Below are 405,673 nucleotides of genomic sequence, written 5' to 3'. Positions count from 1 at the left end.
AAAATAGATCCTATAGATTATTATTATTCTTTTTATATAAAATATACTAATATATCTTAGTAATTAGATATTTCTAAAAATTAGCCTTTATTATAATTATTGGATTAATACCGTTCTTCTATTTCTTAATTAGCTTCTTTCTCTTATTAGTATTTATACTAAACCGAGCTCAGGTTCTTTCTAGTATATATATATATAGTTTATAGTAAGAAGGGTTTAAAGGTAAGATAGTTTATAGTAGGTTTATAGAAAGAGTTTAGTAATAAAGGTATTTAGATATCTGATTTAGATACCAGATATCTAATAAGAGTATTAAAGTAAATATTTCGCTCTTAAATATTTTATCTATAACGAGAAATTTAGGAAGTAAAATATTATAATTCCGAAAGGGTCTAAAGCTTAAAGAACTCGATTTAATAATAAAATCGAAGTAGTAATTAAAGAGCTTTAAAGATATATATTGGATATATATTCCGGAAAAAGAATTTTATAAATATAAGTATTATATAAATAGAAAGAATAGTTTCTAAAAAGGTAATTTTGGGACTAAAAGAAGTTGGTTTAAAAGAATAGTAGAAGTTAAATAAATAATTAATTAAATAGCTAACTACTTATTAATTAATAAAAACTAGTTATTTTCTTTATAAGCTACTAAATACTTTTATAAAGTTAATAAATAGTTCTTTCCTTTAATATAGAATAGACTAGATTTGTTTTAAGTTACTAAATACTTTTAGAACTAATCTAAAATCTTCTCTAATCTATATATATAAACTAATTAGTATTAGTTTACTAGTAATATATAATACTATTATATAAATATAGAAATACTAGTTATATTAGTTAATAAAGTTATTATTATTTAGAAGTAAGAATTATAGTATTATAATATTAATATATAATTCCTAAATCTGCTAAGTCTAATAGAAACTAGCTATTAGTCGAGTTATTTATAGAATATAAGGTTATATAACTATATCCCGTATCTTATATTCTATTATCTATATCCCGTATTTCGAGTCTTATAACTATATATGTAATTCCTAAAGAAATAGCTATACTAATAATTATTATATTTAAATTAAAAGCTTTATAATTATTATTAAATCTATTTACTATTTAATAAAAAAAGATATAATATAAAAATAGAATAATAAATAACTATAAGCTATATAAATTCTTTTAAAAAAATTTATTACTATTTTAATATTTTGCAAATTATATTATAATCTATTAGAAAATTAAAAAATAATTATATAATAAAAGTCTGAAATCTAAAATAATACTAAATAGAAATATAATATTACTAAAAGAAAATACCGAAAGCTAGTAAAATATCTATAGAAAATATAATTCTAGTTATATAGAATTTATTTTATTCTTAAACTAAATATTAATATATTTGTTATATAGCTAAATAAAGCAGCTATAGATTTTCCTGGAATTCTAGTTATTTATTAGCTAATATAAATTCAATTATTTAATTTTAAAATTAAGTATATTAAAGAAATCAAATATATTATTACTAATAAATTATTAAGATATCTATAATAAAAAAGCAATACCGAAAATAACGAGAATATTAATAAATAATTAGTAATAGAGCTTAATATTATTAGAATAGTATTTATTAAATGAAAAATTTAATTAAAGAAAGTAGTTTCTATTTAATTATATAATATTATTTTAAGAAATTAGATTTCTACAACCTTTATTAGATATTTAAATAGTAGTATCTAGTTACTAGAGATTAATAATTAAAGCCTTACTATATCTGGAAGCAAATTAATAATATTAAAAAATAATAATATCCGGAAATTATATAATAAAAGCTATAGCCTTTTATATATAACCTTTAGTAAAATAGTAAATAATAATATTAACTCTTATATTTTATTCGATAATTCGACTATTTTATTAGATTCCTTAAATAATAGCTATTTCGAATAATATTAGAATATTATATAATATTTTATAATATTTTCTAAACCAGAAAAAATATTTAGAATCGAGTTTCGAAAATTAAATAGAAAAGCTTTAAATTATAGTATAAGAGATTAATTACTATAAAAAATTATATTTAAAATATATCTATTTCGACTTATTATTAATAATTAAAAACAAAAAGAAATTATTATTAAAAAGCTATATAATAAATTAAATATACTAGAAGAGAAAGTACTTTTTATTTAATAGCTAATTACTATTACTAAAAAGGTTATTATAATTATATATAAAAGTATATTAGTACCTATAAAGTCTATTAATATAAGAGTAAAAGAAAATAAAAGAAAGCTTTATATCTAATAAAAGCTATATTTCTTTTTTATTACCTTGAAATTAATATAGTTAAACTACTAAATTATAAAAGATATAACTTATTAATTATTACTAGAAACGACTTTTTAGAATAAATAAAAGCTAAACCTTTAAAGAACCTAATTAGTAAAAAAATTACTAAGTTTATTTAGAAAGAAATTATCTATAAGTATAGTTTATTTAAATAGCTTAAAATAAATAGCAAATCGGAATTCAAAAAAGCAATAATTTAGGAATTTAATAAGCTAGAAATTAATAGAATTATTATTTTAGCCTATAATTTCAAAAAAAAAATATAATTAAAAAAGAATATTAATTAATTATTTAAGTATTTATTATATTTATAATAAATAAAAAGAAGCCTTAGATAGATTTATTACTATATATTCTATTTATTAATCGAATTACTATATATAGACTAACTGGATTTATTTCTTTTTATATAGTTTATAATAGAAAAGCTATATTATTTATAGAAATATATTTTCTAATCTAGAAAATACTTGAATAAAATAAAGTCTATAATAGAGAAATGCTTTTGAAAATATATATAAAGCAAATATAAATAAAAAATAAAGATATTAAAGAGGCTAGAATAAAAAAGAATAAAAAATATTAAGAAGGAAAAAAGTAATTTAATACTATTTATTAGATTTATTTAAAGCTTATTTCCGAAAAGAATCTGGTTTTTATATATAATATTAAATTAATAAATTAAAATAAGTTAAGAAATATAAAGCTATTATATTATTAATTTAGCTTATATAAAATAAAATATATAAATTAACTAAAGAAATACTATATACTAAAAGAGTTTAATAGTATTATATTTCGAAAAATATATATCGGGAATTAATTTAAGTAATTTATTAAAAGAAATTAATTCTGGTATTTTTTTAAAAACGAAATTAATAATAAATATATACTTATAAATAAATATTTTAAAATAAATATAGAATTAGAAAAAAAAATTATAAAATACTATAAATAAAATAGTATTTAAAAGATTAAAAAAGCTACCGGTATTATTATATATATTTTAGAATTATTAGAATTAGAAAAAGCAAAATATATTTCTTTTATAAAAAACTAAAAAAAAATCTAATAATAGATTTTTTTTTAATCTAAAATAAAAAATATTATTTTCGATTCTTTATATACTTTTTATTTTCTCTTTTCTAACTATTATTTATAGCCTTAAGAAACTATTATTATTAGATTACTATTTTGGAAATTAAATAAACTTTACTATTATTTATTTCTTACTATTATTTAACTATTACTATTATTATATATTTTACTAGATAGTATTATTAGTATAGCTATTTCTTTAGGAGTCACGTGTATAGTCACGGGACACGGGATACGGGATATGAGTAATAGGATATAAGTAATAAAATATGGGATACGGGATATAGTTATATAATCTCGTGTCTTATTAGTAACTCGACTAGTAGACTAGACTCCTTTAGGCTTAGCAAATTTAGGGATCGCATATTAATACTATAATACTATAATTCTTACTTCTAAATAATAATAACTTTACTAACTATATATAAATAGTATTTTATAACTTATATAATAGTACTATATATTACTAGTAAACTAATACTAATTAGTATATATATATAAATTAGAGAATAGAATCTTTTGAGCTAAAGAAGTATCCGGTAGCCTATAGTAAAATTGAACTAGTTTATATTAAAGGGGGAAATTACCTATTAACTCTATAAAGTATCTAGTAGCTAAAGAAAGAAAATAGCTAGCTTTTACTAAGAACTAATAATTACTCTATTAAAGGAGGGAATTACTTATTAACTCTATAAAATATCCGGTAGCCTAAGAAAGAAGACTCTAGTTCTTACTAATTAATAAGTAATTAGCCATTTAATTATCTATCTATTTAATTATTTATTATTCTTTAAAACCAACTTCTTTTAGTCCTAAGACTATTTTCTTGGAACCCATCTTTTCTACTTATATAATACCCGTATTTACGGGATACTCTCTCCAGAATATATACTCTATATATATCCTTAAAGCTCTTTAACTACTACTTTAATTTTACTATTAAATTAAGTTCTTTAAGCTTTAGACCCTCCCGGAATTATAATATTTTACTTCCTAAATTTCTCGTTATAAATAAAATATTTAAGGGCAAAATATTTACTTTAATATTTATAATACTCCTAAATATCTAAGATATCTAATATCTGAACCAGGTATCTAATATCTAAACCAGGTATCTGGATACCTTTACTACCGAACCCTTTTTATGAACTTACTATAAACTACCTTACCTTTAAATCTTTCTTATTATAAATCATATATATATTAAAAAGGGCTTGACCCTAGGGGTTTAGTATAGCAAAACTATAAGATAAATATATATAGGTAAAGAAGTAGAAAGGCAGTATTAATCTAATTACCTATAGTAATAAGGAAGTCCTAGACTACCTTAATATTAGACTATTCTAGTATAAGGTAGAGAAGTTAACTAATAATAATCTCTGGGAATTATTTAAAAAGAATTTTAGTAATTTCGACCTTAAAGTACTTAATTATCTAGATTAATATATATTATATAAATTATAAGCTATTTTATAATACGGTAATATTTATATTAAATAAAATAATAAGGAACTTACTATTATATAATTCTTAGTTAATACTATTTAGGAAGAAAAGTAATATATCTGGACTATAGCTAATATTATTACTACTAGACTAGACCTTAATACGGGCCCTATTACCTCATTATATATATCCCTTAATAATAGTATTATAAGAAATTAATGAACTAAATTAATTATTATTTATATTTCTTTATTACCTATAATTACTTCTACTAGTACCAGACTATAGAGAGCTAGTAATAACGGATTTCTATTACTTCTATTACCTCTACTATTTTTAAATGGCCCTTTAGCTAGCCCTCTTACTATAAAGCTAATTAGAGAAGTAATAAAGATATATACTAAGATATAGAAATATAATAGAACTAATAGTAGTTTTAACTAAAAACTCGCTATTTTCCTTAATATTTACTAATATATAGAGCTTCTATAAAAGGCATTAGTAAGAGCTTTTCCTACTATATTAAAAGAACTAGTATAAGATTACTTTTATAATAACTAGCCCTCTTAATATATATATAAAGAGGCCTATATAAATATTTATAGCTTCTTTAAAAGCCCTGGTTTCTAATATTAAAACTTAGACAAGTAAAATACTACTATAATAGTAACTATAATAGCTTAATATCCTAAAAAAAAAATATTTAAGCTCGTCTAGTTACTAATTAATAACCTATATAAATTATAATATAAACTAGTACCTGTTTTATAAAATACCGAATTTCTATATAATAAGATTATTACCTCCTATTAAGGCATACTAGTATACTAATATATAGTCTCGAATTCTTTTCCTAATCTCGGCTAACTTATTAATAAGCTCTAATTATCTATTACTACTTATAAGAAGAAATAATAGATTAATACCGAGATCCTTTTTACTAATTAATAATATTATTCTCAAAATCCTTTAAATTATTACTTATTCGGAAATTATTAATATGGACCTAGCCATAACTTTAGAACCCGTAATAACTACTTTAAGCCCTATAACTATAATAATTATACTCTAAAGTTATGTTTTATATATAAGAGACCCAAATACTGCTTATAAAAGTATATACTAGAGAAATAAGAGGCTAAGAAGGCTTAATTCAAGAATAGAAATATTTACTAATTTAGATTCTAAAATACCCGCAACTTTAATAAATGCTTTAGTAATACTTATATATAATATATTACTAAATTCGAAAGAGAAAAGAATAATAAAAGTAGTAAAAACGAACTAGTAGGTAATGCTTTTAAAATCTTACTAGTAGAAATATGTGAGGTATTTATTAGTAGGCAATAAGATAATAGAATGAATTAGTGTATTATGAAACCACAGTATTAAATTCAGTACAGAACTAATCTCTGTCCCTCCTATAAGGTCCAGGGAAGCCCTCTCTAAATAGGAGGCCCCGATGGCATATATATAATTAGTAATTTATAAGCCTAATACATATAATATAAATAGTAGTTAGTTAGGATATTAAAGGGCTACCGAACTCCCTAATTAATACCTGTAATATCCGAGGTTCGTTATATGCCCTTAAGTCACGTGCGACCCTATATATATTATAACTATGCCTCTCTCCTAGGATCTTGTTCCCAAGATCTATTAATCTATTCTAGTAAATATTTAATTAATTATTTATTTAATTAATATAAATTTCTAATATCTTAGGAAGTAGTTTTGCTAATATAATCTAGATAATAGATATAAAAATCATCTAATTAGATTAGGGCTAAGTAAGCGAGAAGGAAGGATAATTATATCCCAGGTATAGAGGCTAGCTAGTAATTACAATTTCGTTTGGGATCTGAGTATTCTAATTAGCTTAATCTAAAGTACTAAGGTACTACCCTATAAAATTAATACTACTTATTAGATCTCATATTAGAATAATCTAAATAGCTATATAGAAAGTATTTAATAAATATTTATATAAGAAACCTATATGAATATTTCTAAGGTCCTAGAGATTATTTGCGGGCTTCTGGGAGCATATATTAATTAGTTATACTAGTTTCTAATTAGGACTAGTATAAAAACTAGTAATTAATTTAGGTAGTTCTCTATCTCTATAAAAGAATCTCTTTATATTACTATATACTCTTTTCCTTTCTAATAACTATATATATAACTTTTTCTATTATTGCCTTCTAGCCTCTTCTTTTGCCTTTCTCTAAGTCTTCTTTAATTATTTTTAATTAATTCCATAATATCTTCTTCTGGCTTTATTATCCGTTTCCGTAATAATAAGCATAAAGGTAACCTTATAGCCTCCTTTCCTATTACTAGCAAATACTTGAAATATTTTAAGTATTTGCTTATTAATCCCTTTACCTTATATACTATAGTACCTGGCAAGAAGAATTATAACTATTATAATAAGGATTCTGAGTCTTATATATTAGTAAGTTCTTTAGCTTTAATATCTATTAAAGCTAATATGATTTCAGATTCCTTATTACTTATTAGAGGCTTACTAGTTCTAGGAAGATACTATTATAACCTTTAAGAAATTTCTTAAAGTATATCCTAAATAGTATTATACTAATAAGAATAATACTATTAATTAGGTTTTCGAAGACTAGAAAAATACTAATAAGCTTCGGAATTCTTTTTCCTGTCTTAATAAGGCAAATAATAATACTACTTGGGTTAGTATCCCAAAAGTAAGTTTTTTCTAATATACTTAGGTACTTACTAATTCCTTAAAGAAATACCATAATATTTACCTTTAAGGTATTAATCTTATTACTAAGCTTATTACCGAGATTACTAAGTAGTTTATTACTAGTGCTTTAAGTACTAATAATATAATACTTATAGCTATTTGGGATCTGATTTTAGAAGTTTGGGCTTTCCGTAAGATATATATAATAATTATAAGTTCCTTACTTGCTTCTTTTAATATCCTTAATACTAATATTATTATAGTATAACTATATCCCGTTAAGAGATAAGCGGATTCCAGAAAGTATTAGCTAATTCTTTACTAAGTCCTAAATAGGGCTAGTATTTAGTATTCTTGCTTTAGGAATTAGAAATTTATAGGAATTAGAGTTTATTTATTTAAGATACCCGTAGCTAGTCTACCTATAATAAATCTTTCTTAATCCTAAACCCTTTTTCTAATAATTTAAATATAATTCTCATAAGCCTTAATAAAACCCTAGAAAACCTTTATAAATAAAAAACCCAGGAAAAAAGTATCTCTATTACTATTCCGGGCCTTTTCTTAGCTATCTAGGTTCTCTCTTTCTTTTAAGTAGCCTTTTTCTTAGTAGTCCAGAATTCTTTTTAATCTTAAGAGATTATTAAAAGATAATTTCAGATTCCAAGCCATAGTTTTGGTTATATAATTTTAGAAGTTCTTTAGAATTTTTAAGGTTAGGGAAAGCAAGTAACTAGGTATTATAATCTTTAGGCCAGGCTTTCTATTTAATTAAATACTATTACTTCTTGCTTCTATTATCTTATTAGTAATTAATAATAGCTTCTATTTTCTATTCTTATTTTTTATTATTATTTACTAATTCCGGAAGTTCTCCGGAGAAATATAAATATGGCTCCTAACTCTTTTTTACTATATACTTTTTAAGGAGAGAAATATAGAAAGTTAGATATAAATAATTATATATACTTAGTAATTCTAATTTATATACTAAATTACTAATATATTTAAGGATCCTAAATAAACCTATAAATTTTGGCTCAAGCTTTCCTATCTTAAATTTAATATTCTTTATTAATAGTATTACCCAGGCTTTTTTAAAGTAGTATTTAGCTAACTAGTACCTATTATAATAGGTTTCCCGGTTATTTTATATATAATACTATAAATCCTTAAGCTTTCTTTACTTTACTTTAAGGGTTTCTAGCCTCCTATATATAGCTAGTACCTCTCCTATAATCCTGTCCTCAGGATTTCATAGAAATTAAGAGTAGTATCCGTAATATATATAAAAAGATATATCCTATAAAACCTAATATTTTAAGTTATTATATATAAATTCTATAAAAGATAACTTCTTAAACTAGTTATTCTTTTAGGTATTATAATAATATCTCAGATAGTATTCTAGGGCCTAGTTCTGCCTTTCTATCTAACTATTTATCTAAGGATAATAAGCTATACTCAAATACTATTTATATATTAAGTAAAAGCAGAAAGCAGACTAGAACTAGCTAGTAAATACTATTTCTCGGTCAGAAATAATTCTATTAGGGAAGCCAAAGATCAAGAAAACATATTCCTATATAATCTTAGTAAGCTCCGGAAAGTTAATAGTCTTATAATATATAATATACCTTACTATTTTAGAGTACTAGTTAATAATTATAAGAATTATATTAAAATCGGGACTTTTTACTAGGTTCTTATATAGTAATAAACCTATAATAAAATCTATAAAAATCTTATTCTAGGATCTCTCAGGCTATAGTAAATTACTAAGCAGACTATATAGTAAATACCTCTTTGCCTTAATTCTCTAGCAAATATTATATTCTTAATAATAATTATAAATATCTTCTTCTATATTCTCCTAATACTAGGACTTTCTAAGAAGCTCGAGAGTCTTCTTTACTTTATAGTATCTAGCTATTAGGTTATTATAATAAAGCTTTATAACTTCTTAATATAAAGCGGGATTATTAGGTATAATAATTCTTAAATAGTATCTAAGTAGGCCCAAATTATTTTTCTAGATTTCTTTTCCCTTAGTATCTTTCTTACTAAGCCTCTATTTTATAATATTCTAATATTAAGAATTGTTTCTCTAAGCTACCTGGATAATATCTAGAAAAGATTTAGATAGAGGGGCTAGTACTATGGCTCTTTTAGTAGCCATATATATTTATATATAAGGAATTAGGTATTTATAATTATCTAATTCAAAAACTCGAAAGACCGAGAAGTCTTTAGTTCTATTAAGTAATATAGTTATAAATATCCTTATTACCTTAGCTATAATAGTAAAGCCTTTAAAATATCTTTTTATATCTTGCTTCTTAACTAATTTTATAATTAAGGAATCTATAAAATAATCTATTTATTTATTTTATAGTAAATATTTCTCCTTAGCTATTACGAATATAGTAAGTATTAAATAATACCTATTCCAAAGAGAGAACTCTTTAGATATTTATAAGAACCTCTAAATTATAATTATAAAAGCTTTCTTTAACTTATTCTAAAAGGTTAGAAGCTAAGTTATATTAATAGGACTTTCTTTATAATTAGGTTTTCTGCTAGGTCCGTCTACTAGGTTTAAGATACCTCTATAGTAAATAATATTAAAATCATATATTATAAGATATATTACCTAATATACTTAATAGCTCTCTAGATACTTTATTTCTATAAAGTATTAGAGGTTATTATAGTCTATAATAACCTTAATCGTGAACCTAAACCCTTTAAGGTAATAGTACTAATACTTAAAGGCTTTAATAATTACAAGTAGCTCTTTATTATAGGTATTATAGTTATATTTGGCTCCGGAAAGTTTCCGGGACCAGAATACTACTAGATACTAGTATTTTTTTAGGCTATTACTAGAATTAACTTATTATAAAATAGTACTAGTAATTACGAATTTTAATATATTAGTTTTAATATAAATCTTCTTAAAAAGATTAAAATAAACCAGAACAGGTATTATAGTAAAAGCTTTTTTTAAAGTCTTAAAGCTTTTAGCTACTTTATCTATCTATATAAAGAGACCGGATTTCCGGCCCTTTTCTATTTCTTTTAAGAGATCTATTAAGCCTATAGTTACCTAAAAGTAATAGTAAATAAACCTATAGTAGAAATTAGTAAATCTAAGAAATACTTAGATATTATGAAATAATTCTGGTTCTAGCTATTTAATAATACTATAAACCTATTTAGGATTTATATAAATACCTTCTATTCTAATAAGAAAGCCCAAAAATTCGACTTCCTTAATATTAAACTTATATTTACTAAGTTTATAAAATAGGTTATTTTTACGTAGCCTAGTAAATACCTAGCAAATATAATTATAGTATTTAGCCTTATTTCGGGAGTAAATAAGGATATTATCTAAATAAATAATTACGAAATAATCTAGAAGCCCTATAAGTATAGTATTAATATATACTTGAAATATGGCTAGTATATTAGCTAGCCCAAAAGGCATTATAAGATATTTAAAATAGCTATAGCAGGTCCTAAAAGCTGTTTTTTACTTATATCTTTTACGAATTCTTATTTAATAATATATATTCTTAAGATCTAGCTTTATAAAAATCTTGGCTTCTCGGAGCCAGTTAAGGGTCTTATTAATAAGAGAAAGCGGATACTAATTCTTAATTATAACTTAATTAAGTCTATAATAATTAATATAAAGGCATAGTTCTCTATTCTTCTTGGGAATAAAAAAAATAGGCACCTTTACTAGGCTTTTACTAGGCCTTATCTAATGTTTATAAAGTATATCCTATAAATACAGACGTAATACTTCTAGTTAGGTCTCTAATAGATTATATAAAGGCCTATACGGAACCATACTATTTATATTAATAAAGTATTTAATACCGCCAAGATTAGGAAGTTCCAAAGCTTTATTAGAGTCAAAAACCTCTAAGAAGTCTTTATATTTATTATCTCGGAAATAAATAGGTATTTCTAAGGCCTTTTTCCGGAGGGTATTAATTTACTATATTAAAAACTTCTATTTAGTATTACTAGAACTATATAATAAAGTAAAGACCTAGTAACTATTACAAATATATAAAGCCTATTATCTAGGATAATTATATTTGCCTTTAGTTAAGAATAAGACTTGAGGTACTAGCTCAGGGTACCGGTTAAGCTCCTTACCAAATTCTTTTAGTATTAGGATCTTAATATTATTAGGCTATATAAATACATATACCTATTATTTCTTAATATAATCTATATATTATATAAGAGTTACTTTATAAAATTCTATACTAAAGATAAGGCTATAAGAGCTAATATTCTTATACCTATAGAACCGGAGCTTAAAAGAATATATCTCGCTATAATTATCTATAATAAATATCTCAAGATTATAGGCTTAATAGACCTTAAATCTATTTCTATAAAAAGTTATAAACTCTTAGTTATACTTAGCTAAGGTAATAAAGCCCTGGCTTTAAGCCTAATTATTATTAAGGAAGTTATAGTCTAACCCGGTATTACTAAATCCGCTATATATCTCTAAGGTACTTACTTCTAGCTATATTAATCTTGCTTAAATAATTATATAAAGTAATATGCCTTTTTTATTATAGCTAAAATTATTAATATTTAAGATTTAGCCTTCCCTTTTCCCTATTTCTTAAGAAAGTCTTCTCTAGAGCGCTTCTCTATAATAATAGTATTAACCTGCTTCTATAGATACCTTAACTTTTCTATAGTTTTGGCCTTATTAGGGTTCTGCCAAGCCTATTTAGTATACTTAAAATACTTTATATTTCCTGAGAAATATCTTTTCTATTCATAAATCTAATAAACTATACCTAAAGTAGAACTAGTACTTTATTAAGGCCTTAAAGAGGCCAAAGTACTACCTAAGGATTTCTTATATAATTTTTAGAACTTATTTTTCCTTTTTTAATAGCCTTGCAAATTAGAATTTACTAAGTTAGAGTTCTTAGGGACAGAATTACCCTTACTAGACTCCCCCGCCTTTACTTTCCTTAATTTAGGATAAATAATATATTCTGCTTTCTGAGCTTTCTCAAGCTACTCGGAAATAGATATTACCTTATTTCCTAAGAAAATAGATATAAGTATCTAATAAGTCTTATAATTAGATAAAGTAGTATTAAGAGTCTGGACCCGGTTTCTCTCAGGGCATAGGTCCTAATTAACTTTAAGACTAATTATCCAAGTATATAACTCGGTAACTATCTCGCTATTCTTCTAATAAAGATCTCGGAGTTCCTTAAAGATATCTTATTAACGGGTTTAAGGTACTTAGAGCATATTAGCCAAGTAGGCCTTAAATTACTCCTAATAAATCTTATATAATAGTAGGCTTTACTTTATTATAGCCTCCCAAGTATTATAAGGTTTGTCCCTAAGGGCACTTATAGTAAAATTAATTCTAGAAAAGTATCTATTATAAGTCCAAGGCTAGGTCCTAAAGACTGCCTCCCAGAAAAATATAAATATTCTCTATTTCTTAAGAAACTTTCCATAATATAAGTCAGGTATCCGGACCTTAAAAAGCTTCTCTCGGTCCAAATATATCTTTAGGATATTATATAGTAGCTCCTAATAAATAGTATTGAGATTACTCTCAAAGCTTATTATATTAGGAAAGGAGATAGGTTCTAACCCTATTTTAGGAAGTTCCCTAGTAGAAATTACTAAGAAAGAAAAAATAGACTTATAAATAGAGTTTCTATAAGATATAATAAACCGCAAGATATCCCTAAGGGTACTCTTATATTACTCTAACTATAGGATATACTAGTTAATTATATCTACTAATTCTTGCTTTTATTAGAGCACTTTGACTTTAGTATATAAGCCCTATTTTATAGCTTAGGTAATAGTAACTCGGGCATTAATCTCGGTATCTTAATTATTACCGGGATTATTTCCGTTATTATTACTAGCTCTCGGAGGCTCCTGAGGGGCCCTATTAAAAGTATTAGATAAGCCTTCGCTATTACCCATATCGGGATTAATCTAGTTAACTTCCTCTATAGGAATAGTTTTGGCAAGGGATTATATATTTCGCAGATTTTGAGATATAATTACTTATTAAACTACTTTCTTTAAGGGTAAAGAAATTAGCTTATAAGATATTTATTAGTAGGTAATAAAATAATAGAATAAATTAGTATATTATGAAACTATAGTATTAAATTTAGTATAGAACTAATCTCTATTCCTCTTATAAGGTCTAGGGAAGCCCCCTCTAAATAGGAGGCCCCGATAGCATATATATAATTAGTAATTTATAAGCCTAATATATATAATATAAATAGTAGTTAGTTAGAATATTAAAGGGCTACTAAACTCCCTAATTAATACCCGCAATATCCGAGGTTTATTATATGCCCTTAAGTCACGTGCGACCCTATATATATTACAAAATAAATAAAGAAGAAAAATATTACTCTAATTTCTACTTTATTTTTATTAAGAGCTTTCTAGCTACTTCTATAGCCTTTATTCCTGCTATTCCCATAACTAATACTTTTATAAATAACCTTATTTCCCTTTCCCTTATATACTAGATAATAGGCAAAAACTATATCTTAGAGCCTATTAAATAGATAAAAAATATCTAGATATTTATAATTAATAATATATTAAGATATAATACTTATTACTTTTACGGAATTATAATTAATACCGGAGCTTCTAGATTCTTAATTACTAGTTCTAACTAATTCCAAGCTTTATAGCAGACTAATAATAGTATCTAACTTAATAAAATTACTAAAGGTCAAGTTAATATCTAGTTTAATATTAGATCTATATTCTTTATTAGATCTATAATAATAAGAATACTAATTAGGTAAGTATAATTCTATATTATACCTATAAAAACTCTATTTTTACTTAGCTTAGCTAATATAAATAAGCTAGGAGTTTATTTTAATAATCTTACTAATTATTTTATTACTTCTAATAAATACTTTATACCTATAATATAATGTTTTAGATATTCTTTCCTATTTTAGAATACTATTCTATAAAGCTTTATTTCTGAATTCTTTATTTATAACTCCTGCTTTTTTATAAAAGTCAAATTATAATATCTATATTACTATTTTAGTTATTTATTTATTAATAAGCTTTAAAATATACTAGAATAAGTAGGCTATAATATTAATATAGAAGCCTTTAAGTACCTTATAAAATACTATAAGTAATACCAGAAATTCGGATAATTATTAGAATAATTTAAGTTTAATCTAAGAGATAATATTAGCTTTAATTACTTTATTATTATTAATATTTTCTATATTTCCGGTAAGCCTATACTTTATATTATTAATAAAGGCACTAGATATTAAGCCGGCTAATAGCTTTAAAATATTAGTATATTATATATTTGGGATACCCTAAAATAGAATTAGATTAATACCTATTTAGGCTCTCCTAATTAGATTATAGTAGATACCGGAAAGTAGTTTACTAGTAAGGAGTTTGCTTAGCTTGCGAATACTATAGGAACTAAGGTCAAAATTATTCCTATAAAAGCTTATAGTTCTATTAGAATTATAGAATATTATTATAGCTTGATTTAATATACTTACCTTATTATTATAGCCGAAATTAATAGAATTAATAAGAATATTATACTCTAAATAGCTTTTAAGGCTATTAATAATTTTGCTAGACCCGATAATATTATCCTAATTCTTTTAGTTTATAGTGCTTTACCCCGAATAACCGAATATAATACCCTATTACTAATTATATTATAGTAATTAGCGGTACTTAAGAAGGTAATAGTAGAAATTCAGAAGCTTTAAGCTAGATACTAGATTACAAATACCCTAAATACCCGAAATAGTCCTAGTACTATTAATATTTATAAACTTTCCTTAAATTTAGATATTCTTATATAGTATAAAAGAAATACTAGTTAACCTAGTAATTAGGATAAGCTATATAAGCTAGTAGCTATTAACGGAGAGAACTATATATTAGCTCTATTATATAGTAATATTACCTTTTACTTAACCTCTATAAAGCCCTTTTATATAGGGGATATTAAGGTTATTACTAATAGCCCCGAACCTGAACTTATTCCCGAACTTTATAATAAGGCCAAAAGTAATACAGGTATGATTTCTCTTGCTATTCCCGCTATTTCACTAAAGTATAATAAAGAATACCCTTATAAGAACCCAGATATTATAGTATTCTTATAAGATAATAACCTATATAAGAACTCCCATTAAGTTAAAGTTACTAGCCTCCTAGAAAAGGACATATTTGAGATTACTTCCAGATCTCAGGTACTAAAGAAGATACATATTTTTAACTCCCGGTTTATTAATAAGATTAAGAACAAGGGTATAAAGAGAGAGTTTAAGAAGTCAAGACTAGTTATCTAGGCTTATAATAATAGTAAAAAACATATAATATTAATATAATTACCTATTATTTAATATATTAGCTAGAGAATTATCCTTAGTATTACTACTATAATAATAAATACTATAAAGCTATATTTATATAATATCTTATAAGCTTATATCTAATTAATAACCTTACTTAACTATAATTTTTATATTAACCTATTTTATAAGCTTATTAGAGAGCTAAATCTAAATAATAATTCGGTTCTAAAGGTCGTGAAACTACTATATAATATACCGGAAGCTAGGAACTACTAGTTTAAGACTTATTATTCCTACTATATTAATAAGCTTTTTATAAAATAGTTAACTTATAATCCTTGCCTTTTCTATAGCAAGTAACCCTTCGGAATTATTAGCCTTTAAACTAATAATACTCTATTTATTAGAAATAATAATTTTATAAAGATAAAGTAACTAAAGCTTTAAGAAATTAAGTTCTTGGCTAAGGAGTATAAATGCCTTATTATTAACTATAATCTCAAGTTTAATAAAGGTATTATTCATATAAATACTACTAGAATTACTCTTATATAGAAATACTAGTATAAAAACCTCTGAACTATTTTTATAAAGAATACTACTACTTTAAGTAATAGGAGTACTATTCGTTAAGATCTTTCTATTAAGAACTAATATATTACCTATTATACTAGAGAAGTATATATTATATTAGTCTATTAACTAGAAGCTTTATATAACTTATTAATTACTACTCAAGCTATTAAACCCTCGGAAACTAATATAAAGGTACTTAATAAGTGCATTTAATAGCAAATTAAGAATATTACTAGAGAACTAAGATTTATAAAGCTAGTAAAGAAGTCCTTATATTTAATTGTTTTTATAAATGCTTTATTTATAAATAATAGAGATCTCTTTTCCTAAATTAGATATATTATAGTTCTAGTAAACGGAACTAGATATACTAATATTATTTACTAGTTCTCTACTAAATATAAGAGAGTTACTAGAAGTATTCTAGCTTCGGAACTTTATAATATGGCTTATGGCTTTAATATAGGTACTTTAGTTAAATCTATAATTAATAGAGTACTAGAAATAGAACTATTACTAGTAGTCTATTCGGATTTAAAGTTATTATACAAATGCCTTATTAAATTAGGAACTACTCGAGAAAAGTATCTAATAATTAATATAATATATCTTTACTAGGTATATAAATAATAAGAAATTATAGAAGTCAAATAAATTAAGAGAGAATTAAATCCTGCCAATTTCATAACGAAATCAAAACTAATAAATACCCTTAAATACCTAATTAATACGAATATTATATAATTAGATATAGAGAAATAGGTCAAGTATAAATAAGGCAGGAAATAGATATATAGAATAGGAGGATATTATAAAAAAGGAAGTTATATATAAAAGGCTATGGCCTTTAGTATATAATTAAAACCTCGGAAGTAATATAAATATATAAAGTATTTAGGAAATCTAATACTAGGCCGGATTAGGGAATTTGTATATAATTAGAGAAAGATACTATTTTTCGTGTTTTTAGAGAGTTTCTAGTATTAGTATAGCTATTTCTTTGGGAGTCACGTGTATAGTTACGGGATACGGGATACGAGATATAAGTAATAGAATATAAGTAATAAAATATAGGATACAGGATATAATTATATAATTTCGTATCTTATTAGTAACTTGACTAGTAGACTAGACCCCTTTAGGCTTAGCAGATTTAGGAATTATATATTAATACTATAATACTATAATTCTTACTTCTAAATAATAATAACTTTACTAATTATATATAAATAGTATTTTACGACTTATATAATAGTACTATATATTACTAGTAAACTAACAAGTATTTTTAATATAGAATTCTATTATTAGATCTTAAAAATCAAATATAAAATATTTATTTTTAATATAAAAATAAATAAAAAATTAAAAAATTATTTTATAAACTTTTAATTCTAAAATATAATATTTTCTAGAAAGTTTTTATAGCCCGAATAATTATTATATATAGGAAAAAGAAAAAGAAAAAGGCCTTTTATATATTTTTAGAAAAAAGGAAATACTAAACTAGAAGCTTTTTAGAAACTTTATTTGCCTTTCTATTAGCTATTCTTATAGCTTATACTAGTCTAAAGTTTAACTATAATATTTATAGATCTTAATTTTAATTTAAACTACTATTATAAGTTTATTTATAATATTTAAATAAACTTTCTAATTAGAAATTATATAAGAATAAAATAAATAAACTAGAAGCCTTATAAAAAAGAAAAAGAAACCTTATTAAACCTAATAGTTATTTCGGAAGGCATTTAGTAATATATAATTCTGGAAATCTCTTAGATATTAAATAAACTAGATTTATTTATTTAAAGTTTATTTTATATTAGGAAATTTATTTCCTTTTTAATATAACTATAGCTGCTTTTAAAATATATATTAAAACTTGACTAATATATTATATAGTTCTATTTTTATATAAAGGGAATCTTTTTTATATAAAATTCATTTCCTAATTAAGATATTACTTTATTACTAGAAACTAATTATTTTTTTAAAAAGCTAATATAATTTATTAATTTTTGCTATTAATCTATTTCTTATTATTAAATATTATTTAAATAATTAAGAAAATATTCTTAATTCTATAGCCTTAATATAGTTTAAAATATTTGATTTTTTTATATTTTATATTAATTTTAATATTAATTATTCCAAATTTAATAATAGTATTATAAATTCTATTTATACTATTTTATAATTCTTTTTTCTATAATCTCCGAATTCTTTAATATTACCTTTTTAAATATAGATATTATTTTAAAATCCTAATTAATTAAATAGCTTTTTATTATTATAAATTAATTTTAATAAATATTAAATAATTATAATTAGCTTTTAGAAAAGATATAAATTAGTTTCGGAAAAAATAATATCTTATTCTAAATTATTTCTTAATTTTATTATTCTAATTTTTTTCTATTAATATTTACTTTATATTTTTTTTAAATATTTTTAGTATATTTATATATTTTACTTTTTATAAATTCCTTATATTATTTCTCTTTTTTATATTATTCTTTAAATTAATAGAAATATTTTCAAATAAATAAAGAATTAAAATATATTTATATTATAAAATTTTCTATATTTTTTTCTATATTTTAATACTTTAAATATTATTATTATATTTATATTTCTATTATATTACCTTTTTATTTCTCTATTATTACTATTTAGTTTAATTTACTTTAATTATTTCCCAGATTATATTTCCTTAAATATATATATTAGTATTCTTTTTAATAATAAAAGCTTAATTCTATATTTTACCTTTTATAATTATTCCCGATTTATAACTATATTATTTTAAATATATCTAATTATTATATTTATTTTTTTATTATATATATTACTATTTTAGTTTTATTTTCTTAATAGAAAAAAAGAAAACTCAAATATATAATATCCTTTTCTATATTATTCTATAATCGGACTACCCTAAGTAATTAGCTCTCGGGGCTCCTTAAAAAAAACTAGTTATATAAGAAATACTAGAATCTCCTTTTTCTAGAAAATCATATATCGGAATATAATTATATTTAAATCCTTAGAACTAAGCTTAGGATAATAGAGAGAATACTTAAATACCTTTTTCTATATTTTAGTAGTTCTGAAATATAAGAGGCTTTTACTATAATTTTTTAAAGCTCGGAGGAAAATCTAAAGCTAATAGTTCTATAAAAAGCACTAAGAAAAAAAACCCTGGCCTTATATTACTTTTCTTTCTTTTTTCTCTTTATTACTATAGATTCTTCTTGCTTTTATACTTCCTATAGGCAGAACCGGCCTGCTTCTGACTTTATTATAGAGCGGGCTAAGCTATATAAGACTTGCTCTTACTATTAAGTTTATATTCTCCCCTTTTCTTAATTTAATTAACTAGTTAATAGGCCCGAAATACTACTAATTATATCTAGTAATATTCTGCCTTATAAGAACTTAATTCTAATATTCTCCCTACCTTCCGGTAATAATAATAGTTGGTTACAGACATTTCTACAGACAAGCTAGCCTTATAGCACTAGTAATAGATTCATTAATTGTCTGTTATAACCCTAGTTAATATCTTAAAGAATACTCCTATAAATTCACCTATTATACGGCCTCCTAGCTTCCTCTTATACTTCCGGCCAGCTCCCGTATATATAACTAGTTTGCTTATAGGTTACTATATAGCTTGCAGAGCCCTCTATTTTAGTTATATAAATAATTGTTTTAAGGCCTATTATAAAAAGAGTAATATAATACTTTCTTTAATCCGCAAGCCTTCTCTATATCTTTCTTACTTCTTTATAGGTAATAATTTACTTTACTAGGCCTTTCGGGCAAATATCCGGATATATAATTATATTTTTGCCTTTATATTAATTAAATATAAGAAGGATATATGAATTAACTTCTTTTATAGAATCTAGTACTTTTAGATTTATAGTAAGCTCTTCTATTTCTAAGGCCTACTATAGTCTGCTTTATATACTAAATCCTTCTTTATATAACTCTTCTTTTATAATTTGCTTTTTATAACTAATATATAGGCTACTAACTTCTCTTACTAAGATTATATAGTTCTTTTATAGCTTATAGATATACTTACGGATTATAATTCATTTATTATAGTCTATAAAATAGCCTATAAGTGTCTTATAAGCTAGTAAACCGATTTCCGGATCTTACTTAATCTATAAATATACTTAATTCTCGAGTCGGATACTAATTATTATTATAAGAATCTCCTAATAAGTAATGAGATTATAGCTCTTATTCCGAACAAGTATATAGATATAAGCCGCTATAATCTGGTATTTATAGTTTATAAAGCAGGCTGCAAGTATTTATAAATATATATAATTAATATTATATATATAATATATATACTACTTTATTATATTTTGCTTTTCCTATATAATAATTCGAGCTAATATTACAAGTTATAGTTATAGAACTATACCAGAACCTATTAGTAAATATAGCTCGAATAGTAGGCCTTTTACTAGTACTACTTCTATATCCGTTTAGTCTTCTTCTTATTCTTTTATACTAGCTGCCTTTTTTAGTAGTATATTATTAATATATATATTACTTATAAGACTACCTCGCTTAACTAGCTCTGCTTATACTAATAGAATATCCGTATAAATATCTATACGGGACTTGCAAATACTTTAATTTATAAGGATATCTATATAAGTAATATTAGCCATTACTTTATTCTCCCGTTAAGCTTTACGGGTAGTAATTGCTTTATATAGTAGCTTTTTAAGACTTAATAGCTATTATATAATACTTTAGTAAGCTAAACTTCTTTATTACCTTTATAGCTAACCTATACTAGCCTAAGATTATAGATCACCTCTTAAACAGGTAGTAAGTAATTAATTATCTGGATCTTTTTTACTAGATCTTTATTCTAAAAATACGGAAGTTTTTTATAGACTTTAAAAATTACCTTTTTAGATAATATATAGGCTATATTTATATAATTAAGTACTAGAAGCATGGCCTCCCATATATATACCTGCTCTTATTTCTTAGAAAAGATATTGTTTTCTTAATTCCTGATTTAGTTAATAAGGTTATTTATACCGAGCTTCTAAATCTATTATAGGATCCTATAGGTAAACTTATAACTATAATTACTAGCCAGATATCTTACAGGCTATATAGCCTTAATAATAATCCAAAAGCCCCGTATATAGTTCGTAAGACACTTATAGCCCTGCTTATATATTAGAAAAGATTTCCTAAAGTATTTATAGCTATAATAATTATTTATAAGAATAGATATCCCGAATACTAGTACCGGAATAATAGCTATATATTTACGGTCTATAAACCAGGCTTTCTAGATTAGGAAGTTGTTTATAATAACTACTGGATTATTTCGTATAACCCGTATCTTTTCTAGAACTTCCGCTTATATATTAATATTAAGGTTTATATATTTATATAAGTAATTAAGTATATTTATAAGGAAATAAATTATATAACTATTACTATCTCGAGAATAGATAATAAAATTATCTAGTATTTCTAGGCTTAATATATAGGCCCTATAGAGGCTTTCTGGTATCTATTTAAATACCTAATATATTAGAAGTTTCTTCTAGTTTAATATCTTATAATTTATTTCTCTAGATAATATATAATCTGCTTTATAGCCGATCTCTTATTCGAGCAGATTATAGACCGGGCCGCAAATATCTATTTAATCTTAATAGCTTTCTTTAAATATAATATAATATATAAGAATAATTACTAGTACTTATATTATAAGTTTCTATAATACTTTATATAGATTATTAAGATCCGGATATAGAAGTACTATAAGTAAGAATATAATATTAGCTATATTTACTACTATAGCCTAGTTTTGGGCAAGTAGTTTTACTTATAGTTCTTACTAATAGTTATATATAGTCTATAGTTCTTTAATAAGCTTTACTTAATTAAGGGCATCTATTATCCTATATATTATACTGCCTGTATTACCTATAGTTTAGTAGAGAATAATTAGAAGTAGTTCTAATACTTTAATAAGGCTATTTTATTAATAATTAGCTATAGTTTATAAATACTCTTTCTTATAAGTATTTACTAGTAACTAATTACAGATATATAAGTAATCTGGAACTAGTATAAGAAGTATTTCTATAATAACTTGGCCTATAAGCTAGCCTATAATTTATTAATTAACTTTCCGCTATCTTTAATTAATTCTTATTATAATTATAGCCTCTTTTTATTTAGTCTCGGCCTTACGGATCTCTAGCAGATATTTACGGATATTACTTTACCTAAGAATATCTTTAATTAGACTATAAGCTACTATATAGCTAATCTATAGGTTAATTATACTTATAAAACATTACTAGTAACTATAATATAAGCCTAGCTAAATATAGACTAGTACTCTTGCTTTTAGATAATTATAATAGTAATTATAAATAATTTATAAACTATCTACTTTTACTTATAAGGCCCTAGTAGAACTAGTAAGATATTTCTTTATAAAACTTTTTATTACTATTACTATAGCCAAAATAAGGTAGTTCTATATATAATATTAACGGGTATTATAGCTCTTCTTTTTTCAGACAAATATATATCTTATTTCTAGTTCCGGATTCCGCTCGAGCTTAATAAGTTATCTATAAATATAATTACTAAGACAAGCCGGCTCGGGGCTCTCTTATATTCTATAGACCTAATTATCTGGAATAAGATACCTATATAATATAAGTACTACTTTAAGGTAGTATACCGGCTAATAATTAATTTATAATTAGTTACGAATAATATTCTCTTTAGAGAAATACCTGTAATTCTCGGAAGGAACTTTATCTAGATCTTACTAGTAGTCTTATATAATTTGCGGGCTAATATAGTACGGGCCTGCTTATAGTAGATATAGATCTGGCTATAGCTTTATTAGTTATTATTACGGATTAATATACGGGTCTATAATAATCTATTTAAGCAGGATTTTGTGAACTGGATTAGTAGTCTACTATATAATTCGTTTTTAAATAGGCAAATTATACTCCTGCCTTTTATTTTACATATCTAGTTAGTTACGGACCTAATTAATTATATCTACCTGCAAGAATAACTCTTACGGGTCCTATATAATTACCGGGCCTTTAATAAACAGATAATTCTATTAACCCTAAATAATACGGTTTATAAGCTTAATTAAATAATTCTGGATATATTTTCTGGCTAGAAACGGATATATTTTATAGTAGATTTGGCTAATATAAATAAGGCAGATCCTGAAATTACAGAATTATTTCTAGAGATCTTATAGAATATCTGTTTACCGGGTCTGCCTCTTTTCAAGCTATAACTTAAGATTAGTATACCCGTAATATTCTTACGGAATCTCTATCTATAGAAAGGGCTTTATAACGGGTCGCGGATATTAATATATAGCTTTAGGAGGTTCTTAATTCGGGTATAGCTACTAGGTAGCGACTTTAACGGGCAGTTACGTACAATTTCACGAATTAAGCTCTAGTCTATAAATTAGTAACTATCTTTTATACTTTCCTATAAGTAATTTCTACTTGCTTTATTCTTTATAATAATTATTAATAAGTTATAAGGCTAGTTATTTGAGGTAATAAGAGTGGATTTATAATTGCCGGTCTTTTCTTATAGCTAGTTCTATATAGCGGCCTTATAGGTAACCTTATAGGCAAGGCTTTATATTTTTTTTATTCCCTAATATAAACTATATAAGTATTATAATATACCCAGAAATATTATAAGGTCTTATTTAGCTTTTAACTTACTTACGGATAACTTTATATATTTACGTGCTATTTTTCTTCTTATACTATTCGTAAAGAGTCCGTACTTAATTTATATACTTAGCTAAAAGCCTTTACTAAGTTATATAACTTTAGCTAAGGCCTTTATTATATAATATGCCTCCTTTAATTCTAAACCTATTCGGGACGAGTTTAGGGCAAAATTATTAATTAGCCCCGAAGCTTATATAGGGCCGCCAATTAATAATTTTAGAAAAGCGGCCCTAAACTCGTTTTCTTTATATTATTCTATATTCAGGCCACCCTAAGCAGTTAGCTCTCGAGGCTCCTTAGAAAAAACTAGTTACGTGAGGAATACCAGAATCTCCTCTTTCTAGGGAATTGCGTATTGGAATGTAATTATATCCAAATCCTTAAGGCTTAGCTTAGGAGAAGAGAGGAGAAACTCGAATACCTTGCTTTATATTTGAGTAGTTCTGAAATACAAGAGGCTTTTATTACAATTTTTTAAAGCTAGAGGGGGGAGAGGGGTTAAGGCTCTAGCTAGCTCTCGGAACTTCTAAAAAATACAGGTCACGTGAGAAATACTAAAACTTTCGTATATTATATATATGCAAGCTTAAGTTCTACAAGTATAAGAAAAAGCTTTATAAATAAGAATAAGGCTATAAGGATATATATAAGGAAAGAAGAAGTTTTATAAGCTTATAAAATAGCTTAAAGGAAATTATAAATAAGAGAAAAAGCTATAATAATTTATTAAAAAAAAGAAAAAGCTTTATAAATATAAATAAAAGCTAAAAAGAAATTATAATTAAGGATATAATTAATAAGAAACTTAAGGCAAATAAGACTTAAAAAGCTTATAAAAGAGAAAGAGCTTTATAAGTAAAAGTAAGGCTATAGAAATTTATATAAGGAAAATAAAAGTATTATAAGCTTATAAGATAACTTAGAAAAAATTATAAGTAAGAGAAAAAGTTATAATAATTTATAAAGAGAAAAAAAGAGCTTTATAAATATAAGTAAGAATTAAGAAAAAGTTATAAATAAGAATATAAATAATAAGAAATTTATAAAAGTAAATAAACTTTAAAAAAACTTATAAAAAAAAGAGTTTTATAAATATAAATAAAAACTATAATAATTTATATAAAATAAGTTTATAAATATAAATAAGGCTTAAAAAAGCTTATAAAAAAGAAAAAGAGCTTTATATATATAAATAAAGCTATAAGAATTTATAAGAAGAAAAAGAAAGTTTTATATATATAAATAAGGCTTAAAAAAGAAAAGAAAAAAGCTAAGAAAGCTTTATAAAAATAATATTATTTCTTTTATTAATTTTAATTAATTTTTTTATATAATTAATATTAGATATATTAAATATAAGTTTATTAATATAATATAAAAAAGAAAATAAATTATAAATAAATTAAATAATATATTATATAAAAAATATAAATTAAATTATTTTATTAAAAGTAATTTATATTTAATTTAATTTTATTAATTTATAAATATAAATAAAAACTAAAAAGGAACTATAAATAAGAATATAATTAATAAAGAACTTAAGGTAAATAAGAATTATAATAATTTATAAAATAATTTTATAAATATAAATAAAACTTAAAAAATCTTATATATATATATAGAAATATAAAAATATATAAGATTATAAGAATATATATAAATAAAGATTATAATAATTTATAAAAATAAAAAAAGCTTTAGAAATATAAATAAAGCTTTATAAAAATAAGTTTTATAAATTTTAATTAATTTTTTTATATAATTTATCTTAGAAATAAAATAAATATAAGTTTATAAATATAAGTTCTTTTATATATAAATAATTAAAATATATAATTAATAATTTTAATAATTTAAAGAAATTATATTAAAGTTTAAAAATTAAAAATTAATAAATTAAATTAATAAAAGAAAGTTTATTATAAATTAATTAAGTAATATATTATATAAAAAATGTAAAAAATATAAGAAGTATAAGAAATATAAGAAATTAGATTATTTTATTAAAAGTAAATTATATTTAATTTAATTTTATTAATTTATTAAAATAACTTTTAAATTAGGAAATATATTTTTAAATATTTTAATTTTAAAAACGTTTTAAAAATAGTTTATATTTTTAATATTTTTAATAATATAAAGTTTATTAAAAATATTATATAAAAAGATTTTATATTAAAGAAACTTATTATTACAATTCAGCTTTCAACCTTATTAGCTAATATAGTTAGCTAATATTATTACCTATATTTCGTTACCCATATCCCGTTGCCCATATCCCGTTACCTTCTAGATATACGTAATACGGCCGCCTTACTAGGGAAGTAGGCTTGGAATATACTAGAGATATTTAGAAGGCTAAACCCCTTCGGGACTAGCGTACTATAGGGTATATATACTCCCGTATAGCTTCCTATATTCTAGTTTTCCCTTCCTTAGCTTTGAATTGTTTTTATAAGAGACCTTCTATCTTGCTTTCCAAGCCCTAAATACCGTACCCGTAATATTTATATTAAAAAATATTAACTTTTAATAATAATTTATTTTAAAACTTATAAATAACTTAAAATATTAAGTAATTTTATTATATAATATAATAGTTTTTACTTTTTAAAATATAGTTTTATACTTAAATAAAATTAAAGGAAAATATAAAGAAAATATTAATAAATTACTTTATTAAAATCTTTTTTTATATAATACTTATTAATAAAAGAATTTATTATAATAAATATAATTTAAATCTTATATAAAGCTTAATAAACTTTTAATTTTTTATAATTTATATGTATTTAAATTAATATTTTAAATTAATATTCTTTAATTTTTTAAACTTATATATTTTAGTTTTTATTTAAAGTACTTATATTATTAAAATTTAATAATTAAGAATATTAAGATTTTTTTATATAATTATAATTATAATATTTATTTAAAAAATTATTAATAATTATATTATAATTTAAAGGTTAACCTTTTTTAATAAATTATTAAAAAAAATTAACTTTAGAAAAGTTTTTAATTTAAATAATATTTCAAGTTTAAATTTATTATAATTTTTATTTTATTAAATATTTTAATAATAATTAAATTTATAATAAATTATAAATTAAATATTTATTAATTTTAAATCTTAATTATTAAAATATAAATTAAAAGAATAATTTTATATATTTATAAGCTATTTTCTTTCTTATATAATTTATTAAAAGTTTATAAAAAGTTTATTACTAAGAAGTATTATTTAAAGAGCTACTCGGGACAAGTTTAGAACAAAATTATTACTAGCGGCCCTATACAAGCTCCGGGGCTAGTAATAATTTTAGTAAAGCGGCCCTAAACTCGTTTTTATATAATTCAAATCTATTTCAATTTATTTTTTATTTTAAAAAGTACTTAAAAGAAATCCTTATAATTTCGAGAATTTTTAATTTTATAACTTATAATTATTATATTTATATAATTCTTTTAAGAATAATAAAATAGCTAAAGAATAGATTCCTTAAGCTAGTAAAATATAATAGCTAGTTTTTATAAACTATAATATTATTAAAAGTTTATAAATTAATAGTATTAAGATTTAGAATATTGAGAGAATTTGAGTAATTATAAAAGGCCCATTAATACTAGAAAAAATAGCTATAATTACTGAATTTAATATAAATATTCTAAATAAGCTAAATAGTATATATAATAAATTCTTGAAATAAAAAGCTTTTATTAGAAACGGAATTAGATTAGAATTAACTAAAAAAAAACTAAAGAATTACTAATCTAATAATAGAAAATTCGGAAATATTATTAAAGGCATTATTAAAGGCAAATAAAAGAAGCTTAATAAGATTAAGACTATAGTAAATAGTCTGGAAACCAAAAGTTAGAATAAAATTATATTATATAATAAAGCTTTTAGCTAATATATTAATAATATTTATAATAACTTTAGTAAAAATATTTATAAAATATTTATATTTTCTTTTTAAAATAAAGGTTTCAATATATAAGGCTATTTAGTTAATTAATAAAATTATTTTGAAATATATTAAAAATAAGAAATATTAGAATACTAATATATTTACTAAATTAGATATTATTAAAATATTCAAGTATACTAAAGCTATTTCGAAATCCGGAGAATTAGGTTTTAAACTACTATTAGCTAATAATTTTAAGGCTAGATAATATATTTTTAATATTTCCGGAATTCTTATTAAAGGATATTATAATAATAAATCTTTTTCTAGCTTTTATAATAAGCTTAAAAAATAGGCTCCTGTTATAATTTCTATAGTAATTTAATCGGATTTAGCTAATAAGACTAGTATTAAACTAATAAAGTCTACTACTAGTATTATTAGTAAAACTAGTAGAACTAGTAAAAAAGAAAAGCAAGCTAAATCTAAAACTTCTAATAGATAATATAAATTTAAATACTAGTCTAAATATAAGATTAATAAAATACTAGTAAATAATAGAAAAAAAAGCAAGAAAGAAATATTATCTAGAAAGCCGAGAATTAAGAAGAAAAAAATTAATAATATTAATAGTATATTTAAATATTATATTTATAAGATATTAGCTAAATAGAAGCTAATATTTAGCTATTAGAATAATATTACTTTTAAAAAATTATATAATAATATTCTAGAATCTATTTATAAACGAGAATATTATAGAATTATTAATAGATTTTTTAAGGCTTTTTATAAAATATATTTTTAGTAATTTACTAATATTTTCTTTATCTAAATAATTAAGATTAAGCTTATAGAAGTCTTAAAAATAGTTATTAAGATCCATAAAGTTACTAAGGATAAGAAATATATTTCTATTATTTGAATATATAAGGAAATACGGGATTTCTTTTTAGAAAATAAAGAAAATATAAAATATAAATATAAATACCGGGTTTTTAATTAATTCCGTCTAAATCTATAGCTCTAATTCAATACTATAGTTTCTATTTCTAAATCTAGTACTACTAATATAGATATAAATAGTTATATTTATAAAAAAGATTATCTAAAATAGACTAAAAAGCTTAATATCCGAAGCTTTTAATAGAAGAACTAGAAATACTATAATTTCATTTCTAAAAGAATAATATATCGAAATATAAAGATCTAGATAATAGCTATTTTATTTTAGTCTTTTAATTCTTAATAGCAGATCTCTTAATATAGCTTGAATTTTATAAAATATTAGCTAAATATTCTATTTATCTAGTTATATATTTTTAGCTAGCCCGATATTATATTTTTAGAGATATTAATTACTATTAGTATAAAGGAAATAATAATAATCTGGCTATTATTAAAACTCTAAGTAATAAGTTTTTTTTAATAAAGAAAATTAAAATATTAGCTATATTTTTTTTTATAAACTATAAAAAGGCAGTTTCTTTTAGTAAAAGAGTTCTTAAAACATTAATTATTCTTCTATTTATAATAATTTCGATTCTAAAAATATAGAGGAATTAAGTAAATATCTAGTAAAGGAAATAAGAAAAAAGTATCTAAATATATTATATCTAATTAGATAAATAGATACTTTTAGCTAGAAAAAAAAAATTTATAAGTCTAAAATTATAATTAAATATTAATTCTCGAATAAAATAGTAGTTAAAGAATAGCTTAATAATAATTTATTATTCGAAAAGCCTTTTATTATAATTCTAATAAGCCTAATTATTATTTAAAACGAAATATATAAAAATGAAATCTTTTATAAAGTTATTAAAGCTTTTTACTAAAAGCTTTTCCCTTTTACTAAAGGCTAGTTCAAGAATATATAAAGAGATATAAAATTCAAAAGAGCTATTTGTTTGAAATATATTAGTATAATCTATAATATAATTTACTATAATAAGCTATTTTAATATCTAGCTATAAAGGCTAAGATTAATTAATAATTAAAGGCAGATACTAAATAGCAAAAAGAACTATATTATATTTAGTATAAAAATATAATTAAGCGAATTCGAATTATATTTAAATAAGTTCAAAAGTATAAAATAAAACTATTTAAGAATAATAGATTATATTTTCGATATATTAAAAAGAAATTAGAAATAGTAATAAAGGAGAATTCTAATTATTTTATTATTTCGAATTTTAAATAGGGAATTTTTATTAATTTTTGGTATTTAAAAAACAAATATAAATAAATAAAAAATCGAATATAATATAACAAGTTATATTTTATTAAAATTGCTTTATTTTAATAGTTTTAATATTTTGTTTATATAGTAAAGGCTAAAGCCTTTTATATATAATTTATAGAAATTATATAAAAAAGCAGGTTTTTTTATAGTTCTAAATAATAATCCATTATTAATATTTATTTAATTGAGCTTTTATATACTATATACTATTTATATTTTACTATTAAATTATATTTTATACTCTAGTATATTTTATATAGATTTTTGTTTTATTATAATTTCTTTTCTATAATAAATATTATTTTAATATTATTTTAAAATATTTCAAATATATAAATATTAATAATAATAAAATAGTTAAAATTAATATTATTTCTTAAATTGAATTTAAATTATTCTGGTAATTATCCGAATCTCTAATATTACTTATAATACTTTATAAGGTATTTAAAGGCTTTTATATTAATATTATAGCCTGTTTATTTTAGTATATTTTAGAATTTATTAATAAATAAATAACTAAAATAGTAATATAAATATTATAATTCGATTTCTATAAAAAAAACAGGGATTATAAATAAAGAATTTAAAAATAAAGCTTTATAATATAATATTTTAAAATAGATAAAATATTTAAAATATTATATTATAAATATAAAGTATTTAATAGAAATAACGAAATAATTAATAAGATTATTAAAATAGATTTTTAGCTTATTTATATTAGTTAAACTAAATAGAAATAGAATCTTTATAAATATAATATAGAATTATATTTATCTAATTAGTATTCTTATTATTATAAATCTAATAGAGAATATAGATCTAATATTAAACTAGATATTAATTTAAATACTATTATTAGTCTATTATAAAGCTTAGAATTAGTTAGAACTAGTAATTAAGAATCTAAAAGCTTTAGTATTAATTATAAATATTTAAGTATTTTTCATTTATTTAATAGATTCTAAAATATGGTTTTTGCCTATTATTTAATATATAAGAAAGAAAAAATTATTTATAAAAGTATTAATTATAGAAATAATAGAAATAAAAATAGTAAAAGTAACTAAAAAGCTTTTAATAAAAATAAAATAGAAATCTAAATAATATTTTTTTTCTTTATTTATTTCTATTAGTAAAGCTTTAAAAATATTATCTATTAGTTTATTTTTATTATTTTTATTATTTTTTCTCTTTTAATTTTAGTAATATATTATATATAAATATTATTAAAATATTTATTAAAATTACAAATATTTCGAAATTTAAATTAATAAATATTTCTATTTTTAAATCGGGCCTTTTTAGCCTTTTATTTCTTTAATATATATTTCTATAAATAATATTCGGATTTTTTATATATAAAATATAATTATTATAATTATAGAACTTAAAATAGTTATTATAGATTCCGAAATTACAATTAATATAATAATAGAATTAATATAATAGTTAAAGGTTTAAAGTTTAAAGAATCTTATATATTAGAAAATACTAAACTATAAAATAAAATAGAAAAGATATTTCGACTTTTAGTATTATTTTGCTCAAGTAATTCCGACTTAGTTTCGTTTTATATTTATTTCTAATATTTTATTCTTAATAAGTTATATTTTTATATTAGCTATTATATTACCCTCTTTTAAAAAGAAGTTTAAATACTCTCATTTAGGGAATTATTTAGTTATAATATAGAAAAAAAAGGAAATAATAGCTATTAATTTTATTTTAATAGCTTATTTATAATTGAAATATAGTCTTAATTCTACTAAAATAATTCAGTTTCTAATATATTCCGGCTAGTTTTTATTATTTATTACTTGTATTATATTTATATTTATATTAATAATATAGTCTGGAAATACTATATAAAATATAGCTAATATTAGAACTATTATTATTAGGTAATTTTCGAATAAAAATAGTAGATTAAATCTATTTATTAAAGCAGGCTTTAATATAATAGCTTATTTATTCTTTTTCTTAATTAGAATAATAATATTTGGCTTAATTAAGCCATTTTTAAATTATTTAACTAATTTCTTGGCCTTTTCGAGCTTAATATATATTTTTTTAAGCTAGTTATTTATTTTAGTAATTTATATATTAAATCCGGCTATTTTAGCTATTTTATTATTATATTTTTAGGTTTTAAGTTTCTTGATTTTGGTTTTATAGGAACCTCTAAAAGGTTTTTTAATTTTCCGAATAATATTATATATTAATTCATTAATATCTATAGGATATTAGTTTTTTATTTCGGTTTTTAGAATTATTTACTAGTTTTTGGTTTCAGACTAATATTTATATAATAATTACTATTTAATATTATATATTTCTTAGTTATAACAGGTATTTTAATACTAGTTTAGTTACTTTTATTATAGTTAGAATCTCCTTTATTACTAGAATTCTTTTTATTTTTAGTGTTTTTATTATTAGAATTCTTACTATTATTTAATATTTTATATTTCTTGAATATACTAGTCTTATTTTTATTAACCTTTTTAGTATCTGGCTTAATAAGATTAATAAGGTATTTTTTATTAATATTTTTTATTTCGCTTATTAAATTATTAGATTTATTATTATTAATAACTAAATCCTCTATTTTATTATTTTTAGAATATATTATTAAGATATCTTTTATAATAATTTCAAATATCTTTTTAAAAGTAATATAGGCTATATTTTATATATTAATCTGTTTTTAGATAAATAAATTGCTACTTTCGTTTATAAAAGTAATTTGGCTAATAATTATATTAATAATAGTTATAGCTATTAAACTTGAAATACTATTACTATTATTTAAGTTATTTAGAATCTGGTAAATAGCTTTATTTAATCCGGCTATAGATAATATATTACCGGAATTTCTTATCGGTTTTATCTTTATTAATAGTTCTATTAAGGTAATAGTAGTAATATAAATAATTGAGATTATAAAGATTAAAGTAATTAAAAAGGTTTTTCTCGATTTTTAATAATATTTCGAACTAATATAGGTGAGTATTTATTTTCGGTTTAGTTTTAAGAATTCATTTTTTTATTTTATAATTTGCCTAAATAGTAAAGTATAATTTAGTATAATAAAGAAAGATTCTTTATTTAGATTTTTAGAAAAGAGAATGGATATTAATATAGTAGAATAAAGGAAATATACTAGAGTTTAAATAAAACCCGGGAAATATTTAATTTTTTCTTTTTTTCTTTTAGTTATAAAGGCCTTATTATTAAGATTTATTATTATCTGAGTAATTTTTATCGAATTTATCTTCTTTAATATATTAAATTCATTTATTTGGCCGGATAGAAAGTTCTGTTTTACCGGAATTCTATTTATAGAATTTATATAATTCAAATATTAAATTCTTGAAATTTAATATGAAATATTATTTATTATTTATATTTTATTTCTTTTATTTAACCTTATAATAAAGCTTATTATAAAATACGTTAAAAAAGAGAATCTTCTCGATTTTCTATTCGAGTTTACTATTAATTTTAATAGAACCAGGCTTTTTATTAGTTTGGCTAGATAGTATATTAGTAGAATTCTTATAAAATCTATTTATATAAAAGATTAGCCAAATTCTATATAATAAAAAAAGGTCTAATTAATATAAATAGCCTATTATTTTATTAATTTTAAATAGTTTAATAAAGAAATAGTTTAATTTATTAGATAAACGGTTCGTTTTTTATATTTTTTTTAATTATATAAATTATATTTCCTGAATTGAAATCTGGTTTTTACTATTTCTTATTAGCTTATTTAGCTTAATACTCTTAAGCTATTACTATATATTCTCGGGTATAATTAATAGTAGTATTAATTCTTTTAGCCTATTATTATATTTCTTTTTAATTAAGTTTCTTTTTTAGTATTTTGAATTCTATTATTAATAGTATTTAATTAAAATCTAATCTGGGTTTATATCTATAATTAATTATTGAAAGAAATAAGCCAGTTAATTTATATAAATAGACGGTATTTATAATATCGAATACCGGAAATAAATCTGCCTAATTATTCTAGAAATAATTAATAAAAGAGCAAAATCAAATATTAATAATTTAATTAATAATTTCTATTTATTTATTAGTTTGGATATATTCTATAATCGAGAGCTTTAATTTGGTTCTAGTTAATTTTAATAGTTTATTTATAAAATCTGAAATAAACCAGGGTTTTTAATTACTTATAATAGTAAAAGAAAAATCTCGGAATTACCAGATATAATAATAGAATAGGCTAATAATAGTTCTGGCTATAATATTCTTAATTATTAATAAATTTATATATTATTTAAATAATTAATTAACTATAATAAATATATTATTATATCTTTTATTTATAAAGCCAGAAATATAGAAATTTATAAATAAATTATCTCATATCTTTAAAGGAACTAATAAGAGATATAATAGGCCTGGTATTTTGTTTTTTTAGTTTATAAAACCTTTAATATTTATAGTAGTTTATTATAAAATAGTCGATATTTATAGAGAGAATAGGGTATTAGTAAAGTTTTTAAATTAGGATTTTTATTTTATTTTAATCGGGATATATAATAGTTATTATATTATAAATTTATTATAAAAGCCTAGTTTATAAATTATTATATCTATTTAATATAATAAGTTTTTTATTATAAAATATATAGCTATTTAATATTTCCTATAAATCTATATTTTTTCAGGCTTTTTTATATTTGTTTTCTAAAACTGGATTTATCTAATTAGTTTATAAAATTATAATTATAATTAATAGCTTATTTATTTCTTCTATTTTAATAAAAGCAAATATTATATTTTTTATTTTAGTAAAAGCGAGAATTAGGTCTAATAGAATAACTTATTTAGTTTTTTTTTTTAGCTTTTTTAGCCTGCTTTTAAATTAATATAATTTCGTTTTTTTGGAATAAAATATTAATAATAGTATTATTTTTATTTTGCTAATAAATAATTTGGTAATAGAATTATAATAGGAGATTTATTTATTAGATCTATTATTTACTTAAAAGCCTTTTAGTATCGAAATATTCGAGAGCTTTATAGTTAGTAATAATTAGAAATTTAAATAAGTTAATTAGTTCTATTTACTATTTCCGGAATCTTTAAATAATAGTAAGAAGTTCCTTATTATGAATTTTATAATGGCTTTTGGCTTCTTAAAGAGTTTTAGAATAGAATATAACCGGGTACTATTATCTATTCTCTAGGCTTTTTTAAAAAAGTATATCTATAATAGCTAGATTTAAATAGTTAGTTTCTAAGCGGGTTTTCCTATTATATTTGAAATAGAGAAGTATTAGGATAAAGAGAAATAAATTCTTAAGCTAATTAAAGATATTTAACTGAGTTTTATTAAATATAAATTTTAATAGAATATTTTTTTCAGTTAAATAATTTAGGAAATAAAAAATATATCTATAGGCTTAGATAAATCTATAATAGAAGTTATAGAAACCTAAAAATAATTATATTTCCCTTTTTATTATAAATTAATACTAGTTTCGGATAATAGAAGTTTTAGTAAAATCTATTTATATACTTTAATTTAAAATAATAAATTCTAAGAATATTATTTTAAAAACTTCAAATTTATATTTATAAATATTAATTTATAATTCGGCCTCCTAAAGCTTTTATAGAACTATTCTAATATATTATTAATATTTCTTTTTATTTTTTAAAAAATAAATATATTATTAATATAGGCCAAATAAAAGTCATTTAAATAGTTTATTAGAATAGTATTAATATATTATTAGAAAGTTACTGGATTATTATAGAATTTAAATAATAGAACTACTAGTTTAAAAGCTATTTATACTATAGAAGCTAGTTCTATATAAATTCGGTTAAATATATATTAAATATTTAATTTAGTAAATACTAATAATTCAATTAATTAGTTAAATATCTTAATAATAAATAGTAAAGAATAATAGTTCTTTTTTATTATAATATTTAGCTATTAATAATTAATATAAAATTATAGGCTACCTTTTTTTCTTTTAAATAAATAAGACTAGTAATAAGAAAAGAAATTCAAACGGCTTAATAAAATTCTTTTTTAGGTTTTTAATAAGATATTCTTTTATTTTTTCGAATTTACTAGTATTTATTTTATAGAAATAAATTATTTTTATTAAAAGATCTGGTTTATTAAAACGGAGTTTATAATTAAAGAATTAAAATTAAAAAAGCTTATTTATTACTTTCTTGAAAAATGCTCTAGCTATATTATATAGCTATATAAAAAGAAATATTCGAAGCTCTTAAAGTTCTTTGAAATTAAAAAATAATATATTATTAAAAGTATTTAGTTTATTTATATCTAAAGAATATATTAGGTTACTAGTTTAAATATAATATTAGTTATCTAATAACTATAAATAGTAATAGATATCTCTTTAATTTATATTTATATTTTTTAAATATATAATCGATTTTATTAATAGTAACTAATCCGATTAAATTATTAGAATCTTTAGTATTTAATTAAAAAGTAGCTATTTTAATAAAATAGTAGAAATAGTTTAGTAGCTTATCTATTTTAAGAATATTAAAATCTAGCTTTTTCTTTTTTGCCTAGTATTCGGCTTTTCTTATAAAAAGATCTTATAAAAAGATAAAAAGTATATTTTCTTGCTTTTTAGATCTGGTTTTATTAGTTTCTTTAGGATTCTAGTTGAAATATTTTAGAATAGTTATCTTTTCGGTATTTTTTATTAAAATATCGGATTTTCTAAATAAGATCCGGCTAATTTACTTTATAGTTTTCCGGCTAATAGAGTTAATTATATTAATAATTCAATAGAATATTATATTTTATTAATTATTTCTTTTCTAAGATTATATTATAAAAGCCGAAATTAGTAATAAATAGGTATTATTAAGTTTGGAAATACTAATTAATAGCTAGATTTATAGTAGCTAGATATTAAATAGCTTTATTAAATTATTTATTAAAACCTTATAAGAAAACAAGGGTTTTAAGTTTATATAAAGGTATTTATAATACTTTTATTAAAGAATAAATATACTTTTAATTAATTAGAATATATATATTTATTTCGGTATTTACTAAATACTAGAAGGTTATAATTTTGCCTTTTTAATATATTTTATATTCGATAAAAAACTAGTCTCTACTAATTAGCTAAGTGAGATCTATAAGTTTTTAATAAAGTTTTTATTTTAAAAGAACTACTTTTATATCTAAAGCTAGGCTTTTCCCGATTTATTAATATTATATTTCTTATTAAATAATATATAGAAATCGGTATTTTTATTATTTGCTCCTAAATTATTAGCTTTTTCTAAATAATTTTTTTAATAAATATGATCTTATTAGTATTAGAATAGGCCCTATTTATATATCTCTGTTTTCTATAAATATAATAATAGAAATTCTCGGATTAGTCTAATCTCTTTTCGAATTCCCGATAAATTACTTTTTTTGGCTATAAAAATACCGTCTATTATAATTAATCTACTAGATATAGAATTATTATAATTCCTTGAATTCCGGTAGGCTTTCTAGCCCGAAATGGCATTTAATAACAAATGGTTTTTACTAGTTGTTTTTTTTTAGAATTATTAGTTCTTAATTAAAAAAAGCCTATTTTTTTATTTTATATATTATTTAGTAAAATCTCTAAATATATTAAACTTCTTATTATTTAAGCTTTTAAATAGCTCGAAATTCATTTTATTTATTAAATTATTAAATTAATTATCTGGTAACTTTTCTAGTTTTATTATTAAATAAATAAACTCTATCTAGAATATTAGAAACGGCTTATTTCTTTACTTTAAATACTAGTATATCTCCTTTATTTCCTGGTATTCTATCTCTTTATTTTTACTATAAGTTTATTAAAGAATCTTAAAAATCTATTTAATTATTAAGATCTATTTAACTAATTTAGGTTCTAGTTAATTATAAATAAAATTATAGGTATCTCTAGTAATTAGTTATATTATATAGGCAATTTTCAGTAATTTATTATTAAATTTAAAAGAATTCTATATTAATTTGTTTTTTGTATTAAATATCTAATTATTAATCTAGTAATTGTCTTTATTTATAAATAGAATAAGATCCTTAATTTTACTAAACTATAATCGATTACTATAGACTAAAAGTAAAAGGGAATCTTAATATTAATTCTTATATAGTTCTCCTAATAGGAACCTGTAATATTTCTAAATATTTATTTATTTGGATTTCTATTTTATAGCTTCTTTTTATATTAGTTTTTCTTTTATATAAAGTTAACTAGTAATTACCTCTAGTTTATTAACTTTCTTAATAAATTAATTAATATATAAGTAGAATTTCTAATAGTATTCCGTTTATTTATTAGCTATAAAGCGGTATTTATTAATAAAATTATTTCATATAAGTAATTTCTATTAGGCTTTATTTATTTTTAGGGTATTTATATTAATTTTAAGTTTCAAGTTAGCTAGCTATTTCTTAATATCTTTTTTCGAAATAGTATTATAATAGTTTTTCTAGTAATATAGATTTGTAATATTAAAATCCGGCTTCTTTATTTCGTTATATTAGAGCCTTTTATTTAATATACCTATAATAATAGTATTTAGTTCCGGGCCGTTTATAGTAGTTTTAAAAGAAATATTAGCTATAGAAAGAAATATTAGTAAACTATAATCGATTATTATTTTATCTAGTTTTAAATTAGTAAACTAAAACCGACTATTATCTTTTCTTATTTGAAATTAATAAACTATTACTAATTCTTTTTATATTAAGAGAAAGAACCGGTCCTTTTACTCTTATTAATATTAAGGAAATATTATCTATTTTAGTTAAAAGCCAGGTTTCGAGATTAATCGGGTTATAAAAAACAATATTTTTCTTTTTTTATATTAGTAAAAAACCGATTACTAGAAGGGAAATATTATTTATTTTAGCTAAAGGCCAGGTTCCGTAATTAACTAGATTATAGAAGATATTATATTTCTAGTTAAACTCTTTAGTTCTTTATAGTTTAAAGAGATTATTAAATATTAAAAGCAGTATTCTGTTTTCGCTTTCTAAGAACAAATACAGGTTCTTTATAGGTAGTATTATATTGCTTCTATAAGCCGAATTAAGTAAGCTTAGTATTATATAATAGTAGAATTAATATAATAGTTAAAGGCTTAAAGTTTAAAGAATCTTATATATTAGAAAATATTAAGCTATAGAATAAAATAAAAAGAATACTTTAATCTTTAGTATTATTTTACCTAAATAATTCCGGCTTAGCTTTATTTTATACCTGTTTTTAATATTCTATTTTTAGTAGATTATACCTTTATATTAGCTATTATAACTGGATTTATATTAATAATTTCCGGATAAATAATAATTTAAAGGGGTTTAAAAATAATAATATTAATTAATAAAATAGATTTTAATATTAATTTATTATTACTTTTTATAAATAGTAATAAATAATTAAAGCTTATTAATAAACTAACCGAGTTTATTAAAAGAGTTCGAAACTATATATCGGTATACTAATAAGCCTTAATAGAAAAGTAATAATTTTATTATATAGGAATTCAATATTTTATAAAATAAAAATAAAACTATATTATAATTTATATAAATTATTAATTAGTATTTAAATAAGTTCGAATATTATCTTTTTAGAGTCTTTTATTATTATAATTATTAAAGTAATAGTATTTTATTTATCTAAATTTCAATAATAGAAACCGGGACCTTTAAAAAAGCTACTATAAACTAGATATTAGTAATCTAATTACTGTTTTCGGGTAATTCTGCCTGCTGTTTTATATAGCCCCTCTATTTACTTAATCTTTTATATCTAAGGCTAGTCGAGATTTAATAAAACTAACCTCTTACTACTTAATAATATCTGTAAAAAAATATTAATAAAAACATTTATTATTATTATTTAATTCCCTATATTAGAACCTATAACTCTTCCAAAAACTAAAGGCTGCCTCCTAAGAGAAAGTTTCTAAAAGAAAAGTAATTTATATTATTTGGCCTATTTATTATTTACTATACTAGAAGATATATATTATCTAGCCACTTTCCCTTTATTCTTTTTTAATTCTTTACTCTTTTCTTATTATTTCTTTACTTCTCAGTTCCTTATTTTACTCTTATTTATATTAATTCCCTCAATTATTTACTTTTCTCTTATTATTCTGAATTCCGTACTCTTCTATTATTATTCTCAGTTCTTTATTTTTTACTTTTTATATTTTAATTAGTTCCTTTAATTAATCTCAAATATAATTCTTTTCTAATTCTAATACTGCAATTATTAACTATTTCCCCTTAGCTAACCTAAATCCTTTATTATTACTATTCTTATTTTTCGATACTTGTTTTATCCTCTTAGTATAGCAGCCTCTATACTGCTTTATATAGAGCTAACCCTTATAATAATATAATTTCTTTACTATTCAGACTTCCTTAATATTTTACTTAATATTAAACCCTCTATTATAATTGAAATAGAGCCTATTCTATAGCTTTATTAAATAGAAAGAAATAACTACAAATATATAAACTATAAATAAAAATAAAAAAGAGGAACCGGTAGCAGAAATCGGCCTCTACTAATAATAGCAAGTCTGGTTCCGATCTCGATTCCGAATTCGACCGAGATTCTAGATATAATTCTCGGTCTGATTCCGAAGCTAATTCCGATATTAAAACTATATATTATTAGTAGAAAGAGGACAAGTTCAAAATAAAAAGAATTATTTTATCGAATTCTTATAATAATGTCCAAGCTATAATAGAAGTAGAATTAGAAAAATAGAAGCTATAAATCTCTACTTTTATTTATAATTATTCTATTTATATATATATTTACTAATATTATTTTAATAGATATTATAAAATAATAAAAAAAGAATATTTAAAAATGGTTATTAAAAAATATATATTTTATAAAAACCCAAAAGAATAAAAGAAATATCTTATAAAGTATTTTAAAGGCTATTTCTTTTAGTATATAAATAATTTATAAATTAAGAAAAAGTTTTTAATTATTATTTACTAGAAGCTTATTAGTATAATATATATATAATTTATAGAAGAATATATAATAGAATATATTTTATATAATATCCGTAATATATATTACTATTTCTTTCTACCTTAATTATATTAATTCCGTAATATATATTACTATCTCTTTTTACCTTAATTATATTAATTCCGTAATAGTAGATTCTACTAAAGCTAATTTTTTTTCGGCCTTAATAATTCGGAAAAAAAGAAGTCTGAGCTTTTTATTAAGAATTTATATATCTTTTAGAATAACTACTAGATATATAATTCTGAAATATATATATATAAGCAATTCCGAATATAGTTATTACTTTTCTTAGATCTGGCTAGCTATATAATTATTAGGCCAAAAGCTTTTATTAATATCTAGTATAAAGATATCGAGTTCTAATTATTTTTATCTCTAATTAAGGGGCAACTGCCGATTATTATAATAAGGCTTAATTTCAAGCAAGTTAAAAGAACCGGAGGGAAAAGAAAGAAATAAGTAATATTTTACTTTTAATAAATAGTATATTTTATTTTTTTAATTAGCTAATTTAAAATAGAAAGATATTTGTATTCTATAAAATAGAAGATCTAGTATATTACAGAATTACTTTTATACTGGCTTTAGTATTAGCTAATAATATATTTAAAAATAAATTTATTTTTCTAAAAGATATTTATAATCTGGTTATTTCGCCTAATACTAACTATATTCGTTTCTAGTAAAACGAGAAATAGACTAAATAATCTGTTTTTTATAATATTAAATATATTATAAATAGGGTCTGTATTTCCAAGACTAAAACTTTATAATATATAAAATATTAATATTACCTAGTCCGCTTTAGCCGGATATATGGGTTTAAAAAGAGATTCGAGTTCTATAACCTTTAGTAAGCTTTAGAAAAGAGGCTAAATAGTAAGTTTTAAATACCTCTAATTTTCTCTTTTTAAGAATCCCTACTCCTTTCTACTAAAAGTTATTATTAAGCTTGGCTAATTATATACTATTATAAAAGAGATAATTTCTAAAAAGTATAGATAGATTATAGATAATTAGAAAGATATTTATAAACGGTATTATATATTAGTATTTATTAACCGAAATTATTAGGCGATTTATATGGGCTTTATATAATAAGATAATCTTATCTGAGCTATTAGCCGGCTAGCCCGTTATAAATAAGCCCCTAAATATTTAATAGATATATAGAAGTTTAAGATTAGCAGGTATCCGGACCTCTTTAATCTTATTAAAAAGTATATTAGATATATTTAGGAGATTAAGGATTATAGCTATTATATAATTAAGGCAGCTAAAGAAATAAAGCTATATAAGAAATATAAAAACAAATAAGCCAAAATAAATATTTTAAAATATTAATTAAATAAGATATTATTTGAAAAGACTATTAAAGAGTTCTATAAAACAGTTTATATTACTGAAATTAATTTATAATTATAAGAAATCCGCCCAGTCAATATTCTTATTTTACTGGCCTTTAAATACAAACTCAAGAAGCGAGCTATAATTACCAGATTGCTTTTTATATCCCTAGATAGCCTGAATAAGAACCAGATTATTTAAGTATAGTTTAAACTTATTAAAAACCTTATATAACTCTATAAGAGGCAAGAAATCCTTTATTAATATAAGGTACCGAAATTAAGAGAGTAATTAAAGATATATTACCTGTATAGTAATATAGATATAGAGGATAATAATAATACGGATATTTTTCAGGAAAAAGTAAAAGGGACAGATATAGATTAGAATATAAAAACTCTAGTAAATAACGAATTAGATACAGAGATCTCTTAGAAGAAAATAGGAGAGACAGATATAGAATGGAATACGAAAACCTTGGTTAATAACAAGTCAGATACGGACTTTATAGCTGCTATAGAATTCGAAAAGCCGCTAATAGTCCCCGAGCTATTTTATATCTTCTGCAAGTGGGGTAATAAAGAAGCAGGACTGCAAAAACGGGAGTATTTATTCTTCCATATTAATAGTCTTGGCCGGTATATCCGAATTTAGTACCTTTACCCTCGGGCTGCCGGTAAGGGCTTTATCTATCCTTATAAAGAATACTCAGCCTTCTTAAAAAATACGATATACTTTTTGAGCTATATGGTATATTAGTATAATTTGTCCCTTTAATATGGTTACTGGACGGCCATACCCAAGTCTCTCTGTTACTTCGCTCCCAGGTCGGCGGTTATTTTAAGAATGCTATTGGAAGCTACGGTCGAGGAACTAGAAGACTGGGAGGGTAATTCCTCGCCAGCTTGTATATGAGTTTGAAAAGGTGCTTGTTAATATCATGCATTTCAGGAGTCATGTATATATATGGGTTCGACTTTCGGGCTTGATATAGAAACCTTCTTGTATACAAATTCCTTGACCACAAATCCCTTAATTATAATTGCCGTAAATGTCTTGGGAACCCGGCTGCGACGTCTTTGCAATATATAACAAAAACTCGCAATGTTGGGAAAGATGGTATAATTGGAGGAATGAACGGTCGGTGGGTGGTTGGGATTGCGGGTTTGGAAAACGAGACGCATTTTAACAGACTTTGCGATATATAACAAAAATGAACCCCTCTATTCCATATAATATTACGTAATGTTATACAAAGCTGATGCATCCGAAGTCGAAAGTTGAGCTCTGTCTCCTCTAGAGCAATCTGATCCCTTCAAACGGTCAAGTAATTCCTAGTCAAGGTATAAGGGGAATATTAAATAGAAAAGCGTATTAGTACTATATAGCTTTAGACTATCTATATATTACTTTATTACAAGTACTCTTATCCCTGGCCTCCCGTTTACTAATTTGTTTTCCTAATACCTTCTATTTCTCAATTATAAATTCTTTTCTTAATATAGTCTTATTACTTTTAGATTCTTTTTAAATAGTTCATAACTTTAATCTAAAACTTAATAATATATATCTTTATACTAAAGAATAACTCTAGTTCTATAAATCTTTAGATTATAGACCTTGATTTAAATAAGGCTATTTACTACTTTTATTATACTAGAAGGCTAGCCAGATCTATTATTTAATATATAAAGAGTTTTCTATTCCTCTTTAGTAAAATATAACTTTTATAGCTAAAGTTGTAATATAACTTATTTATATTCTTTATAATAGTATTTTTCCTTTTCCGAAAGTTCTCTATAATAATATTTCTTATATTTTTTAAAAATTCTGATTTTTTTATATTTAAAAGTAATTCGAAATATTTACTACTTGAATATTACTACCTAATTAGTTCTGGAGCTCCGTTTTGTAATCTTTAATCTAACTAATATAGAATATTTCTATAAAATATATAAAACTATATTAATATATAATATTTAAGAACCCAAGAATTTTAATTTCATTTTCGATATCCAGAATTCAGTTAGTATTTTAACTTTAAGAAAGGCAAAGAGGATTTCGGGATATAGCTCAACTTATAATTATAGCTAATACTAGTTACTATAAGATTAAAGATAATAGAACTTAATTATTATTATAAATTTAAATATAACTAATACTAATAGTAACTCTAGATCCTAATAAATACTTACTATTACAGGAATTGAGTATAGAGGAAAGTTATTAATACTAAGATAACTTGCAAAAACTAATAAAGTAATAAGGACATTTATAGAAGACTTTCTATAAAGAATTATAAGATTATAGATTATAAGTATTAGTATTCTAATATAAATTGGATTTTAATATATAATTAATAGTATTTATAAAATAATTAAAATAATTTAATATAGAGTATAAAGAGGTCTGGAGTAATAATAGTACTATTAAATATATAAATTACGAATTTGGTCTTATTTAATTAAGAAAATAGGATCCCGTAACTGCTTAAAGAATTTAAGCCCGTAAGCCCGAATAACGTCTGCAAGTTTTCTTTATTAGAAATTCATTTTAACTAGTAATAATCTAGTAAGCTTAAACCTAGAGGAATTAGTTATTAGAAAGTTTATATAATTCCAAATTCTAACGGCTATTAGTAGTAGAAATAAGAGAGTATAGAGTTTATTAATTTCAAGATTTCAAAATTGCGGGATACTTATAAAGATGTGGCTAATGTCTTATTACCTAATAAGTCAAGAATTATAAGAATTATTTTAAGTAATTTATATATATATAAAGTATACAAAGTACTACTATATTTGAAGTCCCTAATAATAATAAACCGGTAAGAGGGCATTAACCCCTCTCTTCTCTATAATTCTCTATTCTATATTATTATTATTATTATTAATAATAATATACCTATATTTTTGGATTCGTAAAAGCGGATCCCGCTAGTAAAAGTAGATATTTTCATTCTGGTTATTATATTATTAAGGTCTTTGCCATTTCCCGTCTATAATAACCTCTTATTTCTTCTTATCTCGGAGTTAGATAGAAAGATAATATTAACTATTCAAAATATTATAATAGAAGGAGTATATTTATTTGCAAGATATATAAGTTAAGAGTATCCCAGAGTAGAAAAGCGTTAATAGATTGTAACCGTACTATAGATAGTTTAATTAATCCCACTATTAACTAAATAACTTTCTATCTAATAGATCCTGTCCTATGCCTTTATATAGTATGGGATGGAACCCATTTTGGCCCTCTCGAATAATCCGTTCTGCTGGAAGGATATATAATAGGCCAAAGTTCTGCTCTCGGAAAAAGGCTCTTGCGAGGAGCCGGAAGTGTCACGATTCCCAGATGCCCGGCATCTGAGATGCCTCGCCAGATGCCAGATGCCTCCTAGGCGCACGTAACGCGGCCGCCTCGCTAGGGAAATATGCTTAGAATACACTGAAGATATTTAGAAAGCTAGCCCCTTCGGGACTAGCGCACTGTGGGGTGCATATACTCCCTCGCAGCCTCCTATATTCTAGTTTTCCCTTCTTTAGCTTTAAATCGTCTTTATAAGGGACCTTCTACCTTGCTTTCCAAGCCCTGAATACCGTATCCGTAATAGTATTCAAAGCTCACTTCCTTTAATCCTGTAAAGGATTTCAAATAAACTAATACAGAAACATAAGTGCCGCCAAGATAACGGAACCTCAGAAACTCGAGTAATAGACTCCAGAATAATAAAAGCGAAAAGCTTTAGAATCCTCAGAGGAATTAGGTATTTATATCTTTATAAATATATACTAGTAGCATATTAGAAACCCCCTTGAAAACCCGAAAAATCAAAGAACCTCGAATAAAGGCTACTCTTTAACCAAGTCCTAGAGCGATAGGCACCCACAGGCCAGTAACCTAACTACTACCCTCAAGCCCTACCCTATAACCTTATAGGCCCTATATATACGCCGGTAACAAGACTGCCAGGGAGGATATAGTAGAGGAAAAGTATAATAGGTCGATTTCCCAGAATACCATATAACCAGGAACTATATTGACTTCCGCTAAGGCTTCTGGTAAAGCTCCTGCTAGTTTAGGTTATCCTGTTAGCGGCCCTTCTCGAACCGAACGTCCCGTTAGTATTCCTAGAGAATTTATAAACGAGTCTATAGAAATAGAACCCTCTGCTTTTATTATAAAGCTTCTAGAGACTAATAATCATATTACTGCCAAAGAGTTATACGAATAGGCCAAGGAACCTAATACCTTACTCTTAGATATTAATATTATTATAAAGAGTTACCAGAAAAATATCTAAAGAGCTATTTTATATAAGAATGCCTATAGTTATAATAAAGCTATTCTCGAGAATACTAAACTCTATAATACTAAGCTCGAGAACAAAGTCAAATGCTATATGGCTATAGTAAATTAGCTTATAATAGCTCTAATTATTTCTGCTCTACCTACTCTAATTACTTCAAACCCTTCTTAAAAGAATTCCGAACTATCTTCCGCTTATTCCCGTCCAGGATCCCCTATATCTTATACTTTCTTTAGAAATACTAGAGTTACTAAGCTTCTAGATCTAATTCTCTTTATTAGAGATTATACTATTTTTAATAACTAGCTAGTTTAGATTAAGAATAAGCTATAAGGAAATACTAACTTATATTTCTTAAAAGATCTTAAGATTATCTATATTTCTAGTAAATTTACTAGTAATACTCTTATCCTAACTAATTCTCGTATAAATAAAGATAGTTCAAATTAGTATTATTAGCTCTTAGAGTTCTACTCTTACCTAAAAAAGCTATACTCTAACCCTAATAAGATATAGAATACTTGCTATAACTTTGGCAAGCTTTAAATATACTTTAGTTAAGTATTTTAGGAGTTCTATACTCTTTTCCTATAACTATTTATAGAAAGTAATATTAGTCTTTAATATATTAAGTATAAACTAAATAAGAAGCTCTTACTAAAGCTCTAGAAGTTAGTATATATATACTATAATAATTTATTTATTAATATTACTTGCTTTATTTAATACTATATTACTAATAATTAGTAGATTAAGGCTATATATAAGAAGACTAAGAAATATAAGAAAGCAGGAGCTATCCTAGCCAAGTTTACTTCTAGTACTATATTCTTATATATTTCTAAGAAATATACTCCTAAAAAGAAGCCTAAGAAGCCTATATTAATTACTCTTATTAAGTATATACTCTCTTATAAGTATAAGTAATATCCTATAAAAACTAAGGATTTCTTAATTATTAAATACTATAACTATAATAAGTTTGGCTACTATACCAGATACTATTCGCTTTTATATAGTAAGGAAACCAAGATAGCTTTCTCTAGAATTAAGCCAGGCTTAGTTCTTATTTTACCGGAATATACTATTTAAATAGAGTATTTAGAGGATTTAAGCTCTAATTCTAATATAGAACCGGGAAACAAGTACCCCTAAAGAAAGTCTTTATTTTAGGAGCTTATAGTATGAATTTAGTAAAGATTAACTTAACTTATCTAATAAAAGAAAATACTCTTATAATATTCTATATTATTAGTATAAATAGATTAGGAATTAAGTCTTTTTTTCTTATTAATACTAGAGCTAATAGTTATACTTTTATTAATATAAAGCTTACTTAGCTTATAGAGTAATTCTTAGAAATAGAACTATAACCCCTTTCCTTACTCTATATTATATGCGGTTTTAATAAAAAGCTAGCTAAGTTTACTAAGAAATATATAAAAGTCTTACTTCTAATAAATAAATAAAGTATTAATATACCTATAATTATTCTAAACCTTAGAAATTATAATATTATTCTTAGTAAGAAATAAGTAATATATATTAATATTCTAGTTAATTATAAAAGATATAGGCTTATATAGCCAAAGAATAAGCCTAAATCTATATAATTTAGTTATATTATTAGTATTTTATAGTAATAGCTAAAGAAATAACCTAATAAGAAATATTAAAAGAATACTAATTAATAAGATTCTATTATAAGCTATTCCTAGAAACTTTCTATTCTGGAATAGTCTTTCTTCTTTTGAACTAATTAGAGGGAATTATATAAGACTATAAAAAAAGAGCTTCTATAGCCTAATTAAGATATAATACCTAAGTAAAAGCTAAAGAAATAGAAAGAGGTCCTTAATAAAAAGCAAATATTAGATCTAGTTATTCTTATTTCTATAGTATTTAACTATATAGCTAAGAGAGAAAATAATATTATTAGTCAAATCTCTATCTATAAAATTAATAAGGAGCTTAAAGCTTAGAAAAAAGAAGCTATCCCTAGCCTAGAGAATTAATAACTAGGAGAAATAAAGCTTTAGTAGCTATAGAGAATATTATTTCCGGAACTTAAGAAATATGCCTCTATTTTCTCTAAGAAAGAATCTAATACTTTTTCTTTTTATAGATTATATAATTATAAGATTTAGATTAAAGACTTAAAAGAAACCGAGAATATTAGATATTAATTTCTCTAGTAATAGTCTACTTAAGAGCTTCTAGAAATCAAGTATTTCTTAGAAAATAATCTGGCTAAAGGCTTTATTAAAGCTAGTTAGGCTCTCTTTACTTTACTAGTTCTTTTTATAAAGAAAGCAAATAGAGGTTTACGTTTCTATATTAATTTCTATTATCTAAATAATATTATTTAAAAGAATTAATATTTCCTTCTTCTTATTAATAAGACTTTAAGTTAATTATTTAAGGCCAAGATTTATACTAAATTAGATATCTACTAAGCTTTCTATTATATAGCTATAAACCCGGACTCTCAGGAGCTAATAATATTTCATACCTGCTATAAAGTATATAAATATAATATTCTCTGAAAAGGCCTTATAAATAGCCCGGCTATATATTAATACTATATAAATAATATACTTTTTAAGTATCTAGATAACTTTTATATAATATATCTTAATAATATTCTCATTTACTTAGAAGACCTAGTAGAGTATAAATAGTATATATAAAAAGTACTAGACCGCTTATATCTTACTAGCCTCTAAATAGATATTAAGAAATTGGAATTTAAAATTATATATATAAAGTATTTGGGCTTTATTATTTCTATATCTGGTATTAAAGTAGATTCTAATAAAGTTAAAGTAATACGTAACTAGTAATTCCCAAAGATAGTTAAGGGCATTTAGTTCTTTCTCGGCTTCTATAACTTTTATAAATGCTTTATTAGAAAGTATAAACAAATTATTAGACCTCTTATCTTATTTATAAAAAAGGATATTTTCTTTAAGTAATTCGAGTAATACTAAAAGGCTTTTATCTATTTAAAGAAAGCTATAATTTCTACTCTAGTTTTATAATACTATAATTCAGATCTACTTATAATAATAGAAATAGATATATCTAAAGAAATAATTACTAGCCTACTTTCTTAATAAGACCTAGAAACAGGCCTTTAGTATCCTATAGCTTATTTTTCCAAAACTATACTTCTAGTAAAGCTTAATTATAATATATATAATAAGGAAATACTTGCTATAGTTCGAGTATTAGAGAAATAGAAAGCTAAGCTAGAGGGCCTTTAGAATATTTCCTTTAAGATCTATTCTAATTACTATATCTTAAAATACTTTATAACTACTAAAAAACTCTCTTCTTAATAAACTAGATAAGCTAAGCTCTTATTCTATTATTATTTTAAGCTTATATATTATTCTAGAAAATTAAATAAGTAAGTAAATATTTTATTATAAAAATAAGATAAAGTAAATACTTAGGGCCAGATTAAGGAAAAGCTATAAACTCAAGTGCTTTTCTCTAAAGATAAGATTAATCCAGAGATTATTTATAACTTATAGCTTGTAGTAATATTCTATAAGATTAGCTTACTTAATTCGGAATTCGGCCCTAAAAACCAAGTATATACTAAAGATTTTCCGGAGAAAAATATCCCTATTAGAGGTATAATTTCCTTAGAAAAAAGTATTTTCTTAGAAGCTTTACTAGTAAACTTTACTATAGTAGCCCCTATAAAAATATTATTAGAGGCTCCTGCTAAATATAATAGTTTATAACTTATAAATAAGATCTTATAGGATAATTATATATTACCGGATCTAGAGAAGCTATATATAATAGTTTAAGCCAAAAGTAATATCTAGATACTATAAGATAGCCTCCTTTTATACTATAAAAAACTCTATATTATAGAGAATAAAATAACCCTCGAATTACTTTTATAGATTGCCCTAATTCGTAAAGTATATAATAAATTTCTTTCTAGATATCCTGGATATATAAAGCTCTAATAGTTATTAAAGAAGTAATATTACTAGTTATTTATAGGTAAAGATATTAATTAATACTATAGTAATTACTATATCTATAGGAGATTATATATACCTAGAGATAAGAAGCCTAGTTTGCTTTATTCTCTTCTAGTTTCTAATTATTCCTAGTAATATATTATTATAGATTTCAAGAGCTATCTAGAAAGTAAATCAGGTCATAATATAGTTACTATATTTATAGATCGCTTATTTAAGTACCTAATTACGATTTCCGTATAAGATATAATTATAGCCAAGTAGCTAGTATCTTTGTTTTTACTTTATATAATATACTAAGTAAGTATTCCAGAAATAATTATATTAGATCGGAGACCCTAATTTATATCCGATTTTTGGAGCGAATTCTATATAAGAATTAGTATAAAGCTCAAGCTCTTTATAGCTAATTATCCCTAAATAAATAGATAAACGGAGATTATTAATTAGTACTTTAATTAGAAATTACGCCCGTATATTAACTATTACTAGGATAACTAGAACAAATAGGTTACTATAATTAATTATTAATAAGCCTTTCTTTAGTATAAAACTATTAGCTAGTTCCTATTTATAACTAAAAAGGGCTATAAGTCTCGTATTTCTCTAGACTAGAACTTCCCTATTAAAGCTAACTTACCTAAAAAGAAGCTAAATAGGAATAAAGCTAAAGTATTAGTAAATTAATTATATAAATTATAGTAACTTACCTAAGGCTATATAAAGCAAGTATAGGAATAATATATAGTATAAGCTAATAAATATTACTATCTGATTAATTTCAAAGTAAGGAATAAAGTATAGGTTACTATAAAGTACTAGAAATCCGATTATCCGAGCCGGAAGCTAGGGAATTAAATAAAGGGCCTATTTGAGATTCTAGAATAGTATAGCTACTCGTTCCTCCTAAAACTACCGGAAACCATAAAGATATACCCAGTTTTCTATATAGAGAAACTATAAAAAAACCCCCAGAATCCTTTACTAGGTCAAGTAAACCCGGAACCGCCCCTATTAATACTAGAGGATAGTAAACAAGAGTATAGCATTAAACGGGTTATTATAGTTAAGCTAGTAAGAAATAGGCTAAAATATAAAATTTAGTAGGTTAGTTAGGATAAAGATCCAGTATAGTATCTAGCTTTAGTACTAAGCAATAGCCCCCTGGTTTTATAGAGTTTCCATAATAATAATATTAATATACCAGGACCTCCATAAAACCTGTAATACTAGCTAGACTACGCAAAAAACGATACTTGTCCAGAACCACGCGGAAATAATAATAAACCCTCCTAGGTCACATGGCAAAGGCGCCGGCCTTTCGCACGTGACATCTATATCCGAGATGCTAGTTTCACTTTGGGAAGGAGCATAGTACGAAATTGGATCAATGGCTTGTACGAAGCTCGGGGACGAGCTTATTACGAAGGGGGGGGTAATATCACGATTCCCAGATGCCCGGCATCTGAGATGCCTCGCCAGATGCCAGATACCTCCTAGGCGCACGTGACGCGGCCGCCTCGCTAGGGAAATATGCTTGGAATACACTGGAGATATTTAGAAAGCTAGCCCCTTCGGGACTAGCGTACTGTGGGGTGCATATACTCCCTCGCAGCCTCCTGTATTCTAGTTTTCCCTTCTTTAGCTTTGAATCGTCTTCGTAAGGGACCTTCTACCTTGCTTTCCAAGCCCTGAATGCCGTACCCGTAACAGGGAGCACCAGTGGCCAATACTAAGCTGGGTCGAACCAGGGAAACAGGTCACATTTGGAGTTGAGAAAGAGTCAGCCTTATATTACGAGGATATCAACTGAAGCGGCAGTTTTGTTACATATCGCATCTTTGCTAGGAGGCCTCACATTTCTAAACCCCGCTTCCCGCAATCCCAAGCTGCTTACCGAAATGTCCTCCCCCCGGATCACCACATCCCCTGATATATTACCCTGGTAAGGCTATTATTTCGTTGTTCAAGTCAATTCAACTTATATCTACCTGTTCTTCTGGATACCATAGATAATAAGAATCTCGATCAGCTCCTTTTTTCCCTATAGAATCAGAATTATCCTTTCGCAGTTAGCCTTGCTCGAAAAGATGGCAGGAAAGATTCAGTCATTATTAGTCTGCAACTGGATATCAGCTATATAACATCTCATCGCCTAAGACATCGTTCTTCTTTCTTACAATGTAATACTAACCAAACAAAGGAACGGATCAAAGACTATTATTGAACGAATTATCCGCTTATTCATGAATGGCCAAGCGAGTTGTAAATGGCGGTCGTTGGCTACTTGCTATTAATTAATTTAACAATTCCTGGCTGGCATAGAATATTCATAAATAGTAGTCAATTCCTTTATAGTAGAAGGCGAATTGAGTGTCGTTAGTTAATTTTATTAACAGGGTCCATTTCTGGATGCCTGTTAGTCTACTGAGGCCCACAGCTAGCTAGTCGACAAAACCGAGAAGCGAGATTTGATTTTCTGATTTTCGATTTCTGATTTTCTGATTTCTGATTTTTTGATTTCTAATAACCGTATATACCTGCCCCTCTATTTTTAGGATACGCCTTACTATTACTCTAGTAATTTAGTACTTATATTACTAAAAGTACTTTGTAATAGTAATATATAGCTTAAACTTATAATATATTAATACTATTAATACCTTATTTAATTGTATTAAAATGCTATAATACTTTATAAATCTTTTACTATATTATAATACTATTATTAAATAAGCTTATATAAATATTTCTCATAAAATAATTATAATAAGATTAAAAGATTTATAGAAAATCAATATTAATACTTATATAATCGAATATTAACTATAAGAATAGAATATTCAAATATATACTCAAATAGTAAATATATCTTTTCTTTATATATAGATTATAATCTTGTATTATCTGGGAAATATAGATAAAAAATACTTAAGGATCTTAAGAATTGCAGCTATATAACTTTAATTACTAGAGTCGTTCATATATATAAGAAGCTTGATTTTATTTACTATATAATTATAATAGATAAGTAAGTAGCAAATAAATAACTATTTATAATACTATAGAATAAGCTAAATAATAAACGGATTACAGATTATAGACGGCAGGATTTATATATATATTTCCGTTAATAAGGTTTATTAATAACCCGATTAGTTTTTTTATATTTTATAATTTTATCTTAGCTTAAAAAATTAAAGCCTTATTTACTAATATATTTTATTATCTATAGAAAGAGCTTATATATAATATTATAATTCCTCGATCCCGAAATAATTATATTATAAATATAACAGATATAGTTCAAAAAAAAAGAATATATTATATCTAAACCGGATTGAATTTAGTTAAGTAATAGATATAATAAGCTATTATTATTTAAAATCGAGATATATACTTATATTAATATTTATTTATATAATATTATCTGAATATATATCGGAATCTCTAATTAAATTACTTATTTAATTATATAATAGTATCTTTAAATTTGTATTTAAATAGGCTATTGCCTTTATTTTTTTGGGGCTAATTAAGGCTTTGAATTCTCTCTTATTACCGAAATATACTTTTTATTTTTACGGATAGCTAATCTATTAGTTATATATATAAAAAACTACTTTATTTCTGGGAAAAGTATTAAAAATTAGTAAATTGAATTCTGGTAATAGAAGCTTTAGAAAAGCCAGCTATACTAGTAATATATAAGTAATTCCGTTTCTCTATATTTGCCCTTTATTCTTTCTATTATTAGGAGAAAGTATTAGATACTAATAATTATATTACTTTTTATTAAGGCTATTAAATCTAGTATTATAATATTAAATTATATAACTAATTCTAATTAATATATATAAAACTATTTTCAGGAACTTGCCTATACCGGGAATTATAATTACTAATACTTATAGAACCGGATTACTTTACTAGTACTTTATATATAGCGGATCTAAAACAAAATATATAGATTTATAAATTTATAAAATATTTATAGAATTAGAAAAAACAGATCTAGGCCTAATATAGTAGCCGGTAAGCTATTTAAACTATATATAAGGCCCTTAGGCAAGATATAGTATTAGGGTTACCTTATAGATATAGAGCTTTATAATATAATCTTTAATAATTATTTAGTTTAAAATAAATAATATAATTTTATAAAGTTCTATATAAATAGTTTACTTATATACTAATATTAATATTAATAAGTTTCTATTAAAAGAAATACTAGAATAATATTATTAGAAGCTTATATTTTATAGTATAAATATAGCTAATATTTATATAGGAAATACTAATAGAAATAGTAACTAACTATGTATTTAAGTTTATTACTAGCTCTAATATATAGTCCGAATATATATAGCTTTAGGGCAACTACTAATATTAGAAGAATTTAAGAAGCCAACTAGTAGATATAATATTACTATTATATAAAATGAAATTTTTAAATAAATTATTTTAATAAATATAAAATATATAAATAATATATAGGCCGGAAAAATATTCGTATAATTTCTAATAGTCTAAAACTTTATTTAGAAATAGCTCTTTATTAGTAATATTTTTAATAATATAAGATAATTAAATAAGCTAGTTACGAAATAATTAAATATATTAAACTAGATATTATTTATTATTAAATATATTATTTTCGAAACTCTCTTTTTATTTTTGAAAGTAGTACTAATAGAATTATTAAATTCTTCTATTATATAAATATTTTAAAATTTTAAAATTTAAAATAATAATATAGTTTCTTAAAATCTATTCTAATAATATATATCCTATAGCCAAATACTAGTATAGTAATATCTAATATTATAAATTCTATTAATTTACTAATAATAAATAGAATATAGAAGCCGCTGCTTTACTTGCCTAGAATAGTAATACTAGTAGACTTAAATCTTATAGCTCTGAAATTCCGTTTATATCTGCCTTTTTCCTCTTTATACCTGAAATATTTTAGATTTTTAGCTTTTTTTAATATTTTTATTCTATATCTTTTTTTCCAGAAATATCTACTATATCTGTTTTTTTAATTACTATTACTATATAGCCGCTAGGTACTATTTCTGTTCTATTTCAGACTTTCTTTACTTTAATAATTCTATAATTATTCTTTTCCGTATTTCCTTTTACTATAAACTATATTATTCGATCTAATTACTCTTTTAGTAGTATTTATACTATTATATAAGCTTAACGGGTTATAAATACAAGAGTTATTTAGGTTACTATTTAGGCCGTAATTTTTTATATTAATAATAGGCTATTTAAAGCCCTTTAAAGTCTTATAAATTAAAATATAGCCGGATCTAATCTTATAGAATTATAAACTATAGTTTTATAGCTAGTTTTCTATAAATAAATATTTAATAATATAAAGAATTAGAGAGCTAAATAAAGAACCGTTTAATTTTCTAAAGAAATTAGTAATAAATTTTCTTCTATTTCTTTTACTAAATTCTTTATATAAATTCTAATAAATGTTTTTTAATAGGTAGCTTTTAATTTAAAATAAATAATTAAGTCTTTTTTACTCTTTCTAATATAGTTTTTTAATAGCTATTCCCTTATTTCTCTTTAATATTAGTAGGCCTATTTACTATTATTAATTTATTAATAATATAAATAAATTAGTATTCTGTATTAGTTTTAATAATAAAAGAGTCCAGAAACTTATAATTTTACTAGATTTTATTTAAACTATTTTTAACTTTTCCCGTTATAGTATATATTTAAGCCTTAAAAGTATCTAAATAATTTTCCTTATTTTATATTAGAATAAGACTCTATATAAAGATATCTATTTTAAAATTATTTATAAAAAACTGGAAAATACTTAAAAAATATAGTAATTTAAAGAAATTAAATAATAAATTAAAGAGATTCAGAGAACCCAAAAGAATATTACTTACTAGTATAGATATAAGACTTTGAAAATAAGAAGAAATCTAATAAACCAATAGATAAATAAAGATATATATATAATTTTCTTTTTTAATTCTGGCTTTTATTCTTTATTTCTTTTATAGATTCTTTTTTATTTTTAAATTTAATTAACTTATATATACTAGAATTCTTCTCTATTTACCGACTTCTAAAAGCCGTAAAATAATATAGAAAGTATTATAGAAAGTATTACTAAAGCCAATTCTAATAATAATAATAATAATAATAATAGTAATAGGCTATTAAATTCTCTTTTAATTTTACTATTTTCTTTTCTAATAAAGAGAATTATAATTAATCTTATAAATTATATAAATATTATTTTATAATAATAGATATATTAAAGATATAAATATACTATTTCTTTTTCTTATTAGATATAAAGAATTAATAAATATAATATTTTTAGCTTTATAGGCAAAACCTAAAATATTCGGGCTACTACTAATACTTTGCCTATTATACTAGATAGAAATTTAACTATTATTATTAAATTCCCTAGATTAATTAATCTTTTTTTTAAAATAAACCTATTATATAAGATTCGATAAATTATATAGAAATATTTATTAAGGTTAAGGTAATTAAGAAAAAATAAGTCTAATATTTAATATATTTTTTTCTATATTTTATAATTAGTTTAATACTAGTTTGGGTCTTATTTCCTTATAAATATATATATATTTGAAATTTATAATTAATACTTTAAAATAATATTCTTTAATTAGTTTTTATATAATTTAAAAGTCAGGCTATTAAATTTAATATTTTTATAATATTTAAATTTATTTAAGTTTATAAAATCTTATAATTATTAGGGCTTTTATAATTCTTTATTTTTTAAATTTAATATCCAAATCGTATTATATATTTTGCCTTTAATATAAAGAAGGCTCCTAAAAGTCTAATTTATTTATATATTATATCTTATATTTAGAGAATTTATTTATTAATAGTATTCTTTTATTACTAAAAAAAGGAATTATAAAAAAATCTTTATATTAAGGATATATTATATTTTAATAATAAAATTACAGGTATTTATATATAAATATATAATATATTAGACTAGCTATATTAAAAACTATATTATATTTATATATAAAATTACTAATTACTTTATATTAATACCGGACCCGTATAGTTATATAATTTTATATAATTAGCTGGCTATAGAAAAGTTCTAAAGCCCGAAACTTATAAAAAATCTTAAAGGCTTTAGGGCTTCCGGACTATTACTAGTATCTGGTATTTTTTAGAAAAAGAATATAATATATTTTATAATAAGTAACTTATTATAGACTATTTAACCTTTAAATTAAGCGGGAAATCTAAGGGCCGATTTGTAATTTAAGTTTTATTAAAATTATTAAAGTTTTTACTAGCTAATATTATAAATTTAATATTATTATAGGAATTCTATAAATTCTATTTTAATCTATCTAAAAAACATATATAATATATTTCCTTATTTGTTCTAATATTTATATATAATTCCTAAGAGCTAAACTATTATCTAAGGAAGAAATAAAAAGACTAAACTAATACTTTTAAAAATTAAGGCCTTAATAAATCTAATTAAAAAAGCTTACTAATTCTTCTAAAAATAATCCAAGAAAAATTTGAATTTATTATATATTACAATTTATATAACTAAAAACAGAAACTGCTTTAATAGGCCAAAAAGAGTTTCTTATATAGCTTATTTATATAATTAGAAATAGGAACTTAAGTTTATTATATAGAATTACCTATATATAAAGACTTCTACTATAAACTTCTTATTTGAATTAATTAATTAAATTTATTTTTAATATTAAATCTTTATTAGAATAATTTCCTGCTTTTAGAGGCTTTAGATAAAATAGCTAATAAGTTTTTTAGCTATTAGCCAAAACTTATTAGCTAGAAAATCTATAAATAGTAAATAAGATTATAAAATAGAACTTTTTTAATTATAATACTAATATATTTTACTATAGTATAAAACAATTAGATATAGAAGCCCTATTAAATATAATATATCTCGAGCTATAAATAATATTTTATAGAATATAAGAAGTCTTAGTACTCAATTAATATTATAATTTAGCTCGAAGATATCTATTATTCTTTATATCTAATTTAATAGAAATAAGAAATATCTATATTTTAACTCGAAAAATAATTAGAACTTTTATATAAATTTAGGATAGTAGTTTATTCTATAAAAAAAATAGACTAGAATTACCTATATTATAGTAATTTTTAGAAGGGGTTATAATAAATATTATAATTTCGAAAGATCTATAGAAGTCTTATATATCCGAAAGTATAAGTATTTAAGGTAAATACTATTTAAGTTCTAATCTATAATAAAAGAAAAATAAATAATATAAAGTAAAAATAAAATAAAATACCCGAATATTTAATAAATAAAAAGCCTAACTATAAGTTATAAGAATTAGTACTAACTAGATATATATAGTAATATTAAAAGTAAAATAAGATAAAGGAAACTAAAAAATAAATTAGTATATATTTTATAAAAACAAATAAAGAGATATCTAAATAGTTTAAAGATAAAAAGTATATATTAAAAGAATTGAGATCGGAAAAAAAAGGGCTATTTTTTACGAGAATAAATTAGTATATATTCCAAGATAAAGAATAAAAATATTTAGTAGTAGCCCGAAGGCTTTTATAAATATTAAAGGAAGGGAAAAGGTATTGAAATTCGAAAGAATCTAAATAGAAATTAGTCTCTTTTTTGGAAGTTCGAGAGAGGATATTTCTAAAGGGCCCGAAAATATAAGAGGTATTAGAAAAGGAAAAAAGGAGATATTAAAAAAAGGAAAAAGGGATCTAAAATTTAGCTTTTTAAGAAACAAGTAAATTAAAGATTTATAGTATAGAAGTTCTAGATAAAAGTAATTCGGAAGTAGTAGTTAGATACTAGCTTTTAGTATTATTAATAGAAGTATTAAAAGAGAAGGAATTCGGAAAAAGATAAGTTTAAAAAAAAAAATTTATAAAGTAATTAAATACTAGCTTTTAGTATTAATAAAGGTATTAATAGAGAAGATATTAGTAGAGAGTAAAAGCTCTCAGTATTAATAGTAAAATCGAAAAAATATAAAAAAAAAATAGAGGTTTTAAAATAAAAATAGAATAGAATTATAATTTTATAAAAAAATAAAAATACTAATATAGGGTAATTATATTATTATATAATTCTATATTTATTTTTATTATTTATTAAAAATATATATCTTTTAGAAAAAAGTATTATTTAGAATTCTTAAACCTTTTTAATTTAATAATTATATATTTAAAAAATAAGAAATAAATATAATTATATATATTAAAATAAGGGAATTCTTTTTATTTAAAAATTATAATTATAATATTACTAAATATAGAGATATAGAAGTTTATATAATAAACTATATATAGAAATTTAGGGAAATTTAAATTATTTCAAATTATTTATAATTAGTAAAATAAATTAGCTAATTATATAAGTCGAGTATAATTTAATTATTATTAGTATACTATTAGTTTACCAGAAATACATAGTACTATTATATAGTTATAGAATACTATTTGCATAAAGTTAGTAAAATTATTATTTAGAAGTAAGGATTATAGTATTATAGTATTAATATACGATCCCTAAATCTGCTAAGCCTAATAGAAACTAGCTATTAGTCGAGTTACTAATAGAATACAAGGTTATATAACTATATTCTATATCCTATATTCTATTACCTATATCCTATTACCTATATCCCGTATCTCGTATCTCGTAACTATATATATAACTTCTAAAGAAATAGCTATACTAATACTAGAAACTCTCTAAAAAATGCAAAAAATAGAAAATAGTACTTCCCTCTAATTATATATAAATTCTCTAATCCGGCCTAGTACCAGATCTCTCAAACGCTCTATATATCTATATTACTTTTAAGGTTTTAGTTATATACTAAAGGCTATAGCCTTTTATATATAACTTCCCCTCCTATAATATCCTTCTATTTTATATATCTATTTCCTGCTCTATTTATATTTAATCTATTCCTCTATATTTAATTATATTATATTTATATTAATAAGATACTTAAGGGCATTTAATAGCTTTGATTTCGTTATAGAATTAGCAGAATTCGATTCTCTTTTAATCTACTTGATTTCTATAATCTCTCATTATTTATATATCTAGTAGAGGTATATTATATTAATTATTAGGTATTTCTCTCAAGTAGTACTTAATTTAATAAGGCATTCGTATAACGACTTCGAATTCGTATAGATAACTAGTAATAGTTCTATTTCTAGTATTCTATTAATTATAGATTTAACTAAAGCACTTATATTAAAACTATAAGCTATACTATAGAGTTCCGAAGCTAGAATACTTCTAGTAACTCTCTTATATTTAGTAGAGAACTAGTAGATAATATTAGTATATCTAGTTTCATTTACTAAAACTAGAATATATCTAATTTGAAAAAAGAGATTTCTATTATTTGCAAATAAAGCATCTATAAAAATAATTAAATATAAGAACTCTTTTACTAGCTTTATAAATCTCAGTTCTCTAGTAATATTCTTAATTTGCTATTAAATGCGCTTATTAAGTATCTTTATATTAGTTTCCGAGAATTTAATAGCTTAAGCGGTAATTAATAGGTTATATAAAGCTTCTAATTAATAGACTAATACAATATACGCTTCTCTAGTATATTGGGCGATATATTAGTTCTTAATAGAGAGATTTTAACGAATAGTACTCCTACTACTTATAATAGTAGTATTTTTTATAGAAATAGTTTAGAAGTTTTTATACTAGTATTCCTATATAAAAGTAATTTCAGTAATATTTATATAAATAATATCTCTATTAAACTTGAGATTATAGTTAAAAGTAAGGGATTTATACTCTTTAGCTAAGAACTTAGCCTTATAGAGCTTTAGTTACTCTGCCTTTATAAAATTATTAGTTCTAATAAATAAGGTATTATTAGTTTAAAGGCTAATAATTCCGAAGAATTACTTGCTATAAAGAAGGCAAGGGTTATAAGTCGACTATTCTATAGAAAGCTTATTAATATAATAGAAATAGTAAGTCTTGAATTAGTAGTTTCTAGCTTCCAGTATATTATATAATAGTTTTATAACCTTTAGAATAGAATTATTCTTTAAATTTAGCTCTCTAGCAAGCTTATAGGATAGGTTAATATAAAAATTATAATTAAGTAAGGTTATTAATTAAATATAAGCTTGCGAGATATTATATAAATATAATTCTATAGTATCTATTATTATAGTAATAATACTAAAAATAATTCTCTGGCTAATATATTAAATAGTAGGTAATTGCATTAATACTATATATTTCTTACTATTATTAGAGGTTTAGATAACTAGTCTTAACTTCTTAAGCTCTCTCTTTATATCCTTATTCTTAATCTTATTAATAAACCGGAAGTTAAAAATATATATTTCCTTTAGTACCTGAGATCTGAAAGTAACCTCAAATATGCCTTTTTCTAAAAGGCTAGTAACTTTAACTTAATAGGAATCCTTATATAGTTCGTTATCCTACAGAAATACCGTAATATCCGGAGTTTTATAAGAGTGTTTTCTACTATACTTTAGTGAAATAGCAGGAATAGTAAGAGGAATTATTCTTATATTACCTTTAGCCTTACTATTAGATTCGGAAACAAGTTTAGGTTCGGGATTATTAGTAATAACCTTAATATTCCCTATATAAAAGGGCTTTATGGAGATTAAACAGAAGATAGTATTACTATATAGTAAAGCTAGTATATAGTTCTCCCTATTAATAGCTACTAGCTTATATAGTCTATTCTAACTACTAGATTAACCGGTATTCCCTTTATATCAAATGAGAACATCCGAATTTAGGGATAATTTATAGATATTAGTAATACTAGAACTATTTCGGATATTTAAAGTATTCGCAATTTGATATCTAGCTCGAAGCTTCTGAATTTCTACTATTGCTTTCTTGAGTACCGCCGATTACTATAATATAGTAGGTAATAGGGTATTATATTCGGTTATTTGAGGTAAAGTACTATAAACTAAAAGGGTTAGGATAATACCGTCAGGTTCTATAGAGTTATTAATGGCCTTAAAAGCTATTTAAAGTATAGTATCCTTATTAATTCCGTTAACTTTGGCTATAATAATAAGGTAAGTATATTAAATCGGGCTATAGTAGTATTCTATAATTCTAATAGAGTTATAAGCTTCTATAGGAACGATCTTGACTTTAGTTTCTATAGTATTTGCAAGCTAAGTAAACTTCTTACTAGTAAACTGCTTTCTGGCATCTACTATAATCTAATCGGGAGGGCCTAAATAGTTATTAATCTAGTACTATTTAAGTATATTCTAGGTATATATTATACTAATATTCTAAAGCTATTAGCCGGCTTAATATTAAGTGCCTTTATTAATAATATAAAATATAGGCTTACTAGAAATATAAAAAATAATAATAATAATAGAGTAATTAAAGCTAATATTATCTTTTAGGTTAAACTTGAATTATCTAGGTAATTAGCTATATTTCTGGTATTACTTATAGTACTTTATAAGATATTTAAGGGCTTCTATATTAATATTATAGCCTGCTTATTCTAGTATATTTCGGAGCTTACTAATAAATAAATAACTAAAATAACGGTATAGATATTATAATTCGATCTCTATAAGAAAATAGGGATTATAAGTAAAGAATTTAGAAATAAAGCTTTATAGTATAGTATTTTAAAGCAGGAAAGAGTATTTGAAACATTATATTATAGGTATATATTCTCTGGTAAAAGTAATAAGATAATTAGTAAGATTATTAAAATAGACCCCTAGCTTGTCTATATTAGCTAAGCTAAGCAAAAATAAAGTCTTTAAAGATATAATATAGAATTATATTTGCCTAATTAGTATATTTACTATTATAGATCTAATAGAAGATATAGATCTAATACTAAACTAGATATTAACTTGACTTTTAGTAGTTTTATTAAGTTTAATACTATTATTAGTTTACTAGAGAGCTTGAAATTAGTTAGAACTAGTAATTAAATATCTAGAGGCTCCGGTATTAATTATAACTCTATTAAAGTAGTAAATATTATATCTTAATATACTATTAACTATAAAAGTCTGGGTATCTTCTATTAAAGGTTTAATAGACTTCAATATATAGTTTTTATCTATTATCTGATATATAAGGAAAAGAGAAGTGAGATTATTTATAAGAGTATTAGTTATAGTTATTAGTAGAGCAAGAATAGCAGAAGCGGCTAAAAAGCTCTTAACTAAAGTAAAGTAAAAATCTGAATAGTATTTCTCTTCTTTATTTATTTCTGCTAATAAAGCCTTAAAAGCATTATTTACTAGTTTATTCTTACTACTTTTATTACTCTCTTTGCCTTTAGCTTCGGTAATATACTATATATAAGTATTACTAAAATATTTATTAAAGTTACAGGTATTTCGGGATCTAAACTAATAAATATTTCTATTCTTAAATCGAGCCTTCTTAGCCTTTTATTTCTCTGGTATATACTTTTATAAGTAGTATTCGGGCTTCTTATATATAAAATATAACTTCGGAATATAATTATTATAATTATAGGACTTGAAGTAGTTATTACGGGTTCTAAAGTTATAGCTGGATTTATATTAATAATTTCCGGAGGAATAATAGCTTGGAAGGTTCTGAGAATAGTATTATTAATTAGTAAAAAAGATTTCGGAATTAGTTTATCATTTGCTTTTATATATAGTAATAAATAACTAAAGCTTATTAATAAGCTAGCCGAGATTTGCAGAAGGGTCTAAGATTATATATCTATATATCCGGAAGCCTTAGTAAGAGGTAATAATTTTATTATAAAGAAATTCGATATTTCGCAAGTTGGGTATAAAATTATACTATAGTTAATATAGTTTATTAATTAGTAGTTAAATAGTCTTAAAGGTTATTTTTTCCGGGAATTTAGCTATTATAGAAGCTAATATAGTAGCGTTTTATATATCTAAATTTCGATATTCGAATTTAGGGCCTTTAAAAAAGCTATAGATATTAATATAAGCCTCTTTATATATATATTAAGAGAGCTAGTTACTATAGAAGTAGTTTTAAACTAGTTCCTTTAGTATAATAGAAAAAGCTTATATTAGTACCTTTTATAGAAGCTTTATATATTAGTAAATATTAAGGAAAATAGTAAGTTTATAGTTAAAATTACTATTAAATCTATTATACTTTTATTTTTTAATATAAATCTTAGTAACTTCCCTAATAAATCTTGTAGTTAAAGGTAATTAGGGGGCATTCGGATATAGTTGCGGTAGTAGTAATAGGGCTAGTAGAAGTAATAGGGCTAGTAGAAGTAATAGGGCTAGTAGAAGTATACTATTTGCTTCTAGAGCTTTTATATTAATATATAAATCTAGTAAAGATATAGGATACAGAAATAGAAATAGTAATAATAGTATAGAAATATTAAAGATAATAGGTTCTAGGTACTTGTTCTTAGTAAAGGTAATAAAGCCTAATAGAATCGGTTCTTTAATTAGGTTTAGTCTAGCTACTAATAGATCCTTATTTATCTAGATATACTATATATCTTCCTTAATAATAGAAAGCAGAATAATTATAATAGTAAAAGTACTAGTATTCTATTATATATATATACTACTATATTAAAGGACCTTATATAGGTATAGTATTTCCGGAAGTTCAAGTTTATTAAAGTTCCCTTAATAAATAAAGTTCTTAAAGTTATATCTAAATAGCTCCCAAAAATTATTATTAACTATTTTATAAAGAATATATTAAAATAGCTTAGTATCTAAGAATTTAGATATCTTATATACTATAATAGTATCTAGATTAATTCTATATTTCTATTTTATTACTATTTTCTTGAAATTATTAGTTCTTATAGGAATAGAATAATCGGATTAGATAGATCTAATAAAGAAATTATCTGCTATAGTAGGTTCTGCTATTATATATTCTATAGGCTTATATCTAGTTCGAGATATAGTAATTTATAAGGAGGGTAGATTTATAAAAAGAAGAATAGTTTATAAGATAGGTAAGTAGAAGTTATTATATTTGAGGTAAAAATTTCGTCTATAATAAGAAATTTAGAAAGTGAAATTTAAGAAGTGAAATATTAAGATTCCGGAAGAATTTAATAGTTCTAAAGCTTAAGAGCTTCAGGTATTCAGGTAGTTATAAAGAGGGTAATTTTTCGTAAAAAAGGTGGTTTTATAGGATAGTTAGATAGTTAAATAGCTAACCGTTTAGTAGTTAGTAAGAATTAATATCTTTTCTCTTTATAGAACCGAATTATAGGCAAAGGCGACTATTATTTCCCCTCTTTAATATAGTTTAGTCGGGCCTTAGTAAGATTAAGTATTTTTCCCTTTCTATAAAACCGAATTATAAGTAAAGGTAATTAATAGTTATTCTCTCTTTAATATAGAATAATGGCTTTGCCCCTAAGAAATCGAATTTTTAGTAAATATAGCTTAATTCTTCTTACTATCTAATCTATATATATAAACTAATTAGTATCGGTTTACTAGAAATATATAGTACTATTATATAGTTATAAAATACTATTTATATAAAGTTAGTAAAGTTATTATTTAGAAGTAAGAATTATAGTATTATAGTATTAATATATAATTCCTAAATCTGCTAAGCCTAATAGAGACTAGCTACCGGTCAAATTACTAATAGAATATAAGGTTATATAACTATATCCCGTATTCTATATTTTATTACCTATATTCTATAACTATATATATAACTTCTAAAGAAATAGCTATACTAATATATATCTTGGCTTTTATAAATTAATAAAAAAAAGAATATTTCTATTTTTATTTTTATAATTATAATACCTAAAATTATAATATTTAAATATTTAAATATATTTAATCTAGAGCTATTAAATACTAATATTTTCATTTTTAATTATTATTTATTATAAATTTATTCGGGTTTAAATAATTATATTAAATATATATTTTTATATTCTAAAAATAAATAATAAAGATATTTTTTTATATTAGCTTTAGTTTTAGCCTTAATCTTAATCTCTTTCCAAAAACAATTTTAATTCTAATATATAATATTATTATTAAAGTTCTACTTTATTAAAGATATATTAAATATAGCTTTAGGTAATGGTTCTAGTAAAGGCAAAAGTAGTAGAAAAAGTAATAAAGCTGTAAATAAGTAGAAAGATAATATTTATAATATATTTTCTAATAATTCAGATTTAGTTTATAATATTTTTTCCCGTTAATATATTTAATTAATAAACTCTTCTATTTCTTAACTTCCTCTTTATATATAATTTTCTTCTTTTCTTTCTTATATATAACCTTCTTTTTTTCCTCTTTCTCTATAATAATACTTTAATTTCCTTATATTACCTAATAATATTATTAAAATAGTAAAGCGAATTAATAATAATAATAGTAAAGTCTATATTTTTTATTAATTTAATATTAATTTTACTAAGTCTAGAAAGCCTTATTCTATATCTATAAAACCCTTTATATTAAAGCCTCAACTACCTATAAGATATAGAAAGCAAGTATAAAAACAGATATAAGGTTAGAAGGTAAAGGGAAAAGAGATTATCCGTTCTACTATAGCCAGAGTTATACTAGTTCAGAGCGGAATAACTGTTTTTCCGGAGGAATACCAAAACTCTAGTTCTTTATTTATATATAATTAAATCACTTAATTACTTAATTACTCTATAACTACGATACCAGAAGACACTGTATTTGATTCTACTAATAAAGGGACCCTCTGGCCTAACAAGAATCTACTATATAAGAAGGGAGACACCTTTAAGCCTATATAATTGCCCGACTTTGGCTGGGAAATTACGCTTCCTGAGAACGCCTCTCCCGATAACCCTATTACCTTATTTACTATATATTATATACTAGAAATTATTAATTTAATAGTCGAGAAGACAAATAAGTATTAACGAGAACCTCAAGATAATTCCTGCCCTCGTATAAGAGTAAATCAGTAGTACCTAACATACTATAGAGAGATATATTTATACTTTATAATACAAATATATATAACTTTATATATAGATAATAAGATTGCAAACTATTAGAATATAAGGGAATTTACCCTCTCGTACCTAATTGCAAGCTATATAGGCAGGAACAGATTTCAGAAGCTTTATATATATATGTAATTATATAGAAAGGAGGCTAAAGGACCGTATAAGAAGGTAGCTAATAACTCTCTGTTTTTTTACCCCTTTTTATTAAAACTAGCTAATAAACTACCGAATAGGTCAAAGCCTTAAGTACGTATATTCAGGAGGTTAATTTAAGGGTTTGGAAGCCTGGACGGAACTTGGTAATTAATAAGATAATTATATAATTTGAAGGTCGATTAAAAGAGATAACTACTATTTCAAACAAGCCTATACCTATAGGATATAAGGTCTGGGGGGCAGCCCAGAGAGGGTTCTTACTCGTATAAAACTAGTATATTCCTGAATAAAAAAATGGACCTATAGAAGTATATATTCTATAAGAGCTTAATAGGATAATTAAGGCTAGAAATAGTGAAAATAAGATATAAGTAGTAGTCCTATATCTAATTAAAAGACTACTTAAGCCTCCTAAGAGATCTGGATATTACGTTTACCTTAATAATCTCTTTGTTTCTACTCGCTTCGTCTAATATATCCGCTCCCAGGGAGTTGTAATTACTAGGATATATAGAATAACTAGTAGCGTTATTAAGGAGCTTCTTAATCTTTAGAAATCGGACAAAAAGGACATAATCCCTTAGGAAGAGATATATTCTATATATATATCTAATAGAGAGGTATATTATATTAGATAGAAAGATTAAGCCTTTATTTTAATAATGTTTTCCTTTATATTAGGTAATAAGCGAGTTGAGAGGCTAAGGAAGAGGCCTAAGGAGACTTCTTCTAAAGCAAAGACTATGCAAAAACCCTTTAGTAAAGAGCCCGTCAAAGTACTCTCGATTTCTGTAATTGCAGACGGATATAATTATTATATAGGAGCAGTTAACGAGTTTAATTACTTGACTGCCCAGAACGCTGGTTTGCGGTACGTGGAGCGAGGAGGGCATTAAGTACTAGAGTACTGGCTACTTCGTACGGTTCTAATTAATTGCTATTTACTTGCTTTATATAGTAATATGCCAGAACCTAGGCAAGTAAGCTTCAGGAGCTAGCAGGATTTTAGGAGCTAGTTAATTGGCTCTTTACTTGTAATGGGAAAGGACTCTGAGATCTGTCCAAAGAGAAGAATATTACAGATTAGTCAGGGAGCTGATTTCGTACCTGTGGGATTGCACGAGCAAGTGAGGCTTAGTAAGAATGGAAGGTGTATATGTTATAAGGGGCTAAGATTTACGGACCGGCCGAAAAAACGGATTATACTAGCCCAAATTGGGGCTAATCAAGGCAGGGATAGCTCAACGCACTATACCTTCTTTGGCTGTAAGCAGTGCGATGTTCACTTATATAAAGAACGTAGTTGTTTTAGTATTTTTCATAGAGGAAAGTAGAATTGAAACAATTTTAGGGGGCAATTCAGCCCTCTAATTGGTCAGAATTAAGCGAAAACCGGTGTGCACGGACCAGTACAACTCTGGCCGCAGCGGAACGGATAGTAGAGGAGAATAAGGATACTAGAAAAGAAGGGGATAAAGGAAATATAGACAATTCGAGTAATATAGGTAGTACAGAGGATATAGAGAGTGAGGGAGATATGCCTTGTAATCCATGGGATTTGCCTTACGGACCATGCAAGCTAAGGGGGGGCTAGGAGTAGTCGAGAATAAGGCGTGTATACTGTACTGTTTTTTTTAGTGAGGACTCGCGGGGAGCGTCTTTCCTAGTTACGGGGTTCGCTCGAGTGATAAGAATTTTCATGGCTCCGACAGTCCCTCCTAAAGAACTCCTGCCTCCACAGAATTCACGTAGACCGTTAAAATCGCAGGAGCTCCCTCCTAAGTTACGGCGTTCCTTCCGAGAGTGCTAAGAACTTTCCATTGCTTCGACCATCCTCCTAAAGCCAACCTCCTCCTAAAAGTATTCAGTGACGTTCAAAAATCGCAGGAGGCCCGGTCCTAGCTACTTATCAGTGGTCCTACACGACCGTTCCGTGCGACGTTAACAATCCCGGAAGCTCCTCCCTCCTAGCTCTGACGTTCCGTCTGTTTCGAGGGCACTTGTAGTTGCTCCGACACCTTCCTTTTCGTGGCTCAAACACGGAATACACATGTGTCTCAAAGAATGGACCTCACTGCGTCTCGCAAGAACATAACCATTAGAATCGCTGGACGCTCACATTCCCAAACTCGACGGCCGGTAGCTCTTTCCTACCTCCGGGACGGGAGCGTTAAAATCGTGGACAACTTCTCTAGCTATCGCCGGATCTAACCTCCCACTTGGGCTCGTAAAGTCGAATACAGTAGCATGAGCCTCATACAGCAGCACTAGTACTATTATACTACTTTTCTCGTGTGCGCTGTTATCTGTCTGAGCCCGCTACAACGAACCTTGTCAAATATGAGATTTTGATCCGGATCGATCTGTTGGTCGGTGTAGTTATCTTGTTGAGTTACAACATATGTTTGACTTTGTTTGGGAAGTTAAGATGTTATGAGCGCTATGCGGTTTACATTTGGGGGGAAAGTAGAAGGTAGGGGAATGGAAGGTGTAGGTCTTAATGCGAAAGTGGAGGGCAATCTTGCTGGGTCCATGGGACGAAGAGTAGTTATACCGTATGGAGAGGAAGAGAGGAACGCTAGGGAACTCGTCTAAATCGACACCACTCCGATTGCGCAACCGCTGTTACTAACCGCAGTCCTGTGCGTTGCTAAGAACCTTTACCCGAAGGCCACTTCCTACAATCTAGTACCGTGTAAAAACAACCGCTGATCATGAGAAATAGACTTAACACTGCAGTAGAATCTACACAAAAGCCAACGACTACAACAACGGTCCCGTCCACCACGAGACCAACCAGAAAATAACCCCGACACGCAAAAATTCTGGTCATAAGACGCGGCGTGTCGGCACTTGATAAGTACATCGACGCAAACGAGTAGAGGCGACTTTACTCAAACCCGAGCGAAACTGAGGTCCCATAGACCGCCGGACGACGCACGCGCCTTCTAAAAACCTCATGAAAGATTTAGCCGGTACAACGATCAAAAAGCAAGGACGCACCAAAAACCGAAACCCGGGGGCGACCGCAAATTGCAGAGGACTACAGCGCTCCAAATGACCGAAAACACGAAAAACACATCCTCGCTGAAACATGAGATGTAAAGGTCTAGCACCGTGACACGGCCACTCATAGTGCACTCCAAGCAACGACGTCCTGACATCACAGATCCATAGGAAATTAACAATGGATATAAACTCCTTGCGTCGTACGCGCCAGTAACAACCCGTCAGCGTATTCCATGCAAACTCATAGGGGACCAGACACGAGTTCTAAAGTCGCTCCACCCTCAACCGCGGTCAAAGCGGCGTGCATCTACATGTGTCAAATCGCCATGGCCGTATAAAAACCACCACTTACCGCAAACGCAACCGCTTTGAACCAGTAAATTAATCGACCGGCGTTGGGATTGCGGCTCTCTTTCCCCGTGTAAGTTGGACGTTTTCGGATCGTCGTAAAAACAAAGACGCATCTCCGCGTAAGACCAAGTCTACTGAAAATCTCTCCCGATACAATACCAGGTCAAAGATCATTAAATCCCGGTTGCTCAACCCGGAGAGTTACCTTCGGGCACCTAGGGCATGCTTTCGACACTCCCTTGGCGGCCCTAATGTCATCTTCGCGTCGCGAGTCAATATATTTTTATTGCTGTCTATCGAAACTTCATCGACGAAACTGGTCTCACGGTGCCGCCGGTGTACACACTGATTAGGGTAAGCAAGGCCCAAACCTCTGTATCAGGTGCGATCGTTTCGCCCCCCCGGACCGAAGGTCAGAACATTTCAAAGTATGGACAACGCCAATTTTCCAAGTAATCCAAAAAAAAAAAACGAAACTAAAGCAACAAAGAAAAAAAAAAAAAAAAAAGAACAAAAAAAGAATAAAAAAAAAAAAAAAAAACAAAAAAAAAAAAAACAAAAAAAAGCGGGAACTGCGGTCCCGGGGGAAATGATCGCACCTGATACAGAAGTCGTGCCTGCTTCCCTATGACTCCGGTAATCGCCCCGATCAGCTGTTTTGGCTCTTCGCTTTTCACTAAAAAGAACTAAAAAACTAAAAAGCGCCCGCGCGTGGGGGGGGGGGGCGGGGGTAATTTTTTTTTTTTTTTTTTTTTTTTTTTGTTGTCGTGGCAAATCCGTTTCGGCATGTGAAAGAGTCTGGGCTGTCCTCCTCGGGACTTCCCGAATTCTGGGCGGCGGGCTGGACATGGATCACTAGGTTCTACTATCCCCCCCCTTGAATAATTACGAGTGGGTCCTTTGGTAACGCCACACTGAAACTTCGCCAGTATCCCCGAATTAGGAAATATCAGGTGCTTTCGAGAGCCGCTATTCGCTATAGACCCTCGATTGCGTGCCTTTAGTGGTGTGAATCGTGGCATGAGAGTGTGGCGAATATTGGACCCACTCGAAATTGTTCATGGGGGGGGATAGTACTGTAATCCAAACCATTCAGGTGTTTTTATCGGAGAATTGTGGGGTATGCGGCCGCTTTATATTTACTACGCACGGTCTTCCGCTCAGTTTCCATTTCAAGTTGTCTTTAGGGCCTTCGGGCTTAAAAACTATATTAGGCGTGAAGTATTGCGCATTTATTAATTATTTGAATTTTATTTAAGAGTTAGCTTATAAGAGACTATAGAGAAATTAATTAGTAAGAAAGAAATCGATATTCTTGTAGTTATTTCTAGGCCGTTAATGCCCTAGAGTTATGGGCATATGCGCTACGTGCTGGGTGTATGGGCCTATCCTGGCCAAAAGCTGGTCCGGGGTTTTAAAATCATACAAAAAAGGCGATCCATATGGTGGTCCCATATTTTTTCAAATAAGCCTTCATATGTGGGACCTGCCGTGGTAGTGGGAATAGTAATGGTCAAAGCTTGAGACTAGCATATGGTCTCCGTATGTGAACGGTGTATGGCGGTGGCAGGAGGGGCCCTAGGAGTGGAAGAAATACCACCAGATCAGGCTCCGATTATTGAAAGAAATCATCCCATGTGATAACATGAGTAAGGTTGCGTTTACACCATGCACCACTTGCCAAGTGGCTACCCCTCTCCCCACTAAGTCTCGATCCGACTCCAGTTTCCAGCCATTCTATTGGCCACCCTGGGCATGATTCCCCAGGCTGGTCAGTGGTATCCCTTCGCCCAATATCGTTGTACCTTGCGTCGCTAGAATTCCACTGGACGCCCAATAACCCTCCACCAGTACCACAATCGATAATAGCAGGAGCCATAAGTGGAGCAAATGGCCCGTCAAGCGTGGCAGCCATATCGTCATAGAGCACGGCCGAGTTGTGGGGATGGGTCAATGTGCATGGCTCGGAGTGAAACACCATCAGCATCCGTTGTGATCCGCCCTTCACACTTGGAGCTCGTGGGAATGGTGAAAAGGGGTGGTCTTGGGGGTTTGGCGAGGACATACTGTGGTCTTTGGGTAAATAATCGCACCCCTGGGGGTTTTGGTGTCAGCCTCAAATGGGGTAGATAACCAATACGAAAGGCAGATTTGACATATTTGTGGGGTCGAAAGTGCTAGAAGCAGGTGCCAGGGGTGTAATTATTTATCCCAAGACCACAGTATTGTAGCGACCCTGTGATCCATACAATTTCGGTAGCATTGAGACTCTCCCGACCAGACCGGAGGTTCGAAAAGTTCAAAATGTCTGTGTTGTTGCAGCTTGTCTGGGCAGCGGCAAGGTGGGCAGATAAAGTCAGAAAGGCAAGAAGCGATGGAGAAACTCTAAACAATATATTGCACGAGTAAAAGGAGCAGCGAATTGAAGGCAGAACTCACGGTTTTCAAGCTTGGTTGAGTACGCTTGGGTTGCAGAAGATTCAACAGTGTATAGGTCTGTTTAATGAAAAAAATTCCTCGTCCTGGTTATGGGGAAGCCCACTCCTTTATCCTTTTCAACTGCTCACGAACTTCATCACGTTCGATCGAGGAAGTTTTCAAAAGCAAGTGCGACTGTGAGATATTGCTATATACTCCGCCACTGATGTTTTGTTGCAAGTTGTTGGCGACTAATTAGTAAAGTATGGGTGGGTGGCTGTGTCTAAAGTTATCCCTTCGTCCGGTGAGACATAGTCCACGCTAGTAAGGGGGCCTGGCTCAGGGCGAAAAGGTGATAGATGACTAATAACTTTTTAAGCAAAGGTATGACTTTACAGTCTGAGCCAGGCCCCCTTGCTAGCGTGGACTATGTCTCACCGGACGAAGGGATAGTCACACATGTGGCGGTGCACTCTGGTCAGCAGTACTTCAAAGGTACTGTCGTTATTTTTATAACTGAGCGTGCTTCTACTGTAATCCGGCGGTTCCCTCACAGTTTCTACGGGGTTCCACGGGCTTCCATGAGAGCCCCACTGTTTGCTAATTATAGAACCTGACCATAACATAGCCTCTCTAAGCATCTTGATCAGAATGCGCCTCTACGAGAACAAAATGTGTAGTTGGAGGTTGATGTGCCTTTCTTCGGGTTAGGGTTGGCCAGTAATTAAATGCAAGTTTCGCCAACGCAACGCCATTCACCACCAAATATGCGGACCTTACTGTGTACATCTATGTGCGGGAACTGGCGCCTACTGCACTGTCTGAAAATTTTTGAGCACAGACCAGGGATACTCAAAGGTACCTTATGTGCCCACATTTCGCGGCATTCTGGTCCTAATATAGGTACTATAAAGTATACCTAGACATACAGTTTGAGAACACCACGTGATAAGTCGCCGGACAGTGCAGAGTGGAATGTAGAGTACAAGTCGCTCCTCCACAAAGTACAAAGCCCGTTGCTGGTGACACAGGAGACGTAAACCGCAAGCGGTTTGCCCAAAGGAACCTTGAGGAACGAAACTAGATATGGCGATTTAGAAAGTACTCAAATTTCCGGCACCAGAGGCGCCAGGTTGCTGGAGTCAAGGCGCAACTCATTTCAGGTTGATGTTCACTAGTACATCCTAGTTGACGGCTTTGCGGGCAGAATTCTGGTCTTAACTCACAAGGTCAATAAAAGACCAACAAGCACACCGGCCGGCAAAGATCACACAACATATCTAAGATTGATTGCAATCAGATAAAGAGTACTAGTGCCGTCAAATGTGGCCATGATCTAACATCCTTCACGAGCCATTTCCAACTCTTGCTTGTCCTGTCGCAACATTGTCGCCAACGCGTTAGCCACATTCGACAGAGACCAATCTGAGCCGTCCGAGCTGTAGCCAGAATCAAGTACGTAGTACGCTACAGTGATGATGAAGACTAACGGCAGTGAGATCACGAAATACATCCAAAACCTGTCGCTTCCCGGATTATAGGGATCAGCCATGCTGAAGAGGGACGATGTGTACGCAAGGGGGATGAAGATGAGACCGAGAAGTGTAAGTGCCTTTGCTCGTCGTGCTTCGAGAATGGACAGCTGCGTCGCTTTCAACGAGACTTCCTGCTCTTTTAACGCCTGACGATTACCTGCAATGCTAGCAAGGCCGGTGAGCGCCTCACTGAGTGTCAGGGTTTCCTGCAATAGTTGTCGGAATCGCGCCCGAAGATACTGAAAATCGATGGTACAGTCAATCCAGTCCGTCTCTGGCGCGTTCTTTTGGAAAGTTGGGTCTTCGAAGGGAATTCCCAACAACATCATGTTGCCCTCTAGGAACTCGCAGAAGAGTCGGGCTCGTCGACGCAATGCTCGAGCATCACTCCATTGAGACTCAACGCTCAAGATGCCAAAGTTAGAGAGATCTTGTTGTCGTTCCATGCGAGAACTGACTTTCCGGATATGATTGTCGAAGTGATTGAGAAGAACCAGGTAGTGACTTGCGACGATCTTTTGCACGAACATGAAAACAAGACCCACACCGTCGCCAGGCATACGGTTTGGGTAACGTTGTAAGTAGAAGCAGAGATCATCCATCAATGAAGTCCGCGGGGGCCCACCGTACCGATGAGACTCGCTGTTTGGTACAAAGTCAACGTAGCCCCCGTTGACCGCCTGTTGGTCTATTGCAAAGGTTTTCGCAGATTGACCGATTCGTATCGACCCCACGGGGGGGTCACAGAAAACAAGGACTAGAGGACGTTCAGCGTGAGAATTACTTGAAATGCACCGAAACCAACTGACCGTTCCACCCGCTACCGTCCCTTCCCTTTCTTGTCAAAATGCTGCATATGCAGGACGCAATCCCTATATTTGAAAACTCTCCATAAGATCGAGTTGCTCGAATATGACGACCAGTTGTTGAAGTGAGTCCGAAAGAATTCATGGCTTCTGGTGGAACAGAAATCAAGCTAGAGTAACTCAATCTCAAGCAGCCTGATGTATGCAGGGCGGATGGCAATGTGCGGAATCTTGAACCGGTCCTGGACATTAGCTGTTCAAGGAATACCGACGGGTCAATATCGAAATAGTCGCCTAGGGTAGCGATGAGATCAGGAGTCAGAGATTCGACGATGTAGACTTGCCCGCCGTTATCCGAAGACCGTCGCTGTTGCCGTTCCAGAAGGTACGCTTCGATCCCGGAAGGATCAACATGTTCCACGCCTTTTGTAAAACCGTCGATTCCATACTCCAGAACAGCGATCCTGGATACCTCGCTTGGCCAAGGAATTTGGGCCCATTTGGCCTTCCGTTCCCTGGATTTCAGCCCGGGATCGGATGAGCAAGAGATTTTGATTCGATCTTGATAAGGCCCAGGTGAGGCAAGCCATGCCCCATCTTCTTCATCTTGGGACATCTCCTAAAAGAAGAGGCGCTCAGAGGCCTGGATTCGAGAGGCTGGCTCTCGGAAGGAAGTTGAACAGGTGCACAGGATTTGGCCAGCTGCGTAGTTAGGTGGCGTCCAACAAATCGTCACCTGTGTCACGTTACCTCAGCAAGCTCAGGTCGTTGCTAAGGCAGCTAACCGCGCTATACCTAATCGGTGCGGTTCTCAAACCAAGGGCCTGAGTACCGTCTGCATGTCCGCACTTTTGCACCTAGGTAGAAAGAGAATTTTCCTATCTTCGTTCGTAGGCAGTTCAGTATACTGTACCTTCCCGTTAATGTTGTCCATCACGTGCACCGAAAAAGGAGATGTTCTACTGTCTTTGGCGCACAGCCGCAGTCGCACGTGTCCGATCCGAAGAGCAGCAGGTTCGATCGGATCCGGCGCATGGCACGGTCGGAAAAGTGTGCGATTTCGGCTATACCGTCGGCGGTGGCTTTAAAGGCTTTTTTCTTCATATAAGATGTCATGAGACTGTGCACTTGCAAATTTGAAACGTGAAGTGGGCTCTGTTATAACAATGAGTCACGGTACCTTTGGGGTACAACCGAGCAGGGTGCGCAGCCACAGGTGTCTGGATATGAACCCGCTTAAAAACAATTAACTAACAGATTCCGCGACACCCAATTCGCCTTCTACTATATAAATCAGCTATAAGTAAGAATAGTCATGGTTGGGCGGTCCATTCGTGAAAGGCATATTAAATATTCATGAATTAACCTCTTCCGTGGATGTGGGATGTGACAGTGCAGTCAAGGGTTGGGGGGGCTGGACTTCCCTGACACACGAGTATCCTGGTTCCTGGCCTCGCGATTCCTCGGCATCCTCGTTATCTCTATTGGCCTTGCCACCCCGTGTTCCCATTCTGATATCACGGCGAATTCGGCAACCCTTGCTTAGCAACGGTCCTTCTCCGGTCAGGGCCAAGAGAGATAAGACTGGGCGATGTGAAGCTCGTATGCGAGTGTGTTATTACAGCCCCAGATCGCGCTGTGGAACTGCCAACCGCATATGGATTCTCCGCTTTTTCGGGTGGGGCTGAACTACAGTATAGTATGCAAGATCCACCATGCAAGTCTGTCAGTACTCAGATTCATGAATCGGTTATGCCATTCATGAATACCAGTCTCCGTACCTTCTTGTTCCGGACAAGGCACGAATACTCAACTTCATGAATCGGCTATACCATTCGTTAAGGCCCCTTCTTGTTTCGACCCAGATATAAATACTCAGATTCATGAATCGGCTATACCATTCATAAATATAAGTCTCTTTATGAGTTGTATAGGGTATTCATCAATTTAGGCCCCTTATTACTTGACTGAACTTGTATACGGCCAGGATATACTTAGCATTATCAAGTCAATTGATGATACGAGCCTTCTTGCTCCGAAGGCTATACTCCGTATTTGCCATACTGACTACCGAGAGAGGAAGTGGATCTAGGAACGAGATATATCCATACGAGCTTGGCAAAATTGAACCTTTACAGAATGTTATATATACGGTACTCGATAACCAATCCATGGTAGCAGAAGCCATATCCGGTATATACAGACGAGAGGTATAATATCAAATAATGGGGCAGGAGAAACTTCTGCTCTGAAACTGTTTTTGGGCTCCCGAAGGCTCCCGAAATCAGTAAAGATAATAGTAATAACTTTCTTTATAATATATAACTATTAGAAATGTTTTTTATACCGACCTTTCCGGTATTATAAATATTGAATATACCAAGGCTGAACTTAAAAGCAAGCAAGAGGCGTATATAGCTCATTTCGTTAAGCTAAAACAGTTAAAATAAACTATCCAAAATCGAATTAATAAATATATATTATACTGGAAAATATTCTTCTACCTCGAAACAGCCGAGAACTACTATATATTAGTATACAAAATCTATAATATATATAAGGGTCGAGCAAAGAGAAGGAAAGGAAGACTAATAAGACCTGAGGACCGGTTAAAGAGATATATAAGCCAGTATCTGGCTAATAGATACCGGAAGCCTAATATAGACAAGGAAAATATCCTCTTTAATTCAATAATAGATTTCGAATTCGACTAGCTTAATAATATACTACTGTCTAAAGAGGATATTATTATTAGTACCGAGACTACTATAAACTATTTTTTAGTTATTTTAAGTAATAACGAATTCGTATATAGCCTATTAAACGAAATTAATAGAATTTCTAATATTATCTCAAGTAATCTCTTTAACTTCTATAATTTATAGACCTTAAGCCAATACTTTAATATACTATTATTAGTTAATAAAACTTGATATTATTCTAATAATATAAATTATCCCGTATCCGTTTCAGGAATACTTTATTTTAGAACGAATATTACTAGTAATAGTTGAATTAGATCTCTATAGCAAAAGATATATAACGGAAATTCTATAAATTTTAAATGGCAGGGCGACCTTATAAGTATAAATAAGCCATATATCCTATTAGGAAATAGAGAAAACTGAAATAAATTAAATGTTTTTATATTAGTATTCTATTAAATAGTTATCTAACCCGTTATATATAACCCAATAAAGTCTATAAATAATAATAGTATTAAAACGCAGTTATTAGAAGTACTATTCTTGCCAGAGAAAGTTAATAACGAAATATAATAACCAAAGGAATTTAATTAGATATAATTATATATATTAATAATAGAGCTAAAATCTCAGTTATATAAGAGAAGAAAATATAGTATTTAAAAAAGGCTTGTTCCAGCCAGATAACCTCTATTTATTAAATGAAATAATTTGGCTCTCTTAATTAAATAGTACTTAACTATACTAAGAGAACCAAAAACTCATATATCGGGAAATAAGAAAGATTAAATAGAACTAGAGAATAGAAGACCTGTTATGAAATACGGAATAGAAGTAAAAACAATTATTAAATACCTTTGAAATATATTAAGAATTAAGTCTTACTATATTTCTACTAGTATTATTTAAATATTAAGACTTGAGAGGTAATAACTAGTTCTGGTTAATATAGAAAGTTTAAAATTAGTTCTTATATAATAATTATTACTAGTATTTTATATATAAATAACTAGTACCAAATTCAATATCTTTTATTATCTTTATTACTAGTTTTTAATATTACTTAATTTTATAAAATTAGTTTCCTAATTAAAAAAATATTAATAGTTAGATATCTCTATTTCTTATTTTATATTACTAATCGAGCTTTAACTAAATATAGAAATTATTCGAAAATATATTATATCTTAAATTCTAACTATTTTATTAACTATTCTTTTTATTTTATTAAGGTACTTGGATCGGTACTAGAATAATTTAAGGCTAGGTAGTTTTACTAGAAAAGAGAACCCGAGAAGCAAAAATATTATTACTAGAATCCACTTTTATTTATAATAATACTAGAGTTATTACTATAGTTCTTTTTTTGGAAATAATATAAATATATTATTATACTAAAATATTTATAGAAGAGTTCTAATTTTTCAAATAATAATAATAGATTATATATAGGTAAATTATTAAATAAAATACCGGTTTCGAACTACTATAAATATTAGACTCTTTCTGAGTTTTATTTTTATTTATAAATAAGAATACTAATTAGAAATAGATATCGAATTATAAATAAACTATACTAATTAGAGATAGCTATAAAAGATAAATCTAGCTTAATTATAAATAGTAATTAAGAATTAAAATTCTATTTAGTTTTAATTCTTTCTATTTACTTTTTTTATTATTTATTATTTCTATTTATTATATTTAATAAAGAATTAGAAAACCCTTTTTCTCTTAAAATTAAAAAGGCATTTTTTAATTATATTATTACTAATAAATATTAATTGAGAATATATTTCTTAGGCTAAAATTATTAGATATTTAGTATTCTTAAATAATCCGGACTTTAAATCTATAAACTAGATTAATTTTAAGATTAAATTTAAGGCTTAATATTATTATAAATTAATTAATAATATATTTTATTACTAGCCTAATAAAATATATCCAGATCTATAATATATTATTTCTTAGAATAAAGCCTTTAATATTATTATTAGTAAATATCTCTAGCTTAAATATTTTAGCTAGAATATATTATTTTATATTATTAACTAAAAATTCTATAATATTTAAAAAAGAGAAATATTATTAGATTAAAATATATTATTTGAATTATATATTTAATTTTACCTATAAGATTAAAGCTCTAATTATAACTATTTACTAAACTTTTAAAAGAATATAGATTAATTTAATTAATATATATTACTAATTTTTTTAGAAAATACTTTTGGGTCTTATATATTAAAAATTATTATAGTAAGTATATCCAGCTATATACTTTCTATAATAAGTATATCGAGTTAATTATAGAATATATAGCCTAATTTATTATAGCCTTTTTCCCTATAAAGATTCTATAATATAATAATAGAAAGAAGTTTAAAGATATATTATATAGATCTAATATTCTTTTATTAGAAGCTAATAATATTTCAGATATATTTCTTATTCTTTTTTACTATTATAGAATTAAATTTCTTCTTAGATTCTTATATATATTTCAAGTTCAAGCCCTTACTAAGTAAATTAATAATATAATTAAAAATAAACTAGTAAGATAAAAAGTAGATTATAGGTTTCTACTTTAGTATTTAGGTTTAGCTAAAATTACTATATAAATAAACTTCTAGCTATATTCGATTATTAAGTCTATAATATTCGAGGTAGCCTTCTAATAAAATATACCTAAAAATTAGCTTATATATTAAGAGAAGAGAGATATAGAAGATATAGAATATAAAAATAAAGAAATATTTATAGAAGCTACTTTTTTAAAGAAACTATAAAAAGAGAATAATAAATAGATATTTGAGATATTTAATAGAAATAAGAATCTAGATATAATAATTCCTATAATAGCCGGTTTTAATATATTAGCTTAAATAGCCTAATTATACTAAAAACTACTAGAGAATAATTCCAAAGGTTTCCTAGAATTATTATTAAAAGCAACTTTATAGCCTAATATTCAAATATATTTTATTCCGAAAAATTACTAAAAGCCTCTTAAATATATAAATCTGTTATTATTTTTAATCGAGCTTCTAAATCGAGACTTTTCTATAGCAGATAAGAATCCCGAATTAATAACTATTCTAGCCAAGCTATTACTAATTTAATTAGAGTATTTTATATCCAAATAACCGATTATATAAGCTGAAATATAAGATAGAGATCTCGAGTTTTATAGCTAGAAGATTTCATATATTTATATATTCTTAATTTTCTGAGAACTTAATAAGAAAGAGCTTATTAGACTTATTTCTAGAGACTAATTGAATTATATAGATTTATATAAGAAAAATTTTAATATAATAATACTTATTAATAGCTAGCTTTTTTACTGGCTCAAAGATTTTATTTTATATAATAATCTAAAAAGGCTTATTTTTATAAAAGAATTATAGAAATTATTAAAGAATATAGAGAATACTAATTAGATATATAGATATATAAAAAAGATATTTCTAGAATAAGTAATACAAGAAATCTTATTAAATAATAATAAGATAGCTAATAGTACTAAATTAGATATAATAGTAAATTTTATAAAAGTAAAAAAAAGAAAAAGATAGTATTTAAGTTTTATAGAAGAAACTATTATTATAGATATTTATAAAATAATTATCTTTTCTAGATAATAGACTCTTTCCTTATAAAACTACTATATTATTTAATATTATATTTTATCTAGAATTAAGTAATAAAATATAGCTAGTATAAAATAATAATAGAAAAGATTATATATTTAATATTCGATTTCAAATATTTATATAGTTTATTTATTTTTATTATTTTAAAGTCTATATTAATAATAGAGAACTATTTTATATCTTTATTTATTAAAAAAACTATTTAAATCTTATTAATATATTAATAAGATTCTTTCCTTACTATAGTTAATATAATATATCTATTATATCTTAGATAATTTATACTATATTAATAGCCTACTTTATTATATATTTTTTTCCGGAACTATTAACTTGAGATATTAATATAATTTCTATCTTAGTATTATTTCGAATTTTAAGGCTATAAACCTAATATTAAATAACTTCTAATTAGCTACTTTAGGGCTATTATAGAATTATTTCGATTTCCAAATTAATATATCTCCTTTTAATTTTATTATATATGCCATTTTCTATTATTTTTAGTTTATCTAGATACTATTTACTCCGAGAATTTTTGAAATAAATAATTCGAAAAGAAATAAAGAAATAAATAAAGAGATAGAAAAGAAATTAATATAAATAATATTAATAAAGCTTTTAAATTCTGCTTCTATTAAAATAAGGCTATATATAGAGTAGATCTCTCTTCTTTAGGCAAAAGTATATAACTTTTAGAAAAAGAATTAACTATTTAGAGCTCGATCTCAATATAGATTACTATTCGACTTCTATAGCTTTAAATAGGAAATATTTCAAAAAAAGATTTCTTTCGAAATCCGGAAATTAATCTAATAGTATATTCTCTCAGCTTCTTATATTATTTAGTTTACTATTTATAAAAACTATAATAGTTCTTTTTTTTAGTAATAGTATTTTTCTAGTAGTATTATATATCTATTTGAAATTCTATTAAAAAACCCTTTCTGTTTACTAGCCTTTTTTTGTATTTAACTATAAAATAAAATCTATATTAAAGCTAATATATTTTTGTTCTATATATAATATTCTCTATTTTACTAAAAGAAATATATTAAGAAACAAATAGTTTATATATAGATTTCCTAAAATAAAGGAAATTTAATTAATAGCTTTATATTATAATTCGTATAACTATTATCTAACCGAGTTATTTAATCTTAGTTCTTTTTAAAATCTTATCGAATTAATTCTTATTAAGAGATATTATAATAAACCGGTATTTGAATTTAGATATTATAAAAATATAATATTTTTTAACTTGAATTTCAAATATATTTCTGGATTCGAATTAATATAAAAATAGAAAGCCTTAAAAAACAAGTTTATAGAAGCTTTATATAAGTAATACCTAAAAGAAATTACTTCTATTATTTGAATTATTTGAATTAGTTAAATTTCTTAAAGGCCTTATTATACTAATCTTAAATATATAAGATTAAAACCTCTTAATTAAATATTTATAGTATATAATTACTAATAATATTAAAATAGAAGAAAATACAGAAATTAACTATAATATTATATCTAGTTTTTCTAATTACTACAAATTTTGGTTTTTTCTAGATAAAATAATTTCAATTCTTATTATTAGTTTTATTAAATGAATTTTGCTTTAGTAAATAAATTATAAGTAATAGATTTTAGATTAATTATTTTAAGAAATATATATATTAATTTATAGAATAAAAACGGGTAGTAATAATAAAAGATTTATAGTAATTAAGCTCGAAACGCCTCTAAAAAGTTATTTCTAATAATAATAATAATAATATAAACTTAGTATTATTTTAGAAATAATATAAACTTTTATTTATTTACTTTATTTATAATATTATTATAATTTTTAAAAACTAGTAAAACTATAATATAATACTATTCTAAATAGAGCTCGTTAGTCTAATTTAAATTACTATATATAATAATAATATCTCGCTTTAATACTAGATACTATTCTATTAATATTACTAATTTCGTTTTCTAATAATAATTTCTCTTTTATATATTATTTCAGTTATACTAGTACTTGTTATATTAACTTAATATTTCTATTAATTAAGTACCTTATTTGCTAATTATAAAATAATATTCTAAAATCCTTAATAGATTAGCGGCTTTATAAACGAAGTCCAAAATATTATAAAATTAGGATAAGCTCTGGTATAGAATAGAAAAAGGTACTAGCTTGAAAATTTATAAAGATATAAGCGAGAATAAGAAGAGAAAAGCCTATAATATAAGCTTATAATATATTTGAATAGTAATTATATTTATATTATTAATTCGATTTTAAAGTAAGTAAAGAATCGAGAATTAAATTAAAGTAATACTTTATTAATTCTTACTAAATAACTCAAGTCTTTTAGAAGTACCCGGTAATAATATATACTTATATATACTATATCTCTAATAGTATATCTTTTTATATAAGCTATACTAAAGAAATACTAAAGCTTTAGTTAAGGGTTTAACTTTATTCTTATAAGATATTCTGGCCGTTTTCTAGAATAGGCGAATTATATACTATATATAATATATTAATACTAATATAGCTAATTTAATTAGCTATAAATAATACCTTTATATAAATAGAATAGGAAGTTAGAAGATATAATTATTTAATAATAAGGAAGCCTATATAACTTGTCTAATAATACCTATTTACTTATAGAATAGAAATAAGATTTAAAAAGCTTATAAGACTTTAGTAATTATAGAATAATAATATATAAACTTTAATAGATATATTTTAAAGAAACGGACTTTGTCTGAATTTGAGAATTATACTACTTCTTTCTAAATACTATTAGTTACTACCTATAATAGCTTATATAAAGTATTACCTAGTTTATATATCTGCTATAGCTATTATTAAATCTAAGAGTATTTAATATAAGGGATACTATATACTATTACCTGGCAAGGGAATTTCTAATAGAAAGACTAATAGTATAAGTCTTTATCTGACTATTTTCTAATAAGTTAATATCTTCGAGCTAAAGGTATTCTATAATAGGTTTATATAGCTATATTAGTAAGTATATTCTAGAGTTTTTCGCAGCTATACTATTAGACTCTCTATTTAAATATAAGAGAGTAATATTCTCTTTTCTAAATTATTTCTCTTCTAGTTTCCTTTCTATCTTATTAAATATCCTTATAATTTCATTCTATTATAAAGATAGTATTTGCAAAATCCGACTTAGTAAGGTATTATAATAATTAATATATACTTTATACTAATATTAATATAAAAAGAATTCAGAAAACCTATATTAATTTAACTACTGCTTCTAAATTAAGAAAGAGGCAAGTATATTCTTAGAAAAGTTCTCGAAATAAAAGATCCAGATATAATATTATAGAGTTTTACTAATTATGAAATAGATTAGCTAATTATAATTAATAATAATATAGATTTACTAAAACGGACGGCTTCTATTTAGGAACTAATTAATAAGAAATACCAAATTAGAAAAGAACCCGAAAAATAAAAGAATTACTTTAGACTATTTATAAACCCGTAAATAATTTTAGCTAATTAAGGAAATTTATATAATTAAGTAAAAAGATTATTATTATTAGTAAGGCTAATATTTTTATTAATATAGGCTATAAGTTAAAGCTCGTTTATAAATTCTTTTATTAATACTAATTTATCTAGTTTTTACTTTTAAAAATATACGGAAATTTAAATAATTCTTATTTAATTACTTTTTTTAAATTTCTTTTCTAATAAGATAATTAGCTTTTATTTTATAGTCTATAGTATATTATAGGAAAGAAACTATAATAAGACAAAAACCTATATAAAGTATACTAAAGTATAAAATATAACTTAATAATAAAATAATAAGATTAAAAGTATAAATAGTAAAATATAAATAGTAAAGTATAAATAGTAAAGTATAAATAGTAAAGTATAAATAGTATATAGTATATAAAAGCTTAATTAATTAAATACTAAAAAGGAATTATTTTCTAGAACTATAAAAAAACTAGCTTTCTTATATAATTTCTATAAGTTATATATAAAAGGCTATAGCCTTTACTATATAACTAAAACCTTAAAACTACTAAAATAATATAATTTTTAGAAAATATAGCCTGCTATATTATATCCGACTTTCTATTTATTTATACTTGTTTCCTAAATACTAAAACTAATAAAAAAATCTTATTTAGAATCTGAAATAATAAAATAATTAGAATTCTCTTCTATTAGCTAATCTAATTTCTTCTTAATATACCTAAAATAAGATTTATTATTCTTAAATAGTCTTATTTAATATTTCTAAACTTGCTTAAAGGTAATCCGAATTTGCTTAGCTATATTCTTATACTAAATCCGATATAGTTCTCTATATTAATTAGTATTTGCCTTTAATATTATTTAATCTCTATATTTACTACTAGATATTAAAGAGGCTTATTATAGTAAATCATATTATAAATTATACTAATATATTTTAAATAGATAGCTTTTTCGAATTTCGTATTATCTGTAATATCCTTAAATTAATCTTTAATAGGAAGAGAAAGCTTTAGATAAAAGGCTTTAATAACTTTATAAGAGATTCTATTTTTATATATTCTATTCTTAATAGTAACTAGACTTATTAGAATTATAATAAAAGGCCTATTAAGTAACAAATTATTATTAAGCTATTTTTTAGCTTTTATATTATTCGAGAATTATTATTTGCCTATAATTTCAGACTTATAGATTATTTAGTTAAAGGCATTTATTTATCTAGTTAAATAAACTATATTTAGAATCTTTTTTCTTATTACCTTTAGTAAATATTTGCCTATTTCCTTAGCTACTTCTGGCTTAAAATTATTAGAAATAGAGAAATAATTAATATCCTTAAAGAATTTCTTATTAAAAATAATAGTTTTCTTATAGTTTATAAGAAAAATATAGCTAATATTCTAATGCTTTTTACTAAGATAAAATTTATTATTTAAAGCTTTAGTAATAGCTAAATTTTTAGTATTACTTTTATACTAATTATAATTAATATTTCTAGAAATATAATATTGGGCTAGCTAAAAGTAAATAACTAGATAAATAAAGTATTTATTTAATTTCTTATAAAATCCGAGCTATATTAATAGATCTACTATTAAGAGTTAAGAGACCAAAATAAAGTAGCTATTACCTAAATCTTTATATTTTATTATATTGTCTTTTTAGAAATAGAATTATAATATTTCTATTTCCTATATTAAAAGCTTTTAAATATTAAGCTTTTTAATTTATTTTAGGTAATTTTTTTTTATAAATATAACTATTTATATCCAGATTAGTAATACTAGACTCAGAAATAGAAACTATAATATTGAATTAGAGCTATAGATTTAGGCGGAATTAATTAGAAATATAATACTTATATTTATATTTTTTAATTTTCTGGTTTTCTAAAAAGAAATCCTATATTTCCTTATTTATTTAAATAATAGAAATATATTTCTTATCTTTAATAATTTTAGTAACTAGCTTTAAAATATCCTTAATAATATTAATATTTCCTATATTAATAGAGAAAGTATTAGTAAGCTATTAAATATATATTTTATAAAAAGCTTTAAGAAATTTATTAGTAATCTTGTAATATTTTTATTTATAAATAGATCTTAAAATATTATTATATATCTTTTTAAAAATATACTTATTTTACTAAATAAGTATTAACTTCTATTTAGCTAGTATTTTATAAATATATTTATTACCTTTAATTTCCCTAAACTTAATATCCTTAGTTTTTTACTTCTTGGTTCTAGATATAGATATAGAAGTTTTTCTAAATAGTATCTTTTTCTTTAAAATAAAGAATTCCTTTTTACTTATCTCTTTTTTGTTTTCCTCTATTTCTCTAGCCTTATATTTAAACTAGTATTCGGATTTTTATTATTTATTAGAAGTTTTAGGCTCAGTTTATTTTTATTTTTTACTAGGTTTTTCTTATCTAGTTATACTAGTTTTACTAGTTTTATTAATAGAATTATTACTAGACTATATCGAATTAATTCTATTCTTATTAGCTAAATCTAATTAAGTTAAAGCTAAATTTATAATAGAAGCCTATTCTTTAGGCTTATTTCGGAAAGCAGGAAAAGGCTTATTATTATAAGCTTCCTTAATTAGAATTCCGGAAGCTTTAAAGATATATTATCTAGTTTCGAGAATATTAGCTAATAATAATTTAAAACCTAATTCTTTAGATCTCGAAATAGCTTTAGTATACTTGAATACTTTAGTAATATCTAATTTAGTAAATATATTAGTATTCTAATATTTCTTGTCTTTAATATATTCTAAAATAGCTTTATTAATTAACTAAATAGTTTTATATACTAAAGCTTTTATTTTAAAAAGGAAATATAACTTCTTATAAATATTTTTACTAAGGTTATTATAGATATTATTAATATATTAGCTAAAGGCTTTACTATATTATATAATTTCATTTTAACTCTTAGTTTTAAAACCATTTACTATAGTTTTAATTTTATTAAGCTTTTCTTATCTGCCTTTAGAAATATCTTTAATAATATTCTCGAATTTCCTATTATTAGCTTAATAGTTCTTTAGTTTCTTTTTAGTTAATTCTAGTTCAGTTCTGTTTTTAATAAAGGTTTTCTATTTTAAGAGCTTATTATATATATTATTTAGTTTATCTAGAATATTCGTATTAAATTCAGTAATTATAGTTATCTTTTCCAATATTAGTAGGCCTTCTATAATTACTCAAGCTTTTTTAATACTCTAAACTTTAATACTATTAATCTATAGGCTTTTAATAATACTATAGCTTATAAGAACTAACTATTATATTTTACTAGTTTAAGAAATCTATTCTTTAGCTATTTTATTATTTTTTAAAAAATTATAAAAGTATTATTAATATAATAGTTATAGGTTATAAAGTTAAAGGTTTTTAAGATTATAAGAATTACTTTTAAATACTTTCTAAAATAAAGAATAAATTAAAATAGATTTGAATTATATAAAAGTATTATATATATTCGAGTTTTTCTTTTCTTTTAGTAAGAAAATAAAGCTAAAATAATAATATATATAATAGAAAAATTAGATATAATAATTAGATATATTTAAGGTAATATAATTATAAATTAGAAATAATCATAGAAAATAAAATATAGAATTAAGCTTTTATTATAGAAAAGAATACTAATATATATATTTAAGGAAATATAGTCTAGGAAATAATTAAGGCAGGTTAAACTAAATAGTAATAATAGGGAAATAAGAAGATAATATAATAGAAATATAAATATAGTAATAATATCTGAAGTATTAAAATATAAAAGAAAATAATATAAATTTTATAATATAAATATATTTCGATTCTTTATTTATTTAGAGATATTTCTATTAACTCAAAAAAATAGTATAAAAGAAGGGAAATAATATAGGAAATATATAAAAAGTAAGATATATAAATATATTAAAGATATTAGAGAAATATAAAGTAAGTATTAATAAAAAAAATTAGAATAATAGAATTAAGAAATAACTTAAAATAAGATATTATTTCTTTCGAAACTAATCTATATTTCTTTTAAAAGCTAATTATATTTATTTAGTATTTATTAAAATTAATTTTATATAATAGAAAACTATTTAGTTAATTAAAACTTTAAAATAATATCTATATCTATAAAAGTAATATTAAAGGCTTTAGAGATTATAGAAAGAAGAATTATAAAATAGTATAAATAGAATTTATAGTACTATTATTAAGTTTAGAATAGTTAATATTAAAGTTAATATAGAATATAGAAAAATTAGGTATTTCGAATTAGTATTAAGAATATAGAATTAAAGATATTTTCTTAGTTATTTAGATAATATTTAATAATAAGAATTATTAAACTATATTAGCTTTTTAAAGAAATAATTAGTTTCCGGTAATAAAATAGTATCTTAATTAGAAAATAATTCCTATATAGAAAAAGTTCTTTTTATATAAAAGTAAAAATATATAATATACTAACTAAGCCTTAATATAAGTTTTAAAAGTAACTATAATTATATTAAAAAAGAAATAGGTTTTCTAGTATAAAATAAGCTTTAAATAAGCAGATCTAGTTTATCTAATATTTAAAAGATTTCTAGAATTATATATTATTAAATACTTTTAGAAATAATTATTAGATTTAATAAGGTTTCTTTTTCTTCTTATAGGGCTTTTAGTTTAGCTATTTCGTCTATATATAACTTCTATTTAGGAAGTTTATTTAGATATTATAAATAAACTTATAATAATAGTTTAAGTTAAGATCGAGATCTATAAGTATTATAGTTAAGCTTTAGACTAATATAAGCCGCGAGAATAGCTAGTTAAAAAGATAAATAGAGCTTTTAAAAGATTTCTAGCTTATTATTTCCTTTTTTCTAGAGATATATAAAAGGCCTTTTTCTTTTTTTTCTTTTCTATATATAGTAATTATTTATATTACTAGAACTTTCTGGGAAATATTATATTTTAGAATTAAGAGTTTATAAAATAATCTCTTAATCCTTTATTTATTTTTATATTAAAAGAAATACTTTATATTTAATTTCCAAGATCTAGTAATAGAATTAATACTATCTAGTAAAGTATATAATATTAGTAATAATAAGATAATAATAAGAAATAAGTAATAGTAAGACTTATCTGATTTCCAGAATAGTAATCTAATAGTAATAGTCTCTAAAGGCTATAAATAATAGTTAAAAGAAAGAAAATAAAAGATATATAAAGAATTAAAGATAATAAGCTTTATTTCAGATTAAGAAAAACTTCTATTATTAGATACTTTCTTCTAGTTTTTTATAAAAGAGATATATTTTATTTTTTCTGATTCTAGTAATTCTAGAATATATATAATAATACTAGTAGTTTTCTTAATCTCCTGAATACTATTTCGCTTAAAATACCCTATAACTACTTTCTTTTCTAATTCTATATCTATTTTGAAATATTTATTTATAGGTATATATTTATTATTAATTTTGTTTTTAGGGAAATACTAGAATTCATTTCTTTTAATAAACTATTTAAATTAATTTCCGATATATATTCTTTAAAATATAGTACTATTAAGCTCTTCTAATATATAATATTCTTTTAATTAATCCGTATATCTTATTTTATATAGACTAAGCTAGTAATATAATAGCTTTATATTCCTTAATTTATTTTAATCTATTAGTTTAATATTATATATAAGAACTAGATTCTTTTCGGAAATAGACTTTAAATAAATCTAGTAAGTAATATAGTTTCTTTATTATAAACTATATAAAAAGAAATAAATCCAGTTAGTTTATATATAGTAACTTAATTAGTAAATAGAATATATAGTAGTAAATTAACTCAAGACTTCTTTTTATTTATTATAAATATAATAAGTATTTAAATAATCGATTAATACTCTCTTTTAATTATATTATTTCTTTTAGAATTATAGGCCAAAATAATAATTTAATTAATTCCTAGCTTATTAAGTTCTTAAATTACTATTTCTTTAAATTCTAATTTATTATCTACCTTAAGCTATTTAAATAAACTATATTTATAAATAATTTCTTTTTAAATAAATTTAGTAATCTTTTTACTAATCGGGTTCTTTAGAAATCTAGCTTTAACTTATTCTAAAAAATTATTTCTAGTAATAACTAATAAGTTATATCCTTTATAGTCTAATAGTTTAATTATATTAATTCTAAAGTAATAAAAAAGAGATATAGCTTTTATTAGATATAGAGCCTTTTCTTATCTTCTTTTATTCTTATATTAATAAACTTTATAAATACTAATATATTTTTATATATAATTATAGTAACTTTTCTGGTAATAATAACTAGCTATTAAATAAAATATATTCTATCTTCTAGTATATCTAATTTCATTATATAGCTCTTTAATAATAATTTATTTTTATTTTCAATTATTAATAATAAGTTAAAATAAATATATTTTAGATATAACTTTTTATAGTAATTAATTTCTTATATTATAATTTAAAGCTTTTCTATTTAGTTTTCGAAACTCGGCTCTAAATATTTCTTTTAGTCTAGAAAGTATTATAAGATATTATATAATATTCTAGTATTATTCGAAATAGCTATTATCTAAGAGATCTAATAAAATAGTCGGGTTATTAAATAAAGTATAGAAGTTAATACTATTATTTACTATTTTACTAGAGGTTATATATAAAAAACTATAGCTTTTACTATATAACTTCCGAATATTATTATTTTTTAATATTATTAATTTACTTCTAGATATAATAAGGCTTTAATTATTAATCTTTAATAATTAGATACTACTATTCAAATATCTAATAAAGGTTTTAGAAGTCTAATTTCTCAAAATAGTATTATATAATTAAACCGGAACTATTTCCTTTAACTAAACTTTTTATCTAATAGATACTATTTTAATAGTATTAAGCTCTATTACTAATTATTTATTAATATCCTTATTATCTTTAGTATTGCCTTTTTACTATAAGTATTTCAATAATTTATTAATAGTAATATACTTGATTTCTTTAATATATTTAACTTTAAAATCAAATAGTTAAATCTATACTAGCTAGTAAGTAACTAGAGTTCTAGAAAGATCTATAGCTATTTTACTTAGCTATATAACAAGTATATTAGTATTTAGTTTAAGGATAAAGTAAATTTCATATAGCCAGAATTATACTTTCTATAGATACTTTATTAGTTCTTAGTATTTTCTCTTAGTAATATTATATTTCAGACTTATACTATATAACTTTCTTTTTTTCTTTATTATTATATTAATTAAGAGTTCTGCCCTATTTATTTAGGCTAGTATCTATTACTAATATAATTATTTCCTAACTTTCTAATAAATTATAGTATAACTTATAGAATATTAGAGTAATAATAAGCTTTTTTTAAAAAATTTATATAGCTTATACTTATTTATTATTCTAGTTTTATATTATATCTTTCCTTATTAAATAGTAAATGGGTTTAGTAATAATTATAAAGCCCTTAATCTAAATATAATAGTAAATAATAATTCTAATAAATATCTTACTTTTAGTTATATTATTATAATATTCTTATTTTAAGATCTTAGTAATTCTTAAGCTTAAAGGGCTTTTTCTAAATACTTTATAGATAAAGCTAATAATAACTATATTATTATAATAGAACTATAATTTTTCTCTAATACTAGCTCTGGCTTATTTAATTTTATCTAAGGTTATATTTAGGTTTTAAAGATATTTAAATATAAAGTACTAAATACTAAATAAAATAAGCTATCTATAATAGTTTATATAAGGTTCTTTAACTCTAATATTATTAATAAATAATATAGTAATTTTGGGAAATAGATTCTCTAAAATAGTTATAATAACTTATATAAACTATATAATAGAATTAGTAGTTTCCTAAAATAGTATAGTTATTTTTAATAATTCTAGAGGTATTATAAATATAATTAAATCTTTACTATAAGTATCTAGTATAAGTTAATTATATCCGAAAAAGAAATTAATTAGAAAGATATAAGTATATCTAGTAAATTCTTTCGAGATCTTATTAATAAATAGAAATAAATTAGTATTTTATAGAATTACTAAATTTATTTTTATAGTAGTATTAATTAATCTATAAGTTCTAGTAATCTTTTTTATAACTAAGAACTATAGATTTTAGTAAGATTTATTATATTTCTTAAGAACTTTATAATTTAGATATTCTAATAATATTTTTACTATTACTAGTATTAGAGCTTTAGAATATAAGAAATTCTTTTCTTACTAGGCCTTATATTTAATAGTCTTAATTAGAATAAATAAGCTAATATTCTTATAGACTTTTTCTATTTCTTTCTAATTAAATATAATTATACTTTTTTAATTAACTAGTAATTCTCGGAATATAGCTAGTTTCTTTTTCTAGAATTAGTTACTAATATCTAATTATTTAAGGTATTCCGGAATAAGTTATAAATTTCTTAAAATAGCTAATATTCTTAATAAAAAGTAATTCTTATATTTTCTAGTATATTTCTATAAATATTCTCTAGCTTTAGATCTTTTAAATTAGTTCGGATATTTACTAGAACTTTTTCTAGTTTTATTATTAGTATTTATTAGTTAAACTTTTTTATTCTTTATTTTATATATTTCTATAACTAGAAATAGACTATAGTTATTATTATTCTTAAGAGCTATAGCTATTTTCTTTAGTATTCTTTTTATTTAATCTCTAGAGTTTATAATCTTTTTATATAACTCTTTTCTAGTTAGATATAAAAAGTATCTTTTTATCCGGTATTCTAATATTTTTTTAAAGCTCTTATATATTTCAGAATTCTTTCTAGTTTGAATTTTATATTCTTTAGCTTTAGAAATATATTTCTTTATTATTAGAAAATATTATTCTATTTTTTCTTTAGAAATATTTTTATTTAATATTCTTTTTATTTTTTTTTCTATTAAATCTGGAACTACTTTTAATAATTATTATAGTTATTATAATATATAATACTAGTAGGGGTTAGACTAGAACTAGTAAGATATCTGGTATCTAAATAAGGTATCTGGTATCTAAATATAATATCTATAGTTACCTAATAGTTATATGTAACTCCGAGCTTAAGCTAGTATATAGGCCCGTATATAGCTTGTAATTATTTAGATTCGAGGCTCTTTTAAGATCCTCTTCTCTCTTTAGCTTTGAATTATCGAAATAGAAATAGTCTAATTATACTTTCTAGGCCCCTAGATCTTATACTTATAATATAATTTAAAGCTTATTTACTTTTTAATTCTATAAAGAATTTAAATAATAGTTACTTAATTAGTTTTCAATAAGTATAGATATAATATACTATAGCTACTCTTATACTAGTTAATTAATATTAGAATAAAAGAAAGCTCTAGAATAGCTAGGTAAGAAAGCCCTAGACCGGCCAGGCAAGTAAATAGGCTAGTAACCTTATTACTAAATAAAGATTTATAAGAAAGCAAGTTCCGGAATAACTAGATAAGTTAGAAGAAGCTATAGTACGAGATACTACTAGTATATTACTAGAAGGTAAACTAGAGCTTCTTATTAAGTCTTCTAAGAGGTCCGAGTATCTTATTAATACTTATAATAAGAAAGATACTTTTTTTTAGAGAGCCAAGAAAAAAGAGGAATCTATTCTATTAAAGGCAAACTTTTAAAAGTTATTCCGGAATCCAGAAGCTTTATATAAAAAAATTATTAAGCTAATTCTAATAATCCGTAATATTCTTATAGCGAGAATTATTATAATTAACTAAAAGAAACTAAATAAGTTCTATAAAAAAATAAAGCTATTATTAAGAAACTTATTATATAGCCTATAGAAATAACCGGTTTCCCTATTCTAGAAAATAGATATTTAGTTAAACTTCCTAATCTTCTTATCTTTAAAGATATAACTAAGAATAGTATTATCTTTAATAATTAGTTAGTTTAGATTAAGAATAAGCTCTATAATAACTTTAATATTAATTAGATAAAGAACCTTAAGATTATTTATATTTCCGGCTATATAAATAGCTATACTCTTATATTAATCTTTCCCCGCCTAAACTAGAATAATTAATATATATATAAGACTATTAGAGAACTATATATCTATTTAGAGAAACTATATAGTAACCTGAATAAGAAATATAATATTCGGTAAGCCTTTAAAAAGCTATTTATAAAAAAGAGCCAGACTTTTTAGAAGTTCTATACCCTATTTCTAAGATATATAATAGATAGAAATATTAACTTATAGAACCTTAAGAATAACCTAAATAATAAGCTTACCTGAAAGCTTTAAAAGGCTATAATTATATACTATAATAATCCGGCTATTTATATTATAAAGTTTATATAATACTATATTATAAATAACTAGTAAATCCGAGCTTATTATAAAAAGAAAAACCAGGTATCTAAAAAGGCTAATAAAGATATAAATAAACTAAGTTCAGGAAATGCCCCTTATATAAAGCCTACTTTTAAGACTCTAGTAATAGATAAATCTATTATTCTAAAGCCCGAATTCTCTAACCTCAAGTACTATAACTATAATAGATTTAGTTATATATTAAAAAATTATCTAAAGCCTAAGATAAAGTATATAAAGCAAATCTTAGTAACTAAGCTAGTAGTACTTATTATAAGTAAGCTATTCAAGAATATAAAATAAAGAAATAATAACTTCTAAAAAAAGTTTTCTCTTTAAGGCTATATTATATTAATATAATAAAAGTTAATTTAAGCTAGCTATTTAAAAATAATATATTTATATTTCCTTATATAATTAGTAATAATAAATTAGATATTAAGACTTTTTTTCTTATTAATACCGGAATAAATAGATATATTTTTATTAATTCCAAGTTTATAAGAATAATTAAATAATTTCTAGATATTAAGCCTATTTAATTAATATTATCCTATAATATAAGAGAGTTTAATAATAAGTAGGCTATATCTATTACTTACTATATTAAGCTTATATTCTTAATTAATAAACGGAAAGTTCTAGTACTTATATTAGTTATAGAGCTAGATAAGTATAATATAATATTAGAATAATAATAATTTATAAGTACTAGTATCTTAATTAATTATAAGAATAGAAAATTAATCTGGCTAGATAATTAGCCTAAAAAGAAGAATTAGAATAAGGTTCTAACTACTACTTATAAGAACTTAGAATCTGGAAAAAATAACTAGTATTAAGAAAATATAGATAAAAGAAATAAAGCTATAGCTATAAATAAGTTCTAGAAACCTTAGATTATAAAGAGGAAATCCTTTAATTCTCTTTATAAGCCCGGCTTAGGAAGCCGTATATAGTAAAAAAACTAAGCTTAATTCTATAGAGAAATATAAGTAGCCTTAGGAAATATAGAAGCTTTTCCTAAACTAAAAATAGAAATAATAAAGCTATACTATTTAAAAGAAAGCTATAAGTATTAATTAAGGCCTATAGTTAATATTATAAATATCTTATTAGCTATATTTCAGATAAATCTATAAAAGAAGGAAAATCTCTTTTTTATAATATTATTTTTCGAGATTAATAAAGAGCTAGAATTATAATAAGAAAATAAGTTTATTTCAGGCAAGCAATAGCCAGAAGAGATAGAGTTATAATAGCTAGTAAGAATTTTATTAAAGAAATTTAAAGACTTTACAAATATCTTTTTAAAAAAAGTATTAAATATCTTATTTCTATATTAGTTCTATAACTACAAGATTTAGATTAATAATCCCAAGAGCTCGAAGAATCTAGAATATTTGCTATTTTATTAATAATTAACCTATAAGCTATAAGAAATCAAGTATTTTCTTAAAAAGAACCTCTAATAGGGCTTTATTAAGCTAAGCTAATTCCCTTTTATATCTCTAATTTTCTTTATAAAAAAGGCTAATAGAGTTCTATAATTCTATATTAACTATTATAAACTAAATAACCTAATATAAAAGAATTATTATTCTCTTTCTCTTATTTATAAGATTCTTATATAATTAGCTTAAGCTAAGATTTATATAAAACTAGATATTTAGTAGGTATTTTATTAAATTAGAATAGATCCAGAATTAGAAAAACTCATAACTTTCTATATGAGATATAAGGCCTATAAATATAAAGTTCTTTAGAAAGGCTTAACTAATAGCCTTATTATATATTAGAGATATATAAATAATATCTTCTTTAATTACCTTAATATATTTTATATAGTTTATCTAAATAATATCCTAATTTACTTAAATAATTCCCTTAAGTATAAAAACTATATATAAAAGGTTCTTTAATAGCTATAAGATACTGGCCTCTAAGTAAATATTAAGAAATTAGAGTTTAAGATTACTTATATAAAGTATCTAGGCTTTATTATCTTTACTAAAAGTATTAAAATAGATCTAAATAAGATAGTAATTATTAAGAACTAGTAATTTTTAATAATAATTAAGGGAATATAAGGCTTTCTAAGCTTTTATAATTTTTATTAGTATTTTATTACGGAATATAGCTATATAATAAAGCCTCTAATAGCTCTAATATATAAGGAAGTCTCGTATAAGTAGACGGATTAGTATTAAGAAGATTTTAATAAGCTAAAACAAGCTATACTCTTTATACTAATTCTATATTACTATAACCCGAATCTTTTTCTTATAGTTAAAACAAATATATTAAATAAAGTTATAGCCGGTATTTTCTTATAATAAGATTCCTAAATAGAACTCTAGTACCCGGTAGTATTCTTCTCTAAAACTATATAATTAGTAGAGCTAAACTATAATATCTATAATAAAGAAATATTTGCTATTATTTTTTCTTTAACTAAATAGTAAGTAAAGCTAGAAGGCTTATAAGAGATACTTTTTATAATTTATTTAAATTACTGAACTCTCGAGTATTTTATAACTATAAAGAAGCTTTTAGTAAGGCAAGCTTACTAGATAAAGTATCTTTCTCATTATTACTTTAAGCTTATATATTAGGCAAGTAAGTTAAATAAATAAGCGGATACCTTAAATAAGAAGTATAAGAATATAACTGCCTAGAATAAGATAATAGTAGCCTACTAAACCCAAATTCTTCTCCTATAATAAAAGATTAATAATAATATTATACGGGATTTCTAATTAGCTCTAATTAAGGCCTTTATAAGCCTGGCTTAGAAAGAAATCTAGTATAATAGTATTTAGCTTATAAACAAGTTATTAAGCGAGAACCAAGAGTTATAGAAGCTAGAAAAGCTATAAAATAAAGCAAGAAACGAGAAGAAAGGTACTTGAATACTATAAAATAGCTTTTTCTTATAATATAGTAAACTATTTATATTTAATAATATAATAATACCTGAGATATCCTTATATATTACTCTTATTTAGGAGATATATATATAGCCTCTAATAGAATATTTAGAATAAGCTAAGCTTTAATAGCTTTTTTAGGCCCGCTATTACTAGCTAGGCCAGAATATAAATATTAATTAGTATAGAAATAACTATTATATCTATTAATAATCTCACGTTCCTAGAAATAAGAAGCCAGGGCTCTTATATTTATTACTAGTCCCTAACTGCCTCTAGTAATATATATTAGTAAATTTTAAAAAGTGCCCAGAAAATAGAAATAAATATAATATAATAATAATCTTTATTAATTATCTAAATAAGTACTTTATTATAATTCCTGTTCGAGATATAGTAATAACTAAAGAATTAATACCCCTATTTCTTACTTATATAGTTCGCTAAATTAGTATTCCGGAAACTATAATATCTAATTAAGGCCTCTAGTTTATATCGGATTTCTAGAGTAAGTTCTATAAATATATTAGTATAAAGCTCAAGTTATTAATTATTAACTATCCCTAAACTAATAACTAGATAGAGATTATTAACTAGTACTTTAACTAATAGCTATATTTCTATATAAATTACTACTAGAATAATTAGAACAAATAGGAAGTAATAATTAATTACTAATAAATAGCTCTAGTTTATAAGATTATAGGCTAATTTCTGTTTCTTATAGAAAAGAGCTATAAATTACGAATATTATTTAACTAGAAAACCCAAATATAATTAAATACTCCGAAAAAAGAGCTAAATAGGCAAGAAATAAAAGCCCTAGTAATACGGCTCTATAAATTATAGTAAAAGATATAGGAGAATATAATATAAGTATAAAAGTATTATATTACCTAAGCTAATAAGTACTACTAATTAGTAAACTTCAAAATAAGAAACAAGATATAAATTATTACTAAGTACTAAAAGAATAATTATCCGAGCCACAAGCTAGCTTACTAAATAAAAGAATTATATGAAATCCTGAAATAAGTAGGATATTTCTTTAGGCTTAAGCTTCCGGAATTAATAAGAATATATCTAGTATTTTATATAAAGAAGCTATATAAAGATTCAGGTAATTCTCTTTCCGAATAAGTAAATTCGGAGCCTCTACTATTAGAACTATAAGACAGGGAAACGAAATATAAAGTTTAAGAAATACTAGTAATAAAGTTACTTTATAAGAAGCTCAAGTATTAAGTCTAGTAAAAAGAATAAGATTTAGATCCAGAATAGTATTTTATATCCTTATTAAGTAATAGTATCCTGGCTCTTTAGAGCTTTTATAATAAGAATCCCGAATAGCTAGAACTACCCTAAAACCTCTCTTATTAGTTAAACTATACTAAAAATAATATATTACTAGAACCATATAATACAAATAGAAATTCTTATAAGTTATATATAAAAGGCCCTGGCCTTTAATATATGACCTATAACTTGAGAATTCAATAGGAACTTTTAAAGCTCGGAAATAAGCTTATTTCGAGAAAAGAGGTAATATTATAATTATTATAATATATAGTATTAGTAGGGATTAGACTAGAACTAGTAAGATATCTGGTATCTAAATAAGATATCTGGTATCTAAGTATAATATCTATAGTTACCTAATAGTTATATATAACTCCGAGCTTAAGCTAGTATATAGGCCCGTATATAGCTTATAATTATTTAGATCCGAGGCTTCTTTAAGATCCTCTTCTTTCTTTAGCTTTAAATTATTAAAATAGAAACAGTCTAACTATATCTTTTAGGCCTCTAGATCTTATACTCGTAATAATAATATTCTAATTAGAGTCTTTTTTATTTTAGTTTCCCCAAAAATATTATTAATTTTCTAAACTTCTAAATCTAAAATAAAAGAATTAATAAGAAATCCCGGTATTTTTCTATTTCTTCTAATATTACTACTAGTTATAATACTAGACTCTATTTTTTCTTTTTACTTTTAGTTTCCTATTTTATATTATTTAATTTCTTAATTCTAGAGGCTTAGTATTTTTAAACTATTACTTTTTTCTATTTCCCGGTATTTTTTAAAAATAGAATAATTATAATAATATAAGTATTCTAGTTCTTTTTAGAATTAATAAATCTTCTATTCTATAAATTATTACTTCTATATATAATATTTATCTTTATCTTTATTAAAAACAATTAACTAAATAGAATCTTTAAAGCTTTTTTAACTAGAAAGAAAATATTTTTATATTTTATTCTATTTATAATCTTAGCTTTAAGCTTTACTATTTCTATAAATTCAAATTTAGCTCTAGTAATAATAGATATTTAATAATCTATAATATTATATATTATTTTACTAATATTTTTAGAGATTTTTTTAGAAAAAATATTAATTTTAGTTCTAGTATTAATTATTTCCTTATATTTAATATTTCCTTAAAGTTCTCGAAATATAAATTAGAAATATAAAGATTATATAATATATTTATAAGCTAGTAATATTCGAATATTAATACTATTACTTTTAAATTAAATAATTTTATTAGTATTAGATACCTAAACTAGTATTTCTAATTCTTTAAATATTCTATCTATTATATAAGCTATAACTACTAGTTTTATAGATCTTTTAATCTATTTAACTATATTTAATATAATAATATTTCCTATTTATAAGATAGTAAGATAAGAAGTATTATTATTAATCTATTAGTTTTAAAATATAATAACTAGATCTAGTATTTTTAAAGTATTAATAAATATTCTTATTTTTTTCTAAGTTTTTAAGAGTAAAATAATTACTTTCTTTAGTAATCTTATTAGAATATTATTAATTTTAGAAGTTCTATATTTATTGTAATTAAAAGTATATTAGGTTTCTAATTTATTCTATTTATTTCCAGAAATATTAATATCTATATTTTTAGCTAGGCTATTTCCTTATTTATTATTTCTTAAAATAGTATTCTTTTAGCCTCTTATATAAAATAGCTTTTCTTTAGTTCTGGCTTGTTTTTGGAAAACTTCTTTAACTATTTCTATCTCTTTTTTCTTTCTTTTTAATAAGAAATCCGCTATAGTATTAATAGAAATACTATTTATAACTAAATCTTAATACTATTTATTAATTTCAGAACCTAAAATATTAGTAATTCTAATATAATTTCTTCTAAAGCAAAATAGCTATTTAGATTTTCTAGATATAATTTACTTATTTTTATATATAGATTCTAGTTAGCTAGTTTTCTTTTCTTTTTCTTATCTAATAAACTAGATATTTCTTATTAATCTCTAGATATTTTTGAATTAAATATTTAAATTATAATTAAATTCTCTTTTCGGACTTAGAAAATAATTTAGTTAAATTACTAGTATTTATTAGTAAGAAAAAAGGAAAAATTTTCTTATTTAGGCTCAAATAGTTCTTTATATTATTTTCTATTAAATTAGTAAATATATCTATAGTTTATAAATTCTTCTATTAATAGGTAATAGAACTAAGAAATATAGATATATTCTAAGTTAATATTATTATTCTTATTTCTATTATAGTACCTATAATAAATTTATTCTTTTAGTTTTAGGTTTATATTATAGGCTATATTAATTTAAATAGTATTCTCTAATTATACTTGAGACTAATTTCTTTTAGAATATAGTTATTTAGATCTTTTATTTATTCTAGCTTAATTACTATAACTACTATAGTATTTTCTATAACTTTTACTATAACTTTTAATATATTTTCTTTAAAGACCCGAATTATATCTACTAAGCTATTAGTATTATTATATCTATTATAATTAGCTATATTATATAAATAGGCTATAGATATTCTCTCGAATTATAATAGTAGCTATATTAAATTATTTTTATAAGTTCTCTTAAATTATAATAGTAATAAATAGTTTTTCCAGATTTCTTATTAACTAGTTAATATTATTTCTTTTGAGTTTACTATTTTTAGTAGGTTTTATATAATTAGCTATAGATTAAATTCTTTTCTTATTTATATCTATAATAGCTTTAGGAAATATAATAAAAGAAACTAATAAAAAGTAATTATTTTCTAGTTTAGGAATTATATTATAAATTATTATATTTAAGTATTCTTATTTAAGCTTAAATATATCTGAATTATTAATAATATTAAAATAGTATTTCTTTTCTTTATATTAATAAAATATTATTATTTTCTTATATATCTTATTATATTTATAAATAGAAATATTTATAGGTTTAAAGTTTATATTCTTAAAAATATAATCTTTTACTAGAATAGATAATTTTCTTATAAATTCTCGATACTAAATAATTTCTTTTATTTCTTTTCTTTTTAGTAATTTCTTTAATATTTTATTAAATATATTAATATAAGACTTGGAAAAGATTTCTTTATTCTAGGCTTATATAATAATCTAATTAAAAAAGTTATAGCTAATTTTGAGTATTTCCTAGTTATATTTTCGGAATTCTTTTAATAAGGCTTTAAAAAACTTGATTTTCTAGTAATTTTCTGGATTATTAATATAATACTCTAATATAGCCTTAATCTAATTCTTATAAATAAGAGAAATATAATAGATAATTCTCTTTTTTTAAATATTATTAGAAATATAATAGTTTTTATATATATCTATATATTATTTCAAGAATATAAAAATATTACTTTCCTAAAACTATAGTATTTCAGGAGCTTCTATAAATAGTAGATTTAAATCCGGTACTAGTATATATTTATTCTTAGTTATATTAATCTTAATAATTTCTTTTATAATTAATTATAGAGTTTCTATATCTGAGACTTCTACTAATAAGATTCCTAAAAGGCTAACTTTCTATTTAAATATATCTTTTAGTTTAGAAACCGGAATTTAGAAGAAACTAGTTAATAATAATAAATATAGTCTAGATTCGAGTTTTAGTATTAGTAATAATAAGATAATAGCTTTTCTAGTCTTATTTTTATTATTTATATTCTTTTTTCTATTCTATTAGCTTAATATTTATAGTATTTCTTTTTATTTTTACTAAATTAGATATATTTAATAATATTATTAAAAGTAATAATAAAAATAATTTTACTAATTTTTTAACTTTTCTAAAAATAAAAAAAATTTATCTTTATTTAGTATTCTTTTATTTTTCTAAAAGCTTTTCTAGATTATTTATATAATTTCTTATTTCCGATTTCTATTTATTATTTTATTTAAAATTAAAGATATTTCCTCTTTTAAATATCTTTTTCAAATTTAGAAATAAGTTTTTTTACTAAAACTAATACTATTTCTATTCCGGTCTTTACTATAATTAAAAATAATATATAAATTAATAATATAACTTTATTTCCGAATACTAAAGTCTATTTCTAATTAAGATCTAATTTATATTATCTTAGTATAATATTTCTTATTTTATTTCCTTTACTTTTTTTTCTTTTATAGTTAGCCTCTATTTTTACTATTTCTATATACTATATTAGTAATTATATCTTATAATTAACTCGTATTCAAATTACTAGATATATCGGAAATTAATATAAGATACTAAGATTAATACTTATATATCTTTAATATTTTAGCCTTAGGTTTAAGATATTATAATAGCCTTTTTTTTCTCTAATTTATTAAACTAATAATTTGCTTTATAAAAATCCTTTAAAACTTTATAAAAATATTACTTTAATTATAAAGTTTTAATTTTTCCTATATTACTTATTATAAAATATATAGAAAGAAAACTATAATAAAATAAAAACCTATATAAAGTATACTAGAATATAAAATATAACTTAATAATAAAATAATAAAATTAAAAGTATAAATAGTAAAGTATAAATAATATATAGTATATAAAAGCTTAATTAATTAAATATTTAGAAGGAATTATTTTCTAGAATTATAGAAAAACCAGTTTTCTTATATAATTTCTATAAGTTATATATAAAAGGCCGCGGCCTTTATTATATAACTAAAACCTTAAAACTACTAAAATAATATAATTTTTAAAGAATATAGCCTGCTATATTATACTAGTCTAATACTATATTTCTAGAAATATTAATTATTATTAATATAAAAAAGATATTAATAATCTAGCTATTATTAAAGCTCTAAATAATAAATTTTTCCTTAATAAGAAAAATCGAAATATTAGTTATATTTTCTTTATAAACTATAAAAAGGCAGCTTCCTTTAATAAAAAAGTTTTTAAAAATATTAATTATTCTTTTATTTATAATAATTTCGACCTTAAAAATATAAAGGAATTAAGTAAATATCTAGTAAAGGAAATAGGAAAAAAGTATTTAAATATATTATATTTAATTAGATAAATAAATATCTTTAGCTAAATAATTTATAAATCTGAAATTATAGTTAAATATTAATTCTCGAATAAAATAGTAATTAAAAAATAGCTTAATAACGATTTATTACTCGAAAAGCCTTTTATTATAATTCTAATAAGCCTAATTACTATTTAGGATAAAATATATAAAAATAAAATCTTTTATAAAATTATTAAAGCTTTTTACTAAAAGCTTTTCCCTTTTACTAAAGACTAATTTAAGAATATATAAAGAAATATAAAATTTAAAGAAGCTATTTATTTAAAATATATTAATATAATCTATAATATAATTTACTAGAATAAGCTATTTTAATATCTAGCTATAAAGACTAAAAATAATTAATAGTTAAAAGCGGATATTAAATAGTAAAAAGAACTATATTATATTTAATATAAAAATATAATTAAGTAAATTCGGATTATATTTAAGTAAGTTCAAAAGTATAAAATAAGACTATTTAAGAATAATAGATTATATTTTCGGTATATTAAGAAAAAATTAGAAATACTAGTAAAAAAGAATTCTAATTATTTTATTATTTCGAATTCTAAATAGAGAATTTCTATTAGTTTTTAGTATTTAGAAAACAAATACAAATAAATAGGAAGTCGAATATAATATAATAAATTATATTTTATTAAAATTGCTTTATTTTAATAGTTTTAATATTTTAGTTATATAATAAAGATTAGAGTTTTTTATATATAATTTATAAAAATTATATAAAAAGCTAGTTTTTTATAATTCTAAATAATAATCTATTATTAATATTTATTTAATTAAGCTTTTATATATTATATATGATATATTATTTATACTTTACTATTTATATTTTTGATTTTATTATTTTATTATTAAGTTATATTTTATATTCTAATATATTTTATATAGGTTTTTATTTTATTATAGTTTCTTTCCTATATTATCTAAATAGTTCTCTCTATTATTGTTTTTATTGCTTTTATAATATTTTTTCCCTTTAATTTCGGCTACTAGTTATAAATAACTATTACTAAATTCCTTATTAAATTAATAGAAATTCGGAGCCTTAAATTAATAGAGATTTCGGGTTTCAAATCAAGTTTTTTTAGTCTTTTATTTTTCTAATATATATTTCCAGAAACAGTATTCGGATTTTCTATATATAAAGTAAAACTTATTCGAATAATTATTATAATTATAAGGCTTATAATTATTCGAATAGCTATTTCGAGAGCTATAATTATAACTGGAATTATATTAATAATTTTCGAATAAATAATTACTTAGCTATTTTCTTAAATAGTATTATTAATTAGTAAAAAGAATTTTAATATTAATCTATTATTCTTTTTTATAAATAGTAATAGACGATTAGAGCTTATTAATAAATTGGCCGAGATTAAAAAAAGAATTCGAAACTATATATTAGTATACTAGTATATCTTAATAGAAGATAATAATCTTATTATATAGAAATTCGGTATTTTATAAAACAAATACTAGTCTATATTACAATTTATATAGGTTATTAATTAATAATTAAACGAATTTAAATATTATTTTTTCGGAATATTAAGTTATTATAATTACTATTATAATAGTATTCTATTTATTTAAGTTTTAATATTAGAAATTAGGGCTTTTAAAAAAGCTATAAATATTTATATAAGCCTTTTTATATATATATTAAAAGAGCTAGTTATTATAAAAGTAATTTTATACTAGTTTCTTTAATATAATAAGAAAAGCTCTTATTAGTATCTTTTATAAAAGCTTTATATATTAGTAAATATTAAAGAAAATAATAAGTTTTTAATTAAAACTATTATTAGTTCTATTATATTTCTATATCTTAATATATATCTTTACTATTTCTTTAATTAGTTTTATAATAAAAAGGCTATTTAAAAAGCTATTTAAAAATAATATAAATAATATAAATCCGTTATTATTAGCTTTTTATAATCCGGTACTAATAGAAATAATTATAAATAATAAAAGAATATAAGTAATAATTAGTTTAATATATTAATTTCTAATAATACTATTATTAAGAAATATATATAATAAGGTAATAGGGCCCGTATTAAGATCTAGTTTAGTAATAATAATATTAGTTATAATCCAGATATATTGTTTTTTTTTTCCTAAATAATATTAGCTAAGAATTATATAATAGTAAATCTCTTATTATTTTATTTAATATAAATATTATTATATTATAAAATAGTTTATAATTAATATAATTTATATTAATCTAGTTAATTAAATATTTCAAAATCGAAATTATTAAAATCATTTTTAAATAATTCCCAGAAATTATTATTAGTCGATTTCTTTATCTTATACTGAAATAGTTTAGTATTAAGATAATCTAGAACTTTTTTATTACTATAGATAATTAGATTAATACCGCCTTTTTATTTTTTTATTTATATATATCTATTATATAGCTTTATTATACTAAATCCTTAGAATTAAGTCTTTTCTAATATATATATAGTTTATAGTAAAAGGGGTTCGAAAATAAGATAATTTATAATAAGTTTATAAAAAGGGTTTAATAATAAAGATATTCAGATATCTAGATATTTAGATATTTAGATATTTATTTAGATATTAAATACTTATTTAGATATTAGATATCCGGTTAAGATATTCAAATATTGAAATATCTAAATATCTAGAAAAGATATTAAAATAAATATTTCGCTTTTAAAAATTTCGTTTATAATAAGAAATTTAAAAAATGAAATATTATAATTCCGGAAGAGTTTAAAGTTTTAAAAAGCTTTAAAAGTATATATAGAATATATATTTCAGAAAGAAGATCCTATAGATTCGAGTATTATATAAATAGAAAAAATAGTTTCTAAGAAGATAATTTTAGAACTAAAAGAAATTAATTTTAAAGAATAATAGATAGTTAAATAATTAATTAATTAATTAGCTAATTATTTATTAATTAGTAAAAACTAGAATCTTTTTCTTTTAGGCTATTAAATACTTTTTTATAAAATTAATAAGTAATTTCCTTCTTTAATAAAGTAGTTTTTAGTTTTTAGTAAAAGTTAGCTATTTTTTTTTTAGGCTACCGGATACTTTTTTATAAAATTAATAGATAATTTCCCTCTTTAATATAAACTAGTTTAATTTTATTATAGGCTACCGGATATTTCTTTAGTTTAAAAGATTCTATTTTCTAATTTATATATATAAACTAATTAGTATTAATTTACTAATAATATATAATATTATTATATATTATATATAAAATATAAATATATTAAAATTAATAAAGTTATTATTTAGAAATAGGAATTATAATATTATAATATTAATATATAATCCCTAAATCTATTAAGCCTAAAAGAGTCTAGTCTATTAGTCGAATTATTTATAGGATATAAGGTTATATAACTATTATTTATATTCTATTATTTTCAGGTTATATAACTATATTATATAACTATTAATAACTATAGCTATACTAATACTAATTAATAGCTAAATTTATAATAGTTAAATATTAAATAATTTTACTAAATTATTTATTAAAACCTTATAAAGAAATAGAAATTTTAAATTTATATAAAAATATTTATAATACTTTTATTAAAAGGCAAATATATTTTTAGTTAATTAAAATTTATTTATTTATTTTAATATTTATTAAATATTAAAAAAATTTAATTTTATAATTTTAATATATTTAATATTTAATAAAAAACTAATTTCTATTAATTAGCTAAATAAAATCTATAGATTTTTAATAAAATTCTTGTTTTAAAAGAACTATTTTTATATCTAATATAATAATAGAATTGAGATAATAGCTAGGGCTTAAAAATCCAAAAATATTATATATTAAAAATATTAAGCTAAAGAGAAAAAGAAGAAAAAGAGAAAAAATATATATATATTAGTTAAAACTACTAAAATATCGGCTAGTTAAATAAAACTAGTTATATAATAGCTATTTTCCTTTAGCTTTAACTAGTATTATTATATTATTTCTTTTTTGGAAATTAATTTAAATATCCTTATTTAGATATATAAAATATTAAAAAAATAGAATTTTTAATAAAAACTCCTAAAATAACTAGCTTTTAATAGTTATTATTTAATTAATAGCCATTTCTATTTTTATTTAAGGCTCTAGAATTAGCTTCAAATCCAAAATTATCTATAGAATTATTTATAGAATTATTTATAAAACTATCTAAAAAATCAAATTTATTTATAGAGCCTGAATTATTTATAAAACCGTTTATAAAACCGGAATTATCTAAAGAATTATCTATAGAATTATTTATAGAACTATTTATAAAACCGTTTTCTATATCCGATTTAATCTCGATTCTAGAACTAGCTTTACTAGAATTTTATTAACTTTCGGTTTCTTTAAAAAACGAGTTATTAATAAAAGAATATTATATATAAGCTTTTCCTAAAATAGAATTATTTGAATTATTCGAATTAGAAAAGTAATATTATATAAGGAGCAGCTATATAAGAAATAGTAATTATAAAAAAGATAATTATAAAATAATTACTTTTATTTTAAATTAATAAACTGGAATTACCTACCGGATTTCTATTTTAAATTAGTAATTCGAAACCGACTATTATATTTCTTCTATTTTAAATTAATAACTTAAAACCAACTATTATATTTCTTATTTTAAATTAGAAAACTACTAATTCTTAAAAAAAAATACCAGTTTTTTTACTTTTATTAATATTAAAAAAGGATATACTATTTATTTTAATTAAAAGCCAAATTCCGAAATTAACTAGATTATAAAGGCCAGAAATATTATTTATTCTAGTTAAAGGCCAAATTCCGAAATTAACTAGATTATAGAAAATAGAAGTTTTTCTTTTTTTAAATTAGTAGAAAACTAATTATCGGAATATTACCTGCTTTAGTTAAGGGCCAAATTCCGAAATTAATCGGGTTTTGGAAAATGTATTTTCCTTTTTTGAATTCGGGAAAATTACTAAATATTAGAAGTAGTATTTTGCTTTTATTTTTTAAAAACAAATACGGGTTCTTTATTAATAGTATTTTATTACCTCTATAAACTAAATAAATAAGTTTAGTATAATATAATAATAGAATTGAGATAATAGCCAGAATTTAAAAATTCAAGAATTTCATATATTAAAAATACTAAGCTAAAAAGAAAAAGGAAAGAAAGAGAAAAAAATAAAATAAAAAAAATAAAATACTAGCTAAAACTATTAAAATATTAGCTAGCTAGGTGAAACTAGTTATATAATAGCTATTTTCTTTTAGCTTTAGCTAATACTATTATATCTAAAGCTAGGCTTTTCCCGATTTATTAATATTATATTTTTTATTAGATAATATATAGAAATTAATATTTTTATTATTTATTTCTAAATTATTAGCTTTTTCTAAATAATTCTTTTTAATAAATATAACCTTATTAATATTAAAATAAGCCCTATTTATATATTTCTGTTTTCTATAAATATAATAATAGAAACCTTTAAATTAATTTAATCTTTTTTTAAATTTCCGATAAATTATTTCTTTAACTATAAAAATATTATTTATTATAATTAATTTACCAAATATAAAATTATTATAATTTCTTGAATTTTAATAGACTTTTTAGCTTAAAATAATATTTAATAATAAATAGTTTCTATTAATTATTTCTTTTGGAATTACTAGTTTTTAATTAAAAGAAATTTATTCTTTTATTCTATATATTATTTAGTAAAATCCTTAAATATATCGAATTTTTTATTATTTAAACTTTTAAATAACTCGAGATTTATTTTATTTATTAAATTATTATATTAATTATTTAATAACTTCCCTAATTTTATTATTAAATAAATAAATTCTATTTAAAATACCGGAAATAGCTTGTTTTTTTTATTTTAAATACTAGTATATTTCTTTTATTTTTTAATATTTTATCTCTTTATTTTTACTATAAGTTTATTAGAGGATTTTAAAGATTTATTTAACTATTGAAATCTATTTAATTAATTTAGATTTTAGTTAATTATAAATAAAATTATAGATATTTCCGATAACTAGTTATATTATATAAATAATTTTTAATAGTTTATTATCGAATTTAAAAAAGTTCTATATTAGTTTATTTTTTATATTAAATATTTAATTATTAATTTAATAATTATTTTTATTTATAAATAGAACGGGATTCTTAATTTTAATAAACTATAATTAATTATTATAAACTAAAAATAAAAGAGAATTTTAATATTAACTTTTATATAGTTCTTCTAATAGAAACCTATAATATTTCTAAATATTTATTTATTTAGATTTTTATTTTATAGCTTTTTTTATATTAGTTTTTCCTTTATATAAAATTAATTAATAATTGCTTTTAGCTTATTAACTTTTTTAGTAAATTAATTAATATATAAATAGAATTTCTAATAATATTTTATTTATTTATTAGCTATAAGGTAATATTTATTAATAAGGTTATTTTATATAAGTAATTTCTATTAGGCCTTATTTGTTTTTAAAATATTTATACTAATTTTAAATTTCAAATTAGTTAGCTATTTCTTAATATTTTTTTCCGGAATAATATTATAATAGTTTTTCTAATAATATAGATTTATAATATCGAAATTCGGCTCTTTTATTTTATTATATTAGAGCCTTTTATTTAATATATCTATAATAATAGTATTTAATTCCGGGCTATTTATAGTAGTTTTAGAAAAGATATTAGTTATAGAAATAAATACTAAATAACTTCTTTTTATTTAATATTAGTAAACTATAACCGATTATTATTTTATTTTAAATTAATAAACTATTACTAATTCTTTCTATATTAAAAGAAAAAGCTAGTTCTTTTATTTTTATTAATATTAAGGAAATATTATTTATTTTAATTAAGAGCTAGGTTCCGAAATTAATTAAATTATAAAAAATAGTATTTTTTTATATTAGTAAAGAACTAATTACTAGAAGAAAATATTATTTATTCTAGCTAAAGGCCAGGCTTTGAAATTAATTAGATTATAGAAAATATTATATTTCTAATTAAGCTTTCTAATTTTTTATAATTCGAAAAGGTTATTAAATATTAAAAGTAATATTTTATATTTGCTTTTTAAGAATAAATACAAATTCTTTACTAATAATATTATATTGCCTTTATAGACCGAATTAAATAAGCTTAGTATTATATAATAGTAGAATTAATATAATAGTTAAAAGCTTAAAGTCTAAAGAATCTTATATATTAGAAAATATTAAGCTATAAAATAAAATAGAAAAGATATTTTAATCTTTAATATTATTTCATTTAAGTAATTCCGACTTAGTTTTATTTTATATCTATTTCTAATATCCTATTTTTAGTAGATTATATCCTTATACTAGCTATTATATAAATCTCTATTTACCTATAATAATACTAGCTAGAAGCTAAAAGGAAATAGCTATTATATAACTAGTTTTATCTAGCTAGCCGGTATTTTAGTAGTTTTAGCTAGTATTTCTCTTCTTTTATTTCTTCTCCTTCTCTCTCTCTCTCTTTCTTCTCTTTAGTTTAGTATTTTTAATATATGAGATTTTTGGATCTTTAAGCCCTAGCTATTACCTCGATTCTACTATTATATTATACTAAGCTTATTTATTTAGCCTATAAAAGTAATAGAATACTATTAGTAAAGAACTTATATTTATTCTTAGAAAGTAAGAACAGAATTCTGTTCTTAATATTCGGATCTTTCCGAACTTAAAAAAGATAGAATAATAGTCGGTTTTCTACTAACTTAAAAGAAGAAAGATATATCTTTTAAGATCTAATTAACCTCAGAATCTGGCCCTTAACTAGAGCAGACAATATCCCTATTCTCTATAATCTAGTTAACTTCGGAGTTTGGCTTTTAACTAGAGCAAATAATAATCTAATAGTTAGTTTTTTACTAACTTAAAAGAAGAAAGATTTCCGTTCTCTATAACCCAGTTAATCTCAGAATCTGGCCCTTAACTAGAGTAGATAATATTTCCTTAATATTAACGAGAATAAAAGAACCGGTATTCCCTTCTAATAATTAGCGGTTTTCCGATTTAAAACAAGAGATATAATAGTTGGTTCCGGATTACTGACTTAAAATGGAAGAGATATAACGGTCGGTTTCAGGTTACCGACTTAAAATAGAAGTAATCCGGTAACCGGTTCTAGTTTACTAATTTAAAACAGAAGTAACTATTTTATATTCGCCCCTTTCTTATTTGCTCCTTCCTCATTTGCCCCTTCCTCGTTTGCCCCTTCCTCGTTTGCCCCTTCCTCGTTTGCCTCTTCCTCGTTTGCCCCTTATACGGCTACCCCTTATATAATACTACTTCTCTAATTCAGATAATTCGAATAATTCTATTCCAGAAGAAGCTTATATATAATATTCTCCTGCTAATAACTTGTTCTCTAAGGAAACCGAGAGCTAATAAGACCCTAGAAAAGCTAGCTCTAGAGCCGAGATTAAATCGGATATAGAAAATAGTTCTTTGAATAGTTCTATAGATGATTTGAATTCTATAGACAATTCTGCAAATAATTCTTTAGATAAGCTTGGCTTTTTAGACGGCTCTATAGACGAACCTGGCTCTATAGACGATTCTGGGAATAATTTGGGTTCTATAAATAATTTTGGGTCTAAGACTAGTTCTAGAGCCTCAGGTAGAGATAGAGATAGCTATTAGTCAGATAGTAACTATTAAAAGCGAGCCGTTTTAGGGGTTTTTATTAAAGATCCTATTTCCTTTATATTTCATATACCTAAATAAGGGTATTCAGATTTGGTTTCCGGGAGAGATAATATAACGGCACTAGCTGGGGGCCAAAGGGGGGTAGCTATTATATAACTAGTTTCACCTAACTAGCCGGCATTTCAGTGGTTTTAGCTAGTATTTCCCTCCTTTTATCCCTTCTCCTTCTCTCTCTCTCTCCTTCTTTCTTTAGCTTAGTATTTTCAATATATGAGATTCTTGGATCTTTGAGCCCTGGCTATTACCTCAATCCTGCTATTATACCGCCTATACCTAAAAAATCGATTTTTAATTATATCTTTATTATAATTATAAATCCTTTAATATATTAATATTCTATAATATTTTCAATATCCTAATAACTATATATTTAATTTAATCTTGTAGTACGGCTAGAATCGCCTGTTAATATCGAAGTTTTTGATTTTTGATATGCGGCTGCACCTCATAATTTTTAGTAAGCCGGGCACATACCAAAAATCAAAAAATTCGATATTAACAGGCGATTCTAGCCGCACTACAAGATTAAATTAAATATATAGTTATTAGGATATTGAAAATACTATGGGATGTTAATATATCAAAGGATTTATAATTATAATGAAGGTGTGATTAAAAATCGATTTTTTAGGCGTGGGCGGATGGGGGTTTGGGCGGTTGGCTAGTGGATACTTCTAGCGCGAACGCGCTCGTCGCGTGCTCTTTCAAACGCGTGACTGTGAATGTAAAAAGGTTACTCTTACGACGACATCACGATGCTTACAATTGAGAAGAGTAAGAGCCATAAAGGCAAATGTACGCCCAATGTCTTGCCTTGTCGAATCAATCATAATGGTCCCGTCGACGCTTCGAGGAGGTATTGGAATCCAACCAAGACGCCAGGTAAGATACCTGGTCCTGATGCAGGTATTGTATCTTAACTGTGTGCAGATGGCAAAACTGTTGCGTATTTCCGAGGCAGGAAACTTCATGGGAAGCAAATGATGGTTCCGAAGGGATATCGAGGAGCTGTAGTTTCAACTACGGATCGAGTTTTGCCCAAATCGAAGCCTGCGGTTGACGATGATGAAGTGGAAGAGGTAGAAGAGGAGGTGGACGTGAAGATTATGGAGGAGCAGTCAGATTTCGATCACATAATGCTTTGGGGACATGAGGCGCTACCGGATGATGTTACGGATCCATATGTGAGGGGCATTGAGGAGTGGATTGCTCTCTCTGAGCAGGTATGTTTTCCAGGCCGTGAAGGAGTCCAATCTGACATTTCCAGATCCATTCCATATCGGACGAAAACCCCGAGTCGAAGGATTGAAGGGGATAGGATTATGGCTTTTCTAGATGGCGTGGCATGGCGTTCATTATACTAGGATAATGAAGCTCTTTCAGTCAGGTTCGACCTTGAGTCTCTTCCTTGGAGCGCCACCCCCGTCTCGTTTGCGTCTTCAACCTTGATCCGACTATTATTTCGTTTCTTCGGCATCCTCTCCACTTCCTGATCTTCTGGCTTGACTCGCCCCTCCGTCTTCAACCATTCTTTCTGCACTCTCAGAAACTCTTTCTTCATCTCCTGATACCCTTGATGGTGTCTGCATCTTTCCCACACTTCCTTGAAAATCCCACTCGCCTTTTCCTTCTCTTTTTCCCCATCATGACCCTTACTCTTCTCTATCATATTCCCCTTCCCCCTCCCATCAACATACTTCCTCCCTCCTTTGTAATTCGCATACCGTTTTGATCTGGTCATCCCCATCTGGATGAACTTTCTGGCCATGTCCATACCAACGAAATCATTCTGTTCGTAGAATTCAAGGAACTTATTCCAGAGCGTCTCGGACGAAGCTTGAGCAATGGGCACGGTGCGAAAGCGCCAGTGGGGAAGGAGATAGGATTTGTAAGGCTCATATGTTAGGACGCCTTGCTCTCCTCGACCGATTCTATAGGTCATTAAATGGGATTTGGGAGGCTTCGTGAAGGCTGGCATGATCATATAATTTCTTGGGGTATATTCAGAACAAGTGAGATTTGGGAAGGAGTGTAGCGAATGACGTCGTGCAAGCTAGGAGGGAATCTCCCATCCCAACATGGGGTTTTGAAATTTGTTTAAAAACGAAATTTTGGATCTAAATTACTCTCCCACAAAACCAACAGCAAAGCAGTCTTCATGAGATGCATAGCGATGAACAATGAATGATTTCTCTGGACTTGATCACGTGCTCAAATGCCCCTTTTTCGCTTGGCTTGGAAAACCACTTTATTCCGGTGCCCATCAACACGTTACAACGCAGAAATTTCGCGTCCTCGACGCGCTTTCGTGTTTAAACGCCCGCCAATTTTCGACCTCCTGAAAACCACCAGCGATCCTCAACACCACAACTCATTCACGGACACTCCCTAAATTGTCCACCATGGCTGCAATGATGTCTGATGCCATTGAATCTGAGCTTGGTGCTTCCAGCAGAAATGGTACACCACGAGCCCGTCCGGCCCAAAGAGGCTCTTCGGCCAGACCTCGCGGCCCTCCCTCTGAGAGCATTGCGCCTTTGAGCGACGATGAAGGATTCGCAGATGATCAGGTTGCGGCTGGAACAAGCAGACCAAAAAGAAAAGATCGTCCAGTTCCACGAGTAGAGGATGCGATCGGACAATACGTTCAGCTCAACTTCGAAGATTTCCTGGAAAAGTAAGGAGGTGTCCCTGTCTGATCATAGCAGCTCTGACATGTTTGCAGCTTCATCGAAGAGCCCTCACCATCGGGTGCACCGCCTGCGAGCGCTGTTACCACAGATAAATACTACATCGCCCAGATCCACGGCTTGAGGACGTACCAGCTTTCGACGCTCTATGTCGACTATACACATCTCTCGTCATACAAAGGTGGAGCCTTGGCCGACGGTATCGTTGAAGAATACTACAGATTCGTGCCATTCCTAACCAAGGGATTACACAATATGATCGCCAAGTACGAACCAAGATACTTTCGCGACCATCGCCAGCCTACCGCTTCCAGCAACCAGACTTCTTCAGGTGCGAGCAACGCAGCATCTGCCAGTCAATCTGACTTCCAAGGAGACAAGACCACCAATCAGCAAACCGACAAGATCTTTGCTTTGGCCTTCTACAACCTTCCCCTTGTCTCCCGAGTTCGACACTTGAGAACCCAAAACATTGGTCAATTGCTCTCAATTTCAGGCACAGTCACCAGAACATCCGAAGTCCGACCAGAACTCTCCCTTGCCACTTTCACTTGCGAAGCCTGCCGAAGTGCCGTCCCCAATGTTGAGCAGACTTTTAGATACACCGAGCCAACACAATGCCCGAACGAGCTTTGCAACAACCGTCAGGGATGGAGATTAGATATCAGACAAAGCACTTTCGTCGATTGGCAAAAGGTCCGAGTCCAGGAGAACAGTTCAGAAATCCCAACGGGTAGCATGCCTCGAACAATGGATGTCATCCTGCGTGGAGAGATTGTCGACCGAGCGAAGGCTGGAGAGAAATGTATCTTCACTGGAGCCCTTATCGTTGTCCCCGATGTCAGCCAACTCGGTCTTCCTGGAGTTCGACCGGTGGCTGTACGAGACAACCAGAACAGAAGTGGAGACGCTGGCGGTGTAACCGGCCTCAAGGCTCTTGGTGTGCGCGATCTTACCTACCGACTTGCTTTCTTGGCCTGTATGGTGACTCCAGACACCTCCACCACTGGATCAGCCGTGAGCCAGCAGCTGAATGGCCAGTCCAACAATATTTTGGCTTCACTCAATCAGACAGCCCCAATCGATCCCAACGAGCCCGGAGATCATGCACAAGAAGCTGTCCTTGCATCGATGACTCACGCCGAGATTGAGGATCTCCGGGAAATGGTTCATAGTGATCACATCTACTCTCGACTTGTCAACTCCCTTGCTCCTATGGTCTACGGCCATGAAATTGTCAAGAAGGGTCTTCTTCTTCAGCTGATGGGCGGCTTGAGCAAGACTACCCCTGAAGGAATGGCACTGAGAGGTGACATCAACATTTGCATTGTCGGTGATCCTTCAACATCAAAGTCACAATTTCTGAAGTATATCTGCTCTTTCTTGCCCCGAGCTGTCTATACCTCTGGTAAGGCATCTTCAGCAGCAGGTCTTACAGCTGCTGTGGTCAAGGATGAAGAGACGGGAGAGTTCACCATCGAGGCTGGTGCTTTGATGTTGGCAGACAACGGCATTTGCGCCATTGACGAGTTCGACAAGATGGACATCAGCGATCAAGTTGCTATCCACGAAGCTATGGAACAGCAGACCATCTCCATTGCCAAGGCTGGTATTCAAGCAACTTTAAATGCCAGAACCTCGATTTTGGCAGCTGCAAACCCTGTTGGAGGTCGATACAACCGAAAGACTACGCTGCGGGCCAACATCAATATGTCTGCTCCTATCATGTCACGTTTCGATCTGTTCTTCGTCATCTTGGATGAATGTAATGAGACTGTCGACCGTCATCTCGCAGAGCACATCGTTGGTATCCATCAGCTCCGTGACGAGGCCGTGCAGCCAGAGTTCACGACAGAACAACTGCAACGCTACATTCGTTTTGCGAAGACCTTCAAGCCAGAATTTACACCTGAGGCAAAGGAGATCCTCGTGCAGAAGTACAAGGAGCTTCGAAGCGATGATGCTCAAGGAGGAATCGGCCGAAACAGCTACAGAATCACCGTCCGTCAACTTGAATCCATGATTCGACTCTCCGAGGCTATCGCCAAAGCCAATTGCGTTGAAGAAATTACACCGGCCATGGTCATTGAGGCTTTCAACCTTCTGAGACAGAGTATTATCTCAGTTGAGAAAGATGATGTCGAAGTCGATGAAGAGGACGAGGATGCTGTGGTTGCAAATGGCACGAATGGTCATCGTAGAGATACTGATGGGGATTCTCCCATGGCTGATGCAGATGACGATGAGGATGGAGACAATGGTCCAGATGGTGGAGCTGGACCAAGTGCTGCTGCCCCTGCTGCCCCTGCAGCTGCCAGCGGCGAGAAACAGAAGACGAAGATCTCGTATGATAAATACATCAGTGTGGTCAATCTTCTTGTACAGAGAGTCAATGAAGATGAGATGAGCAATGGAGAGGGCGTTGATGGGGAGACGCTTGTGGAGTGGTATTTGGAACAGAAGGAGAACGAGTTGAATGGGGAGGCGGATTACCATGCAGAGATGGCATTGACGAAGAAGATAATCAGGAGAATGGTTAAGGTGAGCTCTTTCCCTCCCCCCTTCATCCTTACACATACACTAACTGCTGTAACAGGAAAATATTCTCATGGCAATAAGAGGCCAAGGTTTGGTGGGTGAAGACGGAGAAGGCAGCTCAAGTACAGCTGAGAAGACTGTGTACGTTCTGCATCCCAATTGTGCGGTCGAGGAGTATTAGATAGGAGGTGGAGCGGATTGTATGAATGATGAGCGGTGGTGTGCTGATAACAGAGGCGCGCACGGAGTGGATACCATGAGATGCCTTTGGGCGCTGGGCGTTATTTGTTAGAGTTTGGCGTGGTTTTGTCTACAAGGAGGTGTCTAATGAAACGAAAGTCTTCACTGAAGTCGCGGAATTTATCACGAAGTGAGGAAATGCCAGTCGGCCAGGGAGTGGACATCGTAACTTGCAAGTGCAACTGTTTCTCGCTTCTTTAAAAATACTACCAAATAATACAGTATCTTTCTGTATCCATGCTTGTTACTGTCGATCCGGCAAGTTCTCCGCATGCATCACGATCTTCGGATCCACAGTGGAGGTAGTAAATTTACGGAGTTTGGTGGCAAGGAGCACTGTACAACTCTTGACTACTCCACTTATCAGATGTTTCGACCACGCCTCTCTAATGAACTGCAATAACAACTCAGGGTCGTGGTGAATGGCAAGAGTTGAAGCTACTATATTCGAGCAGCGTACGAATACGCGGATGCAAGCATACTGCGCATAACACGGAGTCTTGATCTATCAGGCTCGTTTCCTACCCCAAGCGCGAACCCCGCATAGATGCTCCCCAAACATCGAGAATATTTCCTCAATTCTTCAGGGTTACTGTCCTCCCATCTCAGGTCGAGAAGTTCGGACGGAATAGTGACCAGGTAAAACACATTTCCGAGAAATCTCACTTGCTTTCACTGACTACATTAAACAGATCTGAGTATGTCCGCCAAAAGGACAGGTGAGGAGGGCGGCTGAGTTGGGGTATAGGGGGTTTGCGTTGGCGGCTGATGCTGTGGGGATGGAGAAGAAGGAGAGGGATTCTGGGCTGAATGTTGAGGAGGAGGAGTTATCAGACGATGAGATGAAGAGGAGAAACCTAAAGGGGGCATCAGCAGTACTAGACCTGAACCCATCACTGCTGAGTAGATTTCCACGCCCAAGCTGACATATTTACAGACCAGTATATGATAAATTCGACTGGATATCAGCCATCCAATGGCTCCGCTCCCTAGTCACCCTCCCAATCGCCATAACAGGGATCCAAACCTGGGATGACGCCAAGCTCTGCATGCAACACGGCGTACACCCCTATCTCTCCAGCCACGGCGGACGGCAACTAAACGGAGCCCACTCCGCTCTCGAAACACTGCTGGAAACCCGTTCCCACTGCCCGGAAGTGCTTGAGAAATATTCTGAAGTAGGAAGTGGAGACGGCGATAGCGCTGCTGGGGGTTAAGAGGGTGGAGCAGTTGGGGCTGGAGTATGTTGATGTGGCGAAGGGGCTGGGTAGGTGTATGGTTGGGGATTTGAGGGCCCGTCTATAAAAGCGATAGCACTCTTATTCCACCGGTTTCTAATTCATTCTTTCATATTCCATCCTAAAATATCTAGACGACAAAAGAGTGGGCATTTCCCCGGTTTCATCGTAAAAAAGCGGCCCATTGTTGACATTTTTGATCTGCATTGGATGGTGGCAAAAATTTTATCCCTGCTTGTTCTTTCTATCATTTCTAATTTCTCAATCTTGCAGACTAACAGGCTAGTGCCTAGAAGAGCATTTCTCGAACTAAACAGCCGCAGACACCAACCCAGGATTCTCCTTTTCTGCTTATTCCTTCTGGTAACTGACGAGCCAACTGGATCCCATATATCAGAACCTTCATTCCATCAAGGTTAAAACAGACCCAGAGATGCTCACCCAACTATTTCTTAACATGCTCGTAGAAGTCGTTCCCACAAGTGGATAGGAGGACTAGGGTCAAGTTAGTCGTTAGATTCTTCGACTTTTGATGCAAAAGCGAGAGTTACTACTTCTTTTGGGGTCCTGGAAGAACGAACTTCTTGCTACCAGTGTTAAAATACAGAATCAAGAGACGGCCAGGGCACTTCCCAACTTCCTTAGCATGGACTATGTGGAAGTTTGCCTTCAGACGTCATCGAACCACGCCACCGCGACACCGCGAGGTTCATCAGTACTTCCCCTTACCCCCACGATATCCGAAACTTACTCAACATATCCCAAATATTGTCAACAATTGGTCTAGTCTCAGCTGGAAGAGGAGTGAACTCGGATCCAATTGCAAAAGCATAAGAGCTCTCTCTCCCTGGGCCGATTTCAAGCCCGCCCTCTCCATCACGCTGAAAGAGCAAAGTCAAGCAGCCAATATCAATGTGCACGCCTGATATTCAGGTCCCAACTGCGTTTCAAGAGGCGGGATAATGCAGCATTCGCATCTGGGTGAGGCAGTCCGGATCCTTTGGGTCCATGGCTATGCGGAAGTAATCCTCAGGGAAGCCAAGAGCGATCGCGAAGCAGGCGACTGAGATTTCTGACCAGCGCCTTCATAAGAGAAGAAATGTTAAGAATCCACTTATGGAGTTTATCAGAGATCGCTTCGCACTTAAGAGGGTGGAGAATACACAGCAGCAGATCAACTTTTCGCTTGAAATTGTGCAAGTTTCCCTCAATCTTGAACATTAACGACAAAGCAATTACTTCCGACCAAAGCCACCCTCTGCAGATCGATCATTGATCAACCATGGTGAGACTTAGGACTTGTCGGGGTTCGGCAGTCGATCAATCCGCTGTTTATCTACTAACACTCGACAAAGATTTTTTGGGCTCACCATATTTACCTTCTTGCTACGAGGAGGCCAAAATCTCATTATGCTCCAAGCTTCTAATCTTATGTCGGAAGTGTTTCTGCAAAATTATCGCAGGGTTGATGTGAAGTGTCTACGGAGGTGTTGTGCCTGATATGTTGCAAGTACAATTACAGCGTACGAAAGCCTGTAATTACAGGGCCTCATCCACTATAAATTCGTGGATGCGATGTGCAACAAAACTCTATGTTTGGTTCTTATTGGTCACTAGAAAGGTGGCACGAGCTTTCTTGGGCATTGCAGGAGCAAGAATTGAGCTAAGAATTCACTGTGCAAAGAGGTAATTTTGGAGTGAAGTTACTCGAGTAGAATAGGGGTAAGATTCAGCTCGCTTAACGGGGCTTATCTTTGTGTACTGTTCTGAGGTATGCTGTAATGCATGGTAAAACTGCGTATTTCTCAGAACTGCGAAAGAGTTCTCAATTGAAACAAATTCAGGTTCACACAACGGCAAAATAATTGACGGTGCCAGCTTTCGGACAACGCTTTGTGTAATACCACGTATCCTCCACGTGTTATCGGATACTTCCTCTGTAGCCCCTATATTAACCAAGTTGAGGCCAAGTCACACACCAGGTCTGAAGTTTCAGCAAGCTCAGCGCTTCTTCTGGAACGCCCCACAACGTGAGGTCTGTCAATGGAAGCACTGGACGGGGGTTTTGGTCATCTACGACGTTTCCAATCATCGGATCGCTCTGTACTTTCTGGGGCCATGCGACCTGAAATGCGCCCGTAGTCTGGGCACCACACCTGTACGAGCTTCTCCTGCCTGCGCGATAAATGTTCTCGTGCGGCCGGTCTCTTGCAACAACCCCGCACAGCATGCGGCGGATGTTGTGTTCCTAAGTTGGGAATGGCCCAGTAATCGCCCTGCAGAATATCCTCAACCTCGCGGGCTGCTTATCGTGGAAAGCACCCTCAGGAGGCAGGATCTTCGATCAGCAATCTTGGCAGATTGCTTTCGAAACCACAGCGGACCCACAAGTCCAAGCGGACGAAGCAGAACCTCAAAGCAAGGCTTTCAGAAACCAAGCTTGAAGAACCGAAGTATTGCGACCCTTTTGCTTTTTGCCTGTGCCAGGTTCAACCTGTAGTACAGGGGCGGCCATTATCTCATGCTATGGCGCGGGCTTAGCGGAGAGTTAGGCGTTATTGGTCATGTTTCTCTGTACTTTTATGATTGAACTTTGCTTATTTCTCACTTGAGTGAGGTCCCAAAATTCTTGAGATCTGGACAAGTATGAAGGTGACGATGCTGCTCAGCTTCAGGAAACGCGTGCTCGACATGCGGCCAAGTAACGAGGTCTTGGTGCCTTCGATACTGGTTACATTAGGGGCTTTCGCTATGGCCTGCTTGAGCAGTACCTATGTGTACTTAATCGAGCAAGCGGTTTGCCGGAAGCATTTTATGGTCAAGGATCCAGCGAGGATAAATGGCGCGGGTTTGGTGGATGAGGAGAGTTGCAAGATACCAGATATTCAGGCCCAGGTTGCGAGCATAAATGGTATTTACATGTTTTTGGCGTTTTTACCCGGTAAGGAATTGCCACGTGGGTTCACCAAAAATTCAAAATGCTGACAGAAATTGTAGCATTCCTCTTTACTGGTCCTTATAGACAGCTTGCCAAAGTTTTGGGAAGGAAGATAGTTATCTTCATGAATATTTGCGGGTTTGTGATTGATTCGTGTTTCTTCATCGCGGTGTGTAAGTTACCGAGCATCGTCCTTGAACATTCAGATTGATATGCTAATCATGGTAATCGAAGGCTATTGTTACACCGTTTTCGACATTCGATGGATATACTTGGCGCCATTCCTGTGGGTGTTTGGCGGTGGAACGGTCATATTCCAATCCTTACTCTATACATATATCTCAGAAAGTGTTGATTCCAAGCATTTGTAAGTGCTGGACTTCTCATATGGCTTTGAGCTAACCTTGGAACAGGAGTGGCGTTTTGTACAAGTTGAGAGCTGTACAACTATTAGCAAATTTCTTCGCCATGGGCCTCAGCGCGTACCTCCTTCGAAAAAACGTCTGGCTGCAGTGCTTCATCGGAATAGGGACCTTGGCCGTCATGATGCCGATCACTGCACTACTTCACGACCACGTAGCACCGACGAAAGAAAAGATCCCGTCCTACACTTTCTTCGATTCCGACTCTGAAGACTCTGAAGACTGCGAAACGACAACCCTCCTCACAGACAGTCCGGCTCCAACCACCAAACAAACTTCGATCCTCATAACACTCAGCAACCCCCTCCTCGAAAACATGACCCACACCATAACCCTCTTCAAACAAATCATCCAATCCTCCCCTTTCTGCCACACAACAATGCTCACCTACTTCCTCCTCTCCTTCGCCAACGCAATCGACAACATTTTCGCGCAATGGTCCTCCCTAACCTTCTCCTGGATCCTCGCAGACGTGAACGCCGTCAACTCGCTCGGGACGCTCGTCTCGTTTACCGTCCTGCTCTCCCTCCCAATCCTCTCATCGATACTAAAACCTCAGTTCGACAACTGCTCATCGAAGGTCGATTTCTTTATGGTCAAAGCTTCCGTAATAGCATGGGGAGTCGGAGTTTTATTTATGGCGCTGGCACCAACGAGAAAGATGCTGATTGCAGCCGTAGTGGTGGGAAATTTTGGAGCTGGGACGTATGATGCATTGAGGGGCTTTGTGACGGGGTTGCTTGGTGGAAAGGAAGAGATTGAGCAGTTTTATGTGGGGATTGGGATCATGGAGACTGTTGGGGGGATGCTGGGCACGGTTGCTTGGAGTGCGGTTTTTAGAGAGGTGGTGGGGATGGCGCAGTGGGTTTTGAGGGTGCCGTATGGGTTTTGTGCTGTCTTGATGGTGAGTGTTTTGGTGTGTGCGGTTGTGCTGGGGAGGGTTGGGAGGAGGGTGACGAAGGTAAGGGTTGATGTCTGAATCGTTGGAACGGGTTGGTGAGCTGACTGCAATCCATAGACTAGAAGATAGGCGATACCCAGTACGAACTGGCTCTGATCGACCTCAACCCGCTGCTTGGTTGTGGGAAGCAATTGTGCAATATTACAACGGTATACAATTATTCCTCCGGAGGATATGGCCACTTAGTATCAAGCCTCCATCCACCTTCACAAACCTTTGTCACACATATATCTCCAATGAGCTCCTCTCAGCTCATTTCATTAGGTATGTCAATCTCATCTAGCTCCCGGGAGTATGATCCCCGCCCAATCCGAACGCCTGCGCCAAGCTCACATGAAACCCTACGATCACAATGCACGTGCCAGTCTATGTGTAACCTTTATATCCATGTACAGGCCCTCCCTTCTCACCTCCCCATTCTCATTCCCTTTCATATCAACTTCGCCTCATACTCCATCAAGTCGTGGCTCGTCCTCCACATCCATTATCGATTACACTCCTCCGCCTATTCAACCAACCACCATTAGCCTCTGTCTCTATAACCGCCTTTCTCGGGATTTTGAGCATGGGAGGGAGGAAGCATACCACTTCTTCCTGGCGCAACAGAATAATTAACCCCTTCTTTATCCCTAGCTTTCTTGCCCGCCTCGCTTTGGGTCATCATAGTCCTGAATTTGAAGCCGACAAACAGCGCTGCGCCGCCGAAGAACGTTGCGAGGAGGAGGGGCGTGCGTTGGCGTCTACATATCACCGTAAAGGTCAGCATCAGTTCCTCCACCTCGCACATCAAAGAGGGAGGTTGGGAGCCAGGAGGTGAGCTTAGAGAGGGGAGGGGAAGCGGGACGGACGAGAAAGCATTTCGCGGTGGAGCCATGATGAGTATTTCTTGCTGTTCGCAGAGCTGAGAAATCGTTCAAAAGATTTGGAGAGTATTGTAAGAGCTGTAGAAGTAGACCTCGGTGGCGAGATGAATTGCAAAGATGTTGTTGGGAGTTGAGAAGCTGTGTGGTGAGAGGCACACGAGCTAAGGAAGTTTAGGGAAGCTCATCCCCGCACCCCAGAAATTCTCGGCTGTGAGGAAGCGAGAATTGCCGTCGTGTCATGGCGCTACTTCTCTCATCAGGAGATATTTCGTTTTCTATGTATTTTAAACGTTCTTGAAAAGTGACGTTGGAGAACTTTAAGGTTGATGGACAACAAGGATTAATTCGATACGCAGAGCGCTTGATTCGCTGTCAAGGTTGGGGGGTTGCTCCAGACGATCATTTATCCGATGGAGATCCCACACCCAGAAGTCCCAGGGCAAGTGAGCTTTGTGGGGTTAAGATCTAGAGTCAGATATCACCGATTATCAGAGGGGGTCTATAGCTGCGTGAATTTTATGGTCTCTTCAGCTGCGTGTTCCTCGAGTTGTGAATTTCGAAATTTGAAGCATCAGGTCACGTGATCATAATTATTAACTTACATATATCTCCGCAAGCTCATCTTGTTTTCGAGATGGTCGGCTCCTTCATTATAAGACATAATAGCGTCAAACCTCCCATTCAGCAGCTTTTGTCCCAAAGAATCACTGGCGCTCAGGTTTGTCTCCTTAAGTGAGCCTTGCCCGTTGAAACTGTTCTTCCGATCGTCCGTATTCTATCAAGTCTTCCCCCCCCCAAACACCCCCCCAAAAAAACCATTAAAATAACATCAAAGCATACAACTCACACTTCAAATACCGAGAGCAAACAACAAAACTACCATAATGAGCTTCAGAGGTCTACTCGCCAGCTGGCCGAAGTCCTCTCCTATCCATCCTCAGAATTTATACGATATTCTGGGCTGTACGCACACTACACTGACAGTGAAAGACAGATGGCACAAAGCAACTGTAGTAGAGGTTACAGAGGAGTTTGGATAGGTGGATGATCCAATAGAATACACTTTATGGGTTGAGATTCTCAGAGAAGCTCAACCGGAGAGCTTGGTTTGTTGTTTAAACCACGGAGACTAGCTACTCAGTACTAAGTTCATATACAGGTTGGAAAAGTTGGACAGGGGGTTGCTGATGAGAGGGGTCAAGTCGACGTGAGACTAGAGAATGGGCCCCTAGGGTTTGGGAAGAGTTATTTTAGGATGGAATACTTGCTGAGGGGAGAGGGACTGGGAAGTGATAATCTATTGAGGACTAGAGCTAGGTTAGATACAAGTAGAAAGCGTTGATGTTATATGTGATGATTCTCTTCATTTGATTGCAGCTACTAAACAAATGATCCCAGTTGTGTGGATGCATCGTGGAGACGGTGACGACAAAGCACTTGAATATCAAGTGATAAGCAAGAGGCAAAGAGTATGAATGCAATCAGAATTCATTGCAACACATATAACTGCTTCAGCGCTATCTCTAGGTTGGTCAATATTCTTAGCTCATCGATGTTTGCATTAGCAGCGCATGAAATAATCACCCAGAATAGAAACCATGTATAACGCGGTACATTTTTTGGTATTTTTTTGTTTATCCAAGATCAGGCTCCAAAACTATCCAATATCCTCCAAGATCAGGCATCAAAAACTATCGTCCACTCCGATTACATGCTACCTAATAGGGACGGGGGCGAGGACCTGGGGAGGGAAAGCCTCCTTGCCCGTCATCAAAACCATCTTGACCGAAAGGATCTTGGTCTCCGTCGCCACCGCCAGGGCCGACGGGACGACCGAACTCCTCTGAAAGTGCTTGCCAAAACTCAGGGCCGATCAAGTACATGCCAGGGCTGATTCTTTCAACCAAACCCTGTCGTTCGGCTCGGATCATAACAACCAGCCACTCTGCCTTGGACGCCAGGTCGCCTGTGCCAAGACCAGATAGTTGGAGGGCTTCCATAGAGCTCATTTGTTGCGTTCCACCTTGGCCCATTTGAGGCCGTTGCATGCCAGGCATCTGGTGTCGTTGCATGCCAGGCATCTGAGGTCGCTGCATGCCAGGCATCTGATGTCGATGCATGCAAGGGCGCCGGGGGAAACCGGGTGGTGGGAAACGATTGTTCATAGTGTTGGCTATGAGTTTTCTTAGTGTTTGAGGAGTAAGTTGTTACCTTGTTGTGTGTCTTTGGAAAGATCAAGTTGAAAGTTGGTGAGAATGGAGAAGGTGGTTGAGAGGACCTCAATGGGAACAAGGCGTTCTTAAATAAACATTTTGCTGAGCTGAGGCGAGCTCTGTGATTCTCAAGACTGCCATCACTGAATGGGAAATATCTCGATTTGCATGTCTGATTCGCTATGACAGTGAATGAATGCATAGGAGCTGATGTGGTTTCTTTAACTAAGTCTGTGAATAGAAACTGTCTCAGTCGAGGTGCTTCGGGCTGTTGTGGGTGTGAATACATCGTATTTCACCTCATGTGACAAGACGGAGCAGGCGTCATTGATGCTCATTCATTAGAATGTCACAATTTATTTTCCTCCTTTGATGCACAAGCCAGAAATAAAGAGGAAGGATCAAGTGACGAGACGATTGTCATGAATTGTCAGGACAAGGTAAAACTTCGGAGTGGAAAAATGATTCTGCTATTAACACATCCGATTGGCTGCCTGCGAATTCAGGGGCTCGGTAAATTACAAACTGCCGAGCAAACAAGATCTAATCATGGCAAGCATGGCTCTTCACATGCATTATTAATTGGGCAATGTGAAATGCCAAGTGTTCCTCAAATCTTTTTTGCATTTCGAAATGTCGTGCATGCGGGGTCCGGCGGCAACCGTTTTGAAACATCCAAATGAGGAAGGTGGGTTGGATGCACACTCATTTGCACAATGGTCACTTCGATCTACAGTAGATCAATCTGCCAATTTGATTCGATAAGAGATAATTCACCAGGTCTGACTCGCTTGCAAGTATGCTTAAACTTACAACAGCTGCCGAGGAAGCCTTCTCGAAGAAGTGTGTACTTCGGAAAGGGTACCAGATACGGAAGCTGAAGCTGAGCGCCAAGAGGAGTGATAGAGGCGTGTGGGAGAGGGGTAGATTGATTGCTGGATAACAAGAAGTGCCAAGTAAGGGAGGCCTTATCGTTCGAGGTATTGCAGGAAGAGGAGTGCTGCTGGATGTGAGTATAACTTCAGAGCATATCCTCAGGGAGAGGCTATCGTAAACTCAACTATCGAGTACGCTTCTCACTTTATCTCTTGGAGTCAGTTTCACCGAGGGACCTTGAATCAAGATGCATTCTTTCATGGTGTTAAGCGCTCTTCTCCTCTCAACTGGAGTCGTCTCCACGCCTCTTCCTGCACCAACGGGAATCCCCACAACCGCGGCTGCCAAAACGGAACTTGCAGCACTGACTGTCGCAGCTCAAGGATCTCAAGATGGCTACAGCAGAGATCTGTTCCCACACGTATGCACAACCTCGCTGCTTTGCTTCCATTTCTGTAAGCAACACTGACTCCAATATCGTTCAGTGGATCACCATCTCCGGTACTTGCGATACACGGGAGACTGTTCTCAAGCGTGACGGCACCAATGTTGTGACCTCCAGCGCTTGCGCCGCTACAAGTGGGACTGTAAGAGCAACTTAGTTCCTTAAGTTCTTTGTTATCGATTTTTGAAATACTCCCTCCTCATCTTATGCACTCCCAACACCGCCCGAAAGAGCTTAGTTTTACATATTTTGCTGAAATTGTACTCCTTATACATTCCGAATTGAGAAGTTACTGATACCCCGTTATCCAGTGGGTCAGTCCATATGACGGAGCCACCTGGACTGCAGCCAGTGATGTGGATATTGACCACTTGGTGCCATTGAGCAATGCCTGGAAGGTAAATACCTCCGGAAAGTAAAGCATTTGGAAGAGCATGCAACTGACAGAGTGTGCAGAGTGGTGCATCCGCTTGGACTACAGCTCAGAGGCAGACTTTTGCCAATGACCTTACGCACCCGCAACTCCTTGCCGTCACTGATAATGTGAATGAATCCAAGGGAGACTCAGGTCCTGAAGATTGGAAACCGCCGTTGAGTAAGTGCCTGCCTGCAAATGGTGGGATGAAAGCTGACCCACTCGTCCAGCCTCATACTGGTGCACATATGCGAAGATGTGGGTTAAAGTAAAGTCAGTTTATGACTTAACCATCACATCTGCTGAGAAGACGGCCTTGACAACAATGTTGAACACGTGCTAGGCGGTGAAATTTGCCGCAAAGGGTGCGTGAGATGTCCGGCATTCGCTTCTCGTAAACTGCTGTTATTCGGGGGGTTGGTGATTGGTCCTTGGGCTGAGCGATGGTTGCCTCTTGTGATGGTAAGGGGGAAAGATGAATAAATATGCTGCATGATCAACCCGGTTGGAAGAAACAGGCTGCTGTGCATGAGTAGGCTCGATGATGAATAACGGAGAGACGTCCTAATTGACCTCTGATTTATCTTATGAATGAGCTGAATCACGTTGATATTGTGAGTTCCTTCTGATTGTAGAGAGCGATAACGGAGTTGGGGCCATTCACCCCGAAGGCTATTTACCTAAATAAAGTAAACACGCTCCTTGCGCAACCAGAATCTCCCACCATCGCGACCACAACATTCGACCAAGCTGACCAAAGTTGGCCACAACCTGCCCTTTCGCTATTAATTGTCAAACGTAGTCCTTGCTGAAAATACTTCAACAGTTGCACTCCAACTCCAAGGTCTGTCGGGGAGAGTAAACAAGATGGGTCTGCTCTCCTCTCTCACCTGGACCGGCATTGCCGTTATCCTCTTCCTCTATTTGGCTGCCTACGGAATTGCTTTGGTACTGTATCGCCTCTACTTCCATCCCCTGGCAGACTTCCCTGGCTCTGTCATGGCTCGCTCGACCTTCTTGTACGAGTTCTACCACACCTACTTTCGCGAGGGCTCGTACTACCTTAGGGTCAAGGACATGCACAAGAAATATGGTAGGCGCAAAATACCATCCGTTTGGGAAGAGCGACTCAGCTGTATTTAGGCCCCGTCGTTCGCATTACACCAGATGAACTCCACGTCGATGACCCCACGTTCTACAACACTGTCTTCGTCTCCTCATGCGCCCGAAAGACTGAGAATTACCCAAGAGCTAGTGAGGGAACCGGATTCGAAGGTAGACTGCACGAACAACTACGCAAGCCCATGCTGACGAGACGAATTAGACATGGTTGCCATCTCCAAATCCCATGACATGCACCGTTCTGCTCGTGGAGTCCTTAATCCGTTCTTCTCGAAGGCTAAGATGAAGTTGATGGAAGACAGAGTTTTGAACCGAGTACGAACAATGTGCACAAAATTCAGAGTAATTCGGGGCACAGGCAAAGTCGTCAACATTACAAATGCCATTAACTCCTTGACAACTGGTAAGAAACTCTCCCCAGAAACATCAAATGTTTCGCTAAAACTTCTCATTTAGATGCGGTCTCTTCGATGATTTTCGCATACCCCAGCGACTATCTAGGAGCTTCTGATTTCAACGAAGTTTATTTCGCAAATCTGAAGCGCGGTATCATGAGTGTGCCTATCTTTGCTGTTCTTCCATGGTTTGCCAAGTCTGTTCTTCAAATCGTGATGAACTTCCAGTTATCCTTGCTGACTTTCAAGAGGGTGTTCACCGCGCCATTTCTAAAGTATGCTGTTGAGAAAGCAACAGGTTGGAGAGTCTGGGATGACGCAAGTATATCCACTCAATATTCAGGGGCCGGGGACTAACCGCAGAACAGAAAGCTCAACGCGAAATCTTGAGGACGAGACTTCGCCCAAACGGCCAAGGAGGAGCCAGACACGGTACGACACTCCTTGGGTATCTAGCCCGCAGTAACATCCAACAAGCTCTATTTGGTCGGGGAGGGTTTTGCCGCTTGGCTCAGGTATTTTGGTTCTGAGCAAACACAGAACTCCTGCTAATCCAGCAACTCAACAGCTCATCCAGCAGGCCGGTACACATAACGTCTCGTACACAATATCTGCAATAATCACTCACCTACTTCTCAATCCAACGAAGTTGCAGATCATGCGTGCCGAGCTTGGCCCCGTGTTTGCAAATACTGATTTCCTACCTGGTGTACCCTCGAGAAGCTGCCCTACCTTACAGCAGTCATCAAGGAAGGCCTGAGGTCAGCTTTTCTTTTCTCTTGTATCGGTCGTCAACTAACTTTGCATTTCAGAATGGCAATGGGTGCAATGAACCGCTCCGCGCGTGTATCCCCCTACGAAGATCTCCAATACGGCAAATGGATCCTCCCAAAGGGCTTTCCGGTCTCGATGTCTTCTTACTGGATGCACAATGATCCCAATGTCTTCCACAATCCCGAAATATTCATGCCAGAGAGATGGCTGTGTGGTCCAGATGAGCTGAAGATGATGAATGGCTCCTTTGTTCCTTTTTCGCGAGGCTCACGAGGCTGTTTGGCCCGAAAGTACATCAACGTCATCAATCTATTTGCCTCTTCACCGCCTTCTGCTTTTGGTCAGAGACTGACAACGTGAATTACAGTTTGGTATGGATGCTAAACTACCACATCTTGGCTCAACTTTTCCGCCCTGGAGCTTTTGACATGCAATTGTATGAAACCGATGAGTCGGACGTCGTTCCTGCTCACGGATATCTATTTGTTATGCCAAAGATTAGCTCTAAGGGTGTTCGGGCCACTATCCATTGAGAGATAGAAGTAGCGGCCTAATAATCTATTTTCATCTGATGCCTAGACGGGTTGGTCGCTCTTATGTTTCTTTGGTTCTGGGATTAGAAGATAAAGGATATGCCTCTTCGGGTGAATGAGCTGAGGTGTGATCATGGCTGCTGCCTAGAGATCTTCCAATAATAGAAAAGATGCACTTTGAACATTTAGACTTCCTTTCTTGCAATGGCCCCAATCCGTGGCAGGGTTAAAACAACAACAAAGCTTCGCTGTGATTGAACCACTTGCTCTAATGCTAATCATCTATCGTATCTAAAAAATATCCCGGGAATAAACACAAAGAATTTTGACTTCTACATCACCTGAAGGCGTTACTGATCCCTCATTGCTCCTTCTTCTGCTAGGATGCCTTCTTCTCCTCTCTCATCGTCTTCCATCTCATGAAGTAGCAACACAGCGGGAAAAATGCTGTATTAACTGCACACCACGCAAACAAGATCCCGAAATTGAGTCCAATCCTCGAATGGACATCGAAAAGGATCCTTCTACTTGCGTCGACAACTATTTTCATCAGCTATCCCTCTCACCAGGGCTCGGATCGGGACTTACTGTTATGCAGCGGCCACGCATAGCCCCAGAAATAAAACCTCGGCGCAAGCGTAATGCTATAAAAAGACGTGCTTACATTACTGATGACCCAAAAGATCAGCCAGAACGCCGTCCATGGCATGCCAACCACCATGGCCACATTCTCGCATGCCAAACCAAGCGCGATCATGCCGACGTAGTTGACCATCCAATACACCGGAAAACTGCCGTAGTGGTAGGCGGTGGTGGGGTTTACGACTTCGGTCGGAGAAGATGGGGTCGATGAGAAAGGGATCTGGAAGGCGAGCGAGATGAGGGAGTAGGAGAGGGAGAGGAAGAGGTAGGCTGTTACTGTTGCTAGCCAGCGCCAAATTATCAGCTGGTAGAATTTGAGGGGTCGGTGGCCTTGTGGTTCGATATATTTCATGTGGATGGGTAGGTAGAAGGTGAAGGAGAAGAAGGCGATGATTATTAGGTAGATGAGGCCGATTGTTATTGCTGGGGTGGCGGTTTGAGGGAAGAAGGGGCGCAGGTTGAAGATTGAGAAGCCGATGGCGGGAGAGAAGGCTTGGGGTGCGGACTGGATGTTGGTGAGAATTGAGGGGTCGGTGGAGGCTCGTGAGAGGACTTGGTTTGCCCACATTCGGCCAAAGGAGGTTGTGACTTGGATTTGGAATTGTTGGAGTTGGGGGACGACGTAGTTGTCGAGTGTATTCTCATCTCTTGCTTCTACATATACCACTTGAGCCACGCCCATTGGGTCGTATGAAGAATTTCCGTTGTTGACAGCATCCTGGAGGAGAGCTGTTGCGTTTGCGTTTATGATAATAGCTGCCCAAGCCTTTTCATCGTATACGGCTTGACGAACAGCCATGGGATCGAACCCGAAGACTGAGGCTGGCTGACTTTGCCATCCTACGGTTCCACTGGGTGCGAGCAGTGACTGAGCAGTCTGGACGATCATAGGGCCAACAACCGGGGTGACATCCGTGTATGGAGTAACTTGGCCATCAAAATCGACAACGAACACGACGAGGGAAGAGAGGTTGTCCTCAACGTGGAAAAGAACAGCCCAGTATAATGACAGGACCGCGAGAATGAAGGTGCAAAGAATAAGGGCTAGATGGAGGTTCGTCAGGCATCTTGGTAGAAATATGGGTTTCTAACGGAAGGTGGAGGGTTTGCATCTTAACGTAAATCGTCACCTACTGGTAATTCCCCAATTCTTGAAGACATCCAACCTCACGGCTCTCAATTCTTTGTTCCAAAATCCAATTGGGCCACCGCCGTTTTGCTCTTCTTTCTTTCCACTCTCACCTCCATCAGCTTCATTCTGTTGTCTCTGATCATTGTGCTCAGGCTCAAACTGGAGCGTATCATCGTCGGAACTCCTTGGCATATTATCCGAAGTTGATGTCAATGTGAGATTATTCTTCGGAAATACAATTACTAGAAAGATATATCTTGCATGAGGTGGGGGCGGGATATTAAGTAAACAGAAATTCTGCTCTTGTATGAGCACGCCAAGATTTACTTTTCCACAAAGCCGGAGTGACGGATTGACCCTAAACGGCGTACAAACCGAATTTGCAGGGTTCCATCTATGTTTAACTCTTTTGCGGCTAGACGTCGCAAGTAGGAAAGGGTCATTAGTGAAGTCGTGATGCCATCGCGATAGTGATGACATCAATCAACCGCCACGTGCGCCGAGATCCCACTCGCGCGGGAGATTTGCGTATCGGGCTCGCATTATCGAGATCTCTTTTAAAGAAGCAAGGAAATTGTAGGGTCTGCGAAAGAATTGCTTGAAGTGCCGATTTTGATTTCGTGAAGATGGCGAGTTGGCAATGCCGTCGGACTTCCGTTTGGGAAAACTTCTCCGAAACGAAGGATCCCCAATATTTAATTCGATGCCCGAGCTGTGGGGCGAGTAATCGCAATAGCTCATGTCCTGCTTCAGGGGCTTCATTGATTTTCGTTTCATTTTCTCTCTCATCTAGATATTCCTCATCATGATTCAGAATTTCCAGACCACTTTCTTCCTGATGTAAGACAGCATAGTGCTCAACCTCGCCGTTTTGAAAGGCTCACCACCATAAAATATGATATCCGCCCATTTCCCAGACCTCATGCTCGCAGCCATTCATTCATCAAAATCAGCCGCCTCCGGGCTGATATGCAGAACTCGCTACGAAGAACAGTTCAATGCTCTGTAAGCAAAGTATTATGGCATCCTAATCAGACCTACCACAGGCCTTCCTATGCTTCCGATCAAATACCATTTTTGAAAAAGAAAAGAAAAAATTGATGCTGATAAATCTCTAAAACACGTCGTTTCATTCGTTCGTTCACGCAAGTAATTCGACATCCAAACCAATAGAACGCATGAAGAGATTGACGTTAGCCAATCGTTGGCTCGACATCGCCGGGGGAAGAGTCTTCGCCAGGGCAACGGTCTCCATGACACGGTCCTTGACAGCCATCACAAGACGCTGCTGCTGCTCGGGGCTAGCACCGATGCCGATAGCGGCTAGGAATTGCCATACGTAAATGTCCTCACCAGTGTTGACCGTGCCGGGAAAGATATTCGGCAGTGTGGACTCGAGCGCGTCGAAGAAAGTGTTGTAGGTATTAACCCTGCAGATTATTAATGAAGTCCGCAAGCGTGGTTGCATACAACTCACCATTGATCCCACTCCTGGTCATTGACACTACCGTTCTGTTTGATAAGCTCCGCGCGACTCAAAACCATCGTCAACATGCTGACTCCAATTCTGGTCCGAGCGATCAGGTCGACGTTCCTCTTGAGAATAAGACCCAAAACACCTGTGACAATATCCAATCCAGCTTCATTGAGTAATCCGAAAAGCGACGGCATCACATTCAACGAGAAGTACTCGACGTTCTCGCGAATACCAGCAGCTAATTGTATTTCACCGGGCAATAACAAAGCCTGACGAACGACATCAAGTTGATCGAGATGAACAACAATCATGGTGAGAATGGTGGTTTGTTGCTCTGGCGAGATGTGGCGGAAGACTCTTGGAATAGCTTTCTTTCCCTTGCTGAAAGAGAGGATAGCAATGAATGGATGAACTGTGGTGGCGCCAATTGGCTCGTGAACCTTCAATTGCTGCCACAATTGTTGGTTGAGTTTCTGTGCCTTGGCTCGCCAGTCCATATGGAGACCGACGAGCTCTGGATTGAGATCGTCAGTGAGTGGAGAGGGTATGCGGCGGTCATGATCCTCCATCAGCAGCAGAGTGTTGTAGACATTTTCGATATCAGTCAAAACTGTCTTTCTGTCACTACCACTAACACCTGCCGCATGGGCTCTACGGTCACGAGCGGCGCTTCCAGGCCTCTGTGCGTCGGTGCCACTCTCGGTTCGCTTGATATTCAGTAAGGGCTTCGGAGTCTTTGCATTGCTGAAAGAAATCTTGCCCAAGCTTCCTTCGATAACCAGCTGCTTATTTTTCGGCTTATTCTTGGCAGCTTCAACGGCTCGCTGAACTTGCTGCTCCATGCGCTGCATGTGGTTGTCGCCTCCCCGAGCCTGTCGTCGCACGCCACCATGTCGACCTCCAGTCTGAAACAGATATGTTTGGGCAAAGTTACTCAATGGTTGACCAGGATGTTGACGAGGTCCACCTCGGATTTGGTTATGAACCTGATAGTAGAAATCTTCAGAGAGACCCGAGTCCGTTCCATGCTCGTTAGGGTTGCCAGTTGCAGTTACAAGCTGCTGGAGCTGGATTCGAGTAATGAAGTTCTTATCTTGGGGAGTCATGAGACCATTGTCCTTCGAGAGCAAGAAGATCTTGTGGTTTCGTTTTGCACGCTTAGCATCTTCCATCAAGAAGGCAGCTCTCTCCTCTTCCGACAGGCCTGCAAGCTGTTGTGGGTGAGTGATAATGTGACGTGAACCAGAGGGGCGGGAGTGATGACCGGGATGCTGGACAGCAGGAGCTGGTCTCTGTTCGGCCGAATAGCGGTTGGGATTTTGCAAGATTTGCGTGGGCTGAGATGGAGCTGCAGGCTGAGCAGGAGGTGCTTGGCCCCTTTGCAAGATTTGGGTTGGCTGAATTGGAGGTGTTGCACGAGGCTCTTCTCTCGGGGGACCGCTGACTGGGATCGGATGTTGTTGGGTTTGCTGGGAATGATACTGATGCTGCTGCGGAGGAGGTTGTTTATACTGCGATTGATGTGCTTGTTGTTGCATTGCTGATTGAGCGGGCGCTGGTTTCTGAGCTTGAGCACGCATAGCAGCTTCGACTTCCTCGAGGCTCATCATCTTTCGTCCACCAGGAGCTAGACCAGGCGTAGCAGGAGACTCGGGAGCTGGCGCGGGGGCAGCACGCTTTGGCGCAACACCCCACAAAGTCGGGTCAACCTGCATCTCGGGGACATACTCTGGCTCCTTGTAACGCTCATATCCAGTTCTTGCCGGCTTGGACAGAGGCTGCGAGAAGTTCGATGCAATCGGGGTAACTCTGGAGACTGGTTGTTGACGAGTAAAGCGAGCCTGCTCCTCAACAATAGCATCTGCGACTTTGGCAGTCTGACCGAAGAAATCAAAGTCCTTGCCCACGGGTTTCGTTGCTCCACCTGCAACGCCACCACCACCGAAGGTATCATCATTAAGAGCATCGTCAGTCTCATCCAATTGATCACCTAGACCATCATATGTATCTTCAAAGTCGAGTCTATTGAATAAGATGTTAGATATCGGAACGTGAGCCGTTGCTGTCCCACTCACGCATCATCGTCATCTTCCTGTCTTGAAAGACCAGCAAATGGGTCTGCTGCTTGTGCAAAGCCAGGCGCGGAGGTATTGTGGCCACGATCGCGGGGCAGGGTTGAGTCGAAGCCAAAGAACGACATGTTGGCGATGCGCTCCGGTTGACTTGGACTGCGGGTGCGGACTTAAATCTGCAGAGCGTCCATTAAGGGAAGTCGACCGAAGAAGAGAAGCGGGGAACTGTATTAGAGATCGTGTCAGCTTGGCAACAATGTAGGTCTGAGGGAAGTAGGTGAAACATCTAGAAAAGCAAAGAGTCGAAACAAGGCGAGGCAGAGGCGAACTGGGGAAATCTTCGAAAACCGGTCATGATTGTCCTAGTCGAAGACCGGCCACATCTGGAGCTTACTCTTGGGTAGTTGAAAGACAGTAGAAGCTGTATCGTATCGTTGTATTTTGTGATGTCGAGATCCCCAATAATTTACAAAGTGGTGATGCGGGTGGTGGGGAAAGCTCGAGAGCCTCCCACTAGTGAGGCTATCGAATACGGTTTAGCGTCTTATTTTTTAAGACTATCAACGCCAAAGCCAGGGGTAGCAGGGAACACGAGTTCCGCTGCAGACCATCAGGGACATTTTAATTGCAAAGAGGAAATAGGCCCTTCTGTCAGCCCACGCGGTTTTCCGCCTCTCTTCGCTAGACACCCCCTTCATTCTCTTCTTCGTCTTTTTCCTTCTTAATCCGACACAGCCAGTGTGTCCTTTAGACCCTCTTTTGGACCTTCCTTGGGATATTTGATCACTCGATTGATTCTTGGGTACCTCATGCCGGGGCTATCTTCAGAGAAGCAGCAACAATCCGAGGGAAATCTACCGAGGATGGCGTCTGGAGGGGCCAGATATCTGAGATATATTCTCTTTGCCTTCTTTGTAGGCCACATCATTGCATTGTCGCCGCGTTTGCCTTGCTAACCAAGAATTAGGGGCTGGCGGTCATCTACTTCATTTCATCTTCCTCGACACCAAGAGTCCCTTCCGACCTACTTGATAACAAGAAGGATTTCACTGGCATACCCACCAAGGCCGGTTCTGATCTGAAGAACACGACACCGAATACAGCTGGGGGTCTTGCTCCTGCCACCAATGATGGACCTCGAATGAATGCGACATTCGTCACGTTGGCACGAAACTCAGACTTATGGGAGATTGCGCGATCAATTCGTCAGGTGGAGGACCGATTCAACAGGAAGTTCCATTATGATTGGGTATTCTTGAACGACAAGCCCTTCGACGCAACATTCAAGAAGGTCACTACGTCATTGGTATCTGGCACCACTCACTATGGAGAAATTCCCAAGGAACATTGGTCTTTCCCAGACCACATTGATCAAGAGAAGGCCCGCAAGGTTCGTGAGGATATGGCCCAACGGAAGATTATCTATGGAGACTCTATCAGCTACCGTCATATGTGCCGATTCGAATCTGGCTTCTTCTTTCAGCAACCATTGATGCTTAACTACGAATGGTACTGGCGAGTTGAGCCAAGCGTAGAGCTTTTCTGTGACATTGACTACGACGTCTTCAAATTCATGGCCGATAAAAAGAAGAAGTACAGCTTCGTGCTAAGCCTATACGAATACGTGGAGACTATCCCTACTTTATGGGACAGCACCAAGAAGTTCATGAAGGCGCATCCCGAGCACATTGCCAAGGACAATTCTATGGGATTTTTGAGTGACGATGGCGGAGAGACGTACAATCATTGTCATATGGTAAGTGAATGTGAAATATCCTGAAGTTCTTGCTAATCATATTCCAGTGGTCCAACTTTGAAGTTGGTAACCTCAATTGGCTGCGATCGAAAGCCTACACCGACTATTTCGAATCTCTTGACCAGGATGGTGGATTCTTCTACGAGCGTTGGGGCGACGCTCCAGTACATTCGATTGCTGCCAGTCTTCTCCTGAACAAAGATGAAATCCACTTCTTCGAGGACATCGCCTACTACCACGTTCCATTTACCCATTGCCCAACCAGTGACAAGCAGAGGTTGGAACTGAAGTGTCACTGCAATCCAAAGGATAACTTCGACTGGAAGGGATACTCTTGTAAGCCTCCCTACTTTCCTTCTTTCCAAAACCCCACTAACTGATAACAGGTACATCACGATTCTTCGATATTAACGGGATGGAAAAGCCAGAGGGATACGAAAATCAACAAGACTAATAAACACATCACTTGATGTTCTTCTACGGGGATAGCAGTTCATAGGGTTGGCTTGAGGATCTTGTCATTGTGCATGGTCGGGAACGGCGGCGTTGGTTTGAAAGATTAGCCTTGTGGCTCTGTAGATATAGGTCTCTTGGATTGGACGATTAACGCAATCGGGCCCGGAACAGAAGGCAATCAATCATCTTGTCTAAATTCAATTTCCCTGTGATCCTTGCTAGACAGGTTTCGTTGCCCAGATTTACCTCAACGGGTCAAATCTTGGAGTCGTGTTTATCTAACCAGACATCACTCCGACACAGACCGAAAAGCAGGAAATGTAAGTGATTTCAAATATTTCATTCTGTGCATAAAATTACAGACATACGAAGGGTATCATCATATCATAAAACCTTCGCCGCTCAAATGCCCCAACTCAAACCGTGGACAATAACGCCAAACTCCGGCACCTGTTCGACCCCATTCAACATTCTACTCCTCACGGCTCTTCCGCCTTTGATGCCTCAACTGGCCCGGACTATGCAGAATCGGCACATCCTCCCCAATAACCTCATCAAGCTGATACCTCGGCCGCGCCTCATCCTCCGCTGTCCTCCCTACCGCACCGCCAAACCCCGCAACCAACCTACTCTCCCTCAACTCCATCGGCGGACCGCCAAACTCCTCTTCCCCCTCCCCACTACGTCTTCCAGCATCAACAACATCAAAACTAAACCCCCTCACGGGATTTGATCCCAGCGGTGTGATCCTCTCTCCCATCCGTTCCCTGAACGCCTCACTCCTCGCCTCCCTATCTTCAGTTCGATAGTTCCCCGTCAAGCCGGTAATGCCCATCCCGATGCCCGTGCCGCCGATCCCGCCCGGCAAAACGCCGGAACTGATAAGTGTATCGCGACCCAAATCCCCGTCTCGCAGTCGTTCCGCAATCGCATTGTTGAAACCGCGTGAGAAATCGTCGATCTCGCTTCCTCCCCCTGAACCAACTAACGGTGTCTCCTCCCTCGTAGCTAAGTCTCGTTCCTGGGAGTCCTGGGATTGGCGATTAGGTGGGAAATACGGCGTATGCGGCGCATTCGTATACGGATGGTGTGGGTCCGCTGCCCCAGCGTATGCGTATGTATCGGGGAAAACTAAAGTCCCAGGATGCGGATGATGGTGAGGGCCAGCGGTGATGGTGGTTACGGTGGTTGTCAGGCCAGAGCGGTGCTGCATGAAGTCGTCTGGGGTGTCGTAAGAAGGGTTGCCGATGCGTTGGAAGGGCCCGCTGGCGGGGGGTTGGCTCACGGAGGAGTTGTGGCTGCTGATGAAGGGGCCGGCGCGGTAGTGGTGCCTGGATTGGTGGCGTCTGTAGAGGAAGAAGGCCAGTGCTAGGAGGGCTGCCAGGAAGGCGACGCCGCCGATTGTACCGCCTGTTATTGCACCAATATTCTTTTTGGGGGGAGGAGAGGGCGTGTTTGTTGGTGTAGTGGTGGGAGAGACGTTACTTGTCGGGGCGGGGGTTGTGGATAGGCTCGAGGTGGTAGTTGCAGAGGTCGTGGGTGTGGAGTTTACTCCCGTATAAACGATTTGGAGAAACACACTTGAAGGTTGTCCGTAATATGACGTTAAAATCGATGTAGCTTCCCATGATGAGCCACAGCTATATTGGTAATATCCTCCTGGGTAAGTGTTTCGATAGCATACTGAAGAGCCCGTACTGTAACGAAGTTAGCTTGAGTTTGCAGAGTGGGAAGTGCTTCGCGCGTACCATGTGTAGATGCCACTATCTGCCAGGCCCGAATTCTGATTCCATGCTGAAGACTGGCTATTCACACAACTTGTATAGACACCACTCGTGCAAGCTCCGGATGTAGTACAGCACCCCACATACCCATGTATGGTATCATGTATACACGACGAACCGCTCGCGCACTGGACAGGCTGTCCCAAATTTCCCCCAATCCATCCGCAAACATTCACATCCACAGAGCTCCTCTTGAACAAATTCGCAGGATCTGCTGGTATTCTAGTCGGCACTGGCGACCAAGCATCAGGCTGGTATGCATTTGTAGGCTGAGGTCCTGGCCAGGGAAGCGCGTTGCTCACGCCCAGCGCGACAGAGAAAAGCAGGATGATCGACGAAGCAGGCATCGCGAAAATATTGAAACCCATTGCAGATGAAGAAGGAACGACATGAAGGAGGCTCTGGGAGAAGGAGGAATATAACACGATCAGCAAATTACCCAGAGTGGGTCGTTGGAACTATTAGGAGCTCCCTCTTAACCTTGCGCCGCAGAGGCTGACATGAAGGCCCAAGGACTCCCGCCGCCTTGGGCGAAAGATGAAATGAACCCAGAGGGTGAGAGTTGTCAGCTTTGCGATTGGAGGACAGGAAAAGGACTGTAAGGGTTGCGGGGAGAGGACCACTCAGCATGCATCGGTAGGGGGCTGTGGGCTCTCTTCCAGGGGCTGAGGCATCGCCGGAAATGCATATTGCAGCATGACGGGGGGCGGAGCTGACAGGCACGAACCGGAGCACGCGAAACTCTGGTGTTGGGGTTCGCCTTCTACCTTGCGACAAGAATCCTCAGTCCTGGCGTCAAGGAAAAAGAGGATCTGGAATATGCGAACAGACTCTGAGATATCGTGCTCAGAAGTCCAGTGCTCAGCTTGGTCTGCCTTTTGGTAGAGTTTCAGATTTGGAATTCGAGATTTGGCGGCACTCGCTTGAGGAATAGCAGCCGCTGTGAAACCTTGTTACCAGTAACACTTCGTATCTGTGGTCCAGCCACTTAATCGACATCTCAAGAAGATCGTCGATTCATGGTTGACCAGGTACGATCAACCATGAGGATCTTGAAGCGGAAATTTGTTGGAAACGATGTCGATTGGCCGCATGGGCGACTAGAGAAGGCTGGACAAGCGTCACAACCCACAGCCCTAAGTTTGTATTTTCGACGGCTTGGAAAACGATCGTCCCCGGGTGTGTGACACTGCTTGCTTTGGCCAGGGTTAGACTTCCAAGGCAAATGGCACACGCTATTCCGGGGTCGACCTGCTCTGGCCATCGAGGACTTCGAGCGCGTAGCCGCGAGACGCGATTGGGACCAGTGGTCACAAGGAGGACCACGAGGAGGATCGCAAGAAGAGGTTGGAGACGTGGAGTGCAAGACCCAGTGGTCTAATACCTTTTCATCCCAAGCCATCCACCAAGAAAGTACCTGTAGCGCGTTCCTGGCTCTGACTGCAGGCTGACCAGTGACGCCTCCCCAGGAAGGCCCGTCCGTTACCCGCCAGGCGCAGCCTCCCAAGGCCGGGTCGCATCCTCCATCCAAAATTAGACGCGGTCCACAGAAAAGCCGGATCCTGGCCTTTGAGCGGGTCTTCTCCACTGTTGTCTCCTGCCCAGCGACTTGTGGACCTGACAGCGGGTCGGCCCAGGATAGCGCAGGGCGATCCCGAGTCAAGCTGCTCTCGGGATGTGGCAGCAAGTCAACGCAGGCTTAAAATATATCAAGCTGCAGGCCTCTCACTTCGGACCATTGCTTTCTTCATTCTGGCTGAAGAGCGGTCCTCCTGCAGACCCACGATGAGGTGATTTAGTCATGTGTACCGACTAGAATGGAAGATCTGGTGTTGCTGACAGTGGTAGCGATGCCCTCTCACTCTTTCCAGTTGACCCTGCATCTGGACGCAGTATCATCGAACGCTACATCCGTGAGCCACAGGAAGGAGATCTGTCAAGAGGACAACAGTCGCGCTTCTTACCTTCTGACCGAGCGGTGGCGCATCTCTTGGTTGTGCCTCATGGGCCACATCGTTGCAGTACTAGTAGCCCTAAAGCGAAACGGAAGCCTCCCAGGGCACAGCAGTGTCTGAGAACTGATGCCCAGTGGCTTTAACCTTATGACCTTCAGCACCTCCAACTTGCTGTAATCACACGTCGAGAACTACTTCCCAAACCCCTTTTCCTCTAACGACCCTCTGAGCCTTCTCGTTCGCAACCTGAAGAACGACATCTTCCCTGGTTATATCGAGAACCACTGACTTGATATCCAAATCCCTCTAACCCTCTCTTCAAATCTTTCCACCCTCAACCCGCCTTCCCACTCGGGCTGACACCATCAAAAACACTATCTCGAACCGACACAAACATTAGGAAACTCAAGGATCTGTTGCACATCGTCCATTTTAGCTCAGTTTCCAATCCCCACTAGATCTGCATCTTCCACCCAAAAAGCCTTACCCTAAAAAGCCCAGCTTATCCCAACACCAAGTCCCAGCCTATCAGTCGGTTCCGGCTAAGTACACATCAACCCGAGTACCAACAAACGCTCTACATCTCGCTCTAGCTCGTTCCAACAATAAGGTAGACTATAGTGAACCCCTGCAAGCGGTATATATTTGATATGATATAGTATTCAGTACGTGAGCTATTTGGAAGAGCTATGGTGGGGGTATATAATGTATGAACACGCACCTTCCCTTGCTGATAGGCAAGGCAGGCAAGGGAATCTAGCCGGCGCCAAATAAGGGTAGATTAGTTCATCATCCAATCCAGCCTTCACTCTTCGTTCTAAAATCTCGTCTTGGTATCTTCTTCGCCTCTTCTTCAGCGGCTCTCCTTCCCGTCTGGACATTCCCCAACTCGGACGGCAAACCCGGCTCCCATGCTGAGATCGGGACATCACATGCTATCCTCCATCTGCCTGCTTCGAACTCGCTGCCAACTATCTTTCTCCTGCTTGCCGCCGTCTTTCTCGAGACCCATTCCACGCTCAACCCACTCCCGACTCCCCATCTCGCTGAGTCTGCTCAGCGCTCTCGCAAACGCGAATCTCTCCTCGTCACCGCTAAAAATAGAACTGCTTTTCAGCATCTTCATATTCATTCCAAGATCATCCATCAAGTTCCTCATCGTATCGTCGATATCGTGTCCATCCTCAGCTTGGCCCTTCTTGTCCTCTTTGTCCCGCTGGACACTCTCCTTGACCTCTTCTTTCGAGAGGAAAAGTTGAGTAAGAGGCACGGCCGTGGTGAGTACGAGCTTGGCTCGAGACTCGTACACGGCGTCGATGAAAGTAATGAAGCGGCGTGCTAAGTCTCGCTCACGGTAGGTCATTCCGGGAACGTTGGTCACCACGAAAGCATCGTAGCTGCGCATCAGCTCGATATAATCAGCCGCGCTCGTCGGTCTCCCGATCAGCTCGTCGAACGTGAACATGGCGGCTCTCCCGCTAACTTTCGGGACGTGGATTTCTCGGCCCCATACTCGTTGCGTTTCTGCTCGTGGTTGGTCCTGGTGTGGATCACCCAGGAAGCGGAACCACTTTTCAGCGTGGGAATGGGCGTGCTTGTCCAGTGGAGCGTGGTAGACGCCAGACGGGGGGCGGGGGATATTACGGTAGTCGGTTGGCGAGTCGAGGTTTATAACATGGAGTCTGTTTTTGAGAAGGTTGATACAAGGGATGAAGGATTCTCGCTGGATGCCATTCTTGTAGAGGTCATCTGGGTGACGGTTGGAGGTTGTGACTAGGACAACCCCATGAGACATAAGAGCTTCGAGAAGCCTATGCTTGTTAGTGATGGCATAAGAGGGAAGAGTTGTAACATACCGTCTTAGAATCATAGCATCTGCCACATCTGTACATTGAAACTCGTCAAAGCAAAGAACGTTCCCCTTTTCCGCTATATCTGCTGCCACAAAAGGTACCGCATCAATGTCATTCCCATGCTCCAGCTTCATTTTATGTAACCGTTTATGAACATCCTGCATGAAATTATGGAAGTGGATCCTCGTCTTTGAGTGTACGCTGCTAGGTAGCGTCTCATAGAACAAGTCCATCAACATGGTTTTCCCACTCCCCACGTCGCCATACAAATACAGGCCTCGCGGCAGATTATCTGGAATTTCCTTTAACTTTTGCTCCTTCGGTGTATTTCCAAAAAGGCGTCCAAACATGGACTTGGGTTCTGGTTTAAGGGACTCGATGGTGGGGTGAACAGTTGGTGGCGCGTTGTAACTTCGGAGTTCATCGTGGAGGTGTTGCAAACTCTCTATGATGCCTAAAGCTCATCAATCTCTTATTCGGGGTTTTGCCTGGGTTTCTGACCTCTTTGGTGCTCGTCGTCCCTCAATCGCCCTGCCGCCACCCGAGCCTCGTACTCCTGGATTGGGCCTCTGTCGTCTGGGTTGACTGCCAAGGGAAATTAGTTACATATTGATAACTTACAGAGAGTCGAAATACCATTTTGAACGGTTGCTAAAGTCCGCCTCTGCCCTGCGATGATCGGAGCAGGGAAAACAAGTCTGGTTTGTTGTTCTCTCGGACGCGGATTCGCAGACGTGGTAATTGAGCGCACAACCATCCCCGAGCTTCCCAAACCTCCATACCGCCCGCGAAACTGCTGGTGACATTGTAGACAAAGTCCTGGCCGCGTATTGCCATGTCTCGAAGGGTTCTGAAGTTGCCGCCGCAAAGAGCGGGATGCTGTCGGTCGAAGCTTCATGTTGACGGAAAGCCAAAAAGACTATGCTCCGCAGCCGGGCCTTCTATTGGCACATGTTGTACAATAAAGAGATCTAAACGGAACTCCGCAATAATGTAATATGAATTCTGACGTTGGTGAAGCGAAAACAGGCCATTTTTGCGGATCTGGAGGTTCTTCTCAAAAAGCGGGATTGTCTCGGAAGAGATGCCGAGGTGGCGCGTCAAAGCCGAGAGCGGGAAATTCTTCAAAGGGAGGACTCTTCTCTGCTTCCACCACTCTTTAACAATATTGACAAAGCATTGGAATCTGAAGAGACTCTTCCGGTCACCAAGTAGACCTTGAGGCATTATGATATCTTTCTCCAGCTCAACCCAGGGAGTCATCCTGAACTACGGGCTCTTGCGTCGAATACCGGATCCCTAACTTGATGGCGACAATCAGGGAGACGTTGTTCACTTCTGCCACACGTTGGATAATTCTCGCACAACTGTAAAGCTCGAAAGTTCGACTTTTCAGGTATTGGTCCGCGTTGTATTTGGGGTTTAGTTCTTCCCATGATTTTGGAGGAGATTCAGAAGGAGATCATGATCATCTAAGTAGAATCGTCTGCTCATCCAGCGTTCCAACTTTCACCATCTCAAATGCCTCCCCATCCATGAGCTCGTCAATTATTGCACATCCAATCAAACGATATGAGCTTTCATCTGTATCCTCCTGCCGGAGTACGAGAGGGTAGCCCGAGCCATAAGCAACAAAAACCAAGTCACCTTCTTTGGCTTCCCCGAGTACAAACCCATGGCGACCGTTCTGAGTTGTGATGAAGGAGTATCCTTCCAGATGCCATAGTTGGTTCATTCTCTCTACAAGGGACTTTATTGTACGAAAAGCTGTCGTAGTCTTGCCTCGTCGCTGAAGCCAATTGTTGACGATGTTGTTCAGGTTTAAATTCGGCCGTGTATTGCGTGCAACAAACTTTTTGTCACATTCGGGAAACCAATTCTGGAGCTGTTTTATTTCGTCTACTTCTGGTGCACTTTGTTCTTCCCAATATACGCTTCGGAGAGGTGCTGTTGTACAAAAAATTTGATCAACAGCAACCCCTTTCAGAAGGAGTATACTAGGGTCCTCATGACTTAAGACATCATCGATGCGATCGTCGTCTTTAAATTCGAGGGGCGGACGATACTCCAAAAATCCATAGTCTTCCACTGTCCCTGAGTCCTACTAAGTTAGTTCGTTCAACAAAACATTTTGCAGAGAGCAAAGTCTAGAAAAGATTTCTTACAGTCCGGCACCCACGATGGCGTCGGCCTTGTTTCAAGCAAACCCCCTGGATATTGGAGAAGTTAGCAAGGAGGAGGAAATCACGGAGCGTTTATGTTGGGAAAAGTATTTCTACTTACAGCGTGTTTTCCTGCTTGTATGGAGTAACACGTCCAGACTTTTTTCGTGGGAAATTATTGCTCTAGTTGCAGATATGAAAACATCTGCTGTGCAAAGGGAATAGTCAGGAACCACAGACACCAACGCTGGGACAATTGACCGTGTGGCGAAGATGATATCTCTTGGATCATAATACTTCCGGTCTCCAAAATTGTCTAGCACCCAGGTTGCGTCATGTTTGTTGTTTTGAAAATCTCTTCGACACTCAATCATCTCCCAAATCTTCAAAAATAGCTCTAATGACCATTCAACTTCCTCGTTGAACGACTCCCACCTGAGTTCGAGCGTTCCACACCTCATCAATAAACTTCGAGCATGGACGGCTTCCTGCACCACCCATAGCCTGTCCCACCAACCTCCCTCGAAGGTCTTGGAACAGGCTTGGCGCTCTTGTTCGGTGGCCTGGTAGTCCTCGTTCCACTTCTGCGCAGTCTCGAATGCTATTGAAGTATCTCCATTCTCCTCGCCAAGCCAAATAAGAACATTCTGAGCCTTTTTGTAGACTTCGGCCATAGACTCGACCTGTCTGCTCCGTTCTCCAATATTCGATTGGTCGATACAAATTGCGTCGATCCAAAAAAGTGGTTCCGTGCTTCTATTCCTAAGAAACGTATCTCGGTGGCATTCTAGGAATTTGAAGAGATTCTTGGTGACTGAAAGCTCTTTCCCGCAAACTTGTATCGTAACTCTATCTGTATGATCTCCCCAGACGTACGATAAGGCGGTATATCTTGGATCTCCTTCGAAGTCCTCGTTATACCCCTCGAAAGCAGCCAAACCAAAACAGTCCGAATCCTCGCTTGGCTTTTCGAAAGTGGTCAAATGTGTGTGGAATAGCTCGCAACAGATCCGGTTGCCCTTTTCACCTTGAAGGACCTTAAGCAGCCTGATGGGGTGGTGACGTGTTTCATACGATAAAGCCTCGTAGACGTAACGTTCGTTTCTCGTTTCTAAGTCCATGGTAGTGATGCTCGCTCCGCCTCAAGGGGTTAAATTGGCTCTGAAGTGAGAAGCAGTTGGGAAGTTGGCAGCAAAATGAATTCAAGTGAGCCAGAGAGTTCAAGTTGATTGAGAGGCGTGGCTGTGATGAGGCTGAGCACCAGGCGGCATGCATGTTAATGCACGTAAAGATCGCAGAGTAGGGAGTTGCATTGAATGGTAAAAGAGTTGATTGAACTAGCTAGAAAAGAGCTTGAGTGAAGTGTGAAGCTTCAGGAAGTGAGTGCACAGATCCTGACTAAGCGGAGCGATCGCGCTAGCCCCAATTCAGTGATTCTCACTGCAACACATGTGATTTGATGTAGCATTCCTCTTGGCGAATCATTTTTCCGGGCATGCAGCAGAAGAAACTCCAAGCAAGCCTCAAAATCGATGCCTGGATTTCTGAAAACCTGCTAAAGAGATGAAATTGTTCAAGTCTCCCTGGAGCAGTCGCCCCCCGCCAATGGTATGCTTCCAAATTGCAACGGTAAAGTTGAGACTTGGTGAAGATATGAAAACGCGAAATAAATATCCAATTCTCCCCGGAGAAAATGGAGTCTTTCGACTCGCTGCTCGAGTGACCTGTGCACTTAGGTTTTCAGTGGTGCCTCCAGTGGCTTCACTTCAAACGAAAAATCGCAAGTTCGCCGCGAGTTATTGAGGGATGTGAAAGGTTGGATTACATATTGACAATCTTCGCACAGGGTATCTGATTTTTGCAATAAGCATCCATCTCCTTAAATACAATTACAATCTCATCCCCTCTAAAGCCTCCTTAAGCCCCACAACTCCCTTCTCCCTCTCATCACCAATCGTCTTCCTAATCTTCCTCTTAATATTCACAACCGGAAGATTAAATTTCTCATACTCCCTCCCACTCTCCCTACAAACCTCCTCCAACAACCTCTCCTCCTGCAAAAAACTCTGGCGGAAATGATACCACATCTTCAACAGCCTCTCCGGATCCCCTTTCGGCTCCACAAACTCGACTTCCTCATTAACTCCAATCTCTTCCCCGTCCCCTTTCTCATCACCCAAAACGATAATAATTTCATCTAGTTTAGGGAAGGAGCGGAGGAATGAAGCTTTGTTATAAGCTTCCCACGGCCGCTTAATATCCCCGCGGACATGATCGACTGCCACGGTGCGTACTTCGTCGAGTAAGGAAGAGGGGTCCTTGACCAAGGAACGAAAATCTCGTAAGGTTGAGTCGTAGCCCATTTCAAGATGCCGGGGGAGGTAGAGGGTGTCGAAGTGGGGGTTGAAGTAGATTTTGGGTGAAGAGGCGTAGGTGCCGAAGGAGAGGGTGTATTGATTCAGGGCGGAGAGGCGGGAGGAGTGGGTTGTTGAGAGAACAACCGGAGGTGGGGTTGGCGAGTGGAAAGTTTTTGTGGTGGGGTCGTAGGTTAGGGGAAGGGTCCGGCGGATTGTTGTTGCATGGAGGAAGATCTTCTGCCTCAGTTCCGTAGGAAGGACTGAGAACCGGGGAAAGGTGGTTTGTGCCGGGGTTGGAGGTATCATGTTGGAGATATTAAAGCGTTATTATAACCGCATGACCAGGTGAAAGCTGGAACTTGGTCTGATGGCAAAAGGGAGTTGAAGATTCAGGACTAGATGTCGCTGTTGTAGCCTCGCCAGTGTCGAAGATCTTGTGGTCGAACAAGATAGACAACGTTGGTGAAGGGGGTTGTAACGAATTTCGACGGTCTCCTGTTGAATGGCAGCCTAGCCTTGTGTCTCTTTTCTCAAAGTGGTAGAGTCGAAAGAGGTTCGTGATGTCGTATGACCGGCAGTGTTGATGACTGAGGTAGAGGGTAGCTAGCCTAATCCACCAAGAATTTGGGACGCTGATTATGTTGCGAATGACCTTAAAGATATAAAAAAGAGGGGAACAAGTTCCTAATTTATCAAGAAAGGTGAGAATGGGAAAATCTGGGGCTGCATGCAAGTCTGGCGTGAGAGAAACGCCTCTTTCAAGGGTGCACGAGGCTGAGAGCCTTGCCTGCATGAACGTCGATCGCGACGGCCAGTTGAACAACGCACGAGTACAAGGTAGATTAAATATTGAAAGGAAAAGAATGGAATGTCATTCTCATTCCTTCGAGGATCCGACAGAAGAAATCATGGAATATAAGTACTTCTTACATATCATTTCGGCATTTATGAAAGCGGAGTCGAGGGAACACCCTCCATCCCAGAAACTCGTTGAGTACAAGACAATAGAAGCTTTTCAGAAACCCCGCAAGAGTCTATCCGATCAAGAAACACCCACTTTATCCGGCTTTGATTGGAATACAGCTACTATACAGAAGTGGTGGGAATATCCTTGGGGGAGTGAGCCCAGGAGAGCCAAGATCCTGGCGAGACGAAGCCTTCCACCCCGCTAACAGTCAGAATCGTATGATTTTGAGGATAAACGGTTCAAAACCGAGGCCGCATCAGGGCTAGAGCCTGGTATTGGATGATATTGAGTGCTTCCTGCCGCGTCCGTCAGGGGTAAGAATCAGGTTTACAAGGACGCATTCGTTTTATTCACCGAGGGTGAAATAGGGGTATCTAATGGAGATGAGATGTTGAAGTGACGAATTGTTGCCGGAAAGGAAAAAGGCCGTTCATTAGCTCCACGGCTAGCGCATTTATAATCCGCTCCGCCATCCACCGCCTGCCACATTTCACCAAGAGGAATTCTTAGAGCTGTTCATATCAAGGAAATATCATGAATACGATAAGCGCTTTGCCCTTTTCTCATTGATCGTTTACAGCGGGGAATCTGCAGCTTTTCTGCCGGTGGTCACATTGGAGTTGTTAATAGGTCCGCAATACGCCAAAAGCGAAGCACGTGCCGAGCGGCAGAATAAATCCGAATAACTTCATGTCTTTTGAAACACTTTCCTACATCTCTGCCCCGCTTAAAAAGCCCCACTATCATCGAGAGTCAGCCATGGCACCAACAATACCTATGCCGTCGGCGCTGACTTTCGAGCTGATAGCTCGTTGCTCCGTAATTCCCACGATCCACCCCAAATCGCAAAAGCTCACCGGGTCCAGACCACCAAAGCTCGAGCAGCAATCCTTACCCTTCCTCATGGACCAGTCCAATTACCCCTGTTCATGCCAGTCGCAACGCAAGCCTCACTCAAAGGGCTGACGCCACAACAGCTGGAAGAGACAGGTTGCCGATTATGTTTGAACAACACATACCATCTTGGGTTGAAGCCTGGGCAAGAAGTGCTGCAGAAAGTTGGAGGAGCGCATAAGTTACAGGGATGGAAGCACAATATCTTGACAGATAGCGGCGGGTACATCCTCTCTCCTCGTCTCTGGAAACAAGCAATAACATGGTGTGCCCAGCTTCCAGATGGTGAGTTTATTGAAACTTGCAAATATCACAGAGGAGGGCGTGCGATTCCTCAGTCCGCATGATGGGACACCGATGCTCCTTACGCCCGAGCATTCCATAGCTCTGCAGAACACGATTGGCAGCGATATCATCATGCAGCTCGACGATGTCCTTGTGACCACCTCCCCAGATACGAAACGAATGCGGGAGGCAATGGAGCGCAGTGTAAGATGGCTGGACCGTTGCATTGCCGCGCATGCGAATCCTACTACTCAGAATTTGTTCTGCATCATACAAGGAGGCTTGGACCTGAAGATGCGGACGGAATGCTGCAAAGAAATGGTTGCGAGAGACACTCCTGGAATCGCGATTGGAGGCTTGAGTGGTGGGGAAGCAAAGGCGGACTATTGTCGTGTGGTCAACACATGCACAAGCCTACTGCCGGAAATGAAACCGAGATATGTGATGGGTATCGGATATCCTGAAGATCTGGTTGTCAGTGTTGCTCTTGGTGCGGACATGTTCGATTGCGTGTGGCCGACGAGAACAGCAAGATTTGGCAATGCTATCACCAAATACGGAGTTCTGAATCTACGGCATGCTAGGTATGCCAATGATTTTGGGCCAGTTGAGGAAGGATGTGGATGTGTCTGCTGTAGAATAGGAGAAGGTGGATTAGGTGTTACAAGAGCTTTTATTCACCATGTGGCAGCCAAGGAGACTGTCGGGGCTCATTTGCTGACCATGCACAATGTGTGGTACCAGCTAGCTCTGATGAGAAGTGTCAGGCAAGCTATCCTAGAGGATAGATATCCGGTCTTTTTGAAGCAGTTTTTCTCAGATCAGCATGGAGGAGACAAATCTAACTATCCGGACTGGGCTGTCCAGGCCTTAAATACTGTTGGGGTTGATTTGATGGAAGAGTAAAAGCTTAGAGGTTCGTTTTATAGAAAAAGATACCCCATAGATAGGCTTCAGAGTGGGTACAAACCCTCTGAATTGGATCAACCTTCCATTGTCCAATCATCAAGAGGGTTACATGCACATCAGTAGTGAAATACCTCCAGAGATCCTCAGCTCCAGCTACGATGTCTAGATTAGTTAAACTAGAGACACTCTAGAAAAGTTTCCGAGTTATCCATCTTACTTCAAATTAGTCTTTCACCAAGCTTCTCCTGCAGCAACATGCACCTAATATGCGGCCACATAAGGCTGATTTGCAGGGATGTCGCGTTAGTCGATGCGGCACGCGTTAGGGTAATTGCATGCTTCACTATTTTGACCTCACTCAAACGTTATATCACCCATCGAAGTAAACAACAGATATCGAGATATCCTCACGAGGAGTGGTGAAGTTTGGGCTCGTTGGAGCTTCAAGCTGCAATGGCGTTCTCACCGTCCCAAAACGTGGCTAAAGAAAGGACCCCGTTGCCACAATCAACAAACAACGACACTTTTTCGCATTCACCGAAACGGCTTTCTATCAGCGCAGCATCTGCAGCGTCTCTCCCTTCTTCACCTCCAAGCGTTTCTCCTAGTAGCGGCTTTCCCCAGCGGAAGAATTCCACGTCGTCGCCAAATGGCAAAATACCTCCGCGCAGCCCCCTCCATCGATCTCCCAGTTCCATGAGCCAGCACTCCCGCGCATCCACTCCAACACTACTGAGAAAAGCATCCATGAATTCTCTACATGGTGTAGGAGGCATCACACCTTCTAGAGCCTCGCCGTCTCGTCGCTCCTCTTCGGCGCAATTCACAAACGCTTCGACAATGGTTGGCAAATCCCCTCTTTCAGAGGTCGAAGATACGACACCACCTCCTCCACGACATACCCCAGCTTCTATTGCTACCAACCACTTCAAGACAGAGCTCGAATTGCTCAATAAGGAGGATGGATCGAGGTCTGCAGATACGATTGTGATCCTGCATGATTCCTGCTATGGTCATCGCTATTCTCGACCACGAACTTCGAAGGCTTCTCTAAGTACAATTGTTGAAAGACCAGAGAGGATTCATGCGAGCATCCTAGGGCTGTCGGTAGCATATGTACGTCTAGGAGAGCGGCATGCTGAAGGACAATACCCCCTGCACCCGAATAAAGATGCTTCGACTATCCCTTTTGTACCATTTCGAATCAGGAAGACAACTCGCCGATTGGCTCTTTCCTCGCAAGCTGTTACGAATGTCCATGGTACCAAGTGGATGGAGGAATTAAAAATCATGTGTGACAACGCGGAAGCCAAATTGGCCATGAATGGAAAGGAATTGACTCGACCTGATATGAGTCGAAGCCCGGATCAAGACGTCCCCCCGAAGTTGCATGAAGGAGATCTTTACTTGTGCTCAGAATCGTTGAATGCAATGGAAGGAGCATTGGGAGCTGTATGTGAAGGTGTGGATGCAGTATTCCAAGGATCAGCGAGTGGAAAGGGGCCACATCGAACGTTTGTTGCGATTAGACCTCCGGGACATCACTGTTCGGCCAGCTATCCTTCTGGCTTCTGCTGGTTGAACAATATTCATGTTGGGATTTCTCACGCTGCTCTTACCCATGGCTTGACACATGCGGCCATTATCGATTTCGACCTTCATCACGGAGATGGATCTCAGGCAATTGCATGGGATATCAACAAGCGCGCTGCAACTGCTGCGAAGAACGCCCTTCCCTGGAAAAAGACATCGGTTGGATACTTCAGTCTACACGATATCAATTCGTATCCGTGTGAAATGGGCGATGAGGAGAAGGTCAAGAATGCCAGTATTTGCATCGAGAACGCCCATGGCCAGAGCATCTGGAATGTTCACCTACAGCCATGGAAGAGCGAATCTGAATTCTGGGATCTCTACGAAAATAAGTATTCGATTCTATTGGAGAAGACCAGGAACTACCTACGGGCACAAACCGAACGTCTTCGAATGATGCCAAATGGACCCAAGCCGAAAGGAGCCATATTCTTGTCAGCTGGTTTTGATGCAAGTGAATGGGAAAGCTCGGGAATGCAGCGTCACAAGGTAAATGTACCAACAGAGTTCTACGCCAGGTTGACTCGAGATGTGGTCAAACTTGCTGCAGAAGAGGATACCGCGGTCGACGGTCGGGTCATTAGTGTTTTGGAAGGCGGCTACAGCGATCGAGCACTGTGCACTGGTGTGTTGAGCCATCTTAGTGGTATGTCCGCCGGTGACCCAGTCATCATCAAGAAAGAGCTCAGCCCTACTGGTCTTGCGTATGAAATGGGCCAAAAGATCAATGCTTTTAATGGGGTTACGGCAGCAGAGACCGTGTCAATGGGTGTGCAAACCTATGATCCATTATGGTGGAGTGTACAGAGACTGGAACAACTTGATGCCTTGATCCGACCCGCACCACCTGCTCCAGAACCAAAACAGCGAGACCTGACCCCACCAACATATTCCTCGCCAACCCAGTCTTTCATTGCAAAGGTCACATCTCCTAGTGGACGACGAGCTGTGTCGAGTATGTCAAACTTAGGCAATGGCTCTCCACGCCCAATCTCAAGAGCGCCAACTCCTCCGCCTCCTGAGGTTGACTGGACTGTTGCTGCACACGAGTTGAGCAAGATCCTCATTCCTATCGACCGACAGACTATGAGTTGCAAGCCGGAGGATTTATCGGCAGAAGCAACCCGTGCTAGAAGAGACCGCCAATCTATCATCACACCTCCCACTTCGAATTCTGGATCTGAGCCTCTTGATAACCCATCTCAACGAATGGCATTGAGGGCACGAAAGCCCGCCAAGCCGTTAGTAGAGACCGTGGAAGAAGATGATGCAAAGAAGCCGGCTGCAAAGACCAATCGTAGAAAGACTGTTGCTGGTGCGGCTATAATCGCTGCTGAGAAGGTATGCTTCGTGCTAAAGATTCAAGGAAGATATGCTGACACTGCTTTCAGGCCGTTTCCAGGAGCACAACTCCGATACCCGAGCCAAGCTATCCAAAGCCAACGAATCAATCAAGCCGACGACTCAGCCTCATTTCCAACTCAGGATCTGCTACGTCAGAAGCACCATTACCAAACGGGCACAACAGAGTGCCTTCTTATAGTCGACCTGCAACTTCGCAAACTATTAGACCTGATTCTTCAATGAGCTCCCGAGGCCACTCAATACCTCCCGTCGTTGTAAAGAAGACAAGAGCTCCAGCTCAACCCCGTCCTGAAGCAAAGACATCTCGGGTACGGAAGAAGTCACCGCTGAATGAGGGTGGTGCGGCTGCCTCTGGAAGCACTTCAACAGCAGTCCCTCAGTTGACTTCGAGTGATGTTATACTTCCTTCAACCGAAACATCAAGCTCTCAGACTTCAGATATTGATAACTTGACGTCTGGGATGAAGAAAATAAAGTTGAATCTTACTACCAAGGCCCAGCGGGAAGCGAAGGAACAAGCAAAGCAAGCAGCGAAGCCCGCATCGAAACCTGTAGCCATCAAGCCGAAGCCTCGCCCAGCAGAGTCCCGCATTCTTCCACCAGTAGCTGAACCGGCTTCAACGAACGGATCTTCCGCTACCGCTTCTCAACCTCAGCCTTCTGAGATGCTCCCTCTAGTGCCGTCAACACCTCAATATTATCTGCCAGCATACGTTCAGCATGCAGCCGAAGTTCCTTTGCCTGCGAGCTCTCCGCCAGCTCCGTCGTCATACCCAGAACTAGAACAAGGACCACCTATTCCCAAACCCGCCCCTCAACCCGCATTACATCCTGCCCCAGAGTCAGAGCTCTTCGTGCACTATCAACCAGAAGGTCCACAACCAGGATCGATGATCCAACAAGAACCTCTCAAGTGGCTACCTCCAAACACATCCACGCCATCACCAATGAAGCGGGGCGATTTGCCCGTCTTTACGAGCACGAGTACGATACCGTTCGGGCTGTCGAAGGCTAACGGTGAAGTGAAGAAAGATGAGAATAAGGGTGACGTCGATATCTGGGAGATTCCAGAGACGCCTAAGAAGTGATCGCGCTTTTCTTGTTTCGAAGGTTTCTTTGGTTTGGGAAATGGCAGATTGGTTGTATCAAAGCGGTTCCCTTTGTCGAATTAGCGGGAGGTTCATTAATTAGTGTGAAGGTTTTCTTGATACGCGTGAGGGTTGAAGAAGGAGATTTGTTTGATACCCTCCAAGTCGGTTGTGGCTTTTTGTATTGATAATTTAAGACTTTTTCAATGGTGTATCTGTATTGACATATCCAGAGACGGTGCTGTGAGAAATTTTGATTGATGTCGAAGCCCAAGTGGGAAATATTACGGGTTGAGTGAGAGGTTCTCAGCCTTGGTAGTTTACAAGTCGAATTTTGATGTTTTTGGTTGTGTTGCTTTGAGTGGAGTGTACTTCTTCATCGCTGAGGGCCATATGAAAGCTTTGGGGTACATAAAAAGCGCCACGGCTCCATTTCTGATGACCAGTTCTCGAAGGCCTGGTGGGGTGTACGGTGCAGGTCCGACGCTTAGAGGAGTTGCAGGTGCACGTAGCCATGCTGCCCCGTTTGACGGAGGCATCTTGAAGAGCTGAACAGATGGAGTAGAACCAAACTCTTTTCGGGCTTTGGGGGAGTAGGGAAAAAATGACAAATGGAGTAGAGATCTGTCTGGTATATTGTGAAGTCTGCAGAAGAGAGAGTGTTGGGTCGAAGAGGCAAGCAGAGGTGTCCATGGATCGAGCCTCAAGAGAAACGTACGTTTTTGTCTCGCAAGCCACCGAGGACATCGGGGGGGCGAAAATGTCCGCAATGCTCTCTTTCTGGATTTCAAGTCCTACACCCATACTTTTTGTCTCCGTTCCGCGAGCAGGGTAGCTGAATACCGTAACGTTTCTACGACACAGAGTTAGCGCATCTAAATACAAAAACAGCTCAGAGTCTCGCTTAAACCAAGGCGTTCAGGGGTTCATCACCCAGGAGATGTCAATTTGTTCAGACGAAGATGCTTTGATCTCGTTGCCCCATTTTAATTGGATCTTCCTTGATGACTGAGAAACAGCCCGATTGGAACTTGGGCTGCGACCCAGAAGTCCACCGGGATAACAAAGGCGGAAGTTGTACCCCGGCTGGGGCCGAGAGCGATGTGCTGAAATTGAGAGGAGAAATTCACTGGACAATCTCAATCTCAATGTACCAAAGCCTTTCGTACATTGAGTGCGCAATTGCGCCACTTCCCAGAACATCAAATCAACCAAATTCCTGATGACAAACGATAGATTTTATTTCGATCTACTTGAGATACATTCACAATATATCTTGGCTAGTCGGGAGGTTCCAGGTTCTCAACCAAATTCCTGATTGGCAAAATCTGCTGAATGGTACTTCCACCAGATACCTCTGAAAGTATCCTTTGACACTCACCGCATAAGGTATACCCCAAACGAGCACACTCCTGCAGCGCCAACAAAGTCAACGAAGCTGTTTCCTCGTTCGCTGCCATTCCCACATCAAGAAGCAAATGAAACTGGGCACTATGAGCTGCAGGAAACTCCGCCTTGGCTAACAAAAGGAGCGGAAGTGCAATTCTAGCACCAGCCTTCACCAACTTCTCAGTTGCCTCCCTTTGTTCCCCTTCAGCAGCCCAGTAAAGTGGTGTCTCCCCGCAATGTGTTTCAACCTCCAGATCTGCACCGCGGTCAAGAAGATCTTGCAAGATCTTTTGATTATCCCTAGCAGCGTAGTGCAATGCTGTTTCGCCGTCCCAGTTTTGGGCATTGATATTTGCACCCTGCTTCAGAAACAACTCTATCAGTGGTCTTAAGTCATTCCAAGCCGCCCAATGAAAGGGTGTCCGTAGATCGTGTATCGTCGCCACCTCTACTTCTGCTCCTCTCTCAACCAAGAACCCGGCGATCTGTTCATGGGAGCGGAAAGCTGCAAGGTGGAGAGGGGTCATTCCCTGATCATCCCTAGGGCTTGCCTGTGCTCCAAACTGGAAGAGTAGTTTAATAATCGTCATGTGGCCTTTCTCGGCAGCGTGGTGGAGCGGCGTGTATCCCATATAGTCTTTAGCATTGGCATTGACCCGATGTGACAATAATAAGAATGCCGCCCCGGCGTGACACTCGATTGCTGCCACGTGAAGTGGGGACCGATTTTCCCACTCATTCGGGTCCCACCCTGCGGCCACGAGTTCCTTGATAACATCCAGAAGTCCCAGGGAGGATGCATAATATAGTGCACCTTCATCAGGAAATGGTATGAGATGGCCGAGGCGGATGAGTTGCCAGCTGGACAACGCATCCGCCGAAAGTAACAATTTGAGAGCAAGGGGGGTCAAAGGCTTTTGTTGTTCCACAGGTAACATGTTGATATGTGTAAACCAACTCGCTGAGGCGTATGTTATAAGGGGAAATGCAGCCAAATTCCCCAATGATCCCGTCTTTGTAGCAGTGTTGGCATAGTGCAAGACGTATAAAAGACAACATTCCGCGATGAAATAGTGTGCGATATGACTTGATATGGCGAAGTACTGTGCTGGCCCTTTTCGTATTCGATCTGAGATCAGATACTCCTTGACAGAGAAATGTGCTAGAGTGACGGTCCCCATCCGCGAGAGCCGATCTCTTCCTGCATCGTTAACGGACACCAGGCTGGAGAGAATTTGGAGGACGCTTTCCGGATCCGGAAATCGCTCTTCAGGATCGAATGGAGGATGTGACAGAGGTCTGACCACAATGGCTTCTGCGAGCTCCGCAAGCAGGAGGGGACGATCCGAGAAAGCTAGCCATAGCAACGCTTTCATTGCATCCTCTCGGTAAGCATCATCTATCTCCAAGAATAGGCGGGAATACGTGTCGTCCAGGGTCTTTGGCAGGCCATGGAGAGCTTTGCGAATTAAGCTCACTTTCAAGCACCGCTTCAGGGCATCTAATTGACAGACTACCCACCGAAACCTAAGAAGAAGTCAATAAAGAACCGAAATGGCTTCAGAACTTACATTCCGTTAGCTCCTTTCGCTAATGTCACCTTAATCTCCTGCTTGATATTGTCCGGCCATTTCTTCAGTTTAGGATCCGTTGCAAGCACGCTCGAGATATGTGCCTGAATGTCCCAGTCAACCTCGACCCCCGGAAGCGAAATTGGCTGGCTTGTGATCAAAGGTGCAAGATTCTCTTCAACATCCAGTTCCCGTCGACTAGTGACAAGGGTATGAAGATTATACATCGTCCTTGATTTGATATTCGAGAGAACTGCCAGGAGGGAATCTCTCTCTTCGCCCTTTGGGCACTCATCCAAGGCGTCGATGACGACGAAAACATGACCCAAACTCTGGATGACTTCGCATAGCATTCCAGTGAGTTCATCTAGCCCTAGCCGAAGCTTACCGTGATTGCAGCGCTCATAGAACTAGCTAATATGCGGCCGCAAGGTGGTGAGACGGGTACACAACTAAGCAACTAGTGATGACAGGCAAGCTGTCACCTCCTGTTTTGCTGTGGTATTGAAGTCGAAATAGAAATATGCAACGGCATAGTCAGGCTGGAGCTCGGAGAATTGTTGTAGATGTCGAATTATGGTTGAGCTGGAAATGTTTAGTCATTTATGTCTCACGGAAGGAAAGCCTAACCTCAAAATGGTCTTCCCGCACCCAGCTACCTTTTTCTTAGCTCTCATTCTAATTATAATGGTAGGAAGAGAATAACTCACGAATACCATACAGCCAAAGAAAAGAGTTGGGGAACTCTCTCCAATACTTGAAATCAGGTCGAGTTATCAGCCACTGCCCCGTCTCTGGTTGACACTTCCTACAGGAGGCGTGAAAGTTGACAGACGGGTCGGTTGTCGACAGCCATTTGATAATGGCTTCTCGATTCTCGTCTAATTTCTGAGTCTCAAGGTGATTTTTGATGTCTGAGACATCGCGACTAATGGCCAGAGACAGGGAACTGGATGACAGTCAGGTAAGAGAGACGAAAAATTTGCTGGGGAAGATGAGAAGAGGACCCACTTCTGATCTGTGCTTAAAGCAAGAACGAAGAAAGATTTATATCTTCCGATATCGAGCAAAACCTGATCGATTTCCTTGCTGTGCAAAGGCCACTTCAATGACCTCAGCGCAAGCTTCACCTTGCTCGCGCCCTCCCCTGGGTCGAGCTTGGATAATAATGCTGTTAATTCCAGCAGGCATTGCTCCAATAGCCCATCTTTCTGACTGATAAGGCTGAGAGTCTGTAAAAAGCGAGGTTGCGGTGCATTAGCTAAATCGGCGACATTGACGAGGATATCCTGGAGCGAATTGACCTCATTTCGAAGTCGCTCGATATCTCTTCGGGCGTCCTTGACGTTCAGATAATACGTCCTGCAGAGATCAAAGACTTGGGCAGATATCTGGATCACTGCAACAACGCTGGCAACAGCACTGAGCCCGTCCATGAGAGAGCATCGTTGTGCGGTTGATAGAACGGAGTGAAGTCCAAGCCAGCCTCGCGGACTTTATTGCTCAACTCGCTTAACCTCAGCCCCTCCCCAGTACCGGTCTAAAAATAGATCACATCGACAACCTAAACTTGAAGGACTTTTCCCACCCTGAAGTCCACAATATTGAACTTTTGTTTCTGGAAAATTAAGGGCTCCCTAAGAGCGCAGCTTGCACACGTTCGGATTCAGAGCCTCTTCCCTTACGTCCATTTGAGACTACAACAAACAACCTTCAAGCCCACTGCATTGGATGTCGAGGGAATACCTTCTAAGTATCAGTTCCAATTTTGATTTTCGTCCTTTCTGTTGAGAAAATTCCTGGCGAGAATATATGGCAACTTGTTAGTCCACCGCGTCCAATCAGCCTCGTCCTATCACGACGGCTAGTTTTGAAACACGACAGCCAACTGCAATTGGTAGCCTCACCCCTCATCTTTCATGCAACACGGAGGAGTCAGCCCCGCCGCATAAGGAAAGGGAGCCTCGTGAAGTTTGACAGATATTGTTGTCGTAGACTTGGCAAAATCACTCACTCTTTCCGTTTCAGGCAACTTGAGCTTCTTGGACGTTTTGGAATATCCAAACTTCTCATCTCTCCGATCCTCAAGCTTTGAAGAGGCTGAGAGACTGACATTCCCTTCATTGCCCGGTGCTTCATCCTCCTCCATTACCTCAGCCTCGACCTCTTTGAAGCAATCCACTTCAAGCTCACCTCCCATGAAACTGTGCAAAATGTACCTACCTCCCCCTCTCTCATGCATCACCAAGTAACATTCCCCAGGGCAAAAGCAACCTGCACAATCTGCTCTCGCACCTACATCCGCTCCTTCACACGACCCTCCAAACACTGCCCCGCTTGCGAAACCGCGCTCTCCCTCCAAACACAAACCCTCCAAAACCCGCCGCCATACAACCCCTCCACTGCCTTCTCAAAACAAGAACAAACACTCGTTGCCAAAGCTTTCTTTGACAGACCGGCGGAAATGAACTTGAAGAGCAGGGAGATACGGTTTCCGGATGGGACGGTGGCGCGAGAGGAGTATAATACGAGTAATGGGGTGTGGAAGTTCGTTGAGGGGGCGTTCGAGTGGTGGAGTGGAGGTGTGAAGGTTGCTTGACACTTGTCTTGGACGCAGAGATGGAGAAACGGAGTATGGTGTTGGGAGATTGCTTGGGTAGGAAAAGGACAGAGATCATATACCAATATACACGAATTTACGACTCCCGAAGCTTTGGTGTGATAAACTTGCACCAAATTTCATGATTCATTCCCACATCCCCAAACGCCGGGGTATCTATCGATTCTCCTACCGTAAAGTCATCACTCATCATCACTCTCATCCAGTCCGTCCAGGTCGTCACCTCCCCTCTTCCCATTGTCAAACCAGCCGCCGAAGTCAAGCTTCATCAGGAGCCTATCAACTCTTCCCACCTTCGCAGGAACATAAGCTCCCTCTTCACCAAGAATAAGCTCCGCAAATCCGCTGTCCCACCCCTCTTTCTCTTGATCAATATCCCGCAGGCTCTTGACCAGCTCTTCGATGGCGCTCTTGACCCTTTCCGCAATGACAGCCAATTGCTCTTTGACATCCTTTTCTTCTTTATGGAAGTCCGAGAATGCGTCCACAACGCCTTCATCAGCCTCCAAGTCCAAGGACTGCCAGATTGAATGGACACGGTGAACAAGTGCTACCAGGTGATCGATTTGTTGAAGGAGATGGTAAAGCGGGTCAGTGAACGAAGAATTGGTTAGGAGTAGGCTCGTTGCCAAAGCAGAGATATACCTCCTATGAGCATCGGCAAGTGACTGCGGGTCATGCGTATGGTTTGTGCTGGTAGTTGTTAGTTCCCGTCCTGCTTTCAGCCAGATGTCTTCATCGTCGTCAGCGAGGCTCTTCGATGAGGTAGGCCTCGACTCTGTCTCGCCGATAAGCCAATTTTTGAAGCCAAGCCATGTTCCTTGGACTACTTCGCCTTGCAGATAGGCTTCAGTCTCTCCAAGGAAGAAGACTGCTGCGCTGCTGGTTGCCCATACGCTCCGCATAGCCTCTGATCTCTCCTTCATCCGTTCTCGAATTGTCAGGACTTTACTTCTTCCCACCGTTGAACTACCATATGGAGGTCCAGGTGGTGCTGGATGATCGCGCCGTAAGGAAGTAATCTTCCATAAATCCGTGAGACGCAGATGTGCTCGATGTATTGACAGAAGATATGCATTAATACTGGAGTAGCTCTGCACGTCTCCAAGTGTAAGGAATAGATCCAGTGGTGACGGTATATGTAATGTCAACGACACTGGAACTGATAGCAGCAGATTTCTAAATGGCGTAGAAGCAATGTTAGATGCTGCTTGCGGAGAAGAGTTGCCTTTAGAAGGCGGTGTCGAGGTTCCCTTGACCAGAATCAACTGTACGAGATCTCGTGCAAGTTCAAGAAGTTCATCTTCATCTTGATCCTCCTCGTGCTCACCCTGTAATGAACCCATAGCAGCCCATGTTCTGGCTAAGATTGCCGAGACTTCGCCATCCTTGACAACAATATTTCCAAGTCCGTCTCGCTTTTCATAGGCTAGATTATCTGATCGCCGCCATCGTGATCTGATCTTGTCGTCCGTTTCGGTAATCAAAGCTATTGCAAACTCGCCACGACCCAGTAAGAAGAATTCTCGGAGAAGTGATAGAATCTCAGTTACTCTGCTAAGAGGCAATAACTTTTGAAGTGTTGTTTGAGATAATGACAACCGTATCGACGCGATTACTCGGGAAAAATTTGCGTTGTTGATAGGAAATTTCAGGGTTGATAGTTGCTGAAGATGTGACGAGAGTAGATCCAGTTCAGGAGAGCTCGCGCTTGATATTCCCTTCACACGGATGTGGTTCAAGGATCGGCCAATAAATAGTAACGAAGATGCTGTAGAGGCGGAAACAAACGCAGGCAATAACTCTCTTTTGCTCGTAACCTCCTATTAGAAGTCAGTGCCATACCCCAAAAACATCAGTGCACTTACATAAACATCACCTTCAACTATTTGGACGAAAAAGTCTTCCCGGCCAAAACTGGGCAACCTTCCATATAGAATCCAGGCAGAGACCTGCTTCAGCCACGCTGTCTCTGCGACCGTCACCAAACTTAACGCTGCCTCTTCAATATCAACATATCCCGTCTGCATAGCAGCACAGAGCCGGTCAATGACCATGGCACCAGTGCATTTCTTGTCCCCACCATTGCCTCGCATCATGAATTCCACCACTTCCAGGAACCACTCCATCCTCCTTGTCCATCCCGAAAACTCCCCCACTATGGCAGTCAATGGCACAATATTGTAGGCCCCTACGTTGCGTGCATCTTTCTTCAATATACCATCTTCAACCTCCAGCACTTTCCTTTGGAAAGCGGCCAGATGTGTAGATCTGATAGCCGTAGCAACAGCCTGACAGATACTCGATTGATGCAAGGCTACAATGGTAGAAGTATGGGTTAGGAGCTCGCAGTGGAGATTGCTCAGGTGGTCTATGGAGGAGAGGAGGGCTTTCTCCGGTGGGGAGAGGATCGAGGATGGGGATGAGTGGTCGGCGGTGAGGAGTGGGGAGGGGTGACCGGAGAGGGAGAGGAGAATTTCGTGGAGCATTGTGAATCAGGTCTGCACTCTGTCAATACACAATTCAAAAACATTCTTGTGTACGTACCTGGCGGGAGGTCCCTTTCGTGCTCTGAACTTGTCGAGAAGGTCTTGAGTTAGCAGAACGAGGGTGCCGAGAAGCTCAAAACGGCACATTGAATCATTGCATTGCTTTCAAGATGTCTCTTGTACTTGTGCTCATTCTGTGAGAAAAACCGAGGGGTTTGAGTTGTGGTTGTGCGTAGATGAAGCTTTTGAAAGTTCGTCGCGGTTTTGGAAGACGCGTTTCCTGCACGTGACGCGTCTTCGTCATCAACGTCCATCCTCTTCTGAAAATCCTCCTTTACTTGCCTCTCTTCAGTTAAATCAGACTTACGAAATAACAAGTGGAAGTTCCCATACCCTTGCAGAAATAATTCAAACGCCATAATCGTCATGACTCTGATTTTTGACAGCGATACTCGGTCATTCTTCATTTTGCAGTCAGAGCTCAAAGTTGAGATTGCCGTGCCTGAGCATTTGTTAAAGCTTGCTGAAAAGCCCCAGCAGGTTATTGTTCAGATACCTCCTGGTACATTTATCTGTAAATTGATATGTTGAAAGGGTTGTATTGTTCGAGTTAGTCAGGAACATTGAGTTGCAAAGAAGCAATTGTAAATCTAGAACTCATCTTCATCGCAGACCTCACCACCCTTATATGTCCACATCGCAAAAGAAAGACCTTTTCTCGGATAATAACTTATTCTACTTATAAACACTATACTCGCTTGGCATTTTGTACAAAAAATTGATTCTGCCCATCTATCGACTCGAAAAAGTGCCCAAAAAAAGGTTGTCTGCTGTTGTTTTGGCCCATTAAGGATTCGAACCTTAGACCTTCTCCAGCCATGGCTTCCGCAACTATAACCCCCAAAATTGCTCGGGACCACCAGGGGCGGGCTGGTCATGAGTCAATCATGACGGGAAATAGAGGAAGAAGATAGGGGAGATGCGCCTCCACTGTGCCAACGTGCCTGAAGTTTGGGATGAAAGTTCGTTATTTTGCGATATACGACCGAAGCGAATCTAGTGAATCGGGGAAGTTGGCCAAGATTTGTTTTTAACTATCTCTGACTTTGTCTTCATGGGACATTAAGGCAGGGTAGGTTTCAGAGCGGAGAGGCATTGTCCCCTCCCCCCTTTTTTTTTATACAATCAAGGCCTGTAAAGACTCTAGTTTATTTGGAACACTGTTGAATGGATACATCAATTTCACGACTGAACGATTACTACTGTTATATTCTTAAAATTGCTCTTTGGTTCCGGGCTGTGAGTTGGGCAATGTTGTTGAGACGGAGCGAGCAGATCTCAAAACATGACAGAGCCTGGCTTCCTATTCAATTTGCCTCCGACGTCGGCTTCAAGTTCACTCATGTGCTTTGCTTTGCTTGCTTCCCAGAAATTAGCCGCTAGCGTGCGAGACGAAAGTCTCATTGAGGCATAAAAGAAGCCTCTTCCTCCACCTTCCGATCTTTCCTTTCACAGTACAACGTCCTTCGTTGTGTCCTAAGGGCTTCGCTGTGTCCCAAGACAACACATTAAACAAGACTTCTGTTCTTTCGCAATCTCTTCCACTCACAATAACTTCCTCCCAAGCTACCTTCGACCTCAATTCGCGTCGCGACCGTGTCACAAGGTAGAGGCATCGTCACAGACAGTTTGCCTTGCTTCTTACCACTGTTCCACCCCTACTTCAGCAACCCCCTGAACGATTCCAAGCCCTCAGAATGGGAGGCGGAGACTTCAGGAACGCTGGTAGCGAGTCTCTTGGAGACACTGCCGCGACTCTTGACGAAGCAGGCAAGGGTCAGCTTCCCTTCCCTGCTATGGAAGAGGTTAGTAAAGCTCTCGGGGAGGTCAGCAAGAGCAACCTTGTTCCGACGAAAGACGAAGTCACCAAAGGCATTGATGAGTCCGAACCCGAGAAAGTTGGTCCTTCACTCGGCGAAGGTGGAAAGGCAATGGACCCCTTCGGCAATGATACATCTCCTTTTCCTTCCTCCCGCCGGTACGTATAGGCACTCCAACTCCTATCACTCATCTAACTAATACCTCACAGGTACCCTTTCGACGAGAACGCAACGAGGGCGGATGCATACCGGTACTTGGATCGTATCAAGGCCGAGACCTTCTATCCCGCCGAGCCGGAGGTATTCAACCACTTTCTGGGCATTATGAAGGCTTCCAAGGATGGACGATTGGACACGCAAGGGGTTATTAGGCAAGTGGAGGTGCTCTTTGCTGGAAATTACACTCTTCTTGAAGGATTTAATGCGTTCCTGCCTCCGGGATACCATTGCGGAAGAGGAGAATGGCATTTTTGAGAGAGCGTGAGACAGAGACAATTGTGATAGACATTGCGTGGTTGTACTTGAGAAGGGAATGTACAATATCTCGCAAAGGCATGCTAAAGTGATGGGGCTCAGGAAGGGGCTGCATCTCGCTTGCTTTCACAACGCTAGTATCGAGACGCACAAATAATACCAAGCTCTTGTCATGAATTGCTCCCTTACCAGTCAGATTTTGCCTAGCTAGACTTGACGTCAACCGGCTTTAGCTCAACTCCTGATTTTTCTTACATCTGAAAATACCAAGAAAGAGACCTCGCAGCACCAACCCCATTCTTTCTCCCGAACTCGATCCCTAATCTACACTCCACACTCCTACCAACCCTCCAACCTTCCAAATCCATTATCAACGAAGCACCAGCAATAGCACCAACCTCTCCACATAACCCTATATTGCAACTCTCCAACCTTCAGCGTTACAAAAACCCCCTCCGCCTCTAGAAGATATAAGACAAGGCCATCACATTTTCCGCAGTACCACAACACCCGTCTTATATACCAACCATACGCCCACTGAAGAGGAGTGAGTACTGCGACATTGGCAAACCCTCAACTAAAACAAAGACAAAGAAAAAGAAAGGAACAAAGACACTAATTGGAACACGAGATGTTGATATTAATTGCCATTGCGCTCGCAGTCTCTGTTTCCCGAGTAAACAATTAGAAACTATTTCATTGAACCTAGTAATCCAAAGAAACCAGATCGGCCGGCAAGATTCGATCAATCACTTGACGATAGAGCTAGGTCTGACAAATGCAGCAATTCTGCGTTGAAGGATAAGTAACGCTGGGTAATGTGTCAAACCCTTTTAGAACGATGATGAACATTAGTCTCCCTCATGTTCCATTTGTGCTAAACCTCGGGAGGGGGACTATTAGTCCTGTCCATAAATCCCGTGCATCGTTAATCTCTGCCTCCTTTCTCTATCGCCTTGCACAGAACAAAAGACCACATATTTATAGAGTCCGTTGTGAAAAGAGGAAAGGAACCCAACCAGGCTTTCCATTGTGCCATACCAATACCTATAAACCTATTACAAATTTGCCGTCCGTCGTCAATCATCCCTACTTCAAGAATTTACTTCTCAATCCCGATACTTCACATCCCCCTTAACATCCTGCCCGCCCAAGCTCTCCCAAGGTCCACTCTTGTAGGGTGGCGGTGCCTGTCTTCCATACCCTACCACATCCGGGCTCTCTCGGCCCCCACTCATCTTAACATCATCGGCGAACCTGCCCTCCCTCGCCTCGCGCTCCTTCCAGTTCAGTTCCTCTGTCTTCTTAGCATTACTATAGACACCACCATCGCCACCGCCCACCACCAGATCACCGCCTCCGCGCATCTTGCCGACCACCATGCCTTTCGCCACGGATTTGACGATAGCTTTTCTTGAAACGCCTGTGGCATCGATGTACACTAGTCCGACGTTCTTAAATCCTCCTCCTAGAGACTTAGAAATCTCTCCAGCTTCCGGTCCGAATTTATGCGTAACGACTGTCGTCGCTGCTGTAGAAGTTGAGGCTAGGATATTCCGTCCCGCTTGGTCAACACCATCAGCAATGGTAGAGAAAGCCATCAAGCTCTTATTCAGCAACCCCGGCTTATAATCCTCAATCGGCTGGCCATCTGGCCCAATGCCCCTCTTGGCCCTCTGATCCGCGCCCTTCTTCGCAAGCGTAGCACCAAGATTCTGCGCATACTTCTGCACCTGGCCTACAGTCTTGGCGCTCAGGCCCGCGGCGCCTTCAGAGAAGGTATGAACTTTTCTGATCCTAGCGTGGGTCGTGGGCGTGAAGGTCACGGGCTTGGAGCTGGGCTTGGTTTTCTGGGTGAAGTTGTCGGCGGAGGATTGGAGCGTTTTGGAGACGTAGGTGGAGGTTGTGACGATTAGGCGGGATGCCATGGCGGCTTTGGAGACGAGGGTCGAGTTGCGGTAGGCCGGGTGCATGGCCATTTCTAGATAGGCTGCAGAGGCAGGTGCGACGCCGATGTTCATGGAGCCATCAGAGGGGAGGGTGATTTCGACGGGGTCTGGGGATGTTAGTGAGACTTGAAATGGAGTGAGAAGTATGCATACCTTTTGAGCCAGCCTGCATCTTGCTGTCTTCTACCACATGGAACCCATCCCCAAGTTCGCCCACAACACTTCCATTCTCCTCGTCAATGAGGACGATTTGTCCTCCCGCGTGAGAACTTGCGCTACCGGTGACATATGCCTCTCCTGGCTTGAAAGTAGAGGGGTCATATGGGGGAATGGGCATATTTGCGCTTTTGGTTCTCCTTGATTTGGGACGAGCGGATTTTGGCGGTGGTGCGCGCTCGAGAAAAGCGGTACATTGTGCCAAGATTGTCTCGAATGTGTCGACATCTTCTTGAGATACTTTCCCTTGGCCTATGCCCGGGAACTCTATTCTGGTAAATGCGCCATTGTCGTGACCTATATCCCACCGGGGAATGAGGTAGCTGTCAGGTGGTTGGTGGTATATTTGCGTCGTTGCGGGCAGAGGGAGGTCGAGCTCCGGCGGAAGATGGAGGTGGAGATAGAAGTCCTCTTCCGGTGTGGCAGATTGAAGATCGGCATTAGACAGGCCAGAGAAAGGCGAGGAAGTTGGGACCATCAACAGTGATAATGTCTGTGGTCCTGCCGGCGTGAGGCACTCTTCTTTGCCGTTTTCGATGTGGTATGCATTGATGCCGTTGATGGCATACAAAAGCTTCGGGTCCTACTCAAGATTAGTCGTGAGTTCCATGATGGTGGGGACTGGAGCGGCCTAGCTTACATTGTGTCCTGAAGCCATGGTATTTGATCTCGTGAGCCTCCAAACGAGCTGTTGGAGGCGCAATTGAGTGAGGAGAATGAAAGAGACCACAACCACGAGATGGATTGTAAGCACAAGAACAGGGGAGAGAAGAAGAATGAGAGCTCCGGACGATCTTACCGTCAGGCTGGTGGGCCATCTCTCGGCGGTTATCGATGTATCAGAATAGATCCTTAGGCGCTCAAACGATGTTGGCCAAGACTCTGGAGCCAATGACGTACATCGCGCGCAAGCCACCGGCGTGTAAGGTTCAGGGTGTGGCTGTGCAAATTTTTGGTTTGATCTCAAACATAGTGGGGTCGAACACGGCCGACGCCCCTCAAGGTGTGGAGGCGATCATTGAAACCGGGTCGAGTCCGGTCCAAGAGATGTCATCTCTGACCAAGATTAGGGCTTGGACCAGTGCTTGAAGTTTGCTCGAATTTTGCGGGAAGAGCGAGTTGTGCAGCAGGATACACAGCTCCCGAGGACTCGGCGAACAGAAGACATTCGAAGGTTAGAGTTGTACCTGTGCCAAGAAGTACTTCTTACAGCTCCCGACACAACGAGTACTTCCTTCCATGTTCCACTCTCAGGGGCAATCGGAAGATTTCTAGCCTAGTACCTCGAATTTGTTCCTTACAACTGGAGGCGAGTTCGTGAGAGTTGATCCATCACTCTCCATCTCATAATCCCAGCAGCGGAGGAGAGCGAAATGCATGTAACCCCCTTTACATCCCTTAAGCAAACACGATTAGTGGACACAAAGCTGTCCTGACCCGTAGGACCTCACTCTCGAGGTGCTAATGGCGGCGAGCGTCTGCAGTGCGTTTGTTTTTCGGAATCGAGGGCAGACGGCAGCGAGCAAAACCTGGAACTGAGGGAATGTGATCGAACAAACCTGGCCCACAATCTGGCATCAAAAGAAAGGTTGCAGAGCGGGGTGAATGTCATGCATTCTTCTCAGAAACAGGATAATTGCTTCTCCAATAACAAGCGCTGTACGTGCGTGGGATTTCTCGAAGCGATGACTTCGGCCAACGACACATGCCTCACTCCTCCTCACATTAGTGTCAGAGGCGGAAAGCCGTGCCTCTGAACCGAGGCCGAGAAAGTACTGGGAGTCTGGGAGAAGGACTTCCGATCTCCTGCTCCTTGCCTTGCGAGTCATGGTCGGCGCCACGAAACACGTCCAGATCGGAGCACATACTGTGTAAACTGTGCGGGTTCTGGGCGTGTACTGTACCGATACCTCATGGGGGGCTGCTACAATACGTGTGGTGGCTGATCCATATCACATCGTGAGTCGTGACGAGGGGGGGCATTGACGCGGGTATTGAGAGATGTCGCAGTTGTGTACAGTACTCCCGACTCATGGTGAAGGGGACTTCCGAGGACACTGAATCAGGAATGTCTCTCATGTACTTCGGCAGCCGGGCAGCCGGACAACTGGAAATCCAGCAGTGCGTTAGTGCAGCTGCTGCGACTGCCCATGCGCTGCACGGATATGATCATATGGGCCGAAAGTGGACGGAAGAATGAGGCCGTTCCTCTTCTCAGGGAAGTTCCACAGGCAGTGAGGCGGTGTCGTACGTAGAACCTAGTACTGTACCTAGTACCTAGTAACTTAATGTACTCATACGGACGGAGGTACCTCGAAAGGGGACTTCGCGGGATACCCGATGCGTTTATGCGTAATTCGTGGGTAAGGGAGCCGTGGGAGTACTCCCTGAGTGTGTGCAGAACCGCAGAAGCTGCAAATGGGGCCCTTGTCGGGCCGCGGGGAGGCCCAATCGCCAAGCGGAGGAAGTGCCGAGTGCCTCCTCCACGCGACTCGTTCCGTTCCCTGCCTCTGATGAGAATATTAATGGGAACTGCGATGCCTCCAGGCTCCGAGCAGCAGGGCGCAGCAGGGCAGAGCAGAGCAGAGCAGAGTAGATAGAGCAGAACAGAGTAGATAGCGTAGATAGAGCAGAGCCGAGCCGAGCAGAGCAGGCGTCCCTCCTGTCTGCACTCTGCGCTCTGCGCTCTGCTGTCTGTTGTGCTCTCTGTCTGTTGTCTGTGCCCGAACGAAGAGCTGCTTCCCCCTGGATGGATTATTGTATCCCAATCATCCCTGGCCCTTCTTTGGCCCTTCCCCCGGTCCCAAAGTAGAAGACAACCACAAGAACCGCGCACTGCGACTGGCGGGCTTCACCATCACCAACTCCAACTCCAACTCCATTCTCCTCTCCCCTCCCTCTCCTCCTCTCTTCTCCTCCTCTCCTTTCCTCGCCTTGTTCTCGTTCTCCCACTGCTTGTCCCCCCCTTCCCCCCCCCCCCGACGTGCCGCCCAGCCTAGCCGACTATTCCCATCTCGCCAGACTTCAGTCCCGCTCCCGCTCCCAGGACCAACCCGTGTTGCACCTCTCATCACACCGGCCACGGCCCTCTCTAACCCAGACTCCTGCTCCGGCTTGCTTGCTCTTGCGCTTGCAGACCAAACCGCACACCAACACCAACAACAACAACACACATTGCATCCCGACTTCGCATCAACACAAACATTGCCTCGCCTTGCCCTGCCCGCTACTGCACAAGTCGCTCTGTCATCTGTGCCCCCCCAGCCTGCTCTCGCGCGTCCAATTGCCGTACGTCTGGCGCTGCCGCAGACTGGATTTCCGCACTTGAGGTACTTGTGCGGCGACACGCATCACAGCATCCTGGTTGGCACACAAACATCACTGTCGCCGTGCTCGACACACCTGGTAGAGACCCAACCAACTACTCTCTCCTCTGATCTCTACTGCAGCGACCCCGTTTCCCAGCTACCACTCACTGTCCACTCCTAGCTCCCTGATGGGCACGACCGCTCTCAGCGACCTCGTTGCAATCCGCCTGCCAGAGCTCTCTGCCATCCAGTCCCGGGTCTCTTAAGACCCCCCAACCGCCACGATTCCCTCCCCGCACTCTCTCGCCGCGATCCTTTCGCCTTCTGCTCCGCCTGAAGATTCGACTGCAGGTGGTTCGCGCTCTTCTACCCCAAAGCGCACTCACGCAGAGGCTTTCTCCCCGTCCGATCAACCTTACCTTCATTCCGGGTCGCCCTCTCACCACCGACCCAATATTGCTTCAACCGGGGAGCCGAACCCCGGTGCTCGGGGCGCCGATGACGGGAGTGCTGGAGTTATGAGAGGCGGCTTCGACGAGAAGAAGCCTCAAAAAATGGTGCGAAGCTCTATAGCTTGCGCGCGTTGTCGCAGGAGCAAGGTGAAATGTGAGTAGACTCGTCAATCCACTCGGTTGTTTGTGCAAAAGTCGAAAATTAATTGCCGCCATGCTTGACGTGGTTGCAAGGCTAGCAATTGAGCAAACTATCCTGAGACTTCAGACGATTCCCACTCACGCCTTCCCATCTACACCTAAACGGATACATTTTATTTTTGAAAGATAACAGCTGCTAACAAGCCCCTAGGTGTCAATAATGGTGTCCATTCTATATGCAAGGCCTGCGCCCAAAGCAACAGAGAGTGTACGTATCCTATTGCAGGATCGACGCCCGCGCCAAAGCGATCCGAAGCTCCAGTTGGAATAAAACAAGAAGGTGATGCCGGTGAAAGCAAGAAACGGATCAGAAAAGTCGAGGACACTGGGAGGAGGAATAGCTCGCGCGCAGGAGATGATGCGTTAGAATCACCAATTCTGACGAGGAAAGTGTGGGACGAGCTATATGAAATATTCAAGCTTCACTTTTCTACGGAAATGCCTTTCCTTCACCCGCCAACCTTCAGAAATCGGATGCGTCAAGCAGCGTTCCCGCGAGATCCTTCGACTACAACTGCGGATTTGGAAGAGGGAAGGGTACTTCTGCTGGGTGTCTTGACACTCACTGCAAGGTTTCACAAAGGCCTCGTTGCTCATCACTCTCCGAGCCAGGAAGATCCGCTTGCTGCTAGCGAGTACTATGCCAATGCTCTAGCTATTGCTTTTGGACCAACAATTCGGAATCTCACCAATCCTTCTCTGGAGAGTATCCAGGCATTGCTGATGCTTGGCCTTTATGAATGGGGGCAGACGAGAGGGCTGAGTGCTTGGTTGTATATTGGAATTGCTGTGAGGTTGGCCCAATCAATGGGGCTAACATACGAAGATGATCTCAACGACGTGGGCCTCAGTCGTACTGGCACAGATTCACATAAAGCAGGCGCACCCAAAACTTCCGCTTCCCCTCGAGAAGATGCTATCGATAAGGAGGTCCGGAGGCGCACTCTTTGGAGCTGTTTCATCATGGACCGTATGCTCGCGGCTGGAAAATACAGGCCAACCATGATGGCCGTGAATAACCTTCGGGTTCAGCTTCCGTGCTCAGACGACCAGTTCTTGTTTGTCCACAATGTTCAAACGGGCTTCTTGAACTCAGATTGGCTAAAGCCCAAATCTGCCGAGCAACATGCATCTATCAATGACGACGGAGTATTGAGTAGATACATTCGATTGGTTGAAATCTTTGGGAGACTATCTGAGTGGAGTTATGCTGGAGGCCGGAGGACCGAGGAACATCCTCCTTGGGATGAGGCCACTGAATTCTTCAGGTTGCGCCATGAGTTGCAGAAATTCCATGATGCATTGCCATCCAATCTCACGTTAACGGAGGCCAATCTGTCCGCCCACATCGAGAAACGGAATGCGACTACATATGCTTCTCTGCACACTCTCTATTCCCTCTGCCTTATTATGCTGCACCGGGAGTACATACCATTCATCCCGCTTCGCTGCAATAAGCCTTCTGGCCCATTGGATGAGCCCACGTTCCCCAGAGAAAAGTTTGAAATCCCACTTGGATTCTGGGAGGAAAGCGCCGATCAAATAATGAAAGCATCGAGAGACATCATTGACATTGTCTCTACTTGCCAAGATAATAATTTCCTTCCAGAATCACCTCAACTCGGCTTCGCAGTTTGGCAAGCAGCCTTCGTCTGTCTTTATGCGACATACTTCCCCCAGATGGACGAGCAGCATCATTTGATTCCGAGAGACACCCTCTCTCCCAGCCCCGATGTCAATGTCAATTCGAATAAGGGTCTCGCAGGGCGCACCAAGAAGATTCTGAGCGATATGGTGCCACGACTAAGGATGGTAAAAAGGTATCTCAAGTCCATTGACAAGATGAATATTTACTTTCATGATGTTCACCGTACCTACTGCGTCAAGTGGAGACGCAAGCCATACCCTGGCGGTGGCTTGGAACAATACAAGCAATTTGAGAAGGAGCTCAAGGAGTTCGGGGACCTGAGGGATCCTGATCAGACCATGGCATCAGATGGCTCCGAGGCACGCTCTCGAGCCAGTACGAATGACATCCCTGGAAGCAGTGTCAACGGGGAGCCAATGCAAGGTGTGGAGGCCGCTCCCCAGAGATCGAATGGCGCTTGGGCTGCCGTCAACGCCGCTAGTCCTCCCGTCGAGGCAGACGAACGGCCAAAATACGGTCATGGGCCTTACCCATATGGGACTCCTTACCAGCAGCCCTCCAATCAACCCTCCAATCAACCCTCCAACGCACCATCTCTCGTTTCTGCATCCAACGGCGACTCAACTTCCGGTCTCAACTCCCCTTACGGCAGCAATCAATCTCAGTTACAGCAACGCTACCAGACCAACTCCACTCAGCAACAACCACAAATCTCAAACTATCCTGCCATGGCCCAACATACCATGGCGCCACCAAACACGCAACAAGAACCATCCGATATCGGCGGTTTCGAGGGTTGGATCGAACCTATGGAGAAAGTACGCATCGGACTCATGGACGATTTCGGTCAGCAGGCTGTTGGGGAATTTTGGGGGGTAGATCCCGCGGCCAACTCAATGAATTATATGCAAACGGTGTGGGCACAGCAGCCGCTTGGGGCTGGGGCTGCATGGTAGATTCGATCAGTCAAAAGGAAGAGCGTCAGAAAAGTGCCGCGTTCCACATCTTCATTTCAGGATCTCAGTCAGCTGGCGGTGTTTTGGCGAGATTGGGGCAAGGCGTTGTGTGTTGTGATTGAAGGTGGGAGTGGAGGGATAGGAAGGCATTTTGCTTGCATTTTCGTGCAGGCATGAATGGAAGGGAAGGGATGGGATGGGGGCTCGGATTTTCAAAAGAAGGACTGTCAGTTGTGACGGCGCCTTGGGGGATTCAAATAGGGTGGGTTTGCTCGCTTTCTGGTGAAAAAATGTTTCCCTGCTGAGAGTTAAGATTGATTGTTTTGAACGAAATGCGTCGGTTGAGTGATGTAGGAACGTTTGAGAGGAGGACATGTCCGTTAAGCAGGTAGCATAGAAGTCAATCGCTCTCTCGACTCAGAAAACCTGCAGCGCTCCCTCCCTCCACTGTCCTTCCTCATCCTTCAAAGCCGTCATTGAGAATCATGCGTCTTAGATCGATGAGTAACGGGAACCGCGCTCTTTCCTCGCCCATTTCATCACGTTCTGTAAAGCAGGGAAGGGAGCCTGGAGATAGCGGTGCTAAGCCAGCTTCTTCTCCTTTTCGGATACCAAGCCCCCCCTTTTTTATTTAGCGAAGACAGGCGAATACCTACCAGCTACCCGCGCGAACCCAAATCACGTCACCATAAGGTAGGTACAGGGAGGCATCGAAAACTTGGCTTACACAGCCAGTGTCACAAAATCGAGTGAACACTATGAGTGATGTGTGTGCCTGGGGATCCGTGCTCCGAAAATCCATACTTGCTGAATGGATGTAATCTTACCAGAGCTGATGCAGCCTTGGATCGATGTAGCAAGAGGAGTCGGGAGGAGATCAAGCAGAAGATCGTTTGAAGTAGAAGAGAAGAGAAACGTAATTGCAATGTGCGACGCACGACGATGCTATGTGTAACTGTACCTCACAAGTATACACTAATTCGACTCGTGACCTCCATCTTCTGTCGCCTCACTCATCATCCATCCACTTCTCACTCCCACTAGACGTCAAACACATCAAAAAATCACCATTTTCTGCCCGTCCTCTCCTTCCTACCTCCTCTGCTCTTCCCCATCCCCACAAACACTACCCGCAACATGATATTTCATTACCACCCGCACTGATGCTCGTCCACTCGCCCACTAATTCGTCTCACTCCACCCCACCCAACTCCTCGGCATAACCCTCCAAATCTTCACCTCCCCACTGCGTAAATCATCTAGCTTAAAGCTCTCAAGCTTCACCTTCTTGCTTTCGCGTCCCTGCTCCCACGCCCTCACCTTCTTCTTGGTGCCATCCCACTCCGCAACCACACCCACATGATCCGGCTTCCCAACCTCCACGCTATACTTCGCGTGCATCGGTCCGTGCTTACCCTGGAACTTGGTATTACGCAGCGTGATGATATCGCCGGGGCGGATCTCGTCGTTCTGCTGCGTGGAGGCGTTGGCCAGGTTGCCGTAGACGACGGCGCCGTAGGCGCGAGTTCCGACTGGCAGTAGGGCGTTGGTGAGCGGTTTGAGAAGCTCTTGGATCAGGCCTTGTGGGGTGCCGTCTCCAACGACGGTTTCCTTGCGCGAGTGGACAGCTTCGGAGATGCGGCGGCCGAATTGCTCGTGTGCTTGTTCGAGCTGGTCTTGACGTTGGCGGGACGGTGGTGGGTCGTGTCGCTGCTCGAGTTTGATGTCCGATGGGTTTTGGGCATCAAATTGAGCAGTCACGATGGTTTGAGAGTAGTCTTGGAAGAGGATGGAGAGCTCTTTGGCGACTATTGTTTTGCTGCCTCGCTTGGATGAGGAGTCGTCAAACTCGAGGAGGATGTCTTTTCTGTTCTGGAAGACAGGTGGAATTCCACGGGGTTGTGTCCACCAGAACGAACTTGGACCAAGGTCAACATCGTTAGCCACGAAGCCGGAATCCATAGACATTCTGCCGAGCTCGACTGATCTTCGTGCATTGTTTGTTGGGCGAGAGGACCCGACGTCAAGAGATTGGCGAGTCGTTGGAACTGGTCTGCTTCCTGACGGTGGGGCGTCACGGGGAGGGGCCGGTGGAACTGGTCGATCTTGAGGCGGCGAAGCAAATGTTCTAGGCGGTGAGGCGGAGTATAAATCCTCTTCTGTTCTTTCAACTCTAGGCATCCCGCCTCCAGGAGCAGGTATGCCAGTAGTGTACTTGAACGGGTCATATTCGTCATCGTCATTCTCCCATGGAGCCACCATCTTGCCAGGGGGCGGAGGTGGTGGAGCAGCCCTTGGCATATCCGCCGATTTCCTCGTATTGGGAGGTGGTTGCGAAGGCAAAGGAGGTGGAATTGCACGTGGAGCGGCAGATGGCGGGAGAGGCGGGGGCGCGGACGAAGGAGATATGACCGGCGAGCGATCCTCAACAGCCTTCAACGCATCTTTGTGCGGTGCCGCCGAGGCAATATCTGTATCGTAATCACCCTCGTACTCGGTAACCTCTTCTTCGCTTTCCTCTTGAGCTGGACGCGAAGGAGGTGGTGGAGCACGTTGATCACCAGTGGATGTGCGACTAAGAGGTGCAGCAGCTGGAGGAGGTGGGGGTGGAGCTCGATTTTGCGGTTGAGGTGCAGATGCTCCAGGAATTGGTGGAGGAAGTCGACTGGCACGCTTGTTGTTTAAGCCCGGCGTTGTAGGAGAAACGGGAGATGCTTGATCTGTTCCAAAATAAGATCCTCGTCTGAAATTAGGAGACTTTGGCGAACCTGGCGCCTCCGATGGTCTAGGCGGAGCACGAGGCGCTTCAGCTGTAGGAGTCGCCACAGTGATAGTTTGAGCACGCTCAGACATCTCATCATCCGATTCGGATCCAGCACTTGGAGACATCGGGACAGCAGGAGTAGGTCGTGCTACTGAAGTTAGGGTCATAACCTGCAAAAGGATATTTTGCGGACTTACACTCTTTTGGCACGGGTGGTGGTGCTGGCCTTCCACCTGGAACAGGCGGAGCACCTCCCTCTTTCGATGGGACCACTTCCTCGACATCCGGTAGCTCATCTGCTGGACGGGACCTCGAAATAGGGGTCTTCTCTTCTTCGAGCTCAAGCTGCTTGTTCAGCTCCTCGGGGCTCCGAACTCGAGACAAACCAGGCATTGGAACAGGGGGAGCGCGGGAAACTGGGGAGGTTTCCTCAGTTCCGTACTCTGTTGGACGTTTATCGCTGGATGTCGTAGACTTCTTCTTTTTCGGCGGTGCTCCAAGTCCAGGCATTGGCATACCGCCGGCGGGGCCAAACATGCCATGCATACCCATACCGCCGCTCATCTTCGCCATTCGTGCTCTCAGTTCCTCCTTTCGCCGCACTTCCGGATCAATGTCGTCCTCTTCATCTTCACCTCCCTCGTCTTCTTCTCCTTGAGGCTCCTCTTCTTCGGAAGCTCCCTCTTCTTCTCCAATATCAAGTTCGCGGGAGGGGGGCGCTGCAGCGCGCATGGGTATCGTTGGTGGCCGAGATCTTGGTTTTTCATCGCTGTCATCTCTTCCAGTCGACATATCTTCCGGCTCCTCGGTTGTTTCACCAGCCCCAGACATATCTGCTTCATTACCGTCGCCAAAAGACTTTCGAGGATGGAGTCCCGGGGTTGTAACAGCACCCCTTGAAGATTTACGTTTTCTTGGGCCTTCTACTTCCTCTCTCACAGAATCCATTGAAGGCTTGGCAGCACTTTCTCCTGTGACATTGCTCTCCAGAGGAGTTGCGTCTCCCTCTTCGTTGCCTTCTGTGTGGCCATGCGATTCGGTCCGCTTTTTGGTAGGTGGACGCTTAGGCTTTTCCTTCTTCTGTGCCGCTTCCGCATGCCGACTTGCCTGTTCCATTTGCTGCTTTTGAAGAAGAGCAATTCTTTCCTTCAGACTCGTAGGCTTTGGCTGCTCTTCCTCATCGCCATCATTAGATGTTGGGGCTAATCCGGCTCGTTCCGCCAACTCCTGATCTTCTTTCTCCCTCGCAGCTATCTCTGGGTCCTCTTCACGCCTATAGATCTTCTGCGGGGGCGGATCGCGAGCTACAGGTACATACGCATTTTTGCTCGGCGGTGGTGCAACGAAAGGCTTCTTGATGAAGTTATTCGATCCCCCAGAGCTCAACCCACCAGGCTTGAACGGCGCGACTGGTGGAGCCGCCTTATTGAAAGCTGCAATACGGTCTCGGAATGAGCCACCACTCGGCTTGTCAGAAACAGGCGGGGGCTCGGTTTTCAGACTGGATGCAGTCGGCTTGGCAGCTGGTGGCGGGGAGATTTCTGCAGGCCTCGAAAATGGCGGAGATGTAGCGGCTTGAGGCTTGGGAGCTGATGGAGGTGGTTCTCGTGTAGCTGGGAGCTCATGGATTGGCTCGGGCTCGGGCTGTGGCTCTGGTTCCGCCTCTAATTCATATGCTTTTGGGACAGGCTCAGCTGGTAGTTCGGCATCTCTCTTTGGGCGTGTCGTTCGAGCAGGCCTTGGAGGGGCCGTAGGCTCGTACCTCTCCACGAAGTTCTTAGGAAAGATACCCTCCTGCTTCACTCCCGAGGCGTCCACATATTCCCCCGCATACCAATCATCATCTTCCTCCTCGGTAACTGTGATTATCTGCCCATTCGGGAAGTGGAGGTCGTCGTCATGAGGAGAGGTGTATTCGAACACGGCCTTGACTTTGAACGGCGGGCTTGACATCTTGAGCGTGCTTGGGAGCAAATTGTGCTTTGACAAGCTTGCTCAGCCTGCTGCCTATGGGGGGGTTGATGGAGAGAGAGCCCGGAGGCAGCTCTGGCACTCGGTTTGACGTTATTCGTAAATTGGGCTGTGTGCAACGGTACGTAATGCCACAGTATGTGCTGCCGTATAGGCCAGGGAAGCAGAAGTGCGATGTGTAGGAGAGCGGGGCGTTGTGTATCTAAACGTGCTAGTCTACGTCAGCGCATGAATGGTGATGGGTGAAACGGCTTTTGTGAGAATGGACAATTATTCAGGCCCGTCAAATACCAGAATTGCAGCAGTTTACCAAGCGAAGCGTTCAGACGGCGTTCAAGTTGAAATTATAAAACCGCTCGCGAGTTTAAGAGAGCAGAGGAGCCTTGGCCGCATCACACAGCTCGGAACACAGGCGGTGGAGTGGTAAAGGTTGTTCCGGCTGAAGTGGGACGCGGCGTAGATGGGCGAGCAGGGGTGTCATCGCTTCTGCTCACTCCGACTTTCCCGCATCATTTCGAATGTTTGCCTCCGGGTTCAGTAATACAATAATCTTCGAATTGACGCGTTTGTGGACACGTCTCCTTCTTCAATAGATGGTCACAGACCATTCTATTCCACGGTAGCAGCCATGGCGACTGCCAAGCAGCCCAAGTCCATTCTGAAGAAGGCGTCTTACCCCGCCACAACATCATCGAAGGAAGATCGAGACCGCGAGGTAGCTCTGTACCATGCAAATCTTATCCAGCAACGCAAAGACATCGAGCTCAATATCTTCTTTTCGACAGAGACACTCATAGATTACCCTCTTGCGAAATCACCATACGATGCCTCGAATCCATCTCCCACCGATGCAAAAGAATTCAAGCAGTTCCTCCGACCCTTTCAACCAACTGACTACGATGAGTTGATTCACGAACGCAATACCAACGAGAAATGTGGCTACACTCTATGTCCGAATGCTCGAGTGAAGGATGGCAGTGGGGGCAAATACAGGATTCTAGGGACGAATGGCAAGGCGAAGGACTTCAGAGTTGTGGAGAAAGAGGAGTTAGAGAAGTGGTGCTCAGAAGCGTGTGCCAAGAGAGCTCTATATGTGAGGGTACAGCTGAGTGAGAGTCCAGCTTGGGAGAGGGACGCTGCTGGATCGACGGTCAATATTGATCTTCTGGACGAGCCAAAGTCTGCGGAAGGCGCTATTGCTGAAGGCTTGGAGAAATTGAACCTGGAGGGAGGCAAGGCAGTCAAGCAACAGGATGCTGCAGATCTAGCGTTAGAAAGGGGCGACACCGGTCTGGCGGCCAAGAATGGTCTGGTGGACGTGAACATCCAAGAGAAAGAAGTTCAGAGGCCTGCCCAAGCTCCATCTTTGGATGATCTCAGTGGGAGGGTGGATACGATGCATCTGACATTAGAAGGACACACACCTGAGTTTGGCAGTCGACGACAGAGACGCCATACTGAAGATTTAGAGAACGAAGAAGATCCAGATACGGATTGGAGGATGTAGTCAGAGGATCGGCGTTTACGGGTTTTGATTTAGAGTGAGAACTTATGATACCCATATTGCAAGATTTCCATAAAAAGGAAATGAAAATCCCCCCAAGATTTCGTTTTCCAGCGTGTTACGTTGAGCAGTTTAATTGTAGGGCAAAGGGACCTTAAATCAATTGTTGCTCTGAGTATCTTGATCCTTGCTGGTTGGTCGCGTACTCAGGAATCAATCCGGCAGAGGTTCACATAGCAGGGAAAAGAAATTGGCAATCAAGCGTCATCTCCAGAGGAGAATCGGCGACACCTTGGGTGGAAAATGTCTCACATTGACCTAGTATGCACAACCTGCCATGAATACGCCGTGTAGCAACCAGATTCGTGCCATTCCATCCATACCCATCTCGCTGCAAATGACTCAAACCTATGCACGTGGAGGACGATCGTTGAATCTGCGGGGACGCTCGACGGTTTGTTGTTGGGAGACTGGGACGACGTTTACTGGAATAGAATCGAACTGTGAAATTGTCAGAACCTGCTGACTCATTTTGGTCGTCAGAGAACATACACCAAGGCTCTTGAGGAGATCCTTTGTCTCAGTATCCACCTCCAGTCCGTTCTCGTTCTGAGTGAAGTCGAGGGCAGAAACTTCGGGGACGTATTGATCCTTTCGCTCACGCTCTTCTTCTTGGAGCTTGAAGGAGATACCACGGACGGGACCACGTTGAATACGTTTCATCAAATGTGTTGTGTAGCCAGCAATCTTTGAAATTGTTAGAAATTGAATCTGACCTTCTCCATAATATGCCGTCGTACCTTGTTGCGGAGACGCTTCGAGGCAATGATTGCAATCTCATCGCAGATTCTCTTGTTGGTCTCGAAATCGAGGGTCAACTTGGGGTAGTATCGCTCAATGATGACCTTGGCGGACTTCTTGACGGTCTTGGTACGAACGCGACCCATGATTGCGGTTGCGAGGGGTTGTCGAAATTGAAGTCGTCGATGTCGTTTGGAATTTCTAGAAAGTCTGGCGGTGGTGTGGGAGAGACTCGCTTAGATTCCACAGTGCCTTTGCTAGTGCCAAAATTTGAGTCAATCACGTGATCTTTGCCAATTTCAAATGGATCCCAAGACATTATTGACCCATTTGTGGTCTTTTCAACCCCATGGCCGCGAGTTGGCCCTTGACAATTGAGTATTCAAGATTTGGTGGTTGCGGCTTGTTCTGAGCAGTCTTCATCATTCCTCTCCTCCCTGGACATCACGCGCCCGGAATAATCAAGGATCTCATTCAACATCTTACTTCCGGTGTCCTCACTACTGGGAAAAAACAAATTCGTATCCCCAATTCGTATTTGATGACACCATTCCGAAAAGATGTTTACCTTCAATCGATTCCTACATCGCGCTTTCAAGCCCGCCCTCCCCCTCCCCCGCACAAACTCAGAACCCCTGCAATGCTACACGGTCCTTCCATCCATTGAAATTCTTGAATTTCACCATTACATCTTTTAGACGAAGCAACAAGCAATGGAACGAGCTACGAAGAGATCGTAAAACGCCAGAGCAATCAGACTTTTAGACAAGCTTCAAGGCGCTGTCATGGAAAGAACATGCTGTCATATGGATACTTGCCATTTTTTGTTCGGACTTAACTATAGCTTGGGGTGCGCAGCACATATTCTCTGAAGAGGTTCTGCAAAAGAGACCGAAAACAATACTTTTCCGCTTTGTAGAAGGGTGGTTTGAGTCAGGGAAACGGCTTAAATTGGAATCCAAGAAGGACAAGCCTCTTCAGAACGACGAGCCTTTTCAGAGCGACGAGTTTATTCAGAACGATGAACCCGAAGAGAAGACGTGGTAATCGAATCCGAACGAAGGCGGCTATTTGTGATTCGTTCTTTATGGGCCGTCTCAAAGCTTCTCTCCTACGATAACATCTCACAAACAACTCTCTCTACTGTATAGCAACAGTCACATTCGAACGTAGATCCGACAGCTCCGTCAACTGTAAGCTAGTAACTAGGTTCTCATTAACCCTTTTCACTGTTCACCTCCTTCCTTCACCGGCGTCGGATTATATCTTACAGGATTAATCACTTAGCTTAACTCTTCCATCAATTGGTACCTCATCGGAAGGCAATCCATAGGAGTTATCCAGGGGCGTTCATGGTTTGGCTATCGGGGGTTTTCCGGCGGTCGTTGAGGATCGGCCATAATCTCACATATATCGCGGTATGCATTTGAGAGACGAAATCAGGAGAGGGCATGTTTTTTTTCCCCTCCTTTCCGGAGCATATTCATATCAGTGTGTTATTGACTTTGAACAATAGAGAGGATGGCGTGCACATCCGGTGAATCACTGGAATCCAGTGCAATAGACTTAAGATAGTCCAATTTCCTAGCTTCAGGACAGAATTGCAGCTTGGGTTCGGAAGAGAAATGATTTGCACAATGGGCCATCAAGGTTCGGCGGTGTCTCAAAAGGACATCACTGGCCCGAAGATCGACTTTTCAACGGCCTTGACCAGCAGCCTATTCTTCTCTTCATTTCCGCCACCTTGAAGTGCCAATATCACCCAGGGTTGCCAAATAGTTGTGAAACAGAGGTCACCAATTTCGCATGCATATAACTCCTGCAACTACTGATCTCAAGCAGACTTGTACAGTACAACCCCGAAAAGTTGGAAAATTTCGGAGCGTGGGTGGCTTGGCCAAAATCTGCCTCGTAAGAAGCCTGTCGTGCTCCTGCGCACATGCTACACCTTTTGTTCGACACGGCTGCATATGTCTCACTTAGGCAAGGCTCAGCGTCACTCTCTTTCCATCATGTCATGATACTTTTCTCTGTCTGGATTTTGTCTGTCCACATAAAATTGAGCAGTCAAGTTGATCAGTCGATTTCGTGAGTGGATGGTCCAGCTCTGCTTTCAACATGCTCGATCCCCTCAAAGCTATATCGCTGGCCGGCAGCGTCGTACAGTTCGTGGATGTCAGCGCGAAAATCTTATCGAAGACTCGAGAATTGTCATTACATGGCACGACGCAAGAAGCCTATAATGTCGAAATTGTGATTCAAGATCTGCTAAGACTCTCCAAGAAGCTGAAAGATGGAGCCCAAGCGGCTAGTGCCATCCCTCAAACAGACGATGATAAAGCCCTGGAAGAGTTGTGCAAGGGCTGCATCAATCTCTCGGAGAGAGTGATGAAACGTTTGGATAAGCTGAAGTTAGGAGAAGGTAATAGTAAGCGACTTGCTTTCGTCCATGCGCTGAAGGGTGTATGGTCGCAGAAAGAGTTAGAGGTTGAAGAGGCTCAATTAGCTGCATATCGAAGTCAGCTAGAGTTCCATGTGTTAACATCTTTCAGGTGAGTTGTGATGTATGCTGTTTAGAGATATTCAATTGCCATCCACAATTCAGCCGTTCTCTTCTGACATTTTGAAGAGATCGATTCAACCTGGCAGCAGTATCCCAGAGCCCTGTTACTTCGGAGGAAGCTTTCCAACGTATCATATCAGCTCTGGCCAAGAATAGCAAGCTATTCGAGTCGTCCATCTTCAAGCAAACCAATACCATCACCCAACTTCACACAGAAGTCAAGGAAACTACGGTCAAGGAACATGAAAAAACTCGATCGATACTTCTAAAAGCTGTTCACGAAGTGGATGCAAGTAGGACGCCTTCTGGAACCACCAAACTTGACCATCCGATCAATCAGGAGCAAGAGTTGGAGGCCCGGCGGCGAGCTGAGGATCACATACTTCGCAGCTTGCGAATACCATCGATGTCGGAACGTTACAACCGAATCGTGGAGGCTCATGCTGCAACATTCCAATGGATCTTCAAGGATCCAGCTGCAGAAGACCGACCGTGGAGTAATTTTGCCCAATGGTTGAAGGACGGCGAGGGTATTTACTGGATCAATGGAAAAGCTGGGTCTGGTAAATCGACACTGATGAGATACATCTATGATCACAAACAGACCAAGGACCTCTTACGTGCTTGGTGTGGGGAATTGCCCCTCATAGTCGCCTCGTTTTTCTTTTGGACCAGCGGTGCAACAGACCTCAAGTCTCAGAATGGCCTGCTGTCTCAGAATGGCTTGCTGCGATCTCTTCTCCACCAGCTCCTTTCTCAACATAGAGACCTAATCCCTATCATATTGCCCGACCAGTGGCAGGATGAGTAGGTCTATTTCTCTAGGCGTCAGTTTCCTCTCCGTGACGTATCGCAAGTCGTTTCTGCTCTCATGTTTTCAGGGTGAATCTACGTGAGAGGCTGTTTCGGCTCTCTAATTCGTTCACAGTCAGAAAATGCTAATACGGAGATACTCCAGGTATGTCGAGCCGGTTGAATGGCGACAAGACTTCCAGTGGATCCGCGATATTCTTAGGCGAGCTTTTGATGCTCTTCGAACTCAGGACCAAACTCGCGTGTGCCTTTTCATCGACGGCCTCGATGAGTATGAATGCGACCTGGATGGAAGCTACGTTGAGATTATTTCTCTCTTCACCGGGTTGGCAGAGTCTGCCAATATCAAGATATGCATTTCGAGCCGTCCTTGGCTTGTATTCGAAGACGCTTTTCGACCCTCTCCGAGCCTTAAACTTCAAGACCTAACTTTCAATGACATAAGCGGGTATATCGATGACAAAATCAACGGGCACGAGAGGATGAGAGAATTACGCCAATTGCATGCGGAAAGCGCCGATAATTTGACCTTGGAAATCGTCACCAAAGCCTCTGGTGTTTTTCTCTGGGTTAAACTTGCTGTGAATTCACTCCTTGATGGCTTTACAAATCGAGATCATATTTCAGATCTCCAAAGACGACTTCGCGAGCTTCCTGCTGATCTCGAAAGCTTTTACAAGCACATCCTGATAAATCATATTCAGCCGTTCTATTACGAACAATCGTCACAGTATTTCCAGATTATGCAAGCCGCCAATAGACCAATTTTCAGAACTAAAGATTACTCTCGACCGCCACCTCCGCCGATTTCTCTCCTGATATTGTCACTGGCCGAAGAAAAGGATAGCGCAGTAGTCTTATGCCCACCAAAACAACTCCTGAGTTCCGACCACGTATCTTATCGCTGCAAAGAAATGGCCGCGAGGCTGAAGAGTCGATGCGGGGGATTGTTAGAGGTTCTTGAATTTGGTACGAAGGTTATTCAGTATCTCCATCGAAGTGTTCGAGATTTTCTTGACCTACCAAACACAAAACTCCTGCTTCTCTCTCGCACTCAGAAATCATTCAACGCGGACGAAAGCCTGTTGAAGGCGTGGCTTCTCCACTTGAAATATGTCACGCCCCGCCAACCATTGCGCACTGTTCATAACCATCTTGAACCAATTTCGCAGTTGGTTGAGGCTGCTCTCCAGCATGCCCGCTGGGCGATGGAGGTGACTGGCAACTCGTATGTTCAGTCTCTGGATGAATTAGACAGTATCGTCATGCATCGCTGGCAAGAAGAGCCTCAAGAGATTCTAACGCCGAGGGGAGAACTGTTGGATCTTCGAATTCTGGGAGCGCACTGGGCCAGTTTTATGAGATTCCGTCACCCAACCGACGTGCGCACGAGAACCAATCGAGACAATTTTCTAGCTCTTACACTATCGTTTGGCTTGACAGAGTATGTAAGAGAGAAGCTCAAATTGAACGGAGACAAATTGTTCAGGAAGCCTGGGCGCCCGCTACTCGACTACATTGCGTACTCAGATATGACAGTAAGTTCCGAGCTGGTGTCTCTCCTCCTGAAAAAAGGGGCCAATCCAAACGAGAGATTCTCTGGATGCAGCACTTGGCAGTACATGCTCGAACTTATTGAGGATCTCAGGATCTCAGAACCTTGGGTCTGTGCAGATGCTGATCATTATCGGAAAGAGTTGGCGGCCACTTTGAGATTGTTAGTCGAAAATGGGGCTCATCCAAACCTCCTCTGCACGCATATCAAAAATTCCCATTGCCCGAAAGAAGAACCCAAATACCATGCATACTTCTCGACACCTGCCACGATTTTCTCCCCGGGTGGAATGTCTTCCGACCCTGGGTTGGTTGAAGTGATCAAATCCCGCGGAGGCATCGAATACTTGGAGGTAGTCTCTCTTCAATCTACCGATTGGGATGACGCCGAGGCAGAAGCCATGAAAATCCAGCCTGGGGTACTTCAGCGACTGCAGACGGTTCTTAGGCTACGGAGATCGAAGAAGAGGCCAAAGAAAGGCAACAACAATTGGAGATCACGCCGAAAGGGACAATATCGAGCAAATCGGCCGCGATGATTGATTTGATGGCCTTGGTTAAGCTGGAATCAAGTCCGCACGCAAGGAAGTCAAGTCAAGTCAGATCAGTTTTGTGAAAGCCATGCATGCATGCATAGTCCAACAGCAGCTAATTTACAAATACCCGATAATACTCGATCTCAACTCAAAACTCGAACATTGCTCCTAGTGCGTATTGTCTCTGAGTATTTCCTCAGCCGATGCCAGCCGGGTGTACAAATTTACGGTCTTGAACTCAAGACTTCTAACCTTGCTATAACGGCCAGTCTCCTTTGCTTTCCTCTTACATCCGCGCCAATCGAATGAGTCGACAAATATTACTCCATCAACGTAGCCAAGGAGGTTGATTCGCTTAATTATTTCTGGATATTTGGCTGCCCGTTCCTCAGGGCGAAGAAGATCTCTCCACTTAAGTGGTTCTCGTTGTATCCCGTATTCAGGGACCTTGATATTTGGGATGCACATACCAACGTTTCCGCCTCCTGGTCCCCAGCCAATGGGCCAATTGTCGGACGGAAGTTTCTTCATTCGCATGTACAAAATGGGCTGAGGACCAAGGTGGGTCACTCCATTGTGTCCATCCAGGGTCGGTTTTCCCGAAAGATTCCTGTTGAAAGTCCCTAAATTCAAATGCCTCAAATTAATTTGGTCATGTCATGATAAACTCCAAGCATGCGGTCCATACTCTGCTGCATATCTCTAAAGGTCAGGTAAGTAAATATCCACAGCCTCTCAAATTCTAGGGGAAATTAAAATATAATATTGAATAAGGACTTACGGGCCAGAAGCAGGAACATCGACCACTTCGCCTTTGTGATCATGCAGGGTGGTAAAGTATATTGGGCTGTCTCGATAATGGTACTTATCGAGAGGCGTGCCGCAAAGAAACGCCACAGGTCTGCCTGTCTCCCAGAAAAGCGGAAATATATCGGGAGGCATGTCGAAAACGACAACTAGTGCTTTCTTGTCGGCCAAGACGAATCCAGCCTGGCAGCCAAAGTCCCCGTCAACAACTGTCATGCCATACTTCCCAAGAACCTCGCGGTCGAGTCGAGTATAGGAAGAGTCCGGAAGAAAGATTTTAATTTCCTTCCCCTTCGAGACATCTTTGGCTTGCAAATTGTCTCGGATAGCTAATAAAGCTGCATGTCTATTTCAATGTGCTTTGGAGATGTGATGTGTTGGTTCGTACGGAGGACAAATGGTACCAGCTCCGAACGCAACGATCTTCTCGAGCTTGCAAACCGAGAGCGCGGCACAAACAACGTTTTGAAGAGTTCTACCTAGCGAACTCTGCTGGAGTTCGTTGCGAACGTCATCCAAGTTTTTCCGAACCGTAGCAGCATCTGGGTTAAAGCGAGCGCGTTTTTCTCTATCCTGGGCTTCATTTTGAGAGTGTGCTTCTGGAAGGGGAAACATTTCTCTCAATTTCTTAATTAGAAAACGGCACAGTAAGCAAGGAGCTTCAACTTACAAAGATCAGCCTTACTGGAGGGGGAAGTCTCGATGTTGCGGTACTTGGCTGTAGAAGATTCTGTTTCTGGCGTCCTCGATAGCTGCCCTGTACATATCATAGTTGACGCCTGGTGGGTGAATTGATTGGATCCAAAAGCTGGCTCGTTCAGTGATGAACCCCGCCCTGGCGTCTTCGTCCTTCATCTCCTCGACCTTCTCCCCGTTCAGAGGATCTCGCTCCAATTCGTCATATGACTCTTTTGGACAAGGTCCCCAGGCTGGCTCGAAGGGGCCGGGTGCTCTGGACTCTTGGCTTCTGTGAGACTTCAATGGCGCAGATCCCGAAGATGTAGGAGGACCTGAATGGCCTCTGGGTGCGCTTTGCCCGGGCTGACCAACCTGGCTTTGATGAGACACTTCTGAGGACGATGATCCCGAGGAAGGGGGGCGGGGTTGTGTTCTGTGAGCTCGGCTTGGACCAGGCTCACCAACTTAACTGTGATGAGACATCGAAGAGGAGGAGGAAGGAGGTCGGGGGTGGTGCGAACTAGACATCGTGGCTCTCTACAGCACTCTGAGCAAGACAGTGAAGTATTGTATGCAATGTTTGATCTGTGCTGGCACTGGTCGTTGGAGATTCTAAAAGTTCCAAAAGCTAGAAGATGTTGAAGTAGGGAAGGAAGAGCTTGGTTCTGAGCGCGAGAAGGGGGGTATAAATAGACTTTCAGAGTGATTCAGCGGCATCTGAATCTGATGAGCATGACTAGAGAACTCTTAACATATTCACACAGTGCAAGGTTACCATTATGCTGGACTGAACTTTCATTGATTCAGACGTGGATGATTCAGAGCTAACTGAAGTTCTCAATCAAGGCCACAGAAGCCCTGGGATACTTCGCAGGAAACATCAACAAGAAACTCCAAACCCCCGTGGTCAACCTCAAAGACCAATTCTCCATACACCTCCTCAACCATCCAACGCTTAATTCGCCAACCTATCTGCACCCTATTGAACTCCCTCCTAACGTGCCAGAATAAAACCTTGAAGCTCACACTCTCCAACTCCTCGACCTCAATGAGCAACAGCTCAAAATAGGCCCTGTTCACCACATCCCCACCATTTGCCGTCTTCCACCCATTAATCTACCACCTAACAACCCACTCCGCCGAGTTTCCAGGTTCCATAAATTTCCCCTTCGCTTTGGTCAAGAGAACAAAGAAAGAATTAGCTGGGCATTTCGACGCACTTTCCCAGAATGTCCTAGACATGGAGGACCGAGCTCTAGCTCTCTGCACTTACCTTTTTATTTCCAGTTGCTTCTAGACTCTTACATTTATTTATTTCAGACATAAGAATGGAAATTTTTCCATTGGGAGTGTTATTTGCAAAATGCCACGGGTAGACCCAAAGGGCTTCGGAGAGTCTGGTGATTACATTGTCGTTTATATATAACAACATCCACCGGCTATGCAATGCCTACTGTACAAATCTCCCCTCTATCATTGCTCATTGAACATATCCCTGAAAGCCCTTGTCGCATCTTCCTGACTCGGTGACACTGTCCGGGAATTCGGCTTCGGCGGCGGCGGGCCTTCCCCTCTATCACTCAACCCATAATCCAACCCATATCCCCTCGATTCCTCTCTCCTCGCGGGTCTAAATCCGGCACCCTTACCCGTTGCAACAGAGGGCGCCCGAGGGATCTGATGCGTCGTACCTTCCAGGACGGCCACAGCATCTTCATCCGCGAATTGCACATTCAATAACACGCGACCCTTCGGATCGATTTTCGCGTGGGTGGGATTGACATAGAATTTGCTGCCTCCCACTTTATCAGGCTCGATATGCTGAACCCCAGGAATAATAGCCTTTCTTTTCTTCCTCATAACGAAATCATCTTTGAATCCCGTGTTAGGAATTTCAGTGACGAAACCACCCACTCCTGCCGCTGCCGCGAAACTACCCGTTGAAGCTCCTTTGGGCATGACAACACGTGCCTTGACTGGCGCTTTTTCCTTCTGAGGACCGAAGACAGGATGGTTGTAGATGTACTGAGATGTTCTGATGTATGTCAAACCGGCAGAGGGGTGTGTTTTTGGTGGTCCTGCCACAGCGTACGGTGATTGAGACTCCACTAAATCGGTGCCCCTGGCTGTTTGGGGCTGAAGATTTTCGTTGATCCAGTCGAGTACGCGAACAGACAGCTCCGTGTGAGGGGCTGGTGGCAAGTCGAGGAAAGACCTGATGAGCTTATAGAGAGCGATGCGTTCAGTACGCAGAGTCTTGACAAATTCGGTCAATTGCTCCTCCGTGACATCGCTGGCTTCGAGTGCTGGGGGCATCTCTTCAGACTCGCCTGCCGCAGTTGCAATTCGTTTAGCTTCTTGTGTGAGAGCTTTTGCACACGAAGACCGTATGAAGTTTTGGAATTCCGGCTTTCGATTTCGAACTTCAGTGACGACGTATGTGTTGAATTCCCCCTCTGTCTGTCCAGCCAACCATGGCCCCTTGAACTTCCATCTATTTTCCTCCTTGCTCGACTGGTCGGCGCTTGTGGAGTCTAGCTCGCTATCGAACACACTTCTCCGTGAGTCAGAGCGGTAATCGCTTTTAGTCTCGCGGGCGACTGGTATAGTGAGAGGTACGCCCATCTCCTGCCATTTCTGCAACGACAATGCATGGTCTGCCGAGGAATTGAATTCGGTGACGTGTTCGAACGTATCGATTGCCTCGACCCGTATGAAGGGTGTGGAGGTCTTCGAAGTCGCTCGTAAAGGTAGGGGTCGTTTGAATCCCCAGTCGCCTTTTGCCCGTGAGGATTGGGGCGTAGTAATTGTCTGGTGGATAGGATGTGGGAGCGTTGCGGAATCGGAGTTGAAGATGGCTTGTGAGGAGAGGTCCCCTACTGGCCGTGGTAGCGGAGGTGGTATTGAGAAGACCCTTGAAGCTCGTAGCAGAGCTCCACCAGGCGACATACTTCTGGATGCCATCGTAGCCTCGTGGCAAGTTGGGCGTTGAAGCACGCCCGAGTGATTAGAGTTTGGGCAGTGATAATAGTTGCAGCTCGACGCCCTCGCAAGTGCATCAAATTTGCGCCCAAGGTGCACTTTGAGCTCCCAATGTCGCCCTGCCTGCGCCCGAGGAATCCTTGAGCTGAGTTGGGGCGATTGTTAGCTCTTGGGTTGATGTTGATGAGGTTCGAGATATTTTTTGGTCTAGCGCCAGTGGCCCCTGCAATATAATGCACGTGACCAAACCCCTGATTGAACAGCTCAGATGAGGTTTGAACCGGGATCTCACTGGGTCACTGCTGAGAATCTTGCTCATTTTGAATAAATGCATTTCTTTAAGTGTCTTCTTCCTGGTTGTCTTATTAGGCTAAACACAAGCTGCTCCTTTGCAGCACTTCATCTTGCTCCTTGGCGATGTCCCTAAAAAGTTACGAGTGCCTCCTGGTAGATTCGGAAGCTTCTTACATCTTATAGCAGGCAACTAAGAGCAGCGGGAGGTAATCCCTATATAGATAGCGAAACGGGGTTGGAATCGTTGGAGTTAAAATTGACAACATGTGAAGTTTCGGTATGATTCTCCTGAATATTTATTGGATGAAATTGGGCCCGAAATTTCCAGGAGGTTGAGATTTGTGACAACGATATTATTACTTACAATAAATAGCCTCAAGATGTAGCTTGTTCTTTTAACTACTTGTGCTATAAAGAAACCGGATCTATAGGTCCCGTCTAAAATCAATGACATCGTAGTCTCAATTCTCTGCTCCCACCAAGCCAGGGCAATTCGCCCCCAAGGTTTTCAGTAAGAATATTAGAACAATCACAAAGTTCAAAAGACCATATATTCACTCGACAAAAGCCCCAAACGAGCAAACTCAAATGAAACAATCTCTGACCCTTTTCCGCAATACAACAGCTAATACGCACCGGCGAAAAGCCTAGCTGACATTCGACATGCAACAAAGCTTCTTGCCCCCTCTTTCCACCTTCCATCTTCCAATAAAACCTCCACGGCAATTGTGGCTGCGGCGTAAGAGCCTTGATCAAAAAAGGGAGGTGAGTAGTCACATGATGTAGCGCACGTGACACACTCCCACCCTTCACCTTCCGAACTTCCCATCCACCTTCCCTTTTTTGCTTTCTCGCCGTCGCCAAGCCAAGCTGACGCCTCCCTTCCAGCTCCGATCTTTCCACATCTTACTCTCACCACCCATCTTGATTCTCTTCTGCGGGAGAACGATGAATGCAGTCAGGGTTGCATGGAATTCGGTGCACCCGTCGGCCCCGAAAATTATACCGAGGCGCTGAAACGGAAGAAGCGATCGTTACGCTACAACTACCTCTATTGCGTGCTTTACCTATCTCTGACCCTACGGACGTGTACGGATTTCCAAGTGGATTGTGGGTTTACTCGATGACAAGACTAATGGTGCGGTCGATCAAGCGGATCGCCCCGTCCCCGGTGCCAACATCGCGATTTCTCGGGGAGGCGTATTCTTTCGAAAAGGGCCGACGTTCACTGATTTGGGAGAGCATCATGAGCAACTGAAATGGAGATGCCCAATTTGGGACTTCATACGGAAGATGGAATCGGGATTTGAGAACGTCAGCGCATGAACAGTAATCGTGCTCCTGTGTAGAGGGAGATATGACGTCGTTGCAGGAGACTTATCATCCGATTGAAACATCAACTTTGATTTTATCCTACGGCGAAATTACGGAACGTTGAATTCTTGGATGGCGCGTGCTTTCTGTACCATCGTTCCGCGAAATGCGCGTCATAATGCTCACAAGTAACAACGCACCGCATCGCCGTTTTCCGGTTTACATCAGATGATCTAGGAGAAGTACCTTCGTCAAGAAGATGAATGGCTACATAAACTTGCCAATGATGATCTCTCATTCTGATGACGACGCTGGACTTCCGGTGTCGGGTGAGAGTATGGGGGTGGTGGTCGAGTAATTGTATTAGATGATGAATCCAGCGGCAATACCTCTGCTGCGCAAACTACGTGGGAGGTAACTCTGTTGGCATCTGAGCTTCCATACGGGGTTGGGCAGCAACAAGGCTGTTCTCAGCCGACTGGATTCCAGACATGGATGGGTGAGTACCTTAACGTCGGAAGGATCAGGAACATGAGTCGACCCGAGAAATCTCGGAGGCTGCCTGTTGCAGGAAATTCCAGCCACCATCAAGTGTGGGGGTGCTACTGAGACATTTTTCGAGGTAGAAGAAAATTCGTCCATGAGGAATTTTCCTCTGGGGAATGCCTGCCTTTGGGAGCCCGGAGCAAAAAGCAAGAGGAAAAACTGGAGATGATCACTGCACCCCGCGGAGTGGGCTCGTGGGCTGCACCGAATCTGTCATGGCTTGCAGCCCACAGCATGCGGAGTATTGCGAACCACGACAGCTGCTGACGAGTGTCCCGATGGCCAAAAATGGCGTTTTATGGCCACTCAAAGGGCCTTTCACGGCGTCCCCAAGGCCCGGCTCCACGGCAGAACAAGGCAATCGTCGGGGTATCATTGGAATCTGGTTGCCTTTGCGTCGGGCACTCTGACTTGTCGCGGCCTACGACTCGCTGGGATCGTAAGAAATCTATTGAGGTTTCTTCAAAGTTGGGCATCGATTGAAAACCAATTTGATGTTGAAATTCCCATGCCTTGCAAAAGTTACAGGCTGAGTTGGAGCATAGCACCGGGCGAGGCTTTCAACAGGATCATTGAAGCAGGGCATTTGGCCAAGGCCACACGGCTGCAATAGGTGCGCGGTATAATGCTGCAGTGCCGATGGACGAATAGCAAATTGACAACGCTTTTTGCGCAGCGCCAATATTCAACCTGCAGCCTCGCGAACCATACAAAAATCAAGAGGCCGTCAATTCGCTGAATTCGGCAGTTCGCCCTGGAAAAGGGCCATTCTCATGGCCAACTCTAAAACTTTGGTCTGGCCTTTCAAGGTAGTGTTGGCAATAATCAACCTCGTGCGCAGCTGCACCGAAGCTTCTCCGCGATGAGATCAGGTGCGGCGGAAGAACAAAGGGAACATAGAAAAACAACGCGAGAAGAAGCGAAACATTTACAGGAACACTTGAAGATTTGAGAGCTCGATGAATGGAAGAAAGAAAGACAGACACGTGGAGGTGAAAAACTTGAGCAAACGGCTGGGCACGACAAGCGCTCTCGAACTGGTCATTCCCCCTCCACCAAAAAATCGTGGTGGGGTAAGCACCTATGAGATCTGGATACCGATCTCCCTCGGGAGTGATGGGTCGTGCAGAGGGCGGCAAGCTGCATGTCATTGGCTATTCTTGGCTTCCTGGGCGGTCTCACTCAGCACCTGCATCTCGCTCGATGGACGCTGGTTCTTCAGCTTCGAGGATGCTATTCGTGACGGGGCTGTTCCTGTGTTCCATCGGTGCGTAGGAGTATGACTTCCTGGCTGACACGCCCAAATGACTGTCAGATACGAGAGCTCACAGTGTTGGGCCGCACCGGGGCGTACTGAGAATGATTTGCGGTTGCCGGTGTGCCCTGAAATCCATCATGACTGTTCTTTCGGGGCTATGAGACCGAATCGGACCTCTCATCGAGGAGAGAAGGAGACACGGCGAAATAGTTTGTAGGTTTGAAGTACGTCCCTCCCCGGCGTCGGGAGTGGAGGTCGCAGTAGGGACGGTAGGTTGAGATGGGGGGGTTTGTGCGATTGGAGTATGTCATGGTGCAGTCCGAGGCATTTTCCAGCGCGGATTCCTGGATCGACAACGTGGCTGGGATGGATGAAACCTTTGCACCGGCTTTTGACCAGAAATGAGCGTTGTGCACCTATCGGCGAACTATCGCAGGAACCGCACCGCACAGTCTGAAGGCTTCGATGCACTCGATGCAGAGCTGCGGCTTGGCTGACTGGGAGGAGGAAGAAGGAAGGGGAGGCAAGGCAGGGCAGGGCAAGGAGTTTGCGTGAGCATGGGGGGTCGCAGTTGAGAGAACTTTATCCTTCCTTGACAAGGTTCAAAGTTTAGGCGTGGTGTGGCTCCCTTTCCTGTTCCGCGCTTCGCCTCCCTTGACGCCGCGGCCCAAATCGTGGGCAAATTGTGGGCGTCTGCACGAGGGCAGCGAATGAAGCGCTGAAGGCGAGATCCGGGTGGGCGAACTCTTGGGTGAGTTGTGGCCAACCTCCTGGTGCTCCAAACCCCCTCCTCCTCCTCCTCCTTCGTCCTCCCCCCACTGGCTCAAATACCTCCACCCTCTGCCCTCTAATCACTCCAACCTCTGTATATCATCCCACTCGAACCGGAGACAACCATCTTTACTCCCATTGACGCGATTTGCAACGCAGACACCCCCTTTCAGCATTAAATGCCACTTCATCCCTCGGCCCTCCACGTTGATGTACTTCGTACCACTCATATCCTCGAGGCACTCACGCAACCATGTCAAGGTCAACCTCCGGAGTCAACCGCTGTTGAATGTTTCCTTTTATTGAAGATTTTTTAAAGACTTTGATGATTCACTTCTTGTCATATAATATACGCGACTCCCCAGGGCAAACATCCGGACGTCACCTCATGTCAATACGTCCCACCACCTCTCAATAACATCCAGCAACACATGAAGCTCAATATGCCTCAAGTAATACGAAGATACACGACCGATGTTGGGTCGAGAAGCACCAACTCGAGGCATAGCGAAGACTCTCAGACCTCCTCGAGCACTGCGCCGACTTCCCTGCACAGCAGTCCCAGACCGTCGATACATCACGCGGCTACAGAATACAAGCAGGATCTTTCTCCTTCCGCGAGCCACTACCCTCGATCATCGACAGAGACATACGCGTCGACAATAGCTTCTCAAGAAGACCTCTACGAAGAGCCAGATACCTACGATTCCGAGTATGACGTACCCGAGTATCGAGAGGTCGTCGAGACCAGCCTACGGCCCTCGAACCCTTCAGACTTCGCAGAGTACTTCCCTTCAACGAAGAGATTATTCATCCGACACGACAACACCACGTATGATGGGAACATGAACCTGCGAGTGGACACTGAAGATCGGAAGAAGCGTGCGGTACAGCTTTTCCACATGCGAATGCACGACTTGAAGAAGCGCGAGTTCTCCCTCCGTCGATACGAGCGTCAGTCGGGTCGAGAGGTCTGCCATTCAAGCCGAAAATACACCAAGCCAGCCGCGGAGAAGAGACCAGCCATAACTCGATCAGTGAGCAATGCTTTCGCAAGCATCGGCAAGCCGTCTTTCAAGCGAACCAATTCCGGATTGTCACAACACAGTCACAGGAGCAAGAAGGAGATCAAGAGACAGGATAGCGGGTACGACTCCAACGGGGAAGATGATGACCTCGAGGACTATGAGAAGAAGTCCAAGTCAATCCAGATCCCATCCAACACAACCAAGCTCGAGTTTTCCAACTACGCTCAAGTAGATGTCAAGCGCCGAGGGGCCAAGTCCTCGAAGCGCTACGAATTCGAATACTGGGGCTACAAATACACTTGGAAGCGAGTGAGCAAGAAGGACGGGGAAGGAAAGGAGGTGTCATATCATCTGTACAAAGGCGACGGTGGCCCTGCAGTGGCCCATATCGTCCCCGAGCTACGATCTCCCTCTCAGGTTCGCGAAGGAAAGAAGAATGGTGAATGGGTGCCTCCATGCTCGATGTGGATCTCTGATCCCAGCGTTGCGGAGGCAGTCACTGATGTCGCCGAGTAAGTTGCTCATCTAGCTCAAGCACTTCCCATCTAATAACAACAGTGTCATCGTCGCAACAGGCCTCATCGCCCTCATCGATGACTGCATCAAGAGCCACTTCCACCCCAAGACCAAGCACACACACTCAGTCACCGTTCCTCTCACCCCACTGAAGTACGAGGTCGAGTTCGTCTCGCCTAAAGTATTCTTCTCTCGGAGAAACTCAGGGGGTTCAACCAAAGACCGAGAACAAAAAAGCTCGCCTCTCCGGTACGCGAATCCCGTTGAAGCCTACTAGGCTCCGGATATCGACAGTTACAGCACGGCGTAACGCCGGAAATCACGTTTTGCATCATATCACGTCACAGGACTTGCGATGCAAGGAAACGCATATACGTTAGTCAATACATCACATGTATGTATTGCAAGATAGGCATTTGGGAAAGGACAAGGCATGGAACAGGCGTTTACATGGACGGGATGCATACTACAGAGACGAATTTCCTCCATTTGATGACTCGGCTCAGCTCGATCTTATCACGACTTGATGGGGATTTCTATGAGAGAGTTCTCGGGGTCTTTCTCCCTTGTTCTTATTACATATTTTGTATATTCATTTTAATGAGCTTAACGACTCTGATATATATCATCTCGCCCTTGATACCTGCCACAGTAGTGACTTTGAGTCTCATAACAGCTTACTCCGCTCAGTGGCGATGTCAAGACAGCAGTGCCATGGTTCTGTCCTCTGGGACATCGAATCCATTAACCTCTATCCCTGCGTGCCGAAAAAACCGGTGTGCCGAAAAAAACTTTATAGTTTAGGGGTAAACAGCTGCATCGCTTGCGCAGTGAGTTGGCCCAAGCGGGAGTTCTCTGGTAAGAATAAAGAGTAATGTGAATCTGTAGTGGGAGGAGAATTACGGGAATGGAATGGCGACCTTTCACTGGCGCTCTTCAGTACGAATTACAGCTGAGAACACTCGCTCCCAAGCGCCACCCGATTTGCGTGATGTCTGCTGCTGAGGCTGAGCTTCCAACACCGAAGCCTAGGATTAAACACCACCTCCGGCTTCTCATTCAGGATATACATCTAAGACGACAATGAGCACTGGCCCAGTGAATCTGCTGGCACTCGGTACATTCTCTGCGCCCTCTGCGAAGATCTATACTGACTGTCTAATCTGCAGATGGAGGCGGCATTCGTGGAGTCTCGGAGCTCCTCATACTCGACGAGATCATGTCCAGGCTCAAGCACGACCTCGCCCTGACGGAACTACCACGGCCTTGCGAATACTTCCACCTCATCGGAGGCACAAGCACAGGAGGGTAAGCTTTCCACTAGAGTCATAATACCAGTGGTGACTTCTGTCAGGCTAGTTGCACTGATGTTGGGACGACTGAGGATGGACACAAGGGAAGCCTTAGAACAATACAATACCGTTGCAGGCAATATCTTTTCGAAAAAAAACACGAAGTGGAAAATTCAAGATGGTACTTTCAAGGCGTCGACGCTCGAGGCTGAAATGAAGCGTGTGGTTGCTGCACGCCCAGCAGGCAATGCTGAGCTGATGATGATTGATGAGAGTTTGGCAGGTGGGCTGGGACGAGTGTAAGCTAGTCTGACAGATCTCCTGATCCAGCTAACTGGGAATCATCTAGCATTGTCCTTGCTATGGCTGCCAGCAACCTAGAATTTCCGCGACGATTTCGATCATATGAGGTGCGTGAGAACCGAAGCATCAACTGCAGGATCTGGGAAGTTGCTCGAGCGACGACAGCCGCTCCCACATTCTTCAAGAGGATATCAATCGCGGAGCCAGGTCAGGTCGCAGAGGATTTCCTGGACGCGGGCATTAAATGCAACAATCCGGTCGAAGAGGTTATTGAAGAAGCAAGGCTCATTTTTGGAAATGACCGACATGTGGGATGTATTGTCAGCCTTGGTACTGGTCACCCAGGAACGATTGGACTTGCTAAGCCAGACGCGTTCCAGAGAATCCTTCCCTTGAAACTTATCGATACCCTGAAGAAGATAGCGACGAATTGTGAAGAGGTAGCAAATCGGTTAAGTCGCAAATTTGTGGAGTGTCCTGATATTTACTATCGATTCAACGTGACACATGGGGCCGGAGTAGTATCGTTGGAAGAGTGGGAGAAGATGGATGAAGTCGTAGGTCACACGAAGGCCTATCTTCAGAGCGCGGTGGTAACTAAGGCGATCGACTCTGTTGTGCGGGTGCTTCTCGAGCAGCAAAGACCAGGTGCACTAGCAGGGCTAGGGAATGTCACTTTGGGTCAGATATGTTCGTTGTAGTTCCAAGAGTGAAATGATATACTGACAATTGGCAAGGTGGTTCTCTGCCAACTCTTCTGCCCCATATAGCATCCAACACTAAATTGATCTTCTCAGTCCCTTTCGAGAGAGACCCAAACTTTGTGGGACGAAAAGACGTTCTCCAGGAGATCGACAAGAGATTCGAAACTAAACGTCGGGTTGCGCTTTGTGGGATTGGAGGAATTGGGTGAGTTCGATATCCACGAGCCAGTGCCCTACTAAACTATATACAGCAAGTCACAAATCGTTGTTGAATATGCCTATACATGGAAAGAACAGAACCCTACTGGCCATATCATATGGATTCATGCAAGTACGCCGGAAAAGCTGGAACAGGCTTATAGAGGCATTGCGCGAGATTTGCAATTACTAGGTTGGGAGGATCCAAACATTGAAATCCTCACTCTGGTTGTACGATGGTTAAGCAAGGAGGACGCCGGCCCATGGCTTCTTGTACTAGATAATGCCGACGATATAGAGATGTTCTTTGGACCGGTGTCACGCTCTCAAATAGATCGTCCAAGTTCATCATTTGCTGGCCTCTTACCCCGCCATCCTCAGGGATCTGTCCTCATCACGACTCGGGATGCAAGAGTTGGCCAACGACTGACAGATCAAGAGAAAGCGATTGAGATCACACCATTACCTCCTCTGGATGCAGAGCAGCTACTGCAAGTGAAAGTGGCCACGGACAAGGGCACCAGTTCTTCCGAAAATCAAAACCTCGTGGCGACACTAGGATTCATACCGCTTGCAATCACTCAGGCTGCTGCGTTTATCAAAGAAAACGGCATGACTGTGGCTGCATACACCAGAGACCTCGAAGCTAGTGATAATGACCTACAAGACTACCTCGACGAGAACTTGCCAGATCCTCGCAGGGATCCTACAAGTGAGAACTCGGTGATCAGAACATGGAAGTTATCCTTCGATCAGATTGCTAAACAGATGCCGCGTGCTGCAGACTTGCTATCTCTCATAGCAGTGCTGGATTGTCAAGGGATTCCGGAGGCACTACTGCGCCAGGAGACGGATCGCCGGGTTGAGTTCAACAAAGCTTTGGGAACTCTACTATCGTTCTCCTTGATATCTGTGGAGAAAGGAGGACGCGAGTTCGAAGTTCATCGGCTAGTCCACCTCTCAACCCAAAAGTGGCTGGCCTTGCAGGGGTCACAGAGTATGTGGCAGGAAAGAGCGCTATTTATGATGGCGGCGAAATTCCCTAGTGGCAGGCATGGAACCTGGCGGGAGTGTGAAACTCTCTACCCTCATGCTTTGAAGTCCCTCAGTTGTTGTTCTTCATCCGAGAGTACACGTCTCCAACGGGCCGATCTCCTAGAGAACTTGGCTCTATACGATGAAAATCAAGGTCGATATGGTCTTGCTTCTCTAAGGTATCAAGAAGTGTCTCGTGTGCGAGGAGCAGTGCTAGGCAAAGACCACCCTGACACGCTCAGGAGTATGAACAACCTAGCGTTGGTCCTTCAAATCCAAGGGAAGTACGAAGCCGCTGAGGAGATGCATCGGCAAGAGCTCCAGCTCTGCGAAACGGCACTAGGCAAAGACCACCCTAATACGCTTATAAGTATGAATAACCTAGCGTCGGTCCTTGAAAGCCAAGGGAAGTATAAAGCCGCTGAGAAGATGCATCGGCAAACGCTCCAGCTCCGTGAGACGGTGCTAGGCAAAGACCACCCTAAGACGCTCACGAGTATGAATAATCTAGCGTTGGTCCTTAAAAGCCAAGGGAAGTACGAAGCCGCTGAGGAGATGTATCGGCAAACGCTCCAGCTTCGCGAGACGGTACTAGGCAAAGACCACCCTAACACGCTTACGAGCATAAATAACCTAGCGTCGGTCCTTGAAAGCCAAGGGAAGTACAAAGCCGCTGAGAAGATGCATCGGCAAACGCTCCAGCTCCGTAAGACGTTGCTAGGCAAAGACCACCCTGACACGCTCACGAGCATGAACAACCTAGCGTCGGTCCTTAAAAGCCAAGGGAAGTACGAAGCCGCTGAGGAGATGCATCGGCAAACGCTCCAGCTTCGCGAAACGGTACTAGGCAAAGACCATCCTAACACGCTTACAAGCATGAATAACCTAGCAACGGTCCTTGAAAGCCAAGGGAAGTACAAAGCCGCTGAGGAGATATATCGGCAAACGCTCCAGCTTTGCGAGACGGTGCTAGGCAAAGACCACCCTAAGACGCTCACGAGTCTCTTCAATCTGGCAAGCACGCTCATAATGCTAGGCGATCTTCCAGCAGCCGAGATTCTTTTCCAACTTGAGTTAGAACGATGTGAAGCTGTATATGGAGCTGAGCACTCCGAGACAATCGAAAGCCGGCGTAACTTAGCATCTTTGCTAGAGAAGCAAGGGGAAATAATTAACGGAGAGATGTTGTAATACAATTTATTCTAGACGCAATATTGCACTATAACAGTAACAATAGACAAGCACACGACGTGTAAGTCAAAATGCAATAACGTCTTTTAATATGAAATAAGCTTTTGCCAAGGAAAATACAGCCACGCCATTTTCCCAAGATCTCGGGTTCTGCGCCACACTATATTTTCTTATCATTTCCATGAAATACAATCAATATATATGAGCGTCATATCGATCCTTCCTCGAATCTATGTGTTGGGTCTATCCTCAAGCCAACCATCCCAGCCGCATTCGAATTTCGTCCTCAGAACTGGCACTGGATGCATTGATAAGGTCCGGCCACACTAGCTGAGTGGCCAACTCAGTATCAAACCCATGGCGGTTGCTTGTATTAAAGGAACGAGATTTCAGATGCAAAGGGTTGGGATTCTCCATATTAACCGACAGAACAAGGTTTTTGCTTGGGGAAAATTGAGGGGACTTCAAGGACTTGACAGCTGAAGAGACACAACGACAGCGGGTGGCGGCGGATAAAGAGGAAGCAAAGCTCGCCTGGTGTCGCGGACCAGAAAAGGGGCTCGCTAACTGACAGCGCTTACAGAAATGCTCAAGTCACTTCGCCTTCAAGAAACCCGAGCAGGGGATGGATGAAAGTGAATTGACATCATATGGCAGCTGGCAACTCGTTGGCATGGAAATTTGGTTTGCTCGGCGCATAAGACGAGATGCCTGTACCAATTGAGGTTTATTGAACCACACATTTGGAACTCTCCTTCTCCTCGTCGTCATAAATCAGATCCTCCGAGATCCCCTCATTTTTTCCAGTCCTCTTCTCCCAATCCAATTGCCTCTGTTCCTCTGCCTTTCTTATCTCAGAATTTCTGGCGCCATCATCCGGGACCTGCAACAGCACCACACCCTTCAAGTCCAGAAAATGATCAGCTTTGGACGTGATAATTCCCTGGATATCGTTCATCGTTTCATCCCCGATTCTCTTTTGTCGATTACAGAGGACATCGATCCCGCCAGGAGATTCTAACCCCGTAGAGAAGAAAACAGCCATCCAGATAGATCGCCAATCGGCTCTAATCTCTCCTGACGCCAATTTCAATATTAGTGATCATCCGTCCGAAATTAGATCAACCTTCTAGGAATCTCGAGTCTGACTCTGCCGTTGAAAACTAGGATGGACAAGCAAAAAGCTCACCAGAGGTATCCTCAATCCCCATCTCCGTCTCCTTCATCCAACTCTCTAGTTTCCCGTCCTTCCCATTCCCCACCACTTCCCAGCTCAGTTCTTGGTGGGATTTCATTTCCGCAGCGCTTATCTCTTGGTACGTATAATCTAACGAATTCGTGTCTGTAAAGATGGCATGTACATTTCGCCTCCCGTGCCAGAGATTTCGGCTGGAGTACTGGACGTACCATGTTCCAGGGTATGGTGAATGGGTGGAGGGAGGCATCGCCGAGCGTAATGTGGGGGAGAAAGTGTTTGAGCCAAGACTTCCGCGTCTTCCCGACTAGAAGTGATCCATTTGATGGTCTGAACGTCGTACCACGGTACTTGAATATAAAAAGCGGTCAAGCTTTGCTTTTGCTTTCAGAGTGCACGGGCCTCGACTGATGATGCTTGGCCAAAAAGGGGCTCGCTAAGCACGAAAACACCCGAAAAAGGGCTCAACTCATCCGCCGAAGCTGATTTGCACGAGGCCAAAGATGTATGGCATGAGAGAATCGCCGGTATAAACTGGATCAGGGAGGTTGCTTGACGATGCGCAATTGATTTCCAATTGTGCCAGGTGCCGATGACCGGTGGACGTTTCGTATGTATCCGCCACGCTAACACTCAGTATGAGCGAATCGTTCGCCTACCAAACCTTGCAAAGCCCTCAAATCCTTTCGCAAAAGGCCAAATCAACCAGAGGTGTACCTCCTGAAGATACTTGATTCTGGGATTTGGTTCGTTAGAGCGCTGTGTGAATGAGAAAAGATATTTTTGGTCATACGCCAGTAGTAACTTAGTACTAGCGAACGAATTCGCCAGTACGGATGTCGCACCCTTGAATAAAGTACGCAGTGACTTGGCTAAACAGTGCCATATCTGGGCTTCATTTTAGGTAGGAATATAGGAATATGTGCAATTCTATAGTAGGGGTGGCTTTCAATTCAATGAAGTGTCCCCGTTCGCCAGTACTAAATTTAACACTTGCGAGCGCAGCTGAGAACCAAGAGTAGGTCGGCAGCCAAACCTAATCAAATGACTCGATAAATGTTCTTGAATGTGTAGATGAATGCGGACAGAATTTTTAACCTCATTTCCAAGCGCTGCTGCTTCACAACTTCCTTCAATCAAGAGCCAATACCCACACCCCAATTTATACGAGACAGATTTCCTCCTCCTGGTATCCATTCAAAAAGGCAGAGATGACCGTCCCTGGGGGGCCTATATGGCATACAAAAGCCAATTCTTCTATAACAGTTCTTCCCATCAGGAGTTCCTGGCCTGCCGGTTGCTGGTCTGAGTATCAGAGAATTGATGAGGAAGTACTCCGACATGAATATGATGAAGAGAAAGCAATCATCGGCATTCCGAAGTTCGCTCCAGTCGGCGACATCTGGCCAAACTTCCTCTGGACTCCCAAGCTCTGGAAACTTTGGGGCTTCCAATATCAATCTAAAGAAGCCCCCGCCGAATTCGACGAATTTGGCGGGGGCTTTTCTGCCTTTGATATCAATACTCCCGTGTCGCAAGGACCCGTATACATTTCCTCCTCCATAATCACACTCAATTCCCATTATCTCGGCCTCATGGTCGGCCTCAAGTTTGTCGAGACGCTTCATAGAAGAAATTCCCGTCTCCATGATGATTTCTCCGTGTATTGAGGCCCAGGACCAAGATGGGACGTACTCTTTTAATCGAGTTGAAGAGGAGTAGCGCTTTACGTGCCATAGGAGACAATACGGCAGGGTCTCCTTCCAGAGACCGGCAAGATATGTCTTGTTGAAAATTTTCGCGGCTCTGGATGCTAGACCAGCAACTGCGGGAAATCTGTCAGACTCACAAGTGAGATTCAATGTGGAATATTGCCTGATTAGCTCAAACCAGGCAGTAGGCACTTCATCAGTAGATGAGCGAGTATCTCCAAATATGGTCCGAAAAGATCTGGCCATGGGCTTCCTGCTCGAAACTGTGCATTCGCATCGACAGCAAGTATCACATTCCCAAGCCATCTCATACTCGGAGAAATGTAAAATTCGTGGAGAGAGCATGCGTTCTTGGAGAACCCATGCCCGTGTGTCGAGGACGTGTTTTAAATGTTCTTCATCCCTCGGTACATGCGAGACTCCAGAGGAATCGGTACAATCGAAGAACGGTCCAACGCGCACATAATCTCCATTTTTCGGACTCCCCACAGCTATTCCAGGCGGTAGCCGCCTCCGGGTGCCGAGCCCTGATGTTGAGTCAAGAGCAGCATCAGCCGAGATATTGAAGATCGCACAAGCATAAACATCTTGCATCCGAGAAGATTCAATGTCCCAATCTTCTTTCGAATCTTGAACGATGCATAGAGAGTCGATCCAGAGATATCTGAATCCCAGCCCGTGCGTAACGAGAATTGCGTCCTGGAAAGTTTTCGGCAATTCGGCCACACATATACCTGCTATTCTCTTCTTCAAGGTGGATTTCGTTGTTACCAAAGGAGAAACTTTGCCCCAACAATGAGATAAAGTTACATATTTGCCTCTGGTGCCATTGGTGACGAGGAGTCTAGGGTGTTCGCCGTCCAGCCCGAGATAAATCACGCGAGTAGGAAGTCGTGCCTCAATGGAACCCTGGCATCCGGCGTGTGTTGGTGATATGCACTCTTCCAACCATTCTTTTGCAAGCTTCATACCAGCAGTAGAGACAGGGTCGTCCAATACGTCGCGAGTAACCCCTATCGAAGGCCACGCTTTATTGGCTTCTCCTCTGTCTACTAATTAGCACCTTCAATGACATTGACCAAGAATGAATGGCGGACCCACCCTTGTAGAGTGTAAATTTGCATCTCTTCTGACGCAAATAATCGTTGATGCGCTGTAGATCCACTAGCGATAAGGAGGGGCGCTTCCATGGTGGTTTTTCTTAGACAGACATACGTTTTGAACCAGGACAGGCCTACTTGGGTGGTTGTCTGGACGTCATGTATGATCAAGCAAGTCTCACAGCCAGCTTGTGAACTTGCGGCTAGAGTACGGCTTGGGATATCGATACCTCTTATTAGGATCATTCCTTCGCAAAGCTTATCGAACCTGTCGAACTGAAGCTTCCTGCACACAGCGCAATCCGCCATGCTGGCCGATAATCAGCAAGACGAGAAGGGAGATTTCGATGAGAGATGTATTTGAGGCAAACGAGAGCCGAATGATGCTTTATGCGAGTATCGCGAGGCTGCAGAGGGTAGCGGACGCAGCTGAAAAAGCAAGTACAGCCTTACACAGCCTCATGACCGACAGAAAAAACGACATCTGAATATTCCCTTGAGTTAACGTCCATCTGTTCAAAGTTTGCCCTACTTTGTGGAGTTCCAGAATGCCCAATAAGCGCCTCCTTCCGGCTTCCCACCCCACACCAGCACTGCGGGTCAAGATAGATATACAGATGGATGTCCATCTTTGACAAGCGACATTGAAAAGTTGTAGCCATCAATCCAATTGACTGGGTGATACCGGACAAACGTGGCATGATGTTCAAGTGGGTCAAAGACCCCTTCATCCTAGGGACGGACGGTACAGACAGCCCGCTTATCTGTCTCAGTTCCGCAAGACCATACTTACGGTCCCTCTTTCAGGTGGTCGGTGAAGTGGTAGAAGTTGGGAGCTCTGTGACGCGCTTTAAAGTTGGTGATCGCGTTGTGAGCCAGGGTTGTGGCATAAACGAAGCGTTCAATGACTCCGTAAAAGGAGACTTCCGACTATACACTGTTCTCGTCAACCACATGACTGCTCCCATTCCTCCCACGATAGCCGTCGAGCAAGCAGCCATCCTGCCGCTTGCAGTAATCACGGCGGCTAGTGGCTCTTCCTTAAAGACCAATTGGCTTTTCAACTACCTACCGTACCCCACTTGAAACCGACTGGCAAAACACTTCTCGTCTGGGGAGGAGCAACAAGCGTCGGCTGCAATGCAAATCAGCTTGCTGTTGCCGCAAACTACGAAGTTATTACCACCTGCTCGGCTGCGAACTTCGAGCTTATGAAAAAGCTCGGCGCAGTCCAAGCCTTCGACTACAGCAGCAAGACTGTCGTCCCAGATATTGTCCGCGCGTTCAAAGACAAGACGACAGCTGGAGCGCTGACAATGGGTACCGGGGCTGTTGAAGCCTGTCTTGATATCCTGCCTCAGTGCCACGGCAGCAAGTTCATCTCTGTGGCGAGTTACCCTATGCCTAACCAACCACCTAAGACTTTCGTCGTCCCTCGCACGATACTCTACTTCTTCTCTGGGGGGCTTGAGTATGGGATCAAGTCGAACCTCAGGGGCATCAAGCTGGGGACCATTTTGCCAATACGTCGATGGGGAAGGCGGTTTATGTTGATTTTTTGGGCGATGCGCTGAAGGATGGGAGTTATATCGTAGCGCTGGAGCCCGAGGTCGTTGGACGTGGGTTGGAGGCTGTAAACAAGGGATTTGAGGTTGGTAAGAAGCGTGTGAGGGCCAAGAAGGTGGTTGTTTCTTTGCCGTGACGTTGGCTTTTGGATAGGCTGAGATTATGGGATCAACTTTGGGAAGGCTATAATTTGGTTGTGATGATGTCGGTATAATATTTCTATCGTCGGAGTCTTGACAGGGAACGCTCGGGTAGCTGGCGCGTTGCTTCTTTGGAGATACACGCAAGAATTAGTAAGGAAATATCCAAGAGAACATGTGAATGAACTTCCGCTAGAGCTTTCGACCAGACTCTGATTTGTATTGCTGTTCAAATGTGCTTGCCACCGCATGGCCCAATCTTAATTACTTGGGCGTAGATTAGAATAGCGTGCTGATTCTGCATGAGAAGGACTCGGGTCGGATGGGGAGACAGCGCAGGTGCCAAGCTGGGTATTTTCAAGCAGTTTGTTATTAAGGAGGCTGGTCATTTTCTGGTGATGGATAGGAGACTGGGTGCGGTTTGTTAACGGAATGGCGAAGTGGACCTGATGGGAGGTTGAGGTTTGGAGGCAGTTGGAAGGGCCAGGAGAAGCACCTAGGTAACGGGAGAGTCAGAAATTGCTCGATACAAACTGTTCCAGGAGAATCCGGGAGATTGTCTAGGGAGTAAGTCATTGGTCAGCTAGAGAAAGGAAGGAGTTTTTCTCCCCTAACACCTACAGTATAGGGGCTAAATTTCTAGACGAGGAGAAGTTCAAGATTGGTAAAAAGTTGATGGGAATGCATAATGGGAAGACGATTGCTGAGGACATCTTGAAGGGGAAGTTGTAGTCGCGAGAAAAAACAGCTGCAGAGAACCAGAATTGAGTGCATCTGTGAGAGGTGAGTGATCGGGCATGAAGAGCCATGGCAGTAATGAGATTTTCTATAGTGATTGCAACTGATCATTTTTTGGTCGTTGTAAGGCTAAGAAAATTGCTCGCGAGGAACCTCGTCGTCGCCTCGCCTCGCTTGCGAATGGCCTCAAAAATTCGCAACCAAAAAAAAGCTTCGAAGCTGCGATTAAAATGGCAAAACTGAACATTTTTCTACTGGTGACATGCCGATGTGACCAGACCTGCACCCTTGCGGGGGCCCACTCAGGTGTTCAGAAAAGTCTCGCGCTACTTTTTTTGTGCCTCTGGTCTCATGGAACGCGAGCGGGCGGGGGATCGCGCTCTCATGCTGTCACCTAGAGTCGCCAGAGGCAAATATGCTACTAATCGTCAAGTGTGTGGTGCCCTCTAACGTTAGGAATGGGGGGTGATACGTATCCTTATGACCTAAGTTATGCCATGAACTGTTGCACGAATATCGCTTATTTGAATACATAAAAGCCATTTTGAAGGCGGAAGAATTCCGGAGCACAGGAGATAAGAGGCCATCGCGAAACCGATTTCAAGGCGGCGACGGAACTTCGACCTCCCGATGAAGAATGCAAGCGATCTTGGATACCGAGGGGGGAGGGGGTCACCTTTGAAGCTTCGATTAGGGAAAGGGAAGATAAAGGGTCGAGAATCCTCAATATCTCAAACCAGACGCTGCGCGAAGCCTTTCAAGATTAAGTGATTGAAGGCGTAAGCAGGTCGATGCAGAAGCGCTTCGCTTTGATGATGGAGGTCGAGGTTCAAGAGGTTGAAGGGGACCAGAGCAGTAACCTTCGAACCATTGATCGAGGACCTTAGATCTCTTGAGGCAGAGGTTATTTGAAGGTTTTGAATCAAGATCAAATGCAAGGGAAGACTGCGTTGAGGTGCAGGCCGCTTCAGAATACCTTGTATCCTTCATCCTAGAGATCGAGTCAAAGAGTTAAAGAGCAACAATGAGTCAAACAATGAGCGAAGTGCAAGACGGTAAAGCTAAATAATCCAATTCGCAGAGTCGATCAAGCAAATACAATCTCGCCTCGCCATCCCGGTCGTTGGCTTCTATTGGCAAGAGCACGGTCCCAAGGGGAGGGCTTCATAGGCGTTATCCTTGTTTGATTCGTTCTGCGTCTTGATCCGGCTCCTTCCAAGTGTTGCTTTCAGGCTCCTCCTTATTAATGCACCGTTGAATCCAAAAGCTAAAGTTGTCTCATGCCCACCCTCCCCTTTTCGGTCCTGCCCTTTAAGCAAATCCCTAAGTGTTGATAGTCTCGATGTTTAAAACTAGCGTTCATATGGTGTTCCAGCTTTCCTTCCGAGGCAGCTTGATGGCAAAAATCCATTTCGTTGATCACCAGAGGCTGTCGACTGAGTTGCAGAGGTCGAAGGGATGAGGACGCAGAGCCTCCGAATGAGCCATCGATCTTCCGAGAAGATGGGGAAGGGTTGTGACACTCAAAAAGAGAAAGTTGCAAATTCCAGTTCTCACTTCTATGGGTTGGCAGGCTTTTGGCTTGACGAGCCTTAACATGTGGTCTCGGTTTCAAGACTCTAGAATGGAAGACATCTGCCTATAGGGAAGGGGGGAGGTCAAGGAGCTGAACAGTTCCCATGTTCCAAGAAGGTAGTGCTTCCAAAGTCTCAGATAACCTCGAATAAACCACAAGATCCAGATAGTGAAGTTTGTCTGGATCCCACTTTAATTCATACGCCTTTGGGGTTTAGAGTAAGGCTAAGGCTGGAGGATCATAGGCCCTGGCCATCAGAAAGCAACCAAAACATGCTTAATTCGACTCAGTGAGTTTCACGAACTCGGAATAATCCGTCGAGGTACCAGTACTAGCTTGGACGGAAGTGTATATCTCTGAGGGTTTTTCGTGCTTAAGCAGCTCAACTTGACATTCCACCGCCTCCTCCAACCGCTTTCACGAGCACCACTAGACTCCCGAGACAAGGTAGACATCAATCCAATCTCTCACTTGAGGGCAAGCATTGGCATTATACCAGAACACAGCAGAACAAGGCAGAAAAATCACAAACAAGATGGCTATCGCTCTTCACAAGTCCCCTCTTTCGGCTCGCTTTGGGCTGCGTCCACCACTAACTCTGGACTACAGACTGGCCAGAAGACCGCTTGATGATTCACTGTGTGGTGAGCTCTATTGTCTACCACTGCCTGCTCTCTATCTCCTACTTCATCTGGTACTTCTTCCAGCGCCGCTACACCACAAAGCACTTCGCAGAAAACGACACAATTAGAACCCATCGGAACGGCATCGCCAGCAGCCTTGGAGCCTTCGACTCTCACCGAGTATCCGGGCCAAGCGACGAAGAGCCACTCTCTCATTTCTCTCCAAGGCAAGCTACTTTCTCTTCCCATTGATGATATTGTCGGAGGCTCAGAGCCGCGTGGTCCCATTAGGCAACGGGATTCTGACCTTGTCACAGGATGACCACAAATCCTGACTTGCCTCCTCGAGCAGCGCAACCGGGCGATATCATCTACACCACCAACCTCGAAATCGAAAGTGCACAGTATCCGTAAGCCCGCTCTCTCTTATTGTTCTTGTTTTGATTGAGGTGTCGTCGTCCTCGAGCCAGCCCAGAAACGGGAAGGCGCACGTGCACCCCCTGTCCAAAATTCCTTGGCCAGTGGCCTGTGCAGCTTGCTGTCTTCGTTACGTAGCGTCTTGACTTCAAACTCGACTTCTTCTTCACCTCCTACCTGTCCTCGCATACTCTCAACAAGCTAATTCTAATCCACTCCTGTCGTCAGGAACCAACCTGAGATCTTGTGCGCTGCGTACCTGCGTTCTGTGACCGTGATCGAGAGCAATGTCCACGATGGATTTTTCTGATGCTTTGTAAGTTGCCTTGCGCTCCATCCCATTGCGCCTCTCCCCGTCCCTCCCCTATCTGCTAAGAAACAAAGATCAATAAACTAACAACTTGGATAGCCGACTTGTGAATCTGGGTGTTGGTGCGCTGATGGCTGTGGGTGGAATTTGGCATATCTTCCCGCATCACTACATGTAGGCTGCGACAGCTCCCACCGCGAGTTCCGCTCAGTTAACAATGGGACTTTAGCTCGGACATCATTGTTGGGATTTATGTTCTACTTTTTGGTCTCGGTGAGTCCTCTCCCTCAAAAACCCTTCTTGTTGTGCAGAAGCTGATCAAAGGAACAGCGATCGCGTTGCTAGAGTTCCAAATCCCACCGCAAATCTCCCGCTATGCAAGCTTTCTCTTCTCTTTCATCGGCCGAGGAATCTGTATGTCCCCTTTCCTGTCCTGTCCCTTCCATTGCGAGCTTGCGAGCCTCCCCCTCCACCTTTCCAACCATCCCTTTCCAAACTTCACATTCAACCAGAAAGCTCGCTGACGCTTCACTTGCAAAGTCTACATCTTCTGCGGCTCCATCCTCCTCGAACACAACACCATGGACATCATCTTTGGCACCATAATTGGGATAATTGGCGTGGCCTATGTAGTCCTCGAGTTTATCCCGTCCATCGAGCCACCGCAGAATATGCGCGAAGCGGACGGCGGATGGGGTGCTGAGCAGGTGTAATCCCCCTCCCTAAATCGCTCGTGCCCTTACTCTCTGTCTCTATAAGCTCTCGAATGATTGTGCATACAACGGCAAGGAAGGATGGAGGCGGTGTTTGGGAAGGATTCGATTTCTTGGCATGGATGGGTGGGGTCTTGCTGAAATTTGGAGGAAAGGATATGAATGAGGAGAATGGAAGGGAAGGAAAGAAGGAAGGATGGATGGATGGATGGATGATACGATATGAAGATAGAGAGTGCCCTTCTTTTCCTTGCGTTTGTACCATATTCGGTTTCTTCCTATGCAAGCACGAAGTGCCCCACGACGCCTATCCTTGTATTCGCAATATTTGCCTCTTATTCCGTTGAAATTGCCCAGATTCGCCGATCCCAGGCAGCTGGAAAAGGACTGCAAGCCCGTATATCTACCTAATGCCTGTACAGCAAATTCTTAGCGGTGGAATATCTTGGGGAAGATGCAAGATTCAAATTTGCTTTGCAGACTCACATATCAGCGCCAGCATTTTGAAATCATGATTATCAGACAAAAGCAAATTATCTTTTAAAAATCCATTCTCCAAACTATACAATAGCTATCATCCTCTCTCTCTCTTTCTTCTTTCTACACAGTCCCATGTACCTCCTTACTCAAAATCTCTTTTTCAAAACGTATACCGCCAGGAGAAGAAGCGAAGATTGTTTGATCCTTCGATCCAAATCCAGGAAAACGCCAAGAGATATCCCCTCCGATCCCAATTGATCCCAACCCGCAATCTATGCCTTGAAGACAAATCCAACCCGCGCTAAAACGATTCCTTGCTTCATATTCATAAACATAAATCATTCAAAATAGCCTGGTAAACGAGCTTACTCCATCATCCCCAACTCCGCCAACTCACGCTCCTTTGCCTTGAGCGCTTCGCGCATCTTCTCTGCTTCCCTTTGCAGCATCTCGCGCCTTTCAAGTTTAGCTCGCTCGCTCTCGCTTGCTGGATCCCGAGCGCTGTTCAGGGTGCTGCCGACGCCGCTGTTTGCGGGACTGGTAGCGTAGCCGCTGCTGAATGGACTTCCGACACATGGATACCGTCCTGGACTCTGCCTATCTCTATCGGTCTCGGGATCTGAGAAGGTGCCTGGGTTGAGGATGGATTTTATGGACGAGAGACGCTTGGGGTGTGTGGATTCGGGGAAGGAGGGCTGCAGGGGTTCAATTTCAGCGGCTGAGAAAGAGCGTTTTCTTGAGGGCGAGAGGAAGGAGTTGGGCGACACGGAGGAATGGCGCTGTGTTGGTGAGGGGTAGGAGGCCATTGGTGGAAGACGGTTGTCGTTGCTCAAGGACTCGTGATGTTCGTGCGCTTGCTGCGTGATTGTGGAGGCGTAGGCTGTGAGGTCGCTGCTAGGGGGTGCTTTATGGTTTGCAGCGCGACTGGAGGAGACCGGATCAGGGAGGAGAGCACGGCCGGCTTCGTTTCGGATTCGGAACCCCAGATTTACAGAGCCGTCTGGGTTTATGGATCCGCGCTGGGACTGGGGTTCGGCTGGGGGGCTGTGTTGATCCGACTCGGGAGAGCCCATGGAATTGTTTGCGATGTCAATGCCGGATGCCTGCGTGCCTTGAACTGCCGGGACGACTCGCTTTCGTCGTTTGATGACGGATTTCTTCATCGCGACGGGGCGGTGCACGCCGTGGAGCTTGTAGTACAAGCCTAGGGACTGTCAGCATGGGTGGAGGCGGGTTTGTTTCGGAACAAGATATACGTACCACAGGCGTTGCAAATCGTGTGACCACTCTCGTCTCTTCTCCACAATGGAGTAATGGTAGTTCCACAATTTTGACAAGCCACGACGACTGTGGTGTTTTGCGTTTGGATGCTCAGAGAAGCAACGTCGATCGGTGAAGGTGCATCTGTGGGTTGGTCGTTTTGGGGTTGCGATGTTTGTTGTCTGTCCTGGGAGACGGTGAAATGCGCGCTCTTGGAGACTCTGTTGTTGAATGCTGGACATCCGCTGCAACCTTCAGCTCCACCTGTACCATTGCATCTTCCACCTCCTGGGCACGACCCAACTGGCGTATGATCCGCAGCTACAAAGGTAGCACCGGTTGAAGATCCGCCCGTCCTTGCTGGAGAGTTTCTCTGCTCTGGAGATCGTTGTCCTGATGAGGGAGTGATAATGGAAGGTGGACGCTTCAAGTTTGTGGGTCTGGAAGCATTTCTCGCCTTCAGGTAGAGTCCACATGCGTTACAAATTGTAGCTCCTTGAGGTGATCTTCTCCACAATGGCGTTCTGGTTGTCCCACAGTTGCTATTCAAATTAGTACGAGTCCGACCTGGAAGTTAGTCAAACTTACCTGCAAATTTGGCCGCTTGGAACAGTATGTGGTGGTGGCGGTGAAGTAGCTGATGAGTAGGTTTGGGATGTTTCTCGTTGGCTTCGCTCCACGGAAAGTGATCTTGGTGTGAATTGATGCATTCTGTCGGATGACGGACTTTTTGATCCTGGGCTTTGAAGCTCGTGGGTTGGGGAAGGGCTGTCCTTGGCGGTCTGTTCGTTGTTTCTCGCTGCTTGTGAATGGCCTATTAAGCGCTGGGCAAGCTCGATATCTTCTTTCGATGGTTCTCTGCTGGGGAGTGTCGTTCGCAATGGGAAAGTGTCTTCCCTCCGCTGATGCGGCGATGATGATCCTCGGTCACACATGGCTCTGAAAGGGTGATCCGACATAAAGTCAGTCACAGGAAATTGACGCAGCGCGCAGCACATAAGGTAGTCTTGTTGAGTTTGGAAGAGTGTTGGAGCTGAATATGGTGATGCTTAGTTAACGAGCTGAGAATGATTCCAGTATCTAATCCGATGGAGGAACTGATACAGTTCCAGGACGAAGGATATGGTCGAGTCCAAGGCAGTGGCAGCCGTTTCATCGGCCAGGCGTCTGATGAGCAATGTGATCTGGTCTCCTTGTTGGAATGTGGTTCCCTTAGGATCGGGGTAGAAGAAGTCGAGATAGTTAGGGATATGCAAGAGTTGACCAGTGAGAGGGTCCCAGTATGTATATGTACCAGGGGCTAGTGCAAGAGCCACTTGTCGGAAAAAAGCAAGATAATCGACTAATAGGGCTTGAGTAACGAGGCCAAAAATAGGGAAATACCCAGACGCAACTTGGTGCCGTAATCTGATCCTTTCAGACGTACAGAAGGGGATATTGGTGGCTGAAAATGTCTTGCCGACTATGTCTTCTCCGGGAGATGATTTGAAGACGTCAGCGAGCAGGTGATATTATATTGAAAAGGCTAACAGAGGCAATAGAAGCGCTCTGTCAGTTGGGATCTGAAGTGAAGATTGAGTTGGTGGGTTAGACAAAGCAACCAAGCCGTCCAAGTTGATATCTTCACGGTGCGGGGTGTCGGTGTTGAGGATGGACGTCCGGTATACTCCGTAGGATTTAGGGGCCAGATCGGTATAGTGTGTTCAGAACAGGGACGCTCCTGGGTAATATTCTGTTCTTCGACGTCCGGGGGGTCAACGGTCTCGAGATCTCTAAGCTGGCCAGAGTCGGAAAAGACAAGAGATGCGATATGACTGAGAGCCGAGGGCTGGTGGTGAGATGGAGGGAAAAGTTTCCGGTATGCAACCACCCAGGCAAACCGCAGCCGTGGTTTGTGGCCGTGCTCCTCTGAACCATGCAGTCTCGAGGATCTTTTTTTTAATGATGGTGGATATGTTGCGATCCAGATGGGGGATGGAGGCCAAGGGGGATCTCCTTCAGTCCTCGCTCGTCACGACTCACAACCTGGTCGAACCTCAGACTCGAAGTTGCCCTCGTCACCAGATGCGTAGCCCTTGATCTGATTGTGGCGGGGCCAAGTCTGGGAGGGGCAGCGATGGCCGCAGGCGTTCTGGTCTCCCTCTCCCCGTGGCTGACCGCAGAGAGGGCAGCGGGTGGAACGAGTGTCTCTTCACTCTCTCCAGCGGTCTCGTGTCTTGAAGAATCTGATAAAGGACAAGAGACACAGAAGCCGCCTGGCCAGGACCACAGCAGTGGGAGCCACAGATGGACTGTTACTGGAGGGACGCGAGTTCCGGGCCTGGTGTCGCCATTATCGTGGGGTCATTGGTTTTGGATGTCGTCCCCTCTGGAGTCTGGTCATGCAGTTTCTCCTCCTCCGATGCTGCTGCTGCTCTGCGGCGAGAAGGGCATGGCATGGGCAGGCCAGCCCCAGTGAACCCACACGTCGTGGATGAGTGGGCCGGCTTACGATGTAGAAGCCGCGTTGGTCAGAACTGTGTAATGGGTAATGGCTGCGCTGCTATTGGCGGAAAAGGCTGCAGGCCCGACGACATGCCAAGCAATTGAAACAAGCTGCATGTCCCAAATCGCGGCTGGGCTTGCCCGTATCTGGCCAAGGCGCTGCTGCCGCATGGGGGCCCTGCCACATCTCAAGCCACGGCCGCCAATCTGTGATCAACGGTGACATCTCGCGCGAACCTCATCAACGAGCTGTAAAAGCCTGCAAAGCTTGACTGACGAGAGAGAGACATGCAATCTGGGGATCACCGCCAGCCCCAGCCATGCCAAGAGCCATGCGGCCCATCGACCAGCTCAATTTACCCTTCGGCGAGGCCATTGGCCCCTCTCCCGCGTCCTGCTCCTCGGATTGTCACTGCCTCAAGCTTTCTGGACCCCAGAAGCCAACAGCACCATGAGTACGGACCGTACCTGTACCCGATTCAACACGAGAAGCTCGTTTCCCCCTCCATCAATCCGAACTGTAGGGGTCGCCCTCGACCAACAGTGACAAGAGCGGCGCCTCGGAGAAAGAGGGAGGAGATGTCGCTCCAAAGAAGTTATTTCGGGCACTGGACATGCCAAAATATTGAGATGTCATCGGTATGATTCTGGGCTTTGTTCCATGATCTGGAAGAAACGAATCGTTTGTGTGGGGTTTCTCCCAGGGTTAATGTTGATATTGCCAAGCGACCCCCCTCAGACTCCAATTGGCCTCACAGGTCGAGAAGCCCCGAGCAGTAAGAGATAGATTAGCCTTGGCGAGGCTCTGGTATACCTATGTTCTCTACCTTCGTATGAAGGTTCTTCATTGCTGTACAGACTCAGCGACAGTTCCTGAACTCCGTCAACTTTAAAGGGAAGTTGCTGCAAGTAAATGCCTCTATCTCATCGCCTCACAGCGTTTCCTTATTCTTCGTTTCATGTTCAGATGTGGTACCGCGGTTTCGCGACTCGGCACCTCAGCCGACTGCCCTCCACCTCCTATTTTACAATGCGTTCGTCTCGTGTGGTTCCCTATTGAGAGTGACCCTCAAGCGAACAGTTTCCCATGACGCAAGCTTTTTGGGGGAATCTTGCGACTTTTCGTCCGACGACATTAACCTTATGCCGGAGTTTGATGCTCGAGAGTCGAATCGAACTGTGCCTCTTTGGGCTGTTCGGCCTGTCTCAGAATCGGCCACAGCCCCAAGATACGAGTATTTCGTCCCAATCTCGTGTTCGGCCCCAAACTCAAGATCTCCGCCAAGTGGTCATCTCCTCCCTTGTCTGAAACTAATTCTATCAATAGTCCTAAAAAAAACGGCACAGCCTTACTCAAAGTTCATCCCAGCCCTTGTGCTTGTGCAACGATCTCCCGATCTCCACGATGTTAAGCATTTCCAAGCTTTTCCCCGCCAAGGCTGGCTTAAGCTTCCTCTCGCGAGGCTTCCCCCTTAATCGTAGTCTCATGGAGGAAACGTTTCCAAAAAGCTTAATTTCACCTCCTTTCATCCATTGTTTTTCTTCAAGGCTGTCACTGTTTCTTACATTCCCACCTCCTGTCATTCGCTACTCGCAAAAGATGTCTCGTTTGTTTTCTCACCATATCTCTCCTGTTGTTTAATGACATCGCGAAGAGTACATGAAACAGCTTCAAATCTTACGAGTCTGTAAATACACCGTAAAAGAGGGGCTCAAATCCTAGCCGCTGACGTGCTCCGGAAGCTTGCCGAGAGGATTCAAAACAAGAAGAATCAAGTTTTGTGCAACTCCTATGTTCTAGACGTGTAAAGTCTCTCCCAATGCCTCGAGGGAGCGTCAAAATACCTTCACCCGGGTCAGAGTACCTCCATATGAGTTCTCCAGCCCCTAAACAAGCACGATTTCTTCTTCAGCCGAACCATCACAAAATAAATCAGATGATTCCATACACGCCACCCCATCGGAATGTCACCATATCCCATAATGTTCTGATTCAGCGCAGACAAACTGCAGCACAGTTACAAGTTTAGCGGCAGAGTCGCAACCATCCGAACGCAACGACTTCTCGCATAAGCTTTTCCAAGCGGATGTGTCTCATGCGCTCCGTCCTTTTGATGCTGAGGTAGCGAGGATAAACGCATATCATGTTAAACCCAAACGTTGCATTGTTCACCGGTTGGGAGCTGACGTGGGGTTACATAATTTTGCCCCCCAGATGTCACCGGTCATTTCGATTCTCCTCCTGTCTCCACTGTTATTGGTGACTTTAGACGAATCATTTATTTTCATTTGTTTACTCTACTTTCACGAAGTGTCATTCTCTTCATGGATTTGCCAAGAAGAATGGTATCATGAGACGGCACTTCGGCAGCTTACATTTTCAAGAGCAAGGCGAGCGCAGAGTACGCGTTGCTATCATCTTGTTGTTCCACAGAAAGGACTCGGGCTTAGAGTGAACGTTGAGCGAGAGCTGAGATGCTCGGCGGGAGGGATGAGAAAATCAAACTTCTTCACGTCAACAACAATGTAGAGATCAGACGGAGGGATGAAGTTGTATTCAATGCCCTTGAGCCCTCCTGTCAGCATCTCTTGCTCATCACGTACAATCTATCTTCACCAACTCTGCTGTATTGCTATGCCGGAGCTGTCTTTTGAGAAGCCTATCGAAGCGATGGGAAGACTTCGTACTTCGTATGGAGATCAGACGAGGACTTGAGATTTCCATCAATGCCCTCAGCTTCTCTCGTCAGCTTCCTGCTCCTGGTGTGTCTGCATCCAGCGGTGAGTCTCTCTTGTTGTAGCCCCCAAGCTTTCCAGGCACTTCCTTCCATCTACCTTCGCTCTGCGTTGATGCTGGCACAATTGGGACTCAAGGAAATCGGCTATTGGCAAGTTCCTCTGACAAGCCGCAGCTACAGGTTCTCTGAAAATGCAAGTCTCTCCTTAAGGAGACCATAGTCCAATCGCAGGACGTCCAGATTAAGTGCAAGGATCACTGCCCTCACCACAGTTGCCGATGACGCTTTGATATCGTTGCTTGAGATTATCAAGAGTCTGCCAACAACCTTTGTTTTCCAGGAAACGCTGGAATTACATCCTGAATGAAGTGGTGCTGAAGTTGAAAGCCCAGTCTTCCGATAGCTCTACACTAAGTCGACAGAAATGATGAGAACCCAACCGCAGCGCGCCCTTAGATACTCGCCTTGACGGATCAAACAATGACTTGCTGCAGCTCCCACAATAGCACCTCCGGTGTGGAAGGAGGTTTACCGAAAATTCCTAACGATCCTCAGGGCAACAATCAGACTCGCCCATCCATGCCAACATACTGTCCAACAACTCCACTTTAGTAAGAATGAATGAAAGAGGAACAAGAAGAACGCAGAGCCAGCGGTGAGCTCCTATCAACTTGGAAGCGAGAATTGTATAAATTTCGACTCCGATGGAAGTAAGGATTCTTTGCTACGCATGGTTTGCACCCACAACCCAATCACACACATCAAGCTTCGCATCTCTCAAACTACCGCCCTTTTCTCTTTAACAGCTGCCTAGTAGACTTCCGATACGCTTGACTGCTCTTCTCTCTTCCTCTCAGCGTCCTCGCAAATTATGTTTCCCACTGTCGATTCTTCAATCTAGGAACGCCAACACCCTTTTCTCTTCTATCAAAAGAGCACCCAACGAACCCTGCGCGGCAGCATCTCGCAAAAATGGTTCGTCTTTGCTTCTGCAGTATTGGATATCTATTTATATCTGGAGATGGACAGGGTGGATTTCAGGTGGATGATCAGTGACTTGTGCTCGCTTCTAGGTGCTCGTTCGTGGTCTTGGTGAAGTGTACGATGCCCCGGGCAGGGCTCCCGGAGTGACTTTTGTGACTTAGTATTTGTATTTGAATATTTTGTTCGGAAAGAAACGAAATAGTGTATTGGCTCTTCTTGAACGAGGCATTAACAATATAGCCAATGATTTTTGGAAGCGTCTGTACCTTAGACTCGACAGAATACCTGAAGTGAAATGGGATGCGGGTGTTGACACGTGATTGAGTGTCACGTGCGATTGACATTGTAGCCTTGCTGCGCGGCTACACTTTTGAGGAAGAATATTGTGTAGATTTAGATTTCAAACCTCCCTGTTCGTAGCTTGAAGATGTGTAGTGATAAAACTCATACTAAATAACGATCTGGCCGTTCGCAAAGCTCAAATGAACCTGACGAAGCTTCTCGCACGCAAGGCTGACCAGCCCCAACCCCAACCCCAACCCAGAGCCCTGAGCCCTGAACTCGAACTTGAAGCTCTCACACGGATCACATAATAATAGGATAAGATGAAACATTGGAATCACTCCGCTACGTATGGACGTATGGGTCTTTCTCAAACATCAGACGGGGGGTGAGGATGGGTTTCCTTCATCAATTATCCGGCATCCGGTATATTTGTGTCAAGGTCACGGAAAATCACAAGCATCAAGATATTCAAGGAACACAGGAATCTCTCTATTCATCATGCATCTATTAGGTATCAATCTTCCCTCATTCAATGCATCCATCCATGCACCTTTCTATGCATCTGTTCTAAAAACGCCCTTAAAATGCAGTAGGCAGACGTCGAGCGCTTCGATCGTCCGCATCCATAATGCCCAAACTCCATGTTATGCCTCAATGCTGATGCCCCATGCTACCATTCCAAACTCGCGTCGTTTATCCCAAATCTAAATGTACAAAATCTCCATCCCCTTCATGTCTGGCAGGTTGGCCTCCTTCTTGATCATGAGTTCCGGTGTTCCAGCCTTTGACTTCGAAACTTGCTTCATAGCCTTGATCTTTCGGTTTTGGCGCTTGTTAGGACCCCAGATCTCGTCTTCGTCGTCGGAGTCGGCGTCCCGCTCGATGCTGCTGCTTCCGGATTGAGATGAGGTAACGGATCTAAAGCTGCCTGGGGTTGAGGGGGTGGAGGAGGGTTCGTCGAGGAGTTGAGAAACAGCTGCATCGATGCTGCCGTTATTGTCGTAGAGTGCTTTGCGAATGGTTTCATTGTTGGCCAAGAATGGAAGGGAGGTGGTGATAGAATTGACCATCCAGTCAGCGATGTAGGGTCCGTGGTCAGATTTTGCCTTTGCGGCAGCTTCCGCCTCAGGGGTGATCTTGATTTCTGGACGACCAGTACGAGGGCCATTGATGTTGCGGACGGATGAGTAATGCTCCCAGGTCTGCAAGATGTTAGTGAATGTTCAAAATTTTGACTTGATGATAAATTATAGAAAGTGGCACTTGCATGATGTGCGACGTGGATGACTGGGCGAGCACCATGCTCCTCAGCCCTGAGATAGTAACTGTTGTCCCGATTATATATCTTGACATCGACGTCAAAAGCCTTGGCGAATGCTCGAATCTCGATATTGTCTCCGTATGTTCCGTTGCGAGACATACGTTCAAGGTATTGCTCCCAGGCAGTTTCGATTTGTTCGGGACTTGGAGTTGTGTTGTCAAGTGGAGCTGAAGATGCACCAACGTTCTTTCTCTTGGGGTTGCGACGAGATCCACCACCGACTTCGACGTGAACAAATGACTTGAACTCGTCGGGGTGCTCTCTCATGTATTCGACGGTCTTGGTGCGGATTTCCCGAGCATGGGTTTGATCACCGTGAATCTGGTCTGAGAAGGAATTGAAGAGACAATTTCCTGGGCAGAGAATTAGTCTCTGGTCAAAGACTGATATGTAGTTCGGGGGGCGTGGGGGTTACTTACCGTCGCCCTTGATCTTGACTGCCATGAGGCCGAGAGATTTGAGAAGAGGGAACTCCTCAGGAGAGTTGCTGCGACGAGCGCGTGGACCCATTGCGATTATGGGCAGAGTGTGTAATGAGAAGTAGTTTGTATTTGGATAGAGAACTGCATCAAGAATGTGAGCGAGTGCGAGAATTTATGGGTGGTGCGGATTTTGATATTAACTGAGAGCTTCGGCTGCTATTGTCAAAGGGACTGAAAGACCACAATACCACTCTAACCGAAGCTCAGAATGTCAGGGCGCGCCGCGCTAGCGGCTCGATAAGGGCGCGATAAGGAAATATCTCACGTGAAAAGCAGAACTATGCCTGAAGCAGACGCGGTAAGGAAATTCAGGGGGTTGGTCAAATAGCAGCCAACCGAACGCGAGGATTCTGCCACAATACCAAACCGAACTCGCAAGATTCAATTTTGGGAGGTTGGTCATTTTTCAGCCAATTGAAACAAGGCTTTTTTGCCAACACACCGCTTTCCTTGAAGGGTGCGCTCACGTGAGGCTGAACTTTCCTCGGAGACACCAAATCTGGAACAATAGCAACGACACCTAAAAAGCCTTGCTCACCAGGAGAGATGCTCCAGAAGCAACCAGCAGTGAAGCCGTCACTTTGCTCAAACGGATAATTGAGATGGCGATTGGTTAGGATGAATAATTACCCAATAAGGAAGCCAAGAATCCAGAGATCCAAAGGTGGGGATGGTTCGACGATGCTCACACGGGGCGGCGGCAGGCGGCATGCGTGGAAGGGCGTGGTAGAAAGGAAGGACAAACAGACTTCAAGATCCTCTTAAATACTGCTCGTGAGTCACGCCGAATCAACCGCAATATCGAGATCCTCGAACCTCGAATCTTGGTGTCAATTGCAAGGTCGAAGGACAAGAGCCTCAAGTCAACTCAAAATATTTATTAAGGACGAGGGTGCCTTCCTTCGGCCCTTCTTCACCGCGGTATCTTCCGCATTCGTTCATTAGAGTCACCGGTGTTTCAACTCTCTACTTCACCAATCCTAAGTTATTTGGAAGGCACGCCCAGTCTTTTCAGAATGCCAAACATTGTCGTAGTCGGGTTTGTCAACCTTCTCATTGTCTGTGACGTGGGCTGACCGAGCTTCAGTGCTGGCGTCTCTGGCCTCACCACAGCTCTTCTTCTTTCCAAGGACCCCAAGTACAAAGTTACGATCATTGCAAAGTATATGCCAGGCGATTATGATATAGAATATACATCGCCATGGGCTGGAGCAAACTATCTTCCGTATGTCACAAGATCACTCTTATCACACGTGATGCTGATTTTGATGCTTTGTTCAGCTTTTCAACCAAGGAAGGCAGTCGATGGGAGAAGGGTACTTGGCCAGAGCTTGTTCGACTTGCTAAGGATGTTCCAGAAGCTGGGATACATTTTCAGGGTACGTTTGCTGTGCACATCATCTGCTCTCCTTCTGATAAGGAGCCACTCCAAAGCTCTTTCCCAAAGCCAAGCCATCATTCCTTCTATGTCCCATACTAACTTCTACCAGAAGCGCTCATCTATAACCGCAACAAAGATGCCGGTGGTCCCGTAACCGATTGGTTCAACGACCTCCTTTCCACGAACCCCTGGTTCAAAGACCTCGTCCCTAACTTCCGGGTCCTCCCCAAATCCATGATGGTTCCCGGAGCAGATTCCGGAACAGCTTTTACGTCTGTCTGCATCAACACAGCCGTCTACCTCCCATATCTCGTCTCCCAATGCCTTGCCAACGGCGTCGTCCTCAAACGAGCCGTCATCACGCACATCTCTGAAGCCGCTACCTTCCACCACTCAGGCCGGAAAGCTGATGTGATTGTGAACTGCACTGGTCTGCTCGCCTCCAAGCTAGGTGGTGTAATGGATGCAACCGTCACCCCAGCCCGTGGCCAAATCGTCGTTGTCCGCAATACGCCAGGCGCGATGTTCACAGTTTCGGGTGTGGAGGGCGGCGAGGAAGGAGAATGCTGCTACATCATGCAGCGAGCTGCGGGAGGTGGTACGGTCCTTGGCGGTACCTACCAGAAAGGGAACTGGGAATCGCAACCCGATCCAAACACAGCCTTGCGCATCATGAAGAGGGCTGTTGAAATATGTCCGGCGTTGGTGGAGAAGGGGCAGGGAGTTGAGGGTTTGAGTGTGGTTAGACATGGCGTGGGATTGAGACCATTGAGAGAGAATGGTGTGAGGGTCGAGAAGGAGAAGATTGACGGTGCTTGGGTGGTGCATAATTATGGCCATGGCGGATATGGATATCAGACCAGTTATGCCTGCTCGCAGGGAGCGATGGATCTGGTTGATGAGGTGTTGAGCCCGAAGGCGAAGTTATAGGCTTTATTTTCTGCTTAAAAAAGCTTCCGAATTTGCAAGGACTTTAGACAGTGATCATGCTTTCAGCATCTGGCTTTTGCGACAGTCTCAATGTTCCAATCTTTGTGGTACATTAACCAAATCTCAATTCCAAAAACCTCAAGGAACATTGGCTACCACTTCCTAATGTCCTAGACCAAAATTAAGCTTCTTTTAGAATCGTCAGGTCAGAATGTGCCGCGAAGAAGTAGAACATTCTTGTCAAACACGTAATGCATTGCTTGTAATGCCATGTTAGAACTCATCGCTAAGAATCAAATCATCGCCGTAACGCAAAGAATAAGCTCCCACCCCTCCAACAAAAGCAACGAGAAAAATACCGCAGTCCATTCCCAGCATGATTAAACATTCTCCACACCCTTCCAATCTAAACACCCATAAAATTACCTCCTTTATTCTCCTTCCCCTTCCCTTTCTCATCAATCACCTCACTTACAACCTCATCCTTCTTCACCTCGCCCAGATCTCCCAGAACCTTTCCCTTCTCCGCCTCCCAACTCACGCACAAAATCTCCGGCCACTCAAGAAACCTCTCCTCGCCCTCCACCCCAACCAAACCCCAAAATCTCTCCCTTGAATCGTTTAACCTCTCCCCTCGCCTCATATTCGTCTGCCCATCTTTGTGCCGCGAGGAAGATACCGCCCCGTCCCTGAGGGAACTTATCTGTTTTGAGCTTGGCTTCGATCGTCAATTTGGTGAGATGTTGCCAGTTGAGTTTTGTAGGTTGGAAAGGGGGAATAGAAGTTAATGGCGAGAGGAGGGACGGCAGGTTGAATGAAGTGAGAAGGGTGGTGGTTGGAGAGCGGAGTTTGAGGGTTGTTAGGTTTGGGAGGGTAGCTAGTGAGGTGTGGAGGATGGAGAATACGGAATTGGTTGAGCTGGAGGGGGTTAGCTTCATTACTCTACTTCTGGCTGCTGCAACGAAAGTTCAGGACCTTTGAATGTCCTGGAAAAGTTTGGGAGACTGAAGAGTAGCTTTAGGCTGATGTTTAGAAATTTTCAAAAAGTGAAAATAAAAAAACAAGAGTAAAGGAGGAAGAACTTTTCAAATAGTAACAACGGTAAAGCGGTAACAACGACAAAGAAGCAACGAAAGGGATCAACGAAAATGTCAACTCACGAAACAGCAACTGCAACACACTTAACCATCCCCTTCACCTCTCCCCTCAACTCCGCAAACCAACTCAAACCACCTTGCCATCTCACCTTAGTTCATTCACTTTATAAAACACCTTCAAAGCCTAAGCATACAGCTCTTCATCTGGTCTTAGAGCGATAAGCAGAGCAGGCGTCTTTCCATCGGTCTGAACAAGCGAAGAGGCGAAGATCATGTCACGGAGTTCGGGACAAAGGAGATGTAGATGGACGGAAGTGTATTTGAGGCCACAAGAGACGAAGCTAGAGGCGTTGCGGGGGGGGCAGGTTGTAACGGTTTTGGCGATTCATTGTGGGGTGTTTCGTGTGCGTAGTTAGGAGGGGCTGAGGTAAGGTTGTTGACAATGAGCGAGGTTATTGACGACAAGTGAAGTCATTGACGAGAGTTTATTGACGAAGTACAGCTCTTGACAAAATAAAGTTATTGACAAAAGTGAGGTTATTGACTAGAAGGGAGTTATTGACGACAAGAGATATGTGTTTTTGGAGACATTAACGAGGTGTTGTAGTGTGTTTTCCGTAGGTGTCTAGGACGAGTTGAGAACTTGAAGGTTTGTCATTCTTCGTCAATTTCTCAGATGATTTGCTGAGCTTGAAGGTATGACTTTCCCCCTATGTAGAGAGATATTTTAGTGAATGTCCAGGACAAGAGGTAAACTCTTGCAAAAGGTGAGTCGCTCTTAGCAGAAATTTTAGACGATGTATTCAAATAACCATAGCTCAAGCAAATATAAAATAGGTATATATTTGCTTGAGAGAAATTGAACTGAGCTAATGTTTTAAAATAAAGAGTTAATAGTAAGTATATGGCTTTTAATTGAAGGCGAGCCTCTCTTCCCATTGCACGACTCATTCGCTGAACATTGTGTGTAGCCAAGTAGCGTGACTGATTCTCATTGTACAAAATGGCTCCTGTACACTGAGATTTTCTGTGGGGTACACCGACTAAACGTCGTACTAAATATCTCCTGAAAACTAAGATTCCAAGCAAGCAACTTCACTGGCTTGCATTGTACCAAATATCTCTTGAATATGAGAATTTCAGCAACGTAGCTTGACAAACTTTCCAAGTACCAAAGCTTCCTGGAACATTGAGAGGTTCAATAAATAAGAGGTACTCCATGGCGTTTGAGTAAGCGTTCTGGATAAAGGGAAGATATCCTGCAGCTAAAGTCATGCTACAATCACCGGAGCCGCTTGGCGACAATCAAGAATCCGGACTCACAGCTCAAATTCAAATCAAGTATCACGTCACACCGCAACGAAACCACCACTAGAGAAAACCATGCTTTTATTGCACTATTGATCTCTATCCACCACCGCACCATGCAAATATCCATCAAAGCCTTATCAAGACATCCCAACCTGCCCCTCCCCATCTATCCTCTAATGCAACCATCTATTCCTTAGCCTCATCCTCCTTGACCGCGCTCTCAATAGCCGCCAACAGCGCCTTGGGATTCGCACCGACGATCTCCTGGACCTTATCCTCGTTCTTGAAGATTAGGAAGGTGGGCATGGCGCGGATGCCGAGCTCCTGCGCGACGTCCGGGACCTCATCGACATCGAGCTTGACGAAATGGGCGGCGGGGAATTGATCGGAGAACCTGTGCGTTAAACTGTTAGCCCCTGCTCTACTCTCGTCTACGGTAGGTGCTGATTGAGGGAGACGGGGATGGATAGGGAGGGAAGAGGAGAGACCTACTCTACGACTTTCGGGGCGATGACCTTGCAAGGACCGCACCAGGTTGCAAAGGCATCGAGAACGACGATCTTGTTGTCCTTAAGAGCGGACTGGAACTCTGCTTTGCTGTTCAAACACGTCAGGATCTCTCCATCAACCATCGAACAATTGCACCACCATTGCGGTCTGAACGCGTTCGCCTTGGCGCACCTGGGGACGGAAAACATACCTAGAAAGATTGTGGACACCCATATTGACAGCCGATTGCTTGAATCCTCTGGTAAAGTGGTTGTAGATGAACGGAGATGTGGTCTTAGTTGTTGTTCTGAGTAGTGTCGTTGACGATCTGAAGAAGAGTGACATCAACTATCGCACGTTGTGCTCGGCTGTTTAAATAGGAAGATGGAAACTGGATGGGTGTAGTGTGGCAGAATATGTACGAGGCTGTGCTGTGCAATTGGAAGCGCTGGAACCAACGCAGCAGCTGTTGATTTCTAACGGCCCTTCGATGACGCCTTCGCTTCGGCTGGCGCCAGGGCTGAGAGCTGGATTAATAAGCAGCCAGGCAGATCTCAAATGCTTGGATTCCAAACGCTCCCCTTTCGATCTTACTGTACTATTGAAATAGACGTATTCCATATTTCAGCAGCATAGAACTGCTTATTTCACGAACCAGGAATCCGCTCCTTCGATCTCGAAAGTTCTATCTCTCTCAAGAATACACTCGGAGATGTCTCAAGCATTTTGAATTTATACCTGGCCGTGCTGGCCAGCCTCGGCCACATGCTGACACATCCCAGCTCAAAATTTCTCCCCCTGCCAGGACTCGCAGCCAGTTCAGTAATCAAATGGTTCCCCTACTGCCACGTGATTCCAAATAAATTAGTCCTTCCCAGGTTAGTGCAACACAGTGAGACAGCGGAGAATTCGTCATACTAAAAGCAGGTCAAACATGCAACGGAAGAAAGGAAATTTCTCTTTGTGCTCAATCGTATTTGCTTTTTGCGGGGTTGATCGAATCGATCGATAGGCGGGGCGGTGTCTTATCGTCGAATCAATGTCTTTCAGCGGGCGTTATCACTGAATTTTACTAAGAGGCTTGAGAAGTTGCCACTCCATCAAGAAAACCAAGCTCTGTATTGTCCTCCAATATAAGCGGAAATTATGGAGTCGTCGAGATTGAGAGCTCTCAGCGGAATTTGTGAAGGTCAAAATTTTCCATTATCTTCCTGACGGCAGGTAGATAAAACATACAGGCTATTATCTCACGACTCTCTCAGAGTCAAAGTCTCTCGCATCAGAGCCTGCTCTGGCCTCATCAACTGCCCATTGCTGGTGCTGTAATTCCACAACATGTTCTCACTAAAACGTTACAAGGTTTGGTCCATCCTCCAGATCCGGATCCAAGGGAAGCAAAAAGGGAGTGGCGCCGTCGTTTTCCTCCCCATACCAGATTTTCCTCAAATGCCCCGACCCTCCAAGATTAAACCGTTAAAAATTCAAAAAGCAAAAGTCTATGTGCTCAGTGGGGAATCAATTCGTCGAAAGAATATTATGAAATCGTGAAAGCGTAAGATGGCGATTCATGAGGGCAAAAAGGTGTGTCGAAGTCGAAGGTGATGAAGTATTGAACTGATCGAGGCCGGAGAGAGACCGAGACATGATTGGTAGAAGACGAAGCTATTTGTTGTAAAGAAATGGTCGAAACGAATGACTTGGATCGGGCCCAAGGAAATATTCAAAGGAGTGTGGTTGTCGGTGTCGACTAGAGTTGAAGGAAATGTCCCGAAGAGTGTCGGTGCCGATAATGGCCTGAATGTGTAAGGAAATAAATCAAATGAGTGTCGTGCTCGTTTTCGTCGTATCATGCTGTTATATCTCTCGGGTTCCGCCAGTCCATGCTCCATCAATCATTCTTGGCCAGAGAACCAGAGCTCAACCTCTTCGCTTCACCTGAAGCTCTCGGTTTCAAGTCTAGCAATCTCGCACTCCCGGCACTAATGTGTCTTGCGTGTTTTTTCCCAAAATCAACACTAGTAGCCCTCTGCAGACCCGGCGCGTCGTCATCTCCAAAGCCCTTAGAAGTGAGTTCAGTAGGAGTGTCGCCCTGAGCCTCGGTCATCGAATCATCATCAAGTTCGTTGAGAAGTCCTTCTCGAGATTTTGCGCGAGACTCACGATGCACCACAGTTGCTTGTCTGGCAACAGCACCCCATTTAGTGTTCTCTGATGAAACAGGACTGCCCATACTGCCGCCGTCCTCTTCATCACTAGAAGGCATGGGATTACCGGTAGATTGCCTGTTGATCTTGTACTGTTCCTCGGGCCCAGGGGTCAGACGGCTAAAATACTCGTCTTCAGCAATGCCCAGTTCCTCAGCTGATTCACCAAATTCTTTGTAACGTCGATGCAAAGAGCTTGCACTGTCACGGAGTGGATGATGGGGATGTGGAGTGGAACCTCTCTTAGAACCAGGTTTCCGTCCAGAAAGCCATGAGCCCTCGGAATCGATAGAAGCCAGCGATTGTGATAAGCCAGTAACCTCAGGTGAAGGAGCATCCATTGTGCGATGTCCACTAGTTGGAGTTTCGTCCCGCAAATTTACTGCGTCAATCGACCTGTAGCCACTTGTTGGGGTATCGTAACGGACCCGTGGATCATCTGATGAGGCTCGGTTGCCAGTCTTCTTGTCGGGGTAGTCCGTCCGTATTGGTGGTACCAGGTCGGCTTCTGGAGATTGCATTCTCGAGTCCGGTGGCGACATTGGAAGTTCAGGAAGATCTTCCCTGAATTTTGACATCGTCCGCTTTGGTATGTTGGACTTCATTGGGGTATATCCAACTTGTGGTGCTGGTCCATTTTGCATCGAGTCTCGTGATGTATTGGAGAATGATTGCGGTGGAGAACCTCGCTTGTTCCTCGCTCGGAGCCTGAAGAACGACGCCCAGGAGGAATGGGCTTTGGTCGGGGTCTCTGCAGGCTTGGAAACAGGTTCTGGCTTTGTTGAAGAAGACTCAGCGTTACTAAGCTCCATCAATTGAGATATACTCGATGGTCCTCGAGCATGGCCTTGAGGTGATGGAGGCGGCGAGATATTGGCTTTGGCTACTGTGCCAACTTTAGCTGTCGCGATGATAGGATCCGAATGCTCAGATCTAGGGGTCACATTTTCGGTGGCTACACTAGGACTTCGGTAGGAATCGCCGAATAGATTCTGGGCACTGGCAGTTGAATCCTGTCGGTATGCATCCGCCGGCCGTTTTCCTTTGCCTCTTCCAGTTTCTGATCCGGTTGAGCCTTTCCTCTTACTCGATGTCACCACTGCAGAGGTCCCAATTCCCAGGCCAAGTATCTCTCTACCCAGAACTCCCCGCTCCATATTCGCTGGTGGCGGTGTACCATCGCGAGCAGCAACAGCTTCATCAGCGTTTTGCTTCTCTTGGCGTCTGGCAAGTCTCTTTTCCATCCTTATCCCCTCTGCTATTTTCTTCTTCTCTCTCCTTTTCTGGTCCCGCTCCATAAGCTCTCGCAATTCCCTCGCATCCAGATCATCAGCGAGGTCGTCGATTCTCTTGTTAGCCTTCAGAGTCTCCTCAGGAATAGCTATGCGATCCGTTATCCTCATTTTCCGAGATTCAGATCTATCAGAGCGAAATCCACTCACTCCTGGAGTATACCTGGGATTTTCGGAGTATCGTATAGTGGGTCGCGGGGCTAACACGCCGAGAGCGTTCAATTTATACGATGTCCGTCGTTCAGACCCGGAAGAGAGGGAAGAATGTATCGATTCGGCAAGAGGGAGCGAAATATCTGATGACGGGTTTTCCATATTTCGATTCAATCCATCACGCATCTTCCTGCTTTCCCTCCTCATCGGTCTGCCAGAAGAGTTTAGTTCAGCAGCAGGCCGTACAGGTACGAATGCCGTCATAGCTTTGATCTCTGCCTCTCTATCATGTTGCTCTTTTCGTTTCTTGCTCGATTTTCGATATGCCAATTCCTGGGCGCTTCTCTTGTGTAACGTGGGCATCCTTTGCCACTCCTGTGTGCCCTCGGGCGGTTGTGTGCTTGCTCGTTGAGGTTTCGTGCCAGCTGTAGCAGGTTCTGGCTTCTCGGTATTTGACCGAGCTCCTTTGCCTTTCAGCTGTGCTGGTATGGGAGGAACGGGCGGCCTCTCAACGTCGCGGGGAACTGCGATGCTATCTTTTCGACCGGGCGAGAAGCTGTACGTACGGCGCCGTTCTGGATCCCGCTGTAGCTTTTTCGAGTCTCTGGAAGATTTTCGTTTTGTGTCCCGGCGACTTCTCCTCCGTTCAGGACCCGCAGAAGCTAATTCCGTGCCATCATGCCTCGCAGGGTCCGGAGATGCCCCAGCCTTATGCATCTCCGATTTTTTATTCTCAGCCCCACCTGTTGGTCTTCTTCGATTACTTCTCCTCCGGAAGGGCCACATGCCCATGGTTCCATTCGTGTTATCAACAGTCCAATGGTTACGCCGCCCTGCGGCCGGGCCTGTTCGATCCAACAGCTCGTGTTTTACCCAATCGTGTTAGCTTGCAGTGCCGTCGGAGCAGGCCATCAAAGCCGGTGAACTCTCCCACAAGGATAGGTTGTGAAGTATATCAAGCACGACTGCTCGGCGGTCCTTGTCGCAAAACTCTAGCACGGAAGCACGGTAGCGCGTGGGAATGCCGTTGTAAAGAAGTGGGCAGCGTTTGCGCTTGCATGGTCAGTGCGGTGGCAATTGGCGATTGGCGCTTGAGGGTGGGCGTTCGAGGGTGATGCGAGAAAGATTAACGATTGACAAAGAACAGCTGTTCTTGGGGGTCCTTCAACGCAAGGGGGCGTTATCTGCTGGTTGCGCCGTGGCAAGGGTGAAGTTGAAAGAGAGAGAGGTCAATGGTCAAATCCTTTGAGAGAGCTCGGTAGCCGAGAGCGGGCAGGTACACCCGCAAGGGAAGAGCAAAAAGCAGACCAGGAAACGGGACAAAACGGTCACTGGGGCTCAGAAGGCACACATAGCTGAATTAAGGTACGAAAAGCACAGTACCGGGCAGTACAGGACAGTACGAGTACAGTACGAGCACAGTACGAGGTACTCGGATGCCTTTGACTTGCGAAGGGCTAATGGCCTGCTTGTTAGGCTCTACTGCATCTGCATGCACCATGTATGGCAGCTACAAATAGGTCGATCCTAGTAGTCGTGGGTCGTGACATGATGAAGAGGCTTGCTTCCCGGCCCTTGAACCTGCCCTTGAACCTTCCCTGCCCGCTCTTCTCCTGCCGGAGCTTCCAATGCCTCCCATCCCCAGACCCTTGCCGCAACGTGAGGATGATGGGGAGAGGTCGAGACCCCGTGCCGATTGAGTGGCCAGCACCGCATCCACATCTCATCTTTCGTCCTCATGCAGGGCGGTGCTGCATGCGCGGAACAACGTGATATACCCACATACAAGGAACGCCGTGGAACAACGCTTATTCCGAATTGTAGTCTGACACGTAGAAGAGAGAATATTGAAAAGAAGTAACCAAGCACCAAGCGGGCCGCCGTGGCCATTGAACCCCGTGCGTCTCCGCCCTCTTTTCGTCCGGTGTAAATTTACGCCCAGGGCAGACACGAGGGCGGCAAGCTCCATCATCCAGGAGAAAGCCTCCACCCTCCCAGCCCGGCTCCGGAGAGGTGGAGGATGCAAGATTAGTACTGTATGGCATGGGAGCAATGTGTCGTCAACTGCGTCTACATGGAACTGTCCGCCAGTCCACCACTCCGCCACTCCGCCACTCCGCCACTCCGCGTTCTGCATCGACGGATGTGATCTGTCGATGCTCTACCAGCAAGGCGCTGACGATCTTGACCTCCATCGGGCCAGCAGCTCGGGGTCAGCCACAATGCTGTCACTTCGGCGGGCGTGGCTTGTTAAGGATGCAGATGACCCCTCCATCTTTTCAGCGTTTGGGAAGAAGCAAGCCGCTCAAACCTTCGCTCCCGCCGCTGGATGTCGGCTCGCCGTTATTAATCCCCATCCCCAGAAGCAAAACGTACCTGTAAGACAGGTGGTGAGCAGAGCAGGCTCTCGAAACAAGGGGTGGGCCAATCGTCGGCTGCGAGTCTGCGACGGAGTCTTTTCGCTTGGAAACGACGGAGAGGGCAAATTTCTCGACAGAACTACTCTGGAGATGAAAGCAAGTTTCTTGGATGTTGGTGGCCGTGTCTCGATGCCGATCGGTCTAATTTTATGCTACTCGACCAAGGCGCCCCAGAGCAACCTCGTCATTAAATCGCCGAAAGCTACTCGAGCAGGCTCCTCCGAAAGCTCTAGAACAGATCTTCCCAATCTCCAGATCCCATGCTCTGCTACTGTAAAAGGCTTCGCACGCAATACGAGCCCCCTCGGAGCATCGTGTTTCAACACCTGGTCGAAATCCTTCAATTGGGCCATTGGAATGTTTCGAGAAAAAGAATACCGCAAATCTTATCAGGCATCCATCTTCAATATCAGATCCTTCTTTCCTTCCACCATTTCGTACAGTGTCAAATCACCACTTGGCTGAAGGTCATGGGAGAACGCCAGGAAATGGGGTCCTGGGTCAAAAGGGCCGTTGGCGGGCCCTGATACGCGCTCGGAGATCTCTCACGCGAGATGCAGGGGCTCCATGCAACTTCAGTCCCGAGGTGGAGAGGATCGTCGTGCCTTCTCGACTACTCTTGCCCACCGAAGAATCCACGATGCGCTCACTTCCCGGAGAGGAGAATCTTGAATCTGGACTTGTCATGGCATCTGCGGCTGAATGGCTGACTCCTGATCTACCGGGGAAAGATTTTGATATCATCGGCGTCTCCAGCTGAGCGCTGCCTCGAAAACTTCGAGCTTGAGTGGTTGTCGGCATCTGCCCCGCAAATTGAGAAATTTCCTGGGGGTGCCGCAACTGCAGCAAGAGAACAACTCATTGGAAAGGATTTTAAGTGGCCAATCTTGGGGAAAGATCTAAACTTCTGAATGATCACTTCTTTTGGCTTGTGGCTCGGATCTCTTCAACCTTTGATTACATGCACCAGCAGCGCCTCCAACGAACCTTCTTTCAAACCTTAAAGGCTTTGTGTCAGACTCCTGATACGTAGTAGCGTACTACAGAACTCTTGTCATAGCAAATGCGAGATGCTGATGGTGTGCATCTTCAATTGAGTGATTGGAGCTTAGCAAATGAGATAATGAAACATTATTTCCTTCCCCCAGATTTGATACAAGCATATGCGTCCAATCGAAGAGCAAGCATCAAGGCCAATTGAAGAAGTAAAGCTCGGCGTCAATGGCAAAACTCTTTCTCTTACTACTCTATTTGCGAATTTGACTTCTGGATATGCATTGGACCGCGGAATTTACATTGAATTCGAATTTCCTTGGAGTTGGCCAGGCTTCTGACTCTCTCATCGCCTTTTTTCGGGTCAGAAATGCTTTGAAGCAGGAATCAATCCTGGTTTGAACCTTATGTGATGGAGCCGATACTCTTTAGCCACAGTGGGCCCAGTGTATACTTGCCTTTTCGCATCGTTGAGAAAGAATTTTCTTGGTTGAAAAAGGGCAGATTTCTCAAGACGTTTCTAGCTCATACTCCACTTGATCAAATTTGGTTGGGAGCTAGATGGTTTTTGCTACGGAAGAATGCACATGCATTTCGAGGAAGGAGCAAATCCCCGCCCTTCCAGTGCTTGCAACCTAAATAGCCCATATCACGTGCCTTGTGTTAGCTTCTCCGTAGCAGCAGCCTTGTGCCTTCTTTTGCATCGTCACCCAAAGGAACATCTCCGTACCTATGGCCTACAATCCAGGTACTGGGGCAGGCTGAAAGGGCAACCTTTCTCCGAAATGGAAAGGGAGGAAGTCTGATTTCATTTGCTTAATTTTTAACTACGTTCAATACTTCTTGTTTTCGCATCGTATATTCATTCATATTGTTCCCTTTAAACTCGTGTTGACTTCCTCATATTTTTGAGACTGGGATAGCGGCGAGCGGATGGAATCTTGGACTGATGGCTGCTCTGGTGCCAGATGTTGTCTGTGGGACCAGATGAGTGACACTGAGGGTAAAAGGATGTCAGTGGAGGAAGTTGAATGTGAGGCGAGGTTTACGCATGAGGAATTTTTGGATGCAGAGGAGTTTTGTTATTATGAGGAGGATGAAAATATGACTGAGGAAGATAAGCAAATGAGGCAGCAATGGAAGAGTAGTAGACGATGATGAGGAACAGGTTTCTGATAGTACTACTAGGGAGCTCCCAACTGCAAAGTGGAGGCAGGTTTGAGCTGAAGTATGTTAAGACTCCTCTCCATTGCTCTTCATTCAAAAACGATGCTTTAAGTGCAGGCACGTCTTTGGGTTGAAGAGCTGGGTGTTTAATCCAATTGGTTGATATTTTCATAGTGTGTATTCGCAGTTCTTGATTTCATTGTATGAAAAGCGCGTCGGTAATTCTCCCCGGTATCAATTTGACTTTCTCACAGTGAAAATGGCACTGCAAGAGGTACTTCTGTCTTTCTTATCTGATCACGTGTCAACGTGACATCGCGTTTGTTTTCATCTCGAACATCAGCTCGATCATCTTCACCTCATCAATATCTCAATAGCGCTGCTCTCACCACCGAAGTTCCTCCGCCCCCATTTCTTTTTTTCAATTCAAAATGAACGAGTCAGACGATATCATTCTAAGAAATGGTTATTGCTACCTTGTTCAACGAATCGAGCGCGACGACCACGACCACTCTACTTGGTGGTGTTTTAATTGAGGGCCAGATGTCCTAGCTAAAACTCGCATATTTTCTTAAACCCACACCAAAATTCCCTGAAGTGCCAGCATAAGATTTTCTATTGTTGCTGCGAAAATTAACATAAAATCTTGAGAGAAAGGGGTGCAATTATTTCTTAAGTCTAAGTTTAATGCACGTTCGCCTTCTGAAGTTGGCATTAACTTGCGTTGAGATATCTCAAGATTTGCGCGTTTTCTCACCGGATAATCGCCGACCCGGCCCTCAATTAAAACACCACTAAGTAATCACGAGCATCTCTCGATCATCGGGTGCTACAGCGCATTCCAACAAGCCAATCGACGCGCCAAGGCGGAAGCCAGAAGATTGCAGGAAGAAGGTAGTCGGCCAGGTCGAGGAGGAGGAGACCCGAACTCGATCAAAATGAGACAAGGGGTGCTTATACCGGTTGGGTCTAGGTGCGTTTCGATGGTGTTGAGATAGTGGAATTTTCTGTCCAAGAAATCGAGTGCGAAGAGAAGTTTTATGACGACGAGGAAGAGGATGATTTCGATGGCGATGACCTTGATAGAGATGAGGAGGGTGATGAAAAGGTGTATGGATGGATCGAAGCTCCTGTACAACCACTGGCTCCTCTAGTCTCTGCTCGAGCTCCAGGCACCCAACGCCGCAATACCATAGCAGGACTCTCAACCCACTTCCCATACATCCGCAGTCCCACAATCCCTAACCAGCTACACCTTCGCCCTCTCCAACTCTCAGTCACCCCTCAGCCAAGCAACACTAAACTACATCGTCATTCAACACAGCGGCATCATCCTTCCCTTCGACCCCGATTTCGTCAGAACCTCCAACGAACTGACCACGTCTGAGATGTTGCGTATAGAACAATATGATCTTGAGACTATTCGCCATGATGCGTCCGTCGAGTGGTTGCCCGAGAGTGCGATAAGGGAGAGGATGAGAGGTGCTTATTCTGTAGAAAGGGAAGAGGAGAGGAGAGAGTTCGTGAGGGATTTGGCCAGAGGAGGTGCACCTGAACGAATTGTCATCGAGAGTATTGCGGTATCTCTCCTTCTCATGGAAACTCCTCAATATGTTGCTCCATGGCCTGGCCCTGCAGGTATTTCAATCGCCGGTTCTGTAAGAAGTATTTCTGACCTCGGAGCTGGGGGAAGTGAGGAAGAGAGAGCGGCTAGGAGACAGAGATTGGAGTAATTGTGCTAGAGGACCATCGTGCATGCCCATTAAGTGACTTTCGAAGCTTCGAAGTTGGAATGCAGCACGGTTTTACAATATATGTCAAGCGTTTTTAAGGTATACGATATGGTAAAGAAAGGGGTTTCAAAGTTAAAAGATGAATAAGAGAGTTAAAAGAATGTTTTAAGCAGCTTCTTCGGGTCGTGATCACGTGAGCATATGGCCCCTGAACCCCTTTTCGGTAACACATCAGTTTGTTTACTTCACCATTGTACCAAAACCTCATGTCAAAATTCATTATCATTACATACACTATCTCATGAAAGTGAGTGGAGAGTGCCTTTGGCAAGGCCAGCCTTCAGATTCGGTCAATTCCCTCCTTCTTATCTGGTCATCAACTGTGCGTGCTCTAAAGTCAAAATGCGCAAAACGTGGGAAAGGAAAAGTCAAAAAGGTGGCGAGTCAAGCACAACCTGTAACAAACTCAACAAAATCCAGCCAGTAAACGCAACATATCCACCAAAGGTGTGCACTCATTTGACTGAAATGACCAATCTTCCTTCCCGCTTCTTAGAGTCAGATGTCGGAGAGTTGCCGCCCAGATCTCTCTTGCCTGCCAATCGCTGCGAGTAGCGCTTCACCATCTCATCGACATCACCTGCGCTTTCCTCTTCGATAAACTCGGTGGAGTCGTTGAAGTTACTGGCGTCGGGTAATGGTTGCACTTTCGTGAGGACATTCTTCTTCGTGACGGCCGCCTTCTTGACGTAAACCTTCAATTCCTTCAGGGCTGGTGTCATTGATGCTTTTCCGACTTGCTGCCATTCGTTTTCATCTTCGGCAACTTCCTCGGGAGCTTGAATGACCTCGTCTAGAATGGCTTCTCCAACTGCTTTCGCTTCTAGGTCGGACCTCATCTCATCTTCGGGGAAGTCAATCCTCGGGGCACCCTTCTTCTGTCCAGTCGCCCAATCTAGCTCTTGTCGTGTCTGCAGAATTGCATGGTACGCCGTTTTGCCGGCCCATCTCCAGAAACCTTCCTCCCTCATCGCGGACTCCGCTTCCTCTCGCTCAATGATCTCGATATCCTCCTTGGCCGCGGCGACCAACTTTGTGACAAGTTCTTTTCGAGTCTTCGAGTTCTTGGGAGGGTATTCCACTTCGACGCCGAGCCGGAAGAAAATCTTGGGATCAAGGCCATCGAAGGGATCAGTTTTTGGTGAAGTTTGAGAAGCGAATTTGCGAGAGCCGCCACCGTAACTTGAGTGGTTGATCGAGCTGGTGAATTTCTTTACAGTTTTTCTTTGCCTGGGTGTCATGTTCTCGGGAGACTTGACGCTGAGATTATCGATTTGCCCGGCAACGCTATCAATGTCTGTATCAATGTCGGCATCATCGACAATAGCACCACTCTCTTCGGATTCGGGCTGCTTGTGATCGTAGATGTATGTACCTTCCCAAGCACCCTTGCTCTCATGCACACTCAGATGAAGTGCTTCGCTGACAAAGTCCAATTCTTCTTTTGGAAACGCTTCCACATTGCGCCGACCCTTGCTGGTAGAGTTATTGCCGGACTTTTTTGCTTTCTTCCGTTCTCTCCTTGTCACCTTAGAGGTTTCCCCGCCGACGCTCTCTGAACTCGTATCCGTGAAGGTGTTGGTACTTGCCGTTAGCGTAGAACCTCGACGGGGTTTGCTTCCGCTGAAAGCGTAGCCTGGGGGGAGCATAGCATTGGCTTGATCGAGGGCAGATAGCTCGCGTATGATCTTGAGGATTTCCTTATGCCGGTTGTGGTGCATCTCATCAGAGGAATTGCAGCTAACAAGATGTCAGTTTAATATTGGGGAAGAGCGGCAGATGCATACCCAAAGCATTCGTGTGATTTGCCTGCGAGAAAAAAGAGTGAGTGAGATTGAGATTGAGATTGATAAATAGAGCTGGAGAGGAGCAGTTCTTACCAACGAAATGCAATTGTTGATGGAACCTGTAACAAGGTTCGACATGCTTTCCGATGCAAGAAGTTTTCGCACGCGCATCTGGAGAGATGTTAACGAAAGCAACAAAGAATCTCAGGAGGAGATCCCGTACTATGGAGAGGTGTTGCACATATCCCGCAATGGTGCTCTGCAATGAGGTCAGTCAAATTACTTCAGCACACTCAATTGGAGCTTGCGTACCAAGACCTGGAGAAACCTCCCATCTAAAAAGGTTCTTGCCTTTGTAGATGCGGGATTCTGGTGCAATTGTTGCCCAATTCATGTTGAAGATATCGGACAAGAAGTATTCTCTAGATGTTGAAGTTCCTTCTATTTCGGTTGGTCAGTTCCTTGTTGGTTTTCTGTATATGAAGAGACTTTGAGAGAATTGAGGAAGGGAAATCAAGGATAGATCGTTCCTCCAAGTCTGGAGAGATCGAGGACTGGTCTCAACTGACTTGAATAAGCCAGATTCAAGGTCCAGGACCGTGTTTGAGAGCGACCACGGGGTTTGAAGACCCTCGAGGAAGTTGCTTACAGCTAACGGAAGGAGGAGGCAAGCTAATCAATAGCTTGAGTGATCAAAGGGGCAGAGTAAGGTGTTGACCAGTTCGCGCAGGGTAATTGTTGCTTTGTGGAAAGGAGATGATTTTTTGATAGCGAAAGATGACGGTTGACAAGCAAGACGCGCAGTTCCGCTGGGACGTCACGGTATTTTGAAATTCCCTAATTAGGTCGGGCCGGCGTCAACTACAAAAGCGGCAACGAGGCTGAGAAAGGGACCACAAATTTACAAAATTTGTTCCGTTGCAAACCAGGACAAGTTGAATTGATCCAAGAATTTCAGAACAACAAGAAAGAGGCCATTGGGAGGACTTTCTGTGAAGGTGTCCGGTTGTTCGGACATTCGTTTGTGTTGCATTGACCGCTCTTCAGACACAACTCACTCTAACGGATAGACACAGCTCTACAAACGCTTCACCAGAATTTCACCACAGTTGCATCTTCCTGAGACTCTCGCCACGGGTACTTGAATTTTGATGCATTATTTTGTGCGGAGAAGTTACTGACAGGGACCACCCAACCAAACCGAAAATCACAAACTTCCACCGGAATGACGAAGAGGATTTTAGAATTTGAAGGCACCGAACGAAATTGGGTCGCATAATTGTGACCCATATGTATGTCCAGTGTCAAATTTGGGAATAGCTGAAATTTTAAAGGATTGCAGATCAGTCTACAAGTCGCGTACCATTCGAGCTCCAGCCCAGACGTATGGGTAGTTGCGTTGGTACCAGTTGACACTGAATCCTGTAAGCATGGAAGCGGTTGTGGGCAGCAAGGTCAACTCACAAGGTCTTGCGTCCAGCAATGCGAGGATGAGTTGCCCAGGAGCCACCAAGAACGATGTTATGCTTGCCATCAAAGAAGTCGGCTACAAATATAAATATTTAGCAAATGCTCAAATGACCTCGAAAGTTTTATACGCACCAGTATAAGCGGGGTACAGTTTCATTGGCTCAAAACCCTCATACTTTTCGAGGGTAGAGTTCGTCCATTCCCAAACACCTCCCATGTCAGCCTGGCCAGCAAGTTTGTTGCCGTTCGCCGTGACAGCGACAGGATGCCAGTGCTTAAAGCCTACATTGGCCCCTGCTAAATTGGTGAAGAGCTCTTTGGACCTCTCACCGATTACCAAACCTCGTGATGGCGGGCTTTCTTCGACTCCATTATTGACCAAGTGCCTGCCTGTGTGTTAACAGAGTAGCAATAATCAGGTGTCATAAAAGGCGTACGCATTGACAGCTGGAACGGTCTTCCCCAAATGCTGTTCGGCCTCTTTGGCTTTCAAACCATCCACATGGCTATAAATGCTGCGTGCTTCCTCGAAAGTTGGTATTCTTCCGCCCATCCAACTTGCACATCCTGCCAACTCGTCAAATGAAGCGAAAACAGGCCAATCCAGTGCAAATTTGAGAGGCACTAGACCGTAAACAGTACGCACAGCCTTGCCTTCCAAGAATGCCTTGGTTAGAGGAGGGAAGCCGTTTGAGTGGCCATTCGTGTATCCATTCGTGTATCTATTCATATAGCCGTTGGCGTGACCGTTGGAATGGCCGTTGGTCTGGGCACCGTTCCTGTGAATCTCAGCCCATGAGGCAGGAAGCTTGGAGCTGTGTGTCTGCTCGAGATAACCAGCATACTAGTCCATGGTTAGCCTTGAATGGGAGTGGCGTGGAATCGGTATACTTCTTCATTTGTGATTGGGCGAGCTTTGGCCTTGAACGATGGAACCACAACACTCCTTGGAGGTTTCTCGTTGTCCCTGATAATCGTCAGGTTTCAGAGGGACACAGTTCAAGGGGCCTGAAATCCAGACTTACCACCCGAAATGACGATTAGGTCCAGAGTTATCTTCAGGATCATCAAGACCAATTGAAATCCTTTGCTCAGGAATCTCGAACCACTGGTTCGGCACTCGGGCAGCCTTGGCACGCTCTGCATCACCCTCGAAATCCGGAGTAAACGTGGTGGGCGGTAGAGTCTTGTCGCTTTGCAAGAGCATGTAAAGAAGGGTCTCTAAGTGCATGATCTCATGTTCGAATCCAATCCAAAGAGCTCGTCCAATATCACGCGGAATGTTTTGGCCCTTGGTCAGCCCCGTTATTTTAGCCCTCACTTGGTCCTGATACGCCAGAATCTCCTGCAGTGGTGGCCATTCATCAGGAATTTCGGAGTGAGCATGGCAATGCTCAGGGTTGTCGACATCCGGATCAATTCCTCTTTCAAATATCTGAGGGTAGTACGAGGGCTCACAGGGGGGCAGCTTGGTGGTCTTAGTAAGCTGAATATCCATGAATGTTGGGATGTGACCCAGATAGAAGATACAAGCATTGCGGAGCTTGATTGGTTTCCCCAGTAACTCTTCGTCGGGAATCATGCCTCTCGTGACAGTGTCCCACACCTCCCATAGGCCCTTCCAGTCGTCCAAGGTCGGAACCGGCGCTGCGGCGTATACCGCAGGGTCTGAATCGAAGACCATGTTTGGTTTTGTCAACAAGTGAACGCCTGGGAATTGTAAACGTGGTTAGCAAAGTTCCCAACTGTGCAACGTCGAAAGAGACACAGCGTAATAGAGCCCACAAGGCCATATAAGCTTCGTGATCCTCAACCTTCTTCTTAGTTCATAGCACCAGAGAGCAGCTCGCTGGTCCGTGCGTCACACCAAAGACAACCCGTCTTCCTGGGACCCCCACATTGTCAGGGATGGAGAGGGGTCATGCGGTCAAGATCCTGGTTCTTTCGGATTCATCCGGAAGCCAGAGCCTCAGCTCAGTGTCACCATCGAAGAGATTCACGGTAGTTGTGAAAAAAGCAAAATGGGAGATCTGCACTACTTACTATAAGCGTCCCATGAGGCTGACCAACGACCAACCTCGTGCAAACCCGAAAATTTCCAGAGTTGAGCTGCCTCTTCCGCTGAGAATTTCAAGCTTTGCTCGACTTGGATTCGCTCGCCAGCTTTGAACTGAATGTCCCTGTAACGGATGTCTCGGAGGGGGGAATAAAAGGCCTGATGGCGTCCGCCCTCGCTGTCAAAAACATATTCGCCAATCACTTTCCAGTCATCGAGCTCAAAAACTCGCTCGCCGAGTATGTCATTGGCGTGAAGCAAGCCATTCAAGATGAATCTGTCCAGAGAGTTAGCCAAGGGAACTTGACAGAATGATTCTTGACAGAGCAGAAAGGTCGTACTTGTGAGTGGTTCCCACATAGTCTGCAATTGAATGAACGTCAGTACCGTAGATAATGTCACAAATGTACAGAACGAACCGTTATAAGCATGGCTGAAGTGTTGTCAGTGAGGTTTAACCTTTTAAATGATGGGAACGCTCACTAAACTTTGGCTGGATCATTGGTTGCATCTAATCCAACTAGAATAGAATCACCCGACTGCAGAGCGTCCGAGAATCCACGCAGGAATTCGGCTGCTTCGTGGCGGTCAAAATTCCCTGATCATTGTCAGCTCGCAATCAAGTCATTCTGGAGCAACCGCCAACCACCTATGCTGGATCCAAGAGACATGACACACTTGGGACGGCTCTTGTTCTGGGGTAACTTCAACCAGTCGAGCCCATCTTCGTAAGTCCCGAGAAGTCCGTGGCATCTAACATGCTTGAACCTTGGAACTTGTTCAAGCGTCCTCTTCAGCTCTTTCGAAGACAGATCCAAGGCATAGTAATCAACGTCCTTGCGAGCAGCTTCCAGCGCGTGAAGTAGTATACTCACCTTCCGTAAATTGCTGTTTTTGTGTTAGTTTGAAGTATTATGAAGAAATGCCCCACTGATAGTCACCGACCCACTGCCGAGCTCAACAACCATGGAACCAGTCGGGATGGCCTTTGCGATACTATCAGACGAAGTTTGAAGGACATCTATTTCAGCATTTGTGAGATAGTATTCCTCTAAATATGTAATCTGCTTCATGATTAGCCCAAAATCCATCTCGCTTCTTGAATCCAGACTCACATCCTCAAACAGCTGCAGGCCCCGCTCATCATAGAGAAGAAGAGTAGGTAATTTCTTCGGGCCGACTTCAGGCCTCAAAGAAGTTAAAATGTCTGCTTTCAGATTAAATTCAACGTTGTCGTGGCGGATATCAATGATATCGATTTTGGAGGCGCTGGCGGCATTTTTCAACCCCTCCAACTTGCTTCTGTAGTAGATCTTCGACTCCGCACGCCCATCAACGCCGTTGATGACACTTGGCATGGTCATGATGAAGAGCAGAATAGAGAGCCAAACTCTTGCCTATAGAAGGGCAAATGAAGCTCGTTGAAACGTGTGGATATTAATTATGTGAAGTTGAAGTGCAGTGAGGAGAGCTACTTAATATAGTGTCCGTTGCATGAGAGAAGTTGGCAAAAGCCGAAGGGGATTCCCAGGCATGCAGAATGCCCCATTCTGAAACTGCATTATTCAGGCTAGGCTGAGGAATCACCAGGAACGGCGCCAGAAACATATCGAATGTGGCCCAAAGGCAGCGCCCGTAGTACCTGAGTTAGACAATGGATTGGGAGACTCGCCCCGCAGTCAGCAATGGCGTCCGAACGACCAAAATAAAGCGCCCCCACGCCTAGGCTGGTCCTGCGTGACCTCATCATTAATAACTCACTGTCTACCCCGCCGAATAGCAACACATACCCGGAGACGGGTATGATTATATATGACGTTCCTCGGAAGTACGGGTGAGGCCAGCCGGGAATATGGTTGGTGTCGGGAGCTGTGTTGTCGACTTTGACTTTGACGGGTCGCCTAGAAATGTCGAGGGAGATCTGATGTGGAATCAAGTTAACGGAACCTTAGCCCGTGCTGTAGTTGGCCTTCAAGCAGTCATCAGACTTCAGCATAGTCGTCTGTAAGGTACACGACTGACGCTGTGATCGAGTATCTGGTTCCGAGGGGAGGGGCAGCTTACGTTGCAGCAGGGCGGGGGTCAAAACCGCCAAAAGCATCCTGCTGCAGTCTTCGGGGCGAAGAGGGTGTGAAAACGAAAGTACCAAAGAGGCGCTTTCTCGAGGTGACGTGAGGATGACCACTCGTTTTGTTCCAAACCCTGCATCGGAGCGGGGACTTCACTGCGGGGAGAATAGGTGGCGTTCTGGTGGGCTGTTAAAAATACCTCCTCTTTGGTGACAAATGGAATCAGGTCACAACCGGTTTAATTCTACTTGGAGAACAAAGTAGCGGCGTCCCCGAGGCCCCCTTTCACATGTTCCTCTGTGGTTTCCTCTGAGTCATGAGGCAAGCCCTTCGAGCGACATTGTAGATACGAGTTTCCGAATCCAGACAATGGCACTGTGCAGAGTTGCCAGAAGCGGACAGCTTAGGTACCAACGAAGCGAGTAGGGAGAAGAATAGAGCCAGACAGTGCAAGTATTTTGATAAACTTCACCTGGGGATTAGCGAGACTATTTCGACTTGAATTTGGTTGAGCCATTGCATGAGTTTTCTAAGACATAGTCTGAGAAGAGACTGTCAATGAGAAGGCAAATTCCAAGTTGACCAAAGACATCAAAAGAGCCCAAGAAGCATTTTCTTTCTCAGGCAGACAGATTAGAAGCTGTCCTTTAACTGAAAAACATCCTGACAGAGAGCAAAATGCAGGAGGACCAGCTATTTCATGAAATAGCCATCTTCTTCTCTACTCAGAAAATAGAGTTAACAACTTCAAACAGACTCTTTTCGCTTGAGAAGAGTCACCTGATCTTTCCGCACCAGATGCAAGCTGAAGAAAACTGAGAGATTCGTTTCATTCACGAACAATTCCAGTTACAGAAGGTTAAGGCAACAAGATCCAATATATCGCCCCCCCGAAAATCAAAGGCGTTTGGATCGAAGCTTGCAAGGGGGTTGACGTACTCGATTAACTCACGTGATGAACAGCCCGGAAAAACTACGGCCCGTTTTGTTTACATGGCAACGACTTCAAAGACAACATCGCACCACAACTTCCTCACTCTTTCAACCATTTTCGAGAACAACCTCTTCGCCCACACAACAATGTCTTACAATCCAAGAATGTCTATCGTGCCTCAACAGCAAAATCGGGGGAAGAAGAAGGAGGAAGATTCTGATGCGTTTATGCGCCTGGTACGAAATCCCCTCTCGCCAATCCTACGCAAGCACTGATTCAAGCAGCCCGACAAGGAAATAGTAGGATGCATAAGTGATATCGGGGTTCCATTCGCTGTCGCAGATCTTCAAAAGCCAAACCCTTTACAAATCCAGATGATCTTCGAATGGTTCGCAGAGCTGCTGATGAACGCGACGCGCGAGACTGTTGATCCAGCTATGCGCGCAGCGGCGGAGGACGTTTGTGGAGAGTACATGGATATCATTCCTTCAGAAACGCGAAATCTTATGGGTTTCTACGTCAGTCTGCGCAAATTGTTGATCGAGTGTGGCATCACAGACTTTTCTTTTCAGGATCTTTACAAGCCAACACACGATCGACTGGTCAAGATCTTCTCCTATATCATCAACTTTGTACGATTCCGGGAGAGTCAAACCGCCGTGATAGACGAACATTTCAACAAGGCAGAGACTACGAAGGTCAGGATTGAGACGTTATACATGGAGAATCAGGAGATGGAGGCGCGCTTGGAGGAAATGAAGCGGAATCGCAAAGCCATGGAAGCACACATTGCGGAGAAGGTTAAGCGGAACGAGGAGCTTAAAAAGCGATTGTTGGAGCTACGCCAAAGCCAAGAGAAAGTAACTCGACGATTCGAAAATGTGAAGGTCAAGAAGGGGGAGATGACCGCCATCTTGGAGGACAAAACGGCCATGACTATTTCGCTCAGACAAGAGAGCTCAAAATTGCGACCTTACGTTCTACAATCGCCGGCTGCTCTTCAAGCATCCCTGACCGAGCTCAGCAATGCTCTGAATACTGAGAAGGCACAGATTGATGCCATGGATCGACGAGCTCGTGGCTTGCAAACTTCAACAGATACATTCTCTGTCGTCTCATCTGATGTTGCATCGTGTATCAAGCTATTGGATGAGATTTCAGCGGAATTGGCAAAGGAAGAAGAGGAAAACATTCGAATTGCAAAGCAACGAGATGCTCTGGGAGAACGGGGAAATAATGTTCGAGAGGTTGAGAGAACTGAGGGCCTTCTGCAACGGCAATTGTCGAAATGGCTCGAGCGAACGGAGAAGCTGAGAGAAGGTAGCAAAGAGAAAGCGATGAGTGCGAAGGAGAGAATGGAAGAGCTTCGTGCTGTGCACAGAAAACTCACAGAGGAGAGAGTAGAGAAAGGACGAGATATGGAGCGGAGGAGAGTACGGATAGAGCAGACTGAGAAGAAGGTACGTCACCCCATTTCCATTTCTTCGAGACATCCCGCTGATAAAATTAAGATGGCGGACCTAAAGGAGAACATCGAGAACGAAATCCACAGTGCACATGATGAGTTCCTCAAGATGGACTCCCATATCAAGCTGTACATCACTGAGATGGAGCAATCGATTTATACTTAATTCATTCGTGCTTGGGTTCTGGAATTGGAGAAGAAGCGGCTGGTAGCAATTGGCGTTTGGGTATACCTGTCTGAGATAGCATGATAATGACCCAGCAATACAATGTATAAGTTCTTAAATGCCACAAATGGCCAGACTGAGCATCATTCGTGTTCGCACTCTTCCCAATCACCCTTCCCAAACTTAAACCACCTTGCCAAGATCCTTCCAACCTCGACCGTCCGTCCACTCCACCCTCCATCCTCGCTCTCGAGACCAGCTTGCCTGACACTCCCATTCAACATCGGCACACCTTCTTCCCAAACCTTGACCCTATTCTTTCTTCCCTCCTCTAGCTCCATGTCACTTAAACATTCATCCATTCCCCGCTCCTCTAACACCACAACCTTCCGTCCAGTCCGCCACCCCGCTTCCACCAACCCCGCAATACTATTCCCCAATCCCTGCGCGCTCCACTCACTCGTATCCCTATGCAACTCCAGTAATCCATACACAACCAGCAACGGCAGTTTCGTCCCCGGTTTATCGAATTTCTTTTCCGGCGGGGCTTGGCTTTCTGCGTCTATAGAGGAGAAGACAGCCAGATAAGCGCGGAGGCGGGAGACCGTGGGGATGAAGACTAGGTGGATATGTCTCGAAATCGCTATTTGGTGGAGGGTAGGCACCAAGAGTAAATGAAGAGGCGGAGGTTCGGAGGTGGGCTCAGATTGAGTGTCTGAGAGGCCTTCTGCTGGTGGTGGAGGAGGTTGTGCTTGGAGGGTTTGTGGGATCGAAGCTAGGAGGGAGGAGTGGAAGCTCGAGCGTGGTTGGCAGATTATCAGGGTTGTAGGGTAGGTTTGGTGGGTCAAAATGTAGATGAGGAGCTCGGAGGGGAGAGCTGGAGGTAGGGCGACTGGTATGGGCGACATTGCTGGTGCGGAAGGACGTCTGTAGAGACGTCTGGGGAGGAATCAGAGGGGTAGATTTGTGTAATAAAGGGGCGGCGGCCGTCTTGAAGTTAGTGCTGGATGTTAATTGAAATCAAGTTGGACATCCATAGCAAAATCTTGTAGAGAACCTTCGTGTTGAGTTGTGGTTTAGGCAGTTCATTGTACCAAGGAAAGACGTGCCTTCAATGTAAATCGCTTACAGTGGTATGCAAAAACTCCCTGTTTTAGCGCGTTTTTGACGAAAAGCAGTACACTTAAAAATGGGTGCACCAAAAGTTACCTAAATCATTTTCAACCACTAATTGCTCCACCAAACCACGTCCAAATTAGATAAGAAGTAGATTAATTTACTCCCCTGAAGTATCTCTTGCTAATAATAAGAGCAGATTATAGCTCCTTACCTAAGCCCGCGCGTATCGCGGCTATCTATAATCTTCTCGCATAACCCGTATAGAACCGGGAGCTCCTTGAGTAATAGTATAATAATTTCGATTTTAGATAGGAAACAGGGTACTCCCGTAGTATTTTTATAGCTAGGGAAGACTTTAATTATTATAATAAATAACTATGGTATATACTAGAGTTAGAGAGTGCTTAATATATGCCAGAAGTAGAAGGGAAGTAAGGAGGGGGGAAATCTGGATATATTAGTTACTTCCCTATTACCTAATTTTAAACCTAATTAGAGAGGGCTTTCGTAATATTAAGTCTAATATATAAGGGAATTATAGGAAAGTCTATAGGAAGTATTTAAACTTTGGAAATTACCTAATTAATACTATTTAGAGATTTAGAGATTTAGATAAGGGCTAGAAAAGCTAGAGGATATTTCTATAATTTAGGATATTAGAATTTCCTTATAAAATTAGTATAAAATTAATAAAATTACTATACTTAATATTACTTAAAGTTCTAGTAATTTTAATATTATAAAAGATAGTTCCAAAATTACTTATTACTTTACTAGAGAGCTAATATTAATACTAATTAAAAAATACCACGGTTCTTAATAACTATAACTACTATTAAAAAAACGAAAACTAATTTAGAATTATGGGAAATAGCTCTTTTAATTATTCTAATATAAAAAAATCCTATAGCATAATTATAAAAATATTTAGTATAAAGAAAAAACTTCAAATATAGATAAACTTAACTAAAAATAATAACTATAATACTAGTAATAACTTTCTTTAAAAGAGCCTAAAATCCTGTAATCTAATTAGTTTATTTCTCGCTTCCCTAAACTAGTAATACGTGAAAATTAAGAGAATAGCTCATTAACCTTAATTCTAAATATTATTTTCCCTATTTCCTAATTACCTTATAATTATTATCTAATAGCCCAGAACTTATAAACTCTTAATAATCCTGCTTTTATAAGTTACCTATACTCTAGTAAAAGCTAATTTTGTCTTTAGGATACGTACTAAAGGCAATATCTAGTCAAATTAAGTCTTTTGCTTAGATATCCGGAATAGTACTTTAGAATAGGGCTATTAAATAGGGCTTTTAAATAGGGTTACTATATTAGTAATTAGTACTACTAAATACCTATATTTAATATAAAATACTAATTAGCTTCTGAATTCTATATAGTATACTAAAGAGAGACTTTAGCCTTTATAATAAGGAGAAATCCTTATACTAGTACCCGATTTTTCTATTATCTTTAGCTATTTTAGCTTAGCCTTCTCTTCTAATATTATAAATATTAAATTACTAATATCTGCCTATTAATATTAATAAAAAAAGAGCAAATTAGTTTATAGATAGAAGAGAAATTAGGTTTACTAAGAATTTGGCTTAATATATAGGCTTAATAGCTATAAATTCGGGTAAGGAAAAGAAAAAATAAATTATAATCTAATTATATTATTAGTAAGAGCTACTTTAGAGAAGTAAATTAATCTACTTCTTACCTAATTCGGGCATGGTTTAGTAAAGTAATTAGTAATTAAATATAATTTAGTACTATTTTTTTAAGATACTACTTTTTATTAAAAACACGCTATAGTAATATGTAAAAATTCCTTATTTTAGCGCGTTTTTAATAAAAAGTAATACCTTAAAAAAATAGTACTAAATTATATTTAATTACTAATTACTTTACTAAATCATGCCCAAATTAGGTAAGAAATAGATTAATTTACTTCCCTAAAGTAGCTCTTACTAATAATATAATTAGATTATAATTTACTTCTTTTTTCTCTTACCCAAATTTATAGCTATTAAGCCTATATATTAAGCCAAATTCTTAGTAAACCTAATTTCTCCCCTATCTATAAACTAATTTACTCTTTTTTTATTAATATTAATAGGTAGATATTAGTAATTTAATATCTATAATATTAGAGAAAAAGACTAAGCTAAAATAGCTAAAGGTAATAGAAAAATCGGGTACTAGTATAAGGATTTCTCCTTATTATAAAGGCTAAAGTCTTCCTTTAGTATACTATATAGAATTTAGAAGCTAATTAGTATTTTATATTAAATATAAGTACTTAGTAGCACTAATTACTAATATAGTAGCCCTATTTAAAAGCCCTATTTAATAGCCCTATTTTAAAGCACTATTCCGAATATTTAAGTAAAAGACTTAATTTAACTAGATATTACCTTTAGTATATACCCTAAAAATAAAATTAGCTTTTACTAGGGTATAGGTAACTTATAAAAGCAAGATTATTAAGAGTTTATAAGTTCTGGGCTATTAGATAATAATTATAAGGTAATTAGGGAATAGGGAAAATAATATTTAGAATTAAGATTAATAAGCTATTTCTTTAATTTTCACGTATTACTAGTTTAGGGAGGCAAGAAATAAACTAATTAAATTACAGGATTTTAGGCTCTTTTAAAGAAAGTTATTACTAGTATTATAATTATTATTTTTAGTCAAGTTTATCTATATTTGAAGTTTTTTCCTTATACTAAATATTTTTATAATTATACTATAGGATTTTTTTATATTAGAATAATTAAAAGAGCTATTTCCCATAATTCTAAATTAGCTTTCGTTTTTTTAATAGTAGTTATAGTTATTAAGAACCATAATATTTTTTAATTAGTATTAATATTAGCTTTCTAGTAAAATAATAAGTGATTTTGGAATTACCTTTTATAATATTAAAATTACCAGAACTTTAAGTAATATTAAGTATAGTAATTTCATTAATTTTATACTAATTCTATAGGGAAATTCTAATATCCTAAATTATAGAAATGCCTTCTAGCCTTTCTAGTCCCTATCTAAACCTCCAAACCTTTAAATAGTATTAATTAGGTAATTTCTAAAGTTTAGATACTTCCTATAGACTTTCCTATAATTCCCTCGCATATTAGACTTAATATTACGAAAGCCCCCCCTAATTAGGTTCAAAATTAGGTAATAGAGAAGTAACTAATATATCCAGATTTCCCTCTTCCCTATCCCCCTCTTACTTCTGGCATATATCAAGTACCCTCTAACTCTAGTATATACTATAGTTATCTATTATAATAATCAAAGTCTTCCCCAGCTATAAAAATACTACGGGAGTACCTTATTTCCTATCCAAAATCAAAATTATTATACTACTACTCAAGGAGCTCCTGGTTCTACACGGGTTATGCGAGAAGATTATAGATAGCCGCGATACGCGCAGGCTTAGGTAAGGAGCTATAATCTGCTCTTATTATTAGCAAGAGATACTTCAGGGAAGTAAATTAATCTACTTCTTATCTAATTTGGACGTGGTTTGGTAGAGTAATTAGTGGTTGAAAATGATTTAGGTAACTTTTGGTGCACCCATTTTTAAGTGTACCGCTTTTCGTCAAAAACGCGCTAAAACAGGGAGTTTTTGCATACCACTGTAAAACAGGGAGTTTTTGCATACCACTGTAGCCCCACTACAGACCTCCAAAGTGACGATGCGCCTTCAACTCTTCATGACCACGCATGGAGTCGATATCTAAGATCTCCAGCCTGCTGGAAAGCGGTATGATCTCTCTCATTTCTTGGAGTGTTGCCCAGTTGGAATCATGCACTGACCTTTACTACAGCTCGAGAGCTCACCCTCGATGCCGCTCAATCTGCCCGGAGCTCGCGCAGCTCCACGAAGACGTTGCCAGCAGTGCAGATAAAGAAGTTGCTTGATAGTCGAAATGATCGAGAGATACTAGAAGGACTGAGGAGGGTCGTCTCTGTACGTCTGCCGCACTCCGCCCAGTGTTCACGGCTTCATTCATCAGACTGCATTTGGAACATTCAAACCCAGCTTGCGAAGGCGATATAGAGTGAAGCTAATTCCAGAATCCAGATGATGTACCGCTCCCAGCCATGCCTTACATTCTTTTCTTCTGTCGTCAAGAATGTCGCATCCCCGAACATCGAGATCAAAAAGCTAGTCTACATCTACCTCCTCAACCACGCCGAGCAAGAGCCAGACCTGGCCCTCCTCTCCATAAACACAATCCAGAAGTCGCTTTCAGATGGCAACCCACAAGTACGAGCCCTGGCGCTCAAGACCATGTCAGGAATTCGGGTCCCCGTCATCAGCCAGATTGTCTCTCTCGCAATCAAGAAAGGACTGGGGGATATGAGCCCTTATGTAAGGAAGGCCGCTGCCCTGGCAATACCGAAATGTTACAGGCTGGATCCGAATACACTGCCGCAATTACTGGAATATTTGTCGACGTTGCTTGGGGATAAGCAATACTATGTGGCTGGGGCTGCGGTGACGGCTTTCATGGAGATTTGTCCGGACCGGCTTGATCTTATAAACAAGCATTATCGAGGATTGGTCAAGAAGTTGGTGGACATGGATGAATGGAGTCAACTTGCTACGTTGCGACTGATGACTGTATATTCGAGGCAGTGCTTTCCGAAGAGAACAAGGAGAGTGAAGAAGAGCAATAGTGCTCAAGGCTTTTATGGGGACGATAGCGAGGGCGCGGAGGAAGAAGGTACTGGAGAAGTGATCCAGATCCTTGACCCCGACCTTGAGCTTCTCCTGAAAAGTATTAAACCACTTCTACAGAGCCGGAATTCAGCAGTCGTTGTAGCAGTTGCTCGATGCTACGTCAACCTTGGGACACAGGAGTATATCAGCAGCTGCATCGGACCATTGATTGCATTACTACGAGGACCACAGGACATTCAACACATCGCATTATACAACGTTGTATCAGTGTGTCTCACCAAGCCAGAAGTATTCGTCAAATACGCATCTCATTTCCTAGTGCATTCTACGGATCCACCACAAGTCTGGGAGCTGAAACTTGAACTTCTCACCCTGATATTCCCTCACTCCGATCCTTACCTCAAGAGCTTGATTCTCAATGAGCTCGAACACTTCTCCCAAGGTTCAGACAAAGAACTTGTACGGGAATCAGTACGGGCCATTGGGAGATGTGCCCAAAGTGACGCAAGAACATCGGCACGATGCTTGCGTCTCCTTTTGAAACAAATTACCAGTCTTGATGGAAACCTGGTTGCAGAGTCCTTAACTGTCATTAGGCATTTGATACAGCAAGATCCGGGATCACACCAGAGCACTGTCATCCGATTAGCAAAGAATCTCGACACCGCAACGAATCCTCGAGCGCGGGCATCGATTATTTGGCTTGTAGGAGAATTTTCAGGCATCGATGGCGAGAACAACATTGCCGCAGATGTACTCCGAATCCTGGCCAAAGGGTTTGCAGATGAAGCTGAGCCGGCAAAACTGCAAATTGTTCTGCTAGCAGCAAAAGTGTACCTTCATCATCTCAACCGTTCAGGACCAGAACCCGTGAAACCTACCATGGCACCTGCGCCAGCACACGACTACTCATCAGTAGGCAATGAAGGATTCGCAGATCTCGAAGAGCAGTCTCAATCCGGGTTTCAGAAGCCAGAACCCGAGCCAGAGCACCCCATCGTGATGCTCTGGAATTACATCCTCCTCTTAGCCCGCTACGATACCTCGTACGATCTTCGTGATCGTACGAGGCTCTATAAGGCGCTCCTCGCAGCGCCATCTTCCACACAACTAGCAAGTCTTATGCTGTTAGCGCCAAAGCCTGTTCCCCACACACCCAGCCCATCAGAAAGTCGCACCGGTTTCACGCTTGGATCAGCAAGTCTTGTTGTGGGCGAGGATGGCGGTTTACACGGACTTAGAGGCTACGAAGCATTGCCTGAATGGGTGGAAGCGGGCAAGGAACCCGATCCTTCGCTGAGAGAGACGGAAATATCGAAGACCGAGTACGAATCGAATCGAGTTGTGCCGGCCGGGGAACGCCTAGATAGTGTAATAAGAGAGACGAAGATCGGGTCGCCATCAAAGACAAATGGTTTTGGCGCCGTCGGCGGAAAGGAGAAGACCCTTGACGATTGGTTGGCGGAGGGCGAAGGCGGGGATGAAGAGACCGAGGATGAAGACAGCGACGAAGAAAGCGAGGAGGAATCCAGCGAAGAAGCATCGGAGGCCGAAGACGAGAGCAGTGACGACGGCAGGGAGCGTGATAGACTCATGAAGTGAGTAGTCGCGAGGCTGCTTCGCAATCACAATTACAAATAGCCTCAACTAGAAGGCATCAAAATGTTTGTGTTCAAGTCGAGGAAATTTGGTCACAAAAATATTCAAAGAAGCTACGAAAAAAGAAGCCCGCGGCATTACTATCAGCCATAAGCTTGCATTGAGCCTGGCCCATTACTATCTGAATTTTCTGAAGCAAACAACTGTGAATTGAACCTTTCTTCGGCATGTAAAATCTGAATCGGCCCTGCCAAGAAACGCTGGAAAGTAACAAAGACGGATGCTAGATCCATGCGGGAAACCGTCTAGTCTAACCAGTTCATAGCCAACCCGCTCGCAAAGCAAGAATGCAATAAAACTAAATGTATTGGTACAAAAAACACCAACTGCATGAGCCTGACTAAAATGCAAAAGCCCACACTTAGAGACTGAATTGAACCATGAAGCCCTTTGCCCCGAGTTCGAAAGCCCCCAATATTCGTAAATTTACAAGAAGAGCAAAAGTGACCATAGACCAACCAACTACTTGAAGGCTTTACTGGGAAACCAGTGAGGCTTGTTGCAACACTACATGCGCTTGACCTGATATGGTCAAAGACGAGTCTCAAGTTCCGCAGAAGATCGTGGTTGTTGGTTGGGAGAACGGCAGAGTCCTGTTCCTCCTTTACCAACGACGGCTAATCTACGTTAGTAAATGAATAAGCACAAAAGTCTTGGACAAACCTGTAAGCATCGGCGACCACAGGTTGAGGTCTCTTGATTTTACGGGATGCCTCGCTCTTCTGCCGTGAACCATCACCACTGCTATTCTTGCGAACCAATTTCCCCAGAATCTCTGCTGACGTCGGACTTAATGGAGTGCCTCCGTCCTCGGCACTATCCGTTCCATTACTGTTGATCGTATCGGCACTGCCTTCCTCGTCGCCGTTCCTCCGATCCAACTGTTGAGGTGGATTATTTTCTTTCTGGTTTTGATTGTGAGGCTCATCGAAGCCGTGAGCAGGGCGGTTAGGGTCGTTCTGAGGTGCCGGCGGGGCCGAGTTCTGGGTCGCATTTTGCTGGAGATATTCAGGCGGGCCGGATCCGTTGCTATACGACCCCCGCGCACTTACATAGCCAGAATCTTGACGAGGGGGAATGTTGCCATACGGAGGCTGAACAGGAGGCCCGTTGGGGTATGGCGGGTTCGGTTGAGGGCCGTTTGCATAAGGGCCTTGAGGGCCATTGTTACTGTATTGCTGGAGAGGATTTGGGTATGCATTGTATGGGACATTTTGAGGAGGGCCATATTGAACGGGACTGGTCTGTGGGGGACCACCGTACGGACCAGGGACTGGTGGTCCATTACCTAAAGAAGGGGCTCGTTGCGGTGGTGGGTATTGAGGGGCCCCTTGAGGAAAGTGGCTAGGTGGGCCGTACGGCGCAGAGGGCTGCGCATATTGCGGAGGGCCTTGCTGGAAATTTGCTGGTGGTCCATATTGTTGAGGATATGGCTGTGGAGCATTGTAAGGAGGTGCGTTACCATAGGACGGAGCTTGTGGTCCGTATGGTTGGGAAGGTCCCGGTTGATACCCATTCGGTGGGCCATAAGGCACGTTAACAGGCGGTCCGTATTGTTGATTCATGGGTGCAGCGTAAGGGGAAGGGCCATTTCCGTAAGGGGCGTTTGTGGGAGGTCCATATTGACTATTGACATACGGCTGGTTCGCAGGAGGGCCGGGGGGACCAGTAGGTGGACCATTTCCATATGGAGCATTTGCTGGTGGACCCGGGGGGCCGGCAGGTTGACCACCTCCATACGGAGCATTTGTAGATGGCCCCCACTGTGGCTGACTCTGAGGCGCGCTTGGAGGTGGGTTCCACTGGGGCTTTACCTGAGGTGTGTTTGCAGGAGAAATCCACTGAGGATTACCTTGAGGAGTATTGCCATAGGCGTTACTCATGGGTTGCCCAGTACTCTGTGCAACATTGGGTGGTGGCACAGTAGGATTTTGTTGGTTCTGCTGGCTCCCCGCTGGAGTCGGGGTTTGTGGGGATTCATTCTCTTCGTTAGGTGCAGGGTATGGCGGGAGCGATTCCTGCTTGACTGGTTTAGGGGTGCCAGAAACTCCGAGAGATGCAAGAAGTGCTTCCGTTGGGTCCATAGGGCTAGTAGCACGCTCACCTTCCTCCGGAGCCCAGGCGTCGTCATCCGTTTGCAGGCACGGCGTACCGGCTCTTGGGTTTGTCAGAACAGGGGTCCCAACAGCAGGCGTACCCATCACTTCGTCTAATTGCCCTTCATCTTCTTCGTTTTTTTGGCGCTTGGCTCTTGGTCCCTCAGCTTCAATTTCGGAGGATTCAAGGGCAATCTGGTTGTCAACATCATCTTGCTCGTCGATCTGACCCTCTTCCTCTTCCTCGGATCTTGGCCGTTTTCGGCTTTCCGGACCCTCATCGTTCTCCAGCTCCGTCACTAGCTCGGGTTCCGGCGTGGGGATTCCGTGACGTGCTACTGTCCAAGCAGGAACTTCGGACAAGGGAATCAACGGGCCTTCTAGGGGCTCATCTGAAAAACCTGGATCTTCTTGCAAGAATGACCACTGTGGGGCATTTCTGATGCTTCGCACGAACTCTTTACCGTTATCTTTTCTCGCATATCTCGAGATAGAAGGGATATGAATCGACCATGCTTGAACCAGGGGAACTGGCGTGGAGTTAGGTAAGAAAATGGCAGATAACGGTTGTGCGAGTGCAACAGTCTCTTTCCTCTCTGGCTCCTTGAAAATGTATCTGAAATCCCAATCGAATTGCGCATCCTCGTCTTCGGGGGTTGGTGTCTCGCTTTCTACCCTAAATGGATCGTCCCCACCTAAACCCTCAGAATATTTACTTTCTGAAGCCTGGCCTTCAGAAGCAAGTGAGTGCGTCGATTCTTTCCGAACAAACCCCATACGAGGCGCTTGCTGATTTCGAGGTGTGCTTGCAGCACTAGCCACTTTCGATTCAGCAGCTGCAGTAGCTGGTGAGCTTTGAGCAACTTGAGGTGCGCTATGCTGAAGACTTCCATGATTTGATACGGGTGTCTGTGGGGTCTGTTTGGGGGCTTCTGGCCCATAGTCAAGCTGCGGTTGTGGTTGAGACTGTTGACTTGGAGTTGCAGATAATTCTCTTTGTTGAAATGAGGCGCTCCGTCTAATCTGTTGATAAGGTGGTCGTGCAGTAGGGGGCATATTCCATTGCGGTGGAGGAGCTTGGTAGGTTGCAGGTGGTCCAGGTTGAGGCCCTCCATACCCAGCGGGTGGTTGTGCATATGGGTTTGGAGGTTGATACGGTGCAGTAGCCGGAGGGCCGTACTGCTGGGGGGGAGGTTGATAACCAGGACCGCCGTACTGTGGAGGGCCATTTGGCTGAGGATACTGGCCGTAAGGAGAAGCTTGGTATCCTGGACGACCGTATTGTGGGACGGGTGGAACACTATATTGTTGTTGTGGAGGTTGATTATAAGCAGTTTGGGGCCCTGAAGCACCGTATTGCTGATTTTGCGGATAGGCCGTGTATTGCTGAGGTGGACCAGGTTGGGGCGGATACGTTTGGACAGGGGGTGCGGGTCTGGGGTATTGTTGGTACGCCTGTGTTGATGGTTGAGGAAACGAGCTATACTTGTTAACATAATTGCAGGCGAAAACTTGAAAGCATGGGTTATGGAATAGCAGGATGAGCATTAAAAATTTGAGGCCATCTGAGCCAACAGTCATTGCTACCACGAGAGAGAGATAGGAAACACGTGCAGCGACAAACCGCTGGGCACCGTAGATCGGCTCCACGATGGCCCCTGCAACAAAACGGGATAAACTGAAGATTAAAGAGAAGGATTTACTCACCCAGCAATTGGCAGTGATCCTTGAGGGCAGTCTTTGACAAAATGTTCCCCTTCGCACTTGTAACATATTGGTGGAGGGTTGGTATTCTTCCGCTGGGGTAGTGGTGTACTCGGTGGATACTGAGGGCCATTGTTCGGGGTAGAAGGCTGGGCGCCCTGGGGCCAAGCTGCTGCCATCTTGGACAAGACCGGAATCGGTCAACAAGGCATCAAGTCTGTCCTCAAGTGACGCCGACAACGTTTAAGATGTCGAAACCGAAGACCTTCAAGTGGACATTGAAATTTGTTCCAAAAAGTCAAAGGTGAATCTTTGAGAATGACGACACCTAAATACTCTGGGTTGAAGGACTGCCGTCAGGAGGAGGAGAAGTCAAAATGCACTGAAACGTACTCAAATGTCGTGCAGCCCCAATCCAAACCAACCGTCCCTTGGGCCCCCGAACATGTATTGCTAAACCGACGAGCAAGAACGCAAGCAAAGCTCAGTGATCACCTGATCATCTGGAAGGGAAGTACAGAGGCGATGAATTCAATGCAAGGCGATATCTGACTTTGAAGAAAGGGGAGCAGAAGACGAGAAAGCGAATTCATAGACGAATGCTAACGTGAGAACAAATTCGATGGACGGAAGAAAGTATGAAGGAGCCGAGCAGGGTTCAGGGCAGCCGAAGCAACACTAGCTACGGTGGCCCGCCAGAGTTCACGTGCATCGCAGGACAAAGCGCCAATTGTCGATGCCTCTTTGTCTTGATAATCCATACCTCCAAATTGTCTACGTATCGATGTTGAGTCAACGCGACAGCCTCCTCCGCTTCGACCACCCGTGATATGACTTAGAAACGGCTCAGACAGCACGCGACAATGTTGTTGCGACTACAACCATTGCTGAAAGAAACCGCCTCTGCCAGCTCCGACCCCCCTTCACCTTCCGAGCTCTGTGGCGGACCTTGCCGTCGATAGTCTTGGAGCATCTGGCAATATGCCTGGCCTGCCTTGTAAGTCTGGGCTTTCTGGAAGCTTCTGTGCCTGAAACTAATGTGCTTTCTTCCTCCTCAGCCTCGGTCGATCTTGATGAATGCATAGAAAGCCTGTACAAAAAGAACCTCCTCGCCGAATCCGTCATCGAAGCAATATGTGCGAAGACCAAAGAGCTGTTGATGCAAGAGAGTAATGTGGTACATGTGCAAGCACCTGTAACAGTGGTTGGGGATATACATGGCCAGTTCTTCGACCTTATCGAGATCTTCAAGATCGGAGGATGGTGTCCAGATACGAATTACCTCTTCCTTGGTGAGGCGTTCGTTAGCCACTGCAAGCCAAGTTCTGACTTGAACAGGTGATTACGTTGACCGGGGCATGTTCAGCGTCGAAACGATATCCCTTCTTGTTTGCCTGAAGCTTCGATACCCGCACCGCGTGCATCTGATACGAGGGAACCATGAATCAAGAGGAGTCACCCAATCATACGGCTTCTATACGGAATGCTCGAGGAAATACGGGAACGCGAATGTGTGGCACTACTTTACAGACATGTTCGACTTCCTCACTTTGAGTGTCGTCATCAATGATCAGATCTTTTGTGTTCATGGAGGTAAGCTTCTCTAAAGCAAGCTGCCTTGAGCTTTGGGACTGACAGGACAACTCAGGCCTTTCCCCATCCATCCATTCGATTGACCAAATCAAAATAATAGATCGATTCCGAGAAATACCCCACGAAGGGCCAATGGCTGATCTCGTCTGGTCGGACCCCGATCCGGACCGGGACGAATTCTCGCTTTCTCCACGTGGAGCAGGCTATACCTTTGGTGCACAAGTTGTCAGAAAATTTCTTGAAGTTAACAGCATGTCACACATCCTCCGCGCCCATCAACTCTGCCAAGAAGGCTACCAAGTCCTCTACGATGACCGTTTAAGTACCGTATGGAGCGCCCCGAACTACTGCTACAGATGTGGAAATATGGCAAGTGTGTTGGAGGTCAGTGATACCGGGGAACGATTCTTCAATGTTTTTGCGGCGGCGCCCGAGAACGATTTACATAAAGACGTGCAGTCAGGAGGGCAGGAGAAGATTGCGGATGGAAGTGCGCTACCCGATTACTTCTTGTAAATCTTTCACGTTAGAGATGACCTAGTCACCCGGATAGAAATCTTCTAAATACCCAGACTTTCTGAATACAAAATCACAAACATGCTGATAATTCAAGATTTGGAACTACGCTTGCAGAATTGGAAGGTTCTTGATTCCTTTCGTCTTGACGCAAATCCAATTCATGATTCTCATGTACGCTGAATACAACGAAAACAAACGCCTACCCATGTACTTCTTGTGCTGGAAAGCGGTGAGGAAGTGCATCTACCAGTCCTTTGCAATATCAAAGCTCCACTCGAACTCCAAGTGTCGCTTCTTGTCGTCGTCTACGAATGTGCTGACTGCGGTGTAGTGGCCACGAGCAATCATACCTGACGGGGCGTCTTCCTCGGCGACTGCCTATGATCAGACTCACTCAAGCCGGAAGAACGACATGGAAGGTAGAGAACTTACATTTCTTGGTGTAGAATGGGGTTTGGTCGGTGCTGGGAGCATAAGAGCCCTATTCCAGGATTAGGACACATAGTATATTGGGGGAAGTTGTGGTAGACATACGATCATCTCTTGATCCTTGCTGACCCGAATACCTTTGCGCTTGACAATCTGGACGTAGTGCAAACCCGACAGAATCTCATGCTGGACCTTGAACTTCGCTGTCATGCTGAACTTGGAACCCTCCTTGATCTTGAAAGGCTTGTCCTTGAGAGTGGTTTCAGAGCCTTTTTCGGAGAGATCAATGGTCACGGGTGGGCGGCCTTCGGAGTCCATGGTCAGGGAGAGGATGATACAGTGACGAGGGTCATTGGGATCTGAGAGGTCCTTGCCACTACCTCCAAGACCGAGAGATTGCTTATAGCGTGTCATAGCTTCATCGTCGGCATCTACGAGTTCTTGGTTAGCGCAAACTCCGAGTCCAGCTCACGACGTTCTGGAGGTAATATCGCGCCAGCTCACTGTTCTGTGACTCTCGGGAACAATCAAGGTAACAATAAAGTACAAGGACTCAAGAAAGTCGAGACTCGCGATGGGGATGCCATCAGTTCAGGGGAACTCCTGAAGTATTGCTTCCATCATATTTGAGGATGTCACATTACCTTGGCGATAGAACTTGAATAAAGAACACGGGCAAATACCAAATGAGATGCCCCAACGATGCAAAGCAATAGGAAATAGTAATGAAAGGGTTGGTTGCCACATACCAAGCTGGTGATATTCATCCATCGTCTTCTTCTCTCCAACCTTGAAACCCTCAGTCTGATCCGGTAGCAGATCTTGTTCGTTGTTAGAAGAGGCCATTTTTGCTGTTTGATGTGGTGCAAAGATGGTTATGATCAGAGAAGGGAAGGGTTTCAGCTATGAATGTGAGATGTTCAAGATATGAAGTCTGACACGGTGAGGTTCAAGCTGGGAGACTTTGCGGTCGATCCGCAGTGGGGTTGTTTTGTCGGGCTGGATCCCTGCCACCCACCGCCCTTCTGCAAGGTCCCGCACGTGAATAAACTACAGTGAGATTCGAAAGAAATCACAAACCCCTGTAAGATGGGCAGGTGAGCGGTCAATCTTAGTTTGTGCACTTCTCGTCAGGCCCGGAATTTGAGCTTGTGGGACAGGCAGTGAGTCACGTGACTAAAGGGGGCTCCCGGATTTCTTGTACAAGTCACCACGGAGGAAGATCCCGAATTGTAGACAACGCTGCAATACAAGTGCTGCACACCTGATAGTGAGCTATTTGACTGCTTCATCTTGCCATCATTGAATCCAAATTCATCGACGAGGCTTCTGAACATCCAGGACACGGTCTCGGCCAACGCACTATATCGCCCATTTAGGAAACAGCCGGCTCTCGTTAATACCCCGGCCGTCCCCAGCCTCTGATTAAAGCAGCCTTGTGGTCGGTCCATCGAGACGAGCTCGAACTCCTCAGGGATATCATCCGAATCCCCCAATCCTTGAGACGTTTATTCGCATTGCGACTGCGACCGCGATATCATATCTTATCGCCCTTCGCTCCTAGTGGCTTCCTCTCCTTGACGACTCGCGACCGTCGCCTGTAGATTTTTCTTTCCCATTCGTTTCGATAACGTTTTGCGCGTGGAGAAATCAGATCAGCTTACCGCAAGTCGCGACACCTCTTTCTTCGCAGGCGCAATCTGAATACTGGTGAGTTCTACAATGTTCCTATCCCAGGGCTGAGTGCGCGGGCTTTGGATGGGTAGAAGTTCGTTGCTGACGCCCCTTTGGGTTCTAGCAAAGTCGCGGAGTTTCCTCCTGTCTCTGCCCCTTGCGCTCCGTCGCCGCTCCGCCCGGTCAAGCATCATCGACTTCAACATCCCGATCCACAAATAATAAAACCCAAGCAAAATGGCTCCGAGTCGTCATCTGCCAGCGAGGACAAATCCTCTCATGACTGAGGAAGTTCCGGAATGTAAGATCTCCCAGGCGCCAATTGCTACCAAAGCTAATGTCGAAAAGACGATCAACTCGTTTCTCGTCGCCGTCTGGGCCAGACAGATCTTGCGGTGAAAGCTGGTCAAGTTGGAACGTCGAATTCAACGAAGCCGAAGAATCTGGGCACTTTCGATTATGCACACCTCCGAGCCCCGTTGCCGAAAGGTATCATGTCCGGCATCTTCAAGCCATCGCCTGCTTCCTACTTCCTTATGCGCCGCAGTCATGATGGATACATAAGTGCAACAGGCATGTTTAAGGCGACTTTCCCGTATGCCGAGGTTGCCGAAGAGGAGACGGAGCGCAAATATATTAAGAGCCTTGAAACGACAAGCTCCGATGAGACAGCTGGCAACGTGTGGATTCCCCCGCAGCATGCTCTTGAACTTGCTGAGGAGTATCAAATTCTGCCATGGATCAAGGCGCTCTTAGACAATAAGCCTATCGAGATCAACCTTCCGAAAGATGCCACGCCAAAGACAATTTCCCCACCTCCAAAGTTTTTGATGCCTCAAGAAACATTGGTAGCTCCTACTCCTACTCGTGGTCGTCCTCGAAGATCTGCTTCTCCAAGCAAAATTGCGTCTCCAAGGAAGATTGTGGGATCGAAGAGAGCAAGAAAGAACGCTGCACAATCCGAGTCTGTCAAGTCAGAATCTCTCGAACCATCCGAGAAACCAGCCCCAAAAAGTCTCCAGGAAGCTTTGAAAGCCCCTTCTGTGAAAGCAGAGTCAACCGAGGAGCCTGTTGTCCGCGTTAATATTGATACCGAGGTGGAGGTTAAAGGGGATGTCGAGACAACTCACACTCACGTTGAGGTTGAAATGCCAGCTGGATCCCCCGAACTGCCTCTGCCTGAGGATACAGAGGCGATGATTGCTAAGGCAAAGGAAATGGTAGATGTCGCAATGAAGAATCAGAACGGAGCAGTCGTTAGCAACTCCAAGAAGCTCAAGCGAAAAGCCGAGGATGAAGAGAAAGAAGACGATTCCGCAGAAAGTGCCCGCGCTAAGAAGGCAAAGGTCGAAACCACCGAATTGAGGAAAGAGAAAATCAAGACACGAGCATTGCTCGGCATTAGTGCTACTTTGGCCATTGGGTAAGTCATTCTCATCCCCCCCGGCTGGACAACAGCGATGCTAATTCAGTAACAGTGCCGCTGTTCAATACGCCTTCAATGTTCTCTGAGGTGGCGAATCGATGCGTAGAGTCGCTTCCTTCCATTCTCAATTGTATTTCAGGCGTTTTTGATTGGCATCAAGCTCCAAGCCCCATGTGGGAAGGTGTCTGAGGATACCCGGATCCATCGTGGTCAGAGTACATACAGCCAAGATTGTTGTGTACTCGATAAAATTGGCCTTTCCATAGGTTCTGTTTGATAGGCTTCTTTAATTTGAATCTTTAAGACAACCTTCTTTCTTTCTGCATTCTAGGCTATTGCACTTTCCTAAATGAAAAGGCTGTCCAAAGAGCTATGTCACGTGATGGCCAAACGAGTCAGACCTGTCGTGCTTGCCTCCTTTGTCACTTCCAACTGCTCTGCAACACCTTATTCACGGAGGCATCTAACCTGCCACGCATCAGTGATTGGACATAATAGCCGTCATATCTTTTGAAACACCTTTGATGGTGACAAATTCTTCCAGCAGGCTTCCACTCGCCCAATATGGTGACAAAGGCCCCTCCTACCCAGGAGGAGCTTGCACAGGTGAGAAGAATGAGGGCTGAGAAACCTTATGTTTCGCCTGAGGTCGTGGCCGAAGGCGCAGCCAGGACCCCTAATCTTACACGGTTCATCATTGCGAAGCAGAGAAGACTCGAAACTCTTCAAAGCGAAGCATCTCCTGTCGGTCTCAGTTCACCAATCACAGGTTCAATTGCAAACCCATTTGAGGCGAAGGCACCGCCCAGAGGTGGTGGGTTGAAGGTACGTCTTATTGTACAAGAAGATGAATCCAAGCTGACTGCCAACAAGACACACTTTGCGACTGCAAGACTCATTGACGACAGGAATGCTTTTGTAGTTGTCGACGGATCCAATCTTTCGCTTCCACATACTCCTGTGACATCGCGTCAACCCAGTAGACGTTTTCCACGGGTGAAGGGCCGTCGGGATGTTTACGAGCCACCCGAAGACAATCCCGCCCCAGCGACAGCACCTGCCCAGGAGGCTCCCTCAGCACCAGACCAGAAGCGATCCGCAATTACATTGTACGCGGAACCAATTACCAGCAGTTTTCGCTTTCCAGATACTCCTTCTCCTCAGAGCAAGGAAACTCGAACACTAGAAGAGTGCTTGAAGGTGGCTCGTAAAGCATCTCAAGGTATCCCTAAGGAGTTCCACAACAATTCTCAGCATCCCGCGCAAAGTGCTTCTGGAAATAGAATCACCGGAGAAGGAACAGCAGAACCTCACGAACTCCCACTCAGCCCTCAGCAGTAAGTCCGTGTCCTGTCCTATTCCTATTTCATACCTCATTTTCTCGCTGTTTTTTGATCGGAGCAAATTGATTAATTGTTGGGCCTGACCTCCTCGTTGATAACCGCAACTTACTGATTATTTTTCCCTAGAGAAGAGCAGCTCACCGACCTTGATCTGGAGATTCTTCACCTCGGCGAGGACAACCATGAGTTTTCTCCTACAAATAATCGTAGCAGTCATAAGCGAGCTAGGAGTGCTATCCAAGGAAAGACCCACGATGATTCGAGACAATTCGCGAATGACGCAGATGGTAAAAGTGACGCACATTCAGAGCAGCCATTTTCTAAGAAACGAAGACGTTCAGGCCGCCAGATACCCAGTGTTGGGGTCCGAAAGCAAGCTTTACAGAAGCTCAACAGCACACGAACATCGAGAAAGAACCGCAAATCTGCTGGAGATGAAACAATATCTGCCGACAAACATGGCAAATCACCGAAGAAAAAGCGTAGACTACCAGTCAACGAGCTTGTGACCGTGGGTGAACGGCCTGGCACCTCGGACATCGAAGTGAATAGCAGTGAGGTCTATAATCTTGTACTTGAGAACTACTGCTGATGAACTTTCTTTGCGGCAGGCAGGCAGGTAGCGCTATCCCAGGATCCGATTTCTCAGCAGACGGACGATCAAGACTCGGATGCCAGCGAAAGAGAGCATTACAAGCCAGGCCTACGCGTGAAGATCAATATTCGTCCTCACAAAGGATTTGGAGCTATCGATATCTCTCTATTTCGTATGCCAGAGAACGAGAACCTTCCCTCTACGAGAAGTCATCTGCCACTCGTGCCTTCAGATGGATTTGAAGGGAAAGAGGCAGCACCAATTGGTCTCTATATGCCCGTGAAATGTCCTACTCGCCGACGAGAGTCATGTCAGAAAATAGCAATCAAACTTGGCGAGTTGACCCTCGTGCCTGAAAAACCTCTGGAAGCGGTTCCGGTTAAAATGTCACGACCCCTTCCAAGGAGGAAACAACGACACCGCGGAACAAATCCAACTTCCAATACTCATGCTGAGCCTCAAAATGTTTTAGGAGATGGGGGGCAAAGCGACGTAGCTGCTCAGCCTTCTGATTTTGAACAGCATTTGTCCGACATTGCCGAGGCTGAACATGATCAAAACCATATGCCGATAGACGGCCCGGGCGAAGAAATGGAAGCAGAGGTCAGTGTTTCCGAAGAACGTCGACCACCAACAAAGAATGTTCTCCAGGACTGGCACACACCAACTATTCCTAGTATCGGTGACTTGTCTGAAACGCCCGCACATCTAATTTCTCCACTGACACGTAAACAACCTGCTGTACATAACGATAGCCCAACAAGGGAAACTTTGCAGACATCGGAAACGTCAGACAGTCAAAGAGTTCGAGAGCTTCTCAGTGGTGTGGACGATGTCCGCATTTCTCGACAGTTGGTGGCTACGTCGATAAATAAGAAGACCCGGCTTCGTGCTAGAAAGGAGAGCCTTGAAGTTACGCAAGAATTGAGGATGGTTTCTGTGCAGAAACGGCCAAAAGATACTAGGCATGACAGCGAGAGTCCTGATGAGGAAGGGGACAGCGACAGAGAGAGCGCCGAGAGCTACTTAGAAGCTGAGAGTGAGAACGAAGATGCATCAGAGGATGAGGAAGAGCCTACAACAGAGGAAGACTCTGAGCAGGACAGAAACCATGATGAAGGAGGAGACGAAGAAGACGAAGAAGAATCACATGACGAAGAGGCGGTTGCTGAGAATGCTGATTCTGACAATACCCTTCAGGTTTCCGCTCAGGCTGGTGCCAAGGAGTTACACGGGCAGGCTGATATGTCTGTCAACCCAGAAGTCAGCAGAGCCGCACAAACCGGACACAATCTTCCCCAACCTGACCAGGAGAGCCAGGACACCCGTGCTGGAATTGTCCTAAACGCAGCCGAGGCTCTGAAAGAAGTTACTTCGCAAGCTTTGCAACAGTTGAAAGCCTCGCCTCGATGTCCGATGTCTCTACTAGGCACTGGCGGACAAGACACCAAAGACAACATGACCGCTGTGAAAGGACATAGCTCCCGACGAGACGAATTCCGCGCGGCGAATTCTGGATATCTTGATGATCCTGATGGCTCGTGGCGACCACGCCTCCCCGAAGCAAGTGGCTTGGTAATGGAAGTAGATGAGGACATTGTCGACAGCCCCACACCAGCACCCTCGCAAAACCGACAAGCTGTTCATCGCCGTATGTCGAGAAGGCGTTCAGGATTGGGAAGTCAGCAACTGACAGTGGTGCAATCTCGTCGAAATAGTCTAATACCCGAAAACGAACTTGCAAATGCATCTGATACCCAAGGCTCAATCGAGCTTGGTGACTCTCGCACGATCATCCGACGCGCACGACCTGACGAGGTTTCAGAGGCTGGAGAGAGCCAGCCAGAGATTCCTGAAACACAATTTTCATTCGTGCATCAGATGAGTTATATGGAGCGGGCATTAGGACAGTTGAGCTCGCCAGTTCAAAGACCAAGTCTGAGTCGAACGAAGTCCATGCCAGCGCACGTATTCTTTCTTCAACCAAAACAAGGTAGCGATACAATGTTGGCTGGAGGTATTACGGTGGCAGAGGCTTTCCAGCATACCGTCTCTCCAGTGAAAAGTGGAAGCCGTCTGCGAACTTCGCTGGGCGAGAGTCCAGGCCGCCAGGAGCAGAGCTTAAAGGCGTTGACCAGGCAGGCGAGTCTCAACTTAGGAACATTACCAGAAAGCGCACGGAAGAGAACTGTTTCTTTACAGTTCAAACCACCGTTCTTACCAAGCACACTGTAGAGAGGGCTTCATGGAAGATTTCCATTATATGATATTATCGGGGTCCGGCTGGAAGTGGAATCAAGAAAGATTTGCTTGGAAGTATGCTTTTATCTTGCAATAATACAGGAGGATTTTGGTGGAGCTAATGGCATGGGGGAGAGTGCCTTAACTAGCTGAGGATAATGCTATGATATGCTGGCGCCTGTATCCATAGAGAGCTCATCTTCACCAACGAACAAAAGATGCTACTAATAAACAACCTAGTTGCAACACTCATTGACTTACATTCGTCAACGTGAGCTGAGGAAATCTTTTGCCAAACCATCGTATGAGAAACCCCGCGAGGAGAAGCACAATGAGAGAGTCCCTGATCTTGGATATGCTCTAAGATGGATGACAGACTAGCCACCAATGAGTTTGCGCAGACTTCCGTCTTTTAAAGCTGAGGAAATATGACGTATTGGGCAAGGTTCTTCTGCGTGTGAGTGCTTTCATTGCTGTTTTGAGAAGTTTGATTTCATTTTCTTACCCCGTAACGCCGTGCTAAGTAGAGCAACTGACCAACCGTTTCGTACAATCATTTTGCCCCTTTTCCCTTGGCCTCCGTCTCACCAAGCTCCCTGATATAAACATGGGTCGCTCCCTCACCGGTGTAATCCTCTTGACCGTTCTCAAATCCAGGGCAAACACCAATAGCTAGGTACGTTCCATCGCTTGAAAATGCTACGGCCGCAACACTGGTTGGGTATTTCTGATACTGCCGGATTCTCCTCTTGGCAACAGCATCCCACAACGCAACTACACCGTCTCCTCCACCGGAAGCAAACGTTCCATGGATAGGATGGAAGGCCAAGGCATTGACAGGATAGACAATATCGGATCCATCGCCCTCAGGATCTGGCTGTCGGTGGCACTTGAAAGCGTATTTCCGCGCCTGTGATTCTGTAGAAGGATCGAACCACTCAACGGCCACTCGTCCCTCAATACTACTCGTAGCGTACCCATCGTCGTTCGGCATACAAGCCACAGCTCTTGTCATGAACTTCAGTGATGATTCTCGTTGTTGCCACGGCTTGAGTTCAGCGGTTGCTCCGTTTGCTTGCGAGGCTAACATGGCAGTAGCTTGTAGTTGGTAGATGTAGACAAGACGAGAGGACATGGCCACGACGAGTTTGGAGGCTGTGATTGAGAGTGAGTGTGGTTTCGCGGGTAGGGTAATCATAGTTGGCCCCCTCGAAAGGTCTTTGAGGTCGTGGAAGTGGAGAGTGGAATCCCACGATGCTGAGATGAGTAGCGCTGAGCCTTTATGAGTTCATGTTACTATAATTGAAGATGAGAACTCACAATGCTCTTTGCTGTAGACTACTGACTTGACCGGTGCTCCGTGTGTGCTCAGTACTGTCTGGTCACCCGTCTTAAGATTTATTCTAAAAAAAAAATGTCAGGATAAGTAACACAAATGTTGTTATAATTAAATACCTCTTCACTTGCCAGTCCATTCCAGCTGTGAAAGCTTCATTATCGTCGGTTCCGAAGCAAACATCGAGGACTGGTGCTCGGTGCTCATACTTCTCGATCAGCTTGCCGCCAGCTTCTTGATCTTGTGTATCATACAAGTAGACATGCTTATCCCAAGAAGAAACCAGCAATAGTGTGGGAGATTCGGGCGCGAACTTGAGGGAGGATACCGCGTCCGTGGGTGGTTGCGAAAGCTCGAATTGGATTGCTGTGCGAGGTTAGCACTGCTTTTATTTCTTGGATATGCAATGGAGCCAAACTAGACAGAAGGAACATACCCGGAGCCATCTTGCAATACTTCAATAAAATCACACAGGTGAGGAGAAAAGCAAAGTCAGATCAACTTTGTTTATTTTGCTTTCTGCCGAGCTCACCGCCTAAAAATCGCCAAAAGGGGAGGGCAACCAATGTTCTGGAAACATTTATTCACGCCGAACACCAAGACAACACAGATAATCAGACTCCGTACTTTGAAGACCAAAACCTCTGTGATCGAGGTCTACTCGTCCCATCAACGTCTACAACACGAAGCCTCGAGGGTTTCAGTCCTAACCAAATCACCATCACCCCACATTGCCCCTCACCTTGAATCTTCGACAGCAACCAGAGCTCCCGGACTCGCCACTATGCCGTTCGCACAGCTTGTGCTGGGCAGTCCTGGATCTGGAAAGAGTACTTATTGCAATGGGAGTATGCTTTTGCACCTCTCTACATCATGAACGGCTCTAACATGCCTCAGTGCAACAGTTCATGTCCGCAATAGGACGAAAATGCTCCGTAGTAAACCTCGATCCCGCGAATGATCATACAAGCTACCCGTGCGCAATAGATGTCCGGGATCTCATAAAACTAGAAGATATAATGGAAGAAGACGATTTAGGACCAAATGGAGCCGTGCTTTATGCGCTTGAGGAGCTAGAACATAATATGGAATGGTTGGAGGCTGGTCTGAGTGAGCTAGGAGAGGACTATGTGTTATTCGATTGTCCAGGACAAGTGGAGCTTTACACACATCATTCCTCACTACGGAACATCTTCTTCAGGTTACAAAAGCTGGGATACAGAGCATGCTTCCATTTGCCTCTTCATTGCGGTCCTTGCTGACTGAAGTAGCTTGTAGTCCTCCACCTTTCAGACTCGTATTGTCTGACACTCCCTTCACTCTACATATCCAATCTCATCCTATCTCTGCGAGCTATGCTGCAGATGGATCTCCCCCATCTTAATGTTCTTACAAAAGTCGACAAGCTCTCTACGTATTCTCCTCTCCCATTCAACCTCGATTTCTACACAGAAGTCCAAGACCTATCGTACCTGCTTCCACACCTCGAAGAGGAATCTTCGGCAATGCGTGGGTCGAAATTCGAAGGTCTGAATACAGCTATCGTCGAGCTTGTAGAAAGTTTCGGCTTGGTAGGATTCGAGACGTTGGCAGTAGAGGACAAAAGAAGTATGATGCATCTCCTGCAAGTTATAGACCGAGCTGGCGGATATGCGTTCGGTGGGGCCGAGGGAGCCAACGATACCGTATGGCAAGTCGCAATGCGAGAAGGCGTAACCACAATGGATGTCAAAGATGTCCAAGAGCGCTGGCTGGATGCGAAGGACGATTACGACGAGAAGGAGAGTAGAGAGTGGGCCGAGCAAGCCAAGATTCGAGACAAGGCCGAACCCGCAGCGGACTCTGAGATGGGGGACGACGATGAACTGGGGAATATGCCGATACCTGCTGGTGGAAGCGGTATAAAAGTAGTTAGGAAGAACCAATGATGCCCCTCATCCATCACCGTCACTGTCTTCTTCGTCCTCGCTGTCTGACCTGTCCACCACCAACACGCCTTTCTCTTTCGTAGTCTCCGCTCCCGCGCCTCCAAATATGTAATCGAGTGTCGAATCGCTCTTCTCGCCAATTTCCCGTCTGGCTTTCAAGATCAGCTCCCTGGCTCTCCGAATAGCTTCCTCCTCTGCCTTCCTAATTGTCCCGCTAACTCGCACTACTCTAAACACACAGTTCTTGCCGTCCTTGACAGGGACAGAAGTCATGAGTGATAATGCCGCCCAAGCAAGCTTATAATATGCCCGCGAAACTCGGAGGATGAAAGTCGAGGTCGCCGGAGAAAGATACTTCACTGAAAGGCGAATAAATCAGCAGAGTTTCTAACTTGGCCTACATGAACTTCGTAATTACCATTAAGACTCTCGGAAATAGCTCCAGATCCGTAATCTCCAAATACGTCCGCGATTTCTGCTTTCAGCCCCTTCAGCAGAGCTCCGGCTGTGAAGGCGTCTGTCGTTGGCTGATTGAATTCCACAATATCCGGGACTTTGGTCTTCCCTTTGCGGTCCTCTAGTTCAGGGTACAGGATATTGACCAGTAAATACCGGTTTTTGAGTCGGACCATTGTTGTTGTGGTTGTGAGATGCTGGCGTCGCGCCTTGCAGAGAAAAAAGTTGGGGAAGACGCGAGGCTGGGGAACCTTTTTGAATGAAATCTCGAGGCAAGCCAGCCGAGCATCATGTTTCAATGTACCAGGCTTTCTCCAGACAAAGACAATGTCGACTTTGAAAGCTGCAATACTGATAGTTTCTACTACTGCCTCGAAGGACCCTTCAGTTGATTCATCAGGTGGGATCTTGAAGGACGTCTTTGAGCAAGAGGGAGGAGGGAAATGGGAGGTGGTCGACACGAAGATTGTTGGAGATGAGGTGCTTGATATTCAACGGAGTATCATGAATTGGGCTAATCAAGAGGATGGGGTCAATCTTATTGTTTCTACGGGTGGTACAGGCTTTGCAGTTCATGATAGTACTCCTGAGGTTGGTAACTTTCTAGAGGGTTCGAGGAAAGAGATGCTCATGAATCTCAGGCTGTTACCCCTCTCCTACATAAGCATGCACCAGGACTTGTTCATGGGATGCTTGCGGCCTCATATGCAGTCACTCCTTGTGAGATTCGGATTTCTCTTGTTTTCGAAGCCAGCTGACAAGTCCAGTTGCCCTCATGTCACGGCCAGTGGCTGGGGTCCGAAACAAGACCATAATCATCACTCTGCCGGGGTCTCCAAAAGGGGCCAAGGAGAATCTGCAGTCTGTGTTGAGATTGCTACCTCATGCATGCCTTCAAGCGGCAGGGGCAGACTCGAGATCCCTTCATGCCGGAGGTGTGAGAAAGCTGGAGAACGAAGCTGGAGTTAGCTCAACATCTGGCCACCAACCACACTTCCATAGTCACGGTCACTCGCATGGGCACTCGCATGGTCACGGATATGGTCATGCTCATTCAATGCCAGTTAGACACACATCTTCCGAGGAGAACCCCAAGTCAAATGATCCAAGCCTGGGGCCAACAAGACGAAATCGTTCTTCGCCTTACCCCATGTTATCAGTTGACGAAGCCATCAAACTCATCAAAGAGCAAACACCTCTGCCGCAAATTGTAGAAGCCAAAGTCGATGGAAATCTGGTCGGATCCGTCCTGGCAGATGATGTCACGGCTGGGGAGGCTGTTCCGGCGTATCGAGCGAGTATTGTGGATGGCTATGCGGTGATTGCTCCAGAAGAAGGCGGCTCGAGCAAAGGAACATTTCCCGTGGTATCAGTATCTCATGCTACCCCTGGCGAAATTCCTCCTCTAGAACGAAGTCAAATCGCCAGAATTACGACTGGTGCACCACTTCCACCTGGTGCAACGTCAGTAGTAATGGTGGAAGACACCGTCCTGAAGACTATGACTGAGGATGGCAAAGAAGAGAAAGAGATCGAGATCCTCGCCGAAAACGTGAACCCAGGAGAGAATGTCCGAGAGATTGGAAGTGATATCAAGAAAGGGGAAATAATTCTGCATAAAGGAGAAGAGATCTCAGCAATCGGTGGAGAACTCGGATTACTTGCATCAGTCGGCAAGGCAGAAGTCTTGGTTTACAAACGACCGGTCGTAGGCGTGCTCTCAACTGGAGATGAGATTGTGGAACACAGCAGACCCGGCGAGCTGCGTCTAGGAGAAGTTCGAGATTGCAATCGACCAACTCTGCTGTCCGCGGTGCGGGGTCATGGTTTTGAAGCTGTTGATCTCGGTGTTGCGAAAGACAAGCCCGGGGATCTTGAGCAGACGCTGCGAGATGGACTCCGTAAGGTTGATGTTATCATCACCTCGGGTGGAGTATCCATGGGTGAGCTCGATCTGTTAAAACCGACGATTGAGCGATCTCTGGGGGGCACGATTCACTTCGGACGCGTCTCGATGAAACCTGGAAAGCCAACGACTTTCGCAACCGTGCCGGTGAAGAATAACAGCGGAGAAAGAGCTTCAAAGGTCATATTTTCCTTACCTGGTAATCCTGTATCAGCTGTGGTGACATTTCACCTCTTCGTCTTGCCTTCTTTGCATCATGCTTCTGGAATTTCTCCAGCAGGGTTGCCCAGAGTATTGGTAACCTTGGACCACGAGTTTTGTCTTGACCCTCAGCGAGCAAAGTATCACCGTTCCATTGTGACTCTGGGCAAGGATGGGCTTATGCATGCTAGTAGCACTGGCGGGCAACGAAGCTCGAGAGTTGGAAGCCTGAAGAGCGCGAATGCTTTGCTTTGCCTTCCAACCGGCAAGACATCATTGCCGAAAGGAGCGACCGTTGAAGCTCTGTTGATGGGGAGAATGAAGACGGAATTTGATGCTTTGTAATATAGCATGAATGAAAACTTCAAATCTTGAAGTCTGTTGAAGCTTAATAGGAAGGGGCGTTCGAGCAATCGTCGTGGTTTTGTCCTTCCTGACTCCTCTACGCGTACTTTCCTTCAATAATCGCCCTCCAACGCGTATTTGAATCCCGCTTAGGAATTCGATGTCTCCCCTGGACACTTCCCCTGAACACCTTCGAGCAGCAGCTCAAACAAACCCCAACACTGGCGCCATGTGCGAATTCGGCTACTTCATTTACAATGGATGCCACCATCGATTCATTGAAATCACCAGCTACTGCTCACCGGTACTGTGGAAAGCGGGTATGACGGGGAAGTTGATTCCGTGCAAGGAAGTGATATACACGAACATGTTCTACAACTTCAACACAGTCTTTACGGCTTTCACTAGGCCCAGAGGCGACAGGAAACCACGATGGTGGAGAGGAAAGTCGGGATTTTGCAGGAAATGTGAGGATGAGTTTAAGGTGACTGCCCTTTACCCTTCTTTGCGCTATCCCAACCCATCCACCGTTCTCAACAGGCTTCGCTAGCCAGTGACTCTTCACCAGTGGGGAATTGTATTGAAATTGAGGCGCTGACCTCGCAATCAGATGCCCAAAACAATCCACAATGAAACACAGAACGGAATTCCGATGACGATCATCCGAAAGGACGGAAAGGGAGAGAAGGAAGCAAAGGAAGAATTGGATTTGAACCAAATATGGCCACCGCGCAATTTTGATTCGACTTACAACCCTTTTTTCAGTCCTCTGAAACGCGGCCACCTCCCACAGCCAGAATTCGATCACCCATTCATCTACACACCATACGTCAATCGAACGGTTTCTGACCTCCTCCAAATCGCCGATCAATCTTCCGAAGAACACCAGGATCGCCGCCACCTATACTATCCACCGAACCTTGAGCTCTACGATTCCAATCGTCAGTTATCTCAATGGTGTTCGTGCGCTCATTACATGGGTATCCCATTGGAGAGCTGTTCCAACCCGTACTTGACAAACAATGGCGGCTTGACGTTGGCAGACAGATCTTATATTCAACATGGTTTGAAATTGGGTTGGGAGGTGGAGTATATCTGGAGGTAAGCAGTCCGAAAGGTATGGAGAAAGGGACCAATTGCTAATTTTCTGGAACAGGAAGAAGTTCAGGATGAGGGGAATGGACTTCGAGTCTTTCAAGCGCTTTGCGCCAGCAGGAGAAACCCTCCCATCTATGAGCAATGGCTCAGGACGGGAATGATAGACGATTCGACCGGCGGCTCCATTCTGTACTATGATAGCATGGAACTTAATCGCATGAAAAAAGGGCCGGTACAAACTGGTCTTGCGTCGCATTAGAAATATACATACGTTCTCAGCACCAATCCGTTGTAATGCAACATTCCAAAGCCCTAATGTCTACCTGAACGCCTCGCCCTACCACTTTGCCAATATACACGACAAACCCTTTGGATGTCTTCGTTCGCCAACAAGTCGTAGTCCTTTCATCTTCCCTATCCATCTGCTCCTTGGAACTCCAAAGCCTTGGAAGATACCAATAACCCGATGATCAAGCCAAACAGTCCGAGAACAGAGCTGAAGATTTCAATGACGAGAATCTTGACGAATCTACAGCGCAATATTAGTGATCACCCTATTCGAGGGCTTCATCGAAACTCACAAACTCGGATCAGCAGCATCAGCCAGCGCTGCGCCACTACCATTGATCCCCACAGACACACCACAGATCAAATTACACATCCCCACTGTTAAGCCAGCCCAGAACAACGCATATCCAGTGTAGTAGTTGCTTCCTGAATACAGAGCATCCCCTTGTACGAATTTGAGCTTTGCCGAGAAGACAATGGACATGATGACGCCGTAAATGGCGACAACTTCGCAGAAGATGATGGAGATGAGGTTCTTCGTTCGGATGCGAGGGGCGCGGACACCACCACCGATAATCGATGAGCCTGTTATCAAGATTCCCCTGTGATTTGATCAGAGACAGATATGTTGGGCAAGAGATGTGTTTACCATGCAGCTCCAACGACTGACAATCCAATGCAAAGTCCGATGCCTAAACTTGCCCAAGCGTGAGGTGATACGTCTTCGAGGAATTGTCCGACCTAGCCCCAACATCAGTCTCCATTCCCACACAGTCTTCAAGCGTTGAACATACATTAAAAGCTTCTCCGTCGCCAGTAAAGAGCATATCTGCGAAGGTCAGTCTCGTCTTTAACCTAGAATCCTCATCTTACAAGCTCCGACTACAGCCAATGCCGTGGTAGCACTACCAACTCCATATCTTAAACTCATCTTGCCGCCAGAATTGGATTTCGGATTGGTGATCTCGAGATATCGTCGTCTTGACAGCTCAAGGTTGTCAAGCATCGCGAAGCTCAACCGAGCTAGGCTTCCACAAATTCACTAGCGCCTGCTGACTCATTCTTCCAGGCATATCTGGTGTATCAAGAAGTTCACGACAAAGAAGAACTTCGACTCTACAACGTCGTCTCGCCCCCAGCACAACCATCATGGCGGCGACCGGACAGTCCTTTTACGAGCTCTATCGCCGTAGCAGGTACTGTGCCTTTGCTCTACAAGCCGGTTTGCTACCATGTACTGACTGAGAGACCTTTAGCATCGGCATGGCGCTCACGGACACCCTCGACGACTTGATCAGCGAGCGTCGCATTGAGCCCCAACTCGCGATGAAGATCCTGGCGAACTTCGATCGCAGCATCACTGAGGTATTAGCCGATAAAGTGAAGGCGAGGTTGACGTTCAAGGTATGTGGGCCCTGGTGGGGAATGAGGAGAAGGGAAGCGGCGAGGCTAACAGGGCAAAGGGTCATCTTGATACGTACCGTTTCTGCGACGAGGTCTGGACCTTCCTGATAAAGGACGTCACTTTCAAGATGGAGAACTCGAGTCAGACGGTGCAGGCGGACAAGGTCAAGATCGTGAGCTGCAACAGCAAACGGCCTGGAGATCCTCAATAGCTAGGACATTCCACAACCTTACATTATCGATCTGGGATCGCAGTGCCTTCTATGCTGCAGCAGGATGTTCTTTATTCATGCGCGATATGCCTGCGCCATTTTCTAGAGTCACCGATTATTCCTCAGAAGTGAGATGGTGACATGAGGGCTCTGGCAGAGTTATGGTACGGTGTTCCGGGTAGGAGGCGTTCATAAAGGTCAAGGACAAGGCAAAGAATGAACCCAGAGATAGAGACAATACGTCTTGGGAAAAGATATCACAGACTGCCGTCAATCAAAACGCTGATCTTATAGCACGTTCTGCTCTACTTGCGGCTGACTCGCGGGGTAAAGGCGCAACGAAGCCATGAAAATGAGATTAATATGCAGGTCCTCATGCAAATAGATGTGAAGGCCTTTTCCATCTGCACCTGAATTCAACGTAAAGGCAAGATTATGCCAGTCAGTTTCAGGCCCTTTCTTACCCCTTAAAACCAATCCTTCGGGCCGCTCAACAACCGAGCTCCGTCCCGCGCCCTTAAAAACTTGATACCAGCACACTTCACCAAGCACACCCAATCCACGCTTCACACAATACGAGACAAGCTGCTCCTAGCATCACCTTCGTCTAAACGCCCTGCACCAAACTAGCAATAGTACACTTTTACAAACAAACACGTAGCAGAAGACATGCTGCGCCAACGAGCACCTAAAAGCAAGAAAGACAGCGTGACCACCACACCAGGTGCCACGCAACCCACCGCATCCTCCAATACAGGGGCAATATCAACGAGCAGACACGCCACAATGGACGCGGCTGATGATCCGCGGCAACCCCTGCTTGGTGCCAGGGACGACGCTGCTTTATCTCAACGACACCTCTCATCTCCGCCATCTCAAGATCATCCTTCTGACGAAGAGAGACCTGAGGACGACGACCAGGCAAAGAAGATGGAGAATCTGAGCAGGAAGAGCCAATGGATTGTTCTGGCGCTGGCCAGCGGTGCATGCGCGGCTTTCAACGGGGTATTTGCTAAGTTGTACGTCATTTCACTTCTCTTTTCCGCGGTTCCGATTACGGCAAATCAGCGGAAGGAGAAGATATACTTCTTCTCAGCTAAAGGTTTGATGGAAGGGTCGAAGGCTAGTGACTCTTTACATTGTCCCTTTTCCTGAGACCTGTACCTGCACCGTTGATATGGTACCTGTGCAGGCGGAAGGTGACATTCTCGTCTCTCCCGGTTGGCTGACTTGGATTGATACCCAGAACCACGACAGAACTTACAACTAGCTTTGCGACCTGGGTCGCGAATCTTATTGGTTTATCAAATATCGAGGGAGGTGTTGAGGTCGTTGTTCGTGCTGTATGTTCTCTCTCTTCTCATCTACTCTTTATTCTTGTTCCGTCTCATCTCCGGAATGACCAGGATTTCAACTCACTTACACCGGATGGCTACATACCTCTTTCGCACTAATCATGCACCCTTTCGCTTCATTGCAAGGTCTTTATGCATCAGTTCAGTTCTGATCATCGTATTCAATAGATGTTCTTCGGCCTAAATCTCATCTTCAACGGCATAATGTGGACACTCTTCACCAAAGCTCTCGCCAGAGGTACTTCAACAACGCAAGTCAGCATCCTCAATACCTCGTCAAACTTCATGATCACCGCTGTTCTCGGTTGGATGATCTTCTCTGAATCTCTACCGCCGCTTTGGTTTGTGGGTGCTGCGTTGTTGGTCGCGGGCAACGTGATCATTGGTCGGAGAGAAGAGGGCGAGGAGAAAGGAAAGGGGGATGAGCAGGCGAGGGCTGAGCATGGCGAGGCGGGTAACGAGGAATCTGAAGGCTTGCTTGTTGGTGAGGAGTTGGACGATCTTGATGAGTTGGAGCTCGAGAGGAAGAAGAGAGAGGAAGAGGATGTACTTCAGTTGGATCTAGAGGAAGAGAATCATGGCAGGAGTGGCAGGACGTTGATTTGATACGACAGAATGAGACATAGAGGCATTTTGGGCGTGTGATACCCACCATAGATGTGAAAAATCCCATATTCAAGTCATCCTTTTACAGTTACCTATTTCAGATAGCGAGGCCCATGACTGAAATGTGCAAGTCTGTCTCATCTGTCAAGTGGCATCAAATCCTTGGAAGCATTTAGGCGGGCATTTAAACACGCTTTGCGGTCAAATGACCCAATGCATATTCGAAGAGCGAATTGTTCGCATTCACCTCACCTGCAGAATCCTGGAGTCAACCTCGAGGTCTCGACCTTTCATCAACCAACACCACAGTCCCCAAATCACCTCCTCGATCCGATCAACGGAACTGCGACCATTATTCAATCACCCAACTAGTACCGAACAACGGCGGCTCAATTTTCCTCAGCGGTTGGTACATCGAAGGTCGGTGCAACAGGATATTCTGACAAGCCTCCTGGCCGAGACACTGCTCAAGATCATATCGCAACCTCCGTCAAAAAACTGTCTCGACCTCGCACAATCATGTCAATTCCTCCACAACTTCGTCAAGCTCAGTGCGGGTAGGATCTGCAACGAAGCTATCCGAAGGCACTTTCTCAATGAAGCTGCGCCATTGAAGTCAGAGCTAGAGGCTGAATAGTTGGTTTCTATGCATACTCGAGTCAGCGCAGAGGAAGGACGTATCCAAGAGCTTCACTTCGACCATGAGGTCATGCTCTACAAGTTGCTGCTTTCGAGGCCTACCCCAGGCTGTGACCTTCCCTCTCACAGTTTCGCAAAGCAGTTGCCTTCAGTCTACTGGGAGAGGTTAAGCCAAATGGTAAATCACACCTCAAGGTCAGCTCTCCGGGTCCACAACACCTCTATTTTCTGGAACAAGGTCTACTTGTAGTTGGTGCGGGAGACTTTCAATTCAAATCGGCCAAATCGCGAAGGAAGCAGTAGTAGTGGACAGCGATACTTCTTCGATCTTCAAGACTGGTTGGTGTTTGAGGCATCTCCCAGGCGGCCGCACTCGTTGTGGTACTTCTTGCAGCGCTTTGATATAGTGGATGTGAAGGATCAAAAAAGCTTGATGCTACCTCGAACTTCTAAAGAGAAGTTCCGGGGGAGCTGATTTGGTTTTACGGTTTTGACAGGCTGCGGTTTGTTAGAGATGAGGAGTGAAAGAACTTGCCATTGCTACTCTGGGAATAGATGGTTGGATCCATTGATTTTAGGAGGTTGGGACAGTAGTTAGTAGTGCTTTTCTCGGCCATCACTGAAAGAGGGATAGATCGAGGGATCAGAGAGGGGCTTGTTGAACTTAGCGGGAAGAATAAGCAAATGATAAGTTGTATCTCCTCTTAGATTTCAGAATTCCTAATATTCAGACCCCTTTTCCTTTAGCTTCAAGTGAAGCATTTGGCATGTAGAGAGCTTGTTTCCAGAGAAAGTAGAATTCTTCTCCAAGTCAGAAGGGTTACACTTCAATGTGGATCACTTTATTCAGTTTTGAGGTCAAAGTTCGCGTGATGCTAGGACATGAAAAATATCATTGTCAAGATAGACACTGCTGCATTGGTGATGCCGATATGGATTGCTCCAATAATTTGAGTCATTCAGCAGTCGAGCAGCAGTTCATACACCAACTCACTAAGTGTATTCACCATATCTCGGATTTAGAATACTATGCTTTCTTGAGGCAGAACGGGAAAAAGTAAGCTTTCAATATCACTTGAACTATTAGGACAGATATCCATACTATTTTAGCTTATGATAGGCTCTCTCATTTGATTCATACTTAAAACATTTAAGCTCTAATGTTCCAAAATCTCTATTGTTTTGTCATATGACCAGCCTTTCAATGTCGCACCAAGGGCAAATTATTTAGCTCTCCCCTGCCTTCTGGTTCTTCCCCACAGCTAATTTTCTTAGCCCAGAAGTAATCGCCCAAGTGTTGGAAATTTGTAAGACTGTGCTAATGTAGTAGGTGGAACCGAAGTCATCGCTATCACCTCCTGTATATAAAGTGAACGATCTTGCTACAAAAGGAAGCAAACACGACATCAAAGCCTTATTACTGGCACAAGGCGCCTCAACAAGAATTAAACACCAGCCACACCAGAAACCCGGAAATTCAGCTTTCTCATAACTTTGGAGTCTCTGGTCTTCAAGGATTCATTCAAGTTCATTTTCGGAGGAATTGTCAAATATCCGTCTGAAGGTTTACTGTCAAGTTTCTGCTCACATCGATCAGTTGTGTGAATGTGAGGACTTCTACTCTTTCAGCTCTTCTGCGTGGATCCTTGGATATCTAGCATTGTTTAGTGGTCACTCTGCGCTATCTACATGTCTTCTCACCATTGAAATGGAATAGTGTGAATGCAGTTCACTTGAAACCAACAAAGGTGACCTTTGACCAAGGCTATTGGCCGGCCAATCAGGCGTTGGCGATTCTCTTGAGATGTGCAACAAAAATCCCATGATCTAACTCACTGACTCAGTGACTTAGTAGTCATTTATACGAATTGTGTCTTGGAAGTCCGACGAGTACTTGCTCCTCAGTAATTTCACTGAACGGCGACACATTTAACCTCCACGGGGCTCAGCAAGCCAGATATACTCAGAACTGCTTTACTTAGCTTTTGAGGTTGAGGAGATATTTCTACCACCTCTCAGAAGACTGAGTACAGATACTCCACAAGAAAATCAGGCAGGCAGAGCGACAGCTTTTCCCACCAGACCGCCTTATCCAAATTCACGCTCAACAACGTCCCACAATCGTAGTACCTCAACTCTCCACGAAGCCCACAACAACAGAACCAGACTCTCAATCATTGCTGCCCCAATAAACACGATTCAGATGCCAATGTCGATGTCTAATCAATCTCACGTTGCTCGTCGCACCATCGCAATTCCCCCAAAGTGGCTGGCAATACATCTTCCCACAATAATCCTCCGTCGCTCCGCAATAGCCGTTGCCCGAGCAACATGGACCGTTCTGGTTTCCCAAGCACGTATAACCTGCCTCGGGACCGTATTTTCCATCAGGCGAGATTTTTGCACCCGGAGCTAGACTGTATGTTGGGATATTCGCTGGCAAGGAGGCGGGCTGTGGGAGCAGGGCGGATGCAGAAATGCCTGGCGGAAGGGTGGGGTGAGCAGATGGTGTCCAGAGTATGGTCGTTACTTCCACAGATGTACTTCCCAAGTGGCTGGAAACAGATGTAGGGGTGCTTGTGGCAGATGTGCTAGCTATCGACGTAGTTGGACTGATATTAGAGGAGGGAGAAGGGACAGTGCTGAGGGTTGATGATGTAGTGACAGATGTTGCAGCAAAGGCGACTGGGCTTGATGGTGCTACAACAGTATTTGAAAGAGAAGCGAAGGTGATTATATTGGAAGCCTCGACCGTTGTACCGGGTCTTGAGGAGGAAGAAGTAACCGTCAGTTCTGATCCTTTATCAGTAGAAGTAGACTTTGATGCGATGGTGGAGGGTGTTGGTGACGAAGGAGGCGGAATGGATGCAGAAGCTAAAGTACTGGGTAGCGAACTTGAAGCAGTCGAATAAGGGATAGACGGGGTGGCGCTTGGTGTCGATACAAAAGTACTCGAAACAGTCAGAAAAGTGATAGCGCTAAGTAGTGATACTGATGTATTCGAAATAGAGGTCGATCTGGAAGAGCTGGGGATAGATGAGTAGATGATGGTGCCAAGTACTGATTGCGAAGTAGAGGAAGCTGCGGAAGATATAACAGTGCTCAGTGCTGCTATTGGAGTCTTCGAAACATGGATGGAAGTAGAAGTACCGGCTGTCAACGACACAGTGCTCGAAACAGAGGCGGATCTCGCAGAACTAGGCACAGATGCGGAGGGACTGGATCCTACTGCCGACTCCGAAGTAGAGGGAACAGAGGCAGAGGTAATAGTACTAGACGTCGATTCTGGACTCATAACGGAAGCAGGCGCCATGGGAGAACCCGCGACAGTAGAGATTCTTTGGCCTGTTGCAGCATGGGTATTGGGGTAGAGGATTGAGCTAGGCGTAGGATTCAAATTTTTGCCTTGACCTGGAGGGCCGTTGTAATTCCCTGAATTACAATTAGATTCCATCGTATCGCATTTCTTGGTCCAGATATTGCAATTAGAAGTTCCGATTGGCCCCGAGCTGGAGATACAAGCTGTAGATTGGTCGTAGCATGATGCGGTGGCCTGCCCTCTCGTCAATAAAGATTCGGCAGTTGTTTAAGGGATAGGCTTACATTTTTGCAATCTTCTTCTGTCGAGTACGGGCTCAATTCGATTCCAAACCAATTGGCGTTTGTAAGGACGACATTTGAAGGCAGAACTCCCACGCCCTGAAATGGCAGGCTAGGATGTTGAATAATTGGCGAAACGTCAGTGAGATAAACGTTTGGTCCTGGTACTGTGTACGGTAACATCGGTGATGAGATATCAAACTGTAAGGCCGGGTCGCCTGCCTTGATATACCCCGGTATACTGACAACATCTTTCGGAAGGGTTGTTTGACCGGAGTCCAGAAAGATTTGAGCGCAGCCAGTATAAAACGAAGGCGTACTGTCTGCTTGCTGAAGGGTTATTAATTCGGGTCGAACGAGGTAGTAGCCGCCTGCGAGCTCGGTAGGTACTACAATGGAGAGCAAACCCTTATTCTGTATGAGGTTATCCGTGCACCACTGTGATGCGTTCTTGTCATAGCCCTCTTCGTAGATTTTGAACCATCCTTTTCCCGCGCCAGGATCTGCGATGGCCGAGTCGACGTATTTCATGTAGACACTGCAAGGTCCCTTGTGGCTTGAGTCTAAACGCCGGGCTTCGAATTGTCTGGATATTGCTTGAATTGGAAAGTCAATACACCACCTTGCTGGACTCGGCACACTCGATAGACACCAAAGGTCCCATTGTATCCTATGGAACATCAGTAATGACTCAGATTGCCTTGGGGTATACGGCTTCGACAGCTCAAGCACGGCCAGACATACCACAAGCCAGATCAGGGCTGGTGAGGTCGGTCACAGGGGCCGTGGCATTTGTTGTGTACTGAGGCATGCGAATACAAGCCCCAGCACCCTGATCAACATCAGTGACAATCAAGTCACTGAACAGAGTTTGTGCCATAACTGCTTGAAGAGCAGATAGGACAATAGCAAGTGAGCGCATCTTCATGGTTGAGTCCTCTTTAGAAGATGGAGACAGATGGGCAGAGGTGGAAGAGAGGTGGAAGGAGGTTGTGAACGAGCAGTATAAATACTTGAACATAAATCATGTTGTTGCTTTGGATCAAATTGGCATTCTGAATCGAATCCACACACTGAATTGAAATTTGCTGTTTTCATTGTCCCCACTCCAGGTTGGACAATGAAGAAAAGAAGCCGCTGAATCAAGAAAACTAAAATTAGTGAATCGCTCCCAATTTGGGATGGAATCAAATACCAGTGTACTTGCTATCAGCTGAAGTCCGGCTTATTTGAAGATCTTGCCTTACAATTCCAAACAGCGTGGGAGCATACATTAGAACCAGGAACAAAAATTGGAGAGGAGATTCATTTAAAGTCCAGCAACACCGCCGGCCAAGGTAGATGGCACAGGCAAATCTCATCCATCCCCAAAATCACACCCCTCTATACAATTTCACCATCACTCCCCTTGCTCATTGTTCGCTATGCTTGTTTTGATACATGTATAGTACATTGCCCTCATTCTCGTGATTCGGTATAGCTGGTCGTTTATTCGTTGATCTTTGCGAGGATACTGCGATTATCGTTAGATTCCCCGAGGGCCGAAGATGGGAGTGATGTTGACTTACTCATGGTCTCTGAAAAGGTGGTACTCCTCATCTCCAACCTTGACTGGTGATCCACCATACTAAAATCTTGTCAGCACAAGTCCACCTTGAATCATCACCACCCCAAGTCTCTGAATCCATTCACATCCTGCTCCCCCATTCCCGTCTCCGACCCGGAGGATAAACAAAACACCATCCCAACTCACCTGAGGAATCAAAACCTTATCACCTGGCGCTACACTACACGAAACCCTCTTGCCATCCTTATCCAATCCGCCGGGACCGACCGCCAAGACTTTGGCCTCGTTCAGCTCCTTGACACTCGATTCTGGCAGGTAGATGCCACCCGCGGTCTTGGCCTCCATCTTGACACGCTGAACCAGGACGCGGTCGAGCAGCGGCGCGAGGGATTTGATGGATTTGAGTGCTGTAGACTATTCATTGGAATCATCAGTATTTGTGCCCGGGAGAAGAATGCAGGGTGAGGACGGCGAGAGCTATGGTACAGAGCAGGACATGAGTGTTGCCATGAACTGATTTGTAAAGCTTCGGATTTGGAGGGAATTAAGTGGAGGACTTACCATTTTGGAGGGCTCTGAAGCTGTTGCGTTGAGTCAATTGCACGTAATAATGGATTGGTTCAGTGGAGTCGTTAAAGGGCGTGAGGTGCGTGAGGGAGAAAATGGTCTTGGGTTCCTTTCGCAGAGCTTCGAAGATCTTCTCGAGCAAAATACTTTTTTTTAGCCGAGCTCAAGCCGGACCAGGGGTGTCACATGATTATCCCTCCAATACCCCTTTTCGAAGCGTTGTTTACAGCTATTGAAATTGATCGACGAGTCATCAAAGGAATTGAGAATGAAAAGATTAATAGCATTAGAACAGGGTGCTGGTCATAAGGACTCTACATAGTCCTTCTCTTCGATCTCTCACGGAGACGCCAGACTTCAAATTCTACCCTTCCTTTCCATGCCCCTCCAATCTACAGCAGCTTCTCTGCTTGATAAGCTTCTATGAACGGCACCATTCAAGTGCTGACAAAAATATATAATCCAACTCATACGTAACTCAAAACAACCGTAATCCATGACCCGTAACACCGATCCATCCAATGCACCCTTCACCCTTCCCCTTTCCATTTCAAACTTGCTTGTAACGCTACATTTCTCTCACTTTCCGGCTGGAGCAGGTGGTGCTGGTGGCTCCAGAGTGTGAGCATGCCCGTCGGCTCTGATAATGGCACCTGCCAGCTCCTGGCGGCAGATTAGTGTCCCAGAGACCCAGGGATCATCTAATACTTCTGACATCTTGGCCCGGTTTTTGGGGTTAATCTCAAGCATACGACCAATGATGTGCCTGCTTTCTCTCGGCAGAAGACGGAGAAGACGCCATGGGCCTTTAATGATCTCTGGTTTCTTCTCAGCTTCGGGGGCTGTTCCATTTGCTTCATTTGTAGCTGCGTATTCAGTTTTTGCCGTGGTGGGATTGGTCTGCGAGTCAGGGACGGCATCTCGCGCGGGGGTATCTAAATCGTTGGTGGACTTCGATGGGGAGTCAGATATCCTTCTGATATCTGTTCCAGGAGTTGGAGGTGATGCAAAAAGCTTATAGGAATTATCCGTCATTCGTGGCATTTTCCAGGGAAATCGGCGGAGAGACATGCAGCAAAATATGATCGCCAGGGACCAGATATCGGGGGGCTGAGGATCATACTTCCTCTCATCGTAGACTTCAGGGGCGAGGTATGGATCAGATCCAACAATGCCTGGAACGTATTAGCACACTTGACTTAAAATGGAGATGTTGCTGGCTTACCACTTGCGAGTGTGATACCGTTTTCAAAAGGGTATTTGTAAACGGTAGCACTGCCGAAGTCGATGATCTTCATGATTCCCTGATCATTCACGACAACATTGTCAAGCTTCAGATCTCGATGCGCTAGTCCCATACTGTGCAAATACGTGACACCGCTTAGAATCTGTAGAAACGAACAACTGATCTCCTCCCTTGACATCTTCCCGGTCATGACGATGGCGAACAAATCGAATGGAGCGTATTCCATGACTTCGTACCACTTTCCTTTCTCATTGATAATATCGAGAGTCTCGATAATATTGCCATGGTGCAAAGTAGATCCAACACAGAACTCGGCAGTGACTTTTTTGGCGTACTCCTTCTCTGTCTCGTATGAATGCCTAGCTCTGAACTCCTTGACTGCAAATGTCGTTCCGTCACTACTTCTCTTCATCAAACGCACTGAACCGCCCGCTCCGGCTCCAAGAACCTTCCCAAATTTGCCATACTTTGACTGGATTCCATGATCGTCCCCAAACGGCAGCTGCTGAGGCGTCTTGTGATGAGGAGGGGTCTTGGTTCCAGATCTTGCGGAGGGAGTTGGAGATGCTGCGCGTTTCGCTTTGTGGTGCCCACCAATCTTCAAGAAGCGCTTGAGTTCTGACATCGATCCATGCTTACTCTGAATGGTGGAGGAACTTTCGTCGTGCAAATGTGACAAGTGTTCCTTGTGACCTCCCCCAAATATGTTCGAGTGCCTCTTTTCAGGAGCATTCACGTCAACTGCACTGCGAGACGATCTTGGGAGGCTGGCGGATGAATTTGAGGAGCCCGTTGGCCGGTGCTTTGAGCCGAGAGCAGTGAACTTGAACCTCGCATCGATTGCGTCAAGATTCTTAGACTGCGGAGGACGTTTATGAGCAGCGTATGGGTCGTTCGCGTCTCCTGCTGGTGTGAAGGGTCTGGTATATGTTGATGATCTGCTGGGGCTAGTATCTCGGGAGGCGGGGACTGACGAGTCGTGTGTACCAGGACCGATCGAGAAAGCACCGTGGTGTTTTGGTGCTGCTCCAGTGGACTCTGTAGAACGACTCGTCGGTGCCGTTTGGCCTGATGACCCTGGCCGGGAATCGTCTATATTTGTAGTTGATGGTGACGTATTGGGTAGCGAGATTTGTGGTGTGACTGCTGCAGGGTCCTCGTCCGTTTTGACTTTTTGGAAAGTGGCACCTTTGACGGTGCCGTCGATTGCGTCCCGCGATCTTGTTGCCGCCGGTGTAATGGGCGGTGAGTGCATCGAAGATGGTCGAGGACTTTGGTGAGGTGACGGCCGGCCGGAGGAGGTATGCGTATTATGCCGGCTAGGTTCGTGTGAACTGTCGTCGTGCGAAGGGACCTGCGACATCGACGGATTAGACACAAGTAAAGGAGAAGAAGAACAAGAAGAGATGAAAAGAACTACATATGCCAATGCAAGTAGGTGGGTCATCTCTGAGGCTGTCCCATTAGTGCGGGGGGTAGATCTAATATCTCATCCTCAATGCACGTAGAGTAGCTGATGCCGGATCCAGGGAAATGGCAGAACGCCGAACTTCTCCCTGGGGAATTATTCGAATCACCGTGGGGTACCAAGACATGTCCATTTTGGCCTTTCGGATAACCCGGATTTGATATGGAAGACAGAGGTGTACGTACCCTTGAAGCGGGAAGAGAAACAGGTTCAAATGCGAAGTGGCTCATCCGGCGTTCCTGTAGATGTGTGCCATGAAGTGACTTGGATATTTCCTTTAACTTCTCCTCGTCCTTCCCGGAGATAGCTTGCGGCGACGAGATGGCGTCAATGTGTGCCGGTTCGATTTCTTGGTTGATAGATGCAAAGCGCACTGCTGAGGAAGCATCGGCTTTCTTGGGATCAAGGCTAGAAGCCGTATTCTGCTCAGGACCTGTGAAAGAGGGTTTGTCAGAAACGAAACTAATGCTTATGGATTAAAGCCGAGAAACAGAAGATGGCGTAATTGAAACATCTGAATAGTAAGCATGGACATACCAACGGGGCCTGCTTGCGGCTGTTGATTCTCTTGCTCAGCCATGGCGAATGAGCACTAACGATAAGCTGAGCTTTGAGCAAGCACGAGGACAGAGCAGGTTCTCTAATAGCGAAGGATTGAGTGATGGCAGACCGTGGAGCAAAACTTCTGCGCGGTTGTGGTTGTGGTGGTGGGGCAGACTGAAGCGGGTGCTAAAGATGGGGGGGTCCTGCCCGATAAAGAAATGTCTCTGGGGCGGGATAGAGTAGGATTGGAGCAGCTGCAATGCACAGCAAGAAGTTGTCAATGGATGGCAGAAGCACACACGACTCGTGGATCCAGGAAGATGCAGCTCAGGAAGTCGACGACGTTGCAGGCACAGCGCGCCCGCTGGTGGGCAAGCCATCGTCACTTGTCTACGACTGAAAAGGCAATATCTATCTCGCTCAGAACACGGATACGGCGAGTGGGCCAACCACGCCTGCGGTCTTCATCCAATGAGGGGCGCTCCACGTTGTTGCTTGTTTAAGCCACATCTCGCTTCTAGAATTTCCGATTGGGCCCAGAAAGATTCTTTGCAGAGAATTTCATGTGCAAGCCAGTTGCGTCACGAGGGGACGGCGCTTTCGAATGTTCTGTACGCAGTACATCCGGCAAGATGACAAAGGCTGTGAACGGCCCGGAGACTGTTCACTGTCCGAATTTTCTTACCCCTGTTGACAATGGAGAGTCATCGATGAAGTTTTGGGACCAACGGTTTTAAGAGAGCGAACCCCGAGCCCCCAAAAGCCCTTTCCCCGAAGAGTTGAGTTGAGCATGTTGGGAGCTAGACCACTGTATCTGGTTTATGCACACACACCTTCAAAGTAAGGAAGGGTCAATGATTGCCCGAGGAACAGGAAGTCGGCGTGCAGATCTGCTTGGTTGAAGTTGTACGGTGCCGTTTTGGATGCCTAGATTCAAGTATACCAGGTCCATACCGGTATCGTAGAGCCACAGAGAAAGCTTGTCAGGTCCTGCCGAGGTGGCCAAAAGGGGGTCCGGTTACCGGCATTGGCATGGTCTGGATTCATCGGATGGCTGATCCACACGTGATAGCAAGCCTCAAGAACGGCCTGATGAGCTGGGGATGTATGGTTTCATACTATACTATCTCGATGTCCCGATAATGTACAAAGCCCTGGACTTGGTGTTGTACCCCTTTTCATACAGAACCTTTCCTAAATGCCGCCGCAATGTCGATAAAGCAATTTGATCCATGGATCAATGCATATCTCTGATGACTTCACATCGTCCCAAGCTCTAGTACAGCTCTGTACTAGAGCAAAATTCGTCCTTCCTGTGAATCTTACGCCGAAATTCTCTTTCGACGCAACGGCTCTTCCACAAAGTCTTGTCTCACCACACCCAGCGCCACATCCAACATTCTCCCTGTTGTACTATCCATTTCCAGCATCCAGATCACCCCTAAGGTTGAACGGCAACCCCTACAGTCTTCGCCTGTGCAATAACACTCTTACAAATCCCTTCCAGACTCAGTCCACTCAACCGCAGTTCACTCTGCTTGATCTTCGCAATCTCATAAACGTGCTTCAGACTGATTGTCCCCACAATCTCATTCCCACCCGCACCCTTTAGCTTCCCCTTCTTCTCCTCTACCCCGGCGGCGTTCAATAGTAGCCAACTCGTTGTAGGCGTCCGGATCTCGAAGTGAAAGGAACGGTCGGGTCGTACGGTTACGCGGGCTGGGATGGGAATTCCGGGCATCATGTGTGCCGTGCGGGCGTTGAATTCCTGGTGGGCTTGTAAGTGCTTACTCTAGAATTTTCAATTGGAGCTTAGGGGTTGTTCTGAAGCTCAATTGCTGGGGACGATGAGAGGTCGACGGTGCGTACTTTGCAGAAATCCATCGACTTTACACCTTTACTTCCCAGCGCAGGACCAACTGGCGGACTTGGGCTGGCTTGACCAGCCCCGACGATCAGCTTCACAATCTGATCTGTTGCCACGCGCGCTTTCGACATGTTGATGTGGTTACCGTGATGCGAGAGCTTGAAAGCATGAAGGTTTTATATTTCGCGATTAACTTCCAAGAGGCCCGTGCGGGGTCAGGGGGTTGAGTCACGTGCAAGAAGTGTTGTCAGTTTCTTCAGCAGGCGTAGAAGATAATGAAGCATAGGTTTTGTGGTTCTATATTCGAGTATCAGTCTCCCTAATTCTTTGAGTATCCTGGCAGGTGCCTTTTGTATAGAGAAAAGTCGTTCTTGTATACAAATAGCACAGCAAGTGAGGGATATTTGGCATTTACTCCTGAACATTTGCGGATTTTTACATTTTATGAAGAACACCCAATTTACTTCCAAGTAGTCTCGGAACAAAAGCCATCTAAATCGAATGTTTCCCAAGTATATTGTGCCCCTGTTTGACGTTGATGTCCTTCTTTTAGGGACCAGAACCTCGCTCCTGCCGGGGTATCCGAGGCTCCATTTTTGAGATGACAAAGTTCCTAATATTAGATGACTTTCTCTGTTTGAGAGCGACGTAGCTGTTTCAGTCAGTACGAGTATGAAGTTCATCGCATTGATTGACTCGTGATGTCGCAATGAGTACCGATAAGACTTGCTAGGAACACCCATTGAGGTTGCTGACGTAGAAGGGATCCGCCAGCGAGGCGAGGCGAGGCGAGGTGGTGGACTAGGAGGGGCGACTAGATATTTTGGAGATTTCAACCTTCTGTAAACAAATCCCCACGACCTCAACCTAAGAAAACTACCAACACGTTCCTTCAAGATGATGAATTGGGCGAAACAACAGTATGTTTTCTGTTTCTACATCATAGTTGAGCTTGTCTAACCAGTGCGTTCGAGCAAAAAAGGCTGGCCAACGTGGCCGGCACCCAGGAGCCAATCTACGGCCCATCACACATTCGGTCTGTAGCCAAGCAAGCGGAAACTACACCCTATAGTATTCTCAAACGAGAGGACTTGAAATGGGTTACCCCGGACTCGACAAACGTGGAAACAGCAAGCTTCTACTTTAATGGTGATAACGGACACATCGGATTTGCTCAGGTTATCTACAGCAACGTTGCGTATGATCCCTAAAACTTTCCTTGCACAAAAAATCGCTGACGATGTGCAAAGCGGTATTAAGACGACTGTTCAGTTCAACACAAAGATTTTCTACCCCAAAAGCGAAAACAAAGCTCCGCTCTTCTTCTCTGACCAAGTCAAAGATGTCGACTTCAGCGAGGACAAATGCAACTTCTACGCCGAAAACTGCGCTGTCGAGTTGTCCGAAGATGGCAAGACATATACAATTAAGTCGATGGTCAATGAGGGCTCTATTGTCAACCTCAAGATAACACAGGTTGCACCAGGTTTCCAGGTCGGAACGGATGGGACTACATTTTTCGGGCCGGATCCACAGGCACCTTGGGGTACGATGAGGCATGTCTTCTGGCCGAGGAATAAGTGCGAGGGATCAATTTTGACCAAGGACGGTCCTGTAAATTTCAATGGGAATGGGCTATTCATCTATGCCATTCAGGGAATGAAACCACATCACGCTGCCGCAAAATGGAAGTTCGCCGACTTCCAGGGCACAAATTATTCTGCTGTAATGATGGAATTCATCACCCCTCCATCTTATGGTTCTACCGTGGTCACTGTTGGTGGGGTTGTCAAGGATGGAGAAATTATCACGGCAGGATCTTCTTGCGTCGCCTCACACCAAAAAGTCAAGGAAGACCCCGAGAATGAGTGGCCAGAACCAGAGGAAGTATCATTCGAGTGGACAGGGAAGACGAAGGACGGCAAGGATGTTAAGGCCGTTCTTTCTGGCCCTCTCAATGACAAAATTGACAGAATTGATGTTATGTTTCACGTACCGGGGTTCGTGAAGAAGATTGTGGCAGGGGCTGCAGGAACGAAGCCATACATTTACCAGGTTTGTATTCCCCAACTCCTTTAATACATCGAGTCTAACAGGGCTTTTAGTACTCTCCAACCGACCCGGCCATGCCTCTGAAGATAAATATTGGCGACGAGGAGGTTATCGAACAAGGTGTCCTGTTTTCGGAGGCAACATTCATCTGTCCATGATCTTCACGACTAATAATTGCATCGTTGGTTTATGACTTTCATGGCGTTCTGAGTAGAAGAGGCAAACACATTCGTTGGGTACTACAGTGCATTAATAATGCAGCAGCTCAGGTAGCACGCACGTAATAATAGAGTCTCGATACGAGAGACTTGAATCAATTAAATGACCTCGATACAACTTCCTCCCGTACCTTTTGAAAGTGATTTCCGTCACCTTCAAGAAGAGCGTTCTTTTCACCTTTAACTTTTTAGATTCACTCCATCTTCTCAAGCCGCTTACCCCTCAACGCGTTAGCGCAAGGCTGGGGCTCGTCGCCTTGCACTGTGAAACCTCACAGTGACTCGAGGTATTCAAAAACAACACCACTGCATTGGCCGACATAGACTGCAAGTTAATCCGCTCTTGTAAGGTCAAGATCAAAACAAACATGGCACCATTCTCGTCTCCTGCGAGTCGGGCCTTTCCTTTCGGACCCAGAAGTGACCCCAGAAGTAACGGCCGGCCCACCCTCGCAGGCAAGACCGTGCTGTCCAGCCAGCACGAAGCTGGGAGAGGCAAGTCCTCACGCGGAATAGGCATGAGAGGTGCGAAGCGCATGCGGTAGGTGTCACTCTTCTTTGCTCTTTCCGTTCTTGTCCACTAGTCCTTGGAACTGATTCGGGTCGCACTCCAGCAAGATTCCTCGGGACTGCATACAAGGAATCAGTAAGTTGAGACCTTATCACCCATTTGAAGACGACTTCATGCTGACTCTCTTTCCTGTAGCAAAAAGCGATATCCGGTATGTGCGAACCCACCTTGCAACACATTAATCAACGCCACGCCGCAATATACAACCCTGCAAACACTGCTGATAACATAACTTAGCCGTCTTGCCAGGCGGGGCGGCGTAAAGAGAATATCGGCTACTATCTATGAGGAAACGCGGTACGCATTGAAACAGTATCTCGAGAGGGTCGGTTTTGCCTCACCCTTTCCTCTCCGCTTTCTGCTAATCGAAATAGATCCTGAAGGATGTGGTTGCGATTACTGAGCATTCCAAGAGGAAGACAATCACTGTCACAGACGTGAGTTCACTTCCTGCTACTTCGGTACATAAAACTAATTAATACAAGGTCATCTTTGCATTGCGCCGTCAAGGTCGCCCCATTTATGGTTTTGATCACAAGGGTGGATCTTCCAAGACGACTCTATACTAGGGAACCTCTCAGGAGCTACGTTCTCGCGCGTCAGCGGCGGCCTTCTTCCTTTTGTCTCTGGAAGAGAATCCGCGGCGCACATGGCGTTGAATGGCGCAACTTCGCATTGTGACTCGGTCTACCTACTTCGACTTTCATAAACGAATTTCTGTCACAAATGCGCGCCATATGGTGGTTGACTACTACAAGGTGTTTATTAGTTGGGATATGGCGTTCACAGATTTGCAGACGTTTGTAGGATACGATTTCTTTCGTCGAATATGTCCTTGGTGAAGAGGAATATTGAGATCGTTCGGAAACATCCAGATGGAGAATGAGGATACCCCTGGTCGCCTTCGGAATAAGAAAAGGTTTTGTTTCATTCTATCAAGCCTTTGTGAGCAATGGTCTGGGAGCCTCAAAACAGGTATCGTCTCATCTACATCCTCCAGCCACCAACTTCCCTTATCGAATTCACATTCACACTCTCATTCCGCTCCACAGGTCTCCTCTCCTCTCCATCATATATAACAACACCACTCTTCCTCACACTCTTCCTCCCCTCGCTCCCAGGCCCCGTATTCATACTACTCGGCATCCGACCTAATCCCGTGTTTGCCCTACTACTCCTACTACTCCTCTTCATCATCCTAATATCCTCCTCTTCCTGCTCTCTACTCTTCTGCGCAACTAGCAATTCCTTCACATGTTGGTTACTTGCCCCGCCATTCCGGACCTGCTCGCTGAAGATGAAGGTTTTCCTGCCGCCAGGATAGCGTCCCTTCTTTACTTTCCGCTTGCGGTGGAAATAGGTGCATGTTATGTAGAAGCCGTGGATATGGCCTGGTATTACGCCGGCTATGAAAAAGATTGCGTTGAGGATGCAGTCCATTCCTGGGCCAGCGACGAGCATTACTGAGATAGGAGGGCCTGGGTTGATTAGTTTGGGTGGATTACGGGAAGAGAAGACGACATACAGAAGATGTTGATGAGGAAGACCATTGATCGTTCAAAAATCATGACGCCGATTTGAAGTGCACTTGGCACTCAATTCCTCTTGTGCAAATTATTGCTGAAGTTGGATAATGTTCAGAGCAACAGGTGTTGAGAATTGAGCAAGAGAGGGAAAGTACTTGTAGAAAAGGCATCAGCCACAGCAACAGCAGAAATCAAACTTATCTTATCAACCTCTTGGTTATCAGATTTCAGGGTCCTGCAAGAACTGCAAGAAGTGGTGATTTTTGGCAAGATCATCATGGTGACGCTTTTGATGCAGGTGGGGTGGGATGGTGGGATGAAAGCAGGAAATGTATATTGACAGGGGTTAAGCGAAGGGCTTGAGTGGAAGAATGATCAAGGGCGTTCGGAGGCTGATTTCTTGGCGTCGAAAGCGTTGATTTTATGTGATATGAGGCTTATGATTGAAGATTGACTCGTATGATCAAAATTCCTGAAGTTGATGAGAATTGTAGATTATGGGGGTGTTTCTTTGGCTGGACTTCGGATGAACCAGAAGTCCTCCGTACCCGAGATCAACCCCAGCCCCGAGTGAGACTTTAGTGGCACCCCATGTGATGCTGTTTGCTGCCATTGGCTGCGTCGCAATTGAAACCACAAGATTCACGAGGCTGAAGTTGGGCCCTTGAGTCCCTGCAAGGATCTTGGGGAAGGTCAATTCCCCTTAACGCGAGGCTGGAATGAAACGGCCAACCAGGAGTCTCGGCTCGTACGACTTGGGCCGATGCTTTGCATGAAGGTTCGATTTATTAAATGACACCAGCTTCCCCAGATTCTTTCCTTCCGTCATCTCTGTGTGTCTTTGAAAATCCACACGCAGCAGGAATTGAAGACTCCCAGATATGGAGACTACAGCTGCTACAGAGAAGACCAAGAGAAGCAGGAAGTCGGTAAAGCGCGCAAAGACTGGATGTATAACCTGTAAGATACGTCGGGTTAAGTGCGATGGTATGTTCACTCTGGCATGGAGCTTGAGAACGCATTTCCAATCGATCCCACTTCTCAGTATCTTGTGCTGATATTTTGCACAGAAGGAAAACCGACTTGCCACAGATGCCAGAAATTTGGAGTGAAGTGTGATGGATACGTTCGGCCTAGAAAAGCTCCGCCAATGGTCAAATCCACTCGGAAAGTGCTACTTCCCAAATCATCGATCAAGATCCTACTTCCAACATTCGGATTTGAAAACGAAGTCGAAAGAAAGTACTTTGCATAGTTTAAGGAAAAGACCGCTCTTGAAATCGCTCCATACTTCGACTCAGAAACATGGCGGCGCCTTGTGTTACAGACTTGCCAAGTACCAGCAATTCGTCATGCAATCATTGCAATTGGGGCGTTGGACAAAACATATATGACCTCGCGGACCGAGAATGACTCAAACCTAGATCTCTCAGAGGATCCAGATTCCCCCAATGTTCACCGAAGAATCGCGCTTAACCATTATATCAAAGCTATACGAAGTATGAGGGAGTCCGTGGAGCACGGCAAGCAGGATTTGAGAACCACACTCATCACTTGTCTGGTCATCGCTTGTTTCGAGGCTTTCCACGGAAACCATCCTCTTGCAAATGCGCAGATACTTACCGGCATGAGTTTGATCTATGAATGGAAGGCCACCTTCTCCAACGAAATACCTATGGGGTTCAAGTCTCCAAAACCAGACGTTGTTGAAGGTGATCTGGTGCAGACATTTGGGAGGCTTGAAGTTCAGACTTGTGAATACGTAGGAATGTATAACAGGCCTACTGCTACCCTAGAACGGCAAGCAGCTTTGCGAGCTGCTGGCACGAATGTGCTTCGTAAGTCGCATATTATATGCTATTTTCCTTAGATGAAAGCCGAGTCCCTGGGGGCTGTCTTATGAGCTCATCACGTTTTTATCCTTTGTGTCCTAGGAGCGAAGACGGCCCCGGGGCGCTCAAATGCTCTTCAATATCTGTCGATGTGCTGTACTAATCTGCAGGGCAGGAAATATGCCTCGAGAATTTGAATCATTACAAAGTGCAAGAATATATCTGGAGTTGATAACGAGACGACTTGGGGATCTCTGGCATATATGCATGGGCCTCTTTTACCCTCCCGATCAGAAGCCCGTAGAAAGAGAGGCTAATGACGCCAATTTCAACGAAGTTTTCATGAGAAAAGAGACGGCAATAGCCGAGCTACGGCTATGGTATTCCTCTTTCGAACCTATGATGAAGAGGGGTCATATCTCAGAGACTGTCGGCTCGCTGATGTTAAAGATGCATTTCAAGGTTGTGGTCATGACGCTGAAAACTGCTTTGCACACCAAATTCGAAGACACACCCGAGATGTGGGATATCGTCGATCTGTCAAGGAAGATTCTCACCCGTGTGCAGAGTGGCTCCACCCCAAAATTTGCGCTAGATGTGGGCATCGTCATTCCTCTTTACCTTGTTGGAGTGAAGTGCTCGGCCACTTCCCTTCGACGAGAGGTTATAGAATTGATGCTTGCCGACCCCAGGAGAGAGGGGCTTTGGACAGCGTTGTGGCAGGGAGCGTAGTCCAATGGATTCTAGACGTAGAAGCGGTATATGAAAACCGAGCGAGAGGGTTGATCCCGAGCTGGGCTAGAGTGAACTCCATGGGGATGGTCGTCGATATATGGGACAGATCGATGAAAATGTGGGGTTACCAGCAAACATCCGAAGAGGATCGTACTATGAAGAGACTGGAAACGAGTGTAAAGTTTTGATGGATTATGCTTGATGAGTAGAAATCACTAGATGGGTGTTTAAAGAGTCGCCGGTGTGAGGGTTCCGGGGAAATTATGGAGAATGTACTGGATTTGAAGTTGACTTGGCCTGGATCTTCCGGTGGGGGTCGGAAGATGCCAGATGCAAATTTATGAAATGCTGTTAACTCTCCATAGATTTTGATCGTACCATAGGGTCTTCATATCTTAATAGGACTTCGAATCTTAATCGATGACTGCTACAAAATTAGAAAAGAACTTAATTTGGAACAAAAGGTCATGTGACAGAAAGTCACGTCTATTGGCGATCCCGAGCGCGTTTGTTCAAAACAATCCCCAACGCGACTCCAACTTCGAAGACTTTCAACGAACACAACTCGACACTTACATGAGCCACAGCACATCATGTCGAGCTTCGGAAAGCGCTCCTCTTCCTGGATCGACCTGACAGGTTCGGACGATGAGAACTCGGCGCCACAGCCCAAGCAGGCACGCGTCTCTGCTAGCCAGTCCGCCTCGGCATCTCAGCCGCGACCCAGCCAATCCTTGAATGCTCGAGATACATGGGGTGAAGCTGATGAAGAGGACGAGATTCTCGATCTCAGTCAAGATGCTGACGAGGGAAATGGATGGGTTTGTGTAGGAGCCATCGACGGTAAGATTGTGGGGATCCGTTATTACGATGGGTACGCAACGATGGGGGAGCAGGTCATGGTCAAGAGAGAACCGAGAAATCCGTATGATTCTAATGCGATTAGAATCAACAACGTCCAGGGAACTCAGATTGGGCATCTTCCGAGGAATTTAGCCGCCAAGCTAGCTCCTTATATGGTAGGCAATGCTCTGCTCTATGGCTTATTGGACACTATCTAACACGTGATATAGGATTCAAGGACTATTGTCATTGAAGGAGTGCTTGCTGGGGAGAAGGGGGGCTGGGATTGTCCCATAAACTTGAAGATCTATGGTCCTGGAGAGCGAATCGCTCGCAATCAGCTCGAAGCTAGGATGAAGCAGGATCGAGTGCCAATCAGAAAACTAGGTATAGCAGCACCAAAGCAACCCAAGCAAGCTGTTCCTCCTCCTCAGCGAAGACAAATGGGGTATCACAGCTCCCAAAGTTCTTCTCAGTCAGCCAGCAGCCAGCCTGAACCTCTCCCTGGACTTGGTATCGAACATTTCGTTGCGAACAGCGAGAGATTTAACCCACGAGATGTTGAGAAGATGGTGGAGCAGTGGGGAGCCGGTGAAGATGCTCTTAAGGCGATGCCATTCGCTGAGCAGCCCGAAGGACTGGTCTCAACTCTCCTTCCATATCAACGGCAGGGACTTGCTTGGTTGCTTGAGAAGGAGCATCCTGTTCTTCCAGCACCTGGTTCTATCGATGTTGTCCAACTTTGGAAGCGATCACAGCGCCATGCCGGATTTACGAATCTAGCAACTCAATACACCACTGCAGCGCCACCGGTCCTCGCAAAGGGTGGTATTCTGGCCGACGACATGGGACTCGGAAAGACTTTGCAGGTTATCAGTCTCATCCTGGAAGGCGGCCCAGGCACAACTCTCATTGTTGCCCCAGTCAGTGTCATGTCAAACTGGGTTCAACAAATCGAGAGGCATGTCAAGAAGGAACGAAATATGAAGGTATTGACATACCATGGAAGCAACAGAAAGCGAATGACCCACAGAGAATTCGGAGAATATGATGTTGTTGTCACCAGTTATGGTACACTGGGCACAGAATATTCGTCAAATGGCAAGACGGCGGAAAAGATCCCTCGAAAAGACGGTCTCTTCTGTATCAATTGGGCTAGAGTTGTGCTTGATGAAGGTCACAACATACGCAATCCCTCAACAAAGTCTGCCGTGGCAGCTACGAGCCTTCTGGCGACCGCCCGATGGGTACTCACAGGTACTCCAATTGTCAACACCATCAAGGACCTGTATTCAATGCTCAAATTCCTTGCTATCACCGGGGGCTTGGAGCGTATGGAGATCTTCAACGCTATTCTCACCCGACGACTTGCTGTTGGCGATCCTGGAGCTGAAGCTATCCTTCAGTCTGTCATGCGGACTTGGACTTTGCGCAGAAAGAAGGACATGAAGTTCGTTGACTTGAAGTTACCAGAACTCTCTGAGTATGTTCATCGTATTACGTTCCGAAACGATGAGAGGGAGAAATACGAAGCCCTGCAGTAAGTTCATTCCAAATATTATCATTGTACAGCACAACTAACAATAACCAGAGCCGAGGCAAAAGGCATGGTCAAGCAATTCCAAGCTGGAAAGTCAAAGAATGGCCTCGACATGTATCGACATGTCCTCGAAGTTCTTCTTCGGATGCGACAAGTTTGCTGTCACTGGAAATTGTGTGGCACACGGGTGACTGACTTACTTCCCCTCATCGGGTCCGGCGAGGTTGTTGCCTTGACAAAAGAGAATCGTGCTGCTCTCCAACTTCTGCTCCAGCTCGATATCGACAGCCGGGAGGACTGCCCAATCTGTCTGGAGGAATTACACAACCCTGTCATCACCGCATGCAAGCATATCTTCGGCCGAGAATGTATCGAGAAGACCATCCAGTTGCAGAACAAATGCCCGATGTGTCGTGCTGAACTTGCGGACACCGACTGCCTGGTACATCCTGCGGTGGAAGAAAAGGCTGAAGAAGATCCGGACCTTGACGTCGAGACCAAGAGCAGCAAGACCGAGGCTCTGATGAGTATCTTGACCGCCAGCCGACGAGATCCCAAGTCAAAGGTTGTGATCTTCTCTCAATGGACGAGTTTCCTGAACATCATCCAGCATCAACTGACCGAAGCTGGCATGAAATATTGTCGTATTGATGGCTCGGTGTCAGCTCAAGCAAGGGACGCTAGTATAACAGCCCTCGAATCCGACCCTGACACTCGTATATTGCTCGCATCCCTCTCTGTTTGCAGCGTTGGCCTGAACCTCGTTTCGGCGGACACGGTCATCCTGGCTGATTCTTGGTGGGCTCCGGCAATTGAAGATCAAGCCGTTGATCGAGTTCATCGACTAGGACAAACCAGACCTTGCACGGTATGGAGACTCATTATGGAAGACAGCATCGAAGAGCGAGTTCTTACGATCCAGGCTGAGAAGCGCAAGCTGGTTGGAAAGGCGTTCCAGGAGAAAGAGAAATCAGGCAAAGAAAAGACGACAAGAATGGGCGACATTCTAAAATTACTCTCTTAGCTGCACTTGTTGTTTCCTCGGGGGGTTTTTTTCTTTAATTTAATTCGTGGATGCTTTATCTTAATGGAGTTAGTGTGGCTTGTATCGTACAAAATTTTGGCGCACTGAGCAGGTCTTTGCTTCGGAGTGCTTGGATGGTGGCTATTTGTTTTCGCCGGGCGCTATTTCATATCTCTATACACTACCTTCTGGACATAGATAGAGCGCGAGTGCCTTGAAGACCTTCGACTGCTATGCATCAATACAAGTACTACATACCTAAATAAACTACGTGTCATTATCGATTCCAGACCAATGGGCCTTGCTCGTTCACGCTCTGCCCTGCTTTTCCTCCTAAATTTTTTTTTTCAGACGAAGCAAGATATGAGGTTGAAATGTTAAAAGTACTCGATTAAGCGTGGACACTCGTTTGTGCTATGCGGACTCGTGGCCGTCTGAATCTAATCATGGTCAATTTATGTGAAATAATCGAGCCCTTGCTTTTGCAATCCATCTACATAATGCCTTCAACCCCCAACTCCATTCCAGACAATAACTAGGAACTCGTACAATGACCGCCCAAGGCCTTGGGGAGCCAGTGCCTTCAATACCATAGGAGTAACCAGAACCGAAAATGAAACGTTCTTCTTTGAGTTGATCTACCCTGCCGTCGACTCCAATGCAACATTCAACTGTGGAATTTCACATCCTCCAAAGCCTTCAATTCACACGCAACTGCTGTGGTCGGTGGCAGCCACGGTAGAACTCCTCCACTATGGCCAGGAGTGAGATCGGTCTGGTTGAGATCCTTCCACAGTTTCTCGTTGACAGCCAAGAACTTCAACTTCTCCTTCAACTGGTCGTTCTTCGATAATAACATCCTTGCCCATTTGATATGCATGTCAGAGCAAACCCACAACGTGTCAACAGCGAAATTGATGTACAGCTCCGTCTTGCAGGGAATTCCAACCACGTCCGGTGAGAATGTCAACACCTCGTAATGAGCCATGGCAACTGCACGTGATTCGGAGCAGATTCGGAAAATGATGGGAGGTTTGGTATGTGAGAACCAGCGACCATCAGGGAGGTAAGAGGCAGTCGGTGTGCAGCTGAGTTCGACGGTGTTCGGCTCTTCCGCCACAGCGTCCCAAATCTGAAGCCGGAGCTCTTGCGGCAGGAGAGGAAAGAGTGTGAAAGATTCGGTCGCAGGGGGAGATATGAGTGGTTTCTTCGATAGAAAACAATGTTGGTAGTGGTGATACATGAAGTAGACCAGACGTATCTCACTCATATTGAAAGAAACAGACAGAGGAAGCGACAAATTCGCATGGGTTTTGAAAGTATTAGGGTATGCTTTGCCCTGTATATATCTCGTAGAAGCTCACGTCAGATATGACTAGCACCTCGCTGATTTGAAGACAATACGGCAAACGAAGCGTTCATGTCCTCCTTCTTATGACGCTATCACTTGACGCCGTTGCCTCATAGCCACCGTCACGGAAGAACTATGAGAGCTGAATCGGCCAGATTGCTGGGTGGTGGTTGACTGGAAGTAAGGGACTGTTGTCTTCAGGGTCGGCGACATCTCAACTTTGATTTGATGTGCGGGTCTCTTGACTTCAAGAGACCCAATAAAAGCGCTCATAAGCTGATTTTGAGCCTTTTCATAGCAGGAAATCTGCAAATCAAGAAGGTGCTGATCTGCGAACAATGCTGAGGAGGGTTTCATGGTCTGCCCGAACAATGCCCCAAAGGAGATTGAGGTCCAGGAAGGCCCGCTAGCGCCCGCTCCAGAGGCGGACTCGACCCCACGTAAAATTTCCCCACCACACTGCTGAGCATCCTGAACTAAATTAAACGTCGATTGAAGATGGCGCATGAGACTTGGGTCTTCAGGTCTCGGTCTTGGTTGCCCTTCGAAATTGCTGGTATGGACTTATAGCCCCCTGTGTCTCGCGGAAAACGCAATGCTGACTCAAGAAAGATATTGTGGCAGTATGGCACGAATATCGAATACCGATCCTCCTCTCGACATTTACACTCCTTATGATCTTCCGGACTGTGTTGCACCTGCGATCGCCCAGAGAGAGAATCTTCTATACTCCGCAAATTTCCCCGCCATTGCCAACAGAGAAAGTAAGGCTGCTAGACGACAAGAGGGTCAATGGAGAGAAGAATCCTAGGCGCATTGTGGGAGGGTTGAAGAAGAGGAAATCTTCAGAGGATGCTGCACAATCTGGAGTTCGAAAGATCCAAGTCCTGGTCTTCTTTTCCTCCTTGACTGGAGCTACCGAGAAGACAGCGACGGCCTTCACGGAAGACCTTGCTAAAAGCACCAAGAACCTGGAAGATTCAGCAACCACGTTTCCCGAACCTCAATTACTTGATCTATCATATATTGATTATGACGACTATTTCATCACGCCTCCGAAAGGCGAAGGAGGAACTCAATTCTTCTATTTACTTCTCCTACCAACATATAATATCGACACAGTCCTCGACAATTTCCTTGAGCATTTACAAGAAACACATAATGATTTTAGGATAGATACAGCACCATTATCTCGACTTTTGGGGTATTCGGTCTTTGGATTTGGGGATAGGGAAGGATGGCCAACAGAGGAAGAAGGATTTTGCTCGCAGGCAAGAGATGTGGATAAGTGGATGGCTAAGCTGACAGGAAGGAAAAGAGCTTTCCCATTGGGAATGGGAGATTCGAAGATGAATGCTGCAGAGCGCTTGCGAGAGTGGATGGAAGGTGTAGGAGATGTCCTGGGGCATATTGCCCGGACTGGAGGACTAGGTGAAGGAGTTGTTGGAAGTGGAGATGCAGTAGAAAGTGATCTAGAGGACCTGGACGAAGAGGACGAAGTTCTGTTTGACGAGCAAAAAATTGCTCAAGGGAAGACGAAACTTCAAAAGAACGATGTGCTGAACGATTTAGAAGACATCGGCAGCACATTAAACAAATCATCAGTTGATCCCTCGGAACCTCTGGAGGTAGATTTCACATCTTACTCCAAGAAAACTCGACCCACACCACCACCAACTGTCAAAGAAATGGTCCCCAAGAACTCGCCTACCTACAATGCTCTCACAAAGCAAGGCTACTCCATTGTCGGCTCTCATTCTGGCGTCAAAATCTGCCGCTGGACCAAATCCGCTCTCCGTGGCCGAGGCTCCTGTTATAAATTCTCCTTCTACGGCATCGCCTCCCACCAGTGCATGGAAACCACACCCTCCCTCTCCTGCTCCAACAAATGCGTCTTCTGCTGGCGGCACGGCACCAACCCCGTCGGCACAACTTGGCGCTGGGTTGTCGACCCGCCCGACCTGATCTTTGCCGGCGTAAAAACAGGCCACTACCAAAAGATCAAAATGATGCGCGGCGTGCCAGGTGTCCGAGCTGAGCGTTTCGCTGAAGCTATGAGGATTAGGCACTGTGCTCTCAGTCTAGTAGGAGAGCCGATCTTCTACCCTCATATTAATGAGTTCACTGCTATGTTGCACGCGGAGCACATCTCCTCATTCTTGGTCTGCAATGCACAACATCCAGACCAACTCGCTACCTTGAAACCAGTTACACAGTTATACGTCTCCATCGATGCCTCCAACAAAGAATCACTGCGGAAGATTGACAGACCGCTGCACAGAGATTTCTGGGAGCGCTTCAACCGCTGTCTCGACATCCTACGCGAACGGAGGTTCGAGCAAAGAACTGTTTTCCGGCTCACTTTAGTAAAAGGATTTAACATCGAAGATGAAGCCGAAGGCTATGCTGCCTTGGTGGAGAAGGGATTACCCTGCTTCGTAGAAGTAAAAGGCGTTACCTACTGCGGTACATCCTCTTCCGCCGGCGCCGGCTTGACAATGCAAAACGTGCCTTTCTACGAAGAAGTGTGTGCCTTCGTCCTCGCTCTCAACACCGCTCTCGCCAAACGCGGACTTGAGTATGGCATAGCGGCGGAACATGCACATAGTTGCTGTATCCTGATTGCGAGTCAGAGATTCAGGAAAGAAGGGAAATGGCACACGAGGATTGATTATGAGAGATTTTTCGAGTGCTTGGAGAGTAGGCAACCCTTTAGGCCGGAGGATTATATGGGGCCTGAGACGCCGGAGTGGGCTACGTGGGGAAATGGCGGGTTTGATCCGAGGGATGAAAGGGTGTTCAGAAAGGGGAAGAATAAGGTTGCGTTGACGGAGAGTCAGGGAGAGGTGATGGGTGAGTAGCGTACTTTAAAACCATTTTAGGAATCGAAGGGAAGGATCAAAGAGCATTTATTCTGAGGGCAACAACTTTTGTGTAATTCTTGATGCCAAGAGAGCAAAATAAGGATCTGTAAGGCCAACACCCGCAATGCAGCAAAATTATCATCATCATCAAAGACGTCCATGAGCGCTAATACGCCTTCCCGTGTGTGAACTCCGTTCTCCCAAAGTAAAACCAGGGCTAGAGAGCCAAAAGAACAAAATGTATGTCTAGCTCTTAACCAGTGGCAGTTCCAGAAGGCTCACCCTCCTTCTCCAACCTCTCCCTCTGCACCATAACCCTCTCATTACAAATATCGATAAACATCTCGAATTTCTGAATCATCTTGTCCTTGTGCCGCAGCTGCTCCTTCAGGTCCTCGACCTCCTTGCGCCACGCCTCCTTCGTCTTCTCGATTTCGGCTTGGGCATTTGCTACCTCAGTTCTTAGCTCTGCTCGCAATTTCTCCTCGAATGTCATGGGGGGTTTCTTGTAGAAGGTCGGGAGCTGCTCCATGGCTGTTGCTTCGACACGTGAGGGGTCTCGCTTGATGGCTGCGCGAGCATTATAGATGTCTCTTGGTAGGTAGCGGACTGTTGGGTTCTCTCGGTGAAGAATCTCGAGAGTTTCTTTGACAGATACACCTGCATACCTATTAGTATATGTGCATGATTTGATATCGAGACAAAGCGTAAATACCATTCTCCTCAAGCGCCTTCACGGCAGCAATAGCCTTCGGATCTAGCTTCCTCGCGCCAGGATGCTCAGTGGGACTCTCACTCGGCGGATGGTTATGCGTCAAGTGCTCGCCATCAATCCTACCCCTCAATAACCACGCCGTCTTATTCTCCAAGCCAAAGACTCCAAATTCACAACCGCACTTCCTTGACTTCGTCTTCCGCTGTCTTTGCTCGCCAGGAACTTTTTCCTTATTTGTTCCACCACGATCGCAGATCAGGAAGACTTTCTTCAGACCTCGGTTGTCACGCTTTGAGCGTCCAATGACGAAAGCGTAACCGTGGGCCAGGGCGTGTGCTTGGGCGAAGGTGAAGAGGGCTTCGAAGGTGGGAAAGCTGCCGCCTGGAGGAGGAGAGAGCATTTCTCCTTGGATGATTTGCGGGGTTGAGGGGGAGCCTTGGGGGTCGAGCATGGAGTTGTTGGGGTCATTGAGCTGTTGGTCGATTGCTAGTTGGGGATCAATCATCGATAGGTCTTGGGCGCTGCCATCTGGAGAGCTGTCTTGTGGTCTTTGGCCGAGGTTCGAGTTTCCGGGAGAAGCTGTCATGGTTGGTCTTTGGAGGGACAGGTTTTGCAGGGCAGGAGAGGCGTTCTGGGATTGTCGTTGGCCTTGGTTGATAGACGACGAGGGGTTCATCGCGTGGTTTACGCTCATGGATTGGTTTTGGGGAGGGCCGTGAGGAGGCATATGAATTGTTGTACCAAGAGCTGGAGGACGTCGTTGAGGGGTGTTCGTGCCAGATCCAGCAGACGGATTACTCAAGACACCCTGAGCAATCTGCTGCTCTGCAGATACTCCCACATTGCCATTCTGTCGAGGTGGTCCTGCTTGCTGGACATTGCTCGGAGTGTATGGAGTCGAGTAGGGGGACTTGTGTTGACCAGGAGGACGGATGCCTCCCTGCGTTGGCCGGCCTTGGACTTGTTGTTGAAAGGCTCGCTGCTGCGACGGCGAGGGGTTGGCGATGTTGGGCTGCTGGACTTGGAATACGTGTTGGCGGCCGGGGTTTGTCTGGGGAAAGGTTGCTCGCGCGTTATCCTGTGGAGTCAACGACATCTCGTCGACTCGATCGTGAAGTCAGTGGGTGCGTAGACGTATCAAACGGGGTCGGCGTGAGGTGAGGGCGGGAGTACTTGGATCAAACCAGAGGCGCGTTTAAAATCGCTCACTCGTGATCGGCGCTGAAGCGAGGCACGGGCCACAATCTAAGGAGTTTCCCAAGGAGATTGAGTTTGATGATCTCATAGACGGAAAAAGTATCTGAGATCTAATTTCAAGATCCCAACTGTCCCACGTCGCATATGGCCATTGGCCACGAAAAATGTACTCTTCAGAAATTTTGATGAATTATGATATTAGGATCTATTTTCGTGTACTGTATTCTTCACCGGAAAGAAACCATGGCATCAAGGTATCTAATGCTCTAAACTCCTGTTCATGCTCCAAAACGCAAAGTGCAAAACCGTACTCAACCGTCTCAAAAACCCCGACCCGACCCTGTCCTGTTGACCTTCCCAGATCAAGCGATTGCCGACTTCTCATCATCGTGCGCTGTTGCGGGTCTACTCTCCACAACAGCAGGCATAGGAGAAACCGGCTCGGCTGCCTGCTGAATTTCGCTTCCGTGAGCAGGTCCAGGAGCCGAAGTCGGTGGTGTTGGGTGGGAGCCTAAGGGACTTCCAGGTTCTACTTCTTCCTCAAGAGAGATACTATTAGGCGTAGGAGAAACCGGCTCGGCTGCAGCCGAAGCCAGCGGCGTTGGGTGGGAGCCCAAGGCACTTCCAGGTTCTACTTCTTCCTCATGAGAGATGCAATCAGGCGTGGGGGAAACCGGCTCGGCTGCTTGCTGAATTTCGCCTCTGTGAGTAGATTCAGGAGCCGAAGCCGGTGGTGTAGGGTAGGAGCCCAAGGGATTTCCAGGTTCTACTTCTTTCTCATGAGAAATGCGATCAGGCGCAGAAGAAACCGGCTCGGCTGCTTGCTGAATTTTGCTTCCATGAGCAGATCCAGGAGTCGAAGTCGGCGGTGTAGGGTAGGGGCCCAAGGGGCTTCCAGGTTCCACTTCTTTCTCATGTGAGATGCGATCAGGCGTAAGAGTCCTGACCTCTTGAAGCTCCAAATCTGGACTTCTCTTTCCCGGCGCCTCATCGCTTCCATCTCCAAAGACCTGTTCTTCGTCCAGCACCCGATCAGCAAAGCTGGGTTTTCTTGCCACGCCACCCTTCGAGATACCGATGTAGTCTCCGGGGCCATGACTTCCGTCTGGGATATGGAATCTCCTGTCGACCCTGATGATGGCGTAGAGAGCAACCACAATGATCTCGATGGTGAAGTTGAAGATGTAAAAGCATTCCTTGGAATGGTACCAAGCTGGGTGAGTGAATGGTCGAGGGACGTAGCTGATGCCTGCTCGGAATGCCGCGCCGAGAGTGAGTAGCACGGACGAGAAGAGCAGGATAAAGATCTTGTTTCTGAACCTTCCCTGACCGAACTTCTCAATAGGTGGTCTATTGGGGATAATGACCCTGAGGGATAGCAAGGGGATTGGGAGGAACGCTGCCACGGCAAAGTAAGTTCCTCCAACCAGCTGAACGTCCCGATCAATTCGCCGAATGTTGTGGTTGAGTGTGTAGAAACTCTGGACCGTGCAGGTAATCAATGCTGTCAACATGAGAAAGATGGAGACATAGTAGAGGTAGAATGCGATTGAGAACCACTTCGCCCAGGCCCAATGCGGATGTGAAGCTCGAACTATTCGCTGGGCGAATATCAGGTTGATAATGAATAGGAGGAGTACTCCTCCCGAGACAAAGACCTGAGCCGCAATGACTATCTTGAGGTTGTGTTGGTAACTCGTCCAGACAAGACGCATCATCATCGTTGTGATTCGGGCCATGCAGAATCCAAAAAGTAGGGCGCTCATGATAAACTTCTTTTTCCTTCGGAGGTTAACTTGGAGGATGGCCATATGGGTTGCAGCCCCCGTCACGAACAGAACAAGGAAGACGGAACTGATAGGATCATCGACCTTCTTCGTAGGTAGGCCGCCTAGGCCAGCAGTGGTGGGGATGTATGGGGGACCATTGGGAGCCTGCGCACTTGTCAGTATGCATAATGCCGATTGATGGATTCTGCTTACTCCTCCTGGACTCGACATGGCGAATGGGGCTGTTATTTAGAATGCGTAGGTTTGCAACATATGGCGGGTGGGGGGAGGGGGGGAGGTTATCATGTAAACCGCATGGCCAAGATATTACCTAGTATCGGTGTGGTGATTGTGATCTGCGATGTCTTTCGCACTTGCCACAACATTCAAGGAATGCACAACGGGACGACGCATCGCGCCATACTTATGGATTTGAGAGGGGGACGCATCGCTTTTTAACTTCGTCCGAACCCCCTTAGTGAAGTCCACGCCTCATGGAACTCGCACGCCGTGCAGACGAGAGGGCAGGTTCACACCTATGAAATCTGAGAGATCTTGAAAAGACATCGGAGCTTTGCTGAAGGGCGAAGCCGAGTTGGTCGATCTGTCAGACGACGGCGCCGATGGCCGGTTTGATGAGCCAATGAGCTGCGTTGCAGGGGACGGGATAACGGACAACGGACTTTCAACCCAGCGGGTCAGCACTTTCTTTGAATGGCGGCGGTTGACGAGGTTGCACGAGGTTCTATTTTGTTTTATTTTGGTTTGTTTTAGCCTGACGTCGTGCCCTCGGACTTCGTGGAACGCGACTTGATTTGACCAGAGAACGAAGCCCAGAGGTCCTTGTCAGATGGAGAGATAGTTCTACTGTACTAGAACCAGCCGCCACATCTCAGCGCCAGTGCGGCTGTAACCACTGGAAGTGAGGAGAGCCCCTCATAGCCCCCTTCGCTCGCTCCGTACATTGGATTTTGAGGGAGAGCTCCAGCCCTTCGCACTTGTGTTAGGGGAACAGGGGCAAGGGTTCTCTCTGGAACATACCATCAGGATGGAGTAGGACAGGCAAGGAAGTCTTCTGGATGTGAAGGACCCAATTATCCGAATAATTTCAAGGATCTTCGTTGCATAACGCTTTTGCATTCTTATAAGAGTCTACCGCAGGTCTACAAACAGCACCCTTGGGTTGTCCCATTAATGGTATCGCCCCCTCGCTGTACGAATGCCATGTGATCTCTTTTACATGAGCTGGGTTTTCATCGCTTCTGTGGTACCTTTGTAACGTGCCTGCCCGCGCGGAGTATCGTTCTTCTTGAAAATCTTCTAAAGGAAGTAGTCAGGAGTTCCTAGGCACTGTTAGAGCTGAATTACCCACTACCGGGAGTTTAAATAACTTACGTCGTGAAACCATAGGTTCGCCTGCTCTTGGGCAGGGGTCAAACTGCAAGCTGTGTGTCGTGGTCAGTGAGGCTCCAAATACGTACAGGGCCAAGGCTTACAAGGTATACTTCAAATGCTCGTCGATCTCCATAATAGCCGCTTGATTGCCACATCTATAGCAATAGTTCGGAGCTGCAAATATTAGTCGAATTCTGTTGAAAAGAAACCCCGAGCCTTACCTGAGAAAATGGTGACCACGTTCCTATCCTGAGACCAATTATATCCCTCCATGACCAGTTGATGGGCTCTTGCCACTAGAGTCAAGCCATTATTGTGGTTGAAAGCCTCCGAAATGTCCTGCCCAAACGTATACCCCGCACCTCTTGGTGATATTCCCCAACCGCATCTATCATCTGGGTCCGACCACAGCAAATCGCACATAGGCCCCTCATGCGGAACCTCCTGTATACGATCCAGTGCTCTGATGTTATCAAGGGTATCGATGCTGGGGGAGAGACCTCCGTGCAGGCAGAATATTTGGTTATCGATCAGGGCGGTGAGGGGGAGGTAGTCGAAGAGATCGGTGAAGTACTTCCATACGTTCGCATTGCCATATTTTCGGAGACATTCATCGTAGAACCCATAGACTTGTGTGATTTGGCGGGATTCGTGGTTGCCACGGAGGATGGTGATGCGTTGGGGATATCGGATTTTCAGGGCTACGAGGAGGGTGACGGTCTCAACGGAGTAGTAACCTCTATCAACATAATCGCCTTATCCCATGTTAGTATTCTCTCTCCAAGCTTGAATATGGTTGGAGATCCGTACCCATGAATAGATAATTCGTATCTGGGTTTGGTCCACCAATTCTGAAGAGCTCCATCAAGTCGTGGAATTGACCATGAATGTCTCCGCATACAGTGACAGGGCATTTCTTGGTGAGAGTCAGCTTTTGGTGGCCACAGCAGCATTCAAGATTTGCTTACCACCGGTTGCACATTGGACTCGTCCTGCAAGACCTCTCGTGCCTGGAGACGCGTTGTTAGAGACCGATCTGGATGACATACGCGCCCTCGACGCTCTGTCGACTTCATTGAGATCTGCGAAGCCCACATACCTTCTCGCAGAGCCTCTGTACATCGACCTCGGCCAATTGCTTGCAGGTCATCAAGCTCTCAATCCATCCATCAAGGGTAGGTATGGACGCGGGTTCAGTGGCAGGTGATAACCTCGAGGGTTCGGGCGCTCTGCCAACATCTTCCATATTGGTATCCATGGTGTCTCTGCTCTGGTGTGGGGCTCAAGGTTGAGGGTGTTGATGGCGGGGAGCTTGAGAATGACGACAACGCGGTGAGAAGTTGCAGAAAAGGCTGGTCTCTATGTGACAAGCAACGTGGTAGCAAAAAGGTATTCGACTACAGCAGTAAAGAGGCGACAGAAACTCAGTTTGCACCCGGGTATCACAGGGAGATTGTGGTGTAGACAGGGAGTTCAAGTTTGGGGAGGTGCACCGTTAGGAGTTCCTGCGAAGCGAGAAATTGGATCGTGAGGCGGCGGCGGCGGGGCCAGAGGGTCAGGGTCGTGATTCTTTGAGCACGAATTGGGCAAGGAGGCAGCAGACCATTTTCACCCAGATTTTTGGCCTGTATTATTCACGCGACAAAAAGCATGCTGATTACACACATAGTTTTTATTCCGAATCTAGATGAGTCCTACGCCTAGACCTACAGGCTCTTTTTGGCCACTTTCTCCCGAGGAGCCTCGCCCTATCAGACTCTTGAAGTCCAAGCCGACATCCGACAGCATCTTCGCATGCTCTTTTGCCTGATCCATACACTTGTTCCAAATGTCGCCATCTTGAGGAGTACTGCTCAGCTGTCTTGCTAGAATGACATTGAAAGTATCCACTTGCTCTTTAGCCCATTTAACACAGGCGCTCATCAGCAAGGGAGGAAAGCACATCTGGAATGTGGAAACGGTATTTCGAATTATGGTGAAGTAGACAAAAGATACTTCCCAGATGTACTGATGAAGGTTGCCCTCGAAAATGCATTGCCTTCGGAACTTAGCATGCATGGGTTCTAGGGATGTGATTCCACGTACCTCGATCTTTTATGGATGATGTTGCCACGAGCTTCAAGATAGGCTTCCCTTGCACGATCTTCAAAGCCCAGTCGCGCCAGGTAGAGGACATTGCGCTTTGTCTGTTTGGGCTTATCATGAGTATCGACGAGCTCGCGCGTAATTAGTCCAGCTAGCTTGGTTGCCCGTTCCTCTGCTTTGAAGCTTATGAAATCCTGTGCCACAACGTTGCTTTTAAGACTCTTAGCCAAGGCATTGAGTTTCTCAACTCTTACAACCGCTTCGTCGAACTTTTGAAGGGCGATGAGAATATCGAGTTCATCCACCTGGCTCTCGACCCATCGTAAATTCTGTTGCTTCCCATCAACTTCAATGAGCATATCTTTGATGTCCGAGAGAGTCTCCAACAACTCGGTCTTCTTAAGCAGGCCAGGGTCTCGAGAGGCGAAGTAATTGATGGTCTCCTTGGCTTTGTTGCTAGATTCCATCTCAGAACGAAGGCCTTTCCGTAACTGTTCAACAGCCTTTCTGAAGTTCATCATCAAGGTTTGCTTATCACTATCATCGGACTTTTCAGTTCGATACGTGAAGGACTCCTGTCCAACTCCTCTGATCATGATGGCATCGGCAACCTTGTTTCTTGAGCTTGTTGATTCGCTGGTCCCAGCTAGGTCAACCATCTCAATATCCAATAAGGGCCAACATCGATCTGCCACGAGCTTGGAAGGCGCTTGTCGTTGATCTGCATTATTCATTCCTTCAATCTTTCTCTTCTTTCGTGAAGCGACGAGGAGGTGGTCATTCAGCAAGATAATTTGCATGGCACGGCGGGATTTCCAGGTGGCATTATCTAGCTCAATCCATAGCCCAGCATTCTGAACCACATGGCGGCCAGGGAGGGCAGGTAGAAACTTCTGTGACCCCTCCACTGTCTTCCATAAAGCCTAAAGTTTGTTAGTATTTAACGTCTATTAAATCGTCATCTGAAACATACCTGAAGTTGCGAGTTCCACATTGCTGTACGATCAGCCACCGAACTTCTCTTGTCCCTCTTGCTCAAGGTGGATGGAAAACCAGAGTCAAAGTCATTGGAAACAACAGGACCCTGAGATGATGTAGTTCTGAGAGCCATAGTGTTGGTCTTGAGTTCTGACATCAAGTTTCGCAGCGCTCGCATTTCCGCCTTCAACTTCTCAGCCTCCTTACTAATCTTAATGAATTGTGTCCGATTTTGGTAGACATTCTGCTGAAGATCCGTCGAGGCTCGATTCTTCAATTTCTGTAAAGCTTGCTGGTATTCATCGATATCCTTCTCTGAGGCGTCACTCAAAAGTCCAGCTATATATCGATCTGGGCGTAAATTAGGATCATTCAATGCCTTCGTGTCTATATCAATTCCTTGGCTCTTTCCAGGAGAAGGTCCCCTTCCGCGGTCCTTGGACCCGGCAAATTGGTTCGGCAACGTCGGAACATTGGGTACTGGAAGGGCGGTAGCATCGAAATCAGTCGGGAGATTGTTGAATCGAGTAGAATATCGACGTTTGACGAGATCCGATGTCTATATGCGTGTCAATACCACCCTCTGAAGAGCTGGCTTGGCATTTACCTTTCCACCAACTTGTGGGCGCTGTGGAGCATCGAATGACGATTTCGCTCCATTACTTCGAGGTGCGCTCCCAGTCGGTTGTGTTGGACCTGATATCTGCTTTGGTGCACTGATCGCTGGCCGTCCCTTTCGCTTTGTTCGAAGGGAGATCCCCTTGCCTCTGTCTTCAGACATTTTGAGTGAACAGTTGGCGTAAGATGATTACCGGTTCACTTCACGTTCATGATCAATGACAACGTCGGACCTTCCTTCCAAAATTCCGACGTGCCCTGTCGCAGCTTCCCTAGCGTCTCACAAAGCGACGCTAAACCTAAAGAGTTGTCTTCTTTGCCCTGGCGCCTCAGGAATCAAGGGCCCGAGCTCAAAAAGTTCGAGAGCTTGATATCTCCTGTCTTCAGATCCGCCCCAAGCGTGCCCACAGCTTCTATCATTTCCCTCCCTTTGCATCAACTCGGTCTCGAGAAATACAGATCCAATTGCGAAATGGTCCAAACATCTACCATTGTTGCTACAACAGTTGGCACCCTCGCAACTGGTTTCGTGGGTATGGAAAGCTCCTGCAATTCCTAAAATAATTCAGCCAGCTAACACTTTATGATGTTAAGCATATGCAGTGTACTTTGACTACAGACGTCGCAATGATCCACAATTTAGGAAGCAGCTGAAGAAAGAATCGAAACGACAAGCTAGGGCTGCGAAGGAAGAGGCAGAGGCTCACACAGTGCGGCAACGGGAAGCCATCCGGGCTGCAGTAGAAGAGGCCAAGGAGGAAGGATTCCCAACAGACGTAGAGGAGAGAGAGGCATATTTCATGCAAGAAGTTGCTAGAGGCGAGGGGTTGAGTGGAGAGGGTACGTCCGCTGCCCCCATGTGGATGTTGAAATCTAATATCTCCAGGCACGGACAACGTTGAGGCTGCTCTATGCTTCTATAAGGCATTGAAAGTCTACCCTCAACCATCAGACCTGATTACAATCTATGACAAAACTGGTTCGTACTTCCTCACACTCCGCGTTTGACTTCCATGGAGCAATTTTTCGAACTGCTCTCTTTTCCCTACCCACACTCGTTGGCATTTTTGTCAGCCAAATCTTGAAAATTCGAGCCTAATTTTTCAAATGTAGTGCCAAAGCCCGTTCTCGATATTCTCGCGGAAATGATTGCTGCCGATTCGAGTCTGAATGTTGGACCGTTTGCCAGTGGGCCGGGTTCAGATAGAGGACTTGATTAGACATGCCCAACTCAATAGACACCAAGACTCCCCTCTCCACACAAAGTCCTCGAATCGACGAGTCTTCATACCTTCAAAACATTTCAGACGCGACCTGGATACCTGCTCTCGTGAGGCATCTCGCTCTTTGTATATCAGTCACCAGAGTTCAGGATTCGACTTCTACATTATTTGTACCGTACATTGTCAATATTATGAGGGTAGGATTATACCCAACGGACGGGAAGCGCATTAAGAATATAAACGGGATGGATTTGTGACTGTTTCTCCCAGATGCGCTTTGAGTGAAGTGATTAAATTATTTACCTAGAAAATTTTGGTTAGGTTCTAATCCGTTCAGCACCGCAGAACTATTTCGAGAATTGCTCCCAAATTACCAATTTCTCCATTCCTTGCGAGTCTGTTCCCAGGCGGCTGGGTGGACCCAGTCTCATAGCTTTGCACATATCGTAAGGATTAACCATCACACCTAACAGCTTTATATGCCAAGGACTTCGATGGTCAAGTCTGTGCTCACTGACGAATAAGCGCCTCTCGGTTTCTATTTGGAACACCCCCTTGCATCGTCATTGTCTTGCACTGCTATAACTCGACATGCGTCCTCGCTATCCATGATAACATGTATCATCGGTTCTGTCTGTGCAACGATGGTAACAATAAAAGAAGAGTTTGCTCGCCCGAAGATGCTAGCTGCGAGAACGGATATGACAACCCACCCAGCCATGGGTAGTGCGAGCTGCGAGCAGGGCTACGTTGGAAAATAAGCCTGTCCTAAACACGAAAATGCCAGACTGAAGGCCTCTCTAAATACACACAAAGGCCTGTCATGGAGTAGGCGGCAGCTTCATCTGTTGCTCCTGATAAATGACCATCATTGCATTGCGATATTTGGTGAACTCTGCTGAACCTCTGAGAGAAATGTTTCCTGAGCTGAGTGTAGAAAGCTGGATCAGTGCAATTGAGAGGACTCAATGGAGTTAGAAGGATCTGTTTGTTTTCGAAAATACGTGGTGACAGGTTCTCCTCCCTGGACCAACAACTCACAGGGAGGCTTCGCGAAGTGCAGCTTCCATTGCTTTGCGAAGGGCACGTTGCTCAAGTTTTCAATCCTTGAGGTATGGTAACTGAGATATTTTTCGAGGATAGGATGCCAATAAACGTGCGGCATGAGTCATCAACCTAGAATACACCACAAGTGCATTCTTGGAAACGGTGGAGTCAACAATGCTCGATGTATATTATTCCAGCAGAATTAAGACATTGGCTAATGAGATACCCCTCAATACTTACACCAATTGCAGGAACACCACCACCACTGCAAAAGTCTTCCTTGTTCCATAACGCTCATGGACACTTATACTACGCGGAATAAGATGAACTCGTGAAAAATCCGACAGCTGTGAGCCTTTGTGGAACTTCTGTGCCCTTCTTCCGAGAAATTCTAGCTCGAACTCTATTCTAGAGAGTTTGACTTCTTTTTCAATTCTCTCCCCTTCCTCGACCTTGTTCCACGCTCCGTCTCTGATGGCAACCGTAGTGTTCTCTTGTATTTGCTCGCCCATATTTCTCAACCTTTACTGGCATCATTGTCTCTCCAAACGAGACCAGCATTACCAACCTTCCGCTAAAAGGGATAATCATAATCATCAACTAGATTTCGGACGTTGGCTGCCCCGATATTTGGTAGTTGTGCGAGATCCGTGGTCGCTCAACTATATTCAATATCCAAAAGCAAGCTCAACGCTCAACGTGCTCAAATTTTTTATTTAATGTTGCATAGCAGTCGCCCTTGGCCCTTTGCCGACAATAAGATCCTCTTTTGATCCAATGAATGACACTGAAGCGGTTCTGAGCTTGATCAGGGCTAAAAGTCTTGTTAACATTGACTGCACAGTCGTTGATGATCGCGGCATTGCTTTTGGTGACTTGCAGCAAACAACCTGGGCCGCGAAAGTTCAGAATTGCTAACCTCGGACCACTTGATGAGGGATGGTGGCAATTTGTGTGCCCGTGAGAAACAGAGTGACAGAGTTCCAAAGAGCTGAAGCAAATTTGGCTCAACGAATACAATACATGTGGAGATTTTAGAACGTCGAAGGGTCGACTGAATTGGATAATAGATAAGAACAAAAGGCGGGGTTGAAATGGAACAGACGGAAGGTTACGCAGGATCTCCACCCAAATTATGTGCAAAGTGAGTTGGCTGTGGGCCAGAGCAGGCTGCAGCCAGAATATGCGCAGTTTTTATGATAGATGGGAGTGGGTTTGTGGGTCAGCAACTGATTTTGGTGTGCACTAAATTGATTGGCGTGTTTAATGACCTTTTCGCAATTTGAGAACCGTTGAATAATTGACGTTGTGGGTGCTTTCGAGCCAACGGGTCGCAGCTCGCTATCCTTCATAATCTGTTGCTCTTCACACTTGTGGCTCATTTAGTTAACGATGTGAGGAAATTTTCGGCCTCTTGCTCTAATTTGTTGAATGGAGAATGAAGCTGTTGATGGAGTGATAGGTATCACGTCAAGATTTCGGGGAGATAACGTTGCGCGCATAAAGCTACTTTGAGTTCATTAATAGAGCCACCCCATTACTTCGGCCACACCCTTGTTCAGGGGAAGGAACGCGATTCTGTGACCTTTCTCGCGACTCCAAATAATCTTGGTGAGAGCAGCCAGTCAACAGGCTTCAACAACCAGATCAACAACCACCACAGCTGAAGCCACTTTGTCACCAGCGAGCATCAGTCTGATGATATTGAACTCCTCCGCCACACTCTGGAGATGAAATAAACCTCGAAACCCACAGCCATGACGGAGGTGGACTCCCCGGCAAGCCCTAATGGGGTTGCCAAAGACGCATTCGCCGTGGACCCCATATTGATCGTAGAATACCTTTCAAAGGTCATCGAAATCACTTTGGGGGCTACGCGGAAAGATCTAGAGAGTGGCAACAACCTCTTGTCAAAGATCCGCTACCAAGATACGATTTCCCGATGTACTCGATTTGCTTCGGAGAATCAGGTCGCACTTTATGTTACGAAGGATATTGCATCAGCAGGCGGGCTAGATGGCTCCCTTGATGGGACAAGTACGTACTTGTAATCTGCCACAGACAATAGAGCTAATTTTCTCTCGTAGACTCCTTGAGTTATAGTTACAGTATGGCGACGGACATTTCCTTCTCACCCGCGAACATGGCCTCTATCGCGCTTCTGAAACGACCACAGCCTATTGATCCTACAATACCCATAATCTCTCAAATACAAATCATTAATCTGCCCGGCGTGGCCACTCTGAACAGCACCGCAAATGGCCAAGGCGGTGCCTCTGTCTCTCCCTTCGAAATCCTGCACAGCGTCGTCCACCTAGCACTAGGCCCATATTTCGATGCATACACAAAGACCCAACAGACGACGAATGGGGTCCGTGGCAGATCAGATGTCGAGGCGAAGACAGGCATTCCGGTGACAAAGAAGAGGATAGCAGAGTTGGAGCTAAGCTTATTGCACCTCCAGCAAAACATCGAAATCCCGGACCTAATCTTGCCTTTACATCCCATGATCCAGAATGCGATTGAGGAAGCTGCAGCTAGGAATATCAAGCCCTCTGCAGAGTTGATCCCTCAAGCTCTGCTCTCGGACAGCCAATTTCTCAACAACCTACAGTCGATTGTGAATGGATGGATCAAGTCAATACAAACCATTACGAAGATGTCTAGAGACGCCAACAGTGGGACCGCAACTCAAGAAATCAATTTCTGGCTTTCGATGGAGTCAGCGTTGGAGGGGATCGAAGCTCAACTGCGAGGCGAAGGGGTCGCACTCACGATGGAAATCCTTCGAACGGCCAAACGATTTCAAGCGACGGTTAGCTTTACGGCAGATACTGGACTGAAGGAGGCAACAGAGAAGGTCCAAAAATACAATCAGTTGATGCGGGATTTTCCCTTGGATGAGTTGCTCTCAGCAACATCTCTGCCAAAGATCCAGGATGCCATCGGTCTCATTTTTGCCCACCTGAACAAGAAGCTTCGAATTTGCCCTTACCCCATCCGGCGAGCATTACCTCTAGTCGAGGCCATATCAGCTGATCTAGACTTACAATTACATTCGCTGCTGCATGGTCGATCCTTGATGCACCTCGACTATCGGGAATTCAATAATTTGATTGCAACCACCGAGTCCATCTGGAAGGCATGGGATGAGAATGTAAAGGAATTCACAAACGTTGCTCGGGAGGTTACCCGCCGAAGAAATGAGAAATTCATTCCCATCAAGATCTCCCCAAAGCATGCAGACCTTCAAGCGCGCCTGAAGTATGTCAGCACGTTCCGAGACAACCATGAGCAATTACAACGAACCATCGTCAATGTGCTTGGACCCAAGAGTGGAGAAGGTGACGGTAATACCAATGGCGCTGTCATTGTCGAAGAAATGGGTGATGTAGATGCTGTTGAGGAAGTTCAACAAGCTTACGCCGCTTTGAACAACGTGGACTTGCTAGATGTTACCCCTGAAGGCACACGAATCTGGGTGCAAGCCGAAATAACCTATAATGAGCGGACATCCCGTGTCGAGAACTCAATTATTGCACGGCTGCGAGACCGATTGGCCACCGCAAAAACTGCCAATGAGATGTTTCGAGTATTTTCGAAGTTCAACGCTCTGTTTGTTCGGCCAAAGATTCGTGGTGCTATAACAGAGTATCAGACTCAGCTGATCGATAACGTCAAGCACGATATTTCCTCTCTCCATGAACGTTTCAAGCAACAATATGGTCACTCGGAAGCTCATGCAATGGCTCAGTTAAGGGATCTGCCTCCGGTATCAGGAGCAATTATCTGGGCTCGCCAGATTGAGAGACAGCTCGATGGCTATATGAAGAGAGTTGAGGATGTTCTTGGAAATGATTGGGCTCTACACTCTGAGGGACAAAAATTGCAGAGTGAGAGTAACCTTTTTCGAAAGAAGCTGGACACCCGACCTATATTTGAGGCATGGCTTCACGATGTCCAAAGAAAGCAAATCTCGATTGCAGGCCGGCTTTTCAACATCAATAAAATTCGATCCGCTAACAATGCGCTTGAATTGGCAGTCAACTTTGACCCCCAAGTTATTGCACTTTTCAAAGAAACTCGCAATCTTCTATGGCTCAATTATGCTGTCCCTCACCAGATCAACAACATCTCGAAAGAAGCAAAGCGCGTATACCCATATGCCGTCAGCCTGATGGAGAGTGTGAGGACTTTCGCGCAGACTAGTCGACAAATTGCAGAAATGTCAGATGTATCGATTCTTCTCAGCGGCTATCAAAACGAGGTCCAAGCTCTTATATCGAAAGGTGTACCCTTGAAATGGGAGTCTTTCGTTCACTCATTCGATCTACACATCAAGCAAACGCCATATCTCTCGAACGGAACCGTCGATCATAGTGCTGGGCGCAATGAAAGCAAGCATGTCCAATTCGTTCGGGAATTTGCCGCGTCAGTCTCTTTGTTGCAAAACAAGACCGCTACCTTGGCTGCGATCAACATCACCATTCAAAAAGCTCTCATAGAGCTTCAGACTTGTCCATACGACTCTGAGTCATTCAAGCAACTGCTTGAGACCATCCAGAGGGCAGTCGATCAACTGAACCTGGAGAATTATGTGAATTTGTCATACTGGGTCCGAGAAATGAATGCTCGTATCAAGACCACATTGCTACTTCGAGTACGACAAGCTATCGGAGCATGGATCGAGAGCTTTGAGAATGAGCGATCAGAAGGGGTCAACGATGATAGTCGTCGAAAACATCTTAGTGGTGTTCCGGGGGCAGTCAAAGATGAAACGCCGACACTGAAACGACTTGTCCATGAAGTTTCGATGCGAAATCAAGTCATCTACCTTGAACCTCCTTTGGAAGATGCCAGAGCAAATTGGTTCCAACAGCTTCACAATTGGCTAGGAGTTGTCTGCAATCTTCCGAAAGTAAAGGCTTCACGATACGAAATGAGCTTATCAACGACTAATGAGACAGAAGCTCGTTTCACTGACCTTCCTGCTTCTTGCACCGACAGCTTATCGCGCGTATACTCGTCCATCGAGACAAAATTGCGTGAGATCAGCACCTATGTCGACAAGTGGCTTCAATTCCAATCTCTCTGGGATCTCCAGTCTGAACAAGTCTACGAACTTCTCGGCGAACAATTATCTAAATGGCTTCAATTACTTCAGGAGATCAGAAAAGCTCGCTCAACCTTCGACACGACTGAGGTTAGCAGATCGTTTGGCCATTTGACGATCGATTACGATCAGGTACAAACCAAGGTGAATGCAAAGTACGACCAGTGGCAGCATGAAATCCTGACAAAGTTTGCCGTACGCCTTGGCACGAGGGTCCGCGAGGTATATTCCGAGATTGAGAAAGCAAGAAAGGATCTAGAAGTGCAGTCGTTGGAAGCAACATCAACAGCCCAGGCTGTCCAATTTATTACCATCGTGCAAACCTGCAAACGTAAAGTCAAAGCTTGGGGTCCTGAAGTCGAAACGTTCAGGCAGGGTCAAACGACACTGGTTCGGCAACGTTATCAATTTCCAGCGGACTGGTTAGGTGTAGAGCAGGTTGACTCCGAATGGACTTCACTCAATGAGATTCTTAATCGAAAGGCCAAGATTGTTCAGGACCAGACTGATGCCCTTCGCGCCAAGATTACCGCTGAGGACAAAGTTGTAGGCGATAAGATTGCAGAAATCACCAGTCAGTGGAATGAAGAGAAGCCGGTATCTGGAACTATCGCTCCAGATGTTGCGTCTGCAACACTAATGTCCTTCGAAACCCGTATTACGAAACTTCACGAGGAGTCCGAGATGGTTTCAAGGGCGAAGGAGGCCTTGGACTTACCTGCAACAGCAGATACAGCTCTCGCAGCCATCCTGGAAGAGGTCCAGGATTTCAAATCTGTATGGGCTGCGCTCTCAACAATCTGGAAGAGCTTGAATGATCTTCGTGAGACGCTCTGGAACAGCGTACAACCACGAAAACTTAGATCTGCCATCGATGGATTGATCAAGATGACCAAGGAGATGCCGAGTCGGATGAGACAATATGCCGCTTTTGAGCATATCCAAAACGTATTACGACAGTTTCTCAAGGTCAACCCTGTCCTTACAGATCTCAAATCTGAAGCTGTCCGAGATCGACATTGGAATAAGATATTCAAGGCACTTAAGCCTGGAAAGAGATATTCGCCAATCTCGATGACACTTGGCGATGTCTGGGATTTGAATCTTGCTGCAAGCGAAGTTGTGATCAGAGACATCATCGCCCAAGCTCAAGGGGAGATGGCTTTGGAAGAGTTTTTGAAGCAAGTCCGTGAAGTCTGGACTAACTATTCTCTTGACCTGGTCAATTACCAAAACAAATGTCGACTTATTCGCGGCTGGGATGATCTTTTTGCAAAATGTAGCGAGAACCTCAACTCTTTGCAGGCGATGAGACACTCGCCATACTACAAGGAATTCGAGGAAGAAGCCTCGTCATGGGAAGACAAGCTCAATCGTGTCCATGTCTTATTTGACGTGTGGATCGACGTCCAGCGTCAGTGGGTGTATCTCGAAGGTGTCTTCACTGGCAACGCCGATATCAAGCATTTGCTTCCCATCGAATCCTCAAGGTTCCAAAACATCAACTCCGAATTCTTTGCTGTGATGAAGAAAGTCTACAAGCAACCTTTTGTTTTAGATGTTCTCAATATATCGGGAGTACAAAAATCACTCGAGCGTCTGGCAGAGTTGCTCAACAAAATCCAGAAAGCCCTGGGTGAGTATCTTGAAAGGGAACGGGTGTCCTTTCCAAGATTCTACTTTGTTGGTGACGAGGATCTGCTTGAAATCATCGGCAACAGTAACGACACCCTGCGTATCGCAAAGCATTTCAAGAAGATGTTCGCTGGGCTATCCGGTCTGATCATGGACGAAGACCATATCATCTCCGGGTTCACTTCAAAAGAGGGTGAGGAGGTCAGACTAAAGAAAGAGATCTCGCTCATCAAGACTCCAAAGATCAACGATTGGTTAGCGCTCCTCGAAAGCAGCATGAAATCCACTCTGGCGGAGCTTCTTGCCGAGGCAATTGAGCGTTACGAGCCCGTCTTCACTGCCGATGAGATTGACCAGACAGCTTTGAGTAAGTACATTGCCTCATTCCCGAGTCAAATAGTCGTCTTGGCTACGCAGGCTGTCTGGACATCTACTGTTGAAAAGTCTCTCGAAACTGGCGGATCAACGCTGCAGAGCTTGTACGAACAAGAAGTCAAAGTCCTTCAACTTCTCGCTGCCACGGTCCTTGGCGACCTGGATCCAATTCAGAGAAAGAGATGTGAACACCTCATCACTGAATGCGTCCATCAGAGAGATGTAATTGAGAAGCTCATCGGGCTCAACGCAACCACACCGAATCATTACATGTGGCTCCTTCAGATGAGATATGTGTACAAAGCCGAAGGTGATTTCCTTCAACGCTTGTACATCAAAATGGCAAATGCCAAGCTTAATTATGGCTTCGAGTATTTGGGGGTTGCAGAACGTCTTGTTCGAACACCACTCACGGATCGCTGTTTCCTAACTTTGACACAAGCACTTTGTCAGAGATTGGGCGGCTCTCCATACGGCCCCGCAGGGACCGGCAAGACCGAGTCTGTCAAAGCCTTAGGTGTTCAGCTTGGACGGTTCACTCTTGTCTTTTGTTGCGACGACACCTTCGATTTCCAGGCCATGGGGCGCATTTTCCTGGGTATCTGTCAAGTTGGAGCTTGGGGTTGCTTCGATGAGTTCAATCGGCTTGAAGAACGTATCTTGTCCGCTGTATCTCAACAAGTACAGAACATTCAACTTGGTCTGAAGCAAGGTCTGGAGGATGAAAAGTCCCAGATTGAGCTGGTTGGTCGCCAACTCCGTGTCAACGCCAATACTGGAATTTTCATCACCATGAATCCGGGATATGCCGGCCGTTCCAACTTGCCGGACAATCTTAAAAAACTATTCCGAAGTGTTGCGATGTCAAAGCCAGACAAAGAGTTGATTGCTGAGGTTATGCTGTATTCACAAGGTTTCAACCAAGCCAAGCAACTGTCAAAGCAGACGGTACCTTTCTTCGATCGCTGTTCTGCGAAGCTTTCTAAACAAGCTCACTACGACTTCGGACTTCGTGCTCTCAAGAGTGTGCTTGTCAGTTCTGGTGGCCTCAAGCGTGCTCGCCTCACGCGTACAGGTGGTGATCTTGGCCTGGAGGAAGAAGTGGAACCCCAAATCATTGTCCAGAGTATCCGCGAAACCATTGCACCAAAATTGATCAAGAGCGATGTCGAAATTATGAGGACTATCGAGGCGGAATCATTCCCCGGGGTAGAGTATGTACCGGCCAGTCTCGAGAAATTGCAGGACGCAATCCACAGTATTGCCAAGGAGAGACATCTTGTTGTCAACGATACCTGGATGACCAAGATCCTTCAGCTGTTCCAGATCCAAGGCATTCACCACGGTGTGATGATGGTTGGAAACTCTGGTTCGGGAAAATCTGTGGCTTGGAAGCTTCTTCTACAAGCTTTGCAGCAGGTGGAAGGTGTTGAGGGTGTTTGTCACATCATTGACTCGAAAGTCATGTCAAAGGAGGCGTTGTACGGCAACCTGGATTCAACTACACGAGAATGGACTGACGGTCTGTTCACGAGTATTCTACGCAAAATCGTTGACAATTTGCGAGGTGAGGAAACAAAAAGACATTGGATTGTATTCGACGGCGATGTCGATCCTGAATGGGTCGAGAATTTGAACAGTGTCCTTGACGATAACAAACTTCTAACTCTCCCTAACGGCGAGCGACTCAATCTCCCTCTAAATGTTCGCATAATGTTCGAAGTCGAGACTTTGAAGTATGCCACGCTTGCAACAGTCAGTCGTTGTGGAATGGTGTGGTTCAGCGAAGATACCGTAACATCGAACATGATGGTCTCCAATTACCTCGATACTCTTCGGAAAGTTGCCTTCGAGGACCTAGATGAGGATGCCGTTGCCACGGGGCAAACAGCGGCCAAGGCTCTTGCAATTCAGGCTCAAGTTGCCGATCTTCTTCAGGCTTTCCTGACGACGGAAGACTTCATCTCCAATGCTCTGGAACGAGCCGAAGGGTTCAACCATATCATGGAGTTCACCATCTCGCGCGTTCTGAATACCCTGTTCTCACTACTTAACAAGTGTGTCAGAGACGTTATCGAATACAATACCCAGCATGTGGACTTCCCTCTCGACCCTGAACAAGTTGAATCGTATGTCGCAAAGAAGCTCCTTCTCGCTTTGGTTTGGTCCTTGACTGGTGATTGTCCCTTGGGTGACAGAAAGAGCTTCGGAGATTGTCTGGCTGGCATGGCTACATTTGGATCGCCAATTATGGGTGACAACTCGTCCCTTATTGACTTCGATGTCACTTTACCTAAGGCTGAATGGACATCATGGCAGAATTCCGTACCATCAATTGAGGTTAACACGCACTCTATCACACAAACCGATGTGGTTATTCCGACGCTCGATACTGCACGCCATGAAGACGTTCTGTATTCCTGGCTTGCAGAGCACAAACCGCTCCTTTTGTGCGGCCCTCCTGGATCAGGAAAAACTATGACTCTATTCAGCGCTCTCCGTAAGCTGCCAAACATGGAAGTTGTCGGCCTCAATTTTTCCAGTGCTACGACACCCGATCTGCTTATCAAGACTTTTGAGCAATACTGCGAATACAAGAAGACTCTCAATGGTGTCATCCTCTCTCCAACCCAAATTGGTCGTTGGCTTGTTCTGTTCTGTGACGAAATCAACTTGCCAGCACCAGACAAGTATGGAACTCAGCGAGCGATTTCCTTTCTACGACAACTGGTGGAGCAGAATGGCTTCTGGAGAACCTCAGACAAAACCTGGGTCACGCTCGATCGTATCCAGTTTGTAGGCGCTTGCAATCCGCCAACGGATGCAGGCCGAACTCCAATGGGTGCGCGATTTTTAAGACATGCTCCTCTCATCATGGTCGATTATCCCGGAGAACTTTCACTTCATCAAATCTATGGAACGTTCAATAGTGCTGTTCTGAAGATTATCCCATCACTCCGAGGCTATTCTGAGTCACTTACAAAGGCTATGGTCCAATTTTACCTCGAATCCCAGCAACGTTTCACCCCGAAGATTCAACCTCACTATGTCTACAGTCCTCGTGAACTCACTAGATGGGTCCGAGGTATCTACGAGGCGATCCGACCACTTGAAACCCTCTCAGTGGAAGGTCTTGTCAGAATATGGGCCCACGAGGCACTTCGGTTGTTCCAAGATCGTCTTGTCGCAGAAGACGAGCGAAACTGGACCAACGAAGCCGTTCATCGTATTGCGCTCGACTTCTTCCCAACCATTGAAGAAGATAAGGCTCTTGGTGGGCCAATTCTGTTCTCTAACTGGCTCTCGAAGAATTATATTCCTGTCGACCGAGAACAGCTCCGCGAGTTCGTTAAAGCTAGATTGAAGACGTTCTGTGAGGAAGAAGTGGATGTTCCTTTGATCCTCTTCAACGACGTTCTTGAGCACGTTCTTCGTATCGATCGTGTCTTCAGACAACCCCAAGGACATCTGATTTTGATTGGAGTCAGCGGGAGTGGTAAGACAACATTATCACGTTTTGTTGCCTGGATGAACGGCCTCAAAGTCTTCCAAATTAAGGTGCATGGCAAATATTCAGCCGAGGACTTCGACGATGACCTGCGCGATGTCCTTCGACGAAGTGGATGCAAAGGGGAGAAGATATGCTTCATCATGGATGAATCGAATGTGCTTGACTCTGGATTCCTCGAGAGAATGAATACGCTGTTGGCAAATGCGGAAGTTCCAGGTCTCTTCGAAGGAGATGAGCTTGCCTCCTTGATGACTGCTTGCAAGGAAGGTGCTCAGCGGCAAGGCCTTCTTCTCGACTCGCAAGAAGAATTATATAAGTGGTTCACACAGCAGATTGTCAAAAATTTGCATGTTGTGTTCACCATGAACCCGCCAGAAGATGGTCTATCTTCAAAAGCTGCGACAAGTCCTGCTCTCTTCAATCGTTGTGTGCTGAACTGGTTCGGAGATTGGTCTGATCAGGCACTCTTCCAAGTCGGTACTGAATTGACGCAGGCCGTCGATCTTGATCGGCCCAACTTCCAAGCTCCAGACAGTATTCCCGTCGCTTACCGCGAGCTCACCCTCCCAGCCAACCACCGTGCTGCTGTAGTTAATTCTATGGTCTACATTCATTATTCCCTTCACCGCTTCAATATCAAACTTCTAAAGCAGCAAGGACGAGTCACGTATCTGACTCCTCGGCACTTCTTGGATTTTGTCGCCCAGTATGTCAGGCTGTACAATGAGAAGCGTGAAGATTTGGAAGAGCAACAGCGCCATTTGAACGTTGGACTGGAAAAATTGAGAGATACCGTTGACAAAGTTCGGGATCTTCGTGCTAGTCTTGCGGAAAAGAAAGGACAATTGGAGCGGAAAGACGCTGAAGCCAACGAGAAACTTCAACGTATGGTTGCAGACCAACGAGAGGCTGAGCAACGTAAGACAACGTCTTTGGAGATTCAAGCCGCTCTCGAGAAACAAGAGGCTGAAGTTGCCCAACGTCGCGAGTTGGTTTTGAATGATCTCGCCAACGCAGAACCTGCGGTTATTGAGGCCCAGAAGAGTGTCAGCAACATCAAGCGCCAACATTTGACAGAAGTGCGCTCTATGGGCAATCCACCACAAGGTGTCAAGCTCGCCTTGGATTCCGTGTGTACTTTACTCGGTCATAAGGTCGACAGCTGGAAGACAGTTCAAGCCATCGTTCGAAAAGATGACTTTATCGCTAGTATTGTTAACTATGACAACGAGAAACAGATGACGAAGAACTTGCGTATCAAGATGCGGAATGAATACCTTTCAAACGATGATTTCACGTACGAGAAAGTCAATCGCGCAAGTAAAGCCTGTGGTCCCCTTGTCCAGTGGGTCCAGGCTCAAGTCAACTACTCGGAAATTCTTGATCGTGTCGGTCCGTTGAGAGAGGAAGTCGGAATGCTAGAGGAGCAAGCTCTGCAAACCAAAGCTGAAGCTCAAGCAGTTGAAAATACAATCAACGCACTCGAACAGAGCATTGCAACATACAAGACGGAATATGCAGCCCTAATCAGCGAGACGCAGGCAATCAAGACCGAGATGTCTCGGGTGCAGTTTAAGGTTGATCGAAGCGTACGACTGCTCGACAGTCTCTCATCTGAGCGAGTTCGTTGGGAAGAAGGGAGCAAGTCGTTTGAGACACAAATTGGCACACTCGTGGGTGACGTTCTTGTTGCAGCTGCGTTCTTGGCATACAGCGGTCTCTATGATCAGCAATTCCGAAAGAACATGATGGAAGACTGGTTACATCAACTCCAGCTCTCTGGCATCAATTTCAAGCTGCACAATCCAATGACAGAATACCTTTCCACAGCTGATGAACGACTCGGATGGCAGGAAAATTCGCTGCCAGTTGACGATCTCTGCACGGAAAATGCAATCATCTTGAAGCGCTTCAATCGATATCCGCTGATCATTGACCCATCTGGTCGCGTTACCGAATTTTTGCAGAAGGAGAGCAAGGATAGGCGCCTCACAGTCACCAGTTTTCTGGACGACTCGTTCACGAAACAATTGGAGAGCTCCCTTCGTTTCGGAAATCCGATCCTCATTCAAGATGCAGAATATCTCGATCCTGTGCTCAATCATGTTCTCAATAAGGAATACCAAAAGACAGGAGGTCGTGTTCTTATCCAGCTAGGGAAGCAAGAAATCGATTTCTCTCCGGCCTTCAAGATCTATTTATCGACGAGAGATCCTTCGGCCACCTTTGCGCCTGATATCTGCAGTCGTACAACTTTTGTCAATTTCACAGTTACGCAGAGCAGCCTTCAAACTCAATCCTTGAATGATGTCCTGAAATCAGAACGACCTGATGTCGATGAGCGTAGATCCAACCTCATTAAGCTGCAAGGCGAATTCAAAGTGCATCTCAGACAGTTGGAGAAACGATTACTACAGGCTTTGAACGAGTCTCGTGGAAATATTCTTGACGACGACAACGTGATTGAGACTCTCGAAACACTGAAAAAGGAGGCTGCCGAGATTTCAACCAAGATGAGCAACACCGAAGGCGTCATGACAGAAGTCGACGAGATTACTCTTCAATACAACATCATTGCGAGATCTTGCAGCGCAGTCTTTGCCGTCCTCGAGCAACTCCACTATCTCAATCACTTCTACCAATTCTCTCTGCAGTACTTCCTCGATATCTTCCATTCAGTACTGCATGGGAACAAGCGACTCGCCAGCGAGACAAATCATAATGTCCGTCGAGATATCATCATCGAAGATCTTTTCGTCACCACCTATCAGCGTACTTCTCTAGGCCTGCTTCAGAAGGACAGAATCACCCTCGCTATGCTTCTTGCCCAAGCTGCGCCTTATAAAATGGATAAGAGCTTGATCGATGTCATCTTAGATGAGGGTATAGAAGGCGTCGACGTTTCAACAGAATCACATAGGAAAGACGAAGTTCTGGCCAGAGCATCCAGAATACCAGTTCTCAAGGGAAAACTCGAGGTAATCTCAAATGCGGCTTGGGAGCGCTTCCTCTTTGAAGAGATAGGAGAAAATCACGTTCCCCAAGTGTGGGGTGCAAGCACCGAAAAACGAGATCAAGAGCTTATGTCTCTCTTGCTCATCAAGCTATTCCGCCTAGATCGATTTGTACCTGCTGCTGAGCGCTTCGTTACTGCTGTATTCGGTCAAGGCCTCCTCGATACTACGGAAGATCTCAAGCAGACCGTTGATCAAGTCTCTGCGAGCAGCCCAATTGCTCTATGCTCAAGTCCTGGATTCGACGCCAGCTACAAAGTCGACAACCTTGTCGAACGATCTAGCGCTACATGTACAAATATTGCCATGGGATCCAACGAAGGCTTGGCTAGCGCAGACAAAGCCATCAGCAACGCGGCCGCCAATGGATCGTGGGTTCTTGTGAAGAATGTACATCTGGCTCCGACATGGCTACAGAGTCTTGAGAAACGCATGGACTCACTCAAACCCCACGCAAACTTCAGGTTATTCCTTTCGATGGAGTCTAGTCCTAAGATCCCTGTTAATCTTTTGAGAGCCTCTCGAGTCTTGATGTATGAACAGCCAGCTGGTGTCAGGGCAAATATGAAAGATTCAATGGCATCTCTCTCCACTCGGGCTACCAAGAATCCCGTCGAGAGAACCAGACTGTATCTTCTACTGTCGTTCTTGCACGCGGTCGTTCAGGAACGGCTACGCTATGCACCAAATTTGGGCTGGAAGGGTTTCTGGGAATTCAATGACAGTGATGTAAGTGATACAAGCCTTGGCTGCACGCGCCTTCTAACAGAGATTAGTACGAATGTTCGGCGTTTATCATAGACACATGGATCGAGACCGTTGCTTTGGGTCGCACCAACGTTGCCCCCCAGAATCTACCATGGGACATGATCCGAACCTTGATTGTTGAGACTTACGGAGGAAAGATTGATGACGAAGGTGACTTTGCGCGCCTCACACAATTGGTCAATTCTTTCCTCACGCCTTCGGCATATGACATTGGCCACAAACTTGTAGAAGGTATTGCGGGAAGTGGATTGGACGAGGATGATGGAAGCTTGGTTGTGCCTAGTGGGACTACTCTCAAGGAATTCACGGACTGGATACAGAAATTGCCGGAGAGAGAGCCACCTACATATCTTGGCTTGCCCGCGAATGCGGAGAAGCTTCTTCTAGTTGGTCAAGGTCTAAGCATGATTCAGAATTTGGGGAAGATTACGGAGTTGTTGGACGAAGGAGAACAGATTATGGCGGAGGCGGTTTGAGACGATTTAGGTGTACAAGACAGATTTCCATTCGTGGTCTTAGATCTTTAGGGCATGGTCAGATCGGGCGCAGGTCTCTTTACTTCAGCATGGTTTGCAGGCATGGGCTGGAATTTGGCGGTCGTTATTATACCCAGTCTTGCGTCGCTAGACTTACAGATTGCTTCTCTTTTGTAGTCTCGATTTCTTGTAGCATAGCGATATTGACATGCATCTAAATGTATTCATTTGCCACCACGTTGCAGCCTCACGGGAACGCAAGGGGAACTGCGGAATCGAACGCCGACCAGTGAGGAGGGCCGCATCAAATGTGAGTGGCAAGCGCACCCGAATTGCTTGTCTCACGGTCCGCTTTATCCTACCCATCGAAGTCCCTCACTTGCTTCTGATCGTCCTTTTTGTCTCTCGCTTCCATCGTCTGCATATCTATTCGTTTCTTCACATCCACCAGACGGGGTTTAGACTTCATCTATACAGCTTCGTTTCATCCACCCTTCCCAAGGCTGTGGTGAGGCATCGTGGTTCCAATATGGATCAAGGTACTCTTACCACACCATCATGGCTGACTATCGCTGTTTTTCTTCTGTTACCATTTTCTTTGACCTACACAGCGACGCTCTGCTTGTCGGCACTTGGTATCAGAGGCACAGCAATCAGCGAAGACCCTCCCCCTGTCCCGTACTGCACTCCATTCGTGGGAAATGCTTTGGCTTTGGCTTTCGACACTCTTGGGTTCTTGAGTTCTGTTGTGTTTGTCTGCCCCTTTCTTGATCTAGATGAGATGGCTCATGTCATTATAGGAAAGACTTTGGAAATGTGCCAGTCCGCCTTGCTCTGGGTTCCGAAAAGATATACTTTATTTCGGGAACTGAAAACTTACAAACGATCTTTGGTAAATCCCGAGACCTCTCCACCAAAGCTTTGGCTCTCGTTGCTCTCGTCTCCGCTCATGGCATGCCGCCTGCGGACGCAAAAGTCTACGAGGCTGACAACTCTGGCATTCATTTGAAGCCACTTCCCAGATCAAGTACGCCTCCCGAGAAGAGATTGCGGTTCATATCACACCATCATTTCCAGAGCGAGCTTTTAGGAGAAGCAGGGCTGGGTGAGTTGTCCCGACAATTCATTCGACAATTTGCCACCCGCATCTCTGAGAGGTCCCAGGAAATCGGGGATCAATGGAGTCACTTGCCCGATTTGTACGACTTCGTGAAGTCCGAGACCTTCGTAGCAACCACAATTGCGCTCTGCGGCGAGCACATCTTCAAAATCAATCCCAACCTGGCGGAAGATTTTTGGAGTCACGATTCTTGGCTGCCCTGTATCCTGAGGAAGGTGCCACGATGGGTCGTTCCAAGAGCCTTCGCGTCTCGAGACAAGAACCATGAGAATATTATGAAATGGCATAAGCTTGCGCGGGAACTCGTTGACTGCTCTGACGAAAAGTTGAAGGATGTATTGTGGGAGCCTGTCTGGGGAGCGAGGATCATGAGAAAGAGAGCTGAAATGTACAAACACGTTGAAGAGATTTCCCCAGCTGGCCGTGCAGCCTCTGACTTGGGAATGATATGGGCGTACGGACACATCTCCGAGTTGATTTATAAATTTGCTGACTTTGACAAGGGCAAATGCGAATATCATCCCCTCAGCGGGTTGGTGTTTCATCCATATAATCGCGGATCCCACTCTCACTGCTCGTATCCTTGAAGAAATTTCGCCTTGCTTCTCATCGCACTTACCGGAGTCTGTGGACTTGGACAAGCTTAGTGGTTGTCCTCTTCTGCAATCCGTCGTTGCTGAGGTGCTTCGATTGAACGTAGCTGTCATGATTAATAGAGTAAGGTATCCCTTTATCCATCGATGCAAAAGAGCTTACAATTACCCCTTCCAGACCTCCATCGTCCCAAACTTCAAGCTTGGTAAATGGACGGTCCAGCCGGATAAAATTATTCTTGCCAGCATCTATTTCAGCCATAGGGACAAAGGATGTTGGAATACTGGACGAAAACTCGACAATGGACAGCAAGAACATCCACTCGACAAGTTCTGGGGCGAGAGATTCCTTGAGTACCCCAATGACCCATACAGTGGTCCTTCGAAGAAGAACGGCATGGCCACTTTCTCGGAAAAGCTTTCCAATAAAAGTATCGTTCGAAACGACAAAGAGGCCAATTTCACGACTAGGGGCTTGAAAGGCGTCTATATTCCTTGGGGGGGAGGAGCAAATATGTGTCCTGGGCGGTATTATGCTAAGTACGAGATGTGCCTTGTCGTTGCCATGTTAATTTGGGCTTTCGAGATCGAGTTTCTGGACATTGAAGCTGCGAGGAAGACGAAGCCAAATACGGCGGCATTCGCGATTGGAACTTTGGCGCCGGCCGGGAAGAATCCTATTCGTCTTCGGAGACGGAAGTTTTGAGCCATTAGAAGAAGACCTGTCCTGTAAAACCTTGGTGGCGAGAGTTAAAGCGTGGTTAGAGGCATTGAAAATATCAAGCCCTCGGCAGGGTGGAAGAAATAGCTGTTCTGACACCTACGCATGGTTGCGAGGAACTATCGGTACTTTTGAGCACGCCACCACTCCTTCTGGAGACGGCCTGAGTCTCTTCTTGCTTCCCTTCGCTTCCTCATCACGAGAGCAACAACATAACTTGAAAACATTCTTTTCGAGAAGCAAAACAAATCCCTTGATCGATACCTACCTCCATGCTCGCTGAAGGGAAATCAGCAGCCAGTCTCCACTTCAACCTCGGGTTGGTGAGTGTGTTGAGCTGCTGCCCCCCAAGCCAATCAATCCATCGCCACCACCTCCCAAAACACAGTTCTGCGAGGCCTCGATCAAGCAGCTAGCCGCTCTGGAAGACGGCAAGATCCTGCAACCATGCGAACCCCCACAGTCGAGGACGGCAGGGCTGCTGGCTCAATAATTGTGTGCCTCCAGCCACAGGAAAAAGCAACCGCATGCAGCGCCTTGTGCAGTCTTCCTTGGTAATCGACACCCTGACGGGAGAGTGCTTCACCAATCAGGACTTATAAAACTCTGAAGTGTGGCAATGCCGCAGGTCTCAGATCACATACAGTAATTTCCAAAGTTTTGGTTGTTCGCCGAGATATTGGTTGCACCACCTCAGCCCTGTCTGTCCAAGTCGGGCGGATGCTTGGCTGTCAAAATCGGCGGCTGAAAATCCTAGGAAACCATAAAACCCCTGCTGCCTCGTAGCCTTGACGAGTTATTCTTTCCGTTCATGAATTATTATCTTGCATCGAAAGTTTCAATATTCACGTTTTGTCGTTCGGAGGCTGGCAAGGCTCCATTTTCCTTCCAAGGGATTTGCCAACGTCACAACGTATCATGGCCGAATTCATTAAGTACTGCAAAGGAAATAATTATAATGAGGTCCACGGGAGCTCGGTTGAAGAGGGCCTTCTTCACTTCTTTGGTTGCCTAAAATTTTCAGATCGTGCGGAGTTCCTCGGATCCTTGCAGGGAACGGAAGCAAATGATAAGTTAAGACTTCGAATAACAGGGGAGCTCGCTCGGACTGCCAAGTTAAGGGAGATTTTCGAAGCCGAGGGACTCAAAACTGAGACCGGAAAGCTGCTCAAAAGTTTCAAAGCGACTCTCTATCAGCGATTCCCAAGACCGAGGAGTCAGGCTCCTGAAGAACTGCCACAGAATGTACCAGCCTCTCAGGGCCCGACATCAAGATCAGAGAACCTTGAGGATAAATTAATGGAAGTAGTGTTAGGGGACCTCCGAGCAAACGTAATTTATTTCAAGAAAAAGTCAAAAGAAGACCCCCCGGCCCCCTACGACCACCCTGAGCTCGAGGATACATTCCCCGATCAGAGGGTCCCACTCAGTCTCCTACTCGAGGAAAACCCAAAGAGAAATCCTTTGATGTGGAAGTGCGAAGAGGACATGATTCGGTATTTCCACATTCCGGCTAATAATATGTCTTGGGTCGAGGTAAATGACACCTGATCTTAATCTTGTAGTGGCGTCCTGACCTTATTCAATTATAGGAAGCAATTGCTCGGTATTATAATGAAAAGAAACCTGATCTCCACGGCCCATATCGCAAGCCGCGACAGGGAGTCCAGGAATTGAAGACAAGAATGTTATTGAGGCCACAGTATTGGCGCAGCCTACAGCATGGGGATCGTCCGGATCTTCCCACTCACACTCGCCACATGCGTCCGCGGTGTTACCCTATCTCAACAGGCAAGAGAATATTGATGGAAGCCAAGCATCGTGCAATGACTGATGTTTTTGGTTAGATCATGAGAATACCGTGCCGAAACCGAAAAACCTTATGCTCTTCGTAAGTGTCACACATCGGAAGTCCCGAACAGTTATTAAAGTTCATAGATGCCTTACCTTCACTGGGAGACTGACCGAAGAAGACTCAAAAGTGCCGAGATCCTGAAACGTCACGGTCTTGCCAAGTGGTCCCCTTTCAGTGATGTGGTTGGCAATGCAGCAGACCCTGTCGTCGAGACAACAATGGACCGAGAAAATTCAGACGGTCTCTTAGAAAACATAACAACAAGAAATTGGTCCCGCAGACCGTCTGCCAGCCCCGCTAAGATAACGCACCAATCGAGACCTCAGCGCCAGACATTGCTTGGAAGATTGCTCCTCAAGGCTGCTATCTTATTCGAAGCGATGGACGGCTTTGCAGACGAAAAGCTCATCGAAAAGCACTTGAGCAAAAAACCGCCTTTGCACCCACGCCGTACTTTGGACCAGTCTTATTACTGGACGCTGAAGGACACATGCAGTAGAGATCGTGACCAGGTGGTGTACAGAGGGACGGCGCCATATCCGAAGCTCTTGCACTTTGGGTGTAAGAAGGATGACCCGAAAAAAGATAAGGCATGTCCTCAATGCACTGAGAACGTCAAGAAGGTGCCACGGGTGGTGATGGTTGACCAATTATGGATGTGGATATTGGATGAAAGTAAGTTTTGTAACAGATGGACGTGTAGATTCGTGTCCATGTTCTCACGTTTACGGATGCAGCCTTAGCCTCGATTTGCTTCACCGGCTAATAAGCGGCAGATACCATCATCACCAGCTTCCCAAAGAGGTGGGGAAGGAACAAGCCAGATCCATCTGCTGTTCAGAAGTGCATAAGAACACGTTTGCGTGCTGCTCGAGTCGATGAAGTAAGATGTGCATACGACCTAGCCATTATAATTCTAGATCAGGTCAGCCGAGTCTTCTTTGATCGAACACAGCCTACGGATCTTCAACCCCAGGTGATAGACAGTTTTGCCAACGCCATTGGAAAGGTGGTAGGTGATCATCTTGCACAGAGAGACCTAAGAAAAATGCTGATGTAAAACAGACTCACAAGCAGACCATTGCTTTTGATCACTTCTGGGAATGTACTCGATTGGTCTCAAAGGGATATAATTCTCGTGATGAAACTGCCTTCACCTCAGTCAAGAAATGGCAAGATACTTTACTGGACATTAATCCTGAAGGCGATCTCTTGCGAGAAATCAAGTAAGTATTACCCTCAAACTATTTCGTGTTTTTGTCTGAAAGCTCAGAGCCCGAGAACTCCTCAGCAGCTACCACGTCTCTTTGTCTTTGGGCCTTGGCTCCTCAGCTATTGAGGTCCCTCATTGAAATCAGTAAAGCACTGTACTCATTCGATGCCAGGGATATACTGGACGAATTGTTCATCATGACGTTGATCAAGACTCAGCAAGAAACAGTCATACGGACCTTTGTTAAGAACTGCCAGCGTCTCCAGAATTGGGACAGTCCGGGAGATGCCGATAATCGAAGCGACAGAAGCTCACCGAGGCTGAGTCCAATCAAGCCGAAGCAGAGAAGAATGTCTTCTCTTACAGCAGTACCATATCTCACTCTTGATCAGCAGTACGACCCAGAGGATGTCAATTGGACCAAAATATGTGCGAGGGAGCTACTTGATAATCTAGGTGACCAGGTGTTGGAGTTGCAATCCTTGAAGAATGCCGCTGAGAATACATCCGTCGCTTTGAAAGATCTCCTGGCTTTGAAACAGCAGTGAGTATTTCCTCTGAGCCTCGCTATATGATGCTAACTGTATCTAAGGCAAGCAGGCGTCGTGGAAGCACGAGAATCAGTCAAGCAAGGCGAAGAATCTCTCAGGCAAGGAAGATCGATCATGTTGTAAGTCACAATTTCTCGGAGCATGGTTCCTCTCTTGTTGCGAGTTTTCTATTCCCTAGCCAGCCTTGAGAGTAGATTACTCATAAGATATTGTCTCAACTCCCAATTCCTACGCTTTGAGGAGGAAATACTGACAGGAGATTCTGGGGTATAGGTTCACAATTATAACAATCGTCTTTCTGCCCATGTCTTTCTTCACTGGGGTTTTTGGTATGAACGCCACAAACCTGACTGGCTCCAATGGTCCTGGACTGTACAACTGGGGTGATATCTTTCGATTCATGAGTTGGTTCCCATTTCCTAATGCTAATCATGCACAGCTAACCTTCGTCTTAGTTCCCATCTCCGCCTTCATAATAACCTGCTCTCTCCTCCTCGCCTTCAGCAAGCTGGTCCGCGCCTTCCTCTCCTTCTGGTTTAATATCGGCTGGGCCTGGCTGATCACCTCAACACCCGCCTACATCAGATGGCGCGAAACACACTTGAATAGCAAGAAACTAGCCGAAGAGGAGACGAAGATAGTTAATAGGATGAAGAAGAAGGCCCTCCAGGTGGAATTTCAACGGAAAGAGGAGGAGATGGTGAGACGGGAGGCAATGCTGAAGGAGGAGGCAATGAGGCAGAATCCTACTAGTTTACAGGGGAGAATTGGGGGGTTAGTGGATGGGGATGTTGAGATGGGTGTACGATTGCGTTAGTTTTGAGTGGGATGTTTTCATGTGGTTTCGATTGATGTGCAGATATAGTGTAAAACCAGATAACCAGGTCCTCGATCCTCTTCAGTGCAAGTGCTAAACTCCAAACAGAAACCGATTATTACTTTTCATCCAGTCATTAACGACCACCGCGACTAGCGCTGTCTTACCCTACTTTGCAAGGAAATTTCTGAGTTTTGCACAATCTCGAGCGATGAGTATATGCTACGAGTCGACAAGACAAATAGGATGCTGGAATGCACCCCTGGGTTGTGGATTGGTGACTGGGAATATGCAAAATATCATTAAAGTGAACAACTTGTCGACTACAGTTCAATTCCCCTGATCGGTTCACGATCGCAAGTGCTTCGAAAAAACACCTTTGAAAATGCATCCAAGTACAAGGGTTCAACATATGAACACCGGTTTCCATATCAATACACCCTAATCCCTATGATTCATTACCCTATGGACTTTGGCCGACTGCTCAAAGCATAAGAAGATCTCCGTTCGAACCCCCACCCATGGCAGGTTGGTATACCTGATCGGGTGCATGTTGGTTCACCACATACTGCATCTCGCCTCTTCCTACGGTTGGGCTACCACCAAAACCATCCTCTTGCCCGTTGATATGCATAGCGGCCATTTGTTGACTTCCAACACCTGCAAAGAACTCGTCTGCAGCATCCACTGCTGCTGCAAGGTTGCCGTTGCCATTCATCTGTGGCGGCCTGATCGCTGGTTGATTACCCATACCAAACGCTGACAGAGATTTCTGGCCGTCGAGACCGTTGGCTGTGGGTAGGGTGTGCTTCTGCAAAGCAGGGCTATCCGTCAGCTTGCGAGGCCTCGCTGATCTGAAGACCTGTTGGACAGGCTTGAGATACACCGTTGCAAGCGTTCCAACATTGAGGCACATTTCCTCCAGTGTGTCAGGGTCCAGCTTCTCGGATTCGGCTGTAATCGGAGGCTTCTCTCCCATCACAATTGCCTTCGCAGTCGCCATGTCCGATGATAGCAACCGCCAGTACATATAGCCTCTGTCTCGTAGATCTGGGTTGTCTGTATCCTCAGTCGCCCATTTGAGAACCTTGGGGACGAGCTCTTGTCCTTTTGTCGGCCGTTGGATGAACAATTTAACGGTGGCGGTAAGAAGAGCTAACTGGACCTCGACTGGCTCATCTGCGAATGAATAGAGGAAATCCTCCAGAAGAACATCGGAATTTTCAATGCGAGACGCATATTGTCCAATGACCCAAATCATTGCCGCCTTTGCCTCAGGTTCATCCAAAGAATCAAGATTCTCGCAAAGTGTCGAGATGATGGATTCATATTGGTTTGGGTATTTTCGGAAGATGTTTCGGATAACAACCGTTGCCTCTTGCACAATGTATGTGACTTTGGTGGCCACGAGCTCCAGAAGCGTATTGATACATCTTCTTGCAGCTGGCTCGATCTTGATGGCCAACTTGCCTATCGCCCTGACTGACTTCCGCACGAAATGTACATCGATCTCCGTCGCGTATTCTCGTAACTCTGTCAGGACCTCCTCGATGTTCTTCTCCGTGGCAAGCATGAATATTAACTCTAGCTTTGTCACTTTGACATAGATTGGGTCGTTGTATTTGCAGAAAAAGACCCGGATATCATTTCGAAGAACCTCAGGTCTTCTTTGCAGTATCAGCAAGGCGTTTCGTAATGCCAAATACTGCACTTCTGGCCCTTTAGCAAGCAGTGTCACCAGTGGGGGAGACAATTTCCGACATAATATCGAAATCTGCTTCTGATCTGCAATATAGTTCATCAAGTAGAGGATGACTCGTATACAGGTAAGTACCACAGCCGAATTTGAATGTGATAGTCGAGGAGATATCCGCTCAGCAAGAAGCAAAGCCTCAGAGGTTTCTTGAGGAACATATGACATCAAGGCTTCCAGAATGTAAGTTTGACCCCATCTGCACAATTATCAGCTACTGTTTCAATTTGAATTGCCTTCATATACATACTCTGAGCAGTCTGGTAGAATCTGGACCATTTTTGAAGCGTTCCCATAGTCGATTGTGAGTTTGATAGCGTCACTTCGCTCCCAAATATCCATCAGACTTGCAAGGGCACTCGCCACAACTGTTGGATTGTCATCCCTCAACATCGAGTTCAGTCTATCAATTAAATCTGAACTTTCCACCAGATGTCTGTCGTGGTCATATAATTTAGCAACGCAGAATGCAGCCGTCTTTCGGACATATGGATCTGCGTCTCGGAGAAGTTGTTTGGTAGGAGGGACAGTCGCTTCTACAAATTCACGGACGTGGATATATGACATTGTTCGTAACGCCAGAGCTCTCACCAAGGGATTCGCGTCATTCATGTCCTATATGTATGGGTCAGCACTTTGGATACAGAAAGGGGGTTTCGGTTCGCAGTACTCCTTGGAGAATAGGCAGCGCCTTAAGAGCCACCTCTGGCTTCATGCGAGCATAGTTCACTAGAAACAGGAAGCACCTATCGTTTTATTAGCACACAACCCTTCGACAGGTAATCCACAGAAACCAACATCTTCTTGATCTCCAAGCTCGGTATTTCCATGCATCCAACAATATCGGGGAAAAGAGCCACCATATCATTATTACTCATGGTCATATTGGCCACAATCTTCTTGAGGGCGATCTTCTTGGCCGCATGGTTCTTGTCCTTCTTCCCACCACTATGCAACTCGAGTCGAAGTTCCGCGACCTTGCCCTGTGCAGAACGAAAGTATGGTGAGTACGCTGAGCTATAGCCCGGAGGCGGAATGTAATGTGGAAGAAACATGGCAGAAGGCATGGGCAGTCGCGCGTGTGCTGAGATGTTGAAGCTCAGTCACTTGAAGGAGGCCGCATCTGGATGGTACTATCTCATGGTATGACTGCGTGGTGGCGCAACAGACAGAGCGGTGCAAAGGGGTGCGGAGGCAATCTGGTGTCGTGCAGTAGCAGGAGAAACAGGATGAAAGGTACGTACTCTAGCAAAGAGTTTCGCGTCACCCCCGCTCGAAGCCATTCTGAGCAAGGCTCAATCAGGATCTTTGTGTGTGTATGCCCCTCCAATGCCAGCGCAATGGACCAACGGGATCGAGTCGTTGACTGGCCGGGAGCGCGCAGAGCGGTCACATGCGCCACGATCACCTCCAACAAGGCTTTGGGTGTTGTCGCAGATGGGAATCCATCAATCTGGCTCTTTCAGGAGAATTGCAGGAGGTCTGAGAATTGTCGACAAGAAGTTGGAGCTTGTGTATGTCCAATAGGAGAGAGCACAGGCAAGTTCGGCTTTGCTTACAGCAGGTTTACTACGTGGACCCAGCAAAAAACGGCGCTACGGCTATAGCCTGTCCTAGACTTCAGTCGACGAACACCGTGACGACCATTCATCCGTTTCCCATCAGAACATTCAGTTTCCGCCCGTTCAATAGACTGCAGAGATGGCACCTCCTCCACCCCCTCCGCAATGGGTCATTGACCTCAGTTCTCCCCCCGCCTCAAAGCCAAAGTCGAGTGGAATTCCCGACCCTCCTGGATTCACACCTACATCTACAGGAAGCAAGGTAGCTATCTCTGGCCCTTTCCAGATGGGTAGTGCTCATAGGTTCGCAGAAGCAACAGGGCTCCTCGAAGACGGTAGTCCGCGCCCCTCTTACACCTGCAGAGATGGACACATTGAAGCTCAAGAAGGCATGGGAGGTGGCTCTTGCTCCAGTCAAGCAACTGCCAATGACAGCTATCATGATGTACATGTCCGGCAACTCCCTTCAAATATTCAGCATCATGATGGTTGGTATGGCATTTAAGAATCCTATCATGGGGTTGATGGCTACGAATCAGGCGTTCGAGAAATTGGAGAGTGAAGGCATAAAGTCGAAGATTACAATGGTTAAAGCAGTCTATGTGGCTATGCAACTGCTCGCGTTGGCGTTAGGCATTTGGAAAGTCAATGGGATGGGATTACTCCCGTAAGTCTGTTGGACAGGGTTGCTCGGTGAGTGCTAACGGTCTCACAGGACTACCAGGTCGGATTGGCTGGCTTGGGAGACGGCGAGGGATCCTCTGGAGATTGCGATACCTGCGTTTTGATACATGTGTAAGGATATATCATTGTTCGGCATTAGGGTGTAGCAATTACAGGCTAGTTCAAGGCGGAGGCTATGGAATTGCCTCGAGCGAGCAGCATCGGAAGACGACGAGAGAGATAGCACAACCTCCCATTCCGGATATGAGGTTTGTGGATAATGAGAGTACCTTTCTCGGATTTCAAGAGTTATATTTCCGCAGGTCATTTGCAGCAGGTTCGCAAGGCGCTTATGGCCTGAAATAAGGCAAATTGCCAAGAGCCTTTCATACTCGTCACATGACCAACCCCGGATCCAGAACCCCTGAATTACGAGCACCCCGGGGACTATCTGACTCGGGGAGGCCAACAAATTCCAAACTCCCAATCGAATTCTGAGATCGACTTTCACATGTCTCAACGGCGATATGCAGCCAAGGGCCCGTCCCGACGGAAGCAGCCTTTCGCGGATGTACAGTACCTCGTCAAGAGATTCCGCAGCACCGGTGTATAACACGAGGTATTTCTTGCTTTAAGAAGATCTATTGTGAGTCACAGACTCCAATTCCACTGTGGCAAGCCTCTACAGAGGTCCTCATGAGGCCTCTTTCCAACATGGGTATTGTCAGGCGGCAAGGCTTTTTCGCTTACAAGCTGAGGCTGTGTCTCCGCCAGCTGACACAACATCACTCACATCTTCGACGACTCCTCTGATCCGGCAAATACACACTTCAGATCCGCGGTCAACACCAGATCGGATCTATGAACCCTTAATTCGATGTCTGCTCCCGTGGGATGCTGTTTTGTGTGTAGGGGGCGTCTGATTGTCTGTCTGAATGAAAGTCAGCCTTATTAATTTCCATTTCAGCCTCGTTTTTATGGAGAGGAACCATCCAAACCACACCATGTGGCTAGACCTATTTGATCTAGTTCTCCGGATACTCCTTCAATGGCTTCATGAAACCATCCCAGCCACTCCGCCAGTACAAGCCACTGCAGCCTTACTCTGCCCCTCGGTAAGCCAAATGGTGCTACTTCCGACATCAACAGACGCATTTCATGTCCAATCATACCCCCTGGACCGGATCATTTGTATTATCTCCCCAGCAAACCCAAGAGCATGGTCTCTGTGGCAAAGCTTCATTTACATCATGCTTCTTCCTTTTTCATCACTCGACAGGGCTTCCAAGCGAATGACCTCACCTTCATCCCGGCCGGGGGTCAAGGCTAGCAAGCGCTGTTTACGTGCCCTGTCGAGATGGTCCCCGGGCGACATCTAGAAGGCAACAGTTCGTTCCTCTCGGTGAGAGCCTTTGATCATTAAGGCAGTGTAATGCTTAGCTTTGGTCGCGTGCATTTTGAGAGTGTTGGAAATGAGCATGGGAAATGAGGACTTCCTAGAGCCACAATTTCTTGTGTGTCATAGTTGTATAAAATTCCCTTCTTTGCCCTTCGGCCTTAGTTATGTTTGCCATGTCTTTTGTGAACATGTTTAAGCTTGGAAGCCTAAGTTAACCCTTTCCTCTTATGCTTTTACGAAGCGGCTTGCGAGTGGGGGGAATCGACAAGGCTGAGAGCTCCAGTATGGATACAAGTTCCACTCGAGCGGAGCCGGGAAGCCCGCAGAACACAAACAGGTTCGTTGAACAGATGTTGATGGGTGGTTTCGGAACCAGACACTGATATTCCGTCTCCTTGTTTAGTTTCTCTACCACAAATTCTACCAGTCCTCTCCCTCCACCGCCTCCTCCTGAGGCTGGCCCTTCGGGTTCTGGACAACCTCAACTTCAACCACAAGCCGAAGAACCTGGTCAGCCTTTCCACCAAGCTATCCCTCGTCCACATGGGGATTTCATACTTTATCCTGCTGCAGACGAGGAAGAATACGCTGACAGTCAAGCATCACAAGAGCAAGTTCCAGTCCAACACTCACCACGCCAGCGACCCCAACCAACTTCATCCTCCTCTCATCCAACAACTACTGGGGCTTCGGCCCAATACAACGGCCGCACATCACCCATCCTACAACAGAACGGAAACAGAAACGCAACCTCATCTCGACCTCCACCACCTCAACCGCTTCAAACACCCCACCCTATTCAAAGCCACGCGCCACTTCAAACAACAGCACATCAACCGTCTTCCGAAGCTGCTTCGATTCAACAATGGCAAGGTGAAGGACCTTGGTCTCCCGGGGGCCGGGCCTATGGGGCGGCTGTTCCCAGGGTATATCCGCCTGATCGCAGCTACCCCGACAAAATTGAGGAAGAGCTTGACGAGCTAGAGAAAGAAGCAACAGACACACACTCCGATGGGGATGGAAAAGAGGGCCAGAACAAAGGCAAAGCAAAAATGAGAAGGGGGAGGAAACGACGTGGTCACCCATCACGATCCCCTGCCACGGACGGACGGGACAAAAGACCCAGAGGTGGTGGCGACAATGGAGATGGAGTTATTGTCTGAGGAACGAATGGATTTTGGCATGTGATAGAACAGGGCATTTGGCGTTTGGCTACGTGGTTGGATATGGGACGTTTGGTTTGCTTCGCAGTGGATACCCGGGCGTCGGTGGCTTACCGGGCACGATCGCTTCACTATTTTGACGACTTCACGTTTTGGCGTTTGTGGTGGATCACAAGGGGATCACAGAACTCTTTGGGCGGAATTCGGCGTTTGCGTCCGGCTGTTACTTATTTGATTGATGGATGCGTTTTGCTGGTAAGTCAGTAGGTAGTTACACGAGGCTTGCATTCCAAATGCAAAAATGACTCTCAACATTCGACTGCCAGACATTGGGTATCTGTAAAACATCAAATAGTGGTGGTGATAGTGATCATCTCTTCCCTCTCTTACTCGGCCGAGCATTTTTCGCCTTCCTCTGCTCTGCGAGTTTTCGCTCCTTGCGAATATCCTCCGTACTTTTGATCTCCTTCTTCCCGAATCCATCCTTCCACTTGCCCACTCTCTTCTCCTTCGCCTCATCCACCCTCTTCTTCCTCACATAGTAATCATCTCTATATTTGTCTGCCTCCTTTGGTGCTTTCTCCTGCTTATGCTTATACCTCGTCCCCATTCCTCTCCCCACTCCACCGGCACCGGCACCTTCTCTCTCCGCCTCTCCAGTCCTCGGCATTCGATCAACCTTATGAGCTTTCCTCCACCTGTCAAACCTCCCACTCTGGAAACTAGCAGCGATCTTCTGCCCACTCTCTCCTCTGATCATCTTCCTCCCCTTCGAGCCATCCTCGTCATTCGCTCTTGCAACGTATTTACTATTCTTTTTATCCCATCGCATCCCCTTTGCTCTCGCTGGCTCTGCAAAGCTCTTCGCACCGTCGTCATTTGTCAAATCCATCGTCACTCCCCTTGCCACTTCCACGAAATTGGAGTTCTGAGACGCCGTGTTGTAAGATCCTGAGTGCACGCCGTAACCCCGCTCTTCGGCCGTGTTGATCGTCTTAGGAGTGTAGGACATGAAGCTTTCAGAATCTTTCCAAGACAACGTTCGTCCTTTCCCCTTTTGGCTGGATTTGGAGAACGTTCGTTCCAGGTCGTCGTCAGAGGCTTCCTCCATATCTTGGTCTCCGCCCGTGACGGTGACTTCCATCTCATCCTCGATTTCCGCCTCAGAATCCAATCCACCAAACACTTCGTCGTCAGCTCCAGCTTCTGCTGCTGCTTTCTCGTCCTCTTCTTTTTGCCGTCTTGGGACAATCTTCTCTCGGCGCTGACGCATCATCTCTGCTGCCTCGCCATGACCTGCCTTCCCTCGAGTCCCGATTTCGAATACTGTTTCCTGTGGTCGGAAACTGCTGATACGTGCAAGCATGTCGATGCGTGCTTGCTCCGCACCGTTTGTCTCGTCGTTGAATAGGGGGTGTAATTGCATCCACCCCTTCGAAGCCACGACCTCCTTGGCTCGTTTTGCGCTCTCACTTGAGGCTGAATTTCGAGTCTTAATGTATAACTTCTCTCCTTTACCTGCCACTTTCCGAAGAGCACTAAGATCGTCATCGTCCCCAATCAACTTGGTAATCCATTCTGTCGTAGCTTCGAGCTTGTCTCTGAGTAGGGCACCAACTATAACGTCCTCCGCATAGTTGACTGATGTGCCGCTTTCACGGCCAAGTAACAGTCTCCTTCCCAGAAATAACTGTAAGTCCAGGAGATACGGAGCATCTGTATCTCGAACAAGACTGTAACTCCATCCCCGTTGTCCAGCTCTTGCTGTTCGACCAACTCGATGGACAAAGATCTTTGGTTGAGGGGGGAAGTCATAATTTATGACATTTGCCAAAACAGGAATATCAATACCTCTTGCAGCGACATCGGTCACTACTAAGATATTGGTCATTCCTGTTCGAAAATCCTCGACTTGCATGTTTCTCGCCGTCTGGTCTAAGGAACCATAAGCATGAGAAACCGCAAAGCCAGATAGTCGTAAAAGTGATGCTAGATAGTCAACGTGATGCTTCGTCGCTGCAAATATGATCGTTGAATGTTCTGTCGGCTTGTGCTTGGGACCAGGCCCATCAGCTCCTCGTTTCCGCTTCTTGTTGTTGGTTTCTGCAGCCTTCCGAGCATTCTCTGGTGGGCCAGTAGGCATTTTGATAAGATCGTTGAGGATATGCAATAATCCACCTTCTTTCTCGGCACTCTTGACACTGAAAAATGCACTTTCGAGATCCGGCGAGACTTTACTTTCAGCATCCAGTCGTACCAGACTGGGTTCCTGCAAACCAGCTCTTGCAAACTCAACTAGAGATTTTGGTAAAGTTGCAGAGAACAATAGAGTCTGTCTCGAAGTTGGCAGGGCGTGAAGGATTTCCGTGAGCTGGGCAGCGAATCCCATTTCGAACAATCGATCAGCTTCGTCGAAGACCACGTACTTGATTGATGAAAGATCAAGAGACATTTCAACCTTCAAATGTAGAAATCGACCAGGTGTTGCAATGACAATATCCGGATTTGCGGCCATGAAGCCAAATTGTTCTTCCAGACTGTCCCCACCCACAAGCAAAACACATTTGAGATCCGTCCCTCGGCCAAATTCCTTAACAACCTTCAAAGTCTGTAAGGCAAGTTCTCGAGATGGCGATAAGATCAATGCCCTAGCACCAACTCGAGCACTATGGGCCTTTAATTTCTCGATCATGGGTATAACGAAGGCAGCAGTTTTTCCGGAACCGGTTCTGGCCATGCCCACCACGTCTTGACCATCGAGGACGAGAGGAATTGTCTTCCGCTGGATCGGAGTAGGGACAGAGAACCCTTTTCTGCTAATCGCTTTGAGGAGATGTGCGTTCAATCCTTGACCAAAATTAGCACTTTTTTCTCTGAAAGCTTGCAGTTCCCTTACCCATTGCCTGAAATCCTCCGCCCTTCTTAACACTCTTGCCCTTGACATTGGAAGCCTTTCGATTCGACGCAGCTTGCTGAGCTGCGATAAACTCCTCGTCGCCATCTCCATCGCTCTCGATTCCCAAATCTAATATCCCACCGGCGTCAAGGTTTCCCAAATCCTTGCTGGTGGGGAACCCGAAATCGTCGTCTTCTGCGTCGACATCATCTTTGAATAATGAATTCGTGATGTCGAACTCGTTTTCTGAGACCGCGGGCGATCCAGCACGGTGAGGCATGTTGAATAACGACAGCTGTTTCGTCGTTGTGCTTGTGCTGGTTGCCGATGAAGTCTTATCGATCCCTTTTTTCTGCCGGAAAATTACTCGTAGAACTACACCGCCTTTCAAATCGGGTGAACCAAGCCCCCTCCCCCCTCACTTTTCTTTCAGACTTCACCACTTTGATCTTCGAATTCATTGCTTCCTCCCTGACTGATATTTCCATATCTTTTTGCGGCTGGCTGGCTCCTCGCCTTCATGGGTTCTACCTCCTATAAAGTTTCAGTAATCCTGACCTTATTGAGCCTTGAGTCGAAAGCCACAAATTCGGCGTCCGCGGATTCCGTCCCGTTTGCTTACTGGCGCTACCAGATCTTGGCATCTGTCGCTCTCTTAGTGTGAGTCTTCGAAAAAGTGGGGTGGCGGTACTTGGATCTAGAAGTACAAATATATCCCTTCTTCCCAGATGTGAAGCCAAGTGGCTACCAGTATTCCTACCACCTCTAGTCCCAACCCTCAACATCCGCCACGATGTTCTGCAAAGACCACTTCTACACTTTCTTGTATGGCCAGAAAGTGGGCAACTCTGAAGCCCCACTATTTCTCAATATCAGATCATCCAATGCCTTTATCACCACGACTATTTCAATTGCCATCTTCACCGACATTTTCCTCTACTCAGTAGTGGTGCCGGTACTGCCATTTGCATTGACGGGACGAGTAGGAGTCAAGGAAGAAGATCTGCAACGATGGACGAGTATCTTCTTGAGTGTATACGGAGCAGCCCTTGCAGTGGGCTCTCCGATATTTGGATGGTTCGCAGATAAATCGATGTCACGACGTATTCCTCTTCTTCTGGGCTTGCTTGCTCTCGGTGGAGCGACTGCAATGTTATGTGTTGGATCCTCTCTTCCGGTTTTGATCACGGGGCGAGCCCTTCAAGGTCTCTCAGCAGCAGTCGTTTGGACGGTCGGCCTTGCCCTTCTTAGCGATTCTATTGAAAGAGAAAAACTTGGAGCTGCGATGGGATATATGGCGGCTGCAACTTCGATTGGATCTCTCGCCGGGCCACTGCTCGGCGGAGTTGTTTACGCCAATGCAGGCTATTATGCTGTTTTCTCAATGGGATTCGCAATCATCGGCTTAGACATCTTTCTCCGTCTGATGATGGTGGAGAAGAGTGTTGCTCAGCAATGGTCTCCACCTACAGAGAACCCAGTGTCTCTTGACTCTTCCGTTGGAAGAGACTCGTCAGGGGGTGAGATGCAGGCCGTACCCGCAACTACTGTGCCTGCGGAGTCAGAAAAGACATCCGTGAAACCTCTACCGAAGTGGACTCAACATATGCCGCCACTCATCACGCTATTGCGAGTGCCACGGGTTCTTGTCGCAATGTTTGGCTGCTTTATTGAATCCACCTCGCTCGCATCGTTCGACAGTGTACTCCCTCTTTATGTGAAAGACACATTTCACTGGACTTCCTCTGGGGCTGGATTGATCTTTATCTCTCTTGTTATTCCCGCTCTTTTCTCGCCAGTTTTTGGTGGCATTTCAGATAAATTTGGCTCGAGATTTATTACGACTATTGGCCTATTAGGAGCTGTCCCATTCTGGGTCCTCCTACGCCTTGTGGACCACGACTCCATTGGACAGAAGGTATTACTAGCTGCTCTGCTAGTCTTCATCGGATTCTGTATATCGCTGGTCATGGCCCCCTTAATGGCAGATATCGACCACGCTGTAGCTCTGGAAGAGAAGAAGAGGCCCGGAAGCATGGGGAAGAGGGGAGCTGCGGCGCAAGGATTTGGCCTATTCAATTTAGCATACGCTTTGGGAACGTTGATTGGACCGCTGTGGGCTGGGTTCGTGGTACAGAATGGAGGCTGGGGAACCATGGGATGGTCCTTGGGGCTGCTCAATGGTGTTTGTGCAATCACGGCTTTCGCATGGACAGGAAGTCGCATCATGCTGAAAGGGAAGGAAAGGAGCGAAGGTGCTGTTGTTTGAGGTATTCCTTGGAGGCGAGTGCTTGGACTAGAACTGTGGCCGAAAAGGCTGTCTCGTGAAACAATCATGATCATCTTTTTTTTTTTTGCTTCGAGGCGTTGGATACGGCATTCTAAACAAGGAGTCGATCAGATTGGTTTGGGTGATGTATTCTAAGAAGGAATCCTCAGCTTGGAGAAACAGAGACTCTCCCTTTCGTAACATGATAGATAGTAATAAATCCAAGTAACAAAAAGACCATCCACTTTCTTGCATAATGTACAGATCTAATGATGTTCATTCCCTAAATGAGAAGAACGACTATCCTTTGAATAACTCGACAACTTACGGAATGATCTTGGCGGCTCTCATTCGATCAAACGCAATATGATACCCCTTGACATGATCCACACTTTCCTTAAACCCAATCCTCCTCGCCTCGCTAATATCAAAATTTCTATCAAAAGTCGAGTACTCACCCCTATCACGCCGCTTTAATCAGCAAATCCCCCTCAAAGATCAAGAAGAGAACACTCACGTAACAACCGTCATAAACTCCCAACAAGTCTTCTCCAAAACCTCCATTCTCAACCCATTCCCCCTCGTCCACTGCTCCCACTCCCCCTGCTTCCCCTTAACCCACAACTCCCCACTACCCACATCCTTCTCCACGGGACCCATACCCTCAAGCCCAAAATACGCCACAATCCCAGGCCATACCGTCGCCCAACTTAGGCCCTCATCTACATCAGCGATATTAAACGCCTTCCCGGCCGTCAGCTCCGGGTGCAAAGAAGCGTAGATATGGAAACGCCCGAGTTGGTCAGACGAGATGTTAGATTGTAGGTGGGTGTATGAATACATGGTTCCTGGGAAGGGTATCTGTTTGGACGGGGACAGGGATTTCCACAACGAGGCGTAAAGGGCGAGGGGCTCGGCGATGTTCATTGGGTTGTGGTTGGGTACGAAGCCCACCTATTTCAATATCAACAGGTTAATCGAATCGAATTGGTGGGGGAAGGGAAAGGGGAGGTACAATAGCATCCGGCCTTATGTCCGCGAAGTTCCAGCTCTTGCCTTCGGAGAGCTTTGTAAGGGTGTCGACTTGCGGGTAGTAGAAGATGTGGTCTCCGTATGGTGCGGGTACCCGGGGTGCGCTTTCTTTCAGAGGCGTTATACGCGATACTTTTTTGCCGAATTCGAAGCCGTACCACTTCGCATTTTCAGCTTTGTTTCTCCCAGGCGTGGCTAGGATGGAAGATTACCTTCCCGCCAGTAGGGAACGTCCAAAACTGCAAGTTTGGACAGACCGCCTCCACTGCAGTGACGGCATTGACAATGAAATCAACATTCTCTTTGATTCGTTCCTCGGAGCCTTCGTCTCCCCATCCACGATGCACATAGGCTATCCTCGTCAGCTCTGTACCCTACTTTCACACCTACCTTTTCATACCTGCGAAATATACATGCGTGATCCGCTCAACATTCTCAATCTTTCTCAGATATTTTCTAATCGTCTCGGCATCTTGAGACAGATCAAGACCAGAGTAAAGCTGCAGTCTTGAGTCTGTGGGGAAGCCTGAAGTTTCAAGACTGAGGGGCCGGCTTGTGAGGCCTACGACTCGGCTGAAGGTGCTTGATGTTGGGTAGGTGAGAGCTGAGTTTGTGATTGCCCAGCCTGTAATGCCTGAAGCTCCGAAGACCAGAGCCTGGAGGCCCGTCTTGGACTCTTTGGTTGATGAGTTAGTCATTTTGGATGCTTGAAAGTTGAAGTAGATCTATGAAAGGTAAAGTAACTCGACCACTGACTGCTCTGAAAAGCAAATACAGCCATCGTTCACTTGGGTCTTTATACTACCAGAGTCCATAGTATCCTCGATGAATTGCACTGAATGTCGTGATTTCCAAGCCCGAGCGGAACAGGGTCCCTCCAGAAGACATTATTCAGCATCTTTGGGCAGTGCTGATCTCTTGGCAAAAGCTCCCATTGAGGAGAATGGGTATTTCCCGAGAACGGCTGCTGCAGGTACATTTTCTTGTACACTTGTCCAATTTCCAGAAGCGGAAGAAATGTTCTGAAAGAATGCATCTGACTCGTACCATTTCTGACGAAGCATGGAAATACTGCCAATGGCAAAGCCCGGTCTGTAGATTTGTAAGACACCCCTTGACGCAACCTTATGAATTTTGAATGTCGGACTTCCGAGCCCGAGCTAGGTCCCCGTATTTACGAGTTATCTAAAGCTCGATTGAAAGGTAAAGGAGGGTTCAGAGTTCATTAATCCAATGCATACATACAGAACACATCCAAAGAGCCGCCATCTAGAGTCTATGATGCAATGCCGCCCAAAGTCAAAGCCTCTCACCTACCAGTCCCTACCCAAGCGCTCCGCACGATCTTCCACCAACTCATATGCCGGTCTGAAGCCCTGGCTCTGATTCTCTTTCATATTTCCCTCTGTTGCTTTCAATGCTGGATTCGGGTGCGTATCCGTTGTGCCACCAAGTGATGTATATCCCTGATCATACAACGGACAGTAAGGGATCTCGAAATGTCGAATGAACTACTCCCGTCAGCAAGTCTCTCTTAAATTCCAAGAAGTAGGTAGGACTAACCGCCCAAATCTCAGCATAATGCCAATCAATAACCGGATGGACCCTCATAAAAGCCGGCCATCCGGAGTCGGTTAAATCAAAATGCGTCAAGCTCTGCCCGTGAGGATCGGTTCTCCTAGTCCCAACAAGTATCGCCTTCACCTTCTTATGTTCCTCTAAGTATCGTTTGAACGCCTCTTTCATCGGCATTGCATAGCGTGCGAGGTCTAGGCTATATGTAGTGACTGAGTCATCGACGAAGGCATCGACTTCTTTGAACGGGTGCGAAGAGATGATGTATACGGAGTGCAGCTCCTTCGGCAGAGGGGCCTTCTTGTATGTAGCGAGCGAACAGAGGAGGAGTATAAGGAGGACGAGGCAGTCCTTTCCGCCGTTGTAGGAGAGGGAGATTTCATCTAAACTGGACACCTGTCAGCAAGTTGTCGGCACAAGATGGAGGCCCAATTGTGAGGGTAAGGAGGAGGAGGCACTACCTATATCGGTCTAACGCAGTACTGATAACGCCCAACGCAACTCTAGTCTGCTCCTGCACTGCTTTCAGCAGAGGAGTCTCTGCCTCGGTCTGGAGGAAGGCATTCACCCGAGCCGCGAGTTTGGCACAGAGTGGTAGAATGCTCGCATCGTGGCCGTTAATGACCGGCGCATTGTCGTCGGCATCCTTTGGTACACGCAGTGGCATTTCGTTCATAGCGATCCATGCCTATGTTTTATGAGAGACATTGGTGTTTGCTTTTGCAATGTAAGCAATTTGATGCGGTTGTGGCTCGGGTGGCCAATTTTAGCGCTGCCGAGGGAGATGTGGGGAGTGGGGTTCTTGGAGGGGCTCGCTGTCAGAAGGGATTCGGGGTTCTCGCTCAGGGGTATCAAGATTTTCATTGTACGGTAGCTAATGGGTTCATTGCAGAAGGCCCGCTGCAAGAGCTTCGAGGTCCTCCAATGTCTCTGGCTCATCTTCTGCTTCAATAACACGATGTTTCCTCTTAGAAACTTTCTTCTTCTCAACATCTGAATCGTCCTCAAACCATTTCTTAGGTCTCTTGGTTGGCCTCTCTTCTTCCTCGTCAGCCAATGGAAGTGAAGCCAAAAGTTCCATCGGATCTTCACCATCTTCAAGCCCCACAAGCTCGGGCGCCTCATCGTTGTCAATGCCAGTCTTCTCAGCTGCTTCTCTAGCTTTCCTCTTCTCTCGTTTCTCCCTCTTCTTTTGCTTGGCAAGCTGCTTGTCATCGAGATCCGCGTCACGGACTCTGGCAGCTTCCCCCTTTAAGAACTTCGCTCGTTGGGCCTCAGCGGGACCTTGTTTGCGGAAAGCATCTTCATCCTCGAGTTCGTAAATTTGATGAGGCATGCCATCCTCATCAAACACTAGCTTCGTACCCTTCTCTTTGAGCTTCAGGAGCTTCTTCTTGGACTTCAACATCTTCTCCCTTCGCTTCGAATCTATCACAAGTGGCTCCTTGCCAAGGCCATGGATGACCTTAGGCGCAGGTCCAGAAGCGGCCAGGAGTTCCTCGTCCGAGCTTTCGTCATCCACAGGTAACACCCGTTTTACAGACAAGAAATCATTGTCCTCATCAGCATCTCCCTGCTGATCGTCGTCCTTGCCTATATCGTCATCGGCAATCATTTTCGAATAATGACCAGACAAAACATCTTGGTTACGACGTTCAAACATCCGATCATATTTCGTCCGCACTTCCTCCTTCTTAGGTTTCTTTTCCCCTGCCTCCACATCACTGTCTTCGTCACTTGATAATGCCGCTCTCGGTGTATTCTTGATGGTCTTTGCACTGTCTCCTTTCTGGAACTTGATCTTCGGCGCTCCAGGGAGACCCAAGCTGGCAGCATATCCTTCCAAGTCGTATTCAGTCATCTTAAATACGTCCTTGTCCTTCTGCACAAACACTGACCGGGTATAACTGACGAAGGCTTTCTGACCGAGATACTTGAGCTCAGGGTCCTGGAAGCACATATTTTGCAGCTGATTCTTGATGCTCTGTTGTTTCTTTTCTCTTGGCTTCGTTCGCTGGATTGGCACTTTCTTGTGTTCCAATCGTTTAAGCATCCCTTCTTCCTCGCTCGGATCCAGAAACAGAACAGCTTTTCCAGCCCGCTCATAACGAGCAGTCCGACCAACTCGATGGATGTACGTATCAGCGTCTTCCGGGCAATCTAACTGAATGACCCAATCCACAGCAGGGAAATCTAGACCTCTTGCAACAACGTCTGTGGCAAAGATGCAGGAATTTTTCGATGCTGAGAATTTTGACGTGATTTCTAGCCTTGCAGTCTGTTTTTGACGTCCATGTAGATGGAGAAGCGGTATCCCAGGTTGCAAATGCCGAAAGCTTTCATACACGAACCGTACCTGCTTTCCAGAGGACATAAAAACAATAATCTTAGCTTTCAAATTGGACTTGATGAAGCTGTACAATGTATCCAGTTTCTCTGGAAGTGGTGTGACGACGTAATACTGCTGTAGAGTCGAAGGCGTAGCGCTCGCAGCCGCTTCATGAACAGAAACGTATTCTGGATCCCGTAGACTCAGCCTCGCCAGATCAGAGACTTTTTTCGTCTGCGTAGCACTGAATAGCATCGTCTGCCTCTGTTTCGGCAAGTGCTCAATGATAGCATCCACCGAGGACTGGAACCCCATATCCATAATCCTATCCGCCTCATCCAGAACCAACATCTGCAGATTGTCGACCTCAAAAGCTGCAGTTTGATCCATATGCTGCAGCATCCTCCCAGGTGTACAAACAAGGATATTCATCCTCCCCAACCTCTCTTTCTCTTCCTGTAGACTTCGACCACCAATCACCAACCCTGCAGAAAAAGTATGGTACCGACCAATTTTCCGCAGTACTTCGAAGATCTGGATCGCCAGCTCTCGCGTCGGCGATATGATGAGCGCACCAAGTCCATCTAATTCGGTCCATTTCTGCCGGTATAGATTCTCCAGCACCGGTATCAAGAATGCCAGCGTCTTTCCACTGCCCGTCTTCGCGGCGCCGAGAATATCCTTTCCTTTCAGTGCAAGGGGTAGAGCTTTCGATTGGATGTCGGTTAGGGTTTTGAAGTGAGAGGCCTCGAGGCCGGAGGCGGTCGTCTGCGACAGGGGGAGGTCGGAGAAGTCTTTGATCTCTGCTTTGGGGTCCTGCGAAAAGTTAGTTGAGGGGGTTGGAAGTGAACGGTTAGTACTGACGAGTTCCTCGACGGCTTTCTGCAGCTTTTCGTGGTCTTCGATATCTCGTTTTCTTTTTAAGGAGCGTGTGTCATTCTTGGGTCGCCCTTTGGGCTTGGACTTTCGTCCTTCTACTGGTGGAGCCATAATGCCTGCGGTGTTGAGAGCTGCGAATTTCGAGGCCGAAGATTTATTTTCGATATCCGATTGCGCTAGCGGCCGCATCTGAAAGATAAAGATAGTCCCCCTTCTCCACCACTTTATCAAATCATTATTAAATTCCGAAGTTATATGGGAACATTTGCTTTATTTCTTTATCGCCATCTTAAATCAATCATTCTCTTAAAGTTTTCCATTCGCGAAATTTTAGGCCATCCAATAATAATCATAAGAACAGAGCAAAGCCTCTTTCTCGCTAACTCTACAAGTCAATTTTGCATCGACCTGCGGATGGCATGCACTTTGGAGGTTTGGCTTTGATTATGTCTTTCTGTATAATCTTTTCAGAGTTTTTACCTAAAGTCCTTCTTCAATTTAAATTTTCTTGGTCTTAAATCTATAATTAGAGCAAAAGTAAACGTAAATATATTTTTATAAAATATTTTAATTTAAAGCAATTCCTTTATGGTTATGATACATTTTTTTACTTTTATATAATACATTACGGAGTGTTCGGGCGTGCATTGTTGAGGCTGATAATACGTGCGTGCTGTGGATCTGATGGACTCGAGCCTATATCTCGCAAGGATTTGGTTTGGGAAACGAAGAAATTAATACCTTGAATGCTGATAGCCCTAACTAAGAACTTTGTCTCGGCTGTTGATTGATAGACCCTTCGGACCTAAAGAGGGTGTGCACTGTGCAGAGGGTGCATAATTAGGAAGGGAGTAGTCTCGGTCAGGCGATTGTCAAAACTAGGGCATTTGAGAATGATGGCCGAGGCAACACTCCCACGCATTTCAGCCCTACTCGATGATGATAATCATTTTCATCTTGCTTGCAGGGAGCCTATCCAATAGAGGCGAGCCTGCCGAGAGACGGTGGCCAATCACAACGGGGAATAGTCGCTACAGTAGAGTACCTGTAGCTCCAAGTGGACAGAAAAGCGGCACTCATCTCAATGTCCCAAGTCAAACTTGGAGCTTATTTGGACGCTAGAGGGCAGGAACTGATATTCTAGATATTGCGAGAATATCCAATGGGAGTAGACTCTAAATTCATAATATCATATATACACTTTTAGAGACGAAGTTTTTGCATGATCCCTTGACCCGGGACATTGAAAGTTAGTGCCGCTTTTTCTGTCGTCCACAAGAGCGGTTCGTTCTAAAAATAGTCGAGCAGGCACGACCACAACCTTCCTCTTCACAGCCTTGCACTTTTAACATATTTCTCGAACCACATCTTCAAAACTTCCGGCACTTGCAAGCCACCACACAACATTCCTTAGCTCTATCCGAACGCCTCACTAGAACAAGTTTCCTGGTCATGTCGCACAATGCAACATCGATCGACCAGCATATCTCCTCCACGCGGACCGTTTTCGACATACTGTGGAGCTGCCTCTTCGTGATCTTCGCCTGTACGTGGACAGTACAGCACCTCAACGTCCCGGAGCAACGGGAAGGGAAGGATCCAGGGTGGAGAGGAGACATCAAATGGGGCCGGAAGAGTGTATGGGAAAGCGCGAAATGGATGTGCATCACCATTCTTGCTCCTGAGGTGCTCGTGACGCTAAACCTTGGCCAACTGGCTCAGGCATGGCAGGCCATGCCCAAGTTGAAGCAATTTGCCGAGGAGGACAATGTACCTTGGACGTTGACACATTCCCTGTTTGCCAATATGGGAGGTTTTGTAATTCGAGAGAACGCGCCTGAACGCGCGGTCGATTATCTACATACTCGCTCTAAGGCTGGTTCTGAAGTCATGAAGGGTTGAAAACAGGAGAGCAGCAGATCACCCCTTTGGCTGAAGCTATTCAAATTGACGAGGTAACATCACCTAGCATGCAAGAGCAAGCTAACCAAGGCCGTCGAACCCAACTCAGGCTCGCCAAATCGACGTTCCTCCTGGCTAACGAGATTTTGGCTCTGAGGGAACAAGGCATGATCACCCTTCCTTATATTACTAGGGAAGAGATCATGGACAAAGGCAAGAGCGATATCTTTGCGCGCATACTTGCCATCTGCCAGACACTCTGGCTTGTGGTGCAGATGATTGTTCGGGCAAGCCGGCATCTAGAAGTCTCTCAGTTGGAGATTGGTACCGCAGCTTTCGCCAGCTGTGCAGTAACTGTATATGCCTTAACTTGGCACAAGCCGAAGGGTGTAGGCGTGCCCTGGACGATATGTTCATATCCAGGGATAATCCCCAAAGGGTTTTCAACACTCAACTTCGAGTCAGTGTATAACAAATGGTGGGTTCTAGAAATTCTGAACCCCCCTCCTTCGGGGTCTAGGAGGCGAGAACTCCGAGGTTCCTCGATTCCAAATCACCATCGGTACACAGGAAAATCTTGGGATGGTGAGCCATGGTTCGCCGATTCTTATGAGGTAGTTGGATTCGTTTTGTCCAGCACTACTTTTGGTGCAATCCACTTCGCCGCAGTCAAATCTTCCTTTCCAAGCCATATCGAATGGGTGCTATGGTATATGGCAAGCGGTATTTGCACTGGTGTGTCATTACTTATAATCTCAGCTTTCGTCGTTTCGGCGCTGTATGCGCATCTTCGTTACTTTTTATCGCCTACGGCCAATTTCGAAGAACATTATGTACTTGTATTGAGATTAACCGCCATCTACAGCGTTTTCCCACTCTATATTATTGCTCGCCTCTTTTTAATAGTGGAGCTTTTTCGGTGCCTCTTTTTCCTTCCACCTTCCGCGTTTGTGGCTACCTGGGTTTCGAGTATACCTCATGTATCTTGACATTGCCTAGCTTTTAGTTTTAACGTCCGTAGTTAAATAGCAATATTAGTGTTAATCAAAATCTTGGAGTACCTTCGCTCGTCTGGTCACATGGCTGTTGCGAAATGGCTAGGCATTGACTTCCTCAACATCAAATCCTTGTAACACGATCTCCAAACGAGTGTTTCTCGTCGTGTTTCTATTGGCAGCGCGTATGCGACGTGGAAGGCGGGATAAGGGTGTAAAACTAGACTTCCTGAGTCAAAGTTGAGTGCGTCACCGACTCTGAATTGGAATTTATGTATCTCGCTTCACCAGCTTACTAGATGCTTGGAGGAAAAAGTGGATTACGAGCCGGATCTCATGCTTTTGTGAGATGAATAAGTGGGTATTTTGTTTCAGAGAAATGTAGGCAAATCGATCGAGACAAATCTACGGTTCATTGGCGTGATAATTTCGCAGTTTGCTCTTGCGCGGGTCATTTTGAGGCGGAATTGCGCCTAATGAAGCAAATGCCACTTGTACTCGACTTTCAAGATTACAACGCCTTCCCATGTGCAGAATCTGATCACCTCAATTGTAATTTGACATCTAATGGCAGTTAATCCCATAAACTACACTCTTTTATAATGTAAATTAAGTCAAGGTTTTGCATTCTCGAAATGTTTTGACCCAGGGGGGTGAGGTGTCGTCGCAGCTTGCCGGGGGTTCTCGATCCTGCATCACGACAATACTCCCCCAAGACTACGTTACAGTTCGTTAATAAAATTGGACAAGATGTGGTTCCATCGGGTCCAGATCAGGAGGGAAAGATGGCCTCGAAATGAAATTCACTGCAGCTCGAGTGCTTCACGTCGTCTCCAGAAGCTCAGTCTCGCTCTCTGGCAAATCAGCCCACCTTGTTCGGAAGTTGAATTAGGCAGCGACTTAAAGTCTTCTCATATTGGAAGGAGAGGTTTTGCGCTGCGCCGCTCAACAAATATAAATCTGCTGCACTTTCGATACGCGGGCTTGTCGCTTGTGAACACGGGGGAGTTGTTGGCAACTTGGCAACTTGGCATTTCTAGGGTATGAAGAAGTTTGGCGACTGTATCGGGTTTGAAATCTCTGGCAAATTGCAATAATGAACCCTGTATCGTCCGTAATTTCAATTAGGCTGCAGATTAAAGTCTTCTCACATTGGGAGGAAAAGGCTCGGCGCTGAGCCGCTAAACAATATGGGACTGCTGCACTTCAAATACGCGAGTTTGTCATTGCTTTGAATTCTCTGGTAAATTGCAATGAACGCTTGTCGTTTGTGGTTTAAAACTAGGCTGCAAAATAACGAACTTCCTATATCTTTCTATGGAGAAAACTTGGGGAGAATCAAATGCTCGAATGATTCCCGCACAAACGAACCAATCACTACGGATGGACAAACGTACTCATGGAGAAAGCCAACCTCAAATGCAAGAGGAGATTGAGATGGGCTGAATTCGTCTTATTACACAGGGGCTGAGTGAAGGGCGTGCCTTGCGCAAGAAGGAAGGCGGATCTTTATGTCAGATGGATCTAAGATCTGAGCCTCACAAGTGACCAGCCCCCACCAGCCGCCACCAGCCCCCCCGGATCACGGGAAATTCCCAGCTGGTTCGTCTTCAATGCCAGGCTTGTTCCACATTGAGTAAAGCGCAGGGTCTTGTTCAGGGTCTTGCCCAGGGGTGTCTGATAGGGCTGCCGAAACGGCCCGTCGGAATTTCCCCTGTTCTTGTCTCGAGCCCCGATCGCACTGGACTAATGATGCACGAATGAATCCGGGGAGAGCTTGCTTGCTTTTTGCCCACAGCCTCTAGAACGTGCGCTTGTCCTTCGATGCACCAGCGCTTTACCTCCCACACAAAACGTGCATCTAAAAATGGCTGCTCAGCACCGCCCTGGACAGCGCCACCCAAAGCCCCCCAATGCTGCGCCGTCGAAGGATGGGCTTACACGACGAGGTTACGAGTTACGTGTTGTGACACGCCAATCGATGTCCTCGGGGCCCCTTGATTTGTCGGCAGCTTTTAGTGCCGCTCGCGTCCTTGCTTGCGCCTCTGTCGAAACCCTGAAATGTCACTGCCTAATGTCACCAGCAGTATGCGAGCACGTGATTGCCCATTTAATGAAACCCTCAGCAAATCCTCGTCTGTCTTTTTGGCAAACATGGAGAGATCGTGGAGGCGCTGAGTCGCTCTGAACGTGGGAAGATGGCCAAGATCTGGCGCTCCCAGGAATATGAACTTCTCGATTCTGGCAGAGCATCTTCGGACTCTTCTGGATTTGGAACTTGCTCCGACAGAGAGCGCGACTTCGAAAACGACACGACTCGAAAATTCGATTCGCAAAGTATACAGAGTTTATCCCCCTCGTGGAGATTCTGGACGCTGCGGATTGCCCTACAGACCTGTCAACGATTGCGCCGTGGTCGACACCGACGTCCGCAGCGAAGGCAATGCTTCTTTTGGACAGCATGGGTTATAGCATCCATCCCCTGGGTTCTCGTCTTTCTGGTCTACTTCACGGCCATTTTTCTACCTTCGTACACCCATTGGCCTGAGCACTATCGGGTGCTGGAGAGGAGATGCAAGAATTCCACGCAGCCTGGACGAGGAAATCCCAACAATGAGAAAGTGTTCATTGCTGCGTCGATATACGACCATAACGGCACGCTCTTGGCAGGGCGGTGGGGTAATACAGTGGTGGAGCTAGTACAGCTTCTTGGCCCGCAGAACGTCTACCTCAGCGTCTACGAGAACGACCCCAACGACGCTGCCAGAGCATCCCTTGCGAAGTTGGGAAGCCAATTGAATTGTGAGTTTTCCATTGGCACAATTCTACAAAACGTACAATCCTCACAGAATCTGTCAGGCAATGTCTCCCTTGTGGCAGAACATCTCCCGCTCGAAGAGATCCCGCGCATCACTACACCAAATGGGGAGAAGCGGATGAAGCGTATTGCATTTTTGTCAGAGGTCAGGAACCGCGCATTACGCCCTCTCGAAACTGCTACTATACAATTCGACAAGCTCCTATTTATAAACGATGTCATGTTCGACCCAATCGAAGCCGTCCAACTCCTTCTTTCCACAAATGTTGATTCAAATGGACGGACACAATACGGTGCGGTGTGCGCAGTTGATTTCATCAACGCATTCAAGTTTTATGATACATTTGCGACAAGGGATCTTGAAGGCTACGAGATGGGCATGCAGTTCTTCCCTTGGTTTGCAGATGCGGGTGATGCCGCTACTAGGCAAGATGTGATGGCACAGAAAGATGCCGTCCGTGTACGTTCCTGTTGGGGGGGCATGACTGCTTTTGAGGCGAGCTGGTTCCAGAAGCCTCTTGTGGACAAATCGACCAGATATAAGGGGAAACCCAGCGCCGCCAAGACGCCGCATTCGCCTCTTCGCTTCCGGTTCGAAGAGGATCCCTTTTGGGAAGCGTCTGAAGTATGTATAATCTACATATCTTGCTCTCCACTCCTTATGGACATCTCGCAAGTTGTGAGATATTTCGAAAGACACCCTTTCCAGTGTTTCCGCACCCCTTCACCTCGAAACCTTCCCGTCAAGCAATACTAATTCCGGTTTCCAGTGTTGTCTCATTCACGCAGATCTGACTTCCCTCCGTCATGGTCACAACACCTCATTCGACTCAGGAATATATATGAATCCTTACGTGCGCACCGCATACGACTCGAAAACCTTCGGTTGGCTCAAATACACCCGGCGGCCAGAACGACTCTACTCCCTCATTCAGGGCATCGTCAGCAGACTTGCTGGTATGCCTCACTACAACCCACGGAGACTTGAACAGCCAGGGGACGAAGTGATAGAACAAGTCTGGAAATACGACGAAGAGGAGGACATGTTTCCTCTTAGCGGGGCCGGTACGCTAAGAGGTTCGTACACTGCCATCAAGAGGACGGCCGTTCCAGGACGGTTTTGTGGAAAGAGGATGCTGCAGGTGGTGAATGAGGGTGCGAGGAAAGACGAGGACAATTGGAGCAGCATTGAGCTTCCAATGCCACCAAGTTGAAGCAGGTGGGGCCATCAACCAAGACTCACAGACTATGAGCATCAATCATGCTGGCTTTCTAAGCGAACCCAAGAAGGTGCGTGAAGATTGCCAAGAACGACGCAGAGTGGCGTCCCAAAGTTGCTAGGAGAAGAGGGATGGAAACCAGGCTACAAATCCGCGTGGAGAACCGCTTGTCTTATACCACCCGACCTCAGAAGTCGAAGAAGGACGAAAGTGTCGTAAAGAGTATTCTCACATTGAGTGGGAAATAATGTTGGGTCATGACCAGCGCCTGGACAAATCAAAAGCGATTGCTGTATATGCATCCCCTACTACTTCGTCCCGTTCGCTCCATTCGTCTCTCGTAAAATCTCTGAAACTTATACTTCTCCTCCCTCTCCCAGTACTTGTTGAATCCAACACTCTCACACACCTCCGAGTAACTCAGTATAGTGGGCGGTGCCCCAACCGTCATACTCTTCAAATTCTCCAACGTCTCCCTAATACTCTTCAGCTTAGCCGCAACCAGCGTCCGCAGGTACGCAACCGCGCAGAACCCCAGTTCTAAGCTTTTGGTCAACTTACTCTTCGGCCACGTCTGGTCCTCAATCATGACCCCGGCAGCGCTGGCAAGCGCATAGCACTCCACCGTCCGCTCAACATTCATCGGGCTTCCATATCCCGTGTCGCCATCCGCCATCACAGGGACGTTTGCCTGCCGCACCACGTTCTTCACCGTGTCGCACATCTCTTGACATGCTATGTATCCTGTGTCTGGGAGCCCATAAGCAGAGGCAACGGGATAACCGACGAGAAGGATCATGGGAAAGCCTTCTTCGAGTTAGGAAGAGAGCCCGTCCTGGGAACGACAGTGGGTGAGGATCTTCTTGGGGTCGTTGTTCGCTTCAATTCATGGTGCGGAGGCGGGAGGCCTGGATGGGGTGGGATGCTGCTGCGGACATTGGGGGGCGAGAGTTGCGTTTGGGTTATTTGGCCTGGCTTGCCTCCTTTCTCAGGGATGGGAGATTCGAACTTGAAAGGGTATTCTACCGTGTTGACGATTGACTTCGACATGTTAATGGTGTGTGTGCTGATTCTTAAAGCTTGAGAGTGTGCTGGATTGGGACGGAGGGCAAGGGCGAGCCAAGGTGAGTTGAAGTGATGGATGAAGGATAGGAGAGCATGAATGGTAAGGGGACTTTGCCAAAGTTGTATTCGAGAGAGTTATATACTTGCCCAGAACTCTTCTCCTCCGCAACTGCTCCAGACTTCGCCACCTCTTTCTCAAGACGCAAGAACGGTTATCGGCACCGAGAATTTCTCTGGTAGACGCAGCCCCTCGCCTTATTGGGAATTTTATTTCCATGCAAAGCCTTTTGAGCACCGGCAGTCTTTGCATTGCTAATGTTCCCCTGTCCAGGTACGAGAGAACATAGAGGATACAAACGAGAGGGAGGACTCGTTTACCAAACTACTGTCGTTAGACCCAGTCGTCGCGCAAGTTCGTGGAGGACTTACTTGTCTTCGATTTTGTCGCTGATTATCGACTGGAACAAAAGTCTGTGCCATGCTTCCCTCTACACCTCCCTTCTCAGGATCGTCGATATTCTCAATCTCAGACGATCTCGTCTTTGTCCAATCGGCTTGGTCGGACATGGTTGCAAGGTTGGCTTGAGGTGTAAAGACACTGATCAGATCTATAGAGAAAGAGGATAGCGAGCTAATGAAGAGAAAGTGAACATGGGCGCTCAATGCTTTCTACATCTGCTATGTGGTCATGGAATGGACAACTCTCCTCTGGAAGATCTTCCCAGCCCACATCTACATTGCAGTTCTTTGTGTACTGTGGGTAGTTTATTCCAGAGAACTTGAACCCATACTTATCAACCGTAGATGGGGATTAGCTGCTATTTGCTCCGGCTTCACTCAAATATGGCTAGTTTAGTCGCTTGCAGAAGCCTTCTTGGAATATTTGAAGCAGGATTCGGAGCCGGTGCTCCTTACTTCCTCTCACTTTTCTACCAAAGACGTGAGCTTGGGTTGAGAGTCTCTGTCCTGCTCGGCATATCCCCTCTGGCCAACTGCTTTGCTTCCGCTCTCGCCTACGGAATCACGCATATCCACACATCCTGGGGAGCATGGCGATATCTTTTTATCATTGGTAAGCAATAGCTTCTTACAAACTCGGATATTTCTCACATCAGCCACAGAGGGTGTCTCCACCATCCTCTTCGCCCCAATCGTCTTCTTCTTCCTCCTCGCCGACTCCCTAAGCACTCCCAAATGCTGCCCTCCCCCCTCCCAACGATTGTTGCTGATATGGGATACACTTCCATTAACGACCAAGGCATGACAGAACCTCCGTATTTTGCGGCCTTCCTACTCTATGTCGTGGTTGCGTTCGTGTCGAGGTTTTAGTTGGCGATTGAGCGCGAGCAAGAGAAGCGTGGTAATTTGTAGATTATACATTTAGATTTAGTTTGCTTGATGATATCAACATACTATCCCACGTCAATCCACACATCTCCTCTCTTACGCATGCATCAATTCTTCATAAGGCGAGAAGGTGAGCTCGTCGCTATTGCTTCGCCGTCCTCGCTTAACAGATCCTCCCCTCCCCTCACGCTTCACCCGAAATCTCCGGCTGATTTTTGATAACCCAATATAAGAAAAATGCCGCCGCCTTCGGGCAAAGCGGCAGTGAGAGTCAACTCCCACATCAACAATCACAAAATCTAACAACAAAACTTTCGGGTCAGAGGTAGCGGTTTCATGCGCACTCTTTCCTCCTTCAACGGCCTCACTAATAATTCGACTTATAAATAAATCATTCAACTCAGCTTCAACTTTAAATAAAATCAACCATTCAATTCAACTTCAACTTCAACTTCAACTTCAACTAAATTTAAAATTCAAATTCAAATTCTATTCAATCAACAATCTTCAACATTAATGGCAGGGGACGCCCATTCGAAATGCCATCGACAAAGGATGTAACCCCGTTAACGCCACGGATGCGACGAACCTTTTGCTTCCTAGTTACCACGTACTTATATTTGGTAGTTATAGAATTTTCTTTTGAACCTCGTTACTGCCGCCTCTCATTTACTCTAAGCGAGGGTCGAGCGGGATATCTAGCTGCCTTTAATATATGCAGTTCGTATGTAGGGCTCCAAATACTGTGTGAGAGATACGAGCCGACCAGTGAGAGATGCCAGATCGCCCGCAGATAATCTCGTAATTACAAACCGGATGCACACCGGCTGTCTAGTTCGATGTCGTAAGCGAAACGAATTCATCCCCAATACCTCGTGACAGCGTCTCACCGATGTTTCCATTGCATCTCCTATCACCTTCCAATTTTAGCACCTACAGCAATCCGACTTAGGCACCAGCTGACAAATCGGCGTCGCAGCACAAGGTAAAAGGCTGTTCTTCGCATGCTCGCTCCCCACCAACTTTAATCAACTCAAAAACTTTACTCATCAACAGCGCACTACCGCCAGGCTTCCGCAACTCTAAAACCACCCAAAACAATCCGAAATGTCTTCGACTATAACATATCTAATTACAGGCGCAAATAGAGGTATTACCCCTATTACCCCTATTCTTTACTTCCCGATTTGGAAATCACGTGTTCGGCTATTTTCTCTCTTCCTTACTCCTTCTTATTGTGAACAGGAATCGGCCTCGGACTTACGAGAACCCTTCTCCAGCGCCCAAACACAACAGTCGTAGCCACCATCCGCTCCTCTACCACCTCCACCGCCGATCTCCTCGCCCTCCCCTTCGCAGAGGGCAGCCGCCTTGTCATAGTCCCTTTCACACTGTCTCTCTCCATCCACAGCGACATCGCCAAAACCCTCCTCGCCACCCTCGCAGCGTACTCCATAACCCAAATAGACGTCTTAGTCCTCAATGCCGGCCTAGGCTCTTCCTTCCTGCCCACCCTCCAAACCCCGCTTCCCAGTGTGCTGACACACTTCGAATCCAACACCCTCTTCCCAATCCACGCCTTCCAAACCCTATACCCCCTCCTCTCCATCCCATCCTCCAAGGCCATCCTCATCTCCTCAAGTCTAGGAAGTATCTCCTACATGGAAGGCGCTGCACCAACTCTAGCGTGCGTAACATTCTCTTCTTCCCCGCCTTCCCAAATCTCCTCTCCCAAATACTTTCCGCGGTGTTTCTCCTCTCTAGATTTACGTGGTCTTCAGCGTAAAAGGAAACGCTCCCCGGTGAGGCAATGCTGATTCTGAGGTCATCAGGTATGGAGTTAGTAAAGCGGGAGCGAACTATTTCGTCAGGAAGGTGCATTTTGAACATGCTGGCGTGATTGCGGTGGCTGTGCATCCGGGGTAAGCCTATCTTCTGTGAGAAGATGAGAGGTAAACGGCTTGTTTCGTGGATATCACTAATAGGCCATGTGTAGCTGGGTGAAAACGGCAAATGGACAGAGCTTCGCGGACAGCATTGGGGTTGCGGAGCCGCCGATGACGCTTGAGCAAAGTGTTACGGGCGTTTTGGCACAGGTATGTTTTCCTCGCTGGTAGGGAACTGCTGGGGGTTCTGATTTGATTGCAGATTGATGGTGCAACCAAGGCGACTACTTCGGGATATTTTGTCTCTTTTGATGGGAGTGTTATTCAGTGGTAGGGACATGGGACCCGGAAACACAACGAAGTCTCAGGAATGATTTCGCGTTTTCTGATTTTCTGCAGCTATTTGATGTCCCTTCTTTCTTCAAAATAACGCGACCCTCAAGTCTGAAGAATTCTTGTTCGTAAAACTCACTGACTGATACCCGATAAACCACACTGATACTTCTATAACTGAATATCAATAACGCGAATTACTCCTTTGTCGGAATCGGCTCTTCTGTTGGCGCAACAATTCCCGCTGAATGCGACTCGTCTTCATGAGCCGTTACTTTCGGGCCAACGTAGTTACCACCTTTGACAAACCACCACAGCGCGGCAAATATCGACATAGAGCCTGTGATCAGGCAAGCATAATTCATATTCACAGCTGTGACTGGAAGCGAATATGGGAAACAGTAGATGACCACGAAAACAATGATGTAAAGACAACTGATGATATTGACGCCATATCCGAGTTCGTGGCCCATCTGGTACGGTCCCGGCCTCATGCTGTTGATGTAAGGCCCGGGTGCTTGTGATGACCGAGAAAATCTGCGCGTAAAAATGAAGGGGAGAATCGCAGCGAGGTATGATAAGGTGCTCAGAACGACGAAGGATCCGACGAAAGCGTTGAACGCCGTGGATGAACCAACATAGATTGCCCCGAGGACGGTAGAAAAGCACCCGCAAAATAGGGTCGCATTGAATGGATTTTTGAAGCGGGGTGAGATAACACCTAGGGTACCGGAGAATGGAACGGCTCCATCTCTGGAGATTGTCCAAAGGCAGCGGCCAGCGGTAATGAAGGTTCCAATGCAGCAACAGAAGATCGGGACAAAGATGATGAATAACAATCCCAAAGTCCCAGCATTCGATGATGTCGCTTGTGCGTAAATCGTCGCGAGCGGAAAGTAAGGTGCAGTAAGGACATCGTCGATGTTTGCAATAGCGTAGAAAATGGCAATCATGTAGAAGAATGCCGTGACAAACCCAATCACCATTTGGGCTGCGATAGCGAGGGGTACATTCCGTTTGGGATGAGGGATTTCTTCTGCCAGGTGTGATACGCAGTCTGGTGTTCCCACGGCATAGGCTCCATTCAACATGCCAGCTAGAAAGACAAATCCATCACTGGAATAGCCCGTCTGGTTTGACCATTCAGACCAGACAAACGAGGAAGAAGCGTATCCAGAACCGCTGGTATGCGGCATAATGGCACATACGAGAATGGTGATGAGGACTCCTGCTAGGATGAAGAACAATCCAATGTTGTTCACCATTGGAAGAGCTCTGTTTGCGAAGAGAACGGTTGCACAGCAAGCCCATGTGACTATCAAATATCCGATGAAGATGTGCCACCTTTGTGGCATGTATTCTGGACGGTATAGTCCATACATGGCTACAGCGATTTGACTGCTGATACTTGCCATCGTGGCTATCTCTTGTCAGCTGGCTTACGAGTAAGAGTGAGTGGCCCCGACCCACCCGTAGCACAAATCCAAGCAAAAGTGTTCCACCAACCGGCAAACCAGCCACAGATTCTGCCATACTTAGGACCAGGTGTGATCGATGCCCAGTGGTAAACCCCGGCACTAGTTGGCATAGAAGAAGCAAGTTCCTGAATGATGTTAGTGGTGCATGTAGCTTGTATCTAAGGACTTACAGCAAGGGATGCAGCGACTAGCCAGTAGAAAATGGAGACAGCAATAAACTCATAGAGCACACCAGGAGGTCCTCCGTTGTAGATGGCAACAACGATTGATCCCCCAAGTGCTGCCCACGTGTTTCCGGTCACGATTCCAACAGAGCAGATAGAAAAGAGGGAGAAGTTGCGCTCAAGCTCCTGCACGTGACCGGTATCGTTGACGTCCATCAATTGAGGGTCTGGGTCTTTGTCCGTCATTGTGCCTTTCTCTGAGTCCGACGGAACCGAAGTGTGTTGATTGGGAATGGCCATACTGGAGAGATGTACAATAAGGTAGGTGGAGGTAAAGGAAAGGGTAACTACCCCTCTGGGAGACGCAGATTTTCTGAAGGAAGTTGCACGGGAGGAGAACAACAGAACTTTATTAGAGAAGGAAAGAAGGAAATATATATCAGGAAAAGTTGGGGAAGTAACGACACAAACCGGCGCGTTGGAAGCTCCCGTCATCAGATAGTCAACCTTAACCTGAGTGGCGGCCAGTATCCCTCGATCATGGCAATTACGTTGCAACGCCAAGAATTGGACACTTGAGCTAATGCAAGCTATCATCTTCTAGATTCTGTACGAGTTTGGTAACAGCGGCGTGAGGGGATGGCACAGAGATTCTGCAAAGTCCCGATAAGAAATTCAGAGAACGCCCGCAATTGCCATGTTGCAACCCTGCATCCAGTCGGCCGCCGGCCGTGAGATAGGAATGACATCTGCAAACGTTGGACAACATATCAATATTAGATTGATGACCGCCACTTAGCAGTTGTCCAGTCGGAATTCCGAAGGGAGCTGCTCCGGGACTCGGGAGGTATGATGTTCATCGAATTTGAGAGGTTGATGGGATGAAGACCTTCAAGCGAGGAGACCTCAAACGGGGCTTACAGGGGCTTGCTTTTGAGTCGCCCGAAACTGATATGGCGCATATGTTTTGTTTTGCTGTCAAACGTCTTACATAATGGTATAACCTCCCACTGCCCTTCCAAATCCCTTCCTCTCCCAAACATTACTTGTTGATAACATTGCAAATTTGCGATCTCAAATGCAGTGTAACTGGCCTCCACACGCCCCGACCCAATTTCTGCCGGGAACCTGCCGCTCGGCTGCCACTATCTTTGCTGAACCGATCGATGTATCAAATAGGTTGGGATAAAAGTTTTCCGATGCTTCCGTCCGAGATCCTGGAGTTTTCATGGTTGACAAGATCGAGTTCCACCACAGATGATGGCTTTGACAGGCCGAGTTCTCAGCTGATAGATATGTTGCTCAATAACACGCCACGAGGGATATCGTCGATGTTTGCTTCATCTCCAGATTCTCCAGAGCTTGTTTTCTCCACCATTTGTGCAAATATACACCCCAAGCCTTCAAGCGTCGCAGTCCAATACCGTCTAGTTGCGGGAAGTTGTCATTTGGGTGAGGAATTCGGCATATCGAGGAAGTCCTCTCGAGTATGTGCCATCGAATCAAAGGATTTTCCGCATCACACAGCGGCTTCGCACATCGAGTCCGTGTTGCGCCTCCGAGTCCAGGAGGTCCAAATAATCTCTTCCCATGTCATGAGCGTTCACCTCGAAGAACCCCAGTCTGGAATACCAAGGTCCATTCCACGGCAGATTTCTGTATGTCGTCAATGTGATCGATTTGTAACCCTCCCTGCTGATGTGTTCCACCATGGTGGTCATCAACGCCTTTCCAACCCCCTTTCCCTGGAATTCCTTGGCCACAGATATCTCGACGATGTGAAAGTTTCCGCTTAGGTATTCGCCTCCAACAAAGCCTATTGGTTGGTCGAAGTTGTTTGTTGCAACCCAGAGGTGATTTGCCTGGGCCATTGCTCGAAGGGCCGCTGGGTCGACTGTGTCGCCATCGGCAAGAAACCCAAGATTGACCGTTCGAAATATATCCGCGGCGGATCGTTCGACGTATTCGAGGAGAGGGATATCCCAGGATTGAGCTCTACGGATGCTGAATTCTGCTGTTGATTTGAGTGACTCAGACTCCCTTTCTTGCATTGCCGCTGCTGCCATCGCTAGAATTGAAAGAGAATCCATGGCTCGAGGTCTTATAATCTTGACAATAGGAGGGATGAAAGTGAACGATAATTTCAAAGGCCAAGTAAGAAGAACCTCAAAGAAATGTGGCGGTGGGGATGAGACGAAACCCGCGGTACCAAAAATAAAAAATTCACTTTAAATTTGCTGATGCAAATCTCACCCCTTCGGTGACGTCGCTAAACGTACAGTGCCGTGACAAACCAGCTAGCCAGCTTCAAACCGCTAATTTAGCGCCGTTCGCATCAAATCCTCCCCGCATGCTGCATGCTGCTTACTTCCTTTATTTACTAAATAACTACGCTTCCAAATATAAATCTATCTTTATAAGGTAAAAGCGCATACTTTAGTTAGTCTATATTATCAGTCTTATTAGTCTTATATAAGCGGGTATTAATTTATTAGAAAATCTAGATTTCCTTGACTTTTGGTATTCGCATATCCGTTCCGCTGCGGCCAGCTTGGGGGTGTTCGGTTCCGGAAAAACTAATATTCCGGAGGAACACCAAAACCATACTTCTGTGTTTACATGTAAATAAACCACTTAAATACTCAATTGCACCACAACCACAATGCCTGAAGATACTGTATTCGATTCTACCGATAAAGGGACCCTCCGGCCTAATGAGGATCCACTGCGCAAGCAGGGGAGTACCTTTAAGCCTATGCAATTACCCCAATTCGACTGGGAAATTAACCTACCTAAACACACCTCTCCCGATGACCCGATTACCTTATTTACTATGTACTATATACCTGAAATCATCGATTTGATAGTTACGAAAACGAACGAGTATTGACGAGAGCCTCAGGACGATTCGTGCCCTCGTACAAGAGCAAAGGAGTGGTACCCGACTTGCAATAGAGAGATTTACATCTACTTTGCGATCCGTATATATATGACCTTATATATATGCAATGAGATCGCAGATTACTGGAATACGAAAGACTTCACTCCCGATCACCCAATTACAAGCTATATCCGTTACGCTGCCGCCAGCTTTACACTTCGTGCTCAATTATACGCGCAAAATTGCAGCAAATCAGAAGGCTCAAACCCGAATTTTGGCTCTCTGATTTGCTAAATTTCCTCGCTTAAAAGTGCACGGTCCAGTGTAAAGCTGGCGGCAGCGCAACGGATAAGTAGGGACAGGTTCCAGGAGCTTCATATGTACGTGCGATTCCATAGAAATCAGGAACAAGGCCTATATGAGAAGGTAACCTCCATTTTCCCCACCATTTTCCCCACTATTTTACCTGAAACTAGCTAATAAACTACCGAGTAGGTTAAAGCCTTAAGTATATACATTCAGTTAATTAATTTGAGCGTTTGGAAGCCTGGAAGGGACTTAGCAGTAGACGAGATAATCGTACGATTTGAAGGCCGATCCAAGGAAATAACTACTGTTCCAAACAAGCCTATACCTACTAGATATAAGGTGTGGGGGGCAGCTCAGAGGGGGTTCTTACTCGTATGGAACTGGCATATTCCTGGTCAAAGAAATGGCCCTGTGGGAGTACGTACTCCCAGGGAGCTTGGTGGGACAATTAAGGCTGGAAATGGTGGAAACAAGACACAAGCAGTAGTCCTGCACCTGATTAAAAGGCTACCTGAGCCTTCTAAGGGCTCTGGATATTACGTTTACCTTGATAATCTCTTTGTTTCTACTCGCTTCGTCCAATACGCTCGTACCCAGGGAGTTGCAATTACTGGGACTTGCAGGACAACTGGGGGGGTTATTAAGGAGCTTCTTGACCTTCAGAAATCGGATAAAAAGGATGTAATACCTTGGGGTGAGATATATTCCAGGTATATACCTAATAGAGAAGTGTATCATATGGGATAGAAAGATCAAGCTTTTGTTTTAATGATATCTTCCTTTATATCAGGTGACGAGCGTATTTTACGGCTGAGGAAGAGGCCTAAGGAGACTTCTTCTAAAGCAAAGACTGCACGAATACCCTTTGGTAATCAGGCTACTAAGGTACTCTCGATTCCTGCAATTGCGGATGGATATAACTATTATATGAGAGCAGTTAACGAGTTTAATCACCTGACTGCCCAGAACGCTGGTTTACGGCACGTAGAGCGAGGAGGGCACCAAGTACTAGAGCACTGGCTACTTCGTACGGTTCTAATTAATTACTATTTACTTGCTTTATATAGTAATGTACCAGAACCTAGGGAAGTAAGCTTTAGGAGCCAGCAGGACTTCAGGAGGCAGCTTGTTTGTATACTAGTTGCTAAGGGTAGAAGCAGTAAGATCTGTCCAAAGAGAAGAATATTACGAATTAGCCAGGGAGCTAATCGTATACCTGTGAGCTCACATAAGCTCGTAAATCTCAGTAAAAGGGGTATATGTGTGTATTGTAAGGGACTGAGATTCAAGGATCGGCCAAGAAAGCGGATTGCACTAGCTCAAATCGCATCGAACCAAGGCAGGGAAAGCTCTACGTACGAGTCTGTTTACGGCTGTAAACAATGCGATGTTCGTCTATGTAAGGATCGTGGTTGTTTTGATGTATTTCATAGATGAAGATAGAATTGATTAATTTGAGGGGGAAATCCAGTTCTCTGATTGGCTAGAATTAAGCGAAAAGTAGTGTGCACGGACCACCCCCAAGCTGGCCGCAGCGGAACGGATAGGCTCGAGATCGCCCAAATTTACTTAAAACCGTAGTTTTTAGGCTTTTAATCTACTGCTTTAAAATTTGAACAGTGCCGTATCTAATAGAAGCGCTATTATATATAAAACTAGCTCCCTTTATGTGGGGGAGCTTTTAAATTAAAAGGTGGTAGATTACAACGCGAGTACGTCGGCTTTGGACGATTTTTGGTAGGGCGCCTGAGAAAAATGCTTGAAGGTGCTTAGTTTTTACTAACTGACTGAAAACTTCTTAACTACGCAATTAAATAATAAGAGGCCCAGGAATATGGAAGATTTATATACTTACTATATAACTATCTAATTTGACCTTCGTTAATTGCGTGGTTGAGAAGTTATTAAAGTAAATTCACAAAATTAAGTGAGTCTTGGAGAGGGTGCGCAGGACTGAGAGTGCGCGGCGCTAAATTAGCGTCTTGAAGCTGGGTTTTCGCGGCACCGTAGCCTCGCAGCTTCAAGGGGCCCATGCGCTCCCCTCCAGCACCTTCATGCACCATCCCATAACAAACAACGACTTCACCACAATCATCCCGTTTATCCACACAAAACACCTGCTCTCCCTGCTCACCCTGCTCTTTGCCGCCGTCATGGTCAAGAAGCTTACCAAAAGTGGCGCAACTGGAGCCGAAGCGCCTACAATTACCCCGCCATCGACCTTCACAGACGGAATCCTGCCCAAACTGATTGTCTTCGATCTCGATTACACCCTGTGGCCTTTTTGGGTAGACACGCATGTCACTCCTCCTCTCAAAGCATCCTCGAGCCACGATTCTGCGAAAGACCGATTCGGCGAGAGCTTCGCCTTCTACAATGAAGTCCCCGAGATCCTCCACTCCCTTCGAGCACGCGGAATCAAAGTCGGAGCAGCCTCCCGAACCTCGGCGCCAGATCTAGGAAAGGAGATGTTGAAGATACTACATATAGGGGATGAGGAGGGCAAGAAGCGGAAGGCGATTGACTATTTTGACCACTTGGAGATATATCCCGGCAGCAAGATTACACACTTCACCAAGCTACAGAAGGCGACGGGACTGAGGTTTGAGGATATGCTTTTCTTCGACGATGAGGCGCGGAATAGGAATGTAGAGACACTGGGAGTTACGATGTATTTGGTTAGGGATGGAGTAAGTAAGCAGGAAATTGATAATGGTGTCAAGGAGTGGCGGAAGAGACACGGGCATTATATCGGAGGACGATAGTGAATAGGAGATAGGGAGAGTGAATTCTGGCTGCATCGCATGGCGTTGGGATATAATGAAGAATCAAAGAAGACCAGAACAGCTCTTCAATAGAATAGAAGGTTAATTGCAAGAACAATGTTCAAGCAACATACCGATCAACCCCCTTTTCCGCGCAGTGCTCCCCTCAATGGAGGGCCCTCGCCTACCCCTGTCGGTGCCTGAAGCTACTGTAGTGAGTCGTGACTTCATCACCGAGGCTGTGGAATTTTGCCCATCCACGCGTCCGATTTTCAACAAGTTCGTCCTATACAACTCCCTTCACCAAATATACTTTGAGGGCATGCGTCGCGATGCCCCCATTTCTCCCACGCAAACGACTGCGCTCGCCCTCGCCCTCAGCCGGCCCTTCACAGCCTGCTCCTAAAAGCAAAGGCAAGGTCAAGTCCATCACTACGACTCCCAGGAAAGCTACCCTGTTCGACGATCTCGATGCTGGAGTTGGTCCGAAACGCTCAGTAGGACGTAGCAAAGCTCTTCTAGAAAAGCTCGCTGCCAGCGATGATGACGACGGTTCTCTGTCCTCCCTCTCCGAAGACGAATTCGAAGCTGCACCAAAAGCGAAGTGGCAGAAGATGGACGATAGCTCAGATGACGAGGACGAGGATATAGAGTTTGAGGATGTGGAAACAAATCCCGTACCAGCTCCGTCTGGCTTGCCTTCAGGTGATCTCGAATTGACCTTGACGAGAGACACTCGAGTCTCGATCACGAATCCGTTTGGGACGAAGAAGGGACCAAGCAAAATCGAGAGGCAAATACGAATATCTACACATCAAGTCCACGTGCAACTGTTGATGTTCCATAATGCGATTCGCAATTCGTGGTGCTGCGACAAGGAGTTGCAGGAGATACTGTTGAGGCAGCTACCCCCGGCCATTGAGGAACAGGTTGAGAGATGGAGAAGGAATAACGGGCTTATGAGAAAGAAGGACGAAGTTATTAAGGGGAAAGGAAAAGGCAAGGCAAAGGATCCAAAGGGGAAGAGTGCAGATGCACATAGAGGAAGAGAATGGGATCAGCCTGCTGCCATCGTCAAGGATGATGAAGTAGACATGAAAGGCGGCGACCGGCGGCTATTCGGATTGATGAAATTGCTGGTGAGCTACTGGAAAGCCCGATTCAAGATTACTTCTCCTGGACTACGCAAGCTCGGATATATGTCTCTGCAAACACTCGATGAGGAGTCGAAAAGCTTTCGGGAAGACGAGCACGATCCTGAGCGGCACGGCGAAAGAATACGGGATATTGGAGAGTTTAGGGATCATGCAAAGGCTATGGAAGGCAGTCGAGATGTATCTGCACAACTCTTCACTGCCTTGTTACGAGGGGTGGGCATGGAAGCAAGATTAGTCGCCAACCTACAACCAGTGGGTTTCGGATGGAGCCAGACTGAAGAGGCTTTCGAGGAAAATCCTCGAAAGTTGGGGAAGACTAAGTCGCCAGCAAGACTTGATCCTATTTTTTCTGACGAGGACGATTCTGGTAGTGACGAGGCCGCACCAAAGCCAGCTCCAAAAGGCAAAGGAAAGGGGACATCGAAGAAGGGAAAGGCTGCGAAGTCTAACACCAACCACGGGAGGAAGCCTGGTAGTCGCCATTCCCGAGGGAGTGGACTCAAAGATGCTCCGATAAACTTTTCAGATTCTGAGGAAGATGCTGTTGAAAGCGACGACTCTGTCATAGATGTTACACTTCCGAAGAAACGTATCCTACCTTCATTACCATATGACAAGGACTTACCGTTTCCCCATTACTGGACAGAGGTTCTATCTCCGATTACAAATACTTACACGCCAGTCGACCCTGTCGTTCTCGTTGTCATAGGGGATAATCAAGCAAACCTTGCGAGATTTGAGACTCGAGGCACGAAATCCGAAAAGGCGAAACAAGTGACTGCCTATATCGTAGGACACTCCCCTGATGGTACGGCAAAGGATGTGACGACGCGATATCTCAAACAACATCAGTGGCCCGGAAGGACAAAGCGGTTTCGATTTCCAATCGAGAAGGTTCCAGTATATAATAGAAAAGGTAAGGTTGCAAGGTATGAAGAGAAGGACTGGTTCAAAACAGTCATAAGTGGATACGTTCGAGGTACGAGAAAGTGCCCACGAACAGAGATCGATGATCATGAAGATGCGACCGACCTGAAGCGTAAGAAGGCTGAAAAGAAAGTGGTTGAGGAGGGCAAAGAAACACTCCAGTCCTACAAGTCGTCCGAGGAGTTTGTACTCGAGCGTCATCTGAGAAGAGAAGAGGCTCTGGTCCGAAGCGCGAAACATGTCAAGACGTTCACGGTCAAAGGGAAGGGTGAGGATGCGACTGAGGAGAAGGTTTTTCTTCGCAGAGATGTCGTGAATTGCAAAAGCATGGAGACATGGCACAAGGAAGGTCGAGCTCCCAAGCCTGGTGAAGAGCCCCTGAAGCGCGTTCCCTATCGAGCAGCCACTACAAATCGCAAGCGTGAACTTGCGGAGGCAGAGAATGCCAGCGGCGAGAAGATGCTTCAAGGACTATACAGTATGGAGCAAACTGATTGGATCATTCCCCCTCCTATTGAGAATGGAATTATACCCAAGAACTCTTTCGGCAATATCGATCTTTACGTTGATAGCATGCTTCCCGAAGGTGCTGTTCATATTCCTATGCGCGGAACCATGAAGATATGCAAGCGTCTGGAAATTGATTATGCGGAGGCAGTTACCGGGTTTGAGTTCGGTCACCGCATGGCAGTGCCCATTATCAGTGGAGTCGTGGTTGCAGAAGAAAATTATGAGGCCGTCATGGATGAATGGCAAAAGGATGAAGCAGAGAGAGTGAGAAAGGAGGACGAAAAACGAAGAAAGGCAGCGATATTCGCGTGGCGGAAGTTTTTGATGGGTATGCGAATTATTGCCCGAGTCAGAGAGGAGTATGGCGATGTCGATGATGACAATGTTGATGTTCTGAATCCATGGACCAACAAAAGGGGCAAGGAGGTCGATGCCGATGCCGATGCTGATGCTGAAGCCCAGAAAATAATAATGGACAAGAGAGATGAGGAAATGGCTGGTGGATTTCTGCCCGACGGCTTCAACGTCGAGGAACCGGAAGAGAAACATCATCGGAGTTTCTTCCCTGTTGCTCATGAAGGTGACGATGAGGAGGGTGGTGGTGGGTTCGTTGTCGAGGGTCATGATGATGAGTATACGAGACCTACAATCGGCCAGGCGTATGCAACACCACAGTCACTCCTGTCGAAGTCTGGCAAAGGTCAAGCATCCGAGGAGGACGTTGAGATGCAAAATGTGGACTCAGGTGAAGGCGCATATGCTCCAGCACCGAAGAAACGCGGCCGACCTGCTGGATCTACCAACAAGGCAGCTGCAACCAAGGCCAAACCACCAGCGAAGCGAGCTCTTGCAAAACAAAAGACCCCAGCTTCGAAGAGTGCAGGAAAGCGAAAAGCAGCGGTCCAAGACTCGACAGAAGGCGGCGATGAGTCCTCTCTGTCTGAAAATGAGATCGGTGACTCTTCTTCCGAAGTCGAAGAACCTCCAAAGAGAGGCACAAAACGAGGAGCTGGCAGGAGAGTCGCGATGCCTGCGAAGACCAGCGACACCCCACGCAAGACCCCCAGAAGAAGCGCTGCGAAGAAGAGCGGGACAGCTTTGAGGAGTCATTACTTTGAGCACAGCGATGATGAATGAACTAATGAATGATTGATTGACGTGGCACACTTTGCATTGGAAACCGGTGTTAAGGAGATATTGGAGCATTTGCTTGTGATTTTAAGGGGGTCAGAAGCATGGTTGCATAGGGGGTCGCTGTGTAAGGAGAATGAGTACTTGCTTACCATTTACGAGTTCTTCAACTCGAGGCTATAAACATATAGCTTTAGAAAAAGCTTCGCTCGACACATCAAGCGTCTAGCCATTCCCGGAACAAATATGTGCATCTTGCGCATAGCATTTGTACTTTTGGATTCTCCTCAAAGGAGAATATTGTTTTTGCTTCTCCCTTGTCATTTTTTGAGCATGGCAACGCTGTTTTATTTTGACTGGCCTCTTAGCAGCTGCTTAAAAGTTATTTGAGATGAGCAAAAATAGGGGTAAGCCTCAGTTGGAATAAGGGTGAACTGAGTTCAAGCGAGCTGGGTATAGGGGTTTCCATGCTTCTCTCATGTGGAGCGCTAGGCGGACAGATATGTTGAAATGGGCCAGCCCCATATCACGGCAATACTCTGATAAGCGGTCACCTCTGTCTCTTGTTTCTTATCTATCCAAGTTTGCCTGCAATAACTCTGCTAATAAGCACCACACCAGCCATTTGGGTGATTGCGACGTCGCTCCTCTCACGGAATCGGACTTCCAGCCAGATGAGCCCGGGAATCTTTCTTCCCCTCAAAACGTTCAACTATTCATCGATCTCCGCCGATTATGTCTGGTCGTTTCAGAATGGTTAGATCTACGACAACCTTCCCCAGCAATTACCTCAAATATAATGACGGTATCGAAGCCAGCACTGCAGAGCTTGAGGACTGGTACAAAGGAACTCTCTTCGATAATTCAAGCGCCGAAAGATGGCACTCGGTTTACGATATGGAACGGTGTTCTCCACATAGCCTATCACGCCCTCCATTTCCGACTTGCGACCTCCCTGCCCCCCAGGCCAATCCCTTGCTGCCAGCACTCGGCAACCGTAAGCATCTCACCAATCTGCAAAGGCTAGGACGAGCTAGATATGCTAGGTTCGTTGTGGAATTTGGCTATCCGTGAATCTGGTCTCGCTATGGGACAGCATGCACGGGAGGCAAATGGAAAGGATGATAAAATTGCTGCAGCTGGGTTGAAAGGCCTACGAAAAGGTCTACCAATGATGAGAAATCTGGGAAGGAGAAGCAGTGAGGCTAAGCAGGGACTCATGTTTTATGAACAAGTGATCAACAAGCGAGCCTCTGGCTGGGAGAGGTAGCCAGACAGCAAATGAGTGAAGACGGCCCTTTTGACATCGATGCGTCCGGACCAAGGCAGCCGATAGCTCACAATCAATCGATGGGGTTGATTGATAATTTTGCGTTTGCAAATGGGAACGGCTCCCTTTGGAACTCCAAACTGGGCAGGAGGTACTAGCGGACCAACTATTGGGGTCTGGATCGGGGACTTGGTCTAGGGACCAAGGTCATAATGCTTTTGATCTTAACGAACAGCATTATTTCGGATGAAAGAATCAATACGTGGTTGTATGGATGGTCTTTCTGATCGAAGCTTGTTTCTAAAGAAAGTTTTTAGGTTAAAACAATGGCGATCACCTCCCGAGACTCTGGTCAATAAACAGTCCATCAAACCACCACTTCACCTTCCAATCGTCGAACTCCATTCTCTACAGTTTAGGCCATCATCCCATCTCTACCATCCGTCGAATCAGCTCCGACATCTTCACTCTTAGTCCTGATTGCTTGGATGGGTGGACTTCAAGGACGCTCGACATATTTTTGGCCCAAGAGTAGCACATAAATATTGAAGAGAAGCAGGCAGCTGGGGTAGGATGCATAGAATGTCAATAAAATTGAGACGACAATAAAAAAAGTATCATTTCGAGATACCTGGCGCTTGCCATTCCTTCAGCCATGTTCATTGGACCAACAAAGAGCTGGCTCGCGGTGGACATAATAAGGGTGACTAAATGTACCAAGTGTAGTGGGACAATTTCGCCACTCCCCTTCCTAATGTTCTTAGGAGCTCTCCTACATTGCACAACATTTTGAAAATCTCGAAAGCTGTCGAATATTCACGTCCCCTCCTCTCAAAGTCCAAATCACTGTCCAACCTTAAAATTTGTGTATCTTTTATGTCCACCGCGAGGTTGGGTAAGTTGCCTTCCCGGAACTGACTGGAATCAGCAATATTTGAGATGAGGGTCGTGGAAAGTAACGAAATCTATTCTGACTGCCTCTGAATAACAAATTTTTGAAATTGCTAGACTTTTCTTGTTGGTGCGCTCATATAAATTACCCATGCATCATGATTTGTTACTCTTCTTGCCAAGCACACTCACAATACAAGCGGTCGTTCTAAGTCCATCTGCAATCCAATAGACAGCTGCGGAACCTGAGTGTAATTGGATTGCTTCAAGCAATACCTCGTATCGGTCAAAGCCTGCACAAACTTAATAGGGAGTCTCCAAAACGGGAGAAAGACTTACCTGCAGATAAGTCGGATTCGGAATCCGCTTCATTGTCTCCAGGAACGCCCAGGACATAGCGCCCTCACTCATACCCCCAATATTAGCATCCGCGCTCGTTTGGTCATCACGGCAACCAGAGAACATAGAGACCATCTTATGCTCCCTCTCATACTCAGCATAGTTGCTATCCTCCCCAAGTCCAGGTGGTTGAGATTCCCCCATATGTTTGAAAGACCGGAAAAAGTTGGTGGCACCCGCGTACAAATCTTCCGCTTCTCCAAGCTTTTGGAAGGAAAATCCACCTCGGAACAGATCGTTAGCTTCACCGAATAGGTGCATCCCTTCTTTCAAGTTGTCCATGAGATTCACGTTCCCTTCATCATCCGACCGGTAGACAAAGGGAAGTTCGAGGGCCGAACCAGAGTGGCAGCAGTCGAGGATCACGAAGAGGGTACTGTTTGGTGGAAGCCGAGAGACCAAATGCTCGTGTAGAATATCGCTGTTGATTTGACCATTTTCCTGGAAGTCCACGGGACAAATTGTATCGAGGATTCCGGATGGATGATTCCCGGTGGGATCTCGCACTTGACCGCCGTGTCCGGAATAGTGGAAGAAGTTACAGGTTCCTGGTTCACAGACTAGCCAATCAATTGCGGCCTAGGAATCATTAGTTTGAGGTTGGAGTGAGAATGGGGGACGGGGGAAGTACGAGAATGTTGTGACCGTTTGGGTAGTATTGCCCTCGAGCATCGTCTCGAAGAATGACTTGGGCACGCGGATCGTCGGAATAGCCTCTATAACTCAGGAATTCGGCGACATTCTCGACGTCTTGATGACAGCCCCTGAGTTCATTCTGGCTTCCGGTGTAGTTAATGCCGATGAGGAGAGACTTCTTTCGTGACATGGTTGAGAGAGAAAAAAGACTTCGAACTTTGGGGAATTGGGAAGTTTAGGGAAGTGATCAATTGAATGATGGCAGGGGCAAGTGAGATGGGGATCTTCTATCGTAGAGTTGAGCTGAGCTGGGCAGAAGTTGCGGCTTATTATGCATGAAACCTGTACGGAGGTCGCGGCCGTCAGTCTTGCAGCTACCAGGGTCGGCGTCACTTCTCGCTTGAGTGGCGGGCCGTTGCACGGCAACCAGGAAGCGCTGTAACTACAGGGCCTTGCAGGCGTTCCGGGGCCAAAATATAGCGCATAGGCCCTATAAGCATCGCTAAACCTACTATTACTACGGGCTATCGAGCCCGTAATGTTCGTTGCTAGGCCGCCTGCATGTGGCGTCCAGAAGCTTGGCACTCATCCCTGCCAGTTGCAAGACTTATGGCCGCGAACTCCGTATGTCAGCTCAAGCCTAACCTGAAAAGTATATTTTCCGACGGATATCTCGGCAAGAATGAGATATAACAAGGACACCTCGGAGGAATGCGTGGAGGTTTATACCCTTTCACATTAAAATAAATAGAAAATCTTCAGATAAACACGAAATTCAACAGAATTTAACTGCCCATGTGGGGGAAAAAGGTGGCTTGCACGTGACTACCGGATGCAGGGATGCCGGCGCTTGCACGGAAAAGGGATGGTTTAGCATTGAATGATTTTGAAACTTCCGCGTCACTCTTCTGTTCTTGCTCCTCATAACACCTCAGTGTTGCAAGTGCAATGAAAGCAAGAACAGAAACCAACTCAAGTCGAGAGGCGCCAAAGAATTTAAAGAACAGTGGTGCCATTGAACTAAGCTATCTCAGTCTCCTATGCGCATTCTCATCATGGTATCACCCTCCGCTATCAGCGACGCATCGTTCCAGCGCACGTATTCAGTCCCCCTGGGCTGCCATGCGAGCAAGCTATTCCATCCACATTATCTCCATCCTCAGCTCCAGTGGGGAAATCAGAAAGAAATTACAAATGTACGGCTAGACTTCCGACTGCAGAATCCAAGTCGAGGATTTAGGCAGGGCTTGTCTCAGTGTGTCCAGTTGCCTCGGCTGTAGGATGGACAACCTTCTCAACAACGTCCGGAGCAAGTGCACCCTTGTCTGTCATACCCATATCGGCAGCGAATGTGCTGTGTGGGACCCACTTGGCGGAGGTGCGAGGAGTGGTCTCTTCGAGCATACGATCAACCTGCTCAAGGGACAGGCCCTTGGTCTCAGGAATGAGGATGTATGCGTAGAGGAAGCACAGAGCACAGAGAGATCCCCAGACAAAGAATACGCGTGATCCCAGGTTGGCATCCTTCGGCTCGGTGCCGACCATGTATGGGGTGATGACAGCGATAATGCAGTTCCAGAACCAATTGCTAGCAGTGGAGAGCGCAACACCACGGGAACGGATGGGAAGCGGGAAAATTTCTCCGATGACGACCCAGGCACCTGTGAGAGAGAGAGGTTAGAAAGGGATCAGTAGCAGAGAGCACTCATCAACGGAATGACTCACCAGGACCCCAAGTGGTAGCGAAGAAGAAGATGTAGAAACAGATGAAGGCGATCTGGGCTCGGACGGCGGCTGGGTCATTCTCAGAGATACGGCCTTTGGTAACACCGACAATGCCGACGATGAACTCGCAGATCACCATACCCAAAGCACCCCAAATCAGGATCGAACGACGGCCATACTTCTCAATGATGTAGAAGGAGATCGGAGTCGAGCAGACATTGACGAGGGTCGTTACCAGACTGATCAAGAAAGGGTTCTGGATGGTCTTCAGCTCCTGGAAGAAAGTGGTGCCGAAATAGAAGATGAAATTGATCCCGGTCCATTGCTGCATCATCTGGAGAGATGTACCCAAGATAGTTCGGCGCAAGTTGGAAGATGGATTCCGCAAACCACCGGTAAAGCAACTGGCCCAAGTCTTGAAATAGCCGCCTTGTGGAATAACAGACATTTCATACTCGTGGTTGGCGACGATTTCGGCAAGTTCTTGCTGGATATATTCGGAGCCTTCAGGTTCACCACGAAGACGGGTCAAAACATGGGTAGCCTTCTCGAGATTGCCCTTCCTGACGAAGTAACGAGGGGACTCGGGAAGAAGGAAGAGACCAATACCAAGGATCAAGGCCCAGAGCATTTGGATAGCAATGGGAATGCGATAAGAGCCAGTATTGCGGCGGTTTTGGGTGCCATAATCGACGCAAGAAGCCAGTAAAATGCCGAGGGTGATGCAAAATTGGTATCCGGACACAAGAGCCCCACGAACCTTCTTTGGTGCGATCTCAGACATGTACAGAATAATGATGGCGGAGACGAATCCGACACCAAAACCTGCAATCAGACGACCAGCAACCAAGAGACCAAGACTAGAGGAGGCGGTTTGGAGGATGACACCGACGATGAAGATGAAGCACCCCGCAATGATGGTGGTTCGTCGACCGAACCAGTCAGCGAGATCGCCAGCGATGATGGCACCGAAGAATGTACCAGCAGAGAGAATCGACGTAATGAGGGACTTCTTCCAATCCGGGAGGGTGAAAGCGTTCTTTTGTGCGTCGGTAGGGTTGGGAGGGAGGTACGGAAGGCCTTGGTAGAGGTGGATGAAGTACTCCATGCCCATGACTCCGGAAATATATCCAGAGTCGTAGCCAAAGAAGATACCACCAAACGAGGCAAAGGCGCACATGAGGTACGCCTTGACCGTCACCGGGGCCTCAATCCGGTTCACGTCAGAGGTTGCGACAAGATTATGGCCTGCCATTATGGAGAGCGTGTGCAATTGCACGGGTATCTAGTAGGGATGTTTGAAGGGATGTTTGGAAGCAAGAATATAGGTGGTAGTGTTGTAGTAGTTGACGACGCCGAGGAGATGTCGAGGCCAACAGATCGAGGTTGGGTTTGTTTGTGGGAAGGGAAGGTGCATGGGAGAGGACGCTCAAGTTCAGATCGAAGTCGCGTTCAGAACACGCGGGCAGGTGAGGCTACTTGTACTCCCACGGGAAGGCAAGATTATTTCAAGTGAATATTTTGGGTGCCAATCAGGGCCACTGCAGCCGTGTCTCGTGAGGACGGATCGGTTCAGTTTCGACGCACTGGTGAATGGGCCCACGTTTGGTTGTGTTGTGTTGTGTTGTGTTGTATTGTTCTGCCGTGCCATGGGGACGCAGCATGGTTCCCTTGAGCGCTCCGTCTCGTCCACCCCTTTCACCTCACCTTTGGGGTGCATCTTACAAAATTCGCAAATCACGATGCTCTCCCTTCCACTACCCCAGCTCTTCGCAGCTCTTCGCAGCTCCTCCAAGCTCTTTCCTGGCCCGTGCAGACGCCCCACAGCGCCCACAGCGCCTGCAGCACGCCCGTCCAAACACTAAATTCTCCCCGCTTTGCGCTAGGAGGCCTCCCCTGTCCGAATCCCCTGCCCAGGACTCGGACCGATTATTCGACATGGGGAGCACGCCAGCCAGTCCGGGGCAGTCGCAGGCGGAGGCGTGACCATGGAACCATCAATCCATCCATCGCCGCTCATCAAAATGGTACGGGATTCCTGTATTGTATGGAAAGGAGAGGACAGAGCCAGGTGCAGGCAGACACTCTCTAACCTCTGTTTACTTCGTACCTCCTCTGCAGCTGGAACGCTTCACGTTGCGCTGAGCGCTCCGTTTCCTCCTCCTCCTCCCGCTGTACCATCGATATGCATGTTTGGCAGAGCTGATATTTTGGATTAGCAACTCCAGTAACGTTGGTTTCTGCACTCAACAAACGCTGCTCAATGAGGGGTGGACAGGCCACAAGCACCTGCTCTCCTCAATGTCCCCAAAGCTTCGCACTCATTCAGTGACCAATACATCGTCCCACTCTGGTTTACTGTAGTCACTGCTCGATCTTCGGGTTCCTCGGCAAGGCTGACTTTCGAGTTGAAGCTCTCCTTGAGGGAACGCTTGCCCGAAATAGAACTTAGACTTGAAGCCCACCTTCTAAGAACGCAACAGCAACATGCAAGAAACATTAACTTTCCTCCAATAGCAGATTTTGTATCATGATTTGACCGATTAGCAATCCCGGATTCAAGATCTAGAAGATACATATGGCTTGCAGCCTTCTCGGATATCTCGCCGTGTCTACTTCTCTGGACCACTCCACTCTCCACGTCAATGGGCTCCCACCGAAGAGGCTCCGAGAATATGGAGTCGAGTGCAGCTGTAGAGCCGTTAGAACCCCCTTTTTTTTTTGCATCATTGGCCGAAGCCTTCTACAACTGCTTACAGCACATGTGAACGGGACGGATCCGGTTGTCGCTCGAGAATCGCAACCATTGATCACCTGGACCATTCACTTAGGGCAATCTTCAGCCCGCTCTTGCAGCATCAATTTTTCGGAAGGCTGCCACCGGTTTAGCCTCGATTCCAGAACTCTTCGATCACTGAATTCAAAACCAATTAATCACCGTTTCAATGGTTTCAGCATTACGGGTTGCACAGCTGGAAATTAAACGCCATATTGAAACTGGCGAATAACTGGTCGAGCATGGAAATTGGAAAGTCTAGCCGCGTCTAGCCTTTTGCATATCACCACAGGAGAAAATCTTCCGAGATGGGGACGCGATGTGGAAAATTCTTTGTCCATGAGGACTCCGGAGTATGACTCCATGATGAGCTGACATTTAGTTCCATTGTGAAAACTTTTGTATTGTTAAGATTGAAAAAGAGGACCGAGAAAAGACCGTTACATGTTCCCAAACGGAGGACATACTTCGTATGTGGCTGCAACTTCGCCGAGATGCCGTGCTATCCAATGCAGAAAGCCTATGGCCGTCCGACTTTGACTCTCCGAGGTCCTGTTTGGTGATCCAATAATGTTGGTTGGGAGCGTGCCGCTGCTTCCCGCCGTAAGCCAATGTTGCATACAGGAAACATAAACTTGGTTGTACACGTGCAGTGCGAGTGGTTACAACGAGTCCGATGGGCACAGCATGGAATTGGAGCTACAAGGAAGAGTACGAAAAAAAGATCCGACATCGTCTCGTAATTGGAGTTCCGATGCGCTGATTTAGGATGAAGCAAACTGGATCCAAATCCCTGGATATGTGAGATCTATTACCGAGCACAAGGTATTCAGGCTTCTCCAAAAGTGCATCTCCAAGACATAAACATCTGATAGATGTCTTCCAAACATGTCAACTCATCTCACAAATTCCAAAAGCTTCAGAAGTATCTCCTCTCAAAGCTACACGCCTTGATTCTGACCCAATGTCAGATTTTTCCGACACCGAGGACATCGCGAGGATACCGCCAAAACCCCACATCTCACCAGATCCAGTCACCCACTCTCACAGTCAGCTGAGCAACCGATGCTCACCGCGAAATCCTTCAAAGTCCGCTTCCCACCGTTCTAGAACCCTGCTCACGATACCAGAGGTTCTTATCGATCACATGGCTCCCAAAATCAACTTGTGACATCATACAGACCACCTCCTCCTCTCCTCGCCGTCCAACGACATCAAAATACAGTACGCGCTACTCCACTTGAGGATCCATTAGCCATTCAGTGCTAGCGAACTCCCGCGCCCTACCGCGACCCACCGGCCAAAGTATGGAAAAGTACAGGGTACAAGGCCTGGCTAGAGTGCAGCACGCTACGCATTTCGTCTGAGCTCGCCCGGAGCTAGCAAACTGTGTTCTGATCTTGGGGATTTCTCAGAGCAGGACTCCGTGGTGCCACTTCCTGCTCCAAACTCCCCCCCAAAAAAAAAGCAAATCTTCTCTTCAACGGCGACTAGTGAGACTGGGGAGAAGAGGAGACAGGGGTGCGCACTGCAAGCGCAAAGTGAAGATTGTCGTCACGCGTTTTTACCCCGCAAAATCATGGCGCTTGCGACGAATCGCAGCGCCGTGAGAGGTGTGTGGAAGAAACCCATGCATGTTGGTTGTCTCAGGTGGGAAGCCATCGAGAAATGGTGGCGCATCCGTTTCTCACCACCACCGCACAGGCATGCGAGATTAGTCAGCTCACCCCCTTATGGTGCCAGTTCCTTACGTACTCTCCCCGCCCCGTTAGGGCACCTCCTTGGCTAAGGAATTGCGTAAGGAACCGCACCAAAATCCTACACCATTTATTTGGGCTCATAATTTGCCCCAATTATTAGGGTATAGAATCTGCCCCAATTATTTGGGCTCAAAAGTCTGCCCTAATTATTAGGGCATATAACCTGCCCCAATTATTTGGGCTCAAAAGTCTGCCCTAATTATTAGGGTTAATAACCTGCCCTAATTATTTAGGTATAGAATCTGCCCCAATTGTTAGGGCTTATAATTTGCCCCAACTAGAAGGATAAATGATCAATAATATGCCTCTTGGCTATCTACTTGGAAGTTCTCTGAGTTGTGTAATGGGAGATGTGTGAACTGACATTGTTTAAGGTGGCCATGCACAATCCCCGGAAAGCCTCCCTCAAGTCGAAGCTACGAAGACCTGCAGGGACACAAAAGAGCAGAACACTTGAGGCACAGTGGTCGGCATTGTTCCATACCTGGGCTTCCTTGAATGGGCCCATGAAACACCAACCTTTCTGCTCCTGGGAAGTGAAGTTCTCTCCAAAGTACCAATGGTACTCAGATGCGCCTTCGGTGCCCAGATTCTGGCGAACATTAAGGGATTCAATCACCATGTGGATGACCAAACGTGGGGCTTGAGATGCTCACTTCGAGCAGGGCTATACGCTCATTAAGCTGTCAAGCTTCAAGCTCGGTATCGTGACATTGGGCTGTAAAGCGTGTGCACTTGTTCTGGGATGCAATCGAGCGCTTTGCTTGGTAACAGACTGCAGAACTTCTGTGGACAAAGTCGTCGAGTCAGCTTGATTGCAAGCAGACACGTCGGCTATAGATGTACTGCTTGAGCTCCTCTAGATCTTCTTGTGATCCTGTACTAGCAGTACACATGCCTATTGGTTAAACCCATTTAACTAACAACAAATCAAATCTTCAAAGAGCCAATGACTATAAACTTCACTGGATGAAGCAACGCATAGCTTTCATCCATCAAAAGATAAGAATAGAAGCCGTACGCGCACGGAAAAGCAGTAAACCCCACGTCCGCCCAGATGAACACCATCGATGCGGAGATGGACCCTGAAGCGAATTAAGCACCGCCCCAGCCCAATACAGAATTAAACACCAACCTCTCAGAACCCAAGCACCCCACTCACTTTCCACACTACAAGATTCTATCCACCTTCAACCATACTGTCTCCGGCCGTTCAGTACACCTGAGCGAACTTGCTCCTGGCTCTCAATTGTTCACCATACTTCCAGAGCGTGAAAATGCCAAAGAAGCAAGCAAACATCAGACCTCCGAGAAGACTACATCCCTTTCCAATACCGAGATTACCGAACAGAGGCTGCGCGAAGTGGATAGATCCACAAGCCACAGCACTGCGCAAGAAGGCTATCATAATACAATTAGCAAAAATGTGCTTTGACATGTCAACTGCACCAGAAAGAGGTAGCTACTTACAGTTGGCAGCAAAGAGACTTGCAGCATATCTTGGATAACTCATTGGTAGATAGATAAACACAGCCATGGTAATCTAACGAGCCTTACTATCTGCAGGCATCAACTTGGAGATGGCCAACTTACATTGAAAACACATGCCATGTAAAGAACAATCCCAATCGTAGGCGCAACCCAAGTGATATCTGCCCTCGCGCACCAGGCAAAGATGAAAATTCCACCTGGAGCGATAAAAGCAGCAATCACACCAGGTAGGAGTCGATGCTCCACAGATCCAATGCCACCTGCCATCAGGCTCTTCATGGTATATGGTTCATAGTGGAAATAGATGGTGGCAAGGTATGTGGTCACACCAAAGAAGCAGGCCACAATAATGCAGAGGAATACAACACCCATGATTCCAATAGAATAACCATAGATACCTCTGTAGACAAGTGGGAAGGATTCGAAGAACGAGTACTAGATGTCATTAGCAACATAGCCATAGCACAGATTATGCAACTCACAAAGATGCCATAAATGAGACCAGTATAGACATTGATGAAAGCAATCGAAGGATCCTGGATTGTCACCAAGAACGGCGTAGTCAAATATGTACCAAGCAGCTTCAGGAAATGTAGATTTCCCTGCTTAATTTCCGAGTCAGACCTGATATTCTCGTTGCCAGTTGATTTCCGCAGGCGTTTGGCGCGCTTCAGAAGAATGGTATCTGCATTCGTCTCGGGCAAGAAGCAGAATAGGAGAAGCCAGCAGAATCCACACATGATGAGTAGCTCATACATAGACCATCTCCAAGAGCTCAACGGCACAGAGAATCCAGACAGCAATGGACCAAGAGCTGGACCTGCCAAAGCAGCAACACCCCAAAATGCTAGACCATATGGGATCTTGGGGAATGACAGGATATCGCCTGCAGAAGCTCCGCCAGTCGCCAGGACAGGACCACCAAGAACTCCCTGGATAAAACGGAGAACAACCAGCCCGGGGAAGTTCGAAACTCGGCTTGTTACAGCGGTGATGATGATGAAAAGTGTCAAAGATGCAAAATATGGAATACTCCTTCCCATCCGTGGCATTTCCGACAGTGGACTGAAAAATAAAGGCCCGACTCCCTAGGAATTGTGAGTTATTTTTCCCTGCGCAAGGATCATGGCAACCTACATATCCCAAAACATACATCGACAACACCAAAGACGAAACTTCAGCGCTGACACCAAATATCTCGATGAAAACCGGCTCTGCTGGCGTAATGATGGCCGAACCAGAATATACTACAACCATTGTTACTCGAGGTCTGCCAATCTCAACCAAAAAACATACCAGAAAACGTAAGCAGACAGATCTGAAAATATGTGAAAGTTTTCTTTCCGGTGGACCAATTCAGCGGATTCTCAGGGTCCTTGTCGTCATACCAGCCCACAGTCTGATACCCATCATTTGGTGAAGGCCCAGGACCCGGTCCTTTCTCCACATCCGCATTAGACGACTCTGCCTCGTCCGTCCCCTCATTCTTCTCCACTGATCCATTCTCTTGCGCTTCAGTTGTTTGCTCCGCTACAGGCTCAGATTTGACTTCAGGAAGTTTCAATTGAAATCCTTCCTTCTCATCAGGGTAAGGAAATGACTCAGGTCCCAGAATCAACCGACAGATCTGGCCCAAGGGCGCATCGCGAATGATTGACATGACTGCGGCGAGATCTTTATTTTCTAAAGATAGAAGATAGTATTTTTTTGAGAATTGCATGAAGAAAGTTGAAGAAGACGAGGCTCAACGAGCCCTTCTAAGTCCTCCTCGCATTGGCCCGCTCGGTCCTATCTCCGAAAGCCGATCCCTTTGACTCATAAAGAAACTTTATGACTCCTTGTTACAGCTACTGTCACATTCCGCCCAATGCCCACTTTCTGCAGATTTCAATGGCTAGGAGTTGGAGCGAGATCTATACGGTAATAAGTGTTGGTTTCGGTCCTCGGCCGAGCACCCGAGCAAGATGTCGGTACTGGTCAGCGTCGCTAAAGTACCGAGACTAACCGTATTCGGCGAGGATGAAGAGCACGGCGAGCTCAATTAGGCATCGTCAGATACACGGTATCGCGATACCGATGCCGAGAAGACCGTCGGGTGATCCGTGTGGTCCAACGTGAGAGGGATGCAGATCTTTGTGGTTGCAACCGTGCACAGTTAGGGGTCCGCATGGCCTGTTCACTTCTTGGAAGGGCTCGTGTTGCCTATCAGGGCTATCTCTTCTGCCAAGAGAAGGCTTCACACGGAGTAGTGGAATTCCTTAAGTCTAAGGTTGTTGATTGGGTCGTCGACCGCCCTTGCATCGGAGAATTCTCGATGAGGCTTGGCGAATAGATTTGCCAGTAATGAAGTAGTAATGAAGTAGTTCAGAGCTCTTGAGGAATCTAGAGGGTTTCGAAGCACCGGATGAGTCTTTGAGATCTTTGAATCTACTTGTATTACTGTTATCGGGATTCGACACAAAACATCTGCCGTACCTCCATATCTTGGATCAATTCGTCTTCTTAGCTCCCTGCGTTATGACCTCACTTAGAATTTGGTGCTAGAATGCATGCAATTTAAGAATGTATGATTTAGATTGAAATGACTCGACTGCATCCGAGGTGCTTAAGGCTCTGCTGCATGAGTTTAATTGGATTGACTCGACTGCATCCGAAGTACGAAAAGCTCTGCTCGCCCATCAACAATTCTAGAGGAGCTCCACATTGTATCAAGCAACCTTCAGATAGCTTTCAAGTAGACCTGCACCCAGTGGGTTCTGGGCGACGCGAACCACCTACAAATCCAGCATAATCAGCATCCGCATCATATAACTAGTTGGACTCATTCAGGAGACACATACCTCGAACCGTTCGTTTGCCTGTTTCAATAGATTCTCAAACTCTCTCGCAGTTCTCTGCTTTGCACCAAGAGTAACCATCATCGTCAAATCGACTTGACGCAGATGGTGATCGACATAGCGAGTCGTTGAACCACTCTCTGGCAAAATAATATCATTGATCAGAAATGGTGGACCGGCATTACACTTCTCAAGCGCAGGAACCAGCGCACGGATGATACCAACGCAGTCAGAGCTATTGTAGTTGTGCAAGCACTGTCGGAGAAGAAAGGCATTGGCATCATGGACGGGCTGAGGTTCAAAGAAACTGTGTTGCTGGAATGTCACGCGACCTCCGAGGCTGGCGACAATGTCTTCTTGTGCTTGGGATAGCATCTTTGTCGAGACATCTTGTACGATGAAGCGCAAGTCTGGGAATTCCTGCAAAATTGTAAGTCTTTGTCAATTTTGGGCAAAAGCAATATAGTAGGGGAAATACCCGAGCAAGTCCGATTGATATGTGACCTGATCCACCACCGATATCCACTATTTTTCCATTCTTCAAGGAAGCCCAAGGAAAACTGCGGTGCAGTTCGGCAATCTGTCCGTTCACTTCAGGAATATCGTTAGCATTGTCATTCTTTGACTCATTGAATGGCAGGATCATGGAGGGCAACTGTTGAAATCCCAAACTTACTTCGTGACCAAGCGTCCATGGACTGAGCAAATCTAGCACCCTTAAGAGGATTCTGCTCATAGTACGCATACGTAGTGACCCCAAACCTGGTACGGAATGCAGAGTTCTCGGTGTCCGAAACATAAGCGAAATGTCTCCGGACAGTCGAATCGACAGTCGGTTTTAACCCGATTAGTAAAGCGGTAAAGCGTGTTTCAGCCACGCCCGCAGTGCTTATTATTCATATAATATTTTGACTCAAGATATAGTGACTTTAGTAGTGTTTGAGGCCGAATTTGCATCGGGCCAATATACTATTTACGTGCTTTCTACTATAATTTTATATAGGCCCTACTACTATAGAAAGGACATTTTACCGGGGGGATTAATAGGCACATCTCGCTTAGTACTATATATGCAAATCTAATATTTTTTCTCGGCTACCTATAGTAGCTAGTCTTTAATATAATTAAGTAGAAGCCATATATTGAAATCACTATTAGCTTCTGCTTTTTCAGAATCTAAGGTTCTTTTATTTCTACGATTACTTCTGCTAAAGTTATAGTGACGTAAAAAGGGGGTAAGTTAGGGGATATAGCGCCTGCTATAGGGCTCGCTTACTATCCTAAACCCCTTGCCCTCAGGGCACTATCTACTAGTATAATCTGTATATATAAAAGTATTACTTTTTAGTCGCCTTTATAATCTATTTTAACTAATTTTTTATTCTAGAATCGCGAAACTATATATACGCTTTCAGAATCTCAAATTTTCGGTCCGTATAATAATTTTCGGGCTAGGTATAGGGCACAGAAGGGGGGGGCCGATTACGCGAGCGGCCATTTTGGTAGGGGGTAGGGGGCTTAATTAGTCTAGTATACTTCTCGATTTAATATATGGAGGTATACCGGTAAAGTTATAGTTTTTAGTCAAATATATAATCGCATTAGTAAAGCTGTCTTTGGTTCTTATATATATCTTTAGTTCAGATTTCGAGTTTAGAAGGAATTTCGAAGCTTATCGCGCGACCATACAAACCCCCACCAAGTGGCGATAGTGCTAGAAAGCGCCGCAGAATCGAACCTAATCGGGTTAAAACCGACTGTCGATTCGACTGCCCGGAGACGTTTCGAAACATAAGGCGACCGGTCAAGCAGGGTTGATAACTCTGAAGCCGCTTTGAATATTTCGTCCATTCTAGAAGGTTGGTATCAGTATTGCTTGCTGCATGACGTGCTTCCGATCTCGCGCAGGACAAACTCACTGCATATGAGCCATGGCATGAAAATCCTTGTCTCTCGCCATCAGAGCAGACATTGCCGTGTGTCTGAACCTTCCGCTCCCACTACCCACTTCCTCAAAGATGCGATGAGTGGCCAACAAGCGAAGTACTCTAGCAGCTCGGTCCACATCCATCTTAGCCTTCTCTGCAATTCTTGCAATATGGATACCGGCGTCTTCTTTGCCTTGGATTTCTTTTGGCAACGGAACGTGGACGAAGAAGCCCCGTTCAAGTGCTATCTGTAAAGAGGAGAGATCATAATGTGAAAAGCACATTGTTCGCAAGGTGTTTCGCGGACCATTGACCAGACGCAACAGATCGAGGGCAGCGTCATTCAGGGAAGCTCGCAATGATTCATATTCCGGTGTCGTAAGCAGCACACTCGCTACAGAGGTGCTGAAATCTGGCTCGGATTGACCAGCTTCTGAGAGACATGCTGATATTTGCGAAGATAGTTCAGAGATCTGGTCGGAAAGCGAGGCAATGGATAGTTCGGCATTGCCAGACTTCGTTGACAACTCTCGATTCTTCGACGCTGGTTTGCTGGGGAAAAGTCTTGCTAGGAACTGAGGCAAAGATCCAACAGCAAGAATTGACAGGATCACGAAAAGAAAGGAAGCAGTGAATTGCGATATGAAGTCCATTGTGTAAGCGTGATGTTGTACAGGTTTGAGGAGAACGGATACTAACTAGAGGTAAACAGCTACCAACCCTCATAAATACTATTTTCTAGCTCGGAGAGCTTCCGAGAAACGGATGGGAGTTTCCCGAACGAAATATCGGGGATCTTACCGTGACTCAGGCTTACTGTTATTGCGTTGATTTCTATACTTAGACACTAGTAAATGTGGAAGTCGGTTCACAGCAAAGCCCCCCCGCCCCCCAACTTATTGGTGGTCACGATCTCAATTATAATAATTTTGACATCAGGAAGTTCAATTTCTATGTAGGAAATCTGTCTACTCTATGAAATAAGCTACCCTTAAACGTGGTTACTAAGAAATTCGTATCCTTTGAGAACTGCCTTCCATCCTTCTGATGCCGGGTTGCTGCTGAGATCACAAAAATGTCGTGCCCCTTCAACCAGCACCAGACCAGCCTCGACTCCCTCGCTCAGAAGTGCATCAAAGGTGCCTTGTGATTGTTCCCATGGAATCAAATCGTCATTGGTCCCGTGAATCATGAAGGTAGGTGTCTGATAATTCCCACGGACAATCTGTGCGAGCGGACTACAGGGAATAATCTCCTCCAAGGTAGGCTGTGGAAGAGCATTCCAGTTCTTCACCGACAATCCCGAGCTCTTCTTCTTGCTGGGGAGACCACCAATGATGACGGGCAGTATTTGAGCCTTCCAATTGATGTGGAGGACGATGCGGCAGCGTGGATCGATGCGTATACGAGGGTCAGACAGTGGCTCCCATGCACCGACAATTCCGTAATTGGTGATCTGTTTGATTTTTTAGGTCAGGGGATTTAGGAACTTACGGGCTTGTCTTGAATCGCTTCCAATACATCATACTGGGCTCCCGAATCTTCTGCGCCGTTTGGCTGAATGGGATGTCTCCACCCTAGTGACAAGTTAGCAAAGTTTCCCTAAACTCAATCAAGAAGATGGCCTTCTCACATTCGTCTTCATAGTTGGTCGGACAGTAGAAAGCCAAAATTGCCTCAGGTGGCCTCAAGACTTTTTGTGGTGCAGTCCATGCCAGTGACATTGCCAATTGCCCACCCGATGACCACCCAACAACAACAGCTCTCTCACCATCAATCTGGACGTCGCTCTGAAGTTTGATGTGTGGCAGCTTGGTTCTAGCCCATTCCAGAGCATCACAAACATCTACCATGCCTCCCTCGGCAAGTTTGACTTCTGGGCAAAGTCTATGATCCAAGCTCACAGGCACAAACCCCTTCTCAATCAAGAGACGTGTCTGAGTTGGTCGGATATCTTTTCGGGAGAAGATGATGTGGCTTCCACCATGAATCATGAGAGCTTTGAGACGATCAGTATTTTGCAGAAAGTGCCGACCCGTGTGCATGCTTACCGACTGGCAATTTTGTCTTTGGTGGATCGATGGGGTAGTAAACATCCGCTTGTATGTCGGTGTCGCCTAAAGTCTTGTAGACAACAGTCTCCATGGACATTTTTGTGGCGGGCTTCTTTGCAGCAACGGACGCTGTTTTAAAAGCGCCAATAACGCGGACAGTCTTTGATTCTGGGGACTTTCAGTCCGTCCACAAAACCTCTTTGAAGCCGACCCCCTTCATTTCCCTTTCCCAGTGCTTCTCGTTCACCAGGGCTTGAGTTCGATTGTCCTCGAACAACCGAACTGTCTCAGGATGTTCGAATCGACAGTCGGACTGTCCCTGATAAGAATTGATAAGTAAGGCAGTAAAGCATGTTTTAGAACACTTTAATAGCTTCCCTGCAGTTCTCATTATTTATATAATATCTTAACCAGTGTGTCAAAGGATTATTCAAGTTATTCAAGTTATTCATGAATATTCATGAATAACTTGAATAAAATATGAGTAACGAGCAGCTTAAAAAACTTGAGTAAAATAGAATAATTATTCATGAATAACATGAATAACATGAATAACCATGAATAGTCACGTGTAAGTCACGGGATTATTATAAATTGACATATATTTTAATTTTAAAAAAAGAACTAAGGTGCTTATTAAGCAGGCTTATATAAGGGCACTTAAATACTGATTTTCTTTAATAATGAACTTGAAGTATTACTAAGGTTCAATTTACTTACTAAGTGCTACTACCACCTGATTAGGTAGTGAGGTGGCACTAGGTGCGGCCCCCCCCCGGGAGCCTTACCTGACTAGGCTAGCCCCATCACGTGTAATAATCACGTGTGTTATTCAAGTTATTCATGAATATTCATGAATAACTTGAGTAATATATGAATAAAATATAAGTAACGGGGTTTATGCTTGAATAGAATATGAGTAACGGCCATTATTCTATTTTACTCTATTCATTTGACACACTGATCTTAACTCAAGCTATAGTAACTTTAGTAGTATTCGAGGCCGAATTTGTATTGGCCCAATATGCCATTTATAAAAGTTATTAAGAATAGAAATATACTACTATTTAGAAGTTTAGTAATATAATATTACTATATATTCATAACTTAATATATATTAAATTTTAGTATAAAATTAGCCATTTATATATTACTATTATATTTAGCTTATTATATATATTAATATTACAGGTTTAGTAATGAATATAATAAGTAATAAAAGAAAGAAATAGTTAGCTATTATATATAATTATTAGTATTTAATTATATAGTAATAACTACTAAAAATTACTTATTATTATATTATAAAAGTCTAAAATCTCCTTAATTTAATTTCTATATCTCTTTAATTTTAATTATTATTATTAATAATAATAATAATAATATATCTCTAATTAGTTAAATAGATTACTATTATAATTAAGGCTATTTCTAGTTTAAATTAATAGTAACTCGGAAATAATATAGTTATTTCTAGCCTTAATATAGTATTTTAATATCTATAAAACTAGGCCTTTATTTAGGAACTTGCTTTTATAATTAAATACTATAAATTAATAAAAGTTTATTAGAGTTATATCTTTTATAAAAAGAAAACTCGAAATAATTATTAAATAAAAAAGGCTAGTTAATAATATATAAATATATTTATTTAGGAAACTAATTATTTTATTTATTTCTATATTAATAAAAAAAGAAATAAGGAAATTAATAGATTTTTTATTATAATAAATACTTTAAATATAATAATTCTTATATAATTAATTCTTTTTCTTTAGTACTTTATTATTTATATTAATTTAAATATCTAAAAGCTAAATATATTATTAAAATATATCGGGAAATAACTAGTTTTAGGATATTATTAGAAATTCTTTAAAAAGTAGGCTTTAAAATTTATAAGATATTTATTAGTAAGTAATAAGATAATAGAATAAATTAGTGAGTTATAAAACTATAATATTAAATTTAGTATAGAACTAATCTCTATTTCTCTTATAAGGTTCAGGGAAGCCTTTTCTAAATAAGAAGCCCTAATAATATATATATATAATTAGTAATTTATAATTCTAATATTTATAATATAAATAGTAATTAGTTATAATATTAAAGAGCTATTAATCTCTCTAATTAATACCTATAATATCTAAGGTTTATTATATATTCTTAAGTTATATATAACCCTATATATATTATAACTATATTCTTTTTCTAGGATCTTATTCCTAAGATCTATTAATTTATTCTAATATTAAAGATTCTATTATTCCCGAATAATATATTAAGTTTAATAATATCTTTTTTAAAAAAGTTTCTAATATTCTATTTCCTTATTAGTTATATAATTATAAGATATAATTAAAAAAGAAAATAGAGAGATATCTAGAATATAATTCCTTATATAAGATAATAATAGCTGAATTAGAAGCTATAAAGAAATATTTTCTAGAAAACCTTAATAAGGATTTTGTTACTTCTAGTTAATTACTATTTATAGTTCTTATTCTTTTTATAAAAAGTCTAACGAGAGCCTATAGTTCTATATTAATTACCGGAAGCTAATTAGATTACTTATAAAGACTATTATTTTCTTTTTCTTATTAATAAAACCTTAACTAGAATTAGTAAAGCCAAAATCTTTATAAAGCTTAATATTTATTAGGCTTTTTACTAAATCTATATAGATTCCGAATTAAAAGAATTAATAATATTTTATATATATTATAGGATATATAAATATAAGGTTTAATTCTTTAGATTAATTAATAGGCCAGTTACTTACTAGTATTATATAAATAATATTCTATTTAATTATTTAAATGACTTTTATATAGCTTATCTAGATAATATTCTTATTTATTTTAATAATAAATTAGAATATAAACTTTATATAAAAAAGATTCTTTAGTAATTCCAGGATATAGGCTTATAAATAGATATTAAAAAGTATAAATTCTATATTATATATATGAAATACTTTAGCTTTATTATCTTTATAAATAGTATTAAAATTAACTCTAAAAAGGTTATTATTATAAAGAATTAAGAAATTCTTTAGATTATAAAAAAAGTATAAGCCTTTCTAAAGTTCTATAATTTTTATAAAAGGTTTATCTATAATTATAATAAGATTACTAAGCCTTTATTAAATCTTATATATATAAATATTTTCTTTTTATTTAATAAGATTTATTAGAATACTTTTAAAGAACTTAAAGTTTATTTTATATTATTAGTTCTATTCTATTATTATAATCTAGAGTAATAATTAATAATTAAGACTAATATTTCGAATAGTATTATTACTAGTATTCTTTTCTAATAATATAATAATAAATAGTATTTTATAGTATTTTTCTTAAAAATAATAATACTTATAAAATATAATTATAAGATATATAATAAAGAAATATTTATTATTATATAGTTTTTAGATTAATAATATCTGGAACTTTAAAGAATTATTTATTAAATCCAGATCTATATAGACTACTATTTATTAAAGTACTTTATAATAATAAAAAAGCTTATAAATAAATAAGCTAGATAAACTAAAGCCTTAGCTAAATACTATTTTATTATTTAATATAGATCCGGTAAATAGAATATAAAGGCTAATATTCTAATATACCGAAATAATAAAATTATTTAATAAAATAAAATAAAAGAAGAATATTATACTAAAGCCTTTCTTTCTTAAAACTAAATCGACTTAAAAGTATTTTAGAATCTTAGTATTAAAATTAATTATTTTTTCTCTTTCTAAAATAATAATAATAATCTTAATAAAATAAATAATTTAGTTAAACGAATCCTATAAGATAATTATAAAGCTTCCTCTTTATAAGCCTTTTATAAATAGACTAAACGGGATAATATTAACTTTATTATAAAAAATAAATTACTATTTTATTATAAATAATTTATAATATTAGAGAAATAGTTATATATAGATTTAATTTATAAGGCTTATAACTAAGTCTCTATAATATATTCTAATAAAGATAAGATATATAAATTACTATAGCTATAGTATTACTAGAAGAATATATAATATAATATTATTTAATATATCTATAATTACTAATTATATAAATAGGCAAATATTTTAAGAAATAAAATTTCTAGTTTACTTTACTTTTTACTAGTTCCGGACTATTTATAATAATATATTATAATAGATTTTAAGTTAATATCTAGTTCGAAATCCGGCTATAATACTATATATATTATAATTAACTAATTAAGTAAATAAGCCATTTCTATATCTTATTATAAAACGACTATAATAAAGAATATAATAAAGATATATCTCTAAACTATTTATTATTACTATAGTTCTCTAGCCTCTATTATTTCTAATTATAGTTTATAATTTATATTAGTATTTTAGAAGAAGTTTAATAAAATCCTAGATATAAAACTAAAGCTATTAATAATATATTACTTATAAACTAATAAATAGACAGAAATTATAAACTAATATATTAATTAATAATTATATTTATATATTATATATTATTAAAATAACTAGAATAAATACTTATTAATAATTAATTATATTTAACTTACTTTTTTATATAAACTTCTTAATAATAGACTTTTATAAATCTCTTTTAATTAATTAATTCTAATAACTATATCTCAAAACAAGCTAAATAAAATAAAGGCTTAATAGAATACTAGATAAATAGAAAATACTATAAAAAAGATAAGAAAAATATAGAATAGATATAAAAGAAAATAGAAAAGTATATTAATACTAAATATTACCTTATTAAATTTAAAATAAAAGACAAGATATATATATTAATAAAGAAATAAAAGATATAATATTTTAGCTATAAGCTAGATTATTAAATAGCTAGGCTTTATTTAATTCTATATTAAGTTAGTAATTTTTATAAAATTAAATTACCCGAAAGTATTAAAATTTATAATATCTTTTCTTTTAACTATTTATATAAGGCTACTAATAATCTATTACCTAACTAGAAAAATAAACTACTTCTATTAATTCAAATAATAATAGATTAAGAATATGAAATATAAAATATTCTAGTATTAAAAATAAAGTAGGGAAAGCTCTTATATAGAGTTAGATTAAATATAATAAAGACCTTAACTAGTATCCGGCCTCTAATCTAAAATACTTTTCCTATAAGCTATAAGACTATTACTTGGCTAATTAATAATAGCCAGGCCTACTAAAGAAGCTAGTTAACTAGATACGAGCCTAGAAGAACGGAACGGAGAACTATAATAATTTGGATAATAATTCTATAATACCTATCTGCTTAAGAATAAGCTTTTTCTAAGGAGGGAAGTAATATTATAATTCCATGCTTTACCTAGCCTGGTATCTGAGTCTGGTATCTGGCATTTAGTATCTGAGTCTGGTATCTGGTATTTAGTATCTAAGGTTATATAATAGTTATATATAATGAAGCTAAGGGAAGCTATACTCTGGGAAATTTAGAATACTAAGCCCTATTAGGCCGAGCTATAAGCGAAGAACTATAAATACTTAAGGAATCTCGGTTCGAGATTTCCTTTTTTCCTTAGCTTAGTTTTTTTAATAAATAGTTCTCCTATAAATACCTTATCCATAAGCTTCCTTTATAGGTTTATAATAATTACCCTCGAGGCAAATAATAAGAAACTAGTTTATAATTCTAATATTAAAACTAAAACAATTTTAAAACTCTTTTAAATCTTCTCTTCTTTAGGATTAGACTAAGTACTTATTCTTAAGCCTATTCTTAAGTTTTCTATTTTACTTATTCTATTTCTCAAGCCTATCTTAAGTATTAATAATAACATTTATTATTTATATAAAAAGCCTAGTTATTAGAAGAAGAATTACTTTAAACTTCTTATAATTAAAGCTATAATTATTAAGATTAAAGTAATACTAGAAATAAATAAATAAGACAAATAAGCTAATATTTTTAAAGATATAATAAAGGAAAATAAAAAAGCCTAAAATAAGAC

The 405,673-nt window shown here is 41.2% G+C and overlaps 112 protein-coding genes and 1 pseudogene across 113 annotated transcripts; 57 read left to right on the top strand and 56 right to left on the bottom strand.

Annotated features, from left to right (window-relative positions):
• Positions 1–69,273: 69,273 nt before the first annotated feature.
• K444DRAFT_523625 (uncharacterized protein) lies at positions 69,274–69,522 on the top strand (the record flags this gene model as incomplete). The annotated part of the gene is made up of 1 exon (XM_024874302.1): positions 69,274–69,522. A coding segment is annotated over one exon (249 nt), but the record flags the coding sequence as incomplete, so codon positions are not given.
• A 6,150-nt stretch (positions 69,523–75,672) lies between these two features.
• K444DRAFT_558238 (uncharacterized protein) lies at positions 75,673–77,820 on the bottom strand. Its single transcript, XM_024876813.1, has 2 exons — positions 76,749–77,820; positions 75,673–76,696 (listed from the first exon to the last, which is right to left on the bottom strand). The coding sequence occupies exons 1-2, from the start codon at positions 77,359–77,361 to the stop codon at positions 75,741–75,743; spliced, it is 1,569 nt and encodes a 522-aa protein (XP_024739801.1). The 5' UTR covers positions 77,362–77,820; the 3' UTR covers positions 75,673–75,740.
• A 38,025-nt stretch (positions 77,821–115,845) lies between these two features.
• Positions 115,846–116,804, top strand: K444DRAFT_610915 (ribonuclease H1 small subunit). The gene is made up of 3 exons (XM_024879845.1): positions 115,846–116,010; positions 116,059–116,351; positions 116,396–116,804. Exons 1-3 carry the CDS (start codon positions 115,884–115,886, stop codon positions 116,435–116,437), a joined length of 462 nt encoding a protein of 153 aa, XP_024739800.1. The 5' UTR covers positions 115,846–115,883; the 3' UTR covers positions 116,438–116,804.
• Positions 116,273–117,106, bottom strand: K444DRAFT_586325 (uncharacterized protein; the record flags this gene model as incomplete). The annotated part of the gene is made up of 1 exon (XM_024877969.1): positions 116,273–117,106. One exon carries the CDS (start codon positions 117,104–117,106, stop codon positions 116,489–116,491), a length of 618 nt encoding a protein of 205 aa, XP_024739799.1. The 3' UTR covers positions 116,273–116,488.
• A 360-nt stretch (positions 117,107–117,466) lies between these two features.
• K444DRAFT_651778 (MCM-domain-containing protein) lies at positions 117,467–120,828 on the top strand. Its single transcript, XM_024885737.1, has 3 exons — positions 117,467–117,805; positions 117,854–120,359; positions 120,415–120,828. The coding sequence occupies exons 1-3, from the start codon at positions 117,531–117,533 to the stop codon at positions 120,535–120,537; spliced, it is 2,904 nt and encodes a 967-aa protein (XP_024739798.1). The 5' UTR covers positions 117,467–117,530; the 3' UTR covers positions 120,538–120,828.
• Positions 120,829–123,615: 2,787 nt separating this feature from the next.
• K444DRAFT_717991 (uncharacterized protein) lies at positions 123,616–124,573 on the top strand (the record flags this gene model as incomplete). Its single annotated transcript, XM_024888414.1, has 2 exons — positions 123,616–123,622; positions 123,679–124,573. 2 exons carry the CDS (start codon positions 123,616–123,618, stop codon positions 124,332–124,334), a joined length of 663 nt encoding a protein of 220 aa, XP_024739797.1. The 3' UTR covers positions 124,335–124,573.
• On the top strand, positions 124,229–126,329 carry K444DRAFT_353131 (uncharacterized protein). The gene is made up of 5 exons (XM_024872112.1): positions 124,229–124,775; positions 124,832–124,945; positions 125,007–125,139; positions 125,186–126,155; positions 126,213–126,329. The coding sequence occupies exons 1-5, from the start codon at positions 124,481–124,483 to the stop codon at positions 126,222–126,224; spliced, it is 1,524 nt and encodes a 507-aa protein (XP_024739796.1). The 5' UTR covers positions 124,229–124,480; the 3' UTR covers positions 126,225–126,329.
• A 122-nt stretch (positions 126,330–126,451) lies between these two features.
• On the bottom strand, positions 126,452–127,109 carry K444DRAFT_353144 (uncharacterized protein). Its single transcript, XM_024872113.1, has one exon. It carries the CDS (start codon positions 127,027–127,029, stop codon positions 126,679–126,681), a length of 351 nt encoding a protein of 116 aa, XP_024739795.1. The 5' UTR covers positions 127,030–127,109; the 3' UTR covers positions 126,452–126,678.
• A 3,257-nt stretch (positions 127,110–130,366) lies between these two features.
• K444DRAFT_523621 (uncharacterized protein) lies at positions 130,367–131,310 on the top strand (the record flags this gene model as incomplete). Its single annotated transcript, XM_024874301.1, has 5 exons — positions 130,367–130,528; positions 130,593–130,694; positions 130,864–130,950; positions 131,009–131,147; positions 131,198–131,310. The coding sequence occupies 5 exons, from the start codon at positions 130,367–130,369 to the stop codon at positions 131,308–131,310; spliced, it is 603 nt and encodes a 200-aa protein (XP_024739794.1).
• A 352-nt stretch (positions 131,311–131,662) lies between these two features.
• On the top strand, positions 131,663–133,258 carry K444DRAFT_586320 (cytochrome P450). The gene is made up of 4 exons (XM_024877968.1): positions 131,663–132,060; positions 132,111–132,242; positions 132,292–132,492; positions 132,546–133,258. The coding sequence occupies exons 1-4, from the start codon at positions 131,835–131,837 to the stop codon at positions 132,839–132,841; spliced, it is 855 nt and encodes a 284-aa protein (XP_024739793.1). The 5' UTR covers positions 131,663–131,834; the 3' UTR covers positions 132,842–133,258.
• K444DRAFT_525149 (cytochrome P450) lies at positions 133,199–133,618 on the top strand (the record flags this gene model as incomplete). The annotated part of the gene is made up of 2 exons (XM_024874419.1): positions 133,199–133,245; positions 133,297–133,618. Coding segments are annotated over 2 exons (369 nt in total), but the record flags the coding sequence as incomplete, so codon positions are not given.
• Positions 133,619–134,015: 397 nt separating this feature from the next.
• K444DRAFT_586317 (uncharacterized protein) lies at positions 134,016–135,757 on the bottom strand (the record flags this gene model as incomplete). The annotated part of the gene is made up of 3 exons (XM_024877967.1): positions 134,016–134,331; positions 134,380–135,477; positions 135,568–135,757. 3 exons carry the CDS (start codon positions 135,755–135,757, stop codon positions 134,171–134,173), a joined length of 1,449 nt encoding a protein of 482 aa, XP_024739791.1. The 3' UTR covers positions 134,016–134,170.
• A 949-nt stretch (positions 135,758–136,706) lies between these two features.
• Positions 136,707–139,242, bottom strand: K444DRAFT_524989 (uncharacterized protein; the record flags this gene model as incomplete). The annotated part of the gene is made up of 3 exons (XM_024874404.1): positions 136,707–136,995; positions 137,043–139,064; positions 139,118–139,242. 3 exons carry the CDS (start codon positions 139,240–139,242, stop codon positions 136,707–136,709), a joined length of 2,436 nt encoding a protein of 811 aa, XP_024739790.1.
• Positions 139,243–139,977: 735 nt separating this feature from the next.
• Positions 139,978–141,324, top strand: K444DRAFT_642037 (glycosyltransferase family 15 protein; the record flags this gene model as incomplete). The annotated part of the gene is made up of 4 exons (XM_024884694.1): positions 139,978–140,028; positions 140,082–140,870; positions 140,918–141,206; positions 141,257–141,324. The coding sequence occupies 4 exons, from the start codon at positions 139,978–139,980 to the stop codon at positions 141,322–141,324; spliced, it is 1,197 nt and encodes a 398-aa protein (XP_024739789.1).
• Positions 141,325–141,798: 474 nt separating this feature from the next.
• K444DRAFT_627749 (uncharacterized protein) lies at positions 141,799–143,457 on the bottom strand (the record flags this gene model as incomplete). Its single annotated transcript, XM_024882844.1, has 2 exons — positions 141,799–143,023; positions 143,075–143,457. The coding sequence occupies 2 exons, from the start codon at positions 143,455–143,457 to the stop codon at positions 141,799–141,801; spliced, it is 1,608 nt and encodes a 535-aa protein (XP_024739788.1).
• Positions 143,458–144,052: 595 nt separating this feature from the next.
• On the bottom strand, positions 144,053–144,719 carry K444DRAFT_352899 (uncharacterized protein). The gene has a single exon (XM_024872111.1). The coding sequence runs from the start codon at positions 144,510–144,512 to the stop codon at positions 144,111–144,113; it is 402 nt and encodes a 133-aa protein (XP_024739787.1). The 5' UTR covers positions 144,513–144,719; the 3' UTR covers positions 144,053–144,110.
• Positions 144,720–145,993: 1,274 nt separating this feature from the next.
• K444DRAFT_524831 (AFG1-like ATPase) lies at positions 145,994–147,675 on the bottom strand (the record flags this gene model as incomplete). Its single annotated transcript, XM_024874386.1, has 4 exons — positions 145,994–146,876; positions 146,922–147,372; positions 147,420–147,503; positions 147,555–147,675. The coding sequence occupies 4 exons, from the start codon at positions 147,673–147,675 to the stop codon at positions 145,994–145,996; spliced, it is 1,539 nt and encodes a 512-aa protein (XP_024739786.1).
• Positions 147,676–148,144: 469 nt separating this feature from the next.
• On the bottom strand, positions 148,145–150,418 carry K444DRAFT_610903 (HET-domain-containing protein). The gene is made up of 3 exons (XM_024879844.1): positions 149,202–150,418; positions 149,084–149,128; positions 148,145–149,012 (listed from the first exon to the last, which is right to left on the bottom strand). The coding sequence occupies exons 1-3, from the start codon at positions 150,199–150,201 to the stop codon at positions 148,387–148,389; spliced, it is 1,671 nt and encodes a 556-aa protein (XP_024739785.1). The 5' UTR covers positions 150,202–150,418; the 3' UTR covers positions 148,145–148,386.
• Positions 150,419–150,969: 551 nt separating this feature from the next.
• Positions 150,970–151,743, bottom strand: K444DRAFT_627745 (uncharacterized protein; the record flags this gene model as incomplete). The annotated part of the gene is made up of 1 exon (XM_024882843.1): positions 150,970–151,743. The coding sequence occupies one exon, from the start codon at positions 151,741–151,743 to the stop codon at positions 150,970–150,972; it is 774 nt and encodes a 257-aa protein (XP_024739784.1).
• A 1,438-nt stretch (positions 151,744–153,181) lies between these two features.
• Positions 153,182–154,489, top strand: K444DRAFT_523775 (Queuine tRNA-ribosyltransferase; the record flags this gene model as incomplete). Its single annotated transcript, XM_024874314.1, has 3 exons — positions 153,182–153,223; positions 153,271–153,521; positions 153,574–154,489. The coding sequence occupies 3 exons, from the start codon at positions 153,182–153,184 to the stop codon at positions 154,487–154,489; spliced, it is 1,209 nt and encodes a 402-aa protein (XP_024739783.1).
• Positions 154,490–154,945: 456 nt separating this feature from the next.
• On the top strand, positions 154,946–158,538 carry K444DRAFT_642033 (Arginase/deacetylase; the record flags this gene model as incomplete). Its single annotated transcript, XM_024884693.1, has 2 exons — positions 154,946–157,426; positions 157,477–158,538. 2 exons carry the CDS (start codon positions 154,946–154,948, stop codon positions 158,536–158,538), a joined length of 3,543 nt encoding a protein of 1,180 aa, XP_024739782.1.
• Positions 158,539–159,818: 1,280 nt separating this feature from the next.
• Positions 159,819–162,949, bottom strand: K444DRAFT_586294 (uncharacterized protein; the record flags this gene model as incomplete). Its single annotated transcript, XM_024877966.1, has 7 exons — positions 162,510–162,949; positions 162,209–162,447; positions 162,129–162,153; positions 161,960–162,083; positions 161,499–161,908; positions 160,704–161,454; positions 159,819–160,622 (listed from the first exon to the last, which is right to left on the bottom strand). The coding sequence occupies exons 1-7, from the start codon at positions 162,932–162,934 to the stop codon at positions 159,819–159,821; spliced, it is 2,778 nt and encodes a 925-aa protein (XP_024739781.1). The 5' UTR covers positions 162,935–162,949.
• Positions 162,950–163,502: 553 nt separating this feature from the next.
• K444DRAFT_352819 (uncharacterized protein) lies at positions 163,503–164,198 on the top strand. Its single transcript, XM_024872110.1, has one exon. It carries the CDS (start codon positions 163,735–163,737, stop codon positions 164,095–164,097), a length of 363 nt encoding a protein of 120 aa, XP_024739780.1. The 5' UTR covers positions 163,503–163,734; the 3' UTR covers positions 164,098–164,198.
• A 102-nt stretch (positions 164,199–164,300) lies between these two features.
• Positions 164,301–166,607, bottom strand: K444DRAFT_627740 (Spc97/Spc98 family protein-like protein; the record flags this gene model as incomplete). The annotated part of the gene is made up of 2 exons (XM_024882842.1): positions 164,301–165,941; positions 165,987–166,607. The coding sequence occupies 2 exons, from the start codon at positions 166,605–166,607 to the stop codon at positions 164,301–164,303; spliced, it is 2,262 nt and encodes a 753-aa protein (XP_024739779.1).
• Positions 166,608–167,446: 839 nt separating this feature from the next.
• On the bottom strand, positions 167,447–167,612 carry K444DRAFT_t14 (annotated as a pseudogene). The gene has a single exon. The product of its transcript is annotated as a tRNA-OTHER (tRNA).
• Positions 167,613–168,364: 752 nt separating this feature from the next.
• On the top strand, positions 168,365–168,961 carry K444DRAFT_627739 (uncharacterized protein; the record flags this gene model as incomplete). The annotated part of the gene is made up of 2 exons (XM_024882841.1): positions 168,365–168,645; positions 168,697–168,961. The coding sequence occupies 2 exons, from the start codon at positions 168,365–168,367 to the stop codon at positions 168,959–168,961; spliced, it is 546 nt and encodes a 181-aa protein (XP_024739778.1).
• A 1,508-nt stretch (positions 168,962–170,469) lies between these two features.
• On the bottom strand, positions 170,470–171,784 carry K444DRAFT_474095 (uncharacterized protein; the record flags this gene model as incomplete). The annotated part of the gene is made up of 3 exons (XM_024872916.1): positions 170,470–171,017; positions 171,064–171,709; positions 171,767–171,784. Coding segments are annotated over 3 exons (1,212 nt in total), but the record flags the coding sequence as incomplete, so codon positions are not given.
• Positions 171,785–174,703: 2,919 nt separating this feature from the next.
• K444DRAFT_524435 (uncharacterized protein) lies at positions 174,704–177,691 on the top strand (the record flags this gene model as incomplete). The annotated part of the gene is made up of 3 exons (XM_024874353.1): positions 174,704–174,991; positions 175,232–176,821; positions 176,864–177,691. Coding segments are annotated over 3 exons (2,706 nt in total), but the record flags the coding sequence as incomplete, so codon positions are not given.
• Positions 177,692–178,873: 1,182 nt separating this feature from the next.
• On the bottom strand, positions 178,874–182,805 carry K444DRAFT_661918 (uncharacterized protein; the record flags this gene model as incomplete). The annotated part of the gene is made up of 3 exons (XM_024886639.1): positions 182,718–182,805; positions 180,653–182,637; positions 178,874–180,606 (listed from the first exon to the last, which is right to left on the bottom strand). Exons 2-3 carry the CDS (start codon positions 182,406–182,408, stop codon positions 178,874–178,876), a joined length of 3,489 nt encoding a protein of 1,162 aa, XP_024739775.1. The 5' UTR covers positions 182,409–182,637; positions 182,718–182,805.
• A 249-nt stretch (positions 182,806–183,054) lies between these two features.
• On the top strand, positions 183,055–183,933 carry K444DRAFT_525134 (uncharacterized protein; the record flags this gene model as incomplete). Its single annotated transcript, XM_024874416.1, has 1 exon — positions 183,055–183,933. The coding sequence occupies one exon, from the start codon at positions 183,055–183,057 to the stop codon at positions 183,931–183,933; it is 879 nt and encodes a 292-aa protein (XP_024739774.1).
• Positions 183,934–184,338: 405 nt separating this feature from the next.
• K444DRAFT_627734 (ribosomal protein S17e) lies at positions 184,339–184,877 on the bottom strand (the record flags this gene model as incomplete). The annotated part of the gene is made up of 3 exons (XM_024882840.1): positions 184,339–184,431; positions 184,483–184,677; positions 184,731–184,877. The coding sequence occupies 3 exons, from the start codon at positions 184,875–184,877 to the stop codon at positions 184,339–184,341; spliced, it is 435 nt and encodes a 144-aa protein (XP_024739773.1).
• Positions 184,878–186,638: 1,761 nt separating this feature from the next.
• K444DRAFT_352566 (uncharacterized protein) lies at positions 186,639–190,283 on the top strand. Its single transcript, XM_024872109.1, has 3 exons — positions 186,639–187,283; positions 187,361–188,101; positions 188,253–190,283. Exons 1-3 carry the CDS (start codon positions 186,850–186,852, stop codon positions 190,198–190,200), a joined length of 3,123 nt encoding a protein of 1,040 aa, XP_024739772.1. The 5' UTR covers positions 186,639–186,849; the 3' UTR covers positions 190,201–190,283.
• A 649-nt stretch (positions 190,284–190,932) lies between these two features.
• Positions 190,933–191,774, bottom strand: K444DRAFT_627732 (uncharacterized protein; the record flags this gene model as incomplete). Its single annotated transcript, XM_024882839.1, has 3 exons — positions 190,933–190,939; positions 190,979–191,342; positions 191,675–191,774. The coding sequence occupies 3 exons, from the start codon at positions 191,772–191,774 to the stop codon at positions 190,933–190,935; spliced, it is 471 nt and encodes a 156-aa protein (XP_024739771.1).
• A 1,250-nt stretch (positions 191,775–193,024) lies between these two features.
• Positions 193,025–194,833, bottom strand: K444DRAFT_610891 (uncharacterized protein). The gene has a single exon (XM_024879843.1). The coding sequence runs from the start codon at positions 194,644–194,646 to the stop codon at positions 193,156–193,158; it is 1,491 nt and encodes a 496-aa protein (XP_024739770.1). The 5' UTR covers positions 194,647–194,833; the 3' UTR covers positions 193,025–193,155.
• Positions 194,834–198,355: 3,522 nt separating this feature from the next.
• K444DRAFT_642025 (uncharacterized protein) lies at positions 198,356–200,391 on the top strand (the record flags this gene model as incomplete). Its single annotated transcript, XM_024884692.1, has 2 exons — positions 198,356–198,367; positions 199,450–200,391. The coding sequence occupies 2 exons, from the start codon at positions 198,356–198,358 to the stop codon at positions 200,389–200,391; spliced, it is 954 nt and encodes a 317-aa protein (XP_024739769.1).
• A 736-nt stretch (positions 200,392–201,127) lies between these two features.
• On the top strand, positions 201,128–205,226 carry K444DRAFT_558183 (uncharacterized protein). The gene is made up of 6 exons (XM_024876812.1): positions 201,128–201,508; positions 201,561–201,699; positions 201,746–201,982; positions 202,033–202,676; positions 202,724–202,895; positions 202,942–205,226. The coding sequence occupies exons 1-6, from the start codon at positions 201,475–201,477 to the stop codon at positions 205,112–205,114; spliced, it is 3,399 nt and encodes a 1,132-aa protein (XP_024739768.1). The 5' UTR covers positions 201,128–201,474; the 3' UTR covers positions 205,115–205,226.
• A 509-nt stretch (positions 205,227–205,735) lies between these two features.
• On the bottom strand, positions 205,736–206,567 carry K444DRAFT_610885 (uncharacterized protein). Its single transcript, XM_024879842.1, has 2 exons — positions 206,304–206,567; positions 205,736–206,191 (listed from the first exon to the last, which is right to left on the bottom strand). The coding sequence occupies exons 1-2, from the start codon at positions 206,557–206,559 to the stop codon at positions 205,842–205,844; spliced, it is 606 nt and encodes a 201-aa protein (XP_024739767.1). The 5' UTR covers positions 206,560–206,567; the 3' UTR covers positions 205,736–205,841.
• Positions 206,568–207,961: 1,394 nt separating this feature from the next.
• K444DRAFT_525195 (HET-domain-containing protein) lies at positions 207,962–208,990 on the bottom strand (the record flags this gene model as incomplete). The annotated part of the gene is made up of 2 exons (XM_024874423.1): positions 207,962–208,424; positions 208,470–208,990. Coding segments are annotated over 2 exons (984 nt in total), but the record flags the coding sequence as incomplete, so codon positions are not given.
• A 444-nt stretch (positions 208,991–209,434) lies between these two features.
• K444DRAFT_610883 (uncharacterized protein) lies at positions 209,435–210,286 on the top strand. Its single transcript, XM_024879841.1, has one exon. The coding sequence runs from the start codon at positions 209,821–209,823 to the stop codon at positions 210,205–210,207; it is 387 nt and encodes a 128-aa protein (XP_024739765.1). The 5' UTR covers positions 209,435–209,820; the 3' UTR covers positions 210,208–210,286.
• A 300-nt stretch (positions 210,287–210,586) lies between these two features.
• Positions 210,587–210,963, top strand: K444DRAFT_610882 (uncharacterized protein). The gene has a single exon (XM_024879840.1). The coding sequence runs from the start codon at positions 210,653–210,655 to the stop codon at positions 210,821–210,823; it is 171 nt and encodes a 56-aa protein (XP_024739764.1). The 5' UTR covers positions 210,587–210,652; the 3' UTR covers positions 210,824–210,963.
• Positions 210,964–213,440: 2,477 nt separating this feature from the next.
• Positions 213,441–213,950, top strand: K444DRAFT_610881 (uncharacterized protein). Its single transcript, XM_024879839.1, has one exon. The coding sequence runs from the start codon at positions 213,677–213,679 to the stop codon at positions 213,890–213,892; it is 216 nt and encodes a 71-aa protein (XP_024739763.1). The 5' UTR covers positions 213,441–213,676; the 3' UTR covers positions 213,893–213,950.
• A 70-nt stretch (positions 213,951–214,020) lies between these two features.
• K444DRAFT_610879 (golgi apparatus membrane protein tvp15-like protein) lies at positions 214,021–215,654 on the top strand. Its single transcript, XM_024879838.1, has 6 exons — positions 214,021–214,174; positions 214,410–214,497; positions 214,591–214,665; positions 214,721–214,764; positions 214,822–214,905; positions 215,032–215,654. The coding sequence occupies exons 2-6, from the start codon at positions 214,478–214,480 to the stop codon at positions 215,202–215,204; spliced, it is 396 nt and encodes a 131-aa protein (XP_024739762.1). The 5' UTR covers positions 214,021–214,174; positions 214,410–214,477; the 3' UTR covers positions 215,205–215,654.
• A 395-nt stretch (positions 215,655–216,049) lies between these two features.
• Positions 216,050–217,879, bottom strand: K444DRAFT_642020 (uncharacterized protein; the record flags this gene model as incomplete). Its single annotated transcript, XM_024884691.1, has 3 exons — positions 216,050–216,888; positions 216,945–217,486; positions 217,533–217,879. The coding sequence occupies 3 exons, from the start codon at positions 217,877–217,879 to the stop codon at positions 216,050–216,052; spliced, it is 1,728 nt and encodes a 575-aa protein (XP_024739761.1).
• A 1,181-nt stretch (positions 217,880–219,060) lies between these two features.
• K444DRAFT_627724 (uncharacterized protein) lies at positions 219,061–219,402 on the top strand (the record flags this gene model as incomplete). The annotated part of the gene is made up of 1 exon (XM_024882838.1): positions 219,061–219,402. One exon carries the CDS (start codon positions 219,061–219,063, stop codon positions 219,400–219,402), a length of 342 nt encoding a protein of 113 aa, XP_024739760.1.
• Positions 219,403–223,911: 4,509 nt separating this feature from the next.
• On the bottom strand, positions 223,912–225,392 carry K444DRAFT_610877 (cysteine proteinase). Its single transcript, XM_024879837.1, has 3 exons — positions 225,176–225,392; positions 224,703–225,109; positions 223,912–224,637 (listed from the first exon to the last, which is right to left on the bottom strand). The coding sequence occupies exons 1-3, from the start codon at positions 225,264–225,266 to the stop codon at positions 224,140–224,142; spliced, it is 996 nt and encodes a 331-aa protein (XP_024739759.1). The 5' UTR covers positions 225,267–225,392; the 3' UTR covers positions 223,912–224,139.
• An 862-nt stretch (positions 225,393–226,254) lies between these two features.
• K444DRAFT_642019 (D-amino acid oxidase) lies at positions 226,255–227,549 on the top strand (the record flags this gene model as incomplete). The annotated part of the gene is made up of 4 exons (XM_024884690.1): positions 226,255–226,277; positions 226,326–226,463; positions 226,520–226,617; positions 226,729–227,549. The coding sequence occupies 4 exons, from the start codon at positions 226,255–226,257 to the stop codon at positions 227,547–227,549; spliced, it is 1,080 nt and encodes a 359-aa protein (XP_024739758.1).
• A 190-nt stretch (positions 227,550–227,739) lies between these two features.
• On the bottom strand, positions 227,740–228,738 carry K444DRAFT_661906 (uncharacterized protein; the record flags this gene model as incomplete). Its single annotated transcript, XM_024886638.1, has 2 exons — positions 227,740–228,467; positions 228,710–228,738. The coding sequence occupies 2 exons, from the start codon at positions 228,736–228,738 to the stop codon at positions 228,110–228,112; spliced, it is 387 nt and encodes a 128-aa protein (XP_024739757.1). The 3' UTR covers positions 227,740–228,109.
• Positions 228,739–230,143: 1,405 nt separating this feature from the next.
• On the bottom strand, positions 230,144–230,680 carry K444DRAFT_627720 (putative thioredoxin; the record flags this gene model as incomplete). The annotated part of the gene is made up of 3 exons (XM_024882837.1): positions 230,144–230,351; positions 230,450–230,554; positions 230,658–230,680. 3 exons carry the CDS (start codon positions 230,678–230,680, stop codon positions 230,144–230,146), a joined length of 336 nt encoding a protein of 111 aa, XP_024739756.1.
• A 1,654-nt stretch (positions 230,681–232,334) lies between these two features.
• Positions 232,335–234,812, bottom strand: K444DRAFT_524708 (uncharacterized protein; the record flags this gene model as incomplete). The annotated part of the gene is made up of 1 exon (XM_024874374.1): positions 232,335–234,812. One exon carries the CDS (start codon positions 234,810–234,812, stop codon positions 232,335–232,337), a length of 2,478 nt encoding a protein of 825 aa, XP_024739755.1.
• A 1,021-nt stretch (positions 234,813–235,833) lies between these two features.
• On the top strand, positions 235,834–237,618 carry K444DRAFT_717864 (uncharacterized protein; the record flags this gene model as incomplete). The annotated part of the gene is made up of 3 exons (XM_024888413.1): positions 235,834–235,952; positions 236,038–236,626; positions 236,796–237,618. The coding sequence occupies 3 exons, from the start codon at positions 235,834–235,836 to the stop codon at positions 237,273–237,275; spliced, it is 1,188 nt and encodes a 395-aa protein (XP_024739754.1). The 3' UTR covers positions 237,276–237,618.
• A 1,316-nt stretch (positions 237,619–238,934) lies between these two features.
• K444DRAFT_661902 (uncharacterized protein) lies at positions 238,935–240,560 on the top strand (the record flags this gene model as incomplete). The annotated part of the gene is made up of 3 exons (XM_024886637.1): positions 238,935–238,949; positions 239,649–239,783; positions 239,875–240,560. The coding sequence occupies 3 exons, from the start codon at positions 238,935–238,937 to the stop codon at positions 240,406–240,408; spliced, it is 684 nt and encodes a 227-aa protein (XP_024739753.1). The 3' UTR covers positions 240,409–240,560.
• A 111-nt stretch (positions 240,561–240,671) lies between these two features.
• Positions 240,672–242,696, bottom strand: K444DRAFT_558164 (uncharacterized protein). The gene is made up of 5 exons (XM_024876811.1): positions 242,568–242,696; positions 242,479–242,514; positions 242,349–242,426; positions 242,256–242,277; positions 240,672–242,208 (listed from the first exon to the last, which is right to left on the bottom strand). The coding sequence occupies exons 1-5, from the start codon at positions 242,647–242,649 to the stop codon at positions 240,924–240,926; spliced, it is 1,503 nt and encodes a 500-aa protein (XP_024739752.1). The 5' UTR covers positions 242,650–242,696; the 3' UTR covers positions 240,672–240,923.
• Positions 242,697–243,287: 591 nt separating this feature from the next.
• K444DRAFT_351531 (uncharacterized protein) lies at positions 243,288–247,248 on the bottom strand. The gene is made up of 13 exons (XM_024872108.1): positions 246,897–247,248; positions 246,727–246,845; positions 246,428–246,669; positions 246,265–246,379; positions 246,201–246,214; positions 246,123–246,144; positions 245,769–246,058; positions 244,751–245,435; positions 244,617–244,692; positions 244,163–244,569; positions 243,858–244,111; positions 243,720–243,801; positions 243,288–243,670 (listed from the first exon to the last, which is right to left on the bottom strand). Exons 1-13 carry the CDS (start codon positions 247,143–247,145, stop codon positions 243,604–243,606), a joined length of 2,622 nt encoding a protein of 873 aa, XP_024739751.1. The 5' UTR covers positions 247,146–247,248; the 3' UTR covers positions 243,288–243,603.
• A 1,682-nt stretch (positions 247,249–248,930) lies between these two features.
• On the top strand, positions 248,931–250,415 carry K444DRAFT_627714 (kinetochore protein-like protein nuf2; the record flags this gene model as incomplete). Its single annotated transcript, XM_024882836.1, has 3 exons — positions 248,931–249,020; positions 249,069–250,244; positions 250,296–250,415. 3 exons carry the CDS (start codon positions 248,931–248,933, stop codon positions 250,413–250,415), a joined length of 1,386 nt encoding a protein of 461 aa, XP_024739750.1.
• Positions 250,416–250,487: 72 nt separating this feature from the next.
• On the bottom strand, positions 250,488–251,502 carry K444DRAFT_351491 (uncharacterized protein). The gene has a single exon (XM_024872107.1). The coding sequence runs from the start codon at positions 251,321–251,323 to the stop codon at positions 250,559–250,561; it is 765 nt and encodes a 254-aa protein (XP_024739749.1). The 5' UTR covers positions 251,324–251,502; the 3' UTR covers positions 250,488–250,558.
• Positions 251,503–255,284: 3,782 nt separating this feature from the next.
• On the top strand, positions 255,285–257,850 carry K444DRAFT_524706 (ARM repeat-containing protein; the record flags this gene model as incomplete). Its single annotated transcript, XM_024874373.1, has 3 exons — positions 255,285–255,324; positions 255,389–255,531; positions 255,646–257,850. 3 exons carry the CDS (start codon positions 255,285–255,287, stop codon positions 257,848–257,850), a joined length of 2,388 nt encoding a protein of 795 aa, XP_024739748.1.
• A 661-nt stretch (positions 257,851–258,511) lies between these two features.
• K444DRAFT_627711 (uncharacterized protein) lies at positions 258,512–261,886 on the bottom strand (the record flags this gene model as incomplete). Its single annotated transcript, XM_024882835.1, has 3 exons — positions 258,512–258,524; positions 258,571–261,681; positions 261,711–261,886. The coding sequence occupies 3 exons, from the start codon at positions 261,884–261,886 to the stop codon at positions 258,512–258,514; spliced, it is 3,300 nt and encodes a 1,099-aa protein (XP_024739747.1).
• Positions 261,887–262,461: 575 nt separating this feature from the next.
• K444DRAFT_586241 (Metallo-dependent phosphatase) lies at positions 262,462–263,816 on the top strand (the record flags this gene model as incomplete). The annotated part of the gene is made up of 4 exons (XM_024877965.1): positions 262,462–262,704; positions 262,766–262,999; positions 263,046–263,300; positions 263,356–263,816. The coding sequence occupies exons 1-4, from the start codon at positions 262,689–262,691 to the stop codon at positions 263,814–263,816; spliced, it is 966 nt and encodes a 321-aa protein (XP_024739746.1). The 5' UTR covers positions 262,462–262,688.
• Positions 263,817–264,062: 246 nt separating this feature from the next.
• Positions 264,063–265,094, bottom strand: K444DRAFT_524568 (putative Rho GDP-dissociation inhibitor; the record flags this gene model as incomplete). Its single annotated transcript, XM_024874360.1, has 4 exons — positions 264,063–264,193; positions 264,252–264,300; positions 264,354–264,679; positions 264,998–265,094. The coding sequence occupies 4 exons, from the start codon at positions 265,092–265,094 to the stop codon at positions 264,063–264,065; spliced, it is 603 nt and encodes a 200-aa protein (XP_024739745.1).
• Positions 265,095–265,746: 652 nt separating this feature from the next.
• On the top strand, positions 265,747–267,619 carry K444DRAFT_610862 (DNA-binding domain of Mlu1-box binding protein MBP1). Its single transcript, XM_024879836.1, has 4 exons — positions 265,747–265,958; positions 266,040–266,223; positions 266,271–267,345; positions 267,401–267,619. The coding sequence occupies exons 2-4, from the start codon at positions 266,160–266,162 to the stop codon at positions 267,432–267,434; spliced, it is 1,173 nt and encodes a 390-aa protein (XP_024739744.1). The 5' UTR covers positions 265,747–265,958; positions 266,040–266,159; the 3' UTR covers positions 267,435–267,619.
• A 293-nt stretch (positions 267,620–267,912) lies between these two features.
• On the top strand, positions 267,913–271,521 carry K444DRAFT_627707 (uncharacterized protein; the record flags this gene model as incomplete). The annotated part of the gene is made up of 4 exons (XM_024882834.1): positions 267,913–268,173; positions 268,222–268,685; positions 268,818–269,245; positions 269,303–271,521. 4 exons carry the CDS (start codon positions 267,913–267,915, stop codon positions 271,519–271,521), a joined length of 3,372 nt encoding a protein of 1,123 aa, XP_024739743.1.
• Positions 271,522–271,978: 457 nt separating this feature from the next.
• Positions 271,979–273,330, bottom strand: K444DRAFT_610859 (mitotic checkpoint protein-like protein BUB3). Its single transcript, XM_024879835.1, has 4 exons — positions 273,300–273,330; positions 272,983–273,229; positions 272,848–272,930; positions 271,979–272,799 (listed from the first exon to the last, which is right to left on the bottom strand). Exons 1-4 carry the CDS (start codon positions 273,307–273,309, stop codon positions 272,081–272,083), a joined length of 1,059 nt encoding a protein of 352 aa, XP_024739742.1. The 5' UTR covers positions 273,310–273,330; the 3' UTR covers positions 271,979–272,080.
• Positions 273,331–273,452: 122 nt separating this feature from the next.
• K444DRAFT_586229 (Atpbd1b protein) lies at positions 273,453–274,791 on the top strand (the record flags this gene model as incomplete). Its single annotated transcript, XM_024877964.1, has 3 exons — positions 273,453–273,711; positions 273,761–274,114; positions 274,142–274,791. Exons 1-3 carry the CDS (start codon positions 273,648–273,650, stop codon positions 274,789–274,791), a joined length of 1,068 nt encoding a protein of 355 aa, XP_024739741.1. The 5' UTR covers positions 273,453–273,647.
• Positions 274,792–274,938: 147 nt separating this feature from the next.
• On the bottom strand, positions 274,939–275,423 carry K444DRAFT_511400 (uncharacterized protein; the record flags this gene model as incomplete). The annotated part of the gene is made up of 2 exons (XM_024873461.1): positions 274,939–275,150; positions 275,210–275,423. Coding segments are annotated over 2 exons (426 nt in total), but the record flags the coding sequence as incomplete, so codon positions are not given.
• Positions 275,424–275,528: 105 nt separating this feature from the next.
• K444DRAFT_586225 (uncharacterized protein) lies at positions 275,529–277,699 on the top strand (the record flags this gene model as incomplete). The annotated part of the gene is made up of 3 exons (XM_024877963.1): positions 275,529–275,838; positions 275,889–275,967; positions 276,015–277,699. Exons 1-3 carry the CDS (start codon positions 275,575–275,577, stop codon positions 277,697–277,699), a joined length of 2,028 nt encoding a protein of 675 aa, XP_024739739.1. The 5' UTR covers positions 275,529–275,574.
• An 80-nt stretch (positions 277,700–277,779) lies between these two features.
• On the top strand, positions 277,780–279,111 carry K444DRAFT_351314 (uncharacterized protein). The gene is made up of 3 exons (XM_024872106.1): positions 277,780–278,183; positions 278,310–278,800; positions 278,856–279,111. Exons 1-3 carry the CDS (start codon positions 277,860–277,862, stop codon positions 278,956–278,958), a joined length of 918 nt encoding a protein of 305 aa, XP_024739738.1. The 5' UTR covers positions 277,780–277,859; the 3' UTR covers positions 278,959–279,111.
• Positions 279,112–279,211: 100 nt separating this feature from the next.
• Positions 279,212–280,016, bottom strand: K444DRAFT_642007 (F1F0 ATP synthase subunit C; the record flags this gene model as incomplete). Its single annotated transcript, XM_024884689.1, has 5 exons — positions 279,212–279,326; positions 279,379–279,687; positions 279,735–279,826; positions 279,880–279,914; positions 279,959–280,016. The coding sequence occupies 5 exons, from the start codon at positions 280,014–280,016 to the stop codon at positions 279,212–279,214; spliced, it is 609 nt and encodes a 202-aa protein (XP_024739737.1).
• Positions 280,017–280,234: 218 nt separating this feature from the next.
• On the top strand, positions 280,235–280,701 carry K444DRAFT_642006 (transcription initiation factor-like protein IIA gamma chain; the record flags this gene model as incomplete). The annotated part of the gene is made up of 3 exons (XM_024884688.1): positions 280,235–280,281; positions 280,342–280,489; positions 280,549–280,701. The coding sequence occupies 3 exons, from the start codon at positions 280,235–280,237 to the stop codon at positions 280,699–280,701; spliced, it is 348 nt and encodes a 115-aa protein (XP_024739736.1).
• A 563-nt stretch (positions 280,702–281,264) lies between these two features.
• K444DRAFT_651744 (uncharacterized protein) lies at positions 281,265–282,771 on the top strand. The gene is made up of 3 exons (XM_024885736.1): positions 281,265–281,720; positions 281,948–282,044; positions 282,225–282,771. Exons 1-3 carry the CDS (start codon positions 281,371–281,373, stop codon positions 282,660–282,662), a joined length of 885 nt encoding a protein of 294 aa, XP_024739735.1. The 5' UTR covers positions 281,265–281,370; the 3' UTR covers positions 282,663–282,771.
• Positions 282,772–285,299: 2,528 nt separating this feature from the next.
• K444DRAFT_351255 (carbohydrate-binding module family 18 protein) lies at positions 285,300–288,005 on the bottom strand. The gene is made up of 3 exons (XM_024872105.1): positions 287,915–288,005; positions 286,905–287,571; positions 285,300–286,854 (listed from the first exon to the last, which is right to left on the bottom strand). The coding sequence occupies exons 1-3, from the start codon at positions 287,920–287,922 to the stop codon at positions 285,472–285,474; spliced, it is 2,058 nt and encodes a 685-aa protein (XP_024739734.1). The 5' UTR covers positions 287,923–288,005; the 3' UTR covers positions 285,300–285,471.
• Positions 287,956–289,147, bottom strand: K444DRAFT_610852 (10 kDa heat shock protein, mitochondrial). The gene is made up of 4 exons (XM_024879834.1): positions 289,030–289,147; positions 288,655–288,882; positions 288,470–288,528; positions 287,956–288,414 (listed from the first exon to the last, which is right to left on the bottom strand). Exons 1-4 carry the CDS (start codon positions 289,030–289,032, stop codon positions 288,390–288,392), a joined length of 315 nt encoding a protein of 104 aa, XP_024739733.1. The 5' UTR covers positions 289,033–289,147; the 3' UTR covers positions 287,956–288,389.
• A 109-nt stretch (positions 289,148–289,256) lies between these two features.
• K444DRAFT_610850 (Pkinase-domain-containing protein) lies at positions 289,257–292,677 on the bottom strand. The gene is made up of 4 exons (XM_024879833.1): positions 292,287–292,677; positions 291,935–292,182; positions 290,261–291,635; positions 289,257–290,210 (listed from the first exon to the last, which is right to left on the bottom strand). The coding sequence occupies exons 1-4, from the start codon at positions 292,327–292,329 to the stop codon at positions 289,615–289,617; spliced, it is 2,262 nt and encodes a 753-aa protein (XP_024739732.1). The 5' UTR covers positions 292,330–292,677; the 3' UTR covers positions 289,257–289,614.
• Positions 292,678–293,381: 704 nt separating this feature from the next.
• K444DRAFT_610849 (ribosomal protein L11) lies at positions 293,382–294,236 on the bottom strand. The gene has a single exon (XM_024879832.1). The coding sequence runs from the start codon at positions 294,031–294,033 to the stop codon at positions 293,734–293,736; it is 300 nt and encodes a 99-aa protein (XP_024739731.1). The 5' UTR covers positions 294,034–294,236; the 3' UTR covers positions 293,382–293,733.
• Positions 294,237–294,991: 755 nt separating this feature from the next.
• On the top strand, positions 294,992–296,543 carry K444DRAFT_610848 (oxidative stress survival, Svf1-like protein). Its single transcript, XM_024879831.1, has 4 exons — positions 294,992–295,079; positions 295,142–295,357; positions 295,410–296,214; positions 296,265–296,543. Exons 1-4 carry the CDS (start codon positions 295,057–295,059, stop codon positions 296,367–296,369), a joined length of 1,149 nt encoding a protein of 382 aa, XP_024739730.1. The 5' UTR covers positions 294,992–295,056; the 3' UTR covers positions 296,370–296,543.
• Positions 296,544–296,555: 12 nt separating this feature from the next.
• Positions 296,556–297,660, top strand: K444DRAFT_351001 (putative histone H4). Its single transcript, XM_024872104.1, has 6 exons — positions 296,556–296,970; positions 297,044–297,075; positions 297,136–297,151; positions 297,238–297,325; positions 297,375–297,437; positions 297,486–297,660. The coding sequence occupies exons 1-6, from the start codon at positions 296,798–296,800 to the stop codon at positions 297,567–297,569; spliced, it is 456 nt and encodes a 151-aa protein (XP_024739729.1). The 5' UTR covers positions 296,556–296,797; the 3' UTR covers positions 297,570–297,660.
• A 609-nt stretch (positions 297,661–298,269) lies between these two features.
• On the bottom strand, positions 298,270–298,476 carry K444DRAFT_485324 (uncharacterized protein; the record flags this gene model as incomplete). The annotated part of the gene is made up of 1 exon (XM_024873093.1): positions 298,270–298,476. A coding segment is annotated over one exon (207 nt), but the record flags the coding sequence as incomplete, so codon positions are not given.
• A 931-nt stretch (positions 298,477–299,407) lies between these two features.
• K444DRAFT_525204 (uncharacterized protein) lies at positions 299,408–300,396 on the top strand (the record flags this gene model as incomplete). The annotated part of the gene is made up of 3 exons (XM_024874424.1): positions 299,408–299,513; positions 299,597–299,757; positions 299,782–300,396. 3 exons carry the CDS (start codon positions 299,408–299,410, stop codon positions 300,394–300,396), a joined length of 882 nt encoding a protein of 293 aa, XP_024739727.1.
• K444DRAFT_350971 (uncharacterized protein) lies at positions 300,306–301,267 on the top strand. The gene has a single exon (XM_024872102.1). It carries the CDS (start codon positions 300,488–300,490, stop codon positions 301,088–301,090), a length of 603 nt encoding a protein of 200 aa, XP_024739726.1. The 5' UTR covers positions 300,306–300,487; the 3' UTR covers positions 301,091–301,267.
• A 419-nt stretch (positions 301,268–301,686) lies between these two features.
• Positions 301,687–304,500, top strand: K444DRAFT_523821 (uncharacterized protein; the record flags this gene model as incomplete). The annotated part of the gene is made up of 3 exons (XM_024874318.1): positions 301,687–302,112; positions 302,167–303,476; positions 303,528–304,500. The coding sequence occupies 3 exons, from the start codon at positions 301,687–301,689 to the stop codon at positions 304,498–304,500; spliced, it is 2,709 nt and encodes a 902-aa protein (XP_024739725.1).
• A 219-nt stretch (positions 304,501–304,719) lies between these two features.
• On the bottom strand, positions 304,720–306,109 carry K444DRAFT_610840 (uncharacterized protein). Its single transcript, XM_024879830.1, has one exon. It carries the CDS (start codon positions 305,768–305,770, stop codon positions 305,168–305,170), a length of 603 nt encoding a protein of 200 aa, XP_024739724.1. The 5' UTR covers positions 305,771–306,109; the 3' UTR covers positions 304,720–305,167.
• Positions 306,110–306,327: 218 nt separating this feature from the next.
• On the top strand, positions 306,328–309,049 carry K444DRAFT_350913 (uncharacterized protein). The gene is made up of 2 exons (XM_024872101.1): positions 306,328–306,407; positions 306,464–309,049. The coding sequence occupies exons 1-2, from the start codon at positions 306,350–306,352 to the stop codon at positions 308,710–308,712; spliced, it is 2,307 nt and encodes a 768-aa protein (XP_024739723.1). The 5' UTR covers positions 306,328–306,349; the 3' UTR covers positions 308,713–309,049.
• Positions 309,050–310,796: 1,747 nt separating this feature from the next.
• On the bottom strand, positions 310,797–312,922 carry K444DRAFT_661877 (uncharacterized protein). Its single transcript, XM_024886636.1, has 2 exons — positions 312,610–312,922; positions 310,797–312,561 (listed from the first exon to the last, which is right to left on the bottom strand). The coding sequence occupies exons 1-2, from the start codon at positions 312,625–312,627 to the stop codon at positions 310,990–310,992; spliced, it is 1,590 nt and encodes a 529-aa protein (XP_024739722.1). The 5' UTR covers positions 312,628–312,922; the 3' UTR covers positions 310,797–310,989.
• A 586-nt stretch (positions 312,923–313,508) lies between these two features.
• K444DRAFT_651735 (serine/threonine-protein phosphatase pp2a catalytic subunit) lies at positions 313,509–317,695 on the bottom strand. The gene is made up of 11 exons (XM_024885735.1): positions 317,462–317,695; positions 316,850–317,413; positions 315,877–316,799; positions 315,502–315,829; positions 314,891–315,061; positions 314,760–314,801; positions 314,602–314,707; positions 314,013–314,546; positions 313,893–313,965; positions 313,792–313,841; positions 313,509–313,739 (listed from the first exon to the last, which is right to left on the bottom strand). Exons 1-11 carry the CDS (start codon positions 317,633–317,635, stop codon positions 313,717–313,719), a joined length of 2,988 nt encoding a protein of 995 aa, XP_024739721.1. The 5' UTR covers positions 317,636–317,695; the 3' UTR covers positions 313,509–313,716.
• A 153-nt stretch (positions 317,696–317,848) lies between these two features.
• On the top strand, positions 317,849–319,057 carry K444DRAFT_651734 (protein import receptor MAS20). The gene is made up of 5 exons (XM_024885734.1): positions 317,849–318,005; positions 318,067–318,312; positions 318,359–318,451; positions 318,586–318,981; positions 319,033–319,057. Exons 1-4 carry the CDS (start codon positions 317,945–317,947, stop codon positions 318,690–318,692), a joined length of 507 nt encoding a protein of 168 aa, XP_024739720.1. The 5' UTR covers positions 317,849–317,944; the 3' UTR covers positions 318,693–318,981; positions 319,033–319,057.
• A 2,308-nt stretch (positions 319,058–321,365) lies between these two features.
• Positions 321,366–334,873, top strand: K444DRAFT_558087 (cytoplasmic dynein-like protein 1 heavy chain 1). The gene is made up of 3 exons (XM_024876810.1): positions 321,366–321,779; positions 321,830–334,119; positions 334,167–334,873. The coding sequence occupies exons 1-3, from the start codon at positions 321,500–321,502 to the stop codon at positions 334,632–334,634; spliced, it is 13,038 nt and encodes a 4,345-aa protein (XP_024739719.1). The 5' UTR covers positions 321,366–321,499; the 3' UTR covers positions 334,635–334,873.
• Positions 334,874–335,163: 290 nt separating this feature from the next.
• Positions 335,164–337,053, top strand: K444DRAFT_523772 (cytochrome P450; the record flags this gene model as incomplete). The annotated part of the gene is made up of 4 exons (XM_024874313.1): positions 335,164–335,384; positions 335,435–336,208; positions 336,258–336,471; positions 336,526–337,053. The coding sequence occupies 4 exons, from the start codon at positions 335,164–335,166 to the stop codon at positions 337,051–337,053; spliced, it is 1,737 nt and encodes a 578-aa protein (XP_024739718.1).
• Positions 337,054–337,520: 467 nt separating this feature from the next.
• K444DRAFT_350549 (uncharacterized protein) lies at positions 337,521–341,746 on the top strand. Its single transcript, XM_024872099.1, has 10 exons — positions 337,521–338,604; positions 338,661–338,859; positions 338,916–338,959; positions 339,007–339,598; positions 339,700–339,935; positions 339,989–340,149; positions 340,309–340,680; positions 340,729–340,806; positions 340,961–341,091; positions 341,143–341,746. The coding sequence occupies exons 1-10, from the start codon at positions 337,987–337,989 to the stop codon at positions 341,502–341,504; spliced, it is 2,793 nt and encodes a 930-aa protein (XP_024739717.1). The 5' UTR covers positions 337,521–337,986; the 3' UTR covers positions 341,505–341,746.
• Positions 341,747–341,988: 242 nt separating this feature from the next.
• K444DRAFT_524669 (Adaptor protein complex beta subunit) lies at positions 341,989–344,324 on the bottom strand (the record flags this gene model as incomplete). The annotated part of the gene is made up of 4 exons (XM_024874370.1): positions 341,989–343,456; positions 343,508–343,872; positions 343,928–344,003; positions 344,056–344,324. The coding sequence occupies 4 exons, from the start codon at positions 344,322–344,324 to the stop codon at positions 341,989–341,991; spliced, it is 2,178 nt and encodes a 725-aa protein (XP_024739716.1).
• Positions 344,325–344,849: 525 nt separating this feature from the next.
• K444DRAFT_610828 (uncharacterized protein) lies at positions 344,850–346,066 on the top strand. The gene is made up of 3 exons (XM_024879829.1): positions 344,850–345,081; positions 345,131–345,486; positions 345,535–346,066. Exons 1-3 carry the CDS (start codon positions 344,959–344,961, stop codon positions 345,605–345,607), a joined length of 552 nt encoding a protein of 183 aa, XP_024739715.1. The 5' UTR covers positions 344,850–344,958; the 3' UTR covers positions 345,608–346,066.
• A 1,099-nt stretch (positions 346,067–347,165) lies between these two features.
• K444DRAFT_627682 (uncharacterized protein) lies at positions 347,166–347,865 on the top strand (the record flags this gene model as incomplete). The annotated part of the gene is made up of 3 exons (XM_024882833.1): positions 347,166–347,218; positions 347,309–347,754; positions 347,807–347,865. The coding sequence occupies 3 exons, from the start codon at positions 347,166–347,168 to the stop codon at positions 347,863–347,865; spliced, it is 558 nt and encodes a 185-aa protein (XP_024739714.1).
• Positions 347,866–348,414: 549 nt separating this feature from the next.
• On the bottom strand, positions 348,415–351,220 carry K444DRAFT_524755 (ATP-dependent RNA helicase dbp10; the record flags this gene model as incomplete). Its single annotated transcript, XM_024874377.1, has 2 exons — positions 348,415–350,891; positions 350,941–351,220. The coding sequence occupies 2 exons, from the start codon at positions 351,218–351,220 to the stop codon at positions 348,415–348,417; spliced, it is 2,757 nt and encodes a 918-aa protein (XP_024739713.1).
• A 75-nt stretch (positions 351,221–351,295) lies between these two features.
• Positions 351,296–353,367, top strand: K444DRAFT_610825 (MFS general substrate transporter). The gene has a single exon (XM_024879828.1). The coding sequence runs from the start codon at positions 351,734–351,736 to the stop codon at positions 353,207–353,209; it is 1,476 nt and encodes a 491-aa protein (XP_024739712.1). The 5' UTR covers positions 351,296–351,733; the 3' UTR covers positions 353,210–353,367.
• A 4-nt stretch (positions 353,368–353,371) lies between these two features.
• Positions 353,372–355,172, bottom strand: K444DRAFT_350584 (uncharacterized protein). The gene is made up of 5 exons (XM_024872100.1): positions 354,642–355,172; positions 354,454–354,593; positions 354,225–354,401; positions 353,727–354,163; positions 353,372–353,669 (listed from the first exon to the last, which is right to left on the bottom strand). Exons 1-5 carry the CDS (start codon positions 354,937–354,939, stop codon positions 353,534–353,536), a joined length of 1,188 nt encoding a protein of 395 aa, XP_024739711.1. The 5' UTR covers positions 354,940–355,172; the 3' UTR covers positions 353,372–353,533.
• K444DRAFT_350435 (uncharacterized protein) lies at positions 355,036–355,610 on the bottom strand. The gene is made up of 2 exons (XM_024872098.1): positions 355,487–355,610; positions 355,036–355,333 (listed from the first exon to the last, which is right to left on the bottom strand). Exons 1-2 carry the CDS (start codon positions 355,508–355,510, stop codon positions 355,133–355,135), a joined length of 225 nt encoding a protein of 74 aa, XP_024739710.1. The 5' UTR covers positions 355,511–355,610; the 3' UTR covers positions 355,036–355,132.
• Positions 355,555–356,483, bottom strand: K444DRAFT_523600 (adenine nucleotide alpha hydrolases-like protein; the record flags this gene model as incomplete). The annotated part of the gene is made up of 3 exons (XM_024874299.1): positions 355,555–355,752; positions 355,805–356,204; positions 356,275–356,483. The coding sequence occupies 3 exons, from the start codon at positions 356,481–356,483 to the stop codon at positions 355,555–355,557; spliced, it is 807 nt and encodes a 268-aa protein (XP_024739709.1).
• A 170-nt stretch (positions 356,484–356,653) lies between these two features.
• On the bottom strand, positions 356,654–359,141 carry K444DRAFT_558063 (DEAD-domain-containing protein). The gene is made up of 2 exons (XM_024876809.1): positions 359,010–359,141; positions 356,654–358,961 (listed from the first exon to the last, which is right to left on the bottom strand). The coding sequence occupies exons 1-2, from the start codon at positions 359,133–359,135 to the stop codon at positions 356,700–356,702; spliced, it is 2,388 nt and encodes a 795-aa protein (XP_024739708.1). The 5' UTR covers positions 359,136–359,141; the 3' UTR covers positions 356,654–356,699.
• Positions 359,142–360,476: 1,335 nt separating this feature from the next.
• On the top strand, positions 360,477–361,982 carry K444DRAFT_586153 (uncharacterized protein; the record flags this gene model as incomplete). The annotated part of the gene is given in 2 exon segments (XM_024877962.1): positions 360,477–360,921; positions 360,936–361,982. The coding sequence occupies 2 exon segments, from the start codon at positions 360,477–360,479 to the stop codon at positions 361,913–361,915; spliced, it is 1,425 nt and encodes a 474-aa protein (XP_024739707.1). The 3' UTR covers positions 361,916–361,982.
• A 2,365-nt stretch (positions 361,983–364,347) lies between these two features.
• K444DRAFT_496633 (glycosyltransferase family 69 protein) lies at positions 364,348–365,953 on the top strand (the record flags this gene model as incomplete). The annotated part of the gene is made up of 3 exons (XM_024873282.1): positions 364,348–364,723; positions 364,781–365,364; positions 365,510–365,953. Coding segments are annotated over 3 exons (1,404 nt in total), but the record flags the coding sequence as incomplete, so codon positions are not given.
• Positions 365,954–366,095: 142 nt separating this feature from the next.
• Positions 366,096–367,094, bottom strand: K444DRAFT_350298 (Phosphoenolpyruvate/pyruvate domain-containing protein). The gene has a single exon (XM_024872097.1). It carries the CDS (start codon positions 366,756–366,758, stop codon positions 366,237–366,239), a length of 522 nt encoding a protein of 173 aa, XP_024739705.1. The 5' UTR covers positions 366,759–367,094; the 3' UTR covers positions 366,096–366,236.
• A 625-nt stretch (positions 367,095–367,719) lies between these two features.
• Positions 367,720–368,454, top strand: K444DRAFT_610815 (uncharacterized protein). Its single transcript, XM_024879827.1, has one exon. The coding sequence runs from the start codon at positions 367,868–367,870 to the stop codon at positions 368,105–368,107; it is 240 nt and encodes a 79-aa protein (XP_024739704.1). The 5' UTR covers positions 367,720–367,867; the 3' UTR covers positions 368,108–368,454.
• An 824-nt stretch (positions 368,455–369,278) lies between these two features.
• K444DRAFT_610813 (NAD(P)-binding protein) lies at positions 369,279–371,051 on the top strand. The gene is made up of 5 exons (XM_024879826.1): positions 369,279–369,521; positions 369,617–370,058; positions 370,204–370,293; positions 370,368–370,467; positions 370,520–371,051. The coding sequence occupies exons 1-5, from the start codon at positions 369,479–369,481 to the stop codon at positions 370,589–370,591; spliced, it is 747 nt and encodes a 248-aa protein (XP_024739703.1). The 5' UTR covers positions 369,279–369,478; the 3' UTR covers positions 370,592–371,051.
• On the bottom strand, positions 370,788–372,448 carry K444DRAFT_525059 (putative choline transport protein; the record flags this gene model as incomplete). Its single annotated transcript, XM_024874411.1, has 3 exons — positions 370,788–372,010; positions 372,061–372,193; positions 372,239–372,448. 3 exons carry the CDS (start codon positions 372,446–372,448, stop codon positions 370,788–370,790), a joined length of 1,566 nt encoding a protein of 521 aa, XP_024739702.1.
• A 1,286-nt stretch (positions 372,449–373,734) lies between these two features.
• Positions 373,735–374,298, bottom strand: K444DRAFT_641982 (putative GNAT family acetyltransferase; the record flags this gene model as incomplete). Its single annotated transcript, XM_024884687.1, has 1 exon — positions 373,735–374,298. The coding sequence occupies one exon, from the start codon at positions 374,296–374,298 to the stop codon at positions 373,735–373,737; it is 564 nt and encodes a 187-aa protein (XP_024739701.1).
• A 3,177-nt stretch (positions 374,299–377,475) lies between these two features.
• K444DRAFT_610810 (putative magnesium-dependent phosphatase P8B7.31) lies at positions 377,476–378,333 on the top strand (the record flags this gene model as incomplete). The annotated part of the gene is made up of 1 exon (XM_024879825.1): positions 377,476–378,333. A coding segment is annotated over one exon (712 nt), but the record flags the coding sequence as incomplete, so codon positions are not given.
• Positions 378,334–378,801: 468 nt separating this feature from the next.
• K444DRAFT_524801 (Rad4-domain-containing protein) lies at positions 378,802–381,399 on the top strand (the record flags this gene model as incomplete). Its single annotated transcript, XM_024874383.1, has 2 exons — positions 378,802–381,089; positions 381,198–381,399. Coding segments are annotated over 2 exons (2,490 nt in total), but the record flags the coding sequence as incomplete, so codon positions are not given.
• Positions 381,400–382,154: 755 nt separating this feature from the next.
• K444DRAFT_350094 (uncharacterized protein) lies at positions 382,155–383,183 on the top strand. Its single transcript, XM_024872096.1, has one exon. The coding sequence runs from the start codon at positions 382,391–382,393 to the stop codon at positions 382,937–382,939; it is 549 nt and encodes a 182-aa protein (XP_024739698.1). The 5' UTR covers positions 382,155–382,390; the 3' UTR covers positions 382,940–383,183.
• Positions 383,184–383,943: 760 nt separating this feature from the next.
• Positions 383,944–385,298, bottom strand: K444DRAFT_717724 (metacaspase; the record flags this gene model as incomplete). The annotated part of the gene is made up of 3 exons (XM_024888412.1): positions 383,944–384,366; positions 384,413–385,051; positions 385,104–385,298. The coding sequence occupies 3 exons, from the start codon at positions 385,296–385,298 to the stop codon at positions 384,262–384,264; spliced, it is 939 nt and encodes a 312-aa protein (XP_024739697.1). The 3' UTR covers positions 383,944–384,261.
• A 589-nt stretch (positions 385,299–385,887) lies between these two features.
• K444DRAFT_610806 (uncharacterized protein) lies at positions 385,888–386,205 on the bottom strand. Its single transcript, XM_024879824.1, has one exon. It carries the CDS (start codon positions 386,122–386,124, stop codon positions 385,894–385,896), a length of 231 nt encoding a protein of 76 aa, XP_024739696.1. The 5' UTR covers positions 386,125–386,205; the 3' UTR covers positions 385,888–385,893.
• Positions 386,206–386,344: 139 nt separating this feature from the next.
• K444DRAFT_641978 (general substrate transporter) lies at positions 386,345–388,088 on the bottom strand (the record flags this gene model as incomplete). Its single annotated transcript, XM_024884686.1, has 3 exons — positions 386,345–386,382; positions 386,428–386,769; positions 386,834–388,088. 3 exons carry the CDS (start codon positions 388,086–388,088, stop codon positions 386,345–386,347), a joined length of 1,635 nt encoding a protein of 544 aa, XP_024739695.1.
• A 169-nt stretch (positions 388,089–388,257) lies between these two features.
• K444DRAFT_350029 (uncharacterized protein) lies at positions 388,258–389,211 on the top strand. The gene is made up of 2 exons (XM_024872095.1): positions 388,258–388,860; positions 389,053–389,211. Exon 1 carries the CDS (start codon positions 388,427–388,429, stop codon positions 388,817–388,819), a length of 393 nt encoding a protein of 130 aa, XP_024739694.1. The 5' UTR covers positions 388,258–388,426; the 3' UTR covers positions 388,820–388,860; positions 389,053–389,211.
• Positions 389,212–392,582: 3,371 nt separating this feature from the next.
• Positions 392,583–394,520, bottom strand: K444DRAFT_525207 (putative MFS transporter; the record flags this gene model as incomplete). Its single annotated transcript, XM_024874425.1, has 6 exons — positions 392,583–392,770; positions 392,840–392,912; positions 392,963–393,295; positions 393,343–393,948; positions 393,998–394,107; positions 394,157–394,520. The coding sequence occupies 6 exons, from the start codon at positions 394,518–394,520 to the stop codon at positions 392,583–392,585; spliced, it is 1,674 nt and encodes a 557-aa protein (XP_024739693.1).
• Positions 394,521–395,426: 906 nt separating this feature from the next.
• K444DRAFT_586124 (S-adenosyl-L-methionine-dependent methyltransferase) lies at positions 395,427–398,278 on the bottom strand (the record flags this gene model as incomplete). Its single annotated transcript, XM_024877961.1, has 6 exons — positions 395,427–395,634; positions 395,701–396,117; positions 396,176–396,288; positions 396,374–396,507; positions 397,499–397,549; positions 397,617–398,278. 6 exons carry the CDS (start codon positions 398,276–398,278, stop codon positions 395,569–395,571), a joined length of 1,443 nt encoding a protein of 480 aa, XP_024739692.1. The 3' UTR covers positions 395,427–395,568.
• Positions 398,279–398,380: 102 nt separating this feature from the next.
• K444DRAFT_717710 (alpha/beta-hydrolase) lies at positions 398,381–399,493 on the bottom strand. The gene is made up of 3 exons (XM_024888411.1): positions 399,259–399,493; positions 399,044–399,048; positions 398,381–398,982 (listed from the first exon to the last, which is right to left on the bottom strand). Exons 1-3 carry the CDS (start codon positions 399,476–399,478, stop codon positions 398,617–398,619), a joined length of 591 nt encoding a protein of 196 aa, XP_024739691.1. The 5' UTR covers positions 399,479–399,493; the 3' UTR covers positions 398,381–398,616.
• Between the last annotated feature and the right edge of the window lie 6,180 nt (positions 399,494–405,673).

Source organism: Hyaloscypha bicolor, assembly GCF_002865645.1.
Source record: "Hyaloscypha bicolor E unplaced genomic scaffold K444scaffold_53, whole genome shotgun sequence".
In the NCBI taxonomy this organism is placed as follows: Eukaryota; Fungi; Ascomycota; class Leotiomycetes; order Helotiales; family Hyaloscyphaceae; genus Hyaloscypha; species Hyaloscypha bicolor.
This window is presented reverse-complemented; position numbering and strand designations above follow the sequence as displayed.

Excerpts from the sequence above, each read along its gene's own strand:
- K444DRAFT_610850 (XM_024879833.1), bottom strand. The coding sequence starts at position 292,329 with ATGGCTGAGCAAGAGAATCAACAGCCGCAAGCAGGCCCCGTTG. Across the intron at positions 292,183-292,286 it reads GCCGCAAGCAGGCCCCGTTG|GTCCTGAGCAGAATACGGCT; the intron begins GTATGTCCATGC and ends CCTCTTTCACAG. Across the intron at positions 291,636-291,934 it reads TTTCTCTTCCCGCTTCAAGG|GTCCCTTCGCACGACGACAG; the intron begins GTACGTACACCT and ends TCGATGTCGCAG.
- K444DRAFT_350913 (XM_024872101.1), top strand. The coding sequence starts at position 306,350 with ATGGCGCATGAGACTTGGGTCTTCAGGTCTCGGTCTTGGTTGCCCTTC. Across the intron at positions 306,408-306,463 it reads GTTGCCCTTCGAAATTGCTG|ATATTGTGGCAGTATGGCAC; the intron begins GTATGGACTTAT and ends GACTCAAGAAAG.
- K444DRAFT_610840 (XM_024879830.1), bottom strand. The coding sequence starts at position 305,770 with ATGAGTGAGATACGTCTGGTCTACTTCATGTATCACCACTACCAACAT.
- K444DRAFT_351491 (XM_024872107.1), bottom strand. The coding sequence starts at position 251,323 with ATGTCGCCCATACCAGTCGCCCTACCTCCAGCTCTCCCCTCCGAGCTC.
- K444DRAFT_558087 (XM_024876810.1), top strand. The coding sequence starts at position 321,500 with ATGACGGAGGTGGACTCCCCGGCAAGCCCTAATGGGGTTGCCAAAGAC. Across the intron at positions 321,780-321,829 it reads TGGCTCCCTTGATGGGACAA|ACTCCTTGAGTTATAGTTAC; the intron begins GTACGTACTTGT and ends TTTCTCTCGTAG. Across the intron at positions 334,120-334,166 it reads GGGAATTCAATGACAGTGAT|TACGAATGTTCGGCGTTTAT; the intron begins GTAAGTGATACA and ends AACAGAGATTAG.
- K444DRAFT_352899 (XM_024872111.1), bottom strand. The coding sequence starts at position 144,512 with ATGGCTTGGGATGAAAAGGTATTAGACCACTGGGTCTTGCACTCCACG.
- K444DRAFT_350094 (XM_024872096.1), top strand. The coding sequence starts at position 382,391 with ATGTGGAGCGCTAGGCGGACAGATATGTTGAAATGGGCCAGCCCCATA.
- K444DRAFT_353131 (XM_024872112.1), top strand. The coding sequence starts at position 124,481 with ATGAAGGTGACGATGCTGCTCAGCTTCAGGAAACGCGTGCTCGACATG. Across the intron at positions 124,946-125,006 it reads GTGTTTCTTCATCGCGGTGT|GCTATTGTTACACCGTTTTC; the intron begins GTAAGTTACCGA and ends TGGTAATCGAAG. Across the intron at positions 125,140-125,185 it reads AGTGTTGATTCCAAGCATTT|GAGTGGCGTTTTGTACAAGT; the intron begins GTAAGTGCTGGA and ends ACCTTGGAACAG.
- K444DRAFT_558238 (XM_024876813.1), bottom strand. The coding sequence starts at position 77,361 with ATGTCCCAAGATGAAGAAGATGGGGCATGGCTTGCCTCACCTGGGCCT. Across the intron at positions 76,697-76,748 it reads GGACGGTAGCGGGTGGAACG|TCCTTGTTTTCTGTGACCCC; the intron begins GTCAGTTGGTTT and ends AACGTCCTCTAG.
- K444DRAFT_351531 (XM_024872108.1), bottom strand. The coding sequence starts at position 247,145 with ATGACCATGCCAAGTGTCATCAACGGCGTTGATGGGCGTGCGGAGTCG. Across the intron at positions 243,802-243,857 it reads ACTGTACCCCGCTTATACTG|CCGACTTCTTTGATGGCAAG; the intron begins GTGCGTATAAAA and ends TTATATTTGTAG. Across the intron at positions 243,671-243,719 it reads ATTGCTGGACGCAAGACCTT|TGTCAACTGGTACCAACGCA; the intron begins GTGAGTTGACCT and ends TACAGGATTCAG.
- K444DRAFT_651778 (XM_024885737.1), top strand. The coding sequence starts at position 117,531 with ATGGCTGCAATGATGTCTGATGCCATTGAATCTGAGCTTGGTGCTTCC. Across the intron at positions 117,806-117,853 it reads TTCGAAGATTTCCTGGAAAA|CTTCATCGAAGAGCCCTCAC; the intron begins GTAAGGAGGTGT and ends ACATGTTTGCAG. Across the intron at positions 120,360-120,414 it reads TAATCAGGAGAATGGTTAAG|GAAAATATTCTCATGGCAAT; the intron begins GTGAGCTCTTTC and ends CTGCTGTAACAG.
- K444DRAFT_610849 (XM_024879832.1), bottom strand. The coding sequence starts at position 294,033 with ATGCCCGGAATTCCCATCCCAGCCCGCGTAACCGTACGACCCGACCGT.
- K444DRAFT_610859 (XM_024879835.1), bottom strand. Across the intron at positions 272,931-272,982 it reads ATGGACTGGCAAGTGAAGAG|AATAAATCTTAAGACGGGTG; the intron begins GTATTTAATTAT and ends TTTTTTTTTTAG. Across the intron at positions 272,800-272,847 it reads AGTCTACAGCAAAGAGCATT|CGCTACTCATCTCAGCATCG; the intron begins GTGAGTTCTCAT and ends ATAAAGGCTCAG.
- K444DRAFT_350584 (XM_024872100.1), bottom strand. The coding sequence starts at position 354,939 with ATGACTAACTCATCAACCAAAGAGTCCAAGACGGGCCTCCAGGCTCTG. Across the intron at positions 354,402-354,453 it reads CGTTCCCTACTGGCGGGAAG|TGGTACGGCTTCGAATTCGG; the intron begins GTAATCTTCCAT and ends GAAAATGCGAAG. Across the intron at positions 353,670-353,726 it reads GAGTTTATGACGGTTGTTAC|GGGTGAGTACTCGACTTTTG; the intron begins GTGAGTGTTCTC and ends GCGGCGTGATAG.
- K444DRAFT_350549 (XM_024872099.1), top strand. The coding sequence starts at position 337,987 with ATGGCCGAATTCATTAAGTACTGCAAAGGAAATAATTATAATGAGGTC. Across the intron at positions 338,860-338,915 it reads GTGTTACCCTATCTCAACAG|ATCATGAGAATACCGTGCCG; the intron begins GCAAGAGAATAT and ends GTTTTTGGTTAG. Across the intron at positions 338,960-339,006 it reads CGAAAAACCTTATGCTCTTC|ATGCCTTACCTTCACTGGGA; the intron begins GTAAGTGTCACA and ends TAAAGTTCATAG.
- K444DRAFT_350971 (XM_024872102.1), top strand. The coding sequence starts at position 300,488 with ATGCTCTTCAATATCTGTCGATGTGCTGTACTAATCTGCAGGGCAGGA.
- K444DRAFT_610862 (XM_024879836.1), top strand. The coding sequence starts at position 266,160 with ATGGCTCCGAGTCGTCATCTGCCAGCGAGGACAAATCCTCTCATGACT. Across the intron at positions 266,224-266,270 it reads GACTGAGGAAGTTCCGGAAT|ACGATCAACTCGTTTCTCGT; the intron begins GTAAGATCTCCC and ends AATGTCGAAAAG. Across the intron at positions 267,346-267,400 it reads AGTGCTACTTTGGCCATTGG|TGCCGCTGTTCAATACGCCT; the intron begins GTAAGTCATTCT and ends ATTCAGTAACAG.
- K444DRAFT_610825 (XM_024879828.1), top strand. The coding sequence starts at position 351,734 with ATGTTCTGCAAAGACCACTTCTACACTTTCTTGTATGGCCAGAAAGTG.
- K444DRAFT_610882 (XM_024879840.1), top strand. The coding sequence starts at position 210,653 with ATGGGGAAGGCGGTTTATGTTGATTTTTTGGGCGATGCGCTGAAGGAT.
- K444DRAFT_610813 (XM_024879826.1), top strand. The coding sequence starts at position 369,479 with ATGTCTTCGACTATAACATATCTAATTACAGGCGCAAATAGAG. Across the intron at positions 370,059-370,203 it reads GGCGCTGCACCAACTCTAGC|GTATGGAGTTAGTAAAGCGG; the intron begins GTGCGTAACATT and ends TGAGGTCATCAG. Across the intron at positions 370,294-370,367 it reads GCGGTGGCTGTGCATCCGGG|CTGGGTGAAAACGGCAAATG; the intron begins GTAAGCCTATCT and ends GGCCATGTGTAG.
- K444DRAFT_717710 (XM_024888411.1), bottom strand. The coding sequence starts at position 399,478 with ATGGTAGATGTTTGTGATGCTCTGGAATGGGCTAGAACCAAGCTGCCA.
- K444DRAFT_558183 (XM_024876812.1), top strand. The coding sequence starts at position 201,475 with ATGAGCACTGGCCCAGTGAATCTGCTGGCACTCG. Across the intron at positions 201,509-201,560 it reads AGTGAATCTGCTGGCACTCG|ATGGAGGCGGCATTCGTGGA; the intron begins GTACATTCTCTG and ends TCTAATCTGCAG. Across the intron at positions 202,677-202,723 it reads TGTCACTTTGGGTCAGATAT|GTGGTTCTCTGCCAACTCTT; the intron begins GTTCGTTGTAGT and ends ACAATTGGCAAG.
- K444DRAFT_610903 (XM_024879844.1), bottom strand. The coding sequence starts at position 150,201 with ATGGACTTAGAAACGAGAAACGAACGTTACGTCTACGAGGCTTTATCG. Across the intron at positions 149,129-149,201 it reads TACAAGCAGGAAAACACGCT|GGGGTTTGCTTGAAACAAGG; the intron begins GTAAGTAGAAAT and ends TCCAATATCCAG. Across the intron at positions 149,013-149,083 it reads GCCATCGTGGGTGCCGGACT|GGACAGTGGAAGACTATGGA; the intron begins GTAAGAAATCTT and ends AGTAGGACTCAG.
- K444DRAFT_558164 (XM_024876811.1), bottom strand. The coding sequence starts at position 242,649 with ATGAATTGGGCAACAATTGCACCAGAATCCCGCATCTACAAAGGCAAG. Across the intron at positions 242,515-242,567 it reads GGAGGTTTCTCCAGGTCTTG|AGCACCATTGCGGGATATGT; the intron begins GTACGCAAGCTC and ends ACCTCATTGCAG. Across the intron at positions 242,278-242,348 it reads TCAACAATTGCATTTCGTTG|GCAAATCACACGAATGCTTT; the intron begins GTAAGAACTGCT and ends TTTTTCTCGCAG.
- K444DRAFT_350298 (XM_024872097.1), bottom strand. The coding sequence starts at position 366,758 with ATGATCCTTCTCGTCGGTTATCCCGTTGCCTCTGCTTATGGGCTCCCA.
- K444DRAFT_651744 (XM_024885736.1), top strand. The coding sequence starts at position 281,371 with ATGCTGCGCCAACGAGCACCTAAAAGCAAGAAAGACAGCGTGACCACC. Across the intron at positions 281,721-281,947 it reads AACGGGGTATTTGCTAAGTT|AACCACGACAGAACTTACAA; the intron begins GTACGTCATTTC and ends ATTGATACCCAG. Across the intron at positions 282,045-282,224 it reads TTGAGGTCGTTGTTCGTGCT|ATGTTCTTCGGCCTAAATCT; the intron begins GTATGTTCTCTC and ends CGTATTCAATAG.
- K444DRAFT_651735 (XM_024885735.1), bottom strand. The coding sequence starts at position 317,635 with ATGTCTGAAGACAGAGGCAAGGGGATCTCCCTTCGAACAAAGCGAAAG. Across the intron at positions 316,800-316,849 it reads TGTGGAACTCGCAACTTCAG|GCTTTATGGAAGACAGTGGA; the intron begins GTATGTTTCAGA and ends AACAAACTTTAG. Across the intron at positions 313,966-314,012 it reads CGTGGTCACCATTTTCTCAG|CTCCGAACTATTGCTATAGA; the intron begins GTAAGGCTCGGG and ends TAATATTTGCAG.
- K444DRAFT_610891 (XM_024879843.1), bottom strand. The coding sequence starts at position 194,646 with ATGGCATCCAGAAGTATGTCGCCTGGTGGAGCTCTGCTACGAGCTTCA.
- K444DRAFT_351255 (XM_024872105.1), bottom strand. Across the intron at positions 286,855-286,904 it reads CAGAAGAAGATTGCAAAAAT|GCCACCGCATCATGCTACGA; the intron begins GTAAGCCTATCC and ends ACGAGAGGGCAG.
- K444DRAFT_610852 (XM_024879834.1), bottom strand. Across the intron at positions 288,529-288,654 it reads ATAAGGTTTTGATTCCTCAG|TATGGTGGATCACCAGTCAA; the intron begins GTGAGTTGGGAT and ends ACAAGATTTTAG. Across the intron at positions 288,415-288,469 it reads CACCTTTTCAGAGACCATGA|TATCCTCGCAAAGATCAACG; the intron begins GTAAGTCAACAT and ends CGATAATCGCAG.
- K444DRAFT_610828 (XM_024879829.1), top strand. The coding sequence starts at position 344,959 with ATGGCACCTCCTCCACCCCCTCCGCAATGGGTCATTGACCTCAGTTCT. Across the intron at positions 345,082-345,130 it reads CTACATCTACAGGAAGCAAG|AAGCAACAGGGCTCCTCGAA; the intron begins GTAGCTATCTCT and ends ATAGGTTCGCAG. Across the intron at positions 345,487-345,534 it reads AATGGGATGGGATTACTCCC|GACTACCAGGTCGGATTGGC; the intron begins GTAAGTCTGTTG and ends ACGGTCTCACAG.
- K444DRAFT_350029 (XM_024872095.1), top strand. The coding sequence starts at position 388,427 with ATGGGCCCACGTTTGGTTGTGTTGTGTTGTGTTGTGTTGTATTGTTCT.
- K444DRAFT_610879 (XM_024879838.1), top strand. The coding sequence starts at position 214,478 with ATGGATTTTTCTGATGCTTT. Across the intron at positions 214,498-214,590 it reads ATGGATTTTTCTGATGCTTT|CCGACTTGTGAATCTGGGTG; the intron begins GTAAGTTGCCTT and ends CAACTTGGATAG. Across the intron at positions 214,765-214,821 it reads TGTTCTACTTTTTGGTCTCG|CGATCGCGTTGCTAGAGTTC; the intron begins GTGAGTCCTCTC and ends TCAAAGGAACAG.
- K444DRAFT_610806 (XM_024879824.1), bottom strand. The coding sequence starts at position 386,124 with ATGGCACCACTGTTCTTTAAATTCTTTGGCGCCTCTCGACTTGAGTTG.
- K444DRAFT_610815 (XM_024879827.1), top strand. The coding sequence starts at position 367,868 with ATGGCTAGTTTAGTCGCTTGCAGAAGCCTTCTTGGAATATTTGAAGCA.
- K444DRAFT_651734 (XM_024885734.1), top strand. The coding sequence starts at position 317,945 with ATGGTCCAAACATCTACCATTGTTGCTACAACAGTTGGCACCCTCGCA. Across the intron at positions 318,006-318,066 it reads CCTCGCAACTGGTTTCGTGG|CATATGCAGTGTACTTTGAC; the intron begins GTATGGAAAGCT and ends TATGATGTTAAG. Across the intron at positions 318,452-318,585 it reads TACAATCTATGACAAAACTG|TGCCAAAGCCCGTTCTCGAT; the intron begins GTTCGTACTTCC and ends TTTCAAATGTAG.
- K444DRAFT_586320 (XM_024877968.1), top strand. The coding sequence starts at position 131,835 with ATGGGTCTGCTCTCCTCTCTCACCTGGACCGGCATTGCCGTTATCCTC. Across the intron at positions 132,061-132,110 it reads GGACATGCACAAGAAATATG|GCCCCGTCGTTCGCATTACA; the intron begins GTAGGCGCAAAA and ends AGCTGTATTTAG. Across the intron at positions 132,493-132,545 it reads CATTAACTCCTTGACAACTG|ATGCGGTCTCTTCGATGATT; the intron begins GTAAGAAACTCT and ends CTTCTCATTTAG.
- K444DRAFT_353144 (XM_024872113.1), bottom strand. The coding sequence starts at position 127,029 with ATGGCTCCACCGCGAAATGCTTTCTCGTCCGTCCCGCTTCCCCTCCCC.
- K444DRAFT_558063 (XM_024876809.1), bottom strand. The coding sequence starts at position 359,135 with ATGGCTCCACCAGTAGAAGGACGAAAGTCCAAGCCCAAAGGGCGACCC. Across the intron at positions 358,962-359,009 it reads AGAAAGCCGTCGAGGAACTC|GACCCCAAAGCAGAGATCAA; the intron begins GTCAGTACTAAC and ends AACTTTTCGCAG.
- K444DRAFT_610915 (XM_024879845.1), top strand. The coding sequence starts at position 115,884 with ATGCTTACAATTGAGAAGAGTAAGAGCCATAAAGGCAAATGTACGCCC. Across the intron at positions 116,011-116,058 it reads GAATCCAACCAAGACGCCAG|ATGGCAAAACTGTTGCGTAT; the intron begins GTAAGATACCTG and ends AACTGTGTGCAG. Across the intron at positions 116,352-116,395 it reads GGATTGCTCTCTCTGAGCAG|ATCCATTCCATATCGGACGA; the intron begins GTATGTTTTCCA and ends TGACATTTCCAG.
- K444DRAFT_610877 (XM_024879837.1), bottom strand. The coding sequence starts at position 225,266 with ATGGGTCCACGCGCTCGTCGCAGCAACTCTCCTGAGGAGTTCCCTCTT. Across the intron at positions 225,110-225,175 it reads AGTCAAGATCAAGGGCGACG|GAAATTGTCTCTTCAATTCC; the intron begins GTAAGTAACCCC and ends TTCTCTGCCCAG. Across the intron at positions 224,638-224,702 it reads TCATCCACGTCGCACATCAT|ACCTGGGAGCATTACTCATC; the intron begins GCAAGTGCCACT and ends AACATCTTGCAG.
- K444DRAFT_351001 (XM_024872104.1), top strand. The coding sequence starts at position 296,798 with ATGGCACCATTCTCGTCTCCTGCGAGTCGGGCCTTTCCTTTCGGACCC. Across the intron at positions 297,326-297,374 it reads TGAAACAGTATCTCGAGAGG|ATCCTGAAGGATGTGGTTGC; the intron begins GTCGGTTTTGCC and ends TAATCGAAATAG. Across the intron at positions 297,438-297,485 it reads AGACAATCACTGTCACAGAC|GTCATCTTTGCATTGCGCCG; the intron begins GTGAGTTCACTT and ends AATTAATACAAG.
- K444DRAFT_352566 (XM_024872109.1), top strand. The coding sequence starts at position 186,850 with ATGCTCGATCCCCTCAAAGCTATATCGCTGGCCGGCAGCGTCGTACAG. Across the intron at positions 187,284-187,360 it reads CATGTGTTAACATCTTTCAG|AGATCGATTCAACCTGGCAG; the intron begins GTGAGTTGTGAT and ends GACATTTTGAAG. Across the intron at positions 188,102-188,252 it reads CCCGACCAGTGGCAGGATGA|GTATGTCGAGCCGGTTGAAT; the intron begins GTAGGTCTATTT and ends GAGATACTCCAG.
- K444DRAFT_610881 (XM_024879839.1), top strand. The coding sequence starts at position 213,677 with ATGGCTATCGCTCTTCACAAGTCCCCTCTTTCGGCTCGCTTTGGGCTG.
- K444DRAFT_610883 (XM_024879841.1), top strand. The coding sequence starts at position 209,821 with ATGATGTTCAAGTGGGTCAAAGACCCCTTCATCCTAGGGACGGACGGT.
- K444DRAFT_610848 (XM_024879831.1), top strand. The coding sequence starts at position 295,057 with ATGATGAATTGGGCGAAACAACA. Across the intron at positions 295,080-295,141 it reads ATGAATTGGGCGAAACAACA|GCTGGCCAACGTGGCCGGCA; the intron begins GTATGTTTTCTG and ends CGAGCAAAAAAG. Across the intron at positions 295,358-295,409 it reads GTTATCTACAGCAACGTTGC|CGGTATTAAGACGACTGTTC; the intron begins GTATGATCCCTA and ends CGATGTGCAAAG.
- K444DRAFT_350435 (XM_024872098.1), bottom strand. The coding sequence starts at position 355,510 with ATGGCGGCTCTTTGGATGTGTTCT. Across the intron at positions 355,334-355,486 it reads CGGCTCTTTGGATGTGTTCT|ACCGGGCTTTGCCATTGGCA; the intron begins GTATGTATGCAT and ends ACAAATCTACAG.
- K444DRAFT_352819 (XM_024872110.1), top strand. The coding sequence starts at position 163,735 with ATGCATCACCAAGTAACATTCCCCAGGGCAAAAGCAACCTGCACAATC.
- K444DRAFT_610885 (XM_024879842.1), bottom strand. The coding sequence starts at position 206,559 with ATGCCTCCCTCCACCCATTCACCATACCCTGGAACATGGTACGTCCAG. Across the intron at positions 206,192-206,303 it reads GGGGATTGAGGATACCTCTG|GAGAGATTAGAGCCGATTGG; the intron begins GTGAGCTTTTTG and ends AATTGGCGTCAG.
- K444DRAFT_351314 (XM_024872106.1), top strand. The coding sequence starts at position 277,860 with ATGTCTCCCCTGGACACTTCCCCTGAACACCTTCGAGCAGCAGCTCAA. Across the intron at positions 278,184-278,309 it reads AATGTGAGGATGAGTTTAAG|ATGCCCAAAACAATCCACAA; the intron begins GTGACTGCCCTT and ends CCTCGCAATCAG. Across the intron at positions 278,801-278,855 it reads GAGGTGGAGTATATCTGGAG|GAAGAAGTTCAGGATGAGGG; the intron begins GTAAGCAGTCCG and ends TTTCTGGAACAG.